The sequence below is a fragment of the Pleurodeles waltl genome, chromosome 9, assembly GCF_031143425.1.
Source record: "Pleurodeles waltl isolate 20211129_DDA chromosome 9, aPleWal1.hap1.20221129, whole genome shotgun sequence".
NCBI lineage: Eukaryota > Metazoa > Chordata > Amphibia > Caudata > Salamandridae > Pleurodeles > Pleurodeles waltl.
Window position 1 is genome coordinate 673,209,830 of NC_090448.1, and position 576,716 is coordinate 673,786,545.

Genomic DNA, 576,716 nt, shown 5'->3' on the forward strand with positions numbered 1-576,716 from the left:
GGGGGATCTAAAATGGTTTGCAAGATCCACCTAGCTGAAAATACGTTTTTAAGACATGTAGTGCAGGTTTCACACCGCACTCCAGCCTTTTCTGTTCATGAGGAGCTTGGGGTAAGATACATTGAAGACATTGTCGTCCTCAGGCCATTGCTCTGCTGGATTAAGAGCTGGTCTGGGTAGGGGACACAGCTGAACTGACAGATTTTGGCCAACTGTTTCTACCTAACTCCTAACTCCTAGGTAGGAGCATATCGGTGACAGCCCAATCTGTCTGTATTTAGTCCATAAGAGAAGCACCCACCCCCATTACTCGCAAATTAGGGTTTGGCTGCCGTTTCCTCATCTGGTTGTAGAGACAGGGCTGATGCAGTGAAATGGCATGCAGCGTTGATGGATATCTTGTCCGGAATGACCTCCCTGTTTTCCCTTGGGCCTGTACAGTATTTTTATAAGAAACATATTTCTGTTCTGTGATAAAGGCCTGATGTGGGCATGTGCCTAAGTGTCAGACTGTTTACATACTCTTGTGGTGACAATGGTAGCTGGATTATCATGTGCTGTTCTTGTTCTTTAGGAAAATTAAACATCCCTACTGAAATGCAGGCTAACTAAAAATAAATAAAAGTGAATAAATGAAATCAGAGCACATATGTAGGTGAAAGGGCACCAGCCACAGGCCTAAGTTAAGCTAAAATATGTGTGCCCAAGCAATGTGTAAAATGAACCCACAACAATGCGTGGTGTGTCTGTGAGTGCCTGGTGTATAAAACCATCTAAACTATTAACTGATTAACTTTAACCCATCCTGCCCCATGCTTCCAACTGTGAAGCATCTGATTTGCATAGCTGGACTCAGGGTCCAACATTGTGGAAGAAACACAGCCATTGATTTTTCTTTCCAATTTCCTCCTATTGCCCTTTAACAAAACTATATTTAAAATGTATATTGTGATTAGTTCAGGGTGGGGCAGTGTAAGCATCTCTGCACAAGTGTTTAGTTATCTTATGCATACAGAGGTTCTTTCGAGTGTTAGGTCACCTGTGACATGTAAGGCCGCCTTCCTCCCTCACTGCATTTAAATTGTCAGTAGTTACACATCTTCTGACATCACACAGTATTCCCCCCTGGTTGACAGTTGTGCATTCTCTTCATCTGTCTGCGTGTCTTGGACAGGATCTGGCAGAGAAGATCATTTTTCTTCAGCAGCTTTGGCGGCTGTGATTGAGTTCAGGTTATGATTTGGTCTTCGGGTGGGCATAGACCGATTTCTATCCCCTCGAGTGTTGCATCTCTCTTTCGGTAAACGTGAATGCCTTGAGTTAGCTAAGTCTTTTTTGCTGGAGAGGGCTTGCCCATTCTAATCTCAGACCTCCACTCTCATGGGAGATGGTGCAGGATTGATAAATGACCTTCAGATTGGATACATTAACCTGTAGTGGATATTCTTGGCTTTTACTTTTTTTACTTAACCTCTTCAAACAATTTCAGCTTTCTTTGGAGAGTTTGAGAGTTTTTTGTACAGCCAGGAACTGTGATTCATTTACAGCCATGTTGAGTCATGTTCTTCTCTCTGGCTTGTCTCAGTATCTCACCTCTGTCCTTATAATTAAGAAAGCAGGCTATTTTGGAGTTTGGTGCAGGAATTCTGTGAAAGTTTCCTGTGGGCACATTGAATTATGAATTATTGGAACAGCTTTTTATATGGGATCCAGTTTCACAACTGTGGCCCCACAAAGTGCTCAGGCCTGGTTCAATAATTTTTTTTTTTAATTCAATGAGTGGGATGTAGTTTCTCTTTGAGCGTCCATGAGCGTCTTCAGGACAATCTTACAGTATTTTTACAGTGGCAAGACAAGTGAGTTATTGTTTCTTGTGGCGTATTGACTGTGTCTTCTAACTCCAATACCTGCCCTTCAGTTTTAGTAATCGTTTCAACCGTGTTTCCTAAACCATTTCTGTGCAGTTAGACATCGGCTCCAACTTTGCCAGTTTTCCCCTCTTAGTGTCCTATTTTAGATATTGATGGATGGGTTACTCCTTCACAATGGTGATAGATATCCCATCCACTGAAATCTAAATCCCAAAGGAAATAATGGGTGTTAGACCTGACAGCTCTTGGTGTGGTTTCCTCTGTCTTTTTGCTTCTTACCTCCTGTTTTTGATCTTATGCTGAATTTAGTTTTTTTTCTTGCGTTAGGACTCTGGGCACTTTACCTCTGCTGGCAGTGCTAAAGTGCAATTGCTTGCGGTTTAAATTGTATTTTATCATTTATTTTTAAATTTTATGTAATTCATTTTATTTTACTTATTTATTTTTATTATTGGTGATTGGCTTATCATGATTAGCATATTTGATTGGTTAGTAAGTCCCTAGTATAGTGCACCATGTGTACTCAGGGCCTGTGACTCAAATGCTACTAGTGAGCCTGCAGCACTGATTGTGCCACCCACATGAGTAGCCCTGTAAACATATCTCAGACTGCCACTGCAGTGTCTGTGTGGGCAGTTTTAAACTACCATTTTGACCTGGCAAGTACTTCCACTTCTCAAAACAAGCTAGAGCCAATAAATGTGCACTAGTCCCAACATGCACTCAAAAAGCCCAGAAGGCTCAACCTATAAACTTATTCCAAACACAGTTTGACAGATCTTGGAAAAAGGTTCACAATTGTTAAATTTATTGTTTTCTTTGAATCTGTAGTCCACACATCTAAATTAATATTCCTTCATGTTATAAAGTCAAACGTGAATCTCCACGGGAGATTTATTTGGTCCTTCTGGTGCAGGATGAATACAGGCAGTCCTCGGAGCGTGCACAACCTGGAAACTGTTGCAGTTGCTGCCAGGAGCTGAAGTTACAGAGTTGCAGTAACCTTCTTGGATACTTTGTTGCAGTTGTAGAGTTCCTGGAGCAGTTCTGTGGTTGATCCAATGGTAGAAGGTGAAGCAGAGGTTGCAGAGGAGTCCCGCTGGAATCTTGCAAACCCGAATCCGAGGAAACAACCAGAGGAGAGACCCTAAATATCCCTGATAGGGGGATTGGACACCTAACCACGTAAGCACCTATCAGGAGGGGTCTCTGATGTCACCTGCTGGCACTGGCCACTCAGATGGTCCCAGAGTTCCCTGACCATCCTGAAAACAAGATGGCAGAGCCCAGGGACACTCTGGAGGAGCTCCGGGCACCACCCCTGGGGTGATAATAGATAGGGGAGTGGTCACTCCGCTTTCCTTTGTCCAGTCTTGTGCCAGAACAGGGACTGGTGGGATAGTGGAGAAGTGTGGCACAATGGTTAGAGCGGCAGACCCTGATGCAGAGATCTGGCCCGGGCCAGGGTTCAATTCCCACCTCTGCGGGCCTTGGGCTCAGTTCGTTGGACCAGATAATTCTCGCCTCTGTGCCTAATCTAATTAATGAGTACCACTCTGTAATTCTGGGCAATAGCTTGCTTAATCTCCACAACGGCCCTGACAGCGCTTGGATGTCTGGCTTCACCCTGGCGGTTGCCCAGGAGTGGGCGCTTCACAGGGAAAAGCGAGGACGGGTTCCACAATGGTATTCGTACAGCGTCTTGAGACCCTAACGGGTGAGTAGTGCGCTATACAAGTGCGAAGTTTACTGGGGGTCCCTGAACCGGTGTGGACTGGATTATGCAAGGAGGGCACCGTCTGTGTCCTTCAAAGCACTTCCATAGGCTCTGGGAGGCTACCTCTCTGATGCCTGTCACACCTATTCCCAAAGGGAGAGGGTGTAACACCCCTGTCCCAAAGGAAATGCATTGTTCTGCCTCCCTGGGATTGTACTGCTCAAGCCCCAGGAGGGCAGACGCCTGCGTGTGAGGTTGCAGCAGCTGTGGCTGCTGTGAAAACCTCAGAGAGCTGGTATGGCAGCACTGGGGGTCCATGGTGGAACCCGCAAGGTGCATGGAATTGGCCCCCCAATACCAGAATCAGATTGGGGGTAGACTTTCTCAATCCTAGACACCTCACATGGCCATATTAGGGGTTACCATTGTGAAGCTACATATATGTATTGACCTATATGTGGTGCACACTTAGAATGGTGTCTCCGCGCTCACAAAGTCTAGGAAATTGGTCCTAGACAACGTGGGGGCACCTCTGCTAGTGCAGGGGTGCCCTCACACACAGTAACTTTGCACCTAGCCTCCAGGAACTGAAAGTTAGACATACAGGTGATTTATAAGGTACCTGGTGCAGTGAAAATGGATGTGAACTAGTGCTTACACTATTTCACTCAGACTGCAATGGCAGTCTTGACGAAGTGTTTGTATGAGCTCCTTATGGGTGGTAAAAGAAATGCTGCAGCCCATAAGGATCTCCTGGAACCCCAATGCTCTGGGTACCTACGTACCATATACTAGGGAGTTAGAAGGGGGGTCCAGTATGCCATTCTGGAGTGGATTATGGAGTCACTAGACCATAGTGACATATTTAGAAACAGAGAGAGCATGAGCACTGGAGTTCTGGTTAGCAGGACTCCACTGACACAGTCAAGCATACTGACAACACAGTAAAACATACTGACATATAGGCCACAAACTATGAGCCCTGGGGTCCTGACTAGCAGGATCCCAGTGAGACTGTAACAACACACTGACAAACAGGCCAAAAATGGGGGTAACCATGCTAGAAGAAAGCCACCTTCCTACAGTCTCTGATGTCCATGGCACCTTTGGCCCCATGGTGTGATCATGACGCTGCAAGTCGACACCTCACTTCTTGAACCTTCTGGATTCATTGACCCCTCCTTGTAGTAAGGAACTGATGCCTAGCCGCCAATGCCACATCACCTCCCCTACAACCGTAAGGAACCAACGCATCCCCTCCCCTGCCTATCAGTAAGGAACTTACACCTCACGTTTCCCAGTGGCAGTAAGGAACGGATGCTGCACTGGCTCCAATGACTTCTCACCTCCCCGACTCCATGCAATGTCTTTGTTTCCTCAACGTTTTCCAAGGTACTGTAACCAGGGTCTATATGACTCCATGGCCAATGGCGGTCCCTCGTGGGTGGTGCCGGACTATTGGAAGCAACTCCGTCAAGCCTTCGTGACATCCCCAGTTGGAGCTATTGTGTTTCTAAGTGCTATACTACATCTTTGGAAATGTGTATCTTTATTTGTATATGTTGGATTTTTGTCACTTTGGTCTTGTTTTACTCAGATAGATATTGGCTATTATTCTAACCTGGTGTGGAGTACTTATGTGGTGTTCTTACTGTGTTACTGTGTGTGTGTACAAATATGTTGCACCTTTCCTCTTAGATAAGCCTAAATGCTTGAGCCAAGCTACCAAGGGGGTGAGCAGGGGTTATCTTAGCTGTGTGATTCCCTTACCCTGACTAGAGTGAGGGTCCCTTCTTGGACAAGGTGCAAACCACTGCCAACTAGAGACCTCATTTTTAACAATGGGATTTAGATTTCGGTGGACGGGATATCCGTCACTGTTGTGACAGAGTCACCCATCCGGCAATATCTAAATCAGGCCTTTTGTCTTCCTTAGAAGATTGATTTGCCTGCAGGACAACATTGGTTGCTTGAGAAGGCATCAAGGAGCCACATGGCTAAGCACTGATCTCTCCCGATATGATATCCTCTGTATTACTAGAATAGCAGGTAAACTGTGTGAATCTGCGAAGTGTGCCCTGTTTCAGGGCTTGATCATTTCTCAATCTTAACTATCATTCAATGGGTCAGCAGCAGAACACATTGAAAAGCATTGATATAACCTTGCAAAACTCTGTTCCACAGTCAACTGGTCAGATATTATATGGAATCACCTTAGGATCTGTTCACCTGTACTTTTTAGGTCCAGCGTAAGCGTTTGACCTCGTGTATCCTTTTAGTATACTTCTTGTGCCTTAAAGCAATTTCATTTGTTGGTTGCAGTGTCCCTTAAAAATTCTTTCTTGCTAGTGGTCAGTTCTGCCTTTTTCTCCCTCCTTTTTCTGTTTCAGAGCAGTGACCAACTACTGCAATATTCCACTTTGGTTTGTTTATCTGTTGCTGTGATGGACTGTTTCTGTTATTTCTTTGGTGCTCCCCTTCCACTGTGGGTGTTTTAGGCTGGTAGCTGCCTGCGTTTTATTGCAGCATCCCGTGTCTCCCATCTCCTTCTATGTAGCTCACATTTGTTTTGGCTTTATTCCAGTGCTGTCCTCGTTTACTTCTGGCTCCTAAAATAAGCTTATTTTACAAAAGAAACACCCAGTCATTTAGCTCACTGCTCACGAAAGCCACAATATAACCTTACTGGTAGAATGTAGCTAAACCTAGAAGCAATGATGTGAAACATGCTTAGCCTTGCATCGCATCTCAAATCTTTCTCTCCAGGGCCCGTCCCTGCCAGCACTCATGACACTACACAGTGTAATGCTTCTCTCCTTTCTTGGGGTCATAAATGTTTTCAGGCTGCTCTGCTCGTTACAATGTGAGGCAAGAATGCTTGCAAGACTTTTCATTCTGTTAAAATTAAATGAAAATACTTTTCCAGCCTTATTTTTCAGTTTCTGTTCAGATGTTTACACAATGCGAGGCAAAGCAGTCATCTTCTCTTCTCTAGGGCTTGTGATTTCTGATGTCAGTAGCTGCCAATGATCGCTAAAACATGACAGGAAAAGACGAAATTATGAGACAGGGTTGACCAATTTATGTGGCAAGAAAAGTCCACTTCTGAATTTACAATGCCAATAGCTCTAACTCAAGAAAATGTGAGACCTATTGCATTACAAATGCTTGTCTAAGTATTGAGAGTAGTTCCACAAGCCCTCAACTTTGATTCTAGGTCCTTTGTTCTAGGGGACAAAGGACCCCGCAGCACCTGCAGTGCTGAGGGCCCCCCGAGCTCCACAGGGCCCCCCTCAGCACAGTACCCTGTGCATGGGTGGCAGGCCCCTGACTGAGTCCAGTGGGAAGGGGCCCCTCCCTAGGTACATTGCAGGGGGGCCACCTCAAGTTTTGATACGCTTCTAGTGTCCAGTATTCAGAAGATAGCATGAGCGGTCTATTTTTGGTGTCTGGTTTAACTGGTATGTTACTGTGAGGAGTTCCATAAGTCAAGAGGACCCACAATGCTACCCGTAGGACATAAGAGGATGTATTAGGTAAAAGGAATTATTATTTGGGTCCCAGGGCAATTAAGCGAACGAGGAGAATGACAGAAGCAAATATCCTTATTTGTCCAGGGCAACCCTCCATCAGAAGGAGAAATCACCCTTGCGTATTAGCCCATAATCTCCTCCAGGATCACTTGCCTTACGGCTGATATCCCTTCTTCCTCTCCTATACTCTGCCATGACTTGGCATAGAAGGAGGACACACTCCCCCCCCATCTCCCATCCTGCGGGACTGATTATGCCGACAGCTTATTGCTGCATTCGTTTATTTTCTCCTCTCAAATGCCCTCTAATTCAGAAAGGTGGATAGTCCATTGGAGATAGGGGGAGGGGAGGTCCCACTATCTCCCTCCAAATGACCGCATCACCAACATACAGGCTCTAGGGCTCTACTGAGGATCCCCCTCTCTCCAGCACAGTCCTTCTTGGGCAAGGCAGCACACTCCTTTCAATTCCAAGGTGCCGGAAACCGGACCCACAGGGTCTGCACAGGAAGTTATTCATTCTAATGCAGGACCCCTTAGGCGTGAATAAGATGGAACATTCTGAGACCAGAATAAGGCAAACCATACTCCTAATGAGCGATGGACGGAAAGCTGTCATGAATCCCGATATAATACAAGGCAATACTAAAGGAAATTAAAGATCACGTGGTGGTCTCCGTTGGACGAGGTCCATAGATGTGGGGGAGAGACCTAGTTGGTTAGAAGTGGAGGGTGGTTTTAAATTATGTTCCCAAAGTATCCCAAATTCACGGCTTTCATTCTTGCAATATAACAATTTTTATAGAAGCCCTAAGAGAAGTTGGGACATTTACACAAGTGTGCCCATTTGGGCAGCAGGTTTTTATTGTGTGTTGTTGGATTACCCCACCTAGTGAATTATAGGGAGGACGTAGTGAGGGCGAATGCAAATGTTATGTGGAGACCACACTCTAGAAACGTGCTTGCTAGGTCTACTTTTATAATGAAAAAAGGCGGTTAGTTCAAGATGTATAGATCTGGCGTCAGTACTGGCTAATAGAAATATTGCACAACATTGGAGGGCCACTGTGACCCCTTCAATAAAATGTGGAGATAAGTCGTACACTGGGTTGAACTGGAGGATTTGCTGCGGAAGGTCGGGAGTTAGAAAATGAATGTAAGCAGGGAAGAAGTTCAGGCGTCTTAGTTGTAGATACATCGGAGTTGCAAACATCCATGTATTCCTTTGAAATTCTCTGAATATGGTTGAGGTGGTAATTGAAAACATCAAATGACCATAGCTGCCTAGCCCCGGGACTGCCGGAGCTCATGATCCCAACTGTTTGATATGTTTAGGGCATTTTGCTTTTTGATGGTATTTTATTCTCATGCATTAAATATTTGCGTTTTCCTTTTATCCTCTCACAGTGCTAATGATCTCTATTACAATTGCTAATAGCACAAATAGGTCGTTTATTGAGCACCTACGGATATTGTCGAAAGGAGTTGAAGAGACTGCTAGAGATGAGTACTACATTTTTCCTGTACATTGTTTCTTTGAAATTGATATCCAAAGTAAAAAGGTGATTTCATGTTAAAGATCTTTAAAGAACATTTCTTTACCGAACTGCTTCTATTGGCTGCCCATGCCCCCCAACTCTATAACATAAGCTACAGGCAGTACCAAGCAAACATATATGCCCTAAACCTATCTTTATTCGCTCAGTGAGATGCAAAATAGTGAAAGAGTGTGAGCGAGACATGAAAGAAAGTGATGTAGTTAGATGGCAAATGGAATGTCGCCCAAAGTCGTGAGGAGACCAGCCCCTCATAGGTTAGACCGTGTACCACTCCATGTACGAATAAATAGAGGCGTTTCAAAAACGAAGCGTCGTGCTGTACGTGAGGAGGTTGGACACAATAGCAAAGATTTCAGTTATCCGTGTTATAGCTGGAAGCCATAGCTGGTAGCACTGTTACATCCGCGAATGAGAGGAGGTGTGTCGTTCGCAGCTGAAGAGACGTGGAAGCGAGGCGGAGGGAGGAGTTTACCTGAGATAGCTCAACCTTTTCGCCTCCCTGCTGTTTTAGTTCCTCAGAACTGACGCCCTGCATTGTAATACCGTCTAGCTGCCTGCAGAAAGAGGACACTCGACATGGAGCAGTGCCGTGAAGAGAGGTGGAGTAGTTCAAGGCACATTAAACAAGTCCTGTCAGGTAGGGAGCGTCTGATGCCTTGTGTCCAGAGCACCCTGGCAGCGGCTTTGGCTGCTAGAAAGTTGAGCCGTGACTCTAGTTGAATTATTGGGACTGGTCAGAAGTGCTTCATGCAGTGCTTTGATCGACAGCGGGTTTGTTGTCTGATTTGTGCTAATTGGCTCAATTTCAGTGTTCTTGGTATTCACGGTTCCAGTCTTCTTTATTACATAACCCCCTTGTTTGTTGTATTTAGCGACCTGTAGACCTAACTAATGCTGCTAGCATATCTTAGACCGAAGTCCCACGACTCTCCTTCGCACTCCTTTCACTCACCACACTCAGCTAAGTCCTGCACCACACTGATAAAACATGCTAACCGCACCTCGGTGGCCATCACGCAGGTCATTGAAACTCTTCCCACATAGGCACAATTCTAACGCAACATCCCCAACTACACGTCCTACACGGTGTAGCATGCTACCTGTGTGCCAGCACGTCAGCAACCCACCTGTGGTTCTAAGTGCTGTATAAATGCCACAATACAATACATTTATGGTAGACCCTGCTTTTTCTTTCTTGCTTCTGAGGTCGAGAACACCAAACAACAGTTGTGTTTTATTTGAACTCCAGTGCAGTCTCCAATAATAAGTCGAAGAAAAACTGCAGTGGTTGGATAACTTATTGAACTATCTCTGTCTGCAATATTGTTGAGCAAGCAGGAGGTGAGGTGGAGCTACGCTGGTTAACAAGTCAAAGGTACTCAGATAATCGTATTTACTGATTCTCTGTGACAAGAAGGCTCATTTGTTGGCTCAGCAAAGACAATGTGTGTGAGAAGGGCACTTCAGGGTGGTCATTGTTTTTTATCTGCCTTTTTGTTTGTGCTTCTACCAACTGAGACAGCAGCGGTGACGTCAGTTCAGAGGGGCTCATCTGCAATCTCATCACCTTCTGAAGGCGCTCCCTTGCACATCTTCCCACCCCGAGCAGAAATTCTTTGTATATGTACTTAACCCCCTTATGGGTCTCACCTGTTCATCCACTTCATTATTGCATCACCTGTTTATCTACACCCCCTTCCAGAGGCCAGACATTGTTATTAGACAGTCGTATCTCCAAAGGACTGCTTGGGTACACCCCTCCTCTGCAGCCGCGAGCGTTACACACTTTTTTCCACCTCACCATCAAAATTCAGGAGGGCACACATCTCCCTAGGAAGCGCTCCAGTGAAGATGTGCTGCACCGCACTGAGACTAGCTGCTGCACTCCTGTCTCTGACCTTTCAGAATTAAGTACCTTTTCCAGAGAGCCGCCAGTAACCTACATGTCACGCATGCCGTAACCATTCATGTTCTGTAAGTGAAATGGAAAATTGTACTTATTGCCTTCTGTGAGGGAATAACCTTGCTTTGCTGTGGCCGTGCGATCCCTGTTCTGTGAGACACTACAGCTTGCACTACTGTTGCAGATTTGTACCTGCTTCTGCTGATGCTCCTCTAGCTGTGCCTGTTGTCTGAAAAAGAGATGCTTGCACTGTTTCAGCCCAAAGTGTAGCTCTTCTATGATGAGGGGTATTTCCACTGCTATTGCTTAATTTTATAAAAGCAAACACCAAAGCATAATTTGATTGCCCTTGCACAACATGCAGGGAAGTCTGAACCTTTTATTGGACACAAGACGCAACTAGTTGCAGGGCCCTGACCCAGAGACCCAATTTCAACCACAGCTTACCAGCTTGAACAAAGTGTGTGATAGAAGATAATTACCTTTCTTCCTCCTGCTTCCTTTTCAGTGATCATCGCATTTGAGAGCAACTTTGTTAGACCTGTTAGCCTGAGGGTGGTTTTCCCTTCAACCCTTTGCCTTCCTCCTCCATTTTTTACTGATCTCGTTTTTTCTGGCCTTTAGTACTTTGTACACTTTACTACTGCCAACCAATGCTAAATTGCTTGTGCTCTGTCCTCTGAACATGGTAACTTTGTCTTATGCCCACTTGGCATATTTAATTTACTTACAAGTCCCTAGTAAAGAGGCACTATCAGTACCCAGGGGATGTAAATTAAATGCTACTAGCGGGTCTGTACCACTGATTGTGCCACCCACTCAAGTAGTACTTTAAAAATGCTTCAGGCCTGCCATTGCAACCTGTGTGTGTGTGCAGTTTTAAACTGCCATGTTGATCTGGCAAAATAAACTTTTTTTTGCCAGGCCAAAACATTTTCTTTTTATATACATAAGTCACCCCTAGGGTAGGCCCGGGAAACTCCAGATGGCAGGGTGCAGTGTATTTAAAAGGTAGGACATGTACTTTTAAGTTTTACATGTCAAAGTAGTGAAAAACTCTTACATTTGTTTTTCATTACTGCAAGGCCTACCTCTCTCATTGGATAGTATTAAAGTTACCTTATTACATTTTATAAGTGTTACCTCAAAATGGGAAAAGGTATTCAGCGCATGTTTAGTGTCTCTGGAATCACAATTTAAAATCTGCACTTATGGTGAAGTTGGATTTTAAATTGTAATTCTGAAAATGCCACTTTTAGAACATTGTCAGTTCCCTGCCTTAACCATTTAGTACCTGTAGCATTTACCTGGATCACATAACTGGGTGTTGGTGACAGTTGAGGTTTGTGTATTCCTCCTAGAAATCTACACACAATAGGGAGGTTAGGTGTGCCTGGGTGGGTCATCACTGGCAGAACGGGAGGGAGGATCTGGGCATAGGCCCACTTACACATGAATAGGCTTTGTCCTGTCTCCACAGAAAGGGTTGCATACCCCCTGTAGTTAGTCTGGAGCTACAGTCAGGAAGGCACTTCAAAGGTATGCTTCTAGAAAATGCTCCTCAATTTAAAGGCACAACTGGGTATAAATACTGGGCTTCAGGCACTAACTCTTCAGTACACTTCTGGACCTGTGGATACTCTACCAGGAAGAAGAACTGCTGTGCTGATGAAAGGACTGGCACTCTTCTGGACTGCTGCTTTGAAGGACTGCTGCTCTGCTTTGCTGAACTGCTGCTTTCCTGCCTGGATGAGAAGAACTGGAGCTGCATCTCTTGAACTCAAAGGACTAGTTGGCTGGCCTCCTGATCTGACACCTCAGGGATATAAAAGGCTTCCAACAACCCTGTACCTGGGCTTAGCCTCTGCAGTCTGTGAGTCTACCCTTCAAGTGGTGCCACCCCAGTCCTGGACCCTTGGAAGTGAGCCTAAGGTGCTCTGCCAGTCATAATGGATCCAACGGATACAACACATCTCCTCTGGTGCACTGCACAACCCCGAGCAGAACTGATGCATCGCCGGTGCTGCATGGATTGGACTCTTCGCAAAGATGCTCATCGCTGCTGTAGCCCACGACTACTTTGGAACTGCCGCTGTGCAATGTATCCTCAGTGCAGGCTCATGCATCCCTTGTTGATAGCAGCCTCGATGACGACATCAGACTCTACATCACAGCCTCACAGCTCTTCGATACTGACGCATTGCCATGGCTGCGCACCACATCTTTGCTGCAGATCCTTTCAATGCGTCGCAAACCAGGATTTAAGGTACTTTGTTCATCTTGCCTAGCTGGGTCCATGTAGCCGGCACGCATTTCATCGTGGTTTACCTGAACTTGTGACTTTGTCCCAGTCCAGTGCGACCAGATATCCATACTTGGAGCTTTGTGCTTTTTGTCTCTATGATCCCTAAAATCTTTAAAATTAACTATCTGTGGTTCTACTGATTGGATTTTTGTTTTTTCTAGTCTTGGTTTATTTATTAAAGAAAGGTCTATTTTTCTAACTTGGTACGGGATCCTTGTGTGTGGTGTTTTTCACTTTATTACTGTTTGAATTGTAACACAAATACTTTACACATTGCCTCTATGCTAAGCCTAACTGTTCTGTGCCAAGTTACCAGAAGGTTGAGTACATGTTAATTTAGAGTTGGCTTGTGCCTCACCCTGACAAGCATTGTGGTTGCTGCTTGACCAGGGGTTACACCCAGTGAACCAACAACCCATTTTTTACAGCCACTAATACATTTTTCAGCAGGGAAGAAGGAGGAAAGAATGTGATGTCCATCCAGAATCTGGACTGCAGTGTCTAATCCAGAATCCCGCCTCTAATCAGAGGTCCAAGCTTGACCAAACAAAGTTACCCTGAGCAATTTATTTTCTCCCTTGTGCCTCCTTTTCCATGATTACAAAATCTGAGAGCACTTTCAAATGGTTCAGGATGCATACTGTGCAACAGCCTGTCTTGCATATTGTTTAATATACCATAATGCTGCTCCATATATAATAATGAAAGGCTTATGTAGGAGGAAACAAGACAACTGACCTGCCTCTGGAATCTTCAACAAAAGTGTCACAGCAGAAAGGTTGTGGTTAGGTAATTTTTATAGAGGCTACTCAGAGCAGAGATATGATCTAAGGTGCTAAAGTGAAAATCAGAATACACATTTTATGTAAAAGTTCATACCTCAGGTATAACTTAAGTGACAGTCACTGACATTTGCAGAAGAGTAGGAGTTTGAGGCTGAGCAAAGGAGTGTTTCCTTAAGCCTCCTTTGCACTGCATTTCCAGATAGGAAGCAACACAGTTGGGGCTGTATAGAATTATTGGACCCAATGGCCACTGACTCACTACCACTGCCCTGTTGCAGCACGGTAAGAGATGCTTTGGTGTTGCACATATAGTACGGTGTCAAGGCCTATGAACACTCGCTGCCCAAATCCAGTCCATTGTGGGTGTGGCTTGGCAGCACAGGCTGGTCTGTTTCATAAAGCAGTCTGCTATTACAATGACTTGCCTTGAGAAACATGCTGCATACTGGCAACTGAGCTAGTAGCCTGATGTGAGGTCTGCCCCATCTCCCCTTCCCCTTCTGAGGTTGGTGAAAGTGCCCTAAGAAGCAGGAATTTTACAATATTTGATCTGAGATACTAATATCCCTGGGGAAGAGCCTGTTCTCAAAGGGGCAATATTCAAGTACCAAAACATGTTGATAGAAAAGAGAAGTGGGGTCCATTGCTCAGCCCTCCTGTTTTCAACCATGTGGTATTGAGGACACAGTGAAAACATTTCTAGTTTACCCACATAAAGTTTTAATATACGTCTAACGATTTGAAAAAGGCAGTATATACCAGCCGCGGGTCGCAAAAGGGGTGGGGCGGCGCACGGGGAGAGGAAGACACATTATATTCTATAAACAATTTTTTTTCTCAAAACTGTTACCTTCCCTATCGCCATGCTGTGCCGCTCCTCTGTTTCGTTGCTCTCAGCTTGCCCTCTGGCTAGGAGCGCACAGCCAGGGTGCTCCCAGGGAGACTGGGAGCCTGTGCAGGCTCTCTCCAGCCCGACAACTGTGTTGCTGGGCTGGAGAAAGCTTACTTTGCATGTGTGTTTGGCCGGCCTGAGACGGCCAGCCAAACACACATGCGCTCTGAGGGGAGTGCTCTGTGCACTCCCATCAAGTGCTCGTCAACCCAATGCCCTGCCCCTTTTCAAGAAAACGATAGTAAACACTGTTTATTATTATTTTCTTGAACCTTTTCAAGAAAACGATAGTAAACACTGTTTATTATTGTTTTCTTGAAAAGGTTTTGCAGCTGCTGTTGCTGGCGGGGAGGAGATGCTTCTCCGCCCTAATGGAGGAGTCGCCCCTGGTATATATAAGTGACATGACCTCACCCAAACTAGGGAACCTATAACTAGAAGACTGTACAACCAGTGGATGCCAGTATTCCTGAATGCTTCCCAGTGCAAGATATGGAACCCATTGATAAAGCATACCACATTAGGTAAGTAAGCATTCAGCATCCTATATCAGTCAATGAGTGTATCTTAATTCTATAACAGGTTTGGGTATTTCTTGCAGGAGTTTTGTACTTCCAGTATGTTTGAGTTTGTTCACAAAAATTATACAACAGTCCTTTAACACCTCTCATTAAGTCTTCAGAAAGTCCTCTACCTGTGTTGCATCTGTATTGATTATGTAAGAGAATCTTTTGATGTTCTTTCTGCTGCTGCCACCTGCTCTCACCATTGATGTGTGCTCCCCTTTTTCCATAGTGACTGGCATTTCATCGTTCCCCGTCCGAGCCTGGTATTGCGTTTCTCCCAGGAAGGGTCGAGTCTCACTTATCCCCCAGGGCTAAATGTAACTGAAGGGATGCGAAGTTTTTCCTAGACATCCGCTGTTTAATCCGAGTTTGCGGAATACCAATGCTGCGTAGTCATGTCTTTTGAATCAACTGCAACTGTGTCACCTTTTCTTTCTACAAGCCAAATTTTGCGAAGGTGACAAACTTCACAATACAAATTGTGCTACTTTTGCAAACTTCACATGTGGTTTCAAATTCAAATTTTTCATCTCGCAAAACCCAGTTATTAAAAAACACTCCACATGGTATTTTTTCACTGTGCCTGCATGTTGAAGATGGCGATGTTTTTAATCTTGGTGAAGGATTTCCTTTTCAATTGGTGAGTGAAGCCCTGTATGGCTAACATATGTATTGGAATAGTGGGATAGAGCGTTACCTTTACCCCTCCCTATACTTGAGGGCTACCACCTACCTCTGTTCAAAACCCTAGCTTTCAACCATGATGGAGAGAGAGTTTGTGCTTGTGTGTGTGTGTGTGCGTGCGCGCACGCGAGCATATCATGGGCACACGCTTCACATGGGAGTGATTAACAGCATGATTACTCCAGGCCTCACTAAAGCCATGGGCGTCATTTAGGGGCCGCAGTTGCGACCCCTGGCTTGCCCTTTACGACCCCTGGCACTGCTTTTGCTACCCCTTGGCCTCGGAGGTGCAAAATCAGGGCTTGAAACAGGGGCAGCTCGTTCTAAAGGATATAGTTGGGGGCTCCACTTCCCTGGTTTTCTGTCAGTGTTTTATTACGCAAATAGTGAATAATATTATTCACTATTGGTATAATAAAAATTTAGTAATATTCGCAAGAATATGACTATATGGTGGCTGTAGTGTTGACAGCGGAAGCAGTCAACACCACCAGGGGAAACCGGGGAGGGGGTCTGAAAGCCCTACCCCTCTGCAAGTGGTGCAAGATGGATTGCACCATGACGGAGGATGGGAGGGCATAAAAAGGGAGAGCGAAGGCGGGAAGTTAGTTTTGGAGAGTAGAGATGCATTGGAAGATGAAAGCAATTGTAAACACGCACCACGAGTCTCTGCATGTTTATTTATAGTAGCGCTTGCTGCACAGCGCGATACTACATTGGCGACGAAGGAAAAAACAAACCCTGCGTGACACAGCGCCGCCGAGGTCCCGCCTGCATCCAGACCCAAAGACCGCCGACGACTCTCACCGTGAGTACGCGGCCACAATCAATGGAGCCCATCAAAGTTCGGCGAGGCCACCGAAATTCGGACACACAAGTGTGTCCGCGCAGCATCGCCACACCTCTGACCCCACTTCCACTGGCGGCAGAAGGAGGCCGCGCCCTGCAATCGGCGGACCGCGCACCTGCGAAAGGAGACGCCCCTCTGCAGGCCGCGCAAGAAAGAATAACGGCAAGTGTTAGGTGAGGAGCCCTGACACACCCTGGTGCTGTTTAGCCTCGGAACGCTCCGCTGCGCAAAATCTGCATCTCAGGCCACTGCACACGAGCCCCGTGCACTCCTGCAGGCAGCACTGAGCCCCCAGATGCCCGCTGCGCTACTCTGCACAAAAAAATAAATAAAAAAATAAGAGACAGAAACGAAAAAAAAAAAAAGTCAAGCAGAATTTTCAAAAAAAAAAAAGAGGAAAAGGGACACTGAATTTTTCTTGTTTCTCACAAAGAACATACCACTAGAAACTAACAGTACCTACACCACTGTACAAGCAGGCATGGCTGGCATACCGCCCCTAGAACCCTTCACAATTACAGGTGCGCCCCCCACCCAAGCAGCAAGATGGAAAGTTTGGGTGGAGCGCCTAGAAACGTACTTTGAGGCGTTAGACATACAAGCAGAAAGAAGGAGACCCCTCCTTCTCCACATCGGGGGAGCAGACATACACAAAATTTACAAGTCGGTCACGGAAGCCAGACCACGCACGTACGACAATCTAAAAGGGGCAATTACAGCACACTTTGAACCGTATGCAAACCCGGACTATGAAAGGTTCCTCCTGCGCCAAGCCCAGCAGGTAACCGACGAGTCCGTCAATGTTTTTCTACACCAGACTCAGAGAACTAGCAAGTACCTGCACACTGCCCGATGAGGAGATCAGGGCGCAGTTCATTCAAGGATGCTCGTCATCGAAACTTAGAGAACGCATCCTGCAACAGCCGAACATGGCGAGGAAACACATACTCACACTGGGGCGATCGCAAGAGCTAGCGCGGGCTCGAGCAGCGCATATGGAACAAGCCCCCACAGCCCAACCAAAGGCCGAAACAGCCAATGCAGTAACAAGGGAGGCAGTGCGACACAAAGAGTCATACAAAGGCAGACCCAAAGGCAGAGTGTGCAAATGGTGTGGAGGCCCAGCACCACACCCAACGACCTGCCCAGCGTGGGGCAAGATATGCAGTGCTTGTGGAAAAATAAACCATTTTGCGAAAGTGTGCAGATCAACACTGAAACAACCAACTACGGCCCCCAGGAAAACAGTCAAAATGGTCGAAACCACTTGGGACCCAGACTCCGAGAGTGACATGGACAATGAATCCCACGTGGTGCACATCGTACACACCATCAAAGGCCGCCGGCAGCCCACATGCCAAGTCAAAATTCAAGGCACACAAGTATCAGCGCTGGTGGACATGGGAGCATCAATAAATTTGATGGCCATGGATGTATATGACACCCTACCTAAGCCGCTACCACCACTAAGACCCACCAACGTCCAGGTGTTTGCCTTCGGGAACAGCCGACCTCTGGAAATAGCAGGAACCTTCACCACAGAGGTCACCCATGAGGACACCGTAAAACCCACAAAGGTATACGTATCCAAGGATGGCACAGGATTCCTGTTAGGTTGCCAAACGGCTCAAGACCTAGAACTGGTACATTTTGCTTTCAGCATACATGCACACGCATTGCTCCACCTCACACAAGAGTTCAAGACTCTATTTGATGGCATTGGGTGCCTAAAAGGACCCCCATTACGGCTTCACATAGACAAGTCTTTCACGCCGACAGCACTCAGACATCACCGCGTTGCCTTTCACCTCCGCCCCAAAGTGGAACACGAACTCCACATGCTGGAGCAAGCAGGGTTTATTGAAAGAGTCATAGGCCCCACACCGTGGGTATCCCCGATCGTGGTCGAAAAGAAGCCCAAACAACCCGACGCAGTTGCCTGGACATGCGCATGCCCAATCTAGCAATAAAAAGAGAGCGCCACCTCACCCCAACGATCAACGATATCCTGAGTGAATTGACGTGGTCCTGCTGGTTCTCCAAGATGGACCTTCGATCGGGGTACCACTAGATCATGTTACACCCCGAGTCAAGGCCCATTACCACTTTTTCCACACACAACGGGCTGTGGCGCTACAAAAGACTTAAGTTCGGCATATCCAGTGCTGCAGAGGTCTTCCAGCAGGTCATCAAGGAAGTCCTGCAGGGCCTCCCAGGAGTGTTGAACGTCAGCGACGACATCCTAGTACACGCACCAACCATTGAAACACATATGAAACAATTGCGGGCTGTCCTCACTAGGCTACAAACAAAAGGCCTGACGCTCCACAAAGACAAAAGCGACTTCCTCAAGGAGGAAATCTGTTTCTTTGGGTACTGTTTCTCGAAACAAGGAGTCAGACCGGACCCACAGAAGGTCAAGGACATCAAGGACGCCCCAGCACCAACAACAGTCACAGGAATAAGAAGCTTCCTGGGAATGGTCACGTACTGTGGGCGATTTATGAAAAACCTAGCTGACATCATGGGGCCCCTAAGAAAACTCACGCAATCCAGCCAACCATGGAAATGGGGTGAAGAGCAAGAAGCCGCTTTCCGGGCCACCAAAGAGGCACTCTCAGCAGACACCACGCTAGCGTTCTTGGACCCCCAGCAACACTCACAGCTCGTAGTAGACGCAAGCCCCACCGGGCTAGGAGCAGTCCTAGTGCAAAAACAGGACTGCGGCGAATGGGCTCCCATCGCTTTTGCTAGCCGTACACTGACACCTACGGAGCAAAGGTACTCACAAATTGAACGAGAAGCCATTGCCATCCACCGGGGATGCCGTCACTTCCACCTGTACTTGTATGGCAACTCCTTTTTGGTCGTGACAGACCACAAGCCGCTACTGTCCTTGTTCAAAGGATCATCCTCTAAGCCACCCCCAAGAATAGAGAAGTGGATCCTGCAGCTGCAAGAATACGACTTCAAGCTCACGTATCAGCCTGGCGCAAAGAACCCAGCAGATTTCCTGTCTAGACACGCACGCCCAGCCACGTCAAAAGAAATTGAGGAAGCCAAAGATACAGAAGAGTACGTGAGGTTGGTAGTGGAACGAGCACGACCGCTACCCATACCACTCAGCGAAGTGGTGACAGCGACCAAACTGGATGAGTGTTTGCAACTAGCCATAGCAGCAACCCGCACAGGAGAATGGAGACCTCTCCAAAGGCCAGACTCGTTCCGCACACAACAGGCCCAGGCTTGCCAGCATGCATTGTTCAATGTGCGCCAAGAGCTATCGGTAAGCGAAGAGGGCTGTCTACTCAGAGGACTCCGTCTTGTGATGCCGGCGAGCCTCACGAACAGAGTAGTGTCCCTGGCCCACGGAGCACACCAAGGGATTGTCAAATCCAAAGCCCGCCTCAGGAACAAAGTCTGGTTCCCGGGCCTTGACAAACTAGTGGAGGACACAATCCAAAAATGCATGGTCTGCTAAGCCAGTGGTAGCCCGACCCCCCCGCACCCATCATAACGGAGCAAGGCCCTACGGCACCATGGCAAAAAGTGAGCGCAGATTTTGGGCATCTACCTGACGGCTCACACATGGTTATTGTGGTGGATGACTACTCGCGGTATCCAGAAGTGGAGGTAGTGCAGTCAACCTCAGCACAAACAGTCATCCCCAAGTTTGAGAAGCTCATGGCCACTCACGGGTTTTTCAGAGAAATCCGCACAGACAATGGACCCCCGTTTAACAGCCATGAGTGGGAAGAGTTCCTAGCGTCCACGAACAAAAAGCACAGACGCATCACTCCCCGATGGCCACATGCAAATGGCGAAGTGGAGAGGTTTGTGAGGACCCTCAATAAAGTCATCCGCATAGCAGTGGCGGAAGCAGGAAACATAGAGAGAGCAATCTACGCGTTCCTGAGGGAATACAGAGTAACACCACACACCACCACAGGGGTCACTCCCAGTCAACTCTGTTTTGGCAGAACAGTAGTGGACGCTATCCCGCACCACCCATCCTGGGCAGTGAGTACCCCACTGCCCAACAAGTCAACAGCCAGGAGAAACACCACAAACACGTACGCCTCCAAGAAAAGGAAAACTAGGCAAACAAGGATGCAAGTAGGAGATACGGTGCTGGTAAAAGATCGCCATCCAGGTAGCAAGTTCCGACTACCTTTCGAAGTAAAGCCATGGACAGTAACCGCTATAAAAGGCACAATGGTGACAGCCCAGAGAGGACCAGAAAAGGTAACCCGAAACGTGGCGTTCTTAAGCGGCTGACCCCGCAGACACCCAGCGGAGAGGGCAGGAGCTACACGGAGGCAAGGGCCGAATCGGATACAGAACCCAATGACTGGGACACCGCACCAGAAGAACCAAGACACAGCCAGGAACAGTTAGAAGATCGACTGTCACCGGATCGAGGACAGGCCCGAGCGACAGGAAGGGAGACACCCGACCCGAACAAAGAAGGAGCACAAGCCTCAGGGCGATCCGGCGCAGGGAGGTACCTGCTAAGGCACAACCCAGGGCCATCACGGCGATACGCATTTGAGTATTCACGGACGATGAGCCATTCAGAAAGCAAAGGTTAGTTACGAGTTTTGATTTATCTTCACCCTCCCCGTTGGGGAGGGATGTAGTGTTGACAGCGGAAGCAGAGGTCCAGTCAACACCACCAGGGGAAACCGTGGAGGGGGTCTGAAAGCCCTACCCCTCCGCAAGTGGTGCAAGATGGATTGCACCATGACAGAGGATGGGAGGGCATAAAAAGGGAGAGCGAAGGCGGGAAGTTAGTTTTGGAGAGTAGAGATGCATTGGAAGATTAAAGCAATTGTAAACACGCACCACAAGTCTCTGCGTGTTTATTTATAGTAGCGCGCTTGCTGCACAGCGCGATACTACAGTGGCTATAACAAGTAAGAATGCTTTTAAATGTATGTTGAATGCGTGCTTGCGGTGAGAGGTTGTTTTTATGTGAGAGAGTGTGTGAGAGTGTGTATGTGTAAGCAGGTGTATGTAAGTCAAAGACAAATGGCGTGTGAAATCATTTCCGCACCCCCTGTCATTTTGGTGAATTGACGCCCATGATTAAAGCCTCTATTTATATTTATGCTCAGCACCCACATCCCGCTTTGAGGAAGAGCTGATTTATCTGTCTGGTTATGGAGACAGAATCCAGTTCAAAACCCTTCCTTGTGTAAGGCAAATCAACAAAATAGGGCATTCTGCAGTAGTAACATTTTTACTGACCTAGCACCAATCCACCTACCCATTTACTCAAACCTCCAACTCATAATCCCAGGAATATCCTACTTTTGCTTGTTACAATCAGAAGTCCCTCCCAGGAGACGCATTTTCCCCCATATTCTAAAGGAAATAGGAGGCATCTGGAGTAATACATCAGACTATTCCGCTAATCGTTGTACCTGTTTGCCTATTGAGTGGTACAAAAACCTGTGAAGACGTTCGGGGGGCGTTTCAAGCAACCCCTTCAAATATATTTTCTCTCTGCTGATGACTGCCAAAAGCCAGAAACACGTGTCCAGAGATACAGCACTTGCTGCACCTACTTAAGGTGAAAGACTTTTTGAAACAATGCTCTATCTTTAAATCAAATGACTGCATTTACCATGATGCATTAGGGCTATTTTATGCTGGAGTGTGAGGCAGTGTGCTCCCTTTTTTGTATGTCTCGTTGTACCTATATTGGGGATATTGGCAATTCCCATCTCAAAGGTAATGTTCGAACAGGCCAACATCACGCCTAAATTTAGAGGATGTGTTATGGCAGGAATATAGCCCCTCTTTAATCGTTGATAATGCTATATTTGAGGGCCCTGACTTGTATATTTCCGTAGCAGAAATTCATTCTTGATTTAACCATTCTCAGAAATGCTGGAGCAGTTAACTGCCCACAAACTGTGTGATAAAAGATGCCTTCCTCGCCTTTTGCAACAAACACAAGTGGGGCAGACATTCAGCCATACAGGAAATAGTTTTGACCTGTGGAATTGTACTCTTTGGAGGCGTTTGAGTTGAATAAGTCTGATATTAGGCTGTAAAACCAAAGGAAGGTTAGGTTGTGACAGTTTGTTGTCTCAGTCTTTGTCAGTCTTTAGGGCAGAATCCGCTACCCAGTTGTCTCTCTGTCCTTGCAAGGCAACAGGTAGATAGATAGATAGATATGTAAATAGATAGATTGATAGATAGATAGGTAGATAGATAGGTAGATAGATAGGTAGATAGATAGGTAGATAGATAGATAGATAGATAGATGCAGAGGGTTGGATTGATAGACAGATAGATAGACAGATAGTGAGGGTTGTATAGATAGCATTGGCAAAGACAGATAAAGAGTATTGTGCAGATAGAGCGAGTAGATTGATAGTGTTTCAAAGACAGAGAGGGCTGTATAGATAGTATTGGAAAGACAGATAGATTTAGAGGGTTGTACCGACAGGCAGACAGATAGGGTTGGATAGACAGATAGGATTGTATGGATAGGTAATTAGATATAGAGGATTGCATAGATAGGCAGACAGATAGATAGATAGATAGGCAGACAGATAGATAGATAGATAGATAGATAGATAGATAGAGCTGCTGTACAGCATGGCCTAAAGTAAAAAAAATGGCTATGAGGCAGCTGGTGTTGACCGATTTATAGCACATTTTCAGTTTAAATCATGTTGCACAGCAGCCCATGCTGCTGTGCAACATGTAAAAAAGCAGTGCAAGGGATTATTTGAGAGTGCAGGCAACACATCAGAAAGCGGTAGAAAGGTGGGGGTGAGTGAAAAACAATAGAGGGCAGGAGTGATAGAGAAGCATGGGCGGGATGAAGGAGAGTTAATTTTGGACATGCACTCAATAAGAGCGAATGTTAAAAAATTACAAAAGAGTACCTGCAGGAGACTGCAGCCAGTGGAAAGACACTGCCCACAGGAAGCTGTTTTTTGTTCATACTCCCCAGCATAGACATGCAGAGAAGCCCCAGGAGGAAGCTAAAGCAAAGGGAAGGTGCTGACCAGTGATAAGTAAAGACAACAATAGGTCTCATATTTTCTTCACTTAGAGCTATTGGCATTGTAAATTCAGAACTGGACTTTTCTTGCCATGTAAATTGGTCAACCCTGTCTCATACGTTTGTCTTTTCCTGCCATGTTTTCGTGATCACTGGCGGCTACTTACATCAGAAATCACAAGCCCTTGAGAGATGGGAAGATGACTGCACTTCGCTTTGTGTAAATGTCTGAACGGAAATTGGAAAATAAGGCTTGAAAAGTATTTTCTTTTAATTTTAACAGAATGACAAGTCCTGCAAGCATTCATGCCTGACATTTCAACAAGCAGAGCAGCCTGAGAAGATTTATGGCCCCAATAAAGAATATAAGTAATGTCCTGTGCGCGATGTTGTGAGTGCTGGCGAGGAGGGGCCCTGGAGAGAGAGACTCGAAATGCGATGCAAAGCTAAGCAAGTTTCACATCATTGCTTCTAGGTTCAGCTACATTCTACTAGAAAGGGCATATTGTGGCTATCGTGAGCAGTGAGCTAAACGACTGGGATTTATTCTGTGAAATAAGCTTAGTTTAGGAGCCAGAGGTAAAGGAGGACAGCGCTGGAATAAAGCCAAAACAAGTGTCAGCGATGTGGGAGGAGATGGGAGGAACAGAATGCTTCAATAAAATGCACGCAGCTACCAGCCTAAAACACCCACAGTGAAAGGGGAGCAGTAAAGAAATAACAAAAATAGTCCATCACAGCAACAGATAGAGAAACCATAGTGTAATAATACAGTAGTTGGTCACTGCTCTGAAACAGAAAAAGGAGGGATAATAAGGCAGAACTGACCACTAGCGAGCATGAATTTTTAAAGGACACTGCAACCAACAAATGAAATTGCTTTAACCCATTAGAAGTATACTAAAAGGATACATGAGGTTGAACGCTTATGCTCAACCTAAAAAACGAGTGACGTGGGAGCCAACTAATGGTTAGAAGAGGTAAGTAATGGGGAGGCTCTAAGCACCTTTGAAGATTTTTGTTTAAAGGAAATTGTTTCTCAGACAGCTCATGCATGCTGCAGGCAAAACCTAAAAAGAGGACACTGCAAAAGGAATTTCCAACACCATTCACAGGAGATGGGATCGGATAAAGCTGGAGTGTGCCCTGTGTTCAACATGGAAGAGCGGGGAGAAAATGTCCTGCTGTAACATCAGACTCTAAAAACAAAGGCAACACCAGAACAATAAAGTAAAAACAAAAACAATGGCACTGAAAAGAACTTCATTGTTTGCAGATGTGCTCCTTGTGAAAGAGCAAAATGCAGTTACCCAAAGTGAAGCCATCCAGTGGCTGAAGTGGGCTGAATCCCTGACACATGCTATATGTTGTAGTGGGTGGAAGCAAAATGTGAATGACATACCAACAGACCAACAGATGGAGACAGCTGGCAGAAAATCACTTTAAATAAGTGTTAGAAATGGGGTCTCTAGTTGGCATTGGTTTGCACCCTGTCCAAGTAGGGACCCTCACTCTAGTCAGGGTAAGGGACCCACACAGCTAACAGAACCCCTGACCACCCCCTTGGTAAGCTTGGCTCAAGGCGGCAGGCGTATCTCAGAGGCAATTTGTGAAGTGTACACACACACACAAACACACACTCTCACACACCCTCTCTCTCTCTTTCTCTCTGCCACAAAAGTACTCCAAAGCACTTTAGTAAATAACCAATATTTACCTGGGTAAAAAAAAAAAAAAGAAATGACAACAATCTATCGTAGTTGGACCCTTGCTCCTAGGCGAGACTGCTGGTTTAGGGATGACACCACTTTTGTTTGTAGGCGACTAAGCCGATCCTATAACCAGTCACCCCTCCCGGCTCACAAGTAGTACCTCACCAAGACCCTAAACAGGGAAAGGTGATTTCGGGCAGGCTTTACGCATGGACTCAAGAGTGCGACATCTCAGGGGAGTCATGGTTAAACAGAGAGTACCCTTTTCTTACATAAGCAACAAGTCTCAGTCACACACAGGCAATAAAGGAGATACAGGTAGGTTTTCAATTGGTTTATTAAAAAGACTGCAATCTACTGCAAAATGTATGAGCTGCAATGATTAGGATAATGAACAATGCAAGAAGCAGAATTGTAAAGATTAGAGTCGTGAGTACAAAGACCCCCGCCATCTTGCAATAAACATGAAATGTAAGAAACCCTAAAACCTTAGCATGGAGAACCTAAACTCTAACCTAATGAGAGCTAGGTGATAAACCTAATCTGCCAATGCTGTGTCCATGAGAAGCGCCCCCCAACCCTCATTACCTTGGAATGAGGCCTCTAGGTCAGAATCCGTGGGGACATGAAGGTTGGGTCTGCATTAAGGCAAAGTGTAGCATAGATAGTGTGAGATGTATTTATACAGATCTTGTAGGACCCCTGACACAGGTATGTTCCCAAACAATAGATAAGAAGGCATGCTTGGTGTGGCAATTATATAAATCATTTCTTCAAAAGTACATTATGTTCCTGTCACACGTACATGGGAAAGGGACATGATGTCAATGCCTACGTATATCACTTGTCTTTGACGCTGATAGTGACACCTTCACAAGGTGGCACTAATAACGTGAAATCAAAACATCCTCCTAACTATAAACGTAGCAGCCATTTTTAAATAAATAAATGTGCTATAATAGAGCAGGCTAAGAAGGTTAAAAATCATTAGGTGATGGGGGCACAGGTCTGCAAGCCAGAAGGCGAAGCTAAACTCCTGATTCCTTAAAACTAAATAGGATCCACTGCAAAACCAACATACACAAGTAAAGATACAATTTTTCAAAGATTAAATCTCAGTGAAGCGCTTAGAAACACAGTAGCTCCAATGGGGGCTATCACAGCATCTTGACGCAGTCACTTCCAACAATCCCATGCAGCTCTTGAGGGAGTGTGGGCCGGTCACGGAGTCGCACGGACCCCATGTACTGTACCTTGGAAAACGATGAGGAAACAAAGATGTTGCACGGAGTAGGGGAGGTGCGGCGTTGGTTCCTTACTGCTACGGGGGATGTGAGGTGTCTGTTCCTTACTGCTAAGCAGGAGGGATGAGGTGTTGGTTCCTTACGGGTGCAGGGGAGGTAATGCAGTGTTAGTGGCGAGGCATCGGTTGCTCTTGACAAGGTGGGGTCAATGAATCCAGCAGGTCAAGATGCGAGGCAGAGTGGCAGTCCCTCCTACAGCATCTAGCTCTTCTTCCAGGAAGATACATTTTCTATTTGGTGTCAGAGGTCCAGTACGTATACCCATTTCTGTCTTTGAAGTAGGTAAACTTCAAAGAGAAGTCTTTGTAGTGCACAAGACCCTGCCTTTTCCTGCACCAGCCCCAGACACATTCCAGGGAGTTGGAAGCTGCTTTGTATGAAGACAGACATAACCCTATCCAGATGCAAGTGTCAGCTCCTCCCACCACTCTAGTTCAGGAATAACCATCAGCCTGGTGATGGTCCATCAGGATATGCAGGGAACACCTCAGCTCCCTTTTTGTGATATTCTGGAGTGAATGCACAAACAGCCCAACTGTCATCTTCACTGAGAGGTGTATTCTGCAGACAGGCAGAGGCACAGAATGGTTAAGTAAGAAAATGCCCACTTTCTAAAAGCAAAAAAAAAAACAGATGATGGACGGAATGTGTAACAAATCAAATATTCACCCCCTGTCCCAGGTCTGATTTTAATCCATTATTTTATCTGCTCACAATGCCACCATGGTTTGGACCCAGCCAATGGGCAAATCAGTCTTGACCCTGCTCCCTATAGGAACAGCTCAGCCCAGGTCAGGTCCTCGCTGGACTGGAAACAAGCATCCTGGGACTGGATTCAGGGGATTACCCCTCATCAGCCAGGACAACTCAAATCCAGTGGCACAGTGAGTATGGGACCCGTGCCTGGGCATAGCCTTCCCACTTAGAGTGACAAAAGCAAAAAGAACAGATGATGGATGGAATGTGGAACAAATCAATCATTCACTCCCAGTCACAGATCTGGGTTTAATCCATCACTTTTTTTCTGCTCACCATGCCACCCCAATTTGGACCAGCTGTGTGCAAATCAGTCTTGACCCTGCTCCCTATGGGAACAGTCCAGCCCGAACTGCCAGCCAGGCCAGGCTGTGTCCAAACCGGAATGGCATGGTGAGCAAAAAAAATGATGGATTGTATTCAGATCTGTGACTGTGAATGTTTGATTTGTTCTCTGACACCACATAGTTAGAATGCTTCTGGACTGAGGTAAGTCTACTAGGAAAAATAGTTGGATGCTGTAGGATGGGCTGCCACTCTGCCTGTTGCTTTGTTGTGCTGGCTTGCTGCTTCTGTCCTGTGAGTGAAAGGACTGGACTTGGCTTTCTACATCCTACTTCAAAAAGTTCTCCAAGGGCTTGGACTGAGCTTGCCCCCTGTTAAGAAGTCCCAGGGACATCAAAGAATTCACCTGCTAGCACCTGGACTCTCTTGCTGAGAGTCCTGACTTGCCAAGTGGTGCAAGATCCAGTTCCTGGGCCCTTGGGAATGAGTTCTGGTACAAAAAGGAAGCATCGGTTTCCAGAACGACGTCGGAACCGGTGCTACTGTCCGACCCCATGCCGCTGCCTGCACCAAAGTCATGGCCTCCCCTGAATGCAATGACTACGACCTGAAACGCAGGCCCGATGCTGCAACAGCACCTTTGCAGTCCCACCACAGCGTGAGTCCATGGTGTCATGTCACAGACATCCGTGGCACCTGGCTCCGACTCCACCACAGCACCCGTGGCCCTGTGGTGTGATTGCGAGGCGTTGACATTGTGGTGTCGCGATCACACCACAGGGCCACAGTGGAGAAGTGTGGCTCAATGGTTAGAGCGGCAGACCCTGAAGCAGAGATCTGGCTCAAGACCAGGGTTCAAGTCCCGCTTCGGCAGGTCTTGGGCTCAATTCCCCTTGACCAGATAATTCTCGCCTCGGTGCCTAATCTAATTCATGGGTCCCACTCTGCAACTCTGGGCAATAGCTTGCTTAATCTCCACAACGGCCCCCACAGCGCTTGGATGCCTGGCTTCACCCTGGGGGTGCTCAGGAGTGGGCGCTTCACAGGGAAAAGCCAGGAGGGGTTCCATAGCGGTATGAGTACAGCGCCTTGAGACCCTAACGGGTGAGTAGTGCGCTATACAAGTGCTAATTTACATGGGCTTGGAAACTCTTTTCCTCACCTTACTTTGGGACTTGTCTGAGTCATCTTTAGCCTCTCCCTCACTCTTCAGGTGGGAACCTGAACCTCCCAGTTAAATTCTTGGACATTGTGATATAGAAGCAGAGGTCCTCCTCCTCAGCATGCTTCCTGGGGCCAGTCACCTTGCACACAACTATGCCGGCGCAGCTGTGTAAAACATGTACTGAGCATTCATGTGCTCTCTTAGTATCCGATTAAACTGCACAGTAAAATCATCAACTTTGCTGCCCCACACCCAACCATTCTGTGCCTTTCTGGCATAATCAAGAAAATCCACCCAGGACTGGTTCTGCATTTGTTGACTATCCCAGAACCTGATGCAATATTTCTCTGGAGTGAGTCCAAACTTGGTGACAAGGATGGCTTTCATGGGGACACACTTGTCTTCTATCTCCAGTGTGAGTAGGGTATACCTCCCCATTGGGACTGAAATCCTGTGCACTTTTAGATCTATATCATGTGTGGCAAGTGACTTGTCTATATCATCCCCTGCCACATATTTGGGCATCAGACCTTTAGGTATGTGGGCCTTCTTGTCTCCTTCAGACACTTAGCATACATTCCTACCATTGCTGCCAGACTCAGCTTGTTTAGCTTTAAGGTCCAGTTCTCTGAGGTTCCCTTCATAAGGCAATCTTTTCTGCTCCACGGCCAACTTCTTCTTCATTTTAATATTGGGCATCTGTAGTTCTAAATTCCTTTTCTGTGTTCCTGTCCGCCAGCTTGTCTGGAGACAAGCTGTGCGAGGAGACACTGCTTCCTGCTCTGGCATGGAGTTCCAGCTCAGGAGATGGGTCATCCCCCCGAAGGCTGTGTTTCAGAGCTGTTGTAAAGGTCCTGATCCCATTCTTCCACATCATCCTCCTCATTCCCATTCTCTATTTCTGTTGTCAACTGGTGGACCTCTCTCCAGGCCTTCTGAGCTTTCTGAAACCCCAGCTTCTTGGTGTCCTTCTTCATTTGCAGTCCTCTTTCCTTACATACCTGTTTGAGCTCAATCACAGTGCAACTTCACAGGCTGGCCTGCTCAAACTCTATTACTGAAGATATGTTCTCAGGCAGTCCAGTGGCAATGAGAAAAGATTTTTAAAAAGATAAAGAAGCCAAACAAGGAGAATTAACAAAACTACCAACATCTCAAATTGTTTATATGGGATGGCACTATAACACTGAATGACACTGCACAAACACAACACAAATCCTCAGTCCAGATCACCAGTGTAAGAAACTTGGTTGCTAGCTGAGGGGGTGAAAGCAGGAACCATAATAAGATATGCAGGTTTAAATATTCAGTGAAAATAGCACCAAAAAGCACAAAGTGCCAGCTGTGGATATCTGGTAGCACCAAACCGCGACAAAGTTACAAGTTCAAGTGGAATATGCATGGAGAGCTTGTCGGCTAGGTCAAATGTACAAAAGTACCTCAAATCCTGGTTCTGGAGCTGTAAAGAAATGCATTCCTTGGCATGCTTACCCCCTGACCTTTTGCCTTTTGTTGATGCCAGTTATGATTGAAAGTGTGCTAGGACCCTGCTAACCAGGCCACACCACCAGTGATCTTTCCCTAAACTGTACCTTTGTTCCCACAATTGGCACAGCCCTGGCACCCAGATAAGTCCCTTGTAAATGGTACCGCTGGTACCAAGGGCCCTGATGCCAGGGAAGGTCTCTAAGGGCTGCAGCATGTCTTATGCCACCCTGGGGACCCCTAACTCAGCACATGCACACTGCCTCACAGCTTATGCGAGCTGGTGGGGAAAAAATGACTACGTCGACATGGCACTCCCCTCAGAGTGCCATGCCCACCTCACACTGCCTGTGCCATAAGTAAGTCACCCCTCTAGCAGGCCTTACAGTCCTAAGGCAGGGTGCACTAGACCACAGATGAGGGCATATGTGCATGAGCACTATGCCGCTACAGTGTCTAAGCAAAACCTTAGACATTGTAAGTGCAGGGTAGCCATAAAGAGTATATGGTCTTGGAGTTTGTCAAACACGAACTACACAGTTTCATAATGGCTATACTGAAATCTGGGAATGCACACTGATGCCAGTGTGAAATTTATTGTAAAATGCACCCACAGGGCATCTTAGAGATGCCTCCTGAATACCAGTTCAACTCCTAGTGCTAGGCTGACCAGTTTCTGCCAGCCTGCCACAATGAGACGAGTTTCTGGCCACATGGGGAGAGTGCCTTTGTCACTCTGTGACCAGGAACAAAGCCTGTACTGGGTAGAGGTGCTTCTCACCTCCCCCTGCAAGAACTGTAACACCTGGCGGTGAGCCTCAAAGGCTCATGCCTCTTGTTACAACACCCCAGGGCATCCCAGCGAGTGGAGATTGTAGGAAAGTACCATGTTGCCTGGCATGTTACCCCCATATTTCACTGTATATATGTTGTTTTAGTATATGCGCCCCAGTGCTCATAAGCATGTGCCCTGTATGTGTTCCCTGTGTGATGCCTAACTATCTCACTGAGGCTCTGCTAACCAGAACCTCAGTGGTTATGCTCTCTCTGCTTTCCAAATTTGTCACTAACAGGCTAGTGACTAAACTTACTGTAAAGAAATGGCTCCCTGTTGCAGTTACCCCCCACTTTTTGCCTGATACTGATGCTGACTTGACTGAGAAGTTTGCTGGGACCCTGCTAACCAGGCCCCAGCACCAGTGTTCCTTCACCTAAAATGTACCATTGTATCCACAATTGGCACACCCTGGCATCCAGATAAGTCCCTTGTAACTGGTACTTCTAGTACCAAGGGCCCTGATGCCAAGGAAGGTCTCTAAGGGCTGCAGCATGTCTTATGCCACCCTGGAGACCTCTCACTCAGCACAGACACACTGCTTGCCAGCTTGTGTGTGCTAGTGAGGACAAAACGAGTAAGTCGACATGGCACTCCCCTCAGGGTGCCATGCCAGCCTCTCACTGCCTATGCAGTATAGGTAAGACACCCCTCTAGCAGGCCTTACAGCCCTAAGGCAGGGTGCACTATACCATAGGTGAGGGTACCAGTGCATGAGCATGGTACCCCTACAGTGTCTAAACAAAACCTTAGACATTGTAAGTGCAGGGTAGCCATAAGAGTATATGGTCTGGGAGTCTGTCAAACACGAACTCCACAGCACCATAATGGCTACACTGAAAACTGGGAAGTTTGGTATCAAACTTCTCAGCACAATAAATGCACACTGATGCCAGTGTACATTTTATTGTAAAATACACCCCAGAGGGCACCTTAGAGGTGCCCCCTGAAACTTAACCGACTATCTGTGTAGGCTGACTAGTTTTAGCAGCCTGCCACAAACCGAGACATGTTGCTGGCCCCATGGGGAGAGTGCCTTTGTCACTCTGAGGCCAGTAACAAAGCCTGCACTGGGTGGAGATGCTAACAACTCCCCCAGGCAGGAATTGTCACACCTGGCGGTGAGCCTCAAAGGCTCACCTCCTTTGTGCCAACCCAGCAGGACACTCCAGCTAGTGGAGTTGCCCGCCCCCTCCGGCCAGGCCCCACTTTTGGCGGCAAGGCCGGAGAAAATAATGAGAAAAACAAGGAGGAGTCACTGGCCAGTCAGGACAGCCCCTAAGGTGTCCTGAGCTGAAGTGACTCTAACTTTTAGAAATCCTCCATCTTGCAGATGGAGGATTCCCCCAATAGGGTTAGGATTGTGACCCCCTCCCCTTGGGAGGAGGCACAAAGAGGGTGTACCCACCCTCAGGGCTAGTAGCCATTGGCTACTAACCCCCCAGACCTAAACATGCCCTTAAATTTAGTATTTAAGGGCTACCCTGAACCCTAGAAAATTAGATTCCTGCAACTACAAGAAGAAGGACTGCCTAGCTGAAAACCCCTGCAGAGGAAGACCAGAAGACGACAACTGCCTTGGCTCCAGAAACTCACCGGCCTGTCTCCTGCCTTCCAAAGATCCTGCTCCAGCGACGCCTTCCAAAGGGACCAGCGACCTCGACATCCTCTGAGGACTGCCCCTGCTTCGAAAAGACAAGAAACTCCCGAGGACAGCGGACCTGCTCCAAGAAAGGCTGCAACTTTGTTTCCAGCAGCTTTAAAGAATCCTGCAAGCTCCCCGCAAGAAGCGTGAGACTTGCAACACTGCACCCGGCGACCCCGACTCGGCTGGTGGCGATCCAACACCTCAGGAGGGACCCCAGGACTACTCTAAGACTGTGAGTACAAAAACCTGTCCCCCCTGAGCCCCCACAGCGCCGCCTGCAGAGGGAATCCCGAGGCTTCCCCTGACCGCGACTCTTTGAATCCTAAGTCCCGACACCTGGGAGAGACCCTGCACCCGCAGCCCCCAGGACCTGAAGGACCGGACTTTCACTGGAGGAGTGACCCCCAGGAGTCCCTCTCCCTTGATCAAGTGGAGGTTTCCCAGAGGAACCCCCCCCCTTGCCTGCCTGCAGCGCTGAAGAGATCCCGAGATCTCTCATAGACTAACATTGCGAACCCGACGCTTGTTTCTACACTGCACCCGGCCGCCCCCGCGCCGCTGAGGGTGAAATTTCTGTGTGGGCTTGTGTCCCCCCCGGTGCCCTACAAAACCCCCCTGGTCTGCCCTCCGAAGACGCGGGTACTTACCTGCAAGCAGACCGGAACCGGGGCACCCCCTTCTCTCCATTCTAGCCTATGTGTTTTGGGCACCACTTTGAACTCTGCACCTGACCGGCCCTGAGCTGCTGGTGTGGTAACTTTGGGGTTGCTCTGAACCCCCAACGGTGGGCTACCTTGGACCAAGAACTAAGCCCTGTAAGTGTCTTACTTACCTGGTTAACCTAACAAATACTTACCTCCCCTAGGAACTGTGAAAATTGCACTGTGTCCACTTTTAAAACAGCTATTTGTGAATAACTTGAAAAGTATACATGCAATTTTGATGATTTGAAGTTCCTAAAGTACTTACCTGCAATACCTTTCGAATGAGATATTACATGTAGAATTTGAACCTGTGGTTCTTAAAATAAACTAAGAAAAGATATTTTTCTATATAAAAACCTATTGGCTGGATTTGTCTCTGAGTGTGTGTACCTCATTTATTGTCTATGTGTATGTACAACAAATGCTTAACACTACTCCTTGGATAAGCCTACTGCTCGACCACACTACCACAAAATAGAGCATTAGTATTATCTATTTGTACCACTATTTTACCTCTAAGGGGAACCCTTGGACTCTGTGCATGCTATTCCTTACTTTGAAATAGCACATACAGAGCCAACTTCCTACATTGGTGGATCAGCGGTGGGGTACAAGACTTTGCATTTGCTGGACTACTCAGCCAATACCTGATCACACGACAAATTCCAAAATTGTCATTAGAAATTCATTTTTGCAATTTGAAATTTTTCTAAATTCTTAAAAGTCCTGCTAGGGCCTTGTGTGTTAAGTCCCTGTTTAGCATTGTCTTTTAGAGTTTAAAAGTTTGTTAAAGGTTTGAAATTAGATTCTAGAAACAGTTTTAGATTCTTTAAAAAGTCTTCCAACTTTTAGCAAAATAATGTCTGATACAGAGATGAATGTGGTGGAACTCGACACCACACCTTACCTCCATCTTAAGATGAGGGAGCTAAGGTCTCTCTGTAATATAAAGAAAATAACCATTGGCTCCAGACCTACCAAAATTCAGCTCCAGGAGCTGTTGGCAGAGTTTGAAAAAGCCAACCCCTCTGAGGATGACTTCACAGAGGAAGAAATTAGTGACTTGGAGGGCAATTCCCCCCTTCCAGTCCTAAATAGGGAGACCAGGGCCTCTCAAGCCCTGTCTCCAAAAATGATAGTCAGAAATGTTGCTTCCCTCACAGGAGGGTCCAGCATTTCTGAAATCACTGAGGATGCTCTCAGTGAGGATGACCCCCTGTTAGCCAGGATGGTCAAAAGATTGGCTTTGGAAAAGCAGCTCCTAGCCATAGAAAGGGAAAGAAAAGAGATGGGCCTAGGTCCCATCAATGGTGGCAGCAACTTAAATAGGGTCAGAGATTCTCCTGACATCCTAAAAATCCCCAAAGGGATTGTAACAAAATATGAAGATGGTGATGACATCACCAAATGGTTCACAGCTTTTGAGAGGGCTTGTGTAACCAGAAAAGTGAACAGATCTCACTGGGGTGCTCTCCTTTGGGAAATGTTCACTGGAAAGTGTAGGGATAGACTCCTCACACTCTCTGGAAAAGATGCAGAATCCTATGACCTCATGAAGGGTACCCTGATTGAGGGCTTTGGATTCTCCACTGAGGAGTATAGAATTAGATTCAGGGGGGCTCAAAAATCCTCGAGCCAGACCTGGGTTGATTTTGTAGACTACTCAGTAAAAACACTAGATGGTTGGTTAACTGGAAATGAAGTGTGTGACTATGTTGGGCTTTATAATTTGTTTATGAAAGAACACATTTTAAGTAACTGCTTCAATGAAAAGTTGCATCAGTATCTGGTAGACCTAGGTCCAATTTCTCCCCAAGAATTGGGAAAGAAGGCAGACCACTGGGTCAAGACTAGGGTAACCAAAACTTCCACTGGGGGTGACCAAAAGAAAGGGGTTACAAAAACTCCCCAGGAGAAAGTGGGTAACACTAGAAACAAAGAAAAAGAGTCCTCTGTAGGCCCCCAAAAACCAGAACAGGTGGGTGGGCCCCAGGACACAACCCAAAACAAAGGTGGGTACCAGGGTAAGAACTGGGATGCCACTAAGGCATGGTGCCACAACTGTAAACAGTCTGGGCACCACACCAAGGACACTTCTTGTCCCAAAAACAAACCCCAGAACAAAATTCCTGGGGTAACCAGTGTAGCCATGGGAGATGACTCCTCAGATGAGGAGGTCTTCCTAGCCTTCAACTGGAAACAGGGCCCAACAGGTGAGTTGGAGATTCCAGAGGGAAGTAGACACTTCCACCACCTACTGGTGAATGGAATCCCAACCACTGCCCTGAGAGACACTTGTGCCAGTCACACTATTGTGCATGACAGGCTGGTGCTCTCAAACCAGTACATCCCAGGTGAGACTGCCAGGGTAAGAGTTAGCCTAGACAGGGTCACTAAGAGGCCTGTGGCTTTAGTGCCCATAGAAGTGGGTGGCACTCTTAGCTGGAGAAGGGTAGTAGTCAGTACAGACCTCCCCCTTGATTGTCTCCTTGGAAATGACTACCCAGAGGTTAGTCAGAGCCCAAGAGAGGAACTGGTCCAGTGCCAGTCCTCTCCCAAGGATTCTGGAAGTCCTGCCTCTGCAGTAAATGCAAGCAGGCCCCAGAAGAAGAAGAAAAGAAAACAGAGTAGGAAGGGTGGACAACCTTTAGCCAAGGTTACAGCAAGCCAAGGAGATTCTGCTCCAGTAGGGGAGAACTCCAAAAATGGCCCTGATAAAGTCCAACCTGACCCACAAGAAGTCCTGGCTAGACAGGCAACTGTTAAACCTGAGTGGGTGGCTCCTCAGCTAACAGAAGAAAGAGTGGAAGAAGGGTGTTTACTACAAGATGTGGTAACCCCCCACTCTAATACAGCAGACAGGCAACCTGAACCCAAAGAGGCCTGTAACTTAGCCCCTTCCCTTTTAGGTGAAGAGCTAAAGGTGTGGTTCTGGGCACTGACAGCTGTCAGTGGCCTCTGCTGGGTGTTAGCCTTTATGGCTGCACTATCCTTAGCATGGTGGTCTGACCCCCTGCCAAATAGCAAGTTAGGCCCCCTGACCCTATTGGTCATGGTGGGGTTACTCCAGCTCTGGGTAACCTCTCTGGGTAAGCTAGGGGTAACCCTGGCCAAGATAAGGTCAGCAGAGGTGGATACCTCTAAGACCAAAATAGAAAGAATGGGTGGAGACATTGAAGAGGCAGACAAGAGGCAATTCAGACTAGGTCCTATCACTGTGGAAGTAGGTCAGTTCCCCAAAGGGAATGACCTGAACAGAAGGATGTAAGGCAGAGTAGGCCCTGCAACTAACCAGCCTATTTCTCCTACTCTTCCTCGCCTGACAGACTAGGAAGACTCTCCCAGCTTGGGCTGAGTCTCCTGGCCTGTGGGCTGGGGGGGGCTTGTGTAAAGAAATGGCTCCCTGTTGCAGTTACCCCCCACTTTTTGCCTGATACTGATGCTGACTTGACTGAGAAGTGTGCTGGGACCCTGCTAACCAGGCCCCAGCACCAGTGTTCCTTCACCTAAAATGTACCATTGTATCCACAATTGGCACACCCTGGCATTCAGATAAGTCCCTTGTAACTGGTACTTCTAGTACCAAGGGCCCTGATGCCAAGGAAGGTCTCTAAGGGCTGCAGCATGTCTTATGCCACCCTGGAGACCTCTCACTCAGCACAGACACACTGCTTGCCAGCTTGTGTGTGCTAGTGAGGACAAAACGAGTAAGTCGACATGGCACTCCCCTCAGGGTGCCATGCCAGCCTCTCACTGCCTATGCAGTATAGGTAAGACACCCCTCTAGCAGGCCTTACAGCCCTAAGGCAGGGTGCACTATACCATAGGTGAGGGTACCAGTGCATGAGCATGGTACCCCTACAGTGTCTAAACAAAACCTTAGACATTGTAAGTGCAGGGTAGCCATAAGAGTATATGGTCTGGGAGTCTGTCAAACACGAACTCCACAGCACCATAATGGCTACACTGAAAACTGGGAAGTTTGGTATCAAACTTCTCAGCACAATAAATGCACACTGATGCCAGTGTACATTTTATTGTAAAATACACCCCAGAGGGCACCTTAGAGGTGCCCCCTGAAACTTAACCGACTATCTGTGTAGGCTGACTAGTTTTAGCAGCCTGCCACAAACCGAGACATGTTGCTGGCCCCATGGGGAGAGTGCCTTTGTCACTCTGAGGCCAGTAACAAAGCCTGCACTGGGTGGAGATGCTAACACCTCCCCCAGGCAGGAATTGTCACACCTGGCGGTGAGCCTCAAAGGCTCACCTCCTTTGTGCCAACCCAGCAGGACACTCCAGCTAGTGGAGTTGCCCGCCCCCTCCGGCCAGGCCCCACTTATGGCGGCAAGGCTGGAGAAAATAATGAGAAAAACAAGGAGGAGTCACTGGCCAGTCAGGACAGCCCCTAAGGTGTCCTGAGCTGAAGTGGCTCTAACTTTTAGAAATCCTCCATCTTGCAGATGGAGGATTCCCCCAATAGGGTTAGGATTGTGACCCCCTCCCCTTGGGAGGAGGCACAAAGAGGGTGTACCCACCCTCAGGGCTAGTAGCCATTGGCTACTAACCCCCCAGACCTAAACACGCCCTTAAATTTAGTATTTAAGGGCTACCCTGAACCCTAGAAAATTAGATTCCTGCAACTACAAGAAGAAGGACTGCCTAGCTGAAAACCCCTGCAGAGGAAGACCAGAAGACGACAACTGCCTTGGCTCCAGAAACTCACCGGCCTGTCTCCTGCCTTCCAAAGATCCTGCTCCAGCGACGCCTTCCAAAGGGACCAGCGACCTCGACATCCTCTGAGGACTGCCCCTGCTTCGAAAAGACAAGAAACTCCCGAGGACAGCGGACCTGCTCCAAGAAAGGCTGCAACTTTGTTTCCAGCAGCTTTAAAGAACCCTGCAAGCTCCCCGCAAGAAGCGTGAGACTTGCAACACTGCACCCGGCGACCCCGACTCGGCTGGTGGCGATCCAACACCTCAGGAGGGACCCCAGGACTACTCTAAGACTGTGAGTACAAAAACCTGTCCCCCCTGAGCCCCCACAGCGCCGCCTGCAGAGGGAATCCCGAGGCTTCCCCTGACCGCGACTCTTTGAATCCTAAGTCCCGACACCTGGGAGAGACCCTGCACCCGCAGCCCCCAGGACCTGAAGGACCGGACTTTCACTGGAGGAGTGACCCCCAGGAGTCCCTCTCCCTTGATCAAGTGGAGGTTTCCCCGAGGAACCCCCCCCCTTGCCTGCCTGCAGCGCTGAAGAGATCCCGAGATCTCTCATAGACTAACATTGCGAACCCGACGCTTGTTTCTACACTGCACCCGGCCGCCCCCGCGCCGCTGAGGGTGAAATTTCTGTGTGGGCTTGTGTCCCCCCCGGTGCCCTACAAAACCCCCCTGGTCTGCCCTCCGAAGACGCGGGTACTTACCTGCAAGCAGACCGGAACCGGGGCACCCCCTTCTCTCCATTCTAGCCTATGTGTTTTGGGCACCACTTTGAACTCTGCACCTGACCGGCCCTGAGCTGCTGGTGTGGTAACTTTGGGGTTGCTCTGAACCCCCAACGGTGGACTACCTTGGACCAAGAACTAAGCCCTGTAAGTGTCTTACTTACCTGGTTAACCTAACAAATACTTACCTCCCCTAGGAACTGTGAAAATTGCACTGTGTCCACTTTTAAAACAGCTATTTGTGAATAACTTGAAAAGTATACATGCAATTTTGATGATTTGAAGTTCCTAAAGTACTTACCTGCAATACCTTTCGAATGAGATATTACATGTAGAATTTGAACCTGTGGTTCTTAAAATAAACTAAGAAAAGATATTTTTCTATATAAAAACCTATTGGCTGGATTTGTCTCTGAGTGTGTGTACCTCATTTATTGTCTATGTGTATGTACAACAAATGCTTAACACTACTCCTTGGATAAGCCTACTGCTCGACCACACTACCACAAAATAGAGCATTAGTATTATCTATTTTTACCACTATTTTACCTCTAAGGGGAACCCTTGGACTCTGTGCATGCTATTCCTTACTTTGAAATAGCACATACAGAGCCAACTTCCTACACTTACCAATTCACATTGGCATACTGGTACACCCATATAATTCCCTAGTATATGGTACTGAGGTACCCAGGGTATTGGGGTTCCAGGAGATCCCTATGGGCTGCAGCATTTCTTTTGCCACCCATAGGAAGCTCTGACAATTCTTAAACAGGCCTGCCAGTGCAGCCTGAGTGAAATAATGTCCACGTTATTTCACAGCCATTTACCACTGCACTTAAGTTACTTATAAGTCACCTATATGTCTTACCTTCACCTGGTGAAAATTGGGTGCAAAGTTACTTAGTGTGTAGGCACCCTGGCACTAGCCAAGGTGCCCCACATCGTTCAGGGCGCATTCCCCGGACTTTGTGAGTGCGGGGACACCATTACACGAGTGCACTGTACATTGGTCACTACCTATGTACAGTGTCACAATGGTAACTCCGAACATAGCCATGTAACATGTCTAAGATCATGGAATTGTCAACCCAATGCCATTCTGGCATTGGCTAGACAATTCCATGATCCCCCGGGTCTCTAGCATAGTACCCGGGTACTGCCAAACTGCCTTTCCGGGGTCTCCACTGCAGCTGCTGCTGCTGCCAACCCCTCAGACAGGTTTCTGCCCTCCTGGGGTCCAGGCAGCCCTGGCCCAGGAAGGCAGAACAAAGGATTTCCTCTGAGAGAGGGTGTCACACCCTCTCCCTTTGGAAATAGGTGTGAAGGCTGGGGAGGAGTAGCCTCCCCCAGCCTCTGGAAATGCTTTGATGGGCACAGATGGTGCCCAACTCTGCATAAGCCAGTCTACACCGGTTCAGGGATCCCCAGCCCTGCTCTGGCTCAAAACTGGACACAGGAAAGGGGAGTGACCACTCCCCTGACCTGCACCTCCCAGGGGAGGTGCCCAGAGCTCCTCCAGTGTGTCCCAGACCTCTGCCATCTTGGATTTAGAGGTGCTGGGGGCACACTGGACTGCTCTGAGTGGCCAGTGCCAGCAGGTGACGTCAGAGACTCCTTCTGATAGGCTCTTACCTGTCTTGGTAGCCAATCCTCCTTTGTTGGTAGCCAAACCTCCTTTTCTTGCTATTTAGGGTCTCTGCTTTGGGGAATTCTTCAGATAACGAATGCAAGAGCTCATCAGAGTTCCTCTGCATCTCCCTCTTCACCTTCTACCAAAGTATTGACTGCTGACTGCTCAGGACGCCTGCAAAACCGCAACAAAGTAGCAAGACGACTACTAGCAACTTTGTATCGCCTCATCCTGCCAGCTTTCTCAACTGTTTCCAGGTGGTGCATGCTCTGGGGGTAGCCTGCCTCCTCTCTGCACCAGGAGCTCTGAAGAAATCTTCACTGGGTCGACGGAATCTTCCCCCTGCAACCGCAGGCACCAAAAGACTGCATCACTGGTCCTCTGGGTCCCTTCTCAGCCCAACGAGCGTGGTCCCTGGAACTCAGCAACTCTGTCCAAGTGACTCCCACAGTCCAGTGACTCTTCAGTCCAAGTTTGGTGGAGGTAAGTCCTTGCCTCCCCACGCTAGGCTGCATTGCTGGGTACCGCGTGATTTGCAGCTGCTCCGGCTCCTGTGCACTCCTCCAGGATTTCCTTCGTGCACAGCCAAACCTGGGTCCACAACACTCTAACCTGCAATGCACAACCTTCTGAGTTGTCCTCCGGCGTCGTGGGACTCCCTTTTGTGACTTCGCGTGGACTCCGGTTCACTCTTCTTCCAAGTGCCTGTTCAGGTACTTTTGCATGTGCTGCCTGCTTCTGTGAGGGCTCCCGGAGATGCTGGGTGCCCCCTCTGTCTCCTCCTCCAAGTGGCGACATCCTGGTCCCTCCTGGGTGACAGCAGCACCCATAACCCTCTACCACGACCCGTGCAGCTAGCAAGGCTTATTTGCTGTCTTTCTGCGTGAGAACAAACTCTGCAAGCTTCATCGCGACATGGGACATCCGTCTACCAAAGGAGAAGTCCCTACCTCTCTTCTTTCTTGCAGAACTCCAAGCTTCTTCCATCCGGTGGCAGCTTCCTTGCACCCTCAGCTAGCATTTCCTGGGCTCCTGCCCACTCTCGACACTGTCGCGACTATTGGACTTGGTCCCCTTGTCTTTCAGGTACTCAGGTCCGGAAATCCACTGTTGTTACATTCCTGGTGTTTATTCTTCTTGCAGAATCCCCCTATCACTACTTCTGTGCTATTTGGGGGTAGTAGGTGCACTTTACACCTACCTTTCAGGGTCTTGGGGTGGGCTATTTTTCTAACCCTCACTGTTTTCTTACAGTCCCAGCGACCCTCTACAAGCTCACATAGGTTTGGGGTCCATTCGTGGTTCGCATTCCACTTTTGGAGTATATGGTTTGTGTTGCCCCTATACCTATGTGCTCCTATTGCAATCTATTTTAATTATACACTGTTTGCATTACTTTTCTTGCTATTACTTACCTAAGTTTGGCTTGTGTACATATATCTTGTGTACATAACTTATCCTCATACTGAGGGTACTCACTGAGACACTTTTGGCATATTGTCATAAAAATAAAGTACCTTTATTTTTAGTACTTCTGTGTATTGTGTTTTCTTATGATATTGTGCATATGACACCAGTGGTATAGTACGAGCTTTACATCTCTCCTAGTTCAGCCTAAGCTGCTTTGCCATAGCTACCTTCTATCAGCCTAAACTGCTAGAAACACCTCTTCTACACTAATAAGGGATAACTGGACCTGGCACAAGGTGTAAGTACCTCTGGTACCCACTACAAGCCAGGCCAGCCTCCTACAGATATGCCCGCCCCTTAGGCCACTGCCCCCACTTTTGGTGGCAAGGCTGGAGGAGATAGTGAGGAAAACAAGGAGGAGTCACCCACCAGTCAGGATAGCCCCTAAGGGGTTCTGAGCTGAGGTGACCCCTGCCTTTAGAAATCCTCCATCCTGAGATTGGAGGGATGTGCCCCCCTCCCCACAGGGAGGAGGCACAAAGAGGGTGTAGCCACCCTCCAGGACAGTAGCCATTGGCTACTGCCCTCCTGACCTAAACACACCCCTAAATTTAGTATTTAGGGGTGACCCAGAACCCAGGAAATCAGATTGCTGCAACCTACACAAAGAAGAAGGACTGCTGACCTGAAAGCCCTGCAGAGATGACAGAGACGACAACTGACTTGGCCCCAGCCCTACCGGCCTGCACAGCGATGCATCCGACAGCAAACAGCAAGAGACTCAGAGGACTGCCCTGAACTGAAGGACCAAGAAACTCCAGAGAACAGCGGCACTGTTCACCAACAGCAACATTTTTGCAAAATTGAAGCAACCTTCAAAGAACTCATTCTTCCCGCCAGAAGCGTGAGACTTCTTCACTTCTTCACTTCTTTATCCCCCCTCCCCCGGCTCAAGCTCCAGAGAACCAACACTGCAGAGAGGACTCCCAGGTGACTGCGACCTTGTAAGTAACCTGAGATGACCCCCCTGCACCCCTACAGCGACGCCTGCAGAGAGGATCCAGAGGCTCCCCCTGACTGCGACTGCCTGGAACAAAGAACCCAACGCCTGGACAAAGCACTGTGCCCGGACCAAAAGGAACCAACCTCCAGTGCAGGAGTGACCAGCAGGCAGCCCTCTTCCTAGCCCAGTCAGTGCTTGGCCCGAGAAGCCCCCCTGTGCCTTGCGTGCATTGCATAAGTGACCCTGGGTCCCTCCATTGCTTTCTACAGCAAACCTGACGCCAACTTTGCACACTGCACCCGACCACCCCTGTGCCGCTGATGTTGTGTTTTGTGTACCTGTTTGTGTCCTCCCCAGTGCTCTACAAAACCCCCCTGGTCTGCTTCAAGAGGACACAGGTAGTTACCTGCCAGCAGACCGGAACCAGAGCTCCCCTGTTCTCCATAGGTGCCTATGTGTTTTGGTCCCTCCTATGACCTCTGCACCTGACTGACCCTGTTTTGCTGGTGCAGTGACTTTGGGGTTGCTTTGAACCCCCAACAGTGGGCTGGCTATGCCCAGGAAACTGAACTTGTTAGTGCTTTACTTACCTCAGAAACGTAACCTTACTTACCTCCCCCAGGAACTGTTGATTCTTGCAGTGTCCACTTTTAAAATAGCTTATTGCCATTTTTATCTATACTGTGTGTACTACTGCTTTAATTCAAAGTTCCTTACTTACCTGTGTGGAGTACCTTGCATTTTATGTATTTACTTCAAATCTTGAATCTTGTGGTTCTAAAATAAACTAAGAAAAGATATTTGTCTAAAAAAAAACTATTGGCCTGGAGTTAAGTCTTTGAGTGTGTGTTCTTCATTTATTGCCTGTGTGTGTACAACAAATGCTTAACACTACCCTCTGATAAGCCTACTGCTCACACACACTACTATAAAATAGAGCATTAGAATAATCTAATTTTGCCACTATCAACCTCTAAGGGGAACCTTTGGACTCTGTGCACACTATCTCTCACTTTGAGATAGTATATACAGAGCCAACTTCCTACAGGAGCTTTGCGAGGTCCTGCGGCAAAGACGCGTCGGGCAGCAGAGGCGATGCAAGGTCTGGCCAGAGATGCATCTCACCACATAGGTTTTGAGGCGCTACGAGGCTGCGGTGCGAGGTCCTGCATTATCGTTGAAGAGGCTTTCAATGAGGGGAAACTTACACTACAAAGTCCTGCATCGAGGACACGCTGAGCACCGTCTGGTTCTGAGGGGTTTGCGATGCAAATTCATGTGTTGTCTTCTAGGCTATCGTGGGGCCGATGCGAAGTCCTCATGCTGAGAGAATCCTTGCAGCAGAGGTGATGCATCAGTTCTGCTCAGGGTTGATCCGCTCAGCAGAGGAGATGCATTAGTTCTGCTGCATCTACAAATGGGCTGGCAGAGCACCTTCAGGCCCACTTCCAAGGGTCTCGGACTGTGGTGGCACCACTTGGCAGGGTAAAACTCACAGCTGCAGAGTCCAAGTGCTGGTTACAAGAGATTAGCCCCTAAAGCTGCTGTATAGCTAAATTAGCTATATTTTAGTCACAATATTTTAGCAAACTAGGCCTGCCGTTGTGCACTTTAGCCCAGTTACATTTTATTCAGCATTGCTTTATTTTTCTAGCAATAGCCATATTTGCAGTGATGTTTAATTTTTTCTATCTAATTGTTCTTTCGCCTAGGAAAGCATTACATTTTCAGCAGGACATTCATTTCACTTTGTGCTTTCTTCAAGGCTGCAGTCAGATAGGATTGCCGTCAAAAGTGGTACGCTGTGTCTCCAACATTCACAGAAACGCACACATTCCTACGTGGGGACACCTTCTTAGATTGTGAACAGTCTTATTATAAAAACACTCCTTTGTCCCATACACGTTAGATGGAGATTCCAGCCAGATAACCCCGACTGTATGCTGATTGTAGATTGCCTCGCTACAGCTGCTTGCTTAGATTGCCGAATCCCTGGCCTACATGGGGATGGTGTCTCTATAGACTACAGGCTTCCTTGCTCCAGTATGAAGTATGATGTCTTCCAGGGGGGGAACCCTGAAGGGCGGATTAGGGCTTGTTATGCTGTGCTCTAATATAGCTTAGATAGGAGAACTAAATATCACTCCTAGTGGCAGTATGATGGGACTGTTTTTGTGTTTCACTCTCCTTGTCACAATTTTGCTTCTATTGTGTTTTATCATCCTAATTATTGTAACTCGTGCCATTATATCTAAATTGCAGATACTTCAATAAATCCTTATTGAACTATATTCTGCCTCTGTTTGTCCTTGCTTGTGTGAGTCTAACGTAACTGAGAGAAAGGGATGAGATGTGATCGACCACGATTCCCCTGAGGAGTCTTTCTTGTCATGCTCCCGGTTGCCACAATCATCTCTGTTGTTGGACAGAGGTGAGACGCTGCTAGTTTGCCGGAAAACCCAGATTAGGCCGACATGTGTCACATGGTGTGGAACTGTACTTAGTACCCACAGTCCATGCAATCCTACCGCCCAAATCCAGTAGCCTCATTAGGATAATGAGAACCTACGCGACATGGCGCCCCTAACGTTTGGTCAGGCAGTAATTTTCGGATCCTTCTAAGTATCTCAAGTCCCACTAAAGGTTAAAGACACCTCAATACTATGTACAGGGATGTCCATGGTATGGATGATTTCCTCCTCAGCTAGTAGGTAGTACCTATCTAACGCTGTAGGTCGTTCAAACTTGAACTTTAAAAGGATCAATCCTCACTTAGGCCCTCATTACAAGATTGGCGGCAAATGCTGCTACCGCCACGGCGACAGCCTCCAACATACCGTCGCCGTGGCTACCGACTGCCCATGGAATTATGACCGCCAGAATGCTGGCAGAATACCAGCTATGGTCATGGTGGCGGACAGCAGTATATGGTGCTGCTGCCAGCAGCAGCACCACGTCAGCAAAACACTGCCTATCGTATCACGTTCCATGATATGGCCCGGTGATGTTTTGCCAGCGGACGCTGCTGATGGTAGCAGGGCTGCATCCCGTTTCCTGAATGCAAGCAGGTAAGTCGGGTTCTCCGACAGGGGAGAGGGTAGGGGGTGTTGTGTGTGGGGGTATGTTTGACTGTGTTTGAATGTGTGCATGAGTGTGTAATGCATGGGTGCATGAGTGGGTGTGTGTGTGTACGTGCATATTGTGTCGTATGATTGCATGTGTGCCTGGATGTATGATTGTGAGTGTTGCTGTGAGTGTGTATGAATGTATGCATGCATGGGTGAATGTGTGTATGCGTGTGTGTATGGGTGTGTATGGATGTGCATGTATGTGTGTATATGTGGGAGGGTGGGAGGGGAAGAGGGAAGGGTGGGGGGACTCTGGGGAGGGGCAGGAGGCGGAGGAGACCCCTATCATTGCCAGGAAAGGAATTCCCTGGCACTGATAGTGCCTACCGCCATGGTTTCCATGGCGGTACAGAAACCACGGAAACCATGGCGGTGGGCGGGGTCAAAATGCCAAGGGCGGCCTAATGACGGCTACTGGGCTGGAAACTATAGTCTCCAGCCTGGCAGTCATTACCGCCATGGCGGTCGGTGTGTTACCTTGACGGTTTGACATAATAGTGGAGGTATGTACCGCCATCCTGTTGGCAGTAATACCTCCGCTATTACACCAACCTCTGGGGTCATAATGACCCCCTTAGTGCTCTTATCTCTGAACAAACACCTTTACCATTAAATTGGCAAACCCGCAACGGGTAGCAATTGCAGTAAATATGCGACCACCCCTTACTGCACACTTATTGGCAAATAGCCTAACGGTCCAGGGGGATCAAGTCACATTTGTTATTGAGGCTCAATTAGCCAACAGAAACATTTTATTCTTGGGTGACTTTTCCTGACATTGATGGGAACACAAACACATTTCATCACTATACACCTGTAAACATACCTGCACAATACAGAATTTATGCATATTTAGAAATACCTCCATCTTATCAAGACCATAATAATTGGCTTGATGGCATTCTACCACAACACTGTTATATGTTAGGTTAGGTCCTCTGAGCAATGACGGCCCGGTCTGGCCTTTATTGGCCACATACACACCGAACCCTGATGCAGCAACCTTAGCGATAGCTGAGGTTCGTTGCTTATATATAGAGCTCAATGGAATATACAGACTATTAGTATAGTTTGTAATGCAGGTATTAAATACTAACCCAGCACGTGCTGCCTCAGCACAACCACATGCAGTTACACCAGGCATTAAACCTGCAACTGTTCATTTGATCATGTGTAAGGGACCTGCCAAGTGGAAGGAAATTTGGTTACCTCAGAAAATAAGTGCGCTGGAAGCAGACTTCCTCCATACAGGTCCTTAGGATAAGCATAAAATACTCACTATGTGCTTGCCATTTGGGATGGTTCCCACATTAGATAACTGCAACACATGGGGCACGGTATTTGCCACACTCTATGCTACTGCACATAGTACACCAACACTTGCCATTCTTCCAGAGGTGTTAAAACAAATTCAAGATGAATACGGGACTGCCCCGTCCCTGGACTTGGGAATGTCTTCAATGATATTAGGTAACCTTAAAGGGGAACCAGATGCACTAGCAGTGCATATGCGGCTCCGGGACGTTCCTGTACAGGATCAAGAACGTGAGCTGCCAAAGATTATCACTGAGACCTACTCCAGCACTGGTCGAGATAGTCGGGGTGCCAGATCAATTAAACTACAATTACAATGTAGATCTAATAAATATTCTACTAAGCAAGCACCTGAAGGTTCTAAAAAGTGCTGGGATAAAAAACAACAAACACTTAAAAAAGAAAGGAGAGAATCTCCGCATTCAGAGACCCCTCAAAATAGATGTGATCTTAGAAATAGAGATAATATAAAAACGCCTGACAGATATCAATATACTGATACACGCCAATCTCGTTCCTTTCATGACTCACCGGAAAACACAATGAGAGAGATGTGCGGTCAGAACTACGAAAGAGTACGTGCAACCGAGAAAAGACTCACAGCACTCAACTTAAGTTTCTGTTAAGAAAGAAGAAAAATTTCCCCAACAAAAACCTCAGTTTAAAAAGAAAAAAGTGACAGCAGTTGCAATACGACATGCCAATCAGGAACAGGGCTTTACTGAAGAACAGGAAGTGGGCACTGGTACTGCTAGACATTGCAGCAGTGGTCACAATAATTTGTTAGGATCTTCAAGAGCATCTGGAGGTGAAAGCAACTGATGACTACTTACAAGCTGAGAAAGCAGACATGTATGTCTCCACAAACGACAGGGTGTAAAGTAACAATACAATTAGAGGGAGACATTGAACGCACGATAGATGCTATCTTTTGGGATTGCATCGTCACTATTTATGATATTTTACTGGCCGAAAAAGACTGGTCACCAGAATTTGTCCGTGATCTCCCGTATGGAGAAGAGGTTATTGAAAAATTCTTCTTGCCCTTTGTTCCCAGAAAGCTCGTGAAAATACATGCCATTGATTGGGCAGTGGCACAAGCACCTGCGTTATATCGTAAGCACGTACCGTGGGATGAAGATTCCCCCTATCATGTAATTATAAATAAATCTCAACCTAAGCCGCAACCCCAATACCCAGTACCCAATACCCAATAAAACATTAAGCTAAAGCACCCATGAAGGAAATCTTCAAACAATTAAACTACCAGGGTGGAATTGAACTCACAAATGAACAATCCATTGTTCCCTGTCACTAAACCCGAACATTCATATAGAATAGTCTTGGACTACAGATATTTAAACAGTCTCACACGCACATTTGCTATACAGAATGCACACAGCACAGCATGTATGAACAAAACTACAAAACGACCCTGGATATCTCCAACGGGATTTTCTGTCAAAACATAGCGCCAGAAAGTAGAGACTGTTCTCAGCTCGTGTTACATCTATTTTACATGACATTGACTCTGAAGTGTTGTCATATATGGATGATATCTACCTTACGGACAAAGACCTGATGAAACCTATAAGAGCGGTATCCCACATTGTTGTAGGATTTGCCAAATTTGGCTACAAAGTCAATTTAAAAAAAAATAAAAATAGCCTTCCTTAGTGTCCTATTTCTGGGATACAAACTGTTGGATGAAGGCAAGAGCCTCGCCCCCCAATGTTTAGAAACATAAGCATAACTACAACCCCCAAACACCATCAAAAAGTTCCAATCTTTATTGGGTTTTTAATATTTTGGCAGAACATACATTCCAGACTATGCACAATGCATTAAACCATTATATGACTTAATACATCCTGACTTTACCAACAAATACTGGACAGTCGAACATACACGCATTCTCAGAGCATTACAAAAAGACATGCTTGAAGCAAAACACCTAAATACAAGGGACAACAAAAAACACCTGGTTATCAGAGTAATTTCTGGTGCCATTGGATTCACCTGGTAAACTTTCAATGAGGGTGAGACCGTCCTGACTGCATACAAATCATATTTGTACTCTACAACTGAGCAACGCTTTGCTCCCACTGAGAGAATTCTCACTGCTGTCCAGATGGCTGTTATTAAAGAGAGACCTCTGGCCCAGGGGAAACGTATTATTGTCTTATCCCCCATTCCAACCCTTGAGGCTGTTACCAAAGCTAGCGTTCCTAACGCTAAAGCATTATATACACGTTGGATCCAATGGGCAACATCTCTGATAGCCACTGATGTAGACTATATCTTTGACTCAAAATTACAAACTCAAGAGTTTTTGCAATATGAACTTGAATATCCAGTTCCAGCAATTGCCTTTTGAACAACAGACAATTTTTTATACTGATGGTTTAGCTCAACCAGCAATAGGCACTAAACATCAATATTCCACCGCTTGCGCAGTTGTGAGTGGATACATGAAAGATGGCAAGTTCCATCCACAACATACTTACACGCATACCCTAGGGGACTGCACTGCACAACTTGCAGAGCTCAAGGCTTTGGTGATGGCACTATAACATACGAATCCTGAGCAGATGACGCTGGTTGTTTCTGATTCATAGTTTTGTGTCCAGTCCTTCAATGAATACCTGCATTACTGGTGCCAGAATGGGTTTAGAGATTGAAAAGGAAACACCATTAAACACAGACTTCTGTGGGGGAAAGTAGCAGATCTGAAAGAAATGCTGTGCAACGTCCATGTTGTACATACACTAGGACATCACCGTGTTGGAATACACATTGAAAGCAACACCTTGGCTGATGAAGTAGCCAAATCAGAAGTAGCTTCAGCTTCTGTTGCTGCAGTAACTCGTTCTAGAATGAAATTGGATGATGAAAGATTGGCAGCTGTGAAGGCTTCGGCTGATGGCATGCCCTTACCAAAAGCATCTCCTGCTAAATATTCCTACCGCATATCATGCCTCAATACAGCCCTAGCAGTTATACCAGGAGTGGGAAATCGTGTGATTCTCAATAAAGACCCAAGACCAGAATTGATCAAGATAGCGCATGAGGGGGTTGCTTCTGTCCATGCTGGTGTGGCGGCTACAATTTTACTGTTACAAGCACGTTCTTGGTGGCCAGGTCTCTACATACAGACCAAGCAACATGTGTTTTGTTGTGACATCTGCCAGCAAATAAAAGGATCCACCTTCAAACGCCCACCATAGACACCCCTCCTAATTTGCAACAAACCATTACAATGTGTGTACTTGGACCGTAGTGGTCCCCTGCCATCTGATAGTGCATACAAATACATCTTAGTCGCTGTTGACTCATGCTTCAGATTTCTATGGGTTTGGCCACAACGCTCGGCTGACGCTCGAACTGTTATTAAAGATTTGCAAGTGTTTATCGGCACATATGCTGTGGCGGCTTTCCACTCTGACCGGGCCCTGTTTTTGCCTCAAAGGCTTTCAGGGACTTCATGGCTTTGTTAGGGGTCCAACTGTATTACTTGTCTCCATTTCATCCCGAGGGAAATGGTGTAGGAAAGTACCATCTTGCCTGGCATGTTACCCCCATTTTTCACTGTATATATGTTGTTTTAGTTGTATGTGTCACTGGGACCCTGCCAGCCAGGGCCCCAGTGCTCATAAGTGTGCCTGAATGTGTTACCTGTGTTATGACTAACTGTCTCACTGAGGCTCTGCTATCCAGAACCTCAGTGGTTATGCTCTCTCATTTCTTTCAAATTGTCACTAACAGGCTAGTGACCAATTTTACCAATTTACATTGGCTTACTGGAACACGCTTATAATTCCCTAGTATATGGTACTGAGGTACCCAGGGTATTGGGGTTCCAGGAGATCCCTATGGGCTGCAGCATTTCTTTTGCCACCCATAGGAAGCTCTGACAATTCTTACACAGGCCTGCCAGTGCAGCCTGAGTGAAATAACGTCCACGTTATTTCACAGCCATTTTACACTGCACTTAAGATAAGTCACCTATATGTCTAACCTTTACCTGGTAAAGGTTAGGTGCAAAGTTACTTAGTGTGAGGGCACTCTGGCACTAGCCAAGGTGCCCCCACATTGTTCAGGGCCAATTCCCCGGACTTTGTGAGTGCGGGGACACCATTACACACGTGCACTACATATAGGTCACTACCTATATGTAGCTTCACAATGGTAACTCCGAATATGGCCATGTAACATGTCTATGATCATGGAATTGCCCCCTCTATGCCATCCTGGCATAGTTGGCACAATCCCATGATCCCAGTGGTCTGTAGCACAGACCCTGGTACTGCCAAACTGCCTTTCCCGGGGTTTCACTGCAGCTGCTGCTGCTGCCAACCCCTCAGACAGGCTTCTGCCCTCCTGGGGTCCAGCCAGGCCTGGCCCAGGATGGCAGAACAAAGGACTTCCTCTGAGAGAGGGTGTTACACCCTCTCCCTTTGGAAAATGGTGTGAAGGCAGGGGAGGAGTAGCCTCCCCCAGCCTCTGGAAATGCTTTCATGGGCACACATGGTGCCCATTTCTGAATAAGCCAGTCTACACCGGTTCAGGGACCCCTTAGCCCTGCTCTGGCACGAAACTGGACAAAGGAAAGGGGAGTGATCACTCCCCTGACCTGTACCTCCCCTGGGAGGTGCCCAGAGCTCCTCCAGTGTGCTCCAGACCTCTGCCATCTTGGAAACAGAGGTGCTGCTGGCACACTGGACTGCTCTGAGTGGCCAGTGCCATCAGGTGACGTCAGAGACTCCTTCTGATAGGCTCCTTTAGGTGTTGCTAGCCTTTCCTCTCTCCTAGGTAGCCAAACCCTCTTTTCTGGCTATTTAGGGTCTCGAATGCAAGAGCTCATCCAAGTTCCTCTGCATCTCTCTCTTCACCTTCTGCCAAGGAATCGACTGCTGACCGCGCTGGAAGCCTGCAAAACTGCAACAAGGTAGCAAAGACAACTACTACAACCTTGTAACGCTAATCCTGCCGCCTTCAGGACTGTTTTCCTGGTGGTGCATGCTGTGGGGGTAGTCTGCCTCCTCTCTGCACTAGAAGCTCCGAAGAAATCTCCAGTGGGTCGACTGAATCATCCCCCTGCAACCGCAGGCACCAAAGAACTGCATCACCAGTTCCCTGGGTCTCCTCTCAGCACAACGAGCGAGGTCCCTTGAATCCAGCAACTCTGTCCAAGTGACTCCCACAGTCCAGTGACTCTTCAGTCCAAGTTTGGTGGAGGTAAGTCCTTGCCTCCCCACGCCAGACTGCATTGCTGGGAACCGCAACTTTTGCAGCTACTCCGGCCTCCGTGCTCTTCCGGCGGAAATCCTTTGTGCACAGTCCAGCCTGGGTCCACGGCACTCTAACCTGCAGTGCACGACCTCCTAAGTTGTCCTCCGGCGACGTGGGACTCCTTTGTGCGACTTCGGGTGAGCACCGTTTCACGCATCCTTGTAGTGCCTATTTCTGGCACTTCCCCGGGTGCTGCCTGCTGCTGAGAGGGCTCCTTGTCTTGCTTGACGCCCCCTCTGTCCCCTGACGCAATTGGCGACATCCTGGTCCCTCCTGGGCCACAGCAGCATCCAAAAACACTAACTGCACGATTTGCAGCTAGCAAGGCTTGTTGGCGGTCTTTCGGTGGGAAAACACTTCTGCACGACTCTCCACGGCGTAAGGGATCCGTCCTCCAGAGGGAAAGTCTCTAGCCCTTGTCGTTCTTGCAGAAACCTAAGCTTCTACTGTCCAGTAGCATCTTCTTTGCACCCACAGCTGGCATTTCCTGGACATCTGCCCATCTCAGACTTGCTTGTGACTTTTGGACTTGGTCCCCTTGTTCCACAGGTACCCTCGACTGGAAATCCATTGTTGTTGCATTGCTGGTTTGTGTCTTTCCTGCAGAATTCCCCTATCACGACTTCTATGTCCTTTGGGGAACTTTAGTGCACTTTGCACTCACTTTTCAGGGTCGTGGGGTTGGCTATTTTTCTAACCCTTACTATTTTCTAATAGTCCCTGTGACCCTCTACAAGGTCACATAGGTTTGGGGTCCATTTGTGGTTCGCATTCCACTTTTGGAGTATATGGTTTGTGTTGCCCCTATCCCTATGTGTCCCCATTGCATCCTATTGTAACTATACATTGTTTGCACTGTTTTCTAATACTATTACTGCATATTTTGGTATTGTGTACATATATCTTGTGTATATTTGCTATCCTCATACTGAGGGTACACTCTGAGATACTTTGGCATATTGTCATAAAAATAAAGTACCTTTATTTTTAGTATATCTGTGTATTGTGTTTTCTTATGATATTGTGCATATGACACTAGTGGTACTGTAGGAGCTTCACTCGACTCCTAGTTCAGCCTAAGCTGCTCTGCTAAGCTACCATTATCTATCAGCCTATGCTGCTAGACACCTGATAACTGGGCCTGGTGCAAGGTGTAAGTACCCCTAGGTACTCACTACAAGCCAGTCCAGCCTCCTACAGTATTGTGGAGTGATGAAACCAAGATTAAAATCCTTAACAGCCAGAGTATTAGGCACGGGTCGTAGTTTGCTTACACACCTGTATGGAGTCCAGAGAGCACTTAACAATCAGTTCAGAAGGCCCCTGGGGGACGCACTTCATACGAATGCCTGCTCATAACACAAATGTATGTTCCAGACCTTGATGGTCCCGGCATAGAGGTGGCAGAAACACCTTTTGACGTAAATGAACATCACTGTCTTGCAGGATTTACAACAGTTCCATGATGACAACGCATCCACCAGTGCCGCTTCCTTGGGAATAAGGGCTGTACCAGTAACATCTACCGGTTGGATTCCAAACATTGGGGATCTAATGAGTGAAAAAATTGCTGTGAAAAAGGAGTTAGGTCCTTCCTATCATGCACCAGTTCTAGTCCTGGGAACACATGGTACCAGAACTGTCATTTTATCACTGCTGCCTGGTTCTAAAGAAAATTGCTTTGTCTCCATCGACAATGTCAAACTACACCATATGGCCGATCCTGCACAGCAGACCAAGGGGACTCCTGGGTAGTACCTGAATCCCTCTCACTACAGGCCAGGATGTTAATCTACAGGTTTTAAGCAGCAACGCTGACACCTCTCCGAGCTTGGGGAGGGTGGGTAATGAGCTTTCATTGTTTCCACTAACTTCTACAACAAATAACACCAATTATATTGATCAATTTTATTCAAATTCTACACAAACTGTTGGCATAGTCTACTATGAACCACAGAGGCAGTCTTCTGCAAGTTCTCTTCCAAATATTCCAAGTACGGCTCCAGTTTTTGCACAAACTGCTTCTGGATAGTTTGCCGACATCAATGATACTTTCACTGACTCATCAGCCTCTACTGCAACAGAACTGTCAAGAGCACGTAAGCTAATAATTTGGCTCAAAATTAACTATTTCATTCTTCCATGGAATTATCGATGGCTCTTACTAACTGCACTTGCCTTTGTCCTTTGGATTGGATTTGTCATTGTTTTCTTCTTACTTATACATGGTCATTACCTTCCTGAATGCTCTACAGTTGAACTGGTGGATGAGGTCTTAAAACCACATTTTTCTTCCCACAAAGCCCACAGAGACTTGTCCCCAGTGAACAATTCTGCTATACCAATTCCTGATGGGATTGTTTGTGTTAAAGCATTATTTGATATATATGGCCTGACGGAGGTCATTCAAACTCAATATGTGGTCATACTTTCCTTGAACGATGTAATTACACCCGGAGTGGTTTCTGATGATTGGGACGTGAAAACAGTTGATTCTATGTCTGATTTACAATATTATACAGTATTTGAAAATTAAGGTGCTTATCAGTTCGAAGAAAATTATGGAGAAATGTTCTGTTATAATTATTATGGACATCATTTCATTCACAGAGCAAGTACCCCAAAGACCATTTTTAATTACAAACAGGTGGAACACTATTTGATTCCACCAGTGGGGAGCTCCAAAACGCATACAGAAAAATGTGAATAGTTCTCTGTGCACAATGTTAAAAATGCTGAGTCGTATTATTTCAAATTGCCAGTGATGGAAAGTCAACATATTTTATTGACAGACACAAAATTAATTTATTCTGATTCCTTTGTTTTTCCGATTAGTTATAGAAGACTATGAATACTGGTTGAAGTCGATAGGCTTGAAAAGTGTGTGAGGAATTAAAAATTGGCAAATAAGGGGAAAGGAAGCTTTATTTAGAGCATGCCTGTTCAAATGATATTTTTAAAAGAAACTGTACAACAAACGAGTTGTTTAGGCTTGGCAAAAATTAGGGAACTGAATGCGCCCAGTATTCTTGCCCCTGCAAAATGTTACAAATGGCAAAGGTATATAAATGCATCTGAAGGTGAACTTGATGAATGGGTCCAGAATGAAACATTTAACACGCCACTTTCACGTCTTGGTGGTTGGTTATTGTGGCCTGTAGACACCAGTTTGTAAACTCCACGGGGGTTTTAGAACAAATAGGCCAGACCCTGACTATGTGTCCTCAGAACACTCAGGTATAGTGACAACATATAGGGGGTCATTCGGACCCTGGCGGTCGGTGATAAAGCGGCGGCCAACCCGCCAACAGGCCGGCGGTCAAAAAAATGCAATTCTGACCCTGGCGGGAACCGCCAACACAGCCCGCCGCATTAACACTCCGACCGCCACGGCGGAACAAACAAACAGCGCGGCGGTCACCGCCAACAGACAGGCGGCAGACAATGTACCGCCCACCCTATCACGACCCACCAATCCGCCACCTTTTCCGGGGCGGGAGCACCGCCGATAAAAACACGGCGGAAACAGACATTTCCAATGGAAAACGCTCACCTCGAGACACTCCACGCGGAATCCGGACAGCATGGAACCCGAATTGAACATCATACCTGCTCTCGTCTACCTACTCATCTACCACGAGTATGAACTCCGGCGCAGACGTCAACGGTGAGTACTGCACCTACGACACACGGGAGGGGGGAGGAAGAAAGGTTATGGGCATACACATATGCGACCCCCCCCCAATATGTACACACCAATGCAGAGCAGGAAGTCACAGTGACACCACACAAAGACCCTTTAAAAATACAATGACACAACCAAATTTGGAATAAATTTTCATGTACAAAAAAAGCACCTGGAAATAATTGAGCAACCATGAAAAATATTTACTAAAACCAAAAAGATATACAAATCAGTGTATCACTGAAGTAACAAGTCCTGCACATCCTACGAATCTAACATGTCCGTGGGCCAAGGTTCTGCGAAACAAGGGCAAAGCCCACACACGAGACCTGAGTCCTTTGGAGAGAACACTGCAGGGGCATCCGATGTCAAAACTACAGGCACCTCAGGGGGAAGGGAAGGGGGGGGCCACCACAGCCACATGAGTCCACGACGCCAGATCCACGAGGAGCCACCATGCCCACTGTACCATCCTGGGGAGTGCAAAGCCACAGTCTCTCAAGTCTCTGCAGTGGGTGGGTTGCCCACTGGACCATCCTGGGGAGTGCAAAGCCACAGTCTCTCAATGTCTCTACAGTGGGTGGATTGCCCACTGTGCCATCCTGGGGAGTGCAAAGCCACAGTCTCTCAGGTGGATTACAGAGTCCACTGGTCAAGGAGGAGGCATGGTGGGCACAGTGAACCATAAACAGTGCCTGAGACGGCGGGACCCAGCGGAGCGGTGCTTGACAGGAAGGGCCCAGCGGAGCGGTGCTTGAGATGAAGGGCCCAGCGGAGCGGTGCTTGACAGGAAGGGCCCAGCGGAGCAGTGCTTGACAGGAAGGGCCCAGCGGAGCGGTGCTTGACAGGAAGGGCCCAGCGGAGCGGTGCTTGACAGGAAGGGCCCAGCGGAGCGGTGCTTGACAGGAAGGGCCCAGCGGAGCGGTGCTTGACAGGAAGGGCCCAGCGGAGCGGTGCTTGACAGGAAGGGCCCAGCGGAGCGGTGCTTGACAGGAAGGGTCCAGCGGAGCGGTGCTTGAGATGAAGGGCCCAGCGGAGCGGTGCTTGAGATGAAGGGCCCAGCGGAGCGGTGCTTGAGATGAAGGGCCCAGCGGAGCGGTGCTTGAGATGAAGGGCCCAGCGGAGCGGTGCTTGACAGGAAGGGTCCAGCGGAGCGGTGCTTGAGACGGCGGTGCCCAGCGGAGCGGTGCTTGACAGGAAGGGCCCAGCGGAGCGGTGCTTGACAGGAAGGGCCCAGCGGAGCGGTGCTTGACAGGAAGGGCCCAGCGGAGCGGTGCTTGACAGGAAGGGCCCAGCGGAGCGGTGCTTGACAGGAAGGGCCCAGCGGAGCGGTGCTTGACAGGAAGGGCCCAGCGGAGCGGTGCTTGACAGGAAGGGTCCAGCGGAGCGGTGTTTGACAGGAAGGGCCCAGCGGAGCGGTGCTTGAGACGGCGGGGCCCTGTTCAGCGGTACCTGTCTTCACGGCGGGGCCCTGCTCAGCGGTGCTCTTCTGCACGGCGGAGCCCTGTTCAGCGGTACCTGTCTTCACGGCGGGGCCCTGTTCAGCGGTGCTCTTCTGCACGGCGGGGCCCTGTTCAGCTGTACCTGTCTTCACGGCGTGGCCCTGTTCAGCTGTACCTGTCTTCACGGCGTGGCCCTGGTCAGCGGTACCTGTCTTCACGGCGGGGCCCTGTTCAGCGGTACCTGTCTTCACGGCGGGGCCCTGTTCAGCGGTACCTGTCTTCACGGCGGGGCCCTGTTCAGCGGTACCTGTCTTCACGGCGGGGCCCTGTTCAGCAGTACCTGTCTTCACGGCGGGGCCCTGTTCAGCAGTACCTGTCTTCACGGCGGGGCCCTGCTCAGCGGTACCTGTCTGCACGGCGGGGCCCTGTTCAGCGGTACCTGTCTTCACGGCGGGGCCCTGCTCAGCGGTGCTCTTCTGCACGGCGGGGCCCTGTTCAGCGATACCTGTCTTCACGGCGGGGCCCTGTTCAGCGGTACCTGTCTTCACGGCGGGGCCCTGTTCAGCGGTACCTGTCTTCACGGCGGGGCCCTGCTCAGCGGTGCTCTTCTGCACGGCGGGGCCCTGTTCAGCGGTACCTGTCTTCACGGCGGGGCCCTGTTCAGCGGTACCTGTCTTCACGGCGGGGCCCTGTTCAGCGGTACCTGTCTTCACGGCGGGGCCCTGTTCAGCGGTACCTGTCTTCACGGCGGGGCCCTGCTCAGCGGTGCTCTTCTGCACGGCGGGGCCCTGTTCAGCGGTGCTCTTCTGCACGGCGGGGCCCTCTTCAGCGGTGCTCTTGCAGTATGTCAAGGGAGTCATACCTGGCCTGGATACCCTGCTCAGTCGCCCTCCGACCGTGCTGTGTCAGGCCCCTTCGGGGAGTGAGTCCTGGGCCCTTTGGTGTCGTCCCTTGCAGCCGGGATGGGGCTTGTGGGGCCCTCCTGCTCCGCGCTCCTGGTGGTTGTCCTCTCCGCCCTGCTGTCCTTCCGCTCCTTAGATGGGGCTCTCGGGCCCTTGCCTCCCCTGGCTGCTGTGGCCGGTGAAGTGGCCGGAGTCACCTCCTTGGGGGCAGCCGTCTCTGTCCGCTCACGGCGGCCCTTCAATTTCCGGGTCCTCTTGCCTGGGGGGGGCTGGCTGTCCCCTTGCTGCTCACCGAAGTGTTACTGCCGCCAAAGGGTGGACTCCACATGCCATGCACCACTTGCACTGTAGTAGTTGGGCTGGTGGTGGCTGAGGTGCCCTTGGGACTTTTCCCAGTTGGAGGGGGTGGGTCGGGGGAGGGAAAGAGGTCAAAACTGGAGAGGTAATTTTTCTTGGGACCAAGGTAAGGGGTAGGAGTAGTGGTGAGAGAAGTGGAGGAAGAGGATGTGGTTGTATGAGAGCCAGGTGTGCTGTCCTTGGGTGCAGGTGACTGGGACGTAGGCTGTGGTGAGGTGGTTGGCTGTTGTTTGGGTGTCTGCCTGCGTTTATGTGTCTTGGAAGAGGGGGTGACAGACACAGTGGGAGAGGACACAGGGGACGTGTAAATGCCAGTGGGGGTGGTGACTGCAGGTGTGCGGACTGTAGTGGAGGGTTTGCTGGTGGTGGAAGAACTGGCTGATGTTGGGGTGCATGCAGGTGTGAGTGTAGACGTCACAGGGAGGGAGGAGGGAGACGAGGAGGACGGGGACACAGAGGTGGTAGTGACTGTTGATATGTCTGCATCTGTGTGTTGCTTGTGTGAATGCTTGTGTTTTCTGTGGTGCTTATGTTTGGATGAGCTGGCCTTGGGTGTTGAGGTGTGTGCAGGCTGGTCTGATGGTGTGGATGGGATAGGTTGAGGTACAGGAGACAGAGAAAGGGTGGAGGCAGATAGAAGAGGGAGACTGGAGACAGGGACAATGGCTGCCGTCAGTGCTGAGGCCAGAGCAGTGAACGCTCGTTGATGGGCAGCCTGACCCGAATGAATGCCCTCCAGGTAGGCATTGCTCCGATGCACCTCCCTTTCCACCCCCTGGATGGCATTCAGAAGGGTAGTCTCCCCAACAATGACCGTCCTCACCAGGTCAATGAGCTCCGCACTAAGGGCAGCAGGGGTAACAGAGGCAGGGGCTGAGGTGCCTGGGGCGAAGGAGACGCGCGCCTTCCTGGCCGAGCGGCCACGGAGCGAAGACTGAGGGGCTGCTGGGAGGGCGGTGCTGGTGCGCTGGGTGGCGGCTGTACCTGTTGTTGCGGGGGGCACAGATGGTGCCGCCCCCGCTAGGGAGCTCCCAAACGAGGACGTGTCCGTGTCGCTGGTGTCTCCACCGGCCCCCGTTGTGGTGCTCCCCTCGCCCTCCGGATCACTGGTGCCCTCGGTGTCTGTGTCAGTGCCCACCGGGGCCTGGTGACCTGCAGCTCCCTCCTGCTCCGACGCCAAATCTCCTCCGCCTGATGATGCTAAAACACAAGAAGACAAAGATTTAGGGTGGGGGGAGAAATTAAACAAAGTTGAGTGCATGCCTTAGCAATACCCTTTGCGGAGAGGACAGACACAGGTGCCTCGTGCACTAAGTCGCGAACTTGGGGTACACTACTCAGTACTTCTGACTAGGCAAACAGGTCTAGGGACAACACACGCGCACATGTGTGATGCTGGAGCATGGGTAGCTGCACTTGGCACCCTACAGATGTGGGGGGCGGGGGCACAGGGCCATGCCTAAGGGAGCGGACTACACTACAGAGAGCGCCCGGGCCTAATGTCACCCACAGCCCTCCTCCCCCACCCAGACGCCTCCAATGCGCATACAGATAGGAGAATGTGCGGATACTCACCCCCTTGTGTCTGCTGTGCTGTCCTCAAGCGCCCATCCAAATTAGGGTAGGCCACCGCCAGGATCCGGGACATCAGGGGGGTCATGGTGCGACTGGCACCCCTCCTAGGTCGGGAGGCCATCCCCAGCAGTGTTTCTGCGGTCTTCCTCGTTCCGCGGCGGATGTCCTCCCACCTCTTGCGGCAGTGGGTGCCCCGTCTGTTGTGGACCCCCAAGTTCCGGACTTCCTCGGCGATGGCACGCCAAATATCGATTTTCTGGTGGGCGCTCACCTGTTTGACATGTATAGGGTGGGAAAGAGAAACCGTCACATATCTGCATGTTTGGAGTACATGCCCCCCCCTCCCCAACCTTGTCATGGTTCCCATTCTCTCATCTGTCGTGCGTTGCACTCCCCATTCCCTCCGCACCCCACCAACTTACATCCCCCCCCCTCCACACAGGCATAACCCATTCAATGTGCACTGAGTGTACTCACCTGTTGGTCTGGAGGACCGTAGAGTTGCGCATACTGGGGGAGGACCCCGTCCACGAGCTTCTCCAACTCTTCTGAACTGAAGGCGGGGGCCCTTTCACCAGTAGCAGCAGCCATTGTCACTTCCAGACCGAGTTCACAGCAGCACTTGCAGTATAGGTCCTCTCCTGTGGATGATCAGGTCTCGAATGATTGAGCAGATAGAAAATGGCGGTCACGCCCGCGGCGGTGCGTACCGCGGCGGTGCGTCCCTCGACCGCCGGCGCACATCGTCATTGGCTCCTGAAACCCATAGGCTTCAATGTTAACCAATGCGTCTTCGCACAGCGGTCTTCGACCGCCTACCGCCACGGTGTGCCCCGCCAGCGCAGTGACCTCACATCCCATTGTCCCACTTCACAGGTCAGGCATCGGCCATTTCAAGGGCCCACATGGCTTAATTTCTAATGCGTCACACAGGCCTAGGCCTTGCAATGGCACACATACAAACATATCAAACCATACATTTACCTGTACTGTGCAAGCTGTGTTGTACGTACCTGTGAGTGGATTGACTCTGTACTCCATATTCTCCTTCCTAGTCACCGTCCGCTGGGACTAGCGATGAGAAGGAGGAATCCTCGCGTGTACCGGCCGCTGGTGGACCTGTCCACAATGGAAGAATGCAACATAATACTACGATACCGACTTGACCGAGCCTCCATCCATGAACTGTGTGCCCAGCTGGAGCCAGCCCTGATGTCCCCCATCCGCCAACCCACAGGAATTCCCCCTCTAGTGCAGGTTCTGTCTGTCCTCCATTTCTTTGCAACTGGCTCATTCCAGACAACAGTGGCCATGTCATCTGGGATGTCTCAGCCTATGTTTTCCAAGATCTTATCCAGAGTGTTGTCTGCCCTGATGAAACTCATGCGGAGCTACATCATTTTCCCAGAGGAGGGTGATTTGCCTACAGTGAAAGCTGATTTCTATGCCCTTGGACACATCCCCAACATCATTGGTGCAATTGATGGGACCCATGTGGCTTTAGTCCCCCCAAATGACGATGAACAGGTGTACAGGAACAGGAAGAATTACCATTCAATGAATATCCAGGTGGTCTGTTTGGCTGACCAGTACATCTCCCATGTAAATGCCAAGTTCCCAGGGTCAGTGCATGACGCGTATGTTATGCGAAATAGCAGCATTCCCTATGTGATGGAACAGCTACAGAGACAGCGTGTGTGGCTAATAGGTGACTCTGGTTACCCCAACCTGCCGTGGCTATTGACCCCAGTGAGGAATCCCAGGACCAGGGCAGAGGAACGGTACAATGAGGCCCATGGGCGTACTAGGAGGGTGATTGAGCGAACCTTTGGGCTCCTGAAGGCCAGGTTTAGGTGCCTGCATATGACAGGTGGATCCCTAATGTACTCACCAAAGAAGGTGTGCCATATCATCGTGGCGTGCTGTATGCTCCACAACCTGGCTTTGCGACGCCAGGTGCCTTTCCTGCAGGAGGATGGTCCAGATGGTGGTGTTGTAGAAGCCGTGGAGCCAGTGGAGAGTGAAGAGGAGGAAGACTCTGAGGACGACACAGACAATAGGGACAGAGTGATACAACAGTATTTCCAGTAACACACAGGTAAGAATCACCCACACCATTTCACAATTGCTTATAGTCTCCTGCATCTGTACTTTCTGTAGTTCCCCACAGATGTTTTTCATTAATTTTTGCCTTTCCTTTCCCTTCCCTTCTCAGTGCTGTCTGACTCAGTACCTGACTTCTGCTTGGTTCGCCCATGAAATACAGCGTACTGACATTGGTATGTTGTCATGACTAATTGACAGAACAGAAATTGAACAGTAATATGTAATACATTTGTTAATAATACAGCATGACTCAAAACAGATTTGTGTGCAAAATGTGATTTATTTACAGTGCTAGATATCGGTACATGTGATTCTAAGGGTGATGGGTGGGGGTGGAGGAATATCCATGGCAGAGTCCAGTTCTCAGTCTCACAGGTGCATTGTCCTTTTGCCTGTGGAAGGATGGAGCATAGGCAGTTCATGGTTGGACAGGGTGGCAATGTGGGACAGTGGGAAGACTTGAGGGGGTATGTCCTGCTGGCGGGGGTCTTGACATCCTACTCTGTCTTTTTTTTTGGTCTCAGGCTCCTCTTACGGGGTGGTTGTTCTTCAGCAGGAGGTGGGGTTCTGGGGGGCTGTCGAGGTGTTGGGACCTCCTGTCCACTAGCGCCGGCGGAGGTGGTAGGCTGTTCCTGGTCCGGGCTAGTGACAGGGGCCCTGTGTGGTGCACCATGGTCCCGCAACGCGTCCTCTATCCTGTTGAGGGCCAGGACGATGGTCCCCATTGCGGTCCCGATGATTCTCAGCTCCTCCCTGAACCCCATGTAGCGTTCCTCCTGCTGTGCCTGGATCTCAGTGAACCTGGCCAGTACCGTCGCCATCGTTTCTTGGGAGTGGTGGTATGCCCCCATGATGGTGGTGAGGGCCTCTTGGAGAGTGGGTTCCCTGGGCCTCTCCTCCCCCCCCTGTCGCACAGCAGCCCTCCGAGCTGCCCGGTTTCCCCCGGCCTCTGTCCCCTGGACGGTGTGCCCGCTACCACTGCCCCCAGGTCCCTGTTGGTGTTGGGGTGTTGGGTTAGCCTGGGTGCCCTGTAGTGGCAGACACACCGCTGATTGAGCTGTCCTAGAGACAGAGGCATGGGCCCGCTGGGTGGGAGCTGTGCTGGTGTTGGCAGAGGGGGTCGGGTCTGGTGTGGCCTGTGGCTGCCTGAGGGGAACCGACTGCCCAGAGGTCCCCGATGGTCCGGGCTGGTCATCAGGTTCACTGTCGACAGAGCTGCTATCCTTAGTGTGGGCCTGTTCCGGTGGTGGGATGGACACTTCTGGACCCTCCTGGCTGGTGTGTTGTCGTTCGGGTCCTGCATGGGGTAAGAGAGTTTGGTTATTGTTTCTGTGTGTGCAATAGCGTGCGTGTTATGGGTGCCCTTGGCCCCCAGTGCAGGCATTCCCTTGAGGGAGGTGTTGTGAGGGTAGTTAGGGGGGGGGGTAGTGCAGTGGTCATGCTTAGGTGATGGGTGCCCATGATTTGTGTTGGCATGCAGGAGTTGGTGTTGGGATGGGTGGGTTGTGCTGGTGAGACATTGTCAGGGAGGATGTGTGCTGGCGGGTTGGGGGTGAGGGTGGGGGTGTGGGTTGGCATGCTGGTGGGGTGGGGGGGATATAGTAGTTGAGATTGGACTTACCAGAGTCCATTTCTCCGGCTACTCCTGCGAGGCCCTGAGGATGCAGGATGTTCAAGACGTCTTGCTCCCACGATGTGAATTCGGGAGGGGTGGGTGGGGGTCCGCCGCCAGTCTTCTGGACCGCGATGTTGTGCCTGGAGACCATCGATCGGACCTTCCCCCGTAGGTCGTTCCATCTTTTGCGTATGTCCTCCCTATTCCTGGGATGCTGTCCCACCGCGTTGACCCTGTCCACGATCCGCTGCCATAGCTCCGCCTTCCTAGCTATACTGGTGTGCTGCACCTGCGAGCCGAAGAGCTGGGGTTCCACTCTTAGGATTTCTTCCACCATGACCCGGAGTTCTTGGTCCGAAAAGCGTGGGTGCCTTTGGGGTGCCATGGGGTGGTGTGGGTGAGGTGTGGGGTGGTGTATGTGATGATAAGTATGTTGGTGAGTGGTGCTTTGTGCTACTATGTGGTGTGTGTGATGGTGTAGTGTGCCTCAGTGTGTCTTGCTTTGGATTGTCTGCTGTGTCTCTCTCTCCTTCTCTCAGTAATTATGGTCGCAGGGGTTTGTGGGTGATGTGGGTGTGTGTTTTATAGTTGGTTGATTGTGTGGGAGTGGTGTGTGTATGTGTATCAGGTGTGTGTATTTCAAATTGTCCAATGTGGCTGTGTTTTGGTGATGTGTGTGTATTCTGACCGCGGCGGTGTGTACCGCCAATGGAATACCGCGTTTGAATGACCGCTGTGTGGATTCATGGGTCGTAATGGCATGGGCGTATATCTGTTGGCGTGACGGTGGAGGTTTGGTCATCTCCAGTTTATCGCTGCCCGCTGATGTGGCGGACTGCAGTGGAGGACGGAATTTTGGAGGTTTGGCCGTTGTGGGTCAGAATGACCGTGGCGGTTAACCGCGGCCGCGGCGGTGTTATGGCGGTCTTCTGACCGGCGGTAAGGGCCTTTTACCGCCGAGGTCAGAATGACCCCCATAGTGTGGGGAAATTATGCCAGCAATGGCTGAAGAGTTCCTCACTAGATGCTGTTAAAGAATACCTAGGTCTCCTGGCCAATGAAACATATTTACAGGATTCCCTGTTAGGCCCCAGAAAACAATGCAGAAAATGTTTCTTATATGCAGTATATAATGAAATTTGGAAACTTTCCAACAAGAAGCGGCTGCCCCGTTAAGGCAAATTGATCAGGAAAATTTACAGAAAGCATTAGCCATTGTAGATAATGGTATTAACACATTGTCCGCCCGCATATACACTTTAAATAACATTGTATCTTCTGCAATAGATATAGTACAGAGCGACATGGCATCCTTACACCATGGACAGAGTCAACTAAGGTCCATTATGCAGTTAGGTTGGCCACTACAAACACTGAAAGCAGGTCGCATTCCCTGGCAACACGTTAGCGCAAGGGATATATTTTCAACATTTACTTTAACGCGACAACAACAAATAGTGGCTTAGAAGGAAGTTACTTATGTCATGCTAAACATCTAAAAATTTGAAAAGTTGGCTTTTACTGTGGCTGAAATATCATCTGCTGAATGGCTAATACATGGGGTTATAAATCTGCCTATTTCAACACTTCAATTTGCATCCTGTTTAGAACACATCCCAGTAGGCAGATATGAAAGGCTGGGAGATAGTTATACGCAAGGTGTGGGAGATTCCCTTTTCGTACAAATGTTTTAATGGCATGAAAGAAGTCTTTCATAGCAGTAGTGAATGCAAGACTTCTGTGAGCCATTCGATGGGTTGTAAACAGCTGTCCTTGCAGGGGCATGTAATGCCTCAGCAGCGAAACTTGGCTTGTCATCTGAAGGGAGTTCCAGTCCCCTTGATTAGACTTGCGTTCCAGGTGCTCTCAAATGGCAGCTGTGTTCTCTCTAACAGTGAGAGCTGTTGTGGAATGCAAGCCAGAAAAGCTTATGTTGTTTCGGTCTCCCAAATTGTCACATGTTGCTGGAATGTCCTTTTCCCCCCTACACAAGAAATAGGAGTAGGAGACATTTGGCCTCATGTTGCTACTTTTGTTGTGAATTTTGACAAGCTGATCAGACTCAAGGCTTTATTGTTTCAAAAACATGTGGCACTTACTTCTGCGCGCAAGACCTATGTGCTTCAGGTTGCGAGGTCGTCAGCAGAGATTCAGTCCCTTTTAAGCACAAATTTTCCAAGACACTGGTGAACTTGTGGGGCGAATATTCAACGCATCTAGAACTACTGGAATCGTGCATTTCTTTAAGGTTGTTGATTCTGGTTTCATTTACACCTTCTCCTCTATATTTGGCTCAATACCTTCAGCCATACACACAATAGTTTCAAGTGTTTTCAGGGAATTTCCGATTACTTTGGCTTTAATAGGTGATATCTTGCTGTTGATACTTATTTTGCGCAATGGCTGTCCCTTTACAGCAAGTAGGACTGAAAGCGCTTCCACTAGCACAACTGTGTCGTGAAGGCATGATGCAGTATTTCGGAGCACCACCCCTGGGGCAATTGGAGTGTGACGGGTCTCTGTCATTCAGACCGGTTTTGGATTGCGTGCAGCCTGTATTTCGATGCCTTTGGTTCCTTTCCGAGTGTGCACTGAAAGTCTGTCCTTCTACGCAGTGCTTACTTTAATTGGACGCTGATCTGTTGATGTTCTCGATGAGGGCTCATTACCAGACATGCGCACTGAGGGTGCGTTTGCTATGGGAAGCTGTCTCTGAGTTGTCCTTTGTGGATAATGTGACTCCTTACCCAACATTGGGCACGACATGGAATTCTGCTGCCTCAGCTGGAGCTCAGGCTTTGGAACATGAGTGCTCTATGGTTTTCCTTGGCAACGATTTGGATACTTTACCACCTGCCGAAGTGGAACGTTTCAATTTGGACTTTTTTTGGCACATAGCGATCGTGCTGTAGGAATGCCACTAGACACCAGGGATGTTTGTGTTTCTTCATTCATTGCTATAAATGGAGTGACCCCTTAGGCATGGGTCACTCCCCAGGGGGCAATTTTGTAATTAGGCCATTTCTGCCCCTGCTGGGGGCAGATTTGCCTATATTAATTAGGTTGATCCCTCCCCGGGGGGGGGGGGGGGGGCAGAAGCCACTGGACACCAGGGATTTTAATTTTTTATGAAATTGTCATAAGGGGAGCGACCCCTATGTCAAGGGTCGCTCCCCAATGGGCAATTTCTTTATGAGGCGTTTTCTGCCCCACCCGGGGGCAGATCTGCCTATATTAATTAGGCCATCCTGCCCCCAAGGGGGGCAGAAGTCACTAGACACCAGGCAGTTTTTTGTTGTTGTTTACATTAGTAAGGGGAGCGACCCGTTTGGGGGAAAAATTGTTTTTAGGACATTTCTGCCCCCCTTGGGGACAGATCGGCCTATTTTTATTAGGTCAATCTGCCCCCAAGGGGAGCAGAAACCGCTAGACATCAGGGATTTTGTTTTTTTGCGACAATTTCAAAAAAAGGGAGCTACCCCTTAGGCAAGGGTCGTTCCCCTGTGGGGGGGGGGAATTTATTTAAGGCCATTTCTGCCCACCTTGGGGGCAGATCGACCTGTTTTTCTTAGGCCAATCTGCTCCCAAAGGTGGCAGAAACAACTAGACACCAGGGATTTTTTTTGTGCACCAATTTCATGCAGGGGGCGTGGTCCCTTAGGCAAGGATCACTTTAAATTTAGGCTATTTCTGCCCCCCCACCCTTAGCGGCAGAGCAGCCTATTTTCGTAAGGCTCATCTGCCCCCCACGCACCAGGGAAGATTTATTTAAAAAAAAGAGGGTGGGGTTATGGCCATGCCCCCACCACAAAAACATGGGGACAAAGTTGTTCTGCCCACCGGTGGGCAGATGGGGTAATTACCCCTGAGCCACTCCTCGGGGGCAGAAAGCCTAATAGATACCAGGGAATTAAAAAGAAAATAGGGTGGTGGTTACCAACCAGTATGGGCATGGTTATGCCCCCACCCCAACTGAAGGGAGTAACAGTCTTTCAGCTCTCCCACCCCCACACTCTAAAACATCTTATCCAATGGCAAGCAAGAGAGCATTTGATTATTTTGGGTTTTGGTTTTACATTTGGGCCATGAGAGCTTGTCTAACTCTCAAAATCGTCGCACTTGGAATGGTGAGGGCTGCACTTTTTGGACTTTAGGACTCTGCTGTGTCCAGGGTGGTGTGCTTCACATGCACCCCACCCCATTTTCTTACCACAATGCCCTGCAAACCTCTAACTTAGCTGCAATCACACATTTTTCCCACATTTTTGTGATGGAACCTTCGGGAATTTGCAGGAATCCACAAAATTCCTATCACCCAGCACTGTCGCATCCATACAGAAAAAAAATCTGCCCCACTTCTCAGCCTAAAAATGTTTTTTTTCAAACTGCCATTTTGGACCCACTTTGGTTGCCACTCATTTTCCACATGTTTTTGGCTCTTCCCTGTCACAGGTACTTGACCCGCCTACACAAGTGAGGTATCATTTTTACTGGGAGACTGAGGGGAACGTTGGGTGGTCAGAAATTTGCACCGGTGTGGTGATCTCACACAGATATGTGGGAAAAATATGATTTGTTTTAGCTAAATGTGAGGTTTGCTGAGGATTCTGGGTAAGAAAACACTGGGGGACCCACACAAGTCACACCATCCTGGACTCCCTCGGGTATCTAGTTTTCAGAAATGGTTGGGTTTGGTAGGTTTCCCTATATGGCTGCTGAACCCAGGACCAAAAAAACGCAGGTGTCCCCTCCCACAAAAACAGGTCGTTTTGTGTTTGATTATTTTGATGTGTCCACATAGTGTTTTGGGGCATTTCCTTTCACGGGCACTAGGCCTACCCACACAAGTGAGGTACCATTTGTATCAGGAGACTCGGGGGAATCACCGAAATGTGAGGAAAAAGTGTTTGTTTTTTTGCCAAATTTTGAGGCTTGCAAAGGATTCTGAGTAACAGACCCTGGTGAGAGCCCCACAAGTCACCCCATCTTGGATTCCCCTAAATGTCTAGTTTTAACAAATGCACAGGTTTGGTAAGTTTCCTAGGTGCTGGCTGAGCTAGAGGCCAAAATCCACAGCGAGCCAGTTCGCAAAAAAACACGTCAGATTTCAATGTAAAAATGTGATGTGTCCATGTCGCGTTTCCTGCCGCGGGCACTAGGCACAACAAACAGTAAAAAAGGGATATGTCCCAGTAAAATGCCAAAATTGTTTTGAAAAATGTGATTTTCTGATTCAAGTTTGCCTGTTCCTGAAAGCTGGGATGATGGTGATTTTAGCACCACAATCCCTTTGTTAATGCCATTTTCAGGGAAAAAACCTCAGGCCTTCTTCTGCAGCCCTTTTCCCCATTTTATTTTTAAAAACACGATTTTTGCTGTATTTTGGCTAATTAATTTCTCTTCTCCAGGGGAACCCACAAACTCTGGGTACCTCTAGAATCCTTGGGATGTTGGAAAAAAATTACACAAATTTGGCGTGGGTAGCTTATGTGGACAAAAAGTTATGAGGGCCTATGCGTGAACCGCCCCAAATAGCAAAAAATGGCCTGGCACCTGAGGGGGAAAAGGCCTGGCAGCGAAGGGGTTAAACCACCTTTGAACCCGCAAGGGGCGCGTGTTGTATCGCTATTTTAGCCAAATTTTAGAAACATTATTTTAGTAAACTAGGCCTGCCGTTGTGCACTTTAGTCCAGTTACATTTTATTCAGCTTCACTTTATTTTCTAGCAATAGCCACATTTGCGGTGTTGTTTTCTTTTTCTCTGTCTAATTGTTCTTTCGCCTAGGAAAGCATTACGTTCACAGTAGGACATTCATTTCACTTTGTGCTTTCTTCAAGGCTGCAATCGGATAGGCTTGCCAGCAAAAGTGGAACACTGTTACTCTGACATTCACAGAAGCACACATTTCTACTTGGGGAGTTTTTCTTAGAATGTCAACAGTCTTATTATAAAAACACTCATTTGTGCCATACACGTTAGTGGGAGATTCCAGCCAGTTGACCACGACTGTATGCTGATTGCACATTGCCTCACTACAGCTGCTAAGAGTGCAAAACCCCTGGCCTACATGGGGACAGTAATTCTCTAGACTAAGACTTCCTTGCTCAGGTATGAGGGATGATGTCTTCCCAGGGGGGAACCCTGAAGGACTGATTAGGGTTTATTATGCTGTGCTCCTATATAGCATAGGTAGGAGAACTATATATCACTCCTAGTGACAGTATGGTGGGGCTGTTTTTGTGTTTCACTCTCCTTGTCACAATTTTGCTTCTATTGTGTTTTATCATCCTAGTTATTGCAACACATGCCATTATATCTAAGATGCTGTTACTTCAATAAATCCTTATTGAACTATATTCTGCCTCTGTTTGTCCTTGCATGTGTGAGACTAATCTAGCTGAGAGAAAAGGATAAGATCTGATTGACCACGATTCCCCTGAGGAGTCTTTCTTGTCATGCTCCCGGTTTCCACAATCATCCCTGTTCTTGGACAGATGTGAGGTTCTGCTAGTTAGCCGGAAAACCCGGATTAGGCCGACAGGTGTTACATGGTGTGGAACTATACTTAGTACCCGCGATCCATACAATCCTACCACCCAAATCCAGTAGCCTCATTAGGATAATGAGAACCTACGCGACAAAGCCACTCTAGTGGTCTCGAGTACAGTTTGCAGGACCAGTCCTTTTCACCCAGGCAAAAGGGCAGTATGCAGCAGGACAGCATAGAAGGCAGCTGTCTTTCAGGGCAGCATCCCAGCAGAGTGGTAGTCCTTTCATCAGTGCAGCAGTCCTTCTTCCTGGCAGAATCTTCCATAGATCCAGAAGTGTCCTGTAGGGTTGGATCTAAAGAGGCCAACCTTATACCTAATGCCCACCATGAGGTGAAAGAAGGATCTAGCGGTTTCCACCATCCCCCCACCCTCACTGATGTGTCAGACATCCCATTCTTCTGTGTCCTGGCCCCAGTTTGTTTGGGTTCACAGTAGGCTAGTGACAGCGCTTTGTGAGAGTGCTCATGGAGATCCTTTATGATTTTCAAGTGTGGTAGTTGACAGCTCTTCCTCTTCCTCATTAACTCAGAGTGGCCCATCCAGCCAGCACCTATCTTCCCTTTGCCTCACTGTTTGGGCGCAATACACAAACACCAACTGTAATTTTCTCCTAGTCATGTGACCCAGTGCCAGGCTTCCGGCACCAAATGGTTAGGACAAGGAAAAAGCAACTTTCTAAAAGTGGCAATTTCAGAATTGTGATTAAAAATCAGATTTTACCATTACCGATGGCTTTTAATTACAATTCTTTAGACAGCAAACTCAACCTGTCTGTCTGCTCTGAATTGAAAGTTATCAATTATTAAATGTAACTCCAGTGCCAATTGGGTGTAAGCCCGTTTTAACATATTTAAAGAAGAGATCACATGCATTTTAGCACTTATTAGCAGTGTTGAAGTGTGCGAAGTACCAAAAGCCAGCAAAACAGGTTCAGAAAACAGGATGACGAAGGCAAAGGTTTGGGGATGCAGAAAGGGCCAAGTCAAACAAGCATCCAGACCTTCCGTTCCCAAATTGCGAGCCTTCAGGGAGTGGTCTACCAATTTGAGGCCCACGTAAATAACGCTGAAAGTTGGTCAAGGCGCAGTAACATCTGAATTGTTGGCATCTCAGAGGAGTCGGCAGGGGCTTCCTCCATGCAAATCATTTGACAGTGGTAGAAATCCAGGGTCCCTCCAGAAGAGGTGGTCTCCATGTACTTCTTGGTGGAGCACACCCACAGATCCTTGGTCACAAGACCATCCCACATGTGGCTCTTCATCCCCATATCTTCAACTTCTCAGAGAGAGGTGCTATGCTGAGAGCCTCTTGTCAAACTAGACATCTTAATCTATGGCACATCATCAATTACTTTCCTGACTATACAATAAAAGTCCAACAACAACCTCACTCCTTTCTAGAAGTGAAAGAAAAATTGGGGGCCATCCAACTCAAGTGCACATTGCTCTTTGCCGCTTGTCTCAAGATCATCTTTCACGACAAGACCCTATCTTTCAACACCCTAGAAAGTGCATGGGAGTAGGATGAAGTGAGCCATACCTGCTGTTGGCGCTTATCCCCACTAGGTGACACCAAGAAGACAGGCAGCAATCCTGTGCATTGGACCTCACTACCACAGATGTCTTGCAGAAATAGGCAGTGACATTGCTCTGACTATGCACTGAACAATAATCCCAAACTGCAACATAAATCTTCTGTGGATGATGAACCAAAGGACTCTGGGCAAGCCTGCTCCCAACCCTATTGAGATCACACTTTTGGCTGTGCCATATGTTGTGTGCTGTGCTTTATTGTTCTAATGTCAGGTGACAACCTCTCTTTGGTGTGGCATCCCCTGTGGGGTTTGTTGTGAGGCAAAATGTGAGTTATGAAATGTGTGGGGGGGGGGGGAGTTGGTGCAAAAGGACAACAGTGCTGCCTGGTTGATGACAGTCCCTAGTTTATACAGCAATAGATATTTCAAGATTTAAAAGCATAGGGAGGGTGGTTTGGGTGGTTTATGGATTTCAAAACGAAGCATTCATGGCAAGACAAATTCTGACTAGCTCTTCACTGACGATGCTCCTGGGACTATAAACACAGTACTCTGACACTTGTCCATGCCTTCCCGCTGATGTCTAACCACCACAAGGATGGGGCTAGTGGCTCTGAGAGATTCCTAAAGTGGAGTGTAAATGGCCTCCTCAATAAGATTAAGAGGGTTGCAGTCCTGAAGGCTACGCAATGGACTAACCCTGTTGGGCCCTAAAATGTCCCTTTCTGGCTAGGTGGGATTCCAGCAGGTGTTCCGTGTAGGTTTCACTGAGGATTAAAGTGAGTTGGCCATTCTTATTCATAAATACCTTCACTTCCAGATCTCCAGGTCACAGGAACAAGGTATGACATGTTGAGCAGGTGTGTAGTAGTTCACAGTCTCCTGCGGGGGAACCTCTATCCCTGATAAGCTTCTATCCCCCCTTTGTCCTTAGAGTTCCTAAGCATTGTGTGGAACCCCACTGGCATCTGGGTCTTAGGAAGAGATCTGAATGGGGCCACTGATGTGATGCAGGACTGATCCTCCCCTGACTCAGGGAGACATACACACCTGAGTATATACCTACCTTACTGAGACACATGGGCATTGCGAATGTCTGGCGTTTCTCGCACCACACAGAGAAGAATTACATGCTATACACCATGGCCCACAAGGTTTTGTTTCATGACTTGATTACTTCATAATGCCTAAAACAGAGATTCACGGATGATGGGACCACTCCAAAGTGGAGCTCACAATATGGATGGGGCTACCTTTTGAGGCCACACTTTTGTCTGTGCAAAATTTTGTTTGCAGTGCTTTATTGTTCTAATGTCAGGTGGGGCACCTCTCGCTAGGTGTGGCATCCGCTGTGGGGTTTGTTAGGAGAGATTTGAGTTATGAAATGTGTGGGAGAGGATTTGGTGCAAAAAGACAACGGTGTTGCCTGGTTGGTGACGGTCCCTAGTTTATACAGCAACAGATCAAGACCTACTTCCATGGCGCCTCATGTATGGGTACTCAGGGACCCTGTAAGTTGAGACCACAGCTTGACAGCAATCAATAGCTATATGTCCATTAGCAGTGGGTCTGTGGCCTCGCCAGGGGCACTCTGGGAGGCGTTCAAGACCTCCTTGCATGGGGCAAAATTAGTAATTTGACAGGGATGGAATGGAGGAAGCAGCAGGACCTTCAGAACTGGAGGCAACTTTTCATTTGACTTCAGACTCAGCCCTTCTCCAAGACCTTCTCTACTCACAGTCCGTCCTGCACCAGCCCTAGTGAATGATTATGGCACATCATGGCTGGCCACGCAGAGCCACAAGTATTAATGGGGAGACAAAACATTAAAACTTTGCCTGGCTGTGCTCCAATACTTACAACCTTGGGCATATCGCTTATCTTCTGTATGACCTGGTGTACCCTATTTTTGGGACCACCCTATGGTGTGCTGTTATGAAACCATTTATGTGGACCTGTATTCTCAAACATGAGGTGCCAATAACCATGGACCTGGGTTCATTTATGGCTGATCTCCCTACCAAGAGGCTGGTGGAAGAGGAAAAGACCCTTCTCGAGGGCTAGATTACGATCAAAGATCTCAAGGAGGCTCTTGCTCACTTGCAACCTGGCAAAGCTCTGGGGTCCCGATGGGTCCCCTGTGGAGTTTTATAAGGCCTCTTGGTCACATTCAGGGGCTTTCCTCTTGGAAGTCTGACAGGAAGCGCCTAAAGCAGGGATACTACCACTTGATCTGCGCAGTGCCTACATCGTAGTAATACCCAAATCAGTCCAACTTGCAACTCACTGGGCATCCTATCGTCCAATCTACCTCCTTAATGTGGAGTTCAAGATTTGTGCAAAAGTCCTAGCAAACAGACTACTGCAGGTCGTGGGCTTCCTGGTACATCAGGATCAGAGGGGCTTTTTGCCCCACCATGCCAACAGGCACAAAATTTGCCGGGGCTTCATTGCCCTAGCTCTGTCAGACCACCTGCCCAAGGCACAAACTCTGCTCCTGAAAGACTTCCATAAAGCTTTTGACTTGGTGAAGTGGGGCTACTTTTTCTCTGGTTAAGATGTACTATTGGCCCCAATGTATCACTTATGTCAAATTGTTCTACAGGCCATAACAGCAAGGATCAGACTTGGTTGCACTGTATTGCATGAATTCTCTAGCCTGCATGGTACCTGGAAGGGCTGTTCCCCTAACCCCACTTCTCTTTGCACTGGCCATAGAGGCTATCTAGGCATAGATTCAGAAGGACGGAAGACAACAGGACTAGAGTGGGCATCGGGCATTTGCAGATAGAGTTATGTTTTATGTGGACGATGTCCTAGTCTCTTTGCATGGCCTGGATTGGGCGGTTCCTTGGTTCTCCAGGACCAATGTGTGTTTGGTGATTTTATGGGCCTTGGAGCTAACACAGCAAAGTCCTCAATATACATGACTGACCACTCCTATTCCCCCACAACGTGGGTGGGAAACATCCAGATTCTGACAAATTAATTCAAATATCCAGGGGTGTACATCTCGGTAGATCCTCAGCAAGCACAGCAGAACAACCTGGAACCCTAATTGAACAGACTACTTAAGGACATCAGGTTTTGGTCCACACTTCCCCTATCCTGATTGCACCTACAAGTTAGACATTCCCTCACATCATACACTTCTACTCTTGAGGTACTTCCAGATTGCAGACCTTTAGAAGCCAAGATTGTACTTAAACACCCTGGTGAGCACAAAATCTCAGATACATACAGATCCCTGATGAATAACACCCCTGACTCCTTTACTTGACTGTGAAAAGCATGGGAACACAACCTGGGCTCAATAGCAATGATTGGCAGGAGGCACTGGAATCCCCGCAGGAATCGGCCATGGCGACCAGGTTTTGTGCCTTTCAGCTGAAATACTTCAATTGCACCTATTTCACTAGAGAACGCCTTTGAAGGATGGGACTGGCTGCCACACCAGGGTGCCTTCTTTATACCCCTCCAGTAGGGGACTTTCTGCACACTACGTGGCAGTACAGCAACCGTGCAGCATTCTCGGCTGGGTTCTCTCCTGCCTGGGGACCATCCTAGATTGGACTCCCCCTAGGGACCCTAGACTCGTACTACTCCACAGTGCAGCAGATGTATGCGGTCACCAATATGAGGGCACAGTTGTGGCTTGGCGTGGTGATTGCTAAATGTGATATTGCACTTGTGTAAAGGGATCGTCCTTGGAGAAGTGGAGAGTAGACATGACCACTGCAGAGTCTAGAGTGTGCCACATATCGAGCACGAGATTACCTGCACCAACATGGGAAAATTTGAAGGTAGTGGAGTGGTTACAGAAGAATTATTTGGAACCCAGTGGTCTTGGCGAGAAGTCAGAGGGACGCCTGGGGTAAAACATTTTTGGATTTATTCAATATTTTTTTCACTTAAGTTCATGAGGGCCAGACAGCTTCCCAAACAATGCATTTTTGCAAAAATCATAACAAAACAAAACAGGATTTGCCAAAGACATGAGGCCAATGCCAGACCTATTACCTTTGACAATACTAGCTTTTATTTGTAAGCACACACTTTTTCAATTGAAATTCAGGAAACAGATGACAATTCCAAAATGAACAATTTTCATTACTTCTTGAAAATATCTCCTTATTTCTGTAGCAAATCTTAATCTAACATTTTGGGCCTGATTTGAGTTTGGCAGAGGGGGTTACTGCATCTCAAATGCGACGAATAACCCACCCGCCTTATTACAATTCCATTATAGCCTATGGAACTTGTAACATGGCGCACAGAATATCCGTCACATTTGTGACAGAGTAACCCCTCTGCCAAACTCTAAATCAGGCCCTTTGTACTGTGTGTCTGCCTGCAAGTATTCTGTGGTTGATGAAAAGTATTTATAAGGTAAAATACTTACACATGAAAGTGAGAAGTTATTTTCAGACTTGCATTTTACTTCACTTCTGCATATGATCTCATTTTAATAATGTGACTTCTCCAGCATTCTGGCCAGGGGTTCTTAACCTCTAGTCACACATACTCAGGGAGTCTGCGAAAGCTTATAAAATAAAAAGTATATTAAAAGATAAATAAATTGTATATACGTAAAAAATCAAAAAATTTATTTGTTTGATGAACGCTTGTGCCCATAATTTTGTGTATTGTTTTACAGTTCAAATCATCAATATTGCTTAGGCCAGGGTTCCCAGATTTCACTAATGACTCAGTAAGGGTCTCCTTATCCCAGTAGTGAGACGTGCGGTCCCCGGTTTACTGTAATGAGTAAGTGGGGGTCCACAGAAGTCAAATGGTTAAGGACCACTGTCCTACACAATTACATAAAATCAATGAACCCAGCTTTAAACCTCCAGAAAAGAAGATGAAAATGTTCTTACTGAACTGTATTACTTTATTTCAAATAATGTGTCTTTGTTCCCATTGAAGTGACAATTGGAATTATCAAATTGTGTCAACACCACGCCAAAGTCTCTGGTCTGTGTTCAATCGTTTTTTTTTGTGGCCTATTGTTCGATCGTCCCCACGAAAATCACACAGAAAATAAAACATACATACACACATATATACATGCAGGAAGTTTTAGTCAGCACCCCCCTCATCCATTGGCCTGTTCAACTGTCATTCACATTCTTTTTTACATCTTTTTTACCTTTTATGTTTAAACTATTTCTTTGGGTTGTAGTAATTCAGAGCCAGTAGTGCATTTTCTTGCACCAGTTCGAATCATGGTTTCCTGCCTCAAAACTAAAATATTTTCTAGGCCTGTTTTCAGAACATCTGCCTCCGGAGAAGCAACCAATCTGTTTTATTAAATAATAGGTGATGATTAATGTGTTTAATTAAAGTTTGTGATTGCAAACATACAGCCACCATATTTAGAATACAGCAAGTTTTTTCTCCTCTTATGTTTTTTTCATCCAGACATAATTTCTGAATAGTATGTTACTTTTTGTCTCACTGTGGAGATGGTATGCCTGTGTCCATATCAGGTCATCATGTGCTAACAAACAGTAACTCCTTTCCCATCCTCCTCTCTCCCTCCACATCTGTGCCATGGTCCAAGAACTACCGTCATGCAGAAATTCACATCAAACATGTTATCCAACCAAATGTGTCAAATGTACATGCAATTCCCCCAAGCAAAATAGGGACAGTGCCCAACTTTTTAGGCTCAAAGCTCCACTTCGACTTGAGCAATAATATGAATATAAAATAAAACCACATCCTCGGTACTCAACTTTGATCAGTAATGCTAAGGACTTTAACAAGCATGTGAGTTATCACAATTTAGCAGTTACTCAGTTCTCAGCGTTTGCCTGATTTCATATTTTGTATAGGTTGAAGTCTATAGGTCATTTGAAGCCTACCAGACGGCTAAAGACTTCTTGGGGACATTTTGAAAGCTGGCCTAAAAATGCTTTCCACCCATTGTTTACCATTGACTTTGTGGTCTGTAACTCACATTTGCTTGCTTTATGTTTGCTGGCTTTATTTGTTTTAGGCTGTCTAACATGTCTTTGTCCCTCCCATGGAGCATACTGTTTACTGTATTCTGCCACGAGTGCTTGCTTTCTGTAAAGAGGCCTTTAAAGTTTGTTCTTATCTTGTAACATTTGCTGTGCATTAAAAAAACAGAAGTCAAATGTTAGGTTCTGTCTTCCAGTGGAGCTTGATGTTTACTTTTCTTTCTCTGACTTAAATGTAAGACAATTTATATGACAATCTGAGGCTGTGAAAGGAAAGGTTTTTTACTAGCATACATCAAAATGTAAATGTTTGTAAATAAATTGTGCAAATATTTCAGATCGTATCAGAATCAGGAAAGCTCAAATGAAGCACTGTTTTCTAATTCTGAAGTTTACTGGAAACAAATATTTTAAAACAATTAAAACAAATGACTACACTAGGTGAAGTCATTTCCACACATTATTGTTTGTGAGCTATTTAGTTTTATCAGTAAAACTGTATGTCTGTGGAAATGTAATTTCAATTGAAAATGTATTGTCTGTAGTGACAGTGCACTACTGCACCATGCATACCCCACTGTACGCCACTCTACATCACCCTACTCCACTCTATGCTACTCTACGCCCATCCACTCTCTGCCACTTTACGACATTCTACACTATACTACGATACACTATGCCACTCTACTCCACTCTAACTCTATGCCACTCTACTCTACTCTATTCTGTCGCTGTACTCCACTCAATGACACTCTACTCTATTCCAGTCCACTCCACCTTGTCATTTCATTCCATTCTATGTCACTTCACTCTAAGACACTCTACTCTTCTCCACTCTATGTCACTCTATGCCACTCCACTCTTCTCCACTGTATGCCACTCCACTCTACACCACTCCACTCTCCACCACCCTCAGCCATTCTACTCCACTTTATGACAATCCACTCTCTGATACTGTACTATACACCACTCCACCCTATAACACTTGACTCTACAATATTCTATGGCACTCTACAACTCACTATGCCACCTTACTCCACCCTATTACACTCCATGCCAGTTTGCCCCAATCTATGACACTACTCCATGCTTCAGCATTCCTCTCTAAGATAGTTTACTCCACTCTGTGCTACACCGCTTCATTCTACTCATGCCACTCCACTCATTTCCACTCTACAACACTTGACTCCACTCTGTGACACGTTTTTGCACTCTATGCACCTCCTCTCTGACACTCCACTCTACTCACCTTCACTCTGTCACTCCACTCTGACTCTCTACTCTACTGTACTTTGCACCTCTCTACTCTACAACACTACTTCACTCTTCACCACATTATACTACTCTGCTCTCCGACATTCCACTCTATGCCCCTCTACACTATACCGCTCCACTCTATACCTCTCCACTCTGCACCACTCCACTCTGCACCACTCTTCTCCACTCAACTCCACTCTGATCCACTCTACCTCACTCTACTCCACTCCATGACACTCCACGTCACTCAACAACCACTCTGTGACACTCAACTCCACAACACTCCATGACAGGTCACTCCACAACAGACCATGACAGTTCACTCCACAACACTCCACTCCTCGAGACTCTACTTCACCCCACTCTGACACTCCATTCAGCTCTGCTCCACAACACTCCTCTCTAATCCTCACCATCCAATCTGCTATATGACACTCCACTACACTCCACAACACTCCATAGTCCTCCACTCCTTTCTACTGCACAACATCTCTCTACTCTCCGACATTCCACTGAATGCCACTCTGTGCCACTCCACTCTGACACTCTACTCCACTCTGTGGACTCCACGATATGACACTCCACTCCATACCACTCTCCTCTACACCATTAACCTTTAGCCATGCTAAACAGCATCCATGCTGCTGTACAACATTGCTAAAACAGATTGAGAAAGACAATAGCTCTTGCACAGGCAAGGCCTGTTCCCTTTGCCAAGGCTTGTTTCTACTGCACTACTGTCACAGAACTCTTCTAAGGGTTGCACTTAGAAAAGCATAATATGGAACCATGGCATCAGTTTTCTATTCTAACCCAGACCGGATTCATGAACTACCATCAGAACCTCCCCAAAGATGGCCAATTACCATCATACTTCTATGTGTCTATCAGGCGCTCGCCAGAAGGTGTCTCTGGAGCTGCTTTAGGATGTCCCTCCAAGAAGGCACATACCTCCAATCAATTTTGACGGATTATTCTCATTGCTCTGTCTGAACCCATGGTCTGTAGGTATTTGTTATTGAACAATCTGTCACCCTTCTTAATTTAATTCAGGACATCACAGGAATCTTGTATTCAGTATCAAGTTCCTTTGGTGTTATGCAGAGAAATACACTTTTGAATATTTATTCCCATCCAGCTGGTTGCTTTTCTGCCTCAATCCAGTGACTGACCAGTTGTCTGTGTCTGTCACTGTCATGGATTACCAAAAGTTCAGGGACAGTATTCAGGCATTCCCAAAGCTAGCTGCCACTTGACAAGGGATCCAGTGATCTACTGATCATGTCTTATTTCCCTCCTGTTGACAATATGTGGCTTATCAGCCTCTCATTGGGTTAGTTCAGTTAATAATATCACATGCAGCCCATTCCATGATCTGCTAGAGCAGAGTGATACCCAGGGGGGTCACATTGTGTTAGCCCTACTGTATGTGATGTAGCATACTGTGTTGCAGAGAATCTTTATCTTTATGTTTAGCTCAGGAACTCCACTCTCAAACCACATCGCCCTCTATGCTCCACCAGGAAGTTGACTCCATCTTGTTCGTTTAAGGGATTCACGCAGCCCACTCAATAAGGGGCCCTCCCTACACTCTTCAGCCATCCAATTATTGCCAGTGTTAGTTCTGCTATGTCTAGTACACACACACTCAAGACCCAATCCAGAGCGAGACACTGCTTCTCTGCTCCCCAGAGACTAGGCAAAGGTGGTGAGAGGAGGGGCACCCTTAGCAACTGAGATTTATACACTGGCATTTTCTTCAGTAATCCCTTTTGTAGTCAGCTCTGCCTAGTCCCAGGGCACTTGTGTCTCTCATGGCATTGCTGTCAATATAGGATAAAAAACCACAATTCAGGCTGAGCTTTGCTTAGAAAACAGACATTTGTGGTGAGCACATTAAGAGTGTTGTTGGTGTTGCAGGCTCCCTGGGGCCTTTAGAGGCTTTGGGAGTGGGGGGGGCAAGTGTCCCCCATAAAAGGTAAGGTCGACCCCAGGAGTGGGCTCCCGGGGGCCTCTTGAAGCACAGGGAGGTGGGCTGCGGGGGCTCCCCTCCCCATGCACATTATATTCGACCCCAGAGGTGGACTCCCTGCGACTGCCATAGGCTCAGGGAGGGGAGGCGTGTGTCCTCGCTCCCTTTAATTAGAGATCGGCCCTGGGGGTGGATTCCCTGAGCCCTCTAATGGCTCAAGGAGGGACACACACACACACCCTCCCCATAAAAATGTTGTTTGGCCCCAGTGGTGGGCTTCCCTGGGGGCTTTGGAGGGTCAAGAAGGGGAGCATGCAATCTCCCTCCTGTCCCGTTTATAAACACATTCCTGGCTGTAGGCTCCCCAGGGTTTAAAATAAATAAATGCAGGCCAGACGCTTAAAAAAAAATATATATATATATATGTACACAATTCCTTGATAGTCTTGTGGGATCGTGGCATTTTTTGCAGTCTTTTTTTTGGTTTTTGGCCTGGGGTGGTCCCTCTGGGTCCCCCCCTTGGGGTGTAGTGGGTCCTTTCCCCATATACCTTTTTGTAGAACTTCCGGACAGGGGACTAAGTCCCTCAGTCCTGTAATGGCTGCCAGCAACAGTTTTCTCATGTTGCTGGAGGCCAATCAGAGTGCTTGCGGGAGTCTGTGTCAGTTAAGAACGCTCAATTTTTAAACTGCCCCTTTCGCTGGAGGCTCTGAGACTCTTGCATACCCAATTGCCAAAGTGTACAATCATGTCTCACCCTTAATTTTTCACAAACTAATAAAATGAATTTACACCAAATCACAAAATGCACAATCCACAGACCATGATCTAGCTTCCTGCCGAATTGGTGTAGTTCCTTTCAGCTATTTTTGCTGTAGCCCATTTTAAAGAAGTCTATGGAAAATGCATGGGGATTTTGCATTTTGGGAACCCCCTTTTTTCTCAACCTCCTCTTGACGGATCGCCCCGAAAGTTGTCATGCACAAAGTAGTCAAAAGTAGCATCTTTTTGGAACATTTAGTGGAGATTCTTCAAATGGTGCCAAATTTATTAACAAATACATATAAACCCCCCCCCACGCAACTCTAAAATACAGGGAGTGCAGAATTATTAGGCAAGTTGTATTTTTGAGGATTAATTTTATTATTGAACAACAACCATGTTCTCAATGAACCCAAAAAACTCATTAATATCAAAGCTGAATATTTTTGGAAGTAGTTTTTAGTTTGTTTTTAGTTTTAGCTATGTTAGGGGGATATCTGTGTGTGCAGGTGACTATCACTGTGCATAATTATTAGGCAACTTAACAAAAAAAAATATATACCCATTTCAATTATTTATTATTACCAGTGAAACCAATATAACATCTCAACATTCACAAATATACATTTCTGACATTCAAAAACAAAACAAAAACAAATCAGTGACCAATATAGCCACCTTTCTTTGCAAGGACACTCAAAAGCCTGCCATCCATGGATTCTGTCAGTGTTTTGATCTGTTCACCATCAACATTGCGTGCAGCAGCAACCACAGCCTCCCAGACACTGTTCAGAGAGGTGTACTGTTTTCCCTCCTTGTAAATCTCACATTTGATGATGGACCACAGGTTCTCAATGGGGTTCAGATCAGGTGAACAAGGAGGCCATGTCATTAGATTTCCTTCTTTTATACCCTTTCTTGCCAGCCACGCTGTGTAGTACTTGGACGCGTGTGATGGAGCATTGTCCTGCATGAAAATCATGTTTTTCTTGAAGGATGCAGACTTCTTCCTGTACCACTGCTTGAAGAAGGTGTCTTCCAGGAACTGGCAGTAGGACTGGGAGTTGAGCTTGACTCCATCCTCAACCCGAAAAGGCCCCACAAGCTCATCTTTGATGATACCAGCCCAAACCAGTACTCCACCTCCACCTTGCTGGCGTCTGAGTCGGACTGGAGCTCTCTGCCCTTTACCAATCCAGCCACGGGCCCATCCATCTGGCCCATCAAGACTCACTCTCATTTCATCAGTCCATAAAACCTTAGAAAAATCAGTCTTGAGATATTTCTTGGCCCAGTCTTGACGTTTCAGCTTGTGTGTCTTGTTCAGTGGTGGTCGTCTTTCAGCCTTTCTTACTTTGGCCATGTCTCTGAGTATTGCACACCTTGTGCTTTTGGGCCCTCCAGTGATGTTGCAGCTCTGAAATATGGCCAAACTGGTGGCAAGTGGCATCGTGGCAGCTGCACGCTTGACTTTTCTCAGTTCATGGGCAGTTATTTTGCGCCTTGGTTTTTCCACACGCTTCTTGCGACCCTGTTGACTATTTTGAATGAAACGCTTGATTGTTCGATGATCACGCTTCAGAAGCTTTGCAATTTTAAGAGTGCTGCATCCCTCTGCAAGATATCTCACTATTTTTGACTTTTCTGAGCCTGTCAAGTCCTTCTTTTGACCCATTTTGCCAAAGGAAAGGAAGTTGCCTAATAATTATGCACACCTGATATAGGGTGTTGATGTCATTAGACCACACCCCTTCTCATTACAGAGATGCACATCACCTAATATGCTTAATTGGTAGTAGGCTTTCGAGCCTATACAGCTTGGAGTAAGACAACATGCATAAAGAGGATGATGTGGTCAAAATACTCATTTGCCTAATAATTCTGCACTCCCTGTAGTATGGGCATAAATATGCTACTGCAATTTTGGAAAAAAACTGTATGGCTGCTATGGGAGTTAACTAAACATATCACTTTTATTTACACTTCAATAGCAACATTAAATATCTATTGAAATCAAGTACTGTACATCTCCATAGATATAGTTAAAACCGTGCATAATACACTGTTTCATCTCTCCATATGCACCTCAAACTCTCCAATTATACCTGTCAATTCTAACAACCACACATCATGCAAATTTTGAAAAACAAAAATATAAAGTACTAGACAATGCTTTTTCAACCAAAGTATGCTGCGTTGTCATCTCATCTAATTATTCAGATATACTCTAACTGTAGCTCTTTTCCTTTTCACAGAGAGTGAAACTAATACACAGCAATATCAAATGAAACTTTGATTCTTTCTTGTGTAGTGTTTATATTATTTTGTGCCCTGAGGTAACTATAACTCACGCCCTCGCCATGCATAGTTTTCTGCTAAATAATTTTATTGCAATTGTTACAATGATATTATGAATGATATTATCGAAGATGGTATGAGTGATGTAATATGTGGGGTCATTAGCAGTGCATGACAAAGGCGCGAGTTATATTTACCTTAGGGTACGAGTTATATTTACACGAGTTAACCATAACTGCTGAATTTCCATAGTTTTTGTGTGAGTAAATTCAGATTCTAACTATAACGTCCTTGTCACCTTTAGTTTTTAAAGTGAATTTCTATGTTTTTTAAAATTCTGTTTTCTAACTATAAATTCCCTGTAACCTTTGTTTTTTTCTGTTAATTTCTTTGGTTCTTTTAAAGTAAAGTAATTTTAATTACTGCAAGTTTCAGATACCTTATGGCACGAGTTATAGTTACTTGAGATAACTCTAACAATATCTGCTGAATTTCCATGGTTTTGTGGTTGAAATGTGTGAACCTAATTATAATGTCCCTGTAGCCTTTGTTTTTTTCACTGAATATATATACCGTACAGAGTGTAGAGGCATTACTCAGATTTTTGCTTGCTAGTAACTTTGCCCCTGTTTGCCGGAGCTCCATGAAACTTTCAGGACCTATAGCTCTTTCTACATTGCCAGAGGCCAGAACATTACTTGATGAGTGGTCAAGGCAGTGCAAAGATAAAGGGTGGTTCCCAAAATGAATTTTTCAACCAATGCCAGAGGGTGTGAGCAGGAAAAATACTGTTGCACGCTGGGACTCTATAGTCTTTTGAATTGGACATAGTCTTAAACACTGAACTCATTTCCATGTAATTTGGTAGGGTTATACATTATGGGTGCAGATTATCCTTTTGGGTAGTGCAGGTATGTAGGACAAGTATTTTTCAAGTTATAAGGCATTTTAACTTAGAGAGATCTGTTGTCGGTTTAGTTTTGCCACATTTTGCAGCATTTCACATTATTTTGTAAGACTTTTGTGGTACAAAGCAAGTATAAGACATGATTGGCTAAAGCGTGCCTTTGCAAAAGTTAAAGGTAACCATGCTGTTTTAAGTAAACATTGACTGTGTTCTGTGTAAAGCCTTTAGATATAGGTAAAAATTAGGTTTTATATTTTCCCTCTCTACTTCCACTATATTAAAGTGGTAGGTGGGGAGAATTATTTATAAGTCTCTATATATATTTTTTTTAAACTTATGGAGTATCACAATACCGCCTAGGAAGTACCGTAGAACCAAACAAAAAATCAATGAATATGTTAAAATAAAAATACACTATACTACACTGTATTGTACAAATGTAGTTCAATGCAGTATATTTTCGAATTTTACATGTTTATTTCTTTACAAAAACATCTATGAAATACCTACGAATTACCACACTACTTTTAAAAAGTTTATAAATACGTGGATCTTCGTAAAGTTCTGTAAAAATATATTGAAAAATATAAATACATTTCTCTACTTTTTTTTTTATTTTTTATTTTTTTATTATTCATTTGAACACAAACCAAAGAAAACATACATTAATACAGCATATCTCTCAACGAGAGGATCAGGGATAGATAAGAACCATTACAGACCATACAGCTACTATGGTATCCCGAGTCGCAAGCAGCTCTCTGCTAAAGTCTTTCCCTATATGCTAATATCGGGGGATCCATTCCCAAAAAGAGCCTCCACACCGGAGGAGCGTAAAAATCCACCGCCCCAATGTAGGAGAGGACATACACGCCAATGGTAATAATCTAACATCGTCGAGCAGAAAGAACTGCAGAAGTAACTATTGCTAAAACCACTAAAAAGGCAGGTGGAGCACACAGTCACATCGCGCAGGCTTATCATACAACATGGTAACACACATGATCCGAGGGGGCGTGAACCTTGCAGATGGGAGCCATCAATCACGCAGCACACTCCGTCTGGGTCGCCAGATATTCATTCAGGGGGGCCCAAATATCTTTGGGACGGGACCCCTCTGGCATAAGTTCCCAAAATACTAACAGCTGATCATGGCAAAAAGCAGCATCTCGTAACCAGTCGGACCTACGAGGAGCTCTCCCTCGACCCCAACACATAGCAACCCTACGCTTAGCCAGCAACATGAGGAGGCCCACCAGACGTTTATGCGGGCCCTGAATCTCATCCATATATCCCAACAGCGCTATCTTAGGGGAGAGGGGTAACTCCACCTCTATCATTTCAGCAATCGTCCGCCTTACCTCCCCCCAAAAATTATACACTTCCGCGCACTCCCATGCCAGATGCAAGAAGCCCGCATCCTGAGCCCCGCAGCGGGTGCAGCATGCATCCACCAGCAACCCCATGGAATGTAATCTCTTGGGTGTATAATAGTCGATGCAGAAACTTAAAGTGCAACAGGCGCAGTCTGTAATTCGGGGATAATGCCTTCATGTGAGCACAACAGCTACGCCACATTGCCTCCGGGATAGGCTCCCCCACATCTCTCTCCCATGCAGTCCTAGAGGACACCACAAGGCCACCCCCCTGCTCCTGCATAGCATTATACAGCTTTGTTATCAGCTTAGAAGGGGATCTCGCGCCGCAGAGAACCTCCAGGGCACGAAACTCCAAGGGAGCACCCGGCGCACCAAAAAATCAATCTCGCAGCAAAGCACGGACCCGGAGAGCGCAAAATCGTTGCAACGGAGTACCATCACAGTCCGATAGTGCCTCGGGAATATCCAACAGCCGGCCGTCCACTATCCAATCTCCCAGCACCGTCAAGCCGGCATCTCGCAGGAACCCGCGCACCCCTCCATCACGGAACATCTGAGCATCAGCAACTGCCATAACAGGCAGCGAAGGAGCAAAAGGTACAGAGACCCCAGACCGCTGCATCAGTGCTCTCCACGCTCCCGCCGTGCAGGCCACTGTGTCGATTCCCCTAGATCGGGGTGGAACCCGCCTAATGAGCACGCACACCAAGCCATCGGGCCAGACAGAATCACTTTCAGGTGCCAGATGTGGCACATAACGGGTCGGATTCAGCCAGTAGTACGCAAAATGCACCTGAGCACAGTGATAATATAACTCCAGGTCTGGGGCTGCCAGTCCGCCCCGTTCAAATGTCAGCGTCATTTTCTCCCAAGCAATACGCGGCTGCCGCCCCGCCCACGCCAACCGAATAAGCACAGATCGCAGGCGCCGGAAATAGCCCCTAGCAAGTGGAAGGGAAAGATTCACGAACAAATACAGAAATTTAGGGAGTACCACCATCTTGGCAATAGCAATGCGTCCAGTCAACGAAAGTGGCAAAGTGCTCCAGACCTCCACTTTTCCCTCTAGCCATGTCAGCGCTGCCCCATAGCGCATCCTCGTCACAGCACAGGTGTATACCCAAATAACGCACCGGTCCCTCCACCCAAACCAAAGGGTATCGGGAGTCAAATCTCTCCACGCTGGGAGTTAGTGGCAGGATCATCGATTTTGACCAGTTAATAGTGACCCCAGAAAAACTCCCGAAGCGCACGATTTCATCTAGTAAAGGGTCTAGTTTCTGTCCTGGGTTCCGCACGTATATCGCGATATCATCCGCATATAAGGATATCAAGACAGGGCGTTGCCGAAACTGTGAGCCACTACTGCTATATTTCTGTCGCAGTCCCGCCGCCAGCGGCTCCATTGCAGCCGCAAAAAGAAGCGGAGACAGCGGGCAGCCCTGGCGCGTACCCCGCGAAACCGAGAATGGAGCCGATACGCCCCCGTTAAGTAGTAACCTGGTAGTGAGCAGGGTGTACAGCAACCTGATCCAGTTCAAAAAGCCCGCGCTGAGGCACACTCGGTTCAAAAGCGCAAACATATACTCCCAGGCCAGGGAATCAAAGGCCTTGGCTGCATCAAGAAACACCGCAGCTACATCAGCGTCCGTCTCTAATGATCCCAGCACCACAAAGAAAGTGCGCAGATTATGGCTCGTGGACCTCCCAGGGACAAAGCCTGATTGATCCGGAAGCACCAATCTAGAGAGAAGTGGTTGTAGTCGCGTCGCTATCATTTTTGCAAGAATCTTGTTATCAATGTTTATCATGGAAAGTGGGCAATACGAATCACATCGTGTCGGGTCCTTCCCGGGCTTCAGAACAGTTATTATTAAAGCCTCCCGGAGGGAGGCCGGGAGTGACCCAGCCGCCAGAGACTCCACGTACACCTCCAACAAATAGGGAGCAAGGATATCCACGTATTCTTTATAAAAAGCGGGGGTCAGACCATCAGTACCTGGAGACTTATCTCCGGGTAAACTTCGAATCGCCGCCGCCACCTCCTCTACTGTGAACGGCATATCCAGATACATCCTGTGTGCCTCCTCAAACCATACTAGTGCAATGTTCTCAAAATACTCCCTCATATCTGCCTCCCTCAGACCCACCGGGGGCGCATATAGCTGCGTGAAATATTCTATAAATATTTGCATCACGCCTCTCGATTCGGTCACCCTGCCGCCCTCAGTGTCTATCGCCTCAGTAACGTAATTACTGGCCCAGGGACTACGCAATAATCCCGCTAGCGTCCTCCCAGCTCTCTCGCCCTCCCCATACCTACGAGCCTGTGCGTGTCTCCCAAGGAAACAGACCTCTCTTAGAGAGGCCTCCTCGTACGAGGACACCTCACGCCTAATTTCCGCAAGTACCTCACTTGACCATGTCGCCTCCAAGCGTCGTTCCAGCTCACCGAGCCTCCTTTCAATATCGGCCATCTCCCGCCTTAAGACTTTCACAATCCCATGCTGCTTCGCGAGACACACCCCGGGGATAACCACTTTAAATGCCTCCCACATAGTGCCGGGAGATTCCACCGAACCTCGATTCTCAACAAAAAATAGCCGAACCACCTCCCGCACCTCCTCTCGGAAGATCTCGTCTCGGAGAGCTCTGCTGGGCAACCGCCACATCACCATCGGTTGTAACTCACTGGGTATCGCCAATTCTAATAACACCGGCGAGTGGTCTGATAACGTACGGGGAAGATGGTCTATCGCTCTAGTCCAAACTTCCAAATCTCTAATGCCCAGCCATCGGTCAATACGAGACCAACTACTATGGAAGTAATTCAAGCAGGTGCCCTCTCGCACGCCTATATGTCTCTGCCTCCACAAATCCACTAGAGCTCCGCTATCCATCACAGCCGCCAGAGATCTCGCCGAAGAAACATGTTGCACCCTAGACACACTTTCTCGGTCCAGCTTAGCATCTAGGACTACGTTAAAATCACCACCCCAGATCACAGCTCCAGCTCCCAACGACTCCACTAGGCGCCATACCTCTAGGAAAAACTCCAGATCATCAACATTCGGCCCATACACAGCCACTAGCCGGCAAGCCCTGTCCAGCAGCATTCCACTCAGTATCACGTACCTGCCGTTGGGCTCAACAATAATTTCGCGCGTACGCCACTGCAGTCCTTTGCGGATAATGATTGCAACCCCACGTGCGTAGCTAGAATATGTAGAGCAGTGAGCCTCCCCAACCCAGCCAGCTTTCAGCCTGCCAACCACAGATGCCATCAGATGCGTCTCTTGTATCATACAGATGTCAATACCATGTCGCTTAACATAAGCCGTCACCAGCCGGGCTTTCCGATTATCATTGAGCCCCCGCACATTCCATGTCAAGCATCTCACAGCAGAGGTGGCGTCATCCCCCATCCAGAACTACAGCCGTACAACACTGCGCGTGAACACACCTCTCCACCTGCCAAGAACTTAACAAAAAGGAAACCTGAAACATTCCCCGATTGGCCCAATCCTCCAACAACCCACACAGGCCCCCCAATCGGACCCTCGCAGTGACCCACCCAACCAACCTCAAAGCCCACACTGCAAACATAAAACAGGTAATAACCGGACTCATCCGAGGGGCAGAAGCCTGCCAAACAGCTCTCCACCCAGATGTTCTAGGGGAGAGGAGCCATTGGGCCAAGCAACAGCTACACATCAGGGGCCCGATCACGGAGCGGACCCACACGCACCCACAGCTTCAGACGTAGTAGTATCTCACACGTCACTTAGTCATTGTCGCTAAGAGCGGCGTCCTCAGTACCCGCCCCCTCAGACCCCCCCGCACCCGACTGTTTTGGTAATCGTCTAGCGAATTTAGTCGCCTGCTTTGGGTCCGAGAAGTACAGCACCTTGCCCTCATGCCGCACCCTCAGTTTAGCCGGGTATAACAGGGCAAACCCGACTCCAGCTTTACTCAGTAGGCGCTTCGTCAGCAGAAAAGCCCGCCTCTGGGCCTGTACACCTGGGGTATAATCAGGGAAGAAGTTAATTTCGGAGTTCTTATATACTAGAGGTCTTCTCTCCCTAGCCAACCGGAGAACAGCATCTCGGTCCCTATAATTCAATAGTCGTGCAATTATTGGACGTGGAGGCGTGCCGGGAGGAGGACGAGGGCCCAAGGAATGGTGTGCCCTCTCAATCACCAACAGCCGAGAGAGCTCGCCAGCAAACAGCTCTTGTAACATATTCTCAACGAAGTCCTCCATGCGACCCATGTCAGTTGCCTCCGGCAGCCCCACAATACGTATGTTAGTACGCCGGGACCGGGCCTCCAAGTCCTCATTTTTGTTCCGTATCACCTCCAAGAGACGCTCCATCTGCGTAATCTGTTCCCTGTCACCACTACGCGCATCCTCTATCTGAGACGTGCGTGACTCCAGAACCTCAAATCTGGCATCGTGGTCATCGACCCAGGCTCTGATGCGATCCAGCCTCTCCGACACATGGTCCAGCTTAGCGTCTATGCCTGCCAAGCTGGTCTTAAGTTCCATAAACATGGACCTCACAGACATCTCTGGAGGCTCCCCTTCGACGTCCGCGTCCTCAGGCTGGGAGGCGGGAGGGGCACCACGTTTTTCTCCTCCAGAGAAGGAGAGCTTAGCCTGTCGCTTATCTGCCTTGCCCATCTTTTAATACTACACGAATAATGCAGCTAGCGCCAGCTCAAGTAAAAGGAACCAAGACTGCGAGTTCACACCTCCAAAAATCACCCGGCTGGCAACTCTGTTCTCCTCACAGGGCACCAGGCTGCTTCCAGACGCACCGATCAGTCGTCCCGCCTCCCAGGTCAAACCCGCTTCCTTTACAGGGATTCCGCAAATTTCGCCAGTAGCAGGGAGTTCCATACAACACAGGAGGGGGGGGGGGAGGGGAGCCAGGCAGGCACCAGATTCCAAAGCCAGTATGTTCAAGCCCCATACACCAGGGGATACCACAAAAACACACTGCCGCACCAGCCCGGGCCTCCGCCCCGCCTCACCGCTCGTATCAGCATCCACTTGATTCTGTTCTGCCAGGGTAGTGCAGAGCCCTCAGTGCAATATGCAGGTCCTCAGCAGGGTTCCGCAGGGAGGCTATCAGAGGCCAAGCCACAGCCCTCTCCGGTAGTCTTTCCACCAGGACTCAAAGTTCAGGCCCCCGCCTCCTCTAATCTCCTCACCATCCCAGGGCCAGGCAAGTCACCGCCTCAGCGCGCCCTCCGCACGCCTCTTGCCGGCCGGGCCCAGCACGCACCAGTCAGGGACCCGGAAATCGGGAGGCCCAAAAGAGCTCCCCAGTCGGAGGTCAGAAGGGGCCCAGAGGGCCGGCGCCCCCAGCCGCCATGTACACCAGAGAGGGGGGGGGGGGGGGGCCGCGGCCCAAAGCAGCCGCCGATCAGGCCTCCCGGAGCTCCCCTGCACTCTCGGCTCCTCTCCCTCTCGGCCGGGAACAGCCGCAGCACCTCCCCTCCCCCACGCGCACTGTCAGAGCCAGCGCGCACGGGCAAACGCTGGTGCCAGGCCCAACAGCACAGACTCGGCCTCCGGGCGCCCGCAGCAGCCGAACCCGGCCCACGTTATGTTGCTGGGGGCTCCAGGGGGATGTCCCAGGGGTCCGCTCCTGTCAATGCCGCCTGCAGGATAAATTAAAGCGAATCGATTGCCCGGCCCCGGCAGAGCCTCACGATGTGACGGCCATCTTGCCTGGTGGCCAAGCCACGCCCCAAATACATTTCTCTACTTATTACCACTTTAATTAATCTGTAATATGTAGGGTACAATAATAAAACTTTCTAGTTGCTTATATCTAAGGCACTAACCGAGAACACAGCAAAAGTGTGATGAACACTGCATGGCTGTCTCCCACGTTTAGTAAAGAAAGACATTACCCAATAAAATACTGCCTTCTCAATGTATTGCGGTATACCGCATTAGCAGCTCCCTCTCTGTGACAGCAATGCCCGCTCCCACAGGAGGCGGGGAGCCGGCTGGGACTACGGGGGTCCCAGGGATGGGGTCCCAGGGGCCGAGATCAGCCTAGGGAGGGGGGCCCCTTCCCCAAATACAATAAATAATTTGGCCAGGCCCCGGGGGATAGAGTCCCCATGGCCACTATCGGCCTAGGGAGGGGCACCACGTGGCCCCACTCCGCCTCCCCCCCAAAAAAAAATTTCGGCCGGGCTCCGGGGATGGGGTCTCCGGAACAAGATCGGCATGGGGAGGGGGCCACTATGAGGATAACTGGAGTATTTATTTATGTCCTTGAATAGTGTATTTTGTGTGAGAATTATTGTTTATTTGTGTTAGAACTGAGTTGCAATGGCATTATTTAGCAACTGATTTATTTACATTGCTTTCTAGTTTTTTTTCCATCTGGTTTCCAGCTTTTTTAAAAATCTTGTAACTGATATGAAGTTTCCATGAAGTAATTGGCAGATGTTTTCTTCTGTGCCAACTTTTTCTGCTACGGATAGCTCCACCTGTGAAATGGTTCAGGATATCATCACAGGGAAAGTTTTAGGGACATTGGTTCACAGTCAGCCTAGTGCTTAGTAAACGTCGTAGTTGGCAATTAGTTTACACCATGTCTAAGTATAGACCCTCAATTTAGTCAGAGTAAGGGAGGTACACAGTTCAGAAAACCCTTATCCACCCCATTGGTAGCTAGGCACAAGAAGTCAGGCTTATCTCAGAGGCAATGTGTAAAGTATTTGTACAAACACACCTTAACACAGTGAAAACACCATAGAAGGACTCAGCACCAGCTTAGAAAAATAGCCAATACATATCTGAGTAAAACAAGACCAAAACGAAAAAATCAAATATACACAAGCAAAAATATGAATTTTTCAAAGATTAAACTTCAAAATAACACATAGAAACACAATAGTTCCAACTTGGGCTACCACGACGTCATTGATGGCGTAATTTCCAACAGTCCGACGTGACTCGCGGGGAGGGCAGCGCTGGTCGCAGAGTTGCATGGACCCCCAGGGGCAGTACCACTGGTAATGAGAAAAACAAACCAGTGCATGGAGTCAGGGAGGCAAGGCGTCGCTGAATCTAGTGCGACGTTGGTTCCTTACTGCAGAGCTGGGGAGAGGATGCAGCATTGGTGCAAGGCATCAGTTCCTTTCCTTAGGATCTGATGGGGCAGAGGAATCCAGCAGGTAAAGATGCAGTGGGCAAACTCTCTGGGTCGCGGTCATGCCACGGAGCTACAGGAGCCACGGTAGAGTTGGGTGTCACGGATGTCGCTAACATGGCACACGAGACCCAGCACAGCTACGACAGCATCGGGCCTGCGGTGTCTGTCGGGTGCCTTTTATTTCTTGCTTTCAGCCCAGCTTTCACTCCCAAGGTCCCAGGAACTGGATTGGCACCACTTGGCAAGTCAAGGTCCTCAGCAGGAGTACCCAGGTGCTGGTAGGGGAAGTCTTTGATTCCCTGAGATTTCTTAACAGGAAGCAATCTCGGTCCAAGCCCTTGGAGAAACTTCACAAGCAGGATTTCATAAAGCAAAGACCAGTCATTTCGTTCTTAAGGCTGAAGCAGCAGGCAAGCACATCAAAGCAACAGGCAGAGTGGCAGGTTCTCCTCAAGCATCAAGCTCTTCTCCTTGGCATAGGCGCCTGTTGATCCAGAAGTAATATAAAGTTGTGAAGTCAGTAGTCCAATACTTATACTTATTTCTGCCTTTAAAGTAAGCAAACTTCAAAGGGAAGTCTGTGTAGTGCAAAAGAACCTACCTCTTTCTTGCCCTGCCCCAGACACACTCTACGGGGTTGGAGACTGTACTGTGTGATGAGAGGCACAGCCCTTTCAAGTGCAAGTGTCAGCTGCTACCTCCCCCTTTAGCCTGGAAGACTTACCAGGATATGCAAGACACATCTCAGCTCCCTTTGTGTCACTGTCTAGAGTGCATTCACAAACAGCCCAACTGTCAATCTGACCCAGATGTGTATTCAGCAGCCAAGCAGAGGCACAGAATGGTTAAGCAAAAAAATGCCCACTTTCTAAAAGTGGCATTTTCAAACAGACAATCTAAGAACCAACTTCATGAAAAGATGTATTTTAAAATTGTTCAGAGACCCCAAACTCCATATCTCTATCTGGTCCCAATGGGAAACTTCACAAAAAATATATTTAAAGGAAATCCCCATGTTAACCTATGGGAGAGATAGGTATTTCAATAGTCAAAAACTAATTTGGCAGTACTTCACTATCTGACATGTACAACATACCAGTACATGTCCTGCCTTTTAAATACACTGTACCCTGCTCACAGGGCTACAGAGGGATGATTCACTTGTAGTAAAAGGGAAGGTTTGGGCAAGGGAAGTTGGTACACTTGCCAGGTCGATTTTGCAGTGCACAACTGCACACACAGACACTGCAGTGGCAGGTCAGAGGCATGTTTATAGGGCTACTTATGTGGGTGTCACAATCAGTGCTACAGGCCCACTAATAGCATTTGATTTACAGGTCCTTTGGAAGCATAGTGCACTTTACTAGGAATTTACCAGTAAATCAAATGTGCTAATCATGGACAACCAATTCCCAATGTCTATTAGACATAGATCACATACAGTTTAGCACTGGTCAGCAGTGGTAAAGTGGCCAGAGTATCAAAACCAGCAAAAAAGAATTACAGCACATGATCCAAAAACAGGGAGGCAAATCAAAAAGTACAGGGAAGCCACGCAAGAGCTGCCAGTTCTAACATGTATCCCTTCCAGCTGAAAGTGGGGGGAACTACCCAACCCCTTGGGAGTTCTCATCACTAAGGCGGAAAAACCTGGAAAGACCATCAGTGTTGATGTGATCTGTCCCAGGGCGGTGTTCCACCACAAAGTCCATTTCCTGTAGGGAGATGGACCAACTCAACAGTTTAGGATTTTCACCCTTCATCCTCATTAGCCATCTGAGGGGTCGGTGGTCTGTCAAAACCCAGAAGTGAGTCCCAAACAAGTAGAGTCTTAGCTTCTTCAGTGCCCAGACCACAGCAAAAGCTTCCCTCTTTATTGCGCTCCACTTCTGTTTCCTGGGAAGTAGCCTCCTACTGAGGAAGGCTGCAGGTTGATCTAGGCCCTCTTCATTCAGGTGTGAGGGCACAGCTCTCACACCATGCGGTGAAGCATCTGTCTGCACCACAAACTCTTTGGAAAGGTCAGGAGCCTTGAGCACAGGTGCCATGCATATGGCCTCCTTCAGGGTGTCAAAAGCCATCTGGCACACCTCTGTCCATATCACTGGACGTGGCTGCTATTTGAAAGTCAGCTCTGTCAAGGGAGCAATAATGGTGCCATACTGTAGGAGGCTGGACTGGCTTGTAGTGAGTACCAAGGGGTACTTGCACCTTGCACCAGGCCCAGTTATCCCTTATTAGTGTATAGGGTGTCTAGCAGCTTAGGCTGATAGATAATGGTAGCTTAGAGCAGCTCAGGCTGAACTAGGAGACGTGTGAAGCTACTACAGTACCACTTAGTGTCATATGCACAATATCATAAGAAAACACAATACACAGTTATACTAAAAATAAAGGTACTTTATTTTTATGACAATATGCCAAAGTATCTTAGAGTGTACCCTCAGTGAGAGGATAGGAAATATACACAAGATATATATACACAATAGCAAAAATATGCAGTATAGTCTTAGAAAACAGTGCAAACAATGTATAGTTACAATAGGATGCAATGGGGAAACATAGGGATAGGGGCAACACAAACCATATACTCCAGAAGTGGAATGCGAACCACGAATGGACCCCAAACCTATGTGACTTTGTAGAGGGTCGCTGGGACTATTAGAAAATAGTGAGAGTTAGAAAAATAACCCTCCCCAAGACCCTGAAAAGTGAGTGCAAAGTGCACTAAAGTTCCCCTAAGGACAAAATAGTCGTGTTAGAGGGAAAATGCAAGGAAAACACAAATCAGCAATGCAACAACGATGGATTCCTGACTGAGGGTACCTGTGGAACAAGGGGACCAAGTCCAAAAGTCACAAGCAACTCGGAGATGGGCAGATGCCCAAGAAATGCCAGTGGTTGGTGCAAAGAAGCTCTTACTAGGCTGAAGAACTGTGAATACTGCAGGAACGACAAGGGCTAGAGACTTCCCCTTTGGAGGATGGATCCCCCACGCCTTGGAGAGTCGTGCAGAAGTGTTTACCCGCCGGATGGACGCCAACAAGCCTTGCTACACGCAAATCGTGCGTTTGGCGTTTTTGGACGCTGCTGGGGCCCAGGAGGGACCAGGAGGTCGCAAATTGGACCTGCAGAGAGAGAGGACGTCGAGCAAGACAAAGAGCCCTCACTGAAGCAGGTAGCACCCGGAGAAGTGCCAGAAACAGGCACTACGAGGATGCGTGAAACGGTGCTCGCCGAAGTTGCACAAAGGAGTCCCACGTCGCCGGAGACCAACTTAGAAAGTCGTGCAATGCAGGTTAGAGTGCCGTGGACCCAAGCTTGGCTGTGCACTAAGGATTTCCGCCGGAAGTGCACAGGGGCCGGAGTAGCTTGCAAAGTCGCGGTTCCCAGCAATGCAGCCCAGCGAGGTGAGGCAAGGACTTACCTCCACCAAACTTGGGCTGAAGAGTCACTGGACTGTGGGGGTCACTTGGACAGTGTCGCTGGATTCGAGGGACCTCGCTCGTTGTGCTGAGAGGAGACCCAAGGGACCGGTAATGCAGCTTTTTGGTGCCTGCGGTTGCAGGGGGAAGATTCCGTCGACCCACGGGAGATTTCTTCGGAGCTTCTGGTGCAGAGAGGAGGCAGGCTACCCCCACAGCATGCACAAGCAGGAAAACAGTCGAGAAGGCGGCAGGATCAGCGTTACAGAGTTGCAGTAGTCGTCTTTGCTACTATGTTGCAGGTTTGCAGGCTTCCAGCGCGGTCAGCGGTCGATTCCTTATCAGAAGGTGAAGAGGGAGATGCAGAGGAACTCGGCTGAGCTCATGCATTCGTTATCTAAAGTTTCCCCAGAGACAGAGACCCTAAATAGCCAGAAAAGAGGGTTTGGCTACCTAGGAGAGAGGAAAGGCTACTAACACCTGAAGGAGCCTATCACAAGGAGTCTCTGACGTCACCTGGTGGCACTGGCCACTCAGAGCAGTCCAGTGTGCCAGCAGCACCTCTGTTTCCAAGATGGCAGAGGTCTGGAGCACACTGGAGGAGCTCTGGACACCTCCCAGGGGAGGTGCAGGTCAGGGGAGTGGTCACTCCCCTTTCCTTTGTCCAGTTTCGCGCCAGAGCAGGGGCTAAGGGGTCCCTGAACCGGTGTAGACTGGCTTATGCAGAATTGGGCACATCTGTGCCCAACAAAGCATTTCCAGAGGCTGGGGGAGGCTACTCCTCCCCTGCCTTCACACCATTTTCCAAAGGGAGAGGGTGTTGCACCCTCTCTCAGAGGAAGTTCTTTGTTCTGCCATCCTGGGCCAGGCCTGGCTGGACCCCAGGAGGGCAGCTGCCTGTCTGAGGGGTTGGCAGCAGCAGCAGCTGCAGAGAAACCCCAGGAAGGGCAGTCTGGCAGTACCAGGGTCTGTGCTACAGACCACTGGGATCATGGAATTGTACCAACAATGCCAGGATGGCATAGAGGGGGCAATTCCATGATCATAGACATGTTACATGGCCATATTCGGAGTTACCATGGTGAAGCTACATATAGGTAGTGACCTATATGTAGTGCACGCGTGTAATGGTGTCCCCGCACTCACAAAGTTCAGTGAATTGGTTCTGAACAATGTGGGGGCACCTTGGCTAGTGCCAGGGTGCCCTCACACTAAGTAACTTTGCACCTAACCTTTACCAGGTAAAGGTTATACATATAGGTGACTTATAAGTTCCTTAAGTGCAGTGTAAAATGGCTGTGAAATAACGTGGATGTTATTTCACTCAGGCTGCAGTGGCAGGCCTGTGTAAGAATTGTCAGAGCTCCCTATGGGTGGCAAAAGAAATGCTGCAGCCCATAGGGATCTCCTGGAACCCCAATACCCTGGGTACCTCAGTACCATATACTAGGGAATTATAAGGGTGTTCCAGTAAGCCAATGTAAATTGGTAAAAATGGTCACTAGCCTGTTAGTGACAATTTGGAAAGAAATGAGAGAGCATAACCACTGAGGTTCTGATTAGCAGAGCCTCAGTGAGACAGTTAGTCACTACACAGGTAACACATTCAGGCACACTTATGAGCACTGGGGCCCTGGGTTACCAGGGTCCCAGTGACACATACAACTAAAACAACATATATACAGTGAAAAATGGGGGTAACATGCCAGGCAAGATGGTACTTTCCTACACAACCCCCCCCAAACGAAGGACAATAAGACTAGCCATTACCTGATGAGTCTTCATTGTCTAAGTGGAAATATCTGGAGAGTCCATCTGCATTGGAGTGGCTACTCCCAGGTCTATGTTCCACTGTATAGTCCATTCCCTGTAGGGATATGGACCACCTCAACAATTTAGGATTTTCACCTTTCATTTGTTTTAGCCAAAGTAGAGGTTTGTGGTCTGTCTGAACAATGAAGTGAGTGCCAAACAGGTATGGCCTCAACTTCTTCAGAGCCCAGACCACAGCAAAGGCCTCCCTCTCAATGGCAGACCAACGCTTTTCTCTAGGGGTCAACCTTCTACTAATAAAAGCAACAGGTTGATCCTGGCCCTCAGAATTAAGTTGTGATAGGACTGCCCCTACTCCTAATTCAGATGCATCAGTCTGGACATAGAATTTTTTAGAGTAACAAGGGCTTTTCAGGACAGGTGCAGCGCACATGGCCTGCTTCAGCTCCTCAAAAGCTTTCTGACAGTTTGCTGTCCATAATACCTTTTTAGGCATTTTCTTGGATGTGAGGTCATTAAGAGGGGCTGCAATGGAGCCATAGTTCTTAATGAACCTCCTGTAATACCCAGTGAGGCCTAGGAAGGCTCTCACCTGAGTCTGAGTGGTAGGGGGAACCCAATCAATAATTGTTTGGATTTTCCCCTGAAGTGGTGCAATCTGTTCCCCACCAACAAGGTGTCCCAGATAAACCACCTTACCCTGCCCTATCTGGCACTTTGAAGCCTTGATAGTGAGGCCTGCCTTTTGCAGAGCCTCCAAAACTTTCCATAGGTGGACCAGGTGATCATCCCAGCTGGAGCTAAAGACAGCTATATCGTCCAAATATGCTGCACTGAAAGCTTCCAGCCCTTGCAGGACTGTGTTCACCAACCTCTGAAAAGTGGCAGGTGCATTTTTCAAACCAAAAGGCATTACAGTAAACTGGTAATGTCCTCCAATGGTAGAAAATGCAGTCTTAGGTTTAGCATCTTCTGACATTTTGATCTGCCAATACCCTGCAGTCAAATCAAAAGTGCTTAGATACTTGGCAGATGCCAGTGTATCTATTAGCTCATCTGCCCTGGGTATAGGGTGAACATCAGTTTTGGTTACCAAGTTGAGACCTCTATAGTCTACACAAAACCTCATTTCCTTCTTTCCATCTTTAGAATTGGGTTTTGGTACCAGTACCACAGGAGAAGCCCATGGACTGTCAGAGTGCTCAACCACTCCTAGTTCCAACATCTTCTGAACTTCTTGCTTTATGCAGTCCCTGACATGGTCAGGCTGCCTATAGATCTTACTTTTGACAGGTAAACTGTCTCCAGTATCTATAGAGTGCTCACACCAAGAAGTGGTGCCTGGCACAATGGAGAAGAGTTCTGAAAATTGTCCTAGGAGATTTATGCAATTATCTTTCTGCTCAGCAGTAAGACAATCAGCCAAAACTACACCTTCCACAAGAGCATCTTGTTCTGTGGAAGAGAAGAGATCAGGTAGAGGATCACTGTCTTCTTCCTGTCCCTCATCTGTTGCCATGAGCAGGGTGAGATCAGCCCTGTCATAGTAGGGTTTCAGGCGGTTGACATGGAGCACCCTAAGGGGACTCCTGGCAGTGCCTAAGTCAACCAAGTAGGTGACTTCACCCTTCTTTTCAACAATTGTGTGGGGTCCACTCCATTTATCTTGGAGTGCTCTTGGGGCCACAGGCTCCAAGACCCACACTTTCTGCCCTGGTTGGTACTGAACCAAAACAGCCTTCTGATCATGCCATTGCTTCTGGAGCTCTTGGCTGGCCTGAAGGTTTTTACTGGCCTTTTTCATGTACTCAGCCATCCTTGATCTGAGGCCAAGTACATAATCCACAATATCCTGTTTAGGAGCTTTTAAAGGTTGTTCCCAACCCTCCTTTACAAGTGTGAGTGGACCCCTAACAGGGTGTCCAAAAAGAAGTTCAAAGGGGCTGAAGCCCACTCCTTTCTGGGGTACCTCCCTGTAGGCAAAAAGGAGGCATGGTAGAAGGATATCCCATCTCCTGCGGAGTTTTTCAGGGAGTCCCATAATCATGCCTTTGAGAGTTTTATTAAATCTCTCCACCAGTCCATTTGTTTGTGGATGATAGGGTGTTGTGAACTTGTAAGTTACACCACACTCCTTCCACATGGCCTTTAAGTATGCAGACATGAAATTGCTTCCTCTGTCTGATACTACTTCCTTTGGGAAGCCCACCCTGGAAAATATTCCCAGGAGGGCCTTTGCCACTGCAGGAGCTGTAGTGGTCCTTAAAGGAATTGCTTCAGGATATCTTGTGGCATGGTCCACTACCACCAAGATAAACCTATTGCCTGAAGCAGTAGGAGGGTCAAGGGGGCCAACTATGTCAACCCCTACCCTTTCAAAGGGAACCCCAACCACAGGCAGTGGGATAAGGGGTGCCTTTGGAGTGCCACCTGTCTTGCCACTGGCTTGACAGGTTTCACAGGACTTACAAAATTCTTTTGTGTCCTCAGACATCCTAGGCCAATGAAACAGTGGTACCAATCTGTCCCAAGTTTTCATTTGACCCAGGTGCCCAGCTAAGGGAATGTCATGTGCCAGTGTTAGGAGGAACTTTCTGTACTCCTGAGGAATCACTAATCTCCTGGCAGCTCCAGGTTTAGGATCCCTATGCTCAGTGTACAAGAGGTTGTCCTCCCAGTAAACTCTGTGTGAGTCACTGACATCCCCATTAGCCTGTTTGACAGCTTGCTGTCTGAGACCCTCTAATGTGGGACAGGTTTGCTGTGCCACACTCAGCTCCTCTCTGGCAGGCCCCCCTTCACCCAAAAGCTCAGCAGTGTCTGCTTCCAGCTCCTCTGGTGTAGGTTCTGCACAGGGAGGGAATTCTTCTTCCTCAGAAGTAGAATCCACTGTAGAGGGAGGGATAGTAGGAAGTGGTTTGCTTCTACTAGCCCTAGCTTTAGGGAGCACTTGGTCCATTGTTCCAGGATCCAAGCTTCCCTGTCCTTTTTGCTTTTTGGCCTGAGCCCTTGTCAAAGCAAAAATATGCCCTGGGATGCCCAGCATTGCTGCATGGGCCTCCAACTCCACATCTGACCAAGCTGATGTCTCCAAATCATTCCCTAATAGACAGTCTACAGGTAAATCTGAAGCTACCACAACTTTCTTTGGACCAGATACCCCCCCCCCAGTTGAGATTTACAACAGCCATGGGGTGGCTTTGTGTTATGTTGTGAGCATCGGTTACTTGGTACTGGTGTCCAAGTATGTGTTGTTCAGGGTGCACCAGTTTCTCAATCACCATTGTGACACTGGCACCTGTGTCCCTGTAGGCCTGGACCTCAACACCATTTATTAGGGTTAGTTGCTTGTACTTCTCCAAGTTATGGGGGCAAGCAACCAAAGTGGCTAAGTCAATAGCCCCTTCAGAGACTAAAGTAGCCTCTGTGGTCTCCCTAATCAGACCAACCCCAACTAAATTACCAAAAGTGAGCCCAGCTACTCCCTTGGATTGGCTATTAGTAGGTTTGCTCCCACCACCACTGCTATTAGTAGGGACACTAGGTGTAGCAGTAGGGGTTGTAGTGGTAGGAGCTGTGGTGCCTTTCTTTGGACAACTGGGATCTGTTGTCCAATGGCCTTTTATTTTACATAAATAGCACCATGGTTTCTTTTCCTTGTTCTGATTAAAGGAGGATTTGGGCCCACCACCCCCACCAGAGTGTTTTTGTGGGCCTGATGAAGACTCATTTTTAGATTTGTCCCCACCCTTGTCAGAAGACTTACCATCCTTCTTTTTGTTGCCATCTTTGTCACCCCCTGTATGAACTTTTCTGTTCACTCTTGTTCTGACCCATTTGTCTGCCTTCTTTCCCAATTCTTGGGGAGAGGTCAGATCAGAGTCCACCAAGTACTGGTGCAACAAATCAGACACACAATTATTAAGAATATGCTCTCTCAGGATCAAGTTATACAGGCTGTCATAATCAGTAACTTTACTGCCATGTAACCACCCCTCCAAGGCCTTCACTGCCTGGTCAATGAAATCAACCCAGTCTTGTGAAGACTCCTTTTTGGTATCTCTGAACTTTATCCTATACTGTTCAGTGGTTAAGCCATAACCATCCAGGAGTGCATTCTTAAGAACTTGGAAATTGTTAGCATCATTTTCTTTTACAGTAAGGAGCCTATCCCTACCTTTTCCAGTAAATGATAGCCATAGGATAGCAGCCCACTGCTTTTGAGGGACATCCTGTACAACACAGGCCCTCTCAAGTGCAGCAAACCACTTGTTAATGTCATCCCCCTCCTTGTAAGGGGGAACTATCTTATGCAGATTCCTGGAATCATGCTCTTTTGCAGGATGACTATGGGGAATACTGCTGCTGCCACCATGGGTATCTAAACCCATCTTCTGTCTTTCCCTCTCTATTTCTAAAGACTGTCTATCCAAATCCAGCTGTTGCTTCTTGAGCTTCAGTCTGGTTTGCTCCACTCTCAATCTATTGAGCTCCCTTTCTAACAATCTGTCATCAGGGTGGGTGGGAGGGACATTTCTAGATACAGAGGTATGATGGGAATAAACAGAAGGAGACCTGTCCCTTACCAAGGGCACCCTAACAGCTTGGCTACCAGCATAATGTGAGAGCACATCATCAGTATGATGTGATTCAACCTCTGTACCAACTATGCTAGACTGTCTAGTAATGGGCAGGCTGAGAAGTTTCTTTCCTGAACCTTTTCCTGGGGGAGTCCCTGGATCAGATTGAGAACCATTAGCTACTTTTTCTACAGATTGGGCACTTATGGCCTTATCCTGTACTCTAAGCATATTAATTAACAGTTCTAAGGAAGGATTCTTCCCTACACTCAAACCTCTCTCTATGCAGAGACTCCTTGCTCCTTTCCAGCTAAGGTGATCATATGCAAGTTTGGACAGTTCAACTTTTTGGCCTGTGCCAGACATTTTTAGAGAGAGTTAAAGTGATAGACAAAGAGAAAAAAGTTTTCAGAACTTTTTGGAAAGACAGAAAAAAACTTTTTAAACTTTTAAGAACTTTTTGAAAGTTTAGAAGTACTTTTCAGCACTTAGAAAAGAGTGAAAATAGGAAATGCAAAACTTTTTGGCTATGTGTATATACACTGACCTTGTTTTGTATATTTTTCTCTTATGAAAAGTACAATGACAAGAGTGGTAAGTAGTCTCAAAGCACTTATCCCACCGCTGCACAACCAATGTAGGAGGCTGGACTGGCTTGTAGTGAGTACCAAGGGGTACTTGCACCTTGCACCAGGCCCAGTTATCCCTTATTAGTGTATAGGGTGTCTAGCAGCTTAGGCTGATAGATAATGGTAGCTTAGCAGAGCAGCTCAGGCTGAACTAGGAGACGTGTGAAGCTACTACAGTACCACTTAGTGTCATATGCACAATATCATAAGAAAACACAATACACAGTTATACTAAAAATAAAGGTACTTTATTTTTATGACAATATGCCAAAGTATCTTAGAGTGTACCCTCAGTGAGAGGATAGGAAATATACACAAGATATATATACACAATAGCAAAAATATGCAGTATAGTCTTAGAAAACAGTGCAAACAATGTATAGTTACAATAGGATGCAATGGGGAAACATAGGGATAGGGGCAACACAAACCATATACTTCAGAAGTGGAATGCGAACCACGAATGGACCCCAAACCTATGTGACCTTGTAGAGGGTCGCTGGGACTATTAGAAAATAGTGAGAGTTAGAAAAATAACCCTCCCCAAGACCCTGAAAAGTGAGTGCAAAGTGCACTAAAGTTCCCCTAAGGACAAAATAGTCGTGTTAGAGGGAAAATGCAAGGAAAACACAAATCAGCAATGCAACAACGATGGATTCCTGACTGAGGGTACCTGTGGAACAAGGGGACCAAGTCCAAAAGTCACAAGCAACTCGGAGATGGGCAGATGCCCAAGAAATGCCAGCGGTTGGTGCAAAGAAGCTCTTACTAGGCTGAAGAACTGTGAATACTGCAGGAACGACAAGGGCTAGAGACTTCCCCTTTGGAGGATGGATCCCCTACGCCTTGGAGAGTCGTGCAGAAGTGTTTTCCCGCCGGATGGACGCCAACAAGCCTTGCTACACGCAAATCGTGCGTTTGGCGTTTTTGGACGCTGCTGGAGCCCAGGAGGGACCAGGAGGTCGCAAATTGGACCTGCAGAGAGAGGGGACGTCGAGCAAGACAAAGAGCCCTCACTGAAGCAGGTAGCACCCGGAGAAGTGCCAGAAACAGGCACTACGAGGATGCGTGAAACGGTGCTCGCCGAAGTTGCACAAAGGAGTCCCACGTCGCCGGAGACCAACTTAGAAAGTCGTGCAATGCAGGTTAGAGTGCTGTGGACCCAAGCTTGGCTGTGCACTAAGGATTTCCGCCGGAAGTGCACAGGGGCCGGAGTAGCTTGCAAAGTCGCGGTTCCCAGCAATGCAGCCCAGCGAGGTGAGGCAAGGACTTACCTCCACCAAACTTGGGCTGAAGAGTCACTGGACTGTGGGGGTCACTTGGACGGTGTCGCTGGATTCGAGGGACCTCGCTCGTCGTGCTGAGAGGAGACCCAAGGGACCGGTAATGCAGCTTTTTGGTGCCTGCGGTTGCAGGGGGAAGATTCCGTCGACCCACGGGAGATTTCTTCGGAGCTTCTGGTGCAGAGAGGAGGCAGGCTACCCCCACAGCATGCACAAGCAGGAAAACATTCGAGAAGGCGGCAGGATCAGCGTTACAGAGTTGCAGTAGTCGTCTTTGCTACTATGTTGCAGGTTTGCAGGCTTCCAGCGCGGTCAGCGGTCGATTCCTTATCAGAAGGTGAAGAGGGAGATGCAGAGGAACTCGGCTGAGCTCATGCATTCGTTATCTAAAGTTTCCCCAGAGACAGAGACCCTAAATAGCCAGAAAAGAGGGTTTGGCTACCTAGGAGAGAGGAAAGGCTACTAACACCTGAAGGAGCCTATCACAAGGAGTCTCTGACGTCACCTGGTGGCACTGGCCACTCAGAGCAGTCCAGTGTGCCAGCAGCACCTCTGTTTCCAAGATGGCAGAGGTCTGGAGCACACTGGAGGAGCTCTGGACACCTCCCAGGGGAGGTGCAGGTCAGGGGAGTGGTCACTCCCCTTTCCTTTGTCCAGTTTCGCGCCAGAGCAGGGGCTAAGGGGTCCCTGAACCGGTGTAGACTGGCTTATGCAGAATTGGGCACATCTGTGCCCAACAAAGCATTTCCAGAGGCTGGGGGAGGCTACTCCTCCCCTGCCTTCACACCATTTTCCAAAGGGAGAGGGTGTCCCACCCTCTCTCAGAGGAAGTTCTTTGTTCTGCCATCCTGGGCCAGGCCTGGCTGGACCCCAGGAGGGCAGCTGCCTGTCTGAGGGGTTGGCAGCAGCAGCAGCTGCAGAGAAACCCCAGGAAGGGCAGTCTGGCAGTACCAGGGTCTGTGCTACAGACCACTGGGATCATGGAATTGTACCAACAATGCCAGGATGGCATAGAGGGGGCAATTCCATGATCATAGACATGTTACATGGCCATATTCGGAGTTACCATGGTGAAGCTACATATAGGTAGTGACCTATATGTAGTGCACGCGTGTAATGGTGTCCCCGCACTCACAAAGTTCAGTGAATTGGTTCTGAACAATGTGGGGGCACCTTGGCTAGTGCCAGGGTGCCCTCACACTAAGTAACTTTGCACCTAACCGTTACCAGGTAAAGGTTATACATATAGGTGACTTATAAGTTCCTTAAGTGCAGTGTAAAATGGCTGTGAAATAACGTGGATGTTATTTCACTCAGGCTGCAGTGGCAGGCCTGTGTAAGAATTGTCAGAGCTCCCTATGGGTGGCAAAAGAAATGCTGCAGCCCATAGGGATCTCCTGGAACCCCAATACCCTGGGTACCTCAGTACCATATACTAGGGAATTATAAGGGTGTTCCAGTAAGCCAATGTAAATTGGTAAAAATGGTCACTAGCCTGTTAGTGACAATTTGGAAAGAAATGAGAGAGCATAACCACTGAGGTTCTGATTAGCAGAGCCTCAGTGAGACAGTTAGTCACTACACAGGTAACACATTCAGGCACACTTATGAGCACTGGGGCCCTGGGTTACCAGGGTCCCAGTGACACATACAACTAAAACAACATATATACAGTGAAAAATGGGGGTAACATGCCAGGCAAGATGGTACTTTCCTACACATACCCCATGGCAAATCTCCTGTAGTAACCGGTGAGTAACCAGACCTCACCTCCCTGTAAGCAAACAACCGTCAAGGTAATAAATGTCCCACTTACGCCTCATGGGTTCAGAGAGACCCATAATCATGCCCTTTGGGGCATGGTTGAATCTCTCAACCAAACCATTGCTTTGGGGGTGGTAAGGTCTGGTGAACTTGTTTGCGCAGTCACTGTCCTCGGGGGATAGCTTCCGGGTACCGGGTGGCATGGTCCACCAAGACCAGGATAAACCTGTTTCCCATGGTCGTCTTGAGATCTAGAGTCCCCACAATGTCAATGCCCATTGGCTCAAAAGTGGTGCTCACGACAGGAAAGGGTCAGATTGGAGCCTTGTACTTCTTCCTAGATTTGCCACTCGCCTGGCAGGTCTGAAAGTCCTGTAGCATGCATCTGAGTTTTTCCTGAATTGAGGCCAATAAAAATTGGTGACAAGCGTGTCAAAGGTTTTGCCCTGCCTGAAATGACCTGCCAGACCCGGTAGGAAGGCTTTGAAGCACAGGGGTACCATTGGCACATGGCTGCCCCAGTCTCAGCAACCTTATGCTCACTTTACAGGAGATCATTCTCCCGGTAAACCAGGTGAGATCCAGAGGTGTCTCCAGCTGCCTGGGCCTCGGCCTGTTTTCGAAGTCCCTCAAGGGTGGGGCATGCTTTCTGCACTTTGCAGAGCTCCTCCCTGGTGGGGCCTCCTACCTGCTGACTATGGGTCAGCTCAGGCAGGTCCCCCAGTTCAGCCTCTCCTTTCCCCGCAGGTTCTCGGGCATCCCTCTAGGTTCAGCCTTCTTCTGGACTGTGGGAATCTCAGGAGCAGGTTTCCTGCACCCCTTCCTTTCCTGGCAGGCACCTGAGTCACTGTTTCAGGCTCCAGGTCCTCTTGGTCACCCTCCCTGGTGACCATGTACTGTGTGGTCATGCACGCCCACTCTGGCAATGCCAACATTTCAAAATGGGACCTGAGCTCCACTTCCTTCCAGGCAGTATGCTCTAGGTCATTTCCTAGCAGAGAGTCAACAGGCAAGGATGGACCCACAGCCACCCTCAAGGAACCTGAGAACCCCGCATTCAAAGGGAACCTGAGCTACCAAGCATTGGCGCTCACTGTAGTCCACTGCTACAACTTGGTGGATCACATTAGAGATTGCGTGCTCTTGAGACACCAGCTGACAGCGGACTGTTGTCATACTGACTCCTATGTCTGTAAGAGCCTCCACCTGCCTTCCATTGATGATCACCCACTGCCTATACTTCTTTGTATTATCATGCATGAGGGTTCTCTGGACCCCCTCACCCAGGCAGACTAGGGATGGCTCAGCTGGCTCCCCACCACTAACTGGGGCCAACTCCTCCTCAAGCACTACACTGACCACTCCAAGTGACTGCCCACCAGTGGGGGGCTGCATCCGCTTAGGACACTTGGCACTCCCTCTGAAGTGCCCTTTCTGACCACAGGCAAAGCACTTGATGGGTCCCTTCCCTGCAGGCATACCTAAGGGAACCAACTCTTCTTCTCAACAGGGGGCTGGGAATCTTTACCTTGGGACCTAGTTTGGGGGCCTTTGGAGAACTGCTTACTTTTGTCCTTGCCCCCCTCCTTTTTTGTTGTGGTCCCTGCCCACCCTTGGCAGAGTCTCTCTCATACAGCTTGTGGATCCTGGTACTCACCCAACAGTCCACCTCCTGAGAAAGCTTCCTGGATTCAGTGAGCCTTCTGTCAATCATGTGCTGGTGCAGCTCTTTATTAAACATTAAGAAATACAGCTTTGACATGAGGCCTGGCAAATAGGCCAAATAGGCCAAGACCTTCGCTAAGTTAAGGCCTACAATTAATAAAACTAAGACATAATGCATAACCCTTAATGTGAAAAATTACTGCATTAATCAAACATATATTCAACATTTCACAGTATCAGAATATTAATGAGTATACTTCATGAACATTGGTGGCCACTCATCATAATCACATTTTCGAAATGAGTGCATTATTTTTCAACGTTATATTTTCTACACAAACCCATTATTCATAATACATGAACACTTGTTAATCATTTTTATTAGAACACCTGTGCTAGCAATTCCTCCTCTGATGACTAAATGTGTCATCACACTAACTACCTCCCACAAATTTTTGCATCAGCTATAATTCTGTCAATTCAATCCCTTCATACCTTTGTTCCCTTTTTGAATTTTCTCTAAACAATTTTTCCCTTTTCTTTTCTTCTCTCCTCTGATTATTCTTTGACCTTTTCAATTTAATCCCTTTGGCATAATTTACACAATCCCCATATTCAATTAAGGCAAAACACAATAATTAATATCCCCTGCAAGATTTTGAATAGTATCCTGTTCCAAATGTTGCTGAGCCAATTTCCACTTAAGTAAAACCTTTGCCAATCTTTTCCCAAACACCTTGTTCTTTCACTTCTTTCAAATCAGCACTTTCATTAGTCAGATTAGTAATTAAACCACTAATTTATTTACTATTATTAGTAATATACGGACAACAATGCCTAGAATTAATCATTCTACAGACTCTGCCATCCTCGCTAAAAGAATGTCTAAAGTAAGACAATTCTGAAGAGTCATGGCTCTATCAGCAGCTAACTCAGTATCTATCAGGAGTATGGCTCCTGAAAAATTTGTCAGCATGTTATCCACAATAGTAGACAACTTTCAAATCCTTATCGAATTCAGAATGACTCCCACTGAAGGAGTCACTGCTCCAAATATATCTCCCACTATACCAGAAGAGGATTCCCTCCTCTGTCTCATATGATGTAATTCAGACACTTTCAAAAACGTCTTCAAATCATCCATTTGATAAATCTTTGGGAAAACTATTCCCAAATAACATGTCTCATACCATCTTCTTGGAAGACGGTAATAAGCATTCAGACCACAGATATAATATATTCCGGGAATCGCTGGGCCTGTCCATTCAACATAAAGTCCATTTACTCTGAAACAGAAACACATGCTTACATTCCTCATTCCCACAATTAAAGTGTCAGTGCATGATTTAGGCCTATATATACAACGTTTGCCTGTGTGTTGCGCATCTAAAGCTAAGTTCCCTTGCGTTTTAACTGCACTATAAGCATAACCATTTCTGTAAGTCCTTTTCTCTAAGTCTTTTTCTAACTTCTCCTTCCATGCCTTTCTCCTGTCATCTATGTGATCTAAGAAGCTTTTCTCTAAAGGTGTAAGCAAGCATGTGAGATTAATCCTGTGAGCATAAGCTGTGCCAAACGTCAATGTAGATTCACAGAAACCTCTAACTATTACCATGTCATTATCACTAGCTACTTTACTCCAATACCTAATTATAGGGGCACACGAAAACACTATGACATAATTTGAATAAAAGTACTGAATGTACTCCTGGTTATAAAATATTGTTAGTAGCAGACTACAACTTTTTCCAGAAGTTAGTGGCAAGCTATGGTATGTAACTCCTTCCTCAACTGATGAAGGAATCTGCGTACACACATAACAATTCCTCACATCCATCGTCTCAACATACTCCCTCAATAAGCGATAGAAGACATTAGAAGAAAGTTCTCCTTGCACATTAGTGTCCCCATGCAAATACTTCTCATCTAATCTAATCCACTAGTGCAGTAGTTGTCTCAAAAGCAGAATTATGGTTGACATCACTCTTATCAAGAACAGACATACCTACAATCAACACGATAAACAATATCCCACACATAATCTCCAAACCAATTCTCATATATTTACAGTGCCTAGTATTTCTACTGTGCTGGCTAATGTTACTCATGATCTGTAAAGAATGAGAGAGCAGAAGAAAATTTAGAAAAACTGCAGCAAAAATCGAAATTACTCTTCTTTCATGAGTTATTTACAGCTCTCAGTCTTGTTAACGCGTCCCAATCTATATAATTTACTCACTCTGGGACTCGTTTTAGGCCAATGAATCTTTTGACCCTGATTGAAGACACCTTAGGACAAGATAACTGATCAACATGTCAATCAACAAGTCAATAACGTCATCAATAAGACTCGGAAACCACCATGACCTTTCAGTCACGAATAATCACACCAGTTTAGTGCAATTTTGTGATGTTTCTTCCCTATTGGTTACAATTCTACTAGCAAGTTTATTAGTCTCAAAACCATGAAACACATCAGCATTGTCATAATGTGGCAATTCGAATAAGATTTCATCAAAGCAAAGATCACAAATATTAGAACATAGCATGACGTCAGCATGGGTTAACCTTAGCAGAGTATCATCAGCAAATGATTCAACAAAGCATTAATTCAATCATTTGTCTATTTGCATCCGTTTAGTGAACCACTTAACTAATTTCGAATTAGCATTGGCATGTTGGGCTTCATGCAAAACAATTTGGTAACACCAATTTAGAAAACATCTAAACTATGGTCTCTGTCAAAAGTAGCAGTTGGTACCTAGAAAGGAAAGGCAAACAGACAATTACAATTTCATCCTCATATAGTTACCCTCTGTAATGGTCAGCATACAGAGTCAATCTTCGTCCTCAGAACATCAGTTGATTCGCCATCAGCCAGGTAATTCAGCAAGACGGGGTAAGTAGGGACACTCCCCTCATAAGGAGGAGAAGTATAGAACAGGCAAGATAAGAGTGAGGATGGTTTGTAGAACCAAACAGCAAAGTCTCTAAGCAGATTAACAAAGTGTCTGGGTCACAGCAAAAATTTGCAATGGCATCCCCTAATGGCTCCTTGTGTCAAAGGTTTTTATCCCTTTTCTGTTGTACAGTCCCCTAATTCCTAATTGGGTAGAGTTGGCACCCCACTATCTCCATCCAATAGATTTCCAGTGGTATTATCAAAATTATATAATCACTAAAGGTGTGGGGTAGTAGGAACTGAGGGTAGGACTGGGTTAGTCTTTTCTCAGTGCCTAGGTAAATTAGGTTGCTTTAGAGGGGGTGCTGTGTTGTCCTACAGGAGTAGTGGGGGATTTTCCTTTACGGACTAGGTGGTCTCACACACATAATAGTGTCTTGCTTCATCATATGACCACCTAGCCCCACCCAAGTAAGATGATACTACTCAGGCGGACTCAACCTCTGGTTAAAAGAACCAGAGGGAGTGCTGAAATTAAATTGACTGGATAGTTACAGTGATCCAGAGGGGGTGAATAATAAAATTACCAAACATGTCACCGGTAGCTATTGTTAGTTTTAATGGTGGTGCATGTTGGTAAGACTAAAACTAAAGGGGGAAGGCTTGTTAGAGAGTGATGTCTCTTGGAGTCTAAAAAGGAATGGACAAGACCAACATGTTTCTGCCCTCACTGAGTGCTGGTAGGTCAGGGGCATTCGTCCGGGTCGGAGCACACGTAATAAGTAGGGTGCTCAAAGTGAATAGTGTGTGGCCTACCTGAACAGGTAGTTCACGGTGAGGTAGGCCCCGGAGCTGGGGGCGTATTGCCTCTGGTCTGGCTAGAACCGGGGGGGGGGTTTTCCCTTGTAGTCACACTCACGCCAAAGGGAATACCATGGGGGGTACCTACATGCCGCTACCTCACCGTGAACTACCTGTTCAGGTAGGCCACACACTATTCACTTTGAGCACCCTACTTATTACGTGTGCTCCGACCCTGATGAATGCCCCTGACCTACCAGCACTCAGTGAGGGCAGAAACATGTTGGTCTTGTCCATTCCTTTTTAGACTCCAAGAGACATCACTCTCTAACGAGCCTTCCCCCTTTAGTTTTAGTCTTACCAACATACACCACCATTAAAAGTAACAATAGCTACTGGTGACATGTTTGGTAATTTTATTATTCACCCCCTCTGGATCACTGTAACTATCCAGTCAATTTAATTTCAGCACTCCCTCTGGTTCTTTTAACCAGAGGTTGAGTCCGCCTGAGTAGTATCATCTTACTTGGGTGGGGCTAGGTGGTCATATGATGAAGCAAGACACTATTATGTGTGTGAGACCACCTAGTCCGTAAAGGAAAATCCCCCACTACTCCTGTAGGACAACACAGCACCCCCTCTAAAGCAACCTAATTTAACTAGGCACTGAAAAAAGACTAACCCAGTCCTACCCTCAGTTCCTACTACCCCACACCTTTAGTGATTATATAGTTTCTCTTGGGAGGCGGTGTGGGTTAGCCTTGCTTCCCTTGCTCTCTTTCTGTGTATTTGTATTATCAAAATTGTCACCCCATAACAGTACTCACGTAGTTTATTGGTTCTTGTGATTGACGTCTCCAGCGGGTAGAATGTCCGGTATGATTTCATACTCTCGTGGTCCTCTCGCATCCCCAGTCAGTGGTTCCATTGTCCGTAACGGTTTAGGCGAATTTGTACCTGTAACGAGTCTACACTGTTGCATTCAGCAAAAATGTTTCTTTGAGCAAGTCGAATTTCATGGGAACGGATCTACTACGGTTACATTCATCCTCTAGTTTTGGAAAAGTACAAGTACATGTCCTTCAGCAAGTCAGCACACTGCACGTTAGAAAAATACATTTAATAAGAAACCGGGTAGCTAGGCCTCGACTCATACTAACTAAAGCCTAGTGAATTAATTAGCAAAACCTTAACATATAACTCATTTAATATTAGTGTAGAATCATTCATTAACGCATTGTCATTTCATTATTAGTCAATTTCATTAATCATCTTATACATTGACGGCCACTCCCCATGGGCACATTTCAAGCGCACATTTAGCAAAAACACATCAATACATTTTCTATGCGACATTATTATGCATTAGTTCATAAACATTTCATGTTAATTTTGAGTATAAGAGGTACGCTCCCTCAGTCTCATTTCCAGGATCCCTTGTCAAAATCGGTAAGCAGCTTGTCAAAATCAGGTTTTAAAAGTCAAATCAGGTTACCAATGTTCTTCCAGTTACTTTCAACAGTCTCTTTCTCAAAAATGTTCTCAGATTATTTTCAACAGTTCAGTTCATCAGCTTTCTTCAAGTGCCAAAATACTGACCCGGAATGTATCTATCAAAACAAAAAGTCAACAATGCTTGCTGCAATTCACTTGTAGTTGCATACACCCATTCAGGACCTGTGTACCTTCGACTTGCTATTCTCTTTCTCTTCAACGTTCGATCACCATTCAATTCTCCTTCACTTAGATCTTCTCTCCTTGTTGTATTTACTTCTTCCTCGATTGTTGCCTCAACAACCACTTCCTTTTCTCTTTCTACATGCGACTCTGGCCACTTATCTCCTCTCAGTGGACCTTTTGTCAGTGTTCTCTTCAGAGTTGAACTTTAACCTTCTTCTTGTTCTGCGGTGTTTCCTCTTGACGGACCTGCATTCGGTTCAGGAGGAGTCAGATCACAATGACTTTGATCTACCTCCACTGCTTTCCCTTCTGGGTCTGGCAGTTGCTCTGTTTGTCTCTCAATATCGTCTGCTTCTGGGAAAGCCCTCCTCTGTCTAGGCTCTCCTGCTGCCTCAACTGAGATAGGATCTTTGTCACCCTCCTGGAGGTCTTCTCTTTTGTCTCTCACAAGAGTAACTGAACTGTCCTCAACGGGCTCAGATACGGTCTCAGTTCCCTTTTGTTCTCTTTCTGGCCCTGAGACTTGTTTTGCTGTTGTTGATACTCTCAACAATTCTTCTTCCTCATGAGCCAGTGGACATGCCACTTTCTTCGTGTGACTGGCATGAATCCAGTTCAGAATTCCAGCACTCTTCACAGCTGTGGTAGTTGTCAGAATTACCTGGAAAGGACCTTTCCAAAAAGGCTCAGGTTGTGCCCTAGGTCATGGATCGGTGACAGTGTGGGGGCTTCCACCTGCTGAGAAAACGAGCGAACCACATCAGCCAGACCTCTGCAGTAGTCCAACACCATATCTTCTGTAAGGTTGGCAAGTGCATTTGCAGGCACCACAGGCAACCTCATGGCTCGACCCATAAGGATCTCATGCGGTGACAGTCCTGTCTTCCTGTAGGGTGTGTTTTCTAAAGGCAATGCGTCAGGCCATTTCAAATTCATGGACACACACATCTTTGCAACTCTTGACTTCAAGGTACCATTCATCTATTCCACTAGTCCTGATGCATCAGGGTGTTAACTACAATGCAACCTCTGCTCAATGTTCAATGCTGCACACAGTAATTTAATTAATTACTTAATTGTTGAAGTGACTTCCCCTATCTGATTCTAAAGAGATCGGAAACCCGAAACGTGGTATCAGTTCCCTAAGCAGTAGTTTTGCTACTGTGAGACTATAATTTCTTCGTGTAGGGTAAGCTTCAATCCAATGGCTAAAAATGCAATCACCTACACATATCTCAAACCTCTACACACAGGCACCTCATTAAAATCCATCTGCATTCTGCTGAATGCACTCTTCCAATGTAGCTCAAATTAACCACTGTCCCTTTTTCCGCGTTTAGTTGTTGAAAAATGACACAATGATGGCAAACTGCTTCAGCAACCTGTCTAAACTTTGGATTAAACCAATTATGTTTGAGCAATCGAATCATTGCATCCCTCCCAATATGTGCTTGACCATAATAGTACCTCGCCATTTGAGACAACAGACTATTTGGCAAAAACAATTGACCCTGTTCAGAAACCCACAATTCATCTTGTCTTTGCACACATTTGATTTTGCTCCATGAACGTTTTTCTTCCCTGTCAACATTTTTCTGAAACATTTTCAATTCATCCAAGGTGTCAATTACTTTCAATACAAAACTTAGACATGTTTCATCTTCTTCAGATAGCTATACCGACTTCTCCCTGAATGATATACTGTTCAATGCGCAAAACCTTGTGACTTGATCTGCATATCAATTTCCCAGTGATACAAAGTCCTGCGACTTCAGATGTGCACTGCATTTCACCATGGCAATCTTTTCTGGCATTTGAATAGCATGTAACAATTCTTTAATCCTTTCACCATTTCTCACTGGTGAACCAGAAGAGGTCATGGAACCTCTCTGTGACCACAACTGGCCAAAATCATGGACTATTCCAAATCCATACTGGCAATCCATGTAGTTTGTAACTTTCAGCTGAGCAGAAATATGGCACACTCTAGTAAGGCCTACCAGTTCTGCTACTTAGGCAGAATACACTCCTCAAAGCAAAGAAGCTTCCAAAATACCAGACAGCATATCCTGCTCTCAGTGTCTCTGAATTGTCTCTCAGACAGGCACCATCAACAAAGATAATTTGGTAATTTTCTTCCAATCGGGTGTCTCTAATGGCAGGTCTCGGTTTTGTGCACAAGTCAGTTACTTCAAGACAATCATGCTCAACATCTTCCACTTGCTCAATTTCCACATTTTCATTTCGAAGTAAGGTTGTCAGGTTCAGCACTGTACATCTTTTAAATGACACATTTGTTGACCCTAGAATACTCGTTTCATATCTGGTCAACCTCGCACCAGTCAAATATTGGGTCTTCGTCCTTGTAAGTAGAATCTCAATAGAGTGAGGGACCATTACAGCCAGGGGATGACCCATCACAATGCCTTCGCACTGTGTAAGGCTTTGACCAACTGCTGCAACTATGCGCAAGCAACCTGGTAAGGCTGCTGCAACTGGGTTCAAAGTAGCTGAAAAATATGCTACTTGGTGATTTACACCTCTATGGACCTGTCTCAAGACAGACAAAGAACATGCATCACGCTCATGACAAAACAATGTGACAGGTTTCGTGCAATCAGGCATACCCAAAGCTGGAGCCTTGCACAGACTCTTTCTCAATTCAGTGAACACTTTCATTCCAGCCTGGTCTAATACTGTACGATCAGTGACTTCCTTATGAGTCAGCTTCTGCAATGGTCTTGAAATGACTGAGAAATCTGGAGTCCATTGGCGACAGTAGCCTACCATCCCTAAAAACATCCTGACATCTCTCTGTGTGGTCGGGGGATTTATCTACAATATGGCTGTAATTCTTTCTATGGATATCTTTCTTGAGCCATTCTCAATCTGGTGACCCAAGTATTTCACATCTTTCTGACAGTATTGCAACTTAAGCAGAGACACTTTGTGACCATTCTTTCCCAAATGGTTCAATAGGGCAATCATATCATACTTTAACTCGTCCCTTGTTTTGGATGCAATCTGCAAGTCATCAATACACTGCTTCAAGGTCGACTGGAAAGGCAATTCCAGCGACTCCAAATTCTTCTTCAAGATCTGATTGAATATGGAAGGTGACTCTGAAAACCCTTGAGGAATTCTGCACCAGCAGTATACTTGATCCAGAAATTTGAAACAAAAGAGAAATTGACTATCCTCATGAAGAGGCACAGGAAAGAAGGCTTGCGACAAATCAGTGACAGTGAACCACTCGGCATCACATGGAATAGGAAACATTATCACAGCTGGGTTTGGCACCACAGGACAACATTTGACCACAATCTCATTTATTTTTCTCAAATCCTGGATAATTCGAACTTTCTCAAAAGACTGCTGCAAACCCATTATTGGTGAATTGCATGGCCGGCTCAATATTTCCTTCAAAACCACTTGTTTGACAAAGTCTGCAATTATCTGGGCAACCTTCATAAGGACATCTTGCGGCATGTGGTACTGCGGAGGTTGAGCAAAAACTGCATTCGGCTTCACAGTAATTTACCTGGCTCAGCTCCCTTTGTCAGACCTACTTTTCCTGTCAAATCCCACACTTTCTCCTTAACTGTTACCTGCAAATCAGGATGAAACTCTTTCATTGTGAACATTGGGAAAAATGCAATCAAAGGGTATTCCTCATTTATGGTTTCTCTTTCTAACTCTGGGGCTTGGTCATCTCCATCATCACTATTCGTCTGAATCTCAATCCCATCATTTGAACAAGTAATCAAACATTTTGTTTGACACAGCAAGTCTCTTTCCAGTAGGGATACTGGACTTGAATCGCAGACTACAAATTTGTGCAATACCTGAAAGTTGCCAATTTTAACCTGAACTGGTTCTGTAATCGGGTTGGTCAAATATTGGTTTGCTACTCCTACAATCGAACTGTTCTACCTGAAAGTGGCAAATTTGGAACTTCTGCACCTCTCACTGTAGAGCGTGCAGCTCCCGTGTCAACCAAGAATGAAACTCTGTGACACATAACCTTGCCCTTCACATAGGGACCTCTTTGATCTACTTCTAAGGAAGTTGCAAGGACACATGGCTCCTCATCTCAACTGTCGCTCATCCAGTTATCATTTATTCCATTCTCACTATGTAATCAGAATTGGTGCACTGTGTTACTACTTTGGTTAAGCCTTTGACCTGTGACCTGTTGAGACAGCATCATCTGTTGTAGTTCCATTGAGGCTTGAGGTATTTGAATTTGCTGTCTAGATACCATGGGAACCTGCTGTTGCATTGGCTGAAACTAAATCATTTGTACACATGGCATTTGCACCTGCTGCATAGGTTGAAAATTCTTCTCTTGATTCACATTATTCTGAACATGTGGATTAGGATCTCTCACTCTTGGCCCTCTCACATTCTGGAATGAATTGATGTCATTACTCTGCTAAAAGACACCTTCCTGCATCATCCTTGGACACTCCAGTTTCCACTGTCCAACGGCTCCGCAAATGTGGCCTGTACAATGATTCACATTACCTCCACGACCTCTACCTCTCATCTGGGGCTGAAATCTCATGTTTCCCTGCTGCTGCAGTAACTTTTGCGGAACATTCCCTTGCATTCCCGTTTGAGCTGCTTTAATCTGCATCACCATTGTCTTTTCTTTCAACTTTCTCTGCTTTGACTCAATGTCATCACTACAGTATTTCGTATACTGCAACACCTCATCAATCGTCTTTGCTTACCAGCAAATCAAATGACTCTTAATCATCTGGCCAATTTCAGGTCTCAACCTTTCCACAAATCTGAACACAAAATTTAAACAATGAGTAATGTCTCTCGCCTCAATTGTCTTTGTACCACTGTAATGCTTGAACGCCTGCGACAATCTCTCATAATATGCATGTATGGACTCCTTTGCTTTCGGAGCTGTCCTGTCAATCCTCTGTCAATCGATATTCTTGAGCGAAATTCTCATTTTCAAAAATTCAATCAATTTATAGTAATATTTAATTACCTCAGGAGATGGTGCACTTGTATTTTTGTCTCTCTCTGGTTCGCTTGTTGGCCAATCTACACTCCTCTTACACTCAATCCACAGATCAGCTGGAACCACTATCTCTAGTAATGTGTTCAAGTCTTCCCACAGGCACTTGGCAAGTTTCACAAATCTGTCTGTCTGCTGATACCATTCTACTGCTTCTCTCTCAATCTTGGATAATCATTTGTAAATTATAGAATGTCACTTTGGCTCCAAGGGACATGAACAAAATTCCCCCCTGGAATCTCTCTCAATGGTAAAATTTTCACTGTATCTTTATCCTGCTGCACATTTGTAGTCAACTCCATAGAATCCCTTTTCCTCTTGTCTCTTTTATCTACCATCTGCCTTCCCTTTTGTCTAATGCTCCCTAGGTCTGAACACTTTGAAGCAATTCCTTAAGGTGTGCCTTCATTCTGGCAGCTCTCATATGTTCAAAATCTTTAGCCTCAAAATCTAATCTGTAACTCCTTTTCAAATGCTTTGTTTTCTCTATTTCTATGCTGTACTTCTCTGCCAGGTCTGCTAGTTTCTGATGCACATTGCTCACTTCCCTCGTGATCTTCGGGCACACTTATCTCAACTCTGCGTCTGTGTAGGGTCCTAACCTGTTCACATCCATAATTCCCTTAATGAGTTCATGCGCTTCCATGCTTAGTCTGGCATAATTCTAACAGTCCTCTTCTTTAGGAGCACTCTGTGAGGTATTCCTCTTGTCTAACCATTCAGTCAACTGCATTAGTGTCCATGCACTCTTGCCATCAGTGCCTGTTGGCTCCATTGCCCAATGAACTGTTGTCTGCAAGTTGAGATAAGCCGAATGATTGACGATTTGGATGTCTTTTAACAATCTATGCACACATTGTCTAACCACAGCGAGTGAGCGAGAGGGGTCCTCGAGCTTTCCGCTAAAATCATAGGAATCTAAATCCTTGTGATTGTGTTATGTTAGTCCTTGCTTGGGATTAGTGTTTCTGGTTCCGGTGTGTTCTTTCCCTCACGCAGATACTCAATTCAGACTCTCTATTGAGGATACCCTTTAAATAATTATGTACTGTTACTCTGTTGTACGTACACTTGTGCTACAATTGCATCGTGCACGCTTCTATTCAGGGCTTCGATTGTAGAATAAGTGCAGTGGCCCAACGTTTTTGATAGGAGTCCGTGGCTGCTGCAGCGCATTGCCGTGGCTGCCGAAAACCATTTCTTTCTTATCCTGATGCAACCATCTTCCACCACCCAATACCCTGTCTCTTCATCTCACTCTTGCAGAGTCCGTTTCATCCCCACTTTCTCTCTTTAGTGACTGTACGCAAGTTTTTCGATTTTGCTCAAACAGGCACTGTTAACATGTCCTCTTTTTGCCTTTCATTTTTTTTCTCCCACTCTTCTCTTAATGTAATTCAGCCCGGGCTCACTAAGACTTCATCAGCATAAAGTACATAGTATCGAGTGTTTTTTATTTTATTTTATCAAGCATGAAAAGTGTTGACGATATGAAGAGAAAATTGGCAGAGCACTTTATTTTCCCTCTGCCAGAAAACGCTTGGGCTGCGGAAAAACTTATCGGGCAAAAGTATATAAGTTCGCTCTGATGCAACGATGATGCATGCTACTTTCACCGGAGAATGTAAACCTCTGCCCGCAGCCCATATCTCAGGTATGTCTATCTCAAGGTCATCAAATTAACCGAAGCAATCTTGCACGCCAGCTCAGCTGTACACGATTCAGTGCACGGACATGACCTTGCACTTTGCACCGAAAGCCACGAAATTATCAGTTTCAAGCTTGGAACACTCACTATTCGTTCAGGTTTGCTTCCTACTGTAGGAAGATTGGTTCCTTATCTGGACATTCATTTGACAACCGAAAGCATTCTGGGTGCTGTAGCCTTTGGTTGTTTGTATTGAACCAAACGGACAAACACACCTGATAACAATAATTTATAAACCCAGTACGTAAAACCTGATGTCCTGCTGACATGCAGCAATGTGGCCTACCACAAACTGCCACAGTGGCATTGTTCATGGACTGGTGATGTTGATGGTGATTGGCAAGTGCGTGTATCATAGCAGCTCAGTGCCAAGTATATACTTTAAGGAAATACCACTCTTTACCAATCTAGTATCGGATTATATTAAGCGTGGGGGATGCTACCACTTAACTCTTTATTAGCAAGTGTACATTGAAGCAGGTGGATGGTATAACCACAAGATGTTCGACGAATAAGAGGCTACAGCCATTTCAGCATTTATCCTTAGGATGCAATCATGAAGAGAAGTGTGCATCTCCAATCCTGATATGCAATAGAGCGTCCTTTTAACGAGGGGTGATTAACACTCTGACCCTGATCTGTAAGTAGGCATTATAATATTAATAGGAGACAGCCACTCATCTTTGATCTACTGCATTACTTATTATGACCTAGAGGAAAGCAGCCTCATCTTTATCGGAAGGGGACACATGTTAAAGCACTTACTGGGGTAGAGTATCACGTGAAATAGCTACTCATTGAACTCATTTCTACAGGAGATCAAATGCTGCAGAATACACAACTTCACCTTGTAAGAGCATTTATTTACTCACATTATGTATACTGGACTGATCCCACCTAATGGGTAGCTGAACTTGTCACAGGTGGTTATTATCCTATTCATTTATTATTCTTTTCACATGAAATTCTCTTGGGATTGGGCAGAAGGAATGTATTGTAAAATACACGGTTCAGAGAGGCTACAGTTTAAAAAGGCTCTAGTAAGAGTGCAGAGCCAGGCGGTGAGCGAACAGCTGCAAGTAACATAGCTCTTGTTTCTGTCCCCCTTTTTTAGGTCTCAGCTCTAGATGCCGTGCATGCGCTACCTCGGACTGAGACATGCTGTATCTACATCATGGGCTTCAGCCCGCCCATAGGCTTGCCATTTGCTGGCACCATCATCACTCCATTTTGAGCTCTTTCCATTTGGCAAGGGCATGCATATGTCATGCCTCTTCTGGGGTTTAGCCCTCCCAAAGCGAACCGCCCAACTACTGCTAAACATACGCAGCGGGCATTTTCTGGCATTGTTTTAGGACTACTTTTTTTTTCAAAATGGATGATAGTCCCCCCACAGGTCAGGAGCACTGGTTATGTCTTGTTTTTTTTCTGATGTTTGGCAACTTTTTGGGTGGTTCTGACTGCTGTCTCGCATTCCAGCTGGTGCACGCACCAGCGACAGAGACCCGGTAGCAATCTTTCTACTCCAGGTTTAATTTCTGTTGTCTATGTGGTCCACTGTGCCTCGCTTCTGCAGTTTGTGGTTTGTCTGCCCACCTCTTCTGGTTCATTACCTCTGCCGCACATCTGAGCTATGCACTCGCTTTCACATAGGTCTGCTTTGTTGCGCGCCTTTTTGATAACTTATCGCTTGTTTATAATTACAGTAACTCATTTCTTTTGTAGAAATTATTACAGCTGATTTAATTCTACTGCATAGCGCTGTAACTCATTGGAATTGGAACCTGACCTGCTTGTATCACTCCAGAAGAGATAAAAGACTTAGCTGGCCCACAAGTATTAACAGTAGTGTTGCACTGCAGCTCAATACACAAAACGCAGCAACGTGTGCGGTACTCCGCGGAGCCCCTTGGTGATGGTGTCACATACTGCTGATGCCCAGACCTCTGCATTAGCTGCGCTGACCATTTGAGCAAGCTTACTTTAATTGGGGCCAGCAGGCTGTGCTGGGTGCTTTAACTCTCTGAGTTGTTTTACTAAAGCTGTAAACCCCCAGGAGGATTGCAGCATCAGGTAGATTTAACCCATTTAATCATAACAATTGTAACTGAAGCCAATGGATGTGGTTGCTCAAGAGCCTGCTGTGCGGCAAACGCCGAAAGGATGTAGCCTGGTCGCCATTAGGGGCAGACTTGTAGCTTGCAGGTCAAAAATCAACTCCTGCTGTGAGCACTTACCCTTCGGGCTATCAACATATTTTGGCTCCCCCAGGGTGGTGTCCATACACGCTGGAAGTGTGGCCCAATCCCTGGGGCCCATTATTGTTTTCTTTGTGCCAGACACATTTCTTTGCATTTGATTATTGTTCGTCTACATCCTATCCTTTGCTACGCTGTAATCTAGGTGGAATATTTCATAATTACTGCTTCTGTGTAAGATCATAGAGCATACACGCAGCTGCACTTTGTGTGAGTAATGCTACAACTCTGCATTGGGTAGGTGATTTTCCTGACCCACCCCCACGTCTGCCCAGGTCGCTCCCATGCCCTTGGTTGATCGCACTCCCTCTCCAGTAAGCCTCGCAGTTTGTCAGCTCCATAAAACTACAGGTAAGGCTCTCCGGTGTTTTTTTAACGGGTCTGCTGACTTGCCTGAGTCTGGTCTCAGTTGTGTGTTGTTGTCCCTCGGTTGCTCCTGTGCTGTTTCTGATGTGTGTCTGATTCCTGTTTCTCACGTACCCTGTCTCATGTATTTAATTACCCGGTGTTGCATGTCTCTTTGCACCTGTATTTGCGGACTTTTGTGTCTGTCTATCTCTTCTGTCTATCGCTTCCTATCTGATTCAGGTCCTACGTCTCTGTCTCTGCAGTCTTTATAATTGTGTTTGTGTCCTGTCTCTTTCTGGGTCTGCAATCTGCTGCCTCAGATTTCTGTGCCTACAGCTGCCTGTCTTTGATTTTGTCTCTGTCTATAGACTGTATCTCACATCTTTGCCTCAGCTACCTGATCCCCTTTCCCGTATTTGTACCTTTACCTCTGCAGTCACATATCACATCCTGCCTCCACAGTCTCTGGTCTTGATTACCGCATTCTCCATCACTGATCGGTGGCTGCAATCGCTCATCTTTGCCACTTCAGTTGCCTGTAACTGATCTGCATGGTTGTCTACACAGTGTCTGATCCATGTCTCTGCAGCCCCTCTGCCTCCTATCAGTGCCTCCCCAGTAGCCTGCGCCTTATCAAGCATCCATTTGCACTCTCTGTATGTCTCTTATCACAGTGTCTATTACTTATAGCCCTTGTCTTTTCAGTCACCTTTCTTAACACAGTTTGTGTAGTATTTGCTCCGTGTGTCTGTCATCGGCTGTCTCTGGTCTATGTTTTTGTGACCAGTTTCTGGTTCTTCGTGACATTGTTTTGTCTCTATTCTCTGGTCTTTGTCACTTGCCCTGTGGTCTCTGATCCATGTCTCTGCACTCACACCCCTTCTGCCACCTTTTGTATCAAACCAGTGTGTTCGGTTGTCGGCCCATCTCTGCTGTCTCGGATCTGTGTTTGTGCAGTTGCCTTTTTCCTATTGAAGCCTCTGTGTTTACTGTTTCTTATCCGCGTCTTACCACCAAAACTGTCTCCAATTTATGTCTCTGACTGTCATTCTCTGGCCCACCACTCTGTAGCCTCACCTGTCTCTTAACTTTGTATTTGCGCCTGCAGTCTCTGGGACCCTCTCTGCAGGCTCTCCTGTCTCGGGCCTGTGTCTCTGAGACGGGCATCTCCGATTTTTGTCTTTGCAGCGCCTGTCTCTGCCCCATAACTCTGCAGTCTCTGATCCCTAGCACCATATCTCATGTTTCTGATCTGAATGCAGATATATATATATATTCACTGAAAATACAAAGAAATATCCTGTGGTCCTGAGAGGCTCACTGATAATTCTTTAGGGCCAATCCTTATTTTATCTAAATTGGTGTAGCTGTGGCAATTGCTAATGTCCACGTCTATGCTGATATTATCGTCTATGGCAACCTCCTCACAATTGGTCAAGTGACCGTCAGCGGAGGGGCAGAGTTACCTCAGTATGGGGCACACTTCTTTATTGATCTCATTTTTAAGTGGAGCGCTACCCTTGGTGTACCTGATGCACCAGGGTACCTTTTTCTGCCCATTTATTCTTAGAAACGGGGTGCCCACACTTTCTGGAGTCCCATTACCGGCCTGCCCCATTTCCTTTATCCCTTTTCTCCTGGTTTCCACTCCCCTTTCTTCTTTGAATATGGCAAGGATCTGTTGCTCCCCCGCAATAGGGATCAGTTTTCCACATGCTGTCCCATTTCCTTGTCTATCTTTCCCATATTCTCTCCTCCCTTACCACTTGGGGAATGCTGTTGAATGCACTTGAGCACCATATCAAATACTTTGTTACTATAATCATTGTTCACCTTATCACGTGCTCTGTTACTACTTTTGATGGGTGCCTTTAATTGCTGCTCTATGATACTGTTCACCTCGTGGCATCCTAGATACTTGCTAAGTGGGATGTCCGTATAATTCATGGCACCATGGACAGTAGTGTGCAGGAGTATGCATACATAGCAATCTGAAACATTTGCAGCTTCTGTATACAATTTAACCATTTGTACAAATGCATTATCAGCATAATTTTCTTCATTCTCGCCCTATGATGTCTGTACCCTGCTTCCCACCTCTTCCAGTGGGGCTGTGTCCCTACTCTCCAATGTACTCACATATACTTCACTTTTATTTATATAATTATCCTGATCCAAAAACGGTACATATATTTCATTTGCATATACTATTATTATTAGCATCAATATTATCCCTGGAACTGGGGTACATATGGCAGTCAACACTGCAGGCCACTTCCTTTCTTCTTTCATATTTCTAGGCATTGTCCTTATTGTTAATTAGATGATATCACAGACTGTAGCCGTTCCCAAATCGGTATCCGAAGTCTTTATTGCGGTCTTTTCAAAGTTCTTATTCTTTTCATAGTTCTCTTGTTCCCTTGGTGGTACCTCACAGTGTGGCATCAGAGGTTAACAAGCACTTGGCTCTCACCAGGGTACTTTGCAGATATATGCAGACAGGACCCGCTTGCACCCTGTACCTTCCGAGGTGTGCAGCACAGGCAGTCCTATGAAGAGTCACCGCAGGACCCGGTTGCACCCCCTTGCTCCTGTAGAGGGTGCAGCACGAGCAGTCCTGTCAGTGTTGACTTGTCTGGCTGGTTGATCGGAGGTTGTGTCTCTGCGGTGGTGATGGGGCTTTTGTCAGAACGGCAGGTGGCTGTTGAATATCTGTTGGTCCCGCGACCTTCTTGGTGTGCGAGCTGTGGGTGCAGGATGTTAGCCCCTCGCACTTGACTGCCGTAACTGTCATCTGTAGGATCTGGTAAGGCTCCTTCCACCTTGGTTGGAGACAGTGGCATCTAGTGTGGGCCTTGACCCACACCCACTCTCCAGGCTGCAGTTCGTGTTCTAGTGGTGTCTCTTCTTCGGGTAAGGCCTGCAGTACCTGGCAGTGGAGATAACGTAATGTCTCTGTTATTTTTCTGCAGTATTGTATCAATTGGTCATCTGTCACTGCTAGTGGTGCCACAGACATGTGGCCTGGCATGTGCATGGGACACCCGAACACCACCCTTTGGGCACTTATTTGGGTTACCCTGTCAGGGGTGTTTCTCATAGCAAGCAATGTCAGCGGCAATGCATCAATCCATGATAATTCAGTCGCCGCAAATATTTTCCCTATCTTGTTCTTTAGTGCCCCATTCTTTCTTTCAACAGCTCCCACTGCGGGTGGGTGGTATGCGCAGTGTAGCTTCTGGGTGATCTCTAACCCTTCACAGAGGCCCTGAATCATGTGTGAGATGAATCCTGGTCCATTGTTAGAGTTCAAAAGAGTTGGGACCACAAAACGTGGTATTAGTTCCTTTAGAAGGCATTTAGCAACTGTTTGTGCATTGCAGTTCTTGGTGGGGTACGCTTCTGTCCATTTACTAAACATGCAAACTATCACTAAGACGTATCTGAACTTGTGCGTGGGGGGAATTTCAATGAAGTCCATCTGAAGACTCTCAAAAGGTCCGTGTGGCGGTGGGAAGTGGCCTGGGGGAGTGGGTGTTGCCCTGCCTGTATTGTACTGTGCACAGATAGTCCACTTTTTACACAAATGTTCTGCACATTGCCGAAACTTGGTATTGAACCAACATTGGGAAAACAGACAGATCATTCCATCCCACCCCACATGTGAGGGGCCGTGGAAAAGGCGGGTGATGGAGGGGAGCAACGTGGATGGCAAACATATCTTATCATTTGGGCTACCCAAACTCCCTCTTCATTTTCTCTGCAGCCACCCCTCTTCCATTCTTCTAATTCTTCATTAGCCAGTGGGACAGATGTAACTTGCACCTTTTCATAGTCGCACCCACTTAAGGCTATCCTCCTTGCTTCCCTATCGACAAATGTATTGCCCATGGAAATATAATCCCTGGCGGAGGTTTGAGCTGTACATTTCACAATAGCAATCCTTTTTCGCAAAAGTAGTGCTTACAACAATTCAGCAATCAATGACGCATGCTGTATATGTTGGCCAGCTGAGATGAGGAACCCCCTCATTGCCCACCGCTGTCCAAAATCGTGTGTAACTCCAAAAACATATTGGCTGTCTGTGTAAATATTTGCCAACCTTCTTTCTGCCAGCTTGCAGTCTCTCGTAAGTGCTACTAATTCTGCTGCCTGGACACTTTTTATTGTCAGTAGCCTTCCACCTTCCAACAACCTTTTGGCTGTTCCTACAGCATAAGCAGCCTGTAGTGTCCCAGTGTGGTCCCTAATGCATGACCCATCAACAAACAAATCACCCTCTGCGTTCAGGAACGGGGTGTCTCTAATGTCTGGTCTCACCTTCGTGTGTCTATCGAACGCCATAGTGCAGTCGTGGAAGGAGTTGTCTATAGAGGGGCCACCATGGTCATGCTCAGTTGGCAGAAGGCAAAAGGGATTTAGGGCCAGATGTAGGTAGAAATGGGATTGCGACTCGCAAATTGCGAGTCGGAGCGAGTCGCAATTTGCGAGTCGCAATCCCATATGCAGGATGGTGTCCCTGACACCATCTGCGAATCGCAAGGGGGTCGCAAAGACCCACCTCATTAATATTAATGAGGTGGGTCGCAATTTGCGACCCCCTTGCGATTCCCTGCACTCACAGGGATGTTGGCCTGCTGGGGACAGCAGACCACCATGTCTGTGACTGCTTTTTCAATAAAACAGTTTTTTTTTTTGGTTTTGCTGCCTGTTTTCCTTAAAGGAAAACGAGTTGCAATACACTCGTGAAAAGGAAACCATTTGGTTTCATTTTTTCAGAGTAGGCAGTGGTCCATAGGACCACTGCCTGCTCTAAAAAAATATTTTTAGAGCCATTCACAAAGGGGAAGGGGTCCCATGGGAACCATGGAACCCTTTTGCGAATTTGTTAGCACCCACTTCACATGGGTGCTAACTGCGAATTGCTTTGCAACCGCGTTCGCAGTCACAAAGAAATTCTGCATAGTGATGCGAATCACAATTAGAAAGGGGAACACCCCTTCCTATTTGCGAGTCACATTCCCATTTTGCTAGTCGGTACCGACTCGCAAAATGGGAATGTGCATCGCGATGCACTTTTTGCATGGCGCAAACTACGGATTTCACAGTTTGCGCCATGCATAACGTTTCCTACATCTGGCCCCTAATGTGGTACACCTCTTACTCATTATGGGCCTCACTGTGAACATGGCAGTCCAGACTGCCATGCCGGCGGCAGAAATTACCACCACCAGCATGGCGGTCTGGACCGCCATATAATCAACAAGGGAAGACCACCACAGGTGGTCCTCCACCACTGGCAGGTTTCCGCCGACAGGCAGCCTGACAATGGCAGATTTCTCTATCTGAAAGGGCAGCGCTGCAAGCAGCGCCACCCTCCGGATAGAGAACTCTTGTTCCTCCAGCCTTTCTCTGGCGGTTTTACCTGCCAGTGAAAGGCTGGCGGAAGGGGTGCTCATGGGCCCCCGTGCACAGCCCCGTTGCGCAGGTCACTGCCCAATTTACGGACAGTGATCTTTGCAACGGGTGCTGCTGCACCCACCACACTGCAGCATTGATGACGGCTCCATGTGGAGCCGTCGGCAATGTCCTGGCCCAGCACTCCGCTGGGACGGCTGGCGGAAACACTGTTTCGGCCCACCGGCCCAATGGAATGTATATTATAGGGCCGGTGGGGTCTTCTAGGGGCTGGCGGTCTATGTTTAGGCCACCAGCATGAACACGGCGGGGAATCCTGCTGTGTTCATAATAAGCCCCTATGTGTGGTGCCAGCAATGTTAGGTGTTGGGTCTTGGTGGTAGTCAGTAATGTGTCAACTGCATGTGGGACGTGCAGTATCTTCATATGTGCCAGCACCACGTTCCCTGATTGTTCTACCTCTACAGCAGCTGCCGCGATCACCTTCAGACACGGTGGAAGCGATGTTGGCATGGGGTCTAGGGTGGCGGAATAGTAAGCCACTGGGATGTAGAAGGAACTGTGTTTTTGGGCCAATACTCCCAAGGAGCAACCTACTTTCTCATGACAAAATAGGTGGAAGTCTTTAGCGCAATCTGGGAGGCCAAGTGCTGCACATAGCCCCTCTTCAGCATTTGGAAAGCCTCCTCACAGTCCGTGGACCACGGTACTTTATCTGGCACTTTCTTGTGCATGAGGTTCTGGAGTGGGCGTGCAATCAGTGAAAAATTTGGGATCCAGTGTCTGCAATAGCCTGCCACCCCAAGTAAGTCCATCACCTCCCTCTGTGTGTGGGGCCTTGGGTATTGTATTAAGACTGCTATCCTGTCTGGCAGTAATCTCCTTGTACTCTGTAATAATTAATGTCCCAAGTATCGCACTTTTGTTTGACACAACTGTAGTTTCGTGGGAGAAACCTTATGGCCCTTCCTTGCCAGATGACATAAAAATGCTACTGTATCTTGAATGCATTCTGTCCCTAAAGGCGAGGCAAGTAACAGATCATCAATTTATTGCACTAAGGAGGACCCTTCCGGTACGCGCAGGGATGCAAAATCTGTCCGTAGGGCATTGGAAAATATCGAGGGGCTGTTGCAAAAGCCTTGGGGAATAAGTTCCCAACTTAGTCTTTTTCCCTGGAATTGGAAACTGAAAAGATACTGGGACTCCCTATGGAGGGGCACGGAAAAGAACGCATTACGAAGGTCCAAGACTGAGAAGTGGGTGGCAGTTATTGGAATGCTGGACAGGTTGGTGGCAGGATTTGGGGCCACTGGGAATGAGGGTATCACCGCCTTGTTAAGTTCCCGGAGGTCTTGAACAAATCTGTACCAGGAGGATTGGTGTATTACAGGTGCTGTTCCGTATCTCCCTTAGTATCCCCTTCTTCAGGAGTTCCTCTATCACAGGTGCTATGCCTCCTCCCCTTCTTTGGATATTTTGTATTGGGGTACCTGTGGCAATGGTGTCCTGGGACGCAGTGTCACCCGCACTGGGGGGTAATCCAGTATCCTCTCCACATCATTTGGTCCCTGTGCCCAGACCTCTCTAGGGACAGAGTCTTGTAGCTCTTGTGGGAGACCCTGCACTTTTTCTTGGTGGTCACATCTCATAAATGCCTGTAACATTATCCCGTCCTTCTTGCTTTCCAATATTACCCCTTCAGGTGAGCAACTGATAGTACACTGTAATTTGCAGAGAGGGTCCCTCCCCATCAAGTTAACCGTGCAATGCCTGCCAAAGATAAATTGATGGTTTACTGTTGTAGCGCCTACTGTGAATTTCAGGGGCTTTAAGTATTCATCCACAGGTTGTCCCGTCATCCCTACAGCTGTTATTTGTGTTCCCGATATTGGTGCATCTAGTATGTCCGATGCCCTCAGCATTGACCTTGTTGCTCCAGTGTCCACTAGAAAGTGTACTGTTTTACTCAACACTGTCCCGTCCACATATGAGCCATCTTGATCTACTGTTATTACCGGGACCATAAATTATGTTTTTGGAGGGGGCGGTAACAGGAAAACATTCTCCTCCCTATTCCACTGTCCACCGCTGCTCCGTGCCATCTGGTGATGGGGTGCCATGTTGTTTGCAGGGGCATCAAATATATTGTCGGTGTAAGGCGGGGGTGGTGTACTGTGTTGTTGTCTCGGCTGACTTCTACCCCTCGGTCCCTTTGCCAGGAGGGGGCACTCTGCTTTCCAGTGCCCCTGCTGGTTGCAGTGGAAGCATGTGGTGCCTGGATGGGATTGAGAGGATGCTCACTCATTCTGCCCCCTGCCCGTCCCCCTGCCCTTGCCCCCACTGTAGAACTGCTCCTGTGCCACCACTAACTTAACCTTGTCTCTTTTGGCCTTTTCTTCTTCTGCCTTCTGCAGATGTATTTGATAGTCTGCACAGTACCTGGCTGCTGCTAATACTTTATCTATAGGTTCCCGTTGCCAGCATAAGAAAGATGTTTGTAAGTGCATCTGGATGGGCTGTTGTAAGCCATATACAAACGTAGTGGCAAACGCTGGCATCACCTCACCTAGTAGGTTTTTCATCCCACTGCTCTGCTGGTATACCTGGAGGAGACGGTCATAGTAACCGTTTACACTTTGAGTTTTTTTCCTGTTTTGTATGTAATATTTTTGACCAGTCGACTTTATCTTCTGGCACTTTTCCCTTTACATACTCCATTCTTTTTTTTCTTGCCTTTTCTACTTCTTCTCCCGGCACTCCCCCTTTTCCTCTCTGTGGCGCCTATGTGGGCCACCTACATCTCGGTAGAGAATGCAGAGAAAGGAAGCAATGCTCTGAAAAAGAAAGGGGAGAGGAAACGCTTCAATGAGAAGGAAATAATAATAATAATAAAGAATCCCAGAATTCGATGAGTGACGTACTGCCACCAACGAAAAGCCTGGAGCAACCACTGGAGTGGGGGCAGAGCTACTAGAATGCCAATGAAGGCAAAAGAGAAACATAGCTAAAAAGAAGGGGAGGCTCAGAGGAACAGAAACCGTCAATATCGAAAGAACCCCAAACTCCATTAAGAAATAGACGTGGTGCTCCACCTCCACCTCTTTTAAGGCACAATATACACCAAACAAAAATGTGCACCAAAGAAAGGAAAAACGAGAGGCGACCAAAGAAGTGCAAGAAGCTCACCACAGCCCCGGCTCCCCGTCCAGGAGGAGCCACTCCTAAGCATGAGGGCGGGAAACCCACAGGTGCAGGGCCCCCTCCACACAGAACTGGGAGCCTACGCAGGGGTGATAGTCAATTGAAACACCACATTCCTCCACCAAGATGTAGAAGCCAATTCAGCGCAGCTCAGCTCAGAAACCGGAGAGCAGCCTGCCCTCAGGGTAAAATAAAGTAATTTATTACGTGTACACGGAGACTGTCAGCCTGGGAGACCACGTCCGAGCAGTCTACAGAAGGAAGTAATACGTGATCTTTTATTCTAGCAAACCACAAGGAGTGTTCGTTCATTTCATTGGTTCTTGGCATTGACGTATGGTCATTTCTTCAACATTGGAAGAGGTGTTACCGTTAATTCTTCATAACGCACCATATATAGTAAGATAAAGCATAGACAAGGAAATTACAGAATGTCCTACATAACTAATATTGCATGATACATTTTTCTACAGATCTAGGAACAGCACGTACACAGAATGGTACACTTTCTAAAGAAAGATTGCTTCAGCTAGCATGCATAGTTCATGTAGGTCATCAGTCGTTCAACAAAAACAGGCCTAGTTGTCATTGGGTATCACAGGGCCTAGCAGGCCCAAAAATGGATTCCAGGAAAATGTAATTCCACAGTATGAGTATGTGAATACCTCACTTAGTAGTGTATGGGCGAGTGGTTGTGTCAGTGGCTGTTTGACTGAATGAATGTCTGTATATCACTACTTTTCTGCATCTCGGAAATAGGATGGGAGTAGATGTCTGTGTGTGGTATACAAGAGTTTGTATCAGCAAATGAGTGGGTGTGTGACTGTTTGTGTGGATGATGTCGTCAGTAGTGTCCTCAGTGATGTCACTGACCATGTCATGAGTGATGTAATATATGAGGTCATAAGTATTGCATTACGGGTGCGCAAGTTATAATTAGCTCAGGTAAGTATAACTTCTGAATTTCTACGGCTTTGTACGAGTAAATTCAGAACATAACTGTAATGTCCATGTAACCTTTGTTTTTTTTCAGTGAATGTCTACGTTTTTAAAAAAATTCTAATTCTTAACTATAACGTCTTTGTAACCTTTGTTTTCTTCAGTGAATTTCTAAGGCTTTTTTAATTCTATTTCCTAACTGAAACATCCCTGTAACCTTTGTTTTTTTCAGTGAATTTCTATGTTTTTTTAACGTATAGTAATTTCATTTACTGTACATTAACCCAACCACTGCTGCGCATGCCCATCGGCCACGCTCGGCGGAGGTTGGCCTGAAGCCAACCCCCTATAAACATCCAACCGTGCACATCCTTCAACCATGCGCAGGAGAGGTTTCCCGCAAGACCTGACCTGCAGCGAAACCCTGCGGCGAACACCCCCCAACCACCCAAACCCACGATGTGCACAGCCCTTTCGCCGTTCACGCCGGGAGTTAGCCACAGCTTCTCTCGGTGTGACAATAAGTGTGAGAGGGTGTATCTGGGAGTGAGAGTGGCTGTGAGATTGGCTGTGTGGGTGTGAGAGTGCGTACATCAATGTTTAGTGGGCGTATCAGTCTGTGCACAGGTCTGTGAGTGGCTGCACGAGGGTATCAGTGGGTCTGTGAGTGGGCACGTAAGTGTCTAATTGGGTGTGTGAGTGGGAGAAATTGATTGAAAGAGACAGAAAAAGAGAAAGAAAGTGAGAGAGAAAGAGAGAGAGAGTTTTTTTAGGCTTTAATATCTCATATACTTAGAGTGAGATATTTTTGTTGGATTTAATTAAAAAATGTATTTGATATATTTAAAAAAAGTAGAATTTTTTTTATTAAAAAAAAAATAGAAGAAGAAAAAAGGATATGAGTCCAGCTGGACTCGAACCGCCATAGCTCCCTGTGCTATGGGGGTTTCCCTTTTTTGTATTTTATTTAGTCCTTTGTGGGCTTTTTACTAAACAAATATATATATAAAAAGTAGGGACCGCTTGGAGGAGCCTTCAAGGGCTCTCCCACGGTCCCTACTTTTTTTCACATTTATTTTTTTAAACATTTTTTTAATTTAATTTTTATAATAAAGCCCTTTACCGGCTATGTCTCAATGCTTCAGCAAGCACGGAGCTGCTTTGACAGCAGCTCCCTGCTTGCTGAAGCATTTCATCTCTGTCACCCGCACACATGTAGGGGACGGAGATGAAACTTCGGATTTTGACAGCGGGACCTGCTTTACAGATCCCGTTGTTGAAAACCAAAGTGTTTGCAGTGGCTGCAGCCTCAGAGCTGCAGCCAAGCCACAGCAAACAGCTATGTCCTGGGGGTGGGCACCCTGGGACATAGCAGGAGCCGGCCATGGGTGGTGGTGGTCTCCAGAGTGGACCCCCTCCAGCGAGAACTTAGCCCCTGAGGTGGTGGTACCCGGGGCATGAGTTAAAGTTACATGAGGTAACTCTAACTATAACTGGTGAATTTTTATGGTTTGGTACGTTTAAAATGTAAGCCTAACTATAACACCCCTGTAACCTTTGGTTTTTAAAGTGAATTTCTATGTTTTTTTAATTCTATTTCCTAATTATAAAGTCCCTGTAACCTTTCTTTTTTTCAGTGAATTTTCTTTGTTTTTTTAAGGTCTAGTAATTTTAATTACTATACGTTAATCCAACCACCGCCGTACACGACCTTCAGCGGTGTGCGGCATCTGTTGGCCAGGCCCTGAGCGCAACTCCCTATAAGCAACCAATTGTGCACATCCTTCACCCATGCGCAGGGTAGGTGGTGCCCTCAAAGGCTCCCCCACGGTCCCTACTTTATTATTTATTCATCAATATTTTTATTTTTTTATTTTTATTAAAAAGCCCTTTACAGGCTAAGTAGTACCGCGAGGGAGCCCACAAGAGCTCTCCCGTGGTCCCTACTTTTTTATTTATTTTTTTAATTATATTTAATTTTACAGAAATGCTCTTACGGGCTACATGGCACTGCTGAGGAAGCCTTAAGGCTTCCCTCACAGTGCCACTGCTTCAGCAAGCACAGTGCTGCTTTGACAGCAGCTGTGTGCGATAAATGTTTGAAAGTGGGACCTGATTTATAGGTTCCGCTGTCAAAACCCGAAGTGTTTGCTGGGGCTTGGCATGGGCTTGGCTGCAGGGTGGTGGAGAAGTCGCAGTCCCCAGGGCCATCTACAACAAGGACTTAGCCCCTGGGGGTGGTGGTCCCTAGGGTCCCATAGGGACCCCCTTAGTTTTTTTAAATATTTGCACCGGGGTGGTTGTCCCCAGGGCAGCGGGGGGCTTGGTCCCTTGTTCCAAATAGCGTGTTACCTGCGGGGAGATGGGCCCCAGGGCGGCGGGGTGGCTGCACGCCCCCGCTCCAAATAATGTGTTGCCTTGGGGGGTGGTGGTGCCCGGGGAATGGGGGCCACAGGGCCCTCCACATTAATTATGAGATTGCTCCAGGGAGGTGGCGGTCCCCGGGGCAGTGGGAGGGGGCCAAGAGGCCCCCTCCCTCTTAATAAATCAGCCCTGGGGAGATGGCGGTCCCCAGAACAGCGGGGGCCACAGGCCCCCCCACATACAAAAAAAATAAGCCAGGAGGCCACCTGCTATTTTTTATTTTTTTAAAAGCCCCAGGACTTGGCCTACCTTGGGGCATTAGACTAACGAAGCGAGGGAGACCGTGCTTCTTTTTTTTAATTATTTTACAAGCAGAGTCATGGATCCACAGCGTCTCCACTCATTAAAAAAATGCTTATAAACCCAGAGGGGTCCGTTTAGGACCCCACCAACAGAGTTAAGGGGTCACGGTGTTCGTACCCTGACCCCCTTTTTTTTTTTTTTTACTTTTTTGTGGGACGCAGCTTCAGCCGAGTCCCAAGATGGCTGACAACACTTCAGCGACTTCTGTTGTTGAAGTGTTATTAGCCAATCAGATCTCTGCACAAGATCGGGAGGGGTCATGAATCCTTCAAGTCCCTAGACATACAAATTTGTTTTACCCTTAATTTCTCAAAAACTACTGAATGGAACAAAAAGCCCTCTTTCTGGACCAGGACCTACCTTCCTGCCAAATATGTTGTAATTCCATCCAGGCCGCTTGCTGTTCAAAATTCTCATGGAAAAAATGAATGGGGAAAACGTGCTTTGGGCCCCCCCTTTTTTTGGGCACCCCCACCTCCCCCAGACGGATCACCCCGAATCTTTCCAGGCAGCAGCTGACGGGACTAGCAATTTTCTTTAAAAGTTTCATGAAGATTCATCATGCGACGCCAAAGATATAGGCAAGTAAAAAAATGCTTTTTCTATAGAAACTAGGCCCTAACCATAACTACCTAGTGGCGCCCGCCACTGGGTAATATATATATATATATATATATATATATATATATATATATATATATATATATAAACTCATTACCTACTTGCAAAAAAACTTACATTTATATTTATCAAAAACTTTTACCATGCATATGCTTTCACCATCCTTGCCTTTACATTGAAATTTATTGTAAAGACATGCATGGTAAACGCATGTTTGTTGTAAAATCATGAGTGGTAAAGGCATGCGTGATTAACATGCATTTGTTGTAAAGGCATGTTTGGTAATGGGATGTGTGGTTATGACTGCACTGTGATGGCTATTTCCCACGTGCAGTGCATCCTTCCTGGATGGTGTTGTAGATGGTTTTCCTAAGTGGTTAAAGCAGTTATTTCGGTTGTGAAACCATTTGAACCTTCACTGTGCATACCGCCTGAATTTGATTGTTAGTCACTGGGTTTGGGGACGAGCACCGTAGGGAAGGAAACATTATGTTTTATAAATCATGAAGCGTTACTTTCTAGAAAGCCTGTTTTTCTTCATCCCTCTTGTACCCCGCTCCTCCCTTTTTGCTTTCCTTCTTTCTCTCTCTCCCCACTTTTCTACAGGTGCTGTACTAAAACATTTAAAACTAAAAGCTTAAGTAAAGCTATTCGAATACAAAAATCCGGATGTTGTGAGAGAGACATAAATTAGAAGTCAAGTTTTCTGACCCAGCTGTGGTCTATAAATCTCTGGATTTGAATTTTGCATCATTTCAGCTTAGGTAGTTTGGCTCACCAATGATAGGGTTGGCCATTTTTAACAGCCGGAGTAAATCAGGAACCAGCACAGTCATTATTAATTTAAAATCATAGAGAAGCATAGGCAAACTGATTTATAAACGTAGGGCGTTATCATTAAATACCAGTGAAATGAGAGAAACTTGAGAAAAACGTATATTAAGCAATCCGTTTTTTTAAAGTGTGAAAAGGTTTACAGTATTGTTCGGCCTCATGATTGAAACCGATCTGGGATTACTTGCCCTTCCGTTTGTAGGGGACTTGGCCTTGCAGTTCAGGTTGGAAAGTTCCTGCTGGAACAGACATTTATATGGTTCCTTCCTTTGAGAAGTGGCGTAATGAGTATAATAGCCCCTAAGGACTGCCAATGGCTGAGGCGGTGCTTAATTTGTAAAATCATGAGCGCCGTGCTCAAAGCTCTGCTCAGAAGCCCGAGGCTTTCTTCCCGCTGAATACTAAGGCTGTGTTGTGTCTTTTTTCAGATAGATAGTTGGGTAAAGATGTATTCAGTCGAGTATTGTGAGATGTCAGTCGGATTTCATCAGGAATTTCTACACATGCTCAGACAAAAACACACACTCTCCTCTGCTTTGAAAGTCCTCACAAATATCGGTTATTTTACAAAATATTGGGGCTTACTTACAAGCTGCCTGTGCCGCTGGCCCATCACTTTTTGTGAAGCACCCGTGGTTCAGGCTGCTGACCCATACCTTCAAGGCTAGGAAAAACCACTTTGTGTGGCTTTACATGGCCTTGTAGATAAAGAGTAAGGCAATGCAGCAGAAGTCACTGCTTTGCCTTACTTTGCATCAGGGAGGCACTCCATGGGTGTTGCAGTGGGTGTCCCCACGCAACTCCCATGGATTTTGATGCATTCCCAGATTTACAAGGTTTTGTAAACCTGGGAATGCGTCAAAAGCCTACCCCACCCCAGGGGTGGCATAAGGGTGATGTAACAGGGAGAAATATCTTTATTTCTCTCTGTCTGTAACCCTTTCTATGTGTACTGCATTTTGTAACACACACAGAAAGAGGAAAACACCTCCCCTGGTTGGTTTTGTGCAGGAAGGTATTCCCTCCTGCACAAAAACAATCATCCCTGCAACACAGGCATCCATGCACCATGGTGCAGGGGTGCCTGGCTGCCTGCCTTGTAGCATAACAGCCCATTGTGCACTATCACAGGGGAATACATACAGCACATTCCTGCCCTTTTATTTGACGCAGGGCAACGCAGCAAGAAGGCTTGCTCCACTGCCCTGTGTCAAACGATTGTAATTATGCCCCAGGGGTTCTCATTTACAAAAAACTTACTTTTATGACACTCCAGTGGTGCAGGCCTCTCAATCATATCGGTGAGGCAATGCAAATCCACCCTGCCTGGCTTTGCATGGCCTCATAGATATGGAGTAATTATGGAGAGTACGCTATGCAGTAATTAGTAATTGGAATAATTACATAATTAAATAAATACATAGACAAATAAATATAAGTTAAGTAGATTTTAGTTCGAAATAGGGCTATGTTTTGATCTTTTGTAAGGAGAAACATTCCAGCATTAATATTTTCAGTTTTTGTATAGTGACTATGTAGTGTGGAAGGGCTAAGATCCTTCCAGGCCGAGGTCTGCATTGCATAAGTGTCCTGCTCCGTGAAGAGGTCAGCCCGCCACATTAATCACTTCTGATGCTTGCACAGGTCTGTGGTCCAAGACACTAGACACTGCTCAAGAAGAGGAAACTCATGTCGAGCTCAGTTCCCCACACTTAAACAGCAATCAACTCCAGGCACGCAAGCACAGGGTGTGCTAGTACATTTCCACCCTGGACAGCACACTGCTAGATGGGCAACTGCGCTCAGGGGAATGCACTGCCCTTACTTCAGGTGCCAACATCCACAAAGGCTTCCCCTCGAAAGACCAAAACAAACTCAACGGCTGGCAGCTCAGTTACAGTATTTTGTCCTTCATATCAAAGGGACATGGTTGATTGGCTAGTGTGATGCTAGCTCTGTTATTTGAGCTTTAATTCATCGTAGAACTGTGACTATAAAGGTTTATCTTAAAGGCCTTTCCATCCTGTTTCTTCCAACTCTCTCGTCCCATACATCTTGGTAATTGCTGAACCCTTATGCCCCTTACGCCCATAGACTTCTCTTGATGGCTGGCCTAGTGATAGCTTTAGCTGATTTGCCAGTGTAATTTATCAAACAAGCATTGGCAAAACAAATAGGTCTGTCCTTGGCAAGTGTGCCCTTTTTAAAAATATATTTGTTTCAAACATATGGACTAAAGAAATTTTGGCAAATATATAAATAAAACATATGAACATGAAAGACTGATCCAGGAGCCTTAACATACTATCCTGGGCTCTGAAGTGCACTACTTTTCAGACGGATGCACACAGATAATTGGGTAAAACGTCATCAGTAACAATGCAAGACAGCCAATGGATAAAGTTAGCTGATTCATTGCTCCATTTTGTATGCTGTGCTGGGCACAAGTAAAATGTAAATGACACTTGAACACAGCAGAGCAAAGGTCCTTATGCAAGAAATTGTGTTACTTGTTGAGGGGGTGAAGCTCTTCTCAAGCAGCAACCACAATTCTAGTCAGGTTGAAACATAAGCAAACCCCAAATTAACCTGGCTCAACCAAAAGCAGTCAGGCTTAACTTAGAGGTAATGTGTAAAGAATGTATACTGCACACAAACAGTAATAAAATAGACACAGAGCACAAGAAAAATCCCCCCAAATTTTTGAAACATAGAGTAAAACTGATTACATTCTTTGACACCAAAATGACAAAAATCCAAGTAGAATCAGAAGTAAGCAATTTTAAATGTTTAGGTATGAAAAGTTCTTAAGAGCACAAAGCTAGAACTGTGATTATCTGGTCACACCAATGCGAGACAAACTCGCAAGTTAAGGCTGACTGCGATGGAGGGTGAGCTGGATACAGGGACCAAGCTAGTTATCCTGACAAATGTACCTTAAGCCCTAGTTGTGAAGCTTCGCGCAGTGCAGCGGCGGTCCTAAGAAGCGATGCGAAGTCCACGTCAAAGATGCGTTGCACAACACTGGTTCCAATGAGCTGTGAAAGCTGCAATTTAGGCATGTGTTGAGGCTGCTTTGCACAGCATTTGTTCTGATGAAAGGCTGTGAGGTCTGCGTCGAGGATGCGTTGCACCGTAGTGGTTCCAAAGAGCTGTGCAGGCTATGATGGAGGCTTGCATCAAGGCTGTATCTCACTGTGTCGGATCCAAAGAAGTGCTGCGATGAGCTGCATGGGGTTTTCATCATGCTGCATCGGTGCTGATGAGACCAGAGCCAAGGTGACAGAGCACCTTTCGCCACACTTCCAAGCGTCCAGGACTGGAGGGGATCCAGTTGGGGGGGTTAAGAATCACAGCAGGCAGAGTCCAGGTGCAGGCTTAAAGATGGTTGGAGCCTTTTCTGTGCCTGAAGCTCTGATCAGAAGGTCAGCCAATTGGACTTTAGAATCATTCTAGTGGTCCTGGGTTTAAGGTGCATGTTTGGTCCTTCTCACTCTGGCAGCTGGGTAGCACAGTAGCAAGTCAGCAGGGCAGTCTTTCTTGCAGCGAGCAACACAGCTGTTCTTCTGTGAAACCCTTTATGAATGTGCTGAGGCAGAGCCTTTGTGATGTGCAAGTGTAATAGGTGACAACTTCTCCCCCCATCCAAAATATATGGTCCATCCTGACACACCTAGTCCCCCTTTGCCCTACTGTCTGGGAGGAATATACAAAGATTAACTGCCAGCTACACCTAGTCATGTGACCCGGGATACAGGCTGCAGGAACCAAATGGTTCAGAGAAGATAATGCCAACTTTCTAAAAGTGACCTTTTCAAAATTGTGACCTAAAATCCATCTGTACCATTAAAGAGAGTTTTAAATTACAATTCTTTAGACACAAATCTCAACATTCCTACCTGGTCCCAATCCAACGTTATCACTTCTTCAATGTAATAAGATAACTCATTGTTACCCTGTGGGAGGGGTAGGCCACACAGTAGAGAAAAAACAATGTAAGTGTTTTTTACTACTAAGACATGTAAAACGTAAAAGTACATGTCTAAATTTTTAAATACACTGCACCCTGCTCTATGGGCTATTTAGGGCCTACCCTATGGGTGACTTATTTTTTATCAAAAAGGAGGTTTAGGCCTGGCAAAAAGTTTATTTTGCCAGGCTGAAATGTCAGTTTAAAACTGCACACACAGGCTGCAATGGCAGACCCTGAGCACAGGGAGTACCACTTTAGTAGGGTCTTATAGGTAAATTATTCGTGCCATTTGTGTGTAAGCCAATTTTACCATGCTTATAGGAGAGAATATAAGCACTCTAGCACTGGCCAGTAGTAGTAAAGTGCACAGAGTGATAAGGCCAGCAAAAACAAATTCTGCAAAAATAAGAGGGATGAAGGCAAAAGGTTTGAGGGTGACCCTGCAGAGAGGGCGAGGTCCAACACAACCCTTTCCAGACAAAAGCCAGGGAGTACTAATCAATACATTGATGAGCTTCCCTGCTTAGATGATAGAACATGGCCAATGCCATTCTGCTGCAGAGGTCCTTACCCTCCTGAACTCAGTTGGCTTCCACTGTCTATACTCTGCTGACCCATGGGGAAGTCTTCTCTGCAACTGTGGACCCCACCTCATCTGTGAAGAAGCTAGCCTTATCTGGCTTACAAATGCATGCCAGTAGGCAGATAATACTACAATAACCAACAAAGTGATGTTGCCCATTCGAACCCTCGGATCAGACTTCTGTTTCTAACCAAGGAAAACTCTACCCACATGGACAGCAAACAACAGAGACCACTCACAACTGTCAGTGTCAGAGCTAGGCCCAAAGCCATCAAGGGTTCTCTGACCTCTGAGGTTTCTCAGAGTGGGGGGCAAGAGCCCCCTATGTTAGTCATCCTGCTTCCATTCTCTTCCCCACCAGTCCAAGGGTGGTATCCTAAGACTGGTTTTCCAGCCCAAGGCCCCTACCCTGAGGCTGAACAGGAGTCAGGGGTGAGTATTAGCCCCTCTGTCTCATCCTGTGTGCCCTACATTTGGAGAAGTATCCCCAGAAATGTGAGCTTTCAGGCCATCCTGGGTGGCCACGTCTCCCAGCTCCTTTAACATCAGTGGCAGCTAATTTCTCAGAGTGCAGTCAATGGTCATCTTGGACTGACTATGATCCTTCTCTAGGTCACCTCCACACCCGACTCCAGAGATACTAGAACCATGGTGTGGAAAAGGTCCTGCCCAGGGCCTGAGTTAACCTGCATACCTGCCCGGTGTACTGCTCTAGCCAAAGTAGCCTTTCCACAACCATGGTCTGGCTCACCCTGGTGTCCCTCAGAGATGTGACAGGGATCCCATTGACTTTGACCTGATGGAAGTGATCGTTTCCACCCTAAGGCATCACAATTATGCACTCTGATTTCACCTGCCAACTAAGGGAGATTAGGGCATGGCCTATTTCTTATCCCTGGGTTCTAATTACACCTGAGGCCACATCAGCCACCCCTGTGGAAGTAACACAAGTGAGTGATTTCTTAGGACAAACAGAGTTCCTCTGCTTGTGTCCTAACTGAGAACACTCAAAGAAGTGGGGCTGGAAATGGGGCGTCCTGGGCCACAGCCTACCAGAACCTCCTCCCCGTTTCTCAGAAGGGGTCTGGAAATGCTTTACTCTCTCCTTATTTCAGGACTTGTCTGTGTCTTCCTTGACTTCCTCCTCAATCAGCAGGGGGGGAACCTGAACCTCTCTTCCTGTGGTCACTTCTAGGTACCTTCTGGTGGACCCTGGTTCTGACCTAGAGGTCTGCCTCCTTAGCCAGCTCCTTTCAGCCAGAGAGCTAGCTATCCACCAGGTGTTGGCACAGCTCTGTAAAAAAAAGACTGAACATATGCTCACTTGCCATCAAATTGTACAGTCCTTGGTAATCCTTCACTTTACTGCACTTTACCCGATCATCCAGTGCCTTGCAAAAATAATCTAGAGAATCCACCCTTGACTGGTGGAGCAGCTTATGGCTGCCCCTAAACGTCTGTCTGTACTCCTCTGGCACGAGGCCATACTTCCTGATAAGGGGGATCTTCATAGTGTGGGGGGGTAACTGATCCTGTTCCCTTAGCCAGGGCCAATAGGTCATCCCTCCCATCAAGAGGTATGTTTCCCCAGAGACTGCCCCCAACCTGCTCCAGGGATCCTATGCATTGCCAGAGGAACCTCAGGCTGCAAACCACTTATTGATGTCATGCCCTAAGTCAAATTCAAAAATAACTTTTCTCATGGGGGCCAAGGTCAAAACTGATTAGCATTTGACTCGGTCTAAACTGGGGTGGCATGATGAGCAAATAAACTGATGGGTTAAACCCAGATCTGTGACAGGGGGTAAATGTTTGATTTGTTCCACATTCCATGCATCATCTGTTCTTTTTGCTTTGGTCACCCTAAGTGGTATGCTGAGACGTGGGTCCCGTTCTCATTGTGCCACTGGATCCAAGCTAGCCTGGCTGATGAGGAGTGATACCCCAAAACCGTTCCCAGGATGCTTGTTTCCGGTCCAGAGAGAACCTGGCCTGGCAGTTCGGGCTAGACTGTTCTCATGGGAAGCAGGGTCAAGACTGGTTTGCATATGGCTGGGTCAAACTAGGGTGGCGTAGTGAGCAAAAAAACTGATAGATTAAACCCAGATCTTTGACTGGGGGTGAATGTTTAATTTGTTACACATTCCGTCCATCATCTGTTCTTTTTGCTTTTGTCACCCTAAGTGGTAAGGGTATGACCAGACTTGGGTCTTGTGCTCATTGTGCCACTGGATTCAAGTTAGCATTGTTGTTGAGGGGTAATTGCCCGAAACTGGTCCCAGGATGCTTGTTTCCAGTCCAGCGAGGACCTGGCCTGGCAGCTCGGGCTGGATTGTTTCCAATGGGAAGAGAGTCAAGACGGATTGCATATGGCTGGATCCAGCTGGGGTGACGTGGCAGGCAAAATAATGATGGATTAAACCCAGACCTATGACTGGAGGTGAGTGTTTGATAAGTTTCAACACTCCGTCTACCATTTTATTTTGGTTGTGCTCTATGTGCCTAAGTGGCAAGGGTATGCACAGAAGTGGGTCCATTACGCGCTGCACCACTGGATTCAAGCTAGCCTGATTGGTGAGAGGTGATACCCTGAAACTGGTCCCAGGATGCTTGTTTCTGGTCCAGGGAGGACCTGACTTGGCAGTTCTAGCTGGACTGTTCCATGGGGTGTAGGTTCAAGACTGATTTGCATATGGCTGGGTCCAAACTCGAGTGGTGTGTTGAGCTAAAACAAATGATGGATTAAACCCATATCTGTGACTGGGGGTGTATGTTTGATTTGTTCCGCATTCTGTCCATCATCTGTTCTTCGTGCTACAACAAAGTCAGACACTAGATCCTTGGAAAATGTGTCCCTCTTCCTCCAGTACAACACTGCAGATATGCTGCCACTATTATTGCTGGTTTCTGCCTGTGTAGCTAAGATGTCCAGCTCTCTGAGGATCCATGTTTGAGCCAGCCACTCCAAAGCAAGTTTTTTCTCCATGACCAGTTTCTTTTTCAGCTAAAACTCACTCACCCCTTTTCTCCTCTGCCCCCAACTTGAGTTTGGTTAGCTGTAGCTGTAGCTCTCAGCAGTCCTGTCCTCCAGCTCTTCTGGGGACAAGCCATTGGAAGATACACTGCTCCCTGGCTCCTGTGGGCATGTTGTCCCCTCCAGAGTGCTGCCACTCAAAACCTATGCCCAGGTCCTCTTCTTGCTCCTCCACACCATCCTCTCCCTCCTGCTCAGTGATTGATGAACTTCTACTCAGGTGCTCCGAGTCTTCTGGAGCTCCCGCTTCTTGGTGTCTTGGTGTACCCTTTGAATGGAAGTCACTGCTTCTTACAGAACTCTTTGCACTCAACCACGGTGTAATTATCCAGGTTAGCAAGCTCATATTACATCCTTGCATGTGTAACCACAAGCAGACACACTTGGGTAGAACAAGGGTAAATTTGGAAAAAGCGAAAGAGCCAATCAAGAATTTAAAAGAAACTAAAAATTGTATCAAATATTTATCTGGGATTTTAGTATTACACAAAATCACTCTATGGCACTGCACAAACACAAGTTCTCATTCTCTATTCTCACAACAGAACACACATATAAGTAATTGGGTTACTAGTTCAGGTGGGAGAGTGAAATCCTATTCAAGCAGCAACCACAATTCTTCTCCAGTGAAATTCAACACAAATCCCAATTTAACCTGTGCTCAACCCTCAGGTAGCGTGGCACAAAAGTTGTCAGGCTTAACCTAGATATAATGTGTAATGTTTTTATGCCACACAGACAATAAAAGTGAAAACATAGTACAAGAAACACCCCACACCAATTTAGAAAAATAGCGTAAAATGTAATTCATTATTTTACAACAAAAGTGCCAAAATCCAATCAGTAGAACTCGATATAAGCAATTTTAAATGTTTAGGGAAGATTACTGTGCCATCTTTGGGTTTCTAGTGGCACCAGACTGGGACAAAGTCACAAGTTCTGGCCCACTGGGATGGAGAGTGGGCAGGATAGCAAGGGCTCCAAGCTAGTCCTTTTGAGAAAAATGCCTTAAAATCTAGTTGCAGAGCGTTTTGCCATGCAGCAGCGGTCCCAAGAAGCAATGCGAGGTTCAAGTCAAGGTGTGTCACGCATCGGCGGTTCTAATGAGCTGCGAGGACAGCACTGTAGACTTGTGACGAGGCTGGGTTGCACTGCGTCAGTTCCAATGAAAGGATGTACATCCGTGTCACAGATGCGCTGCACAGCAGCTGTTCTGATGAGCTGTGCAGGCTAAATGTGGGCTGTTGTTGAGGGTGCATTCTTATGAGGTGCTGTGAAGAGCTGTCTGGAGTTTGCATCACTCTGTGTTGGTTCTGATGAGACCACAGCTGGGCAGACAGAGCACTTGAGCCCCACTTCCAACGGTCTAGGACTGGGGGGGTTAGGACTTACAGCAAGCAAAGTCCAGGTGCAGGTCTAAGAGGGTTAGAACCTTTTCGGGCCCTAGGGCTCCGATCAGGAGGCAGGCCAACCAGCCCTTGGAATCACCCAGGCCCTATTCAGCATAGTGAGGCACTACTTGGTGAAGTCCTTGATGAGTTACCTAGTATTACATTCAGAAGAGGAACAACATTGAGGGACAACCTTTGTGTAAGCGATATCTGTAGAGAAACGAAAAAGAATTGAGAAGTGGTTTCTTTCCTTGTAGAAGCTGCAAAGCATGTAAAAACAATGCAACACAATGCAGGTTACCCCTCACTGACATTTCAAAAACTAGCAACTCTTACTTTACATGTTCGAGTGACTATACAATATTTGTTCTGGAATGCCCTTGTAAACTATGGTACATTGGTAGCACCATACATGCCACCAGAAGGCAAATACTTGAGCACATGAGAGCGATATCCGATGTTGGCTCACAATAGAGATGTGTCCAAGCTGAGGTATTTCATTATTGACAGGATACCGCCAAAGAAGAGAGGTGGTAACAGAGAACTGCAGTTGAGGAGGTTAGAGCCTCAGTATATTATATCATTGAATACCAAGACATCGCATGGATTGAATAAGGATGAGGAGTTGGAGGTGCACTTGGTAGAACTCTAGTGATGTTGTGTCTCTGTTCTTTTGACATCTTTTAGATATAATTTTTTCATATTGGCTGAAATACATCAGTTGTCTTTCCTTTTCCTAGGTTTGTTCACAGTAGATTTTCCCGGGCTGTCTGGTGCTATTTTGTAATTTTTAAATGTCTGTGGTAAGGCCTTTGGACGAGATGTCTCCCCCTTACATATACAGTAGGAATGCTATGATTATCTCGCTTATAGTAGGATAATATGTGAATTATATTTAGGTTAATTTACAGATAATGCTCATTTTGTTTTCTTTCTTGTCTCCTTCCCCGCTGCAACCCCAAATCTCTTTTTTCTTACTTATCCCCTTTTCCCTCTGCTTCCTATCCTTTATCCTATGCATGTTGCCTCTGCAAAGGCACACAGAAATAAGTGGAAGAGTAGACAACCGGTATGCTGTGGTTTGGCTGCGAGTCAGCTCCTGGCATCCAGATTCACTGTGACATGGATAATAAAGTAGCTGTTAATTAATTATTTAGTAATGAGTTGCAGTTATGCATACTGTATTTTACTTACTGTGAATACAGTATATTGCCAGGGGGTTGAAGATAGCATTGAGTATTGGCATATGTGAGATACTTATTAGGGTATGCGACTGCCCACATGGGCTGAATGTAAAATTATCCTATTAAATCAATTATTTATTTATAATAGTTACATTGAACTCACACGTGTCACACGATACTATTTGATAACTGAGAGTTTTTTTGCAGGTGCCATTGGGGTTTATCATGAGATGGCTGTTATTATTTTTGTATTGGTTGTTTTCTTGGAATGTACACATAATTATGGGGATTGATAACATGAAACACGATGATGATGTCATTAATATCATGAACGTATTATGTAAGAGACTGCCCACTGGGCCTAATGTGAGAATCCACAGAGTTAAAATGGGGGATGGATAGAAGACACAAGATGATTATGTCACTAAAATCATGAACTTATTATGTATGAGGCTGTCCACTGGGGTGGAATACGGAAACTTAAAGTGACAGTACAGACTAGATGATTAATACGATTAAGAAATATGAGACACTGGACTATCCTGTGATTATTGTAATTTTTTTAGAGTTGTTCAGTGGGTCATTACCACCATTGCATTTCAGGATAACACATAGGCCCTCATTTCGACCCTGGCGGTCCAAGACCGCCAGGGCCGCAGGCAACGGAAGCACCGCCAACAGGCTGGTGGTGCTTCATTGCCCATTCTGACCGCGCTGGATTTCCCCTGGCTGGGCTGAACCTCCATGGCGGCGCTGCAAGCAGTGCCGCCATGGGGATTCCGACCCCCTTCCCGCCAGCCTGTTTCTGGCGGTTTTTACCGCCAGGAACAGGATGGCGGGAACGGGTGTCGTGGGGCCCCTGGGGGCCCCTGCACTGCCCATGCCACTGGCATGGGCAGTGCAGGGGCCCCCTAACAGGGCCCCAGCATGATTTTCACTGTCTGCATAGCAGACAGTGAAAATCGCGACGGGTGCTACTGCACCCGTCGCACACCTGCAACACCGCCGACTCCATTTGGAGCCGGCTTCTGTGTTGCAGGCCCTTTCCCGCTGGGCCGGCGGGCGCTCCCTTGGCGAGCGCCCGCCGGCCCAGCGGGAAAGGTGGCGGTTCCCGCCAGGCGGGCGACGACTGCCGCCCGCCCGGCTCAGAATGACCCCCATTATAAGATGACCACCACAAATGTGTTGGGTTTATTGTGGACTTTGTTGTCCTTTGTTGATGTTGTTTATTCACTGTGGGCTTTATACTATGCTGGGGAAGTTGACACTCTACCCATTAACAAGGTGTTGTATGCCAAAACACATTGGATGTGTCATTAGGGTGCCTTTTTAGCACATGGAGATTGATTAAATCACGTTTTGAAGGTGCTGCAGATTTTGTGTTTCCTTTGCAAGCACATCAGAAGATTTGTGGAAATGTATATTATCAGGAGCATGACCCATACACCAACTGCCATCGTTTGGACTGGGCGGCACCAGGGTTTACTGTGGACTGGTATATATATCATATAGGATACTTTTATATATACATACAATAATCGGCATTTCCAGGCTGTGTGAGGAGTCTCAGGGGTGAGATGTGGCAAGGTGAAATGGATCAGTAGAACTACTGATAAATGGACACACGCACATTTTGAAATTTGAGTAAGAGAGAGATGGAGGCTGGGAATGCACTTGCCACTACAGTACAGCTAAGTGTCCAAAACCAAAATGTTCTTGGTATTACAATCCACTGAGAGAAAATATGATTGGGACTGTGTAAAAACAATTAAGAAAAATCAGAGTGGGCGCATATCCAGCTTGGTGCATTATGGGAAATGAAGTCTATTTGTAATCATGAATGAATTGAAGGAGTAGTAAAAACGTATTTAAACACTAGTGGGAGTGTGTCCTGTAATTACCGGCATCTGAAGAAGGCACTTCACCGAAACGCGTCATGCTGGGGTGAGGAAGTGGAATCCAAGAGTGCCCCTGACTCTGTAGTGGAGCTGCTTGGTTTGGACATTAATTACGTGCAGTGCTGCTTCCACGAAGGAGGCACCCACCTGATAGAGTTCGGTAACAATGAGCAGCATTTGGGTGAATGGGTGAATGTTAAATAAATATATATATATATATATATATATATATCTATATATATATATATATATATATTTATAGTTTGCTGTGGACTGGTATATATATATATATGTGTGCTGGACTCTGTTTTTGCTGTTTTGTTTGATCTGAACACTTATACCACTGCTGACTAGTGCTAAAGTGTAAGTGTTCCCTGTATAAATTGTATGTGTACATTGGCTATCCATGATTGGCATAATTGATTTACCAGTAAGTCCTTAGTAAAGTGCACTAGAGGTGCCCAGGTCCTGTAAATCAAATGCTACTAGTGGGCCTGCAGCACTGGTTGTGCCACCCATATTAGTAGCCCTGTAAACATGGCTGAGACCTGCCACTGCAATGTCTGTGAGTGCAGTTTTAAATTGCCACTTCGACTTGGCAAGTGTACCCACTTGCCAGACCTTAACCTTCCTTTTGTATACATGTAAGGCACCCCTAAGGTATGCCCTAGGAAGTCCCATGGGCAGGGTGCAGTGTATGTTAAAGGTGGGATATGTACTTATTTGTTTTTCATGGCCTGACAGTGAAATACTGACAAATCTGTTTCTCGCTGTTGCAAGGTCTATCTCTCTCATAGGTTAACATAAAGGCTGCCTTTAAATATGATTAAAGCGCAGATTCCCATTGGGAGCAGATAGACATGTGGAGTTTGGGGTCTCAGACCTCACAATTTAAAAATACATGTTTTAGTGAAGTTGGTTTTTAGATTGTGTGTTTGAAAATGCCACTTTTAGAAAATAGGCATTTCTAGCTTAAACCATTCTGTGGCTCTGTTTGACAGTTGTTTGGTTTGCACCTCTCCTCTAGACAGTAACACAAAGGGAGCTGGGGTGTAGCCTGCATATCCTGATGGGCCATCTGGGCCAATGGGAGGGGAGGAGTGGTCACTTACACCTGAAAAGGCTGTGCCTGCCCTCACATAATGCAGTCTCCAACCCCCTGGTGTGTGTCTGGGGCCTGGCCTGGGCAAGGCAGGATCCTGAGAACAACAGAGACTTTTCTTTGAAGTAGGCCTGCTTCAAAGGCAGAAGGGAGTATAAGAAGAGCACCCAAAACCTTGAACATCAGATTACTTCTGGAACCAAGAGGAACCTCTGCCAAGAAGAAGAGCTGGAGAAGCTGGAGGAGGAGCACTGCCCCTTTGCCTGTGACTGTGCTTTGCTGGGTTGGCCTGCAGTAGCTGCTTCTGCATGAGAGAGGACAAAGACTGACTTTTGTGTGACTTCCCCCTGGTAAAGAATCTCCAAAGGCTTGAACTGAGCTTGCCTCCTGTTGTTGAAGTCTCAGGGACAACAAAGACTTCTCTCTGCCAGCACTTGGGCTTTCTGCTGAATGTCCTGGCCTGCCAAGTGGTGCACTAACCTGTCTCTGGGCCCTTGAAAGGTGCAGCTGGTGGAAAAGGACATAAATCCACGCAGAGACCGCTGTGTGGGGAAACTTTCGACGCACCACCACCTTCAGGGTTGAAAAAGGACATGCCGCCGGCCTCGCGGCTACAATCGATGCTCCACCTGCATCGCGGCTGGGAGATCGACGCAACATGGCTGGGGAAATGACGCGCAAAACACCTGCAGCGGCTGCTAACGATGCGAGCCCATATGCAGCGCGGTTTCTTGAAACCATGCAACCGTATTTCGACACCACATCGCTGGGCACAGAAAATCAGCGCAAAGCCTGCCCAGATTCAAGGTGCCTGTCTGGATTCACGCATTGCTCTCTTGTGGTAGAAAAGAAACGATGCACGCAACCCGACCAGTGGAGAAATAATGTGCTCTCTCGCCTGCGGATGGGAAATTGACGCATCGCTGGCCTTTTTCGACGCACACTCACCGGTGCGGCTTGATTTTGATGCTACCCAGGTACTTTTGCACGCTAGCAACTTTCTCACTGTTTTCTAAAGGATTTAAGACTCTTTTGCTTTTCAAATTCATAACTTGACTTGTCTATGTTGGATTTTTGTTGTTTTGGTCTTGTTTTGTTTAGATACATAATATCTATTTTTCCAAACCTGTGTTGTGTCATTTTGTAGTGTTTTCACTGAGTTACTGTGTGTGTTGGTACAAATACTTTACACCTTGCTTCTGACATTAAACCTGCCTGCTCGTGGCAAGCTACCAAGGGGGTGAGCGGGGGTTAACTGAGGGTGATTTTCCTTTACCCTGACTAGAGCAAGGGTCTTTGCTTGGACAGGGGGTAACCTATATCTCCAGCAGGTATTTATAGTTAGGACCAACTTTTCCAATTGACAAAGTTTTTTTTGTTTTGCTAATAACTTTGCTGCCATTTGACGAATCTTCACAACATTTTCCCACAAAAGTGTCCTACTTGGTCTAGTCTTGCATGGAAAGTTTTCTGGTGATTTGTCAAGTGGGAGCTGAGAAAAAGGGGGGTCCATAAAAACTTTTTTCCCATTCTGTGTGTGCATGGCTACAGCTCGAACAGCTGTATGGAATTACACCAACTAGATCTTGGTTCACAGATTCTTCTTTTTTGTGATTTGGTATAAGTCCGTTCTGTAGATTCAGAGTTATTTAAGGTTAAAAAAAAGAATATATATATATATATGTATATATATATATATATATATATATATATACAAAAATAGGGATGCAGAGGATCAACAATGCACCCACGGATCCTCTACGGATCTGTGGGAAAAGAAAGGTCCTGAGTGTGTGGCTGCAACCTGACAGAAAAGTTGCGGCTGCAATTTTGTTTGTCACATCAGCTGGGGGTAGGAAAAGAAGAGTGAAAAAACGCATAAGCGGTCAGGACACAGGTATCCTGACCACATAGGACACATAGAAGGGTCTTTAGGGACCCCATCAGGGACCAAAAATGGTCCTTTTTTTCATCTGATTCGCTGATCCATGCATTGGATCTGCAGATTTAAAGAAACATTAAAAAAAATAAACTCCCACTGCAAAAGGCCATTCGTAGTTTGGGTGCATGTGGGAGAGTCGGCCGCTGTGCCTGCCGCTAATTATATTTGCATGTGTGTGTGCTAAAAAAATATACAAAATAAACTGAAAAAAAAACAAAGATTACATGAGGATCTGAATTTACTTGCACAAAACCATAGAAATTCAGCAGTTATAGTCAACTCATCTAACTATAGCTTGATCCCTAAGATAACTATAACTTGCGCTCTCGCTATGCAGAGCTAAATACCCCACATATTACATAATTGATGACACCTTCTATGGCATAATTGATATTATCACTGCAACATTTTCAATACATTTATTGATGAGAAAACTGTGCATGATGGGGCTACGAGTTACAGTTAGTCGAGTTAACTGTAACTGCTGAATGTCTATGAATGTCTATGGTTTTGGGCAGGTAAATTCAAAACCTAACTATAATGTCGCCAACCGGTTGTTATAGTTAGGACATAATTTCCATAGACGGAGCGTTTTTTTATTTGCTAATATACTAATAACTTTGACGCCATCGTATGAATCTTCAATACATTTTCAAAGCTAGTACGCCAGTCAGTTCAACTGCTGTCTGGAAAGTTTGGGGGTTATTCGGCAAGTGAAGGTCGGGAAAATGTGGGGTTCCCAAACACATTTTACTCATGCAATTTTCCACTGAGATTTTTGTCAGGACTTGCGGTACTTGTTCCCGTTCTGTGCAATCCTATGAAACTCAGGACAAAGATCTGTGTGTGAAACGTCACGATCAAGGAGGCTGCCAGTGGTGGAACTGCTGGCATACACATATGCATGTTAGTAGGCAGAGGCTACATTCCAAGATGGCCCCAGCTTGAGACATAGTTTGGAACGGGTCAGTATCACGCAAGTTCTTCCTAATTGCAAACGTGAATTGACATTGTATTGGAGGCAACTTAAGTGTGGGCGAGTGTCTGCTATTCTGAACTGCTGCACTATACCTGGTGTTTCTGCTCACAACTTTGAGGAGTCCGACCCTGTGATGTGTGCAAAGGAAGATGGAGGTTCCTTGCACTTCAGATAATTCTGATGCAGGTGTACTGCTCTGAACATATCTGCTGTGTGTAAAGGATACCATGTATCGACAGATGGTAACGTGTGGTCTGCACTATTCATGTGTTGTGAAAGGTTTCAGAATAAGTTTGGGTTTCTATGTCTGTGGCATACTAGCGCTCATTCAGTCCCTCACGTTTTGCGCTTCATGAGCAGTGTGATGCGCTTTGTAGAGTATGAGCAAACATGTTGAAACAGTGTTTACTGAGGGGTATTTGTGCTTCATATGTTGTTGGTACCAGTGAACGCTTTGCAAAACACTTTTGGGTATTTACAGTGGCGTCATTAGCTTGATAGCCCATATGGTATTGGGACACATGTCTATTTATTATATACTTTTGCAGTGTGTTTGTGCTTATTAGTAAAACTTAAGAGGCAACCTTAGAAGTATGTCACACTTCTAAAGTGAATGCATTTCTCATGATTTCAAAAGGTGTTTTGTTATTCCAGAAATAGGAATTTAGCATATGAAATGCTGTATCCATGAAAGCATGTGCTACTACTATTCTTTTAACACTGTGATATAAACCTGGGCTAAGCCTTATACCACACCTGCATTCTTGATGGTTGCTATTTTGTTTTTCAGATTTCCTTCCCTGGTGTACCTCCCCTAATTTTCCTTACCCCAGTCTGGCCACCCTGTTAGTCTGTACTTTTGTAATCAGAGTCAGAGCCGGAAGGTGTGCTCATAGACGATCGATGTGCTATGATGGCAGACTTAAAGGGTGAAATGACTTCGGGCCTCATTTTGTCGATTGCATCGCCAACAGGCTGGCGGTGCAATCTTGGGTATTACAACCGCGGCGGAAGTGCCACGGTCGCACCGCCGGGACCGGCGGTTTTCCGCCACAGTGGTCCCGGCAGACGTAATAGCTGCTCAGGGGATTACGAATCCCCCTCCCGCCAGCCTTTTCATGGCGGTAGGAACCGCCATGAAAAGGCTGGCGGGAAGGGGAGTCACGGGTCCTTTGGCATGGGCAGTGCAGGGGCCCCCTGGCACAGCCCCATGGAGCTTTCCACTGTCTGCATAGCAGACAGTGGAAAGCGCTACGGCTGCAACTGCACCCGTCGCACCGCAGCAACACCGCCTGCTCCATTTGGAGCCGGATCCCGTGTTGCGGCCCAGCAGGGATGTCGTAATGGCCACCACGGGAGTGCAGCCGCATTGGCGCCCGCATGGCGGTTACCGCCACCCGCCAATGTTGTAATGAAGGCCTTTATCTTGAGCAGAAACCACTGCTTTAGCTAATAGAGTAAACCCGTTGCAAACTCAAATAGAATCCTCATCTAGTGCCACCACTTCACAGGATACCAGTAATCCTACCCCTCCAGTAATAGCAATGCTGGTCCCATCTCCAGTCCCTTGACCACTCCTGAGCACTTTTTAGGTGATCCCGATGAGGTACAGACCTTCCTGACACAGGTACAATTCCACTTTATGATATGCCCACAATAATTTCGCAAAGCTTAATCCCGAGTTGCATTTCTCGTCTCTTGTTTAGGAGGGGATGCTGTGGTTTGGGCAACACCACTAGTTAATGAGGATAACACCCTGCTATACCATTGGGCCAGATTTAAGGCAGAGTTTGAAAAAGTGTTCAATAGGAGGACAATTACTAGGCTGGCTAGCTGTGAATTACTAGATTTACGTCAGGGTAGTAAAGATCTAGTTTCCTATTTAATTCAGTTCAGTCACTTAGTGGCAAATGGGGTGGCCAGAAAATAAAAGTACAGCTCTCTATTATAAAGATGAAATAAAAGACGCACTGGCAAAGATTGAATCTCAGCCAACCACTTGTTCAGATCTTATCAACCTAACCTTAAGTCTGGATCACAGGTTGACTGAACTAGAGGGAGAGAAGAAGAAAATAGAAACTAAGACATTTTACAGATCAAGACCTAGTCCGATACGGGGGGCGTGGCTGGAGGTCACGCAAGATGGCCGCTGCTCTTTAGAGCTCTGTGAGGCTTCAGCACTTCCTGGAAAGAAGGAGATGTTTTCACATCAAAATTATTAATTTCTTCAGCATTTTTGAGCACCGGAGCACTGCGGTTGCATAAATATGCCTTTATCTTACAGAGACATCGAGTTTTGAAGTCATTTCAGAGACTTCATGTGAGGGCCTGAGGTAATAATTTATCTGCGTCATTTGCGTTTCACTCCATAAGCCTCTGCACAAACCTAAACTTTCACAGAAATGTTTCTATTTGACTTTTAACTGCTTGCCTGGATGTGATTCTACAAATCTAGTTTCCTCTGCAATGGAATCTTTATTACCTTCTGACAGCCAGCTGAAAGTTTGTCCTCTCTCTTCAAACACATTTAGCTGAGGTTTTCAACTTTCAGTATTCACTGGCAGCTCTTGTCAAGGAGCTCTCTCAAATTGCTCTTCATAACATGGTAAATGCTTTCCTTTGACGGAGGGGATTTTTTTCCTTTTCAGAAGGTTCCCTTAAAAGTAGTCACCAATTGTTTGACTATGTGCAGTAAAGTGCTTTGCTCTTGTGGTATTCTGTTATGCCTGTTATGAGAGAATAATTTAGGATTTTCTATTTATATATTTTTTATTATATTTTCCTATGTTGTTGGAAACTTCTGGCAGCAGCTTCTCAATGTAATATAATTTCATCAACACCTCCCATTGCTGGCTTCCTATTACCAAATTGCTGCTGGCTTTTATGGGGAGACCACATAATTCTTAGAGTTGCCAGTCATCATCTTTCTCCAAGTCTAATAATCCTCTTCGAGTGGTGCGCACACATATAACTAAATCTTCTCTACCATCAACTTTAACAATGGATAGTGCTGCAGTCTTTTTAAAGGATGGCGCCTCTTCATCTCATGCTGCTGGCGCATTTGCGAAAAAAAATCTAACACCTCCTCCGTCCAGCGCCCAAAAAAAGACCTTGATTCTTCCTCAAAATCACCTACACATCTTACTCTAGATGATGTCATGGAGGAATTGCGTGCACTAAAGCCCTTTATGATGCACACTAATGCCTCTTTGCAACGTATTGAGGAGCAATGGTCTCAACACGAACAATGAATTTGTACTCTGGAACAGAGTCAGTAGCCTTGAAGATTCTAACACTGTCAATCCTCAGATCTCTAAAGACATAGCTCAACTTAAAAGGCTTACTGAAAGCTTAGAAAACAGAAATAGGAGAAATAATCTTCGCCTTTTTGGGATTCCAGAAGGTTCTGAAGGCTCTAACATGATTGCATTCCTTCAAAAAGCAATACCTTCAATTCTTTGCTTGCCTCCTACCTCTCCCCTCTCTATCCAATGGGCACATCGTTTAGGTCCACAGACTTCAACTGGCCCTCGTGCACATCCTAGAGGAATTATTATTCTCTTTCTCCAATTTACTGACTTGATGCAAATACTCTCGGAAGCCAAAAAGGTGGGCCCTTTGCTATGGTCAGGTCATAAAGTATTTTTCACACAAGACTTCTCTCCTGGTACAGCTGCACGTCGCAAACTGTTTTTGGACTTACGTCCACAACTCTAATCCTTGAATATTCGATATGGTCTTCTTCACCCATGCCTTTTCAAAATTACATTCAAGGACAAATCTTACTCGTTTGAGGAACCTTCAGCACTACAAACGTTTATTAACCAACACAAAACAGAAGCAATGGAACTAGGAGCATCTGCAATTACTTGAAGATATAATTTAATTTGTCTTTAATGTCCTTTTTTTTTCTTTTTCTGGACAGTTTAATAGTAATGGTTATGTTTAATATTTATATCCATGGTTTTCCATCTCTGCATCTTCTTATTTTCTTATATATATATATATATTTTTTAGATAGTGTTCTTTGTGTAATCCTCATGTTCCTTTCCCAACCGTATCCCTTTCTCATCATCCAAACTGTTCTCCTACACGTTCCACTGTTAAGCTTTGATTTTTATTGTTTTTCATGTCACAGTCCCTTACTGTAGTTATTACGTTATTTGGTCTCCTGAGTTTTTCGTTTGTATGTTTTTTTTTTTTTTTTCTTCCATGAAACTCGCCTTCATATGTTTTGATATCTAATATCACTTTTCTTGTGCTGAAGCCACTCTTGCCTGTCTTTTCAGGTTCTCCGCTGTCCCTCTACCTTTCGGGGTATTCACTTTCTATCTTGTTTTTTTTTTTTTAGCTTTCATGGACTTTAGTCCTTGTAGTGCCACATCCATGTATATACAACTTCTGGAGGTCATCTTCCTCCTTTTCTTTTTCTTTACTATCTTGTTTCTTCCTCATTTCTTTGCTTTTGCAAAATTTATATGCTTAGTTTTTTCATTGTTACAGCAGCTGTTTATTAATACTTCTTGTTATGCAACTTAGAACTGTTACTTGGAATGTTAAGGGGCTTAAACACCCCATTAAACGTCAGCGTGTCTTATCTCACCTAGATCGTTTGAAATGCCACATTGCTTTGTTGCAAGAGACTCACCTCAACGACTCTGGGGCAATTAAGCTTAAAAAACAATGTGTGGGGGACATTTTCTACTCCCCTTCCATCACAAACAAAAATGGGGTAATTATACTCTGTCATAAATCTCTCAAACCTACCATAATTTCACAGCATCAAGATACAGAAGGTCGCTGGGTACTTGTTACATTTACAATTGACAATATTTCTCTTACTATCCTTATTATATACAGCCCCACACATCCAGATCCAAATTTTTGGTAGAATCTTTCACATATTGTCTCTGAACATTCCTCAAACAATTTACTAATAGGTGGTGACTGCAACCAAATTCCCGATCCATTTTTGGACAGACGTTCCACGTCACGTTTCATTCCACATGCCTTCCACAAAGCTTTTAAAAACTTTATTTTACACCATTCTCTCTCTGATTCCTGAAGAGTATGCAATCCCGACCTCTTGGAATACTCTTTTTATTCTCCTACCCACCATTCCCATTCCAGGCTTGATTATATCTTTCTGAGTAAAGGTTTATTGCAACATATGGTCAACTCTGAAATCAGTGCTATTTTGATCTCAGATCACGCACCTATGATTACTGACCTTGATCTTTTTCTTAATGGTTCTAAAACATCTTCATGGAGGTTTAATAACTCTCTACTTTCAGATGCTACTTTTATCGCTTCCTACAATAAGTTTATAGAAGAATACTTTCACATCAACTATAGTGATCAACTATCATTTCATTTTGTGTGGATGCATTCAAAGCAGCCTCTAGGGGTTTCATCATAAGTTACGCTCTCTCAAAAAAAAGTCTGCTCAACAAAAATCCACTTCCATCCTTGAAAATATAAAGTCCCTAGAACATGAATACTATACTCACAAAACCAGTAAATCACATCTTGAAGCACTAGTCTCAGCTAAAATGGAGTTTAACCAATATACCACTGAACAAGCATGCAGCACCCTCCTGAAAATAAATGCCAGATATTATGGTGGTAACAATAAAGCTTGTTCTCTTCTAGCTCATTATTTGAAACAAAGAAAAAAAAAACTATTAAATCTATCACAGATAACAATGGTGTTAAACTCTTTAGAGATAAAGATATAGCATCGTGTTTCGCTTCTTACTATAAGGACCTGTACACTCCAGAACACATACCAACAGTTGAATCTCTCAACCAATATTTCTCTAATCTCAAACCAAGGGACCCATTGCAGATTGACCTCTCATCTTTAGACCAACCCCTATAACTTACCGAACTATATACAGCTTTACAATCTCTCCCCAAGGGTAAGGCTCCAGGCCCAGATGGCTTCACAGTAGAATTCTTTATTCAGTTTGCTAAGTCTCTTTTCCCCAAACTCTTTCTATTACTTAATCATTTTATAATGTCAGGTTCTGCATCTGGCTCATTTACGGAGGCCATGATTTGTCTTATTCCTAAAAAAGATCGGGATGCAACTGACTATAAAAATTATAGACCCATATCTTTAATTAATACTGATTGTAAACTCTATGCCAAAGTTTTAGCTCTCCATTTACTCCCATATATACCTGACCTTATTGATTCTCATCAATCTGGTTTTATCCCTAATAGAAATGTAGCAGATAATTCCCGTACTTTTTAAAATATTATTAACAAGGCATCTAAACTTAAGATTCCTCTGGCAGCTTTATCATTGGATGCAGAAAAGGCCTTTGATAGGGTCTACTGGGGTTTCTTGTCGAAAGCATTGGAATGGCATGGACTAGGTACTAAATTCCGACATTTTATATCCATTCTTTATTCTTCACCATGTTCCTCGGTTATAACAAACGGTATCCGATCTCCTTTTTTCCCTCTTAAAAGGGGTACTTGTCAGGGATGCCCATTATCTCCTTTACTATTTATTTTGGCCCTCTAACCTTTTCTATACCAATTAAAAATGTCTGAACAATTTATGGGGTTTCAAATTAATAATGCACACATCAAATTTATGGCATATGCTGATGATATTCTTTTGTTCATGTCTCACCATGACACTTTTCTTCCTGCATTCCTGCATGAGCTCAGCTTATATTCTGATGTATCTGGCTATAAACTTAATATAGACAAAACAGTGGTCTTACCACTTAATGCTCATTGCACTGGCTCTGTATTCCCTGATGCAGGATTATCTTGGAATTCATCTAAGATTAAATGCCTGGGGGTATGGTACTGCACTACTCTCAAGGATACATTAAGGACTAATTTAGAAATCCTATCTGCAAAGCTTGTAGATCTCACACAGAAATGGTCTCCGTTATATCTCACGTGGTGGGGCCGCTTGGACACCATTAAGATGATGCTTCTCCCTATCATTAACTTCTTCCTTATGATGTTTCCTATTAAGATACCTAAACTATTTTTTTGTTCAATTGATAAAATTCTATCCAAGTTCCTGTGGAACGGTAAACAATCCTGAATCTCTCTCTTGAAATTAAAACTTCCTAAAGTACACGGTGGAGTTAATTTCCCTGACTTTATAACTTATCACAAATCTTTTGGCATTAAGCAAATACATCCCTATTTATCTACACTCAATGATGCCCCTAAAAAGCTATGGTTCTCTTTGGAAGAAACATTTATTTCTCCCTTTTCCCATAAACACATTATATTTATGTCTAACCCCCCAAAATTCTGGTTGCCCAGCACTATCTCCCATTCAGTCAACTTACTGAAACCTTTTTTTATTTTGCATCTTACCCCCATTAATCAATTCTTTAACAGTCCTATTTGGCACAATAGTTCGCTTAGGAAACAAGGTAAAACCTTGTGTTGGAAGGCTTGGATGACTAAAGGTATTCTTCTCATTTCCCAATTATATCATAAAGACTCTATCATCCCTTTTACTGCTCTCTCAGCAATTTATAATCTCCCTATTTGCATGAAATCCCAATATATAATTCTTTCTACTCTAGTCCAAGAGGCCCTCAATAAACTTATACATCATAATCATTCTTCTCTTGCATCATCTCCACACCCGATTGTAACTTCTAATTATCCTAGGGCAGCTGGAATTTATAAACTTTTAAGAACGTCTGTTTCACCTAGACTCAAATCACCTATTGAGACATTGTGGGAATCAGATCTTGGTGTTGTTTGGCCAACTTCTTTATGGGATAGAATATGGTATAAGATACATTCCACTGCACGCACTGCAAGCCTCACACAGACCCTATATTTTTTTTATAATAGACTTTTCTACACTCCTGTACGCCTTTACAAATTCAAACTTGCACAAAATGACAATTGTTGGCGCTGCCACACTCAGCAGGGTACTGACTTTCACATGTTTTTTTCCTGTCCATCCCTATCTACTTTTTGGTCCTCAGTATGGTCTTGCATTTCAGCAATAGCTCAGATCTCCTTACCAATGTCCTATGAATTACTGTTTTTGGGATGCGTACACGATATCTGGAGTTCATTCAGGCCTCTTGGAAAATTGGTGGACCTTTTGCTTTCTATTGCAATCTCTATTATTACTTCTAACTGGAAATCTTCGGAGAACATTACTCTCAGACAGTGGTGGAATTCTGTATGTTATCATCATAGACTTGACAGCTACAAGCTTGATTCAACAGGAACTTTCTTCAAATGTCATCAGCTATGGTTGCCATCAAGTAGCTATCTCTCACGCACTGCGAAGGATATGGATTTTCTCCTCCTTTTTAAAAAATGTCAATATATTTCCTGTTTTTCTTCTTATATATACTTATTTCATCTTACATTCGCTGTGGCTAATGCCTATTGTCTCTCTCTCCACATGGCTATCACTTGATTCCCTTTTCTATCCCTAAAGCTCTTCTCTCTCTCCCTCTCTCTTTCTTCTTTCTTTATTCAAACTTGGAGTCGTTGATTCTATATTGCTGTATATGCCTAATTCATGTACATGTTTAAATATGCATTTACAAGTAAAATGGGCCAGATGTAGGTACAAAGCAAATTGCGACTTGCAATTTGCGAGTCCGAGCGACTCGCAAATTGCAACTCGCAATTTGCTATGCAGAACGGAGTCTCAGACACTGTCTGCGAGTCGCTATGGGGTCGCAAAGACCCACCTCATTAATATTAATGAGGTGGGTCGCAAATTGCGGCCCCATAGCGACTATGGGCACTCACTGACATGGAGGCCTGCTGTAGTCAGCAGACCTCCATGTCCGTGACTGCTTGCTACTAAAGCAGTTTTTGTTTTTTCAAGTGTAGCCCGTTTTCCTTAAAGGAAAACGAGCTGCACTTAAAAAAAAAATCCAAAACCTTTTGTTTCGGTATTTTTTCAGGGCAGGTAGTGGTCCCTGTAGAGGACGTTTCCTTTAATGGGGTTGTTGGTGGACGTGTGCCCCCACTGGGGGATGGGGCTCTCTAAGGGTTTGATGACCAAGAATGTGAGGATGGGTCCATGGAAGGTGTAGCGCCACACAACGTGGTGGGTGTTTTTTTGCACAAGTGTGGCAAGGTACGATCTTAGTCCCCCAACCAAATTGCTGTCTTGGAACATAGCAGTGCTTTCATCTAAGTTGCCCTGCCCGGAGTGGGGTACTTTCATAGACGAATGGGACATCTGTCACTTCCAAGAAACCTGGCAAACTAGCCCCATGTATCATGCAGGTTTTATGTCATATGTCAGGAGGCTGTTACATCAGGGAGGGGTAGACCTAAGAGGGAGTTTGATAGTTTGGGTTAAGGTAACCCTCTCTTGCTGTGTTAAGAAAGTGGACCTGGATTACCCAGACTTGCTGTGCATTGCCCTGACCCCGTCAGGTGTGGCTACAATCTACATTTATAATATTTACTGTAGACCAACTGTAAAGAAGGTGGAATTTAATGTAGTACACATGCTGTCTACCCACTTGGGTGAACTTCCAGCAGAGGCTGTTAAGATCATTGCGGGGGGTTTTAAGTACCAGTTTGCACCTCTTGATGCACATGTGGGGTTCCATTTCTTGAGGAAGATCAACTGTGGTCCATACCGGCTTTGACTATGCCACCAAAAAAGAAGTGGTCCCCTCTGGTGTTGCAGCTTAACTCTGTTGCACTAAGGCAGGGGAAAGAGCCTGTAATGGTGGATCATGGTCGGATAAGCAATGTAATCATATGTTTAATCTATTGCAGAGTACAAGTCTGATGGATTATATCTTGCTCCATATTCAGCTATGGCCTAAACTGGTAGATATGGTGGTACTTCCCCGTCATGATAGTGACAATAATGCACTCGACTTGGAATTGAGAAACCTAGTTTCTATAGCTCAGCCAAATTGTACGAGCGCCTAGACAGAAGGTTAACCTTGAACTCTAATAGGCGCAGGGTTAAACGGAGGACACTATCTTGCTGTAGGGAATCGGTAGCTGAAGTTTATGGGGTGGGTGCTGAAGGGATGGGGAAGCTGTGGTTCATATTAAACACACCTGGGAAAGAGGGTATTGTGCTATCTAAAAAGACTGATATTCACAACCAAATGTTTCAAAAGCTGTGGGACCATTTTTTGTGGAAACTATCAGAATGGTCAAAAGACCTAATGCGCTTTCTTGGTATAGTCACCAATGCGCGGAGAACAGAGGGGTACTGATAGGCACCATTAAAACTCGTGATAGGCAGTTGATCAGGAAAGCTAGGCTGGAATATAAATATACTGTATGGGTTGCAAGCGTGGCTGGGAGATTGAGAAGTGGGAAAGCCTGCTAGTAGCAGTTAAAAGTGGAGACTCAAGAATGTTTTTGTAACATTATCTCCACCAGTTCTAGTGAAGGGTACCCCTTCCCATTGAAAATCATGTTGCAATGGTGGACTGGGTTGCACATTTCACTAGTCTTTATCCTTGTGAGGATCTGCTTCTCTTGCTAATCCCCATCCCCAAGAAGAACAGGATGTAGGGTTTGGATTAGATGGTTGTGATGAGACCTTTGCAAAACAAGACATAGTGGTAACCACATCAGGATCACCCATCCTGCTTGGTGACTTCTTGGAGGATATGAGCTTTAACTGTGGAGAAGTTAAGCAGACAATTTAAAAATTGTGAGAAATAAAGCCCCTGAGCTTGATAAAGTTCTCAGTGATCTTTTTACGGATGAGGTGGATATCTGGACACCATATTTCACTGTACTATTAAATGCCATATTGATAGGGCCCTAACTCCCCCAACTTGGTTAGATGCAGAAATAGTCCCTATCTTTAAAAAAAGGGACTAGAGATCTCCCCTCAAATTGCAGGCCCATAAGCCTGATTGATAGTGCTCAAAAACTGTTTGGGAGGGTCATTTCGAGCCGATTGCAAGATTGGATGCCTACATCAAAAATCTTGACCCCTTTGCAAGCAGATTTCAGGGAGTGCACCAGCAAGTCTTCCAGCTGCAGGTATTGTATTGCAAGTTTGTCAAGTTAGGTCATGGGTGGTTGTATGTGGTATTTGCTTGCTTGAGGGCAGCATTTGACCTTGTTCCTCTGCCCAAGTTATGGCAAGTTCTAGCTGACATGGGAGTCTCACCTTACCTTTTGTACTTGATGATAGGGGTTCATAAGCACAACTATGCCCAAGTAAGGTGTGGTCAACTGGGGGAGTTCACTGATTGATTTTCGGTCGACGGAGGGGTTAAGCAAGGGTGTGTCCTGGCTCCTACTTTGTGTTTGCTTTATATAAATCACTTGGTAGCTCATGTGTATCATGCTGAGTTGGATACACCTTGTCTAACAAGCCTCCCGGTGCCTGCCCTGATATTCGCCAATGACACATTGCTTCTTTCTAAGTCCCCTATGGATTACAAAAAATCTTAGATTTGACAGCTTTTGCAAAGTCAGGGCCCTGGACATTCATTTAGCAAAAACAAAGTATATGGTGTTTAACCCCTGCCGTTCCTCTAGACCCAATTCTATGCTGAGAGGGACCCCCTTGGAGGAAGTTCAGACTTTTGAATATCTAGGCATGGTTCTGGATGAACATTTTCACTGGCAGGCCCATATTACCAGGTGTAAACTTGGACCATAGCAAACCAGTGGGAGACTATTCAAAGTATTTAAAGCCTCACAATTCTGCCCATTTCGCCGGTACTTCAGACCAATGCTTATGACTGTAAAGCACTTGGATCTGCATTATATGGTGTGGAACTCTGGGGCTATAAGGCGATGGTCATATCTTTAGCTCTTGTTGATAATCATTTTATGAGGCAGCTGATTGGCCTCCCGGTTAGCACACCACTGCTCCTCCTGCAATTGGATATGGGGTTAAAGAATATCCCACCCCTTTTGTTTTGGAGGAGATTATGGGCGACCGCAGAATTGAGACTTTACTAGCAGGGTATGGCCGAAGTTCTGTCCCTTCTAGGTACAAGAGACCTATTATGGGTGAGGCATGTGAGAACAACGCTGCTGGATACTGGAATTGATCACCTGTCTACTGCCCCAGAAGAGGCCTGTGTGACCTCCAAGGAGCTGGTAAAGAATGCCTTCTGGTAGTACCAAGTAGGCTTATCACAATCTCAAAGTAACATGGGTTCTTTGACAACAGACCTTTTGATGTACAAAGATAATTTCCAGAAGGAGCAGTTTTTGGATGATCCACAGCCCCGCATTGCTAGGAAGCTCTATCTACAATTTATATATGGGACATTACCGCTAGCCTTGTCCACAGCCAGTTGGGGACTAATGGCAGAATTAAGAGATGACAATTGCCCATTCTGTGTATCTAGGGCTGAAACAACTGAGCATGTATTATTTTTCTGCCCTGGCTATTGCGGTGTAAGGAAGAAGTGGATTGCACCACTTTGCCGGAACCTTGGTGTCAGAGAATATAGGGAAGCACTAAGGATTGCTAAGTCTGATAATAGGCAATTAGTGCTGTTTGCAGTCTCACAGTTTCTAGCGATGTGGAGGATTAGGTCAAGAGCACTTTAAAAGCAGGGATGTATAAATTGTAGTCTGTTTCTATATTCATTGGTTTTAGCCTGTTAGGTAACTATTTTTATGTTATTTGTATTGTTTTTAAAATTGTAATCCTAGTTATAATTGTATGCAATTGTGTTTATATGATCTTTGATGGCGAGGATTCACAGAATAAAGAATTTGCTGTTGTGCATTTGCTGCTGCTGATTATGGCTACAGCCCGAAGCGCTGAACAAAATTACACTGAATTTAGCAGAGAGGTAGATCTTGGTCCAGAAAGAGCCCTTTTGTAATTTGGTGCAAATCTGTTCAGTAGTTTTGAAGTTATTAAAAAACAAGATTTATATATATCTAGGTAAGTGGAGTGTCCACAGATCCCAGAGATCACAAAATGAGATCTGATTGGCTGTCACCACTTCAAACAGGAAGTGGTGGCAGCCATCTTGGGACTGGAACTCATCCAAATCCCAAGCAAAAAGTGACAAAAAGAGGGCAGGGTAGGAATACTGTGACACTCTAGGCTTGGTGGTGGGGTCCTACAGGGACCCAACTAGGGGCCAAAAATGTTTTGTCACCAAACAGCAGAAGAGTTTTGCAACCTAACAAAATTGAAAAAAACAAAACCAAACAATCGTGGTTGCCCATGATTGCTTTTCTTTGCCTCCTGGGTAGGTCACGTCCCGGGGGGAAATGTTTTCTATATTTAGGGGGAGAGGGATGCATGCGCCCCCCCTCCCCAAGTCATTTTAGGGCCTGGCCATGCATACTAGAGGGAAGATACCCATGTGCCCCCCCCCCTTCCAGAGGGAATATTAGCTCCCGGGCTGGGCTCCTGCTATGGCCCAGGGTGCCTAGCCCCAGAACATAGCGTGTTTGCTGTCACTTGGCTGGAGCAATTTCAAAGCTCCTACTAAATGGGAGCAAACACTAAGGGGGTCATTCTGACCCTGGCGGCCGGTGACCGCCAGGGTCACCGACCACGGGAGCACCGCCAACAGGCTGGCGGTGCTCCCTCGAGCATTCTGACCGCGGCGGTTCAGCCGCGGTCAGAAACGGAAAGTCGGCGGTCTCCCGCGACTTTCCGCTGCTCGGGGGAATCCTCCATGGCGGCGGAGCGCGCTCCGCCGCCATGGGGATTCTGACACCCCCTACCGCCATCCTGTTCCTGGCGGGTCTCCCGCCAGGAACAGGATGGCGGTAGGGGGTGCCGCGGGGCCCCTGGGGGCCCCTGCAGTGCCCGTGCCAAAGTAATGGGCCCTACTTAGTATTTCAGTGTCTGCTTTGCAGACACTGAAATACGCGACGGGTGCAACTGCACCCGTCGCACCTTCCCACTCCGCCGGCTCAATTCTGAGCCGGCATCCTAGTGGGAAGGTTGATTTGCCCTGGGCTGGGCTGGCGGGCGGCCTTTTGGCGGCCGCCCGCCAGCCCAGGGCAAATCCCAAAATACCCTCAGCGGTCTTGCGACCGCGGAGTGGTATTTTGGAGGGGGAACATTGGCGGGCGGCCTCTGCCGCCCGCCAATGTTAGAATGACCCCCTAAGTTCGCTCCCAGCAGCTGGGGGCAAGTAAAATGTTCCTGCCCACTAAAAGCAGACTTCTCATCTGTATTCCTGCTCCCACTGAAGCGGGTGGGGCAATGGATGGAAAAATTGCTCCCACCCACAGGGAGCAGCATCTTTTCCTCATCCCTTCCGGCGGGAGCAATGCCGGCTCAGTACCCCACATAATACATCACTAATTACATCTTATGTGACGTCATTGATAATATCAGTGCAACATTTGCTGTAAAATTATTGATGAGAAATTGTACGTGGTGGGGCGCAAGTTATACTTACATCATGGCATGCTTTATAGTTTCTTCAGATAACTCTAACTTTTAACTGCTGAATTTCCTATGGTTTTGTTTGTATAAATTGTGAACCTTACTATTACATCCCTGTGACCTTTAGTTTTTTAGTGAACAAAAATATGGTCTCCTGTGAAGTCCATGCCCTCTCTTGTCAGTGTTAAGTTCCTACTGCTCCCTTCTGTCCTTCATGGTCCTTTGTGCATGCCCCTGCCCCTTCCTTTTAACCACCATGGCTGTTGTGCGGTCAACATGCAGCCCCTGACCCCCTCCCACCTTCCCTCCGTTGTCTGTGAGTATGCCATTATAGTGTCACTGTTGCCCTCCATGGTGTGCCATGCTTCCATTGCCCATCCTACCTTCCCTCCATGGTCCGAGTTCTGCCCCTGCCCTGTTCACCTGCCCCCTTGCCTTCCGTTTTCTATGTGCAGGTCACTATGTCCTCCCTCCTGTCTTGTCTGGCCTGTTTGTCATGGCCCTGCTCCCTCCCGCCCTTTATGGTCTATTATGCTGTACCTGTCCTTCCTGTCTGACCAGTGTGGTCAGCTTGCTGCCCTAGCCTCTTTCCACTCTGCTCTCTGCTGTCCAAGTGCATGGCCCTTTCCCCTCCCTAGTGCTTTCCGTGGTCTGTTGTGCTGCACTGCCATCCTGCTTGCCCTGTGTGGTATATTGTGCTTCTGCAACCCCTGACACCTACCCTGTAAGGTCAGAGTGATGCCCCTGCCCATCTCCCTCCTGCCCTCTGTTGTCCAAGCCCATGTCCATACCCCATTCCTCCTGCCCTCCGTGATCCAATGTACCATACTTGCCAACATTCTGAACTTGGTAAAAGAGAGATTCAAAAAATTAACGTGGGGAATTGATGTTCCCCATTGGCTTACTTTGAAAAAGAGGAGAGTTTAGGCAAGAGACAAAAAAATAAAGCCCTTTCGGGAGTCTCCTGCGTGAATCGGGACTCTAGGCATGCATGGTTGTACTGCCATTGCCTCTTCTTTCTGCCCTCAATGGTCTGCTATATAGCCAAAGCCTCTTTTGCCTGTCCTGCATGGTTGGTTTGTTGGCCCTGTCCCCATTTCCCCTGCTCTCCATAGTCTGTTGTGATGCCACTGCCACTCCTGCATGCCCAGTATGGTCAACTTGTTGCCTCTGCACCCTCCTCCCTGCCCTCAATTATCCGAGTTGGTGTCTCTGACTTCTGCCTCCCTAAGTATTCTAATGAACAACGAGATTGCTAACATTATATATTTATTACAAAAGTGTGGCAAAGTACTTTTAAATTATTTTCTATCTTTATGTTATTTTATACAGTTGATCACGTTATTATATGTTACACTTAGGGGAGAGGATGTGGCGTTATGGCCAGAGCTGCAGACTTTGTAACTGGGGTATAAGGTTTGAGTTTCAACATCAGCTCGACATCCTGTGATTCTGGACAAATCACTTAATCTCCCCTTGCCTAAAACCCAATTTAATGTGTCCTTGTGTAATGTAACTGATGCTCATGTAACGCACTCCACTATGCTCACTAGAATACTGGATAAAAGCTGCTGATCACCAGGGAGTTACCTGTCAGTCTGCTGCTGGTGCTGAAAGTGCATGTTTCAGTCTGCATGTCAGAATGTTTTAATGAAATAGAAGAGGAATGTATTTGAGAACTCACTTAAAACATGTCCTAAGTTTTCTTTCTACAGCACTAACCATAAGTCCTATGACAAAAGGAGCCCTCCTCATTTTGTTCCTTTCTGAATTAAGGTGCATATTTATAATCCCCTAGCACCACTGGAACGTCACTTTACTTAATGAAATTAGAGCTTTTCCACAGGGCAAAATCACCTTAGAAAACAGCACAATTCCTAAACTTATTATGATACCATCAACAAATCATTTATATTGTAGCTAAAATCTGTTATCTCCCTTTATACGTTCTCCTTTTTGTGACCCTCAAAACCTGCCATTCACTACAGTGCATTTCAAGGGGGTGCTATCATGAATATTGATCTCAAAATGGCTGCCACCACTTCCTGGTTGATGTGCTGACAGCCATTCAGATCTCACCATGAGAATATATCTATGTATATATTTTCCTTGAATGTCTCAAAAGCTACTGAACTCGATTTCTATACCAAAGGCTATCTTTCTACCAAATTTGATGTAATTCCATCTAGTGGTTCTGGCAGTAGTTGTGTTCAAATTCCCAATGGGAAATTGCATGGAGAAAGCACACCTCCCCACCCCGACCCCTTGTTCTTGGCCCCCACTTTGAAGACAGCACCTGAAAAGACTGGCAAGCCAGTTTTGAAAATTTCGTAAAGATTCGTCAAATGGTCCTAACTATACCTACAGGTGACCACTAGTAGGATATATATATATATAAAACATCAACTAGAGCCTGACTGTGGAGAAAGTTCTAAAATGAGAATTATAGACCGCAGTAATTATGAACTATGAGTATTTGTGTCAACTAGATAAATTGAAAAACTATGATATTTATGATGGAAATTTTAGAAATGAGTCAATTTAATTGATTTTATTGCTGACTCTTGCCAATAAGGCTGATGAATAGCCAAAACGGTTCTGGAAATGGTTAAGCATTGCCGCTGTGTTATTAATAAAGGACAAACTCCCTCCAAAGTCATGCTCCAGTTGTTTGCTGTGTCACATGGTGTTTAAGCAGGTTGCTCCAATCCTGCTCACTGGAAGCCACCATGTAAGGGGTGTAGGACCCCCAAATCGGAAATGATTTGTGCTATATGTGTATATATATATATATATATATATATATATATATATATATATATATATATATATATTACAGGGCTCGAAAAATCGACTCGACCACTTGCTATGGTGGGTTTTATTTTATGCGGTGTTCTGTTCAGTCAGAGACTAATTAGCCATTAAGATGCCTTTAAATATTTTTTTTCACATTTGCTCTGTGTTCAGACACGGAGGTCAAAAGTCAGTTTGTCTTCTTGCAATGTAAATACTTTACTTGTGATGGCAGAGTTTCAGGATTTTGTAAGGTGAACTGTCTGACCTATGTGAAATGAAAGGCTTTTGGCATCATGTTTTTCCTAACTCACAACACTTATATAACTAAGTCAAGTTTACAAACGTTTCAAAATATATTTCTGTAGTTGTAAAAGACCAATTTGTATACCTCTGTGTGATGAAAAAAATATCTTAATAGGATGAAAAAAGTCAGAACACTTTACTTGGTGATGTGAAAATTATAAATGTTTTCTGAAACCCAATTTTCAGAGATTATTGTTAATACACTATATACTTTTATCAGTGAAGCTGCAAGTTAGTGGGAATGTTTTTTTGACATTTCTTGGAGATTTAGGGTCTGTAAATGACAGTAGGCTACTACATCATGCATTAGTAATATATTTATTAAAAGTGAGTGTTTTAACATAAATTTAGAAACAATCCTGCCCTCATTGCATAGCTATTAGTAAACTAAGAGGCAAGTTATGTATGGATCATATGTAGCTAGATTTATTATACATACAGTGAACGTTTAGTGTATTTAATCAAAACAAAAGAGGAATTTTTAACAGCAGAAATCCTGAACTCACATTTCATCTTTGAAGGTTCAATCACATATGAGAATGAAGAAAAAGGTGACTGTAAAATACAATATTTGCCTAGGTTCATACAATTTGAGACCCGTTTCCGGGTCAAGTACATTACAGTTAGGTCGAGTAGATTATTCAAGCTACTCGCCCTGCAGGTCTAGTAACATTCTAATGATTTTTCGAGGCCTGAGATATATATATATATATATATATATATATATATATATATATATATATATTTTTTTATCAGGCCTTGAAAAAAAATATATATACATATATATATATATATATATATATATATATATATATATATATATATATATATATATATATATATATATATAATCCAAACAGACGGTCCTAAGCAGCGGTGTGCCTAACTGCCGGTGCAGCGTGAGGGCAAAGGACCAAGCCCTAATATATCACAAAGAAGCAAAACTCTGCACTCCCAGGAACTGAAACCATTAAAACTTTTATTCTGCTCATGAAAGAGACAAAATCAGGTCCCACTGACGCGTTTCGACTTCCGTCTTCTTCAAAGTGGTTTCAAGCATCACAAGATTCGCACAGCATGCTGGTATTTATAGTTCTTACGTACCACTGAACTGGGAATCATACCAAAAGCACCCTTTGCTGTACACCTGTTCCCCCTTGTTGACAACCAATTAAGTACGTGAAAATCACAATTCATCATCATGTGATGGTTGAAACCACTTTGAAGAAGACGGAAGTCGAAACGCGTCAGTGGGACCTGAATTTGGCCTTTTTAATGAGCAGAATAAAAGTTTTATTGGTTTCAGTTTCCAGGAGTGCAGCGTTTTGCTTTTTTGTGATATATTAGGGCTTGGTCCTTTGCCCTCACGCTGCACCGGCACCCTGTCAAGGCAACTAAGCATTTTTTTTAACTTTTTGGTAAACAGTTGTGGCATACCCATGAATTTGCAGCAACAATTTTTTTTTTTAAAGTGCAGGTTCTGTGCTTACTTTAAAGAAAGCCCCTGGGTGGGCCAGGTCCCAGAGTCATACCCAACTATGTAACAAAAAAGAAGTGGGGCATACTGGGCCCCTCCTAGGGTTGTGAAAAATCCCAGGGACCACCATCTCCCTGGAGTTGATATTAACTTTGGAGGGGGCCCGTGTGGACCCCCCTCCATGGAGTCAAATGAGCTCAGGGGACCACAACCTCCCTGGGGCTTTATTTAATAAATGGAAGGGTGCCACATGGACCTTCTTCCTGGGACTGGTTAAAGCCCTAGGGACCACCACCTCCCTGGGGCTAAATTCAAATAAGTGCGGGCACACGGACCCCCCACACCCTGGGGACCACCACCTGTCTGGGGCCATTTACGTACTTGGAAGATGGAAGAGGGGCCACTCGCCCCCCCTCAAAAGTTAATATCAACCCCAGGGAGGTGGTGGTCCCCAGGATTTTTAAAACCTAAGGCCAGCTCCTGCTATCTTCTGAGGTGCCCACATTCAGAAGACAGCTGGTTGCTTTTGCTTGGTGGGAGCTGTGACAGCTCCCGCCAATGAACATCAATTCACCAAAATGCCAGATGTAGTGGAAGTGACATCATGCGCCCTTGGACCTCCACTTTCACTCATGCAAGCATACATACATATACACACAAATTCACATTTACACACACACTCTCTCACCTAAACACACTCTCACCTGCAAGCATGCACACAACATACATTTAAAAGCATTTTTACTTACCTCAGCTGCCATGGAAGGGCATATTCCCAGCTAATTGTACCCCATTCGTATTACACTAGTAGTGAATAATATGTTATTATTTACTGTTAATGTAATAAAAACTGACAGTAAACAAAGAAAGTGCTGTCCCAACTGACGATCATAAGGACGAGCTGCTACTATGTTCCTTACACTGAATTTGCCACCTCTGAAGCAGCCAGGGGTTGCAAAGGCATTTGCGACCCCTGGCTACCCTTAAGTGACGTCCAGGCACCAGCCAAACAAAAGCACACACTGACTCCGCTCCCAGCAAGTGGGAGCATGGAAACTGCTTCTGCTTGCTGGGAGCTGAATTTTCATCTGTTCCCCTGCCAGCTGGCATGTGGGCAAGGGAACTTATGAAAGATTGCTCTTGTATGCAGGAAGCTGCATATTTAGCAGCTCCCTGCATGTAGGAGCAATGCCGGCTCCAGCAGGAGGTGGGGAGCCAGCTTGGACCACAGGGGCCTTGAGCCTTCCCCTTGCAGTCCCCGTGTGGGTGCCCTGGATCGGGCCATGGCACCCAGCAGGATGTGGCTGAGCACCAGAGGATGGGGACCCCGGGCCTAAATTGGCCCAAGGAAGGAGCCCCCACCCCACCCCATTTCCATTTGAATTTTGGAGTTTGGCCTCGGAGCGGTGATGGTCCACACGGCCCCCCCCACAAGTGTTTAATTTAGCCCCTGGGAGGTGGCGGTCCCCAGGGCATCTTGAAACCTCAGGAGAGGGGTCCTTGCAGTCCCCTTCCTTTGTCAATAAAGCACAGGGGAGGTTGTTATTCCCAGTGCTCATTTGAGCCCATGAAGGGCGGTGCACTCAGTCCCCCTCCAAAATTAATATTAAGCCCAGGGAGGTGGTAGTGGTCCCTGGGGCTCTTAAGAGCCCTAGGAGGGGGGCCCGTGCCACCCCTTCTTTTCTGTTACATAGTTTGAGTATAACCCCGGGACGTGGCCCACTCTAAGGTTTTCTTTTTTAGACAAGCACGAAAGCCCACGCTTGATTATTAAAATATTTTTTAGGCAAATTCACCCAGATTTGTGGCAAATACTTTAAAAAAATGTTTTTTATGCATTTTTGCCTTGGCGGGCTCCCAGAGGGACACCAACACCAAGGTTAGAGGATTGGGGTATTCCTACCCTAATCTCTTTACTTTTGTTTCTCAAGGCTGAGTGTGACACAGGGTGACTGCTTAGTGCGTTTTGGCCTCAGTGCTTGTGGTCCACCCCTCACCACACATGGCCAAAGGCCGCACAGGGTTGAGTGCTGCAGCCAGGAACTGCTTCCAAACACCGCTGTGCACGGCCAAAGGCCGTGCGTTATACAGGGTTGGGTGTAAATAGGGGGCAAGAGTCAGGGCTGACAGTATGCCAGGTCCTGCAGTTGGGTGTACCACACACAGTCAGGCCACTTCCCACTTTGCACAGCCAAAGGACGTGCATGGTGGTGACTGGATTAATGTAAAGTAATTAAATTTACTTAACGCTAAAAAAACATAGAAATTCATTGACACAACCAAAACTTACAGGGTTGTTATAGTTAGGAAATAGAATTGAAAAACCATGGAAGAAAAGAAAGGCTACAGTGACGTCATAGTAAGGTTCTAATTTTACACACACAAAACCATAAAACTACAGCAGTATTTTCAAGTAATAATAACTTATGCCCTAAGGTAACTATAACTTGTGCTCTCGCCATTCACTGCTAAGTTTCACGGCTCTTACAGCACTCATGACATCTTTTATAACATCATTAATAATATCAGTATAACATTAGCAGTCAAATTATTGATGAAATAGCTGTGCATGGTGGGGGCATGAGTTACCTAGGGCATGAGTTATAGTTACTTCAGACAACCATAACTATAACTTCTGAATTTCTAAGATATTGTGTCTGTAAATTCAGAACCTAAGTATAACCTTCCTGTACTCTTTGTTTCTTTAAGTGAATATATTTATAGGGGCCCTACCTCTATAAGCAACTATTGCCACACCATTCACAGTCTTTGGCTGTGCAAGGCAAAGGGTGGCCGCAGGGCCTGCAGCCAACCCTGTAAGAGCACCAAATGCCGCACCTTGCACCGCCTCTGACAAACAGAAAACAATAGTAAAGGGGGCTGGGTACAAATACTTTAAAACCCTTGCCTTGGTCTTGGGGGTCCCCCTGGGGCCCTGCCCAGGCCCACAAGTATTTTTTATTTAATTGTCAGTAGAATTCTCGGGTGGGTTAGTGGATTTTGCTGAATTTCTTTTTTTTTTTAAAAGGTGCAGTCTGCTGCACTTCCTATTCATTTTGCCCTCGCTTGGGCTAGGTCCCTGGGACATGATCAATATAATGAATAAGGGGGTGGGTATTTGAGGCCACCCTCCTAGTGCATTTATGTGTCCGGGGACCAACACCTCCCTAGGGATGCATTTAATATATATATATATATATATATATACAGGGGGAGCGCTGACCACCCCCCCCAGGCTTCTGTGACCATCACCTCCCAGAGGCTACATAAAATGTTGAGGGGCCATGCAGACATCCTTGGGCCCCAGGGACCACCACCTCCCCAGGACAATCACTTAAAAGTTGGTGGGGGCTGCGCGAACCCCCTTCCCCCCAAGTACTCGTGGACCATCACCTCCCCGGGGATAGATAAAAATGTTTTAACTGGGCCCCGGGGACCAACACCTCCCCAGGTCTAATTTAAAAAAATTGTTGAGGAACCACATGGACCCCCAGGGCCCCAGGCACTACCACCTCTCTTAGGCTACATTTAATAAATCTATGGGGTGGGCTGCATGGACCACTACCTCCCTGGAGCTATTTTAAATAACGTTTTGGGGGGCCACACAGACCTTCTGGGCATCGGGGACCACTTTCTTCCCATGGCAATGAATTAAAAAACTCAGGTGGGCTGCATGGCCCCCCAGGGACTACCACCTTCCCAGGTCCATTTTACACTTTAAGACAGGAGAGGGCCACACTGCCTCCCTCCCCAGGCTTATTTTGGCTCTGGGGATCCCATCCCTCAGTGCCTGGCTACGTCCTTGTGGGTGCCCCGGCCCCATCCAGGGCATGCACTTCACCAAAAGGGGGGCCAACGGGAGAACCTCAAAGCCCCTGCGATCCTAGCTGACTCGCCACCTCCTGCTGGAGCTGACATTGCCCCCGCATGCAGGGAGCTTCTAAATATGCAGCTCCCTGAAAGAAAGGGAAAGAGATGAAAACTCTGGTCCCAGCAAGCGGAACCAGTTTAAATGCACCTGCTGGCTGGGAGTGAAGTTATGTTTGCTTTTGCTTGGTGGGAGCTGTCATAGGTCCTGCCAAGCAAAATAAAATAAATACCTCCCAAGAATGAGCACCTTGGGAAGTAGCAGGGGCCATCCCTGGGGGATGGTAGTCCCGAGGGCCTCATTTGGCTCCAGGAGGGGGGCTGCGTGCCTCTCTCCATTGCAGAGACCAGCCCCGGGGAAGTGGTGGTCCCCGGGACCATATATGGCCCAGGATGGGGGGCCATGCAGACACCTTTCTATCTTTAAAAAAAGTCATTGGCCCTGTGGAGGTGGTGGTCCCCTGGGGCCCAGGGAGTCCCCGGTTGCCCCCTCTTCTTTTTTCTAAAATGGCCCCGGGGAGGTCGTGGTCCCCAGGGCCCAGGGGGTCCATAGGACCTCCCCTATTTCTTTTATAATATGTAGTCCCAGGGAGGGGGTGGTCCCTGGGAACTGGTGCGGTCCACATGTCCCCCTACATATTTACCAGATATAGCCCCAGAAAGGTGGCAGTCCCCAGGGCCTGGAGGGGTCCACAGTTCCCCCCTATTCATTTTACTTTGTAGCCCCGGAGAGGTGATGGTCCCTGGGGCCTGTGGAGTCCCCATGGTCCCTGCTTATTTATGATATTTTGCCCTGGGAAATGGTGGTCCCCAGGACCTTTTAGAGACCTAGGAGGGGGGCCCGAGCTTCCCCTCCTCATTTTTTATAAGAAACCATGCCCTCGGGATCAGACCCACCCGGGGGCACGATTAAAAGCAAGCACGGGAGACCACGCTTGGCTTTTTAAAAAACAAATCACAGCAAAATTTACGAATATTCAGGGATTTCACTCTGAATTATTAGGAATGTTTTTTTGCCCTAGCACGGTACCTAGAGGATCCCTTGACGAAGGCTAGAGGGTGAGGGTATTCCTACCCTGCCCCCTTTTTTTCGGTGTTTTTGTTTGGGACTTCACTGAAGCTGAGTCCCAAATGGCTGCCAACACTTCCTGGTTGAAGTGTTGGCAGCCAGTCAGTTCTCTGGAATAGGGAATATGTGCAATGTTGTTGCAACCCTAGATATACAAATTTAGATTTACTTTAATTTCTCTGAAAGTACTGAACTGATTTACACCAAACAAAACAAAGCAAAAAGCATGATCTCCGCTCCAAAAGCTACCTTTCTGCCATATTTGGTGTAATTCCATACAGCTGTTCGTGGTGCAGGTGTGTCTAAAGACTATATGGGAAATTAGCATGGAAACACACTTTCTTTGTCCCCCTGCCACACACTCCTTTTTTCCCTGCCCCTGCTTGACAAATCACCCAGAAATTTTGCATGCTCAACAAGACCCAAATTGACAGTTTTTTTGGACAATTTTGTGAAGATTTATCAAAACGGTGCCAAAGATACTGTATATCCAGGTCAAAAAATGTTATATGTATATATATATATATATATACATATATATATATATATATATATATTGTCACTGACAAAAACAGTTACAGGAACATCACAGTCAGGAAATAGAATTAAATAAAACATTTGAATTCACGTAAAAAAACAAAGGTTACAGGGACGTTATAGTTAGGCTCACATTTTAAACGTACCTAAACCATAGAAATGTACCTGTCATAGTTGAGAGTTATCTTAAGTAACCATAACGCATGCCCTCAGGTATCGATAACTTGCTATTGTTACTGCAATGGTCTCTTCATAGAATTACTTTAATGAGGCACACAAGGAAGATGTTTGCTGCAAAGAGAGAACCATGCGGGAAGCCTGAATGCCCCGGTGGTCCCAGCTAACTCCTTTCTCCTGCAGTAGCCAACATTGCTCCTGTAAGCATGCATGCGGGAGCAATGCTTTTATCTATTTCTCTGCAGGCATATTTGCATGCAGGGAAAGAGATGAAAACTCCGCTTTCAGCAAGCAGGAGCTGTTTGACAGCTCCTGCTTGCTAAAAGAGGAGTTATGTTTGCTTTTGCTTGGTGAGAACTGTCAGTTCCTACTAAGAAAAAGCAAACATCTACCTCCAGAGGGTGGGCACCTCAGGAAGTGGCAGGAGCTGGCCCTGGGGGGTAATGGACCCCAAGCCATCTGTGGCTCCATGTGGGGGGGGGCTCCATTGTTTGAGTTTAGCACCAGGGAGGTGGCGGTCCCCGGGGCTGGGGGCCTGCAACAGACCCCTCTACATTAATGTATTGGAGCCTCTGGAAGGTGGTGGTCCCCGGGGCTGCAGGGGAGCCACATGGGCCCCCGGTATTCATTTAAGTGCATTTGCCTTGGGGAGATGACGCTCCCTGGGGCTGCAGAGGGGCCACGTGAACACCAACATTCACTTAGGTACATTTGCCCTGGGGAGGGGGCTGTACTTAGGGTGGGCCCCCCATATTAATTTCACTAGATTTGTCCCAGGGAAGTGGTGGCCACTAGGGGCTGCATAGGCCCCTCACATTTATTGAAGTAAATTTGACCTAGGGAGTTGGTGATTTCTTGGGCTGCAGGTGTGCCACGCAGGTCCCCTATTCTTCTTACTACATTTGCCCCAGGGAGGTGGGGGTCCCTGGGCCTGCGGGGGAGCAGCACACACCTCCTGCAACCTTTTAGCAACTTTTGCCCTTGGGGGGTGGCTGTCCCCAAGGAGTGAGTGGGTCGAGTGAGCTCCCCTACAAACCCAAAGTACAGTGCCCCCGGGAGTTGGTGGTCACTGGGGCTTTCATAAGCCCTGGCGGGGGGACCCATGCGCTCCCTCCTATATTTTTGCAATACCCCCAGCAGCTGGCCCACCCAGGGGCAAAATGAAAAGCAAGCGCAGTCTCCTGCGCTTGTTTTTATTTTGAAATCACAGGAAATTCACAGATTCCCACCATGCACAGTTGTATTCTTAATAATCTCACTGCAAATGCTACATTGATATTATCAATGAGGTTATCAAACATGCCATGAGTGATTTAGTATGTGAGGTAATTAGCAGTGCATGGCGAGGACGTGAATTATAGTTACCTTAGGGCACAAGTTATAGTTACTTGAGTTCACCATTACTATAATGGCTGAATATCTATGATTTTGTGCGAGTAAATTCAGATGCTAATCAAAACGTCCCTGTAACCTTTATTTTTTAAGTGAATTTCTATGTTTTTTAAAATTGTATTTCCTAACTATAACGTCCCTGAAACCTTTGTATTTTTTCAGTGAATTGCTATGGGTTTTTTAAACAGAATTATAACTACTATATGTGAATCCAACCCCTATTTTCGGCCATACTCTGCAGGGGTTGGTCCTGGGCCTGGCCTCTGGCCAGTCCTTGCGGCCAACCGACTATAACTATCCAACCTTGAACCACGCACAGCCTTTCGCGGTACGTGGAAGGGGTTGGCTGCAGGGCCTGGCAATAGGTCAGGCCCTGCAGCCAACCCCCTATAACCACCCAACTCCACATGCATACGTCTCTGAGTGGGTCTGTGCGTGTGTACATAAGTACCTCACTGGGTTTGTCAGTGGGTACATGAATCTCTCAGTTGATCTGGGAGTGAGTGCATGAATCTCTGAGTGAATGTGTAAGGGGATGCCTGACTCTTTGAGTTGGTCTATGAGTGAATGCATGACTGTCTGAGTGAGGCTCTGAGTAGGTATGTGATTGTCTGAGTGTGTCTATGATTGCATGCATTAGTGTCTGAGTGGGTCTGTAAATGGGTTCATAAGGGTCTGAGTGGGTCTGTGAGTGGGTGCATGAGTGTCTGAGTGAGTCTGTGAGTGGGTGCGTGAGAGTCTGAGTGGGTCTGCGAGTGGGTGCATGAGTGTCTGAGTGGAGCTGTTAGTGGGGCTGTTATGTTCATGCTGGGATTTTGAAAGATTGGATGTTCTTACGTGTTAATAAAAACTTGAACCGGACTTGTTTTACTAAGAACTCTCATTTGGGAATTCTCCTATTTTTATGGACTGACTTTGAGTGCTGTAGTATTTATTTGTATATATAGGTGCATGAGTGTCTGAGTAGGTCTGTGAGTGGGTACATGTGTCTCTGTGTTTGTCTGTAATTGAGTGCATGAGTTTCTGAGTGGGTCTGTGAGTGAGTCTCTGAGTAAGTCTGTGAGTGGGTGCATGGTCCTGAGTTGGTCTGTGAGTGGGTGCATGAATGTCTGAGAGGGTCTGTGAGTGGGTGCCTGGATGTCTAAGTGGGTCTGTGAGTGGGTGCATGAGTGTCTAAGAGGGTCTGTAAGTGGGTGTGTGAGTATCTGAGTGGGTCTGTGAGTGAGTACATGAGTCTCTGAGTAGGTCTGTGAGTGGGTGCATGAGTGCCTGAGTACATCTGCGAGTGGGTGTGTAAGTTTCTGTGTGAGTGTGTCAGTAGCTGTGTGAGTGACTCGGCCACAAAGGAACCTAACCTGCCCTTTTATCCAACAAGAGTCCATGGCTTTGCACAAAATATCTACCCAAGTGCAGTTCTTTCTGCTTCCTTGGGCAAATGTCCAGTATGTATTCTACAACACAGCTGTGTAATGGAGCACAAGGAAATGTCACCAGTGACCTTGTGTGCATTTTGGCAACATGATTGTGCCTATTGCATATGTCTCTAGAATTCTGTGATAACATGAATCCTCCTATGGTGAGGCCAACCAGACTACAAAGACATAAATCTCTACCAAACCAGGGTCCTTCCTCTTATCTATATGATGTAAGTGCTTCTTTGTTTTGAGGAGATGTCCTGATATTCCTTGGCATCAAGAACGCACCACCAGAATTGGCTGGAAATGCAGTGGGGGGCCCTTTGGTAAGCTGTCCATCATCCTGGCAAAAGATAGGGAAGACCTATGCATATTACTATGGTGGTCAGTGTGGAGCCAAGCGGGTGCAGCTTCCAGGTGATTTGCACATTTGCATATTTGTAACAATTTAAAGGGAGAACCATGGACTCTGCTCTCTCCAGGAGAGGACAAGAAAAGAACCCACTTGTCCCATTCACGTACAGATTGGACTCCAATAGATCAGCCACGCATTTACGTCCACAAAGAATTTCAGATCTTTTTTCAATATGGAATCACTTAGTAAATACACTTAATGGAAGAGGGGGACCACGTGGCCCCCCTTCCCAGGATGATCTTGTCCCAGGGGACCCCATCCCTAGGGACTTGGCTTTCATTAAATAGGGGAGGGGGCCGTGCAGCCCCACTCCTCAGGTCGATTTTAGTCTCGGGGAGCCTATCCCCTCAGGCCCAGCCATAAACACATAGAGGAGGGGGGCTGTGTGGCCCCTAACGTTGGGCCTATTTTGGCCCCGGGGACCCCATTCCCGGGGCCCAGCCTTCACTCAATGGAAAGAAGGGCTTCCTGGTCCCCCTCCCTGGGCTGATCTTGGCCCCCATCGACCCCATGTCTCCTGGGTGCACCCAAGATGCAATGAGACCACAGGGGGAGCCTCAATACCCTGCAGTCCCAGACAGCTCCTTGCCTCTTGTGGGAGCAGGCATTGCTATTGCACACACGGAGATTCTAAACATGCAGCTCCCTGTGTGCAAGAGCAGTTGTTTAATCTCTTTCCATGCCCGCATCTCTGTTGGCAGGGAAAGAGATGAAACCTCCGCTACCAGCGGGCGAGATCACTTTAACAGCTTTCGCCCACTAAAAGCAGAGATTTTGCTCTGACCTGACAGGAGCTGTCAGAGCTCCCATCAAGTCAGACCAAACAGCCATGTACCGGGGGTGGGTACCCCGGGACCATTATTGCCTCCATGAGGGGGGCAGTGCAGCCCCCTCCATCATTTCTTTTAAGCCTCAGGGAGGTGGTGGTCCCTGGGGCCCCATGATTGACCCCCTATCTTATTTTCTTTCAGCCCCAGAAAGGTGGCATCTCTGGGGATGCGGGGGTCGCAGGCAACCCTACTTTTTTTTTTTTATATATTTGCCCCGGGAAAGTGGTGGTCCCTGGGGCTACAATAAGTCCGAGGAGGAGGGCCCCATGTGCACCCTTCTTTTGTTTTAGCCTTCAATGCTCCAAGGATCTGGCCCACCCAGGGGCAAACAAAAATAAGAACCCAGGAGACACTTTTTTTAACAAAAGCTCAGAAAAATCTGCAGATCCAGCTGTGGATTTTTCTGAGATTTGTTTAAAAAAAATGCTTTTAAGCCCTGGTCGGGTCCCTTGGGAACCCCTGCACCAAGGCTAGAGGCTCAAGATGCCCCTACCCTGGCCCCTTTTCTTTTTTTTTTAAATCTTTTTTTTGTGGGACTCAGCTAAAGTTGAGAGCCAAAATGGCTGCCAACACTTCCTTGTTGAAGTGTTGGTAGCCAATCAGATCTCACAGCTGTGGCAGTTGGATCTGTAGAGGATCCCTGTCCCTAGATATCTATGTTTTTCAAACTCTAATATCTCAAAAACTACTGAACAGATTTTTACAAAATCGCAATAAACACGGTTTCTAAACTAATTGCTATAGTTCTGCCAAATGTGGTGTAATTCCGTCCAGCGAAGGCTTGAGTTATATTCAAAATCCCCATGGACAAATGCATGGGAAAATGCATTTTGGGACCCCCTTTTTTGTCAGCCCCTGCTTGATGTATCATCCAGAAACTTTTAAGACAGCAGCTGAACTGAGTAAAGTATGAGTTTGGAACATTTCATGAGGATTCATCAAGTGGCACCAAAGTTACTGGCAAAACGCGCTTCCCATGGAAACTAGGTCCAAACTATAACTGCCTACTGGCAACCACCAGTAGGTTATGTATGTATATATATATATATATATATGTATATATATATATATATATATATAGATGTCCACTGAAAAACCAAAGGTTATGGGGACGTCATAGTTAAGCTCACTGTAAACGTACAAAACCTGTAAAATTTGACAGTTAGAGTTATCTCAACTAACTATAACTCGCACCCCCACCATGCATAATTTTTTCGTCAAAACTTTTACTGCACATATTGCATTGATATTAGCAATGATGTTATCAAAGATGTCATGAGTGCCATAATTTGTGGGTAATTAGCAGTGAATGCTGAGGGAACGAGTTATAGTTACCCTAGTATCTGGTGCTGAGGTACCCAGGGTATTGGGATTCCAGGAGATCCCTATGGGATGCAGCATTTCTTTTGCCACCCATAGGGAGCTCTGACAATTCTTACACAGGCCTGCCAGTGCAGCCTGAGTGAAATAACGTCCACGTTATTTCATAGCCATTTACCACTGCACTTAAGTAACTTATAAGTCACCTATATGTCTAACCTTCACCTGGTGAAGGTTGGGTGCAAAGTTACTTAGTCTGTGGGCACCCTGGCACTAGCCAAGGTGCCCCCACATCGTTCAGGGCAAATTCCCCGGACTTTGTGAGTGCGGGGACACCATTACACATGTGCACTGTACATAGGTCACTACCTATGCACAGCGTCACAATGGTAACTCCGAACATGGCCATGTAACATGTCTAAGATCATGGAATTGTCACCCCAATGCCATTCTGGCATTGGGGGACAATTCCATGACCCCCCGGGTCTCTAGCATAGTACTCGGGTACTGCCAAACTGCCTTCCCGGGGTCTCCACTGCAGCTGCTGCTGCTGCGAACCCCTCAGACAGGTTTCTGCCCTCCTGGGGTCCAGGCAGCCCTGGCCCAGGAAGGCAGAACAAAGGATTTCCTCTGAGAGAGGGTGTTAGACCCTCTCCCTTTGGAAATAGGTGTGAAGGCTGGGAGGAGTAGCCTCCCCCAGCCTCTGGAAATGCTTTGATGGGCACAGATGGTGCCCATCTCTGCATAAGCCAGTCTACACCGGTTTAGGGATCCCCCAGCCCTGCTCAGGCGCGAAACTGGACAAAGGGAAGGGGAGTGACCACTCCCCTGACCTGCACCTCCCAGGGGAGGTGCCCAGAGCTCCTCCAGTGTGTCCCAGACCTCTGCCATCTTGGAAACAGAGGTGTCTGTGGCACACTGGACTGCTCTGAGTGGCCAGTGCCAGCAGGTGACGTCAGAGGCTCCTTCTGATAGGCTCTTACCTCTCTTGGTAGCCAATCCTCCTTCCTAGGTAGTCAAACCTCCTTTTCCGGCTATTTAGGGTCTCTGCTTTGGGGATCTCAGCAGATAACGAATGCAAGACCTCATCAGAGTTCCTCTGCATCTCCCTCTTCACCTTCTACCAAAGGATCGACCGCTGACTGCTCAGGACGCCTGAAAAAGCACCACAAACTAGCAAGATGACTACTAGCAACCTTGTATCGCTTCATCCTACCGGCTTTCTCGACTGTTTCCAGGTGGTGCATGCTCTGGGGGTAGCCTGCCTCCTTTCTGCACCAGGAGCTCTGAAGAAATCTCCTGTGGGTCGACGGAATCTTCCCCCTGCAACCGCAGGCACCAAAAGACTGCATCACTGGTCCTCAGGGTCCCCTCTCAGCACGACGAGCGTGGTCCCTGGATCTCAGCAACTCTGTCCAAATGACTCCCACAGTCCAGTGACTCTTCAGTCCAGGTTTGGTGGAGGTAAGTCCTTGCCTCCCCATGCTTGACTGCATTGCTGGGTACCGCGTGATTTGCAGCTGCTCCGGCTCTTGTGCACTCTTCCAGGATTTCCTTTGTGCACAGCCAAGCCTGGGTCCCCAACACTCTAACCTGCAGTGCACAAACTTCTGAGTTGTCCTCCGGTGTCGTGGGACTCCCTTTTGTGACTTCGCATGGACTCCAGTTCACTCTTCTTCCAAGTGCATGTTCAGGTACTTCTGCGGATGCTGCCTGCTTCTGTGAGGGCTCCCTGACTTGCTGGGCGCCCCCTCTGTCTCCTCATCCAAGTGGCGACATCCTGGTCCCTCCTGGGCCACAGCAGCATCCAAAAACCTCTACTGCGACCCTTGCAGCTAGCAAGGCTTGTGTGCGGTCTTTCTGCGTGGGAACACCTCTGCAAGCTTCATCGCGACGTGGGACATCCATCCTCTAAAGGGGAAGTTCCTAGTCCTCTTCGTTCTTGCAGAATTCCAAGCTTCTTCCATCCGGAGGCAGCTTCCTTGCACCTTCATCCAGGGTTTTCTGGGCTCCTGCCCCCCCTGGACACTGTCGCGACTATTGGACTTGGTCCCCTTGCTTTGTAGGTCCTCAGGTCCAGGAATCCGTTTTCAGTGCACTGCTGGTGTTTGTTGTTGTTGCAGAATCCCCCTATCACGACTATTGTGCTCTTTTGGGGTAGCAGGTGTACTTCCCGTCGACCCACGGGAGATTCTTCTTGGCTTCTGGTGCAGGGTGAAGGCAGGCGACCCCCAGAGTATGCACCACCAGGAAACAGTCGTGAAAGCCGGCAGGATGAGGCGCTACAATGTTGCTGGTAGTCGTCTTGCTACTTTGTTGCGGTTTTGCAGGCGTCCTGGAGCAGTCAGCAGTTGATCCTTGGTAGACGTCGAAGAGGGAGATGCAGAGGAACTCTGGTGAGCTCTTGCATTCGTTATCTGAAGAATTCCCCAAAGCAGAGACCCTAAATAGCCAGAAAAGGAGGTTTGGCTACCATCAAAGGCAGATTGGCTACCAAGAAAGGGAAGAGCCTATCAGAGGGGGTCACCTGCTGGCACTGGCCACTTAGAGCAGTCCAGTGTGACCCCAACACCTCTGTTTCCAAGATGGCAGAGGTCTGGGACACACTGGAGGAGCTCTGGGCACCTCCCCTGGGAGGTACTGGTCAGGGGAGTGGTCACTCCCCTTTCCTTTGTCCAGTTTCATGCCAGAGCAGGACTGGGGGATCCCTGAACCAGTGTAGACTGGCTTATGCAGAGAGGGGCACCATCTGTGCCCATCAAAGCATTTCCAGAGGCTCAGGGAAGCTACTCCTCCCCAGCCCTTCACACCTATTTCCAAAAGGGAGAAGGTGTAACACCCTCTCTCAGAGGAAATCCTTTGTTCTGCCTTCCTGGGCCAGGGCTGCCTGGACCCCAGGAGGGCAGAATCCTGTCTGAGGGGTTGGCAGCAGCTGCATTGGAAACCCTGGAAAGGCAGTTTGGCAGTACCCGGGTTCTGTGCTAGAGACCCGGGGGATCATGGAATTGTCCCCCCCAATACCAGAATGGTGTCCCCGCACTCACAAAGTCTGGGGAATTTGCCCTGAACGATGTGGGGGCACCTTGGCTAGTGCCAGGGTGCCCACACACTAAGTAACTTGGCACCCAACCTTCACTAAGTGAAAGTTAGACATTTAGGTGACTTATAAGTTACTTATGTGCAGTGTAAAATGGCTGTGAAATAACGTGGACGTTATTTCACTCAGGCTGCAGTGGCAGGCCTGTGTAAGAATTGCCTGAGCTCCCTATGGGTGGCAAAAGAAATGCTGCAGCCCATAGGGATCTCCTGGAATCCCAATACCCTGGGTACCTAAGTACCATATACAAGGGAATTATATGGGTGTACCAATGTGCCAATGAGAATTGGTAAGTTTAGTCACTAGCCCTGCAGTGGCAAATTTAGAAAGTAGAGAGAGCATAAACACTGAGGTTCTGGTTAGTAGAGCCTCAGAGATACAGTAACGCACCACACAGGGAACACATATAGGCCACGAACTTATGAGCACTGGGGTCCTGGCTAGCAGGATCCCAGTGACACATAACAAACACACTGACAACATAGGGTTTTCACTATGAGCACTGGTCCCTGGCTAGCAGGATCCCAGTGAGACAGTGAAAACACCCTGACATATACTCATAAACAGGCCAAAAGTGGGGGAAACAAGGCTAGAGAGAGGCTACCTTCCTACAATGCATAACTGTGAGTGTGTCTGTGAGTGGGTGCGTGAAGATCTGACTGGGTGTGTCAGTGAGTGTGTGACTGAGAGGGTGCTTGAGTGTATGAGTGGGTCTGTGAGTTGGAATAATTGATTAAAGAGAGGCAGAGGGAGAGAAAGAAAGTGAGAGGGGGAGAGATAGAATTTTTGTAGGCTTTGATGTCTGACATACTTAGAATGAGATATTTGTGTACAGTTTAGGATAAGGAATGTATTTATCATTAAAAATATATATAATCATTCAGCTCTACTCTGTGACAGCAGGACCTGCTTTAAAGATCCTGCTGTAAAACTGCGGAGTGTCTGCTGTGGCCTGGCTGCAGAGCTGCAGCGAAGCCACGGCAAACAGCTATGTCCTGAGGGTGGGCACCCCGGGACATAGCAGTAGCTGGCCCTCCGGGTTGGCGATCCCCAGAGCCATCTCTGGCTCCAAGAGGGGGGGCACATGGCTCCCCCTCCAATGGGGCCATAGCCCCATGGAGGTGCTGGTTCACGGGACTCAGTGGTGCGCATCCCCTCTCTCAAAAATCAGTGTAGCCCCAGGGAGGTGGTGGTCCCCAGGCTGTAGGGGAGGACATCGGGCCTCCCCTTCTCATTTTAAACATTTTTGCCCCGGGGGTGGTGGTCCCCAGGGCGCTGGGGGTCATTCACCTCCTCACTCATATTTGTATATTCGCCCTGGGAAAGTGGTGGTCCCCAGGGCTGTGGGGAGGCCCTAGGGCTTTCCCCACCTTAAAAAGCACTTTTCCCCAGGGGTGGTGTTCCCTGGGGCGCGGGAGGCCACGCAAACCCCCGCACACATTAGCTCAATCGCCCTGGGTAGGTGGTGGTCCCTGGGGCTTCTTAAAGCACAAGGAGGGGGCCTGTGCACCCCCCCCCCCCCATGTTACCCCTTAATGCCCCCGGGACTTGGCCCAGCCGGGTTCAAATTCTAAAAACAAAAGTGTGGGATTTCCAGATTTAAAAAAAAAAAAAGCTTTTTAGTGCTGAAGCCGAGTCCCAAGATGGCTGCCAAAACTTCCTTGTTGAAGTGTTGGCAGCCAATTAGATATCAGCACGGGGACAGTTGGATCCCCGGAGGATCCACGTCCCTATATATCTATATTTTTGGTCCTTAAATTCCTCTGAAACTACTGAACGGATTCATACCAACCCACAAAAAGTGTAATCTGCGGAATAGAATCCAGCTTTGTTCCAGATTTGGTGTAATTCCGTTTAGTTGTTCGGGCTGTAAGCGTGTCTAAAGGTCCAATGGAAAAATTAATGGGAAAAACGTGTTTTGGGGCCCCCTTTTTTCTCAGCCCCCACTTGATGGATCACCCCGAAACTTTCAAGACAGAAGCTTAACTAAGCAAAGTATAGGTTTTGAAAATTTCATGAAGATTCGTCAAGCGGTGGCAAAGGTATAGGCAAAACAAAAAATGATCTTCCTATGGAAACTAGGTCTACGACCGCCATTAGGATGGATATATATATATATATACTCTTTTAGTGACAATGTTCTGTTCTTTCACAAGGAGAACATCCACACACAAAGTGGTTCCCTTCGGTACAACGGACTACAATGGTAGTTTGTAGCATTTTGAGACCAAAAAATGTTTTTGCTTTTAGCAACTGTTTTTAATTTTGTTTCACATATGTAAAGGGCCCAACACCTCCTCTAACAAAGAATATATGCAAAACAAGTATTGACAAAGCCAAAAGGCTGGCAGTCAGTACCATATATGTTTGCCAACGCTTGTTTTATTTTTTAGTGATTGCTATGTGTTTAAACTATGTCTTCATGTTACAGTAGTTCTAAGCTAATGGTACATTTACTTCATTTTGTTATGTTATGTTAAGTTATGTCATTTATAAAGCATATAGCTTCCTCAGCAACAAGGTGTACTAGCACTAGTCCTACAAAAAATACAGACTGCAGAAAAACATACCTAGATTGCAAAGTGCCACAGGAGGAAGCTAAGAAGAAAACAATCTGGTCTTCAGGATTGTCCTGAAAGGCCAATTATTCTGGAGTCTCCTGATAAACCGGGAAAGCGCATTCCAAAGGGAGGGACCTTTGCGTGGAAGAACAGCCTTCCGCTCTGACTCTCTTAACACATGGGACAGAAACCAAATTGCTATCAGCTGAACGCAGGGGCCACGAGGACATGCATAGGCAGCATTTTCTGGCCAGCTGTAGTTTGTGAATCACAGCTTTGTTAGTTCCCAGGTAGAGAATGTTGCAGTAGTCTAACCGGGAAAGAGTAGTTGCCTGTATAGTTACTTGTCGGGTAGAAGGATCAAAAAATCAGAGAATGGGTTAAAGCCCACACATAGGTCCAAAGCATGTGCCAACCACTGATTTCGATTTGCTTCGAAAGTTAGTGTGTTGCCCACCCAGACACCTAGGTTTTTAACCACAGACTTGAGATGAGGGGGAGCCGAGTGAGGGAGGCCAGCAGTGATTGCCCCAAAAGTGCATTTTATCACTAAAAGGAAAATCTCAGTTTTGCTAGAATTTAGTTGTAACCAGTTAACCTCCATCCCCTCAGCAACAGCCAACATACCCTTTAGAAATTAGCCATATCAGACAGGGGGTTGTTGGAAAAAGAGAGCACAAGCTGGGTGTCATCTGCATAGCACACCAGTGTAAGCCCCAGGGATTTCACAACCTGAACCAAAGGTTTGATGTAAATATTAAACATGGTGGGACTCAGAGAGTAACCTAGGGGAACGCTGGTGTGCTGAGTGTGCAAATGGGCACTGTATGGGGGCAATAATCAAAGAGATAGGCGGAAAACCAAACTAAGGCAAGCCTATCTATGCTAATCACCGGAAGGTGCCGAAGCAGAGTTTTGTGAAACACCGTGTCGAATGCAACACTTAAGCCAAGCAAGCTCAAGGCAGAACACCTGCCTTCATCTAAAGTCCCTAGGAGTTGCTCAGTGACTACAAGAAAAGCTGACTCAGTGCTGTGTAATGCCCTGAAACCGTTCTGAGAGATATCCAGGATCAGATTGTTTTCTAATAAATTTATTAAGATAGCCTTGACATGTGTCTCTATGACCTTAGCAAGAAAGAGCAGAAGAGAATTAGGGTGGACGTTCTCTAGTTTGAAAGCATCCAAAGCAGATTTTTCCTGAAGGGGAATAACTTTAGCATGCTTCCAGGGACCTGGCAGGACTGCTGATTACAAGGAAAGATTGGTGAGTTCCATTCAGGGTGGGAGAAGACAATTTTGGAGGTTAAAAGACATGTCTGGTTTAAGAGTATCAGCGGTGAGCCAGATTTAATTTTGTTACATAAAGTATGTAGCTCATTAAGGTGTACCTGGAGTAAAAGGTGGAGCAAGTGACGGGTAGTACTGTTGTGACTGTCAAGACTGAAGTCATTTGTGTTATGGGTGAATTTAGAATAGATAGCTTCTATTTTGCCAGCTAAGTACTCTGCTAACCTCTCACAGTTGTCATTGGATGCATCAATAGAGTATATTGCGTGTACAAGAATCTTATTTAACTGTGATGTGCATTAAAACTCAAAGAGTTTCTATACCTGCTCCAGATATATATTTCTCCCTTGAAGGACCCATACTGTTTTATTAAAATTATATTAAGTGGTTACTTTTTTGTTAAATTCACATTTTTATTACAAAGGTACAGCAGCCATGTTTAGGCAGGGGCACATTTTCTGTTTACTTTCTTTTTTGTAATACTTGATTGTTATAAAAAAATATATATATATAACCATTGTATCTGATTACAAATGTCAGAACGTATTGCTTGGTCCAACACAGTGTGGACTGTTGTGCCACCTTTCTCTTTTTTCACTTCACCTTAACCTGCTCTGTTGCTGGATTCATCAGGGAACTTAACAGAATGGAAATCCAATGAGCGTACCCCTTATTGTTGCTGTTTCTGTACCACATCAAAAGGCTGTATTAAGAAAATTGAATATACAGAGCCTTTTTTTTTTAAGAGTTTGGCGGATTTACTGAAAATATGCCAGAAATTCCATCTGCTGTATTATAAGTGCCCTATGATGTAATGCACTTGTAATATGGCAGACCAAATTTGTGATGGATTGTCGGACAAACATAAGGCCCACGATGCTTACTCTTAACCAAACTGTAGAATGTCTACTGGGTCTTTTTAGGTTTTGCCTGCACAGTGCTTGGTCTGTGCTTGTGAAATCTACTGTTAATATATATCTTAAAAGGGCTTCCTTGCATTTTCATTGGTTTCTGTGCTTACCACGTACCTTTCCTCTGTTTGTTTTGGCTGTAGCATGCTATTTCCTTGTCTTCTTAATTGTGTTTGCTCTTATCAGTGTCCTGTGGCCCAAGTACTCTTCAGATGCGCTTTTGGGGAACTTTTTCCAACGCCTGCATGCTATCTGCACTCCCATCCCGAATGTGAATGATGTAAATCTTGTCCGACGTCTTTTATTTAATGACCTTGTGTCAGCACGCATTTCAAGCATGCATGGAAGTTGCATGTTTTTTGTTTGTTTCTCCAGTGCCTTTTAAGCAGTTTTCATTTTGTTTGTCCAATGCATTTTATTTAATATCCTTGTATCAGCACACATTTCAAGTGTGCTTGTTTATGTGAGGCTTTTAAGACAGTTAAAGCTGTTTCATGGTTATTTTTGAGCCCTGCCCGTTCCATGAAGACATTCCACTGCAGAAGGTCACTCGGCTTGTGCTTACGTCACGTCTGAGTCACTTTCCACGGACCGTCCCTCTGAAGTATTGTGTTAAAGCGCTCTTTCAGTGTATGCACCCAGCTGTCCTGACCGTACTTAACCATGCACTGGACGGACTACGGCACCAGCACATGCTTGTGATTTAAGTGAGATCCGGACCGGGAAGGCTATTTACCTGACATTGTTCTCCACAAATTATTAATTGCGAGATGGAGTTGTTTTTGACAAGCTCGTTTGCTTTAGAGGCCTTGTCTTGGCATCTTTGATGAAGAGTGAAAAGTAATGTAAAGCTAGTGCCTTCTGTTCATGTGCCTGTCCATGGGTGTCCGCAGGTGGGGGCAAGGAGAGGGCTGGCTTTAGGGACAGCCCGGCGAGCAGGCTCACAGTGCAGCGTAAGGCTACGGCTGCAGTAGTGTTATGCTTCCTCCACTAGTACTGCGTGGGCCCCACTGAAAATAGTCCGGGATGCCAGGGATTATGCCCCTGCCCTTTTTGATATTGTCAAAAAGTGTCGGAGTACGGATGATGTTAAAATTATGTCCCCCTAGAAAAAATGTCTGTGGACACCCATGTGTCCGTCCCCTCTCCATTAGCATTTTGTAGCGATTAGTGTATTCCGCAGTGTTGTCTGTCACAAAATCCACATCAACTGGTCATTTGCTGCAAACACGTGTTTTGCCGAACAACCCTCAGAGGAGCAAATAAAAACCTGCAAACTGTATAATAAGAACTCTATTTTATGCAGCGCATACCGACGTTATTGCTTCTCATTTAGAAAACTTGCTTTGCAGCTGACAATGAACGCCCGCCCCACAATTGGTAGATTCGCATTTTCTAAAAATACAAATTTCGGGTTTCAGATTTAGCTGACTTTGGTTTTATTCGTTATAGGAGGTACAGGGGAGGGGGAATACAAGTTGAGAAAGAAACAGGTAAAGCATCCCTTGGGAGGGAGTGATGGTTAACTGAAAACTCTGGGCCCTTTGGCTCTCTGTTCACCTCGGTCCACTGCAGACGCTCTCCTTCCCCTTGCTTGACTGACACTCATGCAGATGCACCTCTCTGATAATCTCTCGTGCGAGGCAGGGCCCTTGTTGCTTTACCGTCACAGCTGGATGTAGTTCACCGACATGCATAGGCTTCATCGTCTCATAAAGTGCTGTTAAGCTAGCTCAGTGAGGTAGGCATAGGTAGCCATATAGGTGATCTGACAATCATCAGTGCAATACATATCTCTATTATTACTGCTAACAACACCACAGGGAAATGTTTGTTTTATTACCATTGATTATTGCACAATATATTGGCTTTCTCAATAAACAAATCATAACACTTTTATGGAGTTTCAGTAACTTATATTGCACAACTGCTCACAAAGCTAAATCTTACAACAAAAAAGAATATTATTATTCACATAGACGAAATCTAATGCAAATACCAATGCTTGTTTAGATGGGGCTGGAAGATTTGACAGTTGGTGGCAAGTAATAAAATGACATAGGCATACTGGCCAGGCCATTTACCCTGTGTCCTTAAGAAACTCCATAAATTCACCTATAAATGTGTTCCTTCAAGCCCCCCCTCTCTGTATATATGGAATGGGGAGTATGCTATGTGGTGTGTAGCACCTAGAAGACATAAACTGTGGTTTAACTGTGACACAGAGCTGTTTATTAGGAGTAGAATGATGGACTATGGTTTGATTTTGTTTAAAACTGACTGGGAATTTTGATCAGATCCGTGAATTGTCGGCTTTGGGAGAGTACATTTGAATGATAGGATCTGTATTTCTGTTTATGTGACATGCTTTGTGGATTTTCACTCAAAAGAAATTTTCTAGGGCCAGCCAGTGACTGCAGAAAGGGTGTTGACATAATTTAATGTTGAGGCTGGGCTCACTGCAACCTGTTTTGTAAAAGAAATGGCTGAAATCTGCACATTGCAGTGTAAGACCGGAGAGAGCTGTCACCAGGTTTCCAGAGAAGCCTTCATAGTTGTGATGCCCAGGACGTGTAATTACTTTTCACCGAATTTCAGTTTCTGTGGTGTATGTTGACTGAGTTGGGATGCATTGGATGATCTCTAATTCCTTCTTGGGTGCTATGATGTAGCCGGTAGTTAAGGACAATAGTGTCTGCTAGCAGGCAAGGCTGGTGGGGCAGCACGCAGAGTGTGTGGGGGGGATAATAATAACAAAATGCACTTACCTGCCGCTCCTGCCACCTCGCCTGTGCCGCTCCCCAGCCCTGCTGCCTCAGTGCTTCCTTTGCTCCCCTCCCCACCCAATCCAGACGGCTCTCTCGTGCTGTTGCACACCATGAGAGAAGTGCCAGGATTGGCCTGAACGGGCTGAAATGTCACTCAGGGAAGGAGTCGGTCTCCTCCTGGCTGTGAAATACAGCTCGGGTGGAGAGTTCTAAGTGCGCATGTCAGTTTGGCCGGCCTCAGACTGCCAGCCAAACTGACATGTGCACTTAGAGTGCACCACTACTCCCCCTACCTCCTGATTGAGAGGATGTCGCCCCCCACCCCTTAGATAGCAGAAAAATAAAATTAGAATAATTTATTAGCATTTTATATTTCTGCTGCCTTATTAGCAGTGGGGTGACGCTCCTCCGCCTTAGCGGAGAGGCCGTCCCTTGTTAAAAATATGTGAGGCCACATTGATGTGAAGCTGTATGCATAATATCTTCAATTTGATCCTATGTCAAATTGGGAGCCAATTAAGTTTAAGCAGAGCAGTGGTGGCAGATTAGAGTTTTTTGAGAATTCAGTAGATTCTTGCTGCTTGATTTTGTATTCTTTCCATTTTCTGTAATTGTGATTTTTGCAAGCCAATATAGATGCAGTTGCGATTGTTTAGCTGTGGTAGGATCAAGGTTCTTGTTAGTTTGATGATATGAGACGACACGAGGAAAGGTTTGATTTTTCTTATGATGGGCAATTGGTAGCTGACATTCTTAAATACGGAGTTAATCTATGCTTCAAACAACATTTGCTTGTCATAGATAATCCAAGCTTCTCAATATTTGCTAACTGAATGGGAACATGTCTAACATCTCTTGCCAAGTAAATAGTGGTGAGTTGTATATTTTTGGTTCCCATATTGAAAATGAGTTCCTCAATTTTGTCCCAGTTGAGGCATAAGAGACTGTCCCTCATCCATGATGCAATATGTTCCATGCTTGCTGTATATTATTATAATCACGCCAGTTTTCATAAAATTTTAGAATCATCTGCTTGCAACTGAAAACTATCTGATGTGTGCATGTGTCCCCTGGACATATTATTGGCTCATTCCAACTACGTTAAGAATAGAGTGATAATCCATGGGTGACTCCGCAATGAATTTATTTATTTCACTAGTTTTTATAAAGAACTTACATGTCTCTAAATGGCCACTTCAGAGCACTTCAGAAGTAATAAAAAGCAAAGATCAAAAAGGAGGGTGAGAGGGAAAGGGGTTTAAACTGGGTGGCATACAAACTAGACAAGGTATGTAGACGCAGTTCATTAGGCTGTATAAGCAGATAAAAGGCAGAATAAGAAAATAGTTTTAAAAGGGGTTTCAGCAGGTGGGAACATGTTCCTGTGAGGAAGAAAGTTTAGAAATCTTCTCCAAAGTGCTGGAAATCGTCTTTCTTTCCCAGCGTGTATCAGGGTATTCTAGAGACATGATCACTGGATTTTAACAACTTTCCTCCAAATTTCAATTCAACAATGCATGCCCAATTTATACCAAGAATTGGCACCAGTATGCTAGAAGAAAGAGAGAATAATCGTCAATGTACTAAGTATTTCCACAATTATACCAGGGGTGTAGTCTATTAGGGGTGGGCACCATTGCATCACATCTTGAATGCCCCCAATATGCCAAGAATTACCACAATGGTGCCATGCCAGTTTTCGATTGCAGTGGGCACCAGCGTTTAATAGATCCGTGGAATATGGCATGAATTAACACCATTATGCAAGTGGTGTGCAGACATCATGTCCTTGATACCCATAATAGGCCAAGAATTACAACCATTATGTCTTGGATGCACTACAGTAAACCAAAGATGATCCTAGACAATCTAGCACCTAGCTCAAGATGCTAAGGTTCACTGATAAAAGATAATGCGTAGGGGATAAAGCATCCCCTCTCACTCCCAAGCAAGGCCCTGTGGTACATCTTATCCTTCATTGATTGCGTTGGCTTACCAAAAAGCAGTCGACTGGGAGTGCGACAAGGAAGGGAATGGAGGCATGTACCAGTGGCTGGTAATAGAAGTGTGCCAGGGACTAAGAGTGTACTAGAGTTGGAAAAGGTGACAGAAACGGTAAGGGTGTCTGCATGTGTGACAGGGTCTGCAAGATTGACAAAGACAGGGAGGATGGTAGGTATTGGGACAGTTAGAGTGATGAGGAGGGGCAGAGATTGACAGAATTTAAGAGGCTCACAAGAACTGAAAGTGTGACAGGGTATGGAAGTGTGAGAGAGATGAACACAGTGATGGGGACTAGGAGAGTGACAGGGTTTGAGAGTGTGACAGAAATAGAGAGAGTGTTATGGACTGCAAGTGTGACTGAGAGGGGTTGTGGCCTTATGGCTAGACCTGACTACCATTGAAGTGGGGAACCATATTTGCCTCTCAAAGTTGGCTCAACATCCTATGATTCTGGGTAAATCACTTAAGCCCTCATTACAACCCTGGCGGTCGGTGACCGCCAGGGCTATAGTGGCAACAGGCTGGCGGTACTCGTCAGCTCATTTTGACCGCGGTGGTACTGCCGCATTAACACCGCCAGGACCGGCAGTATACCGCCATGGCGGTCCTGGCGGTCATAATCTGCCAGGGCAGCGCTGCAAGCAGAGCAGGATTTCAACTCCCCTTACCGTCAGCCTGTCCATGGCGGTAGACACTGCCATGGAAAGGCTGGCAGTAAGGGTACTTGGGGTTCCCCTGGGGGCCCCTGCACTGCCCATGCACTTGGCATGGGCAGTGCAGGGGCCTCCAGGCATAACCCTATTGCGCATTTCATTGCCCGAATTTCGAGCCAGCAGCAATATTAATGTGACTTTTCAGCTGGGCCAGCGGACGATAACACTGTTACTGTCTGCTGACCCAGTGGAAAAGTTGAAATGGGGAGCCAGACATACCGCCAGCAATGGCGGTATTCTGGCACCTGCAGCCTCTCCGGTCTTCTGGGAAGACCTCTGAGGTTGTAATGAAGGCCTAAATCTCCCTCTGTTCCTAGCAAATTAATCTAACCTCGTGTAATGTACCAGGTGCTTGTATGTAGGGCTTTAATGCTCTCGGGTCGAGTTTACGCCATATGACAACTTGTTGTTACTGCAGAATTAAAGAACTAATTCTGGGCCTGGAGAGTGATAGTGAGGTGAAGAGTCTCTATTACTGCAAGTGGGACGGAACAGAGATGGGAAGGATGGCAGGGATAAGGGGAATAGCAGACAGTGGGAGTGTGACAGGGAGTAAGAATGTGCCCGAGATGGGGATGATGCTAAGGGCTTAGAGTGTGGCAGGGATTAGGAGGATGAAAGGGATGAGATGGTCAATAGGACTCTGTGTGTGACAGGGTCTGGCATTGTGAAGGGTCTGGCTGCGTTAGAGAGATGGAGAGGGTGACAGGGACTGTGAGTGTAAATGGACTGGGGATGTGGCATGGATGGGACAGTGAGAACGACTAGAAGAATGACAGGGATGGGAGTGTGGCAGGTACAGGAGGATAATAGGAACTGACAGTGTGATAGGGACTGGGAGTGTGACAAAGATGGGGAGGAGGACATAGAGAGAGTGGCACAGGCGTAGCTTGGTGATATAGATAGAGAGATTGACAAAAACTTAGGTCCATATTTATACTGTTTTAGCATCATTTTTTTGACGCAAAAGCAGCGCAAACTTGCAAAATACAATTGTGTTTTGTAAGTTTGAGCGGTTTTTGCATTACAAAAGAGGTGCAAATGCGGTGTTAAAAAAGTATAAATATGGGCCTTAGAGTGCATCAAGGTTTGGAAAGGCAACAGGGATGGGAATGGTAAAAGGGATTGAACTAGGGCTAGACAAAATTGTAATTATGTCAGAGTAATCGGAGTATTTCAGAAACGATGCTTTACTCTTGTGATGCAAATTTACCAAAATAACACAATTATCCCAGCTTGAATAGTTAAGAGTAATTTGGGTCCAAAATCTTACTGCAGAAGCACAGAAACAATGAACTAATAGAGAGTGAGTGGCTGCTAGCTACTGCTATTTGTGTCCTGTAGCGTCTAGTGCTATTTTCTTAGCACAAAATGTATCCTCTGGCCCATTTTGGATACAAGGATGCATTATGCACTATGAAAATAGTGCTAAATGCTGGAGTAATTTTGTGGTAGTAATGAGTAACTATGCGAGAGAGAATGATGCTTGTAATGCCCACCACTAGAAATGGACATGGGACAGTGATAGGGGTAGTGGTCATGATGGTGAGATTAACAGTGATTAGAATGGTGAGGGGCAAAGGGAGGGCAACAGAGACTGAAAGGGTGTCAGGACTGGGCGGATGACATAGATCAGGAGTGTGTCATGGAGGAGGACAGTGAAAGTAATTGGGACATAGGCAGGTATTCAGAGAGTGACAGGGATTGGGAGGTAGTAAAGACTAGGAAGGGTAATAGAAAAGGAAGGGTGACAGGCATAGTGCATGTGAAGTGACATTGACTGAGTGTAGCAGCTATGGGTATGGTGAGAGGGATATAGAGCATGATGATGATGAGTGTGTTATGAACTGGCAGTGACAGGGACTTGGAGTGGATGGGGAAGGTGGCATTTACTGTCATTGTGGCATAGACTGGAATATTGACATTAACAGAATGTTACAGTGATAGGGACATTGAGTGCGGTAGGGATTAGGAGAATGACAGAAATGCAGAGATGTCAGGGATCGGTACGTTGACAGGAACCAGGTGGGTTTCCACGACTGGCATGGAGATGGGGTGGGGATTGTGATGGAACATGGAGGGTGATGAAAACTGGGATCATGACATGGACTAAGATTAGTACAGGTACAGAGATTATGAAAGTGGCTAGGAGGGTGACAGGGTGTGGGGTTATGGAAGTGGCTGGGAGGGAGATTGGGATATGGCAGGTGGCACAAAATGAGTGTGAAACTGACATGGATAGTGACAGAGCTATTAAGCATGGCAGGGATGGATCTTGAGAGAGTGATGAGGAGGGTGGCAAGGACTGCGAGTTTGCAACTGGAAGTCACCGTGACCCTTGTGGATATGGATGGGTAGGGTGTTATGGTTGGGGAGGTGTGGCATGTACTGGAATTATGGGAGAGACTGGGATGGTGACATGGATAGGGAGGGGGCAGGGACTGAGTGTGACACTGACAGGGATGTAGATAGTGGAAGGGATTTTGAAATTGACATGAATGTGGGTTGTGACCTTGAGTGGGGCAGGGATGGTGAATGGGATGGAGAGGGTCATGGGGGTTAGAAAAATGATAGGTACAGTGAAAGGTACGGGTAGGGTAACATCAAATAACATCAAGTGAGACTGCTAGGGACTGGATTTACAACAGGGACTAGGAAGGTTTGAGAGTGTGACTGTGGTAGAGAGTGTGACAGCGATGGGTAGAGTGACAGGAATAGTGATAATGACAGGGTACAGGTGGGTGGCAGGATTTAAGAGACTTACTGGAATGTGGTTTTCTCATGGGCTTTGAGTGTGACAGGAAATGGGATGGTGACAGGGTCTGTTAAACTGATAGAGATTGGGGGGTATACTCTACCCTGTGCCCACCAGATTCATGCATTTGCCTACATGTTCTCTGAGAAGAAAGAACCCAAATAGTTCCTTTATAAAGAGGAAGCAGGTGCTCAAACCAATATGAAATAGTCCACCTCACTAGATGATTATCCCATATCTCTGCCCCTCCAGATTCACTACCCATCCCCTGCCCACCAACATTTCTGCCACCTTTGTCATTCATCACCCATTCGTTCCCTATAACACTTTCCCCACCCTTACCACGACGCCTGGTCTGACATCTATCACTGCCAACCTGCTCCTACCTTACTCACTACCTACCCACCATCCACATATTTCTCTACCTTACCCCTCACCACCCATCTGACAGCCACCTTGCCCACATCACAGATACTACTGCCTGCATCACATTTTATTCACTACATTATGTGCCCCTACTCTTCTGAATCCCCATTAGCAGCTACTTGGCTGTACTACCTATCACTACCCACATCTTACCTCATACTAGGGTGACCCATCAGTACACACATGACCACTCGATCCTTTTCTCATTCCTGTCACAGCTCACATTCCTCCATCCCAGCAACTATTCACCTGTACTTCACCTACATCTTACTACATGTGTTTGCCACTGCGTGACATCCTGGCCTATAGCTGTCACAAACCATGTGCACTGCAACCACTTAATACCAGTCCCCAGACATGTGCCCCCACCTCAGTCACTACCCACCTGCCCCAATACTCTTACTCCACCTGTCACCACCTGCATGACCCTCAACCCCATTTCTTACGTAAGCTGCTACATACCTACCCCCACCAATGATACGATCTGTCTTGCTCCACACCTCTGGCAAAAATGAATTGAATGAATCGACCTCAGACTTACTGTCCTCTAGAGAGAATGTGCAGAAGCCAGCTTATTCAACACTCTTCTTCATGCTTGTACCACCTGGGCCCCAGAATCACCAGACACGCTTCCCCCTCTGCCTTCCAATTTCATACTTGCACTCTCAATTGCCAAACCTTCAACCTACTCTCTTTAGCATCTCTTGGCCCCAGGGACAGTCTGATGAACCAAAAGCAGCCCTGACAAAAATGCTCAAACAAGCCCCCCTCCCTTCATGTCCTTGCATAGTCTCTCTCTTAATTCATGCATGCCTCACTCTCTCTGTCTTTGTCTGTATTTTTTCTCTTTCTCTTATCACTTTTCCTCTACCTTTCATCTCCCTCACTCTCTTTCTCACTTGAACCCTCCCTGTGCCGAGTGCAATTAACCTTCAGGAGCCTGGTAAATTGACACAGGCACCATAAGCTGCCCTGGGCTTTTGAAACTTTAGACTCAACATATCAGCCATCTTGATTGATAAAACAATGATAGACTGTGGACAACAGCATTCTGTAATGGTCGTCTGATTTAGAGGAAATAGCCATGCTGGATGCAGCACACTACAGTTGAAATTAGAGGCAAGCAAGGGGCCGGGTACCACTGCTTAGGGAGCAGTATTATCCTCTGATGAAAATTAGAAGAAAAAAAGTAGAAGCAACAAAAATAAAAGTGGGACTATAAAAAGGGAAAAAAGTGGAAACTAAATGTGGGGCCAACTAGGCTTGACACTGATGCAGTCATTCAAAGGGCAAGAGAGACAGTAATTGATGTGAACTGAACCATTTCTTCTTGCAATACGCTGTCATGAATGGAAGCAGAGTGTAAATGATACTCATACAGACCAATGGTAGAAGAGAGTTGACCCAAAGTCCTGCTGTGTATCTATATTGGTATATATTTTTGGTATATATAGATCAGTGGATTATTCAATGATTTGTTTGCAAGTTCCTGGCAGACAACTAATCCTTTCAGGCCTTCGGAAGAGATTCTAGTAAAAATTCAAGTGCAAATCGTCACCCCAGTGGTTTATCAAAAGGGGTGGCCAACACCAGAATTCTTCCTTACAAAGGTAATCTGTAAGACTTCATATAACAGAATTAGCAAAAACAATTCACTCTTAGAGGCCTATTGGCTTTAATGTATGTATTCAATAGTAAATAATTCAGGGCCTACTGGCTTTGCTGCAACTTTTTATAATAAACAGAGACACATGGCATTTGGAATGTCTTTTGCTAGTGAACCAGTCAAGTTTGGAGCTGTTTTAATTGACTTGTCACCATAATCATCTCAGACCTACTAATTTTTTATAAAACATGTTAATATTTCCATAACAAACCTCATGCAGTGATTGAAATACGGCAATTAGAAGCTACTTATAATCAGTGTCCATTTGAAACCCCCCCACCCTCTGCACTAACCTACATAACAGTAGGTAAATGAGTCCAGATATCATCAGGTCTTTCAGGATCCCAACTGGAGACCCTGCCAGAGGCTCAACCTGGAGATATGAAAAGTCCCTTCCATAAACTGGGGCCCTCAAGAGCACCCTGAAGACTCCAAGCAGGCACTCCATATCCTGTCTCACTTTCAGTGGCAACCCTGTCCCTCATAAACCGAGAATTCAGCCTGACTGCACCAGTTCATATTGCAACAATGCCAAAGAGGGTGACACACCACACAGTATAGCAATATTGTGTATGGCCACCATCACTCCAACATTACAGAGCAGCTGTTGGTACCACCTCCCACCAGATTCCGAGGGTACAAAGTTTCTTCCTCCAGGTAAGGTATACAGACAGGATCCCCTACAATTAATGTAGGACTTTGTCCCAGAACCCTTTGATTCTCATGCACTCTGAGATGGTGTGGAGAATGATGCCTACTAAGCCACAACCCCTAAGGCACTCATCTGATGCCGCTCAACTAAACTTAACTATCTGGGCCCTGGTGAATTAACCTCTATGCAGTATTCTCATCTGCACTAGCCTAAAGTCTGCTCTGATAGGCTCTTCCCTTGGAGCTTGCAGTGTCTTATCTCATTCCTCATTAGAGAGGCCTTTCAGATCTCACACCCAGGTCTCTCTAAGGTTCCGGAGTGGATCTGGAGCATTAAGAAGTATCTTTTCATAGATTATCAAAAGCCTCTTCCTAGGGCGGTGCTCAGACAGAATTCTGACTTCCAGGGGGTTTGCTTCCTCCTATTGAGGGGGCTGTGGTATATCCACCCATAGGGCGTGCCAGAGTCACAAGTGGCAAAACACCTCCAGCAAAACATATTCTGTTTTAAGTTCAGCGAATCTCCTACGGGCCTTGGGGCTACATGTACGAAATAATTTATTTGCGACTCGCAATTTGTGAGTCGCAAAACCTTATGTTGAACAGTGTGAATGACACTGTTTGCAATTCGCAAGGGGGTTGCAAATGCCCTACCCCATGAATATTCATGAGGTAGGTCGCAATTTGCGACCCCCTCTGGAATGGCCGCCCTCACAGGGATGGTGGCCTGCTGGAGACAGCAGACCACCATGTCTGTGACTACTTTTAAATAAAGCAGGTTGTTTTTAAATGCAGCCCGTTTCCATAAAGGAAAACAAGATGCATTTCAAAAACAAAAAATGAAATGTTTTCGTTTCATTTTTTTCAGAGCAGGCAGTTGTCCAGATAGTAGCATCATAATATTCTGCAGCTCTTCGCCTCTGGTGATGGTGCAGCAAGGTCGTTGGACAGCTCATGGGGTGGTCATATAACATGATGATATTTATTCCCGAAATGACCAAGGCTGCTGTGTGCAAGGAAATCAAAGAACAAAGGCAGTTCCAGTTAGGTGGCAAATGAGTGCATAGCAGTTTTCTGCACTGCCAATGAGGCTAGAGGTGGCCCCCTGTATGTGGGCGTTATCCATTGTAGTAATCCAGTTGATATTTTTCCCTAAATTGATGGGACTATTTTCTCTGAAACATAAAGAAACAGATATTATTCTCATGACTGTCTGGGGGCTTACAGCACCATCCAAGTATGTCGCACAATATTATTGTCCCTAATGCATGCACACTTTCCTATTGCATTCTGACTAATATCAGTGCCATTCCATAGGGACGTGGCCCTACAGGAAAACAGTATCAGAATTCCATTGATCATAAGCATAAACTGATCCAGTAACTTTGAGTCCATTCACAACCCAGGGGCAAGAGTAATTATTGCACCCGGCGGGCAGGTGTGACACCTCTAAAAAGCCTAAGTCTAGAACCTTTTCTATCCATTTTGCAGTCTTGTGATGACCTATTTTCTTCATTTGTGCTATTTTGTCCTTAATATCCTGCCTCGCTGTGAATATATGTAATAATCCTACTAGGGAGTCGTGCTTTGTAGAATTAACTCTACAATGTGTTACCCTAACATGTTTCAGCTACATTTGGGCCTTAATCCTATAGAGATAGAGATGTAAAAGACATAAAGCTGTTATCGGGGATACTTCTTTAGTTGAGTGTAATCTGTCCGATGCTGTGGTGCATGATTCTATGTCAGGACCAGAGGTGAGGATTATGCATTATTTTATTCATTTTTTATTAACAACAGTTTCAAAGTGTATAAGTAAAAAATAAACATTCACTACTTATCCCATGAACCCCAGGGAGTAGTTAGTCATGACAACGAGCAACCGATCACATCACAGTCCAATGTATATATATTGATAATGTCTGCTCCTTTTTCCTCACTGCTTGTCTGTTAAGTCCTTGCTTTACTTAACAACTCTTGGGTTGTTTAGTTTTAGCATGGTATTACTAGCGTAGTTTTAACTGTATTCATTGTCACTTGTTCCATACTGATAATTTGTGTTATTTGTCACTGTTTGCATGCAGTAGGCTTCAGCCCAAGCACATCATTTCGATGCAATGCGGGTCTGCTACTATGTCTCGATTTTTCTAGGATGTACTTCCCCCGATAGGGTGCATCTTTTAACGTGTGCACAGTTTGATACAAGGTCTCTCTCAGATGATCGAAACCTTCCAGGTTCTCTGCATCACATTTCTGGGCTTTGTGCAGCCCTGAGGAAGCCAGACCTCTGGGTCCTGCCACGCATCACCAGTACCCAAATCCCCCAGATACCTGGGTCATGAACCTGTCAACTTCTTCGTGCTGTGACGCCACGGCTCTAGCAATCACGTGAGATAGCAACCTGTAAACCTCTGCATGACAACGGCATTGAGAGGGGCCAGTCCTCCTCAGACGCAAAACTTGGGGTGTATTCACTGTCCCTGAATGATTCCATGTTGGGGAGCGTAGGAGCACCAAATCTTTATTATGTATTTGCCCTTTAATGTACACTTTTAAAGGGCAGCCTCCTTGCAAGTGCTCAAAAATGTGTTTCAGAAATTACAGCAACTGCAAATATTAATCAAGGTCTCTAGGTGGGGTCTGCTGAGTGAAGTCAGGAGGGCCAGGAACCAGCAGTACTGACCGCAACAGCAGTGTCAGGCGAGAATTGGTAGGAGAAGGGGTAGCAATGGATTCTCCTAGGAGGATACACCTCAGCTGACCCCCGTAACGCGTGTTGCAAGCCTGAAGAGCGTAACTTGCTGCTCTGGCAGGTCACGGCATGTCTCACAGGATCCTCTGGTGGCTGGAAACAGCGCCACCTAGCGGACCCGCGCCATATCAAAATGATGTGCTTGGGCTGAAGCCTACTGCACGCAGACAGCAACAGATAACACAAATCATCAATATGACACAAGCGTCAATGAATACAGTTAAAAATATGCTAGTAATACCACGCTAAAAAGAAATAACCCAAGAGTTGTTAAGCAAAGCAGGGACCTAACTGACGAGCAGGGAAGAAAGAGGAGCAGACGGCATCAATATATATACATCAGACTGTGTTGTGATTGGTTACTCGTTGTCATGACTACCTACTCCCTAGGATTCATGGGATATGTAGTGAATGTTTCTTTTGTACTTACACACTTTGAATCTTCTGTTAATATAAAATTAATTAAAAAATGCATAATCCTTGCCTCCATGTCCTTAATAACATTGAAACTTCACTTACCGTTAGCTAGGAAATCTTTCATTCGGTGGTGCTTTCTAATACTTTTTGTGACATGTTTGATACCACTTGTTATCTAACAATCTAGCATGAATATTATAAGTAGGGCTTCCTGTGTTCTGTTTTTACTAATTTTTACAGATAAATACAGACAGAAAACATTGTGTTTCCTGTCTGTATTTATTTTTGATGGAGAAAAATACAGATAATTTATCTTATTTTGACTGACTCCCCTAGCAGAGATTAATGGTTTTCAGACCAATAGCAGTACATATTGTCAGCATGGGGAAATTACACAACTCATTGAGATTTGCTTAAATTACTGCAAATCTCAACATGTATTTGTGCTATTACGATATTTTTAATGGAGGTTTATTATTTTACTATTTTTAGCTGTGTAACGTGCTAAAACCTGACAGGCATCAAAGTATGAAGTGCACTGTCATCAGTTAAATAAATGTGGAAATATACAAGCTATCACCTCATCTATTCACAAAACACAAAATAAATATGGATAAATACCAGTAAGTTAGGCAAAAAATAAATATGGGTAAATACAGATGGAAATATTAAAAAAATGCATGCCATAAAACCGAGAGCCATATTTATAAGACACATTGGCATGTATAGACATTTCTATTTGTGGGTGTGTGACATAGTGATTAGAGCTTAAGCGTGTGTCACTTTAGAAATACAACAACAGAAATATTACAAAATAAAACAACACAAAATAAAAATAAACCAAAAATACATACCTTTCCACTGGCAGAATCAAAGAATTGTCCCAAAGTAGAGGTGATGGTGGTGGTGGGGATTTACAGTTGCAATCATCTTCCCCCCTCTTTTCCCTTTTTACGTCGTTGATGGTGCATGGTGTGAAGTGGGGTACACCCAGACATCTTATAGGTGGATCAATGGTTTCCTGTTGTCAACCTTGATTGCTGTGGGAATAACCATTGTTACTGAGAAGGGCATGTCGAACATGGGATCTGTCGAACATGGGATTGTTCCAATTCCAGACAACGTTTTTTATGAACACTCAATCTCCTACCTAAACGGCTGAGAGAAAATAGTGATAGTGGTAAACAATACAACCATTTTTTAAGCAGTGTGGTGCATAATTTGCTTATCTCATTTTTCAGTAAGCCATTAAGGCGCTTAACTATATTGTTACTCTGGGGAGGTACACAGAAGATAGTTTATGACTTATCACCAGCATTGTTGTGCTATGTGTATAAATGGAATTGTCAAAGTTTGTGCAGTTATCGGATTTTATCCCCAGCGGAGAATCACCAGAAAAGTATTAGCTGACTTGGCATCACAGTGGACACGGGGTCCTCCTTCAACCCAATGGGAAAAAGGACAAAACACAACTATGAGGTAGCAGTAGTTGTTACATCGATTAGTCATATCAATAAAATCATTATAAAGAGACTTAAGGGGACCTTGTGGTCTTGGAAACTGGAATTTATTACTGTCAATGTGGGGTTTGGGGAGAATTGTTGGCAAATGGTACAATTATGAATGTAAATTGTAAGTGTATCATGCAGGTTGGGAACAAACCAATCTTGTTGTATCTACATAGAAGGGTGATCTCTTGAGATGTGAGTGGGTGAGTGCACTTGATCAAGGTTTTTTATGAGTAAGGTCTGATGCATCACTGGTTTACCTGTGGATATTTGTCCATAGATCAAATCATTCCCTGACTGGGTGCACCCTCTAGCCACCCATAATCATTTCTCATGCAGTGGAGCAGCTTCCTGTAGTTCTCAAAGATGTAGATGTGCTGTCTCAGCATAATGAGATGTAATAATATCTGTGGTAGTGTTTGACTTGGGCTCATGCAGCGAGGTGACCTGGGCCACTAAGACTGGGATATATTGTGAACCTGATGATACAGGCAGGGATGTGTGCCTAGCTGCATCTTTAGCTGCCCAATCTGCTAATGCATTCCCCATGACACAAAGTGTTGTCCATTTGTGTGTGCCTCACACTTCACAACTGACACTGCTTATGGTAGGACAAATGTGCTGGCAGTGTTAGTTTGCTCCACAATGTGAAGTGTGTCTGAGGAATCGTGCTGCTGTGCTCTAACCACTGCAGCTCCTGTGTGCCTTACTGCAATGTCCTAGATGATAGTAGAGGATCTATCAACAAAATATACAATACAGCCGGGAATGGGATCCTCTGTTGCTTGGCTGGATTAATTAGGGACAGATGTTGCACAGTCATGTGAGTCATCCTCAGTGTTTAATATAGGGTGAGCAAAAAAATGTTGCGGGGTACACCGTATGGCATTTTACAACTTTCAAGGATGAGAGTGACAGTATTACATTGTACTTTGCCTCTAAGGGCTTGGACAGCTCGCAACATGGTTTTCGGAAATCCCACAGCACTGAATTGGCTCTCATTGCATCATCGGACACCATACGCAGACAGGTGGATAAGGGGCAGGGGGTCTTTCTGGTGTTATTGGACCTGTCGGCAGCTTTTGACACCATTGCTCCCCATATCCTGCTAGACCGTTTATATCAGGCAGATATTAGAGACCAGGCTCTTAAACTGATCGAATCTTTTCTATCTGACAGGTGGGCCACAGTTAGTAGTGGTGACTTTAGATCCCCTGCCTACCTCCTGCCGTGTGGGGTCCCTCAGGGCTCCTCCTTAAGCCCGACGCTATTCAACGTGTAGGTAGCACCGCTGGCAGAGCTGGTTCGCTCTTTTGGCTTTATTCCTACTTCATATGCAGACGATACTCAAATGATCATCCCTATTGATAAAGACCTTGAAGAAGTGGCCATCCGCTTCAACGCCTGTATGACAGCAGTGAATCATTGGATGAAGACCAACTGGTTGAAACTCAACTGTGAAAAAACTGAGATTTTGTGCTTTGGAATTGGAAGGGTACATTGGTCTTCTAGCTGGTGGCCTGAAGAATGTGGGACGCTTCCTGTTCCACGGTCTACCTCAAAAAATTTAGGAGTAGTATTTGATGAGCAACTGTCTTTTAAACCTCAGGTCAATCTGATAATTAAGACCTGTCTGTGGACTATGAAGAAATAAAAAAAAATATTTCCTTTTATTCCACAAGCCTGCAGAACTACTGTCATTTTGGCTTTAGTCATTTCCAGATTGGATTATGGAAATGCGCTTTTACTCAATCTGGATAAAGAATCTTTGCACAAACTACAGTTGATGCAGAACACTGCTGCCAGGCTTTTATTAAAATTGCCTCGCGGAGCCTCTGCTAAGAGGTGCCTTAAAGATCTACACTGGCCTCCGGTAATCCAGCGGCTCTCTTTTAAGGCTCTCTGCATCACCCACAAGGCTGTCCATGGGATTGGGCCTAAGGCATTAACCACCAAGCTGCAATGGCACAGGCCGAATCGGCTGTTGCGCTCGGCCTGTGCCTATCAAATTCAAACAACCCGCACTAAGAAAGTAAAGTGGGGAGACAGAGCATTTACCATTGCGGCTGCTAAAATCTGGAACTCTCTACCATTGAACATTAGGCAAGAACATAACTATTTAATATTTAGGAAATTGGTCAAGACCTGGCTGTTTCCTCTATAAGTTTGGGAGTTTTCCGGTTAAGTTACCCCGCCTCACCCAGTTAGCGCTTCGATGCCCTTGGGCCGGAATGCGCTTTATAAATACTCAATACATACATACATACATACTTTGATACTCTGTGTAGTTAGGATAGTCTTAGCCTTTTCAGTAATGCAAACACTGCATATTCCGCATAGAGTGTCATAGGTGCCCGTCATGACAATGGAGGTGCTGTTTTCTGTACTGCAAAGGCTGCAGTGGTGTGAGCTTACTCAAAGGGGTAATGTCCTTTCATCACTGAGTCCAACAGACCACTGAAGTATGCAATGGATTTGTGTCTTAAAGGATATTTTTGTGTGAGGTCAGCCACCACCACTTGACCGTTGCAGTGGCAGAAGAGGTAAAACTCTATGATGTAGTCAGGGGTCCCTAAAACGGGGGCATTTATTATCTCAGTTTTCAGTCTTTGGAAATGTTCCCTCATTTCTGGTGTCCATGTTGTTTTATCATAACTGTCTTTTGCTTGCTTAATAGTGGTCAGGAGGGGGTGCTAATAAAGTGCTGTAGTCAAAGACCCATTGCCTCACATAGTTGCAGAGGCCAAGGAACTTCTGCATTCCCTTAACAGTCATTGGCATATAGATGCTGCCCTCTGAGGGGTCACTTGCCGACCAGAAGCTAACAGTAGTTGCCCTAGGTAGTGGACCTCCTCCTGACAGTACTGAACTTTGCCTTTCTCCACTTTATATACTCTCTGTATGAGAGTGACCAGAAGGGACAGGGTATCTTTCCTACACTGTTATTCTGTAGGGCTGCAGACTAGTATATCATGAACATATCGCAACAGAGTATTGTCGCTGTGAAGGTTTGACAGATCATTTATAACCACCCAGTTGAAAGAGACTTGGAGATTCACAATACCCTTCAGGCAAATGAAAATACAACTACTGAGTCCCACGATAGAAGAATGCTATCAAACAATGACTGTCTGGATGAAGAGGGAAGCTGAAGAAGGTGATCTTAAGATCTATGATAGAGAAATAATTGGCATCCTGTGGGATGCTTGTCAAAATAATGGAAGAATCAGGGACAATTGGGAATTCTGGTACCACTTCATCAGTCAGGGGGTCATGTCTTGACCATACTCTAGGTATTACCCTTAGATTTCTTAACTGGGTTAGTCGGGGTAATACAAGGGGACACTCCAGGCTATATGACTCCTTGCTCTAGTAATACCTGTATGGTGGGAGCGATGTCCTCATTTACTTCTTTGGAGAGGGGATACTGCCTTACCCTAGATAGTATAGCACCCTGGTTTAATGTTATTCTGAATGGGGTAGCGGTACGGATAAGGCCTATATCACAGGGACCCTCGGTCCACAGAGCATCTGGTGCTTGGGAAAGACCTGCACCCATGACCGAATCAAAGGCTATACCTGGTGTGGGTGCTCTTACTTCCAATACCTTCTTTAACAGTATGTCATCCTGAAAAATTATAATCATTTACTTAGGATCATCAGTGAACAGCTGATCATTCAATATTTCCTTGACCGTTTTACCTGGCTCAATAAATATAACGCATGCTCATAGGGTGTGGTTATGTTGACAGGCTGTCAGAGCACCACAGGTCGGTGATATTTCAAATATCAATATAAATTCACTTTCGGGAATCCAAGAATCCTACCTCTGTCATCGGAAAAGAAACTCCTTGGGTAGCCGGACCTGTCTTCCTAGTTGCTCTGGCGTTTCTGCTACTATTGTGTATTTTGCTGTGTTAAATGTCTCTCTATATTAGTGGGTCGAGCTCTGATTTGGTCTTCAGAGGAAGAATCTACAGTTACAGCTATGATCCTAGAAAGAGGTACTCCAGGGTTCAAACAAATCATAGTACAGTCAGACTCAAAATGGATAGTCATTCTTAGTTTAGCCATAAGATCTCTCCCCAATAAAATTGGCTGGGACTGGTGGAGAAAATAAGTCGCCATTAACATATCCCCCTTCTATCTCCATCTCCACTTGCATAGTGAATGGAACCCTCATTACCACTTCAGAAAGTCCTTGTGTGTCCATTGATCTATTAGAAATTGGAAGATCTCCCTCCCGGATACAAGATCGGGTTGCTCCCATAGCTATGAGGAATGCATACCTCTTATTATTGATAGCTAATGTTAGACCTGTCAGCTCTTGGCGTGGTTTTCCCTGTCTTTTGGCTTTTGACCTTCTGTTTTTGATCCTGTGCTGAGTTTTGTTTTTGCTGACTTTAGGACTCTTGGCACTTTAACACTACTGATCAGAGCTAAAGTGCAGGAGGTCTCTGTCTAAAAATGTATTGGTGATTGGTTTATCCATGATTGACATATTTGATTTAACTAGTAAGTCCCCAGTATAGTGCACATGTGTGTCTAGGGCCTGTAAATCAAATGCGTCTAGTGGACCTGCAGCACTGATTGGGTTATCCTCATGAGTAGACCTGCCACTGCAGTCTCTGTGTGTACAGTTTTAAACTGCCATTTCGACCTGGCAAGTGCACCCACTTGCCAGGCCCAAACCTTCCCTTTTACTACATGTAAGTGACTTCTAAGGTAGGCCCAAAGCAGCCACATGGGCAAGATGCAGTGTATTTAAAAAGTAAGGCATGTACTGGTATGCTTTACATGTCTTGATGTACTATTAAATTCAGTTTTCACTATTGCAAGTACTATCTCGCCTATTGGGTAACATGGAGATTGCCTTGAAATATCGTTTAAGTGTAATTCCCCGTGGGTAGCAGATAGAGATATGGAGTTTGAGGTCTCTGAACTCACAATTTAAATATACATCTTTTGTTGAAGTTGGTTTTTAAATTGCAAGTTTGAAAAAGCCACTTTAGAAAGTGGGAATTTTCTTGCTTAACCATTCTGTGCCTCTACCTGGCTGTGGAATACACGTCTGAGTCAGGATGACAGTTGGGCTGTTCGTGAATTCACTCTAGGCAGTCACACAAAGGGAGATGAGGTGTGCCCTGCATATCCTGATGGATCTTCCTGGGCTAGAGTGGTAGGAGGAGCCAACACTTGCACCTGAATGGGGCTGTGCCTGTCCCTACACAAAGCAGTCTCCAACCCCCTGGAATGTATCTGGGGCCAGGGCAGTAAAGACAGGGTCTTTTACACTACAAAGACTTTCCTTTGAAGTTTGCCTACTTCAGAGGCAGAAATGGGTATAAGTACTAGACCTCTGACCACACAAAGTTAGAATCCTTCTGGACTGAGGACAATCTTCTAGGAAGAAGTGCTGAATGCTGTAGGAGGGGTTGTTATTCTGCCTGTTGCTTTGCTGTGCTGGCCTGCTGCTTCGGTCCTGGGAGTGAAATGACTGGACTTGGCTTTCTACATCCTGCTTCCAAAAGTTCTCCAAGGGCTTGGACTGAGCTTGCCTATGGTTAAGAAATCTCAGGGACATCAAAGACTTAATCTGCCAGCACCTGGGCTCTCTTGCTAAGAGACCTGACTTGCCAAATGGTGCCAAATCCAGTTCCTGGGCCCTTGGAAATGAGTTCTGGTGCAACCAAGAAGAAACTAAGCACATCGACTCTAGAGTGATTCCGGAACCGGCACCACTGTCCAACTCTGCACCGCTGCCTGCACCAGAGCTGTGGTCCTCAATGAGTGCAATGACTCCGACCAACGCCGCAGGCTTGATGCCACTGCAGCACCTCTGAAGTCATGCCACAGCTTGAGTCCGGAGTGTCCTGTCACCTTCGTCCGTGACACCTGACTCCGATGTCTCAACACCGCATCACCTCCCATGCAACCATAAGGAACCAACGCCTCCCCTCCACTACCTAGCAGTAAGGAACCAATGCCTCACCTCCCCAGTAGCAGTAAGAAACCAATGCTGCACCGGCTCCAGTGATGCCTCAATGCTTCACCTCCCCGACTCTGTGCATTGTCTTTGTGTCCTCATTGTCCAAGGTACTGTACCTCGGGTCTGTGCGACCATGTGACTGAGCTGCACTCCCCCCGCTAGTGGCGTCGGACTGCTGGGAATGACTCCATCAAGATGTGATAGCCCCAGTAGGAGCTATTGTGTTTCTAAGTGCTATATTAAGATTACATCTTTAAAAAATCATATCATTGCTAGTGTATGTTGGCTTTTTTGTCATTTTGTTTTTGTTTTACTCAGATAAATATTGGCTATTCTAAATTGGTGTGGAGTACTTTTGTGTTTTCACTGTGTTACTGTGTGTGTGTGTGAGTGTGTGTGTGTGTGTGTGTACAAATACTTAACACATTGCCTCTGAGATAAGCCTGACTGTGCCAAGCTACCAGGGGCTTGAGCAGGGGTTATCTTAGCTATGAGACTCCCTTATCCTGACTAGAGTGAGGGTCCCTAATTGGACTAGGTGCAAACCACTGTCAGCTAGAGACCCCATTCCTAACAGCTACCATCACAGTGGGTTTGTCATCTGGCCTGTGCATCACTGACAATACTGGGCACACAGGACTACTCTTTAGGCATCTTTATTCTGTATACCCTCCCATGTAATTTGCCTGGAAGGCTTTTCCTCCTCTTACAATCACACCTCCTTGTCCACCTTGGGGTGGAGTCACCATATGTGGTGCTTGGCAGTTTTTCTGTGGTGGCATTAGTTGCATCTGAGGCATTACTGGGTGCTGGGTATTTTCTTATGGTGGCTGTGGTACATATATTATTTGTGAGGATGCTTGTGGTTGCATTACTGCATTTTCCGGCTGGTTATAAACCCCTGTCGTTCCACCTTGTTCATCCTGTATCTTTGTCCTGCATTCTTTTAAAAAATGGCCATATCTGTAACAATGAAAACATGTCTGATCCTTCCTGTGGTGGCCTATCCTCCCCCGTCCTGTATCCCCTTGAATCCCTCTGCTACTTCCTTGTGCTCTTGCATTACTTTGCTGTTGTGGGTATTGTTGTTGGGTGGTCTCTGGAACTGACTCCACCGACATCGCAGTCATCTTACTGGCGACTACTACTAGAGCCCCTTCCGTTGCTCTCTTCTTTGCCAGTTTTGGGTGTACTAACTTGGCTACTGCTTTCTCCATTATCTCCTGCTTATTCTTGTCTCTCTCTTGTTTACTTTTTTACAAAAGTGTATTGTGTGCCTGGATTTCTGTCTAGGGTTTGGCCTCCAATGCCACTATATTATCAAGATTACCCTGCACATCAGAGGATAAACCCTTCTTTACTTCATTATAGAACAAAGCAGCATTTTACCCTGTTACTTCCTAACCCTGGCCTGCTTCCTGGGCAAGATTAGGGAATTGACATAGGCATCCTCACATGCCACAGCTCAGAGAGAACATAGAGCTGACAAGCATCAATGTGACTGTCTGGGCTGCCCTGCCCCACATATATTAATCCCAGAGCTATCCCTGCATAATCACTCCAGTACTGTCCTAAATGCTTGTTACTGGGGACATCTATATTTCCCTATTTTATCCTTAGCTGAAGACTAACTGGAATTCGCTGAGACCCTACTTAGGATGTTTGAACTGCCTTCCTTAGAATCTATGTTCCACTGGCCATTTATTTCCTGCCCTCCTTTGTGGAAATGTAAAGAAACATGTGCCTCACATTGACTAAACAAAATTATGCATTTTGAAAGTGGTACAACCTTTGATTAGTCTTGCTTACCACTAGTGCTCTTCTGACATGGATAAGAACTTTACCACTAGGGTTTGGATTTCTAAATTAGAATTGACTGTTTTCTTCTCAAAATCAATGACAAAGTTTCAGCCACTGGTGATGTCCTGCTGAGCTGCAGCTCTAGGAAGACTGGATCTCTACTGGCCTAAAGAAGAGTCTTGATGCCTTACCTTGCCGACTAGAGTGAGGCAACTGTCTGGATCTGCCTTGTGATTGATTTGAGATTCTGAACTTACCTTGGAGCCTCCTGAACTTGCTTCCACGTGGCCAAAACATCTAAGGATAGAGGGCATGGTAAAACTATTGAAAGATCATGCTGAGTGGTAAGCTTCCACTAACCTTGAAACCCCTAGAGTTACTTGAGCCTGTATCCCCTATCTGTACCGCAGTGTGGGACAAAAATATGCTTTCATTTTTTCCTTTGGTTTTGTCCCATTGGCATATTACCTTGACTCTAGTATTACACATCTATGGAAATATCACATTCTCAATGCAAAGTATGCCACTAACCCTAGAAACCATTTCCACCTAGTTCCAGTTGAATCCATTGAATCTGTCGAACACACCAGATATAGTGGGGCCTGCCATCAACCGAAAGAATCTTGCTGAAAGTAGTTATTTTTTAAATGTGTACCCACAAGGTTCAATACCCTTGGGGGACTTGTTATGAATGCTTAATACCTCAGTTGGATTAATGACCTGTGCCCCCTGTCAACAACCACAGATTTCACCAGTAGTCACTCAAACAGGACAACTGTGACTTTGAGGCATGTTACTTTTGCAACCTAGAAATCATTATCTTTGATTTTTGAAAATCCCAGTTTATTTCAGGAGTTGAATTTCTGGAGATTGTTCGTCAATCACTCATCAGAGAGATAAAGCCAACTGGGATGGGCTGACTTGCACATAGGGACACTAAACAACTAATTGAAAGGGTAGCCATACCAGAACACACTGACACCCATAATCCTTGGGGAAACTTTGCTCATAGTGAACAGGCGAGATCAAAAGTTTTTTTTTTTTTAGAGAATACAGCGGAATAGCAATCTGTGACTCATAGGCCCATAGTGCTATAAACCCTCATGGTGTTATTGATGAAGAGCTTTACTGTGTATGTGCTATATGACATTTAATGAAGGTCTCTCACTACCAGGCGAAGATATCCTCAAGCCCCTCCTCTTTGACAACAATACTGACGGTGTGCCGGGTTGCAGCCTTGACACTGTAAATCAGACCAAGAAGGATGGATATCGCAGTAGTGCCTTAGAACTGCAAGCTAGCATCTCAATAATTTCCTGGAATTTGGCAGGTATCAAACGTAAACTAGCCAATTCAGTTTGGCTAACCTATATTGGCAATCTTGATGTCTGCCTGTTTCAGGAAACTTGGGCAACCAGCAGGGTGTGCATCAATGGCTTTTCGACTTACAGTGTGGAAGCAAAGCCATCACTGACATTTGGTACAGCCACTGGTGTACTGTCAATCTTAGTTAAAAATGATATGTTTTGCCCGTATACTGCCCTAAACGTCGATTCCTCAGATATTTCTTCGGATTATACTCAGTTTTATGTGTGGGTTGAAACTAGAAGACAACAACATACTCTACGCCTCCCAGTCTGGATTCCGCAAGAACCACAGCACTGAGACCACCCTCATCGCCTGCACACACGACATCAGGACCAGAGTGGACAAGGGCAAGACTGTCGCCCTCATCCTCCTAGACCTCTCTGCAGCTTTCAACACTGTATGACACCAAATCCTCTGTGCACGCCTTTTTCACACCGGAATTCGCCACAAGGCCCTGGACTGGCTCACCTCCTTCCTCTCTGAAAGAACCCAAAGAGTTCACCTCCCTCCTTTCCGGTCTACAGCCACCAAGATCATCTGTGGGGTCCCCCAAGGATCCTCTCGCCAACATCTTCCGCCCCCACGGCATCACCATCATCTCATACGCTGATGACACCAGCTCATCATCTCCCTCACCAGGAACCCAGCCACGGCCAAGATTAACCTGCACGCCGGACTCCTCGACATCGCCAAATGGATGACAGCAAGCCACCTCAAATTAAACTCAAACAAAACAGAGATCATCATTTTTGGCCCCAACAAGACAGCATGGAACGACTCCTGTTGGCCCACCACCCTCGGACCACCCCTGACACCTACCACCCACGCACACAACCTTGGCATCGTTCTAGACTCTTCCCTCTCCCTGAATCAGGAAATCAACGCCATATCATACTCCTGCTTCAACACCCTTCGCATGCTATGCAAGACTTTCAAATGGATTCCTTTAGAAACAAGAAGAAGAGTCACCCACACCCTCGTTAGCAGCAGACTGGACTACGGCAACGCCCTCTACGAAGGGACCACAGCCAGGCTTCAAAGAAAACCCCAGCGAATCCAGAACGCAGCTGCACGTCTCATCCTCAACCTCCCTCCCCACAAACACATATCCACCCACCTCAGATCCCTACACTGGCTGCCCATCAACAAAAGGATCATTTTCAAAGTCTTTGTCCACGCTCACAAAGCCCTCCACGACACTGGACCGGCCTACCTTAATGAACGAGTAAACTTCCACATACCAACTCGACAGCTTCGCTCCGCCGACCTCGCCCTCGCTACAGTCCCCCACATCCAACTCACCACCTCCTGTGGCTGATCCTTCTCCCACCTCGCTTCCAAGACCTGGAACTCCCTCCCCACCAACCTACGCAAGACCCAGGACCTCCTAACCTTCAGAAAGCACCTTAAAACATGGCTTTTTGAGCAGTAACCGGCAAACCCCCCCCCCCCCCAGCGCCTTGAGACCCTACCGGGTGAGTAGTGCACTTAAGAAATTATTACTTGATCGATAATGAATGTCTATGGAAGGTCCGTCTCAGCTACCGGTGAGTCCCCTACTTTAACTTTATTAGATATGGTAATTGAGAAATAACAGCAGGATGCTAGGGTTATAGTTGTTGTTGGGAACTTTAATATCTCTTTAATAAATGAGTTAAAGGAGGGAGAGGACGAGCACTGGAATATCACCCTCCTTACAAGGAAACAGATCTTTTACCTGACGGCTCTGCCCTTCAGTTGATTTCTATATCCGTGGGTCTGGGCCTGAGGGCGTGTAACAGTTGGATCTGTTCTGACCGAGAGAGGTTACCTACCTTCAAGAGAGGCTTGTACCCAATTGCCATTGACCACGTCCAAAATGCTAGGCTCTGGTCTCTTCTGATGGGTATGAGAGTCAAAGTCTGGCCCGATAGTGACCGCAATTCTTTGGTGACATTACTTTCAGGCAAAGATTTACTTAGAACCCATACTGTTAAATATACTGTGGTACCTGAACATTTATTGACCAACGATCACCAGCGAGTCTCCTGGCCACAAGTAATGTCAAATCCTAAAGTGCTCTATGAGATTTTCAGTCTATTTATTGCCTCGCTGCCTGAATATCAAGATGTCTCTAGCGACGGTATCCCAATCCTAGATATTCACAATCCTTCTTTTGGTAAGTTACAAGACATCTTCTATAAGGAATCTGACTACAAAGGGACAGCTCCCTTCGAAAGAGGTTAGTTGGTGTGATGCAGACTGTAAGCAAGCAAAGAAATCACCAAGATCAGCTGTTAAAATCTGAGCACAGATTAAGGTCACTGATGCTAGGAGCTGCTATAAAACACCTCTTAATAGGGCTAACAGAAACTGGGACGATAAGGCTTGGCTAGACATGTTCCAGGCTGTTAAATTAAAAGATAATAGATAATGCTGGTGTACAGCCTTGCAGGGCATCAGTGAGGATGGGGTACTTTTATACGCCTTATTCAACCTGAAATCTGGGTCTCGCACTTCAGCTTACTGTATGCTCAGTACAGTTCTGTTGACCCACACCTGAGCCCAAATCTAATTCCCCACACTGACGATGCCCCACTAGTGCAATTTCTAAGCACTGATTTAATTTCTGTTATCCTTGAAGACACTGCTAATGCTATCTCCCTTCTAAAGTCGGCAAAAGCCCCTGGGCCTGACAAAATCCTGGGAGATGTCTTTAAATCAGAACTCCTAATCTGGGCCAGTTATATCAAACTACTGTCAAATGCTTTTGCGGCGGGGGAGATCCCTAATTCCTGGAAGGGGGCAGCGGTTATTCCAGTTTAAAACAAACATTGGCAAAGCCAATAGGTTCCACCTCTATGCAATCTATTGATTTTTGTCAATGTTTTTAGACATGTCACACAGCAGCGCAGGTGGGCATGAGCACGGATAGGTGTGGCCCCTTCCCGTCGGCGGTAGGCGGAGGAGTGTTCGACATAAGGGAGTGGTAGTAACAGCAGTCAGACTGCAGAGTAATGAAGCGGGCCGTGGGCTCTTTACTGTGTCATCCGCAACTTGAGAAGGTTAACTACTCTTGTGGAAGTACACTGGCCATCAACCAATAATGAGTGAACAGAAGCTGTACTTGGTCCCGACTCTACTTGATGACATTGATGGCAAAAGCTGAGCAGGAACTTAAAGCAGACGATGTGAGACGACATGCTGGCAAATGGGAACCAAGTAAATGAGATTGACATTTGAATGAATGAATGAATGGTAAGTTCAAGTAAGTGAGGAGTGGGTTCAAAGCCCCTTTTAAGATTTTTTTCTTTGCACAAAAGATTTTGCAAGCATGTGCATGCAGGCAAAACTTAAAAAGGGTGACCCCGGTGTTTGTTCCAATTATAGGCCTTGTTAGCCTTATAGACAACTTGCAGAAAATCTTTGGAAGGCAAGTGCTTGAGAAATTACTAAATTGGGTAGAAAAAGATTTTATTTTATTACCTTTATTAGCAGGGTTTCCTCTAGGATAAGCAGCTCTGACCAGGTTTTTAGATTTTCCTTATTATACTGGAAAGATGCACGTCTACTAAAGCAAAAGCTTTATGTTGCCTTTGTTGATCTCATGGCTGCATTCGATATTGTTCCCCTAGAGAATCAGTGGAGGGTTTTGGTAGGTATGGGTGTATGGAGAATTTGGTAAATCTCATTGCTAAACGGCATGCAAAGACCTACTTTCGGATTCGCTCGGGCAGTAGGTGGGAGTTAGTGGACCATATGAAGATCTCAAAAAAGGGTGATCGTCTGGGTTGCGTCCTAGCTCCAACTTTGTTCAGCTTATATATAAATGATGATGTAAGTGACCTGATGGACTGTAGGAATTATTACCCTGCTTTAAATTGCAAAAAAAGTGCTCACTCTCCTTTTTTCAGATGATTTACTCCTTATTTCTAAAACCACTATGGGCCTGCAGGTCTAATTGAGAGGTTTATGGGATTCTGCGTAAACAGAGGTCTGGAATTGAACATTAGGAAATCGAAATTTATGGTGTTTGGAGCTGAGATAGTTAGGAACTGCTAGATTAGAGTAGGTACAGAATCCATAGGAACAGTACACAGGTTTGACAACCTCGGGGTTAAATTACCTAACAAACTGAAGTGGGAATCACAACTCAACAAAAGCATGCTGTTGATACAGCACAGAGGTATGTAATTCTTCTCGTCCACCGGAAAACAAGACCTTGTTCATTTTCCCCAGCGCTAGAAGTCTATTTAGTCATTGCGGAAAACAACTTTACTAGGTCATTGGTTTCTGTTCCTGCCAGCACCCCCACCCTCTGATTCCACTCTTTTTTTTACCTCAGCTTCAAGAGAATATCAAACTTGGTTGCCTTAAAGCCTCTGTTATATTGGACATACCCCGGAGTTGTTAGACTCCCTAAATGAACCAATGCAGATGAGCAGTGCCATGCAGGTCCTGTTGCTAAAGTTTGTATTAAATTTGCTCCAAACTCGAGGCCAGCAAAACTTGCGGTGAGACCCTAGAAGTATTTGCAAAGCAGCAAATCATGGTTTTAAGTCCCACCATTGGGCCTATCTTCACGATCAGTAAATCAGGATTGGCTGCAATGGGCACCTGACCAGAAATATTATTGATTTTAAAATCTCACCAGGCTTCAAATCATTTCTTGATACCATTACACCACAACAAACGAATGCCTATGTGTGCGATTTTCGGTTGGCACCCTACCACTGAAATCCAGTACGAGCAGGTGGCAGAGCGATTTGGGCAACACCCGGTGTCCTGCATGTGGCCTGGCCACTGAAACTGTGGAACATGTGTTATTTTTTTCCCTCTGAGTATTTGGGCTTTCGCCAGAAATGGATTTGTCCACTGTGTCTAAACATGGGGATTACTCGCTACTCAACTGCCCTAAGGATACTAAAAAGTTATACTTCCACTGCTGTTGTGTATGGCATAAGCATGCAAGGTTTGTACTTCATCCAGTTTCTGATCAGCACACTGGTCCATATTATTTCCGGTCATAATACTGTGGAAGTTCTGGCACTGACCAGCTTCTAGTGAACAGGCAGGCCACATAACTATATGTCTTGGTATTGCATTTACTATCGCTTCTTGCACCTTATCAATCTGCACTTAAGCCCCTTTTACTACGTTGTGATCCTTGCACTGTACCTTGTGAACGTACCGTTCACTGCTGATCTTGTAAATAACTTCATGTTACTTTAGTATATACGGGATATTGTAACTGATCTGTCTGACTTGTTGAAGAACTACTTTTTAACTGTGTTCATTTTACATTTTAATCGTTTTACTGTGTGCATCTTTTTTGTTATTTTATTTTAATATCTAGCATATGTTTACATTGATGAACTTTGTTGGTTATGTCAACCGAATAAAGTATTTGAAATTTAAAAAATGAAAAAAAATTCAGGTTGGCCCCGGAAGATGCTATTACTCTCCGCGTCTGCATGTTCGTCGTGCTAACTTCCCTTCTTTATATATCTATAAAAAATATTTTTTGAGTAGTTATACCTGTGTCTGGACATCATATTTATTGAGGGCATTACTTTGTCAACCTGTATCTGAGTTCCAGGCCTATCACCTCCTGAAGTAAGCCTCGTTGCAGTTACCCAAAAAGAGAGTCCTCGAATGGAGTACAGATGTACGTGTGCCTAGGGAATCAATTATCAGATGAAGGGCAGCAGGTCAACCATGCATTCAGTGCACAGTACACAATGATTATCCAAGCGGTTGTTCAGTATTTGCGTTTGATGCTCATTCAATTAGTAATGATATATGTTTGTATCACATTTGAAGCACCATATTAATGCACTGCTTACACCTCCTTGTCTCTTAATTAGCGCTCGGAATGTGTGCACATGCAGCGCATCTCTATTGTGGCCCAAGCTGGTCATCAGAAATGTGTCATTAATCTATTTTATGTATGTTGACTCTGAGCACTATTGTATTCTATCCCCGGAATTGCTTAGCTTTGTGTTTAAAAAACAAAAATCTGTAGGAACCATGTAGTTCATGTACCAGGTTGAAACTTTGGCCGCTAAAATGTACCGTGGTGGTGCTCTTGGAAACTAAATAGTACTTGGGTTGTGTGCAGGTTGACCTTTTGGAGCTCATGATCTATACCATCTAGTGACATGGGATCTCAAATGTATGCCACACGTCGTGCCTTTGGTATAGGGTCGTTCCAGTGGCCATTTGTGTATCACCAAACATGTATGTATATTGTATCTGCTGTCTCCTGGTTGGATTGTTTTTAGGCCACCAATTGGCCCGTCCTGGGATTTGTTGTTCCTTAGATGCATTGGGGCGATAGGCAGTGCGCTGCCTTTTCTTTACTACTTTTCTTGGCGGTTCTGAAGCTTACTTGGGTTCCAGGTCAGGTCATTAACGGTTTTGTGCTCTGTGTTTGGACTGTCTCTCTGATGGTTCAAAAGTTGTACAAGGTCGCTGACTGGTGCGTGTGTTAAGCCAGGCACTTTGAGCCCAGGTTAAATATGCACACAAAGTTATTTTCCCGTCATTTTGTTTGGGTGAAGCCAGTCACGAGTTTTTTTTATTATCGTAATAATATTAAGCATTGGTCTGTGTGCAGTACTATTTTGTGGTTGCTGAATAATACCTGCAATTGCCTTCTACCTACTCTCTGCTGAACCGAGCCGTAGGCCAGGTGGATTTATCACGGCATGTGCCACATCGCCATCAAAGTCCCTACCTTCCGTTTTATGTCACCATCGTGGCCTCGGGCCTGGGTGACTGATATACAGTAGATCCGTTGTGATCTACCCCCGTGTTCTGATTCCCTGGGTGGAACCCAGATTGTGGCTTGTCTCCCTTGTTCTGGTTCTGCAGTCCTTAACGTGGTTGTTCTTTGCCTTTAGTCACTAGTGGCAGGCTTTTGTCATGGGTCACGTGGTCCTACGTAGGTGGTTCCCAATACCCGGTGCGGTACTTCAGTGAGCATTATCTGTGTTGTACTGTACCTGAATCAGCTGGTGGTACGCGCATCATGTTTCGGTTCACTGGTGGTCTTCAGGTTGTGTTGTTGAACAGTCATTGATAAGTGTATTGTGTCCGAAGATAACCGGTCTGTGTTTTTTGTTCGTTGTAGGGGTCCAGCCCATCCTAGTCATTGGGTGGTACCTGGCTTGTGTCCGGGGTCAGTGGGATCTCCTCTTGACCCATCGGACCAGGAAGGGCACCGCAGAGGTCCACCCTTCCGAGGAAGATATATTTGTCGCCCTCTCGCTGGAAACTGTCCAGCCGCCAAACAGGATGGACGGACAAGCCGGGAGCAGCGAGTCTTTCAGGAAGCCCATGTCACGCCGTGTGTTCGCATTCGGAGGAAAACGACACACTTCTGATGTTTATCAGGCGCTGGGGGAGAGGATGAGAGTGCGGCTGCTTCTCACTCCCCTCCAGCCTGCCGCCGAGGAGGGACGCGCTGCGGGCTTGTAGCCGGGCAGTAACTGCCCAGCCACCGCGAGGACGCTCGGCCTGCAATCGGTAAGGCTGCTGAGTGGATGAAGGCTCCTGCTTCAGACACCGTGCGGAAAATATTCGGGACAATTATTCTCCTTCATTGGCGGATACAATCAGGCCCAGGTAGACGAGAAATTATAGCAACATGACATCTACAGTTATGTTTTGTTTGTGAAGCGCATTATCACTCGCAAGGGTATCCTGGCGTTGTAGGTGTCACACAGTGTTAGGACACTGCAAAGCTGATAGCAAGCGCTATATAAAAGCCCATTATTAGTTGTAGTATTTTAGGTCGCTGTGTAGCACTGTTTTTTTCTAGTGTCTGACTCCTTCGCTGTGTACGGGCCGATCTTCTGAGCCGCCATTTGAAGTGAACAGCACAGGTATGTACGTCTGCGCCTCCAGAAGTTATCAGTACCGATAAGAGGTGTCTTCAAGGTGTTCAATCCCATAGCAAAGTCCATATTATGCAGTGATTCAAAGGGGCGAGGTTGTTGACTGGGTAAGAAATGTGTATATTTGACACATTTGAACCTTTGACGAGGTACCGAGTCAGCGCTATTTAATGGGAGCCTGCTCCTTGAAGGGACAGTGTTTGAACGTGCATGGTAGTTCAGTGGTAACTTAAGGGAATGTCTCTTCGCAGACGGGTCGGTATGTATGTATTTATGAATTGTATTTATAGTGTATGCCAGTGATTGAAATGGAAAAATAGAAGTGCCGGTACTCTATCAGAGTACCTGCTTGTTTCTGAGAAGTGCTGGTACTCTCCAATGAAAAGTATTACGTTTTTCTTAAGAAGTGCAGGTACTCTCCCTATCAAAATAAAAAAAATTGCCGGTACTCAGTACCGGACAGTACCGGCCCATTTAAAGCACTGGTGTATGCCCTTTACCAATATGGCACTGTCATGTTTGGATTCATAAGCCTGCAATAGGAAAGAACGAACGCGCGTGAATAGGACCCTGTCCAGGTAGGGGTGGCAGTGGCCGCCTGCAGAAGCTCGGTTGACACTGGAGTGTGCATGTTAAGGGGCAGAGGAGACGTCTCGAGGGAACCAGGGTCTGAAAGGGAAGGAGTGGTGGTTGGCTCACCCGCCCAGGGATAAAGCTGGAGACACAGTTGAATCTGCAGTCATCTGGGGCAGAGTGGGGTCTGCTTTTCTGTGGCAGCACTGATATGGGCTCGATTTGCTCATCCGATCTACTTTGATATTCGGGTGGTTGGGAAAATTGACTGCAGTGTCATCAGCCAACAGATTGTTTTGTTGTTGCACAATCTCTTCCGTGATTGTTTGTTATCCAACAGGGGACGTAGCACCCTCGGGAAGTGTGTTTCGGGGGAGGGCGGTTGGGGGGGCATACTCCGCAACCGAGTGTAGTAAAGAGGGGCTTAGCTATCATTGTTCAATATAACAGGTACAGTGGCGCCGGGACCCAGGGCTGTGAGGCACGCACTGTCTTCCAATTATGGCCGTGTTTTACTACCCACCCGGCGTCGGAGGCATTATCTATGTTTCCGTTAGATGCCATTGCAGCTTTGCTACGCAACTGGAAAGACAGTGCAATAGAAGACACTCGCTACTCGATGTTTACTGGTTAACCACATATATGACATTAGCACGGTCGCGACGGTAACGTGCTCTTGGGCTCTAGTAGCTGGGTTTGGGTGGAGGAGTGAGGGGATACTAAATGTGCAGTTAACAGTGACTACATTGGAAGACCAGGGCTATTGACACCAGGTTGATGGTGTTGAACTGCCTAGTAAGTAGGGATGTCAAGGGAGCAGAAGGTGCTAAACAACTGGGCCTCGTCCACAGGCCCTATCAGCACACCGCGACGCTGGAGCGTTATTTTTTGACACTCCCGTGGTGCAGTTTACCATCCCATATTTACAAAGCCACCTTCCGTGGCTTTTCGTGTCATTGTAAATATGAGCCGCTTCCACGCATAAGACTGCGTGAAAGGGACGTTCCATGGGGGTTGCTGTGGGTGTTTCCACCCAACACCAATGGAACGCTAAGGAATCTGACTCATTCCCAGATTTACAAGTCTGGGAATGTGTCCGATTCCTAGCCACCTCAGAGGTGGCTTGGAAGTGACGCAACAGGGAGAAATATCTTTATTTCTCTCAGTTTTTCCTCTTTCTGTGTGTGCTGTATTCTGCAGCACACATAGAAAGAGGAAAACACCTCTCTTGATTGTTTTTGTGCAGGAAGGTGTGCCTTCCTGCACAAAAACAATCACCCCCACAACGCAGACATCCTTGCACCATGATGCAAGGGTGCCTCTGTTGGCGCTAGGCAGCAATTTGTGCGCCAGCGCAGGGGAGAGGACAGAAATGCGCCGTATTTTGGATATACCGCACATTTCTGCCCTTTCCAGGTGGTGCAGGGCGGCGCTACAAGACACTTGGGGGCATATTTATACTCCGTTTGCGCTGAATTTGCGTCGTTTTTTTCGACGCAAATTCGGCGCAAAACTAACGGCATATTTATACTTTGGCGTTAGACGCGTCTAGCGCCAAAGTATGAGGAAAGAGCGTCATTTTTTTGCGTGAACGCCTTCCTTGCGTTAATGAGATGCAAGGTAGGCGTTCCCGTCTAAAAAAATGACTGTGACGCAAATGCGTCGTATTTATACTCCCGGGCAAAAATCACGCCCGGGAGTGGGCGGGGCAAAAAACCCCGCATTTGTGCCGGATTTTAACGCCTGGGTCAGGGCAGGCGTTAAGGGACCTGTGGGCTCAAAATGAGCCCACAGCTGCCCTCCCATGCCCCCAGGGACCCCCCCTGCCACCCTTGCCCACCCCAGGAGGACACCCAAGGATGGAGGGACCCATCCCAGGGACATTCAGGTAAGTTCAGGTAAGTATAATTATTTATTTTTTTAATATTTATTTTTGGCATAGGGGGGCCTGATTTGTGCCCCCCTACATGCCTCAATGCCCAATGACCATGCCCAGGGGACATAAGTCCCATGGGCATGGCCATTGGGCAAGGGGGCATGACTCCTGTCTTTACTAAGACAGGAGTCATGTAAATGGCGTCTGGGCGTCGTTAAAAATGGCGCAAATCGGGTGGAGGCGATTTTTTGCCGTCAACCTGACTTGCACCATTTTAAGACGCACTAACGCCATTTTCACCAACGCCGGCGCTGCCTGGTGTACGTGTTTTTTTTCCACGCACACCAGGCAGCGCCGGTTAACGCCATTCAATAAATACGGCGCCTGCATGGCGCTTCAGAATGGCGTTAGCCGGCGCTAAACTTTTTGATGCTAAACTGCGTTAGCGCAGTTTAGCGTCAAAAAGTATAAATACGGGCCTTGAAGCGCCGCCCTGCGCCACGGGGCTTGTGAATAAGCCCAATGAGTTTTAAGTGTGAGTGGTTTTAGCTAGTTCCCAAATGAAAGAACATGTGTTGTTATTTTTACTGGTGAGGGCCGGGGTAGTTATCTGGGGAGGTGGATAGGAGACTTGGGACAAGCTGCAACCATACATGGTGCAGCATGCTCTCCGTGTGGGTAAGCGCCTCAAAGCTCCACATAGGCGCACTAAGTGTTGTACAAATTGTACAGTATAGTACAATAGAATGTAGTACCCCAAACCGGTAACTGAATTGACTCCGTGAAGCTCGCTCAACAATCCAGTCAGTCTATTTCAGAGCCATGTTCTGTTTGTTGCTGAGCTGTCATCTGTATATTTGTGTAAATTTCTTTAGCAGCCAGGGGCTTGGCTAACTGTAGTGCAGCAGGTGCATTGGCACCGAGGCACAGCGGAGCAAGAAGCCCACTTTCCTGAGATTACGAATTGGGCGGGCGGGGAGAATATATCGTGTTCAGATTTCGGACTGTGGGGACGCAGGGGACAATACCTCCGATCAGTGTTAGGAGGAGAAACTGGAGACTAAACAGCCGTGATCATACGTCTCCAAAGGCATGCTTCACATGCCATGATTCTTCTTGAAGCACTGTAATTTGAGGTCTAAGGGGCGAGCGAGGGAGTGGGAGGGAATCCATGACGTCTTTGTTTTAATCAAATTGCTGTGATTGAGGGGTTGAGCCTCTCATTCTTAGACAAGTAATAAAATGAACATAACATTTTAACTCCGAAACCCGCAGCCAGTGCTTTTGAATTGCGATATGCCAAATACCAAGTCTACCTAGCCCTGATGCCACCTCAGGCTTCCGTAATCTCCATCTAGATAGTCCCTGCTTCTTTATTTTACACTTGCTAGCTATATTTTCATCCCTGCTTTCTGCCTTTGTCGCTGTTTCATGTCTTTCTCTTCCTCCTCCTTGCCCCTCCTTGTGTTTTTCTCTCTCTTGCTTTGCATCAGACCTGTTCAGGGAAAATAAGTCCAGATCCCCAAAAGTAAGTGCTGTTGGGCCCTAGTAAGCACTGGGTTTGAGTCTCCACAAGACTGTTTGTGTCCCTCCCAAAATGTAGTGTCTCCTACGCTGTTTGCCACTTCACAATCAGTGGCTATTTAGTAGAAAACTAAGGGATGGGGCAGTTCCTTTCCTTGTGTTAGGCCCCGTGGAGCCCCTACTGTGCCAGTATTGGGAGCTGTTACAAGAGCTAGACATTTAGCGCAGAATATCTCATATTCACTGCTACGGTTAGTGTGCTACTGGTATGCAAAGCACAGCTTCGAGTCCCTCAAGTCTATTCCGTTTGTTACCCTTCTGATGTTGGTAAAATGATGTTCGAATGCTGTATTATTAATAACGTTTAACAGCTCGTATTTATCTACAGTGTTAAAAGACCAACTCTGTCAAGTTCACGATACAGAAACATAATTATTTGTGATGCAAAAAACGATGGGCTTGGTGGCTGCAAGAGGTTGTGGAGAGCTTGAGACCGTTCACCAGCGAGCATGTGAAATATGGAATAACGTGGCAAATGTAAACCTCCACAACAGCTTTACACCTCATTGGCTAAAGGGTCCATAGCCATGCCACTCAGTAATGTCTGCTCTGATGGTAATGCTTTGCTCACATAGGGTCTGAGGTGTGGTAATCCATACTGTGAATTGTACTTTTGAAGAGTGTTTTCAACTTGTCTTACAGCAAGGCTTGTTCCTTCTAACTCACGAAGTTTTTAAGGTCTTGCCTACCAGATAGTGCAAGCTGCAGTGCTTAATTTGAGCTGGTGGTTTTTGGTGCTTGGCATTCTCACTTTATTCTCACAGTCTACCACATGGTGGCACTGTCTATCAAATTTTGAACTGAGCATCCAGAAACTGTTTAATACTTCAATTTACATTAAAAATGAATAATATCTGCAGACAGTGTCATTCTTATAGCTTTGGGTGGCCTGGAATACTCAGAATTGTACATTTGTAGAAGCAAGATGGTTATTAGTTATGTTGGTTCTAACATTGGCAACACTGCAGGTTCAATGGGTGGTGCATGATTCAGGGACCACTGAAGAAGGGCTCAACATTTACATTTTAACAAATTAAGCACTGACAAAGCTGTGTGGTTGTAAAAGATCTAGTATCAGCTTACCAAGAACGTATTTTGGTTGGCTTTATTGTCACTCCCATTTACTTGCTTCTTATTCAGAGACATGCCTACCTCTTCTCGTGTTTGTCCTTCCTCTTGAACATAGTCTATTTACTGTTTTTTTGATTAGCTGACTTGTGTCCTTCCACTGCTCATTCTTAGGTCTTGCCTAACAGACTGCGCAAGCTGTCTGGTTGCGAAAGATCTATTAAGGGCTTACCAAGAACTTAAATGGTTGGTTTAGTTGTCAATCTCATGTGCATGCTTCTTATTCAGTGACTTGCTCTTCTTGTGTTTGTCCCTCCACTAAAGCATAACTTTTTTACCATCCGAATGGCTGACATCTATCATTCTACTGCGCCCTTTAAGAGAACTACTTTTTAATTTTTTGTTAAGCACTCCAAAAGAGTGCATGTGTTTTCCAGATCTCTTCCATGTGTGCTTCTCCCCCCAAATACCAGCATGATTGCCCATATTGCTGTCTCCCTTTGTGCTGCTCTCTCTCTCTTTTGTCTATGACTACCCCACCAGCACTCTGTGTTTCTCTCTCCCTTATGCACTTCTCTCCTCTGCCCCAGCTCTCTATGTTGTTCACTGCACCATGTGCTTCTCCCTATCCATGTACTGATCTATCACTCATGTGCTGGGCTCCACTCCTCAGCCACACACACACACACACTCCATTGCTTCCCCACTTTCTCAGTCAGAATTTATTTTAGGCTTTTTCACAATAAAATGTATTGTTTTACTAATTCAAGTGCCGTCCACCATCTTGGATTGGTGCCTACAGAACAATGTGACCGTCAGCAGAGGTTGTGTCATTGTGCCTGCTGTTTTTTTTGTTTGTTACAATTTTTTGCAATTACTGTGCAGCTTCAATAAACAGCAATTTGCTATAGGTCTGAAAATTGCACTGCCGATGCTTGTTACAGAAAAAGAGCACGCCAGGCAAAAACCAGTGATGAGTTTCATGACTAGAAATGTTTCTTTCAGAGTTGTGATTGCAGCAGTGTTGAGAGCCATCATGTGGTGTGATTATGTCCCTGGGAGTTGTTGACCAAACTCTACCTTCTGCTAACATGAGAGTTTGTGCAAGATTCATTTTGCGGCAATGAAAAAAACATGTCTGACTTTAGCATAATAATGAACTGGGTTTTAGTTTGGTGGGCACTACTGAGCATGCTCATGGCATTGGTGATAGTGGCACAGTAAATCTCTATCTTTTGGGTGTGTGTCAGAGCCGCAATACATTGACATGGCTGTCTCTTTAAGGTAAATTTGAAGCAATGGCAGTAATGGGTGGCTTGTAGTGATGGAGTACATCAAAGTATGTAGTCCTGAGAGGTGAACAATATTATCTAAGCACATCCACCCTTTGATTATACCATTTCTAAATATGGTGCCAACCCTTGGAGCGGGCTTTCTCCTCTAGAAATATATTGCTAAACCTTTTTTCTGCTTTACTTGATGCATCTGCACATTCCAGCCCAACTGATCTTACAATATAAGCTGAACAGTGGCTTGCCATGTGTTTAGTGCAATAATATTTCAGCAACACAAAAGGATGATGGATGGAGTGCTGAACAATGCAAACACTCACCCCCAGTCACAGATCTGGGTTTAATCCATTGTTCTTTTGCTCACCATGCCACCCCAGTTTGGACCCAGCCATATGCAAATCAGTCTTGACCCTGTTCCTCATGGGAACAGTCCAGCCCGAACTGCCAAGTCAGGTCCTCACTGGACCGGAAACAAGCATCCTGGGAATATTTCAGTCAGAAACGTTTTCACACATATAAGTCAAGGAGCGTGGAGTGCTTAGCATGGATTATCCAAGTAATAGTTAATATATGTTTTTACTTAGTTTATCAATTAATTGTTACAGGCATAGGCCTTACAATAGTATAAAAACAGTATACATAAAACATTGAGAAAGCCTAATTTACATATAAAACAGCTAATCATTAGATAAAAGACAAAACATCAGCAAGGCAGCTCCTCATAGGCAGTTCACTGATGCTAGAAACACCTTGCACATATGTGTGCAAATACAGTACCACCCTCAATGACTATAAAAGAACGACCCCTCAACTAAGCAAATAACTTTGTGAGGGGGGCCAGGAGAAAGTGCTTGTGCAAACAGCAATTGATAGTAACAGGACATTAGAAAAGACATTTACTACTACTGGTCCGACCCTCGCTAAGCAGAAGGTGTGAAAGGAAATACAGAGAGGGAGTACTTAGGAATGTAACTGTTTTGCCGCAACAAGGCATTGAATTTGGCTACTGAGAGTTACCCCATCCCTATGGGAGGGAGTAGATAGTTCCATCTCATAAAGGCATCAGACCTGGAGCCTTACAAGATCTTATAGTTCAGTCAACCCCAGCTTAGCTGGTAGCTCCCTCAAATAGGGCCATGCAGCCCGCAGCCCATATATATGAGGCAACCAGATTATGCGAACTGATGCTACTCGGCCTTACACAAAGTGCTAGTGCAGTTTTGGTGCAGTTAGCCCCCTAGATTTAAATAGGGGGTTGAGCCACCGACGCCAAGCCGCCTCGAATTTCCTACAAAACAGAGTAAAGTGGACAAGATTGTATACCTCCCCAGACCTACAGTTGCAGTACTCCAGTCCAGCCGCTAACCAACGGGTACGGACTAAATAACCTCTTAGTGGCAGCACACCCAACCTATATTTTATATACAGAGAACACTTCAGTTCGGGGTACAACAGATCCAAATAGTCCAGAGGGGCTTATATTGGGCTATATGTTTTTAGTGGTGCCTTTTGTAAGAGCATTGTCTGTAAAGTAAATGTCCCACATGAGCTGCCATTTTTTTGTTTTGTATTCAGTAAGAGTTATGAGGGTTATTCCGAAGATCAAAGAAGATGAACTGCTCCTAAAAAGTTGGCATACCTCTTGTGCCCACGAAATCAACATGTCATTCCATTTCAATTAGCAGGTATTCAACATGTGCCATTCCATCTCAATTAACAGGTATTCAACATGTGCCATTCCATCTCAATTAACAGGTGTTCAACATATGCCATTCCATTTCAATTAAAATGTATTCTCAAAGGGCCAGGATTGTGGATGACCATGCTTAAAGCCCAACTTGTAGAGTCTAACAAATTGAGCTCTATGATATTTATTTAGCAACTACTTGATTGATGTAATTGCACTCTAGGGACTATAATCTGCCAAAGCTGTTTAATTCATTAACCAATCCTAAAAGTCTCTCGAATCATTGTTGCCTTCAAATAGTTATTGAATTATAACGAGAACAGAAGCCTGTTAAAAACGTTTCTTGCAGGAATAGGATGTGATCAAGAGGATTTCGCATCAGGAACCTGAGTTCTGATCCCATATTCACCCTTTGACCAACATTGGGTGATACTTTAATATCTTGTGCATTCATGCACGCATCTGTCAAAATTGGAAGTGCTTCAAAACAGAGGAACCACACCAACACTTAGTAATGTATAAAAATCACAGAAAAATGATATTGAGTGTGACAATGACTGGAGCTGATGCAGTATGCAGTGCTATGCTTGTAAATGTTTTCCTCACTCTTATGGTAAGAAGTTAATGCCGCTGATAGGAGAGTGAGCTTCGAGGGGGAGCAACAAGGAGCAAGGGGTTTAAAAAAAGCAAGGTGACATGGGGGGATGAACAACAGACGAGAAGGTGGTGGGAAACAAGAGTATCAAAAGGGAAAAATGTGAAGTGGGAAGGAGCACACAGTGGTGAAGGGGCAAGAGCAAGAAAACACGTCCTCTCTCATGGAGTGCTGAAAGCAAACAAATATTTTTTCAAATGTAAACAGTGGAAGAATACAAGACACCCAACCAAAAGGATGGTAAAGAAGCTGTGCCTCAGGGGAGGGACAAAGTTAAGAACAGGAAGGAAAGCCATCAAATAAAAACCGAGCAAACAAGATCGGCAAAAAACCCAATCAATCATAAGTAGTGGGCTGATACTAGGCGGACTTAAGTGCTGATACTGGGCACAATAGGTCTTCAAACAACAGGCAGCTAACCCTGTTGGTAGGCAATACCTAAATACAAACCCTCACTAGAAAAAACAGCCATCATTTAATCTATGAATCTCAATATAATCAGTGAACTACCTTCTCTTGAAATAAACTTTCTAAAGTGTGTGTGAAGTCTATTTAAACGCTGTTTTCCAAAACATGTTGAGAATTTAGAAGATCTTCAGAAAACGTACTATGTGTAGGAATTATTTTACCTCCAGGCAGGTAATACAATAATAAACACATGTTGTACAAATATATGCATAATCTTTACAGTTAAATATATTTTTAGAAATCAATTTTTTACTGAACTGGAACCACGACTCAATGTCTCTATTTGGTTTTGAGGATATCATTTTAGGTCATTACCAGACCAGATTTACTGTTTTAAGTCTACCATGAATTCACAGATGGGCTACTATGGGGTAGAAATGCATTTACTAGTGACGATTTCTCGGCCACAAGTGCGAAGGAATCTGAAGTAGTAAATTCCACTCAACAGGTGGGAAAAGGGCATTCTAATGCACGATTTGGCATGGAAATTTGGGAATGCCAGCAAACATATACATTTGTGGGCTTTGCCAAACTCCATCCGACCCTTTTAGACACTGGGAATGGTCAGAGATTTACCCGTCCAAGCGCTGCAGTAAATCCACTTCCAGGATGAAAAAGGGAATGGATCATCTCACGTTTTGCAGAGGGTGTAGGAGGAAAAGAGTGCACTTGTACTGGAAGAGCTATTCTCCTGTGTGGATTTCTCCACAATGAAGAGTTTTGCACATTGGAGCCTTTATGAGACGTTACAGTACACTTCCAGAAGTACACCATGAAGCAAAGGCAGCTCTTTAGACGTAATTGAAGGAATGTTTGTGAACAGGAAAAGCTTGTAAAAGGACACTCGGACAGAGATGCAAATCTTCGCCTATATTTGTGCACTTTTTTGTAAATATTGTTCAAAGTGTTTACTCACGTTCGAATAACTTTCATTAGCATAGACACTGAACCAAACCTAAATAAAATTTGTGAAATTGTAGTTTGTACACCAAACCTACTACCTTTTTTTGTTTTTTGGGGAAGGTGGTTACTACACTCGATATCCTGCTGAGAGAGTGGGTCACATAAATATGCACATAGAGAAGGGATTGCAGCAAACGTTTCAAATGGTGGACTGCATCAGTTTGCACTGGGCATATGAATTTTTGTAGCCACTACAGATGTGATATGCTATATCTTTTTTTATACCAAACATATTATTAAACGTGACATTTCTTGAAGGGAAACTTCAATTGGATAATGGCTGAAGAGAATACCATTGAGCCCATGAGTTCTGCTCACCTGACTCAACTAAACTTATCCTTTGCTATTTTAGTTTTCTTCTTTTCAGTCTAACAACTTTGAGTGGTAATGCAGAAATCTTGATATTTTTGTTGTGTCTTGTCTTGTTTATGGTTTGCTCTGCAGTGTCCATGAAGTAAATGCCCCACATGAACTGCCATTTTTTGTTTTGTACTCAGTAAGAGTCAGTCACAGCTCACTGATCTCTAAAGGGGCGGGGAGGCTGTGGCGCGCGGGGGGGGGATTGGGGGCGGGTTGGGGGGAATTAATAATAATAAAAATAAAAAAAACTCCTCCGTCGCCACTGCGCCGCTCCTTTGTCCCTCGTCGCTGCAGGCTGCAGGCACAGGCTCTCAGCCTGCCCTGTGGCCAATCCTGACCCTGCTCCAAGCAGTGTTAGGATTGGCTGGAAGTGCCCAGTCAGGGCGCTCCCCAGCAGACTGGGAGCCTGTGCAGGCTATCTCCAGCCCGGTAACACAGTGCCAGGCTGGAGAGAGCCTACTGCGCATGTGTGTTTGGCTGGACCGAGACGGCCGGCCAGACACACATGCGCTCTGAGGAGATTGCTCTGTTCAGTCCAAGTGCTCATCACCCCCAATGCCCGCCTCTTTTCAGGAAAACAGTAATAAACACCGTTTATTATCGTTTTCTTGAAAAGGTTTTGCAGCTCCTGCTGCTGTCAGTGAGGGGGGGGGAGACGCCTCTCCACCCTAATGGAGGAACCACCGCTGGTAAGAGTTATGAAGGCTATTCCGAAGATCAAAGAAGATGAACTGATACCAAAAAGTTGGAGTAACTCTTTTGCCCTCGTAATCAACATATGTAATTTCATTGCTAGAATATTTTTGCCATCTTCTTACCTACCAGCAGCACTACTGTACATATTGATTCTTGCCTACCTTGAAAGTGTGTCTGTTTTTTGATAATGCTGCCTTGGTTACGATGGTTAATAACATTATGCATTGCTGTTAATCAATCCACAATCCTTGTGATTGCATCTCTTTATGACGTTAGCAGGATTATGTGTTGGTCAAATTAGCAAGGGGTTAGCATCACCCTTGTAGATATGCAGCAGAGCCAGTAGAATTAAAGCGCTTTCGAAATATGTCACCACCCTGTTTCTTCCCGGCAGCATTACGACTTCCCTGTGCCGTTTGCAACTGGATCTGATGTTGACAGATATTGTGTATTCCGTTTGTTGGTTTGCTTGAGGTTGAGAGCTCACCCATGGACGTAATTTAGCGGTCGCCAGGGGTCGCAGCTGGGCCCCTCTGGCACAGCCTTTGCGACCCCTGGCTTCAGAGGTGGCAAATTCAGTGCCAAGAACACAGTGGCAGCTCGTTCTTACTGATGTCTATTGGGGCTTCACTGAAATTGTTTTCTGCCAATTTTTATTACACTAATCATAAATTACATTATTCACTATTAGTGTAATAAACGTGATATACAATTAGCGGGAATATGTTTTTAAATGTATGTTGTGTGCATGCTTGCGGGTGAGAGTGTGTTTATGTGAGAGTGTGTGTGCAAGTGTGAATTTGCGTGTATGTGTGTCAGTGAAAGTGGAGGTCAAAAGGTGTGTGATGTCACGTCCGCTACCCCATACATTTTGGTGAATTGACGTCCACGAGGTCACCCTTTACATAAGCTTGATTTGAGGATTTTGTGACTTTGTGAGTACAGAAATGCAACTCACCTTTCTCACGAGCATGTAGAACATTTGAACCATTTCTCACTGTACACTTTTCATGATATGTCTATATCTGAGTCGACTGTTTCACAAATTGTCTGCCGGAATATAGATGCTTCTTTACTTTGGTACTGCTACAATATCATCTTTTCTGCTTTACATGATGCCAACGACGACCTGCAGGTTGCTCCTTGTCACTCCTTGGTTGATGCTGCAGAGCACTTACCATGGCTGCTTGCAGACTTCTTTTTTCTATGGGTTGCTCCTTTACCCATCTGGGACAAAAAATGATATGCTAAACTTCTTAGAGACTATACTAAGGATGGTTGCATAATATCCATTCCCGTGGACTGCACCCAGCTTCTCCTCAGTTTATGTCTCAGAACATGTCCCATGGCCTGCTGTATACTGTCCATTCCAATGGCTAGCTTCTCTTCGTCTCCTGGGTGGACCACTCGAGTATATGCCATGGCTAGTAGCATAATTGCCCATTCAGCTGTATTCTTTCAGTCTAGATTCTTGGTTGACCACATTAGCATATGCCATGGCTGTTTGTGTAGTGCCTTTTTCATACGAGCTACTCCTTTGCCTCTCCTGGGTGAGCTCCGTAGACTATACTAAAATTGATGGAAGATTATACCACATTCTCTGAGCAGAGGACAATTGCCCCGAGCTGAATGGTATTACGATTGGAAAGTAGAAAGGGCATGGCACAGACCACTCCAAAGATAATAAGTATCCAAACACATAACTGGCACATTGTTCACTCTATTTCACCTACACCCATACTCATTCAGAGTTACATGTTCACTGCAACATGATATGAGCATTCCCTGCCATACATGCATGACACTAAAACTGTTTCCAGTTAGATGACACTGCATGCATACACTTTCTGTTGATCCACACAATACCATTTCAAGGGTAAGTGTCCTACCTCATACTCCTCTTGTCTTCAATACAAGTAAAGGCTCAGCAAAAAAAAAAAACAATAGGAACACAACTATGTTTTAGGTATGACATTGAAACACTACCCGTATTGTCACCGTGACCAACACATATTCTCCAAGCAAGGTACTCCCATGGAGTAGAATGTGACTTTCCGTAAATGCTTTTTCACACCTCAACTGGGGTACAAAACGATGTATACATGTAACTACACAAGTGTACAATGTATTTTTTGCTACTTAAATCAATGTTTAAAAATTTTGATTTTGCAACACGTGCTGCACAAAATAATTTCTCGCTATTGACCAACTGCCATTGTTGCCTAGCTTTGGCGCATCTCTTTGTACAATTATGGAAGGATCACTGTTTTATTTTGTAAATCAGTGATAAAATATTCAGACAGGAACTACTCCTATTCACACAGCTGGATACTGCGTTCAAGTTTTGATTTCCTTGAACATATCCAATATTGTTTTTTCTATTTTGTTTTCCTAAATGAATAACTGATTATTGCACGCTCTTTTAAGGGTTACATGTATTAATTAATACATACAAAATGTCTTATGTTAACTATATGTAAAAGACATTTAATGGCAAGAAGTACAATTCAACGACATTCTGAAAACCAGCTCATCTCAAAATATGTTCATCTGATTATGAGCTACCTACTTTGATGATTTATGTGACGTTATTGTCTTAAGATCATTGCTGTAGCTTCCACAAGAAATGGACAAGAATTACGTTTGAAACTAAGTTCTAGAGGAAAGATTGCTCATCAGTCACTCTCTTCAATCTCTCTGGAGGTGATGCCGAAACTTTATAAGCGACTTTACAGGAGACACTTTAAAAAAATAAAACACTGCTGCCGTCTTCCTATTGTGAATACCGTTTGAATTATCCAATGTAGCTTCACCCTACATTTACCACTTTCCATATTGATTTACAAAATATTAATATAATTTGTGCCGAAATATGACCTTCTTTCTTGTAACACCCACATACTTCTTAGTTTTAAATAAAATTCACAAATAATTACAATTGTAATCGAACGCGTTGTTCTGATTTGGAATGTGGGATATATTTCTGCTAACCTTCTGCTAGAAGGTTGAAATCTCAGAAAAGTGTCAGTATTCCCAGGACTGCAATAAGAGGACACTGCTATATGAGAGACCGAGACATAACATCTCCCCGGTTGATTCTCAATATGAACGAAAGTTATGATAATTTCCCATAGTTTTCTGAGACAGTGGTTTTCATGCTAAATAATAACGTTCGTGATGCGAGATGTCTTCTTCAATCCCAAGTAACAGATTGTTTGAAGATGACCATGATTTGCTAGGCCACTTTCGCGAAAGAGGATATTCAGTTATCTGATTTGTTTGCATTAGTGCTTCATGATTAAAAAATGAACCTGCCAGTGTTGATGACTCTATTTCAGCATGTAATTTGGAATAACCTATGAATAGAACTGTGAGTCTTTTTAGGTATGGGGGTTGAAATACCATGACTGTATGCCTGATTAAAAAGAAATACAAAATTCAGGAAGCTGTAGAAGAAAGTGGGGAGTGAAGTGAATGAACGAACACAGACAGGACTTTAACTCCTGTAGACTACATAGTGTTCCAAAATGTTGTATAATGGGTACTAACTAGATATCTTATTACCCAAACATATTTCCTTTAATCTTATTCACATATTTCCTTTAATCCTATTCATATATGTGTACCTGTGTTTAGGTCCCTGAATGTGTCGCTTACTCACATGCTATAATCTTTTGTTTCCAGAACAGTCGAGATGTATTCTGCTTCCTATTACAGTGGCAATACATGGGGTTGGCCTCTCCTAGGCCGTTAGCACCTTTGTTTGTTTACTATTCTATCATGCTAGATTCTGGTATACCAGTGTCACTGGGGACAAAGACCCGCAACATGTACATTTTCCAGCAAAATCCATCTGATTTTAATCTCTAGTCTTTTCTTTCAGGTTCTTTTTTTAGGCTGTGAAGATGCCTGTCTTTAAGAACTCCTATCAGATCAAAATGGCAAAAGTCAACGGCAGTGCTAATGGAGATCTAATCCTGGAAGACAGTAGTGAAAGCACCAACCCCTTTGATGAAGGCTTGGAGGAAAATGAGCTTGACCCCTCGGGCAATGTCTCCCCTGCAGGAAGCAACCCCTTTGATGAAGATGAAATAGAGCTCAACACTGAACTGCTCAACGGCAGCGTGCCAGTTACTTCCAGGAGGCGTGGAACTCTTGAGAAAATAGCTGGTCTGTCACCTTTTAAGATGGTTAAGGTTAAGAAGGGACCCAACAAAGAGAAGCAAGTAAACTGTGACAAGCGGTCTTTCCTGGGTAAGATCATGGACTCGTTGAATGAGGATCACAGCCTGAAGACCACACCTGAGAAAAAAAAGATGCGAAGAAGCTCAGAGGACTTCAACATCCTTCAGATGCTTAATGGCAAGAGGAGGGAAAGCCTGTCCAGTTTGGATTTGAGCCCCACTGAAGGGGCAAATGGTGGCAGTGACACTCTGAAACGCTTGAACTTCCTGAAATTGGGACGTGTAGGAAAACCACGCAGGGTATCAATGGTTGACAAGCTCCTCCAACCAGGGTTGATTGAGTGCGTACAATTGATGGAGGAGGTGGAGGATGTGGAGAAACCCAAAGAGCCCCTCTCAGGTTAGTGTGCCACTTTGCTCTTTGAACTGTACCTATTGCTAAATTTAATAAAAAATACACTGAACAAAATATGAACATTTGTTTTAAGAAACTAAGAGAACACTTGGCAGTATGAAAATTAGCTGTCAAAGGGGCGTCAGAAAAGTACTGTTCATTCAACATCAAGTGATCCTATTTCTAAAAAAAGTAAGAAAACAGGTAGCCAAAGCTTGCTTTGGAAGGTTGAGGCACATGCTATGTCTTGAATCCATACCCATGACCAAGTACTTTCCTCCTTGCGACGTTTATCCCAACCACTACACTTCCATATTTACTTCCTGACCCTTATTTCCTTGCACCTGGGCAGTCATGCTGACATATCTAATACAAATCCGCTTTGAAGGAGTTTGATCATTTTGATAAGGATCGTGTCCCTGCCCATATTTTAACCTCTCATAACGTCTTCTCACAACCATACAGTATTTTTCCATGTTTGGCTTCTCGCTAGGTAGGTCGTGGTGAACTGAAAAACAAACTGCCTGCTTTGTCATAAATCATGCATCAAGAAGGCATTTTAGCTTTGGTGGGATGAGAGGAGAAAGGAGTCAGTGCTGAGAGGTGAGGCTGGTGGGTATGAGCACATGTGATGATCTATAGGAAGGATTTGACAGCATTGCATGTGATCCTGTGAGACCTAGGATTCGGAGGTTGTCTACAGGGATTGAGAGTGTAACAGAGGCAATTGATGATGTCAGATTAGCTTGCTGCTATGATGTCGGATGGCATTATTCTCTTGGTAATCTGTGATCACATACTGAGGATGTTTGAAGGTTGCTGGATGTCACTCACACCAATGACCTGTCTTCAAAGGACTTCTGTGTATTTCGATCATGGACTATTACAATGGAGCACGAATTGTGCAAGGTCCTGCACCTAACTCTCCACAAGCAGCCAACCTCTAGTCTGCAGGCCTCTAGCTGTGCACTATGACTATGAAGTTGGGTGTAGGACTAGGATCCTTCCATACTTTGCACCATTGTTATGTAACCTCTGCAGCACAGGCCTTCATCCTTGTGCAGTGGGGGAGAGGGATTGGCTGATAGCGCTGCACCCAGCCCCCTGCAGGCAGCCAGCCCACTGTGCAAAGCCTGGGCAACTCTTATTGGCAGCAATGCTTTTTTTTTAGTTATTACTGAATCCATAGGTCTAGTCATGCCTCTTCCTGCAGCTGAAGGGACATTGGTAAGGTCACTCATGCTTTGCTGCCCTTTTAAAGGACTAGATGGAGTACCTCAATGAAGGATCTCCTTTCTGGGTACTTGATGGAGGTCAGAAGCCTCCTCCTTTGGTATGATTCTACAGTGCAGGATGAAGCAAGAGAAAAGGACTTACATGATGGTAATTTTGGGGCACAGAGCCAAGAAAGTACAGTGTTGCCATGTCCTTAGACCAGATGCTGAAACGGTCAGCCTCTGCCTCCAAACATGTATAAGTTCACAGCTGCAAGAATGAGAAAGACACATTCTTGTTTAACTCCCGAACATATTATATGGCCTAGTAAAAGCTCCATCAGGGGATTTTACTTCTGCAATGACTCTAGTGCAGAAGTATTAAAGTTAGCCTTTGTCCCTTCACTTTGCCTGACTTCATCTTTAGCCCTATTGATAATTTTCTAGAGTACCAAATAAAAATTACACGTACTACTTCTGCTTGCATTAACCAAGCTCTGTGGAGTTTATTACAGATTTTGATAACGTTTGACATTCCCCTGATAAAAAGAGCATACATTTACTGTTATCCCAACCAGGAAAAACGAAAGGCTGTTTTTAAGAGAACCTGAACATCCTGACTACCATTTTAAGATTTTCAGGGTTTGGATGTTTGGCAAACCCTACCCACCTTCCTTCCCTTCGAAGGTTGGTAAATTGAGTGCCATTGAATTAGGTAGTAGGGACACGTTATTTACTGTGCTTAGAGATTGCATAAACTACGGCTTAAATCTCTGTAAAAAGTTGTCCCAACAAATTGTGTGAACTCCTAAATTATGTTGAAACTGTAGTGTACTCCAGTCAATCAATTAAGCCTACACAGAAAATATTAGACACTCACTTTCACTCACATCAAACACAGCACAACCAACCCATATAGTGAGCTCTCACATATCTGCTAACAGCACTTGCTACCCATACATGTCATACACCAACATAAAAAACACACATTAGACAGAATAACCTCATACCCTACACTGCACAAATATGCCTTCTGATTTTCTCACAGACTTCCTCTGTGTACTTGTCATAAGGCATGCTGTACCTCAACTTTAAATAGAACACCATACACCAATACCGCTCCATCACCATCACCTTTAACCACAAATGACCACACAAAAGCATAGTCAAAGAAGAAATATAGATGTCTCTCAAGTTTCCACTTGATGTGCTAGCCATTTCAAGATACCACACAATCCCGACATAGATATTAGATAGAATGAAACAAATAACCATTAACAGCGCAACATATACCCTAAGAGAGGTACATATAAGCTGGGTCTGTGGGTCAGTGAGCTAATGCTCCCACTCAGAGAATGTGTGTTTCACCTGATTGTTTCAGGCACGAATCCTGTGAAGTCCACACAGTTTTTTATCCTTATGAGGTTGATAAAATGAGTACCCTCATGAGTGCCCTGCTCTCCTCCCTTGGTGTAAAATTTACCTTAGAAACATTTTTAATGCCAATGGGATTAGGACCTGCCGCCATGCAATTCTGTTCTGTCTAAAGGGGCTGGCATCTCAATATATAGCATGTTTTCGAAAATGTCTATTACAAGCTGACCCCCTCCTTAAGCAGGCCACAAACCATCAAGAAGGAAGTTTGGACGCCGCGGCCCACGGCCCAGCAGCGTCTGCACCATGTCTGACTCCTTCCTTCTGGTTTATGGCCATGCAATATGACATCTTGTACTGCAATTTAATTTGCCAGTGACTTTTCACTTGTTTGCATTTAGGATCCTGAGCTAACATAATAAAACAGTGGGTCGCCTTTACAATGCACAACTTTCAGTCTTGGCAGGGTTCCGTGATGGCTCATTCTCCCTCTCGCCTTCTAGCCCTCCCAATGACAAACATTTCAGCATTTGCACTTAGCTGTGTGTGATAGCTCCACAGCCTTTTAACCTACGATTGTGTCTTTTAAACCTTTTATTTGTATTTTGGTACCTCTATCTTTTTAGTCTTGTGGTGTTCAGGGCTTCTAATGAATTGTCTGTACTCCATTTTTTACTTTTCTTTGTTGCTGATTGCAATGTTTTTTATTAATTGTGCTAATAAATAAAAATAAAAAAAGGAGTATCGTTTGGTAGCAATAAACATCCGTTGTGCCAGTGCCAATAGCCTCAAGGTTGAACTCATACTTTATAAATATGTGTTATTTTACAACAAGTAAAAAGGCACACAACAGTCAGAACATGATGAATGCTTCTAGCACACCAGGTATTAAGCATGTTACTGACCTATGCAATGCAGATACTCTCAATAAAACTCTGCGGCCTCTCTTCTCTGGCACCAATTTATAAATTCACAGCTGTAATTAGTGAGCCAGCGGGGCAACTGAGTTTTCTTTTGCATATGAATTCAACGCCCAATCTCATACCAATAAAATTACACTATAAAGTCTACAGGCAGATCAGAAAGTAACAGCCAAAGTATCCTCACAGGGGGCTACTGACCCAGAATTAGATGGCAATCTAGGAATCACGTAGAAGTTAACCCCTGAACAGCTGACAGCGCTGCAAGGATATATGAATATATTGTATTGTACTGTATTGTAATAGTACTTATATAGCGCTTACTACCCCTGATGAGGCGTCGAAGCGCTTTTTGGCAAGTAGCCCGCTACTCCAGAACCCAAAAGGAATTAGTGGTGTATTAGTATAGGAAAATATGAGTACAGTTTTAGCATTATTATGAGTTAATTTGATCCGCGGATGTGTCTAATTGTGCACGTAACAAATCCATCAGGAAAACAGATTTTGTTATAAGATCAGAATCCTCGATAACCGAAAGTGAATGTATCCAAAAGCACAGCCAGCCATACCAACAGAAATACAGCATTATACAAATCTCTGCAGGATCACGTGACACTATATGACATAACACAGCATGACATTATACTTGCACTAATGTGTACTGTCGACTCTATTGCTGTATAAAATAAAGTATTAGAGATCTGCCTTTTTGAAGTAGTGTTAAAGATTAGGCGTTTTACAATGCAGCATTAGAAACAGCTTGGCGGGAGATGGCATCCTGTCATAAAACCTGTAGGCCAGCAACTGATGAATTGAGTGCTTACAGTGCTTGAATACCTTGAGATTTGCCGTCCTGGCAGTTATTTCTTAGCTAAACAAGGATCTGGACCTGTCGCACTGAACCTTCCAGAATGTGTCCTGGTGCAGGGTGCTAATACCAGGTCATATTCAGGAAGTTCATACAATCTCAGTTCACTTCCCTTTGCAAAGGTGCAGTCTACAGAAGGTAGCTACATAGTATGGCAACTTTTTCAAGAGTCTCTGGTCAGCCAGGAGTTACTGAGGTCATATTGTATCAACCAGGGGCATTTACCACTGGTGTCCATGTCTAAACCTTACTGTTGGACACAAACATGAGCACCAAGTACACCCCTTCAACACTTGACTCTCAGGTAGCAAAGTTAAACAGTGCAGGTTTTATTCAAGGAAGTGTTGAGGTTAGTACTCAACAGTCATCAGGTAAGTAATAAATAACTGTCCCGCCAGTACTTTGATTTGTAGAAAATAAAGTATTTTAATCTTGTTACACACAACAAAGAAGTAAAGGGTGATTAAACAGGCACCAATGTTAGTGGCAGTTTCCGTGCTTTAAGGGACAGTATTTTCTAGTGCATTATACTAGGTCCTGGCTCTGTGCGGTGGTGGTTGTTTGGGGTTATTAGGGTGTCTGGTGTCCTGCTTATTCTCATTCACAGGGTCTCAGTTAGCCTTCAGTTGAGTAAACTCATCTCTTCCATTGGGAAACAGTGTAACAATATCATTCTTTATCCCAGTGGTGAAGTTTGTGAAGTCCTTTCACAGGTTCTACGTGTGTCTGCCGCAGTCATCGGATGCCAGCTCACTGCAGTGGTGTGCACTCATCACTGTCCACAAAGCAAATACACTTCAGTAGGAGCTTCCGCTGAACAGGAGTTCACATTCATGTCCAGTAACCTGTAGCCTGTAACGGAAGGTAGGTCACTGCAGTACCAGTAGAAACCTGGTAGAGTTGTGCAGGTGGCAGTAGAGCTGATGGTTGTGAGGGTCTTGCAGCTTCGGTCTTCCACTGGGCCCATTTCAAACCCCTTTGACAAGCATGCAAGTGCCCACCCCAAGACACAGCAATGCCAATCCTGTAGATGGTGCGGGGGGTTTCTCACACACACACAGATTCTTGAAAGTCTGACCGTTTTGATTGTCACAGTTGCCTTAACTCTTCAGTCTTTCTAGATGCTAAGTCTCGGAGTGGAACACTATTCTAGATGAATTCTAAGACACCCCAAGGAGACGTGTGGGACGCTAAATCTCGATTGCAGTCTCTCAGTGCATTTGCATCCTATGTCTTATGTCAGCATTCCACCACCTCATTTCCTTGCAGGGAGCACTTCTTCTGAGAACTGTCTTCTCTTCTCCATGCAAGGGCACCTCCAATGTCTCTTCTGAGCAGTCAGTCTGCTCTTTCCCCTTAAAGTAGGATACAAGGAGCTTTTTCTGGCAAGAACAGTGTGGCTTCCCCAACATTGCCCCTTTCATTGATTTATGTGTTTAGATAGTTCACTATCGTTAGGCTGGAAATCCCTGATAACTTTAAACTGAAGTAAACAGTATATGAAAGGGCAGAGGCCCAACAACAGGGTTTTAGTAGCACATCCAGTTCATTTGAAACAACCCACAATTCAGGCAGTGAGGTGGAAGTTCGGACCTATCTGCGCCCCCTAGAGACCACCGTAGCTCAGATTTGTATACATATCATGTGAGAGGGAGTCCCTGGACAGAGCTCTGCTCATATGTATTTTGATTTTCTGATGTACCTTGACTTCTTTTCTATCTTCCCCGGTCTCCAGCCATACCTATAGCTACCTACAGCTATCACAAACTGTTACATCTTCGAAAAATCTTCTGGCCCAGGGAGACACAGTGCACATTGGCAGAAAAAGAGAAAAGCTCATTTTCAAGCCCTGACGAGACTGTGGATAGAAAAGTATTTATACTGATGATCCAAACAATGAGTGCATCTATGTTCCTTTATCAATCACATAAGCCATCATGCTGTTTCATCTGCAAGACTTTTCCATGTAAAGCGTTTAAAAAAAGAAAAAGGAGGCTGGTGTTTTTTTGTTCTTAAACAGAATATTTCCCCTTCCAAAACGAAAGCGCCCTCTTCTGGGGTCGATTCCTTGAAAAGTGTCATTCAAAGAACTTCCTCGAAGCAGTGCAAGAACTGAAGCATACGAGCTCTCTCAGCTGGAGTTCACTACTGAAGCACCTGCATCCACATCCACGAAGGGCAAGACTAAGCCATCATTGGAAAAGGCACAGAGAAAAGAAGAGGACTAACGTGCACAAGAAACTTTTTTGATGAAAGACCCTGCTGTCAATGGCAAAGAAGCCATCATCAATGCTATGACTGTCAATGAAAATCTCACGAGCTAAGTCCTCAGGTAATGTCCTGTCAATGACTAAAAAGATCTCCTTAACAATGGCACTATTAGTGATCCTGTCATTGATGGCCAGGGACCCTTTTTGATAATGACCCTTTGGATGGCATCCTCATCATCGATGGCCACTGTATTGCGAATTACCCAGTCAACAACGAAAGACGTGCCTCTTTTGCCTTTGTTGCAGATATTTGCTCAATTACAGGCTTATAGCTTCGACTTAAGCTTGAGGCTAACATCAGCGACCCAGATCAAGCCTCACATATGGCATGTAGTCTCACACCATAGGATGTATTGTACATTCCAGAATAAGAAAAAGAGATCAAGGAGAGGAGGAGACAGGCACAAACGTCCTACAGGAATGTGTTTGAATTATGACAACCATATTTCTCCATCTGGACTATGTGTGTTTGAGACCCAAAGTTCACCATCTGAAGGCTGTCAACAAAACTATGGGCCATCTTATGAACCTATGTGTCAGTTCAGTGAAATGTAGGTGCCAGATGCTTCATGACCACACTGCTGCAAATGATGGAAACCTTTCAACAATGTATTGCTCAACCACAGCATCATTACCCTCCACGGGGACCTCTAGCAGTACCTCACCCATCACCAACTCTACCACATCAGCCCACACCTCCCTTGCATATCCATCACAACCTCAACCTACTAAACTATCCCTACAAAGTCCACCAAAGCAACTCCTAGCACTCCTTCTAGTAGCTTCAGCAATCAGGAATCAGAACTAAACAAGAAGGAAAGTGATGTTATAAAGGAAGAGCAATATCAAGAGGGGGATTCTGAGGATGAGTAAAAAAAGAGGAGACTTCATCTTACCCAAGGTAGGAGACAAGTCCCCGTTCACAACTGGATTCTTCAGTGAATGTCATCAGCTATTTTCATGCTGTATTCAAATGGGCAGTATTAGGTGTACAGGGGAAACCCAGAAATCACTAGGGACTTGGGGGCAATTTCCTCTCTTGACCCCAACATGTAAACATCCTTATTTATTGTGTATTTCTGTTTTTCCTATATTAGTGTGATTTGCACATGCCTCCTAGGAAGTAAGAGACCTCCAGCCATTAGTTCCTACCACCTTCTGCTCTGAGCCCTCATGTCCCTGTCCAAGGTGAGCCTAATTAACAGGTGCTCTCCTTGATCACTTGATTCCACCAGGTGAATAACACTCTTCATTCAAATTTTCTGTCTTTTCATTTTTCCCTAATTTATTGTGATTTGCAGACACCGTCAAGGAAGCAAGAGACCTTAAACCATTATGTAAATACATGAATATGCCTTGTTTTCTGAGTTTCTCTTTAAATATCTCCCCTTTATTTTCATGTTTGTATTATTTATTGCTTCAGTTCTTCCTCAGGCTCATTTATCCTCTGAAGTCCTGATGATCCTGAGATTCTCACAGGGATCAGAACATCTTCTACTTTAAGGGCCAGATGTAGCAAAGGTTTTTCCCCATTCTGTGTCTATGGGAAAAAGTGTTCGTACATATGGCCCTAAATGTGCACTCTATGTACTCTATTTCATTAACAAGTTGTGTGATTCTTGTTTTATAGATACACATACTGATCACGGTTTATCACTTTTGTGAATCCTTTATAAGACGGTACCAAGCATGTTTCTGCACTAAGCACCCACTGCACTTTTGTTTTAATGCTTCTTCAATTTTTTGTGTAGTTTGATTAAAATATCATATGGATATACTTTTATGCATTGATTGTTTTAGGGATCATTGTCATCCAGAATAAAATACTATTCAAATGGGCAGCAAAGATGTTTGATCTTAAAATGCCCTCAGTGAAACAGCAGTGTTTCTTGTATATTTTGAAGGAACAACCCAGAAAGACTTCAAAGTCCCACCCTGTCTTGCAACATACCTGGAAAGAAGAACTGAAGCTCATGCAGAACTGGCCATCGTACAAACAGTGGTGTTGCACATCCAAAATAAATACAGGTTGCCAGCTTCTCCAACATATTAAACGGACCACCACAAATCAGATTCTGCTATTGTGGCAGCTGCTTAGAGGCAGTCAAAGAATCCTATAACACTGACCTCCACTCCTCCAGCTAGAGATCAGAGGTGTACTGAAAGAGTTATGCCACACAATTAATTCAGAGGTGGCCATTTCCATAAAGGCAGCAAGCATATTTACCATGCTAGGCTGTTATGACTTTATATCTAGCCATTTTTAGGCTTAATTGCTGAGGTCATGCGGAAAGAGGCTAAAGCAATAGTGTAGGAAGGGGCTAATGCTTCAGCTTACATCATTGATGCATCAGTGCATTTTTCAAATGCTGGTTTTCATCAACTTGCAGGAACAGCAGTTCTTAGAAGATAAGACTGGCAGAGGTTCACTTCTCTCCCTCTCAAAGTGCAGACAAAAATCCTTAACATGTCTGTTCTAGGAGGACATCTTTTTTAGCGAGCTTGTGGATGATGCTTTGCATAATATACACTGACAAAGGTATAGTCTACAATACATGCATGCTCCTTCCACTTCCTTCATGGCTCCAGGTGTCTCCAAGCTAAGAGGGGAAGATATATTCAATACCAGGTTCTCCAGTACTTTCCATGCAGACAATCAAGATATGATCAAGGTTATACACAAGACAAAGACCAAGGCTGTTATGACTACATCAAATCGATGGGGAAGAAGAGGGTTTTCTGAATCCCAAAATACCACAAAGAGAGTTTAAATTATCATTGTGCTGTCCCACAAACACACTTTCACACAGGCCGTAGGGGAACTATTTCCTGCTTTACTTCTGCATGGGCAAAGATTGCTTGGTGCTCCACATCATGCAGTCCATGCACAAATTGGAATGCCTGGAAAGACCTTCGAATCATCCATCCAGGAAAAAAAGAGCACTATCTGCACCTGCGGGACAGTGGCATAACAAAACATGAGGTGGGCCCCCTATCTAAAACCTGAAGGGGTGCCCCCATGCTCAGGACTCAGACAGGAGTACTCAGGCCTGTTGCACAGTGCCCGAGGTGGCCCTCTGGAGCTCAGGGGTCCCCCTGCACCACAGGGGCTGCTGGGACTTTTGTTACACCACCACTGCAGGAGCTGTAATTCTAAACAAAAAGTGCAGCAATCTCAAAGAACTCTGGGTTTCAGTTCCAAGTTATTCTTGGTCAGGAAGAAACATGGGGCTGGAAACCTATCCTGGACTTCTGAGAATTAGACCTGTTTCTAAAGAAGAAATCCTTTTGGAAGGTCACCCTACAGTCCTTTGCTTGCCTCAGGAAGCAGAGTTTCTTACATCAGCCATTTCCATTACCTGAGACTGCAACAAGACTGCAGTTTCTTGGAGCAATCTTAGGCACATATCCTGCCAAAGTGTTTTCCTCAATGCAATGGGAAGAAAAACATATTGGTCACAGTCAGTCAATTCCAATTAAGACTTCTAAATCATTACTGAGCCTAATGTATAAGGCAAGTGGCTTTCCTTTGCCTCGAAATGAGGCTGATTAAGCAGGAACTCAAACAGATGGAGGTTCTCAGATAGCCTGAAGGTGGGCCTTCTGTATCAGCCCACTATGAACACCATTATTATGACAACAGATGCCTTCATTGAAGACTGGGAGAGCGCATGCAGGAACTGTTCACAAGTGGCATCTGGTTGGGACCAATCCCCCATATGAACATCCTGGAGCTAAGGAACCTCAGGCTAGAACTCCAACCTCCCTGCCATGACTGTGTGCCAACGGTGTTGATCGAGACTGGCAACACAACCTCAGTGCTCCACATTGCCAAATAGAGGGCCTAAGAAATGAGTTCCTTTCAGTGGAGTCATGAATGCTGTGCAACAGTGAACAGCGTGGACTTTCCTGTGGAACAATTACTAGTGGTTAGAATGACCAGACAGACACCCTTAGTTGTACACTGTCCGGCTACCGCAAGTGGGATGCTCTCCAGGATTAGCTGTAGTATGTTTGCTGAAAATGGGGTCATCCAACTCTAGACCCCCTTGCCACCCCACAGAGCAAGAAAAGCCGGTATTTTACCATCCCATACTGGCAACTGGTGACCAAGAGCACTACCTTTTTGATGATACGGTAGAATGTCTTTGCTATGCTTCGCCACTCTTTCCCCTCATTCCTGGAGTGCTGAGAAAGGTCAGAGTGCATCATGCTCACTAACACTGATTGCTCCAGCATGGCCATGCCAATTCTGGTACAGCAACCTGTTGGGCTGTAACAGTATCCACCAATACAATTCAGGAACCATCCACGCTCCTGTTCAGACATTACAGACCGGTCTTGCACCACAACCTGAAGACAATCAAGCTGGCAGCTTGATTCCTGATCATGTATAGGTCAGACATCTGAAAATGCCTACTGACTGAGGTGAAATACTTGCACAAGCACTGGCACCAAATACAAGGACTTCCAACTTTAAGTGGAGACTCTTCTTCGCTTGGTGTTTGGATGAAAGGCCCAACCCATCTTGATGCAATCCCGTCAAATACTCCTGCACTTACTGCCACTTTATCAAGATTGATTTAGGGGGAAAAACAATGCTTCATCATTATTCTCCCAGAGGATCCTCAAGCAATTTATGAATGTCCTTTTTCATGCTTTTCCACTGGCGAGGTGACCTCTGGTACCATGGGCATTGAATACAGTGATGGGTCAACTGATCATGCCTCCCTTCAAGCCCATCCACAGGACACATCTCAAGTTCATCTCATGAAAAACTGTGTAACTGTTAGATCTCAGATCAGCAAGGAGAATTGGAGACCTTCAAGCATTCACCATAAAGGAAACATACCTTTGCTTACAAATGGTAAAGTCACCTTGTACAGACCCCTAGGATCATGCCCAAAGTCCCCTCAAACTTTCACCTAAACAAACCTCTCATTCCCTGCCCTTTTTCCAAATCCGTCCAGTCTGCAGGAAGATCTTTACATTTGTTGAATTGGCACAGGTGTGTCAGGTTCTGTATAAACAAAACTATTGACACACATACTTCAGACCAGTTATTTGTTTCCTTTAGCCACTCAGACAGGGGTCGCACACTGGCTGTAAGCCCGTCTAAGCTTTTGACACAGTAAAGCTGAACGCCCACTTCATGGAAGAGTGAGGGTACATTTCATGAGAAACATGATGACAATGGCTGCCCTCTGCTCCGGAGTACCTCTCCTGGATATTTGCTATGCGTGCTTGGATGTGGATACAGCAGCCGACGATTCAGTGTGTATATCAGTTCTACTCAAACAGTTTCAGTAAAGATGAGCCTACTTCCTGATTTATTCAAGTTTTATCTAATGCTTGGTGTTCCTTTCAAGCATTTGAACATATGGAAGTGCCAATGCAGAAGATGAAATGAGTTACTTACCTGTCACTGTAGTTCTCCGTGTTAATGCCTCACATTGATTGATGCACCCACCCTTCTCCTAGGCCAAATGCTCATTACTTATTGTGCTATGAAATCTATGAAAGATATCAACTCTGGAGAACTCACATTACAGTTCAGTAACTCATTTCTTCCCCAGGTTACCCGTCCCAAACTTGGCAAGGGGAGTTGGTTTTGTGCCACCGTCAGGGTAGGATGGCAGATACAAAACCAATATCACATCAATAAGTATCCAGGCAATTTAGTCACACATCATTTGCTTGGAGCTCTGTCACCCCTAAACTATGTAGAGAGAGGGATCAATCATATGGTGGTAGCAGTCACAGAGGGATGTAAGAACACATTGTTCAATAGTTAATACAACTCCTTACATCTTCTAGGATACCCAACATCTGAACAACAGCTCATCTAGCATCCTTAACCAGACCTATTCCCACTGGTATGTGGACTCCATAGGGCAGGCATAGTTAGCTTTATTACGATGAAGCTACATTTTCATAGTATGTGTGGCTGTACACACATATGTTCTGCATACGACTGCCATCTAGTGCTGGACTCAGATACTGCAGGTTGTTTTTGTTCAAAGAAGTCACAATATCCCCTATGACTCATCCTTTGGTAGTGAATGCGCATGGGCACCAACTCCATTGTTAGATTGTTTTTCTCTACCATTGTGTTCTGATACATACAAACAAGGCTCCCGAACATGATGCATTTCGTGTTCGTACTTCAGGTCCTTGTGGTAAGAACTTTGACCCCGTCTCCAAGAGAAGCTTTTCGCTGCTGACGCCTAACGGAAATCATCAAGACAGGACAAGGACACTTCAACACCGGTTCCTCTGACAATTGGGGAACCGATGCCTTATTGGGGGCCCATCTCCTTACTTTTCCATCAACTCCAGAGAGCTACAAGCGGTGATGGAGCCCCATAAGCAGTGCCATTAGTGTGACTCACAATACCCCTGGAATGACTTGCATGCATTCTGCAATCTGTGCCTTTCCTCAAATCATAGAGACACTGATTGTGCCTTCTGCTTGGTGTTTTGCTGCAAAAAGATTCTTAGGCAGCATAGAGATCAACACCTTGCTTGCTTCATGATGCAGCACCAATCCATCAACACCACACCTGACATCTTTGGAGAGGCAGATAACCTCAGTACCAAGAATACATACCAGGACCTTGCACACAAGCCCAGCATAGAGGTAATCCAGTCTGATCCCTCTGAGCCAGAGGAACTGAAACAAGAAGATGGTCCCTCCACTTCTACAGTGGGGCCTTAAACAAAATTGATGCCAAGGGTCAAAAACATGGACAAAGCTTGACCCCACAAAACTCACAAGCAGACACACACTGAGGTGAAGCACCACTCCTCCAAGGCAAGGGCATCCAGCCCATCACAAAAGACTGCCACCTCCAGGGCCTCTTCTGACTCTCCATTGGAAGATCTAATGACATGTCCACTAGCCCTCCTCCTCAATCACCTACTTTCTCTCCACTACCTCCATGGGAAGTGACTCAAGCATCTCTCCACTCACATCCACCACCAGGTTATCCACAGCCTTATTCAGACACAGGTAGTCCCAGTCAGTCCTTAGACCCCTCTTACACCCCACTTAGACACCATTTTTTGCTCACTCAACAGAAGATCCGTGGGATTATTATGACATAGTCCCCCCAGGGGATGCAGACTTAGGGCCTGCTCCATTTGGAGCCTCTCACCCTGATGACAATGTCACATACCACAGGGTAATTTAAAGGGCCGCTCTATATTATAAAATGAACATTCATACCCTTCCTGTGGAAGAAGACTTCCTCTTGAAAACACTGTCAGGTTTGAGTTTTCAATGCAGTTCCTCTTAATGCTGAATGAACCCCAGAAATCTTTAAGGAACGATCCAGGTCCCGGTTGTTGCCCCCACACAAGAGAGAAGAAATACAAATATTCTTCCTCAGACCCAACTTACATCAAAGGCAATTTCCTGCTTGACTGCTTGGTGGTGCACACTGCCTGTAAATGGGCATTTGCACAGGCCAAAAGGGAGGCTAGTGCACCAGATAAGAGAATAAAAGAATTGATGCTGAGGGGAAAAGGGTTGCATTGGGGGGACTACACACTGGTGGATCACTAACTCTCTGGGCCTACTCTTGAGATATGGCAGGGTCCAATTGGAGGAGATGGAGAGTCTGCTACAGCACCACCCAGAACAACTTATGAAGACAGAGCATGAAATTGTATCCGAGGGTAAAGTAATATCCAGTGCCACCATATGATTCACACTGGATACTGCCTATGCAGCAGCCAGAGAGGTTAGCTTCAGTTATTCTGTGGAGGCATTTGTGCCTACTTATGTCTGGCTTCAAACTCGAGGTACAAAAGCACCTTGTTGGCCTACCTTTTGATCCTACCTTTTGGGTCACAAGTAGACCTAACTGCTTCCCAAACTCAAGAAAATAATGATATAGCCAAAAGCATGGGGCTGCCTCAGACAGCTTCCTAAAGTGGCTCCAATCTTATCAATGCCAGCAGCAATCATATCATCAGCAGCTAGGCAGGGAATTCACATATGGTTCATACAGGGAAACTCCAACAGAGGCAAGGGTAGAGGTATTCCCAGTGAGGAAGCCTCTGACTTACCAGGTATGTCCCCTGATCCCACCACACTTGTTGTGGGAAGACTACAGTGGTTTCTGCCTCACTTTAAAATAACATTTTATCCAGGTTCATGCTTAAAGGGTTGTCCTTAGAACTGTCCCTCAGTCCCTTCCCAAGGTGGTCTCTTCTTTCCACCTTCATTAAAGAATTAAACCTACAAGTCGTTGTCTCTCATCCAGGCTCCCTAGCTCAAAGTTCAAAGTAACCATCTGTTCATAATGTAGAATCACAGGGACCCACACTGCTCCTCAGAGCCAGTGTCTTGCTTGCACATCTCTATAATATTTAGTATTTACTTGCATGCGCCGTTTGCAGGGTCACGACATTCTTACTACTAACCACTCCATAGTCAAACTCACCTGCTGTGTGGAAAATATCTAACAATGGAGTCAGTGCTCATGTGCATTCTTTAGAAAGGGAGGAGTCACAACAGACCTTGTGATTCGAATAGACCTGTTTGAACAAAGACAGTTTGCAACCTCTTATTCCAGCACTAGATGGCAAAAGTGTTGAGAACATTTGAATCTACAGCAGTACAACCTACAAACAGATGCTGATAAGGTAAGTAACATATTCCTTACAGAATATACTACCTCAGACATCCTGACCAGTCTATACTGCACAATCTGCAAAGATCAAACTGAAGACAAGAAAGAGGAAGTAAAAATCCACCACTGGTCATCAGACCCTGATGAAGATGTCGTTACCACCACAGCAATGGAATATGTTGGCCAGCCATAACCACTAGGTCAAACAAATAACATAATGGGCCTCATTTGCAAGGCCTTTGTGCCACCTTTGCGTCTTTTTTTTTTTAAAGTAGAAGTGGCACTAAGCAATGCTTTACACTGCTCCAGATTTACAAACTGATGCATTGGGCCCAATGTGTCAGTTTGTAAAGCCTCCTGTCACATTATACTTGTGCCAGATATAATGTATGCATGATAGGCGTTCCCTGGCAAAAAAGCCATGCAGAACTGATGCAGCAAAATTTACAACATTTCCTTGCATCATTCTGCGACTTCACTGTGTTAGAGCAGGCGTTAAACTGATGCAGGGCTTTTGTCTATGGGAGCCTTCCAAGCATTGCTGGAGTAGCGTATTTTTTTTTACTCTTTTACTCTAGTCCAGCAATGGGTTAGTTTAGCACCACAGATAGTTGAGAAATTCTGACACATCTTTGGAAACGTGCACCATGTAGCTCTGTATAGTAAATACAGCACACCCATGGCATTGTTAGAGAATTGTTGGGCAGCGCAGGAAATCTGAGGCATCGGACCTATGCGTCAAATTCTTGTAAATAAGGCCCAATGTTTTTAACTTTGTGCTAGGAGAAACATGGAATAAAGGAGCCCTGATTACCTGTAACACAATGTAAAACTTGTCCTATAATAGTCAGGTTACTGTCTTTCAGGTGAAAGGACTGATTAGACAAGGAGACTAACATTGAACAAATCAGGCAAAATGAGTGACGAAAAAGTAGTCAGCATCACAAAGGAAAGTACACTACAACCACTCTACAGACAGACTCTGTGATTAATATAAGAACCCCCATAGTTGGTATGTTATTACCCCCCCTTGGTCAGTGCCACACACAGAAGTATACTTATCATGCTTAGCCCAAGCCACTGAATACATCCAGCAGTACTACCCTTTGCTTCCATTAGGTAGCTTCATTGTTTTACATAAGAGCAAGTTGATCATCTAAAACAAAAGTTGTTGATCCCTGGTTGGCTTCTAAATCTTGTTTATCAATTAAGGTTTTCACCTATACCTAAGACTGAGAGGTGGTTCCTACCATTGAATAACAGACATTAGTACTACAGAAATAGGATTTTGCATTGAATATTTATTAGTTGGATGGAGGGTGCCCCATTCGTTTCCCCACTAAACTCCTAATGGAAGTCACAGGGGAGAAGGTGGACATTACCCCAACCCTGGAGCTCAAAGAAATATCTGAGTTGCCACTGTTGCAGAACCCCAGGCTTTTCGTCTGGAAATCTTGACATACTGACTGGATGTTCCTACTTCATCATTATATCACATTGTGGCCAGTCTTTTTATGTTCCTGCAGTTCAGTTCTGTGACTGTTCTTGGGCAGTTTTACACCTTTATTGTTTCTATGCAGGCAGTTCCAGCTATGACCTTTGTGAACAGTGTAAGCAGGAAGAGTAGACAGAGTTGAGAGTCTCTTCTACAGTGCAAACCAAAGCAAGAACACAAGGGCATGGGAGGCTGCCCACTTATCTACTTGCTAACTTTTGGGAGAGCTATGGGCCAGAAAAGGTCAAGGGTGAATTTCCTAGCTTAAAAGAGAACCTCTGTCTCCTTTCATAACTCCAGCAGCACTCAGGGCTGGCTTTAGGGCTGTGTGACTGGTACGGCCGCACTGGGCACTGACCTGGAAGGGGGTGCTGTTCTCAGGTGGGGGCGATGTGTTTAGCAATAATTTACAATTTAAAAGCACCTGCTGCAGAGTTCCTTTCAGGCCGCAATAAATATGCCAAGATTACACTTGTGATTAGTGTTCCTGCTAGAGAGTTTTGTCTAGTGGCAGTTTGGACTCACCATAAAGTAGCACAGAGGATTAATATGCCTACTTCAAAGAACACTTATGTTCAGATCACAGATCTGTATTTTGTGTGGATAGCTGCGTGGATTTCTGCTTTTGTCACAAAGATCCTTTTCTTACAGCAGTTCACAAGATACAACTCCAATATAGTACTGTGACTTTTATGAACTGCTATCAAAGAGCTACAAGCAAACTGCATAAAATATGTTAGAATGTTGTTTTTTTCCCCAGTCTTTCATTATCTATTCCTAATGTTGCTAAAAGGGATTTGTTTGGGTAGATTTATATTCTTATCAGTAAAGCTAGCCTTTCTCAGTACTTTAAAACAAATGAAATGTGTGTGAGAGAGGGGCCATGGAGAGATGACAAGCCCTTTTGCCTGGTGGTAGTGAGGGAATCCGAGAGGAGGTCATTGGGTGGCACAAAAAAATCATTTTCCCACCGGGCGCCACAGCGCTAAAGCCAGCCCTAGCAGCACTCAACTATCTAGCTCACTGAACGAGATCCATAGAATGTTCTGGGCGTGGGTCGTGTGTGGAAGTCCTGGAACAGCAGCACAAATGTGGTCCCTTGCTCGCCGGGAGGACCTAGCTTGGCAGTATCGACTGGACTGTTCCCATGGGGAGCAGGGGCAAGACTGATTTGTATATGGTTGGGTTCAAGCTGCGGTGATGTGGCGAGCAAAATAACGAAGGATTAAACCCAGATCTGTGGCTGATGGTAAGTGTTTGAAAAGTTCCAACACTCCATCCATCATATTTCTTTATTTTTCTATGTGCGCCCTAAGTGGCAAGGTTATGCCAGACCTGGGTCCCTTGCTCGCTGCGCCACTGGATTCATACTTATCTGGCTGATGAGGGGTGATCCCCCAAAACTGGTTGAAGAATGCTTGTTTCAGATTCAGGGAGGACCTGGCTTGGCAGTTAAGACTGGACTGTTCCCATGGGGAGAAGGGTCAAGTCTGATTTGCATATGGCTGGGTCCAAATTGTGGTGACGTGGTGAGCAAAATAACGATGACTTAAACCCAGATCTCTGACTAGGGGTGAGCATTTCAAAAGTTTAAATACTCTGTCCATCATTTTATTTTGGTTTTGCTATGTGCGCCTAAGTGGCAAGGGCATGCCGAGACGTGGGTCCCTTGCTTGCAGCACCATTGGATTCAAACTAGCTGGGCTGAGTAAGGGTGATACCCCAAAACTGGTCCCAGGATGCTTCCCTCTGACCCAGGGAGAACCTTGCTTGGCAGTTTGGGCTGGTCTGTTCCCATGAGGAGCAGGGTCAATGCTGATTTGCATATGGCTGGGTCCAAACAGGGGTGACGTGGCAAGCAAAATAGCGATGTATTATACCCAGATCTGTGACTGGGGGGTTGAGTATTTGCAAATGCTTCAACACTCCATCCATCGTTTTCTTTTGGTTTTGCTGTGTGCCCTAAGTGGCAAGGTTATGCCTAGACATGGGTCCTTTGCTTGCTCCATAACTGGATTCAAGCTAGCCTGGCTGATAAGGGGCGGGACCCCGGAACTGGTCCAAGGATGCTTGTTTCTGGTCCAAGGAGTACCTGGCTTGGCAGTTTGGGCTGGACTGTTCTGATGGGGAGCAGGGTCAAGACAGATTTGCATATCGCTGGGTCCCATTTGGGGTGATGTGGTGAGCAAAATAATGCTGTATTAAAAAACCCAGAGCTGTGACTGGGGGTGAGGGTTTGAAAAGTTTCAACTCTCCGTCCATCATTTTATTTTGGTTTTGCGAAGTCCTGCAATAAACATTTACGTTACAGGCTCTCCCTCCAACCCTTTGCGTTAGAGACCATACAGCGTAACCCTGATACAAAATGGTACCTGCTGTGGCTAGCCACATGCACTGTATTGATCTCAGTGAGTTCCTCGTACACAGGCAATGCACTCACATGCAACATCTACACATCTGTAATACACGCACAAGCAACATGCATTTCTCTGATAGACAGGCAATGGATCTGATTATAGGTCAGTCGCAGAACAATTTCAAATACAATAGATGGAGGGAGGCTGCCCTTCCATAGCAGGCAACACAGAAGAAGACCTTACCTGCTCTACATTCACTTTGCTGCCATCACTGACAGTTCTCTTCAGCCTGGGAAGAGGAGAGCAGTCACTCTCCTAAGAGTGGGAGTTGCACTTTGTGTACCCTCTGGACCGTGTAGTCCTGTGCTGGGTCTCAATCCACATCAGGAAAAGGCCTCCGCACACATACATGATTGTGTGCCATGGTGGAGATAAAAAACCCTACCGCTAGCCAAAATTATTCAAGGCACCTGTCTCGGGCCCACCAGTAAGTAGTTCTTTTGTGACAATTCCTACTTCCTCTGTGTCTGAATTGAGCGTTCTGTGGGGCTGGGTGAGGTCAAATGGAGCACAACAGCTGGAACATTGCCTCCAGAGTCAACAACAAACAATAGTACAGGGCTGTTACGTCGCACCTTACAAGGAAATCAATGAAGATTTAAAAGTTTGCGTGATTTGTAGGAATGACAGGTATATCTGTTTGTGTAAACTAACTGTCATTTATTTAGCATACAATACCAAATGAATGGTTCCCATACATAATATTTTTACTACCCAACAATGCACCTCTTCTCAATAAATAATTATTGAATCAAAATCTGCAAGGACTCAAAATTATGCCATGTAGGTTGGATGAATATTTTTGCAGAGGGCGAATAACTCACTGAGCCATTTTACCTGATTCCAATTTGCGACATTTAGGCTTAATAAGGCCCTCTGTAACAAATGGATTATGCAAATGAGCTGGGCTTGCCTTTGCTGAGATAATGCCCCGAGCGAAACCCAGTGTAGTGCCCATCCTCCACCTGCCTGCCAATGAAAAATACTCCTCCTAACCTTTGCTTGTTTTGAGCATTAAACTATCATCGAAATTACTTACTGAGACTTTAGTGCAAAGATGCAGGATGAAACGGCACTGACGGCCTAAAGTGGCGTGTTTAAGTACGCTTTAGTTTGGATTCAGATCGGAGGGAGATTTACGCATGAAATGGATGAAGACAGCTCCATGCACCTCTCTATGCGTCAATGCCCTGACCTGGGCCCAGCTCTTCCATGCCAAAGGCCAGCCCTCTGCCTTATAATTTTACATAAAATGCAAAGCTCTGACATAAACATTACATGTAATTATCTGTCACAGCCACATCAAGTCAGTCCTATAGTCAGAGGTTACAGACAGATCTCTCAAGCAAGTGCAATAAGCACCTGAGTTATCTTATTAGCATTATACTTCGCACAATAGTCTCCGCAGGAGGGGCACAAACTCCATAAGCTATCCTAAAAGGCATTCTGTTTGTGACCACTTAAGTAAGACAGAATGGGCTCGCTTTGCTTTATGTTTAGAATTTCCTTGGGAGTAAAGTGTGTACAAGCCATAGGCTGAACTGTAATTTAACAGACCCATATGACCGAATTTGTGGGTCACCTGTGTATATTTTTCAGATTCAAGGCTGCAAAGGGTGCCTTGAGAGGCTTTTGTCCTCGAGTGTCTCAATTTTTTTTTCACTTGTCTGGCTCTACATCATCTCTCGGTGAAGCTGACGATGGCAGGATGTAGTTTATGTTCTGAATTATTTTCCGCCGGCTTCCTGGCGCTCGCCCTCTGGCTGCGGCCTATCCTTTGGGTGGTAAAGAAAATAAGCAGTCAGGACCTAGTGCCAAAACACAGTTTGTCACACACAGGGAACAACTGTTCTGTTTAACTTATTACTTCCCCGATCTTCTCTGTTTGTGTATGTTAAGAAATGGAAATAATAATGCACCGCGCTGCCGGGAAGATGTCCTGTTTACGGGGAAAGCACACAGGAGGTTGTATCCAAATGATCTTTGGGAGATAAACTAACGCAGCCCTTGTTTTCTTCTCAGGAACCGGACTTTATATCTCAAGGAGAATTGAGATATGGTCAATAATCCATGTGACAGGCTGGCCATCCAGTGCTCTGATAGAAACCATCCTTCTCCGGAAGGGGATTTTTTGTTGTTATGGTCCGAACCCAAAAACAGCTTTACGTTCTTTGAGTGTTAAAAGTTCACCTCATAATCTAGGATGTAACTTTTTAGATGGCAAGGAGTGAATAGGCGTATCATGCATCACTCCGGTCTAATAATCCATCTTGGTACAGATATTCCTATTGCTAAGGTTTATGTTTGTATATGTGATCCGTGGTGTGAGGTACCGAACCTCCTTTCTCAGTCACCTACCTTAAGTATAAACCGGTGTATCTCCTGTGTGTAAACTTCAGCTTCTGGGGCTCAGGTTTGGACATTTTGCTCTTTAGATGCTGATAATCATCATGCAATTTGGGGCTCATAACTTTATATTTGTAGTTGCAATATTGGCTCAGCATGCCATTAGAGAGGAAGCAGTTGTGCACAAAGCCATAAGGGTCAAGTGTCCTTGGCTACTGCAGGCAGAGGGTCCGTACTTTACATTTATCCAAAGAAAGGGCGACAGCTGGCCTATACATTGACTTCATGTTGCTGCATCCACTTTCAGCGTGGCCTGCATGTCTGTTAACCTCCATGCCAGCATTCATTCTGTCTCTGGGAATGGTGCAGCAGGTGCAGCCAGAGTGGGTATCCTTTGTATGTCCTTACAGCCGCAGGCGTGGTCCTCTCTGCCTCCTCATTTTACGCTACTGACAACTGGCATCAATTGGCATAGGGAAGGTTTCATTGAATCATGTTCATCAGTAATTAACACTGAAGTCGACACGCCTTCGCTAGATCTACGAGCCTAAATTGTGCAACTCTTAGATTATGCTTGCCTCATGTAGCAACCATGGATAAGTGTCAGTTTAATTCAGGTGTACTCAGTATGTAAGTAATTACATGAGGAAAACTTTATAGAACATTACGGAGGAGGCGACTCACCATTCTAATAAACCAAAGGTCTCCTGCTCGTCAGGTGTGGACGTGGAGGGTATTCTGTCAGTTTTGGGCACACCTTTTACTGTTCCTTAACTCCCAGAACCTTTTAGTTTCTTTGTCACCCACTGTGTGTTTTTTCTTTAGTTGTTTTGTTTTTTAGTTGTACTGGCATCCCAACCTTTGCACGCTCCCTCTCAGCCCTTGAAGGGTGGAACCAGGGAAAAAGAGCAGTATCCAAGAGCCCAAAATCTTGCATCTGGTGACCCTCAAGAATCAATAACTATTCAAGTGAGTCTGCCCTTCATCCTCCTGCATGGCCAGACATCTGTATTTTAGTGGTTTCTGTGGTAGAGCTATTTAAGGTCTGCTTTCCCACATGTCGCTTTGTCACTATAGCAACCTCTCCAAAGTTTCACGTGCTGTGAGAACTTGGGTGCCCTTTGTACACTCTAAGGGACAAATAGAATCATATTACTAAGGCCCTTTGCAACATCCAACCATCCGACCCGCCTGATTGGGTTATTGACATTCCAGGCACTTATGCCAGCAGATGGACCTTTGCTCTTTCCTGGCAGATGTTGCAGTTATGGCAGGGAAGTAGTAGGACACTAGAGGCATCACCATTGTGCATCAAGTGGCCCTCAAGAATCGCTTAGTGTGGGAGCAGCAAGCCTCCCCCCACTCTTTATAGTTAGGACATCCCCTCTCTGGTGCCTTTCAGAGGAATTCTCCTAGGATTAAAGCATATTTGGGTCTTTTGGGGCAGTATATGGAACCTTGGACCACACTCTGTTTTACATGGTCATGCAACTCCACAGCCATAACTATTTTGGTAGGTGAGGTAGGGTGACCAGAGGATTGCCCTGGTGTCCTGGTGTCCTGGCTCTTTTGTTCATTTTAAATAAATGTTTCGATTTTTGGGGCAAAGGTCAGGTCAACCTGTGAACGCTTTTGTTAATTTTAAATAAATGTCCTGGTTTATGGGATAAAAGTCAGAAGTGAAAGGTATGCTCTCCTATCACATGCAGCTCTACAGTCTTAAATAACTGAAGACGTAGTTTATTGGTTTCTGCCCGTCTGCTGATGCCTGCTCCCCTATCTGTGTTTGTCTGTGTATATACAGTACATATACACATACACACACATTTACAGGACAGGACAGATATAAAAGGGAGACTAAAGGTTTTAGTCCTACTTTTATGTCTGAACTGTCCTGGTCTTTTCTTTTCAAAATCTGGTTACCCTAAGGTTAGGGCCTTCATCATCCAGCAGCATTAAACTGTGTATATGCACACGCCCCCCCCAATCAAATTTCCTAGGTCTATGCATGAGGTGCTGCTCAAGTTCAGACTTTTTATTTTAGTTCTGTGGCTTGTAGTCTTGTTTATTCCATTTCAAAGAAAAGAAAACCTGTCCTGGAGTGGCGCATCACCCATGGACTTGGGAAATTTGGCAGCTGTGACCAACTCTGTACTATTTACTATTACTGTGGGCTAAAGCAGTAATCTTATTTATTAACCTTGCTTCCGAATTCATCTCTGCACCCTTCTACCTATTAATATTGAAATATAAAAGAACCTGGATCATATTTCTCTGACCCACAGAGCAAATTATTTCTTGTTTTTATTTTTGATTAGGAATATTGCATCCTGATTCCGGTAAGTCATGCTATACCACTGATGTATCACATGAATTCTTGCTAAATTGCATACTGACTGCCCTGTACTCATGAATCTTGCTATAATGCATCCTAAATACCATATAGCCTAGAACAAATTCCACCTTAAGTAATTTGTGCTCATGTTATATATCTGGCATATTGCCCACAGTTATGTTGGAATTTGATAAATGTGTACTCATGTTGTAAATGGGGTATGTGGCCTCGAGCTAAGTTATACCTTTCCTAATTTGTAATTATTTTAAACCACACGCTTGCCTTATTGTACCTTGATTTGTATTTCACGTTTTGCTGAGTTACACCTTTGTTATGTTCATATAACGTATTGCGTTCTGATTCCAAAGGCCTCCGGATAAGACTTCCCCTTAGTACTGCCTAGAATACAGTATATTGGAGAAAGTATCATTTTCGTCTCAAAATGTATAAGTTATCATTTTCGTCTCATTAGTAGATTACCCCCTAAGAAATTTTGGCAGTATCTTACCTCAAGCTCTTTTATATGTCTTCGCCAAATTTACAAAACATACTTAACTTTGCATAGGAAAAGATATTTCCACCGAATATACCTAAACATGCAGAATTTAATATTCTACTGAAACACCTTTGTGACAACCCTCAAATGTTCTTTCAGACAAGTACACGAACTCGGCTTAGGAGGAAACCAAAAATGAATCTGTTTTCCTTCACACATAATACTTCTGCACTAGTAAACTTAATACAAACATATTACAATCCCAACAGTTCCAAACTAACCACTCAGTTTGATCAGGTGACAGTTTATCCTAAAACGTTTCTGACAATGAAACGTGGTCGTCATGAAAACTGATAAAAATCTCAATTTGTTTGAAACCCGTTTTCACTGTCTTAAATCAAATCATCCATTATGTTCAATCCTTAATCCCACCTGGCCACGTGGACCCCCCATCCAGTTTGGCCCTCTTAGGACTGTAAGCACAATTCTGCCTAGTGTATCTACCACAGACCCTACTCCTCTGGATCTTTCTCAGGATAAGCTAACCAAAAGTATTCTCTCACCTGTGGTTCTTTTTCAAGGTTCACATTGCAACATTGTGAGACGACTATTAACCTGCAAGACAGAAATAGCACAGTTTCTCAGAATCTTGTATATACACACATAGATCCTATTCTCCCTACAACTCTTTAAGGCACCTCTTTTGTATTAGAAGTAGCACTAGTTAAAAGCAATAACTAATTTGTAAACACCACAACCCCCTGTAACTAATGCCAGCAGTTGGAAGCCCTAATCATATGGCTAATATTAAACTGCCACTTGCAGAAACCAGTGATTCCATTCACAGGAGAAGTAATCACCTGAAGCATGTGCTGGCAATGTCAAACCTAGGGCTGACAAATAAAACGTGTGGTACCATTGACACCATTACCCAGACTGTGGCCCTAAGCAAATCAACACACGCTAAAGTTGGCATTTGTGGCCTGTGTGTTGCAAAATCTGCCACCCTGACTACTGTCTTCTTTGCACCTTGATTGGTTTGATCCCCAATAATCCCATTCACACTTTTAAATTTAAATATAAAATTATTAAAACCACCTTTGTCAGAAACCAACTGGGCTCAAATCTTAATGATTTTCAAAAGGTGATCATAATGTAATGTGAAATCTCCTCCAAAGCTAAGGTAGCAGATGTATCTTTTGATCACATCACCCAACTCTCACAGCATTATGACATTGTACCAACTTAGCTCAACATCATAGCACCCTTAAAAAGTATGTAATCTGGTACCTCAATGATCAAAGAAAGGTCCTTTGATGCATTGAAAGAAAATAGGGGGAAACTGTCCTCTATCTTTAAGAGACACGTATTAAAATCTAAAAGTAACATCTATTAAATAAATGTCATAGTAACCAAAGAAATTGATTTAGTGACCAACCAACTGAGGTAGAAACAGACGTAGTAAGTTTTTTCAAGTGCTGAAAGAATGTAGCACTGAACTGAGGAAACACAGAATCAGAACAAGCAAAAGTGATTAGATTGCTGAGATTTTTCACGAGGAAATAAGTTCAGTGTGACAGGCATTTTGTTTCTCTTTTACAAATAACTCCAACATCGCCGAAGGTAAAAAAGAAACATATCATGAGCTCTTCTCAAACAAATTGTGTAGGACCAACACAGAATTTTCGAAGTCATGAAACCCCCCAGTTATGAAGCAGACCCAAAACCCCCATACCAAGTTAAAGAAATTAGATTACCAGGACTACCTGGAGAATGTGCATCTTAGCACTGGATTTCTATTAAATTAGACCACTAATTGCGAAGGACATGAGCCCTTCAGAAGTAGCAGGTCCACAATTGTCTCCTTACTTGGAGCCATGTACCTTATTGTAGCACTTGACTCTCTCAGGATAGTGGAATAGAGCAGTTCAAGGCCTGCTGAGGGGAAGTGGTGAGGACTAGCAATACTAATTCACTACCACACAGTAATACTTATTCAATTATACACACAAACACATTACTAAATAATACACATTGTATTTCAAATAGGTACATCAGGTTCATGGAAATATCTTTTCTGACCCCCTAATATCACATTTCACTCCAGTGGGTTTTGAACTCCATAATCACAATGCTTCCCACCTATACCAGATGTAACATGACTCTTTAAGGGGCGCCATAATATATATATGAAACAGGTCTATTGGGTTTGTCAAGGGGTCACAACATCAGTATATAAAGCAGGCCTATTTACTTTTGTCAAGGGATCACCACATCAATGTAAAAGGCAGGACTACTGGCTTTGTCAAAGTTTCATTACCTTTGTAAATCAGCCACATGTCACAATTTATTATTAAAACCAACAGAATCAATAACCATAATCTAATACATTTGTTATTAATTTTAATTGAAGTATTTCAATGTTCATTAGAAATCATTGTCAATTAACCATTTAAATTATGTTGAAGTCTTTTTTAAACTTCTTCAGGGTAAATAATGCAGTGGCATGACCAACCAATAGAGGATCCCTGCATTCCACAAACCAAGAGTTAAAGCTCATGTTCTGGAGGTGAACAAACAACTTTGTTTGGGTCATGAATGAAATCTAACCTGAAATTTAAGGTTGATTTTTTTAAACACTTTGAGGGGGGGTGCTGCTGCACTCTGGACAGCCCCCAACATACTAGCAGGTAATGTTGGCACAAAACCTGCCAGTTTGGGGCACCACCGAGTGAGAGAAATATACAAAATAAGGCTCTTGTGAGGCATTATGTAGTGCTCCTCTGTGCGAGAATGCATATTAAATGACCCTGTTGCGCTGCCCTATTCTGTAGCCTCGCCACATTCCTTTTCTTTTCTCTAGCAGCCTCGCCCCCCATTTCACAAATTGTTTTGTGAGTGTTCACCGTAGGGTACACACTAGTCACTGGTTGTGGCAGCGTGGAGAGCCCAGTCCAATACTGCAAAGCCAGCTCCCCGCCTGGCCCACACCTCCTTGGGTATTGGGCAGAAGTAGGGAGATGTATGCCCTGCTCACCCTAGTCATGGGTACAGGTAGGGGAGCTCCAAACCGCAATATGGAATTCTGTGGCGGCACCCACTTCTCCTTTCCGGTTTTCTGTCTCAGGGGGATAGGGTCCTCTGGGACTGTTTGCTTATGCTGGTCCCCGGTTTAGTCCATTTAATGTTCTCACACCAGGCCCCAACTCTTGTCCTGGGAAGGGGCCCCATGCATGACCTCCCTTAACGTGGGATAATATTTAATAATAAAATCCAGGTTGTGCCATTTCCTGATCCCAAGTGCACCCCAGAGCTAATTTTTAAAAATGCAGTGTAGGGCTTTGCACCCATTTTCGTTGTTTATATGGTAGTTCTTCAAGGCAGCATATCTGGACTAATTGTCTTCATTTATGGCTCATATTATTCCTGGTGACCAGACCTAGCCACCAGTAGTATCTTCAACAGGCCTCTTTGCCTCCAAAGGGCTCAGTTTGCTGAGAGCTGGATTACTGACTCCCTGTGGCAGCCTTCTTTTCTACCTGACCCAGGTGCTCCTCTCCTGCTGGAGGGGTATATTGCACAACCCCTTTGCCACCCATCAACAGAACACCCTCCAGTTCTCACTCCCATACCCCATAGCCACCTGCTGTCTTGAAGAGCTGGAGTGTTGTGGAGTGAAGGTCTTCCCAGAATAGGTCCTCAAGGGGCATAAGATGGCTAGCACTACTGGCCCTGGAGAGACCATCCGAGTCCTGGGTCACCTGGACTGGGTCAACTTCCTTAGTCCATCTTGGCAGGTTATAAGGTGGCTTCTCTTTCCAGCTCATCATTTTTCTGATGTTGTTACCTTTCAGACCCCAGGATCTTCTTCTCTGTTTTTCCCTTGTGCTGAGATTTTTAAGCAGGTCTGGTGTGTTCTAGATGCAAGGCACCCTGGACAATTCTAGGATGCCACCCTCCACTCGTCTCAACCTTCTTGCACAGTTTTCTGGGACAATCCAAAATGGAGCTGCCAAGTTTTCTTCAAAAGAACTCTTCTGAGAGCCTCCACTCCACCCCTGTCAGACATTATTGCCCAGAGGAGCCCACACTGAATTGTCTCCAGATGTCTGGGCTCCCTCCTTTGGTCAGTGTGGTAGGCTGTACCAGCCCAGGTGCACTGTGACATCCAAATTATCAGAAGCAGACTTTTCCCACTCCCCTTTCCTCCCCCAGGAACTGGATAATTCTCAAAAAAGTGCTACATTTGTGTTGGGAGGCCTTTGTGTCCTCAACTACAGAGCAGAGTAATCAACTGCCCCAATAGAGGGACAAAGGTGTGGCTGTATGTTGTTGTGAACTGCAATTTCAAAACTCAGAGTGCTTGTTTTACCCCAGTTTGACGTCTTGCTGGACTATGCAGGCCTAACTGGAGTGATACTGTACACGCACACACATGTGTATATTCACTTAAAAACTAAAGGTTACAGGGACGTTATAGTTAGGCTCACATTTTAAACGTACAAAACCATAAAAAGTCACCTGTTATAGTTATATAAATATATATGTATTATAGTGAAAGCACTAAAGATTTTCCAGGAAACCCCACTGACCAATCTATGAATGCCCACTAAAACAATAAGTCCCATCTGTGCCAGGCTACATGTGCGCAATTACTGGGCTGCACATGACGGTAGTCTGACACTCACAGCCTGCACACTTTCTCAAATATGTTCATGAGTAACCAGCTCAGTGCCTCTTACCCTATGTTCACCTAGTAGCCTTATCTTAAAAGGCGGACAGTGGCAGTAAACACACTCAGTCAAATTACCATGAAAGTACTGTGAGTGAGACTCAGGTTGCAAGACTCATCCACAGTGTAGATCCATAAAAGCAAAAACTCCTGGTGGACTAAGTGGGCAGAACCCATTTGCAGAAATTCCCATTTGTTATAAAAGTCATGGAAAACTCTGTTGCCTTCAGGGGTGGCCCCTCGGTTATGGTGTAGGAGTGTCACCCCACTGCTCAAAGGCAGCAGAAAAATAAAATGATAATAAAACTATTGCATTAGTATTTTATTTTTCACTTACTCGGCCAGTCCGCTAAGTCTAGGGTGGGGTGGAGCCATCCTCTGTGTCAGCAGCAGCCAGGGAGGAGTGGTAGGTGCACTGTAGGTGTGCATATCGGTTTGTCCAGCCATCTTAGAACTTCTCTTGGCTTTCCAAAGAAAAGCCTGGCACCTTTAAAGGCTGTTATTTATGCTACAACCAGACTGGTCTCTAACTCTTCATTTCTCAAGCTTACTCAGGCCCTGTGCCTAAACAGGAATTCAATTCCTGTATATCTTATAACACCTATCTCTTACATTCAATTTAGGTGATCTCTGAAAATACATCATCTTCAAAATGTCCTTGTTGAAAGACACCAAGACTTATTTTTAGGTGTTACATTAGCCAAAGCCTTATTATTTTACTAAAATTTAATATATACTATACTTGCTGATAAGAGCCCTCGGCCTGTCCACTTCAACCATTGGTTTGTTATTGTGTCATTCACACTTTTCTTCAGTCCACTACAGCATACAGCATGAGGTAGTAGATCAGCCCACTTCAGCTACTGAGTAACTTCCCTGTGAGTCATGGCATTCTACCTTTTCACAAGGAGTTCATCCGCACACAAAGAAGCTCGCTTAAGGGCTAGGGACTATGATGGCAATGTGTGCTTTTTAGATCAAAAAAACATTTCTGGTTTAAGCCAATTTTCATGTTTTAGATTTATTTTTAAATGAGATCATAGCAGCTCAAAAATAAAGTTTTGTAAAAACCATGACAAAACAAAACAATTTCTGACAAAGCAAAAGGGTGGCGACCACTGCAAGGCCAATTGGCTTTGAAATGCTAGTTTCTCGAATGTTACCTGAAAACCTGGTACTCTGTTTTTTAAAACGACCACACAAACTTGATTATCTTGTTTATGACAGGTTTATCCCAAGACTTTTAAATGCATAGTTATGACATCCAAGTTCTTAAAACGTCTTTTAGAAGTGCTAAATACATTTGAAATTGTAAATCAGTGAACCTACACACTCATTAATTGTTAAATTGTACCTTAACATACCTTGTTTACAGCGGAAATCATTGCTTACTTGTATAAAAATGCCTGTAAATATAGAAGGAAGCCCAAACGCTTTACGGGAGCTTTGTACAGTCTATTATAAAGCTAATATAAAGACATATAGACCGGTACCATGCCACTTTAAAATGCTGTGAGACACTGTAAACATGCAACAATACCAAGACAAATTTGAAATCATCCAATCAGAGGGAATAACAGAGTGCGCATCTTCCATCTAGTGGCCTCTGAAACCCCAGGTAACCCCCCAGAATGCCTCAAGTACAGAGTATATGTGTAAAAGCTGCATAGAAATAGGAAATGGCAGGGTGGTCTTCTGAGTGTTAATGCTGTCATCAGGGCCAGATTTACTAATATTTGGCACAACGCAAGGCAGCAAGACAACTTGATGTGCTGCATTAAATGGAGAGGGCAGGAAAGTGCCATAGCTACTAAGATATGACACATTCCTGCTCTACTTCTGCGCTTGCGCACTTATGGCAACCAAGCACCAACACAGGCACCCTAGCACCATCATGCAACTGTGTCTGAGTTACAGGGAACATTTTTTTGTGAAGGAAGAGATACCTTACTGCACACAAACAGTGCTTTTTTCCTCCATCTATGTTCTGCAGAATGCAGCACACGTTGAAAGGGAACAAAATGAGGAGAAATAAACATATTTCTCCTCGTTACTCCTTCCCTGGGAAGGCGTATCATTTTGAAGCATTCAGTGGTCTACTAGTGTCAGTAAATTTCGGAATGCCCCCAAAACCATGGTTGGATAAGGGGGGAAACCCATTCTCCAACCATGGAATTCCTTTCTAGGGCAGAGTAACATAAGTGACTTGCACTGCCTTGAATTACTACAGATTTACTATGCCATGAAGAGCCTCGCAAGGGCAGCACAAGCGCTAGATAAATTTGCCCCCTCGTGTCTTGTGAGTATGCTAGTGCTGCAAACAGCTGTTAATAGTGAATATGGTCACTGTTGTTTATGGGCTCCATTCAAGAGAGTTTCTTTAATCAATCTGTTCTTTCCCCCTTTTTTGCAGTTGCCAAACCCTGTTACGTGTAACTTTATACATTTTTAGTGGTAATGAACTTACTGAGTGACTTGTCATTTCTATGCAAATGTACTTTTCCCTTCTCTTATCTGGATTTCAGCTTCTCCCAGAAACAATTCATAGATGTTCAGTACATTGGTATTATGTAATTGTGCTGCTGGAGTGCTCCCCATTCAGTTAGAAAAAAGAAATACATTATTTTACCTTTCCTACTGTAAATTAGTGCTACTTAGTAGTTGTACCCTAACATGTCCAACTGATTCATAGGCCCCGTCACCCCCTTTCTCTAAGGCTTTAGAGACCAATTCATAACTGATGTTCTGGGTGTAATATGCATTCACACCTTTCAAACGATCTGTGGACAAGCTATAGAGTTTATAGAAAATCCATATCCAATGAATGGGACAATATTTTTACAGATGATATTTAGGGCACGATACGTATGATAGATGACATTTTTGTCAGTGATATTCCTTCATACAACCATGTAAAATTAACCTAGATAAAGTGAGCGTAAACTCTTCCCTTCCATAATTGGATGTAGGTAGAGGCCAATTACAAATGTGCTTGACTAGACTAAGACCGAAAAAAATATATCCATTAGGATAGGAAGGTCATGCATACTTTCATACTCAAGAGTTTGCTTTTGACCTCAGAGTCTCAAGCATGGGCTGTCCCATCCTGAGGGACAGGATATGCATATTGGGATCTTAGGCGTAGATCTTCAGTTACTTACTGACAGACCTGCTGAGGCTGAATCACCACACACAAACTTCCCTTTGTGTACTTTATTCATCTTGACGACACATATCCCGTAACTGAGGTATACACTCTCACGTCTCAGTCACAGGCCCACCTATCTTGACTAATGCATGATTAGGCTATGAAAGTACCCATTTATCATTTGAGATACTCACAGAGGATGTGAATGAAAATTGTGGTGAGAAATCTAAACCCATCAAAGGAAGTTAAGTTGGCCATGCCTCAGCAGGACTTCTGGGGCCTTTCCATCGACATAAAAGAACAGTGATGGAAAAGAGGAACAGCTGAAAGCTAACGCTGTGCTGGAAAATGCCAGCTGTACTTCTGGGTTTACATTACACATGTGCAACAAACAGCAGCAGGAGCTGATTGTGGAAATTACCTCAGTGGAAGCACAGGACTAGAGACAAGGACACTAAGGAGCAGATTTACATTTCAGAGAGAAGCCTGTTTCTCCACCAGTAAATTATTCCACCACCTGAACAGAGATGCTGCCTGCCAAATTTAGACATGACTGCCAAGTTAGTGGTCATTTTTAAAGCATTGCCAGGAACTGAGTCACAATAGTTCTTGTGAATGCTTTTGGTAGTTTAGTGTAGGGCTCTTTCAACATTACAGTGCTTTGCACCAAATTGGTTTCCTTTTTTATTTTCAATAAGAAAATCCAAAGCAGGATTTTCTTTTTGAAAAGAAAAACGATAATGTCTCGTGATGGGAGTCATCTCCAGTGGCAAGGGGAGGACTTCTTGTTTATTCCTGTCCCCTATCACCAGGGTTTTCCTGCGGTGACAGACAGAAACAAAATTGCAATATGATCACCCATCCTAATTGGGTTGATGGACATATAGCCGGTTTTCTGACAGCTCTTACTCCCTCTGGTCATCCGAGAAGTTTGGTTGTTGCTCTGACAGAGTAGTCACTGCCATAGCCAAAGCTATGTTCCACCTGAATATAAATCAGGTGGGCAGACCACTGAGTTCCCTCTCCGCTAACAATTAAATCGGCCCTAACTCACAAATTGACATTTGCTTTGTAAGTAAAGGCAACAAAGAGAGATTGAGACTGTCAAAATGAGTGAGACAAAGAGTGGTTGAGTGGGAGCTTTATCCCTAGTAGCGCTTGCACGGGTACCTTTGTCCCTCTGGAGTGTGCCTATTGCTGGAAATACTGGGAATTGTAGCCCCATTCCCAAATAGCTCTAACAAGGTGTGCTTTGTTCCTGGCAGTGCTTATAGGTTGTTTTCACTCTCTGTGGCAGCGCTAGTATGGTTGTAGCCACCAAGGAATGACTATTCTATGATCCTTTTTGTCCCTGGAAGTTCTGTCAGGGAATGCCCCTGTCCACATACTTGTTAAACTGGCTGCCCTCTGAAGGGGTGCGTCTCTTTCAATCAGGACTACTAGGGCACTATTCTGTGTTTTGGAGCGTTAGCAGTGTCATAAGGACTCTCACAAAGTAACGAGACTGCTGGATTTGGGGCGGCAGCACCTCTGCATTGTAGGTGACTGAGTAACATCCACACCAGTTGGCAGCTGTCAGCCCAACCCTCCCGGCTCACTGCCAGCACCTCGCCAAAACCCAACTGGTAAAGGTGATTTGTGGTAGCCTTGCATGGACTCTTAATAACCCCTAAGGGAAATCGTGGTGGAAACAAGTCGTACCCTTTTCTTTCCACATAAAAATCTCTTAAACACACATAGGCATGAAAAGAGATGCAGAGCAGTTTTCAATAAATGTATTGAAAAGACATCAATCCACATAAAAATGCATGAGCTGCAATGATTAGGATAATGAGGAATAACAAAATCAGAATTGTGAAAATCAGAGCTGTGAATATAAACAACCCCAACATATTTGTAATAACATGAACACACAATTGCTACATAAAAGCCTAATCTCTAGCCCCTAAGCGAGAACATAGTGATGTAAACCAAAATCTATCCGTACAGTGTCCATTAGAAGCACACCCACCCCTGTTACCTTGGTACAAGGTCAGGCTGCCACTTTCACATGTTGTACAACTTCTGAGATTAGGTCCTCTAAGCAATGATGGACCAAGGTCGCCAACAATTAGCACATACACACCACATCTCACTGTGCATGCTATGCAAGTAGCTAATGTGCGCACGCTTTAAAATGAGCTAGTAGCGATATATAGACAACTAATAGAATTCCTGATGTGGACTTTGAACACCACCACAGCAAGGGCTGCCCTAGCTCTTCATCAATTGGCCATTCCGAGAATTGAACACCCATCATTCCCATAGTGACCCTGAATGCCCTAGTGGCAAAGGCTGGTCAGCGTGGAATGCTGCAACCACATATGCACTAATAAAGACCAGCAAGTCTTTAATAACAGTCCAAGCATCTGCCGACCATTGTGGCCATACCCACAGGTATCTAGAACAGGAATTAACAGCAACTAAAATGTATTTGTATGCACTATCAGGTTGTAAGGGACCACAGTGGTCCAAGTACACACATTGCAGTTGCTTGTTGGAAATTAAGATGGATGTTTGCAGTGGGTGTTTAATGGTGCACCCTTTAATTTACAGGCAAATGTCACAACAAAGGAAATATTTATTGGTCTGCTTATAAAGACCTGGCCACCAAAAGCATTTTTATAATAGTGATATTGTAGCCACCACACCTACGCAAGCAGAAGTGACACCCTATGAGATCTATTGTCTGGGCTTGGTTGGGGATCACACGATCTCCCACCCCTGGAACGGTTGCAAATGCAAAGTTCTGAGCACCGAAATGGTAGGAATATTTAGCAGGAAATGCTTTTGGTAAAGGCTTGCTGTCAGCCAAAGCTTTCACAGCAGCCAGTGTCTTGTTATCCAGTCTCGTCTGTGAGCGAGTTGCAGCAACAGAAGCAATAGCAATTGTAGATTTTGCAGCTTCAGCAGCCAAAGTGTTTCCAACAATGTGTACTCCTACATGTTGATGGCCCAATGTATGTAATACATGAGCTTTTGGTAGTCAGTCCCATAGGTCAGCTACCCTCCCCTACAGGTTTCCGTGTTTGATGGTGTTTTCTTTGGAATCTCTGAAGCCATTCAGTGGCCAGTGATTCAGGTTGTCGTTTTAGGACTGCAGGCAGTAATACGAATCGCATATGATCACGGTTGGTTTGTTGGTCAGGATCTGTATGTTCCACTGCCAGGACAAGAGCCTTAAGCTCTGTCAACTGTGCAGTGCAGTCCCCTAAGGTCTGTGTGTAGGTATTTTGAGGTTGGAATATACCGTCCCTCATTACACCGCTTACGACTGTGCAGGCTGAGTACTGATGTTTAGTACCAACAGCTGGTTGTGGTGAACCATCAGTATAAATGACAGCTCTGAATTGATCTAATGGTAGTATATTAGCAGATGTGGGGTACTCCTGTTCATATTGGAGGAATTCCTGTGTCTGAAGTTTTGGGTTAGAGATGTAATCAACATCAGTGGCAGGTAGGGAAGTTGCCCATTGAATCAAATGTGGATGTCATGCTTTTGCATTTGGAACGTTGGTTCTGGTGACCGCCTCGCGGGCTGGCACCGGGGTAACAACAATAATTCGTCTTCCTTGGGCAAGTAGCCTCTCCTTGATGATGGCAATCTGACCCGCAGACAGTATTTTTTCTGTTGGTGCAAAATGTTGTTCTGCATTTTAGTACGAAAGTAATTTGTATGCTGTGGGTACAGTATCACCTTCATTGAATGTGACATAGGTGAAGCCGATGGTACCAGCAATTATTCTGATGACCAGGCTTGTTTTGTTGTCACATGTGTGTAAACGTTTTGCTTCAAGCATGTCTTGCTGAAGTTCTCTGAGGATGCGTGTGTGTTCTACTCTCCAATGTTTTCTTGAACAATTTGGACAAATTAAATCATAAAGTGGTTTTATGTGTTGTGCATAATCAGGTATGTAATTTTTGCCAAAGCTAAAGAAACCCAGAAATGACTGCAGTTTCTTAATGGCATTTGGAGGTTGAAGTTGAGTGCATTTTTCAAGAATGTGCGGGGCCAGGCTCATGCCTTCATCTGATAAGTCTTGTCCCAAGTATAGGACACTTAAGAAAGCAATTTTAGTTTTCTTGAAATTGAATTAGTAGCCCTCGGTGGCAAATCCTAACATGATCCAATCTACCCTGGCCATATGTATGTTGAGTATTGATGTTACTCGGGCTGAAAACAACCCTGGGCTATTCTTATACCCTTGTGGCAAATGACACAAGTGACCCTGCAAGCCTAATGAGCTAAAGGCACTAAGATCCTGACTTTCAGGCACTATATTTTGGTTGAAAAACCATTGGAAATATCTAAGGTCTTTTGTATTTTTTGCACACTATGGGCCTGATTCTAACTTTGGAGGACGGTGTTAAACCGTCCCAAAAGTGGAGGATATACCACCGACCGTATTACGAGTCCATTATATCCTATGGAACTCGTAATACGGTAGGTGGTATATCCGCCACTTTTGGGACGGTTTAACACCGTCCTCCAAAGTTAGAATCAGGCCCTATGTTGTTAATTAGTGCTGTGCTGTGTGTGTGTGGATCGCATAAATGAGTGTTTGACCATTTAAGTGTCTGTAATCTAAGGCCATTGTATATGAATGATCTGGTTTGGCAGCGGGGAATGACCGGTTATTCATTCCACAGACACAGAGTTCAATTACTCCCTGGCACTCAAGTTGTGTAAGAATCTCTCTCACTGGAGTATTTGCCTTATGTTTAATGGTATATTGAGGTTGAGGTTGTGATGAAGACCTGATTGGTATTACATGGTAGAGGGATTCTTTATCCCATCCCACATGGTTGCTGTGTAGGGCTGGAACCTGCGCTAAAACCCAGTCAGGGGCATAGGCTTCCTTAAGTGTGTCTGGAACCAGGACTGAGAGAGAAGTCAAAATTACATCTTCCCAATGTGGGAGCTTGCGGACAAATTCAGGTTGGCAATCTTTTTCTGCCAAAAGAATATCAAAGTTTACATTTTCCCTAAATATTGCTTCAATAGTGCGCTCTATGGCTCCCTCTATTTAGATATTTAATTCATAAACCTTGTCGGGTAGGGAAGACGCGCCTGTCCTCTGTCTCTATGACGAAAAAGTTATTAATTGCTTTCACATCCAGATGATCTATAAGACTCTGCCGACAAATTGTGACTTCTGCCACACTGTCTAGCAGAGTCGCTACCCACGTCTTCTTCTTCAGTAATGTTCTCAGCATGGCTGGCATTTTTGATTGAAATTGCAGCCACCTTTTTCTTTTTAAATTTGTGTTTTTGTTTAGCTGATTCGTCCTTTTTTTTTTAACGTAAGCTTCTGAGGAATGTTGTAAGCCCTTCTTCGGCTTCCTGTAGTCATTTTGTGTTTCAGACCATCCCTCTCTCTCCGTTTGTCTGGTGTGTCCTGAAAAGAATGAGAGGGGCATGTATGAGTATACTGGTATCTATCAGTAGTTTTTAAAGTTTCTCTATTTCAGAGATTATGGGGGTCATTATGACCCCGGCGGTCAGTGGAAATGTGGCAGTAGTACCGCCACAGGCTGGCGGTACATACCGCCACATTATGACATTGGCTGAAGTCAATCCGCCAGTGTACCACACGGACCGCCATGGCGGTAGCAGCCGCCGGGCTGGAGATAACAATCTCCAACCCGGTTACTACTGTCCCGCTGGCGGCATTATGACGCTGCCTACCACCATGGTTTTCGTGGCGTTCGTAACGCCACAAAAACCATGGTGGTAGGCCCTACCAGTGACAGGGAACACGCTCCCCCCTTCCAGTCTGCTCCCCCCTTCCAGTCCACCCCCTCATACACGCACATACGCAGACACACACCATGCATTTACACACTCACTCACTCACTCACACAGACATACACACATTAATACACGCATGCATCCATTCATTCACTCACACATCCGCAACACATATGAACTTACACCCAGACATGCATTCACTTTTCCATTTGTTCACGCATTCTCACACATGCACACACACACACGCAAGCAACACTAAACACTCAGGCGCATGCACGCACACACTCACACAGCCATGCGCACACACACACACACACACAACGCCCCCTCCCCTGTCGGAAACTCGACTTAACTGAATCCAGGGGGTCTTCCGTCAGCAAAACACCACGAGGCTGTATTATTTTTCATAATACATCTGGCAGTGGTCTACTTTTGCAGCGCAGCTCGTGATAGCAGCGCCACCTTAACACCATCCGCTATCATGGCCACAGCCGGATTTCCGCCCTTCTTGTGGCGGAAATCCAACTATGGTCTTATTATGGCAGATGAATGTTAGCTGCGGCAACGGTCTTTTGGCTGCCGTCACTGCGCCGGTAGGCGCCATTTAGCGCCAATGTTGTAATTATGGCCTATATCTTCTTTCAGAGGTCGCCAGATGCAGATAATCCCCTCTTTTACTTTGTCTGTCTTTATTTCGTTTTTGTTTATACTAGCATTGTTTAGAACCCTCTTGTGCTTGTTTGGTACCTTCCTTAGGGGTGGTACTTTGTAGTTGTGGCTTAGTTGTCCTGGCCCCCAGACTATACCATCCTATACTAGTATAGGTTTCGAACTAAGCTTTGGCACCTTGCACTCCTGTTCCTGCTGAGGAACCTCTCTTGGCCATTGGCGAATGGCTAACGCTTCCCCTTCAATGTTACTTGAAATTATTGAGAACACTGTCAAAGTTGTTCATCAGTTTCATCCCCAAATCCAGGGCTGGGGCAGCCCCATGTTTGTTTTGAATTTGTTTTAACACTTTGCGTAAATTGAAGTGTTGGGGTACCGGGCATGGTAGTGTAGTTTGTAGCAAAGACTGAACCACAAGTGTTACTGTCTTCTATTGAGGGGACTATGCCAAACGGCAAGCACATGGTGAGAATTCTATGTTTATCTTGGGGTCCCTTACGGGGAGCACTGCTTCCAGCTGGTTTGTTTTTTGTGCAATCCAGAACTGAATTTTCTCCCACTCAGTGGATGCTTTTCCCATTATTGAGTGAAATTTGTGTGTGTTAATTCCCAAAATGACCTGATGAACAGCTGGAGCAGCTCTTGCTGGGGCAGTGTTTAAAGACTGCATCATGAATTGTATTGCTTGTCTATATATTGCTACTAGCTCATTGTAAAGTGTGTGTACATCAGCTTCTTGTATAGCATGCACATTGGGAAGTGACGTATATGTGCTAAGTGTTGGCCACTTGGTCCATCATTACTTAGAGGACCTAACATCACAAGTTGTACTACATGTGAAAGGGTGCTATTGAACATGTTTTGATGTCTTTTATAAGAGTGAGGCATCTCTACGTGTTGGTAAGCTAGGTAGTGTTGTGGTACATTTGCTATTCTGTATGCACAAAATGTATGTGTATTTGCAGCTACTTCAGGGAAGTTGACCCAGGAGTAGAATATATCTGTCCTATATGCGTTGTGGGCTTCCACGACAAATGTGACATCCCAACCGACTTCTGTTAAGCCATGGGCTACAAAACTGTCTGAACAGCTGTTTGGAATTATCCCTGATGTTTACATTATTTGCCAAATTTGGAAATAGGTGTTAGGGTTGGGAACACTAACAGGGAAAAGGAAAAAGAGTCCTTTTAGGGTTCAAGCTTGAACAACCTACAGCCTAGATAGGTGCTCCTGATTCAGCTGAGGAGGATTGTCCCTAAGACCATGGACGTCTCCATGTATTGGTACTTAGGGTACCTTTAGTGTGTGTGAGACAGAGATACTCAAGAGACTCGTAAAATTAGAACCTACACCATATTTGGTTGTGCCATATCATAAGGACACTTGCAAAATAACAAGAATGCTGGATTTGGGGCAGCAGCACCTCTGCATTGTAGCCGTTTAAGTCACTCCCACACCAGTTGGCAGCTGTAGGCTCAACCATCCCAGCTCACTAGCAGTACTTCACCAAAACCCAACCAGTAAATATGATTTGTGGCAGCCTTGCATGGACTCTGAGTAACCCCTCAGGGAGACTGGGGTGGAAACAAGTCTTACCTTTTTCTATCCACATACAAGTCTCTTTCACACACATAGGCAAGAAAAGAGATGAAGGACTGTTTTCAATACATTTATTGAAAAGACTGCAATCTATGATAAAAGGAATATGATGAGGAATAACAAAATCAGGGTTACGAAAATCACAGATGTGAATATAGATAACCCCAACATAATTATCATAACATGAATACACAATTCCTACCTAAAAGTCTAATCGCTAGCCCCTAAGCGAGAGCATGACAATGTATTACAGTGTCCATGAGAAGCATACCCCACCCCATTACCTTCACCGCCAGTTTCCAGATCAGGATCCGTGGAGACACAATGGATGAGGTTGAGGTTGGCCAAAAACCTGCAAGCAGCATAGATGGAAATTCTGTCTGGAACCCCTTCTAATGCCTTTTGCACTACAAGATGTTTTTATAGGGTACATGTTTATGTTCATGCACAGAAGCCTGATGCAGGTATGTACCAAAGCGCTGGACTGTTTACCCAGGCTTAGGCTGGCAATACATATTATTTCTCTGTGTACCTCACATTCCATTCTTGTGATTCTGAGGAAATGAACATGATGCAAAGTATGTCATCCATAGCCCTGATAATGACGCTTTCACAGAATAGCAGACAATACCACTAAATGTTGTAAGAAAACAAAGTGAATAAAAACAACAGAGCATAATAACTGGGTAAAAGGGCACACGGCGCAAGCCGAGGCTAAGCTATCTTTGTGCCCAAGAGTCTAACTAAAATAGACCCACAACAGCAGCAGTGCTTCTCTACTTAGCAGTGCTTTTGATGGTGTTTATGTCCTTATCTGTCCTGCATTATTGTCTTTAGTAATCTAGGAGAAAGGAGAAACAGGGGATAATGCACCATCATATGGGCCCTCATTATGACTTCGGCGGACGGAAAAGCCCGCCTGCCGAAGTTTCCAATGGGGAGGTTGCTGCCATTGTGGCTGCCTCCCTGCTGGGACCATTACGAGTTTCCCGCTGGGTCCAGCGGGCACTGGCCCAGTGGGAAACAGCCTACAGCATTGTTTTTGGCTCGTAGTAGAGCCTGCGGCAATGCGGTAGTGCGTAGGGTGCACCAGCATCTGTCGTAATGTTCACTGTCTGCTAAGCAGACAGTGAATATTGCAATGGGGCTGGCCAGGGGAGGCCCTGCACTGCCCATGCCAAGTGCATGGACAGTGCAGGGGCCCCTCGGGGCCACCCTGCACTCCGTCTCCACCAGCCTTTTCATGGCATGGTTACCGCCATGAAACTGCTGGTGGACAAGGGGGTTGTAATCCCCAAGATGGAGCTTCTTGCAGCACTGCCCTGGCAGCACTGTCAGACTGTTGTGGAGATGAAAACTGGTGGTGCTGGCAGTCCGACCGTGGCGCTACTGCCGCGGTCGTAATTTGGCAGTCGGACCACCGCATTTGCGGCGGTCCGACTGCCACCACGACTCTGGAGGTCATTATACCACCAGGGTCGGAATGAGGCTCTTAGGGGGTTATTCCAACTTTGGAGGAGGTGGTAATCCGTCCTAAATGTGACGGATTTACCACCAGCCGTATTACGAGTTCCATGGGATATAATGGACTCGTAATACGGCTGGTGGTAAATCCGTCACTTTACCGTCACTTTTGGGACGGATTACCACTTCCTCCAAAGTTGGAATAACCCCCTTAGTGTCTCTGCACAAAAGAGATAAGCAGTGCACTACATCCTTTTGGCTAGGATCACTGTAAGACATTGCCTGTTGGTTAAAGAGATGAAGCCCTACTCAAACAGAAACCACTATCCTTGTGATGGTGAAGACACAAGCAGACCCCAAATTAACCTGTGCTCAGCACTCTGGTAGCTTGGCATGGGGCAGCCAGGCTTAACCTAGAGGCAATGAGTAAAGATATGCAGCACTTTAAACAGTAATAAAGTGAAACACAACACAAGAAAAATCCCACACCAATTTAGAGAAATAGAGTAAAATGTTAATAAATAAAACAAGACCAAAATGGAACAAAAATCCAATAAGTAGAACCAGAGATATGCAAGGTTAAAGATTTCAGTGAAAGTTCAGGCCGACCGCGGTGGAGCATGGGCCGGCTATAGGGACCCACTTAGGCCTGGTTAACACAGTACCTTAATCTGGATTGCAAAGAGATGTGGTGTCCCATATCGATGATGTGTCATGCATCAGAGGCATTGCAAGGTCTGGGTGAGTAGATGTGTTGAACAGTGGCAGTTCAAGTGTGTTGCAAAATATGAGGCTATGTCCTTGCATGAGATGCTTCATGCAGTGGCGTTTCCGATGCGCTGCATTGGGTGAGTTCATGAGCTTGCATAGAGATGCACCGCCTTTGATGGGTTGCACTGAGCAATGCTAAGTCCTTGCGCCGGGGAGGTCTGTGCAGCAGGTGATGTGTTGGTGCAGAGGGCATTGCGTTGAGTACCTAAATGCTATGCGAGGTCTCTGCAGGAGATGCACCGGGCTGCTGAGGAGATACGTTGTGTCTGCTGGAACCACCAGTGGGCTGGCAGGGCACCTTCAGTCTCACATTCAAGTGTCCACTACTGGAGTTGTACCACTTGGCAGTGTAGGACTCCCAGATGGCAGAGTCCGGGTGCAGGCTTCAAGGTTGCTGGAACATTCTGTCCCTGTGGTGTGGCTGTCGCCAGAAGGCCAGCCAATTAGCCTTTGGGTCCTGGGTACAACACATGCAGACTCAATCTTTCTCATCCAGGCAAGAGGGCAGCAGACAGCAGGTCAGCAGAGCAGCAGTCCTTCAGAGTGGCAGACCAGCAGAGTGACAATCCTTTCAGCAGCAAAGCAGTCCTTCTACCTGGCAGAGTCCATAGGTCTAGAAGTGCACTGAATAGTTGGCGTCTGAGGTCCAATATTTATACCAGGTGCCTCCATTGAAGTGGGTAAAGCTTCTAGAGGTTTCCCTTTGAACTGCACGGATTTCATTTCATGCTTCCCCTGCCCTCGCACAATTCTAACTACAGGGGGTATGCAGACTCTTGTGTGGAGGCAGGATACTGCCTATTCAGGTGTAAGAAGGGCTGTGCCCAGCTCGGTCCTCCCATCCTGCTAGAAGATTTTTCATTTAAATTCCAATGACACCAAACATGAACTGGTTTCCCCTTTAGAATTTGCAGTTTATTAAATGTAGTAAGCTAACTCCAATGTTATCCTATAGGGAGGTAAGCCTTGTAGTAGGGAAAAACAATTTTAATAGGTTTTCACTACCAGGATGTATAAAACTTAAAAATACATGTCCAGCTTTTTAAATACACTGCACCCTGCCCTCTGGGCTGCCTAGGGCCAACCCTTGGGTGATGTACATGTATTAATTAGGAAGGTTTGGGCCTGTCAAACGGTTCCTTTGGATATAATGTTACAGTGCATGCATTAACTGTAACTCCTTTAGCAAACAATAAATCTGATTACATAATTGTACACAAATGTATACAGTTTGAGTGTGCTGAGCCAGAACAAGCTTTGCCAACAGCACATATAAATATTCCTGAATAGCTGGATCACCCTGGTGTGCCAGACCCAGTCAGCACTGTTATATGGCTCGAAGGCGACCAGTCTTCAACACAGTAATCAACAAGTACTCCACTCTACTCCTTCTTAAAGAGCTCAACTCACATTTTCTCAAAATCTTCAATGTTTGATTAAGGAATCAAGGTGATGTTCCATTCAGTTTATGTACAAATGTTGCTCTATTTTAATACCCTGGTGCCCTGCGCTTAGAAGTTGGAAGAAGTTTCCAGAAGGGGTTGCTGAAGTTCCAGGAATTTCCTGCCTCCCCTGCCCTGGCTCCTAGCTTTCTGCACTGACAGTACAGGGTTGTTAAGCCTAGTGTGGTGGCAGAACCCAGCCTATTCAGTTGCAAGTAGGGCTGTGCTTAACATTTCCCACCAATTAAGTCAGTTAACGGCCCATTCAGGCTCTGCTAAGCCCTCTTCTGTGTGACTGTCTTGGGTGAATTCATAAAGTCTCAACTGTCAGTTATACCCAGTCAATTTGACCTAAGGCAGGTTGCAGGTACAGAGGGCTAAGGGCAGGAAAATGTCTACTTTCTAAAAGTGGCATTTTCAAACTTGTAATGATAAATCCGACTTTACCACTAAAAAAGGATTTATCTTTACAAGTTAAAAGATACCATATGTGACATATCACCACCTCTGGTTTAGGAATTACATTGTGTTAATTTTAATAAGGAATACCCAATGTTACCCTATGAGAGAGGTAGGCCTCTCAGTAGTTAGAAAATTAATTTGGAAGTTTTTCACTACTAGGACATGTAAAACTAAATAGTGCATGCCCTACCTTTTAATTACATAGCTCCCTGCCCTATGGGCCACCTAGGGCCCATCTTTGGGGTGACATATGTAATAAAAGGGGAGTTCAAGGCTTGGCAAGGGGTTTTAAATCCCAAGTCAACATGGCATTGGGACACTGCTTCAGGCTGCAGTGGCAGGCCTGGCACACGTTTAAGGTGCTACTTAAGTGGGTGGCACAATAAGTGTTGCAGGCTCACTGGTAGCATTTAATTTACAGGCCCTGGGTATATGGTATACCACTCTACAAGCAGTTTACATGTAAATTAAATATGCCAGAAAGGTAAATGCCAGTTAAACCATGTTTAAGGGGAGCAAGCACAAACACTTTAGCACTAGTTAGCAATGGTAAAGGCCACAGAGTCCTGAGTCCAACAAGTAAAAATCCGCAAGAATTAGGAGGAGAAAGTAAAAAAGTTTGGGCGTGACCCTTTAGAGAGGGTTATGTCCAGCAATAGTATATTATCATACAGATATGCAGTAAGAATTCACACATGGCTAAATCAAAAATGTGTTGATATACTTCAGTACTGTCACAGCAAAATAGGCATAACAGTGATCAAGTGCAGTCTATATAGATGCAGTTTAAACATTAAGGGCCTGATTTAGAGTTTGACACACATGTTACTCTGACACAAAAGTGACAGATATCCCATCCGCCGTATTACAATCTTCATAGACTATTATGGGATTGTAATACAGCAGATGGGTGAGCCCTCATGTTTGTGATACAGTTAACCCCTCAGTAAAACTCTAAATCAGGCCCCAGCATTGTAGTAAAATTAAAACACAGGGATAGTGGTGGCCTGCTTTAGAGCAATCAACCATAATTATGAACAATTCCACTGCAGATAACAAACTCAAATGGCTCAATGATTAGCATTACGTTAATAAATGACTACCCCTTTGTCGGACAGCACGGAGGGTGAAGCGATAGATGTGTCTATTAATGGAAGTTGGGGCAAGCTCATTGCACAAATCCGACTATTGCTGGGTGTTCATTCAAGAAGTGAGATAATTGTTAGAGAACAAGGTTTTATGTGCTAGTACTGAGGCATCCAAAAGATCAGCAATTGGAATACGACAGAGGCCATGGTCTCCTTTTCATGCAGAAAGGTGCTTTCAACCTACACCCAGTGTTGGAGGTCCTTGTGCCAGGCCAGTAGAGAGGGGCGTGCAGAAGACTTCCAGTACCTGTTAATAAGTTGCCACTTAAGCAGGAGAGCAAAATATTGAAACCTATTGGTGAGTTTGGCTCTTTGGGGTCAGGGGAATCCTCTCATATGACAACTTCAGAGAAGTACTGGATAGGTCATTCCGTAAGTTCAGTGAGTGTGTAAAGCACTCCAGTCCACAAAGGTTGGAGTGTCATGCAGTTGTGCAGTACCAAGGCATAGGTCTCAGATGAGATGGTGTAGTATGGCATCTAAGACATACTACACCAGCCGAAGGAGAACATGTTTGTATTTTCAGAGGAGTAAGGTATGCTCTATGCAGAATACAAGTTTGTATATAAATTAAACTGGGCATTGTGTGTAATCTGAGAGGGGTATTGCAGCATGACCTGCCATTAATGTAATTGAAGATGGTATTGAGTTCCATCACACAGGCACGTTTAAGGACCTGTAGTGATACTCCTGCATGTTCCAAGAGCCCCTCATAGAGCCAAGTGACCAGTTTCCTACCCTGTCGTATTGTATGGAATGTTTGCGATGCACCATGTGTAGTGGGTTCTGTTTGTGAAGTATGTCAGATAAGATGGATTGTGTGCCATAACCTCCGATAGGTGAGAACCTCACCTGCAGGTAGTTCAAAATGATCAGACATGGCCGGGCAATCTATGAGAGAGTCCCTTTTAAACATCTCCAGCAGAGATGAATACAACACACTCCTAGAAGGTCAGGTCCCAGCGAGAGACCATGCCCAGATGAGCTGGGAGGCCCAATAGAGGAATCACCAGAGTGTGAGCAGGTGTAGTCTTAGTATATCTTAAAGAGCTGTGCAAGCCTATATGTGTCTCTTCAAGCAATAAAGTACATTGAGCAGGTTCTCTGGCATGGGGGAGGTGAGTGCAGTGCAGCATACCAGGTTTTATTTGGTCTGCCTTGAGGCCTGTCTCACCCGGTGGTATACAGCTGGTCAGTACGCAAACCATTGTAGTTGGGCAGCATAGTAGTAGATAGGAAATTTTGGTGCTCCAAGGCCTCCTCAGTCAGTGGGAAGTAGGATTCTACTTAAAGCAGTCTGCTGTGAAGTCCGCTTAGCCTCAAACATAGTGAAGCTGTATGTGTTGTTTGCATTTAAGTAACTGAAACAGATGAACCAGTACTACCATTTAGGAATGCACTGAAGACATATGTATTCAAATGACTTTGGGGGTCATTCCGACCCTGGCGGTCCATGACCGCCAGGGCCGGGGACCGCGGAAGCACCGCCAACAGGCTGGCGGTGCTTCCAGGGCCCTTCTGACCGCGGCGGTTAAGCCGCGGTCAGAAAAGGGCAACCGGCGGTTTCCCGCCAGTTTTCCCGCCTAGCCTAAGGAATCCGCCATGGCCGCGCTGCTTGTAGCACCTCCATGGGGATTCCGACCCCCTTCCCGCCATCCTGGTCCTGGCGGTAAATACCGCCAGGAACAGGATGGCGGGAACGGGTGTCGTGGGGCCCCCTAACAGGGCCCCATAAAGATTTTCAGTGTCTGCTGTGCAGACACTGAAAATCGCGATGGGTGCCACTGCACCCGTCGCACCCCTTCAACTCCGCCGGCTCCATTCGGAGCCGGCTTCATTGTTGAAGGGGCTTTCCCGCTGGGCCGGTGGGTGGCCTTCTGGCGGTCGCCCGCCGGCCCAGCGGGAAAGTCAGAATGACTGCCGCGGTCATTTGACCGCGGTACGGTCTTTTGGCGGTTCCCGCCAGGCGGGCGGCTTCTGCCGCCCGCCGGTGTCGGAATGACCCCCTTTATCTTGTTCTTTCTGAAACTTAAGTTTGTTGCCTTTGGATTTTGGAGCTTTACAAATCTTGATGATGAGGGTGTGAACATACAGCTCCAACAAAGAAAATGAGAAACTTCGTAGTATGATTGTTGTGTAAGTTGTGGATTTGGTGTAGCTCTACAAGGTGTGCTTTCCCACCCATGGGGTGACATGGGTGAACTTGGCTCAGTGCACCAGCAATGAATGTGAAAGATACGATATGGTAGCCCAACAAGACACTATTCAGTGCGTAATTGGTATAGAAGTATTGCTTTTGGTTTACTGTCAATCCCATAAAGGGATCAGAGGAACTGTGGAAACAGCAACACACCTTATTGTGTTATTCACAGTATTACACACACTGTACTTAGAAGAATGAAGACTTTTATGTTAAAAGTACTTATTACTACGGGAACAATCTTTTCTCAGTACATCTAAAACAACTACCCAGAATATCATAAAAACAGCAACAAGACACATTATAAATAACTATAATAAAATGGACAGTTCCAGCATTGCTAAACTATAATTTAAAATGTTATCCAGAACTTAACACCCTAATGTCTACCTCTATGCACTATACTGTACTATACTATGAGAGCATGAAAGGCAAAGCATCTTGCAATCTCGATTTTCTTAGGGGAAGAGACGCACATAATACCTTGTTGACAGCAAAGGCTGTCTTTATCAAGGGAGGCATGAAGACAGTGTTCCCCCCACGGGCAAACAGCCACGGTGGTAGTAGTCATTACGTCTTCCTCCAGGACTTGGCTTTAATAGCTTCAGTCTTCAAGTGAGATGGATTATCTGCAAAGTGTTAAGTGTGCTGGCAGCAGGTGATACTGTTTCTAACACAATCCCAGGCAATAATCTGGGCAAAGGACCTCTTCTGACAAGTGGTCAAGTGTCTGTCCTTATATACTAAATCTTTCAGAAATTGGAATGTCTGACAAGTTTAGGAATGTCTAAAGCATCAAGGTAAGCGTCTCAGACATTTCCTTATGAAATATAAGGGAAAGGGACATCAATTAAGACTACATAATTTTGGTGCTATGTCTGTGTGTGTTCTTCTTTGACATTGACATGGAGAGTAGTAGACATTTGTCCCAGATGAATGTCGTATTAGATACTGTATCTGTCGTTAATCAGAGAACTTGGCGCTATCACAGTTCCTAGAAAGATAAGGTCTAGCAACATCTGCATTTACAGGCAGACATAACAATGATTCAGCATAAATCAGGGAATATGGTGACTTCCATTGTATACGTTAAGGAAGATGGTGGTCTTTGTGAACTAAGATGGAGTTGGGGCCTGCATAAGATGGAGCTGGACTTTAGGGACTTTACATCATGATCACTAACATCCTTGCAGGTAGCTCCAGTATAGCACCTAAATAAAGTGGTTGAGGGAACTGTGTTGCAAAAGTATGCACTTGAGATGACTAAATTGATAGATAGCCTACAAGTATAAAGCTAGTCATACTGCAAGTAGGTATTGTAGGAAACAGCAGCCTAGTGATGGCTCTGTGACCATTGCATTGCATTCATGGATGGACTGGTAGCATGCTAGGGATGACATGGTTATGAAACTTGTATTGATGATAATAGATGAAAATATCTGTGTACAGTTCGTGGCCACTGATGGATTCTTTAAAAAATAGGGCGCAAAAAGCTGAATATCAGAATCTGAAAAACAAATTTGGCCCATTGGCCTATCCTTCACACAGATGTCACAATCTTTTTCTCTGTGATTTCAACAGAGAGGCTAGTCAAACTATGACCTTAACAGGAATTGGCATGGAAGCTGGGAAGCAGTTTTACCCCAGGAGCTTACACATTCACAGTGCTTCCAAGCACTTTTAAGCCATGGTTTCTTTTTTCTCGCCACTGATGTAATTCCATTCTAAAGACAAAAAAATTGAGTAGGCAAGGAAATGTAATTCCCATCTCTTGTCCAAATGCAAATCCTCTGCATAGAGGCTGTGGATTGTATGGTCGTGGGCACTCAACTTCCTCATGCAGTTGTATTGTATTGCAGATTACAAAGCACTTACTTCCCCTGACGAGGTGTTGAAGCACTTTGCGGAAAGGTAGCACACTACTCTGTGGAGTCCAGTTAGTTTCTAGTGCTAACTGTAAGTTGCAGTAAGTTATAAGTAATGCCACATTTTTAAAGTTAGTATATTGATGAGTTGTATCCAGTTACTAGTCAAGAGGAAAGTTACTTATTAATTGTTGTTAATGATAAAAAGAATTGTTACGTACCAGTATGCATTTTTTTAATTGTGTATCTGTGGTTAAAGGGAACAGAGGACAATCAGAATAAATTGTGGTAGTACACTCGACTATAAGATGGAAGTAGTGTTGTTGGCTATATATGTAATTTGAGTCATGCTTGCAGGCTTGGTGAGAGTGTTCCGCAGCGAAAGAGCTCAGTAGGGTTTAATTTGCAAGGCCAAGCAGTATCGGACAAAAGGAATCATGGATTGACATGGATTTAGTTATAAGGTATGGAATAAGTCTGTTATGCAACTCATGCGCATTTCAGCGATAGCTCACATGCAGTGTAATTCCAAAAAGTACAAGATAGTGTAATAGAAAAGGGGTCTGACCAATTAGACAGCGAGGCTAAGCCAATATAAATCAATTAATTAAACAAAAGCCAACACTGACAGTACTTCGAAAAAATTATTTACATTGAGGAAGCAAACAAATTACCACTCTCACAATTTAATTTTAAACTTGTCCAAGAATTTTCAAATGGTATCAAATGTACTTGTCACCACAAAAGACAAATAAAGCAATATACAAGTGCTTAATGTGATTAACTGGCACTGCAACAACATATGTAACATACAAAATACATGTATAACACACAAATTACAAACATCAAGTGACACACATTACTAAAAAGTGAAAATCCAGGGTCTGCACCACTTTGGGACACAGGAGTTTATTCACAAATTATTCGCAGCTCCACATCAGACAGCCAAAAATATATGGAGGCGCTGGTTATAAGTATTTTTAGTGGCTCAAGCAGGGGTGGTGTTAAAGAATATTGCTTTTAATTCTCCCTGCAGGCACAATTCTCTTCAATAGCACTCTCAACTGCTTTATAAAGTAGAAGATGGCGTCTTTGATGCTGCTTTTTATTTGTATTTACAAAGTTATATACTCTAAATCATGTGAGTACTGAAAGTTGTTAGAATTGTAGTTTCTTGGTGTTACACTCAGTCCTCACTTCCTGTTGCCCTGTGACCCCTGACCTGACTTAAGGCCAGGAATCACTCTGCGTGACGAGCAGCTCCACCAGACTGCCCTCGTGCTCCTAACCCCGCCCTCACTGCTGACTCGAGTTCGAGGCCCTCCACCACCCGCAGGCATCCGCCTGCGCCTCATCCCTGGTGCCTATTGGAAGGCATAAGTATTGTGTGTTAGTCTTGTTATCTGGTGTTTTCTGTTTTCTGTGCCCGTTTTCTGTTTTGTTCTGTTTTTCTGTTTCTGCCTTTTTCTTGCTGTCTCTGCCTTTTTGCTGCCCACTTCTGCTTGCTGGTTTCTGCCGGGTTTCCCTGTCCCCGCCGCTTCGTCCCCTGTGGCCCCAAACCCTCGCGCCCCCATTCGTCACCCCCTCCCGCCTCCCAGCTGCTCCTCCCTCCCACCTCACTTTCTTAATGGCAGGTGCGCCAGTGGCGCGCCATAGGCATGCCCGTCTGCGCCCGTCCGCGCCTGGACCGTGCCCAGTGCCCATCCCCCTGGCCCGCGCACCTCCCCCACCTCAAGACACCTCTACACCACCACAGAGCACCACGCACTCAACACCGGACGGCCCACCGTGTGCATCCAGGCTGACCCCAGGCACACCCACGGACCCTTTGCCTACTGCTCATGCCGCTTCTCCTGCAATCAAGCCACCAAGCACCACAACAACGCCAGACACCCCAACCATCTCAGCTGCATCCTCCTCAACACCCGCTCCGTCCACAAGCACGCTATTGAGCTCTGGGACCTACTCACGACAGCCTCCCCTGACATCACCTTCCTCACTGAAACATGGATGAACCCCCTCATCTGAACCAGACATCTCCATAGCTATCCCGGAAGGCTACAAGATCACCTGAAGAGACTGTATCACCAAACCAGGAGGAGGAATCGCCATAGTCCACAGAAGTTCCATCAGGATCTCCACCAACACCAACGACACCCTGGATGCCGCAGAGCACCTACACTTTCAGATACACATCAACGCCAACACCACCCTGAGAGGAACCCTCATCTATGGACCACCAGGTCCCCGCCCCCAATTCTGCAATGCCATCGCCGACACAATCAGTTCCCATGCCCTCGCCTCCTTGAACTACCTGCTCCTCTGTGACCTAACTTCCACCTGGAGAGCACCAGCGACTGCAACTCCACTGCCCTACTGGACAACCTCGCAAACCTTGGCCTCAAGCAACTGGTCACCTCGCCCACCCAATCAGCTGGGCACACGCTCGACGCCATCTTCTACTCCAGCAGCCATATCACCTTCACTCACACCACCGAACTCCATTGGACCGACCACCACTGCGTTCATTTTTCCTTCCTGAAACCCACCATCCACCACCAACAGCATCCGATCACTCACTGCAAGTGGAACAAGATCTCCAAGGAAAAACTGATCTCCAACCTCGCCCAATCCCTACCACCCAAAACCAACGAACCCAATACCGCCGCCCTCAACCTCAAACAATGGCTCGACGACTGCGCCAACACCCTCGCTCCACTCAAGAAAACCAACAACACCCACATCAACAAGAAAACTCCCTGGTTCACCGCAGAACTTCAGGCCTCCAAACGAGAATGCCCAAAAACTGACAAAGCCTGGCGCCAAGAACAATCAGAGAGCAACTTCACCGCCCTCAAATCAGCCATGCGCAAACACCACCAGCTCATCCGGACCACCAAAAGATCCTTCTATAAAGAGAAGACAACACACACAACAGCAAGGAACTATTCAACATCATCAAGGTATTCACCAACCCCAAATCCTGCTCCATCGACCATTCTCACTCACAAGACCTCTGCAACTCCCTCTCCAGCTTCTTCCACTGCAAGATCACAGACATACATGGAAGCTTTGCAACGCCGTCCCCCACTACCACCACCACTGACATGTCAACCTCACTGCACCCGGTTGCACCAGCGTACTGAACGCCTGGAATCCCACCAACGATGAAGAAACCACCAAAACCATGAGCACCATCAACTCCAGCTCTCCCACAGACCCCTGCCCTCACCACGTCTTCAATAAGGCCAGCCAAATCATCGCTCCCCAGACCTCAAAAACTACCGTCCTATCTCACTACTCCCCTTCCCCGTGAAGGTCATAGAGAAGATAGCCAACAACCAACTTTCCCGCTTCCTGGAGGACAACAGCCTACTTGACGTCTCCCAGTCTGGATTCCCCAAAAACCACAGCACCGAGACCGCCCTCATCGCCTGCAACGACGACATCAGGACCAGGCTAAAAAAAGGTGAAAGCGCTGCCCTCATCCTTCTCGACCTTTCTGCAGCCTTCAACACCATATGTCACCAAACCCTTCGCACACGCCTCTTCGACGCCGGAATTCGCCACAGAGCCCTGGACTGGCTAACCTCCTTCCTCTCTGAAAGAACACAAAGAGTTCGCCTCCCCCTATTCCAGTCAAAGGCCACCAAGACCATATGCAGAGTCCCCCAGGGATCCTCACTCAGCCCCACCCTCTTCAATAGCTACATGGCTCCGCTCGCCAGCATCTTCCAACTCCACGGCCTCAACATCATTTCCTACGCTGACGACACCCAGCTCATCCTCTCCCTCACGTGGAACCCCACAATCACCAAGAACAACCTCCACACCAGACTTCTCGCCATTGCCAACTGGATGACAGCAAGCCACCTCAAGCTAAACTCAGAAAAAAACGAGATCATCATCTTCGGACCCAACAAGTCAGCATGAGACGACTCCTGGTGGCCGGCCACCCTGGGGCCGCCCCCATCACCCACCACCCACGCACGCAATCTTGGCTTCATACTAGACTCTTCACTTTCCATGACCCAGCAAGTCAACGCATCTCGTCCTCATGCTTCAACACTCTTCGAATGCTCCCAAGACCTTCAGGTGGATCCCCGTGGAAACCCGAAGAACGGTCACCCACGCCCTCGTTAGCAGCAGACTGGACTACGGCAATGCCCTCTAAGCAGGATCATCGGCCAAGCTCCAGAAAAAACTCCAGCACATCCAGAACGCCTCAGCACATCTCATCCTCAACCTCCCTCGCCACAAACACATCTCCGCCCACCTCAGATCCCTACACTGGCTACCCGTCAACAAAAGGATCGTCTTCAAAATCCTAATCCACGCTCACAAAGTCCTCCACAACACCAGACCGGCCTACCTCAACGATCGACTTAACTTCCACATCCCGACACGACAGCTCCGCTCCGCTGACCTCGCCCTTGCAACAGTCCCTCGTATTCAGCGTACCACAACCGGCAGCAGATCCTTCTCCCACCTCGCTGCCAAAACCTGGAACTCCCTCCCCACCAACCTACGCAAGACCCAGGACCGCCTTACCTTCAGGAAACGCCTCAAGACCTGGCTCTTCGAGCAGTAGCACCCCCCACCCACTCCAGCACCTTGAGACCCTACTGGGCGAGAGCACGCTCAACAAATGTATTGATTGATTGGTTGCTAGAGAGATCCGTACTCGAGGCTATACTCTGAGATTCAAGCGCAAAAGAGCCATATTTTCAGCTTTCTTTTAAACTTTAGGTGATTTACTGTAGCCCATATCTTTCCTGGGAGTAATTTCAATAATTTGGCCTTTTGGACAAAGATAGATGTACTTCCCATAGTTTTCTTCTCTTGTGGTGAAACAATTAGTAGTGAAGCAAGTGCGGACCGAAGCATCCTTTCCTGTAGTTTTTCAGTTTCATCGGTAAACTGGTCTAGTTCCATTTATAGCCTTGTGCGTTATGCATAGTAGTTTGAATGTAGATATTATGGCAACAGTCAACCAGTGCAGCGCCTTCAGAGCTGGTAAAATGTAGTCAAGAATCTAAGGGTACAGAAGTTGTTATTCTGCTGTGTTTGGAATTACTTGGAGTTCTCTCAAAATAGATTTTGATACGCCCTTGTATATAATCTAGTGATATAATTTTGACAGGATAAATTGAGTGAGGTGGCTGACAAGTTTCTTCTGATGTAAAACAAGATGAAGAAAGATGCATCAGAATATCCTTATGGTGCAGAATATTAATATGGTTAAATGGTTGACTTGTGATATTATGGAGAGAGATAAATCCAGGATAATTCTATACCTTGGAGGAGGTTGATTGCAGCGTTCATAGTTCTTCATGACCCCTTGCAAATGGATTGTAGCCTTTTCATTCCCTGCAGGTTAGGATTTCTGTTTTTGAGGAACTGAGTTAGAGGTGACTCTCTATCATTCATTGGTTGGTATCTTTGACAGCTTTGTGGAAGTCATCTAATCCAAGGTGTTTTGGTTTTAGGATTATCTAGATATTATTAGCATTTTTTTAGCATGTGAGTTGGAAAGAACTGATAAGTTCTGGGAGTGGTTTAATTTAGACATTGACCAAAAGCTGTGAGATAATTGGTCTGTGCAGAACGCTTCTTTCAGTGCTGTATAGGTTGGAGGAGAACAAGGGGCTAGAAATGACCTTGTCTTTAAGGCAGGAGTTAATCTAGTTAAGGATATTTTATTTGATTCTCATATCATATAACCTGCTCAAAAGATTCCATGATACTGAATACAGCTGGTAGGTCCAAGAAAATGAGTGCTGCCACTCCCTCCTTATCTACTGTAGTTTTTCACGTGATCCCAAATGGAGACCAGCCACAACAAAGGCCTCCTGCCACCCAGAAGTGTTTTGGTGGTCAGATAGTAAAGAGTTTTTCACCAGGTGCTTTGAAATCTGGGAGAAGTTAGCCATTTCTATCTGTTGTCCAAGGAGTGAACTATTGGAAATGGGTTTTTATGTGTTGGGATCAGTTAGTTTCAAGATATTCTTCTTAATTAGCCATTGTATGTGTGATGTTATGAGATCTGAAGGAAATATGAGGTTCTTGATGATGCTCCGTGTTGAGACTGCTATCGAGGTTAATAGTAAGAGTTATATAATATTATTGGGAGCAAGGGCCTGAGGTTGTGCCTTCTGGACCACTCAATCTCACCAGCTCACATAATTCTGTATGAGACAATTGTTGATAGGAGGACTTAGAGGGTGTTCCAACGAGTATCCTTTGAAGGCTGTAAAAACCACCTCCTTTTCCTTTAAATTGAATTGCGTCTAGTGCATCAGCTTTAGAGAAGCAGGGATTAGGTGCTTGGTTGCAGAACTGCTCTGAGATTGAGCAGCTAGTGTTGTTGCACAATTTGGATTGTGAAATTCTCATTAAATCTTATTTAGTTCTTTTGAGAGACATTTGGCTGTGGTCATCCTTTAGTGATAGATTTGTTTTTTTGGTGTATGATTCTACATCCTCTTGTGTCTTTCTAGGTATGTTTGGTCCCGAAGGCTGTTTATTTTTGTACCATGTTTGTTGAAATTAATATTTATTTCCTTTTATTTTATTCATCATCAATCATCCAAGGATTCTTCAGTTTCCCTTTTTGTTGTCTTGATTTTCTTTGGGTGATAACTTGGTTAAAGGCAGATTGCATCTATTCATAAAGCTTCTCTGTTCATATTTTTATTTCAGCTATGTTTTTGGCCTGTTGTAATCTATTTGTGGGCTTTTAACCACGCTCACCACACTCCCATCACTATCATTTGTTCATGGCTTGCCTTTCAAAAATCCTTTATCATTGGTAAATGCTTTACGTTTGTCCCTCCTTGGGGCAGTTTTGTTACCACCTTGGCCATCAACATTATTACATGGATAATTGCACATTTGCCAGTACGCTTGATTGTGAGCAAACTTCTTTTTTCTTTTGTCTCACCTTCGTGCTCATGCACGTGGAGGCGGTGGCGTTTTGAATCAGCTTGCTTAAGTCAACTGTTTTACTTTTAATTTTTAATTTATGTGGCAAGAAAAGTCCAATCAGGAATATACAATACTAATAGCTCCAACTTGAGTAAAGATGAGACCCATTCCATTGCAAATTCTTGTTATAGATATGTTTTTTGTAAGGTTGCCTTAGTGTTGTTCCTAGTGTTTTTTTTGCATTATCTGTATTTTGTCACGCAAGATAGGGAGTTGGGTAAAGCTTTTATTTTTTATTTGACTCATCGAGAGAAGGAAATGGGACTGGAGTGATTCTAGTGATGTTTACTAGCTCTGGTTTGCAGACGATAATGTCCAGTGTGTGAACAGTGTGTGGGACGGTCCAGAGATAATTTGAGAGATGATGTAGGTAGTTCCGTCAGATTTCATTATGCATTAAATTCCATTTTCTAGCATTACATTTTACACTCTCCATACATTATTGTACTTAGCGAAGACATCATTTCATGCCATTAGGATATCTACTACCTCCACTACCCCACCTACCACCTCAGGAAATGGTGAGATTGGCATCTCACTTCTGCAAAACAAATTTGTGTTCCCCTCCCTATGAAAGAACGTGTTTTTTAACTGGGACACCATTATTCCATCTTGAGACTATGGCGGTCATTCTTTACCGCCGCAGTCAGAATGGGCAGGGAAGCACCGCCAGCCTGTTGGCGGTGCTTCCGTGGTCATCCACCCTGGCGGTCGATGACCGCCAGGGTTGGAATGACCCCCTGTGTCCTTTCTTCTCATTGGCTTTTTATCAGCCTTTGGCTTTATCACATCTGTTTATACGACAGTAAGTATGCTGAGCCTTTCTTAACGAAATACACTTTATTATGAACCTGATGAATATTTCTGTGAACCATCAGGAGGGTCTATTTGTGTGTGCAGAGTGGAGGAGTTAATTTATTTCTCTGTAAATGTTGGCAAACAACTAATAATGGGAACTGTTAACCATGCCAGGGGAGAATAGTAGTCTATCAAACCTGTGGCAGGATCCTCAACCCTCTGAGTAACCAACCTATCAGGTATGTCCCACTTGTGTCCATTTCTGTCCCATTTCCACCGTTGCTTAGGAGCCCCTGGGATGTTGGAGATTTTTTCTATTTTCTTTGAGAATCTTCTGCTGCAGGTTAGGCATTTCTAAACTAATTCTTCATTTCAGCGTTTCATGCATAGGCCCAATAATCTGCAAAGTTAAATTTACAATATAGGAGCTATGCATGCCCCTCATGTAGGAGTTACAAACAACTTAGGGATTACAATTTTTCCTGGAGGCACAAGGAAGTCTTAACTATTTAGTGGGCCCTGGGCCAAGCATATTTTTGGGGCCCCTGTTCAGGACAGCTTTGAAATTGTAATCCAATTTCAGCTTTTTCATGCCCTCTTTGGTCAGGTCGACTCTGTACATGCAGACTCGTTCAAATTTTAAATGTGCTTCCATCTAATATTCAGGGATAGTGATGTGCAGTTTCAATATTATAAAGTAGCAGAGGCTCACTAATATTATTGCAAATAATGTCTTCGACCCACTGCCATTTCTTATATGTGAGGTCCTGCTCTGATTTAAAAGGAACTTTTTTTATGAATATGGCGTTGAAAAACTAACATAACATTTCTCTGCAAAAAGTATTTCATAGACTCCCACACATTACCCCCTATGAAGAATAAATTAAAGGAAAATGGTATTAAGAAAAATCTATGTTTAAAAATCATTCACGATCATCGGGTTAGGACTGTGTGGAGGACGGAGTCGGATTTATCAGGGAACCCTAAAAGGCTGGTGCCATAAACCAGAGGATACTTTTCCCATGCCTTAAAGTGTCTCTGTGGAGACATTCTCTAGATCCTCAGATATAACTGTTCGAGATCAGTCATAGACGTCACTACGTATCGCAGCCCTTCTCTAATTTGAGCTTGTGAAGTCATGAAAATATCTTCTCTTTTTTTCAGTGCTGTGATTTGTAACTTTTGAATTCACTCTCTATATCACCATGAATAACCAATGCAGTGTTTGTGTATGTGTGTGTGTGTGCATGCACGTTTGTGTCTTTGAGAGTGTGTGTGTGAGAGAGAGAGAGAGAGAGAGAGATCTTTCACCATTGCAGCATGTGAATAACTTTCCAATAACTTTCTTTCTACAACTTTCTAATGTTGCCGCCAGATGACTGTTTGTGCGAACTACCAGTGCTGCCTGTGTTTCACTCTCCATTGCTACTCTTGTGTTGCCCTCCCAGATTTGTATTGTGCCCTTTCAGTACAACAGGTGTGTTCTTTCAATACTTCTGGTATGGCCTATAAATGCTGCCATGTATGGTAGCTTCTAAAATTGCCTTTGTGTGTGCCTTTCAGTGGCACCTTGCAAGTGTCCTCTTTAGTGGATGGAGGAGTGTGTACTCCTATATGTGGCCTGCCAATGAGGCCCTTGTGTGAACTCCCATCATTGCTTGTGTATACCCTTCCAAATTCTGCAAACTGTGTCGCCATATGGCCATTGTTTTGATTGATATCTTACGTGAGAATTGATTGTTTCTTCTGTCTTTCTAGTTTTGGAAATCCATCAGTTGATACAAAAGCGGGATCTGCAGGTAGCTGACATGCACATCATTGACCTGGAGGCTGAATGTGACTTGGAAAGCCAAAGGAGCTCCGAGAGCATAGAAATGAGCAAGGACAGTGGCCGAAAGACCAAGGATGTTGCTCTATTGTACCAGGCCCTCATGGAGCAGCTCTGGGCTGTGGTGGACGAGTCTTTGACAGTCAGGAGAATCTATGAGCCCCTGGAGGATGTGATACGAGTCATCGACCAAGAGGAGGCCACTGACAAGAAGGCACTTGAAGCAAGTGGTGGCTCCAGTGTGACAGGCACTAGGCCAAGAGAGATGAAAAGGAGATGGGCTGAAGCAGTTAAGATGTCCATGACCAAGAGACTCTGCAGGTGTACAGAGGAGAGGGGGGTTTCTATCTCTGCACAGATGGACAAACTAAAGAAATGTGCTGTGGAGGACCTTTACGCTGTGAAAAACCACCTTATCTGTATCTATCCCAAGGAATATGAGGTCTTCAAAGTCTACTTGAAGAGCTGCCATGATGGCATTGCCAGCTGGCTTGCTGAGGTCGTCCAGAGGAACCTGGAGGATATCAATGACCTCTATGTTGTTCTTGATTGGAACAGTAACATCTATAACAGGTAAGGACATTTGAACCACTTTGGAGTGGTAAGAAGCTAACACTAACATTTAATAGTGAGTCCTTTTTAATGTTACCATCACTGGTGACTTATTTTGAGTGTGTACGTATTTAAGGAGAAAGCGATCAGAACTCATATGAGATATCAATATGTCACTACTTTGATGAGCCCTAACCGAGGACCAAAACAATTCTGTCAACACACCATATTCCTCATTATGAGCTTTAGTGACACATCTATCTATCTATCTATCGAGCGTTCGATCGATCTGTCTGTCTGTCTGTCTGTCTCATAGACTGCGCACTCTGTTGAATGATCGTTTTCTTTCTAGTACTGAGATTATCATACACCATGTATGGTAACAGAATGCGAGCTTTAAATATCATGCTACAAAAATATCAACAACATTGACCACCAAAATATCAACAAGGCTGATAAGTGTGTAAAGGTTTACTAAACCTAATTACACCTAAATGTACCTTGATGATTTAAATATAGATAGTTGCAAGGTACTCATAAGCACAGTAAGTACCAATATATATCTACCTCCACAATATTTAGGTCTTCAAAGATTTTCTATGATATTCTTGTAGCAGGATATTTCTGAAGTCAATACTCTAACATACAGTCATTCACCATTAGTCTGGTTGTCATGAATATACATGTTGCCTTAGAGGAACCTAGATAAATTGATGAATTAAGAGCCAACATGAATGACAAACACGACAGAAAAACTGCCTCAAACAGATCACAGATAAATTGTCATCATAGATTAAACCTCACCATAGACTGTATTGCTAGTGACAGATGGATTTAGCGATAAAGCTTCGTAGATAAATCCTTTTGAAAATGTACGCAAAAGATTACTTTATTATATAAAGGTCCCATAGATAAAACTCTACATAGCTAGTATTTGTTATGGAAAAAACATTGTCATAGGTTCCTTACCGCATAGGAGAAATGGTTCTTTATACAATGCACTCCATAGATTAAATGCTTCATAGAAATGCAACGCCCACTGCATAAAACCCCTCATAAAGCTTGCCAATGAATAAAATATCAACATTGATTATGCACCTACCTGAGAAGATTTCCTACCACCAAAAGAGCGTGTGCCAATAGATAAAACTCCTATTTTGTGGACAAAGCTCCATTTAGATAAACACTTGCATTCGTCTTCTCTTTTAGACTTAGGGCCTGATTTAGATCTTGGCCGAGGAAATACTCTGTCACAAACATGACGGATATCCAGTCCGCTGTATTACAATCTTCATAGGATTTAATGGGATCGTAATATGGCGTATTTCCCTGCCAGGATTTAAATCAGGCCTTTAGTATACCCCTGTAAGACTCCTATTCATCCAGAGTGGGCACATCTTTCTGCGAGTAGATGATGCTCATTTTTCATGTGTGAAGATCCCCTGCCAAACTCTTGGCTCCTCTTTCACAGACAAACTCGTCTCCCATTGAAGAAGCTATGATTATGTTGAAATACCTAAACAAAGCTTTTTTGATGTAATGGGTGGACCCCTGTCACAGTCCTGAATCCTTTAGAAAAAGATTCCTACTCTCCCATAGACGAAGTTACCCTCAAACTAATTATGCTCCCCATTCATTCATAAAGCCTTTACCAGCAGAAGAGACTTTTCCACTTTAGAGGAGGCTTCACTTCTGTCAACAACCCTGAGTACTAACGCACCCTGCCATGGACAAAGCTCCACTCCCATAAGCTCTCTTCCCATAAACCCCACTACTATAAGGTCTGCTTCCAAAAAAGAAAAAGGTGCAAGCCAGACAAAGCTTCCCTATTATAGATAAAGCTTCCTTCCTGTGTGCAAAGGTCCCATCCCATTAACACAACTCCTGACCTGCAAACGAAACTTCACTCCATAGCCCTAGCTCCCCTCCTGTAAACAAAGCTCTCTTTCCACGAAGAAGACCCTTTTAATTGAAGAAGCTCCCCTCTGACAGATGTAATAACCTTGCAGACATAGCTCCACACCCTTCATTGAGTACAGTACCGCCTCCCATATGGACAGGTTGCATATCTAGGATGAAATTCAGCTAGTACTCCAAAAGAGACAAGTCAATATCCCACCCCAAGTGCTCTTAGTTATAAAATATAGCCTGGGATAGTTAATATTTTCAGAAACGAATTCAACAGTCAATTCAATTCTCTTTATCCGGTCGAAATTTAGACCATTAATCATCCATACATTAATTAATACATAAAAAGAGAAAATATCTAAAAATTAATGCTAAAACTCTAAATAAATATTAAAAACGGGGACAACCATTGACTTCAACAGTCAGCTTGGCTTTCTAGAGATGAATTCTTTTTGCGTAAAACTGCTGATAATAACTCATTTTATATATTATGCTTCTTACCTCATTTCTGCCATTACTAAGCATTGTAAGTAACAGGTGCTATTAATAACATTCATATTTCTTATTTTACAATCTATTTCTGCCTACTCTGTGTTTTTTGTTCATCCTTAGGCAATGTCTGGCATTTAACGTACAAGACACTTGCACTTATTTCTGAAATGTTTTATACAGTATGATAGCAAAACAAATATTATTTTTGGCAGTACACGGAACTGCATTGTTCAGCAGGACAGTAACCCTAAAACTCGTGACTATGATATGGCACTAGAATGAAGAGACTTGAAGTAACATAAGTAAGCAGTTGTTTTGCAGATTTGACGGAGAGAAGAGCTTTCCATTAGAAGCAGGGAAGACAAATCTTTAAATTCATTCTAATGACTTGGTAACAGCCGTAGGACAACAACAGTAGTACATTGGACAGGAAGAGAGACGCTTAAGGTTAAATAGTGTCCTTCGTAGGCAGGTAGTACTTAATTTGAGCGAGTGGTTGCAGGTGGGGCCCATCAGCGCTCATTTTTAGGGACTGGCGCAGATTTGTCACAGGGACTCTAAGTCCCAGAAGAGACTGAGGATGCCTGGGGGCGGGGCCAGTCTCAAAAGACTTTTACCCATGGCAAGAAAGAGAAACGGGAGAAGAGGAGAGAAAAGGAAAAAGAGAGACAAAGGGAGAAAACAAGGAAGAAAAAGAAAGTGTAAGAGTGAGATAAAAGGCCAAGGCGTGTTTGGTGGTGGTTGAAAGAGGCAAGATCCAAGACTGCCCAGCCTTGGCATTTGGAAACTTATGTTCGGCTGTGCCTGCAACTGTATTCTGAAAAATCTTTGGGCTCTTGCTCTTATTATTCGACAAATTAAGCCTCAAAGCAGGTCTTTGGCTGTCGGGATGTGCCTGCTGATTCTCATTTTATATAAAATGCTGTGATTTCTTTTTGTAATTGCAAATGCACTAGAAATTATTGCCAGTTAGTTGCTCACTGGTTGAATAGTTCTCTGCTTGTGTCTCTGCTTCCTTCCTGATTTATTTCTTGTTCTGTTCCCAAGGGAAGTGCTTGGACGTCCAGAGATTGCGTCTTTGGCTAGTCTCCATCAGCTGGGTCCTCTTCTGGCCCTAGAGACCCAGATGGACTTGGAGGATAGATGTGTCAGTGCAGTCCAGGTAAGGGCCTTCTTCTGTGAGCAGAGTGTGTCTCTGTCCTTAACTGTTTTTATTGGTTTTGTGCAACCTCATACAACAGCATGGATCTATTCACAGATTCTCGATGGAAGATCATTTATGTTATTTGTGGATCTACCTTAGAGCCTGTAGCGTGAATACCAGATTCTAAATCTAGTAGTTCCATTCTACAACATACAACAGTAGAAAACTATTTGTGATGAACAAAAGTTGTTTCCCACTATTGCTACATCATAAACAAATTCCATGTCATGCTAATAGGGCTTTCAGATTGCTTAGCGGTGTGATGCTGGCTCTATGATTCAATGGAAGGCACATAGCCCAACTTTGGATGGGTTGGGGAGGTAAATCACAGGGAAGTTTGTGGGTGGGTGGCTGGATACCAGGTATTATTGGAGCATGGGTTGAATAGAGAGTGGTGTAAGTGGGTGACTGTGCACTACTCTTTTAGGAAAAAAATGGCGGGATTGATGATAAATGAAGCCAGTAGTGAGGGTGGGTGGCAGGATGCCAGGGCCTCATTTACAAACCACTGGTGGCACGCTGCTCACCTGGAGCATCACTTTTTTGGGCGTTCCGGTGGCACAGTGTGCCGGCCCATATGTACAAGGACATGCAAAGCCACCTTGCATTACTTCGTATGGCCTTGTAAATATGGCTCCCTTTCACACATAACTCTGTGTGAAAGAGGCATCCATCTGTGTTGCTGTGGGTGCTCCCACACATGGAATCTGACAAGTTCTCAGATTTACAAGGCTTGGAATTCATCAGATTCCTTGCCACCTCAGGGGTGGCATTAAAGTGGTGCAACAGGGAGAAATAACATTATTTCTTACAATTTTTTCCTCTTTCTATGTTTGCTGCATTCTGCAGCACGCACAGAAAGAGTAAAAACCCATTAATTCTTGTTTATGTCCAGGATGGTGTCCCTTCCTGCACATAAACAAACAGCCCTGCAACGCAGGCACCCTTGCACCATGGCGTAAGGGTGCCTGTGTTAGTGCTAGGCTGCCGTTTGTGCGCCAGCATAGAGGAAAGTACAGTGATCCATCATATTTCTGTAAATACGATGCATCCCTCCACTTTAAAAATGACACTGCGTGGCACAGCAAGCTGGCTTGAAGTGCCATGTTGCGTCATTTCTTTGTAAATGAGCCCTTAAATATTTTTTAATGCTTGAGTGAGAGATTATGCTGAGGGTAGCGTGAGAGAGTGGTAGGATACTGGGCATTCCAATTCATGGGGATAGGGAGGGTGATGTAATGTCCAGAAGCTCACACAAACTGGAATGGGGCACCCAATGATTAAAGTGTCCAGGATCCTGGATATGTTGACATTTTCATTTATTGACTTCTGTCATTCCATCACAACAGCACAACAACAGCCAACATGTTTCAATCAATAGACTTGAACTTCCTCAGGGCTCTCAGTATAAAAGCATAAGTATGATCATGCCGTAATCCAATCCAACAAACCAATTATCACATACATTATGGCCAAATGGGCAAAGGGGTAGTTTAAAACCATGAGGAAGTCCAAGTCTATTTTACGAAATGCGTTGTCTATTTTTGTGCTATGATGGAATAAAGGAAGTCACTAACTAAAAATGTCAACATATTCAGGATCCTGGCCTCTGATGATTTGGTGCACCATTCTGGTTTGTGTGTTCTTACATGTTTTCTGCTGTAGCAGCAGTACCAATCAATTGCGGGTGCTGAGGAAGGAGTGCACCGAACCTTTACTTATGGAACTGTGAGGGAGGTGTGGTTTGGAGTGTCCACCATTGTTACTGATATCCAGAAGCTGGTGGGCATGGGTGTTGGATGTACTGAGGGAGGTACGGCCATATTATGTATGTCTCACCCTTGACTCTTCTTCTCCTGCATGGCCATTGAACACAGGTTTGGACTGGCCATACATAACATACAATTGTACCTAAGGATTCTGGGTGACATCATAGGCAACTCAAGCTTTGCTCTTGTTGTGTATTTCATATCACCCAGGACTCCTTGTTTTATAACATTCCTGTAGGAAGTTGGCTCTGCATGCACTATTTCAAAGTAAGGAATAGTATGCACAGAGTCCAGGGGTTCCCCTTAGAGGTAAGATAGTGGCAAAAAGAGATAATACTAATGCTCTATTTTGTGGTAGTGTGGTCGAGCAGTAGGCTTATCAAAGGAGTAGTGTTAAGCATTTGTTGTACATTCACAGGCAATAAATGAGGAACACACACTCAAAGACAATTCCAGGCCAATAGGTTTTTGTATAGAAAAATATCTTTTCTTAGTTTATTTTAAGAACCACAGGTTCAAATTTTACATGTAATACTTCAAATGAAAGGTATTGCAGGTAAGTACTTTAGGAACTTTGAATAATCACAATAGCACATATACTTTTCAAATAAATTACATATAGCTATTTTAAAACTAGACAGTGCAATTTTCAACAGTTCCTGGGGGAGGTAAGTATTTGTTAGATTTTGTAGGTAAGTAAACCACCTACGGGGTTCAAGTTTGGGTCCAAGGTAGCCCACCGTTGGGGGTTCAGAGCAACCCCAAAGTTACCACACCAGCAGCTCAGGGCCGGTCAGGTGCAGAGTTCAAAGTGGTGCCCAAAACACATAGGCTTCAATGGAGAAGGGGGTGCCCCGGTTCCAGTCTGCCAGCAGGTAAGTACCCGCGTCTTCGGAGGGCAGACCAGGGGGGTTTTGTAGGGCACCGGGGGGGACACAAGTTAGCACAGAAAGTACACCCTCAGCAGCACGGGGGCGGCCGGGTGCAGTGTGCAAACACACGTCGGATTTCCAATGGAAATCAATGGGAGACCAAGGGGTCTCTTCAGCGATGCAGGCAGGCAAGGGAGGGGCTCCTCGGGGTAGCCACCACCTGGGCAAGGGAGAGGGCCTCCTGGGGGTCACTCCTGCACTGGAGTTCCGATCTTTCAGGTCCTGGGGGCTGCGGGTGCAGAGTCTTTTCCAGGCGTTGGGATCTGGGAGTCAGGCAGTCGTGGTCAGGGGGAGCCTCGGGATTCCCTCTGCAGGCGTCGCTGTGGGGTCTCAGGGGGGGGCAACTCTGGCTACTCACGGTCTTGTAGTTCGCCGGGGAGTCCTCCCTGAAGTGTTGTTTCTCCACAAGTCGAGCCGGGGGCATCGGGTGCAGAGTAGCAAGTCTCACGCTTCCGGCGGGAAACGCAGTTGTCTTGAAGTTGCTTCTTTGGAAACAAAGTTGCAGTCTTGGGTGAACAGAGCCGCTGTCCTCAGGAGTTTCTTGGTCCTTCCAGAGCAGGGCAGTCCTCTTAGGATTCAGAGGTCGCTGGTCCCTGGGGAGAGCATCGCTGGAGCAGTTTCTTCAGAAGGGGGGAGACAGGCCGGTAGAGCTGGGGCCAAAGCAGTTGGTGTCTCCGTCTTCTCTGCAGGGTTTTTCAGCTTAGCAGTCCTCTTCTTCTTAGGTTGCAGGAATCTGAGTTCCTAGGTTCAGGGGAGCCCCTAAATACAGAATTTAGGGGTGTGTTTAGGCCAGGGAGGGCAGTAACTAATGGCTACTAGCCCTGAGGGTGGCTACACCCTCTTTGTGCCTCCTCCCAAGGGGAGGGGGTCACATTCCTATCCCTATTGGGGGGATCCTCCATCTGCAAGATGGAGGATTCCTAAAAGTAAGAGTCACTTCAGCTCAGGTTGCCTTAGGGGCTGTCCTGACTGGCCAGTGATGCCTCCTTGTTTTTCTCATTATCTCCTCCGGCCTTGCTGCAAAAAGTGGGGCCGTGGCCGGAGGGGGCGGGCAACTCCACTAGCTGGAATGCCCTGTGGTGCTGTAACAAAGGGGGTGAGCCTTTGAGGCTCACCACCAGGTGTTACAGCTCCTGCAAGGGGGAGGTTATAAGCATCTCCACCCAGTGCAGGCTTTGTTACTAGCCACAGAGTGACAAAGGCACTCTCCCCATGTGGCCAGCAACATGTCTTGAGAGTGGCAGGCTGCTAAAACCAGTCAGCCTACACGGGTAGTTGGTTAAGGTTTCAGGGGGCACCTCTAAGGTGCCCTCTGGGGTGTATGTTACAATAAAATGTACACTGGCATCAGTGTGCATTTATTGTGCTGAGAGGTTTGATATCAAACTTCCCAGTTTTCAGTGTAGCCATTATGGTGCTGTGGAGTTCGTGTTTGACAGACTCCCAGACCATATACTCTTATGGCTACCCTGCACTTACAATGTCTGAGGTTTGGCTTAGACACTGTAGGGGCACAGTGCTCTTGCACTGGTGCCCTCACCTATGGTATAGTGCACCCTGCCTTAGGACTGTAAGGCCTGCTAGAGGGGTGACTTATCTATACTGCATAGGCAGTGTGAGGTTGGCATGGCACCCTGAGGGGAGTGCCATGTCGACTTACTCGTTTTGTCCTCACCAGCACACACAAGCTGGCAAGCAGTGTGTCTGTGCTGAGTGAGGGGTCCCCATGGTGGCATAAGATATGCTGCAGCCCTTAGAGACCTTCCCTGGCATCAGGGCCCTTGGTACCAGGGGTACCAGTTACAAGGGACTTATCTGGATGCCAGGGTGTGCCAATTGTGTAAACAAAAGTACAGGTTAGGGAAAGAACACTGGTGCTGGGGCCTGGTTAGCAGGCCTCAGCACACTTTCAAATCAAAACATAGCATCAGCAAAGGCAAAAAGTCAGGGGGTAACCATGCCAAGGAGGCATTTCCTTACACAACCCCCCCCCAAACGAAAGAGGATGAGACTAACCTTTCCCAAGAGAGTCTTCATTTTCTAAGTGGAAGAACCTGGAAAGGCCATCTGCATTGGCATGGGCAGTCCCAGGTCTGTGTTCCACTATAAAGTCCATTCCCTGTAGGGAGATGGACCACCTCAACAGTTTTGGATTTTCACCTTTCATTTGCATCAGCCATCTGAGAGGTCTGTGGTCAGTTTGAACTACAAAGTGAGTACCAAAGAGGTATGGTCTCAGCTTCTTCAGGGACCAAACCACAGCAAAGGCCTCCCTCTCAATGGCACTCCAACGCTGCTCCCTGGGGAGTAACCTCCTGCTAATGAAAGCAACAGGCTGGTCAAGGCCATCATCATTTGTTTGGGACAAAACTGCCCCTATCCCATGTTCAGAGGCACCTGTCTGCACAATGAACTGCTTGGAGTAATCTCGAGCTTTTAGAACTGGTGCTGTGCACATTGCTTGTTTCAGGGTGTCAAAGGCCTGTTGGAATTCTACAGTCCAGTTTACCTTCTTGGGCATTTTCTTGGAGGTAAGTTCTGTGAGGGCTGTCACTGTGGATCCATATCCCTTCACAAACCTCCTGTAATACCCAGTCAAGCCAAGGAATTCCCTGACTTGAGTCTGGGTTTTTGGACCTGCCCAGTCCAGAATAGTCTGGATCTTAGGCTGGAGTTGCTGAACTTGGCCTCCACCTACAAGGTGTCCCAAGTAAATCACAGTTCCCTGCCCTATCTGGCATTTTGATGCCTTGATAGAGAGGCCTGATGATTGCAGAGCCTTCAAAACCTACTTCAGGTGGACCAGGTGATCCTGCCAGCTGGAGCTAAAGACAGCAATATCGTCAAGATAAGCTGCACTACAGGACTCCATACCAGCAAGGACTTGATTCACCAACCTTTGGAAGGTGGCAGGGGCATTCTTTAAACCAAAGAGCATAACAGTAAACTGATAATGCCCATCAGGTGTGGAGAATGCAGTCTTTTCTTTTGCTCCAGGTGCCATTTTGATTTGCCAGTACCCTCCTGTTAAGTCAAAGGTACTTAAGAATTTGGCAGCACCTAAATTATCAATCAGTTCATCAGCCCTTGGAATGGGATGGGCATCTGTCTTGGTGACAGAATTAAGTCCTCTGTAGTCCACACAAAACCTCATCTCTCTCTTTCCATCTTTGGTGTGAGGTTTGGGGACTAAGACCACTGGGCTAGCCCAGGGGCTGTCAGAGTGCTCAATCACTCCCAATTCCAGCATCTTGTGGACTTCCACCTTGATGCTTTCCTTAACTTGGTCAGACTGTCTGAATATTTTGTTTTTGACAGGCATGCTGTCTCCTGTGTCCACATCATGGGTACACAGGTGTGTCTGACCAGGGGTTAGGGAAAAGAGCTCAGCAAACTGTTGCAGGACCTTCCTACAATCAGATTGCTGTTGGCTAGAGAGGGTGTCTGAATAGATCACTCCATCTACTGAACCATCTTTAGGGTTTGATGAGAGGAGATCAGGGAGAGGTTCACTCTCAGCTTCCTGGTCCTCATCTGTTACCATCAACAGATTCACATCAGCCCTATCATGGAAGAGCTTAAGGCGGTTCACATGGATCACCCTCTTGGGGCTCCTGCTAGTGCCTAGGTCCACCAGGTAGGTGACCTGACTCTTCTTCTCTAGCACTGGGTAAGGGCCACTCCATTTGTCCTGAAGTGCCCTGGGAGCCACAGGCTCCAAAACCCAGACTTTCTGCCCTGGTTGAAATTCAACCATTGCAGCCTTTTGGTCATACCAAAACTTCTGGAGCTGTTGGCTGGCCTCAAGGTTTTTACTTGCCTTTTCCATGTACTCTGCCATCCTTGAACGTAGGCCAAGTACATAGTCCACTATGTCTTGTTTAGGCTCATGAAGAGGTCTCTCCCAGCCTTCTTTCACAAGAGCTAGTGGTCCCCTTACAGGGTGACCAAACAGAAGTTCAAAGGGTTAGAACCCTACTCCCTTCTGAGGCACCTCTCTGTAAGCGAAAAGCAGACATGGCAAGAGGACATCCCATCTCCTTTTGAGTTTTTCAGGGAGCCCCATGATCATGCCTTTTAATGTCTTGTTGAATCTCTCAACAAGGCCATTAGTTTGTGGATGGTAGGGTGTAGTGAATTTATAAGTCACTCCACACTCAGTCCACATGTGTTTCAGGTATGCTGACATGAAGTTGGTACCTCTGTCAGACACCACCTCCTTAGGGAAGCCCACTCTGGTAAAAATACCAATGAGGGCCTTGGCTACTGCAGGGGCAGTAGTCGACCTAAGGGGAATAGCTTCAGGGTATCTAGTAGCATGATCCACTACTACTAGTATGTACATGTTCCCTGAGGCTGTGGGAGGTTCAAGTGGACCCACTATGTCCACACCCACTCTTTCAAAGGGGACCCCCACCACTGGAAGTGGAATGAGGGGGCCTTTGGATGTCCACCTGTCTTACCACTGGCATGACAGGTGGTCCAGGAGACACCAAACTCCTTGATTTTCTGGGACATGTTGGGCCAGTAGAAGTGGTTGACTAGTCTCTCCCACGTCTTGGTTTGTCCCAAATGCCCAGCAAGAGGAATATCATGGGCTAAGGTTGGTATGAACTCCCTAAACTCCTGAGGCACTACCACTCTCCTAGTGGCACCAGATTTGGGATCTCTTGCCTCAGTGTAAAGGAGTCCATCTTCCCAATAGACCCTATGTGTTCCAGTTTTCTTGCCATTGGACTCTTCAGCAGCTTGCTGCCTAAGGCCTTCAAGAGAGGGACAGGTTTCTTGCCCCTTACACAACTGCTCCCTTGAGGTTCCCCCTGGGCCTAAGAGCTCAACCTGATAAGGTTCTAACTCCATAGGCTCAGTTCCCTCAGAGGGCAGAACTTCTTCCTGAGAAGAGAGGTTCTCTTTTTGTTGTTGTGTTGCAGCTGGTTTCCCAGTTGTCTTTCCTTTTCTCTTGGTAGGCTGGGCCCTTTTTCCAGGCTCCAGCTCTACTTTTTCACCCTGAGCCTTGCACTGTGCCCTTGTCTTGACACACACCAGTTCAGGGATACCCAGCATGGCTGCATGGGTTTTCAATTCTACCTCAGCCCATGCAGAGGACTCCAGGTCATTTCCAAGCAAACAGTCCACTGGGATATTTGAGGAGACCACCACCTGTTTCAGGCCATTGACCCCTCCCCACTCTAAAGTTAACATAGCCATGGGATGTACTTTAGTCTGATTGTCAGCGTTGGTGACTGGATAAGTTTGTCCAGCCAGGTATTGACCAGGGGAAACCAGTTTCTCTGTCACCATGGTGACACTGGCACCTGTATCCCTCAGGCCTTCTACACTTGTCCCATTAATTAAGAGCTGCTGCCTGTATTTTTGCATGTTAGGAGGCCAGGCAGCCAATGTGGCTAAATCCACCCCACCCTCAGAGACTAATGTAGCTTCAGTGTGACACCTGATTTGCTCTGGGCACACTGTTGATCCCACTTGGAGACTAGCCATTCCAGTGTTAGCTGGAGTGGAGTTGGAAGTGGTACTTTTCTTGGGACAGGCCTTGTCTCCAGTTTGGTGTCCAGGCTGATTACAGCTACGACACCAGGCCTTTTTGGGATCAAAGTTTTTACCCTTGTACCCAAAATTGTTTTGTGAAGAGGCTGTGGGCCCACCCTCCTATGCAGGTTTTTGGGGGCCTGAAGAAGACTCTTTACTATTTTAGTTTTTGGATGTCTCAACACTCTTCCCCTGGGGAGGCTTTGTGACCCCTTTCTTTTGGTCACCCCCTGTGGAAGTCTTTGTCACCCTAGTCTTGACCCAATGGTCCGCCTTCTTTCCCAATTCTTGGGGAGAAATTGGTCCTAGGTCTACCAGATGCTGATGCAGTTTATCATTTGAACAATTACTTAATAGGTGTTCTTTCACAAATAAATTGTACAGCCATCATAATCATTTACACCACTGCCTTGAATCCAACCATCCAGTGTTTTCACTGAGTAGTCCACAAAATCAACCCAGGTCTGGCTTGATGTTTTTTGAGCCCCCCTGAATCTAATTCTATACTCCTCAGTGGAGAATCCAAAGCCCTCAATCAGGGTTCCCTTCATGAGGTCATAAGATTCTGCATCTTTTCCAGAGAGTGTGAGGAGTCTATCCCTACACTTTCCAGTGAACATTTCCCAAACGAGAGCACCCCAGTGAGATCTGTTCACTTTTCTGGTTGCACAAGCCCTCTCAAAAGCTGTGAACCATTTGGTGATGTCATCACCATCTTCATATTTAGTTACAATCCCTTTAGGGATTTTCAACATGTCAGGAGAATCTCTGACCTTATTTAAGTTGCTGCCACCATTGATGGGACCTAGGCCCATCTCTTGTCTTTCCCGTTCTATGGCTAGGAGCTGTCTCTCCAAAGCCAATCTTTTGGCCATCCTGGCTAACAGGAGGTCATCTTCACTGAGGCTATCCTCAGTGATTTCAGAGGTGCTGGCCCCTCCTGTGAGGGAAGCAGCATCTCTGACTAACACAGTTGGAATCAGGGATTGAGGGTCCCTGGGTTCCCTAGTTAGGACTGGAAGGTGGGAATTCTCCTCCAGTTCACTATCCTCATCCTCTGGGTTGTCATCCTCAGAGGGGTTGGCTTTTTCAAACTCTGCCAAAAGCTCCTGGAGCTGTTGTTTGGAGGGTCTTAAGCCAATTGGGATTTTCTTTATTTTGCAGTGAGACCTTAGCTCCCTCATCTTAAGATGGAGGTAAGGTGTGAGGTCGAGTTCCACCCCATTCTCTTCTGCACCAGGCATTATGTTTCTAAAAGTTGGAATACTTTTTAAGAATCTAAAGCTAGTTCTAGAACCTAATTCAAACTTTCACAAAACTTTTAAACTCTAAAAGAAATGCTAACAGGGAGTAACACAAGGCCCTAGCAGGACTTTTTAAGAATTTAGAAAAATAGTTCAAATTGAAAAAATCAATTTCTAATGACAATTTTTGGAATTTGTCGTGTGATCAGGTATTGGCTGAGTAGTCCAGCAAATGCAAAGTCTTGTACCCCACCGCTGATCCACCAATGAAGGAAGTTGGCTCTGTATGCACTATTTCAAAGTAAGGAATAGTATGCACAGAGTCCAAGGGTTCCCCTTAGAGGTAAGATAGTGGCAAAAAGAGATAATACTAATGCTCTATTTTGTGGTAGTGTGGTCGAGCAGTAGGCTTATCAAAGGAGTAGTGTTAAGCATTTGTTGTACATTCACAGGCAATAAATGAGGAACACACACTCAAAGACAATTCCAGGCCAATAGGTTTTTGTATAGAAAAATATATTTTCTTAGTTTATTTTAAGAACCACATGTTCAAATTTTACATGTAATACTTCAAATGAAAGGTATTGCAGGTAAGTACTTTAGGAACTTTGAATAATCACAATAGCATATATACTTTTCAAATAAATTACATATAGCTATTTTAAAACAAGACAGTGCAATTTTCAACAGTTCCTGGGGGAGGTAAGTATTTGTTAGTTTTTGTAGGTAAGTAAACCACCTACGGGGTTCAAGTTTGGGTCCAAGGTAGCCCACCGTTGGGGGTTCAGAGCAACCCCAAAGTTACCACACCAGCAGCTCAGGGCCGGTCAGGTGCAGAGTTCAAAGTGGTGCCCAAAACACATAGGCTTCAATGGAGAAGGGGGTGCCCCGGTTCCAGTCTGCCAGCAGGTAAGTACCCGCGTCTTCAGAGGGCAGACCAGGGGGGTTTTGTAGGGCACCGGGGGGGACACAAGTTAGCACAGAAAGTATACCCTCAGCAGCACGGGGGCGGCCGGGTGCAGTGTGCAAACACACGTCGGATTTCCAATGAAAATCAATGGGAGACCAAGGGGTCTCTTCAGCGATGCAGGCAGGCAAGGGGGGGGCTCCTCGGGGTAGCCACCACCTGGGCAAGGGAGAGGGCCTCCTGGGGGTCACTCCTGCACTGGAGTTCCGATCTTTCAAGTCCTGGGGGCTGCGGGTGCAGAGTCTTTTCCAGGTGTCAGGATCTGGGAGTCAGGCAATCGCAGTCAGGGGGAGCCTCGGGATTCCCTCTGCAGGCGCCGCTGTGGGGGCTCAGGGGGGGCAACTCTGGCTACTCACGGTCTCGTAGTCGCCGGGGAGTCCTCCCTGAAGTGTTGTTTCTCCACAAGTCGAGCCGGGGGCGTCGGGTGCAGAGTAGCAAGTCTCACGCTTCCGGCGGGAAACGCAGTTGTCTTGAAGTTGCTTCTTTGGAAACAAAGTTGCAGTCTTGGGTGAACAGAGCCGCTGTCCTCGGGTGTTTCTTGGTCCTTCTAGAGCAGTGCAGTCCTCTGAGGATTCAGAGGTCACTGGTCCCTGGGGAGAGCGTTGCTGGAGCAGTTTCTTCAGAAGGGGGGAGACAGGCCGGTAGAGCTGGGGCCAAAGCAGTTGGTGTCTCCGTCTTCTCTGCAGGGTTTTTCAGCTTAGCAGTCCTCTTCTTCTTAGGTTGCAGGAATCTGAGTTCCTAGGTTCAGGGGAGCCCCTAAATACAGAATTTAAGGGTGTGTTTAGGTCAGGGAGGGCAGTAGCCAATGGCTACTAGCCCTGAGGGTGGCTACACCCTCTTTGTGCCTCCTCCCAAGGGGAGGGGGTCACATTCCTATCCCTATTGGGGGGATCCTCCATCTGCAAGATGGAGGATTCCTAAAAGTCAGAGTCACTTCAGCTCAGGTTGCCTTAGGGGCTGTCCTGACTGGCCAGTGACTCCTCCTTGTTTTTCTCATTATCTCCTCCGGCCTTGCCGCCAAAAGTGGGGCCGTGGCCGGAGGGGGCGGGCAACTCCACTAGCTGGAATGCCCTGTGGTGCTGTAACAAAGGGGGTGAGCCTTTGAGGCTCACCACCAGGTGTTACAGCTCCTGCAAGGGGGAGGTGATAAGCATCTCCACCCAGTGCAGGCTTTGTTACTAGCCACAGAGTGACAAAGGCACTCTCCCCATGTGGCCAGCAACATGTCTCGAGTGTGGCCAGCTGCTAAAACCAGTCAGCCTACACAGGTAGTTGGTTAAGGTTTCAGGGGGTGTATGTTACAATACAATGTACACTGGCATCAGTGTGCATTTATTGTGCTGAGAAGTTTGATACCAAACTTCCCAGTTTTCAGTGTAGCCATTATGGTGCTGTGGAGTTCGTGTTTGACAGACTCCCAGACCATATACTCTTATGGCTACCCTGCACTTACAATTTCTAAGGTTTGGCTTAGACACTGTAGGGGCACAGTGCTCTTGCGCTGGTGCCCTCACCTATGGTATAGTGCACCCTGCCTTAGGGCTGTAAGGCCTGCTAGAGGGGTGACTTATCTATACTACATAGGCAGTGTGAGGTTGGCATGGCACCCTGAGGAGAGTGCCATGTCGACTTACTCGTTTTGTCCTCACCAGCACACACAAGCTGGCAAGCAGTGTGTCTGTGCTGAGTGAGGGGTCCCCACGGTGGCATAAGATATGCTGCAGCCCTTAGAGACCTTCCCTGGAATCAGGGCCCTTGGCACCAGGGGTACCAGTTACAAGGGACTTACCTGGATGCCAGGGTGTGCCAATTGTGTAAACAAAAGTACAGGTTAGGGAAAGAACACTGGTGCTGGGGCCTGGTTAGCAGGCCTCAGCACACTTTCAAATCAAAACATAGCATCAGCAAAGGCAAAAAGTCAGGGGGTAACCATGCCAAGGAGGCATTTCCTTACAATTCCTGTTCTGTTATTAACAGTTACACATCTATAATAATATATATTGTATATGTTGTATATATTTTATCCAGTATTGACTGCAGTAATCCGACGTTTATACATTTACTTGAGATACGGACATTATATCAAAGTTGAAATGTATTGCTACCAGAAACATGATAATTCACATTGTCATATTGTCCTCTAGACATAAGGATTTCAATTTGTTACAGACTCTAGCAATTAAAACAGCTATATTTAAGGTGAACATTGTATAATCCCAGAACCAGACTTGGAAAAATTTGGTTTTTTAAAGAGCAGATGGGATTAGCTGCAGTAACTTTTGAAATTAAAGAGGGGCGCTCTCCTGCCCGCCATTACTCTAAGTCCCAGAAGAGACTGAGGAGGCCTGGGGGCTGGACCAGACACCTGCCTAGGGCGCAACAGTGCTGCCGGTTCCCCGCATCGCGGGACGCTCTCCTGCCCGTCATTACTGCTGCCACAGGGATTCTAAGTCCCAGAAAAGACTGAGGAGGCCTGGGGGCGGGGCCAGACAACTGCCCAGCACGCAAAACATCCGCCAGTTCCCCGCATCGAAGGACGCTCTCCTGCTCGCCATTACTGCTTCCACAGGGACTCTTAAGTCCCAGAAGAGACTGAGGAAGCCTGGGCGCGGGGCCATGCACCTGCCCAGCATGCAAAAGCGCCGCTGGTTACCCGCATCGCAGGACGGTCTCCTGCCCGCCATTACTGCTGCCACAGGGACTCTAAGTCACAGAAGAGACTGAGGAGGCCTGGGGGTGGGGCCAGACACCTGCCCTGCACGCAAAAGCACCGCCGGTTCCCTGCATCGCGGGACGCTCATCTACCCGCCATTACTCTAAGTCCCAAAAGAGACTTAGGAGGCCTGGGGGCGGGGCCAGACACCTGCCTAGCGCGCAAAAGCACTGCCGGTTTCCCGAATTGCGGGACGCTCTCCTGCCCGCCATTACTGCTGCCACAGGGACTCTAAGTCCCAGAAGAGACTGAGGATGCCTGGGGGCGGGGCCAGACACTTGCCCAGCACGCAAAAGCGCCGCCGGTTCCCCGCATCGTGGGATGCTCTCCTGCCCACCATTACAACTGCCACAGGGACTCTAAGTCACAGAAGAGACTGAGGAGGCCTGGGGGTGGGGCCAGACACCTGCCCTGCGAGCAAAAGCACCGCCGGTTCCCTGCATCGCGGGACGCTCTCCTGCCCGCCATTAATGCTGCCACAGGGACTCTAAGTCACAGAAGAGACTGAGGAGGCCTGGGGGCGGGGCCAGACACCTGCCCAGCATGCAAAAGCACCGCTGGCTCCCCGCTTCGCGGGACACGCGCGGGCCAAGGGCGTCAGAGCCCGAAGGAGGCCGGACTGGGCCCCCCCCCTAACAATTAAATGCAGGAAACAACTGCCCCTTGGATAAAGGAATAGGATAAACAAGTAAGAGTGTCGTTCACATAATATATGTCTTAATCTTATGGATAAGGTGGTCTACAGAGATTGCTTTGATTGAAACTGCGTATACATAATTGGTTTAACCAGGCAGGCTGGCCTGGCATTTGCGCAACACAAGGAGTTTGGTTGGCTGGTAAATTAATGAATTTAATTAATTTAACTTGTACACCTTTTTTTCTTTTTTTTCCCTTTCAAATAGGATCACCCATATTTACTTAAATCATGGGCAAAAGAAAGCATTCAATGCCGAATCCTCCCCCAAACATAAAAGATAGTACCTCCATATTAAAATATATTTCAGGAGTGCTGGGGCTGATAGATAAGCAAATCTCCAATGTCGAAGAAAAACTGTTGACTTCTAGTGGTTATACTATTCCCCCGTCAAGGAACCTAGAGAACCAGGTTGATTGCAATAATAGAGGTACTAGGGTGAAGGTAAGAGAGAATCATGAAAGCAAAAATTATAAAAATAGGTGCATTCAAAACATCTCGGACCTAATTTATGTCCCGGATGATTCTTTACCATCCCCCAAGCGTCCAAGGAAACCCTCGATAGGGAGGGTAGATAACTCCATTAATAAAAACTCAAAGCAAGAGATAGTAACTATTCCTGGAAGACAGCCACCAAAAAAAGTAATCCGGAGGAAAGCTCTAAATAAACCAGTGGACACAACTCGAAATCTTCTTGTTAATATTCACAAATCAATAACTGCCTTGAAATCATCAGTCTGGGCCTCACTGGACTCCCTTTCAGAATGCTTAAGAGTGGTAGAGAACAATCTGGAGGCAGGCCTATTAATTATGAAGTCATTACAGCCCAAGGACCAACATCCCCTGAGAAAAGATCCTAGTGTATCATTCTCAACTTCAAACACTATGTGTAACTCACAACCTGTAATACAAATGAGAAAAACTCCAAATGAAACCTGACCCGACTCTAAATCTTACGAGTAACTCACAACCTTTAACATTACCACCAATTACCAGGCAAATACACGTAAGGAAGCTGAACAGTGTGTTCCGTCCATAGAAAGGAAAATTCAGCCTGCCACAAACCCCGCTGGGGAACAATACACAAGAAGGAGAACCACTGAGCCTTCGCACACACCAAGTGGTTATTTACATCTCCCCATGGAGGCAACACCATACATAGTGGTCCTGGCTAATGTTCCTCTTGTGGCTAACCAGCATCGGGAAACATGGACAGCCCTGAGGAACAAATCCCTTAACTGGATAGCATCACGCCTGGATCCCGGGATGGTGGGGCCCCTTTTTGATGATATAAAAATGGTAAGGAGAATCAAATGGTTAGGAAGCAGCCAGAAAGTATTGGAGGGAGACTGCGTGGTTCTTTCATTTAAATCCCCAGATCTAGTGGAGAGAGTTATTCGCGAAGTCGGGGTAAGGCATGTTACTCACCAGGGTATCTCATTACTACCGCTGGGATATTTTTATCAACGTTTTTCGGGGCAAAATTCTAACATTGCTCGGCCATCCTATATAACAGCTTTACCTAGCCTTGACTCTATTTCTTCTTGTAACAGATTTCAAACCCTTGCAACGCTAGAAGATTTAGATTGACTTAGTAGGGCGAAGAAAGAGACACCTAATGTAATGGCACTGGAAATGAATATAGAAGGGGGGCAGCCAAGGCAGGGAGATATGCCCAGGATACCAACCCTTATAACTCATAGTGGTACATCCCCCCTGATTCTAAATAAGGCACAGGGACAGAACCAACAGAAATCGGAAATAGCTTTACTTTATAGGAATGTGGCAGGCATAAGTAATAAGCTTAGTAACGCGGACTGGATGCATTTTATTGTAGATTTTCCCTTTATATGCCTACAGGAAACTTGGCTCCTAAATCCTATCCATATTAATGGATATAAAACATACCACACTCCGGCAGTATCTACAGGACATGGTAGGCCAAAAGGGGGTTTATGTACATACATATCAAACGAGCTTTCCCTAACAAATTTAAACATGCAAATCTCAAAGGTACATTACCAAGTGATAGTGAGTAATCTAGATCAAAAGACCCAGCTAGTGGTTATTAATTTTTATAACAATGCACCAGCGGGCGTGGTCCCCATTATTTTAACACAGTTAGGTGAGGAATTAGAGAGAATCTGCACAAAATCAAGGCGAGAAAGTCTCATTCTGTGGGGTGGCGACTTTAATGTCCATCTCTGCAAGGAAACTTCTGAGAAGGTCTGTAGTCTGTAAGAGGAAGATATTGGTTTGAGGCCTTATTTTAGTCATAACATTCAAGGTGATGCAATGAACATATTGGCTCATAAATTTAATTTGTCCTTTATAAATTAAATTTATTTTGATGACCCACAGTTTAATCCAACTTTTAATGGAAGGGGTGCAGACACAGTAATTGATTACGTTTTAATGTCTACTCACTTCGCCACTACCTCTCCAAATATTTACTGTATGATATTGCAATAAGTGACCATTTCCCGCAGAGTTTAAAGATCACACTAACATCTCCTACTTTTAGACAGCAGGATAAAGCTGCTTTGGTAAATGATATTGAATTAGCCTTGCGTAATGGGTACTTACTACGATGGTCGCAAATAGAGCCAAAGGGCCTTCTAAAGCAGCTAATTTGTGAACATAAGCATGCTTTTGCGGACTGCCTCAGCGATGACATAGATCCAGCAAAATGCTTAAGTGCCTTTTCTTTGATAACACAAGGTGTGAAAAAAGCTCTCACCAGCAAAACAGGAAAGAGGGGGCAGAAGGGAAAAATGGTCTGGTTTGACCTCGATTGCACAAAAGCACATAAGAGATTAAAAAAGATCCTATGTGCCCCAATAAGATGTATAACTGAGACACGTGTACAGAGGCAGGAATAAAAGGCGGCCGATAAAAAAAGGAAAATTACCATGAAAGAAAATACTTGGGAATCCTTACACAAAGCTAGCCTTACAAAAGATAATATCCTTTTTTGGAAAATAATAAATACTCCTACGCCAGGGGCTAGACATGATCCTAGAATGGAAATTGCAATAACAGAAGAGGACTGGATTGGTTACTTCTCCAAGATATATAGCCCGGCTTCTGACAGAGAGTTACTTCAATGAGTTATACCACCCAAAAGAATTCACATATGATTATAACAATCAGTTCAGTCTGGAGGAAGTAGTAGAAGCTATAAAATCAAGTAAGGCGGGAAAAGCACTGGGTCCGATGGTGTACTGGTAGATTTATATAAGGCAAACGTACAAGTATGGGGCCCCTTATTGACGCAGGTATTGAGGGCTTGCAGTATGCAAGGACCTCTGCCATCTTGGATAGATTCCATTATTGTCCCCATATACAAAAAAGGTGACCGCCTTAACCCAGCCTGTTATAGACCCATCTCATTACTTGACACATAAGCTAAAATAGCTGGGAGAGTTATTCTGAATAGATTACTGGGCTGGGCTGAGGAAAACAATATCTTATCTGAATTACAGTACGGTATCTGTACAGGAATAGGCACAGTGGAACAATGACTGAATTTAAGTATCATAATTGGGAAATACACAAAGATTAGAGAGGGTAACTTGTATCTGGCCTTTATAGATTTATCTTGAGCATTTGATTGTGTAGTTCATGAGAAACTATGGGAAATCCTAAGTAGCATAGGGGTAGAAGTGACAATAATCCAGTTCATACGGGAACTGTATCTAGGGATTAGAGCAAGGGTGAGATATGGGACAAGAGGGGAATGCACTAGACCTTTTAATATACACAGGGGAGTACCTCAAGGCTGTGTATTAGCCCCATTCTTATTCTCAATATATATATAAACAAGTTGGAATTAGAATTAACAAGCAAATGTAAAGATCTCCCTCAAATAGGCCATCGCCCGACTCCGAAATTTCCAAACAGAAAGGATGTTGTTTAAGGGAAAGAATGGCACTCAAGGCAACGAGGTAAATATAGATTCTTGACTTAAGTTATCACACGGTGCACTCTTAGGGGACGACACCCCTTATCCCCAACTCTGTGTCTAGCCAAACAGAAAATACTTGATAAACAGATAAGAGGCACTCATAAAGTAAACACATATATACCAATGACTACAGAAATTCGTATCTGCTAGAGTCACTACAATTGTCCTTTGAAAAAGAGCACCATACTATGGGGGTTATTCTAACTTTGGAGGAGTGTTAATCCGTCCCAAAAGTAACGGTAAAGTGACGGATATACCACCAGCCGTATTATGAGTTCCATAGGATATAATGGACTCGTAATACGGCAGGTTGTAAATCCGTCACTTTTCTGTCACTTTTGGGACGGATTAACACCTCCTCCAAAGTTAGAATAACCCCCTATGTGTCCTTAGAATGGTGTTGAATTTAAACAAAATAACTAAAAAAGCGAGGCAGTCTCCAATGCAGTTCCAAAAATTCTTGAACTTTAATAATAGTGTCCAAACACAATCCTTTCAGTTACTCTGCGACACAGCCATGAGTCATAGTCTTGATACTTCTTGTTCCAATCAAACCCCACAGCCAACACGTGTTTCATCCAGGGGACACCCCATCAACTTCATCAGGGCTGAAATTGTTACCAAAATATACCACGTGAGCCAATTAGATTAATAATCAAGAATCAATTCATGTATGGGGCCCGTCACCATAACATACCAAAAGACGTGGGATGGACAAATGTAAGTTAGTAGTGTGGCAAGTGTTGAAAAGTAAAAAACATGCTATAGTGTGCATGCCTGTGATAATATCACTGCAATAGACCCAAACTACAGAAATTCCCAACATTACCCAATTAGTGTAATTTCAAACGTATTTCCGTGATATAACAAAATGAAAAAGTTTGTGAGATAGTGGAAACAAATACTGGAAAATGTTAGAAAATATTCCTATTCCAGATGGCTAAGGTCCCTGCCAGATACCAAAAATAACCCTATTATAAAATTCAAAATACCTGTATGGCATTTACCTGTAAGGCAAATCTGCCGCGAGTCAACAATACTTAATAGGGTATAAACATGAATCCTCTTTTAATTTAAGAGTTATTGAAGGCACTCCTCTCCAAAGTCACCTCCCAATTCTGCTAAATGATACAAATAGTAAATGCATAGTAACGCTACCAATAGTATAGCTCTTTGAATAATAAATGTGTAGCATTACAAAACTACGGCCAAAGTCTTAGCGGTAATAACAGGATGGCCGATAACAGTACCAACCAATAAAACCCACCTGTGAAAGCGAGCCTGCTATCGTTGGACCAACATTCTTTTAGTTCGCGAGTACGCAAACGAAACTGCGTAACGTAGCGAGTTCATCACCTCAATTAATGTAATAGAAGAAGGATTGAGTGCGCGACTCTGTAACCAACGCAATGCCTAACATGGCATGTAAAAGACACAGTGCAATAGAAATAGGACTAATCCTTACGGAACGCGGCCATTTTGTTACCAGCATATTGCCTGACATAGCATGAAAACAACACAGTAAAATAGAAATGGAAATATTCTATATGCAACACGGCCATTTTGGAAAGAATATTATGTGTATTTTATAGCACGTTGTTGATGAGGAAATAGATAAAATACTGAGTGAACATCCGTGAATGCCTAGCTGAAACGACTTAATGTTAATATAGACAATGGGGGTCATTACGACCCTGGCCGTCGGAGACCGCCAGGGCTAAAGTGGCGTCCGTACTGCCAACAGGCTGGCGGTACGGAGACCCATATTATGACCACGGCGGTAGCGCCGCGGTCGCACCGCCGGGGCCGGCGGTTTCCTGCCGTTTTAGCCCCGGCGGTGATAATCCGCCAGGGCAGCGCTGCAAGCAGCGCTGCCCTGGGGATTATGACTCCCCTACCGCCAGCCTGTTTCTGGTGGTTTGCACCGCCAGGAAGAGGCTGGCGCTAAGGGGAGTCCTGGGGCCCCTGCACTGTCCATGCCACTGGCATGGGCAGTGCAGGGGCCCCCTAACAGGGTCCCGTGCAGCTTTTCACTGTCTGCAGAGCAGACAGTGAAAAGCCCGACGGGTGCTACTGCACCCGTCGCACGGCCGCAACACCGCCGGCTCCATTAGGAGGCGGCTCCTATGTTGCGGCCGCATCCCCGCTGGGCCAGCGGGTGTAAACCTGGTTTGCGCCCGCCGGCCCAGCGGGAATGTTGTAATGGGGACCGCAGGAGTGCGGCCACACGGCGGTTACAGCTTGCCGCCCGCCAATGTTGTAATGACCCCCAATGTTCCTTGAATGACAGTAAAGGACTGTTGCCAGTTGGTGAGGGTCTATTATTTACCAAAAATGCATCCATCAACACTTGCGCAAAATTAAAAAAATAACCTGATCAAGAAAAATAGAGAAATAAGGAAAAAGAGAGAAGAAAAGTAAAAAGTAATAATAATAAAGAATATAGAAAGTGCTATTCACCCCTGTAATGTTAATTTTGGTGTTCAAATATATAGGTTGATGACTAATCGAATCCCTAGTGGAATGGACATATTACAACCAAAAAGTAACCCACCAAGCAATTAGCTTGGGGCATTTGTACATCATAAATAATACCAAATACATTGTTTTCTGACCTACATGCAAATGTTGTAAACTAAATTTAAAAAATGACCTGATAAGTAATGCTCAAGACATCGTTTGCTAACCTAAATGCATATTTTGTTGGCATATATTTACAAGAAACATTAATTCTTTTATATATAATATCACAATGTGTTAACATGCTTTGTTCAATCATTAGATATAGAGAGAAACAAATATATACTTTGTTAAAACATTAAATACAGAGAGAAACAGATACATGATATATCATCTGACTTACCCTATTGAATCATATCCTAGGATGCTACCTTAAACTAAAAGGTTGTTCTTATATGAAGATTATCCACTTCAGACATCAAATCTCAGACCTATCCAAACCTACTCTCCTAAAAAATATTCTAATTCACGATCCATATTGAGACCTGCCTCTACCGTTCTGAGGCGCAGGATCCACAATTCCTCTTTCCTACGTAAAGCTAATTCCCTATTACCCCCTCTGGGGTCCTCTATTATATGATCAATACCAAAAGAATTCAAATGTTTTGTGGGAACCCTGTGAATTGCATGTGATAATGTGTACTACCAATGGATATCTTACATCTTCATGCAATAGTGCCCTTACATGTTCCCCTATTCTAACTCTAAGTGAACGAATTACACTACCCACATAAAATTGCTTACATTTGCAGGTGACAATGTAAACCACAAATGAAGTGCTGCAATTGATATTAGATCTAATCTTGTACGTCTTGCCTGTATTACTCGTGAATTCCTTCTTGCCCTGACAGGCCCATTTGCATAAACCACAGTGTCCACAACTAAAAAAAAACCATCCTATAGATGGATAACCAATCCTCACTCTTATACACCGTCATTAAACTAGGGCTGAGTAAGCTCTTAAGGGATCTACCTCTACGATATGTTGTTTCCGGTTTATTGGCAATGACATCCCTCAGAATATCATCCTGTTGTAAAATATGCCAATGCTTATGGACATATTTCCGCAGCAACTTAGAAGTTTCAGTGTAATCCGGGACCAGTCTCACCTTTCCAAAATCCTCCTTTTGTGTCTTGCGCTCTCTGGGCTTGAGTGTATCCTCCCTGCGTATGTGTCTTATTCTGCGTAGTGCACTAACTACAGTATGCCTATGATATCTTCGCTGTTCAAATCGTTCACTCATCTCTGCAATGCATGCCTTAAATTCATAATGCTTAATACAGTTGCGTCTTGCCCTGATCATTTCACCAAAGGGTACTGAGGTGATTTGATGTTGTGGGTGAGCACTTTCAGCGTGTAAGATCGAATTGCATGCTGTAGACTTCCTATATAATCTACTGTGAATTCTATTATCTTCTGTGAACAATTGTACAGAAATTCAATTAGATTAGAACTGTATTGATATGTAAACTTGACATTCATATCGTTTAGATTAAGAAATTTTAAAAACTTAATCAGGCGCACCACACTGCCCGTCCAAATCATTATGCAGTCATCAATATAACGATCCCAAAATAGTATGTCCGACTGCCACTGGGCGGCATCAGGGCCCCAGACCCACCTCTCCTCAGACAGACCCATGAATAGGTTTGCATAAGAAGGGGGAAATCTCGAGCCCATCGCCACCCCCTGTTTTTGCCTGTACCAGTCTTTTTTGAAAAGGAAGAAATTATTGTTGAGTATTAGATCAATCATTTCCAAAATCATCCTCGTATGTTCTCAAAGAGTAGCAGATTTTCTATTAAGGAACAATTCCACCGCTTGTAGACCCAATTCATGTCTTATACATGTATATAGTGAAACTACATCCAAGGTGACCAATAACATATTAGTATCCCATTCAATATCACTCAAGATACTCAGGATATGAGTCGTATCTTTGATATATGAAGGGAGATTGATGACAATAGGTTGAAGGAACACATCCACATATTCCGACATTTTTTCGGTGGGTCCTGCAATGCCCGAAATTATGGGTCTCTATGCAGTTGACGCTGTACTTATGGCCCGGACGCCGCTAGCCCTCCAAAGACTTTTAACAACTAGTATCACATACATGACAGACTTGGGCCTTACCATCAACCGTTCAAAAACCTTTTTAATGAATTGTGGCAAGAAATAAATTAAGACTCACGATATCATCACGCAAGACGGAAAGATTGATACAACTTCAACATTTTCTTATCTGGGCATAATGTTCGATATGCAAGGTTCTTGGGCACAGTGTGTAAAAACTAAGAAGCTACAGATCATGAAGACAACGACGGCCCTGAAGATTTTTTCAAAGAGGCTTGGGGTGATTACTCCGCAGAACATGCTAAAGGTCTATAGAGCTAAATGCATTCCGTCTGCCACGTACGGAGCAGGGGTGTGGGGGGTATACCAATTGTAACACGATCCAAATGGTGGAAAATGATTTTTTTAGACATTTGTTAACGGTACCAAAATGTACTTCATCATATATTAGCCATGCAGAACTTGGGGCCCCATTTTTGGTTGATTTAATAAAGATACAGCAAATATTTCTATAGCAGAAAATTTGGACCTCAGAACACACTGGCCTAAATAGGGCAGTGTTACGGGATTGCACGGCATCAGTTTTTTCTCTAAGAGTCCCTTGGTTGAGGTACATTAGGACCTTCTTTGAAAATATGGGCCATAAAGAATACTACACAAACCCAGAATTACTGAAGAGATTAACCAGGAAAGATCTGAGGTCCCTGTCCCTGAAGTACTTAGAAGACCAGAGGTGGATAGGAAAGGCAAAAAAACATACTGTCATGTCTAATCAACTGATGCTGTAAACGGAGGGTATACAGTCTTACTTGATAAATCTCGACATCATTTCTTTCTCACTAGGCTAAGGCTAGACACGTTCCATCGTCTGGTAACTTTTCCGACCATGAACGACTGGAGTACAACACTAGGGGTCTGTCCTTGTGATACAAAGTCACCCCAAAGTACAATATATGTGGTTCTCTTCTATACATTTTATGGAAAACATAGAAAGCGTTTTTTACTGCCTTTTTTAAGATCCACCCACACGCGACAATGTCTTTATTTACAGATGTTACCTTCTATTGAAATGTGTGGCATTTTAGCACACTTTTTAAGTTCTATAATTATTGTACGAAAGTCCTTGGGTGGACTGGTAAGATGATAACTCAGCCACCAAAATATTTACAATGCACTGACTAATATGTTATTCTATTTTAACTTTTTGTATTTATTGCCACGTTTTTTAATTATGTGATTTATAACATATTTTTTATGGGTATTTTACATTTTAAGATTTGTTTCATGTGCTGCTTTTATGACTTGTCGAAAGTCAAAATAAAGCTTGTATTGGTATTGGTTGAATTAAAGAGTGTAACTGGTAGACGATATAAAGTGTGTGAAAAATCAAATCGCAATTTACCTATTTGAACAGTAATTACTGCCCATAAACATGTACTTTGTTTTTAGTTGAACAAATAAAATGAAATGTTTCGTAGGCAAACTATAGCAGTGGAGCAAAACATCTCTTTCATTTATACAATTCCTGATCAGAAGTTTTTTATTCATCGTGGGAAAACCCCATGCAGTGTTCAGTGATCCTTTGCAGTTCATCTCTTCTTTTCTTTTTGTGCTCCAGGCAAAAGTCACTAACTCTGTGACTAAAGATCTTCAGGCTGAGGAGGAGAAGTGGCGGCAAGAGACAAAACTTGAGGAATACTTCAGCAGCCTTTCTCATAAAGTGATCTCGGTGAGTGAAATGCATAAGAATGCAGCTGATCAAAGAATGTCAAGCCATTCTAAAAATTGGAGTCCTGGAATATAACTAACACAATGAAATAACAAAAGATGGGGCTTGAAGTCAGCTTTATGTTATTACAGCAAAATAATTTGACACATTTGCCTGCAAATTCTTTCTGACAAATGTAATGATACCATGGTGTGAATTGATTATTTAAATCATGAAGGTAAAATATGAATTGAAATTAAAACATGTATGCAACGAAAAAATGGTATTAACTTAAGAGACTACTTATACATTAACCACAAGCAAAATATGAGGTTATAAGAGTACAAAAAAAACACAGCTAAAAGAAAATCTTTTATATTCTGTTAAGGTTTTTGCAAAGTATTTTGTTTCTTTACGGTTCACTGTTAAGATTAAGTGGATTTTTTAGAAGTACTTTAGGTTTCTAACACCTTTGCCTTTACTCCCAAGATTCACATTTTTTCACAACTGAAAACAAAGAAAGCCAAATATTTTTGTTTTTTAGACAAGGCAGAACAAGAGTACAATCAACTTTAAAATAAAATGTCTCTAAGTGTCTGCACATAGCATTGTAGCGCGGTGTTATTTTTCCATTAGTTCTGTGTTATTGAATTAAGAATCTACACGTCTGCAGTGTAATATGCACATTTCGCCCCCACCGAAATGTATTCTTCAGCAACATTACTTTTCGTCAGGAATCTCATAATAAAAAAGGGCATGCTTTTGCGCATTTTTTATTTGGCAGATTTTCTCAAGGATAATGAGAATCACTTCAGAAAGTATTTCTTTCTCACTTTTTTAGGCGCATCTATACAATTGACTTGAGACATCGTAAATTAAGTTCAAGTAAAGGCAAACATGAAAACGCTACCCCCTCAGAAAATCTTATGCAGCCTGCACGACTACAGACTATTTACACATACAAGTATACTGTAAAATTGCATAAATAATCACTATTTGTGAAATTATAGTCCAGTAAAATCGAATTTTTTTAATGTAAGGATGATATTTTTTCTTTCACCTTTTTCACTTTTAGTGACATTGAATTTTCAGTAATGTTATAACTTTATTAGTTAACAGCCCTAATTTCGTCAGCGTGAGTATAACTTAAAGCAGTTATTTCAGCCGTTGTTTAACCTATCTTTAGAAACAGTTGGGCTTGGTGTTCAAATGTACATGACTGTACCCATGTATACAACTTTCTAACAAATGAAACCATTTTTTAAACTCCCAAATCAGTAAAAAAAGGTTCCCTTGCTTGTTAAAAATCTTGTTTACATTTCGTTGCTGGTTGCAATTGTGGGTTTAAACCGCCTGTTTCAAATTGCTACTTCTGCCTCACACTTTACCAAAACTGCCGTGCGTTGAATTACACCACTTCAATAGTTGACAAAACAGTGAACACACATCGTGCTAGTCCCGCAGTACTTACCAGTCTTTAGGGCATATTTACAAGCCCCTAGAGACACTGGAACATCACTTTTTGTGACGCTCCAGTGGCGCTGTGCACTGCGCCATAGTTACAAGACGGAGCTAAACCACTTTTTTTGCTTTCATTTCTCCTCATATTCTGCTCTTTCTTTGAGTACTGCATTCTGCAGCACACATAGAAAGAGCAAATCGCCATTGAAGAGTGTTTTTGTGCAGGTCGGTGTCCCTTCCTGCACAAAAAAAATCTCCCCTGCATCGCAGCCATCCTTGCACCATAAGGCAAGGGTGGCTGCGTTGGGGCTTGGCAGCAAATTTATTGCCAGCACAGGGGGAAACACGGGTGCACCGTATTTTTGTTAATAAGGTGCATTCCTGTGTTTCTAAAGTGACTCAGCGTGGCGCTGCCAATTGTGGCGCAATGCCGCGCTGCACCACCTTATTGTAAATATGCTCATTATTTTTCTTTACCCTAGGCCTTTTCTTTTTCGCATGCTATGTTTCGGTAAAACGCAGGCCTTTGTCCTGTGCATGTTCTTATGAAAGACTTTGTCCTCTTGTGCTTTACTTACCTTTCATATTGAATGCATTTGTTTGGTTGATGGGCGTTCATGATTATTTGACCCAAACTCAGGCATGGTCCACAGCATGGTAGTGCTGCATAATCATTAGAAACAGACATACAATTTATTTATACAGCCCTTTCGGAATGGGAGGCCAATGCATTGAGGCATTCACAGTGATTGTAGGAGAAGCACTGACACAGGGAAAGAATGTGTACACTTTTATGACATACAATGAAGAGCCATAATAAAAAATAAATATTTATTCTTTCATGCACTTGTATGCATTTCTCCTTCGAGTGCCTGAGAGCACAAATATTTTAAATGCCCTCTGTTTCACATATAGCAGGCTTTGCTCTTGACAGAAAGGAATACATACGGAAGAAGGTCTCAAAACTGCTCTCAACAAGCATTTGCACGCATTTACTTGAGTTAGAGCTATTGCCATTGTAAATTGATAACTAGACTTTTCTTGCCACATAATTCTAGTGGCCCTGTATATAAGTAAAAGGCTAGCAGGCCTCTTGGAATATTATTTCAAACAAGGCCCTTAAAACACAAACTACTCCCAGCTGTAAAACAAAAGTTCCAGCCTTAAAGAGTGCTTAAAAAGACAAATGCTGTGAGAGGTTATTATTTTGGGGTCCCCACTAACCTAGTGTGAGGACCCAGAGATGATGTATATATAAAGAGCACATCGTTGTGAATCTTTTGAAGATGGTCCCTTTGGCCTAGAAACACCACAGGCCGAGTTATGGCTAAAATGTTTTGTAAAAGTAATGCCAGCAAAGCAATATGGGGTGAGTTTTCAGAGTGCAATGAATATTGTAGTATCAGCTCTCCCGCTGTGTCGGGAGAGCCACTTTGAGGATTTCTCTGTTTTTAACTTAACACATTTACACATTAAAAGTGTTTTTTAAAGCTATGTATCGAGAGAGGAGAGTGAAAAAAAAACAATGCGAAGAGCGCTCCAATAGCACTGCTCAAGTTCACACTGTGAGTGCCATGGTTGCCATGGAGTGCTAAGGGTAGATATAAAAGAAAACAATATGAGTTTACACTGTGAGCACCATGGCTGTAATGGAGCGCGAAGGGGAGAGACAAAAGGAAAAAGTATTTCGCACTCTCTGAAGTATATCAGCAATCATGCATTTATCCATGTAACAGGGTCACTCTGCAAGGCATAACAAACCAGCCTCAAGGTGAGACAAACATAAAGCATTTACCCAGGACATCCAGGTATTTTTGAAAGGCAAGCTCAGGAGAGAATGAAAGTGATGGGCATGAGATGGGCATGGTTAAAGTGCCCAGATAGATTAAAACAGGTCAGAAAAGCAGTGCTTGCGTGCTGCTATGCTCGACCTAAAACGGGTCCTGGCCCTGTGACAGAGAGTCAATGCAGGAGTTATGTTCAGGCACAAGTATACAAGGGTGGTTGCTCTGAGCATCCACAACAGGAGAAATGGCACAATCCTGACAGTGCACAGACACAACAATAGGAAACAGGCTTCCGCCCAAACCCTCCCAACCGTGAAATATAACCATACACTTCTTTATTCAGGAAGGAAGGGTTATTGCACACAAACAAGTAAGTGCACTGAAACTGAGGAGCAGAATAAACACAGTCTTACCCAGGTGTGCACTGCAGCGCAGTAGTCTAGGCCTGTTGCCATTCAATTGGGATGCTGAAAAAGGTGGGGTCCTGAGGATCTTAGACTGGTTGTCAATTTTGAGACTTCTGCATCAGAAAATAGAATGAGGAAATGCTCCACAGTGATTACTAGAGGTAACCTGCCAATCTGGGCCTAAGGCCACAAGAGATGGATTTCTACACACTGTTAGTGTAAGGATGTACAGGCTGGAGCTAGAGATCAGAAAGGAAGCGCCTCTCCAAATGATACTGTATATAACAATAATTTGGCCATTTAGGAATCTTCCCTGTCTGGATTGCTTGTCTGCTCTTAAGTTAAGTGGTACTTTCTGGGCCGACCCTTGTGAAGTAGAGAGGTTTGTAGGTGGGGGGATTTGTAGACGAGAATGTACACTGTCACATGCTGAATGGGAAATTTGAGTGGAGAATAGGCCTCATGTCTCTGCATAACTTTGAGAGCGTAGTGTTACTGCGGCCCTTCGGCAGGTACCACAGGTAGTATGCCAAGGCTTCCCTCAGGCTGCCCAGTCCTCTTACCGCATCCGCAGCATAGAGCAGTGGAGGTGAAAGACAGTCACGTTGAAACCTGAATCCATGGCAGAACATGCAACGTGACGGAAGAGTTACCGCTGTTAGGTCTCATAAAGAGATGGAGTGAAATAAACCATAGGGGGGCACTCTTTAAGAACTGCACAAGACCTAGTTCACAGCCGGATATCAGCCCTGTGTTTCTGTCTGGAACTGCAGTCCTGCTAATCCTATCGGTAGGCTTTAAATGGGTCGCACACCACTTTGCCACACTTTTATATTTGGTTGGTAGTGGTGTTCGTTTTTAAATGTGTTTGAGACCCTCCTTGTCTCTCTCATGCACCACCTTGCTCTCTCTTGTGCTCTCTCTCTCTTGCTGTCACTGGTTTTACCTTCTCCCTCTCTGTCTCCGTCAGATTAGCATACCGTGACTTTTTTATTCTCTGCCAGGCCTTTATCACTTTCTCAGGACCTTCCCCCTTCTTGTCTAGCACTGCCCCTCTATCCCTCGCCATTTAATGGCACCCTGGCCTCACCTTTGCCCATGCTACCCTGCCTTGTCTGCTTTGGCCACCAGTAATGCCAGTGATGCATGGGCATGGTGGAGCAGGTGTTTCTATTTATAAGGGTCCTCATACACTCTTCTTCCTCTGACCGCGCCTTTCCTCTCCCATGTCAGCTCTTTGAGGCTGCATTATGAGCTTCATAAGCAAACAAATTAGCAATGTATACGTGCCGGTATTGTTTTTCTGGGTGCCCTAAAAGGATTGTGTTCCTGAGATGGCGTGCCCTCCGCTGGGACCCTTGGTCCCCTCGGAGAACATCTTGTTCATGATCCCTCCTGCAGCGCTAGTGGGCGTGGCCCTCAAGTGGCCTTGCACATAAACCCCACGTGCAATGGAACAGTAATCGATTCTGCAACGCCTGGGGAGCCGGCTTTGGTGCAACAGAAAGGTGTGTCGTGAGAAAAACGGGCTGCTGAAATACCTCAAAATGATAGATATTTTCTGCATAGGAGGCGTAGAATGGGTTGCCGGTGCGCACTGAGAGTGGCCTGACTGGACCGCACATTACACAGGGACTGAGGTGTCGCTGGTGTGATTTGATTTTTTATCTAAATAAGACAAAACAAAGTCCTTGACAATATGACATCCCAGGTGGTACAGACACAACCTGGAAGAGATCCAGAGTAGACAGGCCTCACCACCTCTATCAGCACAACCTAGCAGATGAGGATATACCCTTGCATTGGTGCCACACCTGAGGAACTCACCCTGGTATGCAAACTACCTCTTGCGAGGTACTGGTCCTCCCATTCTCACTGCAGAACTGGAGTCACAGCCAGGAACCCGAGGCGACGGAGGCTGCATATGGGAGAAGCCCCGTGTGCTTTCCTGCCCTTATCTCATAACCGAGCTTACAGAACCTCTCTGGAATGTACTTCTGAGTTTAAAGAAGACATTTATTGTTATTAATTCTCCAACACGAGGTTCCTGAGAGACGAAATTAGTAGATTGGAAGCACACGTTCAAAAGTAGTCGCAGCAATGAAAGTAAAATTTATCAAAGTACTTCTCAGTTGCAATGTATACAGCAAATAGATGTGATTATATTATAGCATAACTTCAAAGCAAAGCATAAAAGTCAAAATTAATCACCGTATGGGCAAGGCTGTAGGGCCTATATTCAGCTTCATCTTTCTGGGGTCTGCAAGTTGATGACTCCGGTCAACTGCGAGAAAGAGATTTTCTACCCAAACGGGAGACAGGCAACTGACGTCTAACTCCTGTCTGAAGTCAAAGCAGATTCAATCTACCCCTGCTGTAGCCCAGAGTCCTCCTTAAAAGCAAACTCAATGTGAGAACCGAAGAACCCTGGAGAGTGGCCAATTCTTCCAAGCTCATTCGCTCTCAGACTGGATTGCGAGGTAAACACAAAATCTACATGCTCTTATCAGCTAAGGTCTGATGTGAAGAAAACAGCTTGGTCCACCTTGTGGAAAAACACAGCTTGGAAAAACACAGCTCATCTGCAATGTCTCAACTGCAATGTCTAACCCCACGTTAAAGCCAATAGGCAGCTAACCTAAATATCAAATGTAATGTTTAATGTCATGTCAAAGCCAATGGGCAGCTAAACTGAATACAGAATGTAATGGCTAATGCCATGTCAAAGCCAATAGGCAGCTAAACTGAACAAAACATATAATGTGCTACTGGTGAACATTGAGCAACTAATATGCGCAGTGGTGAAACACAAAGTCATTGGTCAAACACAATTAATAGCATCACACCCCGAAGCCAACAGTTGAAGGCCTAGTCAGAATTTGAACATAGATAGTGAATTGACTTGGGAATCACTTTGGGTCCCACTTTTCCTATTGAATGACCTAATGCTGTTCCTGTGAGAATCAGAGAAACTTCTGCATGGGGCTGGTGTGCGGGGCTGAGCTTTATCCGTTACCTTCAGGGGTTGGAATGACAGAGAAAGAGTTGCTGTGGAAGGGTAGTTTTCTTTGGCGCTCTGTTGATCACCCAAATAACACCCAAGGAGATAGAGAGAGCGCCTCTGACTGAAAGCTATATGCTTTCCTCAGTTCTAAGGCTATTCACAGCAGTAGCTCACCGATGCGTGTATGATGCCAATGATTTTGGTGACACTGGTGTTATTTCTCCACACCCACAGTACTTTTTTTTGTCTCCTCGTGGCGTCTGCCCTTTCTGTGTTACCTCTTTAATCCCTCGAGAAACAGCTACAGTGGCTGAGGGGATGTGTGATTGAGGGCGTTAAGTATTCCTTTTACATTTTTTTGTGGAAGTGCTCCGCTTCTCCTCGTTTTCACTTTTACATCTTGTATCCCTCACGTTTCTTTTGCTTTTTTAGGGTTGAGCCTTCGTCGCATGCGCTTGCGCATGCGTATCGCTAGTGAGACGCATTAGGAATTAGAAAAGGGCTCGGAGCCCCGCCCACGTCACGTCAGTGTCTTTCATTGGTTCATGGACTTGCCTGTTAGAATCAGCTTGCTTTTATTAGTGGAAGGCACGCATATGTCATGCCTTTTCCGGTGGTTAGCCCTCCTTGAGCGCAGCGACCAAGTACTGAAAACATGCGAGGCTCGCTGTATTTGTGGACTACTTTTTCTCTATTTTCGCAGCCTGATCTCGCTTGTTCAAGATAGAGGCTAGTAAAATTATTTCACAGTTTAATGTGTTTAGGACTCGATCATTTAAATGCTTGCATATTTTGCCACCTTGTCGCTAGGAGTGGAATATATTTTTTTTAAATGCAAAAATAGCTTATTGGCCACTAATAGCGTTTGTTATGACATCACTATGTTTACCGTTCGGCTTTTGTCAGTTACATACTTTTGTACCTCTGAAACTATCACCTGCAAAGTGTTTTCCGATGGCCCGCCCCCCCCACCACCACTACCACTACTACCTTCCTCGAAGTTTCACGAGAGGGGGCTTATGCATTTGTTTCACAGGACATGACTAGATTCCGTGTAGAGCAGTAACAGCGTTTGCTCATTCGTATGGTAGGTGAGGATGGAAAGGGCGGTACTGGTGAGTTAACCCTCTCAGAGAAGGGCCGATCCCTCTATTATCTACGCTTATTAGTAAAAGCTTACAAGGACTCGTACATGAGGTCACAGGTGATGTAAAAGCACTATGGAACAGACTTTGTTGACTTTTCGAGTTTGTGTCACCGTATTTCTTTTGAACTTTTCACAACTCCCTCTCGCATGCCTCTTCTGATTCCAGTTCCTGTGGGTCGGCATTGAAGGCTGCAGCCGTTGCTTCGTAACCACAACTCCTCTGCTTTTAATCATAACGATCGCCTCTACTGGGTATAGGTTCGCCTTTGGTTTTTCCGAGGTGCCGTGGGTAACTTCAGTGACGTTGCCAAACATTGCCTCAAATCTATGAATATTTTACAACAGACACCTGGTGTCACGATCAGCACATAACACATCTAGGGATGTGTATTCCTCTCCTGTCCCGCATCTACTACCTGTGACTTCAGCTAATGTGAACTAGTTTACACTTGATGGTGAACATAACGGACATTTGTGATTGAGAAGGAATGTTATCCATGAAGAAGCAGTAACAGAGGTGATATCGTCATAGGCCTCCTTTTCTGAACTAAGATTTCTAATTCAGACACGATATTCTGATTTGACAGAATTTTGTGCCTAGTTTGCCGAACCTGCCTTTCTTGACATAATAGAATAGATTTCGTGGTTTTTTTTTTTGTTGGTTTTTTTTGAGTGTATGATGATTGTCAGCTCTTCCAACTGGACCCCTGGTACGGTTTTGGAAAAATATCTCATTTGAATGTTTGTAATGTATGGTAAGCTGTTTTTGATTTTGTTTGGATTTATTCTTAAAACAAACACATTACCTTCACCATCCAACAGTTATATTATTTGTCGAATTTTCATAAGCTTTTTCAATATTCGAGCAAAAACGTACTGAAAATGCTAAAAAAAAAATCCACGTATTCCATTATGTCTTAATTATTACAGCATTTTCAGATGCCCCACTATTTTTGTAAAAGTCTGTTGCTTTGAAGAATTTTTTTTTAATGGTTTAAGAATCCCTCTTGTTCATCTGAGTAGATTAAAATGGACATTTTGGTATCACAGCATTCCGAGGCTAAAGAATACTGGACGTATTTGGAAGTCCTGGGAACCTGTGGGCTTTCCTCAGCTGCGCCATATTACTTTTGCGACAGCAGTTTTCTTGTCATCGTGGCTACAGTAGGATGTATTCTGGATCAGAGATCAGTTCTTTTTGAAAGCACAGACTATCAGTATTTTAGTGCTGGTGTCTGCGTCACTGCACTAAAGTGCATTAGTCATACATTATAGCGCCCCCTATCGCCCCATGGGCCGGGCGCTCTCTGCCAGGATCTGCATTAAGTAAAAATCATGCTGATAATGAGTGTGCTGTGTGTAGAGCGTGCTCAGCTGTCTCACTTTTTTTTTTAGTGTCGAGTATGCGCTAACATGCGCGACACTGTAGTACTTAGAAAAGGACTTGGAGCCCCGTCCATGTCACGTCAGTGTCTTTCATTGGTTCGTGGGCTTGCCTTTTTAAATCTGCTTACTTTCATTAGTGCAAGTCATGCAAACCTCATGCCTTTTCCGGTGGTTAGCCCCCCTCGAGCGCAGCGGGCAAGTACTGAAAACATACGAGGCTCGCTGTTTTTGGTCTGGTTTGTGGACTACTTTTTCTTTTTTTTCACAGCACGATCTCGCTGGGCAGAAGTAGAGCGCTTTGCATGACATCGACCCTGTTACATAGTTAATTGTACTTTTGCCGGTTACATAGTTAATTGCACTTTTGCCGGTTACGTAGATAATTGCACTTTTGCCGATAGGTTTCATTACGAGTGAACTGTAGCAGCGCAACCGCGCTCTTTTTTTCCATTTAATGTGGTAAGAAAAGTCCGGTTGGGAGTTTACAACTGCTAATAGCTCTAACTCGGAGATATGCGAGACCCGTTGCATTGCAAATGCTTTTTTGTTGTTTTTGTTTTTACACCAAAAGTTTTCACGAGCCCCTGTTTTCTCCTTTTTACGAACAGGGGAGCACCCTGCTCTTGTTCGCTGCTGTTTATTTATTTATTTTTACTTTCCCTGCCTTTACCTTCTGTGCTGTATCGTCCTGTAATATGGAGCAGGAAATGAAGTGTCCAGCAGTGAGAAAGGAGCTTTTCAGATTGTACTTACCACTTTCCTTATGAAGGGAGACTCCAAGTGCAGCAGACAGTCCCATTCTAAAGCAGGTTCTTTTGTCCAGTGGTGTCTGTGTGTACTTGACGAATCTCCCTCGCCCAGGTGATAGGCTCTGGAAAAATTGAGTGATGTAAAAGAGTCACCTAACAGAGTCGGTTACCCTGTTCCTTTACTTGTTGAAGCCTACCCTGGGAATCACTTAGACCTCGGAATCAGGTCAGCTCTTCTAGGCACCCACCCTGTCAGGTAATTGCCTCTTGTTTGCCATGCATGTTAACTGGAGCTGCACTAGAACTCAGACTGAACTCAGCAATCTTTTCCACTCTGCCCATGAAGTGGAGGAGTAGAGATGTACAGAGACACCATCCTCTGCCACAGTGAGGCTTCAAAGTGCTTGTAGTGGATCCTATTTAGTTTTAATGGGACTCAGGAGTTTAGCTTAGCCTTCTGGCTTGCAGGCCTGTGCCCCTGCCACCTAGTGAATTTTAACTTACTTAATTTGCTCTGTTTTAGCCCATTTATTTTATTATTTATTATAAAATGGCTGCAGTGGTTATAGTTAGAGAGATGTTTTCATTTAGCATTGTCAGCGCCACTGTTTAAAGCTGTCACTATCAGCATCATAATCAAGTGATGAACGTAGGTAGGCACATCATACCCTCTTCTCACTTATGGGTGACAGGAACATAATGTACACTTGTCAGGATTGTTTACATAATTGCTGTCACAAGTATGCCTCCTTATCTGTTGTTTTGGAACATATACCTGTGTCAGGGATCCTACATGGTCTGTATAAATTCACCTCACACAGGCAGGGTTATCAGAGGGATTCCTACCAGATGCTATTGACGCCACCTGTGCTGGACATCGCCTTGATGCAGACCCAGTCTTCATGTCACCATGGAGTCTGATCTAGAGATCACATTCCAAAGTAACGAGGGTTGGGGGATGCTTCTCATGGAAATGGTACTGGCACATTAGATTTATCACACCTAGCTCTCGTGAGGTTAGGGATTAGGTTCTCTATGCTAGGGATTTCACTTTTCATGGTTATTGTAAATTGGTGGGGGTCTTTGTATTCACGGCTCTCATCTCACAATCATGCTTCTTTTATTATTAGTTATCCTAGTCATTGTAGCTCATGCATTTTACCACTGATTGCAGTCTTTTCAATAAACCTATTGAAAACTCTCCTACATCTCCTTCATTGCCTGTGTGTGACTGAGACTTATTGCTAACATGAGAAAAGGGTAACTTCTGTTCCACCACGACTCCCCTGAGATGTTGCACTCTAGGGTCCATGCGTAAAGGCTGCTAGAAATCACCTTTTGTTGTTTGGGTTTTTGGTGAGGTACTGCTTGCGAGCCGGGAGGGTTGGTCTGACAGTTGCTAATTCTTGTAGGATTGGCCTAGTTGCCAACAATCAAAAGTGTTGTCATCCCTAAACCAGCAATCTTGCACAGGAGCGGGAGTCCAAGTACGACACGCTCTCATACTGCATACTGCAGGGTTACTAGGCTAGCCATGAATGACGTGCATCAGGGAGTGGTGCAGTTTAAAGGAGCTTTGTCTGTACTAGGGATGCCCCTTCAGAAGGTACAGCACCCTCAAGGTCCCTTAAGACAACTCTTAAGCTGTGCATGTTAAATATACCTAATGAGAATTAATCTGTTAGTTGAAAGTCTAGCCCATTATTCAAAGGATCACAATTTCCCTAAATGACCTTATGATTGATATTTGTCATTAACAAATGTTTTAGGTGAACACATTCACTGGAATTCCTTCATTAGCTTACCTCCTAACCGCTGGATGCAGTTTTAAATGTGGATATTTTTAGAAGGCATGAGGTGGCTTATGGGTATGGACATTATAATGAATCCTGCTGATCTGACAAGGTAAATGCCTTTATAGTAAATACGCATTGCACCAATAGCTGGTAGTGTCTGTATCCTAAGGATCAAAAAAAGTGTACCGAAGATGCAGCCTGTTCGGAAGTGCACTGGAGGAAAACAAAAGACTTCTTATTAAAGTATTTTCCTTTCCTTCCTTGGCAGGCACTCCGAGTTCATGTTGATCGAGCTCCCACTATCACCTCAGAATTTGGAGCTCGGATAGCTGATTGCTGTCTGAAAATTTTGAGCGACTTCTTAAAAAGGTAAAAGTGCATGCCTGTGCCCACACTTGTAAGTTGTGGATGTGACATGAGCAAAGAAAACATTATTATTTGCCTTCCAGTTATTTCTTTATGGGGTTGTGGTAGCTCTTTCAGAGAATATTTTTTTTGATGAATTTATAATTATTCGATATTGTCCTTTTGTGTTGGGAAAGTTAAAATACAAAAAGTATGTTAAATCCTGTGTTGATAACATTTATTAATTTAGTTCCCCCAGCTTTGTTGAACATCATAGATGGTGTTGGTTTATTATTTGTATTGTTCATAATACTACTTTAAGGCCGTCCAGATTGCTGAGTGGTGCCAGGAGAAATGGAAAAGAGGAGCCTGGAGCGACATCCTGAAATTCTCCAAGATGGTAAAACATAGTGTTGGATGGATCATCAGAAAACAATGGCCACCAATTACTTGATTAATAAATATCAGAAAGTGTCTATGTCAAGGGTGTACGGGGAAGAGGCCATAGGCCAATGGTGTGGTTCGCACCAGGGGCATGAGCTGGCCCCAGCACAGGTCCATGGTGGGGAGCATTGATTGTTCATGTTAGTAATCCTGGGCAGGCCAGATATATATAAGTGCAATATCTGTATTTTTTATGCTGCACTCCTCACAGCCAAAATATTATGGCTTGGAAGAGAAGCAGGAGTGAGTTTAAGATGCACGATTTTAATGTTCATTCCCTAGAGGGCCAGGCCAGGAAACACAGAGATTTCTTCCCCTGAACCCGGGCAGTGCATCAATAAAGAGGGGAGGGGGCATTCTCATTCGTTTTCAAGAAGGCAAAGGCCATAACAATGAGAAATTAAGAAAAGCATTGCTTGTTGTCTTCAATGCCATATTAAGAATGATATCTGTCAGTTGCCTGATGTGTGTGTATGGTTTTGGCCAGCTGTCGTTGTAGATGCAATTTGTATTTGATGGCTGGTTTCTCCAATTTTGCAGAAAGATGCCCATTCACCTGAATCAGATCCATCAACAGACTTCTGGATTCAGACAATAGGCCAAAGTTGGTATCAATAGTGAGACACGATCCTGTGATAAGTGGACGTTGTCAGATTTAGATGATTTATGTATCAGCTGAATTACAGCTACAGCTGAAAAGACTGAGCAAAGTACTAGTTGAAATGGATTTCAATTCATTATAGTGGGCCTTTTCAGATACTGTTGGGGAGACTGCTGCCAGAACTGTAGAAGGCCCGATAGGATGTGCATGGCAGGAGGTTTCTTCTTTTTTTCTGGGGGAAGTACTTTTATCCAGATTGGTGAAAAGAGTGTAAAATAACCTTTATGCAGGCCCCATCCTTACAGATATCTTCATAGTCCTTAAACCTAGTTTGGATGAGCTTTTGACATTCCTTACACTAGCAGATCAAACAAGTTGCAAAACGCCGAGTAGATGATCATGCAGGGATAGCGCTACAGCGTTTGTTCATTTACTTTTGGATAAGACAATGCCTGAGCTTTCACCGACCTTTGCCGACATCTGTGCTCAATGCCAAGTGGCTCTATAGAGTGAACCAAGTAGAATATATGAGAAGACACATTATGTTCTCATCCAGTTAATTGATTATGAAACTTCACTACAGGGTTCTGCTCACAGGGTTGCTGAGGGGTCTTGTCCTTAGGTGCACACGTAGAGCTAGACCAAGGCAGAGACAGCAACAATACTTCATGCTAGTTGTTGTACAATAAAGACAACATAGCACAGTGCCCCCTCCTGGTGTCCATGGGTGGTTTAGCTTTAGTGAAACCTCCCCACTGAGGTCAGGCTTGAGCGCCAATTGCCGATCTCGCCTCCCAGCCTCTGATGGCTGAAGCGCTATAATCTCTTTTGGCACTGCTTTATCTGCCGTGTGCCGAAACCTGAACAATCACAAATAAACACATGGGTTTCCTTTCAGAGGAAAACGCGGAGGCCTTCACGCTGTCTCCGGGGACTAGCGGAACGACACTTATGTTCAATGCGTAGGGAGGTGCTGGAGAGGCCCAAGAGCCGGGAGGAAACATGGCAGTGCGGAGCCTTCAACGGAGCAGCGAAAATAGAGCTCTAGGAATACTTGCGCATCCCCAGAGCACATTAGCAGTGCCTCTAAAAACTACAAGACGGATGGGGCCGCCCAGAAATAGACTATTTCAAATAGTGCTTCTATTCTAATGCACAATATGGAGATAGCGTGGGTTTTCCTGGCGAAGGTTTGGGGAGGTTTCCGGAAATTTGCTGTTATAGGGGTGGGCCGTAATGGGACGGTCTAGCGTACTAAAACTACCTTCATGCTAAGCAGAAACATGACACGTCTGCCAACAGACAGCGTAATATATCAAGTATTTCTCCTGCTGACTGAATTGGGTAGTAGCTCTTTTATATATTTTTTAAACGATCCCCTTCTCAGACTGGCTGAGGATTTGGGGATGTTAGAGCAACACCTCTAGGCGCTAGTTAATCAATTTAGATGGCTCAATTTCATGATATGAGGAGAATAAATTGGCAAGGAGAATATACCTTGAGTGGGAGAAGCTTTGATTCACAAACATAGCTGGCGTCTGCAGGCCTCTAAGGCCTCAGACATGTTTAATTTGTGGATTTAGGAACTTTGTTAGTGTTTTTTTTAAGACATAACCACAATTGACTACATTTGTGTCTTCGTTGGTCTAGTCCTCTTAGATCCCAGCCTAGATCTACAGCTCTATTAAAATCACTGGCTACTTCTTTTGGCATATTTGATCCAAAGTGTACTGGCTGCGGATGTGCAGGTGCTGCGCTTCCCTTCTATTAGGTTATTGTACTCGCTGCTTAAATAATCTGGTGCATAATTTTCACGCTTGACAATGTTTTTGTTTCTACCTCGGACAGATCACAAGATACTATTTTTTCTGCATGCAAGTTGCAAAGCAGCGTAAGACACTTCACGAGCGTTAGATGTGCACGGCACAGGGGAGGTCATGGAATTGGGCACTACTGGTAGTAGTATCGCTGTCTTGGCTTCAGCACAGAACACTGCTCTGCAATATAGAGTGAGGTGAAAAGTCAGATGAGTTCGGCTGTAGTGATGCTCATTTTACCACACCTATCTCGTCTGTAGTTGGCAGATTATTGTAAAGAGACTCTGTGCTCAGGGAAATCTTCGAGCTCATTTGGGTAGGCAGCAATCGTCCCCATTCTAGGCAGTCTTCATTGATTGAAGATCCTCACTGCAGCAGAATATCAGCTGAGTTTGGGGTCTGAGCTGAACTAAGGCAGAGACTCTACCCACCAGGCCATCGTGTTCCCTTCTTCTTTGGGTGGCAGCTGCATCAAGACTTGGGCATAGTCCCTGCCCTATTCAGGAGGGACAGGCTAAGGGCCTGCTTCTGTTCCTAGCCATCCTCCGCACGAGTGCAGAGATACTTCAAGTAAAAGGTAAATCCTTGACTATGGATCAGATTAAATCTGGAAAGTATTGTTTGGCTTCAGCAAACTGACCACTCACATTTAAAAAAGCAAACCAACTGTGCCAATTTCCTAGTCAGGTAAGCACAAAGCAGTGCTTAATTTGAAAATAAAAAGGTGCCGTGCCCAATGTTCGCCTCTGAAACACGCGGCTCTTGCATTTAAAAGTGCGAGCACTGAATACTGAGGCAGCGTAATCCTGTAACCATCTTGTGCCTCTTCAATCCATCTACATGCATTCAATGCCCCTTCAGCTCACTCATGCAGCTTTCTGCTTTCTCCCATTGTGACGCCTTTTCGTTTTTCCCTTCATCCGTCTTTCCCATATGTGTCTTTTGCTCACATAAAATGCTTGAGGCAGAAGAATTAACGCCGGCCCTCAAAAATAAGTGCTGGTGCTCAGCACCGGAAACAAGAAGCACAAATTAAGCGCTGGCACAAAGGATCCATTCCGCTCCATTCACTTGGTGTGCTTTCACACCAGATGCATCTACATGGCTTTACAATAGTTTCTACAGTGAGAAATCACTAAAATCTATGAAGCACTCTACAGTTATAGCTGATACATACAACCACGGATCCTAAAACATGAAGCACAGTGGGCTCCTTGTTGATACATATAGGCAGGCATCCCAGCATATGAAGGGCCCTTAGGTCCTAGTTGTTACAAACAACCGAGGGCCCCAATACGTTTAAACCACCTTGTATGTACCTAACCACTCCCATGTACGCAACACACAACTGGGGAGTCAGGAACCCGGTCAAAACATGCTACATTGATTTACCCTAGGAGGGCTCTTTAAAGTAGCACAGTCCTACCTACAGTATCAACCGCTTAATGATGCCATTGCATTTGGAGATTTACCATACTAAACTCTATATGTGACATCACTTCTTTGTTTACATTTGTTTTCTTTTGTCGTAATTTCTAAAGCCCATTTTCTGGTAGGTTGGTTCATACATTTGACACCTGTTTAGTAAAACAAAATTGTCTAATGTTGCTTCTGAGCTTTTCCTACCCCCTAAAGAACATGATGTTTTGGCTTAGTTTGACAGTGGACCCTGAGTGACATTTTAAGGAAACAGCACTTTGTATTCTGGAACTTGTGAGCACAAATTTAAGGTATTAACTGTGAAACTGTAAGTGCCAAAAAGTAATGTACTATTAAATCCTAGTCTAGGTGGGAAGAATGCATTTAAGACACTTCTAACATTGCATAGTCACATCTTGAGTCAGTGTTGCCTTTTTTTTTTTTTTTTTTTATATATAAGCGCTTTGCTTGAGCTGCAAAAAACAGACCTGTCAGTTATTATGACACATGTTAGAGGGTCACGACCTAGCCGTGATTTTATTACCTAACCATCACAGAGCAAGGTTAACAGAGCACACGTCCCTTATCCAGTGCTTCATTTGAGCCTGAAGGGGCCACCAGCCCTTATTTTTGGGAAGCAGCATCTACTTTTCCACATCAGTCATCTCCCTGGAGCAAGAGAGGGAAAACACACAAATTGGAAAGACAGAAGAAGAGCAAGACAGAAAACCCATCACAAAGAGAAAAAAACAGGAGTCTGTGATATCAGAGTGAGCTAAAGGTGCAGGGTGCATCTGATCGTGGATTAAAGAGGCATGAGGTGGATTTAAGAATATCTGCTGTGGTATTGGGCGCACCTACATTTAATTGTACCACCCGTGGGCTTCTGAGCATAGCTTTGGGCACTGTCACACTTTTTTAACACATCAAGCACTACCCTTAACTCATATTTAAACTGTTCTGGGCTCTGGTCGTAGGTGGTTTTACCTTGGGTAATAAATTGGGTGTTTACGTTCAACTGTAAAATCATGTTGAACATGTTAGCAGTGGCAGAAACCTTTCCAGAGGACCACAGAGCATTCAGGGGCTACTGGGCCCAAAGGTGGGCATTGAGGCCTTTTACTCCTGGTGTACCAGGGCCCGACTAACTATGGATTCTGAGCAACTGGGCCAAGTACCCCTTCTGCACTGGACTCTGAGTAGTAACATGGCTGAGTAGTCTAGGGCTCCTTCAGGGGTGAAGTGTGGCTACAGCAGAGTGAATAAGGGCTTACAATTCAAAATATGAGTAGCACCAGCAATATATTGTTGCTCAGCCAAATACTCACTTTTTTGAAAAAGAGAAGTATTTTATTTCTTCAGCATACCACATAAAGGAAGAATGCTACATACACAAACTATTACCCAGTTCCCTTTGAGGTCAGGGCTCAAATGTTTCTTTGGTGATTCCTTGTCCCACTCCCTCTTCACGTAAACAATAGTGATTATTTCCTATTCACAATTGGTAACATCCAGGATATGCCCCACAAGCAGTCCTAGCCTTAAGAGTCCGCTTTTTGGACCCTGTTTTGCTGCCTTTTAGACTCTGCGCACTTTACCACTGCTAACCAGTGCTAAAGTGCATATGCTCTCTCTCTTTTTAAACATGGTAACTTTGGATCATACCTGATTGGACTATTTAATTTACTCATAAGTCCCTAGTAATGTGCACTATATGTGCCTAGGGCCTGTAGATTAAATGCTACTAGTGGACCTGCAGCACTGGTTGTGCCACCCACTTAAGTAGCCCCCTTAACCTTGTCTCAGGCCTGCCACAGCAAGGCCTGTGTGTGTGCAGTCTCACTGCCACTTCGACTTGGCATTTAAAAGTACTTGCCAAGCCTAGAACTCCCCTTTTTCTACATATAAGTCACCCCTAATGTGTGCCCTAGGTAACCCCTAGTGCAGGGTGCTGTGTAGGTAAAAGGCAGGACATGTACCTGTGTAGTTACATGTCCTGGTAGTGTAAAACTCCTAAATTCGTTTTTACACTACTGTGAGGCCTGCTCCCTTCATAGGCTAACATTGGGGCTGCCCTCATACATTGTTGAAGTGGCAGCTGCTGATCTGAAAGGAGCAGGAAGGTCATATTTAGTATGGCCAGAATGGTAATACAAAATCCTGCTGACTGGTGAAGTCGGATTTAATATTACTATTCTAGAATTGCCACTTTTAGAAAGTGAGCATTTCTTTGCACTTAAATCTTTATGTGCCTTACAATCCACGTCTCGCTGGGCTTGGTTGACAGCTCCTTGTGCATTCACTCAGACACACCCCAAACACAGGGTACTCAGCCTCACTTGCATACATCTGCATTTGAATGGGTCTTCCTGGGCTGGGAGGGTGGAGGGCCTGCTCTCACACAAAGGACTACCACACCCCCTTCTGGGACCCTGGCAGACAGGATTGAACTGAAAGGGGTCCTGGTGCACTTCTTAGCCTCTCTTTGAAGTCTCCCCCACTTCAAAGGCACATTTGGGTATAAAACAGGGCCTCTGCCCTACCTCATCAGACACTTGCTGGAGAAGAAACCTGAACCAGAAACTACATCCTGCCAAGAAGAACTGCCTGGCTGCTCAAAGGACTCACCTGTCTGCTTTCTACAAAGGACTACTACCTTGCTGTTGGCCTGCTGCCTTGCTGAACTCTTGTCTGGCTGTGAAAGTGCTCTCCAAGGGCTTGGATAGAGCTTGCCTCCTGTTCCCTGAAGTCTCAGGACCAAAAAGACTTCTCTTTTTCACTTGGACGCTTCGTGCGCCGAAATGTTCGATGCACAGCTTGTTCTGCGGCGAGAAAAACGCCGCACACCGACGCTGATCGACGCGACCCCTTCGGGACGACCGGAACTTCGACGCACGGCCTCGCAAGGACAACGCTGTCCGACTTCCAAAGTGGAAATCGATGTGACGCCTGCCGTGAGAGCGAAACTTCGACGCACAGCCCCGCAGAACGACGCACAGATGGAAAACAAGCAGGAGAATCCACGCACAGACCCGGGACATCTGGTAATCCCTGCGACCCATAGAAAGAGACTGTCCGCGTGCCTGAAAAAGACGCACGACTTCCCCACGTGAAAAATAACGACGCAAGTCCGTGTGTGCTGGGGAGAAATCGACGCACACACTATTTTTCCATGTACCTCTTCTTCTGCAGCCCTTTGCGGAGATTTTCCACTCCAAACCAGGTACTTTGTGCTTGAAAGAGACTTTGTTTGTTTTTTAAAGACCTAAGACACTTTATATCACTTTTCAGTGATATCTTTACAAATTCACATTGCAACTTTATTCGTTTTGACCTACAAATATCCTGATAAATATTATATATTTTTCTAAACACTGTGTGGTGTATTTTTGTGGTGCTATATGGTGGTATTGTATGATTTATTGCACAAATACTTTGCACATTGCCTTCTAAGTTAAGCCTGACTGCTCGTGCCAAGCTACCAGAGGGTGGGCACAGGCTAAATTTGGATTGTGTGTGACTTACCCTGACTAGAGTGAGGGTTCTTGCTTGGACAGAGGGTAACCTGACTGCCAACGAAAAACCCAATTTCCAACACTATGATAACAAAAATCAGCATTAGGGATCCAGAAATCAGTAGAGTTGGGCACTCACGGCAATGGTCCATTACCATGCCAAGTACTTCTCCATCCCAACAGAGATGTCACACAAAACAAGCATAATAAGAACTTATTTTATTATAAAGTACATAACAGGTGTTAAAGTAATAATATTTAATTGTACTCAATTTAACCGCTATGTACAGATTGTAGGGTGAGTCAGCTTTGCTAGGGTTTGAACTTGTGACCTGCAGATTACTATGTTGTAGCAGAATTCATTCAGTTCACTGAGCTATCTTGTGAGGTGACGCCAGGTGATATACCATTCTCTCAGACAATTCCGGATTTTTAGAAACAAGCATATTGCATCCTGATCCTTAGTTTGACTTTAATATTGCATGTATCGGCTCAGAAATCCAACATGTAAAGTGGTTTTTATCAGAAGACACTTTATGTGAAATACCAGAAATAGCTGGGGACATCATATAATACCTGGGTCCACTTAGCAGTTTAGGCAAAGTTGTTTGGACTATATTATGGCACTTTTTGACATCATTTTGTTTTTTTATTCCTGCTTAGCCATGTTTCCATGGTTCTATTACTCAACATCGTCTACAAAAATATCACAACACAAGAATGTTGTGTCAAAAATATTATGAACAAAATTATTGAGTTTACATAATGTGCTTGTAAATGACCAAAGTAGCAAAACAAAAAGTTTATGTAACAGAATAATGTTAGACATAAGTATATATAAATATGTATATATAACATTATTTGTAAATAATTGAAATGTTAAAACACAAACTAATTATTATATGATAAAAACAGATTTAATTTTTAATGTAAAATAAATATATAAATACATTTTAAAATATAAAAATGATATTTAAACAATTTTAAAAATGCATTGAAATTATTAATAATAATTACAAAAATAACAAACAAATATATAACAAATATATAGCACATGTAATTGAAAACAAAATTAATAAAATCCAAATAAAATTTAAATAAATAATTTATGAGTTGAATAATACAAATTAAAATTAATAAAAAATAATACCAATCCAAAATAAACATCACAGAAGAAAGTGTTGGACTTTTAGGAAGTCAGACTTAGGCCCTCAATACAAGTACAGCGGTCCATGGACTGCCAAACCTGAGATGGTGGTCAGACTGCCACATTATCATGCTGGCAGTCAGACTGCCAGTAAACCGCCACCACCAGTATCATGGATCCCAATTGGTTGGTGGTGTTGCAAGTTGTGGTCAACCATGGCGGTACCAAGTTCGGCACCACCGTGCTGATTACGACTAGCCTTTCCGCCAGCTTTTCCATGGCAGGTACCCCACCATGGAAAGGCTGGCGGAAAGGCAGGGACTGGGCCACAGGGGGGCCCCTGCACTGCTCAGGCCCATGGCATAGCCCCCCTGTCAGCACATTCAAATTGTGCATTGTCTGCCATGGCTCCCTGAGAGCAGAGCCAATGCAGCTGCACTGTGACTGCTGGCCGGCTCAGCAGGGAGTTTGTAATACAGTGGTGGGGAGGCTACCGGCTTGGCGGCTGCCTACCCACCGTTGTATTGGTAGTCTGGCTGTTGGACTGCCAAACTCCTAATGAGGCCCTGAGTATTTTGACAATGTCAGCCAAATCAGAAAGTGTATTGGGTTTTGGAGGAATTACTATTCCCTTTTTAATCTAAAGAATGATAGGAAACGTGATGAGACTTTGGAGGTGATAGTTACTATATCCACTCCAGCATTAGCAAAAACAGGGAAAGTGTTGAACTTTGGAGGGGTTAGATTTGCTATCCCCACTCCAATCTAAGTAACTCTAGGGAAAGTGTTGGATTTCGGAGGGGTTATTCCCACTTCTGGACTGCCCTGCTGCCTGAAGACTGCCCTGCTGTCTGAGAAGGAAGGCTGGTCCTGCTCCCCTCATCCCAGTTTACCTGAGTGACACCAAGGTTTGGCTCACTGACCTTCTGTTCTGAACTACAGGGAAGACAACTCCAGAGACCTTCCTGCAGCTGCCGAGTAGACCTGCTCCACTGGGCATGCCTGGACATGCAATGCGACCTGTCTGAGCCCTGCTGGCCTCTGCTGGACTGAGTTCCTGATCATCAATTGGTGCCTCCCCAGGCACTGGGCCCTTGGCTGGCATCAGAGAGACTCCTCCTGGCCTAACTAAAGGTTCCACGAAGCGAAGTGAAGCCCCACAAAGCCTCGCAGCATAGCTGGAAGCTGTTTTGTAACAGAAGCCAAGTGACGCAAAGCCTTGCTGCACGGCTACCAGCCTCATCAGAATCAATACGAGGCAACCCAAACCCCCACGAAACCTCACCACACAGCTTAATGGAAATGATGCAGAGTGATGCAGAGCGCCACAAAGGCTTGTTGCATAGCTTCATCAGAACTAACACTGAGCAATGTGATGCCTGGCAAAGCAATGCTACACAGATGCACAAAGGAAATACGGGACAATCCTCACTGAGGCAATCTTGGTCCTTTGCCTGGCCTGTGCTGTCCTGGTGACAGATTGGTGCTTTGCGCCTTTTTGTATTAGTTCTATCTAAACCTTTAAAATTGCAATTCTCCAGTTCTACAGATTGGACTTTTGTTGTTTTTGTCTCAAATAATGTATTAAAATTTACTCTATTTTTCTAAATTGGTATCTGACCTGCACTCCATCGCAGTCGTCCTGAATTTTTGACTTTCTCCCACGCTCACATGTCTTAGCAACTGCAAGTGGAGCTTTGCGCTTTTAAGCACTGTCCCTACCTGAAGACCTTAAAATTGCACATCTCCCACTATATCAATTGGATTTATGTCATTTTAATGTAAAATAATGTATTACATTTTACTCTATTTTATTAAATTGGTGTGGGACTTTTCCTGTATTCTGTTATCAATTTATTACTGTTTAGATGCTGCATTAATGTTTTACACATTGCCTCCAAATTAAGCCTGAGTGTTTTTGTGCCAAGCTACCAGAGTATTAAGCACAGGTTAATATAGTGACTTTTTGCGGGTCACCCTGACAAGGATTGTGGCTGTTGCTTGAGTAGGGATTCACCTCCCTCAACCAATAACCCAATTTCTCACAGTTAGTTATACTATCTAAGGAACGGTAGGGAAAGTGTTGGCCCTTGAAGGGGTTTGTTTACTATTCCCACTCCTATTCTGAGCAGAGGTACGGAACGAGTTGGAATTTGGAGGGGTTAGATTTACTATTCCCACTCCAGTGTAAGCAAAAACACAGGAAGTGTTTGACTTTGGAGGTGTTCAGTTTACTATTTCCACTCCAATGTAAACAACATTTGGGAAAGTGTTGTGCATAGGAGGGGTTAAATGCACTATTCCCACTCTAATCTGAACAACATCAGAGAGAGTTTTGGACAGTGGGGGGTCAGATTTACTATTCCCACTCCAATCTGAACAGCTGTAGGGAAAGTGTTGTACTTTCGGGGTGGAGGGGGCTTAGATTTGCTATTCTCCCTCCAATCGTAGGAAAAGTAGGGAATGTGTTGTACTTTGGAAGAGTGAGGTGGACCATTCTAATTACAAGTCCTTTGGAAAAAAACATTTAAATGCATAACAAAATACAACTATTTAAAGATATTTATAATAAAAAACATGTTAATATACCTAAATAAAATTACATGTAACGAAACAAATGATAAAAAATGTTAATATACCTAAATAAAAGTAGATATAATGAAACAAATATAAAATAAACTAAAAATATGTAAAATAGATATACTTCCCTTACTTCTACCAAAAGAAACATAAAAAAATAGTGAAAGATAAATGTCATCTTGAAAACATTATTAATTTATTGTTAAACAGAACTATTAAAATTAAAACAAAATAAATATAAAACTGTGTCAACATTTTATAATCAAGCTGACCAATGAATTAACAATTAACAGCCAACAAATAATAAAAAATAACACTGAATCAGTTCAATTATTTATAATTTTAATTATCAATATATCTTTTAAATAACACACAAAATGTATTAAAAGTAAAACAACAATAATTTATAATTAAAATAACTTCCTACTCTAATCCCTTACAAATCCAACAACCTGCTACTTTATTAAAAATTATTGCTTGAATTTAAAAAAAGGAAAATCACACCTTAAAAGTGACAAACTATACAAAAATGATTAAAATATAAATTATTACATAAAATAACTCACATAATTTATTACGGTAATTGTTCGATTAACAAAGTATTATTTAAAAATAAAAAACAATACTTCCTATTTTAAGTAACTTTCCACCCTAATCCCCTACAAACCCAAGAATCAACTACTAAATTAAAAGTTACTAATTACATTTATAAAAAATTTAATTGGGCAATACAATTTTAAAACTATACTACAAAAAATAAAATGTTTTATCATAAAATATATACTTGATAATAATAATATAATTCATATATTATATCAAATCAAACCATCCTTTATTCAAGCATCAGGCATCCTATAAAATTGCATAACATATTAAAACAATCATATTAATACACATAGAATAAGCATCCCAAATACTCATCATTAGGAAGTAGATTGAAATAGCAATACATTGCAGAGCATGGTATTTGTTGAATGTACAGCTGAGTTCAGGAAGGATCCCATATAAAAGTATATTTCCTCATCATTTAATAATTGCAAAATGCCTAGTGCTGCTCTACACTCCACAAGTGCACATTTCCCCAGTAGCGGAATAAAAATTTATTTTACTAAAACTAGTTTACAATTTACAAAAAAGACAAAGTGCAACAAGTACTAGGGAGATACAACATCACATGAGAAGTATTAGTTGACAAATCTTTATGGTACCCTAACTGGAAACACAACATAAATATAACTGTTCCTGCCCTAAAGAGGAACAGCAAAAACCTCTCCCATCAACCTTTTGATCTGAAAAGATAATGTTCTAGACCATTGTAGGTTTTTAGGTAAGCATATGTTTTCATAGATGATCCTGTTAGAGGTCAATACTGCTCAGAAATTTATTTTTGACTTGTTATTTTGTTTTCCACACAAACACGTTTTGGATTATGACACAGAGGAGTCTGTCTGAGCCCTACAGGACTTTTATGAACATAGGCAAGCCAGTTTGTACTAAGACCCTTATCACACATCAGGCAGTCTTTAATAACTTGTGGATTCAAGCTTGCTTCAGGATTTAGCCAAACTGATAGCCGCAAAGCAATTGGGTCCAACTTAATGTGATCCTCTTGATACAAGTGCCCTTATTCTTTATGGCATATAAATTCCAGGGACGAGGAAGGTACTGAGAGGACCTTCCTACAAAAATGGTTCTCCTCAATATGGATGGCAGTACAGTTGGCAAAACCCGTATTCCTGTTCCATACACAGCAGTGGCAATACACTTGGGCCTTATATTTTTCAATAATTCAAGTTCTTGTGTAATTGAGTTACCACCTGATGACTAAGGTAAATTGAAATATTGGAACTTCAAGCATCCAAAAGGTCAAAAAGAACCCCGAGATCAGAAAAAAAAACGTGGGTCCTTTTTGAATGTTTATTTGCCAAGAGCAAAAAATGAAGCACTCAGAAATTTGCAGCCTCAAGCCATAATATATGATTGAAATTAGTAACCAATTAAATTTCTACCATGACCTGAGCATAACACAGTGCAGTGTTCAGTGCTTAGCTGTTAGTTTTGGTCCTGGCAGGACGGACCAGAAGGAATCAGGGATCAACTTTTTAATAGAGGAAGCCACTAATTGTACTAGAATAAGGGCTTGGGAGGGTCAACTGTAATCAGATCCTAATGACCAGGAGGGTTGGCTGCTTGCGTTCCTCAAATATAAACTTATCCGGTGATTACCTCGTTGTGAATTTCCTTAACCCTAAGTATATCATATATTAAATCAATTTTGAAAATGATATTTAGTGCAACTATATTAAATTAAATAATATTATATACAGTGCTATTTAAAAAAAATATATGCAGTAAAAAAAAAAATATATATTCTTACATTTTATATTCTGTCCAGCGATACTTTTGAGTTGACAATATTTTTGACATTATATTCTGGTATCACAATAATTTGTGTTTAATATTTTCATGAAATACTGATTTCCCCCATACCAGGGTATTTCACAGAATTAGAAAGTTTAAATAGAAGAGAGGCAATTATCCATTCCGTATCAGCTGGCACCACTGTTGGAAATGGCATGCCGCCATACCATCAATCTGTCAATTACGGGGCTGCTGGCCTATTAATGTTGGAAACCCCATCTTACTTGGGGCATCAATTTGGAGGATGATTAGACACTCCCATCAAGCCCTGTCCAGCCCAGTTCAGAACAAAAATCATCAATTACTACTCCACTCTACTAGAAAAGTTCTAGTGTGACAGAGCCACTGATATTTTGCTGCACAGAAAAAAACATCTTTTAATGTTGGAAACCCCATCTTACTTAGGGCAGCAATTTGGAGGATGATTAGTCCCTCCCACCAAGCCTTATCCAGCCCCTGTCAGAACAAAAATCATCAATTACTCCCGCACCCTGTTAGAAAAGTTCAAGCGTGACAGAGCCACTGCTATTTGGTTGCACAGAAGAAGCATAATTTTTGGAATGTGTAGTTGTAAAATGCAATTAGTGCTGAGCTGGCTGCCAGAACATGGCACATATCTGGGAAAAATTTCCTGGCACTGTCTGGGGAGGTAGACATTACTTTAGATGCAGCAGGTAGACCTTGGCTCAGCTGGAAGAGGCAGGCCATCCATCATCACAGAGCCATGGCAGCCCACCTGTCAGTGACTAAAGTAGCCTGATATTTCCTCATTAACCACTTTCATTGTACATTGATCTTTATTGATTTTGATAATCTTTGTCTTATATTGTGTCTTATGCCAACTCTAAAACTGCCACTGTAGAAACCACTACCATATGAGTATCCTTAGGTCTACTACCACAGCATGTCTTTTTCCAATGGAAGAGATCGATTACAAAACCTCAGAGAATCAAAAAGTTTATTTGCTAGATGTGACCCACTTGCAGAAACTAGGAATGTATCTTAGGCCTTTGGATCTACATTGTTTTTGAGACTGTTGAATCTTGCACTTGTATCAGAGGGTTCACACCACAGGAGTGACATGGTCTCCTAGCATGGGACATTGCTCACCCTGTATATCATTCTGGGAATCGCAGTGCCTCCGGGCATTTGGTTCTCACTTCAAAAATGTGAAATGCTCAGCTTGGACAAGCCTATTCTAGGGTCTGAAGTTCACTTTGTAAGAGACCACATTGATTCCTGACATTGAGTATTTCACTTTCAATGGACGTTCTTCATCAATACCTGGGGAATTCTCCTCTGCATCTGCACAGTGCTGGCGTGAGGAGCTCTCTTGCTCCCTCAGGGACTGGACGTTCGCATTGTTGAAAGTCACACAGTTTCCTGGCATCGGCAAATTATTGCTAGAATTTTGGGATTCACTCCTCTGGCGTAACATGCTCTTCTTGCATGCAACTTTACACCCTCCGTGTCTAGGGCCGGGATCTGAAAAACTACTCTGGAAATAAACCGTAATAGTTGCCTAGTTGCAAAGAGTGCAATTCTTATTGCACCGTTGTGCTTTTTTCATCATGCTGGTCTTCAGTGCTGAACTGGAGAAACTATGGTTTGATATTGTATACTGTTGGAGTATGATTATGTGTGAGTAGGAAAGAGTTAAGTTTAAATGTTTTTTGTAATCAAGGTTTGCGACACCCTTAGAAAAAGAAGACAAGTAATGACAAAACCAAAAAATGTGCAACCAAGGTTAAACATTTTAGCTTTGTCACTGCATGAGCTAAATATGTATATGTGTGCATGTGTATATATATATATATATATATATATATATTAAAAAAAAATCACCTACTGGCAGTCGCTAGTAAGTATTTATAGTTCAGACCTAATTCCAGTGGACAAAACAAAACATTTTTTTGTTTTTACCAATAACTTTGGCACCTTTTGATGAACCTTCACAAAAGTTTCAAAACTTGTACGCTAATTTGTTAGGCTGCTGTCTTGAAAGTTTTGGGCTGATCCATCAAGCAAGGCCAAGAAAAAGGGGGGTCCCAAACACGTTTTCCTATGCAATTTTCTGTATGGATTTTGAACATGACTCCAGCCCAAATCGCTGAACGGAATTACACCAAATATGGTCCAGAAAGGTCTCTTTTTGTAATTTGGTGTAAATCCATTCAGTAGTTTTTAAGATATTTAAAGAAAAAAATGTAGACATCTAGGAACGCCGATCCTCCACTGATCCGACGGATCTCATACTGACATCTGATTGGCTGTCAGCACTTCAACAATGAAGTGTTGCAACCATTTTGGGACTTGGGAGCCAGATGAGTGACAAAACAAAAGTTAGACAAGAGAAGAGAGCAGGGTACTAAAACCCTGACCCCCTATGCCTGGATGTGGGGTCCTCCAGGGAACCTGTCAAGGCCAAAAAGCATTTTTTTAAAAAAAATTGTGCTGCAAAAATTGCTGAGGATGTACAAATCCCTGCAAAAAGGTCAAAATAAAGTTGGTCTCCCACGCTTGTTTAAACTTGACCCCCAGGTGGGCCAGGTCCTGGGGAGAATTTCAAAATAATAAGTTGGGTAGTGGGCACACCTGGAGCCCTCTCCCCATGGCCAATCTTGGCCCCGGGGAATGCCACCTGCATGGGACAGGCCAAAAGCATGTGTGGTGGAGGGGTGGTTGTGTGCGTCCCTTCCCGGACAATTTTCGATCCCAGGTACCACCATCTGTCACCTGTGTCCAGCCCTAAAAAATCAAAGGAGGGGGCTGCATTGCCCCCCTCCTGCAGCCATTAATGGCCCTGGGTACTGCCACCACTCCAGGGCCCGGCTCCCTATGTCCCACTTTTTGTCTGTTTTCCTGCCCACTATCAAGCAGGCAGGAAAACAAATGAAACAATTGCTCCCACACGCAGGGAGCAGCAGTTCTTGCTGCTCCTAGCATCCGGGAGCAACAGGACCTATCCTTTTAGTAATGTGGCATTGGGTGCCGTGGCGGCCAACTACCACGGTGCACAGCCAAAGGGATGTTCTAGTTAAGAAATAGAATTAAAAAACCTTGGAAATTCACTAAACAAACAAAGATTAGAGGGACGTTATAGTTAGGTTCAGATTTCACACGCACAAGACCATAGAAATTCAACAGTTATAGTTATACTCATTTCAAGACACTATAACTCGTGCTCTAACGTAACTAGAACTTGTGCCGTCAGCATGACTGAAAGCAGAAGCTCTTAACACTGTTATCTGGCAAATAGATTACTGTATATACTTTTACAAAACATGCACGAGCTGTCCAATGGAATCATTAAATATGGTGCTCCATTTGATAAAAGTGTGCATTGTTAAGTTTATATGGCATGTAGACTGCTAATCATGATTTGTTATTAAAGAAAAGAATATAAATACACTTCTGATGCTTTGAAATACGATTCATTTGATTGAATTTTAACTCAGTTTCTACCCCTAAGGTGTTTTGGTAGGACCAGTTATTTGATGCTGTTACTTCATCCCTGGCTCCAGCATTGTTTAGAATATGCTACTGTAGGAGCAGTTATTGATTAACCATCTCCAGGGCTAGGTGATAGTTCTTTACTAGCATCATCCTTAATACCGACAATATTACGGTTTAAGTTCAAAGAGCATCAACACTGTGTTCTGCCATGCACACAGGCAAAGCAATCTATTTAGACCCTTTTTATACACTAAGATATGTTTGCAATGATAGAGCGGAATGAGACTATAAATCACATCCCAAAAGTATGAACTCAAGCTCACCTCCCTTTTCTCAATTTATTTTCTCTGTTTGACTCCTCAGCTTTCAGAAGAAAGTGGAACGATTTCATGAGTGTTGGATTGAGAGCAATATATCAAAGGACACCTACATATCCAGAACTATTGCCATAGGAAACTCCTGCCCCCCATTCAGGTGAGGACTCAGGACCATTTATTTGAATAGCTTTGAAAATGTAATTCAAGTTATGCCTGTTTTATAGAGCACATGTTCCAATTTTGTGGTTTTGCAAAGCTTTTATTTTGCCAAATTGATTACCCCAAAGCACTTTGTGAGTCTTTTACACATATGCAGCCCATAAGCAGGCATCAAATGACTGATGCATGTGAATTAATGGAAACATTAATCTAAGAAATCACATTGAAAGAAACCAAATCATGGAAAAACAATTTTGGGAAAGACAATTTTTAAGAAATACGAATACATAGAAAATGAACGGAAACATTTTAAAGGAAAGAACATTTTAAGGAAACATCAAAAATCACATATTTTGGCGACGTTTAGAAGTAAGTGAGGGTTGTTTTGGCTCAGATGGGAGCTGTGTAGGGGCACTGATGGTTTTTCGGTTTTTTTAGGGTCCAGGGATAGGCAGAGTTCAGGGGTGGTGAGTTTTTTCTTTAGGGATTAGGCATCTGTAGAGGTTTGGGGTTCTGAAGAGTTTTTAGTTTTCAGGAGTGTTTAGGGTGGTGTTGGGTTTTGAAGGTTGAGGGACAAAGACTTAACCTGCTCCTGAACCCTCACAGGATTTTTGGGGTTCAGAGATTCTGGAGTTTACCAGTAGCAATGGAATTTTATTTTAAGAGATTGATAGAGTGTAGGAGTAGAAAGGGCTTAAGGGCCTAATTACGAGATTGGCGGACGAGAACACCCATCCGCCAATCTCCTGACAGGGTTGCCACCACTGTAGTGGCGAATTCCCTACCGGACCTAATATGACTTTCCCACTGGGATGATGGGCGGAAACCAAGTTTTCAGCCTGTCATTCCATTGGGAAAGTGGCAGCAGCATTGTCACTGGATCATAATCAAGCTGGTGGCAATGCTGCTGCCCGCAGGGGGCACCAGTACCCTTGTGGTGCACACTGTCTGGACAGCAGACAGTGCGCATTATGAGGGTGCTGGTCAGGAGGACCCCTGCACTGTCCATGCCACTGGCACAGGAAATGCAGGCCCCCCCTGTGGACCACTGCACCTGTTCTCTGCTAGACTTTTCATGGCAGTGAAACCACCATGCAAAGGCTATCTGAGAACCAGCCTTTAATCAACAGGGCGGCTCTGCATGCAGCGTCGCCCTGGCTGATTGCAACCTGCACCGTTGGAATCACTGATCCCAGCAGAGACTGCTGTACCCTGTCTTTCGGACCACCAAGGTTGTAATGTGGTGGTCGGAACACCATAGCAGCGGCAGTCCAAATTGCCACCACGAGTCTGGCGGTCTAGTGACCGGCAGACAAGTAACTAGACCCCAAGTGTTCAGGGATGGGTTGAGTTTATGGGTCAGGTATGGGGAGAGTATAGGTTGGTGAGGGTTTTTTAGGGTACAGGGATGGTTGTAGTTTAGAGTTAGAAAGGACTTTTATGGTTCAGGGATTGGTGGAGTACAGGGGTCAGGGATGGGCGCAGTTTATGCCTTATAAGGAATTTTTAGGGGACAGGAATGTGTGGTGTTTAGGGGTGGTGAGGGTTCATTGAATGAAATGCATCCAAAGTGATTGTTTCACAATGTAAAATATATTAAATCCAAAATAATGTCCCTTGACATAAAGTATTGACATAAATACATAAAAATATGTTTTTAAAAGTAAAAACTGCAACCATTTCATTTAAACTTTAAGAAACGTAAGCAAAAGCTAATTTTGAAAAAACAACATTTTATTAATTGGTTTCTATAAAAATGGTAAATGCCTATCATTCTGCAAATTTCCATTATGTTGCTTAAATGAAATGGTTTCTCTGTAATGGTATTCCAATAAATCACTTTCCAATGAAATCATAAATGACCAGGATGAGAAGAGGGTGAGGGAGAAAGAAATGCTTTGGTAAATACCTTCCAGTAACCATAACTCATTAATAAGTGTGCCTACTGTAGCATATATTTTTAACTATTGGAGCCTTTGTGGAATGTCTTTCATTGGAGGTCAGCTGAGATTACCCTTAATGTTAAACATGAAATGTATCTTTAGATCTTCAAAAGCAGAATTTAAATGGACAGTTCAGTTTAGATAAGGAATGTTCAGACACCAACAGGTTGAATGTGAATGACTGTTCAGATTGAGTCAGTGGGTGGACAGCGGTTTCTGAGCTGAAGAGGAAGTTGTAAACCTTCAAGTAAGTGAGCTTTAGACAAAGGCTCCTGGAGCTGCAGACCCTGTTAGGGTCTATGTATGAGAACGGTTGCAGTTGGGAGAGTACTTTAGGGGCGATTGGTGAACCTAGACCATAGAACATAGGGGGTTATTCTAACTTTGGAGGAGTGTTAATCCGTCCCAAAAGTGACGGTAAAGTGACGGATATACCACCAGCCGTATTACGAGTTCCATAGGATATAATGGACTTGTAATACGGCTGGTGGTAAATCCGTCACTTTTCCGTCACTTTTGGGACGGATTAACACCTCCTCCAAAGTTAGAATAACCCCCATAATGTCTTAGGACAAAAATCTGGCAAGTGTTTCAACCATGATTGGCCAACATTCAGTGTAATATAGTAAATCAAAAGGCACTAGAAGTTAAATAATGGCAGATGGAAGTCTTTGCCTATTTTTAAGGGACTGTTAAAGCAGGGCGTGTGGTCTGACTGGTGATTGCTAACAGCAATTGTTTAACCAGCCCTTTCCCAAGGCAAATTGAGGCAGCAGGGTTGTATGTCAGAATCTTACATACAGAAACATTCCCAGGACATTCATTTTCTGATGCACCATCTAAGAGAAGCTGTTGTACGTCCATGCACGGAATAACCCAAGCTTCCAACACTGTAGGAGGCTGGCCTGGCTTGTAGTGGGTACCAAGGGGTACTTACACTCTGTGCCAGGTCCAGTTATCCCTTATTAGTGTAGAAGAGGTGTTTCTAGCAGCTTAGGCTGATAGAAAGTAGCTATAGCAGAGCAGCTTAGGCTGAACTAGGAGACATGCAAAGCTCCTACTATACCACTGGTGTCATATTCACAATATCATATGAAAAAACAATACACAGATGAACTAAAAATAAAGGTACTTTATTTTTATGACAATATGCCAAAAGTATCTCAGTGAGTACCCTCAGTATGAGGATGCCAAATATACACAAGATACATGTACACAATACCAAAAATATGCAGTAATAGCAAAAGGAAGTAATGCAAGCAATGTAAAGATACAGTAGATTGCAATAGGAGCACATAGGTACAGGGGCAACACAAACCATATACTCCAAAAGTGGAATGCGAACCACAAATGGACCCCAAACTTATGTTAGCTTGTAGAGGGTCGCTGGTACTGTAAGAAAACAGTGAGGGTTAGAAAAATAGCCCACCCCAAGACCCTGAAAAGTAGGTGTAAAGTGCACCTATAACCCACAGAGAGCACAGAAGTCGTGATAGGGGGTTTCTACAAGGAAGACCAACACCAGCAAAGCAACCAAAGTGGATTTCCGGACCTGAGTACATGTGAAACAAGGGGACCAAGTCCAAGAGTCGCGACAATGTCGAGAGTGGGCAGATGCCCAGGAAATGCCAGCTGAGGGTGCAAAGAAGCTGCCACCGGATGGTAGAAGCTGTAGATTCTGCAAGAACGAAGAGGGCTAGAAACTTCCCCTTTGGAGAATGGATGTCCCACGTCGTAAAGAAGCTTACAGAGGTGTTCCCACGCAGAGAGACCGCAAACAAGCCTTGCTAGCTGCAAGGGTCGCTGGTAGGGTTTTTGGATGCTGCTGTGGCCCAGGAGGGACCAGAATGTCGCCACTTGGATGAGGAGACAGTGGGGGCACTCAGCAAGTCAGGGAGCCCTCACAGAAGCAGGCAGCACCCGCAGAAGTACCGGAACAGGCACTTGGAAGAGGAGTGAACCGGAGTCCACCCGAAGACACAAAAGGGAGTCCCACAACGCCGGAGGACAACTCAGAAGGTTGTGCACTGCAGGTTAGAGTGTCAGGGACCCAGGCTTGGCTGTGCACAAAGGAAATCCTGTAAGAGTGCACAGGAGCCGGAGCAGCTGCAAATCACGCGGTACCCAGCAATGCAGTCTAGCGTGGGGAGGTAAGGACTTACCTCCACCAAACTTGGACTGAAGAGTCATTGGACTGTGGGAGTCACTTGGACAGAGTTGCTGAGTTCCAGGAACCACGCTCGTCGTGCTGAGAGGGGACCTAGAGGACCGGTGATGCAGTCTTTTTGTTGCCTGCGGTTGCAGTGGGAAGATTCCGTCGTCCCACAGGAGAATTGTTCAGAGCTCCTGGTGCAGAAAGGAGGCAGGCTACCCCCAGAGCATGCACCACCAGAAAACAGTCGAGAAGGCGGCAGGATCAGTGATACAAGGTTGCAGTAGTCGTCTTTGCTACTTTGTTGCGGTTTTGCATGCGTCCTGAGCAGTCAGCGGCCGATCCTTTGGCAGAAGGTGAAGAGAGAGATGCAGAGGAACTCTGGTGAGCTCTTGCATTCGGTATCTGAAGAATTCCCCATAGCAGAGACCCTAAATAGCCAGAAAAGGAGGTTTGGCTACCTAGGAAAGAGGATAGGCTAGTAACACAGGTAAGAGCCTATCAGAAGGAGTCTCTGACGTCACCTGATGGCACTGTTCACTCAGAGCAGTCCAGTGTGCCAGCAACACCTCTGTTTCCAAGATGGCAGAGGTCTGCAGCACACTGGAGGAGCTCTGGGCACCTCCCCTGGGAGGTGCAGGTCAGGGGAGTGGTCACTCCCCTTTCCTTTGTCCAGTTTCACACCAGAGCAGGGCTGGGGGATCCCTGAACCGGTGTAGACTAGCTTATTCAGAGATGGGCACCATCTGTGCCCATCAAAACATTTCCAGAGGCTGGGGGAGGCTACTCCTCCCCAGCCCTGACACCTTTTTCCAAAGGGAGAGGGTGTAACACCCTCTCTCTGAGGAAGTCCTTTGTTCTGCCTTCCTGGGCCAGACCTGGCTGGACCCCAGGAGGGCAGAAACCTGTCTGAGGGGTTGGCAGCAGCTGCAGTGAAACCCCAGGAAAGGTAGTTTGGCAGTACCCGGGTCTGTGCTAGAGACTCGGGGGATAATGGAATTTTCTCCCCAATGCCAAATGACATTGGGGTGACAATGCCATGATCTTAGACATGTTACATGGTCATGTTCGGAGTTACTATTGTGACGCTATACATAGGTAGTGACCTATGTATAGTGCACTCGTGAAATGGTGTCCCTGCACTCACAAAGTCCGGGGAATTTGCCCTGAACGATGTGGGGGCACCTTGGCTAGTGCCAGGGTGCCCACACACTAAGTAACTTTGCACCCAACCTTCACCAGGTGAAGGTTAGACATATAGGTGACCTATAAGTTACTTAAGTGCAGTGGTAAACGGCTGTGAAATAACGTGGACGTTATTTCACTCAGGCTGCAGTGGCAGGCCTGTGTAAGAATTGTCAGAGCTCCCTATGGGTGGCAAAAGAAATGCTGCAGCCCATAGGGATCTCCTGGAACCCCAATACCCTGTGTACCTCAGTACCATATACTAGGGAATTATAAGGGTGTTCCAGTATGCCAATGTGAATTGGTGAAATTGGTCACGAGCCTGTTAGTGACAATTTGGAAAGCAGAGAGAGCATAACCACTGAGGTTCTGGTTAGCAGAGCCTCAGTGAGACAGTTAGTCATCACACAAGGAATACATACAGGGCACACTTATGAGCACTGGGGCCCTGGCTGGCAGGGTCCCAGTGACACATACACTAAAACAACATATATACAGTGAAATATGGGGGTAACATGCCAGGCAAGATGGTACTTTCCTACAAACACTGACTGAAAAAAAGTGCTTATTAAACGTACTGCTACAAGTAAATACTGGTGGTACATCGTACATCTGCAATATGCTGTGCCACACAAGTGCCTGAACCTTATGGCCAAATGGTGTCTGCATTTTCCCTCCTCTAATAATATCTTTTTCTTCCAATTAAGTACTACATCTTTTCACAGGTGCTGTTATTTCACAAACAGTATTCTCAAAGCAGCAATTTCTTAAAGGTACCCAAATGTTAAGAAGTATGCCAAAAAAGTAACATATTGAATCTTAAAGTTTGTGCTGGTTAGGAAAGTTCATAAAAATATATAATTTATAATACCGTTGGTCAGTTTCTTAATTTAAAGAAGGGCCTTTACAAGTACCATATTGTGAGCACAAGATAAACACTAAACATTATTTGGGATGCACAGAATAAGAGGTGCACCTTCATTCCATGGACCATACCTTAATGGTGAGACATATGTAGGACTGAGGATGTCTGTGTTTCTGTCTGGAGAGGCCTTGGCCTAACAGTTCAGTGTGGACTGTTTCTAACGGAGACTGATTTGTATATGGCAGCTCTTTGTCTCCAGTGGTAAATTGTGTTGGAAGGGATGCTCTGGAATGCAGCCTGAGGGATCGCCATTGGCTTACAGTTATTGAGGAATTCTATCCATCCCTAAGTCGTTTGCTGGATCATCTGCTCACTGTGCACAGGCTACAGGTTTAAGTGGGCCAAAACCGTTCTGGGGTTGCTTGTGTCTCAATTTGGAGAGGACTTGGCTTAGCAGTCCAAGTTTACTGTTTCTATTAGACCAGAACCAACACTGATTTGAAAATGACAGGTATCTGTCTAGAGTATAAGGCTCTAAAAAAGATAAACTGGAATGCAGCCCGGGTTTTGCCAGTGATTCAGATTAAATCAATCTGTCTTTCCATGGAAGACAAATCGTTAATTCTTAGTAAATTTTCAAAAGCAGTGTATAAACGTTTTTGCTTAAGAACCCTATTTTGATTAAAATTTGGGACCCCAGTTGTAAAAATGTAAAACTGTCTTTAAAGCTAGAAAATTAGCCCATCGAATATGCCACATCAATTGCTTTATATAGCATATAATGCAACATTATTTGTCAATGTGCTTTTTCCCTGTCATATAATATTCAGTCAACCCGCTACATAATGTAGCCCTCTGTCGTTGCAAAATTAAATTTGCCAGCTATGAATGTTAACTAAATTGGAGAGTTTTATACATTTTCTTACTGCATATAGCATAGTTTGGTTGATTAGCATTGGCCAACCGAAGCATCATTCATTACCAAACTGTGATCTTTGCTTGCCCTCTTCTTGCTATTGTGTTCATTCTATCCTAAACATCCTGCTCAAGGAGCAATTGGCAATTTAAACGGGCAAAGCAGCAACAATTTATATAACCACATATTTGCACCAGTGACTCAGAGGAGGTAACGGCATGCACTTGCTTGGGAAAGACTCTCCGTATGTGTACCAAAGGGTACTCCGGCTCTCTCCCAGGTTTTGGTACACAGAGGTGAATAAGAAAATGTGCAGTTTAAGGCCACACTGTCTGTTCTGTTCACATTTTTCAGACTCTTACTTTGATTTCCTTCTTTTCGGCTGTCATCTATAGGCATAGTTATAGCACAAGCAACCCCAGAGAAACACAAAGCAGGATAAACAATAACACTGGTATATGATAACATAACTTGCTGCTCTGGAAGGCAAAGGGAGAGACACTCAAGAAGCCTTTAAGGATACAGAACACTTATCCTGCTTTTGAGGATGCACACTAGAGAGTCACTGCTTTTAGGTCTCACCTAAGTCTTGCCTGTTTGTTGTGAAATATATTGTTAGCTTGAAGCTTGTTTAAAGCTTGCCTATTGCTTACCGTTGGTTGGCTTCATTGTGACTCTCATTTGCTTGCTTCTTATTCATTAGAGTATGTGAATTTTCCTTCCTCTGCTTGTGTTTGTTTCTCCCCTGGAGCATCAATGTATTACTGTGTCCCTCGACTGCTAACGTTTTCAGGCACTATTTTTTTATTTTCATTTAAGCATGCTAAAAGAGTGTGAGTGTTTTCCAACTGTCTGCCTCATATGCTTCTCTCCCTCTTTCCCCGGTGGTCCATGTTCCTTTTTCTCATCCATGTGCTTCTCCCCCACTCCCTGATGTTGCCCTCTTACCTGTGTATTTTACCCATCTGTGATTCAGAGCTGCTTGCTTCATATGCACCTCTGTGATGCTTATGCCCTTTATCTCCTGTTTTATTTCTGCCCACCCGTACACCGTATTGCTTCCCTCTGCAGTTTTGCTTCCCCTGTGATGCTCCCTCCCACTCTAAATAAAAAAAAGCTTTCATACTTTTCTTAATTCCCCGATCCAACTTGGAATGGTAGCTAAAAAGAAAAACAAACATTTGCAATGCAATGGGTCTCACGTTTGCTCGAGTTAAAGCTGTAAGCGTTGTAAACTCCTAACCAGACTTTTCTTGGCACCTAAGCTGAAAATGAAAAGTAAAACAGTTTCACAAAAGTAACCAGACTTTTCTTGCCACATAAACTGAAATGAAAAGTGAAACAGTTTTACATAAGCGAGCCGATAGCCGCCATGGGCGCAAAGCAGACACCCGAAAGGAAACAGAATTTCACTCGCAGTGAAACTTATCAGCAAAAGTGCAATTATCCATGTGACCGGCAAAAGTGCAGCTATCCATGTAACAGAGTCGATGTCATGCAAAGCGCTTGACTGCTGCCCAGCGAGATCGTGCTGTCTACGAAGTAAAGAGAAAACGTACTAGAAAAATCAGGCACACGTCTGTCTAATAATCCAGTCGATATGATGAATCACTTTATTTCACTTGATGGTTCATATGATTCCACATTCAGCCTGGAAACACGTGTTTTGTCTGGGAAGGACTGGTGTATGGTCTGGTTTTTATTTTTGAGTTCTGTTGAGTTCTCTGCTTTTACAACAAACATTGCCTGCAACAAGCAGAAATGCATACTTTGCAAAACACCTACAGCTTGCCTTTACGAATCAAAAACCATCCAATTTGCAGATATAGGCCACTTTCTTAGCTATTTGATGCACTAACGGGAACAACTTTTAATTTGGTGCCAGGCCCGTTTTCTGTCCCAGTCTGACCCTCTTTCTATTACAACATAACACAGTTGGAATGGTGCAAGGGTTTTTCTGCACTCCAAGTAGCATAGCTTTTTTCCTGTTTGCATGCTCTCCTTACACTGACAATGGCTCTTTTCTCATTCCTTTTTGTATATTTATGATTCCAATAAGTGGTGTCCTGAGGCTACAACTTTATTTTGCCTTATGCAAGCTCTAACTCCGGCCATCAAAATGGCCTCCTAGCCTTATCAACAGCAAATGCAGCTTTGGAAATTGTTACGAGGTATCCATCACCATAGGTGCTGGAAGTAGCAGGGCAGGCGGTACTGTTGCCCCCCCAAAATAACTATGATGGGGTTTGGAAGGTGAATAAGAAATAAAGATGTCTTTAAGTTATGTCTTCATCTTGTCACATGTGTTGTGTGTTCCAAGAAAGGGGTCAATTGTGAGGCTCTGATGTGTGTCCAGTTGCTGCTTATTCTTTTTACATGAAGACTTGTGTTTTCTTTCTCTGACTGCGAATTGGAGTGAACTGTGTGACAAACTTGCTGTAATACAGGGAGTGTGAAAGGAAAGGATGTAGTGTGTCAATTTTTTTTTAACATACAACAAAATATAAATACTTCTAAACGAAATGTACATAGAATTATTAAAAATATATCAGAAGTTAGGAATGTAGTTAGGAAAGCATAAATGAAGCACATTTTAGTAGCTCGAAAGTATGATGGAAACAAAGATTTTAATACGAGCAAAATATATGAAGGCACTCTACCTGGTGATGTGTGAATGATACATATTTGTGAAACCTGATTCCACACATTATTGCTTGTGTTCGGCATAGTTTAATCTGTAAAACTGCCTGTCCGTGCAGATTTAGTGGCCATTTCAATGAAACATGTGCTGTCTATAAATGACAGTCTGCTGCCACGCAATGCTTTAGTAATATATGCGTGGCAGTGTACTCTAAAATGCACCAGCGGCTACATACCACACCCTTACCACCTCTCCTGCTAAATTGGCTTGGCTCAGTTTCTACCCTGGGATTTTTCACAATCCCTATGACACTGGTGTGTACCATTAATGCCAGCACCCCTGTTCTATCAAAAGCCAGTATCTGATTTGTTTTTGACGGTGTGCTGCAGGTATTGTTTATAGTTTCTTTCTTGGCTAAGTGGCTGTGGGTTTTGGTGCATAAGGGATGAGGCTTAATATCTTCCAATATCTAGTGCATTCCCTAGGTTACTAGACATGCTCAAAAGCATGTGTGTGAAAGAGAGAGCGCGGGGTTTATTGGTGGAAAATGAACTACAGCCCTCATTATAGATTGCCCACATTTAAGTGTATTGATAGCAGCCAGAATTTCTGATTAGTCTATTTCTGTGTTCCACAATCTTGGCAGGTAAGGGATTTGAGTCATGCGTTAGACATGATTATCTCTGGATGACATACTTTTGGGAAAATGGAGAAGCCGAGATTGAATTCCAATTTCCACAGCCTATAATTGAGCGACGACACAACACCCCTTTTTCTCTGCAATGATGACAGTCTCGGCTGTGGATGAATAAGTTTGTTAAAAATGCATTTAACAATCAAAACACTCCATAACTGATCATTTCTCTCTTTTTGAATGCAGGGAGTACATTGAACGACTAGTGCAGTTCGACCCTGAAGAGAACGAGGAGATGGGTAAACGGGCTGCTGCTGCCTTGGATGCCGTGACAAATCGGTGCAACAGAGTACTGGCAGATCTCCTCTTTGAGGACCTCAAGGTTGGAGGAGGGGGGCTGACACAGTAAACATCACTTTGTGGCTTTTGACTCAACTTGCTCTCTCTCAGATACACCAGTCATTAACCAGTGTGTTGCTGTGCTCTTCATAAACTTCACCCTTTGATATGGGGATTTAAATTAGGATTACCTTAGCACCAACCCGTTCAGTGTAGTGATTTAGATTTTTAGCTCTTTGTATTTGTCCTCCAAGGTTTTTCTTGGATATCTGTCAAGCCGGAGAACAATAAATGACTTCAAATCATTGCTGAAGCCTCACCACGAGTGGCCTTGTGAGGGCACACTGTTTTCAGTTTGTAATCCTAGGCTATACTTCTAACTGGGATCCATGTTAATGTCTTTAAAAAGTAAAAGTAGTAATATACTTTCACCTTGAGTTAGAGAATGCCACAATAACTACCACAGCAATATTACACTCTGAGGAGTAATTGTGGCATTCCCATAATCTCCCTCACTCTGATATTATCTGTTCTATATATCCGCTAACTGAACTTTCTAATTAGTGGACAAGGCCTTGACTTTCAGTAGTCCTTGACGACAAATATCTACCAACATACTGCATTGTCTTATATCATTTACTTATTGACACTAATTTAATGGTGCACATCGAGTTAGTGGTGTGTATCCTGCCTTGATCATGTCTAGTTATCTGATTCTAAACATGATTTTTCATATTGTTTTTCCGAGTCTGTGTCTAATTATCCCAGCTGAGGTGTGAAAATGATATACGAAGTTATAATAGGCCAACTCCCACTCACAGTAATGGTGTGCAGATGGATACAAAGGCCAAGCAAATAAACCATTTGTAAACCCAACGGGTTCACTTCATCTGTTTTTGTCCTCCTTACCGTGGACTGAAGAGGCTGTGCTCCACAAAGCAAGGCGGGTTCTGGTGGTGTTGGGGTGATACGACAGGGATGGTACCAGATAACAGCAGTTTAATAGCCACACCAGTCCACAATAGGTTAGCAAAGAGTACCAGTAAAGAGAGAAGGGGGAGGTGACTGAAAGGTCTTAGCTGATGTTGTGACTGTGAGAGAGGGCTCCTCACTTATGGAGATGGGTTGAGGGAGTCAAGGAAACAGATAATCTCATGCCTTATTTTAGCATTTTAATTTTAAGCAATCAGTAGCTATTTTCTATTTTTAAAGAAAGGTACTTTGTGAGTTTCTTTGCATTGTTGTTCTGCAGGTGTTTTTCTTTGTTAACAATGAACAAATGTTATCATATGTATGTTTGTGAAATTCAAGTTTCGATCACACTTTTGTGGTGTTAAGGTCACTACCTTGATGGATCTGAATCATAATTTTCAAGCTTACAGAGTACTCACCCCATAAAGCAAACTGACACATATCATAATGTGGAAAAGCTGGTGAGGCTGGGATGGCCCTCCTCCATTGTTTTTTTCCCAACATTTACTGTAATTATGATTGTTCACTCGACATCTCCATGTAATAGTTCTGCCTTTCTGCTTTTCCATTAGCTCCTTCCTTCAGCTTGCTCTTTTGCTTTTTCAGCCGTATTTTCAGAAGCTGATGAGAAAGAAATGGCTCAACAACTCTGATGCATTCAACAGCATCCTATCCATCCTCACAGAGTACTCACATAAACTGCGCAGAATGAGTGCACAACCATACCAGGTAAAGCTGACTGTCGTTTAGGGGATAAAAGACAGTGCTGAAAAGGGCCTTATCAAGATTCATATCAGAAAGGTGGAGAAAATTTGTGGTAAAAGATGATAGTGTGTTATTTAGCAGAGGGAGATGGGAATTAGCCTTAAAATATTAAACTGATTTAGAGGATTACTTATGACTTTCCATTCACATCAGTCATGGACACCACACGTGAAGTTAGGTTGCATTAGTTTAAATTGATATTAGTGCTAGCAGACAGAAAACGTATACAGAACAGGAATCGGCAAAGACAGTAGGTTTTACCATTGTGACATATTGGCCTTGCCAATGGTTTTTAACCACACAGCAACAGTATCCCCAATGCTATGCTGCACGCCTACAGTGTTTAAAAAAAAGCCTTTGACGTGGCCGCTGGCATCATTTTATAGGCCCATGCATCACACATGCATACACATACTAACTAATACATTTTTTATTTTTAGTTACCAATTCGAGTTGGATTTGTAACTAATAAGAAAATAAAACGTGCAAACATATTTTTTTAAGTGAGCAAGGCCTGGGGAAGAAATAGAACTAACGTGATTGGGTCCAGATGGAAGCAGTGGGGGATCCGAAGCAATAAAGGACCACGGGAAAGCAACATAGGGGAAGATATAGCGGACAAACACAAAAGCAACACAGGGGAGAGTGGGAGGAATGGGCATGAAAGCAACACTGAGGCGGTGGGAGGGATGGATAAGAAAAACATGGGAGGATGGCTCGTTTCAGAGAAGTAACACAAAGAGGGTAGGCAGTGCGGAGAAGCACATGGGAGGTGGTCAGGCACCGGAGCAGCGCAAGGGAAGAGAAGAACATGAGGAAGAGAGCGCAAAAACACAAGCATTAACATGGAGTGGTTAGCACCAGAGAAAAGAGAAGTTCTTGAAAAGCAAGCAATGAAAGCAGAGATGCCAGCTAACTAAAGTAATGGTTATGAGGCAATGTACCCCGGGAGGGACAGAAGACTGATAAACTGGTAGACAATTAGAGTGACTAGGAATGCAGACAATGCTAATCAGCAGAGGATCCAAGCCCCTGTATGTTCTTGATGAGGCACAATACTTCGCAAAAGACCGTGCATGCACTACTAGGCTCGACCTAAAAAGGGATTGAGGGTCGAACGTGCAATATGAGAAGAGCTATGTCGGATAGCATGAGGAAAGATGAGCCTAACAAAGGATGTTGACAAAGAACACCCAATAGGGAGAAGAGCCAAGCGAGATATACTGGAGGACAACTGTAGCAGGAAAGACAGTAGAGATAAGGAAAACAAACTGAGTGGAACTTCTGCAAACAAAGAGACAAGGGGCAGGGCAGGGAAAAGAGGAAATCGTGGGGAAGGGAAGAATCTTAGAACGAACAAAAGAAAGACAGCCAAACATGAAAATAGTAGGAAAGGTGTTGTAGAGAAAGAAGAAGATGATCTAGAAAATGGAAGCACAAAAATGGCAGTCAGCAGGAGAGAATGAGTTCGACAAAGAGGAGAATTATGTTGGATAAAGTTAACACTGAGAAAAGAAGAATAACAAGAGTAGCCACAGTCAGACACGCTTGTCTAGGTAGAATGGTCTTGAAAGATAGGGACGGCGATGTTTAGGCAACTCAAGAATTATGGCAAAGAATGAAAGAAGAGAGGCTGAAAAATTGAAATATCTTTAGACAAAAAGCGGAGACATTAGAAGAAGCATGGGGAAGAAAACTGAGGGAGATATTTTCGAAATCATTGGTAAATGTACATTGGCAGTATACGCTGGCAGAAAAGTGGAGGAGTGCTCGTGGACACAGACATAGAGTGATAAGCTATGCAAACAAAAACCCGATTTTTTAAAGAATGTTTGGTTGATGCAAGATAACAGGGAAAAACCCACCCTTTTTAGAGTGTACAGGGCCTTTATGTACTTTGAATAGGTGACTGGGACATCTGCTGCTTTGCTGTGGATACCTTGTGCCAACCTCTAAATAAGGCCCAAAATCGTGAGAAAATAACATTTCTCAACTTGCAGATACCAAATCTGTGCCCTTGGAAATGGCTACTTAAAGTCAATGTGGTGTGATGGTGTATCAAGAACACACAAGTTTGTGTAAATAGGAAGTAATTCTCTCAAAGTTATAATGTGAACTTGTGCTTAATGAAGAACCTCCACACGTTTTTTTTTCCATTGAATGTTATGCTCCTCCGATCTAATCACTTGTTTTTCTGCTTGCAACAGAATGTCAGTAATTTTTCTAACTTTAAATGCAGTCTAGTCATTGTCGACAGATGTCATTTTCTGTTTGACCACCTCAGTGTGACCCAAATGAATTCCTTAGGTTTGCCAGTGATTTCATCTCTGAGCCAGTGATCTAATGTTCTCAAGATATATGTACCCATGTGCCTCAAGAAAGAGCACTCATGGGCAGTTGGTAATCGCAAGAGCCTACTAGGCAGTCCAGTTTAGCCCAAAACCAAATAATGTAACGAGTGTATATTGCACCCTCCTATCAGTTCTGAATTAAGTCCAGGAGGTGTGTTCGAGTTTACTTTTTATCTGAAGAGTAATTTAAGTTTCAGATTGAGCTAGAGCTGATCGTGTCAATTTAATCTCAACATTATGCTTTTCTTCAAAAAGAACTCAACAATCCCAGAAGATTCAAACTACCCTTGTCTGGACAGAGCAAGCCGATTCCATTTTGTTGTAGTTCAACTACTGCCCCATGTCTGGGTAATGGGGAGGTTATAGCTGGTGACAGCTGACAGTCAAGCGTTCGACATTAGCCATTTTACCTACACCTCTAATAGAAAGTATATTGTCTCCCTTGTGGAAAATTCCACTCAGTCCCCCACAACTGCGGTCCCTCACTTGCCCCAGCAACATTAATGTGGGCTGTTGTGTGTGACACCTAATGGTTCCATGCTGCGTTCATTTTTGGTATGGTTATTCTATGTGAATTGTGTTCCCCACCTAAACACAGTAAATAAAACCTAAAGCGGAGATTTTAATCATTGTGCTGCTGTGAATGTGACATTCATCATGTAACTTCCACTTGCGAAGCCATGTTCCAGAGAGCCCACTCAGGACGTGTGCACTGTCTCAAATCGAATGCACATTTCTTTGAGTAGATGGTATTGCCATCTCAGTCAAAATGCATGTGTTCTCCACCATGGTCCCCAGATACCAGTTTAATTTATTAGATTTAGTGGGCAGCCCCGATCTTTTGAAAGGCAGCCGCTGAAAATGTCCAGTGTGAACACCTGTTTTAGATCCAAGGGCCCCTAGATCTCTGCTCCCTTGGTGAACTAATTTAGGATGCTACATTCATTTTTTTGACAGCTAACACATGTACTATTTTGCTCCTTCTCACTTGGTTTACAATTCTTGTTTACACTAGGACCCTCAATATGAATGCCCTGGTAATTCCATTGACCCAGTAACTGCTTCGGAATTATGGATTGTGGTTTTTAACGTGAAGAGTTCAGCTACTGAAAACTCTTGTGCTTCCTCCAGAGATAGGACAGTTTCCCCTTGTCACCCAACATTAAATAAATCCCTAAGGCTGTTCATTATAATTCTTTTGTAAATATATGTTAATCCACCTTTCCTTGAATTTGACAAAAATAATATTGGCAAATGTCTGCTGCCGGCAGATTGTACCTGTATTTCCAATCTAAGAGCATTACTAAAGAGTAAATACGGACAATAGTAATTGGCAGACAACCCCAAGACTGGCTGGTTTAAATCCACTGTACCTGATCATATCAGTAGTAAAACTGTTTCCCATGAGGGAGCTGCAAGAAGCCCTGGGAAACACCTCAAAACCAGCTGCCACACCGAACCGAGCCAATGCGACGGGTGAACTGTAAAGAAGCAGTAGCCAAGCTGAACTCGACAGCAGGGTATTTTTATGTTCACCCCCAGTTCCAAATGGTGTTCCTGCCAGTTCTATTAGGAAAGGACCAGCACCAATCTCCTCCAGAACATGTTCTAATGAACTAAACTATTCATCATACAGCACAACTTTGACAGTATATTATATAAAACCTTTGGTTCCCTGTGTCCCACATGGGCAGACTATCAATAAGTGAGATTATTTTAAATATGTTTATTTATTTTTGTATGTACTTCTTTTCTAGTTCCCGCTTGATCTGAAACGTTTTTAAATATAATGTATAACTCATTTAAAACGACGTATTTGTTCAATGACAGACCATCAACTTTATATTCCTCGACTGTAGTCTTAGAATTACTTCCCATAATGCATATCTATCTAATTTCCCACTGATTTCCATTAGTCACCCCTGCTTGACGCTGTGGGCTGTAAAGCACTCAGCACTGTCTGTCATAATTCACAAACCTGCCTCAATGGGAGCATGTGGTCAGTGCAATTGAGGCATATTCGTGTACTGTAGCATTGCGTTTTAGATTTATCGACCAACGAGTCTGTTCTTTCTAAACTTATAGCAGAAATATCGCTTAGGAATTTGAGCACACAACCATTATTAAAGTTCTGCAGGTCAACATTATAAGCAGTAACAACTTTGTTGCAAGAATGACAAGTACATTTAACTTTTACTCACAGTGATGTAGTCAGACAGGAAATCTAGCTTTCTGAGTTAAGGATTCAGCTTTAGGGGCCCTAATCTGTAGCTATTTGAAACACTGTGTTGTGCAGTTAAGGCTACCAGCAGGTCAGGGTGAAAATACACATGTACATAAATTTAGACTATTATTAGGAACAAACTTCGTAATACCTAGTCAGACATTCTAAATATTCCAACAGCAGAGAAAGACCCAAAGTTCGAAAATAAAAGGCTTTTTACAAAAAACAGCCATTCTGAAAAAAATAGTAATAGACTGTTATCACACTTCTGCGCTAAATCTGGTAGGAAGCCCTATTCGTATGCAATTTCAGTGCCATTATTTTAATTTGGTTAGTGTTAATGACAAGGCTAGTATTCATTTTACAGTAGGGTTTGGGGGTAGCATAGGGTTACCATCGTTATCAGGATTATGCTGTGAGGCTGAGCAAGTGGATTTGGGAATGCTTAGTGCTAGCTTTCGAGGGACGATGATGTTGTAAGTAATGGGATTATTGGTACAGTTAGAAGTTATCCCTTTGAGTCAATGATAGAACTGGGTAAGTGATGGGGATATGATTAAGATTAATGGTTAAGGTTTTGGATGAGAGTACTTTATAACTTGGGTGGTACCTGTAAAAGCAAAATGTATTATTGGAAAACAAACTGTTAAAATTAGCTCTAATTGTCAGTTATATTGACTGTATTTTCAACTTTGTCTCACTTAAAATTTCAAATTTGTGTCTTTGATTGCTTTAAAATGTCTGAAAGTAAACCCATTTGAAGTAGGCTAACACCAGGATTATCAACGCTATTCTAATAATGCATAAAAACAAGAAATCTGATAGCCTCTTTCATTACATGTATCTTTTGTACTCTAACAAACCGTTGACCTTGCTAGCCATTTCATATGACTGTGAGAATGGATGTGAGCTTGAGCACGTTTGAATATCTGGAGACACGTGCCTTACCTGTCCCTGATTTTCCTCTCCACTCATCCACTCTACGTAATGTTTTGGTATCCTTGCCTGGGCAAGGGATTTTGTGGATGGCTACACCTGAATTCATCATATCCATAACATATGCACAGAACTTGAACCGGCTTACTACCTTGGTCATCCAAGTATTTCCCGATCCCCCAGGAAAAGGGAGATGTGGGCTCTAGGGGAAAATATTTTACATACCCACACCGTTGAAGTGACGCTTGCTACCCGGCTAACAACAGGTTTCTGTTCTGTTTGAATGCAGATGCTGGTAAATGAAATGCACCGAAAGGTGCTGATAGAGTACATTCAACCTCTGATGCAGGTGAAGATGGTCTGCAATTCTATGAAAGCCCGGACCAAGATGGCAGCCAAACTACAGGAAGAGGCACAGCAGCTGAAACATCTCTTCCAGCAACTGGTGAGGATTGTATTTTAATGTCCCGATTTTTTTGTGTTGGTTGGGGCCTTTAGCTCTGTGAAATAATATTTGGATGGGGCCATTTTGTGTGAAAGAAGAATGGCAACTGAAGAGAGCTCTAGGAGCCCATCAGATGAAGCATGCCCCCTGTTCCATTATTAACATTGCTACGAATAGCAACTTTATACCTCCTCATATGTTAATCTGTTTTGGTCTTCCAGAGGTGGGTTAATCTACTTTGAGCCCCTAGAATTTAACATTTTAGATGTATGATTTGGTTTCAGGTGTTGGGGAGATGCAGATGACTCACATGCTTAGGGCCTCATTACGAGTTTGACGAGCCGACCGTCAGCCCACCAGACCTGTGGGTAGGAGACAGCTGCAAAGCTGGAGGTCTCCCCCCTGGCCCTACTGCAATGTTTCCACCGGGCTGACTGGCGGAAACCTCAATATTAGGAGGTTTCTGCTGGTCAGCCCGGTAAAAACAGGCAGCAGCATTGGACATGGCTCCTAAGGGAGCCGTGGCCAATGCCGTCACACAGAGGGTGCTCCCAACACCCTTGGAATGTGCACTGTCTGCCATAGCAGACAGTGCACATTCTGAGGGTGCTGGGAAGGGTGGCCCCTGCACTCCCACAACATGATCATGCCTTTCTGCCTGCCTTTTCATGGTAGAGACCTCGCCATAAAAAGGCTGGTGGAAAGGGAAGTCATGATCAGCACGGTGGTGCTGAACTCAGTGCTGCCGGGCTCACCACAACTTCAACCACTGCCAACCAGTCGGGTTCCGCGATCGTGGTGGTGGCCCCCTGGTGGTCCGACAGCCAGGGTTGTAATCTGGCAGTCGGACCACCAAGAGTACGGTGGTCCGACCGTCACTACAAGTTTGGTGGTTGCAAGAATGCCAAACTCAAAATAAGGCCCTTAGTCTCTAGTGTGAAATGGCAGATTTGCTTCTTCATTGGTGCAATACATGAAAAACTCAATATCCACATCACCCGATTATTCTTCCATCCTAGACCATATCCATTCTCTCACCTTCACATCACCCCTTTGTGATTCCGTGTTTGTGATTCCCTTGATTTGAACTTATTTATTATTGTCCTCTGCTTCAGTGCTTAATTTGTGCTTGTTGTTTCTGGTGCTGAGCACTGGCACATGTTTTTGAGGGTCGGCGCTTAGTCTTCTGCCTCAAGCATTAACTGCAGGCAAAAGACACATATGGGAAAGACAGAGGAAGACAAAAACGAAAAAGTGTCAAAATGGGGGAAAGCAGACAGCTGCAAGAGTGAGCTGAAGGGGCAGGGAGTGGCTTTAAATGGAATCAGGAGGCCCGAGATGGCTACAGAATTACGCCACCTCTGTATTTCGTGCTCGCACATTTATATACAGCAGCCCCATGCTTCAGAGGAGTGCTTTGGGCACCGGCACGTTATTTACAAATTAAGCACTGCTCTGCTTACATTGTTAGTATATCTGTATGTCACAATATTCTCAAATGTTGGCTGCATATATTCTTTTGCTACATACAGGACTCCACTGCTTTTTTGGATTGTACATCCTTTATGGTCACAGTTAAATGAAATCATATTATGCTAGATAATGGTGCCACAGTACTCCTAGTTCCCACGATGTGACACCTTGAATTGCTTTGTTTCTAGAAAAGCTTTATTATTTTCCATAGAAGTGTTCCAATTAGATATTACTACCTTAAGTACTCTAAATACTGCACCCTTTCTTGTTACCTGATGACACAGAATCAGTGATACATGACTTCATCTCAGTGTGTCTCTTTAAGGGAAAATGTGCCTTTTACAGAACTCTCTTCTTGATTTGCGTGATGGTCCTGGTTAGTGTAGAACAGTGGGTCTTTAGCTAGGATCTAAGGACCCCTGTGGGTCCGCGAAGCCTACTCGGGGGCTGTGGCTGCCTAGAAAAGAACATGATATTACTAGAATGATAAAGTGTATATAAATTAATAACAATGAAAAATAAACAATGTGTAACTTTGAAGTAATAATTAATGGCCTGAATTAGAGTTTGGCCGATGAGGTTATTCCATCATACCCTTTCCCCGTATTATGATCCCATTATATCCTGTGGGAATTTTAATACGGCGGACGGGTTATCCGTCATGTTTGTGACTGAGTACCCATCTGCCAAACTCTAAATCAGGCCATTAGTTAGTATCTTCAGATTGCCCACTGGGAACAGTGCAATTGCATCAAACAGAATATAGCATGGATGAAGAATGAGCTCAACTGAATTGAGAGTTTATTAAAGCTCTAATTTTGCCATTAGAATTACATTTTAGATTTTTTTATAATTGTTTGTGAATTAAATAAAATATTACATCATCTGTGTATTTCCTTGATGAATTCTTGTTTTGATATATTTGTGTGTATTGTTTGGTGGTTCAAATCATAGAAAATACTTATACTAGCATCCTGGCTTCCAGTAATGAATCTGTGGGGGCCGCTGGATTCCAATAATAATGAATTGGTGGTCCCCGAGTCCCAGTAATGATTAAGTGGGGCTCACAGAAGTCAGATGATTAACAACTACCAGTGTAGAACACAGTGGCGGCCACTTGTCAACAGGGGTGGCAGGGCAGGGAGTTCCATCTCTCCTTCCTCTTTGGACTCACGGAAGCACACAGGCTTCTAGGCTCCCCTCCAATCACGACGCTGCTGTCAACAGCAAGACAGCTATGTTGTGATTGGTCTGAGCATCCTGCTTCGGTGCTCAGACAGTGAGTAGGGCCTTGTGCACTTTCACCTGCCGGCTTTGAATACAGTTGTGTCGAGAAATGCAAAGTGCGCATGACTGTTAGATTGGCCCAACATGGTCGGCCAAAGCGTGAACCGCACTTATGTGCACATAGCGCTCCTTCTGCCCAGCCCTGCCCAGCCCAGCCCCGCCCTGCCCTAACATTGCATTATTATCATTTTATTTTTCCCTTTCCTTCACTGCATAAAGCACTGGGGTGACGCTCCTCTGCCTTGGTGTAGGAGCCTACACTGGTACAACATAGATATGGTCTGTCTTTCATGGTCATTACTCCATTTCAGAGTGGGTGTAATACATTCCGCTAAAGCTTTACAATCAATTAATTTTGGTCAGCTTATGTCTTTAATGTTTTGCCTCAATTCCTAATTCATTTCCTAAAACCTGGGATGACTTGCAGGGCTAGAGATTATTACAACTTCAGAACTCAAGGGCAATAAATTTTCATGATATTTCCTGAATGTTATGCCTGTAGTTTGGAATGTCTGAGTTTAGGTACAGCTTAAGCAGTTAATTGCAGTAGAAAGTTGCAGATTGTTTTACCCTTCGTTGTTTTTGTGGTGCTGTTCTTCACTGCACATTCACAGAGCATTCCTAGCTTCTGTCATCACACTAAAATTAGCCATGCACTGTTTGACACTGTGGACTGTAAAATTACACTTCGTTTTGGTCTCCATAGTGTATAAACCATATCTTTTCTCAAGGTTAATGGTAACCCTGGTATAACCTCAGTTCTAGTACATGTTTAATTGATCCACTACCCTAATGATGCCAGTCTGTTCATATTATTAACTAAAAAGATGTGATTAAGGGCACCTCTGTTACTTAATTTGTATCAGTCCCCAGATTTCATAATTAGTTAATTTATTTTCATAAAAAGACTCCTTATACACAGAGGGACATATTTACTAAGAATTAGCTGAGGGCAGCGCCGCAAGCCTTTCTGCTGCGCTGCTCTACGCCAATTCAGAAGTCCAGAAATGCACCGTATTTACAAACTACAGTGCATTTCTGTCCTTGCCTACTGCTCTGGTGCACAAATTGTTGCCTAGCGCCAACGCAGACACCCTTGCACCATGGTGCAAGGGTGTCTGCATTGTCAGCAGGATTGGTTTTGTGCAGGAAGGAATACCTTCCTGCACACACACAATCCAGAGAGGCATTTTCCTCTCTCTTTGTGTTGCAGAATGCTGCACACACAGAAAGAGGAAACAAGAAGAAGTAAAGATATTTCTTCTTATTGTGCCTGCCATGGGGAGGTGTACACTTTTGCCAGAATCCCAGGTTTACAGATTCTTGTTAATCTGGAAATGCGTCAAAACCCATTGGTGTTTCGTGGGAACACCCACCACAGCGCCAATTGTACACCTACCCTGACACAGTGTAAGGTAACGCAGCGACTTGCTCTGAGTTGGCTCACAAAATATCTACAAGGCCATGAAAAACCACACAAGGTGGCTTTGCTTGGCCTTGTAGATATAAGTCTGCACTATGCGCCGCCGGTGCGTCACAACGAGTGATCCACAGGTGGTGCATGGGGCTTGTAATATGCCTTAGTGTCCTGAGAAAACAATCTGTTGCAAAACGCTTGATTGGATCTGGGTCTGATGTTACTGATTAATGAAATACTAATGTTGGGCAAGACAGTTAATGGGAATTGACTGGCTATGGGTACCATTAAAATTGAATGCAGAAACCTTAATTTGAACATGAATCAAAAATATAACGAACAGCAAAAAAAAACCTTGTCAATAAGTAGTCTGTGTGTGTTTGTGTATATATATATATATATACATATTCACTACAAAAACAATGTTACAGGGTCGTTATAGTTAGGTTCTGAATTTACTTATACAAAACCATAGAAATTCAGCAGTTATAGTTAGAGTTCCTTTAAGTAACTATAACTCGCACCCTAAGGTAACTATAACTTGCGTCCTTGCCATGCACAGTTTTCTATAATTTTATTGGAAATGTTGCAGTGATAATATCAAAGATGTCATACAAGATCTCATCAGTGATATAATATGTGGAGTAACTAGCTGTGCATGGTGAGGTCATGAGTTATAGTTACCTTAGGGTGCGAGTTATAGTTAATTAAAATAACTCTACCTATAACTGCTAAATTTCTGTGGTATTGTACGAGTAAATTCAGAACCTAACTATAACATTCCTGTAACCTTTGTTTTTTTCAGTGAATTTCTATTTTTTTTAACATAAATTTATTTTTATTACTATATGTCATTTCAAACCCCGACCCGCACGGCCGTGCGAGTCAGGGGTTGGCCACATGACCTGGCCTGCAGCCAGGCCATGCAACAAAGCCCTTATAACTACCCAACCCCACGCCACGCATGTCCCTTTGGCTGCGGGCAGAGCAGGTTCGTCACAGGGCCTGTCTCTGTCAGTGGATCTGTGAGTAGGTATATGAGTGTTTGAGTGAGTCTTAAAGTGGGTTTGTGAGTCTGAGTGGGTGTGAGGGGGTACATGAGTGTCTAAGTGGGTGTGTGAGTGGACGCATGAATCTCTGAGTGCATGTATGAGTGAATGAATTAGTGTGTGAATGAGTCTGTGGTTTTTCTTTCAAAATTTTCCATATTCATGAATAATTTGCGAAACCTCACAAAGTTTCATGAACATCATGCATGGTGACGCAAAATTATTTTAAACCCATAACTTGCACCTAAAATACACCTAGGTCACAGCCCTGGGGTCAGGGTACCTTCGCTCTGATGACCCCTTATGCCACTTTCAGTTTGGATTTTCATCCCCTGGTAGTCGTGTCCTGTGAAGTAGAATGGCGGCTGCAAGTTTGTAGTCAGGTTGCAGTCAGCCAATTGCAATGCTTCTTTTCGCACACGTATTCGCAAAAAAATCACAAATTTCACAAATTATTCACGGACAGAAATATAAAAATTTATTTTCCCTTCAATATCTCAAAAACTACTGAACAGATTCACACTGAGTACAAACAGTTAGCCTTCTACCAAATTTGGTGTAATTCCGTCCAGTGATTCGGCATGTAGTCATGTCTAAAGAATCCTATGGAAATTAACATGGGAAACGCAACCTTTGTTGAGCCCCCTTTTTCCTAGCCCCCAATTAACGGATCACCCACAAAACTTTCCATGCGCAACAAGAATCACTGAGACACTTTTTTGGGAAAATGTCGTGAAGATTCGTCAAACGGTGCCAAAGATATAGGCAAGTCAAAAAACGCTATATATATATATATATATATATATATATATATATATATATGTGTGTGTGTGTGTGTGTGTGTGTGTGTGTGTGAGTGTGTGTATGTGTGTGTGTATGTATATATATATATATATATATATATATATATATATATATATATATATATATATATATATAGTGACTGGTATAAGTTAAGTATCACTAGTATCCCTATACACATTATTGCTAACCATATATTTAAATGATTTTCGTTCGTAAATGCAATGGGGGCCAATTGGTGTGCTACGGTATTTCACCATCTTATAGACTTTTGAACATTTCATTAAAAGAAAAGAAAAGAAAATTCAAGATACAGTTCTTTAAAATCCTACATAAAGTTATTTTATCTTTTGGTAATATAATCAATTACATGTTTCACTTTTGTATCATAAAGAATGATTATGTACACACTTTATTATCTGACTCAAGCACATAGCAGCTTCCTAACAAGGAAAATGTCTTTCAGTTGATTACCCTCTTTCATTTTCCTGCTGTGAAAGCCGGGTATTTTTGAGAGATATGCATCCTTGGCTAACACACATGCAAAAAGTGATGATCACTGGCCCCATGTGAAGGATGTGATTACATCACTGGTCAGCCTTTTTTCTGTGTATCAAACAAACGTTAGTCTTTCATTTAGAGGTAAGGAAGTAAGATGTTTATTTATTGTGATTGGGCTACGAGCCAAATGTTTCACGCTCTGTCCTGAGCCTCAAGAGGATGGCTTAAAGCTTCTGGGCATACTAGCTTACTGCATTCTGCTCACCAATCATGCCAGATGGCACATGCAATCTTTGGACCGGGACCTGAAGTCTCAGTGGGCCTAGTACCAAGAGAATCTCTTGGATCCATCCATGTGTCAGAGGCTGCAAAATGTCTGTAGTGGTGGCTGCTTGTCTGCAATTGGACCAGTGGCAGACCCCTCTACCTACCCCACTCAGGTCTAAGGGTGGGGACAAAAATGTTACTACTTATTTGGAGAGGCCATTTGGAAGAGGTAGAGATAGGAGGTCTCTGGTTTCCAGCAGAGACTGGCCTCCACATGAGTTTATTAGAGCTATGGACAATTCATTAGTCTTTGAAAACTTTCTAGTCAACCATCAAAGAGGAGCAGGTGCAGATTCTCACAGACAACACCACTGCCACAAGGTACTGCAACAAGCAAGGCAGAGTAGGATCCTGGGTCTGTTTTAAGAAGCTTTGCACCTCTGAAGCGGGATGGATCATCAGGGAATTTCCCTGATGATCCACTACCTGGTGGGATCTCTACCCCAAGGTGGACAAATTGAGTCAGCAACATCTAGTGATTCACAAATGGCAATTACATCCGGAGGTAGTACAGGACATCTTCTTACAGTAGGGAGCACCTTGGCTAGATCTGTTTGCTGAAGTAGTGAATGCACAGTGTCAGCACTGTGTGCACTGGAGTTCCCAAGAAATCTCTCTCGGAGACACATTCCTTATAGAGGGGAGCACAGGACTCCTGAATGCCTCCCCACGCTACCTCTCGTGCCCCGAGCTCTGAAGAACATCTGGGCCGACAAGGCCCTAGTCACTTTAGTGGCACTGGATTGGGCCAGGAGTGTATGGTGTTCGGAACTTCTGCATCTGAGCATCTACCCTCCTATCAGGTTTCTACTGATGGAGGACCTCCTGTCGCAGCATCATGGAAGTAACTTTCACAGGAGCCTACAAAATCTGCATGCCCATCATAGAAAGTAGTGGCAGCAGCTGAGTTCTTTTTTTCTTCCACTAAGGCCATTGGTGCAATTCTAGCGGCCAGGCTTCATTCCTTGAAATTTGTATATGCAAGGCACTAGGACAGGTTTGTGGCATAGTGTGGTACTTGGCAGTCAGACACCTTGGAGGTGACACGGTTGGATGTGTTGTTGTTTGCTTTATTTTTGATCCAGCATGTCCTTGCTCAGGACACAGTTACCTGTTGGCTCTGTCAGCCTTTTTTGCATTTGCTGGACCAGCCATCCTTGTTCAGATCACCAGTTGTGATGTGTTTTATAAAGAATTTGCAGCATTTAATTCAGCCACCCAATTTAGTCCTCACCTTTTTTTATGTGTTCCCTTTTCAAACCAATGCACAGTTGCTAGTTGCACCTACTTACCTTAAAAATGGTCTTCCTGGTGGCAATAACATCAGCATGCTGGGTGAGCGGATTTCGGACACTCTGGGTCCAGCCTTCTTATTCAACCTTTTTCCCAGACAAGCTGGTGCTCAGAACTACAGCGTCATTCCTGCTAAAGTTTTGATGCCTTTTCACTTCAGACATGTCGTCCCTCATCTGACCTTCTTTCTCCACCCCATGCTTCAAAAAATGACTCCATTGTTTTGTCAAGAGAGCACTCAGTTTTCATATCAGTCGTACCAAAAACACCAAGCAGACAGTCACCCCTTTATGGGTTTCTCTGGGGCAAAGAGGGTCAAGGCAGTACAGAAACAATCTCTTGATGGATAGTCCACTTCATTAAGTTCTGCTAACCAAGGTGGATAGAGTAAGCAGACTCAAGAAAGTCTATGGTACTCCATGAGACCCAAAGCTCCTAACACTGCAATGGCACATGGAGTGCCTGTCCTGGATATCTGTCAGGCAGCTACATGCTCATCAGTAAACATGTTAATGAAGCACTACTGCCTGTACTCTAATTCATGTAAGGATGGGCATTTTGCCTGCTTGGTCCTGCAGGATGTTTTAGCCTGAGCCATAGTACAGACCCACACCCCCTTTGGGAGGTACTGCTTTGATATCTATTCACAAGGTGAGGAATCTGAAGTTAGAGGTACCCATCAGAAGAACACATGACATACGTTCAGTGATGCTCTTTCAGTTGGATACTCTAGCCACCAAACGTTTGATTCTACTTTACTTGTATCCACTCTCTGTCCAAGCGGGAGCTGTTAGGTTTATAACAGATGACACATTCACTAATTACACATGATGCTGTTCAAATGTTCTATGATTTTGTCCTTCTGTTTATCAAAGGTCTCTTACCATTCACTTGGATGGAACAGGGCTTACGGTTAGCGGGGAACTAGCCTTTGGCTAGCAAAGCACAATACACCCAAGAAGTGAGGGGTCAGTCACACATCAGATTGTTCCATTTGAATGGCTGGAAGGGCTTTGGCAAAGTAGGTCATGTCAGGTTCTTGTGACATATAACTGACTCCACCTCAATTCTTCTGGCTCTCAAGAGGCCCTTTTGATGTACAGGAGGCAGCAACACCAGGAAAGCTTTGTTATTCATCACTTTTTTTTTTTTTTTTGCAATTCCAATCAGGACAGGATACAGGAAACAAGGACCCAGGAGCTCAAGTGTCTGAGCTCTGTGTTCATCACAGTTTATTTTGTGGTGATTTGTTTGAATATGGAACCTGCTCTCCGGTGTTGTATAGCACAAGGTTTCGATTCCCCCTGTGTCCCGAGTGACCTGTTTTTGCAAGAAATGTCTGCCATTGTTTTCAGAAATATGGACATAATATCAAGAAACTGAAAAGCAGACGAAAACTTTGCTAGGACCTGACTCTTTACTCAGAGTCCTCTTCGCCGCGCATCTTATTGAGACATTGGGCCTGATTAGAACTTTGGCGAAGGGGGTTAATCCATCCCAAATGTGACAGATATCCCGCCCACTGTATTAAGAGTCCATTATCTCCTATGGAACTCGTAATATGGTGGGCGGGATATCCGTCACATTTGGGACTGATTAACCCCCTCCGCCAAAGTTGTAATCAGGCCCATTATCTGAGCAATGGAGTTCAAAATATCGAAATAAAACCAATGGCATAATGCAACAGGATAAGACGGTATGGGAGTGCAGTGAACAGTCCACTCTGAATGCTCACTGCCCTGTCTCCTCTATGCCTCTTCAGTAAATACTGTGGGCCTGATTTAAGGAAAGTGGCGCTGCACCCAGTGCAGCGCCACTTTTCTTGCGCCATTTAGCACCCCCGAATGCCACCATGTGTGCACCATATTTAAGAGACAGTGCACCATGGCGGTAGTGAGGGTAACTAGCATCAAAATATTTGATGCTAATTCGGAGCTTTGCAGGACTAACATAAAAAATGTTGACGCTAATCCTGCAAAGCCTGTTGAGACCCATTGAAAATAAGGGTGCGCCTCCTTTTAAAGCCGGCTGTGAGCAGGCGTTAAAGTGCCGAAAAAATTACGCAAAGAAATTGTTTAGATTTCTTTGTGTTACTTTTTCATCCCCCTAACAGAGGAACACCCTCTTTGCATACATTATGCCTGGCGCAGGCATAAATAGGGCAAAGGGTTACAAAGTGGTGCAGTGCATACACTGCACCACTTTGTAAATTTGGCTCGGAAATTTTGGCCTCGTTGTGCCACATAGGTGTAAAATAAAATGACACTAATGTGGCGCAGGGAGATGCTAGGGTCTCTTAAATCAGCCCCTATATCCCCTGTTTTCTTTGTTCCACTCCATATCTTTCCTTATTGACCAGTTCTACACTGAAAACACCATGAACCAGCACTGAACAGACACCCCCACCATCATTGCTTCACTTCACTAATAGTACCGCAGTTCTCTTATGTCCTCAAGTAAATTAGTCCTCTAAAATTCCAGTTCCACCTTTCACTTCCAGCTATAGTGCAGGGTATGGCGTTTGATTAACAGGCCTCTCGGTGCGCTTAGTGTCCTTTCAAGTGTTTACCTTGTGGCACCTGTGTAATATGAGTGTGAGGCAGGTATGGTACCATGAGATTCACAAGTGTTGCCCTTGCTGAAATTTTGCTGGGCCCAAATCCAAGTGCCCTAAAAACTTGGCTTTGGTGGAGGGGGAGGGTATAGCGACCATGTGGTCGTAGGATGTGTATTAGAGCCAGAGAGTTTGAAGACTCTTAGTTGTAGCGTCCTGACATCACACTGAATGCTGGTGAACCTAGTGACATGCTGGTCAGAAAACGTCGTGAGTAGTGGGGTAAGGAGGGCACCCAACTGAGTCACATAAAGGTCTGAAATTCAGAGCTCCAAGAACAGAAGCATACCGAAGTTCACGTCAGCAAACCGGACACAAGCAATAGGCAATTAAAAGAAAGCATGAAAAAAACTCACCATTACTCACCCTGCACGTGTTCTGAGTTACACATATTTCCTACCACCTCCTACCCTAGCCGTGACTTCTCAACTTCACTTCGGAGCACAGAATCAAAGTCAGGGCCAAAGGCAATAAATAGATCAGCCAATTGGAGCACCTGTGGTCTAGGCACAGAGGCCTCATTGGTAAACAGCACAACCCACTACGGCTGACAGATGCATGTCAAAAATCACTAACTACACCACAACCTGAAGCCCCAGACCTCACAGGGTTCCTCGCTAGAAGCCTGCAAACCTGTTCTTATTGCTTGCCCCTCCACGATTTTCATGTAAAGATTTGATATAACGTCACGAGGTGGTAGAATCATGGGGAATGAGAGGCTCTCAAATGTTGACAAGTGGGACCAACAGTATCTACGTTTTGGTATAATCTTGTAAATTAGAGGGTAACAAGCCTCATTGTTACAAAGTATTAAACTCTTGTAAATGGATGTAAGTTAAAAACAGAAACGAATCACCCTTCTAATGAGAAAGACTTTTCACCTCACAGGCCTTTAGAGCGAAGTACTTAATAAATAAATTCAGTCCGTCTTTATTTCTGGCGTATTCTTTAAGTCTCATTGGCTAAAGCGCAAACAGTGAAGTTTGGGACAAGCCACCTTCATAACCACTCGGATAATTCAGATTAAAAAAAGAGCTGGATAGCAACCTTGACATTGAAGCTACGACCTATTAATGTATACAAAACTGCAGAAGTATGGAAGGGGTCCCTTTATAATATCTGCAAAATACGTATATCGCTCATGCAAAATTGCCAATGGAAAAGGCACTAATGAGTGCACAGAAGCCGCATTGTCTCAAACAAGTCCATTTTGTGTGCTAATGCTTCCCTGAAATAAGTACATTATATAATGATATTGGATGGAATTCATGGGCGCTATCAATGTTTCTAATTTATAAACCACAGGGAGAAGATTTCTTCTCAACTGAATAGTTAGTCTCCAATATCATCATAAGTGGTTTATGTGATGTTACCTGTTATCCTTATTGCTGATGTACAGGAAACATCTCTAGCTAAAAAAGGTTTAAAAACTATTAAATGTACTTGTAGCTAAACGTAATATTTCTATACTGTCTTTTCAATGTTGCCATTGTAGAAGTACAAAAAAGCTGCAATCAACATTGTGGAAAGATTTCGTCCTACAGTGTAAGAGAATACATAGTAGTATGTAGTTTTTAGATTGCGCCTAAGACAGAGCATGCTCTATCACTGTGAGATCTATTGTTCTTTAAAAAAAATCTAAAAAGGCTTAGAGCCCACCCATTTCTTACTATTGGTTGGCTTCCTCATCAGTCTCATTTTTGTTTCGGTTTTTCATTCATCAACGACGGCAGCTGGTTTCATTTTGCTGGTCGTTTTCACTTCTTTAGATTTGACACACGCAATCACAGCCTGAGATCTATTGTTCATTAAAAAAACTTCTCGAGGTGCTGTCCTTATCCATACCTTGCAAAATTAGATTCTGGAATTTGATTTTTGCATTACATTCATTTAATTTTCTTTTGAAAGTTGAAAGGTGGAGTCTGCTTCTTGTTCACAGTATTCTGCATCAGCTGTGCGGATTCTGTAAAAGATGTGTACCAGAACCCTTTTATGAGGGCCACACGGCACATAAGAGCTGCTTGGCCCAACCTTAGTGGCAGAGGCTTTTTACTCCTGATGTCCCGGGGCCCGAATTACTATGGATCCTGAGTAACTTGGCCAAGTACTTCTTATGCACTTGATTTTCAGTGGTAGCTGTGGACGAGGTTTCAAAAGCTCCCTCGGGGTGGGTGAGGAGGAGTGTAGATACAAGTTAGTGAAGACGCTACTAACTCAAAGTGCATTCAGTAATGTCATTTCATTAATGTCCAATCAAACACTTGCTCTTATATTAAAAATAAGCATTTTATTTCTAAAACTACACATTCAAATAAGCATTACGACATTCAGAAGCAATAGCAGAATTCCTTTGAGGACAGTGCTGTAGTATTTAACTGGCAACCCTCTGTCCCACTCTCTTTCTTGTAATGTTGTTGGAGTTATTCCCCATTCACTAGTGGCTGCATCCAGAGAATGTTTAGTGGTAGGCCTTACTCAAGAGTACACACTCACACTTAGGAAAAAGGCAAATGTGTCTATGGTGCTGCTGCACCCTTAGTATCAGGGAGCTGACAGCCCAGTATCAAGTTTTACCAACTCCAGCAGCAAAGCATCCAGAGAATGTTTAGTGGTAGGCCTTACTCAAGAGTACACACTCACACTTAGGAAACAGTCAAATGTGTCTATGGTGCCGCAGCACCCTTAACATCAGGGGGCTGACAGCCCACATCAAGTTTTACCAACTTCAGCAGCAAGGAAGCAGTCAGCCTATCAGCGGGTGCCCCAATCACAGGCACTTGCAATAGTCCAATCCTGCTCAGTCGAGTCAGTCTGCATGCAGGAATCGTGACAGCACTCAACAGGCACAGACTATCTTCTGAGCAGCGCAGCCGACTTCAACAGTGACCAGAGGTGCTCGTGGCTTGCATCGTTTAGCTTTTCAAAACATGGATGGAGAAGGTTGATCTTCGTGCTTCTGACTGGGACCCGGCTAAGCAAAGTCCTCTCAACCTCCTCCGGAGTACATGGGGCAGGAGTGGGGGCAGGTCTCAGCACGTATTTCTGACCCACAGGTTGCAGCATTAGTTTTCCCCGACGATGGCCTAAACTTTGTAATACTCTGTACTGGCAGCCCCTCCTAACATACATAGTTGCTGTGGTTCCTGCTGACAAGGTGTCAGTCTTTACTGTACAGCTACATATGCCACAGTGGCCCTTCCATGGCATATGGGATCGCTGCTAAGGCAGGTCTTGGCACTTTGTCAACAACAATTACTCCCACAATGGCTCCCCCTGACATATGGGGTCACCGCAACACTGCAGAATGGCTTACATGCTTGACACACTCAATTTATAGCTAATTTCACTGTGGCCATATCTTGGCATACAGTAGTCACTGATCCTGCACATGGGCAATGACCCGTTCAGTGCACAGCCATCTCCTCACACCTCGGACCAGGACTTCTCTTGGCAGGGATGCCACTGGACCGCGCTGCCTCGATGCTCTTCTCTTCCTCATACAGCATGCTGGTGTTGGCAAGCAGGCAGGCACTGGTGCTCAAGGCACCAGAGAAGGTGGTCCTGGTTTCCTTGTGTGATGTCCCCTCATCCAGCAGAAAGACTAATAGGCCTTGGAACCTAGTCCTGGTCCCAGGCAGAAGTCTTGCAGAACTTCCCCTCCTCACACAGCCCATCTGGCTCCTTGGCAAATACCACATTTTGGGGTGTCAACCCCCCCTTCTTATAATCCTTTTCCAGACACCAAATGTGATTTAGGATGTGGGTCTTTGAAGTTTTAGACTGGGTTCTGCTCTTTTGAAGTGTAAACTTTACTCTTTCTCCTTCCTCTTTAAGGCTGTGAGTCGACCCAGAGGAGACTCTGAAGGTGACAGTCCCACAACACAGGCCATGGGAGTGACTAGACTTCAAACCTGGATGTCAGCCATAATGATATGTGCATGAAAAGGTTAATCCTAGGCTCCCAGCCCTACTCTTTATGATTTCTTTATCAGTCCCATCTCCTTCCTTAGATATGTGTAGGCCCTTTCCCTGTGATCTGTCACTGAATCAATGACCTCTATTGTGTCCCACCCAGCTCGCAGGAATAAGGCACTGGACAGATCTGTCTGGGGGATTCCTCTGCTCCTCCTGTTTTAGCCATGCACGCCTGGGCTTCCTAAATTTAGAACCCAGCATACTCCATGTAATGTACCATTGCAGGTACACTTGCACTGAGTGTATGGACACGACGCACACTCAATTCAGTTGTGTTTCCTTCATGCATTGTGCCCTCACAGACACGCATACATTCAGCACACACACTCGCTCTGTGCACTGTTCAGTACTGTAGCCTTTTTGTGTTGTGCCATGGTGTGGTACTTGCAAACACATGAACTGCCAGTGCACATTCATCATGCAAGCACTGCACAACACTTACCCTTTCAGATAATGTACTTTTTGCAAGAACACATACACACACAGTACTTTCTTTTACTATGCACACATTGCACATCACTACATCTCTGATGTAATGTATTCCTTGCAGGTATACATACACCCCAGTACATGTACTCACCATGCATATACTGCACAGCACTGCTCTATCCCTGTACTGTACCTTTCCTGGGACACATACAACCTGTGCAGAGTAGCCACTCCTGCTCTGCGTAGCACTTCACATCTAACTGAAGTAGGCAAAGTGTGAGTTAAGCAAGCAGCAGTAGAACTTTTTGAAAAAGGTGGGTGAGCTTATAGGCCTCATTCCAGTGATGCTGGTAAAAAGAACGTGTTCACTCCTGCTGATCACTACATGATATGCTGCCACCTCTGTGCTTGTACTGCTTCATTCCTGCTGAAGTCAGGTGTTAGTCTTCCGTCACTATGAGGGTAGTGCTTTGGGCACTCCTCCCTGTCCAACAAGACCGTAGTCCATGAGATAGGCCTATGTCATAGTGCACACTCAAATCTCAGCATTAGGGATCCAGACAGCAGTCCAGTTGGGCACTCAGGGCAGGGGTGCACGTTCTTCACCATACAGAGGACTTTTCTGTCTCAACAGTGTGTAAATATGCAATGCTGTATGAAAGTGCATTTAGAATTCAGAATCGAGACCAGCACTTTATTTGCCATTCGCCTTGATGACAGATTATAGGCAGAGCCGCCACAGCTCCTACACAAATCTCTGCTCTGGGCCTATAAACCTGCATAGTTATTCTGTTAGTGTGCAAAATATACATTATGAACCAGTAATCTGCTGGGCTGCAACATAGCGATTGCACAAAATGCACAAGGTGCCAGATTGGGCATCAGTGCAGATAGAATTTAACAGCTACATAACAGAGTTTCTGTGAGGGCTCTGGGGAAGAATGAATTCTAAAAGTTCTGGTAAACTGTTAAAATGCAGTAACGTTTTAGTATTAGCGATGAGTATGCACAGCCTAATCTGCTCTCCTAACGTGCACCAATAAGGGCACAGATTGGTTTATGAATGCTCAGAAGGTGCAGGTCGATGCATTATCAGGGGCATTTAAGGATTTCTGGGGTTCTGGCCCAAACTTATTTTGGGGGGCCCTGATATGTACAGTTTTGAATTTATAATCCAATTTCAGCTCTTTCGTGCCTTCTTTCGCTAGGTCACTGACAGGGCACAGACGCACTCTCCAAATTCTAAATGTGTTTACATACAATATTCAGAGATAATTATGTGTGTTTTCAATATTGTAAAACAGCAGCAGCTCACTAATATTGTTGCATATAATCTCTGCTATACCCTCCCACTTCTCATAGGTGAGGTCCTGTTTTGATCTACAAGAAACATTTTTAAGGATGCTGCATGAATTCACACATTTCTCTACAAGAGGCTGTAATAGACTCTCACAGATCACCCACAATAAAAGTAAATGAAAGGGAAACGGTATGAAAAGCCAATCTGTTTAAGAATTATTCAAGGTCATCAGGGCAAGACTCTCCGCAGAACAGAGCTCTATTAGGGAGCCCTCTGAAAGGCTGGGGCCCTGGGCCAGAGCCCACTTTGCCCATGCCTTGAAAGATCTCTGTGCATTCCTATAATACAACACACAATACATAGCTCAGTAAGTCTGGCTTGCTTCATTAACGAGCACTATTCAACATTCTTAAATCATATTTAAAAATATTTTTGTTACTTTTGTCTTATGATTCCATACCATAAGCACAATTAACCCATTTGGTTGCCAGGGAAGTACACGTTTTGCGTTTTGTGTGTCTGGCAACACTTTTATCTCAGGATTTTCCTTTATGGTTAAAGAAATCTGTGCAATCCTCTGCCACCCACCTCCACCATCACCTCCCTCACTAATTTGTTGATCACAATACAAGGGAAGGGTTAGCCTTCCATCGAGCCCCCTAATTCTACACCCGCACACCTAGAGAAGTAACACGCATGAGAAAATCACATTTTAATCACTTGTGTTTAGGGGTACCAGTATTTTATCTTCTGATTCGGGCCTTTTATGTTTCCAAGTGTACAGTGCCGGACCTGCCAGCCACTAAAACAGGAAGCCAAATAACATTGACACAGAAATCACAATACAACGCACATCCAGTTCCCCAGGCTGCTTCTACTGTCATTGTGTCTTCCATCTTATAATAGTTTTCAAACAGACATTTGACATTTTAAAAACTCATCAATGTACCCTGAAGTCGCATAAAAACGTTGTTAAATGTTTGTTTCGATTTCATATTGTCAATTGACACATTTTTGTGTTTTTTGTTTAATACAATAAGATTCCAATTTTATTTAGCTCCCAAACGCCAGACTCCTGCCTACTTAAATTCACCAGTTAAGCCGTATATTTTACAAAAAGCGCTATCATGCTGTCAATGCTTGCCACGTCATAGCGTTTTGTGGTAGTATTGTGCTATGCTGTGCAACATGGCAAAAAAACACATTGAAAAGCCTATAGATCTCACATAGGCAAGACCTATTTGCACTACTAATGCTTGTTTCATTTTGTTGTTGCAGTCTCTGTGGCCAATAAGGAAGCAGTCATGCTCTACAGTTAGCCCTTAGCAAAGCTTTGGCATTTCCAGATCAGTCTGTAATGGGAATAGAGAGAATAATAGCCAGGGAGAGACCTGGAAAAGAGAGGTATGGAGATTGGGGAAACCTAGGGAAGTAATGTGGTGAGGAAGGTGAATATCGGGGCATGAGATTCATGAAAAGGTAAAAGTGCGGAGAAAGAGGGTGATTCTGAAGGAGGAAAGACAAGTCTGGGGAAGTGGAGAAAAATTGGGAGGGAGCGTGCAGCTGGATGAGGGAGAGTCTAGGGAAAAACTAACAGAATGGGTTTTTGGATAGGCAATGGCAAGTGGAATGCAGTAGTGAAGGGGCAGTGGCGGCTCCTATGTTTTGGCGGAGGAGCGTGGCCCTCCGCCAACAGTGGCAGCTTCAACACCTTTTATAGAAAATGATAATAAACCATGCTTATTATCGTTTTCTTTGAAAGGGGCGGAGCCACGGAGTGACGTGCACTGCAGGGGAGTGCTCAGCACTCCCCCTTCACAGCGCATGTGTGTTTGGCCGGCCGTCTCGGGCCGGCCAAACACACATGCGCTGTAGGCTCTCTGCAGCCCAGAAACACAGTTGCTGGGCTGGAGAGAGTCTGCACAGGCTCCCAGTATGCCCGTGAGCGCCCTGCCTGGGCACTCCCAGCAAATCCTGACGCTGCTCTGAGCAGCATCAGGATTGGCGCAGGGCAGCCAGGTAGTCTGTGCCTGCAGAGGAGCGGCGAGGGACAGAGGAGCGGCGGAGGAGGTAAGTGTTTTTTTTTTTATTACATTTTATGTTTATTCCCTCACACCCACCCCTTCCCACGCGTCCCCGGCCTGCCCGCGGCCCACACGCTGCTTCTGGAAGGGGGAGTTGTGGCATGTGCACATTCTCAAAGGTGATGCGGAGAATGAGTGAAGAAGCAGGGTCTGCCCCAACCCACATTGAAAAGTAGTAAAGTTTCATATTTCATATACATTCCTTTCGTTATTGTTGTTTATGTATATATGCATATTGAGAGCCACTAGCATAAATATCAGATTCGAAATGTGGTTATTCACTGCTATGATGTCCTACTATTGCAACATCATGCATGAAATACAGGCTGCACTGATAGGGCTATCAGAAAGCTTGTCAGTGCTGCGCTGGCTCTCTGCTCGGAGCAGAGAGAGAAACTTCAGGAGGGAAAGGAATTTCATAGATGGCGTTGAAGGTGGGTGACAAGCAGCTTTAGGGTCGAGCCTGCGTTGCATGCGCTCGCACATGCGTATTGCAGCGAGACGCTTTAGTTATTAGAAAAGGGCTTGGAGCCCTGTCGACATCACGTCAGTGTTTTTCATTGGTTCTTGGGCTTGCCTATTAAAATCCGCTTGCTTTCATTAGCCGAAGGCATGCACACGTCATGCCTTTTCCGGTGGCTAGCCCTCCTCGAGCGCATCGACCAAGTACAGAAAACATGCGAGGCTCGCTGTTTTCTGTCCGGCTCGTGGACTACTTTTTCTCTATTTTACTAGCGCGATTTCGCTTGGCAGAAGTCGAGCTCTTTACACTGTTGATTGCACTTTTTCGGGTTACGTACATAAATACACTTTTGCTGATAGGTGAAAAGTCGGGTAAGGAGTTTACAACGCTATCAGCTCAAACATGAGCAAACGCGAGACCCGTTGCATTGCAAAACGGGGAAGGAAGGCCACTTTATGAATGGTCCCTCCATTACTCCTCTCCTCCTGCATGACAGTTGAAAGCACAGGCAGATGATTTGGGGGCCATGTATGACATAAAATTATAAATAGTCAAAAAGTAAATAATTGGGATATTTTTCACCTCAGGGTTCTGAGTAACATCATAGACAATGAGTGCTTTGTCTCTAAGGGTTTTTATGTAGCACGTGCCAGGCCAAAGAGCATGACACTGCTTTACAGTGTACCGAATAGGAGGTCATAATAGAATTCAAACAAGGGAGGGCATTGTACAAAGGTCATATTACGGTTAGTAGATCAAGGGAGGGCATCAAACTGCAAGGCAGAGAGAAGTGCATAATGAACAATTGTTAGACTTCACAGCCTTAGGGTGGTTTTCCCCCAACCTTTTGCCTGCCTCCCTCCATTTTTCTGATCTCATTTTTGCACACTTTGCCACTGCTGACCAATGCTAAAGTGCTTGTACTCTCTTCCCTAAACATGGTAACATTGGCTCATACCCAATTGGCATATTTATTTTACCTATAGGTCCCTAGTGAAGTGCATTAGATGTGCCCAGGGCCGGTAGATTAAATGCTACTAGTGGTTGTGCCACCCACATAAGTAGCCCCTTAACCATGTCTCAGGGCTGCCATTACCAGGCCTGTGTGTGCAGTTTCACTGCCACTTCGAATTGGCTTTAAAACTACTTACCAAGCCTTAAATCCTCATTTTCCTGTACATGTCACCCCTACGGTAGGCTCTAGGTAACCTATAGGAAAGGCTGCTATGTAAGTAAGAGACAGGACATGTACTTATGAGTTTTACATGTCCTGGAAGTGAAAACCCCAGAATTCATTTTTTCACTACTGTAAAGCATGTTCCTCTCATAGGCCAGCATTAGAAATTCCCTTATATGCTATTAAGTGGTAATTTCTGATCTGTGAGGAATAGACCTGTCATGTTTGCTATGGTTTCAATGGCAGTGAGAAATCCTACTTACTGGTGAAGTTGAATTCTACCTTACTATTTTAGAAATTCTACTTTTAGAAAGTATGCATTTCTCTGCATGTACTGCTCTCTGTGCCTTACAGCTTGGCTCCAATCCGTGTCTGGTCTGTGCTGGTTGACAGCTGCCCTTGTGCATTCTACCCAGACAGTCATAATCACAGGACACCCAGCTGCATCTTCATACCAATGGGTCTTCCTGAGAAGGAAGGGTGGAGGGCTCTCACTTACACTTCAAAGGCCAGTGGTGTGCCCTCATAAAAGTGACTGAGAACCCCCTACATGGCTTTTGGCAGACAGGGCTGTGTAGAAAGGGGAACTTGAAGTTTGAAGCTTCCGCTACTTCAAAGGCACTTTTGGGTGTATATATATACTGGGCCTGTGATCACACCACATCAGACACCTCTGGACCTACAACTGGACTCTGTCAGAGGGACTACATGGCTTCCCAAAGGATACATCTGGACTCTTTACTGGAAGGACTGCTGGCCAGCTTCTTGCCCTGCTGAACCCCGACTCTGCTCGAATGACTCTGTCTTCCTCCCCAAGTGCTCTCCAAGGGCTTGGAGTGAGCGTGCCTCCTGTTCTGGGGTCTCAGGGCTTATCAAAGACTTCACCAAAGAGAAGATATTCTAGATTGTCAGAAAATCGACGCAACGTCTGCAAAGTTCGACACAACGTCTGCTGGATCGACGCAGCACCTGCCTCATGGCTAAAAAATCACTGCATCCCCTTCTGGATCGATGCCTGTTGTTTCTTCTTAACACAGTTCTGGATTTTCCAAGCATCATTCATGGGTGTCAAAATATCGCTGCATCGCACTGAGGAATCAAGGCTGTGCTCCTGGAAACTGATGCATTGCCTTGCAGTTTGGAAAGAAACAATGCGTTGCCTTTGCTGCGCTGAAAAAAATCAATGCATCGCTTTACTTTTTGACACATCTTCTCCTCTGTGGCACCTCTGCATCATTTTTTATGCATCCCAAGTACTGTGTGTTAAAAAGGATACAACCACTGATTCTTAAGGATTGAGACTCGTCTAAACCTTTAAAAATTGAAATCTTGACTTGTGCATATTAGAATTTTATCATTTTGGTATTCTTTGTTCAGATAAATATTATCTATTTTCCTAAACTGGTGTGGAGTACTTTTTTTGGTGTTTTCACTGTATTGCTGTATGAGTTATTGCACAAATACTTTACACACTGCCTTTTAAGTTAAGCCTGCCTGCTCTGTGCCAAGCTACCAGAGGGTGAGCACAGCATAATTTAGACTGTGTTGTTTACCTTGACTAGGATTGTGGTCCCTTCTTGGACAGGGTGCATAACTCTGCAAACTAGAAACCCAATTTCCAACAACAATCAAATAGAAATAGTGTATATCTGTAACAAGGTTGCAAGGAGCAGAACTGGAGTGAACACCACATTCTGTGTCCCAGAAATTGACCAAACCCATCTTGCTTAGGGGTCACCTCTGGATCTACTATCAAGTGGAGTTTCGAGGAATTTGCCTAAAAGGAAGACTTTATGCTGCTTTTTGATGTTCGTTAGTGATGTTAGTGTTTGGAATAAAGGTGGGCTTCAGTTCATAATTCTTAGAGCACTTCCTGAGAAAGACTGGTTGAAAATTAATGTTTTTAAGAACAGATATTTCAAGTAGATGAGTCTGTGCTTTGAACTTGCCTTGAGCTACCTCAGACTTTCAGCTTCATTGTCACATATTTCATCTCTTCGGTATGGGCGATTTTGTATACTAAGCAGGCCAGCTTTTAAATGCATCTCCCTTCGATGAGCAGCCAACAAATTGATAATAAAAGTGGTCGCATCAAGGGAGTTGTTAGTGGCTTTTGGCAAAGCCAGTAAAGATGGCATTCCTAAAATCTAGTCTGGAAAAGGTCAGTGCATGGATAACATTTCTGATGTCACTGGAGGAGGAGGAGTGATACCCCTAATAAACTTGAGTTGGCAATTTGAATTACTCACTGAGGCGTTGATGTAGTTGAGGAAGCTGAAATTCCTTTCTAGGATGAAACCTAAGGATTTTGACTTTTCTGAGAGAGTAGGGCTGCAGTTGAACATATTTATGGAACAAAGCCATTTTTGGACATGTATTGAGGAAGATTTAAGTGTGATGAAAAGGAACTCAGACTTTTGGGAGGTAAGTATGAGACAGTGGAATGTCATCCATGACTGAAGTGTGCCAAAAATGGAGGTCAGTCAGCAGATGCTTGCTGGGGATAAAATGTTAAGGTAGAGCTGTGTGTCATCAGCACATTGGTGGCAAAATAATCTTGAGTCTTTGATGCCATTACACAAGGGTTCGATGTAGATATGGAAAAAGGTCAGAGCTATAATAGAACCCTTGGGGTTTGTCCTGAGGGACAGTGATAGGATTTGAGACTGCAGGATCTACTTTGCTGATTTGTGTGCTGGGCCTTTCACAACATCCCCATTGAAGTGCATGTGGTCATGTAGGATCTGTTTAACAATTTCATAGTTAACAGTGTTAAAGTTCACTGAGAGATCAAGGAGGACAAGTAGACATGAACCACCATTATTTGATGTCACTCAGCACCCATCAGAGAAAAAACATCCCTGTTATTTACTGTTACCGAGCTATAATCATATGATTGGCTCTCATAGAGCAGCATTAGCGTGAATGACTGGATTCTAAACCCAGTTGAGATGTAACAACAGTGGGTAGCAGAACTTGCTAACAACTGTTGCAATGCCATAATGAGATTCCAGGCAGCACTGGATGACCTCTTAGAGAGTCAATCAGAGAAGTTCTGGAAAGTAGGGAGCACGGCTTCTGGAGTAGAGGCATGGCACAAAGAGTGATGAGGATAGGTGGCAGGCAGCCCTTAATTTGTGAAAGAATGAGTGTCGGTTCCAGAACGTGTGCTCATAAGCCCACGGCCAGAGCAAATAACTGCCAGCACGCTGAATACGAAGACTGTGTAGTCTTAAATACACCTCAGGCCATTCTAATCCACTACTCAACACGCCCTGTCCAATTATCTCCCCCATGCTGGTTCCTGCTTTCTTCGTCTGTGCCAATTTTTACATCTATCTCTTCATTTGTCTTTCTGTTTTGTGTGTTTTTCCCTCTCTTGCTCTGGGTAAATGTCTAACAAAGAAAAGTAATTGCCAGTGCCAAAAATGATTGCCAGTGCCCCCCTCCAGGAACCACTAGCTTAAATTAAGCACTGGTGGCAGGAGCCTATGCATATATATATATATATTTTTAATTTGGTAAAAGGAGGAGCCATTATGTTCTGTATGACTGCCACATTACTCATTTGTTCCTGTGTAGCAGTAGAAAACATGGGCAGATGATTTTGGGGACCAGCCATGCCATAAAATTATAGATGGCAAAAAAAACGAATTACCGGGAGGTGTTTAACCTCGGGGTTCTTAGTGGCATCAAAGACAACTCAAGCTTCGCTATTGTTGTCTGTTTGATATCACTCAGAACACTTCAGTACAAAACATCCCCTTAATTCACTATTACCCATTGAGAATTCTATATATCATATACGGCGCTTACTGGCTGCCACTATCATGAATACCAGATTCAAATTCTGATTATTCACTGCTATGATGTAGCAGCAGAGGGAAACAAAAAGTGTTTCTTACTGTTGCTATGTAACAAAGGAATTCAAGGATGCCCTGAAATAGCTCTCAGACAACCTGTTAGTGCAGTGCTGGACAGCAGACAGCACAGCTTCACGAGGGGTTGAGCAAGGAAGGGAATGAGCAGAGGTTGGTGAGGGGGGTGGGAGGTGGCCAGGTATGGTGTTCAACAATTGGGACAGTGAGGAGAGGCCATGTTATCTGTGCCCCCCCCATTACTCCTCTGCCCCTTCATCAAAGTTGAAAGTGGGAACAGATGATTGTGAGACCATAAATAACATAACATTATAGACTAGTAAAAAGTGAATAAGGGTGAAAACATCACATTATTGACTATTACCCATCTTTGTTCTAAATAAACAAATTCCATATATATCAGTGGGGGTCATATTAATCACATTGCCAAGCTGGCCCATGGACAGACTCATTGAGGTGCATCTTTACTTTAGACTGTTTTCTTTAACGCAGAATTTGAGTAGAAAATTAACATTCACATAACAGTATATTTTGGATACTTATGTGATTATTCATTATTGCTTTAGGTAAGATGTGCTTCCAAGAATTTAACCTACATGCTTCTTTGAAATAATACCTGGTGAATACTTTTGAACTACTTACACAATACTTGTTTATATCTATGTCAAGACTTTTGTTGCCTTTAATTTTGTACAAATGTATTTTTAGTTATCTTACTCATCCTCCTGCGTGGCACTAGTTTAATGCTATCTGAATACTGGAACTGCTAACAAAGGAAAAGTGCACATTTTTCCTTTTGGAATTGAAACAGATGACCATCAGGGAAAATACTTGTAGATCATTACCTACACTGTTATTCAGAATTCATGTCACTGAGGTCTTGTACGGGAAACAAAGTAATTGAGTTGTTCTATGTAATGTCATTGAACAGCTGGATTCTAACTTACTTCAAACATTACCTTTCTCCTATGTGTACTATCTTGCTCATCCTGGGGTACTGACGTAGCGAGTGGTGATATGTGGATTTGTAGAAAATTCCATTGTACATAAATAAATACATTCATGCATAAAAATGATGTCTGTCTTGCTTCCCTGATGTATGTTCCCCTCACATGACCTGCATCTCCTTGCCACTATCATTTTGTATGTGCAAATGAGGTTGACTACTTGATCTCCTCTGTTACCTAACTTATGCAAATGTTGCACATTTTACACACACTTAAATTGAACTTGGGAGAATCAGAGAGGCATATGTTTGTAAATGATCTGCTTTGTACCCATTGTACTAATATATAGTACTGATCTGTCTGAAAAATTTACAAAACATTGATCACAAAAAGAAAAAGAAAAATATTCCAAACATCATGTTCAGTCCGGTGTGAGTAGATACTACCAACCATAGCAACTCCTGATGCCTGATAGATCTCTGCAAACCTTACAGTCTCACACATTAGTACTATTTGATTAGTGCTGTAAGGCTCACAATCAAGACTGAGAACTGTCTCTATCAGGAAACCAGCTTTGAGTACATAAAATTCTATTCACTGTATTCTGTCCACACTGTATCCTCTTTAGATTAATTGCTTGCCCTTAGATTTACTTATATTTTATATTGACTTCATATCATCTGAGCTTGCTCAGTTTTTTGAGGTGAGATTGAGAACTAGTTCTGATAATCTGTTCCCTTCTTTTGGTGTTCACTTTAGGACTCTACCTGCTCATGGCTGGATGTGGCAGTCCCTCACCTTGCTGAGATAATTGTGCTGGAGGACACCCCATCCATTCAGATGGAAGTGGGAATGCTAATGACCGACTTCCCGGACATACGGTCAGTATTTACAAAACAACCTGCACAAAAAGGCTGATTTGTGGCGAAAGGCAAGATGTTTTGTATATTCTTTGCTTTCATTATGTTCTAACGTTACACAAAACATTGATTTAAAATGTGCTTGTGTTGTATGCTGTCTATGACGGGAAATAACTTGAAAAGGAAATGGAAATTACACAGTCGCCATCTCATCATGAAAAATAGTGTCCATAAAAATACCCATCCAAAACCCAAAGATTAGACTTTTTAGCTCTCTATTTATGGCTAAAGCACAGCTTAGATATCTCTTGTCGGACGACATTTTGTAATGGCCATTTCAGACCCGTCTCCTTCCTGTTCTGGAGATTAGATACTGAGATGCTAAATCAATACTTCATGCACTAACCAAATGTTAGGATGGAAGTACCCCTGCATAGTGACTAGGCATGACCCCTTTCCCTGAATGTTCAAATACTTTTGAGCCTGACTTTTTGTATGGCACTTGCGTCATGCTTATCCAGCATATGTGTAGAGGTATAGGCCTGTTCCTAGTAATGCAAAACCAGGATCTGTTCTTTGACATGGATTTGGTGCATCAAGCTTATTCTCATAGATGCCATTGGACTACTGTTGATGCCCAGAGTAACTCGTATAAAGAGGCGGTAGCAACATACTGAGTCAATATTGTGACCAGACTTTTATCTCTGTGTCCAGGAAAGGGAGGTCTGCTATACACCCTCGTGTAAAGTTTCACCTTTTTGTGAAATCCAGACTCTTGCGCTGACATTCCATGTGAGTGTCAAGTTTGTGTGTATGTGCAATATGGTGTAACACTTCTCTGGTAGTAGGTTGGATGGCCCCTGGTTTTAGCAAGACAAAAGATGAATAATAATCGCACAGAGAGTGAATGCCTCTATTCCTATAGCTGGGGGGTGGAGACCCAGACACTGAAACGAAGGGCAATGGATACAGGGCTCACATTAGAAATGCAATGAGGAGCTTGTTAGCAAAAAGTTGTTGATATAGTTTTTCCTGAGGACTGTCATTTGTTAAATGATTTGGTGAGAGGTAGGACTGCAGTTTCTGTTATTTAAGGTGAGGGCATTTCAAGTCAGGGCCTGTTGATTTGATTGTCCCTGAATATTTCTTATGGATGGCTGAAGACACCCGAATTCAGAGATATCACACCTCACTGTGCCTTTGTTTGGTTGACTCCTGCTTGTAGTCAACCCCATTGCTACCTCCTGTGGTAGCCATCATCGAGGACAAAGACTGTGTCTGGGAAACAGCCTGCAAATGACATTTGAAAACCCCCACCCACATGTGGTTCTAAACCTTATAAAGTGGATACACATCCCTGGTCTGGGAAAAGTGTATAAAGGTGGGATCTAAATCACCCCACTATGGTGTTGTTCCACGTTCTTTTCGATCAAAGAAGGGAGTGTTCCATAGAGTACTCATAGGACTACTGTGTGACCAGGGCTGGTGTCTGCATGATATCCAGTCTCCCAGAGGTGATGGAATATTACCTGAAGTCTGGGTATTCTTCTGGAGTAACTGAGGGTTCTTGGAAATTGTGTTACTGCTTGAGTTGGGTGAGATCCTAGTCAAGAAGGAATCACAATCTCTGTCAGGGTGAAACACAAAAAAAACAAATAAACCTGTGCTTCACCTTCTAGTAGCTTAGCACAAAAACAGCCAGGCTTAACTTAGAGGCAATCTGTAAAGTATCTATGCAGCACTTCAAAGATTAATAAAGTAAAAACTTAACACACAAAAAATCCCACACCAAATTAGAAGCATAGAGTAAAATGTAATAAATAATTTGACACCAAAACAACAGGAATCCAAGTGGTACAAATGGAAGTATGCCATTTGAAAGATTTAGATGAAAATTATGCCTAGAAGGACTGAGCACCAAATATGGTTATCTGGTCGCGCTGTACCAGGACAAAGTCACAAGTTCAGGCCAACCACGGGCCAGATACAGGAACCAAGTTAAGCCTGTTGAACAAGAATACCTTAAATCCTGGTTTCGGAGTGTTACAATATTCTGCGTCAAGGATGCGCCATGCACCAGAAGAGATGTGAGGTCCTAAGTGGAGAACCATTGAGCAGTATTTTGGCAAGCTGCAAGGCTGCAATGTGAGATCCTGCGTCGTCGAGGGTGCCATCAAAGATGGGCTTGTGATGTGGAGTCCTCCGTCAAAGATGCATTGCGCACTGGCTGGCTCAGAAGAAGTTGCTGAGCTTGCGATGCGGAGTTCTGGATCGTCTTCGACGATGCCCTCGAGAAGAGGCATGCGATGTGAAGTCCTGCATCTGAGATGCATTGTGCAGTGGTTCAGATGTGGAGTTTTGTGATGCGATGCGTTGCACTGCATTGGTTCTGCTTGAACCACAGCTGGGCTGGCAGAGCACCTTCAGGTCCACTTCCAAGGGTCCAGGACTGGGGTGGCACCACATGAGAAGGTAGGATTCACAGCAGACAGAGTCCAGGTCCTTGGTTCATGGTCACTGGAACCTTCTGTCCCTGAGGCTCTGGTCAAGATGCCAGCCAACTAGCCCTTGGAGTCACTCTGGTGGTCCTGGGTTCAAGATGCAAAACCAGTTTTTCACTCAAGGAGCAGGGAAACAGTGTAGCAGACTTTCGTGCAGAGCAGCACAGCAGTCTTTCTTCTGAATCTTCCACAAGTCCAGATGTGTACTGAAGAGTTTGATCTGAGGCTCCAAAATGTATACCCGGAGCACACTTTGAAGTAGGAGAAAGTTCTGAAGTCTTCCATCCCCCAGAGGTGTCTGGAATTTCCTTCCTTCCTGCCCTGGCCCTTGATTGTCTGAGGTCACAATAGACTAGTGTCAACCCCTTTGTGAATGTGCTCAGGCAGAGCCTTTGTGATATGCAAGTGAGGTAGGTGACAGGTCCTCCCCCTCAACAAGTCAGAGATGGCCCATCATTTCCAGCACATATGACCCTTTGTTTCACTGTCTGGGATCACTACACAAAGACCAACTACCAGCTACGCCTAGTCATGTGACATTGTACCAGGCTACAGGCACCAAATGGTTAGGACAAGAAAATGGCAACTTTTTAATAGTGGCATTTTCAGAATTGTGACTTAAATTACAAATTTACTATTACAGAGGGTTTTAAATTACAATTCATTGTACACCAAACCTGAAATTCCTACCTGCTCCCAATTGAAAGTTGTCACTTATTAAAGGTAAGATAAGCCAACCCAATCTCATCCTAGGGGAGAGGTAGGCGTCACAGTAGTAAAAAATGAATTTAAGAGTGTTTCACCACCAGGACATGCAAACCTTAAAAATAAATGTCCAACTTTTTAAATAAACTGCACTCTGCCGTCAGGGCTGTTTAGGGCCTACCCTAGGAATGACTTGGTTGCCATAAAAAAGGAGATTTGAGCCTGGCAACAGGTCTATATTGTCAGGTTGAAATGTCAGTATAAATCAGCACATTCGGGCTGAATGGCAGGCCAGAGAAGTGTTTAAAGGGCTGCTGGCATCTGTGGCACAATGAGTGCTGCAGGGCCACTAGTAGCATTTAATTTACAGACCTTGGCTACATGTATTACCACTTTACTAGGGACTTAAAAGTAAATTAAATAAGCCAGTTGTGTGTAAGCCAATGTTTCTATTTTTAAATGAAAGAATGTAAACATTTTAGCACTGTGTAGCAGTGTTGAAGTGTGTAAAGTCCTAAGGCCTGCCAAAAACAGGATGCTGGAAGGTCTAAAAAGGTGGGGAGAAACCACATTGAGGATGTCAGGTCCAACAAAGGTGTTCCTACTGCCTAGAAGCCTGCCTGTCTGTTGAGTGAGGGAGGTGTGCTGGCCCTGTAGGTGAATAGATTGTCAAGGAGAAGGTGCCCGGTGTGTTCCCAGTGAGGGGAATTATCACAAAAAGAGGCAACTACAAGGCAGTTAACCCAGGAGTGACCCATATGTGGACGGGGCCATGTGGTCCCCCTGAATAGTTCTCGTTGTGAACTGCATCAAGACTTCTACAAGTACCAAGCATAGTGTGCATGTCCAGGAGCAGGACCAGTACCACTGGCTGCATCTGTCCTACACCACCAAAACTGCAACAGCAGAATGCTGGTAACAGTGGGGCTGAAAAATATGAGTGGAACGAGACGCTGAGCAGCAGACCAAAGTCTGCATTGCTAGCTTAACACTTTTGCTGAGTTATCACACAGAGGTGAAAGAAAAAAACAGAAGTTAAGCACATCTACACCTTGGGGGTGATTTGAGTAAACTGCATTTGTGCTTAATATTTGCCATGTCCCATGTTACTTGCCAGGGATTATAAATACTGGGTAACTCTGTTATTTGGGTGGGGGAGTAACACCTCAAGAAAGATCACAAACAGGATTACTGCCTTGTAATAAAATCTCTACCTGTTAGTATTACTTTACATTGTACGGTTAAAATACTTTCTTTTAATTCCTAAGATAAGCATTGGACTTGACAATACTTTACTGTGTATGTTGGCTGTCTGTTGAGTTCTGAGCACTCGCCTGTCAGTATTAACTCCCTGAGAACCCACTGAGAGCTCACCCTTGCTACTATGAGTCAAGTGCAGAAACTGTGTTTGTACTTGTCCCAGTTTGTAGAGCTACAGTAGGCAGGAATCCAGAATACCAGTGCAAATGACCTCAACCAATGTCCAATAACCTTGAGGCCCAGTAGCCGCTGTCTGCCGTGTGCTCCACTGAACAGGGTCTGACATGGTAAAGATAATTCCAGGTGAGAGGCTGTGTTAATGTCAAACATACCATATTATCTGTGTTCCAAGGAGACTAATGAGCAACACATGTGAAAACCTTTATCTACCTCATGACTTGACCTGATGTCAAGCCGTTCAGTTGGAAAACAAGTAAAGGATCATGTTGTTGGATGTTGTGTCTATGTATTTTGATTCATTTGTAACCATGCAGGTGCTCTCTGCTGGATAGCTGCATGGAGGAGGAGAAGCAAACCTCAGAATCATACAGGGGACTCCTGAGTTAGATCACAGTATAACAGGCGTCTTTGACCCAAAAAGATCTTCAACATTCTACGGAGGTATAGCATTCCACTTGCTGTCAGGGCTAAGGAAGTACATAACCTTATGCAAGTGCTTCAGTTTGCACAGCATGACAGGAGATGCTTGTCATTAACAGGAATTTAAGATTTGGAAGGCCAGTCCTTCTTAAAAGATGGTTATCATAGTCACATAGAAGAAAATCAGAGGTTTTTCAGACAAGCCTCTCAGCGTCTGGTGGGTGCTGGGGAAGCTTCAATCAGATAGTGGGAAATTGGGAGGTGCCTGACAAGGCCTATCAATCTGAAAATCAAAATAGGTTGAGGGTAGAGTAAGTTAAATGTACCTGTTAGTTAGCATGTTGCAGACCCTACCCTAGGCAAAACGGTCTGTGGGAGAATCATCCAATTCCATTTAAAGGCCAGAGTTAGTCTTCCTTTAAGGGGCCTACTAGGATGCTCTCGTATGCATCCCTTACTGAATATGTCACTCTCCCAGGTTATGACATTCTAGAGAATATCTGCAACATTTTTCTTTGGAAACCATTTTCGATGCCCAGCCATGCAAATGTGCTAGGGTATCTGACCTTCAGCTGACACTTTCCAGTCTGATGGGTAACCTCCATCTAAAACACTACTGCTTGTGAGTATTCAAATTGTATGTTTTGTATGTTACTGTACTTGTACAACACTTCCATCTTTGAGGCCTCATTTCGAGCAGCCAAAACATGTGAAACTTTGTGTGAATCCGATTACTGTATAATAAAAGCAATCTATTGATTTTGAGGTGTTAGTTTCTAAGCATTTAAAAAAGCTTGCATCTTTTCTCTAACTTTATTGTAGCAATACTTCTGCACAAATAAATGTGGAAGGCTTGTGTGTTCAAAGCGCAAATCTAGCAGTATTAAAGAATTCTGCAATCACAGGAACCTAATTAATGCACGCCGGGACACTCAGTATGAGCAGCTCTACGCTGTATAACCAAAGTTAATTCGTTCATTCATTCATTCTTTCATTCATTGATTCATTCATCTGTACGCACGTAGGCAGAACATAGAGCCCTGGACAAATGTCATCTAGATATTGATTGCAATGTTATCCTAGGAACTTGGAAATAGTGCCCCCGCTTCGAATTCCTCCTTTAGATTATACTGCTCTCCGCACTACCTACACAGACTAGGCCTAGGAAAATCCGCAAAATGCACTAGATGTCCAGGTGACCCGCCATATGTTTTATCTAGCCTGGGAGTGCACTCCTGTTAGGATTTACTGGAAAGATGTCTTTCGCATCCTCAAAGAGATAGTTGAATCTCGATGTCTTTCGCATCATCAAAGAGATAGTTGAATCTCTTATGGAAATACCCCTTTAATTGTACTCCTGAGATACACAAAACACACCCACAGCAGCCTGATTAGAGTTTTGTTCTTTCTGGCTAAAAACTGACTGGTCCGTAGATGGATGCATGACCCACCACCCAGGACCAAGGATTGGCTGACAGACGCAGCCCTCTTTCATGAGCAGGCTGAAAAGTATGCAGTGCTGCGACCACCTTGGTCACGTCCACGTGACATCTGGGACTCACTGAGGGACTCATCTTCTGTTGAGACCCTTGACAAATGCTGGGGCACCGATAGACCCACTTTCATAGAGACCCATAACCGGCACTCTTGAATTTTGTTGCTTAAGATGAATCTGCTGAGTGTGCTTTCTAAGCCTCACTGACATGCTGCCTGTTTACGGTCTAGCCTACGAGTGCATGCACTAGTGCATGTGTCTTGCTTGCAAGATTCTGTTTTGTACATTAAAGGGCTTGGAACCCACTTGTCACTCACCATTTGTTGGCTTGCTTGGCACTCTTCTTTCCAGTCTCGTAATTCGTCCATTTCAGGCCTGGCATCATTTTAGTTCCTCTCTGTGGAGCAAGGACCAAGCTCTGATTGATTCAACTAAATTAGTGCCTGTTCACTAGAGCCGACATGATCAAGGTACTATTTTGTTCTTTTTAACTCGTAGTGCCCTGCAAACATAAGGCTTGTGACTGGCAAAAACATGCCCAGCAGGAGAAACAAAATTGCAAAGTTTTCTTTTTTATAGTTACCTTTCTTTTATTTTGGCAAGTCATCTTTTCTCACTTTCCACTCATGTTTTATTTTGTTTTTGCCCGTGGGCACTCTTCTCAAACGATTATATTGTTTGAAATATTGCAATGCAACGTTGTTTCTATAATATGTGCATTTTAAGAAATAATGCTTTAACCCATTACCGTGCAGTATACCCCAATCCACCCCACTACAATCCACCCCACTTTACCACACACCAATTCACCCCACTACAATCCAAATAATCACTCAATCCAGTCCAATCCACCTTACTGCAATCCTCCCAACCCAATACAATCTAGTCTGCCCACTCCAATTCGCTCCACTCAAATTAATTTGAAACTATCTGCACCACTCCAAAACAATCTGCCCCTCTCCAATTCAAAACAATATGCCCCACTCCCCCACTCCAATCTACTACACTCCATCCTGCCCCACTCCAATCCAAAACATTCTGCTGCACTCCAATCTGTCCCACTTCTATCTGCCCCACTCCAATCCAAAACCATCTGTGCCATTCAAATCCGCCCCACTGCAATATGCTGAACTCCAATCCAAAACAATCTGCCCCACTCCAATCTGCCCAACTGCAATCCAAAACAATCTGCCCCACTCCAATCTGCCCTACTGCAATCCAAAACAATCGGCCCCACTCCAATCCTAAATAATCTGCCCCACTCCAGTCCATCTTGCTTCAAGCTGCCCCACTTTAATCCCATTCATCTAAAACAACCTGCCTTACTCCACTCTGCCCTAATCCAGCCCAAAACAATCTGTCCCATTCAAATCCACCCCATTCCAATCTGCCCCATTTAAATCCAAAAAATCTGCCACACTCCATTCTGTACCACTCCAGTCAGCCCATCTCCAGTCCAAAACAAAATGCCCCACTCCAGTCTGCTCTACTCCAATCTGACTCACTCCAATCCAAAACAATATGTCCCACTCTAATCCAACCCACATCACCCCACTCCATTCCACCAACTCCATCCTGGTTCACCCACTCCCATCCAAACCACCCCACACCAACCCAACCCCCCCAATTCAATCTGCTCTGCTCCAGTCCAAAACAATCTGCCCCACTCCATCCTTCCCACTCCAATGCAAAGCAACATGTCCCACTCCAATCTGCCCCACTCCAATCCAAGACACTCTGCCCCACTCCAATTCAAAACAAACTGCCCCACTCCAATCAGCCCTACTCAAATCCAAAACAGTCTGCCCCACTTCAATCCAAAGCAACCTGCCCCACTCCAATTAATTTATATCTGCCCCAGTTTAATTCAGAACAACCTGCACCACTCCACCCTGCCCCACTTCAATCCCAAACAATCCACTCCAATCCAAAACAATCTCCCCCACTCCAATCCAATCCACCTCACCTCACCTCACCCCACCTCACCCCAATCCAATCCACCCCACTCAAACCCAATCGACCCCACTCCAATCCTCCACAACCACCCACTACAATCCAGTCCATCCCACACCAATCAAATCCACCCCGCTACAATCCAAACCACCCCAATCAACTCCAGTCCAATCCACCCCATTCCCGTCCAATCCACCCTACTACATACATACGACGCACCATACTCTGGTCCAATCCACCCCACTCCAGTCGATCCCACCCCACCCCACTCCAATTCATCCCACCCAATCCAACCTACCCTATTCCAATCCAATCTACCCCACTCCAGTCCATCCCACCCCAATCCAATTCGTCCCATCCCAATCAATTGCGTCCCATCCCAATCCAACCCACCCTATTCCCATCCATCCATCCCATCTTATTCCAATCCATCCCACCCTACTCCAATCCAACCCACCCTCCAGTCCATTCCAACCCATTCTAACCCAACCCACCCTACCCCAAACCAATCTACCTCTCTCCAGTCCAATCCACCAACATCACTCTAGTCCATCCCACTCCGATACAATCCACATTAATCCACCCTACTCAAATCCAATCCACCCCACTCCAAACCACCTTAGTCTATCCCACTTCAGTCCAGCCCACCTATCTCCAATCATTTCACACACACAAATCTAATCCACCCCACACCAATCCAATCCAATCCAATCTATCCCACCCCACTCCAATCCACCCCAATCCAATCCAACACATCCCATCCCATTTCAAACCACCCCACTACAATTCAAACTGCCCCACTCTAGTCCACCCCACCCCTTTCCTTTCTACCCCACTCACTCCAGTCCACCACACTCTACTCCAATCCATCCACTTAATCCCAATCCAAACCACCCCACTCCAATCCATCCAGCCCGCCGCACTCCAATCCATCCACCCCAAACCAATCCACCCAACCCCACCCCAATCCAGTCCCCCCACTCAAACTCAATTCACCTCAATCTAATCCATCACAATCCACCCCACTATAATCCAGTCCACCCACACAAATCCAGTCCACCCCACTACTTCCAATCTACCCCACTCACTCCAATCCACCACACTCTACTCCAGTCCATCCATCTATTCCAATTCAACCCACTCCAATCCATCCAGTTCACCCTACTACAATCCACTCTACCCCAGTCCAATCCACCGCACTTCAATCTATTGAATTCAATTCCCCCACTCCAATCAAATCCACCCCACCCCCATCCAATCCATCCCACCCATATCACGCCAATCCAAACCAACTACCCCAACCCAATCTAATCCACCCTACTCAAATCCACTCCAATCCCATCAACCTCAACAAATCCATTCCACCCCACTACCTCAAGTCCACTCCAACCCACTCCATCCTATTCCACCCCACCCCACTCTACTCGCCGACACTCTCTGCCACTGAACCACTGAACTCTACTCCCCTCTACTCAACTCTACGACACTCTACTCCTCCCACTCCACTCTGAGACATTCCAACAAATCCACTCTATGACACTTTAATCCTCCACTCCACTCTGACATTCTATGCAACTAACTTTTAGCCATGCAGAACAGTAGCCACACTAGGAAAACACATTGCCAAAACCAATAGCTCTTGTATAGGCGAGACCTATTGGCTTTGCCTATGCTTGTTTTTTCTCCACACCCACCCCCTATACCCACCCCCCTTTTTTTTGTTTGTTTTGTTCTTCCTAATGCATTGCCATCCTGAATCGCTTCTGTTAAATAGCTGTGCAGTGCGGCTGGGCCGCTGAAACAAATACATTGGCAACTGGATGAGTAATATCTGTTTAAAGCAGAATTCACAAAAGACCAAAGTTTTACTTTTTGGGAAAGATCTCACTTTTTGGAACCAATCCTGGTGGCTTCATTCACTCAGACCTCTCCCTAAACCAGTAACAAAAGTCAGAAATATAGGGGTTATATTTAATGCCAAGCTATCATTTGTGGACCAGACCAACAAATTAGTTTCATCATGCTTTTTTATTATAAAAATGCTTAGGAAGTTTCTATCGTTTATTCCACCAGAATTGCAAAAGTCGGTGGTTATTGCTCTAGTCTTATCTCAATTAGATTATTGTAATGCTTTATATGTTGGCATTAAAAAGAGACCATTATTCAATTCAAATGTTGCAAAACGCTGCCTGCCGTTTACCTAAAAATATTCCAAAATATCAGTCTGTAAAGAACGCGCTGATGGAGCTCCACTGGCTGCTTGTCCAAAAAAGGATTGCTTTTAAACGCACGTAAAGCTTTGAATGGGCATGGGCCAGCGTTTTTTAGCAAGCAATTTAGATGGTACATGCCAAAAAGAACTCTCTGATCAGCATCAACGAGATCTGTGACTGTTTCCAGATGTAAGAAGATGAACTGGGGCGGTCGGAGCTTTGTGCATTCTACCAGTATATTCTGGAATAAAATGACACTCACACTCAAAACGAAAGATCATTTTCTGAAGACTTGGCTGTTTATGATGGCTATTTAACATCTGGTGATGTGTGAATCATTATCTTTGGTAGGGCACAAGAGAGAGGTTTCGGGTTACGTCAGAGCCAATTTGCCTTTGGGCAATTGCGTGCTTTTTAGTATACAAATCAAATCAGTGAAATCAAATCTGTGTATTGATGCTTACCGTTAAATGCTTGTTTTCTTTGCAATATGAAAATAATACAAAACTTGATGATTATTACTGCACCTGCTTATTACCACATAATTATCAAGATACTTAAACTAAGTATGATGGGGAGAGGAAACCTGAATATGGAGAAAGGAGGCAAACTTCTATAGTCCTCTATTCATAGAAAGATCTCTCTCTGAAGAGTTCAAAATTGTGCTCAGTTTACCATCCTTTCCAAGGAGGAATCCTCACTATGGCTGAGATTGAAATCTTACAGTGCCTGACCTACTCTCCCTTCTCCAGTATGATCACCTGTAGGCATGAGCTATGAACCGGCGATGAGTCCATCTCTCACCTTTCTAGAATAATCAGCTATAGAGCGCCATGTCAATCTCTCATTCCTCTGGTAGGATCGCCTAACGAGAGTCTTTTTGAATCTGTTCTCAGTCGATCTTCTCCCTGGAGCGATCTTATCAAGAGACAATTTCAGAGTGTATTCCCACTACATGCCTTGCATCTCTCTCCAAGGGACTTTAAGGATACATGCTGTTTTATCCTTGGCTTCTCTTTAATCAGTATATTGGGTTACTGATGAGACTTTCTTTATTAATAACTAGAGGTATTGTACCGGATTTTCAAGTTTTAATTACCATCCTACAAAATATCATGGCCAGAATATTGACTACCACAATATAGTTAGTGTAAGTATATATACATATAAGTATAGGTTGCTGACAGCTAGGTGGTCTGTGAGGTGGAGGGGCAAGAAAGCATTAAATCAAGTGGCAGATGGAGACACAGAGTGGACCGGCTGCGGAAGGCCACAAAGTCCAGTGGCTGTGCCATTTTTAGATCGAAGCCTACGAGACGGCACAGCTGCCTGGTTTGCTGAAGACATCTTGCATTCTGCCCATTGCTTACCATTGGCAATGTGGCCTGTAACTCACATTTCCTTGTTCGTTGCTTGTTCCTTGCTGTGTATTTGCTGGCTCTATTTGTTTTACGCTGTCCAGCTTGGGTTCATCCCTGCCCTTTCCCAAACCTTGTTTATTGTATCCTTCTGAGATCTCATTTATGTAAACAGGCATTTAAATCTTTTTTTTTATCTTGTTACATTCACTGTGCATTTAATCACAAAGGTCAAATGTCAGGCTCCTTCTTCTGTGAGAGCTTGGTGTTTACTTTTCTTTCTGTAACTTCAAAGTGACAGTGTCTATAGGAAAGCAAGAGGAATACAGAATACTCTCCCCCTGGAGCCCACTTGTCCCCCTCCTGTGCTCCAATTTACGAAGCTGTAAGATATCCCTTAAAATAGGCCTGCAGGGAGCAGATGCCCACACCTGTAGCAGCAAATATTCATGTTAAGGTTTTTCTAACACGGTTGGCTTTTGATTAATGTGACCCTCTAGTGAATGTTTTATGATCTTTCTATTTACAGTCAGTGGTTCAGAGAAGCAAACCTTTTTAATAATACCAAGCATTGGAAAGCCAAAAGGTGTACCTTACACAACTACACTTAATAGCCTCACTATGTGCAATATGTGCAGCAGCACCATTCATAAAAACCTAGACAACACAAATTATTGCTTTCAGAAAACTACAAACAGGAGACTGAAAACAACTACATTATTTACACTACAGCCTTAACCATCCTGCCTGTGTCAAAACATAGGTCCTGATTTATAGTTTGGGGGATGGGTTACTCCATCACAAATGTGACGGATACCCCGCCTGACGTATTATGACATCAATAGGCTACAATGGGATCGTAATACGACAAACAGGATATCCCTCACATTTGTGACAGAGTAACCACCTCCGCCAAACTCTAAATCAGGCCAATAGCTTTTATAATATTTGGTGGATGCATGTGTTGTCAACAATAAAATAGGTGAACATGTTCCAATAAAGCAACAGCGGCCACCCACCAGGGCCTACTTTACCTCTGCTGGCTTCTGGTGAGACACTCTATCCCACTTCACTCTATGCCTCTCTACTCTACTCTTCACCACTCTACTTTATGCAAGTGCACTCTTTGCCACTGCACTATACACTAGTCCAGCCTACTCAGTTATACTCTACTCCACTCTACGCCATTCTACTCTGCAACACTGCACTCTCTGTCACTGCACTGTACACAAGTGCATTCTATGCCACTACTGTATGCCACTGCACTCCATTCTACCCTACATCACTCAACTCTACACTGCTTCACACTATTCTGAAGCAATCTATTCTATGCCACTGCACTCTATGCCACTCTACTCCACCCTGCACCACTCTACTATATGCCACTCTTCTCTACTCTGCACCTCTCTTCGCCACAGTACTTCATGCCACTACTTTATGCTACTGCACTCTATCCTGCACCACTCCACGCCACCTCACTCTACTCTGAAACAATCTACTATACACCACTGCACTCTTTGCTGCACCACTCTACTCTGCACCACTCAAAGCTATGCCACTGCACTCTCTGTCACTCTGCTCTAAACCACTGCACTCTATGCTAATGCACTCAACACCACTTTAAAAAAACAATGCACTCTCTGCCACTACAAGCTATGCCGCTCTATTCTACTCTGCGTGGCTCTGTGCAGCTCTACTCTGCACCACTCTGTTCGACTGTGGTCCACGCCATTGCAGTCTATGCCACTCTATTCTGCAAAAATGCACCCTTGGGCACTGAAGACAATGCCACTCTACTCTGCACCACTGCACTCCACTACACGGCATGCTATTCATCTGAAAGCTACTCCACTTTATACCATTGCACTCCATGTCACTGCCCTCAACCCCGCTCTGCACTACTCTGCACCACTGTACTTTCTGCCACTGTACACTGTGCTACTCTAGGCCACTGCACTCTACGATTCACTCTGCTAGAGTTCACTCTCCACCACTGAATGCAACACCACTTTACTCTGCACCACTGCACACTGCACCATAGTGCTCTACATCACTTCATTCTACACCACTATATTTGACTGTGCACCACTGCTCTCTGTGCCACTCTAGTCTGCACCACTCTACTCTGCATAATGTATGGCACTGTACTCTACCCTGCACCACTGAACTCTGCCATTCGACTGCACTCTATGCCACTACAGTCTGCATCACTCCACACCATTCTAATCTATTCTGCACCACTGCACCTGCCACACCACTGCACTCCACAACACTCTACCCTACACCACTGCAATGTACACCACTCGACTCTACACCTCTGCACACTACCCTGCACCACTATATTCTACCTTGAACCACTCTACTCTATGGGACTTCATTCTACTGTGAAGAAATCTACTCTATGCCATTGCATTCTATCCCATTGTGCTCTACACCACTCTAATCTATGCCACTGCACTATGCACCACTCTACTCTCCAGGACGGCACTCTCTGTCACTGAACTCAATGGCGCTCTACTCTGCACCACTGCACTCTACACCACTGCAAGCTAGGCCATTCTACACCATTGCACTCTGTGTCACTGCACTCTACACGACTCTGTTCTACTCTGCACTACTGTACTGTACAACACTGTTCTCTGCACCACTCAACTCTACACCACTACACTCTGTATCACTTTATAACACTCTAATTTATTCTGCACCACTACACTCCATGCCACTGCACTCTATGCCACTCTACTCTACATCTCTGTACTCTATGCCACTCTACTCTACACCTCTGCACTCTACCCTGTGCCACTCCACTCTTCCCTGAACCCTCCACTCTGTGCCACTTTGCTGTACTCTAAAACAGTCCACTCTATGACATTACACCCGTATGCCACTGCTGTCTACTCTACACCCCTCTACACCACTGCACTCTATACCACTCTGCTATTTATCACTGCACTCTACACTACTTTTTGCTCAAAACCAGTGCACTCTACACCACAGCACTCTACGCCTATCTATTCTGCACCACTCCACTTTACGCCACTTCACTCTAGGCTACCTCACTCTACACCTCCGGACACAACCCTGTGCCATTTCAATCTACTTCACTCTAGGCCACACTACAACACTATGTGACACAACACTCTATGATACTCCACTCCATGACACACTACTCCATTAAACTCTACTCCAGTCTATGACACTACTCCTCTCTACAACACTCAACTCCACTCTGTAACTCTACAACAACACTCCACTCTACAATGCTCTACCCAACTCCGTCTATGCCAGTCCATGCCACTTTACTCCACTCCTTTCTACAACATTCTACTCCACTCCACTCTATGCCGCTGTACACCACTCTACTCTATGCCACTCCATGCCACTCTAGTCTACCCCACTGCACTCTAGGGAACTCTGTTCTATGCCAATACCTCTCTACACCACTCTACTCTGCACCACTCTACTCTGTCACTCCCCTCCACTGTACACCACTCCACTCTATACCACTTCACTCTACTCAATGCCACTCAACTATACAACACTAGACTCTACTCTATGCAATGTAACTCTCCTACACTGCTCCACTCCACTCTACGACAGTCTACTCTGCCTAATGCCACTCTACTCTACAATGCTCCACTCCACTTGATGCAACACCGTCTATGCCACTCCACTCTGCTCTACAGACCTCCATGTCTCTCCATGACCCTCTACTCTACTCTGACACTCAACTCTACTCCACTCCATGTCCGTCCACTCTACAGCACTCAACTGCCTCCATGACACTCCACTCCATGACAGTCCATTTTAATCAACCCCACAGCACTCAACTGTATTCCATTCTACGCCACTCCACACCACTTATTAACACTCCCCTCTACAGCACTCCACTCCACACTGCTCTCCTTCACCCCACTGACTTTCACCCATGCTGAACAGCAACATGGCTAAAACATATTCACAAAGTAATAGTTCTTGCATTGGCGCAACCTATTGACTTTGCCAATGCTTGTTTGGAGCTGTGAGCACATTGCTTCACTGGCATCAACTATATCTAGGAGAATGACTGAGCTCATAGCTACATCACTCAAGAAATGCTGAGTGCAGCATGGGCATCAGTCAAGCCTCTGCAGAGCAGAGTGGCCTATAACCCTTCAGTGGCCCCCAAGTCCTTCAGTGAGGGCAACGTTTGCTCCAAAGACAATGACTATCAGGAGATATATTAGACACGGGGACCCCTATCCATAGTCTGCTGAGAGCTCCATTATTTTACGTTACACCACAGGAGTGCAGTCCAGTCATATTAGTCCCCATTTTGAAAGTGTCTCTCAAAATAATCCAAGTAATCCACATTACGGACATACAGTATGGACATTATGGCTTTGTCTTTTAATAAAAAATGTTACCCTCGAATAATAAAAGATCTACTGGACACAAGGGTTAATAATAGTGTTTCATACTTCAAATGCTTGTAGGCAGTACGTAACTGTTCTTGTGTTAATAATAGTAGACACCTGTTGTACTACATAAAACTGCAAAATAAATAAATATAGATTTACTATTCTAGAATCCACACATATATACTTTGATGATATATGTAGCTTTCTAATAATCGTAAGGGCTTAAATGTGGAGTTAAGAACAGCAAATCTACACTTATCAATATATACTGACCTTCATGATTCTATGGTAGTCGATTCCCTGGATCCGATATTTTGTAGGGTGATATTTTTATATTCAATGTTATAATACTCAGACCTAATAGGTTGCAATGACACCTCCATTAATGGCTAGGAAAGCAGGGCTTGGTAGGGTCGAGGAGACCCCCTAATCTACGTATTGTACCACTGAAGAGACTCAATTTTATGTATGTATGCCCCTGAACAATCATACTTTTCTATTACATATGTCCTGTTGTGTGGATTAAGTACACCATTTCCATTTTGCGGCACTTCAGCCACTGTGAACAATGACTGGAGCACGTTGACCCAACCTATCCTAGGTGCTTATGTTTCAGAAAAGCTTGGATTTCTAGACAGATGCTTACCATTCACCTCTTTATATTCCTGGTTGCCTTGCACTTTAATGCTTCTTATAGTCAGGCCCAGGGGAGAGTGGTCATAGTGGGAGTGGTTCCGGAGGAACATTTTGCAGACCTCCAGGATGTTGGCAGGATGTGCCTATGGGGTTACGAGCTGCCTATGGCAACACTTTAAAGTGTCTGCCTTCCTTAATCTTTTCAGCATTTACTTCCTGTAACTTGTTTACTAGTTTCTCGATGTCATTATCCCCTGTCGGCTAGTTTCTCAATGTCATTATCCCCTGTCGGCGCCAGTGATTGAGACATACGTCTTCTTTTAAGCCCTCAACGCTTAGAAAAGGACAATAATGACTGGCACATAAAAATTGAAAGTAGCACGAAGATACTTACTGGATATTCCTGTGAGGGGCCATGGACGTTTGTTCCAGAGCATCTTTTGTGCCACCTTGATGGTGGATTTTCTCATAATCTTGCAAGCCTAGTTTGGCATTTCATTCGAGTAACCTGAATATGACTTAGCTGACACAGGTTTTGAGTCCTTTCAAGTTGGATGTGGACCAGTTGCCATATCAATAGTTTTCCCACACCTGGCATTTGCTGAGTTTGTGCCCTCTGTCCACAGTGGGACTTACTATCAGACTATTGTACTATATGGTGTCCGCCATATTGCTCAACCAAAGTTGCTCCCATAAGCGCTAGTGTGCAAGGCATGTCTGAGCAATAGTGGAGAAGAGATACGTGCAGCTTGTTGTGGTATGTAACATTGATAAGTATGAGGGACGAAAGCTACTGTTAACTACGCTTGTCCAGCTTTTGTGTCTTTCAAAGGTTCACCTGCTTTGAGTTAGCAAAGGAGTATTTTCAGTTATTTATTGCACTATCCAATCTAAATTACATTGGCCTTTCAGCGGAAGAGAATTAAAAGGTAGGTTGTAGCGCTGAACCCCAGAACCAGTTTAACATTCTGCAGCACAATGTTGTGTATATACTTGAGAGACTTCTTGGACTTGAAAAAGAGTATTGCTTTTGAACTCTGTTCTGCTGTAAGTAAACGTGAGGCTATCTGATTTTGGATCTTTCTGGATGCGCACGCTCTGAATAGATTTTAAAGCAATAAACCAACAAGGTTAAGTGCGACTTAACCTCAATGAAATAAGTTGTCAAACAAATCACTGAAGCCACTGCCTTCGAATCAACCCCTAAGCAGTAGTGTCATTTACATATACAGATGCGTACCCCAGGCTGTCACCTGCAAGTTGTCATTTCCGACATACAAAGTCAGTATATCTAATCTGAGTCTAAATTCTTCCTTACAACATGTTTCTTTCGGTGTATCAGAATGAGATGTAGGTGTTGATCCATCGTGATAGCTATACTTCGACAGGGCGGCGCTTTGAATGCTCAGTATGCAGCAAACTACATCTCTCTTCGTAAGGTAGCCTGTAGTCTTTTCCATGTCGTTGTGCAATGTCATGTTTGCATCTAAAGATTCTAAGGCTCTGTCAGCAGACATACAGTGGTTCTGAAAAAGCACTGCAAAGGATACAGATTGGTTTATAGGGAATTCCAAAAGTAGCCTTGCCATGAGTCGTGAATGAATTCTCAAGGGCTGTGCCCTGAATAAACAACTTTACCAGTTTCTTGGTGGAAAAAGATTGAACATAATTGACAGCTCTAGCTGATGTCCTGGCCATAATATAAACCTGTCTTCCAGGAAAGGAACTGTATTTCAACTTTGTAACTGAATCTAAAGAATTGGTCCATTTTACCAAAAACTATATTTGGGCCCAGAACCAGGTGCAGCTTTTTGGCTAATGATTTGATTGTAAACAGATCACTTACAAACAATTTTAGTTGCCAGTCATACAGAATGACTTAATTGCGCTGAATTGCTAGAGGATGCCAGCAAAAGAACTCAACATTTTGAGGCCCATTCACAACTAGTGCAGCGCCACTTTTCTTGTGCACATTAGCGCCCCCTCCAAATGCCGCCATGTGTGCGCCGTATTTAATATACTGCACACCTTGACGTTAATTAGGGAACTAGCGTCATCATTTTTTATTCTAGTTCGGTGCTTTGCAGGATTAGTGCCAAAAATGTGTATGCAAATCCTGCAAAACACCCAGAGGTCCATTGAAACCAATAGGAACCTACAAAATGATGCGAGGAAATCTCTTAAATGTCTTTGCACCATTTTTCGGCCTCCCTAACGGGGGAACGCCCCCTTTGCATACATCATGCCTGGCGCTGGCATAATGTAGCGCAAAGGGTTACACTGTGGTGCAATGCATGCATTGCGTCAATTTGTAAATTTTGCGCCGCGATTTTGGCCTCGTTGGGCCACATTAGTGTAAAAAAAAAATTATGCCAATGTGGCACAAGGTGGTGCTATGGACTCTTAAGTCTCCCCCTAAATGTGTAGATTTACCGGCAGTGAATCTACTTTTACACTTTTCGGTAATTTAACTACTTTAGACTATTAACAAAATCCGAGTGTAACGTTATTCAAAATTATAGACTTACACATCTCGACCCACTGAAAAAGGGTGTGAAACCAAATTTACAAGTGTAATGTTACTACTACCAAAAAGAAGCAGTAGCAAGTCTAGCAGCACACATGGACAACCACTGATACTGCAGCACCAGCCCATGAAGAAAATAGAGGACATAACATAAAACTCAGTTGGAAACAATGTTAAAAATAATTTAAATATTTAAAATAGTTAAATCTAGTAATTGGTAAAATGTAGTGTTAAAAATTCTAAAAAATAAAACATTTTTAATGTTACTGAAACTTATCTTAATAGTTCTTTCAATTAAAAAATGTATGTAACATTAAACTGTAGTAAAGGAGAACTAAAATAGTTCTAATTTGTGTTGTAGATCTCGTTAAATATTTAAGAATGCATTAAAAAATAATATATTTTTTTTTACTTAGGGTGGCTTTATTTAAATAAAACTGTAAAAAGACATTTTAATGTAATATAGTTAAACAAATTAGAGATTTAATTCAAAATTAGGTTAGGGGTGCTGTAGAATCTTTTTTATTTTGTTTGACTTTAACAATAAATATGTACAAATAATTTATATTAATATTTAATCTAACTTTTTCCTCTAATTTACCATAGGGAGATCACCACCAGACTCCAGAGTTTCCCTATTGTGAAGGGTCACGAAAAGTAAAAAAATGTTTATTTCAATAAAAAAAATTAGTTAAAAAATATTATGTTACGTATTTATGTAAATTCTGGTATTTCACTTCAGGCAGGATTTTTTTTTTTAAATGGTAAAAAGTCATTTAAATGTAATAAATTTAAATTAATCAAATATTCAATTAAAACATTTTTTTTGTAATTCTGAAGTGTCATTGAAGCAAATATTTTAACACACAAACAAATCAATACACTAGGTGATGACATTTCCACACATTATTATTTTTGTACTGTGTACTTTTATCAGTAAACTTGTGTATCTGTGCACATGTAATGGTCATTTCGATTGAAAATGTGTTGTCCATAATGGTAGTGTGCTATAACACATTATTTACTCCACACTACACCACTCCGCTCTACACTACTCCACTGTACAACACTCTACTCCACTCTATGCCCCTCCACTCTATGCCACACTACGCCACTTTAATCCACTCTATGACACGCCACCTCATTCTACGACAATCCACTCCACTCTAAAACTCCCCTCTTCGACAGGCCACTCCACTCTACAACCTACACCCATTCTGACACTCCACGTCCCTCCACTCCACTCTACACCACTCCATGTGACTCTACTCTAGGACACACCACTCCACTCTACAACATGCCACTCCACTCTACTGGAAGACATGCCACTTCGCTCTACGTCACTCCACTCTACACCTCTCCACTCTAAGACATTTCAAACATGCCTCTCTATGACTCGCCACTACACTCTACACCTCTCCACTTTACTTTTTCTCACCCATACCAAACACATCCACATGTGTATGTTGTCACAATGTCATAGGTGACAGTGGGTCATCTAGGTGCAGCGTTGCTCTTAATACCAGATGAGAGCGGTAGTGCATAATCACATTGTGGTCCCCCCACACGTAGCCCAGATTTAATTTGTCAAGAAGTGGGTCCTGTGTATTCAACTACTCATGCTCACCACAAGTTGAATCAGGCATGCCCACTGAGCCAGTCAGTCTTTAATGGCCTGAAGGCATTCTTTCGCTACCATGTGTCTCCGAGATACATCGTATCACACATGCGAGTGCACAATGATGTCTGGTTTAGGTGTTCACGGGAAAGGTAGCTTCTGTAGGAGGCTGGACTGGCTTGTAGTGAGTACCAAGGGGTACTTACACCTTGCACCAGGCCCAGTTATCCCTTATTAGTGTATAGGGTGTGTAGCAGCTTAGGCTGATAGATAATGGTAGCTTAGCAGAGCAGCTTAGGCTGAACTAGGAGACGAGTGAAGCTCCTACAGTAGCACTAGTGTCATATGCACAATATCATAAGAAAACACAATACACAGATATACTAAAAATAAAGGTACTTTATTTTTATGACAATATGCCAAAAGTATCTCAGTGAGTACCCTCAGTATGAGGATAGCAAATATACACAAGCTATATGTATACAATACCAAAAATATGCAGTATAGTATTAGAAAACAGTGCAAACAATGTATAGTTACAATAGGATGCAATGGGGACACATAGGGATAGAGGCGACACAAACCATATACTCCAAAAGTGGAATGCGAACCACGAATGGACCCCAAACCTATGTGACCTTGTAGAGGGTCGCTGGGACTGTAAGAAAACAGTGAGTGTTAGAAAAATAGCCCACCCCAAGACCCTGAAAAGTGAGTGCAAAGTGCACTAGAGTTCCCCAAAGAGCACAGAAGTCGTGATAGGGGAATTCTGCAGGAAAGACACAAATCAGCAATGCAACAACGATGGATTTCCAAACGAGGGTACCTGTGGAACAAGGGGACCAAGTCCAAAAGTCACAAGCAAGTCGGAGATGGGCAGATGCCCAGGAAATGCCAGCTGTGGGTGCAAAGAAGCTGCTACTGGACAGTAGAAGCTGAAGGTTCTGTGGGAATGACAAGGGCTAGTGACTTCTCCTTTGGAGGATGGATGCCCCACGCCGTGGAGAGTCGTGCAGAAGTGTTTTCCTGAAGAAAGACCGCCAACAAGCCTTGCTAGCTGCAAGTTGTGCGGTTATGGTTTTTGGATGCTGCTGTGGCCCAGGAGGGACCAGGATGTCGCCAATTGCGTCAGGGGACAGAGGGGGCGCCCAGCAGGACGAGGAGCCCTCTCAGAAGCAGGCAGCCCCCGCAGAAGTGCTGGAACAGGCACTACGAAGAGGAGTGAAACGGTGCTCACCCGAAGTTACACAAAGGAGTCCCACGTCGCCGGAGGACAACTGAGGAGATCGTGCAATGCAGGTTAGAGTGCCGTGGACCCAGGCTTGGCTGTGTACAAAGGATTTCCGCCGGAAGTGCACAGAGGCCGGAGTAGCTGCAAAAGTCACGGTTCCCAGCAATGCAGTCTGGCGTGGGGAGGCAAGGACTTACTTCCACCAAACTTGGACTGAAGAGTCACTGGACTGTGGGAGTCACTTGGACAGAGTTGCTGGATTCAAGGGACCTCGCTCATCGTGCTGAGAGGAGACCCAGGGTACCGGTGATGCAGTTCTTTGGTGCCTGCGGTTGCAGGGGGACGATTCCGTCAACCCACGGGAGATTTCTTCGGAGCTTCTAGTGCAGAGAGGAGGCAGACTACCCCCACAGCATGCACCACCAGGAAAGCAGTCGAGAAGGCAGCAGGATCAGCGTTACAGAGTTGCAGTAGTCGTCTTCGCTACTTTGTTGCAGTTTTGCAGGCTTCCAGCGCGGTCAGCAGTCGATTCCTTGGCAGAAGGTGAAGAGAGAGATGCAGAGGAACTCTGATGAGCTCTTGCATTCGTTATCTAAGGAAATCCCCAAAGCAGAGACCCTAAATAGCCAGAAAAGAGGGTTTGGCTACTTAGGAGAGAAGATAGGCTAGCAACACCTGAAGCAGCCTATCAGAAGGAGTCTCTGACGTCACCTGCTGGCACTGGCCACTCAGAGCAGTCCAGTGTGCCAGCAGCACCTCTGTTTCCAAGATGGCAGAGGTCTGGAGCACACTGGAGGAGCTCTGGGCACCTCCCAGGGGAGGTGCAGGTCAGGGGAGTGGTCACTCCCCTTTCCTTTGTCCAGTTTCGTGCCAGAGCATGGCTGAGGGGTCCCTGAACCGGTGTAGACTGGCTTATGCAGAAATGGGCACCATGTGTGCCCATGAAAGCATTTCCAGAGGCTAGGGGAGGCTACTCCTCCCCTGCCTTCACACCATTTTCCAAAGGGAGAGGGTGTAACACCCTCACTCTGAGGAAGTCCTTTGTTCTGCCTTCCTGGGCCAAGCCTGGCTGGACCCCAGGAGGGCAGAAACCTGTCTGAGGGGTTGGCAGCAGCAGCAGCTGCGGTGAAACCCCGGGAAAGGCAGTTTGGCAGTACCCAGGTCTGAGCTACAGACCTGTGGGATCATGGGATTGTACCAACAATGCCAGGATGGCATAGAGGGGGCAATTCCATGATCTTAGACATGTTACATGGCCATATTCGGAGTTACCATTGTGAAGCTACACATAGGTAGTGACCTATATGTAGTGCACATAGGTTTGGGGTCCATTCGTGGTTCGCATTCCACTTTTGGAGTATATGGTTTGTGTTGCCCCTAACTATACATTGTTTGCACTGTTTTCTAATACTATTACTGCATATTTTGGTATTGTGTACATATATCTTGTGTATATTTGCTATCCTCATACTGAGGGTACTCACTGAGATACTTTTGGCATATTGTCATAAAAATAAAGTACCTTTATTTTTAGTATATCTGTGTACTGTGTTTTCTTATGATATTGTGCATATGACACTAGTGGTACTGTAGGAGTTTCACTCGTCTCCTAGTTCAGCCTAAGCTGCTTTGATAAGCTACCATTAACTATCAGCCTAAGCTGCTAGACACCCTATACACTAATAAGGGATAACTGGGCCTGGTGCAAGGTGTAAGTACCCCTTTGTACTCACTACAAGCCAGTCCAGCCTCCTACAGCTCCACACTAGGGCAGGGATGCTGTCCTAAGTGTTGTGAGGCAGTGCAGGGTTTCTGCACTAAAGTTTCTCTGGGAGGGTTGGAGGGGTGCTCCATGTTAACCAAAATGGTGCTCTTTTTGTCACCAATGTTAGTTATCCCACAGAGAGGTACTTCTACCTCAGGGAGTACAGCTTTGCCAGCTGATGATTCCCTTGGAACAGGTGCCACCCCAGGAGAGGTTTCTCCTACCACAGGAATTATATCCTGATTGGCAGGGTGGTTAGGGGATACTATGATACCCTTTTTACCTGTTGTTGGAGAGGGATCCTGAATTTTCAGGCCTTCTCTCCTTTGCTTTTTCATTTCAGTAGAAATGAGAGGGAACCATTCCTCTGGGATGCCCAGCATGGCTGCATGGGCATAAAACTCTACATCAGCCCAACCTGAGGCCTCTAGGTCATTACCTAAGAGACAGTCTACAGGTAAGCTAGGTGATACCACCACCTGCTTAGGACCAGTAACTCCACCCCAACTAAACTGAATTATAGCTAAGGGAAGAAACTTAGTGGAGTTATGGACATCAATAATTTTATACTGTTGTCCAATGATGTGTTGTTCAGGAGCCACTAGGTTTTCAGTCACCAAAGTGATACTGGCACCTGTGTCCCTGTAGGCCAAGGCATCAACACCATTTATTGAAACTGTCTACCTGTACTTATCCATTGTAAGGGGACAAGCAGCCAGTGTGGCAAGGCCAATGCCACTAGGTGTGACAGAAACTGTCTTAGGACTGACTACCCCAGTTTCTATGATGGACCCATAAGTGAACCCAACTACACCCTTTGCTTGACTGTTGCCAGCAGTCCCACCACTAGTACCACTACTGCTAGGGGCACTAGAGCTTGATGTATTAGTGGTGGTAGGCTCAGGGGGTTTACCTGGACAGGACTTATCCCCTGGCCTATGGCCTCTGTTTTTACACACAAAGCACCAAGACTTTTTAATGTGTGCAGGTTGAGAAGAAGAGGAAGAATTTGTTTTATCCCCACCCTCTGAAGAGTGTTTAAGATTTGAAGTGGGATCTTTGGTTTTACCCTTATCCCCATGCTTATCTTGAGATTTTTCACCATCTTTCTTCTTGCCATCCTTGTCACCACCTGTCTGAACTTTTCTGTTCACTCTTGTTCTGACCCATTTGTCTGCCTTCTTTCCCAATTCTTGGGGAGAGGTCAGATCTGAGTCCACTAGATACTGGTGCAACAAATCAGACACACAATTATTAAGTATATGCTCTCTCAGGATTATGTTATATAGGCTTTCATAGTCAGTCACGTTACTGCCATGTAACCACCCCTCCAAGGCCTTCACTGAATGGTCAACAAAGTCTACCCAGTCTTGTGAAGACTCCTTTTTGGTTTCTCTGAACTTCATCCTGTACTGTTCAGTGGTTAAGCCATAACCATCTAGGATTGCATTCTTAAGAACTGCAAAATTATTGGCATCACTTTCTTTCACAGTAAGGAGCCTATCCCTACCCTTTCCACTAAATGATAGCCATAGGATAGCAGCCCACTGCCTTTGAGGGACATCCTGTACAACACAGGCCCTCTCAAGTGCAGCAAACCAGTTGTTAATGTCATCCCCCTCCTTATAAGGGGGAACTATCTTGTGCAGATTCCTAGAATCATGCTCTTTTGCAGGATGACTATGGGGAATACTGCTGCTGCCACCATGGGTTTCTAAACCCAATTTCTGTCTTTCCCTTTCCACCTCTAAGGACTGCCTATCCAAATCCAGCTGTTGCTTCTTGAGCTTCAGTCTGGTTTGTTCCACTCTCAATCTATTGAGCTCCCTTTCTAACATTCTGTCATCAGGGTGGGTGGGTGAGGCATGTCTAGAGACAGAAGTATGCTTAGATAGAACAGAAGGAGACCTGGCCCTAACAGATGGCACCCTAATAGCTTGACTAACAGAAACAGCACTTCTACTATGATGAGAAGGAATACTCTTACTGTGATGTGAGACAACACTATCAGTATGGTGTGACTCTACATCAGTACCACCTATGCTAGGTGGTTTGCTAGGGGGCAGGCTTGGAAGTTTCCCTCCCACATCTTTTGCTAGGGGTGCCCCAGAATCAGAGTGGGAACCATCAGCTAACTTTTCCACAGGAGTGCCAGCTCTGGCCTTATCCTGTTCAACAAGCATATTTACCAACAGTTCTCTGGAGGGATTCTTCCTTACACTTAAACCTCTTTCTATGCAGAGACTCCTTGCATCTTTCCAGCTAAGGTTATCATAAGCAAGTTTGGACAGATCAACAGTTTGGCCTGTGCCAGACATTTTTAGAAAGTGTTTAAGTGATAGAAAAAAGGAAAACAAGTTTTTCAGAACTTTTAGAAAGACAGAATTTTTTTTTTTTAACTTTTCAAGAACTTTTTAGAAAGTTAGAGGAACTTTTCAGCACTTTAGAAAAGAAGTGAGAAAAGAAATGCAAAAACTTTTTGGTTAGGTGTACATACACTGAACTTGTTTTGTATATTTTTCTCTTATGAAAAGTACAATGACAAAAGTGGTAAGTAGTTACAAAGCACTTTTCCCACCACTGCACAACCAATGTAGGAGGCTGGACTGGCTTGTAGTGAGTACCAAGGGGTACTTACACCTTGCACCAGGCCCAGTTATCCCTTATTAGTGTATAGGGTGTCTAGCAGCTTAGGCTGATCGATAATGGTAGCTTAGCAGAGCAGCTTAGGCTGAACTAGGAGACGAGTGAAGCTCCTACAGTACCACTAGTGTCATATGCACAATATCATAAGAAAACACAATACACAGATATACTAAAAATAAAGGTACTTTATTTTTATGACAATATGCCAAAAGTATCTCAGTGAGTACCCTCAGTATGAGGATAGTAAATATACACAAGATATATGTACACAATACCAAAAATATGCAGTATAGTATTAGAAAACAGTGCAAAAAATGTATAGTTACAATAGGATGCAATGGGGACACATAGGGATAGGGGCGACACAAACCATATACTCCAAAAGTGGAATGCGAACCACGAATGGACCCCAAACCTATGTGACCTTGTAGAGGGTCGCTGGGACTGTAAGAAAACAGTGAGGGTTAGAAAAATAGCCCACCCCAAGACCCTGAAAAGTGAGTGCAAAGTGCACTAGAGTTCTCCAAAGAGCACAGAAGTCGTGATAGGGGAATTCTGCAGGAAAGACACAAATCAGCAATGCAACAACGATGGATTTCCAAACGAGGGTACCTGTGGAACAAGGGGACCAAGTCCAAAAGTCACAAGCAAGTCGGAGATGGGCAGATGCCAAGGAAATGCCAGCTGTGGGTGCAAAGAAGCTGCTACTGGACAGTAGAAGCTGAAGGTTCTGCGGAAACGACAAGGGCTAGAGACTTCCCCTTTGGAGGATGGATGCCCCACGCCGCGGAGAGTCGTGCAAAAGTATTTTCCTGAAGAAAGACCGCAAACAAGCCTTGCTAGCTGCAAGTCATGCTGTTAGGGTTTTTGGATGCTGCTGTGGCCCAGGAGGGACCAGGATGTCGCCAATTGCGTCAGGGGACAGAGGGGGCGCCCAGCAGAACGAGGAGCCCTCTCAGAAGCAGGCAGCACCTGCAGAAGTGCCGGAACAGGCACTACGAAGAGGAGTGAAACTGTGCTCACCCGAAGTTACACAAAGGAGTCCCACGTCGCCGGAGGACAACTCAGGAGATCGTACAATGCAGGTTAGAGTGCCGTGGACCTAGGCTTGGCTGTGTACAAAGGATTTCCGCCGGAAGTGCACAGAGGCCGGAGTAGCTGCAAAAGTCGCGGTTCCCAGCAATGCAGTCTGGCGTGGGGAGGCAAGGACTTACCTCCACCAAACTTGGACTGAAGAGTCACTGGACTGTGGGAGTCACTTGGACAGAGTTGCTGGATTCAAGGGACCTCGCTCTTCGTGCTGAGAGGAGACCCAGGGTACTGGTGATGCAGTTCTTTGGTGCCTGCGGTTGCAGGGGGACGATTCCGTCGACCCACGGAAGATTTCTTCGGAGCTTCTAGTGCAGAGAGGAGGCAGACTACCCCCACAGCATGCACCACCAGAAAAGCAGTCGAGAAGGCGGCAGGATCAGCGTTACAGAGTTGCAGTAGTCGTCTTTGCTAATTTGTTGCAGTTTTGCAGGCTTCCAGCGCGGTCAGCAGTCGATTCCTTGGCAGAAGGTGAAGAGAGAGATGCAGAGGAACTCTGATGAGCTCTTGCATTCATTATCTAAGGAAATCCCCAAAGCAGAGACCCTAAATAGCCAAAAAAGAGGGTTTGGCTACTTAGGAGAGAAGATAGGCTAGCAACACCTGAAGGAGCCTATCAGAAGGAGTCTCTGACGTCACCTGCTGGCACTGGCCACTCAGAGCAGTCCAGTGTGCCAGCAGCACCTCTGTTTCCAAGATGGCAGAGGTCTGGAGCACACTGGAGGAGCTCTGGGCACCTCCCAGGGGAGGTGCAGGTCAGGGGAGTGGTCACTCCCCTTTCCTTTGTCCAGTTTCGTGCCAGAGCAGGGCTGAGGGGTCCCTGAACCGGTGTAGACTGGCTTATGCAGAAATGGGCACCATGTGTGCCCATGAAAGCATTTCCAGAGGCTGGGGGAGGCTACTCCTCCCTTGCCTTCACACCATTTTCCAAAGGGAGAGGGTGTAACACCCTCTCTCTGAGGAAGTCCTTTGTTCTGCCTTCCTGGGCCAAGCCTGGCTGGACCCCAGGAGGGCAGAAACCTGTCTGAGGGGTTGGCAGCAGCAGCAGCTGCAATGAAACCCCTGAAAAGGCAGTTTGGCAGTACCCGGGTCTGTGCTACAGACCCGTGGGATCATGGGATTGTACCAACAATGCCAGGATGGCATAGAGGGGGCAATTCCATGATCTTAGACATGTTACATGGCCATATTCGGAGTTACCATTGTGAAGCTACACATAGGTAGTGACCTATATGTAGTGCACACGTGTAATGGTGTCCCCGCACTCACAAAGTCCGGGGAATTGGCCCTGAACAATGTGGAGGCACCTTGGCTAGTGCCAGGGTGCCCACACACTAAGTAACCTAGCACCCAACCTTTCCCAGGTAAAGGTTAGACATATAGGTGACTTATAAGTTACTTAAGTGCAGTGTGAAATGGCTGTGAAATAACGTGGACGTTATTTCACTCAGGCTGCAGTGGCAGGCCTGTGTAAGAATTGTCAGAGCTCCCTATGGGTGGCAAAAGAAATGCTGCAGCCCATAGGGATCTCCTGGAACCCCAATACCCTGGGTACCTCAGTACCATTATACTAGGGAATTATAAGGGTGTTCCAGTATGCCAATGTAAATTGGTAAAATTGGTCACTAACCTGTTAGTGACAATTTGAAAGAAATGAGAGAGCATAACCACTGAGGTTCTGATTAGCAGAGCCTCAGTGAGACAGTTAGGCACCACACAGGGAACACATACATATAGGTCACAAACTTATGAGCACTGGGGTCCTGGCTAGCAGGGTCCCAGTGACACATAACAAACATACTGAAAACATAGGGTTTTCACTATGAGCACTGGGCCCTGGCTAGCAGGATCCCAGTGAGACAGTGAAAACACCCTGACATACACTCACAAACAGGCCAAAAGCTGGGGTAACAAGGCTAGAAAGAGGCTACTTTCTCACAGCTTCCCATTGGAGAGCTTATGGTTATCAGCCCTCGCTGTTGGTCCCCTATATTTGCCATATGGAAAAAAGGGAAAACAGGAGTTGAAAACTTGTTACAGAAGGAAATGCAATCAGTTTCAAATGTTATACCAGAAATTAAGACCATTCCTTTTCCAGGCCTGGATCTTTTTATAGAAGACAATAACAATTTCATAGTCAATCTAATGATTGCTTATGATCAGTATTCTCAAGTTTCCTTATTTATCTTGCTTCATTTCTTAACTTTGTATAAAATATGACCTTCACAGTATTAAAGGGATCACTTAACAGTGATCGTCCCCAGTGAAAGCAACAGAAATAGGGGGTCATTCTGACCCTGGCGGTCTATGACCGCCAGGGTCGCGGATGACTGAAGCACCGCCAACAGGCTGGCGGTGCTTCAAAGCCCATTCCGACCGCGGCGGTAAAGCCGCGGTCGGAAAACCGGGTCCGGCGGTTTCCCGCCGGATTTCCCCCGGCTGGGCTAATCCTCCATGGCGGTGCTGCAAGCAGCGCCGCCATGGGGATTCCGACCCCCTTCCCGCCAGCCTGTTTCTGGCGGTTTTCACCGCCAGGAAGAGGATGGCGGGAACGGGTGTCCTGGGTCCCCTGGGGGCCCCTGCACTGCCCATGCCACTGGCATGGGCAGTGCAGGGGCCCCCTAACAGGGCCCCAGCATGCTTTTCGCTGTCTGCTTAGCAGACAGTGAAAAGCGCGACAGGTGCAACTGCACCCGTCGCACACCTGCAACACCGCCGGCTCCATTCGGAGCCGGCTTCAGTGTTGCAGGCCGCCTTCCCGCTGGGCTGGCGGGCGATAACAATGTTAGCGCCGGCCGGCCCAGCGGGAAGGTCGGAATGGCCCCAGCGGTCTTTCGACCGCGGAGCGTCCATATGGCGGCGACCGCCGCCCGCCAGAGTAGGAATGAGGGCCATAGTCACTCTCATACAAGGTACCAAGAATCTATCTAATCTATGATCACAATATTTTTATCATTTAAATCCACTCTGTCACTCTACATTCTCTATACCCATCTTTGTTCAAATTTCCGAAGGGCAGAAACCACCTTGTTATTTCCCGGGTTTAGTTTTTCCAGTACAAAATACTTGAAATCAGTATCATTATGGCCCAGGACCACAAAATGATTGGTCATCTTAGTCATTGTTTTTTGCACTTAGAAGTGCTCCGGTGCTTACTACGTATTCTCCCCTATCTCCTGGTCAACTCTTTGTCAGAACCCCTTTCAGAGGGCCATGGGGCACATAGGGGTTATTGGGCCCAATCATGGTGGTTTAAGCCTTTTTTTTCCTGATGTGTCGGGCAACTGGGCCAAGTACCACTCCTGCACTTGACTCTCAGTTGTAGCTATAGACGAGCAGTCAGAGGCATCCTCGGGGGGAGAAACAGAAGTGTAGTTACAGATTAGTGAACTGTACTCATAACTCAGAGTGCACTCAGTTATGCCAATAAGTCAAAGTCCAGTCAAATTGGTTTTATATTGAAAAGAGGTATTTTATTCTAACCCATTCAAAGTAGTATTATGACATCCAAAAGCAATAACACGATTCCCTTGAAGTTTGGACTCTAGTATTTATCTGTCAAATCCCTATTTACCCTCTTCTCTGTAGTGTGGTCAGGGTTATTCCCCATTCACTGGCAGCCACATCTAAGGAATGCTCTCCTGTAGACCTTAATCAAGAGTCCACTCTTTCTATTAGCTAATAGTCAAAAGTGTTGAAAGGTTGATCTTTGTGCTACTGACTGAGTCTCCGTAATGGAGCGAAGTCCTCTCGATGTCCTCCGGTGTCAACAGGATAAGTCACAGGGCAGGCCTGGGTGCTCAGTTCTGATCCACAGGTGCTCCCGTTTTCTCAGAAGATAGCCCAAACTTTACAATCCTCAGTACCGGCAACCCCTTCTGACATTTGGGATTTCTGCAGTACCTGCTGGCAGTGTGTCAACCCCTCCTGTAGAGCCACCTACACCACGGTAGCCCCTCGTGGCATACTAGCTAGCCACTAAGGTCCACACAAGTCTTGGTACTTTGTCGGCACATTGTCTTCTAAGGTGGCCCCTTCTGGTTTACTGGGTCACATCAGCAAGGCAGAATGGATTTCATGCTCCCCACACGCTATGCCATTCACAGCTCAGTCCACGGTGGCCCTCTCCTGGCATACAGGAGTCACTGATTCAATCCTGCATTCATCATGTGTGCACTGCACAACATTTTCATGTACTATACTTTTCAGAAGCACACATACACCCAGCACATGCTTCCACCGTGCACGTACTGCACAGCCCTACATCTCTCATGTAATGCATTCCTCCCAGGTATATATACTCATTACATGCACTCACCATGCAAATACTACACAGCACTGCTCTATCCCTGTATAGTACCTTTTGCATGCACACATAAATCCAGCGCAAAATCACCATTCCTGCGCTGTGCAGCACTTTACTTCTAACCGATTTAGGCCGAGGGTGAGTCAAGCACATACCAGCAAAACTTTAAAAAGGTGAGCGAGTCTGCAGGCCTTGTTTCAGTGACAGAGGATAAAAGGACTTGTTCACTCCTATTGATCACCAAATGGTATGCTGCCACCACCGTGCTCACAGGCAGAACACACCCCAGAGGCTAATTAGAGTGTGTTTAAGAGACTCCATAATCGGCTTTGCAGTTTAACTTGTGTTTGGAAAGTGTATGTAGCACTTGTTTGTGGCTAGAAAAAGTGGTTTGTTTCAGGGTGTGAAAGGCCGTATTTTTAGTGGCTTTCGATTTGGGCTGTACCTCCAGGGTTGAACAGGAACTACAAAGTGTGGATTGAAACTATCTGTATCCAAGGAATTCTGACCTCCGGAGCACCTCCCTGCCCCCCTGCACACCAGTCTGTGCTTTGATTGTCCATCAAGCTTCCAAGCAGCCTTGAGCCCTCCCTTTACATCTGCACAGGGCCTTACGTTAGTCTTGGGTACCCCAAGATAGCCACCTCCATTTTGTATCCCTGGCTTCTCTGTGCCCTAAACAGCCCAGTGAGCAAAGACAAATTAGGTAATAAGTACACAGACATTGTGCTTTGTGTTTTGAAACTTTAAAACTGCTACTTTTCTCTACCTGTGACTGTTTAAATTTATCTCATGGTTTCTTTGCAATTTGTTCTTTAAAAACTGCTGTTTTCTTCTACCTGTGACTGTTTAAATGTCCTTCCTGGATTTCCCCTTTACTGTGCTAAGGCCTCTTAGAAGACAATCCACCTCCACACCCTTTTTCAAGCTACAAATGCAAACTACACCTCAGAGGCTAATCAGAGTGTGTTTAAGAGACTGCTTAATCTGTTTTGTGGTTTAAATTGTGTTTGGAACGTGTATGTAGCACTCATTTTTTGGCTAGAAAAGTTGATTTGTTGAACTGTGTGAAAAGCAATATTTTTGGTGGCTTTCAATTTGCACTTTACCTGCAAAGTTGAACAGAAACTACAAAGTGTGGAGTGAGCCTGTCTGTATCCAAAGAGATTCTGACTCCAGGTGCGCCTCCCTGACCCCTTGCACACCAGTTTGTGTTTAACGTCACATGCTCCTTATATAAATATCTTACTGGTTGTTGCATCTGTGGTCTGAGTGGCTCCTGGGGCTAGAGTTTCTATTGGACCTAGGGCTAAGTTTAAAGTTCTGATTGGCTGATCGGGCTATGGTTCTGATTCATTCCTAGTGCTTATGTTTGTATTTGTATTTTGTATCTCAGCAAATGCACACTACTCACTTACAACTAACAAACCCTATTCACACTTCAATGCCTCATCAACCACTACAAAACTTCACAAAGCACACTTATACACCCTTCAGTCTCAACTGCCACGCAATGACACCTTCACTCTCACACACAACACCATTCCATCCTATACCACTATCAAATCCACACATCACCAACACAACACAAATCCACATAATACGTAACCTCTGCAAACACACACTATCTGTTCTTCCAAAACACCAGCTCTTCCCTCTTCTGAAACGACCCCTTTCCATCACCACCAAACCTGCACTCGTCCCTCTCTCATATCAACCACCGACAACACCCTCCTCCTCCTCTTTCTGTAAAAAAAAACACAACCAAACAATCCTTACACTTCACTCCACAACACAAATTATTTCTTCCTGCTTCCAAATGTAATGCAAACACTCATAACCCCTGTCTATCCCCTCTCACACACCACATAGGCTCTCCTTCAATGCATATCGCCATCTCCTTTACCATTCAACTTCCACTCACCAACAGAATATTACAGTCAAATCATTAACAGAAATTTACTGTATCAATATCTCTTTTCACTACTCCACAAAAACAAAGCATAACACACACCAGCACATCAAAATATTACACACACATAACTTCATTCTATATTCCGTTAGAAATAGAAACAAACACCAAATTCCACTCTCCTGACTGCACAAAGAATAGATTTCCTAAATCATATTTACTCCCAAACCTTCTATCTTCACCAACACCTACCACGAAAACCCGAACCAACAACACTCATTCACATGCCTCTTATCCGTTGCATAATTTAGAGCCTTAAAACACGACCCACATGCTCCACCCCCCTTAACCCACACACATTCCACCCTAAACAGACGCAAACAAAATAACATGTCATTCTTCACATTTTTGCATCTACATGTCTATTATACAAGACTACTCTGCAAAAATGACACAGCTTACCAACTCACTCTCAATCACCATCTCCTACACCTAAACATGCAGACCCCAAAAAATGCCTTCTGAACCTGCTGGATGAGTATTACAGTAATGACAAATAACGTTATGGCTATCTTCATACAGTTAATACCAACACTTATACACTTGCTACAAGTTCAAGGAGTCCTACTCAGTCCTCCTTCAAACAAAGTCACACCACCACCAAAACACAATTTCTAGACTGCCTACTAATAAATGCTTGATCACTTTCTAAAAACAAGCACCACATCTATGCCCTACTCACTGAGACATAACCTAACGTAGTCTTGATAACTGAATCATGGCTGGGAGATGACATGTCTACAGTATTGCATGAAGCCGTTCCTCCGGGCTATCAAGCTATCATGCAAAACTGCATAGGCAAAAGAGGAGGTGGACCAGTTGTTATATTCAAGGAAACCATACATCTCACCAAAGCTGATGACATTTCCATACAAGGTTGTGAGGCCTTCATGATCAGATGCAACCCTGTGCCAACTTCCTCCTGTAACTTCCTCCTTCTTTACAGACCACCACTTTGCAATCCAACATTCCCAGACACATTTCTAGACACAGTTTTCAAAACTTATAACACTGCACACCAACCTATGCATCCTTGGTGATATAAATATATGGTTTGACAAACTGAATATACCACATTCAAGAACTATCATCATTGGCCTAGACACATTGAACCTACATCAGCTTGTCCACAAACCCACACACATCGCTGGACACATCCTAGATGTCATCTTTGCAAATTCAGAATTAGTTACAGTTGAAAGGATTACTCCTATCACATGGTCAGACCACCATCTGGTAGCTTTCCAACTCAAAACACTACAAATCAACATACCCAAGGCCCCCATACATGCATCCACCTATCAACCGTGCAACCAACTCAATTTTGAATACTTAGAAACACAACTTACTTCTAACACAGATACGATAAATTCTGTTCAAAAACTTTGAGTGGCTCCAGGAAGCGCTTGATGTCCTAATACGACTAAGAACAACAAAACAAGACAAAAGAAAACAAACACTTTGGAGGAATGCAGAACTAAACAATAAGTAACCAAGACAAACTTCACCTACAGAAACTTAACTGAATAAACAAGTCAACAATTTAAAAAATCTCAAAATTGTACTATTCAAACAGAATTCAAAATACTAAATATGAAAATAAAGAAATGTATAAAATCTCACTGATTGCGCATACCTCAGTGCACAGAAGGAACTAATTTCATGACTCAAGAGTTCACTAACAAACTAACAAATCATTACACAACCTAAGCAGACATGTTGGTCTCCCATTTTAAACAAAGAACAACAACCAGTACCAGCCCATTTCCAACAAAACCCCGTCAAGAATAGGCTAACCTAGCCCCTGTGTTCCTTCAAACAACTATCACAAAGTGAATTTATGGATCTGGACAAAGCAAGCAGGCCAGCTGGCTGCCCTTCTGACCCTTGTCTTAAATCTTAAGGAACATTCTTTTAACTACCAGTGTTGCTACACCAGTAAGAAAAAAATCATAAACAATTATTTAACTACAGGAATCTTTCCAGAAGACTTTAAAAAAAGGCATACATACGTCTATTATTAAAGAAAACAAACCTGGACCTGCATGCCCAAAACAACAAAAGGCCAATTACAAGTGGACTGTCCTGGGCAAAATAATAGAAGGAGCAACAGTCGCCAAAATGTCACAGTTCATTGAAGAAAACACCATACTTTCCGACTTCCAAACAGGATTCTGTCCAGGAAGAGGCACAGAATCCTCCCTCATACCCATCTGGGATGACCTTAAAAATACAGTACACAACAATGGGGTAACTGCACTATTTGTCTTGGACCTTTCAGCTGCCTTCGGCACAGCTGATTGTGGATGACAGGGAGCCACCTCAAACTGAATACTTCTAAAAATGAACTACTCACACGTGGCAATTGAAAAAAAATATCACCCACTCTGCGGCAGGCCTGATGATCTGGGACCACCCCTAAATTGTCTAAGGAAGAAAGAAACCCGGAAATTCCCATGGACTCCAAATATTCAATGAATGCCCAAGTGGACAAGTTAGCAAGATCAAGTTTCATTACTATGAAAACTCTGCAACAAATCATCCCCAACCTAGGATTTCCACACAAGGTCCAAGCTACTATCTCTCTTGTACTGTCTAAACCTGATTAAGCCAATGGCCTCTACTACTATCATCTTGATCAACTATGAAAAACTACAACAAATTCACAACTCTGCTGCCAGACTACTCCTAAATGTAAAGCCACAAACCCTTAACTACCCTTCCAAGAGGGCCTTATATTTGTTACTGGTTGTTAAAAGATCCACATTCATGCTGCTTTTTATCACCCACAAAGCAAAACATGGAATAGGGCCACTTTTTATCAGTAATAAAATTACCAAATAAATACAACAAAGGAACCTCTGCTGAGTATTAACACCTCCCTTCAAAATCTCAGCATACAAATAAAATAGGTTGCGCATCTGTCTCTATTTAAGGAGTCAAAATATGGAATTCATTACCCACCAAACATAAGAGCCACAGATAGCTTTCTTATCTTCAAAAGATTACTCAGCAGTTGGATTTTTCCTACATGACCACTGCACTCAAACACAAATGTACAGCATATTCCTGTGTATATAAATATGTATAATTTGATTGTACGTATGCTTTTAGATATGTGCTTTTCTTTGTACAAATATATATTCTACCTATGGTTTGGAAATACATAGATATTCTTTAGGTATCTTTAACAAATGAATATATTACTTAGGGTTAACTATATATATATTATACTTACGTATATAGGTCACTTCATAATTTTTATAAAAGTTATTTTATTAGATGCTTATGGGTACCTGTTTATTTTATTTATTTACCACAATATGTAAATATCATAATTGTATCTATAAGTGCTTCACTAATGAAATATTAACCCCTTAGCTGCTAGGCCCTTCCCCCCCCATTGCTGACCCCTTTTTTTGGCTATTTGGGGTAGTTCGCGCTTAGGCCTTCATAACTTTTTTGTCTACATAAGCTACACACGCCAAATTTGCGTCCTTTTTTCCAACATCCTAGGGATTCAAAAGGTACCCAGGGTTTGTGGGTTCTCTTGGAGGAGACCAATAAATTAGCCAAAATACAGCAAACATTTCGTTTTTTTCAGACGAAAGGGAAAAAAGGGCTGCAGAAAACATGTTTTTGTTCCCCAACAAAGAGTTTTCAGTGCTAAAATCACCATCTTCCCAGCTTTCAGGAACAGGCAGACTTGAATCAGAAAACCAAATTTTTCAACACAATTTTGGCATTTTACGGGGACATACCCAATTTTTTCTATTTTTGGGGCTTTTAGCCTCCTTCCAGTTAGTGACAGAAATGGGTGTGAAACCAGTGCTGGATCCCGGACAGCTAAACATTTCTGAAAAGTAGAAAAAATCAGAATTTAGCAAGGGGTAATTTGTGTAGATCCTACAAGGTTTTCCTATAGGAAATAACAGCTGAAAAAATAATAATAGTGAAATTGATGTGAAAAAAACAGCCATTTCTCTCCACGTATTACTCTGTAACTTTTTCCTGCGATGTCAGAAATTCAAAAGCAATATACTGTTACATCTGCTGAGCTCTTCTGGTTGCGGGGATACATAGGGCTAGTAGGTTCACCAAGAACCCAGGTACCCAGAGCCAATAAATGAGCTGCACCTTGCAATGGGTTTTCATTGTATACCGGGTATACAGCAATTCATTTGGTGAAAAATAGGTATCGAGGAAACTTTTGAATTTCCAAAATGGGCACAAGAGAAGGTGTTGAAAAGTAGTGGTTACTTGCACATCTCTGAATTCGGGGGTGCCCATACTAGCATGTGAATTAAAGGGCACTTTTCAAATGCTCTTCTTTGTTACACACTGTCTTACATTTGGAAGGGAAGGAGAAAATGCAGAGAAAGACAATGGGCAGTAACACTTGTTCTTTTATTCTGTGTCCCCCCATGCCTCCTGATAAAAATGATACCTCACTTGTGTGGGTAGGCCTAGTGCTCATGACAGGAAACACAACATGGACCCTTTACATTAAAATCTGACATGTTTTTTTGGAATGTGCCTAGCTGTGGATTTTGGCCTCAAGCTCAGCCGGCACCTAGAGAAACCTACCAAACCTGTGCATTTTTCAAAACACGACACCATAGGGAATCCAGGATGGGGTAACTTGTGGGGCTCTCACCAGGTTCTGTTACCCAGAACCCTTTGCAAACCTCAAAATTGAGCAAAAAAACACTTTTCCCTCAGATTTCGGTGATAGAAAGTTATGGAATCTAAGAGGAGCCACAAACTTCCTTCTATCCAGCATTCCCCCAAGCCTCCCAATAAAAATGGTATCTCACTTGTGTGGATAGGCCTAGTGCCCGCAATAGGAAATGCCCCAAAACACAACATGGACACATCACATTTTTACATTGAAACTAGACACCTAGGGGAATTCAGAATGGGGTGACTTATGGGTCTCTCACCAGGTTCTGACACCCAGAATCCTTTGCAAGCCTCAAAATATGGCAAAAAAAACACTTTTTTCTCACATTTCGGTGATAGAAAGTTATGGAATCTGAGAGGACCCACAAACTTCCTTTCACCCTGCATTCCCATAGGTCTCCCCATAAAAATGGTACTTCACTTGTGTGGGTAGGCCTAGTGCCCACGACAGGAAACACCCATAAACGCAACATGGACACATCACATTTTTACATTGAAAACTAATGTGTTTTTTGGAAAGTGCCTAGCTGTGGATTTTGGGCTGTAGCTCAGCAGGCACTTAGGGAAACCTACCAAACCCACAGATTTTTCAAACCTAGACACCTAGGGGAACCCAAGATGGAGTGACTTGTGGGGCTCTTACCAGGTTATGTTACCCAGAATTCTTTACACACCTCAGAATTTGGCAAAAAAACACTTTTTCCTCACATTTCGGTGATGGAAAGTTATGCAATCTGAGGGATCCACAAACTTCGTTCCACCCAGCATTCCCCCAAATCTTCCGATAAAAATGGTACCTCACTTGTGTGGGTAGGCTAGTGCCCGCAACAGGAATGGATCGCAAAAAGGTCAATGATGGTCCTTGCATGAGGGCTACTGTTAACCCTGGAGTGATCCATTTCTGACGCAGGCACTAGGCACCCACTTGCCAGGCCCAACCCTTCCTTTTCACCACATGTAAGTCACCCCTAAGGTAGCCCTGGTTAGTCCCAAGGGCAGGATGCAGTGTATTTACTGCTAAATTTGTTTTCCACTGCTGCAATGCCTATCTCTCCCATAGGGTAAAATTGAGGTTACATTGAAACACCCTTTAAGTGTAACTTTCAATTGGCGCTTTGGGAAAAGATAGAAATATGGAGTTTGGTGTCTCTGTACTCAAAATTTAAAATCACAATTTATGGTGAGGTGGGATTTTAAATCGTATGTCTGAAGGTGCCACTTTTAGAAAGTTGGCATTTTATTAGATTAACCATTCTGTGCCTCTGCCTGTCTCTGAATACACGCCTGTGGTAGATGACATTTGGCTTTGTGCATTCCCTCTAGACAGTCACACACAAAGGGAGCTTGGGTGTGACACTTGCATCTTGATGGCCCATCACCAGGCTGATGGGTCTTTCTGGGCTAGATAGGAGGGAGGAGCTGACATTTACACCTGAATAGGTTTGTGCCTCTCCTCACACAAAGGGCTGCATACCGTCACCCCCCCATCTCCCCGTAGAGTGTCTGGGGCCAGAGAAGGAAGGGCAGGGACCTTATGACCTTCAAAGGCCTCTTTGAAGTCTCTCACCATTTCAAAGGTACATTTGGGTATAAGTACTGGACCCCAAACCCCACCAAGTCAGAAATCTACTGAAACCAAGGACATTCTGCGAGGAAAAAGTCTGCAGTACTGCCAGGAGGGACTCTATGTTATGACTAGGGACCCCCTGAATTGGGTAATGCTTCCTGGGGCAGGGGAAATCAACAATAACTTCAAAGAATAAAATCCCATGCAACCTAACTTGTTTTTATCTACTCAACGCTATGTTAACAATGGCTCAGTATAGTTAATCTTTATAACCTCTTCTTTATTCTCAATAAAACTGAATAACGTTACATCATTGTATCAATCATTATATTATTTGTTTATACATAATCTCTGTTTAAACATTAAATCAATAGATTATAAAACAACATATCCACAACATATCCATCGTACCTCAACATTCACTAACACACACTCACTCACTATCATACAAGCCACAGTCTCACTTCACACATTCTCCTATGTGAATCTGTAATCTGATTATACTTTCAAAATATCTGCTTAAAGCGTTGTCTAAATGTGCCCTTTACATTTGCATATAGCCATTAACATTTCTAAAAAACGTTTTGAATTAATCAATTCCTTAATTGCTGATAGCAATCTTCTATTGTTGTTATTCTAGGTTTTATTCCATTGCTTTTTTTAATATTGTAGCTTGAATCGTATGCATCAATGATTTCTGTGATATCTGTGGCTTCAATTCTGATTTTTATGATTTCTCCGCACGTTTCTTTGACTCTGCACCATCTTCAGGAAAGCCACTCCAACGGTACATCCCATGAAAATAGCTGTATTAGTAAAGGACCTAACTCTCATGCCACACTTTGGTATATAAACTCTTATGGCACAATGCTGAGGGTGCTCTCGGTTCTCTTAAGGACTGAATAAATAACCAAATGCCGGAGTGTAAATGCTGTGCTGATTGAGTCTTACATCGAATGTTCCGGTTGTCAAACCGGCAATTAGGAAATACTAGGGTGTGCTAACAGCTTTTTTTGTAATAGTCCCTGCCAGGAGGGACTGACACTCTGCAACAGCATTGCTGTGTTGGCCTACTGCTTTCCGTGTGCTATGCTGTAGGAGGGACTGCCACTTTGCTACTTACTTTGCTGTGTTGGCCTGCTGCCTACTGCTCTTGCCTGGAGTGAGGAGGACTGGACTTGTTCTCTACATCCTTGAACCCAAGATTCCCCAAGGGCGTGTTAGCTTGCCCCCTGTTCTGCAGTCTTAGGGACATCAAAGACTGCCTGTAACTCTCCTGGTGCTGCTGGACTCTGTGAGACCTACCCCTTGCCTGAGGTGCTCCAGTCCTGGGCATCAGAAGTGGATTTTTGCAGTCTTTTCCATCTCAACATCGACGCATCAGGGATTTTGCTCTGATCAGAACTCCTGCATCTTTCCTTCAACATTGACGGAGAGGCTGCTCAACAGCATCACCTTGACGCCTGGAGCAGCTCAACACCGGCATACATCGGATCCACGATCTACGTAGCTTGACGACGACGCTCAGTGTCGCTCTCTGTTAACACATTTCTGTTCACTTCCATGGAATTTGATGAGGGACACCCTTTGCGCGGCTCGATGGTAACGCAGTTGATTTTCAAGATAGACAAAGATTCCATCAAAGGTACTGCTTCAGCGGGATCTATCTTTGAGTCCTGTAGCTGCCCTACCTTGCATCGCCATCAGCCTGGATTTTAGATTTGCACCGGTCCTTCGCAACCTCAAATAACCTTTTGACTGCTAGTGACTTCTAAGTACTGTTTTCACATTTAATCCTTAAACATTCATATCTTGACTGCTACTTATTGGATTTTAGTAATTTTGGTCTTGTTGTACTCAGATAAATATTCTCTATTTTTCTAAACTAAAGTGGCATCTTTTTGTGGTGTTTAATATGTTACAGTAATTTAAGTGTTGCACAAATGTTTTACACATTGCCTGTTAAGTTAAGCCTGACTGCTCTGTGCCAGGCTACCAGAGGGTGAGCACAGGTAAGTTAGGGAGTGTAACTGATTTACCCTGACTAGAATTGGGACCACGGTGCATACCTCTGCCAACAAGACACCCAGTTTCGAACACAAGACCCAGTTTCTGTACAGTAATTGGATAAAGGTATTTTTCGCTTCACATTATGCCAAGCCATTTCATTTTTTTAAATAATGTCTTGTATAAACAACTCGGGGTTTCTGAAAAAATCTCAAAGCTGTATGGGGTCTATTCAAGTGGCCCCATTTTAGACCTTCAGAAAACTAATTTTTAGGTTCCAAGAAGGGTCAGACTGGTCTATAGGACAATCTGCTAGTTCCGGAAGGGATGGTTTCAGAGATCAGTATATGGGCTGTTTTTTCGCTACATGTGGACCAGTGTAATGGTCTGGTGGTTTGGGCTGGTTTTTACCACTGATTTCTCTGATATTAACACAACTTTGCCTGCAGCAAGCACAAATGCATATATTCTTCCATACCTTGCAAAACACCTATAAGCTTTCCTTTGCAAGTTGAAAACTGCTGGATTTGCAAATGTAGGCCATATTTATGCATATCTGATACACTAACGGAGTCCACTTTTAATTTGGTGCCTGGGTCTCATTTCTGTCCCAGTCATACCCTGTCCGAAGAGGTTGGATTGTGGGTAAAGAGATAGTAGTCTTGCCTCGCGAGAAAATTAGGATATTTCCGGAACCGTATTGAGCCCTGAACAAACAATTAAATGATATTGGTGCATACTGTACTTGCTATACCACTAATTAGGCAGGAGTGCCCTCTTGCAGCACTATTAGTGATACTGGGGTGTTTGTTGAAGCGCAAAGAGCCTTGTAGGCCCTTCTAGCTGATATTGTTTGCATGTTTTTTTCATTTGTAATGAACATGTCTGATTCGGACACTTCCCAAGAATTAAGCAGCGTGTCCAAATGTTTTTCCTCTGTCTCCCACAAGATTGTGTTTTAGGGCTGAGTCATTCTGCTAGGCCACTTTTACCCCTGAGAGATGTTATGCTAGGATGTACATGTTTTCTGGGGTGTCCATGTCCATACCTTTCCTCCAGTCTTGTCTAATACAGGGCATTCTGGTTGTTTGGTCAGTGAAGACCTTCATCACTCTCCTCTGTACGGTATGCCGGAAGGCCTGAAGATCTTGCCTTACTACTTTGAATTCAGCACAGATATGGAGCTTTTCTACATTCATTGACAGGTCTAGAGAAATCTAGTGATATTTCTTATATAATACATAGTATCTTAATTTTTCCATTTCTAAATTAAGTAACAAGTGTGTTTGTTAGCCAACCTAATAATACTCAATTTTCAAACCAAAAAATGAGGGATAGTTGAGTTGGTTTTATTGTGATTTCATCTGGTCACCTGCAGATCTCATGAGATATCAGCAACGATCAATTAAATCACCAAACTGTCCTACTGGCTTTAGACTTTTGGAGATCTGGTCATAGCTAAAGAAAAAATGGTTTGTACCAGTCAGTCGTCTAGGTGGTGGTAGGTGGGCACCTCTTCCCTCTATGGTTGTGTCATCACCGGGTGTATGTACACAACCTGAATTTACAAAACTTGCTGTGTAACTAGTTGTCCCTTTCATGCCCCCTAAAATCGATCTACAGTTGGAATTAAATTCTCATTAATTTGCAAATTTCACGCGAATCTAGTAAAATCACCAAGTTTGGTGTTTTTTCTGCAGTCCTACATCTGGGATTAGAAATCTGATAAAGGGGAGGCCAGGGGAGTCCAAGGGGGCAGGGTGTGAATGTCGCCATGCAAGATGTTTGCAGCTGTTCATCAATAATTTAAAAGGGTATACCCACTCTTGAAGCACACATAACGTTATTTCTACGAAAGGCTGAAGGAAGGTATTTCCAGGCTGGAAAACTATTTATAACAACCCCATACTTCATGAGAGTTTAGAGGACCTGAGGACCTTCCTCAGAAATAAGCCTAGTCCTGTTTGCAAAAACATTTACAATTTGCATATATTCCCATTCTTTCTCCATGGATATATGCACATTTGCATAAATCTGGGATTCTGTATTATATTTTTAGGAGGGGTAACAGGCTATGCAGGTTTCTAGCTTTCAGAAAAGTTTGAATGTGTCCCTTGGTTAAGTCATTGGGGATGACCTTAGCTTGGAAGAGGGCACTGGGAATTGGTGTCAGGCATCTTCTTCAAATCTGAATATTCTCCTGTGTTTCCTGGGTATTGGAATATGAAAAATATATGTAGAGCACCCAGAAACTAAAAGTCATTCAACTCTGGCATGACAATCAGTTAGGTGGCCATACTAAATATCTGCATTAATATGAGTTTGGTCAAATATTCAAGGACTTGAATTAGCATCCATTTACATGGTCTGTTTTTCACTGCTATTGTGATACTTTTTGCCATATTTTTTCAGGTGTGTGCATTTATTTTCGGAATTCCTTGAAGGAAATATGCCTGACAAAATTATTTACAATTCTTTTTTAAATTGAGAAATACTTCCTTCTGTCTGGGTGGAAAATGTTGGGACATGCAAGATGCGGAAAGTATGCCTGCTTCGTGCTCTTTCCTGTTCGGATCTTCTTCTTGAATTCTGTCAGTGGGATACTTAACGAGATTTTTAGGGCAGTTAGTGGTTACTAGGCACAAACTGTAACAATCAGAGGCCTTAATTTACAATGTTTTGGTGCAGAGCAGTGCCGCAAGCCTTTGTGCTGTGCTGCCCTGCGTGGAAAAGGACAGGAATGTGCCATATCTATAAGATACAGCGCATTCATATCCTCTTCCACAGCACTGGCTCACAATTAGCTGCCATGTGCCAATGCAGGAACCCTTGCACCATGGGGCAAGGTTGTCTATGTTGTAGGGATTGTTGTTTTTGTGCAGGAAGGGACACCTTCCTGCACAAAAACAATCAATTGAGATTATTCCCTCTTACTATGTGTGCTGCATTCTGCAGCACACATAGAAAAAGAAAAGCACCTCTCAGGATTGTTTTTGTGCAGGAAAGTTCCCCTTCCTGCACAAAAGAAATCCTGCAGGCAAAGCAGTCCCCCTGTACCATGGTGTAAGGATGCCTGCGCTGGCGCCAGGCAGCTCATTGTGTGCCAGTAGAGGGTAAAGGACTGAAATGGGCTGCATTGCCTTAAATATGGTGCATTCCTGCCCTTTCCCAGTGATGCAGTGCAGCAAGGTGACTTGTTGCGCTGCACTTCACCACTTTCTCATATTTTCACACACTCACAATTCAGTACAGTACATGAAAGCTGAAAAGGCCATCAGAATTTACACTGTTATATATGGGGAATAATCACTGCATTGGTGAAGCAACCAGTATAGCCTAATCATGTTCTGTAAGTACTAAATAGTTTGTGCAATGTAAGTTGGCTTTAGGAGACAAGGACAGCAAAGAATGCTCACTTTGCTTTCAGGTGACTCTACCTCCCTTTTTAGGTCGATGGCATGTTCAATGTGCTCTGTCCTGGCTATCCATTAGTTGACCTTTCCCTTGTTCACAGTCCATGCACAGTAAGTGTTTTGATGTTCCTGCGGCAAGGGCTCCTCTCACAGCTGAAGCAGAAGCTACACTGCTCCTTCCCTACAGAATCAGGATACAGGGACAAGTTGTGTGGACTTCATCCTAGCCTGCTGAATTTGCCTATATTTGCTGTCTTCCAGATCTTTTCACAAGAGTGCAAGTGTGTGCTCACCTGACGGGAGAGATTAGGTGGCTGGCTTGGACTTGCCACAGTCCTAATGACTAGAGAAACTGAGTCCCCTTTTAGAACTACTCTCTTTGACCCTGTCCCCAAGGGGTGATCCAGGCAGAAGTCGATTGCAGATGCGATCCTCACACAGCACTGAGCCTGCCATATGTGCTGGTTCACAGCAAACTGATCTGCAGTTGTCCCTCAACTTTTCAAGTCCCCCTCTTCTTAGAATCCTACTTTTAGTTCAGGGGCAACCCCAGCATCCCTTTCCATCAGTCAGTGGCCACATCTTTCAGGATGCTTGCAGCCCGCGGTTCCTGGCAGGATGCAGGCTTTCCCAAGTTTCTGGACCCAAACTTGGAAAGGAGAGTTTGCTGTCAATAACCCCAGCCGTGGTGCTCAACGGTCTTTTGTGGTCTCCACTGATGTGGGACCCCTTTAGTTGGTCGATGAGAAATCCAGTTATGCTGACTGGGGGTTTTAGCCCCTTCTTCTTACCCAATTCACAGACAGAGTTTGTAGATTCCTGTGGTCCAACTCTCTGACCAATTTCAGGCTGTGCCTGGTTTTTGTGAATTCCTCCTAGCCCGATCCAGTCTGTTTCATGGTGTCAGCAGAAAGGAGCAGTGGACTCAGAGCTCCCTGTCAGGCAAGGTGCGTAAGAGGAAGAGGAATCCCCCTCAACTACTACTTAACCTGTTGGGGTAACGCCTCTCGGGGAATAATTGAACAGAAGATTGACAAGTGCAATCCCTGTACTACAGTGGGGCCTTCTGTTTCTATCCTCCGCGCTTTATAGTCTGTTCCACTGCAAAAGACTTCAGTAATACTTTGGAGGAGCTGTGCAATCTACTTTGCTACTTCGCAGGCTCTCTCTAGCCTCTATTTTGTCTGCCACTCTTGTGGGGCATTCAAAGCTAATTCCTGATTGACACAGCTAAACACATCACACACTGTTCTTACTCTGCCACACATGTACTTTTAAACAACTACACAGTATTCATATATCATACAAAACTGATGAAGGATCTAATTGCGGACGACTGGAAGACCAATTTAAACAGGAAAGGGCAGTAGGCCTCTCTCTCAACGCAGGTGAAAGGTGAAAATAACTATACTTGTATTAAGATCAACATTCTGCTACCACTGTCCTTCTTAGCCCAGTCAGTTGAAGGTAGCAAGACTTAGTAAAGGAGGGCACACATTGTGTGGCCCTCTGAACTGCAGAGCACACAATGTCACAAAAGGCCCTCAGAGTACATACATGATTCTCATGTGCATTGAGCCCTAACAACCCAAAACACTCCCAGAACTCACTCTGTGAAACTGAGGATAGTAGAACATGACCTTTCAAGCCATGTAGGGGATCTTTTCCATCCCATATGTCAACACAAGTCATGAGATTTTACTTATAGTACAGAGGGCCCTATTTAGTGACATTTGGCATGTGTTTTGTATGAAAAGGGCCTTGTCTAGTGTCTGAGATACTTGTCTGGATTTTCGAAAGGGCTATTAATGTTTCTTGAGGGTTGAAGTATCCATTTCCTAGGTAGTATCCATGTAATGTTTTTCTGCTTGCAAAGCTTTGGCAGCTTTCTTTTAAAATTATAACTTCCTTTACATGCCTTTTCAGAATAATGAGAACTCCGGCCTGCATGTCTTGGCGAAGTTGGAGAATGTGATCCAGCATCTGTTCCGTTGACCACTTGGTGGAATGTAGCATCTCCATAGTCCGGACCTGTTGTCGTGCATGATAATTCCCCATCTATAATGATTATCTGTTTCGCTCCTTTTTTGTTGTCAGTGTGAGGCATTACAGAAAGTTTAACATCTTTTTAAGCCTTCTCTGCCACACCTGGTTGTAGCGGGCCTCCCTCCGGTCCCCCAGCAAAGAAACACATAGAGACTGCTTGGTGTACACACGTGGAGACTGACTCACGCAGCTCCACCTTTATTTTATATCCCTCTCCGCTTCTCCGCCCTCACGCACCGCCGAGGGAAACAATGTATAGAAGAGCCCAGGTGGCTCTCTACATCCCTCCCATGTTTTAATAATGAAAATAAATAATTAAACAGAAAAGGAGAGGGAGGGAAAAATAGAAATTATGAATGAACAGGTAGAACAAAATATTGGGCATACTCTGTCCGTAGCAAGATGGTCAGCTTCCATCCTGGTCATCCCGCAGGTCAGTCGAAGAGACTGGGATACAGCTCGAAGTGATCAGTTCAACAAACAAAGGGCCTCATGACAACATTGGTGGGCGGCAACCCCAGCCCGCCAAGTTGTATCCACTGTGCGGCCACCAATGAGGCCGCACTTCCGCAGTGCCCATTTTGACATCCACGCTGGGCTGACGGGGATGTGGGCCGCAACATGTTGCGGCCGTGCGACGGGTGCACTTGCACCCGTCGCGCTTTTCACTGTCTGCGGGGCAGATGTGTCGGAAAACCGCCGGCCCCGGCGGTGCGACCGCGATAATGACCCTGGAAGCACTGCCAGCCTGTTGGCGGTGCTTCATTCATTTCAGCCCTGGCGGTCCTGTACCGCCAGGGTTGAATTGACCCCCAAAATCTTTCAGCCGACTGTTTGGTGCCGGGTTGGGTCGCAGGTGGTATCTCGCACCCCTACTGAGTGCTGCTTCACCGCTCGTGTCCTCTGGTCGAGTGACCCTCTCGGCAGACGGCACAGCCTGGGAGTTCTCAGGTATGCTTTCTCCGCTTTCTGGTGTCTCCACGTCCCCAACTTCACTGTCATCGCCTCCTGACTCCCTCGGGGTGCAGGCTCTTTTGAAGTGCGAGGCATTCCTGGTTACTCGTTGTCTGCCTCAAGCGACGGTGATCATTGAGCATCGAACACCCACTACTTCCCAAGTCTCGGGCCCAAACGGCGTTTGGAACTTTCCTCCAGGCCGGCGACTCTTCACAACCACGTGATCGCCTTCCTGAAAGTCACAGTGGCGCGCCCCCCTCCTTTCGCTGGCCTTTTGATTTGTTCTTTGCCGGCAAAGTTGGGCGGCCGCAGCATCCAACTCTGGTGCCTCCAACTGGGGACTGGCCAGGATGCAGTCCTGGGTGGAAACTTTGAACAGGAGGGCTGCCGGTGCACATCCCGTGGTGCTGTGGGGAGTCTGCCTGTAGGCACTAAGGAACTGGTGCAGGCACCGTTCCACATCCTCTCTTTGCTCAACACCTATCCTCAGTGCCCGATTCAAAGTCCTCATAAATCTCTCCACATCACCATCGGCCTGAAGCCAATACGGCATAATCTTGCGGTGGCGTACCGCTAGTCCATCCAGATATGCCCTGAACTCCTGTCCCTGAAAGGGAGGTCCATTGTCAGTTCTGACTTCTTGGGGAAGCCCAAACACCACGAATGTCCGGTCAAACATTGGTCTCACATTCTCAAAAGAGGTCGACGCCACAACCTCAAAGACAGGGAACTTGGTGTAGGTGTCTATTATGACGGCAGTCAGCCTCCCGTACGGGAATGTCCCAAAATCCATGCTCAGTTTCGCCCAAGGTTTTTGGCTGGGGGGTTTGGTGATTACAGGGCACCCAGGCGGCTCACCAGGCGTGATTATGCACGAATGGCACTTTGCGACTAGGACATCGACTTGGGCTTCCATCCCGAGGAACCACACCTTGGCGCGCAGCCGGGCCTTAGTATTGGCCACGCCCTGGTGACCTTGGTGTGCCAGCTCCACCACTCGGAACCATAAGCTCTGAGGGATCACAATCTTTCTCCCCGAAGAATCAAACCTTCGCTGCCCATGGAAAGCTCATGCCGTACTCTCCACATTCCTTGCATCGCTGTTTTGTCATCGGGCTGGACACCGTGGTTCTTCGCAGGAAGTGCTTCCACCTTCTGTTCTCAAGTGCTTTCCTTGACTTGTTTCAGCACCCTGTCTGTCTCTGTGGCCTTTGCGATCTCAGTCACCGTTAGAGCATTGGGGCAGGAGGACTCAACGACCATGCTCACAAATACTTCTGTTCTCTCTTCGTCTTGTTTGTAAGACTCTTCGGGTGGGTTTGTGGACAGGTGTCTAGACACGTAGTCGGCCGGATTGTTCACCCCCGGTCCGTAGATGACCTTAAATCTGTATGGTTGGAGTAAGACAGCCCACTGCTCGATCCGGGGAGGCACTAGGCACATGCTTCCTGCGAACAGAGAGACTAGCGGCTTGTGGTCTGTCACCACTTGGAACTCGTGTCCATAGACATATAGATGGAAGTGTTTGCATGCCCATCTGATTGCCAATGCCTCCCGCTCAATCTGGGCACACCGCGTCCCGACCCCTGACAATGCTCTGCTGGCGTAGGCGACTGGCGTTCACTCTTGATGGCGTTGCTCTTGAAAGAGGACAGCTCCAAGGCCTACGGGGCTGGCATCCACCACTACCTCCGTCCTCTTGTGAGGGTTAAAATAGGCCATTGTTACTTTGTCCAGCAGTGCTGCTTTTATGTCTGAGAATGCTTTATCTGCTGCTGGGGTTCATTCCCAACGTTGCGTTGACTTAGTCAGTTGTCGGAGAGGCTCTGCCATTGTCGCCAGCTGGGGTATGAACCTGCCGCATTATGTCGCCATCCCGAGGAAGCTCCTAACTTCAGTGTGATTTTGAGGTAGGGGGGGCTTGACAAATGGCATCCACCTTACGCGGGTCTACCCGCAGGCCTTCTTTCGAAAAGATATACCCAAATAATTCTATGGATGTCTGGTAGAACGCACATTTCTTCTTGTGGAGCGTGAGTCCGGCATCCGTGAGTCTCTGGAGGGTAGCCCTTAGATGTTGTTGGTGTTCCTCCCGGGTCTTGGAGTATATTAGGATGTCGTCACTCAGGTTGATTACCCCAGACAGCCCGACAATGTTTCTCTGATAGCATTATGGAAGACCTCAGCTGCTGAGGCTATCCCATAACTCAGCCTTCGATACCACCAGAGTCCTACATGGGTCGAGAATGTGGTGACATTCCGGCTGTCCAGCTGGTGGTAACCTGAGTTCAGGTCAAGCTTAGAGAACCACTGCTCTCCATTGAGGTTGGCAATTATATCGTCCATGGTGGGCGTTGTGTCTTTCTCAGCGGATGGCTTTGTTCGGCAGGCGCATGTCCACGCACAAACGGATGGCGCCCGGTTGCTTGGATTTGGGGGCTATCACCAAAGGTGAAACCCACGGTGTGGGTCCATCCACTTTTTCTATCACCCCCTTGGTTCTCGAGTAATTGCAGCTCTTTTTCCACGACCGGTCTTGAATGGAAGGGTACACGGCGGTGTCTTAGTGCTACCGGGGTGACGGTAGGATCAACGTGCAGTTTGATGCTCTTCCCTTTCAGCCTTCCGAATCCTTCGAAGAGCTGCAGGAACTCCTCGAGGAGGCATTCGACGAGGGAGTCATAGACTTGATGTGCGAAGACTACCAAGTCAAGGTCCTCCCCCGTGTGGCATCCCAAGAGTGTGCCTCTGTTTCCCGGTCACTACATAGAACTTGGCACAAGTTGTGAGTTCTCTGCTCGTCACCGACACCTCTATCGTGCCCCTCAGAGGAAGCGGGTCCTGTCCCTCGTAGGTATATATCTTGGTGTTACTCTGGGTTAGTTGTGGCGTGGGGGATAGTTGTCGGAACGTGACGTCATCCATTACATTAACTGACGCCCCCATTTCTATGAGCACTGTTGTCGATGTACCATTGATTATTACTGTGCTCCTGGGGGGTGGTCGCCTTTTCTGTTGTCTCCAGCCAGTGAATGAGATCATGAAAATGTCCTCTTCCTCGTCCTCCTCGAAGACGGGCACTCTGTCGGTTGTGCGCTCCTTCAGGGTGTCATCGTCGACCGTTACTGTCTTGACCCTGGCATCTTTTCTCCTTGAGTCGTCTTGTCTGTTTCTTCCTGACCTGCACATCTTTGCGAAGTGGTTGGGTTTTCCGCACGGGTTACATGATTTCCCTCTTGCCGGGCACCCCGCTGCTGACTTGTGCCCATACCCACAGCTCCTGCATGTCCGTTCAATTGGTCTAACAGTGGGTGTGCGGCGCCCTGGTGATTGGCGTGGCTGTATGACGTCCACCTGTTATTCTTTTACCTGTGTCAGGCACGTGGTGAGGCGACAGACATGGACTGGCTCCGCGCTGCGCCTATGGCATCTGCTCGGACCGCCGACAGTTCATGGGAGCGTGCGAGGATCAGGATTTCGTCAAGGGAAATACCCGGCTGACGCATGATCAGCTTCCTGAGCACGTTAGACCGACATCCCTGGATGATCTGAGCTCTGATCTCCTCTTGTTGGTTCATCCCCACGCATGTGCTGGCTAGCTTCCTCAAACGTGCATACAACATATTGACGGATTCAATGTCATTTTGCTGGGCTTGGCGGAGTTTGAACCATTCGTAATCTGTGTTCAATTGGGGGTCAAAGTGTTTGTTCAAAGCGGCCACGGCAGCATCATACTCCATTCTGTCACCCGTTTCTGAGAGTGACTCAAAAAGTTCTTGTAGTTCCTCACCACCCATCAGTAGCATCAAAGATTTACGCACCGCCCCATCTGTTTATCTTGTGGCGCAGAAGTAATTGTCCAGGCGGTTTAACCACAGATGCCATCTCAGCGCTGCTGTGGGGCGATCGACCAGTTGACTAAGCGGGGGCAGCGCAGTGACCGATGAGTGGGCGCTGGTATTAACTGGTGCTGGATGCTGTGCATTTTCTTGCTGCGGTGCACTCATGTTGACGCTTGCTGTGGGGGCAGCTGCGCGCCCAGTTGTCCTTTGTAGCTCTTGTTGTTTCCCTCCTAGTGTCTAGGCGCTCTCCTCCCTGGGTTCTTATGGCTGGGTCCCCCAGTACCGGTTTAGTGTGGGAAGGCAGTTTATTTCCTGGGTCTGCCACCACGATATCTCTAACCTTTCGCCCCTGCAACTGTCTTTATTGTTCTTTTCACTCTATCTTCCTTTATTGATACTTTTATTTATTTTTTCATCCTGTGTCCGGTCCTCTCTTTCCGTGGTGCTGTGCTGTGTCGGATGCTGCCGGGTGAGACATGTGGCTGCCCCTCTCCCTTTGGGCACTACGGTGGACGCTCCCCGGGGCCTCTCACCTCTAGACGGGGAAATCCTGTCTTGACGCGCACCACCGTTGCCAGGCAACGGGCATGGCAGCAGGCTATTTTGGGCCTCCGCCTCCTTGGCATCTTTTGCTGCGGCCAACTAGCCTGTAAGACACGTGGATGCTCGCGGCGCGCTGCGGTCGGCCGCTTGGCCCTCGCCCGACATGGCGAGTGAACGGCTGGCTTTGTCAGGCCGCCGAAGACACACAGTAAGGTGTGGGTTGATGCGGTTGCGGGTGTGCACCACGCCGCCCTTGGTGGATCAGGGTGGGTGGGCAGCAGCTGCTCTTGGCAGGGGTACAGGTGCCTGGGCTCCAGTTGTGCGGACCGGAGCGCCACAATTCCGTATCGGAGTGTTTTTTTTTTTTTTTGTGCTATTATATTTTAGTTCCCTCTCGTCGCCAATGTAGCAGGCCTCCCTCCAGTCCCCCAGCAAAGAAACACACAGAGATTGCTTGGTGTACACACGTGGAGACTGACTCCACCTTTATTTTTTATCCCTCTCCACCCTCGCGCACCGCCGAGGGCAACAATGTATAGAAGAGCCCGGGTGGCTCTCTACACTAGTGAACATAGTACTCATTGATTCTTTCTTTCCAATTCCGATCATTGAGGACAGAGCCAGTTGCTGCATGATTGATTGAATATTGCTGGCTACTATAATCATAGGTGCTTGTTCTTTTTGTCTGTACTTTTTGCGATTACAGGCAAGTAAAAGCACCTTTTTGATAGGCCTACTTCCTCATTCTTTGCTCCTTAATAGTCCAATATCATGATAGACTACAGAAATAATTGGATTTTGGATTTTAGAACTACTATCTGAATAACTAACACATTGAAATAGAAGTGATATTAACTAATTCCGGAAAAACTGTAATGACAGTCTCAGGCTTAAGGAGGAGTCTAACAAGTTGCATACTTTAGGAGCAACAGCCAAAAAACATCCCCAAAAAAATATATACTTTTCTAACTTTGGGTACATCTAGTTGTGACAGGTCATTACTCTGTTTGTTGTGGGTCTCAACTAGTTCTGCAGCATAATATTGTGTTGTTGTTTGCAAAGCATGTAGTACTGTTGAAAGGCCACCTCAAAGCGTGTTGGTGAAGAGGAAGGGAGTGTTCAGCTGGCTGGGCAACAGTGCATAACAGCTGAGGTCCCCAGCTTTAGGCAAGTAGGAGAAGGTGAGGCAAGATGCAGGCAGTAGTGATAAGGAGAAGGCTTGAAAGCCATGAGTACTGGATTTAGAGAGTTAAGCAATAGAAATGATGGGGAATAACCCTTGAAAGGTTTTGAGGCTTACATAGGGAAAGAATTGATGTAGGCTTGCGGTGAGAGGGTGCAAGAGAGACAGATAAAGTTACCCAAATTGAACTGAATTTGGTATTTTAAGGGTAAGCAATGAAGAGCTGACAAAAGGCACCAAGTAATCAAGTCTTCGTTATAAGTTGAGTGCGTAACTATTTTGCGCAGCAGCTGTCAGTGAAGTGACTCCAGATGGCATCCCTCCATGATTCGGAGGTGAATTGCATCCTAATTGGTGAATTTGTGGAATTTGCATTATTGTATTGGTCATCTAAGGAATAACAATGCCGGCAGCAAGTGCACCTGAGAAACAACTGACTCACATAATATGCCATTTTGAGCAATACTGAAGTATACAAAAATGGAATGCTTGAATTAACCTGGTATTTGCATACTCTCATGTGTTGCCCTAAGTGAGACGGGTATAACCAGACGTGTCCTGTGTACACTGTCACTGGAACCCAGAGATGCCCTGCTGATGAGCCCATAACCAGGGCAAAACCAGTCCTATGGTGGTTGTGAACTGATTCTGGGAGGGACTGGCTTGGCAGTTCTGGATGGACTGTTCCCACTGGAGCAGGGTTAATATTGATTTGCATATAGCTGGGTCCAAACGAAGGAGGCATGTTGTTCAAAATAGCAATGTATTGGGATGCAGCCCAAGTAATTACCAGTGGCTGAGACTAATTCAAGCAGCCCATCCATCACTTTTTGTATACTTTAGTGTGGCGCCCTGTTTGGAATGGGTATGCCCAGACGTGGGTCCCGTGCACACTGTCACTGGAACCAAGCTGTACCCAACTGATGAGCCCATATCAAGGGCGTAACAATTGTGGGTTGCTTGTGTTCCGATTCAGGGAAGACTTGGCATGGCAGTTCAGACTGGACAGTCCCCATTTGAGCAGGGTGAAGACTGATTTATATATGGTTGGGTCTAAAGTGAGATGGCATCATGTGCAAAATAGCAATGGATTGGGATGCCACCAGAGTAGTTGCTAGTGGGCAAGATTAATTCAAGCATTCCATCCATCACTTTTTGTACAGTTTACTTTGAGAAATACTACATAGCTGACATTTGCCAGCCAGAACCCAGTGACTGTGACACAATGAGAGGAAGTAATGAAAATGATGATCATGCATGAAGAAGCAGATACAACCAGACACTCTGCAGCTCAGATGCTCCACACAAGCCTCCTAAATGTCAGTATAGCACAGAGAAGAAATATAACATACCAGAGCAATCTTTAGAAGCCTCCTAGCAGGGGAGCTGTAATGGGGAGGAGCAGTTCCAGGCAGTGACAGAGATATTAGGATCAAGGGGAGAATTGCTAGACTAACGGACGGTGGATACCTCTTCCTGTAGGGTGGGAGAAGACAGGAAGTGGGTGAAAGAAAAAACACACTCGAGTGGAGGTCAGCTCCCTCAGTTGGAGAACTATGTATTAGGTAGGAATACCATTGGAACTCGAATTAAAGGCTGCTAGAAGCATACACGTGGAAGTGGCCTCAGTTACAACACAAATCCCACACTCGTTTGAACTATAATCATAAAACGCCTCATTGTGCGCCAGTACCAACAGAGAACACCTTACAAATCTCATTACTGTGTTTAAGAGTAGAAAAGTTTAGCCTTTCAGGACAAGCAGTTCCCACAAACGACAAGAGGCAATCGGATGCACATTTTATATTTCCCATGCAGATAAAGGCCGGAAATGTGCATACAATAAACAGAATAACGTGGGAATGTCATGTTATGTTCTTACCTGCTCTCAAAATGGCCCACAAGCGAGACCAAACTGACACCGACTAGACTTCCTAATTGTGGTCATAACTTGCATGTTCTTATTCTCCTACCCTATTCCATACTAATATTGCAGGCATTCCAACAAAATTCCAATCAGTCAGAGGTTCAGGTCAAGCAGGAAACTCCCTGTCAGATTCAGTTGGCCAGAAGCTCCCACCATCTCTCTGTGAACAGGTCAGCAGCGGGACGCAAGGTCACCAGGAAGAGAAAAGGAGGAAAACAAACAAACCTCTCGATAAGGCGCAGCCTGCCCTCTCCTAGTGACGCAGACGGTGAGTGGCAAAACATCTCCTTATGGGCACGAACCGAGGAATATTTTTAACTGCCTGCCCCCTCTCCAGAAATCGGATACGACACTTGGAAGAGCCCTCCGTGAAGGACAGCAGGACAGACGGGCGTGTTGAACTCGCTGAGACTAGTGACATTTCGTTTGTGGTGTTTACTGGGATACAATGAATTCCATACCTCTGGCGTTCCTGTGCAAAAAGCTCTGGAGATATTGTGAGGTGCAGAGGGTATGCAGATGCTGATATACAAATGAAGTTAGAGCAGCAAGACATAGAAGGAGAGCAGTGAGGTGCATTCTGTAATGCTGCAGCTGTGATCTGAATAAATGTTTCGAAGCCGAGATCTCCTCAGTCACAGCAGAATCATAGCTGTCGCATGACTCCATGATGGCTTTGAGAACAAACATGGCACAAGTTTGAAGCTGTGGCCATGAGTTCACAACGCATCAGCTTGCAGGAAAAGATAAAGCACATTCAGTAACATGTTACACTTATGTACGCTGATGTTAAAAGATAAAATAAATACCAACATATGTCTCAAAACAGAGGATCAATCGATGCATGAACATGGAGTGTACTGATTCCAGCCACTCCCAAACTCCAGGTGTACCCCTTGGCCAACCCAGACACTGAGTGTTAGACCTGGCAGCCCTTGGTGTGGTTTCCCTGTACGTTTTGCTTCTGGCCTCTTGTTTTTTGGACCCTGTGCTGTAGTTCGTTTTTGCTGGTTTTGATACTCTGGGAACTTTACCACTGCTAACCAGTGCTAAAGTGCAAGTGCTCTCTGTCTAAAAGATATTGGTAATTGGTTTTCCAGGATTGGCACATTTGATTTACTGGTAAGTCCCTAGTAAAGTGCACTATGGGTGCCCAGCTCCTGTAAATCAAATGCTAATAGTGGGCCTGGAGCACTGATTGTGCCACCCACGAGTAGCCCTGTAAACATGTCTCAGACCTGCCTCTGCAGTGTCTGTGTGTGCACTTTTGCACTGCCAGTTCGACCTGGCAAGTGTACCCACTTGCCAGACCCAAACCTTCCCTTTTACTACAAATATGTCACCCCTAAGGTAGGCCCAAGGCAGCCCCATGGGCGGGGTGCAGTGTATTTAAAAGGTAGGACATGTACTGTTGTGTTTCACATGTCCTGATTGTGAAGTACTGCCAAATTCTGTTTCCACCATCGCAAGGCTTACCCTCCTATTGGTTTACATGGGGACTGCCTTTAAATATCTTGTAAGTGCAGTTTCCCATTGTTAGAGATATGGAGTTTGGGGTCTCTGAACTCACAATTTAAAAACACATCTTTTGGTGAAGTTGGTTTTTAGATTGTCTGTTTGAAAATGCCACTTAAAGTGGGCATTTTCTTGCTTAACCATTCTGTGCCTCTGCCTGTGCAGCTGAATACACGTCTGGGTCAGATTGACAGTTGGGCTGTTTGTGAATTCACTCTAGACAGTGACCCAAAGGGAGCTGAGGTGTGTCCTGCATATCCTGATGATTCTTCCTGAGCTAGAGTGGGATGGAGGAGCTGACACCTGCACTTGAAAGGGCTGCGTCTGCCCCACACAACACAGTCTCCAACCGCCTAATGTGTGTCTGGGGTAGGGCAAGGAAGAGGTAGGGTCTTGTACACAGCAAAGACTTTCCTTTGAAGTTTTCTTACTTCAAAGTCAGAAATGAGTATAAGTAGTGGACACAAAACCCCAGACTTTCAAATTACTTCTTGATCAAGAGGAACCTCTGCCAAGAGGAAGAGTTTGATGCTTGAGGAGGACCTGCCACTCTGCCTGTTGCTTTGTTTTGCTGGTCTGCTGCTGCTGCTTCTGCCTGAAGCGGGAAAAGACTGGATTTTTTTTCTGAAAACCTGTTTGTGAGTCATTCAACCAAACAAAAGCTTCTAATTTAGTACTCTGGGCTGCATGGGAGAGAGCCTCTTACAGGCACGTGAAGAGCTACTTGTAGCTCACAAGCTTCTCGTAGGAGAAGCCTGCCTTAGAGTGTGATCTTCAATTCTGTTTGCCTGTTGGTTCCTCAAGTACGGAGCATCTGTCCTTCCTGACTCATTACACCCAGCATAGGCGGTTGATGGTGAGAAACGTTCAGTGGGTTACCTTGTGCTAACTGGCACACCTGTGAAAGGGTAAAGAGCCGTACATGAGAACTTTCCAGTACAGAGAATTCTGCTTACATTGTGAGATCGAACCTACCAGACAACTCAAGCTTAGTTACAAAAAGCCTTTTGTCAGCTTACCAGATTTTACAGTGTTCTTAAAGCCTGCCCATTGCTTACATGTGTTTGGCATTTCTGTCATTCACATTTGCTTACTTCTTATTCAATGGCTTACCTTGTCCATCTTGAGTCAGTTTTCCCCTAGATCATAACCTCTATTCTTGTATCTTTCCACTGCTCACTTTTATCAAACTACTGTTTTCTTTTTTGCGTAACCACTCCCAAGAATGCATATGTTTTCCAGTTGTCTCCCTCATGTTCTCCACTCCCCATGCTTCGTGTTGCTTTCTCTCTTGTGCGTTTCCCCCTCCAACTGTGCTTTCTCTCATTTTTTTGTGGAACCACTCCACAAGTGTATGTATTTTCTAGCCATCTTCCTTGTGTGCTTATCTCTACCCTCCCATTCCGCGTTGATCTCTCTTAATAAAGTGCCGCCTTTCATGGGTAAATACAAAATTAAAGTAAATGGAGCTTGTTTCATTGTGCTGTTGCTTCCATGTGTTCTAAAGCATGTACTCGTCAGTGAAATGAGGGGACCTCCATGACCCTTTGTTTTTTATTTTTTATTTTCATGGTGCTGCACAATGTCCCCAAGCTGTACTGCTATGCCAAATGCAATTGGCAAAGCCAATGGGTATCGATTGCGAGATGGATTTGCAATGCTTGGGGTTTTTATTTTTTTAATAAGAGTGAGAAACACATATGTTTTTACTTTATATGGTTGCTGAGAAGACCTTAAACAAATAGCTAAGGTTCACATTTGTAGGTGAAAAGGTGGAACAAAATGACCAATGTAAGTGTAGGGGTGACTTTTGAATTTGCTAGTACTTGGGCCCCTTGTTTATCCATAAGGAAAACAACATTTTGCAGAGTCATTTGGATTTTTATTTAATTGGGCAGTTAACATTAGAAACAAACCAATTGCTCTGCTTAAGACATTTATAACAGAAAATGTTTGCCTGTTTTGACATATGATGCAGGAATTTGGGGTTACAAGAATGTGAGCTGCTTACAGGGTGAAAAAAATTGTAGGTACCTTTTGAGTGTACCCTCTAGTACCCCACATTATGCAGTACCGGAAAAGCTTGGACTAGGTTATATGGAGGACTAAATCAAATTAGCACCTATGGATTTCGATGTGGGCCAACAAATATGCATCTTTAGGTAAAGTCATAACACAAGATTGTTTAGCCTATGATCATAGCCTTGTAGTAAATACGGCACATCCCTGCATTTCTGAAATGACGCAGTGTGACTGCAAAATTTGCTGCAGCGCTGCACCACTTCTGTTTTTTAAATGAGGCCCCAAGAGACAAAACTTGGTTTAAAGAGTCTTTCCGCAAAACACAGATTCAAGGAAGAATCGAGGAGAAAGCTAAAAAGCCATCTAATAAAGATTATGTCATGATTCAAACCTCCCCAGATTTAGAACAATAGATAGGCTTATTTTTACATTCTTGGAAAAGCTCAATCCCTAGGGTTAGATTTGGATGTATACAATGGCAACTCTGTTTCTCTTGGGCCAATATAACATTGTGGCAATTTTGTAATGCCCTTGTGATGAACCTTCACCACAGACTCTGCTTTATTTTATGTCTTTTGCAAATTTTAAATTGTCACAAAGGTTTTTATTCCTGATCTTAAGGGAAATGGGTTTTACCAAATGTAGATCAGTATGCATGTTTGTCCAGCTGCTTTCCTCTACTGATATGTGTTTTTGAGTGTGTTTTTTCTTAAACTCTGCCCTTCGGTATCGCAAGAGTATATGGGTTTGAAGGACACATTTCTTGCGTACTGATTTTTATTGGTGATTTTTACCAAATCTTAACGTGATTTTTTAAATCTTGTATGAAGTTTGTCTTGCTGTTGCTAACTTAGAGCAATTGCTTTGTAGATGTATAAATGTTTTTATGATGTATGTTATGATTGCTGTTTAACAATAGAGTAAAGTGTGATTTGATTTGATACATTTAAGGCTATAGAAGCAGGTGTTCTGAGGATGATTTTCATAAATGCCAAATGCTTCACTTACAAAATCTTCTAAAATGTGTATGAAAGCAGAGACGGCCCCGTATTTGTAAATTTCTTTCTGATTTCCTGTAATGCTGAACAAAGAAAACTTGTAATGTTAATACTTGCATGGTAGCACCAATAAATGACTTAGGGACAGTATGTATACATAGGTTTAAAGTGGCCATAGGAGCCAAACTGTGCAGAAATATATTAAGAAAACCACAATGTTTACTTCAGAGTCTGGCTCCGGAATAGGATCATAAAAGTATGTTAGAGATTGAGGAATACTTCTCAAAACTGCAGTACCACGAGGAAAGCTTCACATCAAGCTTTCCACTTCTGGAGTTGTTCTAGAATAACCCTGCATTATTAAAGAAATCAGTATCAAGTATCAGAACATGTTAATGTGTCGTTTAAGAAGTGCAAAGCGTGTAACTTTGTATTTTAGTATGTGTATGAGTACTTTAAAGTGAGAATTGCTGCACAACAGGTGGGTATACAGAGGAGTTCAACAGATGGGTAAAGAATGAATGGAAATTGAAGGAAGGGTGCATATGGAGAGGATTCTGGGGCACAGAGATGCAAGGAAATAAAGCATTGTAGTGTATAGCCGTAGAGCAAGCGTATGGTAATCATGAGACTTACACTAGTCGTTAAATAATACGAGCACCATACTTAAGTGACTACTTGTGTTTGAGCTAGGGAGAGAAATGAATGAATCAACTGCCCTGTTTATCCAGTCTTATGCTCTGTTTTATTTCAAAGGAAGCGACATGTGTCAGCCATTTTGGACGTGCGTGGCACCTGGAACCAAGCAGTGCGCCAGGAAATTCTGGCTATTGTGAAGGACCTTGAGAACAGCGACAGCATGATCCAGCTTCCCCGGGGCCAAGCCTTGTTCTCCGAGATTGTTGTCACCAAGGAGGCCCGATGCATCCACGTCAGCCTGAATCGTGCCTCCCGCGTTAGTATGACTTTCCTCTCCAGCATGCGCCATGGGCCCCAGCACCCCCCACGGACGCGGCTGCAAGTGGAACATTCTGACCAGGCAGAGTCACAGGTGTGAAGGAAATTTGGGGACTCTTTGATAGAGAAGACCCTGTGGGAAGCATGCAGCAAGAATCCATAGCAAAACTTGACAAAATTACCCTTTCTACTGCCTCAATTTAGCATGGTGTATGCCGTCAAATTAAAACGTTAGATGTGTCCACTTAAGAAAGGAATGACTCGAGGTTAAGGTCGAAGATTAGACTTAACTGCCATAAACTTTGTAATTTGCATTAACAAGCGCTAAATGTTTCCCAGTAGAAAGGTAATTGAAATGAGAAAAAAATAAATGAATGCTGCTTGAACTTTTACAGAAGCACTGCTGCGCAGCAGAGAACATGGGACGACCTTTTAATGGACGTCTGAAATGTTTGCAATTTTGCACAGACTTCAGGGCGCCCAAAGCAGCATTGAGCTTTTCCCCTAATCACCTGTGATGCAGCAATGTGTCATTTCATTTTCTTCGCTGTTTAGCGTTTTTTAGGCATCTCCCTGTGCAGCTGTCAGTGGAGCTATGGGTAGTAAAAGCAACTGCTTTCTGATACGGCAAAGCAGAAACTAATCGTTAGGTTGTGTTTGGAGGTGAAGGGATGTTCTAGAGTTGCATTTCGACAGCAGCAATTCTTGCAGGATTAAGGGAGAAAGTAGTAATGTGTTGAGCTACTTGTATGCTGGCACCTCGCACCAGCGCAACAGGAGTCTGTAAAGATGGCTATTTCCTGTAGGAAATTGGTATTCATGCAGGAAGTAGGTCGTCCATGCAGAAAGAGGTTTGTGTCCAACTGCAAGATGAAAAAAGGCTGCAGGAAGAAGGCATTTACCAGAAACGGGAGAGACTTATTTTGTGAGGCGTTAGTCTCACCACTGGACTCCCAGCCTAAGAGGCAGGTTCCAGCTGGAGTAGGATGTGGTTATTTCCTCTGGAGACGGAGATTGGTCTCCACATTGGAGTGAGGGACAAATGCTCTTCTGGATATAGAAGCGGGAGGCACTCAGTCGGAGGCACCATCACTGTTTGACCATAGGTATTCATGATCTGTTCGGCAAAAATCTCAGTACTGTGCATCTTTTCTTTCTGATAAACACCACCCTCTCTGTCTCAAACAAGGGTTTTCTGTACTTCCTTGCCGAGAAGAAGGGACTTTGAATGAGTTTAGAGATCTGTTTTATGCTCTTTTCATCCCACCTTAAAGGCTACATTTGACTCATGGTATTACTGACTGGACTATCTACTTTACAGGGATCAGTAATTGTAAGTCAGTGGGTCCCTTTGAATATTTCTCCGACGTTTGGCTACTAGTTATATGTACATTGACACCGGGCATCAATGCAGAGTGCTGCCTTCAGAAGGATTATAAGGTCGTGTTTGGAACAAATATGTGACCGTATAGTCTTTGTTTTTTTAATTGATGCAGTAAATCCCACAGTTCTTTGCCACTGAACATTCAGGAACCATATGGGAATAAAACTGAAATGTTTGAAGATAAAAGGCATGGGAGAAAAAAGCTGTTTTCCACAAATGACACACTTACCTACATGACCATAGTGTGATGTTGGTCCTGTGCGCCACCAGATCTGTTCTCTTATTTTACCTCTACAGAAGCTGTGTCCGATTCTCTCTGTGCTTACATTTCAGTAATAAAGCCCAGTTCACTGTGCTGATTGGCATTGGCACTACGTCACTTGGCATGAACATGTACATACTACATGATCTTCACATATCCCGCTCCTAGATTATACACGCTTTCTACTTGTCAGTTTAGATCAACATCTCAGCAAGCAGAGCCAGGGCAGGACCCTGGGACCTCGGAACCAACGCATTGGGAGACAGAATAACATCATGGGGTGTCAGTGCTTACCAGCTTGGTTCAGTTCTTTTGAATTCCCGCACGTTTTTATGAACTCCATATTATCTACAGTAACCATAACCCATGTGTATGTGAGTAATTAAAGATGTTGATTTAAAACAAATTCGTGTCATTGATTTCTAGTTCTCATTTGTCCTCTATTCTTCTTCCTTATTATCCTCATGTGGGTCGTGTGGCTAATGAAGAACACCAGATTAGACCGTGAGAATCCCAGGTTGATTCTACAATTAAACAACACTGTCTTTTTTCATAGGTCTCAATACAATTATTTGAGCTATAAGTGGAGGAAGAAATGCCAACGTAATGTAATTAATTTAGTTTGAAACTTTTATTTGAACAAATAACAGTTCAAAAGGTTATTTAAGACTAAATCCAACAAAATGATCTAAAACATTGTCCAGGTAAAATATGGCAAAAATTATATTGTAGTGTGTAACCGCCATGTAGAAAGTCTACGTTTGTTATCAGGAGTTGGTAGAAAGACAAGTCACCACAGAAGCAACACAATGTGTGCATACAGAATGCTGACCATCTCAGCAATGATTCTTATAGAGATGCAGGTGAGTTGAAGAGCAAGGGACCTCTTTAACTTGTGTTTCACACAGAAGAGTAACTTTTTGTAGAACGAAAGCAAAGAAATGAGATAGCTTTTCATATAGGGCTCAAATTGGTGTTTTGTGCTTAAATAGGCAGCAAAACATTCTACCTTACTTGTTTTGATTAAAAACATCCTAAAATACATACATATGTGTATTTGCTATTGTAATAACATTTACATTTTCCTTCTGCCATAAAAACATAGTGCTTTTAACAGAATGTTTAATATACTTTTTAAGCTAAATAACACCAATGTTTTCACCTGTGAATCAAGTAGAAGCAATTCACAATTATTACATTTAGTTGCCCCTCTGTATAAAGTAGGTTGCATATCCTGTGTATCTATATGTGTGAAGTGGAGCTAACAAACTTTTCTCATATCCAATATTCTGATGTACAGTCATTACTACCTCACCTGGATGGCCTCACCCAGCTGATGTGGCTCTAAAATTAAAGAAGTACAACCACACAAGAGTATCTCCTCAAAACCATCAGAGGAATATTCACAATAATTTGTCACAGGACAGTACAACAATGGTTCTTGCTGTGCTGCCCTGCATCAAAAGAAAAGGACAGGAATGCACCATATCTATAAGATACAGCGCATTCCATTCCTCTTCCACTGTGCTGGTGCACAATTGGCTGCCATGCGCCAATGCAGACACCCTTTCACCATGGTGCCTGGGTGTCTGCATTGTAGGAAGGATTGCTTTTGTGCGGGGAGGGACACCTTCCTGCACAAAAACAATCAATGGAGGCGTTTTCCTCCTATGTGTGCTGCAGACATAGAAAGAGTAAAAAATGAGGAGAAATAAAGATATTTCTCCTTGTTATGCCTCCCCTGGGGAGGCGTAGGCTTTTGGCGCATTCCCAAGTTTACAAATCCTTGCAAATCTGGGAATGTGTCTAAATCCATGGGTGTTGTACGGGGAACACCTCTTTGACACAGAGTAAGGCAATGCAGCGACTTGCACTGCTTTGCCTTAATAGCTACAAGGCCATGAAAAGCAACACAAAGTGGCTCTGCGTGGCCTTGTAGATATGGGCCTGCGGCCTGTGCGGCTGGTGCATCAAATGAAGTGATGCACCGGCAGCGCAAGCCGATTCTAAATACGTCCCTCAGTTTTTTGTAAATATATTGAATGAATCCGATTCTAGAATTTAATTGCATCATCAGTGGTGCTAGGTCAATTTTCAGCATTGGGATGCTGGCCATTTGCACTAGCATACGATGATTTATAAAAGCATGACATTACTAAGCAATTAAGTCAAACAAGTGAGGCAAATACTTTAAACAGAAGTGCTTCTTTGTGTGTTGGGATTGAGAGCTGTTTCAAAAGGCCTGGATTAGAAGGTTGAAATTACTTGTTGCTAATATTTACTGAAAAGAAACAACTACTGTATAGCCATCCCATAGCCCTACTTGAGGAACAGTGGAATCCTCGTTGTTTTTCACAGCTTAGGTGTATTTTAAAGACTGAGCCGTTAAGAACAATATCTGCTCGTCTAATACATGCATAATGTTTAAAAATTGCCCCATGCATTGTGCTTGTGTTAGTCAAAAATCTTTAATAATAACCAATTCCATGCATCGGATGGCTGGGAGCCGTCTGATGTCATGGTGCTCCCAGCCGTCCTCGCACACAAGCCAGGAAATCCCTCTGGTGCGGCCACTTGCACCTTTTGGATTTGAATACACTGCCACCTGGAAAAACCTACCAGACCCTTCTGAAAACTAAACATCTGGGGTAGTCGAGGGTGGTGTGCTCCACATGCACCCCACACATTTTTTGCCCACAGTGCACTGCAAACATCCAACTTTGCCTGAAATCACGCATTTGCCCTACATTTCTGTGATTGAAACACCCAGAATCCGCATGAATCCACATAATTCCTACCACCTAGCAATGCCCCATCTGTACTGATAAAAATGATGCCCCACTTGTGTGAGTGCCCAAAACAGAGTCAGCCTAAAAACCTATGAAAAAAACTCCCCTTTTGGACCTGCCTTAGTTCCCCCTCAATTACTACGTGTTTTGGGCCTTCCTTGTCGCAGACACTTGGCCCACCTGCACAGGTGAGATATCATTTTTATTGGGAGACCAAGGGAACTATGGGTGGTAGGAAATGTGTGCTGGCACGGTGATCCCACACAGAAATGTGAGGAAAATGTGATTTTTTAAGCTAAATTTGAGGTTTGCAGGGGATTCTGGGTAATAAAATGTAGAGGGATCCATGCAAGCCACACCTTCCTGGACTCCCTCAGGTGTCTAGTTTTTAGAAATGTCTGGGTTTGATAGATTTCCCTAAATGGCCACGAGCCTGGACCAAAAACGCAGGAGCCCGTGCAAAAACTGGTCATTTTGTGAAAGATAATTTTGAGGTCTCCACAATATATTTTGGACTCTTACCTGTCACGGACTCTTGGCCCACCTACAGAAGTGAGGTAGAATTTTTATTGGGAGACCTGGGGGAATGCTGGGTGGTAGGACATTTGTGGCTCCCCTCAGATTCCTGAACTTTCCATCAAGGAAATGTGATCTTCAGGCAAATTTTGAGGTGTACAAGGGATTCTAGTTAACAGACCCTGGTGAGAGCCACACACGTCACCCCATTCTGGATTTCCCTGGGTGTCTAGTTTTAAAAATGTACAGGTTTGCTAGGTTTCCCTAGGTGCTGGCTGAGCTACGGCTCAAAATCCACAACTAGGCACATTGAAAAAAGGGTAAATTTTGGGTGAAAAAATTTGATGAGTCCACTTTGCGTTTTGGGCTGTTTCCTGTCCCAGGCACTAAGTCTGCCCACACAAGTGAGGTACTAATTTTATCAGGAGACTTAGGGGAATGCTGGGTGGAAGGACGTTTGTGGCTTCCCTCAGAATCCAGAACTTTCTATCACAGAAATTTGAGGAAAATTTATTTTTTAGACACATTTTGAGATTTGCAAGGGATTCTGGATAATACAACCTGGTGAGAGCAGCCACACAAACCACCCCATCCTTGATTCCCCTGGATGGATAATTTTTAAAAATTAATAGGTTTACTAGGTTTCCCTAGGTGCCGGCTGAGCTAGGGCCAAAACTCCCCAGCTAGGCACATTGCAAAAAAGGGCCAGTTTTGGGTAGAAAAATGTGATGTGTCAATGTTGCATTTTGGGCCATTTCCTGTCACAGGCACTGGACCTACCCACACAAGTGAGGTATCATTTTTATCGGGAGACCTTGAGGGGGATACACACAGAATAGTAGAATAAGTGTTATTACCAATGTTCGTTCTCTGCATTTGCACATTGCAAATGTAAGACAGTGTTTAAGAAAGAAGTCATTTTGAGGAATGCCCTCTAGTTCATACAATAGCATGGGTAACCCCAAATTCAGACGTGCAAATAGCCACTGCTTCTAGACTCCATATCTTGTGCCCATTTTGGAAAAACATAAGTTCCTTGATACCTATTTTTCACTTTTTATATTTTACCAAATAAATTACTTTATACCACATATAAAATGGAAAACCATTGCAAGGCTCTGAGGACCACAGGTTCTTGGTGAACCTGTAAGCCCTATATACCCTCACAACCAGAAGGGTCCAGCAAACATAATGGTATGTTTCTTTAAAAAAATCTGCCATAGTTAGAATTTACAGATGAAAATTTAGGCACAAATGGCTTTTTTCAACTCAATTTCAATATTAGTTTTATTTCAACTGTTACTTTCTATAGTAAAACCTTGAAGGATCAACACAAATGATTCACTACATTTGGGAAATGTACAGTTTACCAGGATCCACTATTGGTTTCACACCTCTTTCTACCACTAACTGGAATGAGGTTCAAAGCACAAAAAACTGGAAAAATGGGGTATGCCCCAATAAAATGCCAAAACTGTGTTGAAAAATGTGATTTTCTGATTCAAGTCTGCATGTTCCTGAAAGCTGGAAAGATGGTGATTGGAGCACTGCAAACCCTTCATTGATGCCATTTGCAGGGGAAAAACAGATTCTTTCTTTTGCAGCATGTTTTCCCCATTTTTTCCCCAAAACACTAAAATGTAGCTGTTTTTTGACTAATTTCTCAGTCCCCTCTAGTGGAATGCACAGACCCTGGGTACCTTTAGAATCTCCAGGATGTTGGAAAAAAAGAAGCTAATTTGGCATGGTTAGCTTATGGGGACACAAAGTTATGGGGCCTAAGCGCAAACTACTCCAAATAGCCAAGAAAAGGCTAAGCTCGGGCAGGGAAAAGGCTTAACAGTGAAGGGGTTATAGAAATATTTTGTTTTGAGTGGGAGAAGTAGATCAATTGAAAACGTTAAGTTACAGCAGAGATAACTCCTAACCTTTATAAGATGTCTAGAGAAATAGAGACCATCAACAATGGGTTGCTCTGGTCAAAAATGGTGAAAATACCATAAGAAATACCACGAAAAGGATAACTACAATAAAAAATAATGTGCTGCATGTAAAACTAATGCCCCAAAGAAGGACTGTACAGTGCTGTTAATGATACCCAGAATTAAGCACATTTTTATTGTTTGCGACACCCAACGCCACCTCATTTCACCAACAGCTCTGGTAATAAAACCTAGTTTCACTCAAAGCTCTCTTCTTAAAAGTATCAAATTTACTCACATCTCTGCTTTTGTTAATGCTCAAATGGGGAAGCACGTTGTTTTGGACACCTGATCAAAGGGGCAGGAGCCCTTTAAACTCTGCTCGCGCTCCCGCCGTCGCGGGAAGCGCGTTGTTTTGGACACCTGATCAAAGGGGCAGGAGCCCTTTAAACTCTGCTCCCGCTCCCGCCGTCGCGGGAAGCGCGTTGTTTTGGACACCTGATCAAAGGGGCAGGAGCCCTTTAAACTCTGCTCGCGGCCCGGGCAAAGCCCGGGCCAAGGGCAGGCCCGTCCTTGCCAGGAAGAGGCAGGGCAGGGCCACCCCCCTGACATTTCTACAAAAAAAAAACATTCTGGACTTCGGGACGAGGCTCCCCACAAGTGTTTGGCTGCCTGAAGGTATTGTGTTGGTGCTCTGCCTGCTCTCCCTCGTTTTAAACATTTTAGCATTAAGGAAATCGTTTTTATATACCTAAATATAGCCCCTTGAGTAACTGGCCATTTAATTAATCAAATAAATTACATTACATTTTACAATCATGGGTAAAAGGAAACATTCAAAACTAAACAACCCAAATTTAAAAGACAGTTCATCTATATTAAAATATATCTCTGGGGCGATGGGAATGATAGATAAGCAAATCGCTACTGTTGAAGGGAAATTGTCATCATCTAAAGAGCGCTCCCACGAATCACTAGGGTCCACACCATCGCAACACAACTCCCTATCCAGCGAACATGGGGATGGACATTCAAGAGTAAGGCTTATAAATGGCTGCGTTAAAGACTCTTCGAATCTAATCTACTCCATGGATGAAATATCCCCTGTCGCCAAGCGACCAAGAAAACCAGAGGTAACTCTCGCGGATAAGACCGCAAAAACAATGCCAGTGATAGACCTAAGAACTACCACAACTAAAAAATATCCAAGAAAATTAACGCGGAAGAAACCCCTAACTTCAGCAGGAGACACTGTTCGGTCGCTCCTTATAAATCTCCACGAGACAGTGAACTCATTGAAATCATCTATCGGAGCCACCTTGGACTCTATGTCGGAGCGCCTAAAGGGGGTGGAGTCTAGGCTTGAGGCAGGTCTCGAAATAATAAAGTCCTTACAACAGGAACATATGCATTCTCAAAGCAAGGACTCCAGATGTACATCGCGGCCCCCAGAACGTGAGAACAACAGACACCCCATTCCATATAACAGGCCAATCAGTTCACACCGAAATATTAATTCTCAGATTGAACTACAAACTCAATCAATACCTCCCTCGCTGTATCATTCTACCCAACCCTCCTTTTCATCTATTTCACCACATAATCCTTCTTCAGATAACAAAATTCTAAAGCCCACACTTCGTAAGATAGCAAGTAGTGCTATGCATACGGCAGCGACTACTTACCACCACTCAAATCCAGGGAGAAATACAACTAGCAGGAACAAACCCACGAATTCCATTTACCTCCCTAGTGACTTGCTACACCTCCCCCCGGAGGCCACACCATATGTTGTGGTCTTGGCTAATGTCCCACCGATAGACGATCAACAACTTGAAACATGGTCGGCCTTGAGAAACAAGGCCCTCAATTGGATCGGGACCCGAATGGGCCCTGGCTCAGTAAGGACCCTTTTTGATGACATAAAAATGGTGAGAAGAATTAAATGGATAGGGAACAGCATTAAAGCGCTAACTGGAGATTGTGTGGTCCTTTCTTTTGGTTCACCGAACCTAGTGAATAGAATTATCCATGACTTAGGAGCCAGACAAGTTACCCTACAAGGAATCTCGCTACTACCCCTGGGTTATTTCTATCAAAGAACAGCGGGGAATAACTCCATCCACCCACAGCGAGCTGTAGCACCCTCATCCAGCCCAGACCTATCTATAACATGCAACAGATTTTTCCCCCTTTCAACGTTGGAAAATATAGATTGACTGGATATGAAACAGTCAGCTCTCCCTGAAAGAGTAGTTAAAACAATTTACATATCAGGGATGGACCTACATAAGGAAGTCACATCACACACTATGGTTCCTGTAAGGAACGAGAGTTTACCCTATCTAAGCCAGGTCGATGATCCCAGACGTATACTAAACTTAACTAACAGCAATACCCCTTCTCCCTCCACAAAGGACCAACACTGTAACTCTAAGCACCTTGACCCAAGGGTAGGTCGCTCCCCCTGCCGCTGCAGCTCCTCCAGCTCCTCCAGGTTCCTGAGACCCACCTCGCAGTAAGTACCCCCCACCTCCCAGCCCCTCGCCCTGCCCCGCGCTACTCACCCTCTCTCCTGCTCCTGCTTCTTTTCCTCCTCTCTGTCTCTTCCTCCTCGCTCCTCTTCGGTAATCCTCTTTTGTACTCTTCTTTTCCCCGTCTTCTCTCTTCTTCTGTGTGTTTCTCAGCCTCTCCTGTCACCTCTCTTCTTCCTCATCTTCTTCTGTGGTCTTCTGCCTTCTGCTCTTCGTCTTCTGTATCTTCTTCTGTGATCTTCTGTCTTCTGCTTCTTCGTCTTCTGTATCTTCTTCTGTGATCTTCTGTGATCTTCTGTTCTTCTGCTTTCTCCGTCTTCTGTCTCTTCCCGCCCCTGCCCTCCTGCTCCTGCCTCACCCCCCTCCCTCACCCGCCTCCCCCTCTCTATCACCCCTATCTACCTCGTTCGCTACCTGCCTCCCTCACCCCTCCTATCTACCAATCTACCTATCTCTCTAACTCCCTCACTCACCCCCTCCTCCTATCTACCTATTTTTCTATCTCTCCACCTATTTCTCCATCTATCTATTTCTCTATCTCTCCCCCAGTCCCGACACCCCCTCTGTTACCTATCTTCCTATCCTCTCCCTCTACCTCTCACCCTCACCCACCTCTACAACCCCCCCCTATCTTCTCAACCCTACTCCTATCTCTCTCCCTAATCTCCTAAAACTCCTAACACTCACCCCCCTCCACCCTTAAACCCCCCTCCCCCAGCTCTTCTCACTCTACCTGTCCCCCCTCCTTTGAGCTTTCCCGCCGCGACCTCCTACCACGCCCCGCCCCCCAGCTCCCATTCGCCCCCAGCTGACCCCTCCCCCCCCCCTCCTCCCTCTTATGGCGGCCGCTAGCGCGCCAGAGGCAAGCCTATCTGCGCCCGTCCGCGCCTGGCACGCGCCCAGCGCCACAACCCCTGGTCCCCAGCTCTCCCGAACCCCGCTGACCCGCTACGACCCCACCACCCTCCACGCCCTCAACCCAGGGCGCTCCAACACCTGCTTCCAAGCTCACCCCAAACGCACCCATGGACCCTTCGCCTGTAACTCCTGCAAACTCATCTTCCACCACGCAACTACCACGACCACCAGCCCACGCGCCATCAACCACCTCAAGTGCATCCTGGTCAACGCTCGCTCTGTCCACAAGCACGCCGTTGAACTCTGGGACCTCCTGGACTCCACAGCTCCGGACGTCGCCTTCATCACGGAGACCTGGATGAACGCCTCGTCGGCCCCAGACATCGCCACTGCCATCCCCGACGGCTACAAGATCTCCAGAAAAGACCGCACCAACCAAGTAGGAGGAGGTATCGCCATCGTCTTCAAAGACTCCATCAGCGTCACCACCTCCACCAAATAAACCCCTCTCGCCGCTGAACATCTGCATTTTCAGATTCGCACCGACCCCAGGACCACCCTCAGAGGATCCCTCGTCTACTGCCCCCCCGGCCCACGGGCCCCTTTCAGCGACGCCATCGCCGACTTCATCTCCCCGCACGCCCTCGCCTCGCCGGACTACATTCTCCTAGGCGACCTCAACTTCCATCTGGAACAAAACAACGACCCTAACACCACCGCCCTGCTCGACAACCTCGCCAACCTCAGCCTCAAGCAACTAGTGAACACCGCCACCCACATCGCCGGACACACGCTTGACCCTATCTTCTCCGCCAGCAAACACATCTTCTTCAGCCACACCTCTGCTCTACACTGGACCGACCACAGCTGTGTCCACTTCACATTCCGACGCAAGACCCGCCACCTCGTCGACAGTGGAACAAAATCCCCGAAGAGCAACTCTTCTCCGCACTCGCCGCCAACCAACCCACCCTCACCACCGACCCCAACGACGCAGCCCTCAGCCTCACGAACTGGATCTCCAAGTGCGCAGACAACCTTGCTCCCCTCAAACGCACGTATCGACAGGCCAACACCAAAAAACCTCTCTGGTTCTCTGACACCCTCAAAGAATCGAAGAAAACTTGTCGCACCCTCGAGAAGGCCTGGCGCAAGGACCACACCGCTGACAACATGACCGCCCTCAAGAACGCTACCCGCGAACACCACCAACTGATCCGCGCTGCCAAAAGGAACTTTTTCACCGACAGACTGGACAAAAACAGCCACAACAGCAGAGAACTTTTTTGCATCGTCAAGGAGTTCTCCAACCCCAACGCCAACGCCGTCACGCACTCACAAGATTTGTGCAACTCCCTCGCCACCTTCTTCCATCACAAGATCAGCGACCTCCACGACAGCTTCGGACACCAGACCCAACCAAGCATCACCGAACCCGCACCCCCGGCCATCACCCTCAACACTGAAGAAACCAAAACCATCATGAACTCTATCCACTCCGGCGCCCCATCAGACCCCTGCCCTCACTTCATCTTCAATAAAGCCGACTACATCATCGCCCGCACCTCCAGGCCATCATCAACTCTTCATTTTCTTCTGCTACCTTCCCCGAATGCTGGAAACACGCCGAAGTCAACGCCCTACTAAAGAAACCTACGGCTGACCCGCGCGACCTGAAAAACTTCCGCCCCATCTCACTCCTGCCCTTCCCCGCCAAGGTAATAGAGAAGACCGTCAACAAACAGCTGACCACCTTCCTGGAAAACAACAACCTGCTCGACCCTTCACAAACCGTATTCCGAACCAACCACAGCACTAAAACCGCCCTCATCTCAGTCACAGACGACATCAGAACCCTGATGGACAACGGTGAAACAGTCGCCCTCATCCTCCTCGACCTTTCGGCTGCCTTCGGCACCGTCTGTCACCGCACCCTAATCACCCGCCTCCGCTCCACCGGGATCCAAGGCCAGGCCCTGGACTGGATCGCCTCCTTCCTCTCAAACCGTTCCCAAAGAGTTTACCTCCCACCGTTTCGCTCAGACCCCATCGAGATCATCTGCGGCGTACCTCAAGGCTCATCGCTCAGCCCGACACTCTTCAATGTCTACATGAGCCCCCTCGCCGACATCGTACGCAAGCACGACATCATCATCACCTCCTACGCCGACGACACCCAACTTATACTCTCCCTCACCAAGGACCCCGCCAGCACCAAGACCAACCTACAAGAGGGCATGAAGGACGTCGCAGATTGGATGAGGCTCAGCCGCCTAAAGCTGAACTCTGACAAAACGGAAGTCCTCATCCTCGGCAACACCCCATCCGCTTGGGACGACTCCTGGGGGCCCACGGCCCTCGGCACCGCACCGACCCCCGCAGACCACGCCCGCAACCTCGGCTTCATCTTGGACCCTCTTCTCACCATGACCAAGCAAGTCAACGCCGTGTCCTCCGCCTGCTTCCTCACCCTCCGCATGCTCCGCAAGATCTTCCGCTGGATCCCCGCCGACACTAGAAAAACCGTGACCCACGCCCTCGTCACGAGCCGCCTGGACTACGGCAACACCCTCTACGCTGGGACCACCGCCAAACTCCAAAAACGCCTGCAACGTATTCAAAACGCCTCGGCCCGCCTCATCCTCGACGTACCCCGCAACAGCCACATCTCCGCACACCTGAGACACCTGCATTGGCTCCCAGTCAGCAAAAGGATCACCTTCCGACTTCTCACCCACGCACACAAAGCCCTCCACAACAAGGGACCGGAATACCTCAACCGTCGCCTCAGCTTCTACGCCCCCACCCGTCTCCTCCGTTCCTCTGGCCTCGCGCTCGCTGCCGTCCCTCGCATCCGCCGCTCCACAGCGGGTGGGAGGTCCTTCTCCTTCCTCGCAGCCAAGACCTGGAACTCCCTCCCCACTAGCATCAGGACCACCCAGGACCACTCCGCATTCCGGAGACTCCTAAAAACCTGGCTTTTCGAGCAGCAGTAACCCCCCCCCTTTCCCCTAGCGCCTTGAGACCCGCACGGGTGAGTAGCGCGCTTTATAAATGTTAATGATTTGATTTGATTTGATTTGATTTGATAAGCAGTACCTTAACCAGAAACCGGAAATAGTCTTACTATTCTGGAATATTGCAGACTTAGCCAATAAGCTAGACAATGAGATTTGGGCCAATTTTTTAGTAGACTATTCATGTGTTTGCCTACAAGAGACATGGCTTTTAACTCCCGCCCATCTAAATGGCTATAAAACATTTCATACTCCTGCTGAGCAGTCAAGGTATGGTAGACCCAAAGGGGGACTGTGCACATATATTTCCAACAAATTACCCTTACAGAACTTAGAGATGCAATTTACGAGTCCATATTACCAATTGATAGAGAGTAACCTGGATCACAAGACCCACTTAGTCATTATTAATTTTTATAATAATGCTGCTCCAGGAGAATTCCCCAACATCTTAGTGGGAATGGAAAATGATTTAAAAAAAATATTCTGAAAAAATAATCGAGAGATCCTATTGATATGGGGGGGTGATTTTAACGTCCATCCGTGTGAAGAAATTTCAGATAAGATATGTGGTTGGGACCCGGAAGGTATAGGTGCTAGCCTCCACTTCTCTCATAACACTCAAGTAGAGGAAATGAATTTACTGACTCAAACCTACAACCTATCCTTTGTAAATGAATTAGTTTTGGCCGAACCACAGTTCAAACCAACATATAATGGAAGGGGCGCAAATACAGTGATCGATTATGTCCTAATGTCTACTCACTTCGCTCACTATCTTACAAACTATACCTTGCACGACATCGCAATTAGTGATCACTACCCCCAGAGCATGAATCTCCTACTATCTCCCCTTTTAGTAGCTAGGGAAGATAGAATTATACTGGTAGATGATATTGAACTGGCCCGGCGCAATGGATATACTATGAAGTGGGCCCAGACAGACCCCAACTCTTTATTGAAACAGGTAATACGCCAATGTAAACATGCTTTCGCAGACTGTCTAAGAGAGAACCCACATCCAGGGCAATGTCTAAGTGCGTTTACAACGATTACACAAACTATAAAAGAAGCCCTCACTATTAAAAGCAGTAAGGTAGAGAATAAAAGGATGTGCGGATGGTTTGACCACAACTGCACCCAAGCACATAAGAGACTGAAAAAGGCCCTAAATGCCCCAAAAAGGTGCTCAAGTGACATACGCAAACGCAGACAGGAATACAAGACAGCAATCAAGAAAAGGAAATTGACTATAAAAACAAATTTGTGGGAAACCCTCCATATAGCAAGCTGTAAGAAAGATAATATACTTTTCTGGCAGACAATAAATTCCCCCATGCTAGGGGACAGTGACATTCCTAGGATGGAAATTGCTATCTCCGAAGAAGACTGGGTAGCACACTTCTCTAACATATATTCACTGACGAGTAATATATTAGACCATACACATGACCATGATGCACAGGAAGGTCCGCGCCTAATCATAACCCCCCAATTTAGTCTTCAGGAGGTAGAGGAAGCTATAATAAAAAGTAAATCAGGGAAAGCGCCAGGCCCTGATGGTGTTCCGATCGATCAAAGCCAATATTGAGCTGTGGGGGCCTGTACTGACGCAGACATTGAGGGCTATCTGCACATGCGGACCCCTAACGTCTTGGAGAGATTCTAACATAATCCCAATATATAAAAAGGGTGACCGCCTTAATCCAGCCTGTTACAGGCCAATCTCCCTGCTGGACACAACAGCTAAACTAGCAGGGAGAATAATTCTGAATAGGCTGCAAACATGGGCAGAGGAAAAGAACGTTTTATCCCCGGTCCAGTATGGATTCCGGAAAGGAATCGGAACAGTGGAACAAAGTCTAAATTTAAGTCTCATTATTGCAAAATATACCAAGATCAGACCAGGCAACCTGTACCTGGCCTTTATTGACTTATCATCAGCTTTCGACTGTGTAATCCATGATAAACTATGGGATATTTTAAACAGCATGGGGGTGGAACCGGCCTTAATTCAATTTATTCGCGAAATGTACACAGGGAGCAGAGCAAGAGTGAGGTACGGCCTAAAAGGGGAATGTACTCGCCCCTTTGGTCTACATAGAGGAGTGCGCCAAGGCTGCGTTCTTGCTCAGTTCCTGTTTTCAATGTATATAAACAATTTAGACAAAGAACTGGCCACTAGGTGTAAAGATCTACCCCAAATAGATAATCGATCTGTTCCGGCATTACTCTATGCAGACGACTGTAGGAGGCTGGACTGGCTTGTAGTGAGTACCAAGGGGTACTTGCACCTTGCACCAGGCCCAGTTATCCCTTATTAGTGTATAGGGTGTCTAGCAGCTTAGGCTGATAGATAATGGTAGCTTAGCAGAGCAGCTTAGGCTGAACTAGGAGACGTGTGAAGCTACTACAGTACCACTTAGTGTCATATGCACAATATCATAAGAAAACACAATACACAGTTATACTAAAAATAAAGGTACTTTATTTTTATGACAATATGCCAAAGTATCTTAGAGTGTACCCTCAGTGAGAGGATAGGAAATATACACAATATATATATACACAATAGCAAAAATATGCAGTATAGTCTTAGAAAACAGTGCAAACAATGTATAGTTACAATAGGATGCAATGGGGAATCATAGGGATAGGGGCAACACAAACCATATACTCCAAAAGTGGAATGCGAACCACGAATGGACCCCAAACCTATGTGACCTTGTAGAGGGTCGCTGGGACTATTAGAAAATAGTGAGAGTTAGAAAAATAACCCTCCCCAAGACCCTGAAAAGTGAGTGCAAAGTGCACTAAAGTTTCCCTAAAGACAAAGAAGTCGTGTTAGAGGAATAATGCAGGAAAGACACAAACCAACAATGCAACAACGCTGGATTTCCAATCTGGGGTACCTGTGGAACAAGGGGACCAAGTCCAAAAGTCACAAGCAAGTCGGAGATGGGCAGATGCCCAGGAAATGCCAGCTGCGGGTGCAAAGAAGCTTCCACTGGACAGAAGAAGCTGCAGTTTCTGCAGGAACGCAAAGGGCTAAAGACTTCCCCTTTGGAGGACGGATCCCTCTCGCCTTGTAGAGTTGTGCAGAAGTGTTTTCCCGCCGAAAGAATGCCAACAAGCCTTGCTAGCTGCAAATCTTGCGGTTAGCGTTTTTGGACGCTGCTGTAGCCCTGGAGGGACCAGGAGGTCGCAAATTGGACCAGGAGAGAGAGGGGACGTCGTGCAAGACAAGGAGCCCTCTCAGCAGCAGGTAGCACCCGGAGAAGTGCCAGAAACAGGCACTACAAGGACTCGTGAAACAGTGCTCACCCGAAGTTACACAAAGGAGTCCCACGTCGCCGGAGACCAACTTAGAAAGTCGTGCAATGCAGGTTAGAGTGCCGTGGACCCAGGCTTGGCTGTGCACAAAGGATTTCCGCCGGAAGTGCACAGGGGCCGGAGTAGCTGCAGAAGTCGCGGTTCCCAACAATGCAGCCCAGCGAGGTGAGGCAAGGACTTACCTCCACCAAACTTGGACTGAAGAGTCACTGGACTGTGGGGGTCACTTGGACAGAGTCGCTGGATTCGAGGGACCTCGCTCGTTGTGCTGAGAGGAGACCCAAGGGACCGGTAATGCAGCTTTTTGGTGCCTGCGGTTGCAGGGGGAAGATTCCGTCGACCCACGGGAGATTTCTTCGGAGCTTCTGGTGCAGAGAGGAGGCAGACTACCCCCACAGCATGCACAAGCAGGAAAACAGTCGAGAAGGCGGCAGGATCAGCGTTACAGAGTTGCAGTAGTCGTCTTTGCTACTATGTTGCAGGTTTGCAGGCTTCCAGCGCGGTCAGCAGTCGATTCCTCGGCAGAAGGTGAAGAGAGAGATGCAGAGGAACTCGGATGAGCTCTTGCATTCGTTATCTAAAGTTTCCCCAGAGACAGAGACCCTAAATAGCCAGAAAAGAGGGTTTGGCTACTTAGGAGAGAGGATAGGCTACTAACACCTGAAGGAGCCTATCAGCAGGAGTCTCTGACGTCACCTGGTGGCACTGGCCACTCAGAGCAGTCCAGTGTGCCAGCAGCACCTCTGTTTCCAAGATGGCAGAGGTCTGGAGCACACTGGAGGAGCTCTGGACACCTCCCAGGGGAGGTGCAGGTCAGGGAAGTGGTCACTCCCCTTTCCTTTGTCCAGTTTCACGCCAGAGCAGGGGCTAAGGGGTCCCTGAACCGGTGTAGACTGGCTTATGCAGAATTGGGCACATCTGTGCCCAAGAAAGCATTTCCAGAGGCTGGGGGAGGCTACTCCTCCCCTGCCTTCACACCATTTTCCAAAGGGAGAGGGTGTCACACCCTCTCTCAGAGGAAGTTCTTTGTTCAGCCATCCTGGGCCAGGCCTGGCTGGACCCCAGGAGGGCAGATGCCTGTCTGAGGGGATGGCAGCAGCAGTAGCTGCAGTGAAACCCCAGGAAGGGCAGTTTGGCAGTACCAGGGTCTGTGCTACAGACCACTGGGATCATGGGATTGTGCCAACTATGCCAGGATGGCATAGAGGGGGCAATTCCATGATCATAGACATGTTACATGGCCATATTCGGAGTTACCATTGTGAAGCTACATATAGGTAGTGACCTATATGTAGTGCACGCGTGTAATGGTGTCCCTGCACTCACAAAGTTCAGGGAATTGGCTCTGAACAATGTGGGGGCACCTTGGCTAGTGCCAGGGTGCCCTCACACTAAGTAATTTTGCACCTAACCTTTACCAGGTAAAGGTTAGACATATAGGTGACTTATAAGTTACTTAAGTGCAGTGTAAAATGGCTGTGAAATAACGTGGACGTTATTTCACTCAGGCTGCAGTGGGAGGCCTGTGTACGAATTGTCAGAGCTCCCTATGGGTGGCAAAAGAAATGCTGCAGCCCATAGGGATCTCCTGGAACCCCAATACCCTGGGTACCTCAGTACCATATACTAGGGAATTATAAGGGTGTTCCAGTAAGCCAATGTAAATTTGTAAAATTGGTCACTAGCCTGTCAGTGACAATTTGAAAGAAATGAGAGAGCATAACCACTGAGGTTCTGGTTAGCAGAGCCTCAGTGAGACAGTTAGGCACCACACAGGGAACACATACATATAGGCCACAACCTTATGAGCACTGGGGTCCTGACTAGCAGGGTCCCAGTGACACATAACAAACATACTGAAAACATAGGGTTTTCACTATGAGCACTGGGCCCTGGCTGGCAGGATCCCAGTGAGACAGTGAAAACACCCTGACATACACTCACAAACAGGCCTAAAGTGGGGGTAACAAGGCTAGAAAGAGGCTACTTTCTCACACAACCCCCCCCAAACAAAGGACAATAAGGCTAACCTTGGCCAGTTGAGACTTTATTGTCTAAGTGGTGATAAGTAGAGAGTAGCTCTGCAATAGACTGGTTACTCCCTTTATCATCCACTATATGGTTACTTCCCTGTGGGGATGTAAACCACCCTGTTTGAAGTTTTTTAGCTAAGCAACAATGTGAAGATGTATTTTCAGAGTTTCTATCAGTAAGTTTTAGTTTAGAGCAGTGGGAATTGTCCACTGAACCTATTTGTAGTGATGGAAATGCCAGACAGGGATGCTGTCTCAGAAAAGCCATAGCTGGGCAAAAACTTTGTCCATATGGCTGGAAGAGAGAACAGGGATGCTGTTTCTCTTGAGTTGGAGCAGGGCAGGGATGCTGTCCTATGAGCTCCACACTAGGGCAGGGATGCTGTCCTAAGTGTTGTAAGGCAGTGCAGGGTTTCTGAACTAAAGTTTCTCTGGGAGGGTTGGAGGGATGCTCCATGTTAACTAGAATGGTGCTTTTCTCACCAATGTTAGTTATCCCACAGAGAGGTACTTCTACCTCAGGGAGTACAGTTTTGCCAACTGATGATTCCCTTGGAACAGGTGCCACCCCAGGAGAGGTTTCTCCCACCACAGGAATGGTATCCTGAATGGTAGGGTGGTTAGGGGATACTGTGATACCCTTTTTACCTGTTGATGGAGAGGGATCCTGAGTTTTCAGGCCTTCTCTCCTTTGCTTTTTCATTTCAGTAGAAATGAGAGGGAACAATTCCTCTGGGATGCCCAGCATGGCTGCATGGGCATACAACTCTACATCAGCCCAACCTGAGGCCTCTAGGTCATTACCTAAGAGACAGTCTACAGGTAAGCTAGGTGATACCACCACCTGCTTAGGGCCAGTAACTCCACCCCAACTAAACTGAATTATAGCTAAGGGAAGAAACTTAGTGGAGTTATGGACATCAATAATCTTATACTGTTGTCCAATGATGTGTTGATCAGGGTGCACTAGGTTTTCAGTCACCAAAGTGATACTGGCACCTGTGTCCCTGTAGGCCAAGGCCTCAACACCATTTATTGAAACTGTCTGCCTGTACTTATCCATTGTAAGGGGACAAGCAGCCAGTGTGGCAAGGCCAATGCCACTAGGTGTGACAGAAACTGTCTTGGGACTGACTACCCCAGTTTCTACTATGGACCCATAAGTGAACCCAACTACACCCTTAACTTGACTGTTGCCAGCAGTCCCACCACTAGTACCACTACTGCTAGGGGCACTAGAGCTTGATGTATTAGTGGTGGTAGGCTCAGGGGGTTTACCTGGACAGGACTTATCCCCTGGCCTATGGCCTCTGTTTTTACACACAAAGCACCAAGGCTTTTTAAATTGTGTAGGTTGAGAAGAAGAGGAAGAATTTATTTTATCCCCACCCCCTGAAGAGTGTTTAAGATTTGAAGTGGGATCTTTGGTTTTACCCTTATCCCCATGCTTATCTTGAGATTTTTCACCATCTTTTTTTTAGTGTTCTCTTTGTCACCCCCTGTATGAACTTTTCTGTTCACCCTTGTTCTGACCCATTTGTCTGCCTTCTTTCCCAATTCTTGGGGAGAGGTCAGATCAGAGTCCACCAAGTACTGGTGCAACAAATCAGACACACAATTATTAAGAATATGCTCTCTCAGGATCAAGTTATACAGGCTGTCATAATCAGTAACTTTACTGCCATGTAACCACCCCTCCAAGGCCTTCACTGAATGGTCAATGAAATCAACCCAGTCTTGTGAAGACTCCTTTTTGGTCTCTCTTAACTTTATCCTGTATTGTTCAGTGGTTAAGCCATAACCATCCAGGAGTGCATTCTTAAGAACTTGGAAATTATTGGCATCATTTTCTTTCACAGTAAGGAGCCTATCCCTACCTTTTCCACTAAATGATAGCCATAGGATAGCAGCCCACTGCCTTTGAGGGACATCCTGTACAGCACAGGCCCTCTCAAGTGCAGCAAACCACTTGTTAATGTCATCCCCCTCCTTATAAGGGGGAACTATCTTGTGCAGATTCCTGGAATCATGCTCTTTTGCAGGATGACTATGGGGAATACTGCTGCTGCCACCATGGGTTTCTAAACCCAGTTTCTGTCTCTCCTTCTCTACTTCTAAAGTCTGTCTATCCAAATCCAGCTGTTGCTTCTTGAGCTTCAGTCTGGTTTGTTCCACTCTCAATCTATTGAGCTCCCTTTCTAACAATCTGTCATCAGGGTGGGTGGGAGGGACATGCCTTGAAACAGAAGTATGGTGAGAATGGACAGAAGGAGACCTGTCCCTTACAGAAGCCACCCTAACAGCTTGGCTAACAGAAACATCACTACCAGTATGGTGAGAATAAATGCTTTTGCTATGATGTCAGACAACACTATTTGTATGGTGTGGCTCATCATCATTACCAACTATGCTAGACTGTCTAGTAATGGGCAGGCTAGGAAGTTTCTTTCCAGAATCTTTTCCTGGGGGAGTCCCTGGATCAGATTGAGAACCATTAGCTACTTTTTCAACAGATGGGGCACTTCTAGCCTTATCCTGTTCTCTAAGCATGTTAATTAACAGTTCTAAGGAAGGATTCTTCCCTACACTCAAACCTCTCTCTATGCAGAGACTCCTTGCTCCTTTCCAGCTAAGGTGATCATATGCAAGTTTGGACAGATCAACATTTTGGCCTGTGCCAGACATTTTTAGAGAGAGTTAAAGTGATAGTAAAAGATAAAATGTTTGTCAGAGCTTTTAGAAAGACAGGGAAAAAAACTTTTAAAACTTTTTAGAACTTTTTAGAAAGTTAGGAGTACTTTTCAGCACTTAGAAAAGAGTGAAAAGAGGAAATGCAAAACTTTTTGGCTATGTGTATATACACTGACCTTGTTTTGTATATTTTTCTCTTATGAAAAGTACAATGACAAGAGTGGTAAGTAGTCTCAAAGCACTTATCCCACCGCTGCACAACCAATGTAGGAGGCTGGACTGGCTTGTAGTGAGTACCAAGGGGTACTTGCACCTTGCACCAGGCCCAGTTATCCCTTATTAGTGTATAGGGTGTCTAGCAGCTTAGGCTGATAGATAATGGTAGCTTAGCAGAGCAGCTTAGGCTGAACTAGGAGACGTGTGAAGCTACTACAGTACCACTTAGTGTCATATGCACAATATCATAAGAAAACACAATACACAGTTATACTAAAAATAAAGGTACTTTATTTTTATGACAATATGCCAAAGTATCTTAGAGTGTACCCTCAGTGAGAGGATAGGAAATATACACAAGATATATATACACAATAGCAAAAATATGCAGTATAGTCTTAGAAAACAGTGCAAACAATGTATAGTTACAATAGGATGCAATGGGGTAACATAGGGATAGGGGCAACACAAACCATATACTCCAAAAGTGGAATGCGAACCACGAATGGACCCCAAACCTATGTGACCTTGTAGAGGGTCGCTGGGACTATTAGAAAATAGTGAGAGTTAGAAAAATAACCCTCCCCAAGACCCTGAAAAGTGAGTGCAAAATGCACTAAAGTTTCCCTAAAGACAAAGAAGTTGTGTTAGAGGAATAATGCAGGAAAGACACAAACCAACAATGCAACAACGCTGGATTTCCAATCTGGGGTACCTGTGGAACAAGGAGACCAAGTCCAAAAGTCACAAGCAAGTCGGAGATGGGCAGATGCCCAGGAAATGCCAGCTGCGGGTGCAAAGAAGCTTCCACTGGACAGAAGAAGCTGCGATTTCTGCAAGAACGCAAAGGGCTAGAGACTTCTTCTTTGGAGGACGGATCCCTCTCGCCTTGTAGAGTCGTGCAGAAGTGTTTTCCCGCCGAAAGAACGCCAACAGGCCTTGCTAGCTGCAAATCGTGCAGTTAGCGTTTTTGGACGCTGCTGTAGCCCTGGAGGGACCAGGAGGTCGCAAATTAGACCAGGAGAGAGAGGGGACGTCGTGCAAGACAAGGAGCCCTCTCAGCAGCAGGTAGCACCCAGAGAAGTGCCAGAAACAGGCACTACGAGGATGTGTGAAACGGTGCTCACCCGAAGTTACACAAAGGAGTCCCACGTCGCCGGAGACCAACTTAGAAAGTCGTGCAATGCAGGTTAGAGTGCTGTGGACCCAGGCTTGGCTGTGCACAAAGGATTTCCGCCGGAAGTGCACAGGGGCCGGAGTAGCTGCAAAAGTCGCGGTTCCCAGCAATGCAGCCCAGCGAGGTGAGGCAAGGACTTACCTCCACCAAACTTGGACTGAAGAGTCACTGGACTGTGGGGGTCACTTGGACAGAGTCGCTGGATTCAAGGGACCTCGCTCGTCGTGCTGAGAGGAGACCCAAGGGACCGGTAATGCAGCTTTTTGGTGCCTGCGGTTGCAGGGGGAAGATTCCGTCGACCCACGGGAGATTTCTTCGGAGCTTCTGGTGCAGAGAGGAGGCAGACTACCCCCACAGCATGCACAAGCAGGAAAACAGTTGAGAAGGCGGCAGGATCAGCGTTACAGAGTTGCAGTAGTCGTCTTTGCTTCTATGTTGCAGGTTTGCAGGCTTCCAGCGCGGTCAGCAGTCGATTCCTTGGCAGAAGGTGAAGAGAGAGATGCAGAGGAACTCGGATGAGCTCTTGCATTCGTTATCTAAAGTTTCCCCAGAGACAGAGACCCTAAATAGCCAGAAAAGAGGGTTTGGCTACTTAGGAGAGAGGATAGGCTACTAACACCTGAAGGAGCCTATCAGCAGGAGTCTCTGACGTCACCTGGTGGCACTGGCCACTCAGAGCAGTCCAGTGTGCCAGCAGCACCTCTGTTTCCAAGATGGCAGAGGTCTGGAGCACACTGGAGGAGCTCTGGACACCTCCCAGGGGAGGTGCAGGTCAGGGGAGTGGTCACTCCCCTTTCCTTTGTCCAGTTTTGCACCAGAGCAGGGGCTAAGGGGTCCCTGAACAGGTGTAGACTGGCTTATGCAGAATTGGGCCCATCTGGGCCCAAGAAAGCATTTCCAGAGGCTGGGGGAGGCTACTCCTCCCCTGCCTTCACACCATTTTCCAAAGGGAGAGGGTGTCACACCCTCTCTCAGAGGAAGTTCTTTGTTCTGCCATCCTGGGCCAGGCCTGGCTGGACCCCAGGAGGGCAGATGCCTGTCTGAGGGGTTGGCAGCAGCAGCAGCTGCAGTGAAACCCCAGGAAGGGCAGTTTGGCAGTACCAGGGTCTGTGCTACAGACCACTGGGATCATGGGATTGTGCCAACTATGCCAGGATGGCATAGAGGGGGCAATTCCATGATCATAGACATGTTACATGGCCATATTCGGAGTTACCATTGTGAAGCTACATATAGGTAGTGACCTATATGTAGTGCACGCGTGTAATGGTGTCCCTGCACTCACAAAGTTCAGGGAATTGGCTCTGAACAATGTGGGGGCACCTTGGCTAGTGCCAGGGTGCCCTCACACTAAGTAACTTTGCACCTAACCTTTACCAGGTAAAGGTTAGACATATAGGTGACTTATAAGTTACTTAAGTGCAGTGTAAAATGGCTGTGAAATAACGTGGACGTTATTTCACTCAGGCTGCAGTGGCAGGCCTGTGTAAGAATTGTCAGAGCTCCCTATGGGTGGCAAAAGAAATGCTGCAGCCCATAGGGATCTCCTGGAACCCCAATACCCTGGGTACCTCAGTACCATATACTAGGGAATTATAAGGGTGTTCCAGTAAGCCAATGTAAATTGGTAAAATTGGTCACTAGCCTGTCAGTGACAATTTGAAAGAAATGAGAGAGCATAACCACTGAGGTTCTGGTTAGCAGAGCCTCAGTGAGACAGTTAGGCACCACACAGGGAACACATACATATAGGCCACAACCTTATGAGCACTGGGGCCATGTCTAGCAGGGTCCCAGTGACACATAACAAACATACTGAAAACATAGGGTTTTCACTATGAGCACTGGGCCCTGGCTGGCAGGATCCCAGTGAGACAGTGAAAACACCCTGACATACACTCACAAACAGGCCTAAAGTGGGGGTAACAAGGCTAGAAAGAGGCTACTTTCTCACAACGACGCAGTACTAATGGCCAGGACCCCAATAGCTCTCCAGAAACTCTTAACAACCTGCATTACATACATGACACAGCTGGGACTCACTGTCAACTGCTCCAAAACGTTTATCATGAACTGTGGAGGGAAGCGCAGCAAGCTTTACAACATCACTATTGCAGATAGCAGGGTCGAAATCGCGCAAACCTTTTCATACTTGGGCATAACATTTGATAAGCTTGGTTCTTGGGCCAACTGCAGGAAGATGAAGAGAGTGCACCTGATCAAAACAACGATGGCACTACGACTCTTCTCCAAAAGGCTTGGGAGGATCACACCACCTAATATGGTAAAGATCTATAAAGCTAAGTGTATTCCAGCTGTTACATACGGGGCAGGAATTTGGGGCCATACAAACTGCGATCTAGTCCAGACTGTGGAAAATGATTTCCTAAGACACTTGTTGAGGGTACCAAAAGGCACTTCATCGTACGTCACACACTCGGAACTTGGGGTTCCCTATATTGCAGACTTGATTAAGATACAGCCATTGTTATTATGGCATAAAGTCTGGACCTCGGAACACACTAGTTTTAATAAGGCCATTTTGTCCGACTGTACGAAGTCATTATATACATCAAGGGTACCATGGTTAAAATACATCATGACCTTTTTTGAAAAATTGGGCAATAAAGACTATTATACAAACCCAGTCTCGTTGCAGAAGTTATCTAGGAAGGACCTGAGTAAACTGGCATTAAAACATCTAGAAGACATACGTTGGGGCGTGGAATAAAAAAAAACTTCAGTCATTCATAACCAAATAATTTTGACGGCTGAGGGCATGCAGCCTTACTTGGCAAATATGGTACTCCCTCGCCACCGTTATGTTCTTACTAGACTTAGGCTAGATATGTTTCATCGCCTAGTTTCATTTCCAACTATGAACGATTGGTCCACCTTGTTAAAACCATGCCCCTGTGACGCAAAAACACCGCAATCCACAATCCATGTGGTTTTCTTTTGTAATTTCTACGCCTACCAACGGAAGCACCTAGTTGTCCCACTTTTAAGGAAAATCAATCTCCCCCATTGTCGCACAGCCTACGCCTGTCTCCAGTCACTATCTTCTTTAGAGACATGTGGAATCTTAGCTAATTTTTTATGTTCTGTATTAAAGATAAGGAAATCCATGGGGGAGGCGATTGAAATATAATCTACTGTGATAGGTTTCTTTTATTGTTGTCTGTTTTTATCACATTTTTATTGTTTTACCTACTTGACTTTTTATTGTATATTGAAATGTATGTATTATAACTGGAGATCTTTTTATGACTGTTATGTCTTTTATGACTTGGTGAAAGTCGAATAAAGATTTTGTACTGTACTGTACTGTACTGCTGTAATGCTCAAATTTGCATTAATGTTTTATAATGCCCTTTTACACTCAGATATCTTGTTTCATTATTGCATCTACTCACTCAGAGCGTTCATTCTCACTCAAAGCAGTGTTGGTGATAACACACAGGGGCATATTTACTAACAGTTTACTCCTGATTTCCATCACAAAAGTGATGCAAACCAGCGCACGCTGTAGATTTATGATTTATTTTCCAATGTAAAACTTTATTTGCACCAGAAACTAGTCCTAAGGTAATGCAACATGCGCTAATGCTGCTTTGTTTTGATTTGTGTCAAGGGGGTGTCCCATGAGTAGTGTACATGGGAATTTCTGTGTTACCCAAACCAACACCACTGAGGAACCACTGACTGCTTACCTCCCCATATCATAACCAAAAACAACAAAAGCAGGAGTTAAAAAAAAAAAAGAAACTGATCATAAAATCCCTGTCAGAATTGTATGCTCTTTTTAGAAGACCATTCACCCACCCGACCTGGCTGGCGGCATGCTTCATCATCAGGGTACCACCCTGGGTGCCGAGCGCCGCCGGGTTATGCTTCCACACCTGATCACAATGGACAGGTTCAGCCTGTCAGTGTGCCTTACTTCTGAAATATGTAAAAATCAAAGAAAATGAGTGGTATTAAAATTGTCTAGAGGGTGCTCATAGAGCAACCCATTTTGCTTTGCTATTGGTGCTCTCTGCCAAGATTACAAGCAGTGTGATGTGTTGGAGTATTTACCTACTCCTACATCTAAGATAAGGTTGACATGTTTCAGCCATTAATCACTATGCCCCAAAGGGGTCGAAATGTCGTTCTTCAGGACCTAATACCACATCAGCTCACTAAGGCTGATGCATCTAAATCTTATCTGTATTTACTTACGGATCCCTCCTTTTTGTTGGCACTGCTCCACCTGAGAATCTGCAGAAGGAAAAAAAGGGGGGGGGAGAACATAGACCACAGGTGGGCAGATGGTCGCCTCCTAGTCTTAAACCATCACATTTAACCATCAGACATTCCACATAAACAAGTGGGCACTCCTTCCCATATTCCTAGCCCACTTTGTTAATTAGTCCACTTCACTGAGTTTCATTCATCTTCTTTTTATATCCTATACAAAAATGCTTGCAGAAATGTGGCTCAAAACCATAATTATTCCTCTATAGAACATAACATCATTGTTGATTTAAACTGTTGGTGTTGCAACTACCTGGCATCCGACCCATGTTGGTTGACATTGTGCTCGTTTTTATAAGCTAAGGGGAATCTTCTCAAACTGACTTGCACTGATATACATAGTGATTTTATCCCCAAAAAATGTTGCCTCCACCACACCAATCACTCACCACATATGGGCACGTTTATTCAGGGGGCCTTAATGCTGGTAATCATATGAGAGTCCCTTTCCCAAAAATGTATGTTACTTAAAGTGATCGTATACTCTCGGCATGTGTGCGCTAAGTGGTGACAAAAAACAACATTACATATTTGTGCCCTCTACTTTAATCGCTTCATGGAGGTCCGGAGGTCCGGAGGGGGGTGAACCCTGTAGTCACACACTGGAAAGTAAATGTATGTTGAAATAATCTTTTTGTAACATTACCTCTTCTCAAGTAAAACAATGCTAAACCCCTCGCAGCCCCACTTACTTCGTCAAGGGATATAATCTGCCAGCCACTCAGGGCCATATTTATACTTTTTGACGCTAAACTGCGCTAACGCAGTTTAGCGTCAAAAAATTTAGCGCCGTCTAACGCCATTCTGAAGCGCCATGCGGGCGCCGTATTTATGGAATGGCGTTAGCCGGCGCAAGCAGACCGGCGCTGCCTGGTTTGCGTGGAAAAAAACCACGTACACCAGACAGCGCCGGCGTAGGGGGAAAATGGCGTATGGGCGTCTTAAAATGGGGCAAGTCAGGTTACGTCGAAAAAATCGTCGTAACCCGACTTGCGCCATTTTTTTTCGACGCCCATCCCCCATCAACATGACTCCTATCATTGTAAAGATAGGAGTCATGCCCCCTTGCCCAATGGCCATGCCCAGGGGACTTCTGTCCCCTGGGCATGGTCATTGGGCATAGTGGCATGTAGGGGGGCACAAATCAGGCCCCCCTATGCCACAAAAAATAAAAAATAAAATACTTACCTGAACTTACCTTAATGTCCATGGGATGGGTCCCTCCGTCCTTGGGTGTCCTCCTGGGGTGGGCAAGGGTGGCAGGGGGGGTCCCTGGGGGCAGGGGAGGGCACTCTGGGCTCATTTTGAGCCCACTTGTCCCTTAACGCCATCCCTGACCCAGGCGTTAAAAAGTGGCGCAAATGCGCCGTTTTTGGCCACGCCCACTCCCGGGCGTCTCTTTTGCCCGGGAGTATAAATACCACGTAAAGGCCTGGGAGTCATTTTTTAAGACGGGAACGCCTCCCTTGCATATCATTAACGCAAGGAAGGGGTTCACGCTAAAAAATGACGCACACTCCGGGCACTTTGGCGCCCGAAGCGTCTAACGCCAGAGTATAAATATGGCGTTAGTTGGCGTTAGTTCTGCGTCGAATTTGCGTAAAAAAAAAACGACGCAAATTCGGCGCAACCAGAGTATAAATATGGCCCTCAATGCGCCCCCAGGGCCTCCGGATATTGTTCAGACGGTGTTAATTTTTTCTTTATATACCAAGGGTGTTTTGTTGGGGGGGTGACTGGGGCGCATCCGACGTGAGAGCATGTCGTCCGTTGCCCAATCCTATGTTGTGGATGGTAGGAGGCCTTGATTGCAAATCAGGAGGTGTAATGGGCGTAGACGCACCATGATATTTTCAATAAGGTTATAGGTGTCTCTGGTGTGCCATGATCTAGTGCTCCACAGTAAAAAATGTGGTATTAAACGGCAATGATTACAAATCTCAAATTGTAAAGCACACAAAAGCCATTATCAAAGTGGCATATTTGGAGGCATGATTGATGTGTACTGGTATTAAAGTACTGCCCTAAAAAACGGTATAGGAATCCTTTGTGTATTTCCTCAACCTCTGTGACTTTTTTAAGAAAGGGGTCATGATCAGACTCTATCAATGAATCCCCACCTGGTCACTACTGAGAAACGCAACGATTATGTTGTCAAAAGTGAGTACAAGTTTTATTTTCAGAGCAGAATCATACATTTATTTAAAATGTGCAGTATGAGTATAGAGGCCCCCAGGTCCAAGCCAATGAGGTGTGGGGAGCTCTCGAGAGAGTTAGTGTCTCATTTTATTATCTGTACTTTATATAGCATCCCAAGTGGCTACTTCCTCCTTTAAAGTGTACATATTATATTTGTTCCCAAAAGCTACACATTACTTGAAACTGTAGAAAGATATTCAAGGGACACCACTCTCTACATGGTATATTAATCCTCAGACCAGATCATCTGATATATCCTATTCTGCTGATGTGAGTTTATCAAAGCCCCACTGATTTCCAGGGTATATTATCATTTAATCGTCAAAAGACGATAGATCCATCTTTGTTCTTTCTCAAATAGTATGTATTCCAGATTCTCAAATCAAATCAGGGCTTATAAAGTGCAACTACTCACCCTTAAGGGTCTCAAGATGCTAAGGTGTTTGTCTTCTGAGCTTCAGTTGAAGAGCCAGGTTTTAAGGTCCTTCCTGAAATGCGGTAGCGATGGTGATTGCCTGAGGTGCAGGCGTAGGGTGTTCTAGCTCCTTGCCCTGAGATAGGCAAAGGATCTCGAACCAGCCGAGGTCTTCCGTATATGGGGTACAGTGGCTAGTTCTTTTTGAGCGGAGCTTAGAGGTCTCGTGGGGGAGTAGAAGGTGATGCTGTGGTTGAAGTAGGTGGGTCCTAGGTCATGGAGGGCCTTGTAGACGTGGACAAGGAGCTTGAAGTTAATTCTCTTCTTGATAGGTAGCCAGTGGAGGTCTCTTAGGTGATTGGAGATATGTTCGCGGCAGGGGATGTCCAGGATGAGTGTGGTGGAGGCGTTTTGTATGCACTTTTATTTCTTGAGGTTCTTCTGGGTGGTACCAGCGTAGAGGGCGTTGCCATAGTGGAGTCTGCTAGTAACCAGGGCATGGGTTACGGTTTTATGGCAGTCTTTTGACTTGGCGGGTCATAGTGAGCAATGAGTCCAGGATGATGCTGAGGTTGCGTGCATGGTTTGTTGGGGTGGGGGGTGCAGAGAGTCAGTGGCTACCAGGAGTTATCCCAGGCTTATGTGGATGGTCCAGGATGAGGATATCGGTCTTGTCGGAGTTGAGCTTGAGGTAGCTGTCCTTCATCCAGGAGGCAACGGCTTCCATTCCGTTGTTGAAATTCTTCTTGGCAGTAGTGAGGTTTTTGGTCAGTGAGATGATCAGCTGGGCATCGTCGGCGTAGGAGACGATGTTTAGTCCATGGTCCCTGACAATGGATGCAAAAGGGGCCATGTTGATGTTGAAGAGTGTGGGGCTCAGGGAGGAGCCCTGCGAAACTCCGTAGCTGATCTCTGTAGGTTCTGACAGGTAAGGCAGGAGTCTGACTCTCTGTGTGCGACCAGACTGGAAGGAGTGTATCCATTGTAGGGCCTCTCCGTGGATGCCGCCTGCGTGGAGCCTGGAGCAGAGGGTGGGTGTGAGACCGTGTTGAAGGCGGTTGATAGGTCTAGTAGGATAAGGGCTGCTGTATGGCCTTGGTTGAGGAGCGAGTGGATGTCATCCTTGGAGGCGAGGAGGGCAGTCTCCGTGATGTGATTGCTCCTGAAGCCTGGTTGGGAGGTGTCTCGGATGTTGCTGGCGTGGTAATTCTTGAGGTTCAGGGGGTTGTCCGTGGGTTTCTTCAAGAGCAGGCAGATCTCAGCGTGCTTCCAGTCCTCTGGGAAGGTGGCTGTCTCCATGGAACATTTGAGGGTGTGATGGATGTGTTGGCTTTGTTGAAAATGTGCTGTGGACAGGTGTCTGTAGGGGCTCCGGAGTGGATGCTGCTAATGATGGTGTGGGTCTCGTCTGTGGTGAGGGTGGTTCAGCAGTGTAGGGTCTCTGGTGGTTCAATGGAACAGATCTGGGGGGTTGTTGGAGGGCTCGGATAGTCTAGGGAACTGAAACTGTCATATTTGTCTTTTATTTTCCGGTGTAAGAAGTTGGCTAGCCTGTCACAAAGGTCTTGAGATGGAGGAATGCTTGCTGTTTCTGATGAGGGGTTGGCAAACTGACCACGGCGGAAAGCTCTTTGGTGTTGAGAGCGGTGCGCTGATGCAGTCCTGAAAGGCAGCTTTCCTGGTGACTCCGATGAGGTGGTGGTGGGATTTTGTGGCCGCTTCGAAAGCCTTGAAGTCTTTTGCGGATTCCTCCATCTCTTCTCTAGCTTTCTGCAGGTGCGCCTGGAGTGCGGGGAGAACCAGCTGGCTTTCTTGCTTTGGTATTTGGCTGAGGTCTTAAGGAGAGGTGCTAGGGTGTTGGTGCATTCTGAGATCCATTGGTGGAAGTTCGATGCCGAGATGTTAGCATCTGTGGTGAGGGGAGGGGGAGACTTGCTGAGGGTGATGAAGAGCTCTTCCTCAGTGATCTGGTTCCATTTGCTGCTTGGGGCTCGGAGTGTGTGAGGTGGATCGTCTGTGGGGTGATGGTAAAATGGATGCATTGGTGGTCAGTCCAGTAAAGTGTGGAGGTGTTGTCGACAGTGATGTTGTTGCTGGTGGAAAAAATGGAGTTCAGCGTGTGTTGGCGAGGTGACCAGTTGCTTTAGTCCTATTGTGGCAAGGTTGTCGAGCAGGGAAGCGGTGTAAGTGTTGTCGCTGCTGTCAATGTGGTAGTTGAGGTCGCTGAGGAGGAAGCAGTTCAAGGAGGCGAGAGCGTGAGGAGAAATGATGTAAACGATGGAGTCACTGAAAGCTGGGCTGAGGCCGGGTGGCCTGTAGATGAGGGTGCCGCAAAAGGTAGACTTGGGTGTAGCGTGTATCTGGGAATGGAGGTGCTCCATGAAGGAGGAGTGTTTTTCTGCATTGATTGTCAAGCAGAGGGAGGATTTGTGTACGATGGCCAGTCGACCGCCCGAGGAAGAAGGCTGGTCTTTGAGAAGCAATTTATAGTTGCTGGGGATGACAATGGCGATGTCCGGTGCAGATGCTGGGTTTGTCCAAGTTTCAGTGAGGAAGGTGATGTCCAGGCAGGTGGAGTCCAGTAGGTCCCAGAGTTCTATGGCGTGTTTGTAGAGGGAGAAAATGTTAAGGAGGATGCAGCTGAGACACTCCGGATTGGTGTTTGCTGGTTCTGCAGTGGGAGGATCCAGTGTTTGGTGTAGGGTGAGGGTGCAATGACAGTGGAGGCAGGAGAATGGTCCATAGGTGTCTCTAGGTGATGCGAGGCAGCAGGCGACAGATCGTCTTGTGTTCAGCACGTGGAGGGTCTTCGCATTGTAGCAATAGCAGGTCAGAGGACCAGGGCTCGTGACGCTGGGGGTGGTCCAGGTGCAGACGGGCACAGATGGGCTTGCCTTTGGTGAGCCAGTCGCTCGTTCCGCTGCGGGCATGCGTGCAGCGGCCTCCATTAAGAAGAGGAGGGAGGTGGGGGTCCGGTCAGCTAGGAGGTGGGAGTGTAGGTAAGCACTTCTCATGGGGTGGTGGGGCCACAGGGGCAGCAGTGACCTGGGAAAACACGGGGAGAGTGAGAGGAGAGCGAAAGATACAAGAAAGAAAAAAAAAGAAAAATTCAATAAAAATGTCAGAAAAATAAGCAGAAGTAAAAAGCAGAAATGAGAAGCAGAAGTAAAGAGAGACAGCAAGATACTTACAGGCCTCTAGGCCACCGGGAATAAGGCGCAGGTGGGAGCCTGCAGGTGGAGGTGGGCCTTGAACTGAGAGACAGGTAGGCTCTCAGTTCACTCATAGCAGAGGCAGCAACAAGCAGGTGGAGCTGTCAACAGACAGTGACCAGGAGGTCAGAGGAGTCGCCCTCTCAGTGCGCAGCGGCTGCCATTAAGAAGGGGAGGAAGGCGGGTGGGTCCGGTGAGCTGGAATGCGGGAGGTTGGGAAAGCACTTTGCATGGAGGGAGGGGGCTGGGCCTCAGTGGCAGCAGCGGCATGGGAAAATGAGAGGAGAGAGGAAGAGACAAGAAAGAATTAAAAGAAAAATGAAAGAAAAATGAAAGAAAAATAAACAGAAGTAAAAAGCAGAAGTAAAGAGAGACAGCAACATACTTACATGCAGATGGCCACTAGAGCACCAGGGATGAGGATCGAGTGGGAGACTGCGGTGGAGGTGGGCCTCGAACTGAGAGTCAGGCAGGCTCTCAGTTCACTCGCAGCAGATGCAGCAGCAAAGAGATGGAGCTGCACAGAGGAGGGCAAACAGTCCCTGACAAGGAGGTCAGAGGAGTCACCCTCTCAGGGAGCAGCGGCCCCCATTAAGAAGGGGAGGGAGGCAGCGGTCTCCTTTTCACCTTCCAACTGTTCAAGGACTACCCAGTGGATATCATTCGGGGTATGACCCATTTCCAAGAAATGTTCTGTTATTTTGGTGGTGCTCATTCTGCACCTGATATTACTTCAGTGTTCACACATGCGACTTTTCAGCTTTCTGGTGGTCAACCCAATGTAACACAGTTTGCAGGGACAATTTATTAGATAAACTACATTGCTGGTGTTACAATTTGTGTGTCCTTTTATCATCCATATCTTCCTAGGCTCAAGGTCCACTGTTTTTGTTGTGCGTGTCAAATGACTCACACTGCAGTTGCACAGGAATAATGTCCCATGACTCTTGGTAGACCCCATGCACCTTGTACTGTGGTGATAGGGTTAGCATTCTTCTGCTTTGGCCTGCTGAAAAACCTGGATTTCTATAGGTACTGACCCCTGGGGACGAGGGGTGGAGATTTTATCCTCCAATCTGTATCGCCGTGCTCCCCCATATCCATTACCTTATTCCTTAAAAAAAATAAAAAAGACTTTTAATCTCAACTTTCTAAGGAAATCTGCCAGCTCACAATGCTGTTGGAATTTATGCAGGGGGCTGTGCTACAAATGAGTTTTCATGCAAAGCCCTGCATTATCTGGGGCAATTTGTAGTTTTAATTCTAGTCCTACCCCATGAAGACTGCCATTTTTAGAGGGAAGTGGTTGGGGGTCTAGTCCTTTTTTGCAGTTCAGGAGGGCTACAAATAAAGCAATCTGGCACAACTGGGCAGTGGGCGTGCCAAAGGCAAGCTCGTCTGCACCCGTCAGCGACCCATAAGTGACCAGCACCAGCCTTGCTGCTAGTATGCTTCAGAAGCACATCGAACAACCAGTAAGAATGGTTTGCTCAAGTAAGGAATTAATTTGTTTGAGGCCTAAGCAGATAAATGATGGAGAGGGGACTGCGAATTGCGAGGAAAATGGATGGGATACTTGGGATTTAAAGGTGGCTGAATAGGAGGGAAATGATAAACAAGGATCAAAGTCATTGAAGCGTGGGCTCAATAATGCATGTTCTTCTGTGAAACATTCAGTGAAACAACCTCCTACTAGAATCAAATAATTGGGATCTTCTCTTTATTTCAGAAAGCTGGATCCCACCTAATTTAGCAACAGATCTGGGCTTTATTTGCTCTTTAGGCTTTAAAGTAATTCACCAACCAAGGATAGGAAAGAGAGGGGAGGACTAGCAGTTATCTTTAAAGATAAATAGGAGGTAGCCACTCTACAAGTGGAAAAAATACAAGGGGCCAAATTATTGGGCTGTGCTCTTAAGAAGAAGATCAAGGTAATAGCTCCTGGGCTTTTATGCTACAAACCCACCAGGGCCCCTCCAGGAATTTATTCAACCTTTTATGAAACTGGTATCTAATCTTGCTCTGTCTCATGGGAACTTTCTGCTACTAGGAGACTTTAATGTTTTGGCAGAAAGTAAAGCTTGCCCTTGTGAAAGGGACCTAAAAGACTCCTGCGAGTTATTGGGTCTGAAGCAGCATGTCATTGGTCCAAGGCATCAAGGAGGCCATAACCTGGACTTAATTATGGCATCAGCAGCTTTGATTACTGTTAAGGATCTGGTCCAGGTATATTGGTCGGACCACAACTTGGTGACATTTGAATTACTGAAAGCTAAGCCAGGCTTTATAGAAACAGGTAAAGAGAAAAACAGACTACGTAGAGCCTAAGTGCAAGTTAGTGAAGTTAAAAGGTGTTAGTATATTTGACGTACAGAGCTGCTTCACAGAGGAAGACTTGGTGGAAGACAATTGTGACAGACTCCAGGAGACAGTTAAGGAAACCTTACATTAAATAATTCCTACTACGCTTGTTAAGTCTAAGCTTAGATGTTCAGCCCCTTGGTTTACAACAACTTTGAAAGAAATTAAACTTAAATGTAGAAAGTTGGAAAGACAGTGGCGCAGGACATATTTAGATGAGGAAAGGTGGTTCTGAAAGATGCCCCAAATCAGTATAAGAGAGGGATTAGGAAAACAAAAGCCACAGCTATTATGGAAGCTACTAATACAAGTAAGAAAATGTTTGACATAGTAAGAGGGTTGGTAAACCCAGAGTGTGTTAAAAGTAGGGTGACACCATCACAGGAATTATGTGATAAACTGTCCGATTATTTTCATAATAAGATTAAACTTACCTTGAAAGCTATAGAAGAAAAACCTGAAATCAAAGGTAAGCTTCAGTTGGAGGACAGCTCGATTATTGTGAACTCACTGATGAATTTAGGGTGTAAGGAGTTTGGTCTGCCCAATAAAGTGGACATTATGGAGCCGATGTCTATCTCCTCTGGATTACCTCACCTGACCCGATTCCATCTAAGGTCTGGAAAGATAGGGCAGATGATTTATACCCGGGCCTATTAAGGGTGTGCAATAAGTCCCTAAGGACAGGTAAGGTCCATTCCAGCTGGAAGAAGGCACTTGTTAAACAACTATTGAAAAAGCCATCTGCTGACATCAATGATCTTAATAATTACCGGCCCACCTCACAACTTCCGTATCCAGTAAAGATTTTTGAGAAATATGTAAGCAAGAAGTTGGCAACTTTTTTAGAAGATAACAACAATCTGGAGAGTGAACAGACAGGCTTTAGACCTGCACATGGAGCTGAACTGGGGCTAATACATGGAGAGGACGAATTAAGAAAGATTATTGATAATGGTAAAATGGCAGTATTAATTTTGCTAGACCTATCTGTCTCCTTCCCCAACCTCCTAATTCTACTGGACAGATAGAAGGAAATTGGGGTGGAAGTCTTATTTTTGGACTGGGTAGATTCATATTTAAGTGATAGATACTAGACTATTTCACTTCTCCTCTTTCAATCAAAATTTTAAAAGATGCGCCATGGAATCCCACAAGGATCGGCGCTGAGTCCTATCCTTTTTAATGTGTATTTGCAGCCACTACTGAAATTGATCAGATTTTATGGGGTTGCCATTGTTAATTATGCCTATGATACACAAATCATCTTGTTGTTGGATAATGACAGCTCATCCCATTTAGACAGATTGCATACCTGCTTGTTTGATATGGCAAGATGGCTTAAACAGAATAAATTAGAATTCAATGGGGGTGAGACAGAGTTTTTATGTTGTAGGCTGGAGAAAATGTCATTCTCTTTTCCAGATAACATTTGGCGCTGGAACACAAAGGGCCATATTTATACTTTTTGACACAAAACTGCGCCGGCGCAGTTTTACGCCAAAAATATTACCGCCGGCTAACGCCATTTTGGTGCACCGTGCGGGCGTCAAATTTATACTTTGACACATGGCGGCGCAAACCACAGGTGGGAGTCATTTATTTTGACGCACACCGCAGCGTCAAGTCATAAAGCAAAACGACGCTAACACAGCGGAAATGACTGTGGGTCAATTTACGACCTTGCAAACCGGATATGCGCCGTTTTTTGACGCAATAGCGTCAAAAAACCCTGCGAACACTGCCATTTCACCAGAGGAGAGCCAAAATGGATCCCAGATGCCACCACAGACCCCAGGAAGATGACAACAGACCAGGAACCAGCCAGGAGGACCCACACAAGAACCAGGACACTTATAAGAAGAAAAGAAAGTGCTGCTTCAGTGCAGAGGAGCAGGAAATCCTGGTTAAAGAGGTGACGAACACCAGCACCAACTGTTTGTCACCTCAAAGTTGCTGTGAGAAAACAGGGCTGATTGCAGAGGCCCCATAACTTTTTGCCCCCATTTTCCTCTTTTTGCTGGTGTTTTCCTGACTTTGATGGTGCCCTGGGTACTGCTAACCAGTCCCAGGGCCTGTGCTCTGTGTAAAATGGATATGCAAATTAGGCTAATTATAATTGGCTAAGTTAACCTAATTATAAGTCCCTAGTATATGGTAGGGCATGTAGGTTTAGGGACCACAGCATAGGTGGTGCACACCTAGGTGCACTGTTGAGGTGCCCAGTGTCATTTTAAAAGCAAGCCTGCCTTGCTGGCTGCTTTTAAATTAAAGTTATATGCAAATTCGACTTTGGAATTAAAGGTACTTCCAAAGTCTTAAACTACCTTATTTTTACATATAAGTCACCCCTAAGGTGTGCCCTATGTGCCCCTAGGACTGGGTGCCATGTAACTATAAGCAGGGACTTTATACAAATAGATTTATAAGCCCTGGTGAGGTAAAAACAGCCAAATTCGTTTTTCCCTCATTGAAGTAAATGGCCTTCATAGGCTAGAATGGGCAGACTTTATTTTAAATTTTAAAGTCTCCTTAAATGTTACATACCAAGAATTTGGTATCAAATTAATTGTTGTAATAAATCCCACAACTTCCAGTTGTTGGATTTAATATAACTTGTTTAGGTAAAAAGTTTAGACTTTACCTAAAAAGTTGCCAATTTCAGCTCTGCATTGTTTTTGCTGCTGTGCTCTGATTGGCCAGCCTGCAGCAGCTTCTGCCAGGCTGCCTTGATGAGGTGTGAAGTGGCCTGGCTTCACACAAAGGAATGTGCTTGGGGGAGAGAATCTCCCCTCAGCAGATGGTGAGGCAGGAAGGGGGAGGGCTGCCAAACTGGTCTTTAAAGGCAGAGAAGGACATCTGGAGCACCCAGCAACACCCCCACATCCTGCAACCCCAGACAATTAGGTACCCCCTTGATTAGATTAGGAGAGGGCAGGAGAGGGGTGTGTTTATGATTTTTAGCCACACCAGTGGGTGGGCTCAGCCAGATGTAACCTCCAAAAATCAGATTCATCCATGTTGGATTTTTAGAGACTGTTGCCTTCTGGGATGGATTTTTGCCACACTTCCCAGGAAGTGGTCATCACAGGGGGACGACCCTGTCCCTGATTGGAGAACCAGGCCCCCCCTGCTTTTCACCCAGGAGCAAGGATAAAACTGGCAGACCTGCCCCCACACCTCAGATCCCCACCAAATTTCAAGAAGAAAGAACTTAAGGAGAAGAAGGACTGCCCTGCTGGACCCCTGGCCTGCACCTGGACCCTGCACTCAGAAGGACTGCACCAGCTGCACACTTGGGCTTCACCACAAGAAGGACTTTGCCTGGCTTCAACTGGTTCAAGGAGGGACTCCCTGTTTGCTACAGGTGAAAAATTGCTAAACCAGAGTCCCCTGCACCAACTCCTGAAAAAAAGAGACCAGTTGACCACTGCCCAGTGGCCAAAAAGGAGTTTGCGCCAGGTGCATTCTGGGAGTTGAAGTCCGCACCTCCAAGGACCATCACAGAACTTCTGGACCCTTGGGGTGAGCTGTGGACCCCAAAAGAACCTTAAAAGAACATCTGGGTGAAGCCCCAGAAGTTTGGAGAAGATTTGAAATTTTTTGTAAAAAAGCTCCAGAGAGGGACCGACCCGCCGCGGAAATTCTAGCCGGCTTGCCTCAACCGCGACCCGGCCTGACTTCGTGGTTCGTCCCGGTAAAGAAAAACATCCGAAAAAGAGACTAAGTCCGAAGGTAAAAAGTTGAACGGGACCTCCCAGCCATCGTATCCGAGAAGGGCTCCACGGACGTCGGATCAAGATCCAGGTTTACCCCGGTCGAAGGATTTTCATCTCGAAAAACCGACTAAGTCCGAAGGTAAAAATCACCACCGAGGAAACCCACATCGCGTATCCGGACAAGGGCTCCAGGAGGTCGGATTCAACTGGCAGGTTCGTCCCGGTGAAGAAAAACTTCAAAATTAAGACTAAGTCAGAAGGTAACTTTTTAACCGAGGCCTCCCGCGACTTGTAGCCGAGCAGGGCTCCATCGCAGTCGGCCTGAAACTTTGACTTTGCCCCGGTCCTGGTGCAACCAGATGACCCGATTGGCGCTTTTTGTTTCTAAGCGCTAGAAGAATAGTAATTCTTAAAAAATTAATATCTCCGGTTCCCCTGAACCGATTTTAATAGTTTTTGTGTCATTTTAAAGATAAAAATATAAACTATTTTTATAAATTGGTTTTGGATTTTTAAACTGTTTCCTGTGTTTTATTTGATTACTGTTTTGTGATATTTGAATGCTTTACACTTTGTCTCCTAAGTTAAGCCTTGACGCTCGTTGCCAAGCTACCAAGGGTTGAGCTGGGATTAATTTACTGAGACCTAACTGTACCTAGGTGGAGGTTAGTGGCTTGTTGCTAGGTGTAGGTACCTACCTGCCCTTACCAATAACCCATTTTCCAACAGTTGCCAATCAGTAGGCGAGAGGCTATATGGCAACAAATTGTTGAAAAGATTAACAGTGTGGCAGAAGTACGCAGAACAGTCATCGAGTGCAAGAAACGCTGGCATGACTGCAAGCGCAGGACCAAGGAAAAGATGGCCAGGACACCAGGAGGCCCTGAACCACATGGAGGAGATGGTCGCAGCCGTCACCCCTGATGAGATCGTCACAGGGATTCAAGGACAGGACAGCACAGACTACCAGGAGACAACGCACATGCAGGGTAAGTCCCATGGGGAATTGAAATGCACTAATGTCAACTACAACCGGGGGGGGGGGAATACCGACTACAAAATGCATGGAAGTCATCATATACGTGGAGTGGCATCGGTAAAGGGGCACGACATGGGGGCATGGCCTGCACAGACAGAAGCTGGGGCACACCATTACACTACACCAACAACAGTCCCATGGGGGCATGCTGTCATGCCCACGATGGAGCAAAGGGAAATCCACGCCAGGAGGGAAGGCCACAACGTCAAACTGACATCCCGGCACACGTCAGCCACCATACCCCCCACATTAACTAGGGCCCTCTTAACAACCTCTAGTCATACCGACAACTGGAATGTAACTGCGACAACAGTTGCCACTACCACTTCCGCTCTGTGTGCAGCTCAAGTAGCCAATGGCAGTAACCTCCCCATGGATCATACACACCTAAATTAGGGGGTTGAGGATGACAACTTCAACAATCCCCTGAAAAAAAGACAAAGGCCCCAGTACTGTCAAATGTCAATGCCCATAGTTGTTGCAAACATCAGCCAATTTGAACAACAATAGGAGCTACACAACACTAAGGACATACCCATGCTGCAAATGTCAGGGTCCATCCTGTGCCTGGGTCACAATGTAACATCCCAAATGTCATACTGCTCAGACAACAGCATTGAGGGGGGGCACATGTAACTGGTCACTGACATACACCTGCACAGTCAGAGGAGGAAATAGGACACTGCTACGACAATCAGGGCAATCCAATGTACCACACATTCCCCAACATCAGCAGTACACATTACCAACGCCAACATCCATATTGTGTCATAACATTGCTATGCATAGGATATGCTACATGTCAAATACATTTAATTGTATGTGAAAGATCAGAGATTGGGGCAGGTCCAGATTGTTAAGTGTGCTGCCAGTGCCATCAGAACACCCACAGCCAGTGAAAGGCCTCACCATGAGAATGGATGTAGACAGAGGGTTGAGTAGGACAAGAAGGTGGCAATTCACTATTTGGCCAAAACCAACACCTAGAAGAGATGATGCCGACAAGTCTATTAACTTAATAACATACATGTGACATGCAGGTGGGCCATAGGCCTGGGAGAATGCCCATCTGAAGGACTGGAGCAGTAAACACGAAACCAGATCACAATGTGAATTCATCACAAGGCAGGCATATCACATCACTCATGCTACAACACAGACACACTAATTGTACCCTGTTTCATTGCAGAGGAAGATGGATCCCCTGCAGATATGCCTGTCCCAGATTACCCTGATGACATGGATGACGAGCTGATAAACATTCCCCAGGAGACTATCCAAAAGGTCCTTGAAACCCTCCAGACCCCACCTTCAGTCACAAGGAGGAGCACAGAACAAGAAGCCATTGCAGAGGATCCACCCACCACCACAATTGTAAGACCTGCCAGCTCCAATACAGCTGAGGACTCAGACAACACAGGCACCAGCTTTGAGAGAACTGTAGTTGGGGTACAGCGGGAGCTGGCCAAGGAGGTTCGGGTGGGGATGCAAACTATGGCAGCCAGCCTAGAGGGGGTGCGTTCGTGCATGATGTCATCTGCAGATCAGGCAGCAGCTATGCAAGCCCTAACATCTATCTTGCAGGAACAGCAAAAAACCCTTAAGGAAATCAGCACAGCTGTAATAGGGTTGACCCAACACCTACAACAGCAATCCTGTCAACGCGTGCACGAATGCAACATTGAACCCCTCAGGGTTGACCTGGTTGCCTTCCATCGTGAAGTGGCTCCTATTCTCAAGAACCATCAGATCCTCCTTGCTGCAGTACTGCCCTTAAGACCTTCACAGGGAGCAGCGACCGGGATGTCTGACTCCACGTCTTCTAACACTGAGGTGTGTGTTGCCCCTTCACTACCACCATCACCAAGAACAGAGGAGGCAACACACACATCAGAAGAAGAAGACATGGAACAAATCACCTTCACACGGAAAAGTACCCAGAAGCACTAGTCCCTGCCACATGGCCAACTATTACCAAGGAGCTGCGCTTTGTAACATGCCAGTCTTGCAATAACTCTACTTAATGACTGTTCTGCTTACCACTGTATATCTTGTAAGCCTGCCCAGTGATTGTCTCTCTCCTACTCATTGGCAAATCCTGTCCGTCTGCACTGTCTGAAACATCACCCCAGCATGTCAAAAGCATTTCCATAACCCCTTGTGTAGGATCACAATGTAAGATGTCACTCTACTGGACTCACAATCATGGACAATGTACAGATAGCACTACAGCACTTTTCAATAAATAGCACTTACACAACAAATCTGTCTCTGGGTAATGTGACATATCAACTGTGCAGTAGATAACTGAAATGTGCCTACTGTCTGCTATTGGCCTTCAAAGGAGAAATGTACATGATATATGTCATTTACAGTGTGGGTGTATGTGACCATTGTATGTTACGCATCACATTAGCTCTGGGATTTTCAGTGTCCTAATCGGTATGTCAGCAATGCTCCATGAGGCAACACTCTTATTCTGATAGTTAGAGATGAAGGTGTGCAAAAATGATTAGCCAGACCATGATATGGTGATTATTAAGGTGTTTATTGAAATTAGTTCATTAAAGTGGTGATGGTGATTATATTTAAAAGAAATTGTTCACGATATGTTGCCGCCTGCGTATACCAGCGGCCGTGTTCTGTAGTTCCCCCTCATGTTGCAGGCCAGCATCCTCCTCTTCAGGCATGTGTGGCTCTGGTTCCAGTAGGGGAATGTTCCTTTTGATGCAAATGTTGTGCGATACTGCACATGTTAGGATGATCTTATAGACCATCTCTGGGGAATATAGGAGGCTACCACCAGTGATGTCGAGGCACCGAAATCTTGACTTGAGGATGCCGAAGGTCCTCTCGACTATGGTGCTTGTCCTCCTATGTGCGTCGTTGTAGGCACGCTTTGGTGCAGTACTCGGGTTGCCAATAGGTGTCATTATCCATGGCTGGATGCCATACCTCTGATCAGCTGCAAGAGAAAATGAATGGGATCATGTTGATGTAGCTAGCCCCATTGAAATGACCTTTCATGGCAGTAGTTGTCTTGTGTTGTCTGTGACTCTTTTTTGTTATTATGTCACATCCTAGGCTTGTCAGATGTACCATCTGCATTGTGTTGTTTCCTTGGCTGAACGAGTGTTTGGCTGCTGACCGTTTGTCAGCAGTATGTTTTGGGATTTGCAGTACGTGCACGCTGGATAAGGATCACCTCCATGTCTCCCTTTTGCTGCTCTGCTGCTCTGCTGCTCTGCTGCTCTGCTGTTGCTTCTGTGTGTTCTGATTAAATACAGGTGTGTTTGCCCCATTTTAACGCCTGCCCTGCCCCAGGCGTTACATTTTTATGCAAATCGGGCTGTGCGTCATTTTCCGGGTCTGCCACCCGGCCATGCGTCATTTTTGCCCGAAAGCATAAATACGACGCACGGCCGTTTAAGTCATTTTTTGGACGGGAACGCCTACCTTGCCTATTATCAATGCAGGGTTGGTTGCTGCATCCAAAAATGATGCACACAGTGGAATTTTGTCGTCCGCGGGCTCGGGCGTCAAAGTTTAAATACGGGGCAACGTTTGCGCTGAATGTGCGTCAAAATTTTGACACACATTCGGCGCAGACGGAGTATAAATATGCCCCAAAGCTTTTGTAATCTGAGACTCCTAATAGATAAAAACCTCTCAATGGAAACATATGTAAATAAAACAGTGACAATTTGTTATGCGTTGCTGAGGAACATGAAGAAAATTGATGGCTTGCTACCCCAACCAGCAAGGAAATTGGTGATACAGAGCACAGTGCTTGGCAGACTAGATTATTGCCATGCATTGCTGTTAGGTATTCCCGACTACTTAATTAAAAGATTGGAAAGGATACAAAAAATGGCAGTGAAGCAAGCATGAAATAAATCCTGGTATGATGCAGCCTCAAGTGCTTTAATAGAGCATCATTGGCTACCTGTGAAAGAAAGAATCATATTTAAAGCAATGTGTATTGTCTTCAAAGTGAAGAACGAAACTGGCCCTTCACTTATGGAAAGGAAAGCATTTTACACCACCGAGTACCCAGATTTAAAAAGGCTAGGTAAGGTGGCAGATCTTTTCAGGTGAGATCTGCCCAGTGGTGGAATAAATTACCATTTCTCCTCAGGAAGGCAGAAAACCTGTACAGTTTTAGCAGAAAGCTGAATACTTGGCTCTTCCCTAAATAGTAGAGGATTCAAGGCTATAATCGATAATGTAGATCGGTGCCTAATTTCTTTGTGTTGATACAGTAAGTGCCTAATTTTCTGGTGCTTTTAGTAGCGTGCTTCTAGCACCAAGATACCTGCCAGGTGAACATTGCTCTTTATAAATGTGGGATAGTGATAATAATACTAAAAATGGCTGACTGAGTTTTTGACCAAAAAATAACACCTGTTCGAGGCAGGCATTAAAAAAATGCTTTTATTTTCTCCTAACTTTTCCAACATTGCATTTGTGATGTACTTTACAGCGCATATTCAATACTGGAAACGTTTTCAACTATGTCAAAAGCACAGTACTGTTTACTGGACTTGTGCCCACCCTGTACAGTACCTATGCTACACAGCTGGCACACACCCTTGCACTATAGCGTGAGGTTGTGTGTGTGGTGCAAGGAATGCTCGAAGAGTGCCAGCAGAGGAAGAGAGAAACGGCGGCATATTTTAGTAGATACTGAACTATTCTACTCTCTCCTTTTCACACCACACAACTGTGCGGCAACTTTAGTGGCAGCGCTGTGTTGCATGAAATTTTAGTACATCTACCACCCAGACTTTCTATAAGTTGTCCTAATTAGGCACAGATTCCCTCAGAGTACTGTTCCTGTTAATTTGGCATGTGCAAAATATAAATTTGGCCTGGGTGCAATTTATGTAATTTCGGGAATTTCATGTTATTGTTGTTACGCAAAATTCCTGACATTACACCATCATTCCACATCACATAACTACACCACTGTTTGTGACAAAATTACAGCACAGGAACAAAGTAAATCACCAGAACACAAGTGTCTGTTATTCATGGCTATTTTTGTTTTTCCAACTATTATTTACAACAGAAAGTGTCCTTTTTTCAAAAAGTGACACAAAGATGCATTGCGGGCTAAATTATAGAGCTAACTGATGGGTTTGCTTTTCGGGTAAGTTAATGTAATTTCCTTGAAATTTTGCTTACCTGCACAAGATTCAGAGACCCCTACCGTTAATACCCAGACTCACCCAAAGCTCTGCTGTTAATTCTACCTTTACTCACATACAGCAGTGCTTTGCACAATACCCAGACACATTGCAGCCATGCTTCCAGGGAAGGTTCCTTCGCAACTGCGAAGGAGAGTCGTCCCCCAGGGCTAAGCCAGGAGCTGTGTAATGATGTAACATGGCTCCATGCCAGAACACTGGGCATGGAACCAGCTTGTCCTGAGGTTCTGTCATGCAGGGTTCTCTGCATGACAGTTGATATGCTGGCTGTTGGTTGAGGCTGTAATAAATACCTCCTACCACATATCTTCATCTGGTGTGGATTCACCTTATTACACTGGCGACGATTGGGCAGAGAAAGGAACACAGAGGAAGGGACAGCCTCAACAACAACAAAGAAGGAAGAGCTTGGATTATTTAAGAGAAAAACTGAGATAACTTACAGAGACGTGCTGGGAGAGGATCGAGCGTCTTGCAGCATGTTCTAGCGGAGAAAAGTGTGAAATTGCGGTTGTAGGGGCTTTGTGGAAAGCTGTTTGAGCATTTACTGAGGATCAAAGTGGTCTCTGTATGCTTCCCGACGTCAGAAGGTCAGTGAGCAATTGGAAAAGGACTGAAAGCTGTGGGAATTGTTGGCGGCCATCTTGAGTGTGGTGAAAGGAGAAAAACAAGCCAGATTGACTGAAGAAAATAGACTGGATCTTTGATTGCGGCCATTTTGAGTGAGGAAAACGATCCGAGATTGCTCAAAGAGAAAGCAAGCCCAATTGCCTGAAGAAAACGGACCAAATGTTCGTGGCGGCCATCTTAGATGAGGAAGAAGGATTTTTTTTTTTTTTTGTTTTTTTTGTTTTTACAGCGCAATTGTTGGAGGACATCGAAGAAGAACATCGACGGTCTATTGGAAGTTGAAACTTAGACGGAGACTGGATAAGGATCACTATATTGGTTTGTGGTCACGGGAATATACATTTCTTTGGAAACTTTATTGCACTTGTGGAATACAAGTATTGGGCGTTGTAAAATGAATTAAACTGAAAAGGTCGTCTCTGCGGTGACAAACACACCTGAAGACCCGTGTTTGATATAGCGGCATCGTGCTGGGGCATACAGTGACTGGCACACCTTTTGGACTTTAAGTACTTTTAGCAACTAGTAGGGTTTGGAATATATTGTGGGGAAGAAGTGTTTTACACCTCTTGTGAGTATGCAGAATGTTACGGCGCCGCCGTTTTTCTTGTCAGATCCAGGAGAACCGGTTATTAAGTGGAAGAAATGGAAAAAGATTTTTGAGAATTATGCCAGGGTGTGTGGTACGAATTTGAGTGGTGAAAGGAAGCAGGCACTTTTGTTACATTGTTTAGGGGGTGAAGGACAGGAGGTGTTGGAAAATCTACCTCCATTGTCGCAAGCTGATCAGAGGGGGTTGAATGAATATGAAATATGTGCAAGACAACTAGATTTACATTACTTGCCAAAGATTAGTACTATTATGGAAAGGTACCATTTTGGTTTGCGGGAGCAAGGGAAAGAGGAGAGTGTTGAAGAATATATTACGGCTTTACGGAAGTTGGCTTCAAGTTGTAAATTTGGGGCGTTGGTAGAAGAAAGGATTAGAGATCAGTTTGTGCTGAGGTGTTGCAGTGATAAAGTGAGGGAAGAACTCTGGCTAAAGGACATGCCACCGTTGGATGAGGTTGTTAGTATTGCAAAAAGGGTAGAGCATATGTTAAAGTGTGTTGGAGAACTAAGTAAAGCACATAAAGAAGACAAGGTCAGTGTAAAAGCACAAGAAGTGGAGTGTCAAGTCATACAAAAAGATGAGAAGGAAAAAAAGTATGAGGGTGTCCGTGAGAAAGGTGTTGTAATAGAAAATAGCGCAGGAAAGACACAGGGGAATAGGAGGTTTGCAACACCTTTTCAAGGAAATTGCTACAGATGTTGAAGATTTGGACACATGGCTAATGCAAGTGAGTGTCCTGCTAATAGGATTACTTGTAATGTTTGCGGAAAAAGAGGACATTTTGGAAAAAATTGTAGAATGAGGAATAGGAGAGATTCTAGATCAGAAATAGAGGAAGTCAGTTTTCAAGTTAGTGAGAGTGAGGTGGAACATCCCTCTGAGTGGGTTTTGGTGGGGGATGTTAGAGTCAAAATGAAATTTGATTCGTGCTCTCACATCACGTTTCTCTCAAAGGATTTTTTTATGAAGAATTTTCAAGGAAGGAAGAAACTGTTCAAACCTAATATTAAACCTACGGGTTATGGTGGGTTGCCAATTAAGTTATTAGGTTATTTTGATGACTGCATTGAGTACAATGGTAGGTTCACTGATGCTTGGATTTATGTTGCTGAGAGGGGTGATAATTTGTTGAGCTGGAGTCATCAAGCACGCTTGGGTGTCATTCTCAATCCTAATGCACATCCATCTGTTCAGGTACAATCTATTGAGGGTGACGAAAACAAGTTTGTGAGAGCTTTTGGTGAATTGTTCAGTGACACCTTGGGGTGTTTAAAGGGGTACAATCATCATATTAAGTTGAAACAGGGCGCAGTACCAGTTGTGGTAAAAGTTAGACGCATTCCCATTTGTGTCCAAGACGCTGTACAAAAAGAGATAGATAAATTGTTGTCCACTGGTGTTATACAGCCTGTAGAGGCAACGGATTGGTTAGCTCCCATTGTTGTGGCACGTAAACCAAATAATGAAATCCGTCTATGTGTGGATCTTCGTGCCTTAAATAAAGAAGTGGTGGTTGACAAGTTCCCACTTCCCAATATTGAGGAATTAGTATCATCGTTGGATGGTGCTTGCTATTTTACCACTCTGGATATGGCATCAGCATACCATCAGGTTCCGTTGAGTAAAGAGTGTCAAGAATTAACGGCTTTTATTACGCCAATGGGGGCCTTCAAGTTTTTACGTATGCCGTTTGGGCTGGTTTCTGCGGCCTCAGTATTCCAGAGGATTATGGAAGATCTTTTTAAATGCATTTCAGGCGTAAAGTGCTACCAGGATGATGTATTAATATGTGGGAGAAACGTGAGAGAACATGATGAGAGGGTGCATGCTGTGCTTAAAAAGATGCTTGATGCTGGGTTATCTCTTAGGCGAAGCAAATGTAAATTTGGAGTTACTGAACTGGACTATTTGGGTCATCATATTTCACGGCAGGGGGTGAGTCCTAAAAAGGATTTGGTGGACACTATCGAAATGTTAAAAGAACCGTGTACAAAAGATGAGGTTTCTTCATTCTTAGGTATGGCAGAATTTTATAACAAATTTATACGAAATTTTGCAGATAAGACAGTAAATCTAAGGAAGTTGATGTGTAAGAATGCAAAGTTTGTTTGGACGGAAGAGTGTGGTACAGAATTTAAACAAGTAAAAAATGATCTCAGGAATGCACCAAACTTACAAGCTTTTGTACCTGGGAATCCCACTTTCATTGTTACTGATGCGAGTATAAAGGGGCTGGGTGCTCTTCTTTTTCAGATCAGGAAGGGCCAAGAGGTGCTAATAGCTTGTGCTTCAAGATGCTTGAAAGGGGCAGAGATATGTTATTATGTTATAGAGAAGGAAGCGTTGGCAATTTTCTGGGCCATAAACAAGTTCAGAAAATTTGTGTGGGGATCTTCTTTCGTAGTCAGGTCTGATCATAAACCCCTGAAAGAAATTTTTGAGAAGAAGGGTTTGGACTCGATTTCCTCGAGGATCAGGAGATGGGTCATTTCCTTACAGGAGTATAACTTCATGTTTGAATACATTCCGGGAAAGACAAATGTAACGGCAGACTGTCTGTCGAGATTGGTGGAGGTGGTAGAGAATGATAAATCTCAGGATGAAAATGATCAATGTGATGCTGAGAGTGGCATAAGAGTTTGTGATGTTACGCTGGGGGCTGTAAAGGAAGATGAATGGAGGGATGAGTTGCAAAAGGATAGTGAATTGTGTTCTGTGATGTCTCTTTTGGATCAGCATAAGTCTCGAAGTCTGGTTAAACCTTGGTCGTTAGTTGCGAATGAGTTAGCCGTTGTTGATGGTGTTCTAATGAGGGGCACAAGAATGATTCCCCCATTGAGTTTGAGAGAAGTCATCGTGAACATGGCTCATGAAGGGCATATGGGCATTTCTAAAACCAAAGAGGCATCCGTCAGGATTTCTGGTGGCCTGGATTAGATTTGATGGTGGAACGTACTGTTAGGGAGTGTACACCTTGTCAAGCTAGTGATAAGGTACTCAAACCAAGATGTTCACCTATGGTTTGTAGAAGTTTACCAAAAAGTCCATGGGATGAATTAGCTATCGATATTGTGGGGCCATTGCATGGAGAACATCAGACTCCTTACCTGTTGGTGTTGCTCGATTTGTATTCACGATGGGTGGAGGTGAGTTTGGTGAGAGAAATCACTTCTCAATCTGTGATCAGTTTTTTAGAATCTGTGTTCAAAAGCGAGAGTTTTCCTAACTCTATTCTTTCTGACAATGGTCCGCAGTTCTGTTCTGCTCAGATGGAGGAGTATTTTGTAAAATGTGGAATTGTACATAAAAAAATTGCGTTATATCATCCAGAGGCGAATGGTGCTTTGGAGAGATTTAATAGGACTTTAAAGGAGAGTATACAATTAGCAAAGGTAAACTGTTTAGATTGGAGAAAAGAACTGCAGGGTCGTATAACAGCTTACAGGTACACTCCTCATGCATCAACGGGGAAGACTCCTTTTGAACTGCTCAGGGGAAGGACTCCAAATACTTGTTTGTGTCCTGGCTGGATGGTTGCTGGGAAGGGTTTGAAAAACAATGGTATTGGGGAATGGAGAGACAAAGAAGTGTCTCTGCAAAGCAAAAGGAAGATTTATGTTGATAAAAGGAATAATGCGAAAGTTACAAATTTTGGGGTTGGAGATAAAGTAAAGGTCAAAGCTCCTGTTGGGTGTCAAAATTGGTCAAAATATACCTCTCCAAAAACTATCATTAAGCTGTTTAAAAATGCTGTCAAGACGGATGATGGTCGCATCTGGAATCATAGTCGAGTGGCACATTTTGGGGGGTGTGGTGTGGCCGACAGGAGAGATGATACTTCTTATCGTTTTCCCTCTGACATTGATTTAAGGTCTGATAATACTCGTAGGAGTGTCAGAACACGCAGGTTTCCTTTACATTTGTGTGATTTTGTGTAGTTCTTTCTACCCTCTTTTTCTTTCTGTTCAAATGTGTTTTTTGTTCTCATGTTATTTCTGTTCTAATGTAAAGAGGAAGAAGTGTAATGATGTAACATGGCTCCATGCCAGAACACTGGGCATGGAACCAGCTTGTTCTGAGGTTCTGTCATGCAGGGTTCTCTGCATGACAGTTGATATGCTGGCTGTTGGTTGAGGCTGTAATAAATACCTCCTACCACATATCTTCATCTGGTGTGGATTCACCTTATTACAAGCTGCAAGATAAAGCAATATTTGTTTATCCTTTTGTCTTTGAGCTGCTGGCTCAGCCAGCAGCATTTGAAGGGAGGGGAAGGGTCATCGGAGGTGGGAGGGGTTCTGGCCGTCTCAGGCTGGCCAAACACACATGCGCACTTAGGTTTCTCCAACCTGGCTGTGTTGAACAGCCAGGCTGGAGAAACTGCACAGACCCCCAATGTTGTGTATGAGTGGTAGTCCAAGCCACTCAGACCAATCCTGACGCTGCTTTCATGCTAGGATTAGCATGAAAGCAGCACCAAGATTGCTGGGGAGCCTGTACTAGTGTCCCAGTGAGTGCTGGGACACCAGAAGAGGATTGAGGCAGTGGCGGCGACAGGAAGAGGTACGTTTTACAAAAGTATTTTTTATTCCCCCCTCGTTCCTGCCCCACACCTTGAAATTTGTGGTGACTGCTGCTGCATGCTTCTGTTAATGCCTAGACTGACCCATGGTGATGCTTCCGATAATAACCAGTCTCAACTTGCATTTGTATCACTCAGACCCAAAAACATAGTCACTCTCTTGATAATATAAAAATACTTTTTAGTTGTGCGTTTATTAAAACCTAGAGTAGTCTAGAGATCTTTGCTAAATAGTATCTAAAGTGCCTTACAGCTTTGCTCTTGATAATATACAAACTAACTTAAACATCTGTTAATGTGTTCGAACATCAGTTTGCACCTCCTAACCCTTAGAATCGCCCATAGTCATAGTCCTCAGGATACCCAGATTCATTCAGAGCTCTGCTTCCTCAATACAAAGACTCCCTCAGAGCTCTTACTCCGAATAATATAAATATAATTTCAATAGATGTCCTTCTTATGAGATCAAACCGCACAAGGAGCTCTAGTCCTGATAACACTGATACTCACTTACAGCTCTGTTCCTGACTGCAGTGACACTCAATGATAATTATTTTTTTATTCTGTTCCTAATCTTCCTTACTCTGTTCCTGGTAGTATCAAAGCTCCCTCAATATTCTACATCCATTTATACATATGATCACCCATATAGTTCAGCTCCTCATCAAGTTGTGCTTTTCATAATGACTAAAGTAACTCAAAGCTCTACTTCTGATAACACAAAGACTTCCTCAAAATTCTCGTAATTACTCAGAGCAGGTTTTAAGGATGAAACCAGTCTTCACTCTGTTGGACGACTGAGATCGAAGCCAACCAAGCGATGTTTTCTGCCATTTTATGCTCCTAAACACAAACAAAACGTTACCCAGAAGCTTTCTCACAGGTTGGCTGCATACCCAAGGAAAATCCAACAACACATGGTTCATTCACATGTAGCAGTGCGTTTGTAGGCCAGTGGTGGGCTACTTACCATGTGACAAAATTCAGAATTAAAGGCTATCATTTACCAACCAGAAGGCACACAACTGGGCAATCAGTCCAGCATGTTTGAAAGAATTAAAATCCAGGATAGTTCTTGCCATTCTTAAAATACACAATATTGCTCTAGGAAGATGCCATTATCACGGGTAATCAAACAAAATCAAATTGAAGTGATTTACCTATTCTTGAACTTTTGATAACTATATGTAAGAAACTGTCTAACTTTAGGTCTGGTTGATTGACTAAGGCCCAGATTTATACTTTTTTAGTGCTGCATCTGCGTCATTCTTTGACGCAAAATGGCGCAAACTTACAAAATACAATTATATTTTGTAAGTTTGCTCCGATTTTGCATCAAAAAATGACGCAAATGCAGCACTAAAAAAGTATAAATATGGGCGTAAGTTTCTTGTTTAAGAGTGCGTTTTTAAAAATAATTTGTCTAAATTTGTCTTAATTATTAGAGAAATTGTAGGAGTTTGTTGCTAAATGTGTTTTGAATGGCAAGCGCTATAGGCCTACTTTATAAAGGCATGCATGGTTATGACTGCAAATGAATTCATGTACGCCTCTCAGTAACCCACAAATGGAATCCTAGCATAAGCAAATGTTCTTACTACTACTGGTTTCTCTATCACAAGTGTGAAAACAAGAGTAGTAGATCACATGTGAGTGGTGTAAAGTGGGCAGAACAAGACATGGTTTACTGTGTAAGTTTGAGAATGTCTATATTTGTGGGTATTTATTAAGTAACATCTGACCCTTTCCCTCCCTGGAAATGGTCATAGAGTTACCCCAGCCCTTGGTAGGATTAACAACTCTTCTAAGAGGGGAAAAGGAATTCATTGCTCCATATTTGCTGTTGTCTAACGGAAGGGCTTTTTTCATGGGTAACAATGTTTTTTCAGAGGAAAAAACCCCAAAAATATGTAATTGTACATCAGGTTTTATTTCTCAAGGGCATAATTGTACACTAACCCAACCACAGAGAACGCATCTCTAACCTACTCACCACCAACCAAGATGACTACCTGAATGGACCACCTGTACCGGAAATGACACAGCTGTAATCATGCGGATTATCCACCCAGGGGTCCTAATGGACCCATGCCCCCACCACATCTACAATCTGAGAACATTAATAATCAGCACCACCCTGACCCACATCATCAACACCTCCATAACATCCACCACTTTCCCAGATGAATGGAAACTTGCAGAAATCAACGCCATCAGGAACCCTGCAATTCACCCGAATCAACTGAGCAACATCCTACCCATCTCCCTCCTCCCCTATACAGCCAACTCACAACCCACCTCAAACTTCACCATCTTCTAGACAATACTCAATCAGGATTCATTAAGAACCACAGCACCAAAGCAGCACTCATCACATCCACTGATGGCATACATATCATCCTGGACCAAGGAGAAACAGCAGCCCTCATCCTGTTAGACCTCTCCGTGGCCTTCGGCACTGTCTCCCATAAAACCCTCATAAGAAGACTCTACAAGATTGGCATAGACAAATCCATTCTCATATGGATCTATTTATTTCTCACAGAAAGAAGCCAAAGGATCAGGGTGTCATCCTTCACATCAGAGTCCAAGAAAATGATAGTGCGGAGTCCCACCAAGATCGTCGTGAGCACTTGCACTTCAATTTGTACAATGTGTATTAGTTTGTGGATTTGCAATATGATCCGTTTTAATTAAAAACAGATATATATATTTTTTTTAAAAGCAATAATAAGCCAGACTTGTTTTAAAGCAAAACACTAGGTAAAAGTTGTGGTTGGTTGTTTTATCATCCTTCTGCAAAACTGTCTTCCAACTAATAGCCAAGGAGACAAATGGGCATAACTTTCAAGCTTAGAAAGCAGGTGAGAAATAGTTTTTAGGTTGAGCATAGCAGCACGCAAGTGCTGCTTTTCTGACGCGTTGGTATGTATCTGGGCTTTTAACCACGCTCACTGCATGCCAATCACTATCACTCGTTCGTAGGCTTGCCTTTAAAAAATGGTTTCTTTTCGTTGGTAAATGCTTTATGTTTGTCCCTCCTTAGGGCGTTTTTGTTATCATGGACATAAACCCTGTTACATGGATGATTGCAGTTTTGCCGACAACTTGACTGCAAGCACACTTCTTTTTCCTTTTGTGTGTCTCCTTCACGCTCAGGGCGGCGCTTTGAATTGGCTTGCTTATGTCAACTGTTTTACTTTTTATTTTCAATTTGTGTGACAAGAAAAGTCGAGTTGGGAATTTTCAACGCAAATAGCTCTAACTCGAGCAAACATGAGACCCATTGCATTGCAAATGCTTGTTTACCTTGTTGGCTGTTGAGACAACTTTCACATTCCTCTTTCTTTCAAAATCTTTAGTACCCCATCACGAATGTAATGTACCTATTTTTTACGTTCCTGTGGCTTTGCAGCCAGATTGAGTTAACATTAATCTACGTAATAAATCAGTATGCAATGTTTTTCAGAATTTCTAGGCCTTGGCTTTATTGCAGTGGTCCTTTGACTGTGTTTGTCCATCTGTCTAATGCTGAGGAATGTAGTTCAAAAAGCCTGATTCTTCCATTAGCATTCTGAAGAGTTAGAGGTTGCTGCAACATCTGCTGTACCTCTAGTTTCAGTGCCCTTGTTTTACGGACCAAAACCTGGGACATTCTATGACATTATGCAAGGGAAGGGTACTTAGGGGCTGATTTAAATTCTGGCAGCCGGGTTACTCCGTCACAACGGTGACGGATATCCCGTCCGCCGAAATATAAATGCCATTATCTCTCTTGGGATTTAATTTCGGCTGACAGGATATCCGTCACTATTGTGACGGAGTAACCCTTCAGCCGAATCTAAATCAGGCTCCGAGTCATTAAGCTGTCATCCCTCCGACAAGACATGTCCTATTATTTATTATACTTCTGATGACCTCAGTTTATCACAGCTGCAACACCACTACAGTTGTGACACTCCTTTGAATGTGTGTCTCCAAGCTTCTTCCCCTCCCTTTGTACCAAACAAGGTTGGTCTTGGTTACAGCTAATTTTTATTTACCCACAATTCAGATGGGATTCAGCATGGCTTTGTGATTGTTTTAATATTGAACTCTCTCTAACATTTCCCTTTTGCAATTTCATTCCTCTACCGTTAAAACCTGCCGTATATAAAGAGCTCATGAAGTTAGAGTACATTACTTCAGTGTGTTGCTGAACTCTAATTAACCCACCTTGCAAACTGCGCATACTAAAACTAAGGACCATTTATATTGACGTTTTGTGTCACCCTTGCACCAGACAAGGAGACGCAAGGGTGACGCAAAACCTAAGCGAGATTTATCAAGCCACTCAAGATCCCAGCTTACCGATCCTTATAAAAGCAATACTGCATATCAGTTAGATGGTAACGTTATTTTTTAAACTTTATTTATTACTTGTTTCAAGAAGAACATCAACACAGATGGTACACAATGTGAAAAAACAAACTTTGACATTCCAAAAAAACACAAAAAGGGGAGAAGTTAGGGAGAAGAGGGACAAAAAGGGCAGAAAAGGCAAAGTCTCCATGATAGGCAGATGGTAGTAAATGTAATACATTACATCAGGGCGATATAATCTTAGTATTAGACAGTTTACACGTAGTACAAAGTATCAACTGTGGGAAGAATTTTGAGTCTGCATCATCATGTTCCCCTGCAGAGTCTATTGTTAGGAGATAATTTCTATGTGGCTGCCATATATCCTTAGGCCTGGATAAAAGTGGCTGTAGGGAAACGTATATTTTACTGGTGTTATCACAGTATGACATATCCCTCAACCAAGCAGGCACAGCAGTAAGTGTGCCACTGCCCCAGTGGACAGCCACCTGTCGCTTAGCTAGAAGCAGCACAAGAGCAGTGAAGCGCCGCAGACCAGGGAGGCTTTACATAACCCAGTAGGGCCATCAGAGGGTCAGGGTTTAGTGCCTGTTCTATCATGAGAGACAGCATAGAATACATCTCCTCCCATAATATGATTTGATCGTTGCACAGTTCCATGACGTGAGCAAAATCAACTTGGTCCATTTTACATTTAGTGCAGTGATGCGACCTAGTGGGGTCAGGTTTAGCTAAGGCCTTAGGGGTTGTGCATGCTTGATTTAAATATTTATAGTATGGTAAAATAGGGAACCATATATTTCACTGGTGGTATCACAGTATGACATATCCCGCAACTAAGCAGGTACAGCGGTAAGTGTGCTACTGCCCCAATGGAGAGCCATCTGTTGCTTAGCTAGAAGCAGCACAATGGCAATGAAGCACCACAGACCAGTGGGCAGAGGCTTAACATAACCCAGCAGGGCCATCAGAGGGTCAGGGTTGAGTGCCTGTTATATCACGAGACACAGCATAGAATAAATCTCCCCCACAATATGATTTGATCATTGCACAGTTCCATGACATGTGAACAAAATCAACTTGGTCCATTTTACATTCAGCGCAGGCAGTGATGTAACCTAGTGGGGTCAAGTTCCGCTAAGGCCTTAGGGGTTGTGTATGCCAGGTGTAGATATGTAAAGTACAGTAATTTATGGTGATGAATATTGGAGATTAGTTTAGTTTGCATACAGCAGTAATACCAGGTTTTGTCTGGGATGAAGCATCCCAAAGATCATTCCCAGGCAGTTCTTGACTTCCCTGTGCTAGTGACAAGTAGAAGTTTGGACCAGGCCCAACAGGTGGGAGAAAGTGTCTGTATTTTGGTGGGATTTCGCTTGCAGCCCCTCAGGGAGTATGGAAGAAAAGGGGAGATTGGGTGACTGAAATCTTTTGGGATTGATATGTGGTAACCTGGCATCTGGATGGTAGTGATGGTAAGCAAAGTGTGATTAAGCTACTAAGGAGAATAATTGTAGCTGAGGGACCCCAAAGCAGCCTCCGTCATAGGGGAGTATTAGTGTATCCCATCTAATACAAGGTTGGTGGCCAGCCTATATAAGCTGTGTTAGCAGTCCCCGCAGTGAAACAAAAAAGCTATTGGTCAGAGCAATGGGGATAATTAAGAAAAGGCAGAGGAATCGGTGAAGAACAACCATTTTGAGGATGGCAATGCACCCAGACCTTGCTAATGGCAATTTAATCCAACGTTCTATCTGTGTCATGAGCTTGTTGATAGCAAGGCCATAGTTACGGGGTTTCACCTTGGATCATTCCCTGTGTAAAACAAATGCCTAGATATTTGAAGGAATCTGTATACCATCGCATGGGATAGTCAAGGGCACAAGGTACAGTGACCTCCGTAAGTTGAAATAGCTCCTATTTATTCCAATTGATGAACAGACCAGAAAAGATACCAAAGCGCATCACCTCTCAAATAAGGGGGGGGGGGCAGATTGGTAGGTGGATCGCGGGCAAATAGCAATATTTCAACCACATATACTGAGGCTAATAATAGGTAATGGTGGAATTGGACACTCTTGTCTATGTGTCGTTTTTGAAAATGCCGGACCTGGGGGTCCATAGCGATAATGAATAGAAAGGGGGAGAACAGACAGCCCTCTCTGGTACCTTTCATTAGGGGAAATGGTTCGGAGAGTGTACCATTTCAATCAATCATAGTATTTATAAAGCGCGCTATGTACCCGTCAGGGTTTCGAGGCGCTGAGGGGGGGGGGGCGCTGCTGGTTTAGCGGTCGAAGAGCCAGGTCTTGAGGAGCCTTCTGAATGCGAGGAGGTCCTGGGTCTGGCGAAGGGATGTGGGGAGATAAGCATAATAAGGTCTCCAATGCCATTCGTGATTGCCAGTTTAGGTAATGGAGCAACAAGGAACAACCATTCAAGTGAATAGAACACTTTTTCAGCATCGTATAAGGCAACCACTGCAGGAGTAGTGGGGGAGATCTGATTTATTACCACAAAGAGAGTATGAAGATTGATTGAGGTGAAGCATTGTGGGGCAAAGCCAGATTGCTTGGGAGAGATTATACAATCCATTAATATGGAGAGGCAGGTATCTAATACTTTGGCCAATGTTTTGTTATCATGGTTTAGAAGTGATAATGGTCTAAAGGAGGAGTTAGAAGTTAAAGTTAGTATGTCCTTCACAACTTTAGACATTGATGGCTGTTGAGGAAATCATGCTAATTTGGGGCTAAAAAACGAAAATTGTCCTTGTGCACCCAATTGTGCTTACATCTTCTCAAACAACAGGTCTCCCTCAAAAGATCCTTGTGCACAGACCACGCTGTATCCACCTAGCGATCACTGCTCAGGCCAAGGGTCACAGCTTAGTCAATGATATTTAGGGGGATGTAAGTCTCAAATTTCCCAACTGAAAAAGATGTGGGCTACAAGGCGGAGGGGTGAGATAACCAAGGCTCGGGACTGACTGTGTCCATGAGGAACAGGGTCAGTTCTAGTTTTCATTAAGTGGGCCTCCATTTAGAGTGGCACAGTGGGTGAAAAACAGTCGACTGGAATTCTACCCCAAGTAATTGCTGTCACAACTTCACCTTGTGCCCTATGAGCTGTGGGATTTACTCATAGGACTCATGTCATCCTTCCCTTGTGGTGCCTCTTTGTACTAAGCTCTTAAAGACATGTTTCCCTTCTGGCGCCTTCCATTCTCGAGCACGATCCCCCTCTCAGAAAACCTGAACCATTGACCCTCCTGATCTGTTGCTATGGAAGCTTGGTTTATTGTGCACGTGCACAAATCACATGTCTATTTAGGAAAATAACATTTCTACTATGGACCATTGAATTGTACCATCAGGCACTTGGAGTTCAGTTGTATGTAACAATTGACCTTTCTAAGGGTCATTGGAATATTCCACGCTGCCATGTGGGACATATGCCTTCCTGGAATACTCTTTGCTACCTGTATAAATACTACCTCTGAACTTGTATCAGCACTTGGCCTTGTTTCAGTCCTACACAAGCAACTTCCCAGCACTCACCTCCTGAGTCACCCAGAACTTCCATTGCTCTAGTCTTCCAAGCCTTCCTGATGATTCTGTGATCCTGACATCTGCAACGCTTCCAATGTCTTCCTTCATATTCTATGATTCCACCTCCTCTTGAGCTTCTTGCACCAAAGCTCCAGTCATCTTCAGGTTCCAGTTTGAGTACTGTCTTGGTTAAGTACCTTTCCCTCAGGTTAGTGCATACTAGCCCATAGGTGAACAATAATTTCAAAGACTGTTACCTTGAAGATGTGAGCACGTTTTTCAGATATTGGACATTATTTGAATGCTGTTCCCCTTCAGGGCCAGCGCTCTGGACCATTTCATTGCAGCACTCTGAACTAAATTGTACCCGAACTGAAAATCTGCCTCTCTGTTTCTTGACAAGTTGTACTTGGTATTTTGGGAAATACTTCTGGGAAATACTTCTAGAGTTTGAAGTGATATTCGAGTTTTGAATCAGAATCCTATATGTTCAGGAGTGCCAGAAAATCACTAGTTTATTCTTGAAAATGGTTTCTGCTCTGCCTCAATCAATATGTATGATGAAGTCTTGTATCACACTGCATAAGGATACGAGGTCCAGGGAATCCTGATCCTACGAGGCAGTGTACGAGAAAGCTGAGCAGTTCCTTTTGTGATGCAAGATCATCTTTTCTTGTTTTATCTCATCCCCTTTTCCCTCTGGGGGCATTTTTTCAAACCAGACATTTAATACTCATTTCATTAAGCTGTGCCGGCTGGGACTGGAGGTCCAGCATCATCTCTGCGCTTGAAACCTGGTGAGTGTGACAACTGCCACTGTTTAAACAATTTGAGAGTATTCACAACATCACCTTTCGGTGATTGATTGGTGGTAGTATGCCTGGAAACTGGTGACTTCCAAGCCTACTGCTGCCAGTGTTTATGAATTCCAAAAACTAGTAAAACTACACCCCTTAAAGGTGCATGGGTGCAGATCTACTACTTTTTTGGTAAACCAGTCACAATATATATTTAAGGTCATAATCCAAAAAAGGTACAAACCTTTTAGTGAAATGGGTACAATAAGAAAAAACGAAACAGACGTAGCAGACCCGAATTAGGGTCCCCAGAGACAACTACTAAACCAAGAATGCATTTCAGAGATGTCACACACTCAACATCCCTCCTGAAGCCACGCCCCTGCCAGTCCCTCATGGGCCTGGTTGTTCTCCCTGGGAACTCATGACTACGGTCACATACAAGACAAAAGCTTGGAGTCCCTACCCTAGGATCACTTATTTTAAATGCACTTTCACTGCAGGTACTAGTCCTGTTCTCTGCTACAAGAGGCCTTGATCGTAAAGTTCTTAAATTTGTGCATGTGGCCAGAGCTCCATGTTTCTCTTCCTCGCCTTTTACAAACTATATTATAACTAATGGCCCTATGTATTAACCCTGAGTCACAAATAAAGGAGGATACAGGCAAATTAATAGGGTGAGCCAAGGCAGAGCTGAGCCATGGGTCTGACTTGGCTCCAAGAGTAAGTGCGCGAGTCGAGCCATGAAAACATTTGGCATGTATATAGTGCAACAAACATAATGTAAAAAATATGATACAATCTCTTCAAAATTAATAAAAGCTTATTCGTTTAACATGCAGAAGCATTTCACCTTAGTACATCAGATAAAGTCATGGCATAGACAAACATTGTTTGCTAATGGGTATAAGGTTGAGGGGGATTTTAACCCTTCTCAAGCAACAACCACAATCTTTGTCAGGGTGAACGCAAAAGTCACTAAATTAACCTGTGCTTAACCTTCAGGTAGCTTGTCACAAAAGCAATCAGGAGTAATTTGAGGCACTGTATTAAGCATTTCTGTAGCAGTCAAACAGTCATAAAGTGAAGGCCCAACACAAGTAAACCCCCCCACCATTTTAGAAAAACAGAGAAAAATTTAATAAATGATGTGACACCAAAACAACAAAAATCCATTCAGTAGAAGTAGTATAATTGTTTACTGACAACTAGCATATAAAAGATCAAATCTTCAACCACGGACATGTAAATGTGTAAAGTCAGAGCAAAGTCATAAGTTATGGCCAACCGCAATGGGGCGTGGTCTGGATACACAAAGTGGATTGGGCCGTGCCTTGGCTTACCTTCAAACTTAGAAGAAATTTAGAGGAAAATGTCTGGGAACATATAGTTCACTGGGGCAAGGAAGCTGGAGGTGTTTAAGGAGGAGGCATCTCTATCGGGAAGCCTATGGATAAAGTTGGTGGTGAAGATTTCTCTGTTCAGACTTGGTCACTTTTTTGGAAGTTGGAAACTTCCAGTAGAACAAAGCTGCAGTCTGTAGCTGACGAAGGCTCCACAAGGCTGGATACCCTTACTGTGAAGAGCTGCTGAACAGGAATTGCTGCTGCAGAGAAGAATGTAGTAGGAGCTTTTGTGAAGTAAGCTGACCGGCAATACATCTTGGAGGGATCAGAAACTAGGTAAATCCCAGTCTTCTGTCGGCTCTCAGAGCACTTTTTGGCTAAAAACCTTCTAAGTTTCAAGGTTTTGGGTTTTGGCTGTTTGGGCACCTTCAGCACCACTTGGAAGGGTCCAGGAATGGGTAGGCACCACTTCAAGGGTAGGAATCACTTTAGGTGGGATGGCCCCGGTGCAGGGTTCACGTTTTTTGTGTCCCTGTAGCTCAGAACAGAAGACCAGCCAACTAGCCATTGGAGTCACCTGGTATCTTGGGTTTAAGTAACAAGACAGTTCTTAAGCAGCAGGACAGTTCTCTGAGAGCTCAAGGCGGGCTACTAGCAGCAGGACAGTCCTGTGAGGTACAAAGCAGGCCTCATGCAGCAGGGCAGTCTTCTGAAGTACAAGGCAGAGTGTCCTCTGCAGGTCCAGAAGTGAACTGAAGAGTTGGTCTGAGTACCATATTTGTATACCTGGTGCTAGTTTTGAAGTGGAAGAAACTTCTACAAAGAGTGTCAAAAGACAGGTGTGAAGTTGTTTGTGATTGTGCTGAGGCAGCTCCTTTGAAATATAAGTGAGACAGGAAACAGCTTTGGCCCTGCCATGCTGGCGGGATGGCCATCTAGCCAACACCTAGTTCTTCTTTATCTCACGGTCTGAGAGGAATACACAAAGGACAATTGTCACTCAAATCACAGTCGTGTGATCCAGGACACAGGCTGCAGGCACCAACTGTTTAGGATAAGAAAATACCAACTTTCTAAAGGTGGCATTCTCAGAAATGTTACTTAAAATCAAACATTACCATTAAAGAGGATTTTAAATTACAATTCTTTAGAGACCAAACATGATATTTCTACCTGATCCCAAACAAGGGGTCTCACTTATTAAATATAACAAGGTAAAACAGAGTTTTTCACTTCTAGGACATGTAAAACCTAAAGGTATGTGTCCAACGTTTTAAATGCACTGCAACCTCCCCTATAGGCTGTTTCTGGCCTCCCTTGGGCGTGACCTATATGTATTAAAAAGATTCATTTTACCAGGTTGAAATGGAAGTTTGAAACTGCGAACAGGCTGTAATGGCAATTCTGAGACATGTTTTGAAAGGCTACTTAAGTGGGTGGCACAATACGTGACACACACACACTAGTAGCATTTAATTTACAGGCCCTTATTAGGGACTTATAAGTGAATTAAATGTGCCAATCAGGTGTAGGCCAATGTTACTATGTTTTAAGGAGGGAGCAAAAACACTCTAGCACTGGTAAGCAGTGGAAAATGTCACAGAGTCCTAAAACCAACAAAACTAGCAACAGGCCGGAGCAGGCAAACCAACTGGGGGGAAAACCATCCTATGACTGACAGGTCTAACAGACATTTATTAAAAGTGATAGTTTTTAGAAACATTCATGACTCACCCCCAATGACAATACCATTAGTGAACTAAGAGGCAAGTCAGTATCCACTTAAACCCTGAAAGTGCCCTAGATTTTTATTTTAAATGGAGAAAAATTACAGCCTCATATATCAAATATAAAAGGTGCTTATACAGTGCACATCCTAAACTCAAATATTTAAAGGTGCACTCATATGTGATAAGAAAAAAATGAGATTCTGAAAAAAACATTTGCCTAGGATCACACAGTTTGGGCAAGCAAGGAAGCCAGTATTATTTCCAGGTTACCTGGCTTCTTATTTTGAAATACAGCCACCAGATTGATCTCTCTCTGTCTCTCACTCTCTCTCTCTCACGCGCTCTCTGTCTCTCACTCTCTTTCTCTCACTTTCCCGTTTACATCAAAGTTACTGTTTTGTCTTTCATTATTAGCTCACATAGTGGAAAATTGACACAGAGATATCAGACCCAACTCAGGGCCCCCTGACCTAGCTACCAAGCCAAGAAGGCATTTATTCAGGGGGGTGCCACACCACCACTGAAGTTACTCTCCCACTCAGGCCTCAGTGTATCACAAAGAAGCAAACATGAGATAGGAGCACCAAGGTGGTGTGGAGCATGACCCCAATTTTATATACACATCTGTTGAACATGTGAACCATCAAGAAAATCAGGTGCAGCCCAAATGGCATCCTCACCTTTTGAAGGCAGACATCCTCTAGATCTGACTTACCAAAAGTGCCGATGAGCAATGCCTTTTGACTGTCGGGCCACTCTCCTAGCAATGTGATAAATATTTGCTCATGTAATAATGATACTATTCAATCCCCAAAAAGGCCAGTGACCAGTGGTACCTATACCACCATAGCCCGAAGGGCACACACACCTAGGGTGCACACTCCTCTTGACCATGGTAACTGTATCCATCAGTGAGAATGTCAATTAGACCCACAATTTCTCAGATTCCTTTAACCCCTTGATCACCTTGCCTTTACATTTCAGAGCATCTTCGTCACTGTGTTTCACCTGCATACTCAGATACTTGTCTAATTTCTAGAAAATCCTAGGTCAGGTTGCACTTCCTTGGACTCACATACTAGCATGATGATTGTGAACAACTTAGAAGTTTTGCAACCTGTGATGAGACCCAAAACCCCACCAATTTTTTCTCACTGGAATAGTACCAATGGGTTTACTCTTCTGGGCCCCTGAGGTAAACCAGCAATTCATAAGCATACAGAAGCATTGTATGGGTAGTGTTAGCAACTCTAATTCCTGAGCTGACAGCAGTTTCATCACAAGGGCAAACTGGAGCAGTGACAGCACAGCGGATACCCTTGATGAGTGCCACATTCCTACATCCAGAGACCGATAGGACATTTCCAGTTTAAACTTTGGCTCTCTGTCAGGTAGATAGTAGTCATTTCCATTTTAAAATCAACAAGATAAATTATAGGCCTTTAGTGTAAGTAAGATACAACCAGGCCCACTTTGTCAAATGCATTTTCTATCTCAAAGGAGGACACTTCATATTGCCCTAACAACTATTCCACACAATATTGCACATGAGCTAAACACAGCAAAATGAAATATGACATAATGCAGAGTTAGTGCTCTCTGTGACAGTGTTGTAATTTGTTTTGTGATTTTAGGTGAGGCGCTACACTTTTTTTGATCTCTACCACTCTCTGAGTTTCCTAGTATCTACAAACCTCGGTGGGTAACTGAGGACTAAGCATGGATTGGGCATAGGTATAGTTTAGTTAAACATAACCAAAGTTGAGACGTGCACACCAATTCAGTTCACTTCCACCAATTTCATTTGGAACAAGCCTTAAATTTGAATGGCAGAAAATGTATTCTCCCTCAATCTCTCATTCCACTTATGGTTTTGGCCCCACAGATACTTGCATTATGGGAGATGCAGCTTTTCTGATTAGCAATCCCTCACCTGCAGCAGTAGCCTTTGTCCGATGAGGGAACTCCAATGCTAGCAGTTCAAAGCACTCACTTCTTAGAGTGACTAGGGGACATACTGGTCATTCCTGGCTTAGCACCCTCTTTAACACTCTCTTACTGTGGTTGTTCCTCATGCCAAGCATGTACTGGGCTTTCCTGTCCTAGACAGGCTCTCCTCTTGCAGTGGCATGGGACACTTCTTCCCTGCCTCAGCAGGCTGGCAGGCAGGCTTGTAAGCTCCAAGTTGATCCTCAGCTCTTCTTTCAGAAACTGCAGGCTCCAGGCGCAGTTCCCTTCACTTCTGGAATACTGGCTATCCTGCAGACACCAGCTCTGGTCACACATTAGTCCTTTGAGTATTTTGTGGAACACTCACTTCCTCGGTCTTGAAGAAGTGGAACAAAGTGGGTAGTTTGGATCCCCACTTTGTGCATGTTTTCCATGCTGGGGGTGTGGATTCTCTGTCTAAATGTTCAGAAACAGTTTGAGTTGGTTCCCTTTCAAATATCATTTTCTGGCAGTTCCTCAAGCAGCATCTTTGTGCAAATGGATGCCTCTCACACCAGGTTGCAATATTTTTGGTGCCAGGGAGAAGTATACAAACCAAGGGCCCAATTATATTTGAGATCTCTGCACCTAGTTGTCATCCTTGAGTAGAAAAGACAAAATGGTAGACCCAGCCTTGAAACCTTCTCACCTTGAACATCAAAACGTGTAGTCCCACTCCCCACCCCTATCACCTATCAAATGGCAGAGCCCAGGACGAACTAATCATCAGCCTTTTGCCAACAAGCTCCTCAATTAATTTATAAAGGTAATCCTATCATCATCCTCCTCACATCAGTGTCTAGGTGTCTGCCATCCAGCCGCAGGAATGCAGGCAGTATACTTTCTGGAGTAGCTATACTCATCCTCCATCATGTACAAGCTAAATCAGTGGCAAATCAAAATGGATCCCACACACCCCCACCACCCAGACTTCCATAATGCACAGAGTTATTCTGCTATAAATGTACTGCATTCTCACTGCATGTACACACAAGCGACACACAGACACAATGTCAGTGCAAGAGTCTGGTTTCATATCAGAGAAGAGCTTTGTAGGAGAGAAACCAGAAGGCTTGCGTGCACTTGACACACAGAAAAGGTTTGGTCAAATTAGAGATTCATAAAATACAATACGCTGCTACCACCATTTTATATGATCCACACAGAGCATGGAGGCAGAGCAATGCCCACTATGAGGGCATTCTCCATTCACCCCTCCAGGTGACTGAAAAGGTTCTTGGGCTCTTATTACAAGGTTCAAACATCAGCCCTGCACACAAGCTGGGTTAAGGTAACACAATGGTCATACATTAAGTGAGGGTACCAGTTTCACAGATAGTCGGACACTCAGGGCAGTGATACACACCTGTTTACTACGTAAGGGCAGTCGCATTCCAACATAGAGCATAATAATAAAAAATGTATTATACACTTACATGTAACTGCATTTCACTTATCTTACTGAAATTGACATACACAAACATGCTTGAATAAACAACCTCAAATGTATTTTCCCCTGTATGGATCATGCACGGAAATATGTTCTCAAAGCATTAGGCAAATTTGCTATGGACTTTCTCCCAACATTTATTTAACATGCAATTGTTCTCTGACTACATTTATTTTCCATCCATTAAAACTTGATCTATATAATAACTCCTTTCACTTCTGTAGGCTTCCGGTGACAAAGAATTTGCTCACATTGCATGTTACTTAAAATAGACTGTTTAGTAGTTATTTTTTATATATGATTTTTCAAACATATAGTTTGTCAAATGGTATACCTCACACAAAATACATAGAATAATAATCTTGACAATTTATGTACTGCACATCACATTGCATGTGTTTATTGCTGACCAAATTACAGACCTGACAATCTCACAAATGAAGTCAATCAGAAAATATGTTTTTTTAATGTAGATTTTCCTAGTTTTAATGACGGAAAGTCTTAATTTTATTAAAGACACGGAGGCGAGAATTATGTGTTCTTTTCTTGCTTTAATAAAACAGCAGCAAGTGAAGAAAAACTACAAATCCAATGGGCATAGAGAAAACCAGCCAATGGAAACAATTTGTAGTCCATATACAATAACCAATGAACATCAATGTATGGTATTATGACGTAACTGGACTGTGAACAGCCCTCTTTTCTTGCGCTTAACATTCAGCTGGTATAAAATAAAGGAAAAATAGAAGCCAAAATGAGAACAGCCATAATAAAAGATAACAACTCGAAGCAAAAGTTCATAAGTCCAGGAAACTGATGGTGGAGAGAAGCACACTGGTGATCCGCCAGACAAAGAAGTGGATAAGGTGAGAGGGTAGATGTTGATGGAGCATCCACACCATGACTCGAAGGTTTAGGTAGCAGGTTGAACAGACGATGTTGACACGAAAGGGATGGGAGAAATAAAACAGACAATAGCTACTACAACCAGGGTGGGATAATACTCGCCTCTGTGTCTTTAATAAAATTAAGACTTTCCTTCATTAAAACTAGGAAAATCTACATTTTATGACAAGACCGGAGGCTCCTATTATGCGAGTTCAAAGCAAATTAATGACATTCGAAGAAACATTATCTACTGGTTTACAGTAAAATACTCTAAAAACATTGTCATTAGACCAATCTGCAGATCTAAGAATGTCCTCAAGACGAGAACCTGTCCAAAAGGCTTTGGAAGCCATAGCACCTCTGGAAGAGTGAGCTCCAAATTTGGAGGTGTCAATCCCGGCCAAAGACATGATCCACTTAACCCAGCGGGCCAACGTAGCCGAAGACACAGGCTTGTAAGGTTTCCTGAAGGAAATAAGCAGTTGATGACTTGAGGACGTTCTTAGATGAGCAGTCATGAGTTCATAAGCTTTTAAACATAGTGCAACACATAATTTAGGACGATCCGGAAAATATGGATAAAAAACAGACTGTAAATTTGTTTTTGTTTTTCGAGACACAGTAAATAACACACCGGAAGGAGTAAACTGTCTCGCGGAAATATCTAGAGCTTTGACATCAGAAAGACGTTTAATAGAAATAAGGCACAACAACATAGTGAGTTTGGCCGACAACATCTTCAGAGTAAGAGAAGAATTGTCGGGCCATGAGAGGAAAAAATTCAGAACTACATTAACATCCCACAACAATCTGTATTTAGGTAACGGAGGATTGGCAAACTTTACTCCCTTTAAAAGACGACAAATAAGCGGGTGTTCACCCACCGGTTTTCCGTTGACGAACTGGTGATTAGAAGAAATGGCTGACCTGTACAAATTAATAGTACAATATGCTTTGCCCTAACTATCCTCAGCGGCAAGAAAATTCACTATAAAGGTGACATCTGCTGAAAGGGAATCAATGTGTTTTCCCAGACACCAGCTATGCCAGAAAGCCCAAGCTGACTTATAAGCTTTTGTTGTTCCAGGAGCCCAGGACTGTCTGATGTATTCCAAGGCTTGTGACGAAATGATAGGGAAATGTTGGGGATTCCCGAAATTTTCCATGCTGAAAGAGACAGGAGGTTGTCCATAATGAGGTTGTGGGGAAGTTGCAGAGGGTCCAAAAGGAGGTCTGGGAAAGAAGGGATGAGAAAAGGAAAATCTATGGCTAGTTCCAGAAGAGTTGGAAACCAGATCTGGATTGCCAGAATGGGGCAATAGGAATTAAAGTAGCTTGCTGACGGTGAACCTGGGCTAGCACCCTGCTGATCATAACAAAGGGGGGAAAAGCGTATGAGAGGAATTTGGACCAATCTTGAAGGAATGCATCAGAGGCCAGGGCCAAAGGATCCTGACGCCAGCTGAAGAATTGAGGGAGTTGTGAGTTGAGACGAGATGCAAACAAATCGATCGTCATGGGCCCCCATTTGTTCTGAAGAAAATGAAAGATCGTGGGATGGAGCTTCCAATCGCTTGAGTCGTGGAGATGACAAGAGTGCCAATCGGCAACGGAGTTGAGAGTTCCCGTAAGATACTCTGCATGAACCGAAATTTGGTTTATAAGGCAAAACTCCCAAAAGCTCTTTGCTAATTCTGCTAGAGGTTTGGATCTTGTACCTCTGAGATAGTTTATGTAGCGGACCGCCAAAATATTGTTCATCCTGAGAAGGATAGCACAACAGACCTTGTTCTTTGCGAGGCTTCTGATTGCAAAGGAGCCTGCAAGCATCTCTAAACAATTGATATGCAATTTGGACTCCTCTAACGACCATGAACCTCCAGTCGAGATTGAGCCACAGCGGGCCCCCCAGCTGGTTAGGCTTGCATCTGACTCTAATACAAGATCTGGGGCTGATGGAAAGATAGTTCTCCCGTTCCAGGGGTCTAAATGCAACTCTGTACGAGAATCGTAATCCAGAGGAATAACATCTGCGTAAGAAAGCCCTTTCTGTAAATGTTGAATCTTTAAACGCTGAAGGGCCCGGTAATGCAAGGGACCTGGAAATATAGCCTGTATGGAAGAAGAAAGAAGACCGATGACGCGAGCGAGAGTTGTTAGGGAAATGGGCGAATGACGTAATACTTGAAGAATCTCTGACTTTATAGATTTTATTTTTGCAGAAGGGAGTAGCAGGGTGGCCGAAACTGAGTTTATTAGAAAACCTAAGAATTCTATACTTTGGGTAGGAAGAAGAAGAGATTTTGCCTTGTTGATAATGAAACCCAAGTCCAATAGGAGAGTACAGGTTAGATTGAGGTGCATTGTGAGTAATTGTGGCGATTGACTCATGAGGAGAATATCGCCTAGATAGATGAGGAGTCTTACACCCTGAGCTCTGAGGTGTGCCACCACTGGCTTCATGAGTTTGGTGAAACACCATGGAGCTGAGGAGAGACCGAAAGGTAGAGATGTAAAGTGGAAGAATTGGTCGAGCCATTGGAATTGGAGAAACTTCCTGTGTTCTGGATGTATCGGGACGACCAAGTAAGAGTCCTGCAAATCCAAACGAACCATCCAATCGTTCTGCAATAGGGAGTCTCTGAGATGAAGGATGGTTTCCATCTTGAAGTGGCGGTAAACAACAAACTGGTTGAAAAACTTGAGGTTGATAACAGGTCGCATCTTCTTGTTCTTCTTTTGAACCAAGAAAATGGAGCTGGTGAAACCTGCAGGATCTGGATGAGTGAGAGCAATAGCCTGCTTCTGCAGAAGAGACTGAACTTCCGAAGAAATAAGAGCGGACATGTCTGTAGAGAAACGAGGAAGAAGAGGGGCGATGGTTTGCACTGGGATTGAGTAGAATTCTATCATATAACCCTGAATAGTGCTTAGAACCCAAAGATCTGAGGTGATTAGTAACCAATTTGGGAAAAAATGACAAAGACGACCACCCACGGGGAAATGAGAAAGGAAAGAATTTACCTGTTTGGTTGGTATTTATGGTATTCTTGAAACCTCTGGAACGAAAACCTCTGGTCCTTTGCGGATAAAACTGTGGCCTGAATTCTTGGTATCCTGTGTTGTAATTGCCACGGGAGCCTTGATTGTAGTAGGAGCGGCCGTCAAAGCAGCTCCTGCCTCTGCTGGCCCTGACAAAAACCCGCTGAGGAAATACCTTCTTTAAAGACTTTTGAGCCTTGTCCAGCGAGGTGAAAGTGGCTACGTATTTGCCCAGTTCTTTAATAAAGTTGTCACCAAATAGAAAACCCTCTGTTTTTACCTGAGGTTGAAGTGTAGCCAGGTGTACCAGTTTAGGGTCTAGTTTGAGTAAAATACCTTTGCGCCTTTCCTGAGAAATAGCAGAGTTAGCGTTTCCCAGAAGGCAAACCGACCTCTGGACCCATATGGAAAGTTCTTCGGGATCAATAAAAGACCCATCAATCCTGGCAGATTCAGCCATGTCAAAAATCCGAGTGAGAGGACCAATGATATCCAATAATTTTTCCTGACATGAGGACCAGGCTTTATCTATTCCTTTTCTAGGATCTTTGCCGAATTTGGTGAAGAATGTTAAGATAGGTTGGTCAATGATAGGGGTAGTGGAAGACTTATGCGCAAGAGAGGGACGAGGACACTCTGATCTGAGCTTGGCCCGTGTTTGTTTGTCCAGTGAACTAAATAATTTGGCTGACACATATTCCCCCACATGAGCAGCTGGGAACCATTCAGTCGAATTGGGGTGTAAAATAAAGGAGGGATCAAACATTGGCAAACCTTCGCAATCCAGAAGTGGGTTTGAGGTGCCTGCGTCAGAGGAGGAGAGTTTAGACTTTTTAGAGATGGGCGAAGCACAAAAATCATCATGGTAAGATGGATCAGCATCTGAATCTGCATCAGGTACATCGTCATAAGTGTCAGGTATAGATCAAATTATTAAGGGAGACATAACATGTTTAGTTTTGGCCTTGCGTTTTTGAGCTGTACCTTCTGGAATTTTATTCTCCTTAAGTGGAGCCTTTTGAGGAACCGCATCCTCCGCCATGGGTGAGGAAACCTCACAAATCTTTAGTGCCGATTTTTGGAAATTTTTTGACCTGGGGGAAGGGCACTGTCTGCAATCCTCTGCAGACCGGGCAGATAAAGACTTGTTGAGCATCTTTAAAACTGAAGATTCCAGATTTTTTGATAGTTTATTTATAGAAGTATTGACAGCTTGTTGTACAGAGATTTGTATAAACATATTTATGTCTTGTTTAATAGCAGAAACTTCCTCCTGGTCAGCCTGAAGGGAAGTGGAACTGCCAGACTCCATAATTGCTATGAAGTACTGAAGGCACAAGTAAAATGTTTCAAACAGTCAAAACTAGGTGCTTAAGGGTTAATGTAAAAAAGGGGGAGTTGCAAACTCCAATAAGCCCGGCCCCGGGGTGTTTAACAAAAACGTCTTTCTGACAGACGACGGAAGGCAGAGGAGCACGTCGGAGAAAGGAGAGTAGTTGGTAGGTGCGGTGCTAGGAAAGCGATATTAAAGCCTGAGGGATACGCGAGGAAACTGGAAAACACCTCGGTCCTCAAGCGCAAGCCGAAATAACGGCTCGACACTTGAGAAGCGGCTGTAACCAATCCTTGAACGCAGCACAGGCGAAAGAAGCGCGCAAGACACAAGGTGAAAAGCAATAAAATAAACATGCGGCAACTTGCCGACTGGTCATTGAAATCAAAGGAAACACCAATTTCACACAGCGCGAGTAAGCGCAACAAACAAGATAAAGTCAAAACAGCATTTACAATATATTTTACAAATAACGCGGAGCAATGAAGAAAAATGACTTAACTGGCTGCGAGCAGCAAGAAAAGAGGGCTGTTCGCAGTCCAGTTATGTCATAATACCATACATTGATGTTCATTGGTTATTGTATATGGACTACAAGTTGTTTCCGATTGACTGGTTTTCTCTACGCCCATGGGATTTGTAGTTTTTCTTCACTTGCTGCTGTTTTATTAAAGCAAGAAAAGAACGCATATAATAGGAGCCTCCGGTCTTGTCATAAAATTCAGAAACATGATCCATAATACAATAGAAAACAGAATGAAACACAATATAACAATGTGTATTCAAATCCTAATCTGTTAAAAAGAGTGGTGGATCCAACATAAAGTGTGTTGGTAAAATCCCATGGTAATCATTCTATTGTGCTTAGTTCAAAAAAGACCAAGAACGCCAAAATCGGGAAGTAAACCTGCGGTATGCAGATTACTAGGGGTGGGTGGAATATTTAATTCCACTCAAAGAATTGACAGAATTTTGCCAACTCTTCGTTACTCTTCCAACAACAAGCTCTGACAAATTTCCGCCTATCAATGTGTGGCAGAATTTTATTCCTGTGAGTTTCTAGAAAAGCGAGTTGGCAAGCGAGATTTGGCGTACCCTAGTGTCATTTTCTAACACAGGTGTTCACAGAAAGGTTGCAGCCAAAGGGTTGCTTCTCAAAAAGATTTGCTGCTGCCCAAGTGGGTTTTCTACTTGAACTGCAGCAAAATCAACTTGAATGGCCATGCGATCCCTTGCACACCGCCTCTTGCCAGCTCGCTACCAGTGCTAAACTGCAGCACAATGTGCATATTTTCTGCCCCTTGGCAAAACTCTGCAGAATCTTGCAGAGGGTTTATGTAACTCAGTGGAATTCCACAGAGTGAAAGCCCATGAATTCCGCCCATCCCTGATTTTGAGATTGCTTAACATCGATTTCTACTCATAAATCGAGCCATCTACTCTGCTAATTTGAAGTTTCGAGCAAAAATGGTTTTATAACTCAAGTTCAGAGTCTCCAACTCTTGTTTCTCCCCACATTCCACACCCTCCCCACAAGAAGAAAGGCCTCATAATGAGTTTCTGCATTGTTGAATTATGTTGTGCTTTCTAATGTTGGATTTGCTTTCCCCCAGTATATTACTGAGACATTCGTAGATGTGTTAGCTTCACTGACTCACCTATTGCGGGTCATGCCAGGGAACTGAGTACAAGGACGTACAGCGAGCTGAGAGGAAGCTGGGCCTTACTGCCACAATTAGAACGTGTACTTTGAAGTAATCTCCTTGGGGAGGAGACGATTGTAAAAACGCAAAGCTTTTTCCTGCAGTTTGCAGTCTTCGATGTAGTTTCCTGTAAGTGATCAGCATTCTGAGGGTCCGAGGAAGTGTTTAATGATAGCCAGTTTTCATTTTTGTCCCTCTACCACCGTGAAGTTGGAACCTTTATGAAACTACGTTAAGGGGACTCCATTGACATTAACATGAACCATTACAATTAATGATACCTGTACACATTTCACATAATTTCAACTAGCGCTAAATGTTCTTACTTTATATGCTAAATGCAAAGGGTTTTACCCTGCATTAGTCATTGTGTAATCTGATTTTACGCTCATAAAGATTTTCTCACATGTGCATTTTTGTGAAAGCAAATCTTCTGCCAGGGTTGGAGAAAGGGCATTCCAGAGAGGGAATACTCTGAGAAGTTTATGTACATCTACAAACTAAGGAGTTTTGGGGCATACATAAACCTCTCACAGCCCTTTTCCAACTCCAACTTGGACACAGTTGGAAATCTACTGTAGTCAAGGACATGATTACATTTATGTTCAGAGTGAGAAGTGAAGAGGGAAATCCCAAAAATATATTGCCATGTAGGAGAAGGATTTTTTCTCCAGGGTTAAACATTTTTCTATGTGGAAAAAGATGAAGCACAAAATTTGAAATGCACATCTACAGAAGCAAAGTGCTCTGGTGATCGTGCAAGGAATTCCTAAGAAAATTCAAGAAGTATTGCTCATAACCAGCAATTGACTCAGCTTCCCTTGTTTACCCCCAGGTGAATTCCAAAAATGTCAGATATTTACTCCAGTTTCTAGGGGGAAAATTGCAGGAGTAAACCGTTCGGCTTTTCTGTGACTGTTTAAGCACTTTTCTCTAGCTGTGTTCCTGGCAATATTTCCTCTCCAGGCTGTCTGTAGAGCCACTTTGACCATTCTCCTTAACTAGCACTGACAAAGCCAACAGGTCTTTCGTTTAGGACTCATTGGATTTGCTACTGCCTCTTGACAATACGCTAAAGCAGTGGTTCCCAAACTTTTTCGACCCGCGGCTCCCTTCACCTATATTGGCCATTGCCCGTGGCTCCCCATTATGTCACTTTCTTTTTGTGTAGGCGATGTAAGCCCAGCCTCGGGAGTACTTCAATTTTTCTCCCTACAAATAATTAGGATGAAGGCGATGAAGGTATTATCATATTGGTAACAAAATAAAAATATAAGTTGTTTACAGGGAGGGAGGACTGTGGGCCTATAATTTATTTTGGACAATTTAGATAGCACTTTTTAAACACAAATGGGGAAAAAAGGAAAGGTGTGCTTTATAATGAGAAAAGGGCGTCATGACCAACCAAAACACTGAAATAACTAATTTCGGTTTTTTGTAGTTCAACAAAATAAATACAGAGGCATGGAAACAGATCATGTGCTCCAGTAATTATACCTAAAATCAGTCAAAATAGCCCCATTACATACAAGTTCATACTACTGTCTCTTTTTTAGGCGCAAACCATTCAGTAATAAAAATGTAAATATGTAAATGTGATTGTATTTAGCAATATAAAATTAAGAATTTTCTTTAACATCAATGGTGCATCATAAATCTCCCCTGCAAGGCCTGGAGTGCACGCAACTTGACCCTGACTTCTCCTAGCAAATTAACTGGGTTATTTCCAAATACAAATTAATTCGGTTCTTTCCAAATATTTTCCTGTTTTTCGGACGGGGGCTCCCAGGGGAATGGTTTTGTGAAGCTGCAAAGGCAGTGCGCGAGGGAGCAGATAGAAACAAGATCATTGTGAATAATGCTTTCGTTTTAAGTCTCTGTAAACACTGTTATCAAAGCTGCCTAGATGCAGCATGTTTCCAAAATGCACGCGGCGCCCCTGGCAACTTCTGACAGCGCACCCGGGTGCCGCGGCGCACAGTTTGGGAACCACTGCGCTAAAGTGTCGGGCTTTTCCAGACCGTGTAGCATCTTCAAAAATAAATAACTTATTATAAAGGCACAATGACAAGACCACGATTACACCGGTGCATGCATGCTACAGAAGTCATGCATAAGAAGTGGAAGGGCACGGGCGCCATTATTTAATTTAATTTAATTTACCTTTCTGAGATAGCACTTGAAAAGATATTTTTTATTGCAGAAGTGCACATTTGTTAAAAAAAAAAGGATCGTGGGCTAAAGGGGTAACGGAGGAGTGAATGGGGAACGTTTGTTGGACAAGGAGGAGGAAAGCTTTGCAAGAGAGAAAGAGCAAGATAGAGAGAGTGACATGGGGCGCGTCAGGAGAAGGGAAGAATACGGAGCACAGGGATCAGGGAGAAGCACAGAGGACAGCGAGAAGCACACCAACGTAACAGAAACACCTGAAGTGGGGGCGAAACACATGAAGGCGAGAAAAACAAGGATGGAGCAGGGAAAAGTACACAAGAGAGAAAGAAACAAATGCGCAGGGATGGTCTTTTGTTGGGAGCACCGGCAAGAGAAAGAAAACACGTGCACTCTTGTAGCGTGCTTAACCAAAAAGAAAAACAAGTACTCTAAAAGCAATGGAAGAATAGCAGCCAGCCAATCAGCGAGATGGTTAAGAAGATTTTCTCCAGGACAAGCTAGGAAAAGGAAAGCCACTGAATAACAAGGAAGCAAATGAAACTAACAATGAAGCCAACCAATGGTAAGCAAAAAGCAGGCTTCAAGTACCTGTATGTCTTGGCAAGACCACAATAGGCTTGCTGCAACCACATAGCTAGCACTGTCTGGTAGGCTCGACCAAAAAAGGGACATAGCCAGGACCAGGGATCTAAGCATTAGTATGTCTGGCACCATATTTACAAATACTTTTGAAATGTATTGTAAAGGAAGAGATTATAAATCATCTGACCAACTTTCTCATGAATAGATAGCAATGATCAAAACCTCTGAGATTTGTTTCAAGCAAAAAGGTTGATTTGAACAATAGAGTGTATACCATATGCTTGAGCACATAATAAACACGAACCCTGGCACTATCATTAGCAGAACACAGCGGCAAGTCATTAAATTGCATCATTATGATTCAGGTGGAGCAGTATCTTTGAGCAGGGGCATTCCACCTAGCCAAATGCGGGTTTTACTGAGATTGGGAATGCAAATGCAAAACCTAATGAGCTTTTGTGTACATTTTCCTCTGGCTGAAAATAAACGTGACTAACCAGGAACAGATATTTCACATTATCCCCAATTCTTGGGGACTACTTGCCCATCACAGATGCTCAGTCTGACAATGAACCCTTATCCAGAGAATACTGAAGGACAACAAACCCTGATTTGTAAATCTTCATTCTGTTATCCGTGTGTAGAGCACTAAGTGGCACCATGTAAAGGTTGATGATGGCAGAACACAGACTAGTGATCCAGGGAGAATGTATGTTTGCACGTATATGGTATTTCTATATCACAAATGTTACCAAAAGGAAGCAGACTACCGTACTTGGTCAAAGACAAGCATAAAGTCAGTGAGTAATAAGAGGAAACTGGGTTATTTACACATTACATTGTGATGTACTGTTCTTCAGAGGTGAGTGTTCAACTCTTTCCTAAATTGAAGCAGCATTGGGGTGGCCCTGAAGGATATATGAATGTGGTTCTAAATACTGGGTATATAGATGGAAAAAACGTGCTGCCTAGTTTTTTCTTATTAAAAATTCTTAGTCTGGAGTCAGATAGTGTTCGAGTTGCTGGTGTGCTGAGAACTACTGGAGATGGTGAGCTTCTCTGCAAGATAAGAGGGGGTGCTAGTGGTGATGACTTTGTAAATGCTGGTTTTGAAGATGTTGCAGGTGGCAAGGGGAGCCAATGGATTTCAGCCAGGATGAGGGTGATGACATCATGTTTCTTCAGGCACTGGACGAAACAAGCTGTGGTGCATAGGATGCTCCTAAGGGTAATCAGTGTTGGGACTGGAAGGCCATGGACTAAGGAATTAGTTTTATCCAGATGCAAGAGAGCGAGTGCTTGAACAGCAAGAGACAGCTGGTGTAGGAAAGTACCATCTTTCTTGGCATGTTACCCCCAATCTCTGCCTGTTTGTCAGTGTGTGTTGCCTGTCTCAATGGGATCCTGCTAGCCAGGACCCCAGTGCTCATAGTTTGTGGCATATATGTGTTGTCAGTATGCTTGACTGTGTCACTGAAGTTCTGCTAACCAGAACTCCAGTGCTTATGCACTCTCAACTTACCAAATTTGTCACTATAGTTTAGTGACTCCATATTCCAATTCTGATTGGCACACTGGACCCCCCCCCTTTTAAGTCCCTAGTATATGGTACCTAGGTACCCAGGGCATTGGGGTTCCAGGAGATCCTTATGGGCTGCAGCATTTCTTTTACCACCCATAAGGAGCTCATAGAAACCTTTCATCTGGACTGCAACTGCAACCTGAGTGAAATAGTGCACACACTATTTCACAGCCATTGTTCACTGCACTAAGTAACTTATAAGTCACCTATATGTCTAACCTTCATTTACTGAAGGCTATTAAAGTTACTGTGTGTGAGGGCACCCTTGCACTAGCAAAGGTGCCCCCATGTTGTACAGGGCCAAATCCCCAGACTTTGTGAGTGCAGGGACACCATTATAAGCGTGCACTACATATATGTCAATACATATATGTAGCTGCACAATGGTAACTCTGAATATGGCCATGTGAGGTGTCTAAGATCATGGAATTGACCCCCCAATCCAAATCTGGTATGGGGGCAACCCCATGCTCCCTGGGGGGGTCCACCATAGACCCCCAGTACTGCCAAACCAGCTCTCTGAGTTTTCCACTGCAGCCCCAGCTGCCGCCACCTCACAGACAAGTTTCTGCCCTCCGTGGGATTGAGCAACTCAATCCCAGAAAGGCAGGGCAATGCACTTCCTTTAGGAGAGGAGTGTTACACCCTCTCCCATTGGAAATAGGTGTTACAGGCATGGGAGGGGTATCCTCCCAGAGCCTCTGGAAATGCTTTGAAGGGCACAAACGGTGCCCTCCTTGCATAACCCAGTCTACACCCATTCAGGGACCCCCAGTCCCTGCTCTGGCAGGAAACTGGACAAAGAAAACTGGAGAGACCACTCTCCTGTCCATCACCACCACAGGGGTGGTGCCCAGAGCTCCTCCAGAGTGTCCCTCGCGTTGGCTATCTTGGATTCCAAGTTGTGGGGACCCACTGGAGACCTCTGAGTGGCCAGTGCCAGCAGGTGACGTTAGAGACCCCTCCTGATAGGTGCACACCTGGGTAGGTAGCCAATCCCCCTCTCAGGGCTATATAGGGTCTCTCCTCTGGATGTTTCCTCAGATTCCGTTTGCAAGATTCCTCCAGGACTCCTCTGCATCCTCTGCTTTAAGTTCTGACCGTCAGGTCAACCGCAGACTGCTCCAAGAACCGCTGTAACTGCAACAAAGTATCCAGGACGACTCCTGTGACCTGCAACTTCAGCTCCAGCCAGCAACTGCAAAAGTTTCCAAGGTGTGCATGCTCTGAGGAATGCCTGTCTTCACCCTGCACCAGAAGAACCAAAGGAATCTCCTGTGGAGTGACAGAGACACTTCCCTGCTTCAGCAGGCACCCTGCTGCGACAACTGGTATGCTGGGACTCCTCTCCTGACAACAAGCCTGCTCCCTGGAACACAGGTGGTGGCCCGAAGTGACACAAACTGTCCACAGGTCCAGCTGTCCAAATTTGGTGGAGGTAAGAGCTTGCCTCCCCGTGCTGCGACAGTACCCCTGTGCACTGCTTCTTCTGCAGCTCTTTGGGCTTCCGTGCAATTCTTCCAAAAGTTCTTCATGCACAGCATAGCCCAGGGCCCCAGCACTCCATCCTGTGATGCACAGCTCTCGGAGTTGTTTTCTGGTGGCGTGGGACCCTCCAGTGTAGTGCTGCGACGACCGCAGTTTGCCTCTTCTTTGTCTTTTGAGTTGAGTATTGTCTTTTATTGTGTATAAGTACTGTGTACCTATAATGGTATTGCAGGACCTTTGCATGTCTCTTAGTTCAGCCTTGGCTGCTCTTCTACAGGTACCCCTAGACAGCCTAAGCTGCTAGAACACTGTCTACATTTCACTAATAAGAGATAACTGGACCTGGTATAAGGTGTAAGTACCTTAGGTACCCACTACAAACCAGGCCAACCTGCTACAGCTGGTACCAGGTGTTCTTTGTTTTTCTGGCAATGTGTTCCTTGAGGGTGAGTTTGGTGTCTATGCTGAATCCAAGTGACTTCATATTTGGTGAAAGTTGGTGTATGAAGCCGTCGTGGTTCATCTAATTGAGCCAGGTTTGTACTCTATCTTATTTGCTGCTCTTAGCAAATAACAGTAATTCTTTCTTGATTGAGCTGAGTATCACGTAGGTGCTGGCCATCCGGTTCTAGATGATGTGTAAGCACTGTTTGGGACATTGGATGCTAGAAGCAGAGGAGACTTCCAAGTGGAGTTGTGTATCCTTGGCTTATTGGTGAATCTTCATGCTGCTATCTGTGGCTTCATGTAGAGGCTGAAGATGAGAGGCAACAGTATGGAACCCTGGGGGACTTCACAGATGGCAGGGATCTTTTGTGACCTAAAAGTGTTCATGGTGTTGTTTAGAAAGGAGGAGAATCACTTATATATAATATACTCTGTGTGCTCCCTCCTAGAGTTGGGAGTCAAATCAACATCCTGGCAAAGGCGAAGCAAGCTTTACTCAAGAAAGCAAATTAAGAACTTCATTTGAAAAAGCAGTTATTGCAGTTCTAGAAGAAGAGAAAGAGACAGGGATGGACTGAATTATATTCTAGTTCCCAGAACCTCTGGTTGACACAGAATGGTCATATACCTAAAGCAGTTGAATGTCATGGTGAAATCAATGCCTGGATACCTAAAAGTGTTCATGGTGTTGTTTAGAAAGGAGGAAAATCACTTATATATAATATACTCTGTGTGCTCCCTTCTAGAGTTGGGAGTCAAATCAACATCCTGGCAAAGGCGAAGAAAGCTTTACTCAAGAAAGCAAACTAAGAACTTCAGTTGAAAAAGCAGTTATTGCAGTTCTAGAAGAAGAGAAAGAGACTGGGATGGGCTGAATTATATTCTAGTTCCCAGAATCTCTGGTTGACACAGAATGGTCATATACCTAAAGCAGTTGAATGTCATGGTGAAATCAATGCCTGGATACCCTTCAAAAAATACTTCCCTTAATACTGGAAGGTGTTGATACAAATTGACCTCATGAATGCCAACTTTCATGTGTCAACGGCGGTAACACACTCAGATTCTGTGTCAACAAAAAAACGTTTAATTCAGAGCTCTCCCTTTTGTGCTAAAAACAGCGCCTCAATTGTTTACATTAATGATAGCTACCTAGGTACCCTGCTCCATCTTCAAGTGTGGAATGTGTTTCCATAAATATACGACTTGCTTTTCCATGCTTCATTGGAGAAGAGTATGTTGGAGGGATTACAGCCAGTCAGTGGTGTCACAAACGTTAGGCCCCCCAATAGTTACAGCAAAGGTGGCCCTATAAAATCACAATGCCACTCATTGTGCACTGATTCCTCACCCTGCAATCCATACCCATACAGGACTTTCATTATTACAAATAACTTAAAAAAAATTTTTTAAACATGTTCTGCAGAAATGATGACAGCAGACCATACCAAAACGTGATTTTCAAAATGAGGGAAGAGTGAGTAACTTGTTTTTCCCCGGCCTCACAAAATGGTAAGTCAATGTAGGCCTTAAGAAAAGTTTGTTCACGTAGTTATCTTGTGAGGGACATACAGAAGGAAATGGAATCCAAATAAAAAGAAACACAGACTAGAATGTCCCAATCACACCCTTCATCATTTGATTTAAAACTCTGTTTCCTTCCTTCTCATGCGTAATTCAGTCATGTGAAATTCTGAATTTTACTATTTTTGATGAACAATAGTCCATGTGCTGTGGTGCCTCCCATGTGTCACTGGCAAATAATAACTGTCTCATTTGTTTGAAGTATTGCCTTTTGTTACTATGGAACCCTGGGTACCTAATTTTTAATCCCAACACACTTGTCTCTCAGATTATGTGGCTTCTAAATACATCTCTGAAAGTCCAAGTACTCATGGGCATCCGCAGAATTTATTTAAAGGGGGGGGTGTCCGCACATGGCATCCCGGACTGTTTTTCCTGGGGGCTGTAGCTGTACTAGTGCAGGCAGTGTAGTACTATGGTAGCCATAGTGTTACACTGCACTGTGAGCCTGCAAACAAGGCTGTACCTAAATACAGGGTGGGGGTGCAAGCAACCCCCCTTGCACCTCCAACTTGCGGACACCCACATTTGTACCTTGTTCCCTTTATCTGCCGGAAATGGACATCAAATTCTTTGGGTATGGATGCTACTCCTGCTTCATGAACCTCTGGAGAAATATGACTGAAACCAAGCTGTGCTTTATATAACAGGTTTTAAATAGAAATTAGCTAGTTATAAGGCCGTACAAACTGTGGCAAATGTGAACTTTTGGAACATTCAAAATCTTGAAAAAATGTCAGAAGCTTTTTCTCATTCCACAGCAGGTCTTGTAAGTGCCTTTCAGAAAATTGTGCACTCAGTAAAACCAGTTTAGACGAAAGGACAAACATTTGTAAGTCTTTATGTTGTATTTCTTTTGCGCCAACCTACTCAAATGCTGCAGAGCACTCTATTGGGTCATAGAAAAGCATGGAATCAGCGATTGTTAGGAGAGGTAGCTGATCTGTGGATATATTATAAGGGCTTCCTGTCTTGGTTTTACTTTTCAATACGTCTTAGTCTGAACTCTGATGGTGGCCTGACTGTGGGTTTGCCAAGAACCACCAGAGATAGTGAGAGTGCCAGCAAGATATGCAAGAGTACTTGTTGTGATGGCTTTATAAATGCTGCAGCCTGTTTTAAAGAAGGTTCATGCCAGCAAGTGGAGCCAACGAACTTCCATCAGGGTGGGAGTGATGAGATCATATTTCTCCAGGCCCTGGATGAGACATGCTTCAGCGTGTAGGATGCACTTAAGGGGTGCCAGTGTGGAGTCTGGAAGGCCATTTTAAAGGGTGCTAACACCACCCGAATGATAGAGTACAAGGACTTGAATAGCAGTTTTGAAGTCCCTTTCTGGAAGAAACAGTTACCCTTTCTTTGGAAGATAGAACTGCTACCAAGCCATCTTTGTATTTTGGCAATGTGTTGCTCGTGGTTGAGTTTAGTGTTCAAGGTGAACCCAAGTCACTTGGCATTCCGAGAGAGTTGGGGTTTAAAGCCATCAAAGTCCATGTAATTGAGCCAGGTTTGTACTGTTTCTTTTTTCTTGTTCTTGACAAATAACAGGAATTTGTTCTTGGTTGGGCTTTGGATAGGCGTTTGACATCCAGGTGTGGATGATGTGCATGCAGTGCTTGAGGTGTTGGATGTCTGAAGCAGAGGAGACTTTAAAAAAGAATAGTATATCATCAGCATACTGGAGAATCTTAATGCTGTCATCTCTTAGTAGAGCACCAGTAGGCTTCATGAATAGGTTTGACATAGGACAGTATGGAACCCTGGGATCCTCTGCTGTTGATAGGGATCTTTTAGTACCTGGAGATGCCAATGTGAACAAGCTGGTTTTGGTCGGTAATGTAGGAGGAGAGCCAGTAAAGTACCCTGCAGATGAATTGCATTCAAGACTCAAGGATGCATATCAGGGTGGAATGGACAATTATGTGGAAGGCAGATGAAAGGTGCAGAAATATTTGGAGGCAGAAGTCATCCTCACCAGTGGTCAGGAGGAAATCATCTGTGATGTGTAAAGTAGCAGTCTCCGGTCTGCAGTGTATTCTGAAGCCAGTCTTTTAGTCATGCAGGAGATGATTAGCAGCAATATGATGTTGGTGTTGAACATAGACTGCTTTTTGAATGATCTTCCCAATGAATAGTAGATGAGTAATGGGACGGTAGTTAACGAGTCCCTACAGCATGATCTTCATAAAACTCCATGCCTGATACTTTGTGCTTATTACTGGCCCCTTTCAAGTTATCAGGCCATAAAAATGCATGTGCCATGAAATTAAATACCATCAGAATTGTATTTTTTAAAGTTCTATAACAGCAAGATGTTTTTATGTAGCTGTTTTACCAACTCTTGTGTCATTTCTAAGCAATGTAAATAACAGATTATGTTTGTCATCCAATGTTTGGTGCTCAGCACAACGAGTTCAGAAAGATGTAAGGCTGAATGTGCCTGATGAGAGTCAAACTCCTGACCTTCAGATCATTGCATTTGTCAAAGGCCAGTGTTTAATTCACTGAGTCCTCCTCCCTTGTGTACTAGTAGCACATCTGGAGCTACCATATTTTCTTGTAGACTTCAGATGTCGGATTAATTCCAAGAAAAGTACCTGGTGCTTTGGATATGGCCAAATTTACGAGTGTAAGTTACTACTGCCAGAAAGAAACAGTAGTAAGTCCAGTGCACACAGTTGTCCAACCACTGATACTGGAACACCCTCCCTCAGAAAAACAGAAATAAATGTAATTTAATGTTAAGAAAAATGCCTAAAAAGAATACATATTTATTATTTAATTCTAAGTTATGTTAACTACTTTTTAAATAAAAATAGAATACTAAAATTAATAAATATATAAAACAATTCAGCACATCACCTTTAATGATTAATAATGCATAATAACAAATATTTCTCTTTACTTTGGGTGGGAATTTGTTTTTTAATGTAATCCTCAGCAAAATATGTCAATATAATTTATTATATTCACATTAATTAAATATTTACTTCTAAATTAAGCTAATAGCACTTTCATTTTTTCTTTTGTTCTGCATTTAAAAGAAATAATTTAAATACATTTGCTGCCATATTTAACTTCTAAGGTAAAAGTCAGGCTCTGAACTGGAGTAATTTACTACTGTTTTGGATCCATTTCTGGCTGTAGTACCTTTAGAAATCTAGTTTGTGAATAGCAATGGGCTTACTTTTTTTCTGGGTGGGTACATATTCCTACTTATCCTCTTCCTAACCCTTTGTCACTGCTCCCTTATTTTCTCCCATTTAGTAGAAGATATGCCTTTTTTCCAGGTGGTCCCTGTCCCCTCACTAATTTACTACTAAGTGATAGGTGTACTTGTGTGAGGATCTCCCCATAAAAAGGAGGAGAGGTGGAGGTGGAGATTTACACTAATTGGTTTGCGAATAGCATTTTGTACTTTAATTACTATTGTAGTAGTACAAAACATACTATGAAATGAAGTTTGCGAATGGACCCTGAAGCATTCATTTTCCTAAATGCTTGCCATACTTCCCAAAGTACTCCCGTCAGATGTGGAGCCAGTCTCTATGTTCTTGTGAGCATTAGAGTACAAAGTGCTTGAGAGGAGCAATCCTTAGTGAAATGTTAGGATCCTAAGGACACAGACCCAGTGCTTCTAAGAATAGAAACATCTCAAAGCCACCAAAGCTGAACTGGTACATCTCCAGTTGCAATTAGGTTGTTCCCTCTATTTATTGACTTCTTATACACTGGAAAAAGGACCAATGAGTGGACTTTTAAGGAGCACAGGTACCCCAGAAGCAGCAGTGGTTTGCCTGACAGCACTGCTGGTCTCCACCACCCATTCAGCTTTTTCCCTCCTTTTCTTGGCATCCCGTACAGTGAAAGCAAGGCCAGTTAATGACTGCTAGGAGGAAGTTGGAGCCAATAAACTACAGCACCAAACCTCAACAGTCAATCAGTATTATATACTGACCCACACAATGAACCTTCCTCTTCATGCTCATCAATGCACATTCAGTAACTCTACACACCCCTGACATCATGGGCAAAACAACCTATATGCACTCTTCATTATGTTCATAACAGAAACGTGGCTTGTGCCCACAGTGAAATAAAAATTAGATGCTCTCATCCGCACCAGCAGCAGAATCAAGTGCACGGATCACACACAAATAGCAGGTTGCAGACTTGTCGTCATTCACAAGTCCAACTGACCCTGCATCCTTAGTGAACCAACAACACTTAAACTATTTGAACTCCCCACTTCCCCTTCACTGTATCACAGACTGCTGTCTTCATCCTGATCTACAGTCCTCCCAGCATTAACAAGGACTTCAACAAAAAAATCTGAGATCTCATCGCCTCTACCTACATTAAACATACTCAACCATACTCCTTACAGCCTTCAATCACTTTGAAGTCTCAAGCACCAAGGTAATGCACTCCTCCATACCCTAGACACCAAGCAGCACATCACTGAAAGTGCCTACTTTAAAACAAACAGAAGTATACAAAAGGTGATGGGTGAATGCTTGAATTAATCTCAGTCATTGGTAATTACTCCAGTCACATTCCAGTCCATTGTTCACCATGCCTCCTCACTTTGGACCCAGCTGTAGCATCCTCCCCAGTCTGGGTACCCACAAATGAATATGCCACATACAGAGCTATGTTCTACACATCTTTATTTGTCTGTGTGTAACTGAGAACCCAACATTCTAAACCTGCATTCACTTCACCATGCTCTAACACTTACGTCACTGCTCTACGGAGACCTTCGGGAGCCCAAAAGGTTATGTCATTCATACTCACAAAACATTACATTTCCCCCTCTGTTAAATAAAAGTCAATTTCTTACAAACATCTGCACAATTATACCTGTTCGATAACCCTTCTTGGCGCTTTGATTACTTATCCCAATAAAGTCTTGAGAAAGTGGGAATCAGCAACAGGAGTGTCCATGAACTGCATTGGCAGTGTAAGAGCAATGGTAGTCTGGGGCTTTTCCTTTCAAATCAGTCTCTACACTGACATCCGTATCCGACAAGTGATGAGCCACCCGTCTGAAATGAGAGTAATCTTGCGTAATGGATTTCTCAGTACGTTGGGCAGTCACTATGTGTCCTTTGCTGGTTCCGGCATAGAATGGCTGGGCATCAAAATGAACATCATGACATGTTTTCTTGGCTGATGGATGAGCTCTTGATCTCCTCTTTGGAAGACAATGTCTTTTGCATGTAATTTCTTGCCTGCATAGCCCTTCACTTTTTTTACGATCCAAGTCCTTTGTACAAATTTCTTCTTTAGTTCTCAATCTTGTGTTGGTTCATTGAGGTAACTTGGTTGTCATTGTTCTTCCAAACATCAGAGTTGCAGGGTTTTCATCTGTGGTTGAGTGAGAGGTCGAAGGGTAAGCTTGTATTGTAGAATTGAAGACAATCTTGAGATTGAGATTTTGTAATGCAGCACACTGAACAGTTTTCTTTAATGTACTCATGAAACGTTCAATAAGGTCATTAGCCTGTGGCCAAAAAGGTATGCTCTTCAGATGCTAAATATAAAGTAGATTGAGAAAGTCTCTGAATTCTTGACTACTGAAAGGTGGGACACTGTCAATTTTAAAATCATGAGAATATCCCATGTCACAAAGATGCCATCTTATCTCTCATCAATTACTCTTTCCTGGGTTATAGATGAGAGATCTTCTATTAATGAAAAACTGGAGTATTCATCTACAATCACCATCAGGTGATGTCCATTGTCAGGTGGACTGAAAAGTCAACAGCTTTCCCATTTATTCCGATGCATGCTTTGGCAACTCTGACATGCTTAAGGGGTGTTGAGAGGTTTTTGATGACAGGCAGCTGCATATGATATGATATGTGTTGTGAGACAAGTTTGTTTGAGGGCACAAATGCACATAGGTGTAAAGATGCTAAGAAATCAGTCCTGCTATACAATTTGGCCACAGGCTTATACCTGATTGCACAAACAGAAATAAAACCTTTCTACAGGTTAAAAAGCCAAGTCTTCAAAGCTTTCCTGAAGGGAGTGTGCATCTTCAGACATGTAAGATGACGAAGAAGAGAGTTCCAGAGCATTGGTGCCGTGGCTGGGAAAGCTCTGCCTCCCATTCTCTCTTTCCGAACTCTGGGGACAACCTGATTATGATTTGCTGAGTGGAGATTTCTCATTGGTATGTATCATTGCAAAATGATTTTAATTCCCTCAGGACTCACATTGTATAGGACTTTATGAATAATACATAATGACTTAAGCATAGATGGCTTTTTGACTGGAAGCCAGTGGATTTCAAGTAAGCCTTTAGAGACTGACTGATGTTTAGGGATGTCCAACATCAATTGTGCCACCAATTTTTGCACTATTTGCAGCTTAGATTGAGTTGCCTTGTTGGTCTCAAGATATAGGCCCTCATTATAACTTTGGCGGGAACTGCCGCCTACCACCACAGCGACGGCCATCAACATACAGTCGCCGTGGCTACCAGCCACCCACCTCCATTATGACTGAAGACGGAATTCCACCAGAAGGCTGGCGGAATACCGTCGACGGTCATGCAGCGGGCGGTGGTAAGATGGGGTTGCTGCCAGCAGCAGCGCCACGCCAGCAAAACACTGCTGACCGCATCATGAGCCATGATACGGCCTGGCGGTGTTTTGCTGGTGGATGCTGCTGCTGGCAGCAGCACCGCGTCCTGTCTCCTGCCAGAGGACCCCCTGCAAGAAGGTAAGTCGGGTTCTCCGACAGGAGAGGAGGTGGGGGGCGTGTGTGGGGGGGTGTGTGTCTGTTTTTGTATGCGTGCATGCGGGTGTGAGTGGCGTTGAATGCGTGCGACAATGACTGAATGTGAGTGTATGTTGGGTGTTGTGAATGCGTGTGTTGTGGTGTGTGGGTATGTATGTGTGTATGCGTGGGTGGATGTGGGTATGCGTGTGTGTATGAGTGTGTATGTGTGCACGTGTGGGTGTGTAAATGTGCGGGGGCAGGAGGGGAAAGGGGAGGTTAGGGGAGGACCCTGGAGAGGGGGAGGGGGCAGGGGAGACTCTTACAGTGTCAGGGAAGGAATTCCCTGCCACTGACAGTGCCTACTGCCATGGTTTTCGTGGCGGTATGCTTGTCACGGAAACCATGGCGGTAGATGGGGTCATAATCCCGAGGGTGGGATTGTGACGGCCACCTGGCTGGAGACCGCAGACTCCAGCCCAGTGGGTGTTACCACCCTGGCGGACGGAGTGGTACATTGGAGGTTTGGCTTGAGCCAAAGCGCCAATGTCATAATTTGGGAAAAGGTACCGCCAGCCTGTTAGCAGTAACTTTCCCCAAATTACCGCCGTCCGCCAGGGTTGTAATGAGGGCCATAGTGTATTGCAATAGTCAATCCTACAGGAGACAAGCACTAAAGCATCTTCTTCACAAGTTGGGTGGGAGATAAATAGAAATACATTCCTCAGCACTTTGATAATCCAGAAGCAAGTTGTCACAGTACAGATGACCTGATGGTCCAGCGACAAGTCAGTATCCAGGATTACACCTAGATTTTTTGCTAAGTCTGTTGGGATAGGTAAAATACCCAATGTATTGGGCCACCAGTTCCTATTCCAGATAGTAGTCTGGCTTACGAAAAGCAACACCTCTGTCTTATCACAGTTGAGCTTCAAATAGTTCATGCCCATCCACCTCGCCAAAGCTGTAATGCAATTATTGAAGTAGGCTTCAATGGCATCTGTACGAGTAAAACACCCAACACTCTCACATCAGGATCTAACGTATGAATTAATCTAGTATAAATACGTATTTCAAGCACAATAATTTTATTAATATGCAATTATAAATATATGAAAAAGGACCACAGCACATATATTAAGAAACAACTCCCCCAACAAACAAAACATGAAAATCAATCATCTAAATTACAATTAACAAATAATAACAAATTCAAATGCAACACAAAACGACAGACATATAAGACAAAGACAAAAAAGAAAATCAAAAACAGAAACATCAGACAAAAAATTAATAATAATAATATGAGCAAACAACTACCAACAATAATCTTCATCTGCCATGCTCAGAGTAATAAATATATATAATTACTACTCAGAATACAATCCTATTTTAATAACAATTTTTCATATAATGAGTTTCCAATACATAGAAAAGGTAGTGATCAAAAGAATGAGTTTCCAATACATAGAAAAGGTAGTGATCAAAAAAATATATTTACACAAAAGAAGAGATATTCAAGACAAATATAGAAAAATAATGAAAATAAATATTGTCCAGTGTCCACTTTATATACTTATTAGAATCTGAAAGTTTGTAAAAATAATCCTTAATTTTCATCAAAGCCAAAAACTTGAAGTTCATGGAGGTAATCCTTAATATCATGGCCTAATTCTCATCAAGGCCAAAATCTCGAAATTCATCAAAGTTATCCTTCATTATCCTCAAAGCCGACGCGCGTATCAGTGGACTAGCAAATCCTGATATATAAAGATACAAACGCCACCTTCATCAGGGCATTATGGAAAAAATGATGAAACTGATACATGGTGTCGCAGTCATAAATCTACACATACAAGGAAATAAATATCAATTAATACCATTGCAACTATAAAGGGGATTGTCATGTCCGTTACCGTGACAATAAGACAGTGTGACAATAGGCAGATAAACAGAACACCCCTCAACCCATGTGGATACTAAGAAAAAGATCGAAAAAAGGATAAAGCCAATGAACCAAACCTCAGTGAACACCAAAGCAAGTTTGAAACACCACGTAAAGAGTATATCAACATGTGCACATTTCTCTGAAGCAAACATGGCATCGCACAATCATCTTCACTTTCACTTGATACTGAATTTTTTTTTTATGATGATTTAGATGACGATTGAATTCCTTTGGTGTCGATTTGTCTCAACTGATGTTGTCTCTTGGCTTCGTGGGTGTGCGTCGAACATGGCTTCTCGAACGGTCAGTTGGCCACTTTGTCATCTCACAGTGATGCACTTACCTTCTCTTTACCCCAGCCTTTGCATACCTGCCCAATGGCGGGACATTTACCTTCATGTGGAAATGACAACCTGCGTCTGAAACACAACTTTTTGTGTTTGGAGACATCACCTTCTGTCCTTCAGGTTTGTGTTTCTGCTTTCTTTAAATGTTCATGACTCACTAACATTGGGCACCTCTAGCCTCCATGACTGCAGCTTGTCGATCAGCATGCTCTTCAGCTCTGGCAGCCATGAAAACTCGCTCCAGACTTAGGCCCATATTTATACTTTTTGACGCAAAACTGCGCTAACGCAGTTTTGCGTCAAAAAAATTAGCGCCGGCTAACGCCATTCTGAAGCGCCATGCGGGCGCCGTATTTAAGCAATGACGTTAGCCGGCGTTAGGCGCCGGCGCTGCCTGGTGTGCGTTGAAAAAAACAACGTACACCAGGCAGCGCCGGCGTAGGGGGATATGGAGCTTGGGCGTGAAAAAATGGGGCAAGTCAGACTGAGGCAAATTTTTCGCCTCAACCCGATTTGCGCCATTTTTTTCCACTCCCAACCCCCATAGAAATGACTCCTGTCTTAGCAAAGACAGGAGTCATGCCCCCTTGCCCAATGGCCATGCCCAGGGGACTTCTGTCCCCTGGGCATGGTCATTGGGCATAGTGGCATGTAGGGGGGCACGAATCAGGCCCCCCTATGCCACAAAAAAAATAAAAAAATAAAAATTACCAGAACTTACCTTATTGTCCCTGGGATGGGTCCCTCCAGCCTTGGGTGTCCTCCTGGGGTGGGCAAGGGTGACAGGGGGTGTCCCTGGGGGCATGGGAGGGCACCTCTGGGCTCCTTCCGAGCCCACAGGTCCCTTAACGCCTGCCTTTTCCAGGCGCTAAAAAATGGCGCAAAAGCGGCCGTGCGTCATTTTTTTTGACCCGCCCACTCCCGGGCGTGAATTTTGCCCGGGAGTGTAAATACGGCGCACATGCCGCGAGTCACTTTTTTAGACGGGAACGCCTACCTTGCATATAATTAACGCAAAGTAGGTGTCCACGCTAAAAAAGGACGCACACTCCATGGACTTTGGCGCTAGACGCGTCTAACGCCAAAGTATAAATATGGAGTTACTTTTGCGTCGGAAACAGAGTATAAATATGCCCCTAAGAGTTTCTCTCAGCATTCATCATCTGAATGTATCTGACAGGCATCCGTCAATAACTCTGAGATATTTTGCTTCTTCATCATTAAATTCATTGAATCTACAGTGCTTGATAAGTGTATCCAGTCTCTCAACAAATTTGTCTATGGTTTCACCAATGTCTTGTCATTCTTGAGTGAAAATGTTCCTTTCGTAATCTCCATTCGGCATTTGATTGAACTTGAGATTCAAAGGTTCTTTAATTTAACAATAAGTAGCTTCATCTGCTCATTGCATTGATGGAGCAGGTATGCTAATTTGAGAAATGTCTAATGATTAATGTGTGTTTACTAATGAGAAAATTGCATAGAGAAACTAATATTAGAAAATACAGTGTGTGAGTAAAAATGTGCCCACGGGGAGTGGTCACCATGTGTATTAACATATGCTAACTAATGAGAAAATTCATGGAAAATGTATTAGTATATCATAATTGGATGTATAACCTATGTTTTGTATTTTTTTGCATTCTTAACCAGAGTAAAGGACCTTGAACTGTGCAGAGTTCAGATGCCTCTGCTAGAACATTCTGCAATGTACCAGCGGACAGGAGGTGACGAAGTCAAATTGATACAATTATGTGTAGTGTAGGCTAAATGTACTTTCCCAGGACTTGAACAATAGAGGCACTGACTAAAGACTTGAATGCAGCAATTTTGTTACCTGAAAAGCCAGACGATGTTCTCATCACCAGAAGGACCAATCAAATTTATGGAACCTGAAGCCTAAGCAGAAATTGAATAATGTTTTCTTGATGATAAATAAAAATGTGATTAATAAAAGGTAAATAAAGATTTGACTACAATTGTAATCAATAGGGAATAACAATTATTAACCTTTTACATTGAGTGATGGTTATTCTGATTATTAGGGTTTTTCATTTCTTGGCTTCTTGAGTGTTGATATTGATTTCCTGATGTTGATTATTGGTTCAGTAATCACTGCATGACTAGGATACTCCATGCGATTCAAAAGGTTCATCGAACTATACACGTCCCCTTGTAAGTTTACTTACTAAGGACCAGGCGCGCTAGCAGTTTTTGGTAGCAGCTTGATGGTTTGTTTCCTTGGAGAACTAGTTATGTGGTGATTATTGGTTATGATACTAGTTTAAGTTAGGATTAGTTGTTTGTATTTTATGAGGTTTGAGTTTTATTTTTCTGAAATGGCAATGGTAGCAAAGATGATGTCCCCTTAAGCCCAGAAATGACTTTCCCAGATGCTGCTAGTAACGTTGGGCATGTTCTCTGTGTATTTTGAGGTAGTATGAAAGTGGTAGGTTGCGCTTGCACAGGCTTAAGCAAATTGCAGGTGATTTGTGATGTATGTGAGGTAAAGTAGGGAGCCTGCGTACTCCAGTTGAGGTTAGTAGGAGTGTGCATACTCCGCAGTGTGAGAGTAGGGAAGTCGTCGAACTACATATGTATGTGGTGCAATGTGCTAAAAAATTAGCCACGTGGTTTTTGATGAGGTACGGACCCTGCGTGGTCTAAGACTCCAGAGTATATTGACAAGTGTAGGAGACACTTAGTTATATGTTGTAATCTGCCTGGTTTAGTAGGTTGATCGGGCGTGGTCAACTAGTCAGTGAGTTTGATAACTGGTGGTAGAAAATTCGACTGAGATTTGGCAAGTTCTATGTACACCAGAACAGACCCATTGATCAGTTGAGGGTAAAATTTGTGGGTCAAATTTTGCTTACAAATGTGGGAGGCTGAGAAAGAGGAATAGCTATATGAGCCAAGAAAGTTCGAGTGAAAATCCGTAAGGTCCCTGAAGCGATTGTGTCCATTCCTGTAGTAAGCCAGCAGGTTTGTTTTATATATTGGGTTTTGGCAAAAGCTTGAAATAATTTTGCATTAGTCGTGTGAATCGAGTAAGGAGGACGAGCTGCGTCAGCCGCTGTGTGTGAGTGTGATGTCAGAGAGTGCTGTGCTGGGATAGGTTGGTAGGTGAGAAAGAGCCGTGACCGGAGTGGCAGCCGTCCATAAGAGGCAATTGGTTGAGTAAGCAGGTAAAGGGAATCTTGGGAGTAAAGGTAATTTCATTATTGAATCAAAAAGTAAATAGAACAGGCAAGATGAAGTTTTTCAAGGCATTTAAGAGTGCAATGAGGGGCAATACTTACATTAAGGCATCAGTGGGGGAGCAGACCCCACCGGAGGATTCTCCGGCTTATTTTGTGATGGCGGAGGGAGGTGTAGCACTGTGTCCATGGTTGAAGCAATGGAGCAAGTTAACAAAAAATCAAGGGTCTTTAGCATTTCCGGAGCATGGAACGTTTAATTTGAGAATTTAGGACCAGTTGCGAATGTCATTATATGACATGAAGCCATTACCAAGACCAGCACAGTTTGAAGCTTTAGCAATTTGGGAACTAGTGGGCAGACAGCAACAGGAGATGAAGTTCAAGAGAAGGTTGAAGAAAGTAGAAAAATCATTAGTTGAAGCTAGATGGGATTGGGAGCAAAAGAGATGGAGGATGGCAACACTGCAGAAGAATAAATTGTTTCCTGCCATAGCAGAGGGAGATGAGGCAGAAAAGGAAGATAGTGCTAAAGAGGATGAGAGTGGAGGAAGAAGCAAAAAGAGAAAGTCCTTTGTAGATGATGATGATTCTGAAGTTGAGGATCTCATTACGCAATTGTTGAGAGATAGACTTCCACCTTTGACAACCTATGCAGGGGGTCCAGGTACTAATGCTACTGCCCCTACAGCTGCTCTGGCACAAGCCCAGGGGGCCGAGGGAGCTGTACAGGCAGGAGGCGAACAATTGCCAGGGGTAGTAAGGAGTACACCTAATAAAGGAACTAGTACTGTAGTTCAGGAGCAGATACATCCACCTTCAGTGCAGAGAATTTATCCAAATGTGCCAGTTCTTGAGACAGTCTCGAATATCATGGTACCAAGGGAGCAGGTGCTTCCGAAGCCAATACTGGTTCAAACAGATCCAACACCAATGTTGTTGCCTTCAGCCCAAGCACAGGGTCTACCGAAGTTTACACCACTGACAGGAACGCAGTCAGATCTTACGCCAGTTATGAATCATGCAATGGGGGTAGCACTCACACAAGGTGCAGGTGCTTGAGCAGCTCCGGATGTAATATCGCTACCGATTACTGTTGCTCCAGCTGTACCCTTATTTGCTCAAAAGAAGTCAGAGGCAGGAGAACAGAATGAAATGTCACAGAGTCTTGTGGGGAGGGGAGTGAGTGATCCTGTGCAGCTAATATCGTCTGCAGGACAAACTTTCAGTGGATCTAGACCTCTAATGAATCTTAGTCCACTTGTAGCACTTCCAGAAGCAGTAAATGGCCCGAATACAAGTCAGAGTCTGAGACGTTTGACCCCGCAAACTTTAAGTGCAGTGGTACAACACTTACCAGTGCCGAATGCAAGTAACATTTCATTGCAGGGGTTAACAGCTCAGCAGTTAAGTGAATGGCTAGATAGTTTAAAAACTCTTCAGAATGCATCCATGGGTGAGGATCAGATAAATTGTGTTAGACTGAACATAGAAGCCACTGAATTAGTAGAGGGAACAATAGGTGTGAACAGATTAGAATCCTACACAGAAGAATGTACTTATGCCCAAAGATCACAAAAGAGGTGAGTAAAATACACCAGAAGCTAGCAGTTAGCAGGAAAACATGACATTGACATTGAGAAGACGAAGCATTTGAAACGCAGCTACAGGTTGGATTTTGAAGCAAAGGATTTCAAACACATGAGATCAACAGGAATGAAAGCACACCTGAGAGAACTGATGCAGAGTGTGCAGATTTGGGGAGCATTAGAGAAGTGGGAAGGCAGATGGACAAAGAAAAAAGATAAACGGAAACGAGATTCTCAAGAAGGGGCGGAAGGTGTTGATAAAGAGGAATCAGTTAAGATGCTTCCAATGAGGGAAATTCCAGGGGGGCAATTTGTTCATGTCCCATGTCACAGAAGTGACATATTGTCATTTACAAATGATTATCCAAAATTGATAGAGATGCCAGTCAAGTGGTATCAACAGACAGAGAGATTTGTGAAACTTTCCAAATGTTTGTGGGAAGACTTGAACACGTTATTGGAGATAGTAGTTCCAGCCGACTTGTGGGTCGAGTGTAAGAGAGCAGTAGACTGGACTACGAGTGAACCAGAGAGGGACAAAGTAACAGGCGCACCTTCACCTGAGGTAATGAAAAATTATTATAAGGTGATTGAGTTCCTGAAGACTAGGATCTCTCCCAAAAACACTGATTGGCAGTGGATTGATAGAACAGTCCAAGAGTCTAAAGAATCAATACATACTTACTATGAGAGATTTTTGAAAGCATTTAAAGAGTACAGTGGTAAGGAAGCAATTAAGCCGAAGGAGATGTTGTATTTTGTATTCAGATTTGCTGAAGGTCTGAGACCAGAAGTGGGACAGATGATTAAGAATCATTTAATTTGCTGGCAGGCAAAGCCGATTGATGAGGTGTTTCAATATGCTAAATACTGTAGTGATGAGATTGAGTTGAAACAAAAGAAATTGAAGGAGAAGGCAATAATGATGCAAATCAAAGCAGCTCAAACAGGTGCGCAGGGAGCTTTAGTACCGCCGATGCTGCCGCAAAAGAGGGCTGTCATGTTCCAACCTCAAGTGAGGGGCGGAGGCCTGGAATGGATATGATGCGCGGTCCAGATTTGGGAACTGTGGTTGTTCAGAATGATGTGCCAGGTATGAAAAGGATGTTACCGTATCATTTGTGCAGAAACATGGGACACTGGAAGCAGGAGTGTCCATTGATGGTGCAGGATAGTGAGGTTCAGCAAGGTGACGTCAGTACTTTTCAAACTGTGAAAGTCCAGAGAATGAAGGGTTTGTTCCTAATGCTCAGAATCGAGGACAACATTTTCTACCAGTGCAGCAAATGCAGGTGCCACGTGCACAATTTGCTCCATTACCACCAGCACAGCAGCAGGTTCCCATGGTACCTAGACAGCAAATGCAAATACCTCAAGCCCCGATGGAACAGCAACAGGTGATGCTTACTCAGCAGGTCACAGGTCAAAGACAAGACAATAGTAATAACACAGTACACCAGTTTCCGTTTCACAGTGAGGATGAAATAAACGAAGAATGGATGAGTGATAGTTCAGATGAAGGACCCTGTATGCTTGCCGCTTCCCTAGAAGTAGATCAGAGAGGGCCTTTTGTAAAGGGAAAAGTGATGTGTTACGAGGTCTCATTCTTGGTTGATACAGGAGCTACGCGCCCTACAGTAAGAAGCATAGAATTTCCAAACTTACCCCTTTCAGGCAGGACAGTTCAAGTAGTGGGAGTGGAAAACAGACAGTTGGCAAACCAAATCACGGAACCAGTGTAGGTTGAAATTGAAAACTACTTGGGTATGCATAGATGTGTGGTGTGTGATTCGAGTCCTGTAACCTTATTGGGTAGAGACTTGTTGTGCAAGACCAAATGTTCCATCAACTGTTCAGACACAGGGATATACGTCCCGACAAATAGTGATGATGAAGAAGAGCAGGCATCTGCAATGATAGTCAACAATGCTTATGAAGAATACCCATTGATTGATTTTTTTCCCAATGTTTACAGTGAAAGAATTGCATGCAGATTTGCAGAGAACTGTAAAGGAGGAAGTCTGTCATTTGACAGGAAAAGAAGTGGGTCTGATTAAGGGAGTGGAGCCGATTAAAATCAATTTGAAGCCGAATGCAGTATTTGCGCAGCTTCCACAGTATAACATGGCACAGGATGTTTTGATGAAAATGGCACAAATAATCGGAGACTTTCTAAAACAAGGAGTTTTAAAAGAAGTGCTGAGTAGCCCATGTAATTCACCGATAATGGGTTTGAAAAAGCCATGTGGGAAAGTATGAGTTGTGCAGGACTTGCGAAAAGTGAATGACATGGTGCTTAAGTGTTGTCCGATAGTGCCCAAATTTAGCAGTGACACTGTTTCAGATTCAGGTGATGCAGAGTGGTGCACAGTGGTAGGTCTGTCACAAGCTTTCTTTTCTGTGACACTTCATGGGGGAAGTCAGTTTCTTTTTAGTTTCAAATTCCTAGATAGAGTCTACAGTTGGTGCAGGCTTCCACAATAGTATACGGAGTCACCATCAATGTTTAATCAGATACTGAAAAAGAATCTGGAGTCATTGGAATTGCCCTGCCAATCGACTCTTGTACAGTACATTGATGATTTATTGATTGCATCCAGAACAAGGGATGAGTGGAAGCATGACTCGATTGCCCTGTTGAATAATTTGGGAGAGTTTGGACGTAAAGTTTCGCCTGTGAAATTACAGTATTGTCAGAAGTCGGTAAAATATCTGGGACATCAGATTGAAAAAGGGTTGAGAAGAATTTCCAGAGATATGATCACTATGATTTTGCAGAGAAGTCCCCCAACTTCTCAAAGAGATGTGAGAATGTTCTTGGGAATGGTGGGGTACTGTTGACAGTGGATTCCAAATTTTGCCGAAATAGCCAAACCCTTACAGCAGTTGACACATAAGGAAGTTACAGACCCTATTATCCTAGATGAGGACCGGATGAAAGCATTCACCGAATTGAGAGAGATTTGTGCAGAGCTCCAGCATTGGGAATGTCTGATTACACAAAGCCTTTCACATTGTTTTGTCATGAACGTGATGCTTGTTCTTTGTCTGTTTTGACACACGTCCATGGAGGTGCTTATCGCCAAGTAGCTTATTTTTCAGCTACCTTGGACTCTGTTGCAGCAGCTTTACCAGGTTGTCTGCGCACAGTAGCCGCAGTTGGTCAAAGTCTTTTCCAATGTGAGGGGGTAGTCATGGGATACCCTTTGACAGTAATGGTACCACATTCTGTTGAGATTTTACTGACAAGGACGAAAACCCAATATTTGACGGGAGCAAGACTGACAAGGTACGAGACGAGCATATTGGGTGCTCCAAATGGAACATTGAAAAGATGTGCAGTGCAGAATCCACAACATTACTTCCAAGTGATACTGTCGAAATTGAGAAAGAGGAAGATATTGAACATGATTGTCTTGAGGTAACTGAACTATGTACAAAACCGAGGCCTGACATTAAAGACACACGTTTAGAAGAAAATGATCAAATTGTTTTTGTTGATAGTTCATGTCTCACTGATGGAACCGGCACATTGAGAGCAGGATATGCTGTGTGCACACTTACAGGCACATTAGAAGCTTCATGGCTTCCAGGTGTATATTCTGCACAAGTGGCACAACTAGTAGCTCTTACCAGGGCTTGCTACGTCTCTGCGGGGTTAAGAGTCACAATGTACACTGATAGTCAATATGGATTTGGAATTGTTCATGATTTTGGCCAATTGTAGTCGCAGTGAGGTTTTATGACCTCAACTGGAACTCCAGTGAGAAATGGCGACAGGATAAAAGAGTTGTTGTTCACAATTCAGTTACCTGAAGAGATTGCGGTGGTGAAATGCAGTGCACACCAAAAGACACAGGATTACAATTCTTTGGGAAATGGATATGCAGATCAAGGTTTATATCGTATCAATATCTTTCTAAGATAAGTGGGAACTAATGCCAGAGGAAGAAACGAATTGTACAAGTTTTGCTCTAAAAATAATTGACACCTTAAAAGAATTAAAAATGTTGCAGGAAAATGCAGAAAAGGAAGAGAAAAGGCCTTGGTTAAAGTTCAAGTGTGTCCAAAGACCAGACGAGATTTGAGTTTCTGAGGAGGGCCAGATGGTACTGCCAAACAGGTTATTGAGTCAGATGGCCAGGTATTACCATGGCCAAGCACATATTGGAAGAGATGCCATGGTTAGATTGTTCAAAATTGATTGGTTTAATCCAACATTCAGACAAGCAGCAGAGGCAGTATGTCACAGCTGTGTAATATGTCAGCAACTAAATGTGGGGGAAGGGACAGTGGTGAATTTGAGCCACATTGGAAGAGCAGGAGGACCATTCAGCAGGATGCAGTTGGATTTTATTGAAATGCCTGCGTGTGGTGGACTGAAGTATGTGTTGGTGATTGTGTGTGTGTTCAGCCATTGGATTGAAGCATACCCCACACGAAGGAATGACAGTCTCACAATTGTAAAGCTATTGCTTAGAGAGTTAATACCACGGTTCAGATTTCCAATCTCTTTAGAATCAGATAGGGGAACACACTTCAATAACAAAGTGATCAAACTCTTGTGTGCAGCATTAAACATTGAGCAGAAACTGCATTGCAGTTACTGTCCAGAAGCATCAGGACTTGCAGAGCAAATGAATGGTACGCTGAAATCAAGAATTGCCCCAATGTGTGCTGCAACAAACCTGAAATGGCCAGATGCATTAACTTTGGTGTTGATGTCAATGTGAAATATACCTGACCGAAAGACAGGACTGTCACCCCATGAGATTCTCATGGACAAACCAATGAGACTGCCAGCAATTCCAGCAAATGCTCTTGTTAATATTACATATGATATGGTGTTGGACTACTGCAAAGGTCTGGCTGATGTCTTTCTCTCAGCAGGTACAGGCTGTTACCCTGCCACCTATCCATGACCCAGGTCACCACCTAAGAGCTGGAGATTGGGTTGTGATCAAAAAGCAAGTTCGAAAGACTTGCCTAGGGCACATACCAGATGGTGCTGACAACTATGACAGCTGTGAAGTGTGCCTGACTACCTAACAGGATACATGCAAGTCATACTAAGAGAGTGGGGAGTCCACAAGATCATGAAGAAGTGTTGTTGAGAGCACCTACAGCAGCTAAACAAGTGGCACTTCCTGAGCCAGACCAGAGCAAGTTGAGCCTGAAGTTTACCCAGAGCTGGTGGAAGATGAGTCAATCACACCAGTCAGAGACGAAGGTGCAGGAGTATAAGAGGCAGGGAAGAGCCTAACCCAACGGAAATGACTGGAGAACTAAGCACAGGAGGAGAGGAGGAGTTCTCCCAGAAGTAGATGGTGCCAAAGCACAAGCAGACCAAGTGCCACGCCAAGAGGGGGAAAGAGTTGAGACGGATCAAAGCCAAAGTGATCCGACTCCTCCTGAACCCGTTGCAGGTCCATCAAGAGAAAACACCATAGATAAAGGAAAATCGAAGAGTCCAATCGTAAAGAGATTATTGACAGAAGGAGCAAGGAAAGGAGACAATTGGCCTGAATCTCTATTAGGCAAGAAGAAAGAATTGGTTATAAATGAACCAATAGAAGACGAAATAGACACTACGAGAAAAGATGAATTAAGTGAAGGAGAACTAGCAGGAGAACAGAGGTTGAAAAGAAAGAGAGTAGCAAGTCGAAGATACGCAGGTCCTGAGTGGGCATATGCAGCAACAAGCGAATGACAAAAAGAGTTCATGTCCTTTTGCTTTGACATAGAAGTTCTGGATCAGTATTTTGATGCAACCTGAAGGGAATCAATAGACTGAGTTGCTGAGCTAATCTGAAGGAGAAACTAAAGAAAAGACTGTTGAAATAAACCCGGAAAAGATATTGATAACCTGATATGACATTTGAAAACCTGAATATGACAAGCTGCTAACTGATTTTGACAAAGGAAGAGAAGGGTCTTTGTGTATGAAACCGAATCGTGAGAAAGAGCACATTTTTGACTTTTCAATTTTGATTTTTCCTGTTTAACCTTATCTAAGAGTTATTTCTGCTTTCTGATTCTTTATACATTATGGCTGAATTAAATAATGGCATTAGAAATATTAGGTATTGTAGATATTTGAGTGTTGGAGTGGCAATCATGTGTGGAATAATGTTTATAATAATGATTGTGGGAATGTCTATTCATGAGATGAAGTTCAAGCTAGATGGAAAATATTTGCATGACTATACTAATGCACGAGGAGAGCTTTCTTCTAATGTTTTCTATCAATTGTTGAATGAGTATGTGGAGACGATGGATGCAAAGAAGTGTCTTGCGTGTACGCAAATTCCTTCCTTCGTGGAAGAAGGGGTTGCGTACCATAGTCTGCCCCTAACCTATGGCATAACATGTAGTCTGCTACTAACCAGATTCTAGAACCAGGAGTATATTCAATATTTCTACTCAAACTATGACCTGGTGTTTTCCTTTGTTCCTATTAGTAGATACTTGAGTAAAATAGTTAAGGCGTATGATATAGTGTTAGTTAGGGGATGCTTTGAGCCAACACTAACTTTTGGAACTGCTTATGCTCATCGTAATAATCTAACCTGCTTATTAACTCCAAAGGAAAAGAGCTTTATAGGGCAAACTGACAATAGAAGGAAGGCATTAAAAGAGAAATTAGAAAAAGGGCTGGAGAAAAGAACTTATAAAAATGACTATGCTTACACTGCTATTAAAACGCAAGGGAGATTAGCTTTAGATGCATTACACGTAGGGAAGTTTTGTATATATAGGCCCAAATCACGCACTGACACTTTGTTTATAGGAACGAGTGAATGTAGGCATGTGTTTTTGCTTCAGAGTAAATGGACTTTTATGCTAAATGGTGCGGACCCTGTGATTCCTGGGATTTATTATATTTGTGGACTTAATGCTTATTACCGTCTCCCTAGAGGATGGTATGGGACATGCTATTTAGGGATAGTTTTCCCTAAGATTTATCAGATAGATGATTTAAAGAAAATACCAAAAGTGGCAGAATTACATCATGTGCGACAGAGGCTTCGGTAGGAGTTATTTTGAGTGCAAACAAGATTCAAAAATTGTCTACTATTGTGGATAATATGCTGACAAACTTTACAGGGGCAATACTTCTGTTAAATACTGAATTGGCTGCGGATAGAGCTATGACGCTTCAAAATAGGCTTGCTTTAGACATAATTTTAGCGAAAGACGGCAGAGTCTGTAAGATGATTAATGCCAGGAATTGTTGCTCATTTATACCTGAGAGCGATAAAGAGATAAGGGACTTACTTACTAATTTAACTAATTCAAGCAAGGATTTGAAAGAATTGAAGGAACCAAGAGTTTGGGAGAAGGTTGGAAATGGATTTGTCTCTGTGGGAATTTGGTTTAGTAAAATTCTGGAATGGAGTATTATGGAAAATTGTCCAGGGAATATTAATTGTGATTGTTTCTATATTAGTATTATGGGGTACATGTGAATTGTGGCAAATGGTAAAATTAATGAGGGGTAAGAATGATCAGAGGAGGGAAGAACCACCTAGGAGAACAATTTATAGGGGAAATTCAAGAAGAAGACAAAATACATCTGAAACCAATTTGTGAAGTGTTGACCAAGAAAGGTGTGATTACATATTTAGTCATCAGAGGAGGGACTGATGGAGCAGATATGCTAATTCAAGAAATTTCTAATGATTAATGTGTGTTTAGTAATGAGAAAATTGCATAGAGAAACTAATATTAGAAAATAATGTGTGTAAGCAAAAATGTGCCCACGGGGAGTGGTCACCATGTGTATTAACAGATGTTAAATAATGAGAAAAATCATGTAAAATGTAATAGTATATCACAATTGGATGTATAACCTATGTTTTGTATTAATTTGCATTCTTAACTTAGCCGGATTAAAGGCCTGGTTTCACTGGGCCTTGCCTGCTTATAACGTGAAGACTCAACAAGGCTTGAGAGGACTGGTAACCGGAGTAAAGGACCTTGAACTGTGCAGAGTTCAGATGGCTCTGATATGAACATTCAGCAATGTACCAGAGGACAGGAGATGATGAAGTCAAATTGATACAATTATGTGTAGTGTAGGCTAAATGTACTTTCCCAGGACTTGAACAATAGAGGCACTGAATAAAGACTTGTATGCAACAATTTTGTTACCTCAAGAGACGGACGATGTTGTCATCACCAGAAGTACCCATCAAATTCATGGAACCTGAAGCCTAAGCAGAAATTTATATTCAGTAACTATAGATTAGATATATAGCTTCTGGTAAATTTGACCAATTAACAATTGGTGGGACGGACCGGGAGACCCCAATAAAAAATAATGACAAGGGGAGCGAAATCAGAACGGAGAGGAGAAAGTCGATGACGTCAGGAGACGCTGTCCGAAGTGCTGATAATTGGGCTTACACTCTGTGAGCCTGATACTTTGCTGACCGCTGATGACCTGGGGACGAAGACTGACTCGTTGCTGATCCATTCTGGATAGGTAGCTATGAAAATATGACTGACAAAATGTTGTGCCTTTTCTTCTAGGTGCTAACGGCGCTGTTTCTGAATAGATTTTCCTCTCTTAGATTTTTCCAAATTAATGTTTTATCTGAATTGTTTTTGCATGAAGACCCACATGCTGATGCTAATCTTGGTTAGGTAGGCTGACAGAGGGAGACGTTGACAGTGACAATTGACTGACGAATTTGCATTGCTGAATTACTCCATTAATGTTGATAATTGCTGACTAATGATTTGCATTGTTACTTATGATTCTTTTGAAGAATAATGTTTTCTTGATGATAAATAAAGATTTGATTAATAAAAGGTAAATAAAGATTTGACTAGAATTGTAATCAACAGGGAATAAAAATTATTAACCTTTTACATTGAGTGATAGTTATTCTGATTATTAGGGTTTTTCATTTCTTGGCTTCTTGAGTGTTGATATTGGTTTCTTGATGTTGATTATTGGTTCAGTAATCACTGCATGACTAGGATACTCCATGCGATTCACAAGGTTGATCGACCTATATACGTCCCCTTGTAAGTTTACTTACTAAGGACCAGGTGCGCTAGCAGCATTTTCTTTATGACTTCCATTACACCATCACCAGCAAGATTCTTCAGGTACTTGATAATGTTTTTGTTATCTGTTTCTTTTAGCACATCAGAGAAATTATTAAGTGGCTCTATCCAAGCAGGTCATCTATCACTAATATTTTGCGTTTTGGCTGTAGAATGGTGGTGGTGGTTTCAGGAAGGTGCAGCATTATAACCATTTGTGGGACCTACTGACATTGATATCGGAGATCTCTACAGCTTTATCTGCTGTCCATCGGGACCTGTTCCATTCATACCATCAGCCAGGCACTGTGACGTGCTAGTCTCAGGGACATCTTTTAGAACTGTGGGGAATGTGGCCTCTTTCTTGGTCTCCCTTTGGAAGAAGAGCTTTCTATGCTTACTCTTGCCGCTTCAGGTATGGTTGGCTCCTTAAGCACTACCCTGGGCACTTCTCCTTGGGCCACTTCCCAATGCTGCAGTAGAATGACCCTCTTTGATTGGTTCTGGTATGCAGAGGACCTTTCCTTGTTGCATTTTCAGGCGTTCCTTTGAGCTTTTTGACACCTGGTTAATCTCTGTCTTCAGCAGTAGGGCACCTTGTACTGTATAGCTTTGTTTTTCGTAGTAGCACGGTACCTCTGTGTATGACCTTGCCAGTTGTTTTTTGACCAGTGATGCATACTCTTCTCAGTGAAGCTTTCTTTATCTTCAAAGGCTTCACAACAGCTGGAATTGAGCTTCGACACCACATACGCCAAACGTCAATTCTGCTGTTCCACAAAGGTACACATGGCACACACAAGCAGTTTGCTTGAACTACAGCAAACTCTCTGGGAGAGAACTGTCAATCTTCAGGTTACTTATCCCTATTTTGTCACCGGTTGTAGTGTCCTCTACAGCCTGGGAACCCGCCAAGGAATACACCTCACAAGGAGCTATGCATTACATGCCTTTATCCATCTGCGTGTAACTGCAAATCCAATAACCTAAACCTACAGTCACTTCATTACATTCTAACACTTACATCATAGCTCTACGGAATCTTTCAGGAGCCAAAAGGTTTCTATCATTCATACTCACACAACTCTACATGAGCCATATGCACATCAGTGTTGACCCCGATGCAGTAGAAACAGAACTCAAACACAAGTAATCCAGGACCGTTTTAGCCCTTATTAGGGCTCCTCTGCAGGGTATAGCTTAGTTTCAGCGGCACAGTGTGAATGAGACCCACATCTGGGCGTACCTGTCCAAAATAAGTTAGCATGGTGGGCAAAAGTACGATGGGATGGAGTGCTATCCTGAGTGATTGCCTGTGATTAGACTTATTGCAAGCATTCCTTCCACCACTTTTTTTTATGTTTACTCCAAAACAAACATCCTTGACCACATAACAATCTGACACACCTGATTTTGACTGACCACCTCGCCAAACACTTTTGCCTATTTCATGCCACACCAACTTACCCTTTATCAAGGATGATCCCACAGACTCACTCCAAAAAGGTCATCATCAATCTCACCAGCCATTACTAGATTACAACATACTCATCGACGTCTATTATACCACCCTGGATGAACAAGTAGATGTTAATGCACCATTAAAAACATAATCCTCCAAAGCCAGCCTTTCATCTCCATAATACTCCGAAGTGATCTCTTTGAACATTTGAACATTCCATATAAAGACACAAAATAAATAGAGACAGACCAAAGGACCCAACTAAAAGCACTCCACTCTGCAAACAGATTCTCATCAGTCAATGCAAAATTACATGAAAAAGGACTATCATCCACAAAGCAACAAGCAAAGCAAAACACCCTTCCAAGCAGTCAAGCACTGTGCCAGTGCATTACCAAATCTACCAATCTCTCAGTCAGTAGACAAGTACAATGCAATCAATCACTTCTTCACTGAAAAGATAAACAAAACATTACCTGCATCCATAACATCAAACAGACATTAATCTTGCTTCCAATTCCTCACTATTCCACCCTCAACTGGACACCCATCAAACTCCTCTCATTCACTTACATACTCAGATCCATCAGAGCCAGCACCTATAAAGACGATATTATACCAACACACATGATAAAATCCCTCAGTCGGGATGCACTCATATTGAGGTAATGTTTAATTGAGGATAGATTGCAGCTGCTTTAGAGTTCTACCCTGAACCAAGAAAGATCCATCCAACTACCACGCAGTCAACCATGTGTACAAGAAAATAGCAGTAAGAGTAACCCTCTAGAGTGCTGCCAACCCTCCTTTAGACAATGCTGCTGAACACCTGCCACTATTTGGGTAGTTGACTTACTGCCTCCGAATCAGAACGAGGAATAAGCCCTGTGTACTAATGCTACCCAAACGTGTTACAGCCATTGATACAGTCAACAAACAAGTACTAATTGACAACCTGATAACTTGGTTGTTCATCTCTGACACAGAGCCATATGGAAAAGGAGAGAGGGGCAGACTAAGACACATATGGATAGCTACAAATTGAGATAGAAAGTTACAAAAATAGGTATGTATAACTCATTATAGATTGACTGAAATGTCTACCCTGAGATCTCCTGCAGAGCGATGTGAATTCATGCTCTAATGCCAGCATAAGGTCAAATATGTGCATCAAATTTGCCTGTGAATAAATTGTTTATAACTATAGTTTGTCCATGAACCTATAGACAGCACTTCAAAATGTTTCCAAGTTCAAACAAACTCATCATGCACCTCCCTATTCCAGTGGGAATAGTGTAAGACTGCCTCCCATATTTCCCTAACTGTTGAGGATCTTCCACAAGAAAAGGGACAAGAGCCCTCTTTACAAAATCACTCATCAACCTTTTTTCCAGAGTAAAATATTTCCCATATAAATGGTATGCAGCACAAGACGTCAAGGCTATTGGCTCACTCTAATTTCGCAAACAATAAGGAAACACTCAGTTAACTGGTAAATGCGCCATTGCATAACAGAGAAGATGTTTTCACCTGTATGACTAAAAAGCTGGCACTTGGAATGCATCTCTCCTATGCTGTCCTTAGGATGCTGTCACTGCTCAATCTACACCACACTTTATGCTTTTTTGCACATTGTATGATTTCCTCAGACTGCACTTTTTGCATCCAATCCTTTTAAATAAACACTTTATAGTCTTTAAAGAAGTTCTGATTTACCTGCAGATTTTATCTCTTTTTCTTTACTTTATCATTGCTATTATTACATATGGACTTTAATTTGCTAATTGGACAACTACTTCTGGCATCTGTACTACCCCTTAAGTTTTATTGTCACGGTCATCATATTAAGAAGACTTGGGGGGTCATTCTGACCCTGGCGGCCGGTGGCCGCCAGGGCCACCGACCACGGGAGCACCGCCAACAGGCTGGCGGTGCTCCCACGAGCATTCTGACCGCGGCGGTTCAGCCGCGGTCAGAAGCGGAAAGTCGGCGGTCTCCCGCCGACTTTCCGCTGCTCGGGGGAATCCTCCATGGCTGCGGAGCGCGCTCCGCAGCCATGGGGATTCTGACACCCCCTACCGCCATCCTGTTCCTGCCGGGTCTCCCGCCAGGAACAGGATGGCGGTAGGGGGTGCCGCGGGGCCCCTGGGGGCCCATGCAGTGCCCATGCCCATGGCATGGGCCCTGCAGGGGCCCCCGTAAGAGGGCCCGCAAAGTATTTCAGTGTCTGCCATGCAGACACTGAAATACGCGACGGGTACAAACTGCACCCGTCGCACCCCTGCAACTACGCCGGCTCAATTCTGAGCCGGCGTCCTCGTTGCAGGGGCATTTCCTCTGGGCCGGCCGGCGCTCTTTTGGAGAGCGCCCGCTGGCCCAGAGGAAATGTTAGAATGGCCGCCGCGGTCTTGTGACCGCGGTGCGGTCATTTGGCGGCGGAACCTTGGCGGACGGCCTCCGCCGTCCGCCAAGGTTAAAATCAAGGTTAAAATAAGGCTTTATTGAACTGGCCTATTATGAACTTTTTAAAAAGGTTTTATTAATTTTAATGTTTTTTTCTTACCTGACTTGTGTAATGATATGGTATGCATTCTATCTATTTTGACTGATGAACCGACTAAACAGCTGTTAATGCCTCAAAAGCCTGCAATCAGTTCAAAATAGCATTTTGTGTTGTTAGCCTTTGATTTTCTGTCACTATATTTAGATCAAAACAATGCATTTTCAAGGTTCACCAGCCCATTTTTCGGTGTATTTCAGCACCTCCAACTTATTGCAAAAAAAGCGAGCTGTCTAGTGTTCTGCAACCAGAATATAGGCATAGCCTAAGAGATGTAGAGAAATTGAAGAAGGGGATTGTTGGGGAGAAGAATGAACATGGCTGCGTAGTTTCTTACGTCTGTCTAGGACTATTTGATCCTTACTATACGCTCCTTTACAGGTTTTTACTTTGCATTCTAGAAATTATAGTTCTGGGTTTACAGGGGTGGAGCTCCTGGAGGGTGTTTTTTGGGGTGTAATACTCCCACATCAATACATTCCTGGCTTCATAGTTAGGTCTGACAGCCCTGAGTCAAAGCTACTATTTTTTTTATTTTTTTATCTTGTTATCATGAAGAGTTTTTAGCATGTTTTCTTTTAGATCAGGAAGATAAATACATATTTAGTGATCAGGTTTACCAAAAAGTAGAAAATCTGTACCAAAAATGTACTCCTCTACTTTTTGAAATTCATAAGCCTGGAGTAGTAGTCTTGGAAAACTGTGTTAGCCTTAAGTTCCCAGGTGACAATCAAACACCCAAAAGGTGATGGGACGGATGCTTGCAAAAAGATTAACCACTGGCAATACCTTAGTATAGAATTCCAAACCAGCATTTTTCACCAACTGTGCCACTCTAGACAGATGGCCTGATTTAGTGTTTAGCAGACGGAGGAAAGGAAGCAGGGTGGTGAAGGACTTTACGTCTGTCACCTACCATTACTCTGCCTGTTAAATTTAGAAATGTCTCTCAGCCCCACAGACATCTCAATTGATTGTAAGAAACAGCTATCATGGTGGTTCCTGACAATGTAGGAAATTATTGTTGGACCACTCTGTCAAACACAATGGCTGGATGTCAAACTTTCCATTTTTTTCATTTTTCAAAAACAAACTCCCAAAGCAGGAGTGTGTTATTGAAAAATAAAAAACGAATGACCCCCACTCCACTGGTGTATCTCCCATGGTGTGGGGATCATTTCAGTTATGGTAGTGCCCCTTACTACCAAGATATACCTCACAGTGATGATGGACATTAAAAAAGCCACCCCACCACCCACTTCATCTGGTCATCGGGGAAAGGTTTATACAGAGTAAATTTGACTCCATTGGTGTAAAACTTGAGGTCCCCCGAATCAGAAATGGGCAGTTGTACCACAAACAAGGGCTGTTTATAAATCAGGCAGAGAGGAATTACCTCATGGAATTCTGCTCTGCCTGATTCTAAGTGGGTTGGTTATTCCACACTCAATTTTCATGTCAGGTAAAGATGGAAAAATTGCATTAGGCTTCGCAGGCAGCAGCAGCCAAGCCTCATTTCCCACTTTTTCTTTTCTCACAGGGGAGCAGTGAATTCCTCTTGACCTCTCCTACTGCCCCACCCCACCCTCACTTCACCTTAGAGAGAAGTCCTGCCTACATTTACCATTGGTTTGGAACAGGTGATAAATATATGCATTAAACTCCATGGAACTGAGAAATCTCTGTAGTATTATGACTTGAAAAATTGGTTTCACCTCTAAATTTAACAGGATACCAAATGTTATAGGAAACCTAGAACATGACTATTCCGATTCACAAGGAAATCATGGAAGCAGATCTACCCTTTTGTTGTCGCTTTGGAAGCCCAAGGTAAGACACAAGAAAGATACGAAAATTGATTTTCAAACATTTATTGGAAGAATCACATTCTTATACAGAAAGAGTGTCCTGCGATTAATAGGCAGATGATACAGAGCATGGTAACCAGCATTATAAGAATGGTAAAAAAGATAAACAGTTCAAACATGGGATACTGATACTGTGTTGGTACACTCGTATCGGTTACCACCTACACTATCACAAGCATAGTGGGAGGACCTTCTGCCAGATCAATTGGGATAGCCTAACTCATCATACCTTTGTAAGATGTACCAGGAAGCCAGGGAGCCGGTTTGATGTACTGCAGGCTATCGCTCTTTGCAGGATGGAGGTTAAAAGGGCTGCATCTCGATCATAGTGCACCGCATTCCAGGATAATCCCAGTTGAAGATAATCCCAGCAGAAGTGCTCCTCTGGTGAATGCAGCACAGAGGCATTTTATATAATGAAAGCACTGTTCATGTTGCACTGTGTCAGAGGTGCAGAGGTAATGCGATGTTCTGCCTGAAATTTCAAGGCTGTCTCCAATGCAAAATCATTTAAAAAAAATTATTTTTATTTTTATTAAACAAAGAAGATATAAAACCATGGCGAAACAATTAATTGCATACAGTACACTTCACCACACAGTAACATAAGGAGAAGACATGTCCTCCTGCCAGCCGGTCGCAGTGGAGCTTGTACGGCCAAGACACAATACATATTGACCCGAGAAGCCTGTCCTTCATCTCATCCCCTCCCCTGCAAACTTTATGTTTCCAACAAGTCTGAGCCTCTGTAGGCCATCCACACTCCCCAGATCTTCTGCCACTTTGTAGTGCAACCTCTCCCTTTATAAAACACCCACCCTGCACTCTGGCACCAATCTAAATCCCCTGTCCAGTCTGTCAGTCCATGTACCTCCTGCTTGCCCCAGGCCTTTGCTATTTTACGCTTTGCAATTCCCAAGGCTAGTTTCAACCATATCCCCTGATACCTTGGCCATGGGACATCCCATGAGCCCCCAACAATAATATCTTAGGCTCCAGGGGGATCTCTAACGCCACGAACCGAGACATCAACTGAATTAGTTTGGACCAGTATCCCCGTATTAGGGGGCACCCCCATAAAATATGAAAAAATGTGCCCTCTTCAGAGCAGCCCCTCAGGCACAGTGGTGATTCCGATCTCCCTATTTTATGTAGAAGGGTCCAAGTATAGCATGATCTATGGAGTATTCGAAGTTGTACCAGTCAAAAGCGTGCCCTTATTGCAATCTCCCAGGGCTTTCTCAATGGTTCCTCCCATTCCTCATCTTCTGGAGCCCCCAGATCTGCAGACCATGCCTCCCTCAAACCCTCCAGTAAGCCAGGTGCATTGTGGTCCAATTTCCTATAGATCACTGAGATCCCCTTTTCCGGAATATATTTTGTGAGCACCCTGTCTTCCAACGGGGGCAATTCAGGCAACCGCTCTCCTTCTGCAATATGTCTCCAGAGAGCGTGACCCAACCACAGATATCTAAATTGTTTGGTCTTCCTGAGGCCAAAGTCCCCACGAAAGTAATATTGGCAGATCCCCTCCATATATCTCCCAGTCGCTCAATACCTATCAGTTCCCACTGTTTGCACCCCGTCAAGCCCCTCATTTCTGACAACAAATCACTATGCCTAAGTTAAGTAAGTGAAATTAACCTCCCCCTGAACAAAGGAACGCAGTTGCCTACTTCCACGCCCGTACCTCTACCAATGTGTGTTGCGTGAGGAATCTCTCTCGTCATGCATCGCACAATGGGGCATCAGGGCCACTCCTGCCCATTGTACTCCTATCCACTCTGCAGGCTGGATCTTGTTGATCTGCAACGATCCAGTCATCAAATATCAAAAGGTGTGCATCCTAATAATACTTTCTAACGTCCTATATCGCTAAGCCCACATCATAGACACTCTTTTGTAATTTAGCCAGTGCAATCCTGGGTGTCCCCCCACTCCAAAGCAGGCAGCGGACCTCTTTATCAATGCTCCGAAAGACTCTCTAGAGGCTCTGTAGAGCGTATTCCGCAAAATGCACGGGAGCCTGGGTAGGCTGATCATTTTGTACAGCGTGGATCTCCTCATTAAGGTTAAAGGGATCCCCTGCCAGTGAGTAAAATCTTTTCAAAGTCCTTCCACCTGGGGGGGATATATTTTTGTGCTGGGATTCCCCGGGATCCCAAGTGATATATATTCTCAAATACTTAAAACCCTCAGTGGACACCGGTGCCGCACAATCCCTGGGCAATCTTGGTCTTTCCCCCAAAAGAGGATAAACAACAGATTCGGACAAGTTGATGCTGTATCCAGAATAATCACCGAAAATACCAAAAATCTGCATAAGCCTGCCAATTGTTAGAGGGCTGTGTCACATACAGAAGAACATCATCAGCATATAGGGATATGCGCTCCTCCCAACCATCTGAGGTCCAAATCCCTCACACAAATGGGTCACACTGGACCCAAGCCACTAGCGGCTCCAGTGCTAGGTCTAAAAGCATAGAGGACAGGCGGAGCCCTATCGGATCCCCCTCTGCAGCCTGAAGTCTTGAGATATTACATCATTCACCCATACTATAGCCCTGGGAAATTTGTACAAGAGCCTTACCCTGGTGCAGAAAAGAGGACCAAAACCCAGCCCCTCCAGTGTGGCAAACAAATACTCCAGGGAATCGAAGGCCATCCTGGCATCTAATACTATTATGACTGCCTGTTCCACTGATGATTCCTCCGTCATATGGAGCACACCGTAAAGGCGGGGAAGGTTAAGCCTAGTGTTCCTCTTGGGCATAAAGACCGACTGATCGGGATGGATAAGTGCGGTAATCACCCCTCTGAGTCTGGATGCCAGGGCCCTGGCCAGTACTTTGACCTCCATATTCAATAAGGAGATCAGTCTTTAGGAGTTACACTCCATCGGTG

At 44.8% G+C, this 576,716-nt stretch overlaps 1 protein-coding gene across 4 annotated transcripts; it reads left to right on the forward strand.

The window, feature by feature from the left end:
- Nucleotides 1-9,029: 9,029 nt before the first annotated feature.
- EXOC3L2 (exocyst complex component 3 like 2) lies at nt 9,030-466,047 on the forward strand. 4 transcript variants are annotated; one of them, XM_069207753.1, is made up of 12 exons: nt 9,030-9,316; nt 239,593-240,293; nt 299,496-300,138; nt 303,565-303,679; nt 327,770-327,880; nt 339,865-339,965; nt 357,705-357,815; nt 368,400-368,535; nt 370,071-370,193; nt 376,030-376,185; nt 401,960-402,081; nt 463,795-466,047. In XM_069207753.1, the coding sequence occupies exons 2-12, from the start codon at nt 239,615-239,617 to the stop codon at nt 464,093-464,095; spliced, it is 2,598 nt and encodes an 865-aa protein (XP_069063854.1). In that variant the 5' UTR covers nt 9,030-9,316; nt 239,593-239,614; the 3' UTR covers nt 464,096-466,047. The 4 variants fall into 4 exon arrangements, with proteins under 4 accessions (XP_069063854.1, XP_069063856.1, XP_069063855.1 ...); XM_069207755.1 differs by lacking the exon at nt 9,030-9,316 and adding an exon at nt 9,979-10,054; XM_069207754.1 differs by lacking the exon at nt 9,030-9,316 and adding an exon at nt 223,940-224,215.
- Nucleotides 466,048-576,716: the final 110,669 nt, after the last annotated feature.

What these genes read in the sequence shown, in the direction of transcription:
- EXOC3L2 (XM_069207753.1), top strand. Translation starts at nt 239,615, where the DNA reads ATGCCTGTCTTTAAGAACTCCTATCAGATCAAAATGGCAAAAGTCAAC. An exon ending in TTGAGCGACTTCTTAAAAAG is followed by an intron (nt 339,966 to 357,704) that starts GTAAAAGTGCAT and finishes TTGACTCCTCAG; the next exon opens with CTTTCAGAAGAAAGTGGAAC. An exon ending in AACTCCTGCCCCCCATTCAG is followed by an intron (nt 357,816 to 368,399) that starts GTGAGGACTCAG and finishes TTTTGAATGCAG; the next exon opens with GGAGTACATTGAACGACTAG.